Source organism: Thermobia domestica, chromosome 10 (genome assembly GCF_964235325.1).
Source record: "Thermobia domestica chromosome 10, izTheDome1.hap1.1, whole genome shotgun sequence".
Taxonomy (NCBI): domain Eukaryota; kingdom Metazoa; phylum Arthropoda; class Insecta; order Zygentoma; family Lepismatidae; genus Thermobia; species Thermobia domestica.
Genome location: NC_137463.1, coordinates 84,608,992 through 85,185,707, shown reverse-complemented (window position 1 = coordinate 85,185,707; position 576,716 = coordinate 84,608,992). Strand labels below are relative to the sequence as shown.

The 576,716-nt window shown below is 35.3% G+C and overlaps 4 protein-coding genes across 9 annotated transcripts in view; 1 reads left to right on the top strand and 3 right to left on the bottom strand.

Annotated features, from left to right (window-relative positions):
• The window catches only part of LOC145662522 (aminopeptidase N-like), a 154,247-nt gene extending 119,989 nt beyond the window's left edge, over positions 1-34,258 (bottom strand). For both annotated transcript variants that reach the window (XM_081728181.1, XM_081728182.1), the window contains exons 1-3: positions 34,195-34,258; positions 30,533-31,109; positions 21,798-21,956 (exon numbers count right to left, since the gene is read on the bottom strand). In XM_081728181.1, coding sequence (XP_081584307.1) covers positions 21,798-21,956; positions 30,533-31,062 — 689 coding nt within the window. In that variant the 5' untranslated portion in view covers positions 31,063-31,109; positions 34,195-34,258. The remainder of the gene's footprint in view (positions 1-21,797; positions 21,957-30,532; positions 31,110-34,194) is intronic.
• A 67,334-nt stretch (positions 34,259-101,592) lies between these two features.
• LOC145662521 (scavenger receptor class B member 1-like) lies at positions 101,593-191,536 on the bottom strand. The gene is made up of 9 exons (XM_081728180.1): positions 190,863-191,536; positions 136,162-136,253; positions 132,418-132,578; positions 124,138-124,279; positions 121,940-122,140; positions 118,424-118,817; positions 115,451-115,569; positions 108,955-109,080; positions 101,593-104,311 (listed from the first exon to the last, which is right to left on the bottom strand). Exons 1-9 carry the CDS (start codon positions 191,023-191,025, stop codon positions 104,057-104,059), a joined length of 1,653 nt encoding a protein of 550 aa, XP_081584306.1. The 5' UTR covers positions 191,026-191,536; the 3' UTR covers positions 101,593-104,056.
• A 105,046-nt stretch (positions 191,537-296,582) lies between these two features.
• Positions 296,583-540,712, bottom strand: LOC145662520 (scavenger receptor class B member 1-like). 5 transcript variants are annotated; one of them, XR_014127061.1, is made up of 10 exons: positions 394,351-394,873; positions 343,141-343,232; positions 332,697-332,860; positions 330,620-330,761; positions 317,951-318,148; positions 316,637-317,027; positions 310,133-310,251; positions 304,177-304,308; positions 300,499-301,047; positions 296,583-296,992 (listed from the first exon to the last, which is right to left on the bottom strand). XR_014127061.1 is itself a non-coding variant. In XM_081728176.1 (10 exons), the coding sequence occupies exons 2-10, from the start codon at positions 394,475-394,477 to the stop codon at positions 300,838-300,840; spliced, it is 1,575 nt and encodes a 524-aa protein (XP_081584302.1). In that variant the 5' UTR covers positions 394,478-394,662; positions 403,650-403,666; the 3' UTR covers positions 299,694-300,837. The 5 variants fall into 5 exon arrangements, 4 of the variants coding, with proteins under 4 accessions (XP_081584302.1, XP_081584304.1, XP_081584303.1 ...); XM_081728176.1 differs by lacking the exon at positions 296,583-296,992 and adding an exon at positions 403,650-403,666 and having other exon boundaries at positions 299,694-301,047; positions 394,351-394,662; XM_081728178.1 differs by lacking the exons at positions 296,583-296,992; positions 394,351-394,873 and adding an exon at positions 540,287-540,712 and having other exon boundaries at positions 299,694-301,047.
• Positions 517,134-533,893, top strand: LOC145662519 (uncharacterized). Its single transcript, XM_081728174.1, has 5 exons — positions 517,134-517,259; positions 525,041-525,145; positions 526,403-526,475; positions 526,920-527,008; positions 529,162-533,893. Exon 5 carries the CDS (start codon positions 529,184-529,186, stop codon positions 533,411-533,413), a length of 4,230 nt encoding a protein of 1,409 aa, XP_081584300.1. The 5' UTR covers positions 517,134-517,259; positions 525,041-525,145; positions 526,403-526,475; positions 526,920-527,008; positions 529,162-529,183; the 3' UTR covers positions 533,414-533,893.
• Positions 540,713-576,716: the final 36,004 nt, after the last annotated feature.

The window sequence follows — 576,716 nt, the reverse complement described above, 5'->3', positions numbered from 1 at the left end:
CAAGATGGCGGTATTACGAGCCACTGCTTCGCCTTTTCACAAAGCATTGAATAAGGCGGTAAGATAGGGACTGAGGTGAGACCAATACTGTTTATTAAACTGGATACTTAATCCATCTTCTTCGGGGGCACTGCGACCCTTTGTCCGACTGAGGATCGCGAAAATTTCCTCCTCAGTAATAGGGTTGATCAATACCTGACACTCGTCATCTGTGAGATGATGTGATAACGTGGACAAAACCCCGGGGCATGTACGTAGTCTATGAGACGTGCATTTACAAATTCTGTGCAGTAGCGCGTGAACTCTCGTAAGACTTGCGCAGAATTAGTGGAGCTCGTGCCATTTCACAGAATGAGAGAGTGAATAGCGGTAGAACGCCGTTGTCGCAAAATCAACATGATAAATAGTTATAGTCTCTTATGGAAAACGGTAAAAATATGTTTTTTCATTGACCGAAATATGGGAGTAAATCCTTTTCAATTGGTGTTTGATACTGTTAATGCAAGCCAGGTTATCTAGGGAAGGCGGAGCACCCCAAAATTCGGAGAGAGAGGTATAAAATTTCATGTAAATGCTACTCATCTTCCCTCGCGACTCGCCCTTGACATTGAAAGAAGCTGCGCAATTTAGGTTTACAAAATGAATTTCACCAGGAAATCAAAGTGGGATAGTACCGCTGCATTACGCGCCAATTAGGTGATCGACGCTAGAATTCCGCCAACTCTCAGCGCGAGACATGATTTCAGTATCAATCTTCCAATAGGAAGGGCCGCGAGCTGGCGGTGGCAAGAATGGCATTTTGAAATCTACTTCGATGACAACATGATCAGAGAATGCGACTGGAATTGTACTGTATATGGCTGTATTACTGCAGCGCATAAACTCTTTGAAATGTATGCTCAGTCGATTCAACTCTTAGTCCTAGAAGTGCATTGGGTGAAAACATGCAGTGATTTTGACAAAAATAAAGCGCCTTTTAACTTTAGGACACGTATAAGCTCCAACAAAGTAGAACAAGGAATGGTAGGCGTCCGAGAATCAAGTAGGGGATCTACAATAGCACTGAAATCGTCGACAATTATAGAATGAGGAATCCACGGAGAAAGTAAAGAAGGTATGGTAGTGGCATAGAATTCATTTTTCTCTTTTGTACGTAATAACTCGGAATGACCATGTAATGCTATGAAACAAATGGTCTGAATATAACAACGTATAGCTCTTTCTACAGATGCGAACACAACACGATCATAACTGAGATCCTTTCGAACCAAAATCGCAATACCAGTCTCTTGATTGTGGAGAATAATGGCTTGATAATCTGTAAGAAACTCAAAAGATATAAGGAGAGAACTTATTGTTTGTAGAAAGCAAACATCAGGTCGGCTTTCGATAAACAGGTTTAGAAGGGCCTTATTATGATCGGAACTGATACGGTGATGATTGAGAGAATTTACAGTTAACATTTTAAAATCGCACAAAAAGAAAAGAAAAAGAAAAAGAAAGTACATTCAAAAGTGAAGGGGAGTCTTTCCCATGAACACTGTAGCAAACTTACGTATTTTGAAACTAATATAACACATACTGTGATAACTCTCCTTTCCGAACACAAAAACACTGCCAGGTACAACAACATGACGTACAATGTTGACGAAAACCTGGAAAACAGGTGTGAAAGTCAATACCGAAAATTAAACACCCACGCCTCAAGGGAGTCTGAGTCAGATATTGCCCGATGTTGTGAACGTAATTTGAGTGTGTCTGCTTGATCTGCCCAGCGGGTAACCTCAAGGACACACTGTTCTTTCTTTCTCGTAGAAGTTCGAGTGACTTTCATTTTTCGCTGGGAAGAAAAATCAGCTTGCACGGAAGTACCGATGCATTGAGCTGGGGACGGGGCATTATTGTCTTGTACTCCAGACGAAGAACAAGCCACCACCGTTAACTTATCTGCGCCGGCGGACGAGAATAATAAAGATCCATCACATCCACAGGCGTATTCTGTAAAGGCAGGGGTGCCAAGTTCACTTCAGTATCTCTCGTAACTAGCACTTTATGTATTATGGATGAATTCACTGGGAGGGTTTGCACTAGTTCAGAAAACTCGTTATTATCAATCAAAGAACGCAACCCTGATTAACTCTGGGCGGGAAGCAGGGGTAGTGACAGAGAGTGAAAGCGATCCTGAAGACTGAAAAAAGCGGAGCACTTTGCCAACCTCTGCCATGTGTAGAAGCGTCTGGTCAGGGGCGGCTCTAGCTGGTCTGCGTTCTTCAAAGGATAGGTGCAAATCGTATGAAAATTTGATTGACATCGAAAACAAGTAAAAAGTTGCTCCTCATAAGTCACACTCACTTTACAACCTTGAACTATGATACGAGACTGTATATGCTTATGTATTTCCAATTCAGCAATACGTACGCCACTGTCTATGCAATGCCAAATGAGGCAATGTCTATACAATGCCTCTCCATAGTTGTGGTTCAATCTTGCGTACTTTACTATAAGTTTTAAATTCTCTTCTAGTAATGATAACATTTGTTCCAGAGGAAAGTCATATATACGAACCAACCGAATCGAGTCATCAGCGGCTCCGATCTGGACTGCGCTGGACTCCCCAGTCACGTTGGTGAATTCTACAGACGAAGGAATTGTTGCGTCAAAATGTTCATAGGATTGTAGATCTTTAAACTTATTGTATAGGCTATATGATTCCGCATCTAACTGTAGCGCACACATGTTTTCAAATATATGAGGAAACTTATTTTCCAACCACGAATGTATTTGGCTAGCATTAGAGGTTTGACGCTTCTATATCTTCGGTCAAATATGAATTGAAATTGCAAATCCTTCTTATATTCCATAGTAGAACAAACTATTAAACTGCAAAATACTGTACACAAACGATGCTATGCATCAAGCACACAAAAACACTAAACGTAGGAAAGAAGCACTAATCTTTCCAAAGAAAATGAAAATGAAATCTTTGAGTTTTACTTCCCACGGTTATGCCGCTGAAGCTAATGGAGACGGTGATGATGACTAATGAATGAAATAGTGGAATGAAGGAAGTGGGAGGAAACGGGAGAACTCCGAGGAAACCCACGCACACGATGTTTGTCCACCACAAAGTTCACTTGAAGGGGGCTGAGATCGAACCCGGGACCCCAAGCACCAGAGGTGAATGCTCTACCACTGATAGTCTTTCCAAAGAATATATAAGTAGCGAGATCAGGCACTCTAACACATTCAACACTACTCTCGATATGAAAGGCTCGGGAACACGAGCTTAACTGACCTACCGCGTCACTTCATGTTCCACCGAAACTATTACCCAGTTAAATCGTTTCATGTAAGACTATACACATGATACTAATGATAATATAAGAAGACGTTCCTTCTGTGAGTGAGACTACTCGAGACTTCCTTCTTTAATTTAAAAAGTTATAAATACTTTTCGTCAATGAGAAAAATATCACGAAACGTTCTTCAAGTTGAGGCTACCTCACAGTTTTCGACGATGGTCCCGATTTACATTACTATTCTTCCTCACTCTAACTTCTAATTTTCAAAGAACAAAACACAACATACACTATTTTCGTATTCTTTTAATTGTATCAACACTTGTAGAAATAGAATGTTTTATTTGTATCTTCCGTAGGTACTAGACACTTTTTTCTTATCTTTAATATGAGAAATTTGTGGTAGATTAACAAAGTATGAAACTCGTGTTGCAGAGACACTGGTTCAAATCTCGTCGTGGCAATTTTTCTTAATTGAAAAGTATTGTTTTCGTAATTGGTATTCTAATTCAGTTATTCTTTTATTATTATTATTATTATTATTATTATTATTATTATTATTATTATTATTATTATTATTATTATTATTATTATTATTGAGAACTCGAGACTTCGCTACGCATTTTACATTACATAAAGTTTTTGATTATTCACTTTCAAGACTTTTTGTTCGTATGGAACGTCTCTCAAATTGTGGATTGCTTAGAACATTATTATTTCTAGCAGTAGTAGTAGTAGAAAAAGTAGGAGAAACATAAGCAATTACTGGGAAATAACAACCTTTGTTTCTGATCATTTGTATTTTTGACCTATACTGACGATATGACTTACGTATTCATCATTTGTCTAAACACGTTACGTTCCCAGACAGTACGAATCAAGACTGATACACCTGACGTCATCTTGTAGACATATTTCAATTTCACTGTCCTATTGCGAGTGTCCTGAAGAAAGTCGTCTCAACACTAAGACCGAGAGAAGTTGAATATTTTCCATGTTATCTTTCACTGTAAGTAGACACATTACAAATGATAAAAAATTCCTTTACTTTCTCAACGGGAATCGAACGTGGACCACTGGAATGTGAAACCAATGCTAATCTTACTACTCTAAGACATCGCTGTTAACTAAGAAAAGAAAACGTGGCGTCAAGTGTGTTAACCCTAAAAACACCCATGTGGGCCCATTGGACCCTTATACATTAATCGGGCTTTTTAAGTGTAAACTAAAATTAAATTAACCGAAACTAACCTAACCTAGCATAAACATCGTAAAGCACTAATATTTTATAGCAAAATCCTTTTAAAAATTTAATATCATGTATTGATAAGTATGTGTCCAACGGTCCCACCTTGAGCATCTCTGTATGTAAAATACCTTGGTGTTTCTAGGGTTCAGCAAATTGCAAACTCTTACCATTTCAATGTTGTAAAACTCTCGTTTCTGTCATAATAAAATATAGAGTGTTATGTAGAAACAATAGTCAAGAGAATTTAAATTTAAATTGTCAAAATAAATTGTTGAGAATGAGTGATAGAAGTAGTACTAGTGGTTGTTGTTGCAGCATTTAGATATGAGGAAGTTTAACGTCCAACTTGAGCATCGAGGCTGATGTTACGTGAAATTACAGTTTAAAATTATCTCTTCGGTATTTCTTTATAATTATATTCTTTCACGCGCTATTAATATGCATTGCAGATTGTCCAATTCAACATTTTATCCAGTTTACTCGGTATTGGGGAAATAAAACTCTCTAACTGTTGGCTCGCGAAGACGTGATGTGTGGCCCGAACACTGAAACATGATTTTTATATATTATTTATCTTTATTACGTTATTTTGTAAGACTTTGCGAAATGTATAAAAAGAAAACTTACAACGATAACGTTGTATGTATCATTGGCAATCTGTGCCTATTTTCAGAAAGGGATCAGAGGCGAATTATGTGAGCAATATAATATATAAAGAAAAAGAAAGACATATAGAGATTTCGAGATTATTATTTTGTAAATCGGTAGCAAAAATATAAGTTGTTGTTACTATAGCAACGATATAAATAATTGTACATATACGTAGACATCTTGATGAGTACTTAAGTGTGTATGAAGGTCAATATATATTTCATTATTTGTGCATAAAAGTTAATTATATATATTTCTCATGGCCAAATATTAAAAGCTAGTTAAGAAAGTGATAAAACGTGTAAATTATTTTGAAGATTAACTTACAATACGAACCACGCCCTTATAAACTTATAATGTAAACAACTTGAAACTCACGTTTTCGCATACCGAAAGCGTCGGTAAACTAGCAATGGGCAACTAGCGACCTTTCGGCAAAAATTAGATGTCTTTCAGCGACGATCTACTGTGGCCCCACTTCCGCTTTGACAATTATACCACCAGAGGCAGAGACGCGACGAAACGCCAATGAAAAACATTACTCCCCCAAAATATGTTAAATTCCCTATATGCTTGATTTGTTTACATTAAAGTGAGTCTAAAAGACACTAAAAAGTATCCTGGCGTAGCCACAAACCACCAACCTTACAGTCCGCAGGCGTGTGTGCTTCCGACTTAGTCACGGAGACAATGAAAGAGACGTCGGATGTAGAAGTGTAAATCGTTGAGGGTTTTTTTTTAGTTTGGCAATCAGAGTGCTCCTGCAGCCGTGTATATTCGACGATAACCGTTTCGAATCAGATAAAATGCGTTTACCATGTAATTTTATAATAAAATTAAGCGCATATATTTATTTGGCGTTCTCCCATATTCACTTTCTAATGATCGGCAACAGTTGCCATAGAAATTCATATAATTATATGTACTCATCTCAAGATTTTCCAATTAGTGATGTAGAGGCAGGGATTACTGTTGACCCCTGGAGCTTATTTTAGAAACAATTGGTCTGAAAAATGAAATATATAATAATAACGACATGCAAATGACCGGCGAAATTTCGTGTTTATCCCTTCGGGATTCTTAGCGATGAATCAAAGGCTAAAATGAAGTCCTTGCTCCAGGGGCAGGAAGGTGAGGATCTCCGCCTAGGCCCCTTGAATCTATAATAATAATTATAATTATTATAATTTTTACATACTACTACTGAAGTAGAACTAATTAATTCGAATCATTATCAATATATATGGTAGGGCCCCCTTGGATGCTGCCACGGCCACATGGACCCTTATAATTTGTTTTATCTAATGCCTGGCTGTGCACTTTTAAACCGACGTGCACCAATAACAACAGGACGCTTGGGATAGGCTTTCGGCATGGGATAGCTTGAGTTTCAGGTTGTTTACATTGTAAGTTTCCTACCTTTCACAAAAAAGTTTCCATACAAAATAAACTAATAAACAGAAAATATATATAAAAAATACGTTTCAGTGTTCGGGCCACATATCACTTCTTCGCGGGTTAAAAGCTAGAGAGTTTTATTTCCCCAATATCTAGTAAACTGGATAAAATGTTGAATTCGACAATCTGTAATATATATTAATGGCACGTGAAAAAATATAATTACAAAGAAATACTTGAAGAGATATATTTAAAATGTAGTTTCACATAGCATTAGCCACGATACTCAAGCTACATACTCAAGTAAACTTCCTCATATCTAAATTCTGCAACAATATCCACTAATACTACTTCTATCACTCCTTTTATCAATTTACTTTGACAATTTACATTTGAATTCTCTTGACAATTGTTTCTCCATAACACTCTCAGTTTTATTATGACCGAAATAAGAGTTGTCCATTGCTGGTCCACCGACGCTTTCGTCATGGGATAACTTGAGTTTGAGGTTGTTTACATTATAAGCTTTCTTTTTCTACCTTTCAAAAGAAAAACTCCCATACAACATTGAAATTTTAAAACTGCAATTTGCTGAAGGCACTTAACGCCAAGTTTCCTCCCCTAAATTAACAGCGATGTCTTCGAGTAGTGGGATAAGCGTTCGTTTCACATTCCGGTGGTCCTGGGTCCGATTCTCGTTGGGCAATTCAAGGATTATTTTATCATTTATAATGTTGCTACTTCTAATATAACATATAAATTATTCAATTTCTATCGGTCTTAGTGTTGAGACGATTTTCTTCAGTGCATTCACAATAGAACAGTGACCTACGAAACACGTCTACAAGATTATGTCAGCCGTATCAACCTTGATTAGTACTGTCTTGGAACGTAACTAGTTTAGGGAACAATTTATGAATACGTAGGTCATATCGTTAGTATAGGTAAAAAATACAACTGATCAAAAACAAAGGTTGTTATTTCCGAGAAATTACTTGTTTCTCCTACTTCTTCTACTACTACTGCTGCTAGAAATATTAATGTTCTAAGCAATCCACCATTTCAGATACGTTCCATATGAACAAAAATTCTTGAAATCGAATAATCAAAAACTTCATATACTATAAAATATGTAACAAGTCTCGACTTTCCAATAATAATAATAATAATAATAATAATAATAATAATAATAATTATTATTATTATTATTATTATTATTATTATTATTATTATTATTATTATTATTATTATTATTATTATTATTATTATAAAGAAGTAACAGACTTACAATACCAATTACGTGAACAACACCTACCAATAAGGAATTAATAATTGCTACGATTGGATTCGAATCCAGGTATCTGCCATAGGAGTTTCATGCTTTTCCATATGAGTTTCATGCTTTTTAGATTCCTCTCAATCGTGGTATTGTTTGCCAGAGGCACCTAAAGTCCTTTCGACTTATTGCAAACATGACAGGGACATGAACACAGATATATCGAGGAGAGTTAAAAATTCCGCCCTTGTTCTTCAGAGTGATTCGAACCCCCTATAGTCTTCACATCACAATCGTCAGTAATCTGCTACAAATTCCTCATACAAAGATAAGAAATAAACTAGTAGTTAGGGAAGATACAAATAGAACTTTCTATTAATACACATGTTGATACAATTCAAACAATGCAAAAATAACATCTGCTATCTTTTCTTCTTTGGAAATTAGAAGCTAGAATGAGGAAGAATAGTATTGTAAATCAGGACTTTCTTTCAAAACGATGATGTTGTCTCATCTTGAAGAACATTTTGTGAAATTTCCCTCATTGCCGAAGGTCTATATAATTTATTTTTAAGTTAAAGAAGAAAATCTCGAGTACGTCATTGTGACACTCTGATAAGGAACGTCTCCTTATACGAATATTAATATCTTGTGTATAGTCTTACATGCAACGATTTTAACTAGCTAATATTTTGAGTGGAACATCATGTGACACGGTAGGTATGTGGTTAGCGCATTGAACTTCTGTTCGGCGTACCCGGGTTCAAATCACGGCCAGGTTCAAACTTCTTCAAATGTTTCAATTTGAATACATACTTACAAGGAAAGTACTTGGGCTCGAACGGGTGAATACGCACAGAAAGGAAAACATGTGTAATATTAGCACCCCGGAAGCAATCAGTGATTTCTTTTTTTCTGCAAGATACTGCAAACATCCGCAAGGAGGACAACGTAGAACACGTGCCATAACTATACGGCGTCCATAGAGTCTGACCCCGGGCCATTTTTGCAGAAAGGGTTTGGGTGGATGGAAAAATTGGAGAACATATATCCCATTATTTTTATTAGCACACATTTTGTATGAACAAGTTGTGTCCTAGAGTCCCCAGAAGGGTCCCAGGCAGGCTTCAACCAACATTTTCAAATGGTAAGGGGTCAAGTAGTATATCATTGGAGAGGTATTGTGAAAAGAAACAAGATGAAGCAAGTCCCGAGTCTTTACGCTCACCCTGGGTACAAAATGGTAGATAGACCAAATGTCGACACAATTGTCATGAAAGAGTCTGAGACCACCATTTTGCATAGGGCGCACATACAGACTCGGGACTTCCCAATGTAGTAGTGGACGCAAGTGTGAGCGGAAAGATGATGAAAGACCATCTTACCAAGTTTTTGTGCCGCTATTAAATTCACATTTATTTGACAACGATGCATCACTCGTACTGTGGGAATCTTGGTCGGGACACAAGGATGAATATATTCTCCGGGACGCTTGTGTAGGGAAACGTGTCAATATGAAACTAATTCTACCTAAAACTACAAAAAGGGTAAAGCCATATTTCTTTCGGCAATACAAATTATATGTCAAGCAAATTACGGACTACCTCCAGTTACGTTCCTGTGTCCAGCAGCCGAATTTACATGGTTGGTTCTTTGTCCTGAAATGACATTGGGTCATCTACAATCACTTCTCGGCGGGTATATATCGAACACTGCTTCGTTACGTATGTCAGAAAGCTGGTTATGACAATTATGAACCTGTGCAAGCTTTCAAAATTGTAATAGATGTGGCTTTCAATATGGACATTACAGAGTGTGCGGTGTTGACATGTGACAATTGTTCTTTTGCTACCTGTGAGTTCCATAGTCTTCCGTACTGCTTTCATAATTTTATTGGCAATCCTCATGTACACTTAGAGTTACGCCACGTTATCTACGTGCTCCTCCTGTGACATCTCGTGGAGGTTTCTAACATCTTGCAGACAAACGAACGTCACCTTTTGCTTGAATGTAGGGGAACATTCTTCATCTTGTTTCTTTTCACAATATCTTTCCAAAAATATACTTCTTCAACCCCCTCAAAGCATTTGAAAATTTAGGCTGGAGCTTGTCTGCGACCCTCCGAGGGACCCTGGGACACAGTTTTTTCATTCAGAATGTGTGCCCCTAAAAATAATGGGATAGGTGTGCACAGATTTTTCAATCCACCCAACCATTTCCGGGAAAATGGCACGGGGTCAGACTTTATAGATTCCTATAATTATGGTACATGATCTACTTCGCCCTGCTTTCTCGGACGTTTACAGCATTTTGCAGGAAAACAGACATCACTGTTTTCTTCCAGGGTGCTAACATTACACATGCTTTCCTTTTCGTGCGTGTTCACCCGTTCGAACCCAAGTAATTTCCTTGTTAGTGTGACAAGAAAGATCTTCTCTCCTCCAGAAGGAAAAATATGTTGGAGTGAGAAAAATTGGAGGTCTGTCAACGGAGATAATGATTCACAAACTTATTTCCTGCATTTGTTCTAGATTTGATATTTTCAGCTGCTTTCAAGCATTTTCTGATTTATGCGTAGTCACTGTTTTTATTTCTTTGAACATACTGTATGTAATGAAATCATATGTTGGATTCACAGCAATATTGAGATTAATATATAGTGTTCATTGGAAAACACGCTCTGAACAATAGAGATTCATCTCAGAGTGGAGAAATGTTTCGTGCGTCATCTACTCACAATTTTACTTGAATAAAGACCTGACTCAGTACTACCAACTGCTGTCAGTGCCGAGAAAAGTTTCATCTGCTCAGGCGTTTTACAAGCTGCAAATTATCTGGACAACAAGTAATGGAATTAGAGGACTTAGGGGGAGATACTTTTGCTTGTGGCTGTACACGACGCAATTTTAAGGTCTCTAAAAATTAATTTTGGGGGGTCCAGTCTTACCGATTGGCGTCAAGAATGGTGATTGGCATCTCAATCGTTACTACATCAATAGTATACGTTTGTACATGCCAAAGTTCTTTTTGTACACAACCGGAAGTAATTATAACATATTGGCTTATTTGGTTAATACCCCAGCCCTTTCCCCCGCTAGTAACGTCGATTGGCGCAAAAATATTCTCAATCGTTAGTGCATCTTTTGTGCGACGAAAGCTCGTATGTGTACAAAATGGAGTGTCAGACTTTGGCGAATCTCGTTTAGATGAAACCTTAGATTGATGCCGATTGGTTTCGGTTAGGTTTTCGGCTCTTGGGTGTAGTTTAGAAGGACAACGACGCTTGGAGTCAAACTTGTGGCATCCATATTCTATCGGCCGATGATTGAAAGCTATAAAAATAAACTTTCGATTTATCTATACAAAGGAGGACAGAGCCTGTACTCCATAAACTTTGTCATAATGAAAGAAAACTTGCAGAATTTACTTTCCTGGAGTTTTGAAAAATAGTATATTATACACACACACACACACATATTATAACCCATTTGAATTCACTGAAAACAACGCAATGTTCGTACCTCATCATGTCAAATGCGTTCTCAAGGTGGCCTGTGACCTTGATCTGACCGTGACCTCTGACCATGACACTTGATTGACGCATATTTGGTCGGCTTCCGACATAGAATCATACCATACAGCTTTTTCTTTGTTATCACTTTGATTTACGTTTTTTCAGGCTCTTTCAGAATTTACCATTGCAATTTCATAAGCAAAAAATCGAAATTTGACCTTTGACCCTATATCTCTTCAATCTTTAGTACAAGTGACATGATTCTATGGCGAAACAAAACTTATGTCCTTCGTCTAAAGTTACACCAAATTGCACGGCTTTACCTCATACCACTTTTGGACAGTGAACAAATGAAATTCACACGAATTAATCAACTCTCTGTATATATATATATATATATATATATATATATATATATATATATATATATATATATATATATATATATATATATATATATATATATATTAAATTTTTGTTTTCCTATTTGGCGAGAGGAAAGAGAACATATTCCTTCATATAATGCCACAATTTTGCTCTTTGTTGTAACATAGATGAACTGAGATGTTTGGAATCAAAGTTGTAAGGTTAATAGCTCTTCGGCCTACAAACTTAAAAAAAAAAAGAAAAAAAACCTAATAACATATTTATTTATTTACATATGCAAGGAGACAGGAGGCATACCCTATAAAACTTACCAAAGTGGAACAAAATCAGAAAAATTTTCTCTCCTTATGCTCTGAGAAATTTAAAAAAAAAAAATTAAAATGTATTTTTGAAATTAAGAATTATTCTTAAAATAATTTTAAAAGTTTAATCTTTAACAACTTCTTACAGATATGTAATTAAGTTGATGATATTGGTGTCTTAAACTAGCGTGATGGAGCATTTTCAGAAGTTCCTAAGAAATTCATCCCTGGAAAAGGAGTTTGCCATACTTGTATATATAATATTATTTCTCTATATTGTCAATATTATTTCTCTATTTTTGTTTTGTTAACATTTAATAATGCTACACATTGGAGATCCTATGCAGGTAACTCGTAAAATTCGTGTATTTTTTTTCTCAATAAGCAAATATTTTTCTTTTCTCACAATGCGGAAGCAGGGAAGCCTCCATGTAATGCCATTATTGTTTCAATCGGAGCAATTTTATGGATTATGCCTCATGTATCCCTTGAATATGTAAATAGATAAGATTATTATTATTATTATTATTATTATTATTATTATTATTATTATTATTATTATTATTATTATTATTTTAATTATAGATCGAAGAACTATTAGGCCTGCATGTTGCTTCCAGTCATCCTACCCATTTTATGTTTAACCTACGAAATGAATTATGGCATTACATGGGAAATATCTCTCCTCTCCCACCAAGTAAGGAAATAAATACTGAAAAATTATGTTATTTTACAGAGTTTCATGGAAAGTAAATTCTGCAAGTTTTGTTTCGTTATGATAAATTTTATTGTTTAAGCCCCCTGTCCCCTTGTGTTTGTGTAAATAGATAAGTTTATTTCTTTGACTTTTAATCGTAGTCCAGAGAGCTATGGATACTGCAAGTTTGGGTCCAATTGTCTCTATCCTTCTAGGCTAGACCAAAAGGTCGAATACCTAACTAAAACATTTGCGCCAATCGATAGGTTTGGGGAAGCTGGTACTCTAATAGAGAAACGACAAAATTTCACTCTCTTTGGTGTACAAAAAAAGCTTCTGAGCGCACAAACGTACACAAACGATGCACTAACGACTGAGACCACTTTAAGCATCAATCGGCTTTGGTGGTAAGGATGGCGACTAACTAGATACGTCAATATCTTACACTTCCGGTTGTGCACAAACGAAAATTTTGCGTGCGAAACATAATGCACTACGATTGGGACCACGGCGCCAATTGGCGTTGTTGAGAGGGTTGACGCATAAACCAGATAAATCAATATCTCACATTTTCTGTTGTACACAAACGAAAATTTTGCGTAGACAAACTATGCACTAATGAGTGAAACCATTTTTAGCCGAACTTCAAGACTGGAGGGCTGTCTAAACAATATTATCCAAATTAATTGTTGAACACCTTAAAATTGCTTTGTGCACAAACGCAATGTAAAGATGAAAAAACAATGCACAAACGTTTGAGACTATTTTGATAAAATTCGGAAGAAGTGGGGAGGGGATGACTGTCTAAACGGACGTAATTTCGAGCTCTACTAAGGATTTTAGTTTTAGTTGGTGCCCTAATAGACAACTAACTCGGTGGATGATAGCCTGGGCGTTGAACATTCAGCACCTCATGGTGTGGGTAGGCCCGGAGTAGACTTCTATCTCCAGTTGAATCTCTGCTGTTCTCCTGCCACTTGTGACACACTTGACTAGTTGTCCACGACTACTGACTTGAAAACTTATCTCCAATAATTTTGTTAAGAGAGGACATTAATGCTGTAGATCATTCAACTACAAAGCTCTTGCAATCGGAAGGAATGCAGTGAGATAGCAAAGCAGTACTAGTCTTTCATTTATTGGCTAATTTATACAATGACGAAGTGAATATAATGATTTACAAATGCTTGTCCGAGAATGTACGTGTATGATCAAAAGCTTTATGAAGCTGAATTAATGATTTGAATGAAATTTATAATAGTTTGATTTTAACAATGATTCAAATGGTTCAATTGATTGTAACTAGACTATTATTCTTTTGGTTATTTCACAGCATAGCAAAAAATGAAATCTTTTTTTTTTAAGTTTTATGTCCCACGTTATGCCGGCTAGGCTAAAGGAGACGATGATGATGAGAAATTAAAAAAATAAGTGGGAGAAAACAGGAGAATCCCGAGAAAAGCTACTCACACGTTGTTTGTCCACCACAAAGCGAACTTGTTGCAGGATAGGATCGAACCAAGAACTCTATGTACTCTATGCACTCTTAGGTGAACGCTCTACCACTGAGCCACTGCAGCCCGCTACAGTATATCAAGTAATACACGTACTTGTGGGGTGTTGCTCGATATTATGGCAATATATAAAGCTTATGATAATTCCAAAAACTTTTTTCGAACATTTCCTTTTATATTTCTTCTCAGATGAGTTTTACGAGGTAATGAAAGAATGTGTTCATTAGTTTTAAAAAATATTATTAATTTTATCCTAAAGTTATGCAAAACACGTTACTCAGAAAGAAGTGATAATAATTTCTTACATTGCTTGTGATATTAGAATAATAATAAAAAAAATGATCCTTCTATGTTAATTGGCTTAGAAAGTATACAGCAAAAACTAACTGGAGGCGAAAAATCCAAGATGGCTGATGAGTTATTCAAAATGGTGGAAACGTTACAAGTAAATTTTTGGGACTATTTTAGGATAATAACATCAATACGTAGAACATTTTCTAACAGGTTTAATCTATTTAAAAAAAAATCTCTAGGTTTGGTCGATTTTTGTCGTAATTGCACTAGACTAGGGCTATTTATTGTAAAATTCGAAAAACCTACTGGATTTTTTGAGACATTTTTGCGGGTAATAAGATTAGTAGGTAAAACGTTTTCAATGGATTTTATATTTAAAAAAAAAAAAACACCACAAACACTAATTTCAGGGGACTAATACACATAGTTACGTACAGAAAGATAATGTGCAAATCTACTTTCGGGGTGCTTGTGGCACCACAGTTTACGAACAAATTATTAAATTAGACAGACTTTCAAAACTGTTGATACTTACTGGAAATAGCAAAAAACAAAAAAAACTGTTTCAAATCACGGAAGTAAGCAGGGGTGCCCATCCCCCCAGAAAGCTGATGTCGCAATCCCCCCAAAACTAATAATCTCTTCCCTCCTCAAAACTCAAGTTTTCTAAAAACAATTGCCTAGTGCCGCAGTAGTTTTTATAGTACTAGTAATTATTATTTTTGTTGTTGTTTTTATTTCCTGTAGTAGTATTATAGAATGTTTGTAGTAGCAGTAGGGGCAGTAGTAATTATAAAAATGGCATTACTTTTATTAGTAGTCTTGGTAGTGTACAATACTAAATATGTTCTATAAGGATATTGAAGGGTATAAAAAACTTCTACACACTGCGTATGGCACAGGTATTCTTTTTTTACAATTAGTAGTATTATTTTTTCTTTACAAAATATTGATATAATTCCCTTTTACATGAAAAGTAAGACGCAAGTTACAAGTTATTGAGTTTGATACCAAAAGAAAATGTTATCCTCAAAATTAGCCTACAAAAAGAAGTGATGTCCAACAAAAAACATTCCTGTAAAAGAGCCAAGTACGAGTGGCCTTAAAAAGAATTGAAATCACAAACATAGGCGCCAAGTTCTGGTGAACAACAGTTACAAACACTCAAGGAATCACTTTCAAATATAGATTTGAAACTTGCCTATGTTGTCTGTTGAAAATTATAAAGTAGTTTGAGATAATTGTGAGCTAGTGGTAACCATACAGACAACAGTCAAGTTTCAAATCTAAATTTGAAGTGAGCCAGTGAGTGCTTGTAACTGTTGTCCACCAGAACTTGGCACCTATTTTTGTGATTTCAATTCTTTTTAAGGCCACTCGTACTTGACTCTTTTACAGGAATGTTTTTTGTTGGACATCACTTCTTTTTGTAGGCTAATTTCGAGGATAACATTTTCTTTTGGTATCAAACTCAATAACTTGTAACTTACGTCTTACTTTTCATGTACAAGGGAATTATATCAATATTTTGTAAAGAAAAAATAATACTACTAATTGTAAAAAAAGAATACCTGCGCTCATTTTTGTGATTTCACTTCTTTTTAAGGCCGCTCATACTTGTTTTTTTTTTTTTTTTTTCAGGAATGATTTTGTTGGATTAAATTATTACTTGTTGTGGTGGTGACATTAACCAACCCTTGATGTCCTTTATAGAGTAATAATTTTTTTCTTTGCTCACTCGACAAAGCAAATTTGTCTATAATATCGCTGTTGGTAATTCATTCTAAAATGTCTTTTTCGGAAGAAAGGACAAGCATGTCAAAGAGCCATACATCTCCCATGCTGCTTCTTAGTCTATTTTTTACAATCTTTACTTTACTCATAATCCTCTCTGCTGAGCAACTCGTTGCTGGTAATGACAGAAGTATCTGGTATAATATTGTTAGGTATGAAAAACCAGACATATTCAACAAACACCTGTAAGGCTTAATGAATCCTTTCTTCACCTACTGATCTAGTGATCTTTGTTTGGCCATTTTATCGTCATTACTTACACCATCAGATTTGTCCTCACAAGAATCTTGGATGTCGTCTTCATTATTTTCACTCTGACTCCCGTCACTCGAGAAAAGTACATCGGCCAAATCAATGTTCGGGTAGCTTACTTTGTATAATTTACTAATCACATTAACTTCTTCACAAAGTTCTTCACACTCGATCCCATAATACTCACACAAATCACTGACAAGAACCGGGCTTATAGTACCATCCATACTTTCAGCAACACTGAGTAACCCTTCATGGGAAAAGTATGCCATTTGTGAGACAATATTCAGAGAGCTTTCAGGAAAACGATCCTGCAGCTGTTGAGTCAAAGAGTCAAGTAGTTGAAAGTACACTTCTGTTCTCAATTTGTCTATTGGGTCACTAGGTGTTTCATCAATGCAAGTTTGTCCATGAATCTTTTCCTTTTGCGAATTCTTCTATTGGAAGTTTGCTGGAGGTTGTGTTGAACTCTAAACTGACTAATGCAATCCGCCATGTTGCTCCAAGCTCCGTCGTTTCTCATTGCCTCCAGTTTGGCTATAGTCTCAGAAATAACTGTTGGAACAATTCCATAGTCAATGTTTTTCGACTGTAAGCAAACAGCCACTGGCGACAGAACTTTAAAAATTTCTGAAACGATCAGCATGGTTGTAACGGTATCATAATCGGATATTGATTTTAGAAGTCCTTTTGCTGAATCTGTTTCTGAGTCTTCGGATATGTCCTCTAAAGCTTCTATTAGTTCATCATAGCAACTGATGATTGTTTTAAGAGCATCACTTTTGCTCCACCATCTAGTCGTGTTGATTCTTTTCAGTCGCATTCTTCTAGCCTTACATGGACCTTTTTTTCAATTTTTCAATGAAGGTGTGATGCTCTTTGTGGCCAGACATAAACACATAGAGCTCTTGTAGAATTGAGAACATGTGTCGTACTTGAGGACAAATATCCATAGACTTCTCAACGACCAATGCAAACTTATGTGAACTACACCAAATGTAGTAAGCTTTAGGACATTCTCTAAGTACAAATGACTTAAGTCCATTAAATTTACCAGACATATTTCCTGTGCCATCCATACTCTGACCACCCATACCATTTGTATCAATTCCAATTGTTCGCAGTGTATTAAACAGCTCAGATGACAAGTGTTCGCCCGTTGTATCTCCACTGGTAAATACTTTAACAAGTCGCTTCTCTGGCTTCACATTTTCTTTCATTTCTCCATGCCCATCTCTGCGTTCGACATATCGAACTAACACGGTGGTACATTCCTTTTTGCTTACATCTTGTGTAGAGTAAAGAATTACGGAGTATGTGTTGGTTTCATTAACACGCTTCACGAGTTTTGAAACAACCATTTCATTCATAATGTTTATTAAATCAAATATGTTTCTGTAACTAAGGAAATTAGATCCAAGTTTTGTTTTGCTTTCTTTTGATTTCGTAAGCTTATCCAAATAAACTCTTGCGTCCGGGTTATACTTGGCAAGCACTTTGAAAAGATTTACAAGTTTTCCGTTCAGTGAATCTTTATTTCTAAAGGGCAACATTTTCTCCAATAGATAACGGCAGCAATCTATAAGGCCAGATAGAACTTCACGATTGTGATTTACCAATTTGTCACCTTGTTCAGTCAGACCTTTGTCAACCCTTTGTTTACAGATCCACTGAAACCTTGCAATTTGCGAAGATGTGTGGTTTTTGGATTTTTCATGGAGTTCTATATCTCTATCTCCTCTGCGGTCTGTCCATCCCCTATAACCTGTAGTGCCCCATATACTTCTTTCTGTTGGTAAAGAAAATAACAGGCAATACAAGCAAAAGACAGCATCATAGTGCTTACTGTAAACAAGCCATTTCCGTTCTTGTGTGGTTCCGTTTGGTAGAATTGCTATCTTAACTTTTGGATTGAATTTCCTTCCACACGAGTTGGAAGATCCATAGAGTTTAGATTTTGGGATTCTAATTTTAAAACCTGATTAATAAGTTCTGGTGAAAGCTTCTTATTTGCATAGAAAGCTGGATCTTTTGAATCATCCAAACATGTTGAAGTTTGCGTTCAGAGGGAAGGCTTGGTTATTTTTTCCGGTTCGTTTTGAAGAATGGGGCCTTCTTCTGGTGGCAGGTCAGGCTCATTGACGGAAAATTCGATTCCTGCGTCGGGAGAATATGATACATACGTTAATTCAACATCGTCTGTTGTTTTATTGTCAGACTCAGAACTTAATCTGACTTCTTCGCCGTGCGTAATTTCATTGCGGTTTTCATTAGTGTTTGAACTGGACGCAGATGTAGAAGCTCGAATGTATTCTTTTTCAATAACCGGTAATCTGAAACGAGACAAACACCGAGCTGTAAATATTCATCTTTTGTAAATGAAAAATGGTAAGTAAAAATAGATATGTACGTTATTTTTAACCTCTCCACAAACATTTTTTAAAAAAATTTGCGTTAAAATTCTGTACACTTCCTTTAATTATAAAGGCTGTACAAGCAGATTTCAACAAAGCTTTCTTATTTTCGTTTAGTATTGCATTAAAGTACACTTACTACAGTGTAAAAGGGATACTTACTGCAGTGTAAAAGGGATACTTACTGCAGAGACCATATTACCATCTAACATTTAGCAATCAAAGAAATATCAGAGGATGGGATAAATGGCCCTTGCATCTACCGGTAGAGCTACTAGTAGAAATCGGAATACGCCCATAATGTGCTCATTATGAATGTTCAAGTCGAAAAAGGTCTGTTTTCGCTATTCTCAAGAAAGCGGAGCCATAGACTACTAGCTTTGAACGGTGATAATCTAACCGCTAGGACCGGGAGACCATCTGGTGAATAATCATAACCACCCGGTCGCAGCAGTAATACATCCACATAATGTAAAGCTAACAGATTAACGTGCATTTGTGTTGCGACCAAGGGGTTACGATTGCTCATCAGATGATTTGCTAAATTCCCCAATCGCTAGGGTCTGCCCATCTGCACTTATTCAGGAGCTTGTCCAATTTGTACGGTTTATACACGAATTTTCACCATCTTTGCAAAGTCGTTTTGAAATTGTCTTTTATGGAGCCTACCTGCCAATAAGAAAAGGAGAATTTAGAAATGTTTATGAATACATAGTACCGAGGGGGAAAAGATTTTACTAATTGCCGAACACTCAGAAAAAGTGACTGTAACTCTGACAAAAAATCTTACGTATAAGGGCAAAAATGTTATTAAAGTTAGTCACTTAAACTAGAAATGATACTTAGTAACATTTTTGCCCTTGTGTTTAAGAATTTTAGTCAGGATTACAGTTACAGTAATTTTTTCGAGTGTTCGGCACTTAGTAAAATCTTGCTTCGAGGGGTAAGGGTTTTTATATTCTCCTTCGATTACTGTCCAGCAAGCTTCATTGTCAAAATGGTCTAAGCCAAGACATAAACCATGGAACTTAGACAAATGCCCTTCGCGGTACGTCTATAGTGTTTTGGCACTTCACTTTATCCAACGGATTGAGTGCATTACTGCTCGGAACAGGACTGTCGTTTGAAAAGCGGAGTGAAAACAATACATCCAAAGCTTTTACATTCCTTACGTAGTCTTACTTATGACGTGGGATGTCACCGTGTGTCTGTTGTGAATACTATACATCACTCATCGCCGTCAGCTTCTTTATAGCTATTTGTTAACAAAGATCGGAAGAAAAAATTGAATTTCCTATTGTAACTGAAAGCAAAAAGATATCACAATTTCAAATTTTAAAGGGAAGAGTTACGTTAGCTGGTCCCCCATACATATTACAAACTTCAGGTTAGGTAAAATTAGGTTTGTTTGCTTTATACTGTAATTAGGAAACTAAATAAAGTTACGATGTAGTGATTTGTATTTAGTAACAATTTGGCCCCTGTACTTGAAAATTAGAGAAAATGTAATCGCACAAACAGAAAACTATACAAAATATTATCATCAATTCATTTATTATACATCATGTAGCAATTGAACAGCATTACTTATTAAGTGTCGTACATGGTATAAATAAGAAATAAATGCTCCCAGCAGAAAATGGGTAAATTACCTACACAAAGCGATAAACCGACCAGCCCATCCTTTCATATAGCAACTTGCGCGGTACTTCATTCATAGAATTTCTAAGCAGGGGGTAGGGGGATTCATTCTTGAGATTTAAAAAAATCGCATCGTGTTGCAATGTTATTCTGACTACAGCAAAATTACTTATTCGACATTAGAGTAAAATTCTTCCCCAATTTTTTTCACGATGGCACAACTTGCGCCATTCATCCCTCCTGTGGGCGGCCCTTCTCTCTTAAAACGAACCAACCTTTCCTTTCATACGGCTACTTGCACGGTACTTCATTCATCGAGTATCGAAGCAGGGGGTAAGGGGGTTCACCCCGGAAAATTTTTGAAAATTAACTCGTGTTTTAATGCTATTCGAAAGTAGAGTAAAATCCCCCCCCAAAATTTTTCTCAATGGCGCAGCTTGCGCCATATATCCCGCCTGTGGGCGGCCCTGGAAGTAAGTATCTTTTTCTTCATATTAAGTGATTCCTTTATATATTTCTACACAAACTGCGCAAAGTCCGATAACATTTGAAACTCTATTGCGCAGCTATGACGATATATAGTGAAATTATATACAGTATATTAAACTTTAAGGAATTTCCAGCAACTTTTACTTGAGCAGTTTCTCATACTTCTGCTCTGTTAAGTTGTATGAGGTAACGGAAAAAAATTGTCCCCTAATACAGATAACAGTTTTTCACTTTATACTAAAATTATGCAAAATTTTTTACTTGAAAAAACTGATAATAACATGTTATATTAACAAAAACCATAGAAGTGTAATAAAGAATGAATGAAGTTTCTACGTTAATTGGTTTAAAAGTTATGTAGTATTAACAAAGTGCATATAAGAAATCCAAGATGGCGGACTGTTTTTCAAAATGGTGGAAAACCCGCAACTGTTTTTTTTCTTATTCTTGCAGGGTACCGGTATAGAACATATTCCAGCAGGTCTTATCTTATTTTAAAATGTTTATTTCAAACGCTTATTTCACTGGACTATTTTTCATAGTAAAACATCAACATTCCCTCGAAAGAAATTATTAACATTTCTGTTAAGATATGCCTTTAAGATATGGAAACCTATACAGCTTACCTGTTATTCGTAGATGCAATAGGCATTGTTGAAACGGCGGCAGGACTATCAGCTCTTCTTAAAACTCTTATTTCAAATTGTGCTTTTAAATGTGGTTCGTCGAAACAAGGGAAAACCGTTCTTGAGGCTCCAAGGTATGGAGTCATGAAAGTAATATATCTGTAAAAGTAATAATAATTTTAAATAATATATACACATTAAAAAATCAAAAATTATATAAAAAGAGAACAAAAATGCTGTCTCTGAGGAATATGTCGATTATATTAGTTAGCCAACGCAGAAAAAAAAAAAAACAGGATCAAACTACATCAGCTTGGCTACAGAAACAAACTTTAAAGAATGTAAAAATACATTTTCCTGGGCACAAAACGAAATTAAATGTTTCTTATTTTAAGTTTAACATCCCATAATTATGCTCTTTAGGCTAGACAAGACAAATGACTAAACTAATGAAAATTGATTGTGAAATTCAATTTTATATGCTCCCCAATGAGAAATCGTACTCTGAACCATGTGTATTAATCAACTTTAAAAAAAAAATTGAAAAAGTGACCCTGTGATAATTATCCATATTCCTATAATCCTGTGTCCGTTTATACTCTCGAATTTGATTTGTAGTTAGTAGTGTTAGACACGAGATGAGACGAGACGACAAATAAGTTTTATTTCATCTTGTCTCGTAAATTTGTGTTTGAATTATTGTCTGGTTTCGAAATCGTCCAGATTGCAATTTATATGCAAAATGTATGACTTTATAATCTTCTTAATTTGATCTACAATGTAGAAGCTATGAGAACCTATCTGTATCACGAGAGGTTCTCAAAGGTTGTGATATAACAACATTTAAACAATATTCTTTACAGAAGTGTATTGTGTAACGACTTGCGTATCTTTAAATGTTGATAAATGCTCTTCACTGTATTTGGACATTTTTTTCTTTTTATAATTTATAGTGTTTTACTATGAATTATGTAGCATTTAAACAGTGTTTGGAATAGAATTTCGTGAGCGGATTCTTTCAAAATGTTGGAAAATATGTAAGGTGAGTAAATTTTAACCAAGACTTAAGCTACGAATGGTACAAAGTATTCAAAGAAGGGCGAGAAAGGTGTGAACACTGCCTCGTTCCTGTCGTCCTTCAACGTCTTCTAACGATGAGTATTTGTCGAATGGTAAATATCTGGTCGACAGTTGATTGATTTCGCCTAAATCTGCGCTGGTAATCTGCAACAATTTCATCTTCGTATGAGATTAATCTTGCTAATAGAATGTTTGAGGGGATTTTATACGAAGTTGACAGAAGAGAAATGCCTCGATAATTATCAAAATCAGTTTTGTCGTCTTTCTTGTGAATTGATTCTTTCCGCTCTTGTGACAATTTATGTTTGCTCTATATAAGGAGACTGAGTTTATGTAACTTGTTCTACATTTTTTTCCTTCCAGCTAAAATTAACTCAGACAGAATTTTCTCCACAGTCGAAGATTTGTGTTTCTTCCTACCTTTACACACTACCTCTACTTAAGATATACGTATAATATACTAATACTTATTTCCAATAAACGTCTGAATGACTTTTTATTAAAGCTCCGTCATAACATATAATTTTACCATACTGTAGGAGTACAGGTCTTATCACAAAGAAATATAACTGTCCAATCATGAAATGTTATGTAAGTATGACAATTAATTAATTAATTGACCTCATCTACTTAAAATTTGCAACAAAACAAAAATTCCCCCTCGAATTACACATGCTGCGAGGTCTGTATTGTGATTATAATAGAGAGTTTTATAATGATCGAACAGTAGTCAGCGTTGTTTTACACGATCTGTCATTCCCTTTGGTAACGCTTTTTACATGTCAGTACATTTTATCTTAAAGTTTGCGCCATACGGCTGCTTCTGGAACATCAGGTGCGGACTGGCCATAGTGGAGTTGTGCAGTTCTCCACAGGGGCCGGTCCATTACAATTTTAAGGGGCCGGTAGATCTAAAAGATTTTCAGACAGTACAGTATGACCAAATCAAAAGATGTAGGCTATATCTGTAAAAAAAATAATTAATATATAATAATTAATTTCTTAATTTCCAATCCAAAAATTGATTCCTTTCCTGAGGTAATAAGGCTCCACTTTCGAAATACAACAATGTTCTTTATTTTGCATAACGCTCAGGAAAGGGCTGTAATGTAAAAAAGAAAGGAAAAAGAATCATCTGTCTTTACCGATATTTTATCTCGAGTCAGTGGAAAGAAGGCAAACGTTGGGATGGAAACGATGAAACCCTTAGAACAGCCCTGGCCACGGCGAGCAGATAGTGGAAACTCTCCTCGTGAACGCTCACGAGCATTCTATGAGCAAATACCGTTGCTCGTGCTTCGTGAATCTTCGGGTTTTGTCCTTAGAGGAGCGGAAGTGTTGTCAACCTTGGCGGTAATCACTAGCTTACCAAATAAAAAAAAAAGTATGTATGGTAACTGATTGCCATTTAGTGTATAGTGTTTTTTACAATGTGGTAACCGTTAACTATAGACAACACAAACTGGTAACAGCAATCAAATGATAAACTATGTACGTTCCTTTTCTTCTTTTTTCTTTCCTTTTGTTAAAGAAGGATGTGGTGGAACCAAACCATCGCTTACATTTATAAAAATTTGCCAGTTTGCCCAATGGAAAACCAGTTTTCAATATATATTATCAAGTTCTTAATCCGAGTGTGGGTTTGTTGTTTCGCTTTATAGGAAAAGAGATAATCTGTTGATACGAAAAAAAAATACTGTAGCACTTGTTTGTAATTATCTAAGTATTATCTCCAGAAATTAGCTTATGCATGTATGTGTGTACGAATAGGCTTAGCAAGGGGTTGGTTGTGGAGATTAGAAGCCACTATTACACTATCAATAGGAAGAATAGTATTTCTTACTCCACTTTTAAAGTGGGGCCGCGGTGCTCAGTGGTAGAACGTTCACATCTGGTGCTTGGGGTCCCGGGTTCGATCCCAGCCCCCGCCAAGTGAACTTTGCGGTGGACAAACACCGTGTGCGTGGGTTTTCTCGGGGTTCTCCCATTTCCTCCCACTTTCTTCATTCTATCATTTCATTCATTACTCATCATCACCGTCTCCTTTAGCCTAACCGGTATAACCGTGGGACGTAAAACCCAAATATTTCATTTCATTTTTTCCACTTTTAATGTTACTTTGATCGCAAAGAATCAAACAGAATATTAAGAGAGCCAAAGAGATTTCCATTTTTAAGAGTGACCATTAGTGGGTACCATTAGTTTTTTTTTTTTTTTTTGTTTTTTTTTAAACAAGGAGTGTCTTTTTAATAAGGAAAAATATATTGTCCCTGGCTGGTTGCTTGCCGGTAGCTTGTTAAAAGTGAAAAAGAATGTTAAATCATATCAACGACTGAAGCTACACGCTTGTCTTTCTTCGATAGTTACTGACTGGTTTTGAAAGTCACGATGTTGTAGGCCTACTGTAACAGCGTAAACTTGGAAGGGAACGTTCCAATTGAATGATACGAACAATTATTCCCAATGTCTTGAACATGAAACGTGGATTGCACGGATAACGCTTAAAGTGGGCTGGACTGCACTGGAATTTCCTTCCGGCAAATTAGTGTTTGGTCGGAACTCAGTTCTTCTGTGTAATTGTCTCTTAACAACATTTGAACATTTCTTTTAGATAATAATATCTAACTAACTCTATGGCCTATGGAACCCGAAGGTTCAATGCGGCGTTTACAACATATTTCCACTAACTTCTGTCCTTAGCCAACTGGATCCAGTTTCTACTCTGTACTCTTATTTCTGCAAGATCCATCTTAATATTGTCTTCCCATCTACGTCTAGGTCTTCCTAGTGGTCTTCTTCCAGTTGGGTTTTCAGTTAAAATTATGAAAGCGTTTCTAATTTCTTCCATTCTGGCTACACGGAATGGCCACCTGAGCCTTCTACACTTAATGACCCTAACAATGTTAAGTGAGCGGTATAAACTATGCAATTCCTCGTTATGAATTTCCTCCAATCCCCATTTTCATCCGTCTTTGGTCCGAATACTACTACTACTACTACTACTACTACTACTACTACTACTAATAATAATAATAATAATAATAATAATAATAATAATAATAATAATAATAATAATACGCATTATTATTATTATTATTATTATTATTATTATTATTATTATTATTATTATTATTATTATTATTATTATTATTATTATTTTCAACCTCCCGTCGTTCTGCTATCAATCTAGCAACGAAAGGCGTTCACAACTTAGCAAACGTGAAGCGAGTGACAAGTTACAGACCGAGTGCTAATGTAATACAATGTCACGAATTGTGTAAGCAAGCTAAAAAAAGGCCTGAAACAATTCGTTTCCGATTTTTGCAGTCGTTTTTACGTCTGTAAGCTGACATGTTTAATATTAGTTTCTTTCTTTCTTTTTCATTTGTTAGTTACTTCAACGCTAACTGTAACCTCTATCATGCGTCTTCCTCGATCAAAAAACGTACCAATTTTATTTCCTGCAGTGTTTTCGCGTCACTGCTTTCGAAATGGGGAGGGGGAGAGCACACCTGCACATTTCACGCTTGCGTCTGCTCAATGTTTCAACATCGTGCGAATTTGTGACCAGGCTTGGCCGTAGGTTTTTTACCATCATGTGTGTTTGGCAACACTTATCGGATGCAGTGGAAGGGGCGGAGCTACCAACACCTGTGCTCACCTGTTCTTATCTCCGCTCGTTGTCGCTCACGCTTCGGCTCCGGGAGCCAATTCATGGGCAGGCCTGCCTTAGAACATGTTGGAGTTTCAGTGAAGAACGGCTCGGTAATAAAAAAAAAAAAAGTCGTTTGTAAATTTGTGTACAATTGTGGAAATTACTAGTTACTTGATGTTTAAGACGACAAGTAGGAGTGAAAGTTCACGGACATTTAATATGGATCAAAAGTGGTTGTTCCCTTGTGTGTGAAATGTACTTTGGACATCACTCGAAGTAACATTTCCACAAATTTCTTTTGCAAGCGTTACGGAAATGTTCAGCGTGGATTTTGGATGAACATTGTGAAGATTGCAGTTCTAAGAAACAAGATAGGTATTTTCTTGTATAATTTCCAATAAAGAAGACATCGTCCAGTAAGTCACAATGTTTAATTATTTTTCATCATTCACTAAGCACAAGCTTGTCAAGGCGGTTTGATATGAACAATAGTGCTTTCTTTGCTGACCTAGAAATTCTTGATCAAAAATGTTTCCAAGACATTAGAAGCAAAGGATTTCAACCACCTGCACTTGAACATTTAGCAAAGATATTGGCATATTTTAAGTCGCATATCACAGCAGATCTATTAAGAACGGAACTGACCAGTTTAGCTAATCATTTGGAGAGACTGAAAGTCCCCTTTAGATGAGAATGATGGAATGGAATTGGAAGAGGAGGTTGAAAGTACACATATCTCTCCGGATGACTTCACTCTGAAGAAAAAGTGTATTCATTCATGTCAGGACTGTTGTGTTTGTTACTACAGACTTTTGGGTATGTATAATCTTTTAACAGGAACTTATTGTAACATAGGATTTGCCTACAAGTACATGCTCACACTTTCTTTTACACAGGTAGCATGCGAGAGAAGCTATTCTGTAAAAAAAAAAAAAAAAAAAAAAAAAAAAAAAAAAAAAAGTTCAAAAAAACAGACTGAGAACGACTCTATCACAGGATAAGTTGGGATCCTTTATGCTTATGTCAGTGGAGAAGGAAATGTTTTAATATATTGATGTAAAGAACATCATAGATGGTGAAGGACAGAAAAATGATGTCCTAAGCAGTGGCGGATCCAGAGGGTCCACAATCGCACCTAACAGAAGAGAGAACTTTTTATTATTTTATATATAAATAAAACCCATCCCAAAGTTTGAAGGTCTTTAAAAGTAGATCAAAGTAGCAGTATTACAACCCCCGCCCCCCGCAGAAGTCCGTCCTGGATCCGACCCTGATCCTAAGAAATTACTCATAACTTGAAAATGTAATCTGAAAGATATGTAGGCCTACGAATGTATCAATGTCTGGCGGTAGCTATGCGCTCATGTTAAAATTCACTTCACAACTTCATAAAACTTGCTAAAATATATATAACAGCCAGCCAACTCCCAAAATTTTGTTTTTATGAAGTTGAAAATAAAAAGTAATAAAAAGTTAAATACACAAAAAATTATTTCTCATAAAACAGTAAGATACCTATACTATTGTGACAACTGTGAGCTAAAACAACATTGAAAATACTAAGCACAAAGTAGACCTATCTCGAATTGAATATAGTTTCATTTACTAGAACATATATTCCTTAATTTATAAAGGATCAATTTAAAAATATAAAACTGTAAAAATTATTATTGGATAACAAAAGATTAGAGGCTACCTTTTTTTCGGAAAGGGGCCGGTTGGTGAATTTTTCCATAGTGAAATTTTGATCCCAGTTCGTTCCTGTGGAACATGGTGGTGCGCACCATATTTTAAGCCATATGGTAAGTACCAACTACTTTCTAGGAAACATATTAAAACATTAGAATAACAGAAACAGTTGTACACTTGATTGCGAGAATTTATTTTGAGGATGTTATACCGTTGAAGCTAGGCATAGCGCGCTACAACTTTGCACATCGGTGACGTAATGTTCTTCGCGATTTGGCTGCCAAGTGACTTAGATTTGACAGGCAGGGACGTGAATTCCTCAGCGTAGCTAACTCAAATAAATATTCGCTATAAATCTGAAATGTGCAGTATTGTTCATAATTCATATGTTATATTTTTTCAATCTATGTATATGTAGAGTGTAAAACGCGCATGTAAAAACTCCTAATATTCAATCTGCCGATACAATACGAAACCCTGCCAAAGAACAAACCTCGGCAATATCTTATTTCGAAAAGTGAGTGAGCCACGCCTCTGTTTTAAGCAAGCACTGTTACTATAGGAACAACAGGGGTTACCAAAATGTATCATGTGTTCTGTTGACCATGAGATATGTAGAAAGATTCCTTCTTCCTTTTTTTTAAGTTAAAAATTAAACGGGCGAAAGAATGTTTCCCAGTCAGTATTACTTATCGTTGTGTTAGTGGCGATATAAAACTTAATTTTTGTGTTTCTTAAAACTGTTTTAAAATTTTACATGTATATGTTCGTCTATGTTTTAATATATGAGATTGTATGAATACTTCTTTTTTATGTCAGTACTTTCAGATATGTGATGCATCCAGTTCTTCTTTTATTTTAACAATTGATTTCAAATTCTATTGTACTTGTACGGAAGGTCAAATATTTTGATCATACTAAAATGATAATGGTAATGTCATATGATGATTGTAAAATAAATAAATGAATAATAAAACAGAATTATTCATCTTCTATGCAATAGCATATTTATAATTATGGAGTATTTTTCCTTCTCTCCCTCTGTTGAGAAGAACGAAATTAACCCTGAATTTCGCCTGTTTGAGACAAACGTGGCATCAGTAGCCATGTACTTCGAAAGGGAAACTGAACACATGAAGTTTGATCTTTCGACGAAAGGAATATAAACGACTTAACTATGGACAAGTTTGAATAATCGGGGTTGGCAACACGTCTTGCGCATGCGTAGCGTTGAACAATCTTTTTTTTTTTTTTTTTTTTTTGACTGACTAACGTGTAAAGTGACAAGTAACGTCTTTAAAGTGCAATGTTAACTTGTGCGATGTCTACCAGCGATGATAAGTCCTCTTCTTTAAGCTTTTTATAGCTTCACCTTACTTCTTTCAGTCCCATATTTAATACCAACAATTCACTATTCTTTAGGTACTTCAATTAGTTTTTTCCTTGAAAATTGGTCCGGATTCGAATTATAGTTTGTCAAACTAGCAAATGTCTTGTGTGTCACTTAACTTTCTTGAAATGAATTGAAATCTTTAAGTTTTACGTCCCATGCAATGCCGGCTAGGCTAAAGGAGACGATAATGATGAAAAATGAAGGAAATGGTAGAATGGAGAAAGTGGAAGGAAAAGGTAGAACCCAGAGAAAACCCACGCACACGGTATTTGTCCACTACAAAATTCATTTACCGAGAACTGGGATTGAACCAAGGACCCCATACACCGGAGGTTTTAACTTTCTTCAATACGCATTGCTATTATGTATGATTCAAAGCAGTTTAGTTTACATAATAATAGTATTACAACATTTTCTGCAGGTCTTTAATTACTTAAAAATAGTAATCACGACTTTTGATTCAAGAAATTAATTCACACTCCTTGCCTAATCAATATCAGCGTGTGTAATTCCTTTGTCTTGATCAGTAACTTTCAAGAAGTACAGCATAAAAGTTCTGATATATATTACGTTCACGCAAAGTAATCAGATACAGCAGGAATATAATACTCAGTTCCTCTTCGTAGTTCATAATACTACTTGAAAATTTGGAAGGAAATTGGTGGAAATGCTGGGAATTGGAATGAAGGAGTAAATTGAATAATAAGATTAGGAATATCAGGTATAGAAGATTGCGCAGAAATTCACTTGTACACGATAATTATTCCTCCTAGATAAAACATTTTCTTCTTATGATTTCAAGAAGCCCAGCCAGATTTCTACTTCATATATTAACATGAAAATTTTATTACTTAATACATTGCTATAACTGTCAATATATTCATAAAGTTATATTTAAATATTTTTGTGAATACTTACTTTTTACCTCCATTTTCGTTGTCAATGAATTCGTATGATTCCCATCCTGTGGCATTGGACAAACTTCCGTAAAATGGAATGTTGATTTCATATGCCTTGCCTTCCTCTAGAGTGTTGTCTAACTCTATAATCATCAAATCATTCTCTGGTTGAAACTCTAGACTCCCAACTGATAGAGAATTCTCTTCATCTTGTTCGGAGACGAGTATATCGGATGTTGAAATATTGTAGTCTACTGAATGTAGGATTATCTTGTTCGTTGAATCTATACATTTTACATAAATAGTCGCTTGTCCAGAAAAACTGTCCTCTTCTGGTGATATTTGTGAAAAGCTCAATCTGTATAAGTATGGCTCCAAATTCCCTGGAAGTCTATTATCAGTATCATTCCTCTTAGCTTCTCGTTTGCCTCGTAGTGATAAGAAGTCACGGTTGCTACGTCTAAACGCATTTGAGTATTGAAGCAATCCCAGTACTACGATAAACAGAAAAACTGTTCTGAAATCTGTTAGCTTTGGTCGTGCTACCATCTTGGAAGAAATATTTCAGTAGTTAGTCAATCATGTGATGAAATTTTCTGTAAATAAATAAAATAATGTAAATATGTTATACGCTATACTCCTGGCTCCTATACCTAGCATTTTCTTAATAGGTTGAGTAGGAATAATGATTTTCGTAGCAAAATCTGAACGAGATTTATGTAAAAAAAAAAAAAAAAAAAAAAAAAAAAAATGGGTATTTGTGTGGCGGTGTCTTAAGTAGTTAGACACTGTGGCTAATGTTTGATGACTCTTTATTGTCTTTATTGAGAATTGGGACTATATTAATTGACTGGCTCTGCCATTAAGGCATGTTTGTCATTTAACAACGTGAGTTATGGTACAGTTTTGTTCTGTCTTCGAGCATCAGACCCCAACACATGAAGAACCCATCACATCGGGGAAAAGCCGGTGGCTGGTCTACAATGTCGCAATGAGAGAACGTAGGTCTGAATTCCCTCGCAATTAACATCCACAACAAATATATAAGAGACACATTTCTCATATATAATTTCAGAAACTCGAAAGCTCAGTGCTGTTCCCTCGCAATCACAGTACGTATGCTACCCAGGTGACGTCAAGAAATGAACCGTTAAGCAGTTAGCGTCCATGCCTTTGGCTTGGAAGACCCAGGTTCGGGTACCGCCGGGAGCTCATGTGGTTCGGGTCCCATGTTAAGCTATAGATCCACATCTAACATAGCATTACTGCTGAAAGGGACGCTAAACTGAAAATGAAATCAAATGAAAAAAAAAAAGATCTTCTACCAGCATATACATCAGTATGTCCTTCGACATTCCTTGCCCAAAGAAACTGAAACTCCTTTTTTAATAAATAAATAAATAAATAAATAAATAAATAAAAAGTCACACAAAATTTCAGAGCTGATTTCAATTTAACACGGTGAGTAAAAGACCGCGTGTTATGATTAGGAGAAGAGAAACAGTGATACACAAGGGCGCCCATGTTGTGGTTTCCAAGGGGGGGCAAGTATAAGCGACGTTTCAAATACAGTTTCAAATTTTCCTGTAACTAATGTAAAAGTTCTATTGGGTTTTCAATATTCCCAAGCAGAATACAATTTCCTCTTAGGGGGGGCGAGCGCTCCATCTTGCCTCCCTGATGGGCGCCCTTGGTGATACAATCTGCTGTTTAACACTGCATGTTTATATATACGGTATATAGATAAATAAATAACAGTTTCTTCCAGCAAAATCGAAATTCAATTGTTATTGCCAAAGAACGACCTTTTCTCTCTCCACAAATGTTCATTTTTTCGATTTTCTCAAAAACTATACATTACAATTTACCCTCAAACATGCTTTTTGTTTTGGCTGGATGTGATCTATTGACTGACATATATGCCTTATCTTCACACAATATTATATTGGTTAATAGAAATTAAAATTTAAGTGCTAATATTAATTATAGGGTTTATTTGTCATGTTGTTAGTGTCATAATGAAAAAGATTAGTGAGGGTATATTTCAGGATCACATTCATCTCAATAAGTGGTATGGTTCTTGCTCAGCGTCAAATATTAAGTTTAGAAAGAAATTATTATTATTATTATTATTATTATTATTATTATTATTATTATTATTATTATTATTATTATTATTATTATTATTATTATTATTATTTATTTATTTATTTATTTATTTTGTCGAAAACTACAGAAGAGGATTTGTACTTACGCATACCATTTTGTTCGGTGTCATGCTTGGATATTGTTTATTTTTAATTAATAATAATATTGTAAAAATTTCTAATTTTTTAAATTACATAATGAGCAGTAAGGCATAATTTCTTGACTAACTGATCACTGTACTGTTATCTCTTTCACATTAGTACTAATAAGTAACAATTCACTCTTTTGAATCCGGAATGGCGAAACACGATACCTGTTCTAAAAGAGGCAGTCATAACTAAGATGCATATGGATTTCAGCGTCAGCCAGCAATGAGCTTGGGAGTTATAGGCCTGTAAAGTCAACATAGGAATTCATAGGAAACACAACGTCTACGCATCTCGTCGATACTAACCTTATGTAATATATTATATAGAAACCATATTATCTATAAAGCACGGGAGACTTGGTGAAGATTGCATCTACTTCCAATAACAAGGAAACACAGTGACCAGATATTTAAATTATCGGCAGCGCTTTACGTAATAAATTACTTCGAAGTCCATTTTCCTCCCTCACACCCCAGCACAATTCCTCCGATAAAATTTACTACAATCTGACTCGCTATTAGAAGCCGGTTCAAAAACGCGAGGCATGCAAATGTGACCAGACACCTTCAGGCTCAAAACGTTACTAGACCTCAACAAATTTGTCTATTATCATTTACCTGCTCTTTGTTTTTGCAGGACAAAACGCACCTTATTTAAATAATAAATTGCACTTATGAATCAGCAAATTATTTCATTTAAGCATTTATTTTTATTTCCTAATTTCCGTCCTCCCTTTCCCATATACTGTCGAACGTAACTGCTATATATATTCCAATCAAGTTCTTGAGATCACCTTTGAACATTCAAACTTCTGTGACACATTTTCGTCCACAGCGTTACACTCTATTCAGGTTAACAGAAAGAGACGTCAACGAAATGCCTAGGCGTTGTATTTCCTATCGATTCCTATGTTACCTTTACAGCCCCATAACTCCCGAACCCATTGTTGACTGACACTGGGAATTCATATGCATCTTAATTAGTATTGGTTCCTTTAGGATAGATATCGCATTCCGCTATTTCGGATTTAAAGAGGGGAAGTTACTTCTAAGGTTTTCTAACCTATTGTACTGAAAACTGATAGGCGATGCAACCAACAGCAACACACTGACTACAACATAGCAACAATTGCCTCACTCTTCACTTTACAACATTCACTTTCATAGGTACACGGTAAGTATCGTGAAGTGTTAAAATGGGATTAGTAGGCGTTCCTTAAAAATGACATATTTGTTACAAAAGACAAATTAAAAACACTTGAATATCATGTTTGATTTGTTGTTACTTAATTTCATCAAACTTCAAAACTTACAAAACAAAAGTGAATTCCCTCTAAAACAAAATTGTGTTGTGAAGTTAGAGAAAGATGCTGCTATCCACTTACCTCAAGTTAACCGCTTCGAACAATGATTAACTACCGAAGTCCTCTACGATCACGCTGTTCGAATCACAAAATGTATTGTCTTCTAAATAGATTTCCATTATCTACAAGCTAAAAATAAATTAACAAGAAAATTCCTACTAATCTATATTATATTCGCTGTCAGTCTCACTTATCAAAAAATTATTAGCTGTTATTCTCCAATTATCTAATACTTTCGCGTGAAAACATCTGTGACCCTGAGTGTCATAAGTTCCCAGAAAACAAAAGTTATCGCAAGTAGCAAATTTACATATGTTTGGTGAAGGCTGATTGCTCAGATATATCATTGACGGGGGGGCAGAAGAAAATTGCAATAAATACATATAGCGTTTGTGATATATATATATATATATATATATATATATATATATATATATATATATATATATATATATATATATATATATATAGGGTTTTTTCAAAACAACACTGACAACGTTTGATTGGTGATTCCTCACACTAAGATAAGACGAAAAGTATAGACCAACCTGGGTGCACAAATGCTTCTTTTCGGAGTTACAGACTGCCAAAACATTAAAAAATGAACTTTGAAGACCCATAGCTCCAAAACTATGGGACCTACCGTAGTCGGATTAAAACTACACTTAGGAACTAATATGTGATCTATCCAAAAATACATGTTTCAGAACAGAATCCTAAGATACTCACGCAACAATTTTCATAGAGCGAGTTTGTTTACGGGCATTTAATTTGAAGTACTTGAGATATTATATATATATATATATATATATATATATATATATATATATATATATATATATAATGAATAGTGCAAATGTATAGACAGATAGTGCTGTATTGCATACGATTACACTGTTCAACAACGAAAATGTAAATTGAACAAAATCAGCTAATTCTTATTGATTTTGTGGTGCTGATCACGAATTTGAAAGTTATTTTCGAATATTAGCTCTACTTTTCGTTTTACAGGCATGTCTAATAATAACGCTTTAAAAATAAATATATTCGCTTCGTTTGGGGTAAAATGTTACACTGATCCGGCAACACTGGAGAAACTATATAAACGCTTGGTTTCATTGTGTTCCTTATCACAGTAGTGTTCTGCTATTGTTAGAAAAGACAGGTTTAGTGCAGTTATCAGCGTTTTGGGTGTGACGTTTGTGTAGTGCAGGACATAAAAATACAACTACAAGTACGCAAAAATACTGCTATTTCGAATGTATATTTTTAAATAGTTGTCGGAACTATTTCAAGTGACATTTTGAGGATTTCAATAAACAAAAATGCCGTGAAATTGTGTAAACAGTGCGGATAGCTTCTGCTACGTGTGTGGAGAAGTGACATTTTCCTCACAAAAGCAGGCTATAACACCACTAATAAGAAAAGCCTATCAATATTACTTTGGTTGTAAAATTGGAGACCAAGATAAAGCTTGGGCACCCCACATTGTGTGTAACACTTGTGCCAGCAATCTAAGAAATTGGGTTAATGGGAAGAGGCGCTCAATGCCTTTTGCAGTGCCCATGATTTGGAGGGAGCCAAGCGACCACATCAGAGACTTATTTTTGTATGGTTCCTTCCACCAAGAAGGGAATTTCCACGAAGAAGAAGCGGGCCTTGATCCATTCTAACATTCCTTCTGCAATGCGCCCTGTTCCACATGGAGAAGGACTACCTGTTCCTGACCCACCTAAAGAATACGATCTTTTTTCTGATGATGATCAAGAAGTTGAAGCTCCTGAATCAAGTACTTCGAAGGACCCTACGTTTGTTGTAGAAGAACCTCCATGTGAACCACATAGATTTACTCAAGAGGAACTAAGTGATCTAATCAGAGACTTGGACCTCTCGAAAAGCAACGGGTAGAAAATAAAGACAACTTACTCAGATACGTTCAGTGAATCAGTTAACTTAAAGACAAGGAACAAAGTGTCTAAGGCATTTGTAAATTGAAAGAAACTCTTAAAGGTTAGTTCCAGTCAGGAAATGTGATTACAGGGTTCTAACTTATTATTGTCACTTCTGTTATAAGATAATTTAAAAATAAAATACGAAAAAAAAATGTTCAGTGGCCTAAATCAAAATTCAATCTGAATTCCAAAGAAGAATACAGACTGAAAAGTGTAAAGGAAATTGCAAGAATAATAAGACTGTTCAACAACTTTTGATCGAAAGTATGTAAATTCTTTGAAATTGCGATTTTTACATTCATTTAAGCATAATATGAAAGAAAATGATAATAGAAGAATTTTCTTAGCTCAGGTTGTGAAAAAAACGCCCTTGTACAACAGTAGCTGTATATATACAAATGTATTAATATTTATAGAACATTTAAGCAAAATCGTTGTAAAAACCTACATTTCACTTTTTTTTTATCTATTTCACTGTGATGTGATAAGCTGGGGAGTTAAGAAGTACCCTAACCTATAGCTTTCTATACCCTTGTACTTCCTTTTTCAAAATTGCGCAAATACTAGTTTCACAGCGATACAGAAAATAAAGTAACCGTGGTCAAGTTAAACATTAACAATTCCGTAATAAAAATCAGTATTAACATCAAAATATGAAAAATATGTACAAATACCTTTTTGTGCAAGAACTACACTGCAATGTAGACAAAAGTTTCAAGTGATCCCTTGTACAGGATTATGTTTATTTTATTTTGAGCGTCTTCGCTTGGCTTGTCTTTTGTAGGTTACATCTGGAGCATTCCTTGCAATAGTCCAACAGTAGTCGGCCAATATGTTAGAACTCCTCTTTCCCTCATATCTCTTCTCCATGGCTGCAATATCTTGATGGAAACGCTCACCATGTTCGTCACTTACTGCTCCACAATCTTCGGGAAAGAAGTCTAGAAGTGAATGAAGAAAGTGGAGTTCCAGAGACATATTGCAACCAAGATTTTCTTAGCACAATAACAACTTTGCTACCAGTTGTTTGTAATTTGTTGCTCAGTGTCTTCCCAAGAACTGTGAACAAACACTCTTCAAGCTTTCCCACGCAGCTTTCTCCTCACCTTGGAGAATTTCGCCGAACTTGTGATCTCTGAGTAGTTGCCTAATCTGTGGCCCTATGAAAACATCTTCTTTAACTTTGGCATCACTTAATCGAGGGAATTGTCCTCTTAGGTACTTATAGGCCTCATAGTAGTAAGGGCCCCGTTATATGCAACTGAGTCAGCAAAAATTTTTGTGACGTCATAGGTCAAAGGTCAATGACCTTGGCCCGGGGTCAATGACCTAGGGGTACCTAGGACCACCCCCTCTAAATGTTGGCAGGGGTACCTTGGCCCACCCTCTAAATTTTGGCAGGGGTACATAGGACCACCCCCCTTAAATTTCGGAAATTGCCAAATCTAAAAATTTGGTATGGTAGCCTAGGACCACGGTATGTACCTCTATCCGTATTGGGTGTCTATGTCGTTCCCTTTCATGGGTAAAAAATTGCCAAAAAGTCAATTTTCGGAGGTTTTTGACCTAATTTATCCCCTTGGATGGGGTGTTATTACCCTATATAGTTATATGGGCGTATACAGGGGTCCATTCCCTTTCATAAGACATGGGTACATTAATGCACCCCTTGAAAAATTTGGGAGGGGTACCTTGGCCCACCCCTTAAATTTTGGAAATTGCCCAATTTAAACATTGGGTATTATAGTACAGGACTCTAATATGTATCATGATAAATTTGGGTGCTCCACCTCGTCCCCTTTTAGGGGTACAAAATTGCCAAAAATATAAACGTAAGCAATACGTTATACCACGTGTTTGGTTTTCGGCCTAATTTATCTCCTTGGATGAGGTCCTATTACCTTATATAGTTATATGGACGTATACAGGGGTCCATTCCCTTTCATAAGACATAGGTATATTAATGCACCCCTTGAAAAAATTTGGGAGGGGTACCTTGGCCCACCCCTTAAATTTTGGAAATTGCCAAATCTAAAAATTGGGTGTGGTAGCCTAGGACCATAGTATGTACCTCTATCAGTATTGGGGGTCTATGTCGTTCCCTTTCATGTGTAAAAAAATTGCCAAAAATTCAAATTTCGGGGGTTTTTGACCTAATTTGTCCCCTTTGATGAGGTGTTATTATCCTATATAGTTATATGGGCGTATACAGGGGTCCATTCCCTTTTATAACATATGGGTATATTAACGCACCCCTTGAAAAATTTGGGAGGGGTACCTTGGCCCACCCCTTAAATTTTGGAAATTGACCATTTTCAACATTGGGTATTATAGTACAGGACTCTAATATGTTTCATGATAAATTTGGGTGCTCCACCTCGTTCCCTTCTAGGGGTACAAAATTGCCAAAATATAAACGTAAGCAATACGTTATACCACGTGGTTGGTTTTTGGTTGATTTTATTCCCTTTGATGAGGTGTTATTATCCTATATAGTTATATGGGCGTATACAGGGGTTCATTACCTTTCATAACATATGGGTATATTTGTGCACTCCTTTAAAAATTTGGGAGTTGTACCTTGGCCCACCCCTTAAATTTTGGAAATTGCCAAATCTAAAAATTGGGTGTGGTAGCCTAGGACCATAGTATGTACCTATATCAGTATTGGGTGTCTATGTCGTTCCCTTTCATGGGTAAAAAATTGCCAAAAATTCAAATTTCGGGGGTTTTTGACCTAATTTATCCCCTTTGATGATGTATTATTACCCTATATAGTTATATGGGCGTATACAGGGGTTCATTACCTTATACGTATTCAGGAACCAAGTTTTCTGCAGTAAATTCAATCGACGATACTTATGTTCTTTAGTTAATAAGCGAATCTGCTGTACGATTGGATCCCATATTAAATTGTAAGAGCACTGTAAATCACAAGAGAAACGTAGTCCCAGTATTTTAACACTATCGGCTATAGTATAAGTATCCATTAAAGGAAAATAGTCCAGGTGGGCATCCACATAATAAAACATAACCGTTGATTTCATATAATTAATCTTAGCTCCACTCACATTTTGGTAGTCGCGTAAGCAGTCTTGAAGATAACAAAATTGCTTCGGTGTCGTTCCCATTAAACTCACATCGTCGGCAAAAGCTTGCACATTTAGTACTTGAAAATCATGTAATTGAGGTTCATGGAGTTGCATCAGTTTTTGTAGTAAAACGTCGAGAGCAAAACAATATAATCCCATAGATAACGGAGATCCTTGTTGAATGCCACAATTAATATGGAGAGGGGAGGTGAGATGCCCATTTATTTGCACTTTTGCCGTAGCATGTGTATACATTGACTGTACAACCTGGACAAATGAATGAGGAAAACCATATGCACTAAGGACCGCAAATAAGTAGTCATGAGATAGACAATCAAACGCCTGTTTAATATCAACGGATAAGAGAAAAGCAGGATTCCGTTTAAACTTATAGTATGCTGAGATATCACGAATTTTACTAAGCGCTGCAAACACATTATACTTCGGATTTAATGCGGCTTGGTAGTCACTAATAAGCAAAGGGTATATCGCTTTAAGGCGATTATCAAGAACTTTTTGGAAAATTTTGATATCTGTGTTAAGTAGCGTGATGGGACGATAATCATTAACAGTAACTGCTTTCGCTTTCTTTGGAATTAGTATTATTATCCCTGGATTATCGGGTATGTTACGTTGACAGAGCATTTCATTATATAATTCGCATAAAATATCCTGTAAAATCCCCCAATATTGCTTGTAAAGTTCATAAGGGATGCCATCAGGCCCTGCGCATTTGCGATCTTTGCAACTGTTAAGCACACAATAAATCTCTTCTTTCTGTATAGGCGCCATAAGGGTATTAAATAAATGTTCAGGTACTTGAGGGAGTGACACTTGTAAATATTGACTAATAGTGCGCTGATCCTTGGTAATTGGTCCATACATGTCACTAAAACGATTAAAAATAGTTTGATGAATACGATGAGTGTCTGTCAAAATCTTACCATCTTCTGTCTGAAGAGAGTTCACATATTGAGAAAGTCGCTGTTTTTGGTGACGCACATAATGGTAAAGAGACGGTTGATCATTGGGAAGTACATCACTCGTGTCCATTGTGACATAATATTTCTGAAGTAATTGTGATTGGACACTGAGAATGCGTGCTTTAATATGATTGATCTGTTGACGATTGGTAGGGCTACTAGGATGATTCCAGAAGTCATTTAAAACACGATAATAATATTCCAGGGTATTGTGTATATCCTGCTTTCGTTCACGACCTTTGGACCTAAAAAAACCACCTATTTTCGGTTTAACATAACGATTCCACCATTGAATGATATTTGAAAAATATTTTCTTTGCTTTTGCCAATATGTCCAACGCATATGAAAGTCGGTACGCACATCACTATGTTGTAAAAGGGTAGTGTTTAATTTCCAATAGCTTGATCCGTATGTTGGTCTAATAAAGTTCTGAAATTTTATAGTACAATAAAGGGCAGCATGATCACTGAACGGTGGAACAAGAATATCAATTTCGACGACCTTATACACGTGTGTATCCGTGGTATAGAACCTATCGAGCCTGGACATCATTTCCGAATTTTTGAACGTGAATTTAGGGAACTGCCAATGGAACCACCATACATCTCGAAGCGATAAAGATTTCACAAAATTCTGAAATGCCATGCTAGGACGGAAGTGAGAAGTCGTGTCCCGTTGTTGTTCCAACGTGTTGAGGTCACCACCCACAAGAAGGGAACTAGAATCAGCCGGTAAGAGGGACAATATATCTTCATTATAAAAACGTTCACGTTCAACACGTTTGTTATTGCCTGATGGACCATACAGATTTAACACATAGATGCCATCAGTGTAAACACTGATACCACGTCCCGATGGAATTCGTTTCACTTGAGAGTATTCAATACCAGCTTTCACTAGGATCGCAGTCCCACGGGCATTGGTACCTACATTTACAATCGCACTGTATGTGGGAAGAAAACTGAAGTCAGAAAAACTGACTTCTTGTAGTAAAACGTATTCAAAATTATGTTGTTGAATAAATAGTTTAAGGCTCTGCTTATAACGGGCAGACTTGATACCATTTATATTTAAAGAACAAAATTTTCTTGCATTTGTTTGAAGAAAAGGGGGAGGGTTTGACATCACAGCCGGATGGAACTGCGGAACCTCATATATGATATAAACTTCGGCTGAACATATAATTGACAATATCGGAACGTAACTCCCTCCAAATCGACATAACAGAAAAAACAATAATAGTAAATACAAAACAGAAAGAAAACACTGCTTCACAGAAATGCATTCCATAGTTGTAAACAAAAGGATGGTCGCAAAACACCTGTAACAGACACGCACAAAAGGGGAAAGAAACACTCCAAAGCTGGTTATGTAACAGACTGCTTCGTTGCTTGGACGTGGTGTTTATCGCCTGAGGAGGTCTCCTGGGTTTCAAGGCTTGGTTCAACGTCGCTATTCTGAGTCAACGACTCGATTTCACTTCCACTGTCTGTAACCGTACGGCTGTCCTTGGACAACACTTTCCTCTTCTTCCTTAAAGAACGTCTAGGGAGTTGAAAAGAACTCGGCTTCAATTGTTTTTCGGAACGAGGGGAGGTAGCATTAATATCAAGTGAAGCAGAAGTAGATTTTTGATTCTTCGTATTTTGGAGGGACATGGCATATGTATTTTCACTAATTGGTAAGGCATCCTTCGGTGCAAAATCTGAAGTATGCACTAAAGGGTCTGGGTTCGAAGCTGACAACAGAGGTTCTGGGGAAGTTTCTTCACATGACGGCGGTTTGAGAGCAGGAAAGACAGTAAGATCGGCAATTGCAGGCATGAGACTATGAGAGTCATGATTGGTAGATGTAGAAGGAGGAAAATGGTTAGAAGACTGCCCTAAAGCATGCGTTCCTATTTTTCGTTGAGTCGGTAATCCTCCAGTGGACAAATCAGTCATTTGTAAGGCACTCGGTCGAGAATCGGGTCGAGGTGAAGCACGGGATGGTACTTTACACTGAGATAGTACATGATCAGTCCCCAGATATCGGAAACACGTTTTGGGTTGATTAGAGTAAGCAACGTATGCAGAGTATGACATCACTTTAAGTTTTGAAGGAATTGGTTTTTTTAGAATCATATATACAGAGCGAATCCCATTCAAAATGGCATATTTATAAGTAGCACTCCACTTTTCGTTAATAATTTGCTTGATTTCACCATATTCACTCAACACATCATGAAGAAAACTATTGTCTACTTCAAGAGGCAAATCAAATACCCGAACTTTGAGGTAATTGATTTCAGCATTCGAAATACGAACAGTGCTGCGTACCCCATTTGAATGAACATAGGGAACAGTTTCAGGTAACTGATTCAACACTTCATTAAACACAATATCATTTTCAAATTTCACATACAAAGCAAAGTCCTCATTATGCAGCTGTAAAGCGACTGCTTGGTTCATAACGTCACTGAAGTTTTCAGATAACCAAATATGTATGTCACTCGGACTAGGTTTTATATATCGCATAGAGCGGTCGAATTCAAATTTCACAGTATTTTTACGAATTGAAAGCATGGCTTTTCCAATAATCACAATCCACAAAAGAAAAAAAAAAGACTTAAAGCACACAAGCGTTAGGCACTTATCGTGATAGCACAGGAGCAAGTCGAAAGCACTTCCACACCTTTCGACGTCCACCGGTGAACCATTCAACTCGACCAGTTCGTACGTCTTCATTGAATTTCTTTAGACTTTTGTGTAAAGTAGTTTCCTGCTCCACACTTTTTTTTTTTTTATGTCGATACCACTATAAGTTTGTGGTGAATATTTGGGTGTTACAGGTCTTGCAATGCATAAAGGTCTTTTTCGTATAAACTACATTCAATTTTACGTCCTAATAACTTATATGCAACAGGTTGAGTCTGTGAAATGATTGGGGTTGGAGTGATTGTAAATGTTTTCATAGTTAGGAGCCTGGATATGCAAACTCGCTTAACGTGGGGATTTACTATTGTGAAATTTGGTACATACTTTTACATATTGCACTTAATGCTACATATACTTAAGATATGAAATATTCTTTAATTAAATAGTTCTTAAGAGTTCCATTGGACTTCTAGTGTGATAGATGAAAAGTACAATTTAAAGTGATATTGTACCTTTTACTACTGGTTTATCAGTTCCTATAAGATAACATGTAAAAATTTTACTTCATGGATATCTAACGAAGTGTAGTACTCTGGATCTCAAAATTCTCCATACGAATACTGAAAAGGAACCGAAATTTGATGTTTGTTTGAATTTGACATTTAATGACGTAGATGAAGAGTAATGAGCTTTTATGGGCAACATTATAATGGACTATATATTACAAAGTAGTTGAATGCTGTCTGCTTCAATTTAGTCTTCGCGAACAGGTGTACTCCTGACAGGCAGGGGTTTCACCCCTCACCCGGTATCACCCTAATCTCATTTGTTTCCTTCGTTTCTGCAGAGCGGATAGAAGATTTTCTATAAACGTCACAAAAGAAGTACACGACAATTTAAACTACTTATTTATTCCTGTCGTATGATGCGAAACCAAAAATCAAGTAGAGGACATCAATTTGTTCATTACTAATATCTCTAGTTAGATAATTATTGCTAGCAGCCACTAATTCCATATGATTAAATAACAACTGCTTGTAGTAACACTGTCGCAGTGGTAAAAAAAAAATCCTTTGAAGAACAGGATCAACAGTGATATAGATCATAGTTGAAATTTAGCATTCCTTTGCAGCTAAGTTTGTATGAGACGTTTATATGGATACAAACTACATAATTCTCTCTATGAAATGAAATGAAATTTTTGAGTTTTACGTCCCTAGGTTATGTCGGCTAGACTAAAAGGAGAAGGTGATGATGAGAAATTAATGAAATGGTGGAATGAAGAAAGTGGGAGGAAACGGGAGAATCCCGAGGAAACTCACAATCACGGAGTTTGTCCACCATAAAGTTCACTTGGCGCGAGCTGGGATCGAACCTGGGACTCCACGTACCAGAGGTGAACGCTCTACTAATGAGCCACCGCGGCCCCGTGTAATTTTCTCTGGTAACTGGGATTTGAAATTCTTGGCAGGTAGTTACTTTCACTTTTCGGCAGCATTATTCAAATAATTTTCTCGAAGCAATGAGAAAATCAACTTTACTTGAAGATACATTCAAAAGAAACGAGGGACTAAACACCATGAACGAACTTTTCCATGAATAAACATAGATAAATAGTATTCCAAAAATAAAGCAGCTTTTCCCCTTGATCTAGTGGCTAGGTCCCGAACCTTTCAGACATAGATCTCGGCTTCGATACTCGGTGGAAGAGCATTGAAATTTCAACGCATTACTAAGGATTCGGATTAGACTGAAGACTCACGTGTCTTATAACATCGGTATAGAAAGGAACACTAAACTCCAAATCTACCAAATCAACCAAGCTAATAAAGGACGGATGAGTAATGTCACAAAAATTTAGACTACATGTCTATTATCTAATATTTTTAGACTATAGTCATAAATATAAGTGGAACTAGTTCCTCGAATTTCTAGTACTTGTTACTCGAAAATAACTAAGTGCAATATATACACATACGGTGTTAGGAAACTTGGGCAGTGAATCCTCACGCGAAAACGCGAAAAAGTGTATCAATCTTGGTCAATCAACCTTAGTCCACAAGTGCGTTATTTCAAAAATACAGTGCGCAGAAAAGTGATTGTAACAGTATAAAAAAAGCCATAACTCGAGAGCGAAATGTTGGATAAAAGAACAGTGATTATTTTCAGCCTAGATTCCAATAATGTATCAGTTGACATAGTGAGTGTATACATTTTTAGGGTTCTCCAGGAAGGGGGTTTAATTTTCTTCTACCTCAAAAATAGGAGTGGATTGAAGCCTATGAAGATTGAAACTTAAAAAAAAAAAAAAAAAAAAAAAAAAACGCGATTTTCTTGGAAACGTTTCTAACATGTTTTTAATATATATACTCATACATGAATAATTTACTAACAACCCTATAGAAGAATTCTATAAACGACACGAAGGAAAAACACTACATTTTGATCTATTTGCTTCTTGTGATTTCCTGTTGTATGATGAATAATGCGAAACAAAAGATCGGGTAGAGAACATCAATTTGCTCATTACTAATAACTCAGTTAGATAATTACACTAGTCGACCCAAAAAGAAAAACACTTATTCTCTGGCAAACGGAAGAAAATACCTGATGCTAATAGAAATTTTCACGTAGAACTCGAATCTGCAATCACCCTCAGTTTTCCCGTGACAGAGGGATTTTCGGGAAATTTCCCCTCAAATTTCCCTTTTTTAAAACCACTTTCATACTTGTAGCTCGGGTACCTTTAGGTATATAAACACACAAATTATTTGTATGTTAGCTTGATTTATACTTAGTAAGCCCTCTAAGTTTCATAAGAATCGCATTATTCTTTCTAGAGAAATAAACATATTTATATAAAAATATGCTACGTGTACTGTTCATTTTACCATATTGATTAGTGCAGATAAAATCACATATAACTTCCACGAAAATTACAATATAAGCACGGTTTATATCTCTTTGGATTTGAAATAAAACATTTTCAATGATGTATACACCATGTCACCATTTTTTGTATGAGGGAATTTCTAGAGGGATTTTGTTGGAAATTCCCCTCAAAAAGTAGTTTATAAGATTTTTTGTCTTAACTTGCTATTTGTACATAGTGATAAAGAAACAGGAACTGCACTAAAACATAATTTGATGTCCACTTAATAAATAATACAAAAGAAGTGAGTGATATCTTCTTAATAAATGAACACTTACTTACCATAACTAACATGTTTTAGTTGTCGACTTTCTTCTGTGTTTGGCTTCTGGAACATCTCTTTTGAGTGTCCAACAGTAATCAGCTAGCATTTGAGAACTCCACTGCCCCTGGTATCTCTTCTCCATGGAGGAAATGTCCTGATGAAAACGTTCCCCACGCTCATCACTAACAGTACAAAGGTTTTCAGGAAAGAAATCCAAATGGGAGTCTAGAAAGTGAACTTTAAGGAACATGTTGCAACCCATTTCTTTGAATGATTGCAGGAAATCACTCACAATTTCACGGTAATTTGGGGCTTTATGGTTTCCTAAGAAATTCTCTGTTAAACATTTAAATGAACACCAAGCTGCTTTCTCAACAGGAGTTAAGAGATCCTCAAAGTTTTGGTCACGAATCAAACATCTTATTTGGGGTCCTACAAAAATCCCTTCCTTGAATTTAGCGTCACTAATCCGAGGAAATTTTTCCTTGAGGTAACAAAATCCTGCATTACTTTTGTCCAAACTTTTTGAACAAACTTTTTGAAGAGCCCCAACTTTATGTGAAGAGGAGGTAGAGTTATCTTATCAGGGCTCACCAGTGAGGAATAAACAACATTCTTCTGTCCAGGAGTTAATACACGCTTTGGCCATTACTTCTTGATGTAATGTTCCGCTTTGTTCCTGCTGTCCCACTCGCAGAGGAAACAACAATGTTTCGTATAACCAAGCTGCAAACCCATTAACAAAGAAATAACTTTTAAATCACAGCAAACGGTTCACTTATATCTCTCATACTGAATTCTTTCTAACACTATTTTGATGTTTTCATAGGTTTCCTTCATATTAGTTGCATAAGCCAAAGGCACTGAAGGAAATTTGTTGCCATTGTGCAAAAGGACAGCCTTCAAACTAGTATTGGAAGAGTCAATAAACAATCTCCACTCTGTACTTATATGTGCATGTCCAAGTGTATCCATCACAGCACAGACATTATTACAATACACTAAATCATTTTCTTGAGAATAGTAGTTTTGAAACTCTGTATGACGGTTTCGAAAAATACACTTTAGTGTCACGACGGATCAGATTCCATTCTTAAAGTCTAGAAGCAAGAAGTTCTGCCTGTATCTTGGAGAGTTTTAAATCCCTACGTCATTTAGTTCACCCTGAGTTATCAGATGGGGATCCAATGTAGATGTGCTTCCTACATAAGTAGGATCATCTTCTTCATTTGGAACTTCAGTACTTGCCTCAAGTGCGTAATCCTCATTTACCGTAAGAGGAGCAGGAGCTACTGGTACAGGTAATTCTGCACTGTGTGGAACTAGCCTAATTGCTGATGGCAAATTAGGGTACTGCACTATGTGCTTAGATTTACTGGTTAGTCCTTTTATCTGTATCATACAAAAGTAACAATCTGAAGAATGATCTTTTGGTTCCCTCCAGATCATCGGTACTGCGAAGTTCATGTCTCGTTCACCATTTGCCCACCCAGTCAGACGTTTCGCGCAAGTACAACAAATGTAGTGAGGAGCCCAGTTCTTATCTTGGTCTCCTACACAGCAAGCAAAATATAAATGATAACACTTCCTCACAAGAGGAATAAAACATCGACGTTGCGATTTAAATGTCAGATCCCCACATACATAACAGTAATTGTCCGGGTGATTTACACACTTCCTCGGCATCTTGTATCCTGTAAGGTATCACACACATATACACACACGAATCTACACTCCATCAATCATGAAGCAGCACAAACGTAATCTAACTCAGTGCATCACCACACAACACAATCAATTCGAACTCCACAATGCACAAACACTTCAACTTACACGCGGCTACGTCCAGCTAAAACACGTCCAGCTTGTACCGTCACTCAACGCTACTAACAGTCATCAGGCTACGTGTGTCATCAATTTTTTATGCATTGTTGCCAGATCAAAATATTAAAAAGTGACTTATTTTCCACAGAAAGAATGCGTGTATTTGTGCTTGTATTTGAGTACCCATCTATGTGCTGACAATAATACGTCAACGTTAGGTTTTTGTGTTTGGTAAAAGTCTTGCATAGTATATTTTTTATTACCTATAAATAGACACAATAGTTTATATCTCTAGACAGAATAATGCGATTAACATGAAATTAACATTATTTATTAAGTAGACATAAAACTATGTTTTAGTGCGGTTCCTGTTTCTGTATCACTATATACAAATAGCAAGTTGAGATAAAAAAAAAAATTATAAACTACTTTTTGAAGGGAATCTCCAACAAAATCCTTCTAGAAATTCTCTCATACAAAAATGGCGTCATGGTGTACACATCATTGAAAATATGTTTTATGGGAAGTCCAATGACCGTGTTTATATTGTAATTTTCGTGGAAGTTATATGTGATTTTATCTGCACTATTGAACGGTAAAATGAACGGTACACATAGCATATTTTTATATAAATATGTTTATTTCTCTAGAAAGAAAAATGCGGTTCTTATGAAATTTAGAGGGCTTACTAAGTATAAATCAAGCTAACATACAATATAATTTGTGTGTTTATATACCTAAGGGTACCCGAACTGCAGGTACAAAAATTGTAAAAGGAAAAAGGGAAATTTCCCGAAAATCCCTCTGTCACGGGGAAACTGAGGATGATTGAGATAAACTGATTGCAGATTCGAATTCTACGTAAAAAGTTCTATTAGAATCAGGTATTTTCATTTCTATACCAAAATCTTGTTGAGTAGTGTTATTGCTAGTAACCACTAATTTCATACAGTTATGTCATTAGAAAGACAGAAGGGATATTTAATTCTTAGGGTGAGTTCTTGCCAGACATTTTTTATAAAAATCGACTCAGGCCATTCTGTTCATATTTTATAAGCAAGTGTTCCACTAATAACTTGACAATATAGCGTAACTCATTTGTCCTACTAACAAGGAACGGAAACAGCTATTCCATCAACACTGTTTATTGGAAAGTCATGGCTTATATGGTCCGTTCTCTTCAGCATGAAGAAAGCTCTCCACAGGTGCTATTTTTGGGGCTCATAACGTACTTGAACAGGGAAAATTGGGAGAATGTCGAGAAAATTCCCTCTAGAAATCCCTCCTGTCAACTTTGGACCCCTCTGGAGTGGCTCCGGGTAAAAGCACACAATCCAAATGTATCTCGAAAAATACTGTAGGGGTTATGAAATGAGTGTACCAAGTTTTCTATTGATTGACAGAATTAGTATGAGGGGAAAGCGTGTATTGGTATACAAGCTTTTTCCTCATATCTGCCCCTCTATCAATACAAGACTTGGTACACACATTTCTTATTTCCTATAGTATTTTTCGAGATACATTTGGATTGTGTGCTTTTACCCGGGGCCACTCCAAAGGGGTCCAAAGTTGATGGGAGGGATTTCTTTAGGGGATTTTCGCGACATTCTCTCAATTATCCTCGCTAAAGTACATTATGGGCCCCAATGCATAGAATCTCTGGAAAGCTTGTTTCATGCTGAAGAGAATGAACTATTATAAACTATGACTTTCCAATGAGCAGTGTTGGTGCAATAACTATTTCACTGCGAGTCTACATTTTTCTTTATACTAACAGGGTCAATGGGACCCAGGGACTTATTCCGTTGTCCATGACACCTAATTGTTTGTGCATGAACATATCTTTGTTATGTTTATCAAATTAACTAAGTTTGATTCGGATGTCCAAGATGACACGTTCAGGTCCATTCCTTTTAGAGTCCACGGGGTAGCTTACTGTTGGAAATAAATTTTTGCCAACGATTTTCTTTTTTTTTTTTTTAAAAAAAAAAAGTGTGTTTATATTTAATAGATAAATATTTTTTAATAACCTGTCAATATGGCGTAAATCACTTGTTCTGAAAATTAGCGGTATTTTAATTTCGCAATGATAGGCCTCTTAAGAAATTTGAGCTAGAGTTTTTAGGGTGGTGCCCCGTACTTTTCATTTTACGTTTTCGTGTAAAAATTAATTTCCTAAGTCGTTTGATGTTGTTTCCGAACACCTTGTATACATACAATCAGGACTAGTTTAAACCACATGTGTGTTTTTTTTTTTTTAATAATTGATTTAAACCGATAAAATATTATAAATGGTTCAGAACCAGAGTAAATTCGAATTATTCATGTATTTTACTTATTTCTTATATTTATATACAAATTAGATTAGGTTGCTGTATTTCTGACACAGTCAACTAAGTTGGAGGAACAAATTATATCTTCTGTACTTTGTAGTGACTTCACTTGTGCAGTTGTATATTTTTTTGTCCTGGTGAAGTGATCCTCAAAATATTCACAAGTACATGCAACGTACTTCTATCAGGCGTCCTCCATGGATGAGTCTGTAGAATTGTCACTTTTGTAATCAGGGGTCCCGGATTTGAGCCCAGCTAGATGACAATTTTTCTCAAATGCAAACCGGCTATAGATCCCGTCCTTCATAACCGCGCTGTTGCATTGGAATGGGCTAAAAACGTATTTCTATCGATATGTAACCTAAATAAAGTAAGAGTGTAGTAACCATGGTACCTACTTTCTTTTATGAATAACTTTAATTTGAGAGTGCTAATTCGACTGAGCTCGGTCTCAGTCTCGAGAAGTGACCACAAACGTGTCCAACTCGAAGTCAATGATTAATTAGCTTTGTGAAAACCCTCACAGTCAAAAATTTCATTTCAAAAGTATGCAAGAGCTTACGATACTTATTGGAGTTTATGTAACCTAAGTGTTTTTCACAAAACAGCATGATGGAAAGTTTTATACTTCTTGCTTCACCCTAACTTAGGCTCTAACCTAATCTATCTTAAGGTCTTACTTATTTTTTAACTGTATCTGTGTGAACCACATAACCTTTCAGATGTTTACGATTTCTTCTACCTTATTGCAAATTTAAAGTAGGTTTACTTTCATGCGGATAATTTTACCTATGTACTATAGCAATTTCTCTAACTCACAATACCTTGTTCAGACATTCTACTCGGTTTGACTTACTCAAGCTTGAACAGTACTGAAGTGCAGACTGATAAATCATTTGTACTCTTCTGGTAAATCATTTGTAAAACTAGTTTACCTATGACCTCGAGTTTGACTTATTTCATTATTTTGTTAAAAATGTAGACCAGAGCCACTCCATAAAAAAGGGTTAAAAAAACAAGTAGCAGTGCCATGCGTACACCACGCGAAGAAGTTTGGTTTCTGTGGTGCGATATTTTCTCAATTAATATTCTAAGGATTCCCACATTTTAATGTTTATTATTTCTTTAAGCACCTGCTATAATTGTAAAACACGTGCTATTGTTTATAAAGTAGGCGATACGGAAGAAAACAAGAAGACGCGAAGTCGACACAGTGGAGTCAGAAGATGGATGAATCACTCACAAGGGGAGGTCCCACAAGTTGTCGCTCAAACCTGATTGCCATATAGCACATCTGATAGAGCATCATGAGAAATGAAAACGAGCAAAATTTAAGATGCTATGGACCAGAAGGATAGAACCTACAGTGGTTCAACATTTGAATTTAATATATATATATATATATATAATGGAATTATGTACTTTTAAATATCTTGAAACCCGTTAAAGCAATCAAACCAAAAGATGCACAATACAATGAGAACAAAATGCCGTATCAAAAAGCACAGCGTTGAAATAGATGAAGCAATGTTGCTAACACAGCATAAAAGTATTTTGTTTGAAATAGCACCATATACAAACGTGCCCATGTTTAAAATGCACTACTATCACTAAACATAACAGTGAAGTGTAGTGTATAATGTTGCATACTATTGGAACCACGTGTAGGCTTAGAGAAATTATTGATAGTATGACAGAGGGTGCGTCAAATATGTTTCAGTATGCCTCAACTAACCAAATACTCTGGTCACATAAACTGAAAACCGGGATAGATTCTTTATGCCCTATGAGCATTATGGCCACGATGCAATCATGGCCACCGACTAAGAGAAAGGAAGACTTGCCTATATATTTGCAGAATACGGGATAAGACTTAATTTTACAACTTAAAAACCGAAACCAATTCGGCACAGTAAAATATGAAAATCTTAAAGCCAAATTGATTCTTTTAAGTCGGCCTCAGATTCCGTCCTATAAACTAGACCACGAAATATTAGAAACAACGGAAGAACAGAAAATTCATTATCTTTTGTTGGGACTCCAGCGAGACTTCCTTCAAACAATTCCACTCGAGAGGTTTGAAACCGTAGAAGCCCTACAGACAAACTCAATGCACTAGAGACCACCCAAGATTTATTAAGAAAGAGAGATCACGTAGAATTATCGCAAGCATTACATAGCCTACATTATATAGCCAGAACCCTATTCCTCATAGATTATCCTATCTATTGACTAGCGATTCTAAATTGCTAATAAACTCAACAACCTTACCAACACACATTTCTCTTGCAAATGTGCAACCCCTCATACATCAACAGCAAAGTTATGTTCCTGTAGGTGCACAACAGTCACACCTAAGTAATAGTTGTCAGTGCAATCCTTCATCACCACCTTCCCCTACAACCACCAACATTACACCACCGAGAAGAGCATAAAGAGCATGGGCCATAACCCCATGAACATTCTCCATCAAGAGAAAAAATCGTACTCAGAGTACTCTTCCTCCCTGACCAACAAGATTTTGGAACTTTCATTAGTTATTGCCTTATTTAGCTTTCGTAATCAAACCAGGACTAGAAGACAATTGAATGAGAGAAAGAAAATACTCATTACCAACATGGCGGCAAAAATAAAAACACAGTGACCATCGCAGAACGTTCAACAGAATTTTCCTTGCAGAAGATCAAATCTTGGTCTCCGCCATCTGTCGAAAGCGCAGCCACGGCGCTTCCAGTTGTTTCAAACGAAACAAAAAAAAAATTGGGGCCGCTCCATGTAAAGGGATCCAGTAGTCAAAAACTTACAAATTTTAACAAAGGCAAAATAAATCATAATTCAGATAATGTAAATTTCGAAATTCCAACTGTGGACCAGCCATCAACAACTTTGACGGATCGTCGAGAAAAGGTTAATTTGGAGGATGCACACAGTAAATCAATTTTATCTATGTAAAAATATTTTAAAAATATATAAAATTATTTCAAAAATAAAAATAATTTGATTTAGTAATTTAATTTGATTTTAGGATCCAAGACAGAAAAGAAATTTAGAAACTCCTATTTATGGTGTTTTCCATAAGAAGTCATTATTGCTAGTCTCTCAATACTCAAAACATTAGTGCAGGCAGCGGTGGATCAGTGGTAGAGCGTTCACCTCTTGTGCATACAGCCCCAGGTTCGATAACAGCTCGCGCCAAGTGAACTGTGTGACGGACAAACTCCGTGTTCGTGGGTTTTCTCGGGGTTATCCCGTTTCCTTCCGCTTTATTCATTCCACTATTTCATTCATTTATCATCATCACCGTCTCCTTTACCTAGCCGGCATAAACGTGTGACCTAAAACTTAAAGATTTCATTTCATTTCATTTGAACAACATTGGTGCCTGAAAAGTAGTGTGGCCATTGCCGCCATTTACGCACAAATGCAATTCAGTACATACTAATTATAATGGCTTAGAAGGGTTAACTCAAATTTCGATCCAAAAAGGAAAAGAACTTGTTAATTTTACTCAATTGTGTATATGATAGATAATTTTTTAGACTGTGAATAATAAATGCATCTGCCTATCCATGAAATTTCTGCATGTTGATTCCAGGACCTTGCCGAAGCGACACTCCAGCAACAGAACCTCTATGTTTAATCTGAAGAAATAAAGATGAATATATTGTTGAATGTTACTGATCGTACATGATTGTTTTTTTTTTTTTTTTTTTAAGTTAGCATACAAGTATATGTAATAACACGACTGTAATAGAGTTTTGTTTTAAATAATAACAAAAAAATATCAAATATTTAAAAATCCTATATATTTCACTTCAGTTCCTAGTAACGCAATATTTCACAGTATAATATTCCTTAATACAGTTGTAATGGAAGTTAAAACGACAAAGGAAAGAAAAATCCCAATTTGTTATTAGTAAAAAAAAAAAAAAAAAAAAAAAAAAAAAAAAAAAAAAAAAATGCGAGATTTCATCTCCATATGTTTTCAGTGTGGTTAACTCACACTTTCATTCGCATATGTTCAAAATAGATAAACTCTCCACCTTACCTGTTCACACCAACAATAATAACTACTATCAGTGTATGCAAACGACATAGCTTCAATATATCTACATATTTGTTATCAATACAGTAGTATATCCATTTTTATAGAACAGCAGCCATCCCTACGTATCTCATTTCCCTTTAACAACACATTCAAGTATTCATTTATTGCATTGAGAATAAACATAGAATATGGCTTTCATAGACAGCATAGCAACAATCAATCTCTAACCTAACTAAATAACCTTACTTCTAAACCTAACTTAACTTACAAAAGAATATAACAATAGGCAATTATTAATAAATGACATAAATAAGGATTTATTTATAGATGGACGTATTTCGCCTAATGAACAAAAAACACGAGCATCGAATGTGCAATACAACTATATTTGGAACAGACCCGTATCTAAGGGGGATCTAGGGGGCCGGGCTCCCCTTAATTTTTGCTGGCACCCTAAAAGTTTCACGACAGGCTTCCAAATGAACTATAGACTAACATGGTGATGAACTATAATATGGTTGGATCGGACCACCCAAACTTCTACCGGGCTCTCCTACATTTTTGGGCTGGCTACCGGCCTGATTTGAAGTCCCTCTCGTTTCTTTAATCTTTTACATTTTTCGTAATCTAACATTTTAAAACATAACAAATGAGGCATTTAAAAAAATATTCTTCGAATAATATACTTTAGCACTGAAGCTCATGCCCTGATGATGATGAAGCACCATAGTAGCAATGTTGGTGAAACAATAACGAAACTCGAAACAATAGTATTCCAAGAGTGAGCTTAATCCGCATAATTAATAATCAATTTTAATTATAAACATGTAGTGCCCCTATCAACTAAACAAACGGACAATTTGTAGGGCGCATGAGTCGAGACATGTCTCGAATTCGAGTCGACACACTTTGTAAAATTCGAGACGAGTCGAGACAGCTGGTTAAAATCTCAACTCGACTCAAATCTCTCGAAAATCTTTCTATAATTTTAAATATTATTTTGAAGAAATTACTCACTCAGAAACACATGGCACGAGAATTTCGGAAACTGCAGGACTTGTCAGGTGTTCGAGGAGTGCTGTGGTGATTGTCTTCAACAAGTTTCGAAACCAAGAGGAAAAGACGTCCAAATGTCGAGGGGTTGGGCGGCCCCCCTCATTACAGATGTCGGATGTCGTAGGCTGGGCAGCCTGGTAAAACAGAACAGGCAGCGAACTGCGTCGGAATTAAGACCAGAGTTTAATACTGGGCAAAGTACAAATCTGTCTGAACTAGTGTTGTCAAATTTCCGGAAATTTTGAACCTGTTTTTTTTTTAAAAAAACTTTTTTTCGATTTTTCGGAAAAAATGAAAAATAAATGTTTGTATTAGGTTAATTTTACTAGTAATGATATCTCTTTCTTTTCAAACACGCGAAAAATGTAAATTCAAAAATTTCAATATTGCGAATATTAAAAAATAGCACTCGAAAATAAAACTATTCCAATTATTATCTATGTATTAAAATACTAGATTTACCACGCGTATATGTTTCTCCTCAAAGAAAAGTTTATATGTTTGTCTCCAACCCTTTCAACAATGAGATCTCTAACCCACAAGTGCTAGAAACGTGCCGTTTTCGTTTGTCGATTCCAAATTTTGTGTAAATTGTCCAGTTATAATTGAATATTTAAACCATTAGTTATTCATTGCATTTTTAGGGGTACACTAGAGGTACTGTCGGGGCGCGGTGGCTCAGTGGTAGAGCGTCTATCTCCGGTCCATGGGGTCCCTGGTTCGATCCTAGAATGCGCCGTGTGGACTTTGTGGTGGACAAACACCGTGCTCGTGGGTTTCCTCTGCGTTCTCCCGTTTCCCCCCACTTTCTTCATTCCACCATTTCATTCATTTCTCATCATCACCGTCTCCTTTAGCCTAACCGGCATAACCATGGGACGTAAAACTAAAGATTTCATTTCACTACTAGTACTGAAATTTTTGAAAAAGTAAAGCATCATACCCTACGAGTTGTATATTCTAACATCACATAGTTGTATATAGGGGTTGTATATCTGTCAGGCGTTTGTTTCATGGCCAAATGATAATGAAAACGAAGGATAACCTTTTCTCCAATCTAAGATTAATCTTCATTGTTTGGAGAGGATTTTTTTGCAATAAATACCGTTTATCTCTGACATAATTAATTGTGTGTGTAATTTATTTACTTATTAAATAATGCATGCATACACGAATGGGCATTCAGTAAATGGATACTTGAAAATTTGAATTCAATTATCTATACAAGCCAGCTACGAGTCTTTTGTTTTGGCCACGGGTGTAGTCCAAACTACTCTCCTTCTACCAATTTTACAATTAGGATTGAGCTTCTTACCGGATGTGTAGCCTACCGAAGGACCACACAGATGTTATCAAAACTATTGTGCTATTGTTTCTTTGTATGGTTTGGCAGAAACTTCTTTAGATATCGAAGCCTGCCAGTGAAGCCATATCTAGCATCTTGGTGCTAAATCTAGCATAATTCACTCCTATTTAGCATCTAGGATCTTGACTTTATCATCTTGGCAAAATCTCGTTCTTTCCTCTGAAGAACAGAAAAAGAACGAAAATTTAGATGGCTCACTGACCGTTGGAAATTATTCCTTAGTTGAAGCGATGATTGGAGTAATAAAACCAGTTAGTAATTCCGCTGTTGTATTGTTGAATTCACAGAAATGTTCAAAAATAAGCAAAACGTGACTCTGTACAAGATATTTACTTACCCATGGTTTTATTATTGTCAACTGAACCCTGAGTGTCTGGGATGTTTCTGTCCCTTCTCACTTTACAACTTGAGAGGGGAGGGGGTATGATCGTCAGGGGACCACTAGTAGTACACCGCTAAAAGAAATGCTTCAGTGCTGCGTCGGAAGCGGCATGTTTTGTATATATTTCTTAAAATGTTATCCATTCATAAAGTATAAATTTCCCCTTCCTCCCCTGATTCTCTTTCCAATACAGAGAACCGACTCTTTAAATGAAGAAAAAACCCTGAACCCTCCCGAAAATGCTAAAATGAATGATAAGTACAAATAACAAATCTGTGGATGAATCAAATAATGCAGATACATGAGAAGATGATGACGAAGATAACAGTGCTTGATGCAGCGCAGTCCACCACATGTAAATAGATCTGAAGTGTTCATATTTTCGTATGTGTACGTGTGTATGTGCTTGTTTCTGAGTATTTATATGCGCGTGTGTCTTTTAATTGTCATATTAATATCCACTGGATTAAGTGAAAGTAGAAAATTGTAATGTGCCATTACAGTCGGTGTAATGGAAATTTTTGTCGGGAGGACTCCAGTAATTTTTTTAGGTACTGTACCTAGTGAAGGTTCTAAATTTTATTTTCGGTTTAACTAAATATTTATCGTCTTCTATTCAAAATTAAAACAACGAATTGAAATATTTCATTAGAAACTATATTTTCATTATAAACTATTATAAACTATATGTGATATTATTTACATTTTAATAAATCGTAAATCCCAACTCTGAATATGTAAATTGAATAGTTACAAGTTTTACCGCTCTGACGCTATACGGAAACATAGTCCCACCATTGGATATAAATTTTCGGAATTTCCAACCAATGTAAAATTTGGCAAGGTAATTTAAACCCTCCTTACCTCTTCAAGATTCCATGTTCACCTACAGATCCGGTTATATCCAGATTTTACTAATTTTTATTCGTTTTGTATTTCCGCGGCTGAAATGCTTTGTTCTGATTGGAGGAATCTACCCATGTTATCATTCTGGGCGCAATTACTCTCGTCCCAGAGGCTGAACTATTGAGAACAGGATATAATTGCTTGTTCGAAAGATTTAAGAAAAATCACAGAATATAGAGGAAATATAAGTTAACATTAGTTTTATTCGAAGTATACACTCAGTGGCAGCAAATAGGAACCTGGAGGAACTAGATTACATCCGGAAATAACCCAAACCAGTGAAATATATATGTGAGTTCTGTTGGACGCCATGTCTTGCTAATAGTGTTACGAGATATCTGCAAGGCCAGTTTCTTTCAAAATCATCATTACTTTTCAAACAGTGTGAGTGACAGTGACGGCAAAGAATTTTCTGTAGTATTAGGGTTATTGCTCACACCTAATGATAGCGTGGCTTTTCAGTAGTTTTGGATACTGTGATGTGTGACTCTAACATGCACGCTTAGATTAAAAACAAGGGCTCCTATTTCCTCCCAAATTGATTTAGTTCCAGCGGGGATGGGGTAAATAGCGTTTTAGCTAGGGTCCTTATTCCCTTCAGGGAAGGGGGCCCTTAATAATAGTTGTTGGCGTGCCCCCGGGCATTGAACATTTATAACTATGATTTGATTTTCGGCAGGGTCAGTTGGACCCGTTTTCTCTTCCATTTTTTCCCCTCGAAGTGTAATAGAGCCGGTATAAAATAGTGAAACCTGAATATACAGAGCAGTGTTCGTAACCAGCATGTTCATTTACTAGTGTTTGTTTAATTTTTAATATTTTAGTATATGTATTGTGTGATTTAGTGATTACATAGCAAGTAGTGTCTGAATGAGTGTTTTACTGGTGTCAGGACAGTGTATCGTTTGTTTGTGAATCTATTACAACCATATTACTGTACTCAAAGTCTTTATAATCAACTAAAATTCATAATATCGTATCGTCAACCGTAATGTAAAGGTTATATTTATAGTACACGGGTAAACTGTTTCGCTAGCAGCGCCATTGTGTTCACTTTTGGTATTAGCAATTGGTTACGTTACGTCATCATATGGATTAGCGATTAGTTTGTTTAAATTTGACCTTTTATTCCTAATTTACACCAAGTAGACATAGTTTTCAGTTCAAATAAATAGACATTTATATAAAATCTAATGAAATTGAACCATTCTGAAAGCTAAAACATTCTGCTCCGTTTGGAAACCGAAATATCCAGATAAATAAAGAATATCCTTATCGTTAACTAAAGTCAGCCTGCATGATGCTACTTTCCGTTCTGAAATTACAATATTAAATTCTCTTTTCCCGTGGCTGTAGTATAAACTCCATTGTTGCTTTCATACGCTTATCAAATTGAAATAGTATTATCGTGGATACTTTTACTTTCAGTGAACGTGTATATGAATTTTTTAAACTGCGAAGTAAATATAATATGGTGTGTGATAAGAGAGTTTTAGGTTCGAGGGTGTTTTGTGTGATCGAGGTGTGAAGGAGTATAATGTATACAATGTAATGTGCGTATAGTCTGGGCATAGGTATAGGAAGTAGGGTGTCTATAAAGTACAGCGTCGTGAGAAATGAATAAATATATGAGTAAAATAATGTAGATATTATATGGATATGTTGTAGTAAAAAGTAAATATATGATGGGACCCCATATGCCTACGTATGAGCCCAGTGTATCTTTAGCTAGCCATGCTATATATTTGAATAAATATGCTCAGTTATAAACCTTTTGCGTTTCGACCCCTACAATAAGGCATCACGCAACCATGTTTATTATGTGACAGTAATATGTATAATATGTAGTTTGAATTATATTTTGCTTCGTAGTTAGGTATCTCATAGCAATAGTATTTGCTAATAAGAATCTCGTCTGACAGTAGGGGTGTAGGATCATACAGGAATTGATTCTAAAGGTTTACTGATTGATTACGAAACAAAACGGCCGTTAGAGAAAGCTGGGACTGTTGAAAATTACGTTTCGGTTAGTTGTAGCTATACTATCCATCGACTTTACGAGATTTTTTTTTCCACGTCACTTACATGGGTTATCACACAGTGTTCATGAAGATGACAGGTCGGATATTGCAAATCAAATTAACTGGTTACGGAAGATTTTATATCGTACCCAGATGTCGACCACTCTCCCCTCCACATATTTTCAGTTTCTTTCAGTTTAAATTAGGTAATTGTGGAAATTGATCGACATTTCAAGACTTAGCAGTTCTTGCGAATGGGTACGTCACTGGCGAGATTTGGCAAATAAATCGCCAGTGCAAAATTCAGTTTATTTAATTGTTTTAAAAAATATTGGCAAATCATTAGTTAGGAGTATCTTATTTATCACTCTTACCTTAGTTTTCATTACTGTCCTCGAACTTATTAGCTTCTGAGGGGTGGGATGTTTTTTTTAAAGATTTCAAAATTGGGGACGCAGTTACCTAGTCCCTTTCCCCTCTCCTCTTACCTTGTTGGTCTGGGCTGGATACGGGGGTCGAATTTCAATCTTACAAGCGGACCCTTGTGGGATTAGGATTTGACGGCCCACAGACTTGCACCTTGGCAACAAGGCTCACCTTGGGCTACGCATTTGAGTGAGCCAACCCCCTTTCGGCATGTAAAAATATTTTTGCTGCGAGTTGTTGTACATTAAGATTCGACCACTTGTCTGTATAGTGAGTAGTACCTTAATTTTCTCTTCTTTGGTGCCACTATATTCTTCTATCTATCCTCTCTTCCGTTCTACCTTAAGATTTTTTTCCAACCTTCCCTCCTCCCCCCACACACAGTTCTATGATTCATGAACATAGAATATATAGTATAAATATTTTAACTTAAATTACCAACTGAGACATCGAGAGATACGATTCGTAGAGATATTGAGTATTTTACGCCAACTCAGGACCTTCTTCTATAACTTTTGACCCACTACGGGAGTGATGGACAGGTCGGTACACTATAATATTGCAGGGGCCGCGGTGGCTCAGTGGTGGAGCGTTCACCTCTGGTCTTGGGGTCGCGGGTTCGATCCCAGCCCCCACCAAGTGAACTTTGTGGTGGACAAACACCGTGTGCGTGGGTTTTCTCGGGGTTCTCCCGTTTCCTCCCACTTTCTTCATTCCACCATTTCATTCATCCCTCATCATCACCGTCTCCTTTAGCCTAACCGGCATAATCGTGGGACGTAAAACTCAAAGATTTCATTTCATTTTATAATATTGCATTCTAAATTCTTTCTTTTGTGTGTGTGTCTTTTCTCTTTCATTGACCATTGAAAATTCTCGCTTAACTGGTTACAATTTCTGATGTTCTTTCTATTGACCTTCCTAAATAGTAATGGTGTTATAGTAGTTTTGGGCCCAAACATTTAGAGTAACCTCTGTTTTTTATATTTCAATATATATGTTTTGGGATGTTACGTGCCTGCTATATTCATCAAAACCTCTTTTTCGATGTAAATTTATGAAATGTTGAATTGATCGTTACACGCGAACAGTAGTATATTCAATTTATTACAAAATATCGGGACTGTATATGTAGTGTAGCAAACTTATTAAAATTTGTTTGTCGGGGTCATGGAGCCAAAAAGTGTAAAAGTTTATTGAATATGAAAGAAATATATGTGTTGAAAGATAATTATAGACGAAATGTGAAATTGATATTAAAGTGAAATTAAGTAAATGAAGTTATATGAAGTTAAGTAAATGGATATGTGTATGAATGGCTCGGTATCTACCCCGGACGTTTAGAGGTTGTCATAGTTTTGAACACCGGATAGGAGTAACGCGTAACTTGTAGCGTACTGCTGCGTAATATGTAAACGGTAAGATTTTGTAGATTTCGTAATATAATGCCATTAACTGTTTACGTTATGATTGAAATTGCATGTAAATGAAATAGATGGCAGGTCGTGACAATAACCCTAAATCCGGAATTGAAGTTCTCTTTTGGAATAATACACCTAATAATTTATTTAACAGTGTGCCCCAAATCCTCCCTGTACGACTTGAAAATATAACTATTGGCTCTTACCAGTTCAGTCATCCAAATCTCTACGATTCGAAAATGAAATAAAATTTATAACTAATTCGATACATTTCCAAATAGTATAAAGGACCTAGGATTTGGTCCGAAGACTTAATTCGCCAAAATGATTCGCAACGAAAGATATGCTCCCTACGATTATTATTATTGTCAAATATTTATTTAGTAATTGTGAATATGGACTAAACCTCTGTGGAGTGTATTGTGTGATGCAACGAGATAAATATATATATTCTCCTTTAGATACATGTTTTTTTTTCTTTCTGACGACCGAACAAAAGTGAATATGAACACTATAAATGGTGCATATGAAATTACTGATTAATAACGTCTGTGTCGACGCATGAGAGAGGACTCAAAATGTCGAAATTTCTTCGTAAGAGGCAGAGACTCAACCAAATCTCTATTAAAGATTTTTTTATTCAAATAAAACTATAAATTCGTAATGGATTTCTTTTTTTTCTTTACCTTTGATATGTAGCTACTTCAAATTGAATCTAGAATATCTAAAATGTCAATTTTTTCTTTATTAATGTAACTAAACTCATTAATATATATATAAAGATGTAGTACATGATACTATTGCGTAATAACGCCCTTCTGTGCATGTTAATGCCATAAATTTTAACAATTCATGTATCCATAATTTTCTTCTGTTTTTTCTTTTATTTCAATTTCTTTTAAATAAATGTTTATAAAAAGTAGCTAGATTAGTTTACTTTAACTGAATATAATCCGGTTTATACATTGTCCTGTGTGAATGTGTGTGTGATTGAATAGTAGATTTAGTTTTAAGTTGTGACGCTGATGTTAATTCATTGCACTAATTTCCATAATATATGTGTAATTGTCTGTGATAAACAGTAGTTAACAATCACATTTACTAAAGATGAATACTAACTTAACTTAAATCGGCTCTATAGGAGAAGCAAAGAGAACAGAAAGAGCCGGAACAAACGATCATCTTTTCGGAATCTCCGAATCCATAATCTACAAAGAATATGTGTTAGTTCAATACTTTTTTTCTTCGGCCAATTTAAATATACGATCGATTTTAGGATTTGTACATCAAGTACTGGACACTAGCGGAGTTTTTTTTAAATAACCGATAAACTATAAAACTAAACTTCCTCATCCCTCTCAGGGCCGGATTGGGATAACCCAGTAGTCGAGGTCACCTGGATCTAGGTCTGGGGTGTATGAGTGAACATTTGTCTATCTCTGATCACCTTCGTAATAGATCCTCACCCAATAGTACTTGGAAAGAATTCTCGATTCAAAAACCATTCATTTTCCTTCACTGTATTCCTCAAAACTATCCAGTAATAGTTTTTCTCTCCTTTCCTCACTTCCCTACTTTCCCTCCTCTCCTCCTATCCTATCTTCCTCTCCCTTTCCTTATCTTTTACTTTCCTATTTCGAATAAAACCGAAAAGGGAGTCGTGACTGGGAATTCTATTTATACAAACACGGTCATTGGTTTTGTATTAATTTCTCTTCGGAAGTCCGATATGAGTTTACTCACTTTGGTTGAACCGTATATGTTCTGAATTAACAAATTAATGATATATTCGTATATGAATAAACATAAGCTTGTAGTTTCATGAATATCTACATAAGGAATGAAGGGTTCCAACTCACGACTAATTTACGTTACATTATTACAGCGCCCTCTTTGCGTGTGATTTTTTTCCCTTACCCTTTTCAAAATGGATTTGATGACTGCCAAATTGACGTCACCTTGGTAAGTCATTACTTTTTAATATTTAGTAATATTATAGTTTAGCGTCGTTTTCAGGAGCAAAGCTCTACAAGACGTGAACGTACAGTTTAACGTCGGATTTGAAACACATGAGCTCCTACCATGAATCAAACCTCGTTCGAGAAAGGCGCATACGCTAACCACATACAGTAGCAACGGGGAGCTCAACATTTAGTAATATGTATATTAAGTTCTAAAATTATATTCGTTTAATTTTCACTAATATAATCTTCACAATGTAAAGCATTCGCTAGGCACGTTATCTTGTTTAAAACAAAAAGCCTATCTCTTATGTTTCCGTCTCGGGGTTGGACTGCGAGATGATAGAAATCCGAAGGAGATGTTTTTATTATGTTTTGTACAGTAGATCTACTCCTTCATAATCTCCGTGTTTGATAAGAATGAACCTCCCTGGCTCATGAAAATGTATACGTAATATCAGGGCCGTGCTGGGATACTAATGAGGGCGGTGGACAACTCTGCTAAAAGGGCGCCTATAAAAACGGGAATAGATAGATAGATAGATAGATAGATAGATAGATAGATAGATAGATAGATAGATAGATAGATAGATAGATAGATAGATAGATAGATATAGATATAGATATAGATATAGATATAGATATAGATATAGATATAGATATAGACTTTGAAAGAAAGAAAGTGTTAACGTAAATAGTTAATTTGTAGGAAGCTTGAATCGCATTCCTCTTTACTAGAGAAGAACTTTTTAGTTCCTCTAATAACATTTCTGTCAAATAAAAAGATGCTAAATGTATCAACAACTTAATATAGCTCTATGGCCTATGGATACAAGATGTTCACTGCCGCGTTTACGAAAGGTCTCCATTGATTTCTGTCCTTAGCCTACTGGACCCAGTTTCTACTTCATATTTCAATCTCTATGAGAACCATTTTAATATTGTCCCCCCCATCTGCGCCTCGGTCTTCCTAATTTTCGTTTTCCTATTTGTATTTCCAGTTAGAACTTTGAAAGCGTTTCTAATTTCTTCCATTCTGGCTACATAACCTGCCCATTTGAGCCTTCTAGACTTGATGACCCTAACAATGTTTTTGTAAACGGTATAAAGTTATGCAGTTCCTCGTTATGAAGTTTCCGCCATTCCCCATTCCCGTTCCTCTTGGAGTTCGAATATTGGTTTAAGAATCTTGTTTTCAAATACTTTCAGTCTGCGATTTTCTCTCAGAGTCAGTGGCCATGTTTCGCAACCATACAGCACAACAGGCACGATTATCATTTTATATTTTAAGCTACAAATTCCTCAACAGAATTCGCGACAACGAAATATTTTTAACTGAATAATAACATCAAATCCCTGCTTTCAGTTGACATCAAATTTTTTAGTGATTATGGTTTTGGTATTTTAATAATAATTCTAGATATTTGAAAGTATCCGCTGTTGAAAGAAAATATAATTTGGTATTTTAACGCATCCATAAAATGCAATATTACAATCTCGACAAACCACCATTTATTTAGTTTTCTCTGCATTTACTTTTAAGCCCATATCTCTGCAAGCTTTAAGTAAGATTTCTGCATTCCTTTCTATTGTTCTATCATACCCTATTAAATTTACATCATAAGCATACGGCATAACCTGGTAAATACAATTCAGCTCTAGGATCTGATTCCTGTCTTTGATTTTCCTTACAGTGTTCTCCAGAACAAAGTTAAATAATAATGGCGCCAACGCATCTCCTTCTTTCAGGCCATTCTCAATGTGAAAGTTCGTGAAAAGAATTTCTCTACTCGAACCTTACTTTGGGATTCATTTAAACATATCGTAATTAATCTACCTTTTTCGGTATTGCAAATTCTGTAAGTATGTTGTACAATGTTTATCTCCTACCCTAGTCTAAAGTCAATAATTGTTATGCCCGATTATTGTATTCCCATTTCTTCTTCAAGTATTAGTCGAATGGTAAATATCTGGTCGATAGTTGATCGATTTTACCTACACCCGCTCTGATAATCTCCAATAATTTCATCTGTGTATGGAGTCAATCTTACTAATAGAATGTTTAAGAGAATTTATTGGATGTTGATAGAAGAGAAATGCTTCAATAATTATCAGTTTTGTTGCTTTTCTTCTGAACTGGAACAATGATTGATTCTTTTCACTCTTGTGGTAATTCCTCCTTGTTCCAGATAAGGAGAATGAGTTTGTGTATCTTCCTCTGGAATTTTTCCCCTTCAGATCAAATTAAATCAACCAGAATTTTGTCTACATCCGGAGATGTGTGTTTCTTAAATATTTTTAAAGCGATTTCTATTTCTGTCTGGTTAGGGTCTGGAATATACGGTTATGCTGTATGTATTTCACTTCCTCCACGCACATTAGTTTTTGGCTATGTGTTAAGCAAATCATTAAAGAAATCTTTCTATCTATTTAAGATGCTATCCTGATCAGTGAGAACTGTTCCTTTAGCTTTATTTAATATATAAGCACGAAATTGATAGCCTTTCCTAAGTTCGTTAATGCATTTATACATGTCCCAAATGTTTTTATTTTTACTATTATCTACAAGTTAATTATTTTTAGCTTTCGATAATCGCGTTTCTTTGTTCTAAAAGTTTTGGAAGTTTTCTGCCAGATGACAGTGGAATTTTATGTAGTTATTTCGTTCGGATTTTGTAGCCAACGCTGTTTCTTCTGTTATCTCTTCTCTGCTACTTTAGTGCATTCCTGGCTAAACTATGCTTTGTTCCTACGTATTTCTGCGTGCCCCAATATTTCTTTTGCTGAAATCTTAATGTAATCTCTAATTTCAACCAAGTATCCTGAACAGTTGTGCACTCCGAACCTTATAAAACCGAGAATCTATTCGACACTTCAATCTGGCTTCTCTCTCACCTGACTCTCCTCTAATTTCTTTAACTTAAACCGCTCCGTTTTCAGATATTGAATATTTCATTTATTTAACGATAGTCTGTCTCTTATTATAACGATACTCTTTAACGATACTCCTCTGAACGACCGAACAACAGTTGTACTAGACTGTTATCTTCTATCTACTAAAACGTGATCGATTTGATTATGTGTTTTTCCGTCTGGTTGAACGTCGCGATGTGGGAATTTTGTAATCATCACGATAAGCTTTCTGAATTTGCAAAGTTCACGAGTCTAACGCCGTTGTCACAACTTTCCTTATGCAGACATTTATTCCTTATAATCGGTTTGAAAATACCCTCTCGGCCTACCTTCGCATTGAAACCGCCTAACAGAATTTTCAAATGGTATTGCAGGAGATGATCAAATACCCGTTCTATTGTTTCGTAAAAACTCTTTTTTATTGTCATCCTTATTTTCTGTTGTGGCATGTACATTTAAAACAATAATATTACACTACCGACCCTTAAGAGAAGTAAAAGAAAATCTATCATTAACAAATTCAACCCATGTAATTGCTGATATTACGTATTAGTTTGTGAACGAAAAGAACTTATCCTAGTTGGTAATTTTTCATTCGTTCCCCGTAAAAGAACGTAAAATTTCCCGACTTGACTCCTCCATTTTCTTCTCATCTGACTTCCTAATATCCCACTAGGTCCATCTTCTATTTTTAAACTCATTCGTTACACATTTTCACGCGCCTGCCCTATAGAGACTTCTTATCTTCCATGTTCCAATTCGCATGTCGATTTTACTTTGCTGAGTTCGTACCAAGTTATCAGTTCTGATCCGAGGATTCTGCAAATATATCTGAACAAGTCATTTGTTTTTACAGGATGAGTTGTTAGCCCCACACCAAATCCCCAAGCTGGAGGATCTCCACTTATCCGTCCGCGACTGCTTACGTTATATTCGCAGCTAACCTCTATATCCCAGAGGCCTTCTCCTCGATCCACAACCTGAGGACATGTCGTGCCGTGGTGACAGGAAGACCACAATTTACGGAAATTAATGTAGCTATATTTTAGAGTTACAATAGATATTGATTATCCGAACACTAATTTAACATACACAGGAACAATCAATATGCTCGGATATACGGATGCATATTAAGACTGAAAGCCTCGATGCCGTAAGCATCGTACATTAGAGACTAGTGTCAGTATAGTATTTCATCGAATGCATCGAACGTTTGACTATCCGAACTATTCTTGATGTATTACATTGTTTCGTTTTATAGCTACATAACTATAATATTTTTGTAAGTGGTTATACTCTTTACCTGTTCTCTGCCAATAGCAACTGTATGAATTTATAATACAAAACTGAAATACAGAAGAATAATTTTTTAATTAGTTTTTTAAAACTAATGCATCTAACCTCTATATCCCAGAGATGCCCTGATGTTTCGCAGGACATCTCATGTAAATGACGCCTTGTATTCTTCACAGCTTCTTTATTAACAATCACTATTCGAATTTATTATAGAAAGCTGGCACACAGGGTAACTAAAACCACTTATCTATAGTGTGATGTTTCATAGGGCCCCTTATGTAGAAGGCGCAATGTACCTTTCACGGATTCTTTATTAATAGTTACTGTATGTATTTATTGTACAGAACTGTGGTATACAGAACAGTAAATAAAATCGTTCATCTTTGATGTGAACTCGCAAGGGCGCCTAATGTAAAGGGCGCACTGCACCTTTCACGGGTTCTTTACCAATAAAACTGTAAGAATTTATTACTAAATCTTGTACCTTTATTTATACTGTGATGTTTCGGAGGGCGCACCGGGACACGTCGAGGTGGGCCAGCACGGGCCTGCGTAATATAACAAACCATGCACATTAAATGCCAGACTAATATAGCAAACATTGAAGATGCCCCCCTAGAAAATTTTCTTCGGCCGCCCATGTCTGGAGGTACACAATTTCGCAACTCAGTGGATACGATGTGGATGTATTCAAAGTCCACTGATTTACCCATCAAATTTAAATTTTATAAAAATATTCTCAGTGAATACTAACCTGAGATTTTTTTTTAACCCTAGATGGGTAGACTACGAAAATTTTACGCATTCACTTTGAGTTTATGTATGGGACTGCGCACCCAGCTCGCGCAGGAGGCTTTACCGCCAGGAATGCCTCCACTGTAGCAATCTCTATCTGCAGCCGAGAGAACTTGCCAGTCTTGCTTCAGCTGCTGCCCTCGATGGGTCTCTTCTGAAAAAGAGTGAGTAAATTTTACGCATATCTACCCATACACGAATACATTTATCTACGTATTTTTTTCGCATGTCTATCTTAACCCGAGAGAAACGGAATGGAACGTGTGCCTGACGAGAATGTGTTGGCGATATTATTTGGCGAAGATGTTTCTGAAGAAGAAGATAACGTTGTTAATGACCTAAGCGACGATGATGTGGATGATCCAGATTACGAAGCACCTGATAGTCGAGCGAAGGACGCTGTCGAACTCAATGAAGAACAAGTAGAAGAAAGGTTGTTAGAGACTGTCTTCAGTGTAGAAACAAAGGGAATAAAGACTAAAAGATCAAATACTAATCCTATTGACACAGTAGACGAAGAGTACATACTAAAATTTGCGGATTCCTAACTTGTAGGAAGAAATGGATATGTATGGAAAACGGAAACAACTCGAGTTGCTGGCAAGGTTCCTCAAAAGAACATAGTTCAAATGCGACCAGACCTCATACAGGGTGCACAACAAGCTAAGTCGCCTAGTGACTGTTTTAAGTTATTTTTATCAATTGACATCATAGAGAATATTGTGCGCTGTACAAATCTTGAAGCCAAAAGAAGACGTCAGTCATACTCAAAGAAAGATGACCCTTCCGTTGCCGATATGACTTTGAATGAACTGTTTGCCTTACTGGATTTGCTTATATTATCAGGAATAACAAAAAGCAATCATATGTCAAGTGAACTGCTGTTCAATTCTTCATATTGCGGCTCACGATATAAATTAACCATGTCTGAAAGAGGATTCAAATTTTTGATCAACACACTGCGATTTGATTATAAAAGTACCCGAAACGAGCGGAGAAAACTCCCAAAATTCGCTCCTATATCAGAAAGCTTCCAAATATTCATTGAAAACTGCAAGAAAATGTACCGACCCAGTTCTTACCTTACCATTGACGAACAGCTCATCGGATTCCATGGCCGGAGCCCCTTCAAAATGTATTTGCCATCTAAGCCAGACAAATACGGACTTAAAATATTTGCAATGTGTGACAATGCTACAAACTACCTGATGAACACCATTCCATATCTGGGCAAAGGTACGGTGCCTGCTAAAGAACCTGCTGGAGAATATTTTGTCAAGAACTTGGTATCACCAGTGAACGGAATCGACAATTGGTTTACCACTATACCATTGGCAGAGTCTCTCCTTCGTGACCATAAGCTGACTACAGTCGATACAATGAAGAAAAACAAAAAAAGAATTTCCCATAGAGCTCAATGATGTGAAGTATTTGGGAAGAAAAGTGAATTCGTCTGCTTTCCTCCTCAGTGAGAATGTCACTGCTGTTTCTTACAAGACAAAGCCCAACAAACTCGTCAATTTGATTTCAACAATGCACGACAATGGAACAATCAGTAGGTCCACGTCTCATATACTCTCGCTGCTGAACGGGTCGTTAGACTCAAAATCAACTCAATGTAACAACCAACATTTCAATTGGTGGTATCGCAAGTCTCATGAAAGTATCTTCTGCTTTAATTTTATCATTTATTTTCGATAAGAGTTCATCAAATAAAGTGATGCTCATGCGAAATTAATTAAAGAACTTTTCTTCGTCATTGCGCAAATCAATAAACATGGAAGAAAATGCACCTTTACGCAGTCGTGAGCTTACGTATGCCAATGTATTTCCGGCTCGCGCGGGTCCGCAACAGACTTTTCTGCACGTCTGAGCCGAGACGAAAAGTCTGTTGCGGCCCCGCGCGAGCCGGAAATGCATTGGTTCATATCATTCATGCCACACGAGCAGACTCTCCCGCGCGACTCTACTGCGGACCCGCAACGGGCAAAAATTGAGTTGCGGGGACTACTGGCTCGCAGCGAGTCCGCACAGGTGTGGTGGGTCGGCAAACCATTGCTGGCAATGAGTCAAGCCACACGAGCAGACTTTCCCGCGCCCGCAGAAATGGAAATCGAAGAACTGAATGTAGAATTATTCATTAACGAAATACAAAAATATCCCGAGATATGGTATTTTTTAAGTGTGAAAAATATTGAGACAGAAATAATAAGCGAGAAGCATGGAACAAGATGTGTGAGACCGTAGGCCAATATGAGAAATTTAATAAAAGAACAAAAAAGAAAAAAACAGCATTGATATGTATTATTATTACTTTTCAATGTGAGAATCTAATAGTCATGTTGTGTTACTAGTGACATAGTATAACACCTTAAAACTAGAGTCAAGATATCGTTGTCTTAATTGTTTCGTTTGGTTTTCTTTTAGCTTTGTTTTCTTTTTGTTTATCAATCCCTTGTCTGTAGTTGTTTCTGCTGTGGTAACCTTCCCTTCCCTTTCCTTTTTTTTTCTCCTTTTTTCATTTACTTATGAAATAAAAGATACGAAAATAAAAAAAGATAAACATTTCCAATGATGATACCTCGCCGGTTTTGAATGCTCAAGGCACCGGCTAAGAGTTACGCGGCTGAGCGAATGTAATAATAATAATAATAATAATAATAATAATAATAATAATAATAATAATAATAATAATAATAATAATAATAATAATAATAATAATAATAATAATAATAATGTACTATCTAATGATTTTACTTGTGAGGTTGTGTATTTATTATATTTTTCTTCATCGCTGTGATTTTATTTATTTCGATTCTTTTCTTTTAGCCCCTATATTTATACACAATTAAGTCCAACTTCTCATATTCTCATTTTCCTTGAACATTTTTAAAATCTTCTTTGTTACCCTAGGTTAGGTTAACTTCTACTGCATTAATAGGGGTGCCGCGGTGGCTCAGTGGTAGAGCGTATAATGTTTACTCCATAGGATGGTGATCCAGATAGAGCAAGCATTATATTTAATAGTCGTAAATAGGACGTTTGCTCGAGCGTTGACGATGAAACAAGTTATCCGAAGAAAGCTCCTTTCAACGCCAGCCGCACATAAGCAAAAATTCTACGTACAACTTTTAAAGACACAAAAATTCAGCATCGTAATTTTTGGAAAATTAACAAATTACACAAATAAATAAAAGTAAATTTGCACCATGTACTCAATAGACAGCCACGAGGCATGGGAGATGACATGCACAATCGCAGAAAATACTCGTCAATCGATTCGAGAATTTTAATTATATTGATACTTACATCACTTTACATAGAGAAATAACTATTAAAAAAGGTAATAGTAATGGATGTGTCCTGAAATGTGAAATATAACTCGATTTGATTAATTGCAGAGCATAATGAAACAGTGTCTAGTTGCAGCAAGGTAGAAGGTGCTGTTATATGTCCAGCTTGTTGCGCCAAAGTAAGTGTCTCCCGCTAAATCTCTTCAGCTCTCGCTGTTCGCGTGGGTTTCACGCGTTAAATGACGTAAGAGAGGACAGAGCTGTGATTGGCTGAAGAAGTGTTGATCAAGGTCACTCCGCCCACATGCATTCGCTGCGTGAGAGAACACACATACATAGTAACATCGTCTGCTAGAATGCTAGTCCTTTTAAATTAAAAAGAGAATTAAATTGCTTGAACTGCATACAGCCAAAATAATGAATAACTGAGTTTATGACAAATGGCACCCGAACAGTTGATAGGTAAAGTTCTGATGAGATACGTTTATCCTAAGAACCCTGGCAACACTTATAGTTTGTGTCTGCGTATGACGAGGACACACTGTATAAAGTTTTTGAAGCACTCTTCACTTGGGTTATAGTTCACATTAATGCTTGGTTAACACTGCACTCACTAAAATAAAATGCCTATTCAGTCCATAAATATGAATAAATGTATGGATAAGTATTCATTGTAACCTATTGGTTCAAATGTAAATTCACCCAATACTTAAAGAAATTGAATATATAACACATTATATAACACATACACTAAAATATTGCAAATAATGTGAATAAAATGAGAAAACACTTCAAACAATGAATTAATTTCAACTTTTAGAAACACTTTCACCTTTGCAATTAATTGAACATAAAAGAAAAATGAATATTGAAATAAATATAGATATATTTTCCAGTTCGAATAACAACACTTCACTGTTCATTTATAACACACTGTTTATACTTTTACTATCTGCACACGTCACACTGTCCATGTTGTCCACTATTCACAATCTACACCATGCTCCAGAACAATGTCCAGTCCATAGGCCATCCTCTTCGTTCATTCTCTTCGACTGAATGAACACTCGGCGATTAAATCTTCTGCTCCTATCCTCTTCCCATTGGATAGGGCTAGGTCCATCGGCGGAAGTTCTAGAAGATCTCTGCATGCCATAGTCCCTTTTAGCGCAGGACTAATTTTCGAAATTCGGCGCTAATATGAAGATGCATGAAATATTGTAACTTATTGCGTGTAAACTTATTAACGTATAATTTGCATCTTCCTTTCTACCTTTTTTTTTTTTTTTTTTTTTTGACTTAAAATGTGCTGCATTTATTTCTGCTGCATTCGTATTAAGTGGAAGTGAATAGAATGTGTGTTCTTCTTATTGTTTGGACCTACGTGTGTTCTTCCTTGTGTTGTATTCTTCGTGTATGAATATCAAGTGTATGTTTTTACGTGTTACATGTAATTACTATAATAAGGTTAAAATAACATAATTATGGTTAAAAGGAAGTTGACTTGGGGTGGGTTAACAAAAGAAATGTAAGTATTTCTTCTTTCATTCATTTTTTTTTCAAATCACTTCACGAGTACAAACTACGACAAGCACGCCCCAATCCTCAACGCCTTCGTGCAACTTCATCAAATAAGTACATGGTACATGATAAATTAATACTGAAATACCTATATAGGACATGATGCTGAATAAAATATATATAGATACTATAATAAGCCTATAGATATAACCTTAATGATGACTGTTACATGAATACTATAATGAAGAGTGAAATAAACCAATATAAGCTCGAATGATGGAGAATTATATTGAGGCAATGTCAGATGTCTACAGATGCCAACCTGTATCCATCTTAGGGATGGTCTGACGACTAAATGAAGAAGAGCCAACCCGCAAAAACCATATAAACCTACCCACTGTAAGTACGACCACGAAGACACACAGAGATGTGGTTACAAAAACAAGTTATACTAAGGAAACCCCATAGAGTTTTATAGAAGACAAAAAGAAAACGATGCACATGAAATTCATGGCGAAATGTGGTCGTAGGTCTTAAGGTAAAACTTCAATGTTGTTCCAATAACAACAAAAGGAATACTCTAATAAACGTGTATATTACTCTAATATCTCCTAACATATCTCTAAATTCAAACTGACTTCTTCGAAGTACTAATGGTAATATTTCTCTAATAAATTCAACAACTTTCGCTCATCTAAATAACCATGTCGTACATACCACAAAATATTTTCGTCGACAAAACTAGAATGTACTCTCACTTCTTGATCTTCATTATTGATGTTACACAATTGATCTTCTTTACTTTCCTCTTCTTCTTCGTTCATGTAATCTCCGTTGGCTTCCTTTTCGGCTCTCTCTAAAATGTCACTGAACTGCTCTTCATCCACATGCTTCTTCAGAATTTCTAGCCAATTTTTTCCTAGTAGCTGGTGTTGGTCTCCACAGCTTCATTCTAGAAACATTCTGAAATCCGATATATTTACCACTTTGCGGATCCAATACTTCAAACACATTTTCACCAACTTGTTTCCACAGTAAGTAAGGTCCACGGTACACTTCACACAGTTTGGCTATACGTTTGTCTACCAAGCTACTAATATTATACTGACGTAAGAAAACTAAGTCACCTTCACACAAAGTTCTTCGAGCTCTCTGATGAACGTTCAACTTTTCGTTTCGTTGCTGAATGATTTTCTTTCGCCGTAAATCAGCCATTATTAATTTTCCATTCCAATCTATACCCTCTTGCTCATCAACTGCTTCGTTGTTTTTCACAATTCCAAAATGTGACAATGTAAATTCTTCTGGTTTGATGTTAAGATGTAATTCTGCTGGCGCTATTCCCAAACTGGCACTAATAGTATAGTTCAACAACAAACAAGCTTGCACAATATATTCTGGCCATGAGGAATGAGAATCGCGGCACAACACACGCAAAATTCTCTCTAAATCAGCATGGAATCTTTCGATGACATTTCCTTGTGCGTGATAAGGCGTAGTATAATGTATTTTGATGTTATATGCTTCCATAGCTTGTACGAATTCCTTGCCAATAAACTGTGGTCCATTATCTACTAAGATATTCATAAAAATACCAAGATGAAGCATGTATGACTCAGTAAGACACTTTGCGACACTTGCACTTGTAGCACGTCGAAGTGGGTATGCTACTAAATAACGCGAGTATACATCACACACTGTTAACAGGTAAGTTTCACCATGTTTACCTCGAGGTAGAGGACCAACTAAATCTGCTGAGACCAAATAACGTATGTTTTTCGCTGGCACTGATTGCATTAAACATTTCACTGGGTGATGGTCTACCTTCGTCCTCATGCAGACCTCACAATCAAGAATGTACGATTTAATGTCACTACGCATGGTTTTCCAATAAAACATACGGGAAATGATGTTAAACACTTTCATAAATCCAAAGTGACCGTAATGATCATGGTAGCCAATTAAAATATTTTTCACCAAACATGGAGGCACACACAATTTTAATCTGTCTGGGAAGTGAAAATCTCTCACCATCAAAATACCATTTTCCAAAGTGTAATTTTGTTTCCAATTTCGAGCACTACTACGAAAAGAATTCTTATTTGCACTGCTTTCACTTTCACTTATATTACCTTGTAAGTAACTAATAATAGGACGGTACTCGTCACATTCCCATTGTAATTTCGCAATTGTAGACGGATCCAAATCGAACACTTCTGATTGAACAGCCTGTATAGGATTCACATTCACCATTAGATCTTCCTGTGTTGGTAACATACGAGATAAACAATCACTTAGGGTGTTAGTCTTGCCTTTGATGAATTCTATTTCATAATCGTAAGATTGAAGTTCAAGAGACCACCTCATTAGTCTTGCATTCCAATTACGCATACGTTTTAACTGCACTAAGCTTTTATGATCTGTTCGTATGTATATTTTCGCTCCTTTGAGCCAAACATGCCACTTACGAATACACCACACAAATGCAAGACACTCAAGCTCAATTATGGCGTAGTTCTGTTCGTGTTTGTTAAGAGTACGGCTTGCATATTCTAATACACACTTCTCACCGTCAATAATTTGATAACACACACAAGCCAACCCGAGTTTGCTTGCATCACTTTCGAGATAAAACGGCTTATCGAACTGTGGATGGTGTAACTTCACATCTTTCACTAATTCAGCCTTTAATGATTCAAATGCCTTTTGGTGTTCTTCTTCCCACTTCCATTTCTTTTTCTTCCCTAAAAGTTCGTAAAGGGGTTTAGCGATAACAGCATGACCTTTGATTGTTCGCGAATGCCACTGCACAGCACCAAGAAATGAGCGTAACATCTTTAAATTTTTGGGCACTGGTAACTTCTCGATTGCTTCAGCTGATTTCGGATCCTTTCGTATGCCTTCTGAAGATACGTAATAGCCTAAATAATTAATTTCACTTACACCAAAAATGCACTTCGATAAATTTAGCGTCATGTTCGCATCACTTAACAAACTAAGCACTTCATCTAACTGCTGTAAGAATTCTGGTACGCTTGTACAACCAAGAGCTACATCGTCCATATACCTGACTAATTTCTCTTATAGCGGTAAAGGGAACACTTTATTCAAGCACAACTGCAGTACAAACGATCCATTTTTCACACCAAACACCATGCGTGTGTACTCATATAACGTTCCTTCAAACAAGAAGGCTAAGTATGGCATAGAATCTTCTGTAATTCCACATTGTTGATACGAACTAGTAAAATCAAGAGTACCTAGCACACGTTTTCCACTAAATTTAGCAAAGAGGTCGGACAACTTTTCTACACGCAGAGCTGGATTCTTAATGTGCACATTTAATGCTCTACAATCTGTTACTATTCTCAACGCTCCACTCTTTTTCAATACTACGTGCAACGGTAATAGATGACATGATGAACTAGGTCTAATTACACCCCACTTTAACAATTTTCGGATCTCTTCACGCACTCCCTCCTTATATTTGTGCGGAATATCGTAAGGACGAGCAACAATGGGTTCATTTGTATCCACTTCTAATCGGTACTGAAATTTATTACACAGGCCAGGAAAACGGGCGAACACTTTCCTATGTTTCATTAACAACTGAAATAATTCTTCTTTCTCGTTTTCACTAAACAGCGTAGCGCGTGTAACTGCATCCCTGATTTCATCTACTGTGAAATATAGATCCGGTGGGAAGTCCTCCACTAAGTCACTAGGTTCAATTTTCTCTAAAGGCTCGGCGCACCCACTGCGGAACACATTCATCGTTCTCGCATAAAAATCATTAAGGTCCCTTATCTCGGACAACACAACAATAGGGGCTACCTTGCACTTAATTTCACTTACATTAGCTACAATGACATTTTCACTATTTCTCTGTATTAAAGGCACTTCACCACTAATTCCTTGAAATTCAACACGCAAGTTACTTCGCTTAAAATCGATGACACTGTTTAGCTTCTCTAGAAAGTTTGCACCGAGTATTACATCTTCATGCAGTTCTGGTAATACAAGAAATTCAACTGGCACTTCCACATTTTCAATTCGTACCGGTAAAATAACCTTTCCTTTCACGTTCTTTTTCTTTCTTCCTAGAAAATCGCACAAAACGATATGCTCTCCTTTTTGCAAATGCACATTTGCTACACACTTTGTTACTTCTCGAAAAATATTATACCGTAATAGGCATAGTTCTGATCCACTATCTAACAGACAAATTTTGGGTTGATCGTTTAACAAAATTTTTACTCTCATTGTATTATGACCTAATTCACATTTGATCACTACTTCTTCATTATCATTGCTTATATCATCTTCTGCTTGTAAATCTTCCTCGTTGCACATAAGTGGAAAAGTAATCCGGTTTACACTACTGAAATCCCTCCCCTTTGCAGCGACCAAGTGGGAGGGCGCTACTAGTTTAAAGGCACAGAACTCTGCGGGTAAAAACCACTTTGTTGGTATGGATATTGACGTTGCTGATTGTTACCGTTATTTACACCAGGACCTCTATTAAATGTTGGAAACCAATTATTATTTTGATTCGGACTACCTTGAGAAGTCGACGCACTACTTTGATTTTCGTTTGCCCTTGCACCTTGCGTTTCGTTTCGATTTTCATTTGCACTTGTGTTTTGTCGGCCATTGCCTTGCGACTGATTACCACCATTCGAGTTGTTATTATTTCTGTTAAAATTACCTCGCCGTCCACGTCTATGAAATTTCCTTTTCCATCCCTGTTTGAAATTCGGACGCGCACTATTATCACTGCTCACTTCACTACCATGTTCTATTTTTACATTATTCACGCTAACACCGGTACCACCTTGCTGTTTCTGCTTATTACGCTGATTATCGTACATATTAGTAATTCCTGACAATCCTTCAATGGACTGCACACTCGCGAGGAACTGATTTATATTATCAGGCATAGAACCCATCATAGCTAATTGGTACCGCTTGGGCAGGAGAGTGATGATGTGTGACAACGTAATGGTTGGATTTTCATACTCTTCCAGAGCTTGAATTTGACTAAAACGCTCTGTCACAAAATCAACAACACTACTATAACGTTTTGGGTCAAACGGAATAGAACGCAGGTTACGCAGACGTGTGGCTTTCACTAAGGGACTCTCAAATGCATTCTGAAACTCTATTACAAATTCTTGAAAAGTTTGACACTTCTTACCGTGTAAATCGTACCACTTAAGTGCACTGTCCTTAAGAATCAACGGCATGATCGTTAAATATTCACTTTGAGGCACTCCGGCGAACGACATTTCTCTACCGAAATTTTCCAAAAATGCACTTGCACTTTCCTTCATCATATCACCTGAAAATGTAGAGAGTTGCTTAATGTCTGCTAATCGCAATGAACAACGCCTTGCTTTCACTTCACTATTTCTTGCACGCTTAATACACGGAGTTTTTCTTTCAGTTTTGATTCTTGGCACGGTTCTCCTTATTACGTCACTTTCCACCTCTGTATCAGACTCCGTTTGAGACTCACTGCTCGATTTCCTCTCGCGCTTCACACTGTGCACGGAACCTGTATTTCTTTGTGACATATTACTTCCAGTATCATGGCGCTCATTTGCTAATTCTATACGTTGCACACGCTCTGATAGTCGTTCCACATCTTGCTTGGTTTGTTCACTTAACTCACTGGCGCGAAGACATGTTTCAAAACACTGCTGGTTAAATTTACTCTGCTCATGGCACACTTGAATGCACTCTTGCACTGCTATACCGTATTCACCTTGCTTAGTCTCGCACTTCTGAATTCTACTTTCACGGTACTTGTCGAGACTTTCGACCAAACGCAACCTTTTCTCGTAATCATCCACTTTATTGCAACATTCACTTAATTGACGTTGTTGGTCGTTTACTTGGCGCGTATTTTCTTCAACTGTGCCTCGTATATCATGCACTGCATCGGCTAATTCACGTACGCTTCTACGTATATCTTCGCTCGTATTAAAACACTTTAATTCCACTGCTTCAATTCGTTCTATCAATTCATGTCGCACTGCTCTAATACACTTATTCACATCGTTAATTTCACCTGACAAATCATCTTTACATTGGGATATGTTTTCACGACACTCGCTACGTAATTCCTTGATATCATCTTGCATTTTCTGTTGGTTTACATTCATCACCTCAACGCTTTCACTCACACGCTTTTGATTATCACTCAATTCGTTTTGGCTTTCATTCAACTTATTCTGATTTTCTTTAATTTCATTAATTGACGCACTCAGTTCCCTTTGCATAGCGAGGATAACTGTTCTAAGATCACCCTCAGCCATGATGTTGCAAATATAACAAACTCGCTAACACAAATAATTGACTAATTTCTGCAAAAATCTAAGAATGCAAATAATAAAAATATTCTAATTTAGACAGGATTTAGGCTTCAATATAGAAGGATGAATGCACTGGACAAGGATACAATGACACGAATTTCATGTACTATTAACTCTCTGAGATGGCGGCAAAATTACGCAGCAAGTTTTGAACATCAGAAATACCTAGGCCTATGTTCGTAAACACAAAACTGAACATTTATACAAAAAGAAAGGTTTCTGCTTCGACACATTTATCCCGGCACCATTTTATAATGTTTACTCCATAGGATGGTGATCCAGATAGAGCAAGCATTATATTTAATAGTCGTAAATAGGACGTTTGCTCGAGCGTTGACGATGAAACAAGTTATCCGAAGAAAGCTCCTTTCAACGCCAGCCGCACATAAGCAAAAATTCTACGTACAACTTTTAAAGACACAAAAATTCAGCATCGTAATTTTTGGAAAATTAACAAATTACACAAATAAATAAAAGTAAATTTGCACCATGTACTCAATAGACAGCCACGAGGCATGGGAGATGACATGCACAATCGCAGAAAATACTCGTCAATCGATTCGAGAATTTTAATTATATTGATACTTACATCACTTTACATAGAGAAATAACTATTAAAAAAGGTAATAGTAATGGATGTGTCCTGAAATGTGAAATATAACTCGATTTGATTAATTGCAGAGCATAATGAAACAGTGTCTAGTTGCAGCAAGGTAGAAGGTGCTGTTATATGTCCAGCTTGTTGCGCCAAAGTAAGTGTCTCCCGCTAAATCTCTTCAGCTCTCGCTGTTCGCGTGGGTTTCACGCGTTAAATGACGTAAGAGAGGACAGAGCTGTGATTGGCTGAAGAAGTGTTGATCAAGGTCACTCCGCCCACATGCATTCGCTGCGTGAGAGAACACACATACATAGTAACATCGTCTGCTAGAATGCTAGTCCTTTTAAATTAAAAAGAGAATTAAATTGCTTGAACTGCATACAGCCAAAATAATGAATAACTGAGTTTATGACAAGCGTTCACCTCTGGTGCTAGGGGTCCCGCGTTCGATCCCAGCCAAGTGAACTTTGTGGTGGACAAACACCGTGTGCGTGGGTTTTTTCTCGGGGTTCTCCCGTTTCCTCTCACTTTCTTCATTCCACCATTTCATTCATTACTCATCATCACCGTCTCTTTTAGCCTAATCGGCATAACCGTGGGACGTAAAACTCAAAGATTTCATTTCATTTTTTTTACATTAATAGGTTAACATTTCTGCTGAGAACAGCGTACGTAGGTAGGATACAGCTTTTGTATTGTTTATTTTAAAGTATCATTTTCTTTTTCTTTTTATGGACCATGTTTTCAGAAATCACTATGAAACATTAAAATAGCCTCATTTATTCCGAAATTAGTCGTCCACCTGGTTTTCGACAAAAAGCATAACGAGAGCGACGAAAACTTAAAAATCTTATTTTTAGGACCGCTTTAAAAAGGTCAAATAGAGTAGGGTAGGGTAGAGTAGAGTAAGGAAGGGATAAGTAGGATAGGGTAGAGTCGGGTTAGCTTAGGATTAGGGAAGTTTCGACACATTTTGTTCAAATTAATGGAGTGTGATTTCTCATCTCTGGATGAGGATATCAACTGGAGCGTCTCTGTGCACCTGCAGCCATGTTCAGAATACAAATGCTCTTTACTTTCCTACAATCTAACCATGCGGTAATCTTGCGCAAAATAATTCCTTGCTTGCCAAATAGTTTCATATTTATAACTGCTTAAAAAGAAAAATAAACACAACTTCTGCTCTCCTCTCATATTATCAAGCACACAAACGAGCAATCCATTGCTTTCAGGTAAATTTTCGAAAATTTTGCTAGAAACGAACAACCAACTTTGGACCTTAACCCGAATTTCATTGCATAGCATTTTGAATAATGTAATCACGGTCCTATTTCTTAATTATATCGTGTTAAGGTGCAGCTGATTATAGCGGGAGAGGGGGAGAAAGTCTCTCCCGACCTAACTTAAAATTAGTGCTTCATTTTTATTTCTATTTTTCTTTTCTTCAACAAAACAAGATAATTAATTATATTTATTAATATATGTTGAAGTTATCTTTTAATGAATTCACCATAAGTTATCAATTTTTTACATTTTACTCACTATATTCTTCAAGCCATACTTTCAAATTCATAAGCTATTTGTCTTGTCTTCACCATTAACGATGTTTTTTTTTTTTTTTTTTTTTAATTAATAGGTGCATCAACCCATTGGTCTAATATGCTACAATTGCGTATATCTTGCAAGGTATATAAAATAACAAGTAGATCTAGTTCGCGTTTAACGTTCTGATTGGCTCCCTGTCCATGATGTCTTGTAAAAGAACTTCTGTCCATCTTGAAACAGTATATCAACTAGCGTAATTGCGTATGCAGTATTTCACTTGTTCTCTTGAACGATACTCGCGATACCCAGGATCTGCCCATATGTATCTTTATCCTATTAGGTAACTGAATGACCGTCATATACTGTATGTTGGTTCAAATCATTGCGATTTTCATATGTTGACATGTAGTGTGTCTGTCGTTTATTTTTATTAAAGTCGTTGCTTCAGATTAATATTATACAATGGTTAAATGCTGTACATATGGGTGTACATATAGGAGTGAGAATAAATTATGCGAAATAACATTTCACAGGTAAAAAAATCACCATTTCATAGGATACGTATGACTGTGACGTATGCCTTCACGATTTTGTGGTATGGGCTGATCCTCTATTTTATAACATCTTTGGCGATACCTCCACATGACGTCACCGACTGCAAAGTATCTTGCGAAAAACGAGAGCAGAAAGGCTGAATCGAGAGCTCCCTGTGTATCTTGAAGTACTTATATTCGAAATTAATTACTTGTATATAAAAATATTAAAGTTTACAAATAGCGGATGACGTCATTTGCATTTTTGGTCAACTTTCTAGTCGAATTGACTCTAATATGGATTAAAGAAAATGTAGCTAAGCAAATTTGTATTTCAGCAAAGTCAAGAAGTTTTCAAAATCAGGAAAAAATGAATGAATAGTCACAATAGTGTGTATTATCCGGATGGTCAGGGTGTGAAAGTTAGAAAAAGTGAAAAATAAATGAAATGAAAATGTGTAAAGTAGTTGTAGATGAATATAGATGTGAGTAAGTGTAAGAGTGAGAGTAAGTGAATGAGATGTGAGAATTCGTGAGTAAGTGTAAATGTGTATAAAAAGTGTATGATGAGAAATGTTCACTTAATCCACTTCCTCTTCTGCACCTCATTCTAAGAGATGACACTATCACAAGCACCGCAGAACTCCTCATAAACTATTTGGCACAGACTAGAATATACAGACCGCAAACTCAGCGAAAAACTGTAAACTTGGCGACAGTAGCTCCTCTAACGCGTGACGACGGAACTAACCAATCGACCTGACGTCACCGACGTGGAAATTTCGAAAGTAGCTACAGACTAGATTTTCGCTCCTTTACTTGCGTTTGGGGAACAAGTTTCTCTGTTGACGTATTTCGCGGAACTTAGATATTTTCAAAGTGAACTCTTTAAAAGAAAGAAAAATCTCTTAATATATATAAATCTCTTATACTGTCTCTGGACTAGATGTTCCACTCCACCATTTTATATATATATATATATATATATATATATATATATATATATATATAAAATGGTGGAGTGGAACATCTAGTCCAGAGACAGTACTAGAGAGAGTGAACATTAGCCTATATGATCGTTCTGCACTACATCTAACACTGAGATGCAAAGCAGACGAAAATAATCCGTCGGTTACTATGACAACCCATGACGTCACCTTCCAAGAGCCATCCACACAAGACGACACTGATCCCACCCACTGAGAGCGTTGATTGGTTCTTTCGTTGTGCAGACGATCCAAACTGATTTCAATAGCGCATATAGGAAGTTGCTCGTCTGTATGTATTCTAGTCCGTGCTATTTGGTATGTTTTACTAATTTCGATTCGAAAAATTATCTTCGTTTAGATTTAAATCTTAGGATACAGACCAGAATGCAAATCGCCATCTTCCACGTATCCTGTAATGTAATGCTAGGGGTACCCACAAAGGGGGGCTATGACGCAAACTGCGTCATTGATATATTTGGGGGGGTAAAAATCTATATAAATATGTTTGAGGGGGTGTAAAAATTAATCGAAAATTTTATTTTTTTTATGGAAGTATACCTATGGATAGACAATTGAGGGGGGTGCGTCATGGACACGAGGGGGGTGGGCACCACTGGTAATGCGGTGCAGGTATAAAATAGTGGCACATTACAAATGTACTCCAGTAACGTTTTTTTTTTTCTTTCTTTCTTTTCAGAGATCAAGTTTCCTGTTGGAGGCAAGTGCCCCCTTGGCCCTTGCCGTAGAGCCACTGATCACTCCCGGGGTTCCGGTTCTGTATTGTGCATATGTAGTGCACCGTTTCTCGTCTTCTACATCCATTTTCCGCATGACACTCTGTCCACATCAGTACCCTCCTTTGAGAAATTCTTTGCGCTGCGTCTCTACCGGCCTGCTTCTGATGCCATTATTCATTTAGGCATTACATTCTCTAAACTGTTTGGGACCGCTTGCTGTTACACCTTATCCTTTCCGCAATGAGGTATCACACGTCGTTTTTCCGCCATTTGCAACATTTTTTAACTCGGAAATGAAGTCGAATTTCACAAAATGTCTCATAAACATTTTTGTTTATTTTTATACATATATTCTTCTCCCAAGCGTTGTATAAGGAATTATGCACCACCCTGTTTATACCCTAAGAGAATGCTTGTATGATACACAAAAATTGGAGAAAAATAAATCCAGCTAATAACAAATATATTTTCTTAGCAGGTAAAACTAATAACCCCCCTTCGAAATTCCATCTGCTTTGACCCACTGACGCTTAAGAAAAGTCGATGTGCGTATTTGATTCCAAAATCGTCTCTCAAAAAAAGAAAAATTAACGTTAATATATAGGAAGAATAAAACTGGGGAAAACTTCATATTGAAATACACAGATAAAAAAAAAAAAAACCTGAATACCGAAATATAATTCAAAATGAGAGAAAGTTGATTATTTTTTCGATGCTGTCGCGGGAATTACAGAAGCTATTACACAAACTCATAATAGCTGTGCTGTTTGTTGATAAATCAACAGTAGAGAAATGATTTCGTCGATAGTTGGAAAAGGATTGGTTTCGTTTTTGATTCTTCATTACATTTTGTAGAGTTATAAATATATATGTGTAAGACTTGCAATACACACACAACTCTAAGCGATAAGCAGCAATAATCAAAAGCATATTGCAAACCGGAAATTATTTGTGGAAGTCTATGCCAAGAGGATATGATTTAAAAAAAAAAGTCGTGATATGAAATAATTACCAAAGCCTGAGGTAATATTTTATGCATTATTAAATATGTCACTAGTTATGAAAATTCCTTTTTTTGTTATGGTCTTCACTTTTGTATACTGATGACCAGGACCGTAATTTATGGTGGGAGGGGAGCAACTCCCCCCTCCCCCCAGGGAAGCTCCCTGCCGTTCGAGGTAGGCCCACTTTAAGACAAAATTTTCTTACTCCATATACGATGTGAACATGAAATTATAAATGAAGCATCAAACAGGTTCACTACATTAAATGAACAAAACAGCACACAAAAGGTAGATAAAACAAAAATGAGTCGTGGACCAATTCAGTAAAAAATGTCTTCTATTAGGGGCCCTAGAATTAATATTTATCTGGATAGTGTCTGATGAAGCCAAAATGTTAGTTGAGAAACTGTAACACGTATGCAGTTTTTTATGTGAACATATTGTTTTGCTCAGCAAATAGTTTGTTAGTGTTTAAATATTTATCCGTATGACCTTGAGATTAGTCAATATTGTCCCCTTAATTAATTTATCATGTATATAACGGAATCAGGGGCGTAACTAACGGCCCCGCAGACCTTGCCGTGCGGAAGGCCCCACAGGCTCCGGGGGGCATAAAGAGTAAGAGAAAGATGAAAAGAGGGGGCTCATTGCCCCCCCCAGAAAAAATGTAAGTTACGGCGCTGCTGATGACTACTTAACCCACTTAAGTTACTGGGTCTGACATAGCTATTCTACGTATTTGCAATAGCTCAGAATTATACTGGAAGTTTAATCTGGTGCATGAGCTGAATTCAAAGAGAATCGTGCAAAATCACATTGCAGCATCTTTTCCAATTTACACTATCTTACAGCCATGGTAACTGGATTGTAGGACCACTCACAGCCCATAACTATGAGAGTCGTTTTAAATAAGTATATTTGTTAAGACATTGGTTCTGAATCTGTGCGTCGCGGTGCTATGGAACACTAAAACTGGTTAGTGAGCACTGGAAAGGACGTTGAATGATGGATTTATTTGTGGTTATGTATTTTTCTAGTAACTAGCATTTATAAGACAGGATCTACAGTTTAAAGTTGGATCTGAATCACTGTAATGTGTCCGGTGGACTGCGGACATCCGATGCCTTATCCGTTCAAAGCACATGTACTAGCCACTAGACCAGTAAAGAGAAGTAAGTCTGTATTTGTATTATACCTCAATAAAAATATATGACTAATATTTCTAGAGCTAAACAGAAATAATTTATTTTTGCATTTAACACGCGTTAACTCTGTTTGACACGCATATATGGAATTAACAGCTGTTTTGAAATAAGTTAAATAATCATTTACCTGATATATTACTGCTAAGTTGCCCAAAACCTATTCCACTGTAAATTATCAGGAGTTTATCATAAGATCATAGAATTTTTCCTTACAGCCATTTCATGGTTTCTCCAGCCCAAAAATAGTTTTTTTTTTTTTTTTTGTAAAAATCCACAAAAAAAAAAAACAATATGTGTAAAACCCCTCAAAAAACCTTGTTCCGCAGTACACGCTTAGTTTCAGAATTAGCTTAAAATATGTATCTGTCACAAGGAGATCTCCAGAAGAGAATACCATTGAAAAAATAAATGTTTGTGAATCATCCATAACGAATTTTGTTCGCGTTTATCAAATTCGCTGTAACGGTTTTCAACTGTAATATGGAACAAAAAGCAATGTAACTACATTCCCTTTATTTTTGTAGCACATATTCTGGTATTAATACAAACAAATGATAAAATGACTTTCTCCACATATCAGTCAATTACAAATCTAAAACGCTTCACTTAAGGCTGTGTTCAACCCTCGAAATGCGTTGGGATTTCCCTATATAATAACATGGCATATTTCTTTCCAAAATATTATGAAAACTATTTACTTTATATATTTCAAAATTCGTCCAAATGTTTTTTTAGTATTAATATTGCATGTTCACTTTTACTTTTTCTTGCTAGGGTAATATTAGAGCGCGCTAATTAAAAATTCATTTTCTTCCATTTAAAAGCTGTGTAAGATAATGGCTGCATTTTGCAACAGCGCAGAACAGCAGATAGAAGGCTAAGCAGGTAGGTTTCTTTCATTCTCTGTCCCCCGCTAGGTCACGTGCGCGAACTTTGGGTTGTCTCCGGAGATGAAGAAACCAATGGAATGCAGATTGACAGCAGATAAGAGCAAAGTCTGTTTTCTCTTTTTTCATAGATTTTCAAGATTCCATTGATTCTACATAAACATCTCCACGAATAGTTACCTGTAGGAATTTACTAAAGTTCTACTTCTATTTTCTCAACACTACACGTGGATAATTCCACATACAAAAATTAAAATGAATTGGATTAAGAAGGAGATCTGGAAACCCCCGAATTCTTCTTACGTATTTGAGGGTAGCATGTAGCGTTTAATACAATTATCTTATTTTAGGAAGTCCTTTAATCATAAAATCTATTGTAAAAAACATGGCAATTGGAAATGATTTTATAAAAGTTTATTTTTAAAGGATTATAAAATATGCACTTATTTTACTTTTTTTAAAAAAAAAAGTTATTTATTAAAGCCAGTCTTCTATCTTTGACCTCTGACCTTGTACTATTTCAAACCATGGTATTTTTCTGGTGTGTTTTGAGGGAAGCTAAAGTAATCTTTAGTCAGGGCGGATGATCCAGCGACTTGAATCCTGCGAGTAATAGGGAATTTTATTCCTCTTCTATGTTACATAGTATTACCCAACTCTTTATTACTCTACAAAATTATATGCTTCGTTCTTTCAATAAATTGAAATGTAAGCAAATGCCACTGGTAAAGTATGTCCCACGACACTTGGATAGAGCTTCACGGATTCCCTTTGTGCAACAAGGGAATTTCATAGTTTCATGTGTACATTAGAACATAAATGCTTATATGGTATTTTAAGTAAGAATATGGTTTTAAATAGACGTACAAAATTTAATAAAACCCAGTTTTGTCCAATGAACTCAATTTTTCCCGATAAAACTCAATTTTACCCAACAAAATCCACTTAGCTATTTTTTTAACTGGATTTTTCACAAGCCTGCCCCTAATGAGGGTTTAATAACTCTCCCTAATTAAAAAAAAAAAAAGATGTTATGGTATAATTTTTGTAAAAATTAGTTGATTTTATGCAATATGATGTTTCAGGATTTTCCGCAATTCCTTAGCGTGGAATTACCTAAAATCAGTCAATTATGAGGAAGTGATTTAACCCTCTTCTTCTTAATTTGAATTATTTTCTATAACCTTCGTTAATAGTTGTTGGATTTTACTGCAATATGGCATATACATTTTTCTAAGTCTTATCAAACAAATAAGTTGAAATTGACCAATAGTGAGGAAGTGAATTTATAGTCTAGGCATCAACTTGACAAAAGTGTTCTCCTTTTCGAGTTTAAGGTCAAATCATGGAATAATTTGGTATCCGAAATATTTTGAATATATACCCATCACTGATCACAAAAATGTCGGATGCCAGAAGAAACACCTCACGAGATGGGAAGGAGAGGGAGAGAAAGCCGGAATTTTAGCCTTTCTATTATTCACTATATCTCCGTAATCATTGGAGCTAGAGCACCCATTTTTTTTTTTAAATTTTATTTGTCTAATTGTCTTCTACAATTTAATTCTAATGCATTTTGAGCAAAATATAATGGTTTTCTAGTTATTTTCATTTTTACTCAGTATTGGTTGCACGTGAAGTCAGTTTTTTAGCCACAGATTCTTTACAAGATCGACTTCGGGAAAATGTTTCTTGTAAAAGTTTTTCATCGTTTTGTACTCTTTCAAAAAATGTATACTTATATTAGTGTAGGACTAATAGTGTCTGAGTTATAAGCGACTTTCTTCTGTCGTGTACGAAACTGATCACGGAATGGCCCAAGAGTTACCTTCGCACTAATGGTAGATATTAGCAGCCAGGGCTGCCAACTTTTCTTAAGAAAAAATCGGGATGGGACAATCGGTGTTTGAGCGCCCCCTCCCCCACAATGGAGACGACTCCGTGTACGGCGAGTCATTGAAAACAATGTAAATAATCAGATGAATAACACGAACCTGAATGAATACAGCATCTTATTTTATAATTTTCCCACCCACTGCTCATCACTATTTATAAGCAATATATGCAACAGGTTCAAGAAAAACAACAATTGCAATTTATTTAATATAAACAAAGTTTAGAGAGAACGCTAAATAGAAAGTGTTAAATCGATTCTATACATAAAACTGTGCGTGTAAAAGAATAAGATATTCTTTTGTAAAAAGGCCCAGTAAAATATTAATTAACTTTGAAAATCGACAAATTAAGACAATATGCGTCGCTACGAGTGTCCGGTCGGGACGCGGGACAAGAAAGTCAGAAGTCGGTACAGTCCCGACAGAATCGGGACGGTTGGCAACCCTGTTAGCAGCTGATGATGATTAATATGATTTATATATACAATCTTGTATTCCTGCAAGTATATAATCCTGATGATTAAGTCTGTCTATAATCTAATTGAAATGTCCATTTTAAATATCAATTTGAGGGGATTTTTGGAAAATAACCCTTATCAAAACACAAAATTTATCTGAAGAATGAAACGAGAGCTCTACACAGTATTGCAAACTTTGCAAATCTGTTTCCTTATACGTGTCTGATACCTTGTAAAACATGCACAAACATGCAGCTTTCTATTCATTTTTCCTAAAAATAATAATAATAATAATAATAATAATAATAATAATAATAATAATAATAATAATAATAATAATAATAATAATAATAATAATAATAATAAACTTGTTTCGACAAGGGCTTTTTGCTACAAGTCCTTCGATTTATGTACTACAATGGTACTGAGCGAAATAGAGCAGGTACTAGATTTCGAAATTGCCTTCAATAGAGAATCATGAACAATGTGCTATCCACTTTTTTTTAAATATATTATCACCTTTCCCTCTTAATACTTACTGTAACGGTATTTTTTTTTAAAAAAAAAGCATAAAATAACATTTTCGTAAAACATTTTATAAATGATCAGCTTTTAAACTGTTAAATCCTATTGACAGAAGGAACAATTGCCTATTATTAAGATTTTTACACTTGCTATAATACAATAAATCTTACTCAACAAATAATTAGTATGTATTTAATTATATACAAGGCAAAGCTTCTACTTATGGAAAATATCACAATAAATCTATAATAAGAAACGTAATAGAAGGAAACCATATGTGTAAGAAATCTACACAAGAGAACAAATTATTTGATTTCTAGAATAGTTCTCAATAATGTTATGACACTCTCATATCTCGAAAAAGATAAAAGAAGTTCGTGATGTTTTTAATACATCATTCAGTCTTCTTCTTCACTCTGTTCATTAACTGATATTGAATTTTCATACTTGCTGGGACAACTGCACGTTGGAGTGCACAAGAAACCGCGATTCTTATATTTGTATTTCAAACTTACACACTCAAGTTTCTGACAGCTACACATGATAATCTCTAAAGAAACCTTGAGAATCTCTTAGAGTGTTTTCAAAACTGGTTTCAGAATTTGGTCTTCCAAGTACCACCATCCGGAGTCTTCTGGCCTTGGTATATCGATCTCACACTTATCAGCGTTCCCAAATTGCTGTTTGGTAATACGAACTCTTTACACATTGTTTCAGAGCATTACTAGTTGAAGGTAATCTCTCTAGGGTGCATTTTCCTAAAAGTAGGAGCCTAGCTTCATCACGGATCTTCACGAAAAACAGTTCTGCAGGTTCATTAGCGTTTGTTGATAAAGAAGTCTGTCCTAGGGAAAATAAAAGGTAATAGTTCTCTGAGTAAGCAGATAATGTACTGCTGGAATTATACCTTCAGAATTCATTGTTGTTGTTTCCGGTAGTTTTAAAGATCAGAAGACTGTTAAGTCAAATTTCGAGATCGATGTTCAAAATCTTGAAGGAAAACATGAAGAAGCGTATTCTAGAATGACACTTCATGCTGTGAATCACAATTCAGACAAAATTGTTGTAGTGCTGAGTAGACACACCGATATATTCCTGCTGTTGATACACCATTATGACAGAATTTCTTGTAAAACATTGTACATGATGGCGGAGACTTCAAAGACAAGGTTTATTTCAGTTCACCACCTTTGCCACCACTTATCTGAGAATGAGAAGAGAGGTAATGGCTTATCACGCCCCACTTCGATGCGACATAACGTCATATCGAATTGGAACATCAAAGATTAAGAACTGTCTACTTACTCATGTCAATAAACTGCGACCTTTTATTTTCCCTAGGACAGATTCCTTTATCAGCAAACGCTATTGAACCTGCAGAATTGTTTTCCACAAGCTCCTCAAGCTTAATGTGAAGATCTGTGATGAAGCTAGGCTCCTACTTTTAGGAAAATGCACCCTGGAGAGATTACCTCCAACTAGTAATGCTCTGAAACAACATATAAAGAGTTCCCATTACCAAACAGCAACTTGAGAAACGCTGATAAGTGTGAGATCGATCTACCAAAGCCAGAAGACTCCGGATGGTACTTGGAGGACTAAATTCTGAAACCAGTTTTGAAAACACTCGAAGATATTCCCTAGGCTTGTTTAAAGATTATCATGTGTAGCTGTCAGAAACTTGAGTGTGTAAGTTTGAAATGCAAATATAAGAATTGCCGTTTCTTGTGCACTCCAATGTGTAGTAGTCCCAGCAAGTATAAAAATTCAATATCAGTTAATGAACAGAGTGATGAAGACTGAATGATGCATTAAAGGCACCATAAATTTCTTTATCTTTTTCGAGATATAAAAATAGCATAACATTATCGAGAACGTATTCTAGAAATCAAATAATTCGTTCTCTTGTGTAGAGATTTCTTAATCATATGGTTTCCTTCTACACTGAAATGTGTCTATATTTGCCACCATCGATTCCATTGAAAAGAGGCCAACTTAAACAGGTGGCCAAATTACAGAAAATAAGTGTGATTGGTGTATTTTTAGAATAGGATTTCTAGAATCACCTGATTATAAAATTTTAATGAGCAATGGCACAACAGCTAGTTTTAAACTGAACTGATTAAATAGTGACAAATATTTTCTATAGATACCTTTCGAAAAATAGGGAATCAGTTTTTAATAAATTTATTCATGCTGGCTCATTCTAGACATATTTCTTTTAATCTTTTTGGCACATATGCACATTCTAATTTTGTAGTTAACTGCCTCTAGTTAATGAGCTACAAGTGTTTCCCTCGGAGCGAAAGATGTTTTTCAGAAAATCTTAAGGGAATCCATATCTCAAAACCTCCGCTACCTTTCGAGAAGCCGTCAGGTGCCAGTAGTTGACACCTGAGATGGTTAGCTTTAACCTTGAGAATTTTTCGGAATTACTAAAGCTTCCCACTGATGAAAGAAGCCGATATAACTAAAATGGTTTTACCAAAATAGACAGGGTAAACAAATGCAGTACTGTACGTAAGGCCATTTCCTGAATTCCTGTACGTGTTTTCTCTTATTTACATCTTCCTTCACCATCCCTTTATCAGTATAATGTTCTGGCCATTGACCTCCAAGAACAAATCATGGGTGTCTATGCTTCTTTGTTTCCAGTCACAAATACAGAACATCTGCCTTTCGTGTCGGAATACGAAAAAGTTAGGAAAAATAACAAAACTGCATTTTGCGTGGCAAACATACGCAGGTAAATTTATCACTATCATCATAGGGTAAACATTGCTTCAGTGCGACCAACTTCCAGAATAGATAGATGACCAACTTACAGAATAATAAGTAACGAATATCTTATGGGAAAATGTGGGTTCAAGACGAACCAGGCCAAGTTGAGCAAGTGGCCAACTTAGAGAGGTGGTCTAGTTGACAGGTTTTACTGTATTACGTTTCTTATTATACATTTATTGTATTATAGCAACTGTACACAATCTTAGTAATAGGCAAGTACTTGTTCTGTAAATAAGGTTTAACAATTTAAAAACTGATCATTTGTAAAATGTGTTAGGCATATTTTATGCTTTTTTTTTACCGTCACAATAAGTATAAAGAGGGAAAGTTGGTAATACATTTAAAAAAAAACGTGGATGGCAAATTGTTCATCCTCTCTTGAAGGTAATTTTGAAATCTGGTTCTTGCTCTATTTCGCTCAATACCATTGTAGTACATAAATCGAAGGACTTGTAGCAAAAACAGCCCTTGTCGAAACAAGGTTTTTTTTAAGAAAAATGAATAGAAAGCTGCATGTTTGTGCATGTTTTAGAAGATACCAGAGACACGTGTATAGAAATAGATTTGCAAAGTTTGTAATGTTGTGTACTAGAGAAAGTTCTCTTTTCATTTTTCAGAGAAATTTTGTTTCGATGAGGGTTATTTTCAAAAAAAAAAAAAAAAAAATCCCCTCAAATTGATATTTAAAATAGCTATTTATAATTAGATTATACTTGCAGGCAGACAAGATTATATATACGTATATTAATCATCATCAGCTGCTCATATCTACTGTTTGTGGAAAGGTAACTCGTGGGCCGCGCCGTGATCAGTTTCGCACAATACAAAATAAAGTCGCTTATAACTCAGGCACTATTAGTCCTACACTAATATAAGTGTACATTTTTTGAAAGAGCATAAAATGATGAAAAACTTTTTACAGGAAAACATTTTTCCGAATTCGATCTTGTAAAGAATCTGTGGCTAAAAAACTGACGTCACGTGCAACCAATACTGAGTAAAAATGAAAATAACAAGAAAACCATTATATTTAGCTCAAAGATGCATCAAAATTAAATCGTAGAAGATAATTAGACAAACAAAATGAAAAATTCAGATGCTCCAGCTCCAGTGATTACGGAGATATAGTGAATAATAGAAACAGCTAAAATTCCGGCCTTCTTCCTCTCCACCTCTCCTCCCGTAAAGTGTTTTTTTCTGACATCCGACATTCACTTAACATGCAAAAGAAATACGTTTGATATTCCACACCATAGACTCAAGCAAACCACTGCGACATTTTCAGTATTAGCCCCAAGGTCATGGAATGCTCTACCAAATATAGTAAAAGAAGCTAAAACATTTAATTCCTTCAAGAAAATGTTAAAATGCATTTACTCAGCCAACAAAATTTAAGTTCAGGTACCCATGATTTGTATTCTATCACTTCAACCACGTAAATGAAACCAGACGTAACTTGCTACACTTTTCTTAAAATAATCATGTATTGTAGAAATATTTCATCACCTCTTCCGCCCTCAATGTCAATGACAAGCATACTTTATTTTGTCTCTATGTTATTCATCGGTTTGTGTTCGTTTTCCTGTTTGTATTTGTATGCTTTTTTTATTCATGTTTTTTTAAATTCCTCAATTGTAGTATTTGTGTATGTGTTTTGTTAAAAGTGTCAGATTTTTTATCATCTTAACCTCTTAAGCGAGTAATTTGTCACCTGAGGCCAATAGCCTGTTGGGGAATTTTGTAAGCTTAATTTAAGATAGAAGATTTATATTATAATATTGCTTTATAAAGTCTTTGAAACAAATAATAGTGCTAAATTTTAACTACATATTATTTTAATATATCCTACTCTAATTCAACCCACATGGACCAATAGAGATTTCACAGTTACAACCATCATAATCACAAACATGTCAGTTTGCTAATTTTCAGTAGTTGCTTTGCATAGCATTACGGAGAATCTAACCTTTGTCGGGGCAACTGTATTTTGGCGTCGTGAAAAGATCTAATCTCTTTCTAGCTGTTTATGCCACGTATGAGCGTTGCATTTTGGAGAAACTTCTTGCCATGCATTTACCATATTCTTCTCTCGGTTTTCCTGCCATCTATTGAGCATATTTTCAGTGGGCAACTTGTTACCCATTAGTCGAGAAAAATGGCTGCCTCTACAAGTTCTGCTGTTGGTTCTTCTAGTAGAAAACGAGTTCGTGATAAACTCTACAAACAGCGGCATAAACAGCTAGAAAAAGATAAGATCTTTTCGCGACGCCAAAAAGCGGTTGCCCCAACAAAGGTTAGATTCTCCGTGACGCTTAAACGCGGTTCACCCAGTTGAGAGGTTAATGTATACCTGTACTTTTTGTTGTATATCACCGTATCTTTTGTACTTAACTGATTGTATCTTTTGTGTATAACTGAATGTATTTCCTTGACAAGGGTTAGGTGGTAGAGCACCAATATGCTGAACCTCGCCCGCTTGAATAAAACTTTTTTCAATTCAATTCAATTTCTTCAATTTTGAAATTTTGTGATCAGTGATGGGTATATAATCAAAAAATATCGGATGCCAAATTATTACATGATTTGCCCTTAGAACCCAATTTCTTAAACCCCGATGCCTAGACTACTACCTTTACCGATATTAAAAATATATATATTCCACGAAAATTTCGCAAAAATACTGCGATTTTATAGAATACTATAAGATATGTTTTCTTTGACATTAGGGAGTTATTGCTATTGTTTATAGCGTTAAAGTTAGTTAGGAAGGAGAAGATTGGTACACGCTATCTCGTGAAGCAGATTAACAATATTTTGTAAAACATTCCCTACGTTTTATTTCAGGTTTTCGATCGGGGTTTATTGTTATTGATCAACAACACTTGAAGGCAACAGGTAAATTCACCTCAACGTTTACATCATATTTCACGGTAACTTTCATTAACAATAAATTAATAAATCAAAATCATGAAATGAGGCATGGGTTTTCTTGGAAGTTTAAGGATTACTTCTACTAGTTCGAATTGAAGTTGGTTAAACTCTTTTGGAACTTAAAACATGTATGTGACGTTTGCCACTAGAATTCGATTCCAGTCCACTTTGCTATGTTACAAACCAAGGGTACTCGTCCACTTTGGTACAGTCCGCAGCAAAAAACCTGCAACATGAACATGTAAGTTTATTGTGAAACGACGAAGTCTCTTGTTCCAAAATAAATGTGCAGGGCAGGACGCCGAGGTTTCTCCTGGCGCGATTCGTGCCACTTAGACATTATGTTGATTCCCTGCGCTGTTAGGCGTAGTTTCACAATAAACTTACATGCTCATGTTGCAGGTTTTTTGCTAAGGACTGTACATGTCGCACCCCTAAATTTACTTCATGTTCCCCAAAATAGCAGCTATTGTTGCTGGGGCTAGTGATATGGTCCTATAATCTAACCTTCTTGAAGGTGACATAATGTACGGAAGGAAGGCCTATATTGTAAGAGTTCGTCTTGCAGATATTTTGTACACTCCCAACTGCACTGGATTTAATTTGGCGTCGTGGTTTAAGGCCCAAGTTGAGATATAGTAGGTTCCATTCTTCGTAAACACGATCTTGCGTAAAGACGTAAAACACAGAAACTCAAAGAACTTAAACTCAGCTATTGATTCTAAATTGATTCAATGGTTCGTGCTTCAATGTATCCCCTCTTCCAACCCTGAATGACTTTTGAATAAAGGATTGTTCTTGAGCTTTATTGCTTGAAAAAAGGGAATAAAGGTTTAGTAATTGATTAACTGTTGTATACCACAATTAGTACGTTAACAATGTTTTCTATTTTAAATGAACCGAAAAAAGAAAACTTATTTTTACTAATGTAACTTCCATCATGAGCCATCTCTGCGTATTTTAAATATGAAGTTTCTCATAAATTTCAGTTACGTTGCTTTCGAAAGATGTTCTTAAAATTTCAATGACGTATTGTGGGTTATAACCCATTCATTCACCTCTGTGAGTACCCCTGCTACAAACTACAAATTTAAATAAACTAACTAACTCTATGGCCTATGGAACCCGCAGGTTCAGTGCCGCGTTCACAAAAGCTCTCCACTGACTTCTATCCTTAGCTAATTGCATCCAGTTTCTACTTTGTATTCCTATCTCTGCAAGATCCATCTTAATATTATCCTCCCATCTGCACCTAGGTCTTCCTAATGGTCGTTTTCCTATGGGTCTTCCAGTCAAGACTTTGAAAGCGTTTCTACTTTCTTCCATTCTAGCTACATGACCTGCCCACCTAAGCCTCCTAGACTTGACGACCCTAACAATGTTGGGTAAACCGTATAAACTATGTAGTTCCTCGTTAACAAATTTAAATATTCTATAAAATATATCGGTATTCGCTACCTGTTCGTACTACTTATATAGTATTCTTGGCATGGACGCTATGTTAGCACCACAAATAATTTTAGGGCTTATACCGGTACCTCTTAGGACCTATGCCGTTTAGATCTTATGCTTTTTCCAACTACTTGACTTTTAGGTCTTGTGCTGTTAAGGTTTAATGCAGTTCATGTCTTGTTATATTTAGGGCTAATGCCATATCGCCATTCATCTCATCATCATAGCAGGGGCACTCACAGGACATCCTCTGAGGGGACTCCGGATCTTCCTCCAAAACTTCGTATCTCAACATACATTTGTACACGTTCTTAATAAAACTGTACTTGTTTAGCAGTGAAATACTTGATATAGACTAAAGATTTGACCTTACTCATCATCTAGACAATTTCTTTTCTGATAAAGACAATCTAATTTTATAATTTTTCCTGAGAATATAGGTGTCAGTACTTAAAAATTACTAATCTTTCTCTTTCGGCTGTAGAGTAACATCCGAATCGAAACGGTTTCTTTATGAAAAAGTCCGTCTTAAAACTTTCCACTTTTGTTTATCTATTTCCACGCATTTCTCAGATAAGATCTCCACATATAATTTGATTACTTACACGATGCTCTATTTAAAAAAATATTACGTATTTTTCTTCTGTCAATTTAAAAAAATATATATGAATCCAGATTCTAAAGGATACATATGTGTAGGCCTATAGAAGAAAAGTAATGATAATTAAGTATAGAACGTATAAAATTATAATTGATTCGACGACGTTGCAAATTGCTTGTCTTCATTCTAATGCATGCTTATTAACATATTGTATTTACGTACCTCCCCGATAAACACCACTTTCAATACGAAGAGTTTTATGTGTCGGGTGGGAAAGATTGCGTACTACAGTGGAATTTAAAACTAGTTGGCGGTAGTTCACTACCAGAAGGACCACCCCTACCGAATTGGTCTAAATGGAGTAGCCAGATGAAGAATGTCTTGGAAGAAGGCATTAGTTCAATAGTAGTCAAATTGGCGGAAATCATAGTGCAGCAACTTGGGCATTAGTCCCAGGTGTAGTCAAAGTGACTTTAACGGGTGGGATACTGGGATGGAAGACAACAGGAAAAAAAAAGAAAGAAACACTCTATTTTCCCCTGATTTTCTGAAAGCAGAAAGAGTGCCCAAAGGATTCTCTGAAGACGATAATCATACTATTGACCAATAAATCGGACTCAGAGAGATATGAGTATTATTGAACTCTTAGCCCCATATCGCATGCAGCAAAAATCATATTTCGAATACTGAACAGAAGGTTGTGTGAAAGAATAAAAGAAGTTGAGAAGGAACAAATGAAAAGATCGAAGAGTTATAAGAAACTTATATATGAACCAACAAGTAAGTGTTAAAATAGGGAAAGAAATAACAGAGGGGTGTGCAATTGGAAGAGATATTAGACAGGGACGTTGTCTCTCGCCGACGTTACTTAATACCTATCTTTAAAAATTGGTGAAAAATAGCCTACATAATGAAGACGGGATTTCGGTCGAAGGTAGAAACGATTAGGTTAGGTGTGTCGCAGATGATATGACGTGTATTGCGAAATCTGGAAAAGAAAATGAGTAAGATGTTAGAAAATTTAAGAGAGGAAGAGCTGTGAAGAATATGGAATGAAAATAAATGAAGACTACAGAGGAAAAAGAAGGTAGGTCAGTTTATATATATATATATATATATATATATATATATATATATATATATATATATATATATATATATATATAATTTTGCACCATTGCCCTGTTTTCCACTGACTTACCTACTTCTTTCCCTGTAGCCGAAATCTTCAGCATTTCTTAATAGCTAACCTTCTTACTGCAGGATTTAGTCCATGCAAACTACACCTTTCAGGCCAAGTTATTCTGCTGTTAACTCATTTTCGACCGTTTCTTGACTTACCTCCTTTTCCCCAGTAGTCTTCAAATGTTAAAATTGCTAACATTTATTGGGACGAAGCAGGTCGTGCCAAATATACAAGGAGGGGTGATATCTGGTTAATATTATTTATGGTGGCATGAAGTGCAAACGTAAAATAAAAGCAAGGATAGGAATGGCGAAAGAAGCACTCAGTAGGAAGAAAAATGTATTTTGTGGGTCTTTGAATACAGAGTTAAGGAAAAGTCTCATAAAATGCTTCGTGAGGAGTGTATTATTTTATGGGATAGAAACACGAACAGTACTCAAAAGCTATGAAAATGTTCTGAAAGTTTCCGAAAGGTGACTGTGAAGAATAATGGAGATAATTAGTCGGTCGAGCGAAAAAAACGAATGAGAGGGTGTAAGAAATAGTGAGGAAAATGAACAATTTTAGATGCGATTGAAATGAAAAAGAGAAACTAGTTAGACCATTGACTGAGAAGGAATTACATCATGAGAGACGTACTAAAGAGTATGGTGGCAGCAAAGAGATGGAAGTGGCTATAGAGGGTACAGTTAAAGGACTGTATCAAAACAGGGAGAAACGTACATGGAGACAAATAGGTTAGCTGAAGACCATGGAGCATGATAGTTCCTCAGTTAAGTAATTTGTCAATAATTTCAAGCTATCTATGATGGTGTATTTAGATAAGCTCTTCTGTTAAATATATATATATATATATATATATATATATATATATATATATATATATCCAGTGTTCTAAAATGGCTCTCACGGACCATAGAGCGTTATTCTACAAGTCAAACTAAAGCAAAAAAATATATACAGGATGTTTCAAAACAACACCCACAACGTTTTGGAGGTGATTCCTGACAGCAAGATAATACGAAAAGTTTAGACCAACCTGGGTGCACAAATGCTTCCTTTCGAAGTTATAGGCTGCCGAAAACATGACAAAATGAATTGTAAAGGCCCACAGTTCCAAAACTATGAGACCAACCGTAGTCGGGTCAAGACCACTTAGGAACTAATATGTGCCCTATGCAAATATCCATGTTTCAGAATCCTGCGGTACTTCCAGAACAATTTTATAGAGATAGTTGTGAGTACTTCAAATTATATGCCCGTAGCCAAACTCATTCTATAAAAATTGTTGCGCGAGTACCTTATGATTCTGAAACACGGATTTTTGGATAGGGCACATATTAATTCCTCAGTGAAGTCTTGACCCGACTGCCCTAGGTCCCATAGTTTTGGAGCTATGGACTTTTAAAGTTCTTTTTCTTTCTCACTCAGGTTGATCTATATTTTTTATCTTATCTTGGTGTTAGGAATCACCTCCTAAACGTTGTCAGTGTTGTTTTGAAATACCCTGTATATATTTGTATACCTTTCGAGTCCTCGTCTTGAGACACGAATTGCACTATGTAGCAACGTTGCAAATAAAGAGCCATAGATAAGATTTACCAATCTATCAAATAGTTATGCCGATTTTTTCCAGATGGCGTCTAAGGTTGATGTTGATCGACACTAGCAGCACCACTTATTAATGTAGCAATCGATTCAACTGCTTGTTGTATTTGTAGAGTAATGCTAATGGCTCCAAGTTAATCTGCGACGTTGCCACATTGTGACATTTTGATTTTCCATAGCAGCTGAAGGAAGCCCTGGAGGGCAAACTACCACATAATATTTTCGCTTTATTTTGGCCTGTAGAATAGTGTTCTGTGGTCAGTGGGCGCCATTTTTAAAACACCCGATATATCATTAGTTTTGTGTTTTAATGTTACTATATCAGTCCATTAGTATTAAGCAAAATAGGAAATGTACATTCGACAGTATTTTGAAGTAAAATGTATAAAATAGAAAAAGTCTGAATATTAATCTTCGAACCTAATAAAAGAAACTGGCTTTTAAACACGCATAAGTTATTTCATTTATAGCTAACACAAAATATATTCATAAAGTTTCTACCTTCTTAACAAAGTTACATATAACGAATTCCATTTCATATTTTGCAGATTTACTTATCTCTAATGATCTTATGATTTTATGAAAGGTTTTGTAGGAGCTGAAAACAATATTGGAAAACCTTAACCCATCCTAGCATCTAAGTAGTTCATTTTTATAATAGTAATAAATAAACGTCACAAGAAGATATAAAGGATATTTTATTGACAATTAAATTAGGTACAATATTACAAAGAAAACTAGACATAGCAATATGTATGCATTTATTTATTTAATATAGTAAAACCAGCTGTGATATTTTCATTGCCACATTGCAATTGCAAAATTGCACTTTTAATTTATTGCATTACAAAAAAGAATCTTTTTCACAGTTTATTTACTAACTTTTAAAAAGAAACACTTCACAGAAGTATTTTACACTCATATTCATACATGCGACCCGCGCACACCTTTCACATGGATACTAATAGTAACAATGATACATACAAGTATTATATTAAAATAATACCATCTCTGCACACAGTCTTTTTTATAAAAGGTAAAAATGTTTCGGCAATGTTTTTTCTTCTTAATCACTGCTTTTTTGTGTAGAAACATGTTTCAAAATACACAAGCAGTTTAAAATATTTATCACTCTTACATATGACATAACATAATATAGTTCAATAAAACATGATCCTGTAATACGCATACTATATACACTCTGATGAATATTCATGCTTTAGTAATGGAATATCTCCCAATGTGGACGTTTAGACATTCACAAGGACAATTTGGTACATTCATTTTGACAAGTGAAATGTTTCATTTTCAACAAATAAGCTTTAATTTCACTTTCTATTTCTGTAAAATAAATATTTTTTTTATTTAATAGAAGGTATTCTGAAGGGCAACTAAATGGATAAACGCCGCTCGTAAATAAGACAACAATAAATACTACATAATGCTATTGATTCCACAGTGATAGTTGAAGATAAATGATAGTTGGAGATGACAATGATAGTTGGAGATAAATCAACATAATTTTGGTTTTCTACATCGCGTTTTATTAAATTATTTTCGCTGTTGTTGTTGTCGATTGTAACATTTAAACATTCTAAAGCTATTTGTTTGTACTAAAGCTGTTAGCGTACTAACAGCATAATATAAGATTAAGACCAAAGAGGATGTTGATTCCTCTGAAATATAACTAAAATTTGATTAACTAATCTTTCATAAAGTCTAGAATTATCAGAGCAGTCTTAAACGTCTTCAAGAGAACTATGTTCATTATGTAAATATGACTAATTAAAACTTTAATAAAAGTTAGAAATAAGTGAAATGGAAATTCAGTTTCTGGTTTTGATCAGATAGGAATGAATCTACGTCACTTAACGCAACTCCTTTCGTTAAAAATAACTTATTTGAGATGTAAATCAAAGATTTTATACCAACAGTGATTAGAAGTACTGTTATAAAGAAAATGAGTCGTAAATTGAATTTCACTTTCTCCCAATACACAACAAATCATTCAATTATCATCAATTCACACGATAATAAACGATTATTGATTCTCATTAACCTCATCTCCACTCTTTTATGTTTGCAAAAACTCAAAAACACAAGGTTAAAACTCAATTGAGTCGTCCAATTTCAAAATCCAGAAAATGGACAAAAACTGAAGGATCAATGCGTTTTGTAGAACTAAAAATATTTGAGAATTTTCAAGTTTTTCACATGAACGCGCTGAAGTATTCAGTTCTATAAAGCATGCAGATCCTACATTTTTTTCTAAGTTTTCTAGGATTTGCTCTAAATGGACAAGAGCCGTTTTGAAACTGAACGACTCAATTGCAATTTTACAATCTAGAAATTTTAATACAATTCTTATGTCATAAAATATTATAATATTATAATCCTATTTAACAATTGCCTAGAGAGACTCATAATACTGAAATTAAGATTCACCAAGTGAAGAAATATACAAGATAAAAACATAACATTAAAAAAATATTTTTGAAAGATATTAGATTTAAAAATTTATTTTACTTATAATCTAATAAAAACTTCTTTGTGCTGGATAATGTCCAGTATTAACCAATACATTGTTTATTAGGAAATGTGCCTAAACTTTGTAGTTGGGAAACTGACAGTCCAAAGTTGAATAATATTAAGAAATTTGTCAGTTTTAGTGCAAACGTTTGAATTCTAAGCTATCAGCAATACTACGAGTGACGCATGAGATCTTAGCTGGGAAAGACCTTGACAACCAATACAGTTATCCCTCTTCAGCATACTTTCCTCGAAGCTCTGAACTTTAAGTTTACCACAAAATAGTTTACAAAAGAGTTTAAAATATATTTTGCAGAACGGAGAATTTAAAAAATATTGCTTATTACTGAAAAGTTCAAATTAATTATAATGCAAAAGACGAATTTCTGAATAACTAGAGATGTTCGTATAATATTTCCTACAGACTTTTTATTACTAGAAAATCTGTTGTAAAAATATTATTCTTTCATTTCCTGAAATTTGGATACCCTCTAGGTAGTTATAAAATCGTTAAAAATCAATAATAGAAAGCACATTCATAATCATTAGGAACTTCACACCACATTCTTCTTCAAACAATATACACAGCAAAACACACTCATGATATGTTCTTCACTCATAATCGGTTACAATTTCGAATTTCTGTCTTTGGAACGCAATCCGGAATGTTGATCATAGGTACTGTCTCTACCCGAGAGTAGTTAACATTCTTCTTTATGTTATGAGAGGAAAAGGATAAAGCAGCTGCGGTTAGAAAAAGTATTCCTCCGATACTAAACAGTCCATATGTAAGACCTTTTTCTAAAGCAGGAAGAACTACCAAACCCATGTACATGGCATTTGTGACGAATTGGGGAATTGTATCAAAACCCTGAAAAAGAAGAAAGAAAATTTCAAATCAATAAGTTTATCTATAATACCAATAAAACAAATAATATTCACTTAAATTTGACTCACCAAAGGTGACTGATATTAGCAAACTAATTAAAGTTTGTCTTCGTATTCAGCTTTGTGTGTTACTCCTGAGAGATTTCAATAATACATTACGTTTTCATGATTTTTTTTTCTGTTATAAATTTTTGAATGAATTGTTAAATTAAATCGCAAATGATACTGTAGCGCATAATTGCAGCGCTCTTTAGTGTAATTTAGTGCCCTCACGATCGTCTAAAATTTAACTTTCAAAGTCGAAAATTATCTTGGCCATGAATTTGTACCTAATTAAGTCGGTGTACTCGCTTTTAAAGTTTTGTTCGTACAAGTAAAAGAAGAAGTCATACTTTCAGCTAAAATAACAACTTGTTTGATATTGCTCAGGCACATGTGAGTAAAATGCAAATAACATTTGATTCTCGAAACATGGAATCAACAGAGCAACGAAAACTTTGAAGAAGATATTATGTAATCAAATGATTTTCACAAAATCAATTGAGAAATTCATTTTCAAGAAATAGTTTGAGCAGTGTTCGAAACATAAATTATTTTCCACTTCTTGCATAGATTAAATTCTTTGTGCTAAAAAAAGGTATTTAAAATGAAGTTAAATAATTTCGTAGTATACATACTGGCTGTTGATTATACAAAGTCAAATGAGCTGTTTTTTTTCTGCAATATTCGTACCTCACACCAGAAGTTAAAGAATGCCTTCAAAAGTAAAAAAAAAAAAAAATCACTAGAGAACCCGAAGGCGGGGATTAATTTTGTAGGGGGAGGATGAGTACAAAGAAGATTTCGCCGCCATTGTCGATGTAATTTCCCTCTTTTGTAGAACTCTGGAGCCGCCACCGAAAACTATGGTAAAAGTCGCGGGTAAGCTGAATAATTTGGTTAATTCGAAGTAATACGCAACATGAATTTTTAGTGTTGAACATATTGCAAACAGGAGAATGAAGTTTTAGCTGATTTCCAGTTGTCCATAGCCATAGCGAAAAGTGACACAAAAACACAATCCACCTTATGATGATTATATATAAGATGAAGGCGAGATAGGCGATGAAGTAAAGAATAGCGTATGTCAAAGTCATCCAAGGTTTCCGAAATGATTGAAAATTTAAACAGTTTTATTGAATGTAAACCAATTGTTATGAAGGACGTATTTCACGCAACAAAAGAACTGTGTTGACTGTATAAAAGCAACCAAATCGAAACAAACATATTAACCATTTCCGGTTTCAAAATTTATCATCAAATGATAATTGGTATTACCAACAGAAATGGTAATTGGTACTAACAAACTGTTTTTGCAATCGACACAGCGTCCCAATATATATATATATATATATATATATATATATATATATATATATATATATATATATATATATATATATATATATATATCATTACAACCCGCAACACTATATCAAAATCCGAAGTGGAAGGGGTTGAACTTTTCTAGTACTTCTGGTTTCAGATTTTCACTGAACAAAAACTGTAAAAGATATCGAGAATTTTTTTTTTCAAGAATAGTTTCTATTTTCTCTCTTAACTTTCTCTTTAAACTGAAAGTGGTTGAAATAAATGACTTCTGATTTCAACCTTTATCATCATAAAACAAAAAGAGTAAGAGATACTAAGTAATGGATTTTTGATATGGATTTAATGGAACAGGTTCTATCTTTGATATTATTGCAACCAATACTTATAGATACACTACTTGAAGTTTGACCATTAAATTCTCATAGTTTGGAAGTCTACCGTAGTCTCACACTTTAAAATGATACTCACTTATTATTATTATTATTATTATTATTATTATTATTATTATTATTATTATTATTATTATTATTATTATTATTATTATTTATCTAGTTTCAGTTTATACATATAAGTTCAACTACACAGTTTACACGCTGCGTATTTATCCTCTTCCACGTACCTTATGATACAAAATCAAAACAAAATAGATATATATAAATAGTATATTTATTATACAATGATGCTCTAAGCAGTCCATGACGCAAATATGTCATTGAAAAATTTTATTAAGACTGGGATTAAAGAAAAAATGAGTCGAAATATCTATATGTTATTAGCGGTGTCTATGAACAAAAAACTTCAGATCCAAACTGAAAGTGACTATGTTTCTGACTCTTAATCTCTTGAACCTTCCGACCGATCTCGATCAATTTTTTGATGTAGATGCAGTTCTGGCCTTGTTTTTAAATATTCAGTTTGGCGGTAGAAATTAGGGAAAGGTGAGGAGGGGGAATTATAAACGAAAATAAATAAAACTTTTATCAACATAAAACTCTTGAACCAAACCACTACTCTCGATCAAATTTTCAACATAGATGACGTTCGTGACTGGGATGGATTTTACCATTTCACTTTTTCGAAATAACGTAGGGGATGGGGAGGAGGGGGAGATATACAAAAATCAATAAATATAAAAATAAAAGTGACCATGTTCGTGAGTTCATAACTTTAATAACTCTTGAACCACCCGATCGATCTCAATCAAATTTTCAACATAGATGAAGTTCAAACCTGAGAAGTTTTTTTATTATTTCATTTTGATGGCAGAACTTAGGGGAGGGGAGAGCGGAAGGGTAAATATATGAAAATGAATAAAATTTAAGAACTCTTGAACCACCCGACCGATCTCAATCAAATTTTCAACAGAAATAAGGTTCGGACCTGGAATGTTTTCGTCATTTTACTTTGACGCCACAATGTAGGAAAGCGGAAGGGGGACATATATGTAAAAAATAAATAAATAAATACATACATACATAAGTAAATAAAAATAAAAGTGACTGTCTTTGTGACTTCATCAAACTTAAACCACCGAACCGATCTTAATCAAATTATCAACATAGATGAGGTTCGGACGTGGGGTGGTTTTTATCATATCCCTTTGATGGTAGAACTTAGGATGGGAGGAGATATATATATATAAGAATAAATTAAACTTAATAACTCTTGAGCCACTTGACCGATCTCGATCAAATTTCAACATAGATGACGTTCGAGCCTGAAGTTTTATATATATATATATATATATATATATATATATATATTTTCACTTTGACGGTAGAACGTAGAGGAGAAAGAGAAGAAGGGGAGATTAATATATAAAATTTCAATCATTCAAACAACAATAGTGTCCTGCGTTTGCGGGTTTGCTAGTTGAAATTAATAAGCAACTAAAATTGTGTAATTTTTAAGTGTGTGATTTATATGATAACATGTTTATATGAAGATCTTGCTTAGGAGCTAGGTAGGGTTGAAGTTGAAAAGTGTGGTTACACTATCATCCGCAGTACCTCTCAGTTCTCGATTCAACTGTCGTCAAATTTTATGCTTTAGGCAGGAACACTTCTGACATACGACGACAAAGTTCGTGTGTCAAAATAATAGGATCGCAGAAGATGTTCACAAAACTCCGATAAGTTCGAAAATTTTTGAGAGTTAGTGTAAGTTTGAAAGCCGATAGCGTTTTGTGAAAGACATATCAAGAAATTTTAGGACAGGGTACATTATAGAAGAGATGGATACGTGTGGATTATATATTAGATAATACATTTTTGCACTCCGGCTGAAAATTAATATATATATATATATATATAATTAAGAATTAAGTGCAGTTTCAGATCAAACACGAGAGTGTAAAACAATTTTAGTATTTTTTAAAAACATAGATTGTTTTCCAAATAAATGATTCAGTTATGACTATTCCCCTTACATGAAAGGCTATTTATTTGTTTTAAAGAAAAGAACAGAAAATTTAGGTTTCATATCTTAGGTCTTCCGGGATACAACCTTGATGTGAAAAAAAAAGCTAAATCCCGTTCATTAATCATAATAATGATTTTTTCTTGTTATTTTTATTACATTACTCCTTAATTAAATTTAGAAAAATGTAAAAAGTATTTTATTTACGTACAGGGTGACCTAAAAGTTAGTCTTCCCTATGAGGAATCTGGAAATGAATTCTAAGGATTGAAATTAAAATGTTGTTAAGAGTTTTCCCAGGCAAACTGCGTTAAGCATTAGCGCCATCTATGTAGAGGTTGATGGATTACGATCATCTAGTGATAGTAGTAGGATCTAATGGAAGCAAGGATACAAAGGGCAGTTGTATATGTATGTACTACATAGTCGGTCTTTTTCTTGTGTGTGGCATAGGATGTAAACTTATTACAGAAGAGAAAATTTGTATACTATAATTGTGGTGTAAATTTCATAAAAACACGGCTGATATTCAGGAGAATAGAAAGTCTGTTCTTCACACAATAACAGTTGTGTAAGTAGAATTTCAAATTTGAAACCACCAACAGTGTTGCTGATACTTTATGATCGGAGAGATCATGTGTTATTCACTGACCAAAGAGAAGATGGACGTTGTTACGCACATTTTTGTAAAGAGTCAACATAAATTAACACGTAAAAGGTATCCGCTGAGCTCCAATTAGGGTTTTCTTACATTTCTTCATCAAGTATTACTTAGTTTTTTCCTAAGGAAAACAGACTTTTAGGCCTCCCAAAGAAATAAAGATGACATGTACTTACCATATCAACCCAAATTATAGGAATAATCATATCTCCGAACTTGGCAGTCTTTCTAATATATTTAGATTTTCGTACATTCAGGTTCATCTGGATTTTAGAATGAGCTTCTAATGGAATACCCACATCCTTAAGAATAAATGAGAATAATAATTACTAACAGAGTTAAAAATACTGAAATATTTAATCCTCCTCTATTCCAAATTTTAAGCGACAACTAATTACTATTTCTATAAAACTGCCATAAAAACTCACGGAAATTCCATTTAATATCTTGCTGATGTTTTCAGGTAGTAGGATCAAAAACTTCTCTTTATAATTCATAATGCAGAGTGTGGAAAAACCCTATAAACAAATATTGGTAGGTAAAATGTTTATACCTATATATTTAACTTTTAACCTACCAATATTTTATTATCAAGTTTTTCCACAGTTTGCATTATAAATCATTAAAAATGGATCCAAAAAAATTCTCCAATAAGAGTTATAAATTGTAGAAAATAAGACAAATCTATTTTGAAAGCGCCTTAACTTTTAAAAATATGAGACTAAGCTCAATCGTTTTGGAAAGAAATAGATAAATTACTACAAATATTATTTAAATATCAATGTTCATGAACTTTCCAACTTCTAAAAAGAAATTAAAAAAACAAATTTTAGAAAAGTAAGGTGAATAAATGGTGGAAATACATCTGCTCTCTACCCTTTCATTACTACACTCTAAATTCCGTTTACATTTAGTTTTCAAACCTTAAACAGCTCATCAATGGTTCCATTGGTGGTATATCCTTTATTTCTCTCTCTCTCTCTCTCTCTCTCTCTCTCTCTAAAATATATATTATTTTAATTTTTTCTTTCCCTTCTCATCTGTCTGCCTTTGGAGCTATTTGTTTTAAGTAATTAGCTATATATTAACTATAAATTGTATCAGGTTATAATAGAAAGCAAAAGAAAATTATTCATAGTCATTGCAATAATTATCTAAATTAAAGAACGTTTCTCAACATCAGTTGGTTTTTCAAGTTTGAAAAAAAAAAAAAAGGTTTAAAAAGAAGGCATGAAACATTTGGAGATAGTGAAGGATAAAATGATAATTTGAAGCAACTACATAACTTTATGTCACAGAACTTTTTTTTTTAATCGTAATATTCAAGAAATTGAATGCACCATTATCGTCATGTTCTACGATGAATTTAATTCCAGGATATATCTGGTTGAATTCATCAAACGAGTTTTTTAAAGTCAAGATCAACTTTAACATACAAAGAGTGAAAAAAGTGATTGACTCAACGCAGGATTTCCGGCATATTGTGCCGATGTGTTAACCACTACGCCACCCAGTTATAACAGCAATCCTACGGCGAGGACCACCAAATTATATAACGCTGAAATCCCACAGTTCATCTAAATTTATATAGCAATTACTAGGCTACAAATTCATCAAAAACCAAGATCACTGGATCAAGATATTACCTTTTATTATATCGCGTAACAAATTAAACATTTATACACCTTAAAAGTTGTGCATGTAGTTTACACAAGGTGGATCCGGAATTATGAATTATTTATTTTTCGTTGATATGACAACTAGAAAAGAAATTACATCTATATTGTTTTTCATAATTTTCTTCTTCCTTTCTTGAGCAGCTTGTGCATAATTTAAAAGTACTTCTGCCCACAAATAGAAATAAAGATATAATAAAGAGTGATGAAATACAAGTATCGTAGTGATGAAATATAAGTGTCGTTATATATGGCACCTGAATAATAGGGACCTTTTTTTAAAAAAGAGAGAGAGAGAGAGAGAAATTCTGGACCGTTAACTATTACATACTAGTTAATTGAGGTTCCGAATGACCCTCATATACACGAGAATTACAATTCATATAAACATATATTATATTTCACTTTTATAGCAATATTGTTTTTATATTTTATCTTAGTTCTTTCAATTAATTTCATTTCAAATATTCATATACTTTAACGTTTGATAATATGAGGGTACATTCAGATTACGGCATAGATGTTGTTTAATTTTAAGGTTCTTTTGGGGCCACTGATACATATTATAAGTTGAAAATAGCGGGCAAAACTAATTATGACATTTACATAATTGCTCTTTTACACAAGAAAGGATCAAATATATGATATGTTCAAACAAAATATAAATTAAGATTGAAATATCGATAATAACCAGAACATAACATAATAATTAACATTACAACAAAAACTAATGTTACAGTTTGAATAAAAGAAGTTCTTATCAAGATCATGAATGTACGAATTGTTCCGTTTGCTGATTCATTAAATTATCTTAATAGAATTCAAATGAAATGCAAATAACAAACAGTATCATAACGGTATTTATAGTGAAGTATAACAAAAATCAATTGAATATATTCTTTCGGACGCCACAACATTAGCCTAATTTACATGACCAACGAATTCGTTCAAGTTGCATTGAAAGTCATAAACCGGAATACAGTCTTGCGTGTTATTTACCTCTACAGTACTTTGTTTCTTTCTTTGAGAATTTGCGCCATCTATGGAATTTCTACGAAATCCAATTCGAGGGAAATAAGATCTAGTGATTACATGCCTTCTACGTATAGTGCGATTGCTATTACTGTTACTACTAGGATAGGTTCCGTTACGCGATTACTATTACTGTTACTACTAAGGTTAGGTTCGATTATCTTAACGGTAAAATTAGGTTCAGTTCTCATTCGTTTTACTGGTGTGAGATGTCGTGTATCCTAACAGATGTGTACTTATTCTTTCCACAATATTCACGATAATTTGTCCTACTACGGTTTTTGTTTCCTCTGTGATTAGGTTCTGTTACATTACCGGTATATGTGAATCTAGCATCACCTTTTACATTGGGATCACACTTTAATCTCACGTGAATGTTTCGAATTTGGTTTCGATTAAGGTTAGTTTGGTTCAGGTTAGTACTTTATTGCACCATTGATTAATTTTCAAAATTTTGCAATGTCATACCTAGACGATTGAAGTTAATACACTGCATCACGTTCTGTTAAAAGCGCCATTTGATTGTTCACTACTATAATTTTGGTCTTTTCATTGGATGAACATTTCAACAGCTCCAACCCAATCGGCCAATCACTACAAACATTGGTAGGAACACACGTTCTCTTTCTGAATTTCACGAATATTGGAATCAACTTTCTTCCTGCTACATGAATCAATGTCATGTACACATCATTAAACGGTTCTATTACCATTACTTCATCTCCGGGATTAATGTCATTCAATTTACTGTGAAGCAATCAATCAATAGCATTCACTAGACGATCATAACTTTTCGCACATTGGTACATACCAGAATCTTCATTACACGCAGCATCAGTAAGACAATCAAAAACATTAGAATAAAGAGAGAAGTTAGGGTAATCTGATCCAACCAATACCGCAGTACGTTTTTGCGAAAACTCAGAAAATTTCACCAATGCATACTCAAGATCTGCATTTTCTGTTGTTTCTGTAGAAGGTTCAGGTTCATTTGGAACATTCCTGTTAACCTGTGATGACATTGTTTTAACCTGTGATGACATATCTTCAGTGAACCAACAAATTATATAACGACGAAATCCCACAGTTCATCTAAATTTATATAGCAATTACTAGGCTACTAATTCATCAAAAAACATTTCGTACACTGCATCAAGATATTACCTTTTATTATATCGCGTAACAAATTAAACATTTATACACCTTAAAAGTTGTGCATGTAGTTTACACAAGATGGATCCGGAATTATGAATTATTTATTTTTCATTGCTATGACAACTAGAAAAGAAATTACATCTATATTGTTTTTCATAATTTTCTTCTTCCTTTCTTGAGCAGCTTGTGCATAATTTAAAAGTACTTCTGCCCACAAATACAAATAAAGATATAATAAAGAGTAATTAAATACAAGTATCGTAGTGATGAAATACAAGTATCGTTATACAGTCCGCTTCCCAGAACAGCCAAACACCCTCTCACTCCTGTAGCCGGTGCTTTCCACTCAGATCACATGGCTTGTACTACAGCTTAGCTGCTGAGCTTGGACAATCCGGTATTCATACATTGAGAACACCTTTTGACGGTTGTGATTTCATATATTAATGAAAGAAAGAAACAATCGATTTAAGCTTATTTTTAAACACCAAATCCTTTGTAGGTGCGAATTCAATAACATTGTTTTGCTATTCTGGGAAGCGTACTGGGTGGTGTAGTGATTAACGCATCGGCACGCTATGTCGGAGATCCTGGTTTCGAGTCTCGGTCCAGCCAATCACTTCTTCACTCTTTGTATGTTATTGAATTTGCACCTACAGAGGATTTGGTGTGAAAAAATAAATTTAAAACGGTTGTTTCATCCTATCTTTAACGTATGAGATCAACTTTGTGCAATGTTCCTTTATTTTTCTTATCGAAAGGATAATGTCCTCTGTAATCTGACTCCACTAAACTTCTTTTATATAAATCTCTTTCGATAGCACACTATAATAAAAGCTCGCATGGACGGGTTAATACGTTTGTATCTTAAATTATTACTCATTAATATATTGAATAAGTATATTTTGGCGTTAGCTATTAGAATTGTTACAATGTAGCACGGATGTCTTAACACTAGGATCGTACCTTTCCAACTGACTTATTGGACTAACTTTTCACACTCAGTGTATCCAACTACAATATAATACCACCAATTCAATTCTCTTTTTCCTTTTTTTATGCATACAAAATGATTCAATTGATCTTTACAAAATATTAAAAACTACATTTGTTCACAATTAGGGTATTATTTGATTAACAAAAATACTTTATGTGGAGAAATTTAGGTAGAATACTAGTTTCAAACATATTCAAAACCATGTTAGAGAGTAACAGAAAAATAGCATTGTCCATAGTCAATTCGTCATCTTGATGGGAAAGCAAATTTTTAAACTGAAAAATATTGTTTCTAGTACAAAAAGAAGTTAATTGTGGGACTAGTTGAATTTTATATGGATCTACTCTTAGTTTGTGTAAGAAAAGTTCTAATGGGTGCAGAGCTAGCTCTACAGATATTGAGGGATACATCTCCACGACGTCAAACGAAACCAAATTAATTGAGTCTGTGACTACAAATCAGTTCAAAATGGTGTTTAGTTCAAGACTGTTTTTAGTAATATATTTAAACTGTATATTGAGTCATTCAAGCTTATAGTATAACCATTTAAGCAGCAAAAAAGTGAGACTGTAAACACCAGCTACTGTAGGTTTCAGTGACACATCGGGTTTATGAATTTTTAAGAGATCATATATAACAGGTAGCAAACTGATTGACAGAAAAACAAAAGTAAAAATATACAAAACATTAGTAAGACCAGTGTCAACCTATAGCTGCGAAGTATGGACATTTTCCAAACTAAGTGAGAATCTGTTAAGAACCATAGAGAAAAGAATAAGTAGGAAAATTTACAGCCCTGTGAATGCTGACGGAAAATGGAGAATACGGAACAAGGAAATACATGAAGTTCTAGAAGGGCAAGACGTGGTAAAATTCATAAAAGCGCAACACCTTTCATGGCTGGGACATATCGAACACATGGACAATGAAAGAATGCCCAAGGAAATCATGAAGGAAATGCTATATTCAGTAAAGAAAAGAGGGAGGTTTAAACTCAGATGGAAGGATAATGTGATATCAGGTCTAAAGAAAATGGGAGAAGAAAGCGTAGAACAGACCAGAATGGAGACGTGTTGTAGAGGAAGCCAAAGCCCACCAAGGGCTGTAGAGCCGGATGGTAAGGTAAAGTAAGGTGTATATGTAACAGATATGGCCGAATCGTGTATTTTGAGTTTGGATTTAGTATCGTCAGGTATCGGAGAAAGTTTGATCAGCGTATTGGTTTCCAATATTAGAAATAACAATAGCTTGATTTTGTACACGGTGAAAGATTCTTGTGACGTGAAGTTGTGTAGTTGCTTCGAACTATCAATTTTTATCCCTTCACCTTTACCACATTTTTTAAACCGTTTTTAAACCTACTTCCAAACTTAAAATAAGCTGATGATGATGACTGCGATCATCGAAAACATTCCTTAGTTTTCATTATTGCGTTGAGTATGAAGTTTTTCTTTTCATTATTGCGTTGAGTATGAAGTTTTTCTTTTCTGTTTTACTATTGGTGACTATTATTGCCATCTATAGTGTTATGTCAAATTATACACACACACAACACACGAATGGTATATTTTACAACTATATATGTACCAGATATAACAGAATAGATATAACAGAAGACTAAAGTCTCATAATATTAGTTCTGAAATGCACACTTTTTCATTTGATGTTTTTATTTTATTTCTTTTTAAATCTTATTTATTGTTTTTATTAGGCTTAAAAATATTATTATAAATATTTTCTATTACATAATTCTGTGTCTTTTACTTATTAAACATATTTAAAATTGAATTTGGGATAAAGTTGATAACTTACTGGCTGTATAATAACATACGACGAATGAAGAGACCTGTTGGGCTTCAAACCATCTATTTTGTTAGCAACAGTAGGATCTACATCCATAAAATGAGGAAATGACGCAGATGTAGGAATACCTTGAAAACAGGAGAGATAGAATTAATTGAAGGAAATTACCTTTCAAGAAATTACATTCACCTTTCAGTTTATAACAATAGTAGAGATTTTCACACTATATCTTTACATACACTCTGAGAATAATTCTTTTCATGTTCTGAATACATGAGGAAGAGAAAATAATACCACACCAGATTATCATTCGTAATAACTATAACAAGAAGCTTTGACTTTCTGTAAGACATGATAGGAAACATTATTTCAAATCTATTCAGTAATTCAGAATTCACTATTACCTCATACAATATATTATGTTGCCTCACATAACAATGCAAGAACGAGGAACAATCAAAAGAGGCGTTGGTTATCTTTAATGGTCTGATGGAAGCTTATATTTTCCATATTGCAAACGAAATAAAATTGAGTTCTTTGGATCGGTATGTTTTTCTTGAAACTTAGTCGTACTACTGTACTCTAATGATTCTTTTCTCAAACATACTTGATTGGTTAGTAGGTTTAATGTTTAATTTTTCTCTTCAGCACCGAAGCTATAAGGAACTGCTCAACATAATGTATGAATCAAACTAATTTTCACTGGAGAAGAACCAGAGTCTTCAGCACTTGGCTTCAAATATATATCAAAGAGTCAAGCCTTACTTCTCAGATTTGGCTACTCAGATACCTATGGAGATTTTTTTAAGCATATGCTTGTGACTGATGGCCACAGTTTATAATATTCTTAAATAAAATTTGTGATATGGTTCCAACCAATTAAACCATCAATTTGTCTACTTTAAACATCAACCCAAAACCTATTCTTAAAGTACCATTTATTTAATCTAAAATTTGAAAAGACATAAACAAAAATTAACGATATTTCTATACAAAAGAATTGTTTTAAGGAAGACTACGTATAATCTTTTCTACATAAATATATTAGTGTAGATAATTGTTTGCTGTATAAAATTAGTTCAGTAGTATATAGAAGGTGAACCAAAAATAGATGGACAGTAACTGGAACAAGATTTGTGTTAGGGTTTTACTGTAACAATGGTCTTCATTATAATTATGTTGTTTGTGTTATGTTAAATTTTATAACTAAATTTATTTAAATTTAATATTTCTTTTTCTTTTAGATAGTTCAGAGAAACCGCACTGGTAAATAATTTATATATTGATGCAAGCAAATGGGTATTGAAAAAGTATTGGATGATATAAAATGCTAAAACCGCTAGAAGAAAATGGGCCGAAACATTTGAAATCTCAAAGAGACAAACCATTTACCGCATCCGTAACAAATTTGATAACTATTGGCTCAATTCTTAATACCCCAAAAACTGGTCAAACCCCAAACAGTTTGCACAGAGGATCATAAACAATAATTTGTTTGCCGAAACATTTGTTCACATATCCACTCCCAAAAAAAGAAGTTCACAAGAAAAGCCCCAGAATTGAGTATTTCATAAATATCTTATGCGAATCCTGAAATCTATTGTGTTGAAAGCTGATCGTCCCCGCCTAATTCATGGCTTATTGAAGGATGAGTCAGATAGACGGATGAAATTTAGTGAGATCATACTGAAAGAAATTACAAAAATCCAATAGTAATTTTAGAGAACATTGTGTGGACCGTATGAAGCTTCTTTCACATTATTACGTCTTATTAACTGGCATAATTGTGTTTACTAGTACAGTGAGAACATGAATTTAGCATTAGCTCAACTATTAAACAAGCCTGGTGTCACTATTTAGAATGGTATTTCAAATTCTTGTGTTTTAGTACCATTTACAACAACAGCCTAATTCACATGACATTATTTCCAAAAAGATGAGACCATTACACATTATTCACTAGCAGTCCTTGAGCATCTCGATAAAATATTTCCTGACAAATGAATGGCCAAAAAAGACCAATTGATCGGTTAGTACGTTCACTTGACTTTACCCCGTTGGATATTTTCTTTTCTTTTGTACTCAAGAACAAAGTTTATAGTTGAAAACCACGAAGTAACAGTGTTTTGAAAAATCACATCAGAGATGCATTTCAAGAAACTAATACATAAAGAAATTTGTGCAAAATTGTTTCTCGAAGCGTGTAAGTTAGACTTCAAAGCTGAATAAATTGTGAAAACGAAATATTGAAGTTTTACGTCCCACGATTATGTCGACTAAGCTAAAGGAGACGGTGATGATGAGAAGTGAATGAATGGTGGAATGAAGAAAGTGGGAGGAAACGGGAGAATCCGAGAAAACCCGCTCACACGGTGTTTGTCCACTACAAAGTTTACCTGGCGCGAGATGAGATCGAAGCAAGGACCCCATGCGACAGACTGAATAAATTGTGATGGACAGGAGTTCGAGTATCTACGTTGTTAAAATTTTCAGTGCTTTTGTATTGTATCATTGTATACAATAAAATTTAATTGTAAATATAATAATTGTTTATCAAAATTGAATTGTATTAGTAAGTAAATATAGTTGTATATGTAATACCAAAACAAATGTTATAATTTACTTTCTATCTACTTTTGAACCCCTCTGTATATATTGAATGTAGTAATTTTACTTTATAATTTTTAAATAATTTTTAACTGCTCACAGTTGCTTGCAGTTACAGAATTGTATAATAAACAACAGTATAGTTTTTGTGCTAATAAACTATAAACTCTATTGTCTTCAGAAAGTTTGGATTGTCCTTTTTTTGTATATTTTTTTCAATCTTAATAGGTTGGTTATCTTTCTTTGCATATCGGATGTTAGCCTACAAAGATGAATTTCAGTAATGATAAAGTGACTTCAAGACAAAGTTATCGAGCCATAAAATTACATTTTGTACATACAAACATCCATAAATGAATAAAATGGAAAAATTACCTATGAAACAAGGAGTAAGACTAGAAATCCCTTCTGGGAGGCATCCTTCACCTTTCACACAGTAACAAGAATTCTCTGGATTAGTTACGCCATTATCAAATACATCATCTGATGTGTGAAACAAATAGGCTGGAATTCCATCCTTTGTCACTTCTTTTACATATGATGCGGCCATTTTCCTGCAAAATGGTCTTCGGAAAAGGTACACTGTTTCGTTTTTTCTTATTTTGGACTGAAATAGTGGTCCAACTGTAGCGTCATGAAGATTGTTGCAATGCTCTCCACCCCAATATGTTACTCCATTTTCACCGTTATATTTTTCTATTAAGAAAGGCCGTGAATTTTGGCTCATACTGTTACGTATTGTAACAATCTCTGTTCCATCGTCGTACATCTGAAACGAAATAATAATAGTAATAAGAATAATAGCTTACGGTACATTATTATAATCTGGAAATTTGACATTCGAGATTTAGTATTGTTTTCTTTTTCTTTTTTTCAAAAGACACTATGTCAATTCGTACAAATATTGGAGAGATTCAAGAAAATAAGACTTCCAAAATTGAAGCACCTATATCATATTATACTTCTAATATGTTGCTATCATAGCCTATATTATGCTGATAACATAAAACAAATATATCTGTCTCAAAGAGTGCTTTTAACTCAGAAACAAGTTTGCAGTTTTACTAAAAAGAAGTACAAAAGTAAATATTTGGTATCTATGCGAGTGGACAATGAACACGTATAAGCATATACAAGTTGCAAATATGGAAAGTAAATTATTAACACATACTGTTTCACTACATCGTTACAAATAACTTCCGTTTTTCGAAGCAAAAATACATATGTTATTCGTTTTATATTGCAAACTAGATTTATTTTGCAGAATGTTTCACCTTAATCTCTGAATGTTTCTCAACTACATACAAACACTATTTTAAAAGACATCTTTACCACACCGTTACAAATATTACAGTGCTTGATAGTAATATAACCATCTTGAGCAAGAAGAAAAGGAAAACAGAAGAAATGAAAAAGATCCCTCAGAGAGACATGTAATAGTTATATTTTCATTACCAGAGATCAGATCACCACATATTGCACTTCATTTTCGTAAGTGGGTCATGAGGTATATAATTTATAGTATCAATAGTTTTTTTTTTTTTTTTTTTTTTTTTAAGTAACACATTTATATTTCATGTTAGAGCATGGATCACAAGGAAGACGTGATTGACAAGACAAAGACACTGTATTGGAGCGTTTCTGAACGCGTTTTAGAGCCCTTTAAAACGCCTAGAAAGTTGCGAAAATTTCCGAAATTTCTGGTATGCTACGTGGTACTGTAAAATGTGTTTTTAGGCAGTCGAAGCAAACGCGAACTACTTAAACCTACATGCAAAATAAATATGTTCACACACATGACAGCCGAAGAGTGCCACGTTTAGTGTCAACCAACCGCTATACAAAGAAGCGAAAGTTACTGATCAATGACGTGTCATATATCCAAATTTTGGAATGCACACTACAAAAAGCATTTCATGTCGTGAAAATCTGGAATAATAATAACAATAATGAACACTAGAGGCCACTGTTGAAACCTATTCACAAAGATGTACCCCTTCAGTGTATTGAACAACACAAAAATCGGACAGTACTGGATTGGACCATAAGCAGCGCCGTAACTTAGATTTTTTCTAGGCAAGCATTAATACGCGTATTTGGGCCCCCTAGAAATAGTTGTTTGTTCTAATACTTGGGCTCCCTCTTTCCATCTTTCTCTTACTCTTTACGGGCCCTCCGGAGCCTGTGCACCATCTCGTACGGAAAGGTCTGCGGAGCCGTTAGTTACGCCCCTGGGCCCGTTCCATACATCACAAATTAATTAATGAGACAATATTTACAAATTTCAAAGCCATACGAATAAATATTATTACTAGGGCCCCTAATAGTAGACATTTTTTTACTGAAATGGGCCCACGACTCATTTTTGTTTTATTTACTTTCTGTGTGTTCTTTTGTTTATGTAATGTGGTGAATCTGTTTGATGCTTCATTTATAATTTCATGTTCTTATCCTATATGAAGTAGGAAAATTTTGTCTTAAAACGCCCACCCCCCTCGAACGGCGGGGAGCTTTCCTGGGAGGCAGATGTCTCCTTCCCCCCACAAGTTACGGCCCTGATCATAAAGTTTAACGAGTTGCGTGTTAGTCTTTTGAAGCCAGTAGAAAGAGACACAGAGCGCATGAAGATCTAATGAAGTTTTCCATGAGAACTACACATATAACAAAAGAAAATCACATACAGTTTTTCATATACAAACTACAGCGTCTCGGGTGAACATAATGGTATATCACATCTTCTAACTTTCGAGTAAACTGAAAAGAAAAGATTGACCATTCCCATTCAATTCAATGTAATGACACATACCAAACAAGCTTCCTCTGTCATTTACAGGTATTTCCGAAATTAAACTACCTAATACTCTTCTGTGGTTCGATCACAATTCGCCAAAAGTAACGCTTACCATTATGATTGCCCGAACTGCCCATATATAAACATTTTGGAAGGTGCTTAACATAAACAGAAATGGACTGTTATGCACTGATCGGACTACATTCGACTTCTGGGCGAGCAAGTGGTGTTTTTCAGCCAACATTTTACTCTTAATTCAACTGTGATCACGAAAACAACTACTGTCTCGTGCGTCGAAAGAAACTGATACTGACTGGTACAATGAGAATCCTGAATAGCTCTGTTATGTACAATTCAGAGCAAAATATACACCTCTAAGCCTTATCCCCATTTATAGAGTCAGTGCCATAGCGAATTACTGCTGTCATTTGCTCCAGAAGAGGAGCAATTAAGTATTAAACAGAATTTAATACAGGTGGTCTAATTTCTTTTCTGGACGTCATAAATACCGATGAAAACGATTGAAATGAAATATTTTGTAAACTGTATATCAACAACGTTGTTAGCAAATTAAGATATTCCAATTTAGTTCAAAATTCTACTGTTTTTTTATGTATTGTGTTAGTTGTCATTCTTCGGATGTGCAGGAAAAAAACGTGTTTACTTCAAACAGTATATAATTTATAAAGTTATATGTTATCATTAATGCATTAACCAACTATAGGTTCAACACCTATGAAATAAATATGTGAAGACAGTAATTATTTATACAGGTTTAGTGGTTGGTTAATAATAATTATTATTATTGTCATAATTTAATTGTATCATATGTATTTTTATAAACTTAAGCATGCAATGTAAACTAACTTATTATTATTATTATTATTATTTTAGAAAACATCTTAATAACTTGTAGGAATTGCAGCATGATAACTGACGATTAAATTATTAATACTTTTTCTTTGAAAATGTCACCACATAGTAACCTTTCAATATTACATCCTCTCCTATTTAATGATATTCATTTTCAAATAGTTAAAAGATTTAACAAACAATTATCTTATAAATCGTTTTCAGTTTATTATTAAATTTATACTTACTCGATCTAGAAGACCAAATTTATTGAAGGTAATCCAAGTTGGTAGAAATTTGTTTCCAAGTGTTACCAATGGATCATTCACACCCCATAAATATTCTTGTACTGACATTGATCGGAATGGTTCGAATTTGTATGTAGAAATAAACACCGAGTACATCGTTTGAGTTAATGCAGATGAATTTAACAGATATGATGAAATACCCTAGAATACAAAACAAAAATTTAAGTAAACTTTTATATAGTAATGTTGTTTCTAAGATGTACAAGTATGTAAGCAAATATTTCTGTTTCAGTTCTTCAACATTATGAGATTTGTTGTATTGAATACTGCACAGAATACCTCTCTCTCTTTCTTTCTAAAATAGTAAAGGTTTCTAGGTCACTCACAGACAAAATTAGTCCATAATATTTAGTAACAATAAGTATTTCGTACTTTGTGTACATTTAAAACTTTTCGATTTTATGGTATAAAAGGAGTTTTCTATCTCTTAAGTATTATTTTCAACATGTAAAGACGTATAAGCTACTCCAACTACCAAACGTTTCAAAGACAATATTCAACCAATCAAAGGAATTCGATATTATGACGATTAAAATATTAAATATACTAGAAACAAGAATTGATGACATTAAAAGAAAAAAAACAGTGTGTTATATGAAGTAATTTTAAAACCTTTACCATTTTAAGAAAATTCAAAAATATACAAGTACATTGCGAAGGGCAAAATAATATAACGTAATTAAAATAAAGAAATAACCTAAAATTTACAAAAGGAAACCTAGTAATATATCAACATTCGTATAACATAGTACAGTTTATTTTATCATCTCATTATAGATGAATTTCCTAGCAATTTAGATAAAATAAAAGGCTATAATTGTTTCAGCTCTGAAGGTATTTTCACAAAGTAGTTTGTAGGTCATGAGTAATTTCTGAGTTCTAAACTATATTATTATTATATACTTAGTTTATTAATATGATGTTTTTCGTAGCTCACGTATTCCAAATATATTTTAGTTTTTTTTCTAATTTCTTATTTTTTCAAATTTTATACTTTTGTATTTTCATAAAGTTCGTAGTTGTTACCATTTTTTTGTATGTAGTCAACTTAATTTTCTTTTTTATTTCATTTCTTTTTAAAAATAAAGTGACAAAGAGTTAAGTTTTGAATCACGGTAAATCAATCGTGGTGTATATATATATAGATGAAGTATGCATTAACAATTTTTCTAACTGATTTCTTGTATTTACATTTTGCTTCTGAAACAGCATATGTTAAACATACGTCTCTCTCTTCAAAAAAAATCTATTTACATGCTTAAATAATATCTGATTTTCGACGAAAGTTATTAAAGAGATAAAGAAATGAAAATGAAATGAAATCTTTGAGTTTTACGTCCCACGGTTATGCCGGTTAGGCTCAAGGAGACGGTGATGATGAGTAATAAATGAAATGGTGGAACGAAGAAAGTGGGAGGAAACTGGAGAACCCCGAGAAAACCCACGCACACGATGCTTGTCCACCACAAAGTTCATTTGGCGGCGCTGGGATCGAACCCGGGACCCCAAGCACCAGAGGTGAACACTCTACCACCGAGCCACCGCGGCCCCTAAAGAGATAAAGATTATGCGATTACTTGATGCAATTATTTAAAAGAAAGATGGGAGTTTATTTTTGTAAACAAATATATGACTATACATGTACTTACTACAGTCTGAAGTCTGATGTCAATAAATAAAGCAAATAAAACTACATATATTAATATTTAGAAAGTAATTTATATGTTAGCAAGAAATATAAGCAAAAGACTAATACTCATTGCGCAAAAAAAAAAAAAAAAAAGTTATTATTCTAGGAAGCGCTTTTGCAACTCTTTTCCATCTTCAGCCTAGACACAGTTCGACGAGGATTTTAAAAAGCCTGGGAGAGAAATGTGGATAGGTAAAAAATAGTTAAAAGGATGGTTTTATCTTTCCACATTTCTCCCCAGGTCTTTCTAAAATCCTGTCTAGGCTAAAAATGGAACAGAGTTTCCCGAAAGCGCTTCCTAAAACAATACTTTGTTTTTTTGTGGTGAATACTAGCCTTTTGCTTATATTTCTTATCACTGCTTGCAATACTATGATAATTAATATATTATTTGAACTTCACATATCTAATTTGTAATTTCACTAAAAAATATTAATATTTAACTTACCAGCAATGGGACATTAGGAACACTTAATATATCATCCAAGGAACCATTTGACATCTCAGGAATAAATACTGGAGTTCTTCTTGGTGAAAAAGTTACTGTACGATTTGCGTTGAACGTTACATTCTGCATTTCTAAATCTTCCCTGTAATTATATTATACATGAAAATTGTTATTAATACTTATTATGATCACGCAAGTATGACTTTTGATTGTGTTATTAGTATGTCTGTTCATTGTTCTACACGATAAATCTTGAACGATGGCAATTTTTTGAACTCTCTTTTTGACAATACATAACTAGCTCAATTACCTCGGTCGAGTTCATTAATGGATTTAATCCATTAATATCTTGACGAATAAGCTGACTGCTTACTTTAATTCGTCCATTACTCCGCACGATAATTGAATCTGTTAATGCAATAAGGGCTTCAGTCGAACAAACATAGTTTTGAAAAAAAAAATTTAAAAATTGCAGTTTTGAAACTATAAAGTCAAGATGAACCAATTTTATTTTCCGTGTAGATAAAAATTATATTAATCGAACGATGTATAGGAAAACCATTTTGTTTGCACATTGCCAAGATAATAAATTGTTATCCTCTTTGGGTTGAAGCCATTCTTGAACGTAAACTATAGGCGAGGCCCCTGTATGCGTGTAATTTTATTGTTTTTGTTATTTTGTTGCTCTTTGTTAACACAAAACTGTGTTAAGATGTTTCTTCCCCAGTTAAAAATCAATAGGAGGTATAAAAAACGTAACTCCAAATGGAAACAAAGACATGTTAATTGACTTTATTAATTTACTAAACTCAATGTGTTGCATATTGTTTTAAGGTTTGTTCTTCTCAAATAAATAAATAAATAAATAAATAAATAATAAAGAAACACTATGAATCGTCTTGAACTTCTAGCTCGATCAGCTCAACTGTAAACCACTTCATGATCAATTCATAGAAGTGTTTGTGTTTATCGGGAACATAGGGCAGAAGTTTCCTGATATAATTGATTTTGATACTCTTGATAGAAACTTTACCGGCGGCATAAGCTGCAGATGATGGCAATGTTGGTTTCTGTTGTTCATCTTTGTACATTTTGAATAAGTGTATCTCTCTACTGTCAATGATTTGACTTGCAAAGATTTTACCATAGTTCTGTTTATAACAAGACAACTGTAGTTAATTTTACATTAGGTAAATTAGTTGAAATACAGTTAGGTTAGGAATCTAAGAACATTGTAATATATTAGGGCTACCATACGTCCTGGTTTTCCCGGTCGTGTCCTCTTTTTCGACCCTGTAATTTGCGTCCAGGCAGGTTTTCTAATATAGATAAAAATCGAATGCTATTGCCCCTAACAAATAAAATAAATACAATTCTCCATGCAGAAGTGGCTTCAAATCACTGATTCTGCACAGAATAATCAACGTTTACGTTTGCTTATAAAATGTTAGACCAATGCAACTGAAGCTTTTTATGCATAGAAACGTAAGTGTACCTTATAGCAACAAAAATCCATTGTTAACTCAATTTCGTCATTTTGGTGACTGAAGTCCTTTTTAAATGATCTAATTCAACTTTCGAACGAAATCTACTTTTGTTTTAATTCTTTCTGGGTACATGTAGCTAGATCAATTATTTCGATCGAATTTGTTAATTAGCAAAGTTAATCCGTTAATATCTTAGGGGGTAACGCTGACTTTAACCCGCGCGTTACTTCACATATAACTTTTAAACAAAGTGATTTTTTTTTAAATTCTTTTCTGCAATAGATAGCTAGAGTGATTTTCTCACTGGGTTTGTTAAATCTTGGTATCCAAACGGGGATACGGGACTTCTCGAATATTACTTTTAAAAGGTAGTTTTTATTTTTCAAAAAATAAAACAAAATGTTATCAGCCAGCTTTTTTTTTAATAGTTATTTGTTAGTTGTAGCTACTTAGACAATTTACTACAGTGCACAGTGGTCTAGACACCCTTCAAATCTGTCCAAAACCTCAAAATTCGAAATTATCACAAATATGAAAGACCTTACACATTTAATAAGGACAAACGCAAGATTTGCAGAAATAGGTAGATTTTTGTACAGCTCCTAAGGGTTGGGCCTACAGTTAGTACCAATGTGAAAGATTAAACTCGGTGGAAGAAGGCCTTGTATCTACCTCGGTAGCAGACGCAAAGTTCATGATGTGAAAACAAAATAATATTTCGTTATTAGGCGTCAACAATGATTGTGCAGAACATTGTTATACATTCATCGTTCACGACACATACATAGAACTCTAATATACTTTCATATACCAGCCAATATGTGGATAAAATAATATTAGATCGAAAACCAAAATTGGTATACTTGATATTGAATTTCATGTAGAGTTTTATTTTGAGTCCAGCCGAGTCCAGTTTTACTATGTGCTGAATGTGATAGTATAGAATATTATTTGTTAGAGAAAAAAAAGACCGATTGTTGTCCGATTTTGCCCGATCTGGTTCGAAAGGCATATTTGTTTGTGAGTAGGGTAATATTTTTGCGAGTAGTATTTAGGCATGACTGTTTTCCTTGTCATTCTCGAAATGTCATACAAAACAACACGAAGGAGGCTTCTACAAGTTTTGTGCAATTTTAACAAAAGAGACACTGACCAAAGCTTAAAACCCACTTTATTTTAAATTATAATTTGTAACTGTTTCGGATATCTAGCATATCCTTCTTCAGACACTATCGAAAATAAATGAAAATACAGACATATATATAAATATTGTTATGACAAAGTTTAAATTATTTAACCGTCATATATATAGTCATTATTATGAAAAAGTTTAAATTGTTTTAACAGACATATGTATAGTTATTGTTGTACTTTTTTATTTTTATTTATTTATTTATATTTTATTATTATTATTATTATTATTATTATTATTATTATTATTATTATTATTTACTGAGGCTTTCATCCAATCCCATAAGTCTTCGTTTTCACTTTCCAACTAATCACGTTTCTTTATTTTTGGTTCTTATAAGGGCCTTTTTTTATTTATTTTCTTTTTCTCTATGCTATTCAAACTTCCTTGCCATAATTCATTAATAGGTAAGCCCCCTGTCCAGTTCATCAGTTTATCTCTTCCTACCTTCTTTATCCAAGCTGCTTCTTTCCACTTCCTTATTATCATTCTTTTCTCCATCTCCAATACTTCCATTAATTCCGTGATTCGTCTCCTTAACATGTTTGTATATGGCATTGGTATCTTTCTTCCTCCTAACATCATCTTCATGTTGTTTTATCCTTTCTACCATTCTCTTTCCTGTCTCTCCTATATATGACATATCGCAGTCCTCACACCATACCCTATAGATGACTCCTTCTTCCTCTTCATTAATCTTTTTAGTTCCTTTTCTATTCTTCTTCTTTATTGATCTTAATAAAGTTTCTCCACTCTTTCTATAAGTTCTGACCCCTCCTTTCTTCAATAAATTCTTCAGTTTCTCCGTTTCTTCTCCCATACTTTCTATGCCATACCATTTTCCACTCTCATCCTCTTCATTCTTCTTTCTCCCTCTCTTCCTCTTTTTGCGTTCTTCTTCCTTCTCTAACTCTTTCTTGCTGTAACATGTTTTGTAGGTATGTGGATGACTGTCTAGGCTTGTGGAAAGGGACTAGGAGAAAATTAGAGAACTTCAAAAATAGTGTAGAAGATAAAGAAAAAGGCATAAGCTTGGACATGGAGTTGGAAGAAAATGCAAGAATAAACTTTTTAGACATGACCATAATAAAACAAGGAGAAGGGCTAGTTACGAGGTGGTACCAGAAAGAGTGCTCAGCGGGAGTGTACTGCCATGAGAGGAGCGACGTGGATAGGAGTACAAAGAGAAATTTCATAACAAATATGATAAGAAGAATAGAAATGCTGGAGGACGAAGAGGAAGGAAGGAAGGAGAGCATACAGAAATTCTACAGACAGTTAGAGAAGAACGGTTACAGCAAGAAAGAGTTAGAGAAGGAAGAAGTACGCAAAAAGAGGAAGAGAGGGAGAAAGAAGAATGAAGAGGATGAGAGTGGAAAATGGCATGGCATAGAAAGTATGGGAGAAGAAACGGAGAAACTGAAGAATTTATTGAAGAAAGGAGGGGTCAGAACTTACAGAAAGAGTGGAGAAACTTTATTAAGATCAATAAAGAAGAAGAATAGAAAAGGAACTAAAAAGATTAATGAAGAGGAAGAAGGAGTCATCTATAGGGTATGGTGTGAGGACTGCGATATGTCATATATAGGAGAGACAGGAAAGAGAATGGTAAAAAGGATAAAACAACATGAAGATGATGTTAGGAGGAAGAAAGATACCAATGCCATATACAAACATGTTAAGGAGACGAATCACGGAATTAATGGAAGTATTGGAGATGGAGAAAAGAATGATAATAAGGAAGTGGAAAGAAGCAGCTTGGATAAAGAAGGTAGGAAGAGATAAACTGATGAACTGGACAGGGGGCTTACCTATTAATGAATTATGGCAAGGAAATTTGAATAGCATAGAGAAAAAGAAAATAAATAAAAAAAAAGGCCCTTATAAGAACCAAAAATAAAGAAACGTGATTAGTTGGAAAGTGAAAACGAAGACTTATGGGATTGGATGAAAGCCTCAGTAAATAATAATAATAATAATAATAATAATAATAATAATAATAATAATAATAATAATAATAATAAAATATAAATAAATAAATAAAAATAATAAAGTACAACAATAACTATACATATGTCTGTTAAAACAATTTAAACTTTTTCATAATAATGACTATATATATGACGGTTAAATAATTTAAACTTTGTCATAACAATATTTATATATATGTCTGTATTTTCATTTATTTTCGATAGTGTCTGAAGAAGGATATGCTAGATATCCGAAACAGTTACAAATTATAATTTAAAATAAAGTGGGTTTTAAGCTTTGGTCAGTGTCTCTTTTGTTAAAATAATCAATCCAAAGCCATGAATAGTCTTACTATTTTGTGCAATGTAGAAGGAAACAAGGAAGTCTATTGTACTAGTCAATTCAGTGGATGTTTCTTTACCATGGAAAACAATCCGATGTTGCCTTTTAGTGTCCTTGTTTCCTTGTTTGGAGTACATATTTTCAAACTTGCAAACTATCATTTAACATTGTTTCAAGATAACGTTCATCTGGAAGTTTCACAGTTACATTTCCATATTATATTTTAACTTTTTCCTTCCTACTTCCTTTTCTTGTTTGATGAAGTATTGAGCGAAAGTAGTTATAGAATATATGTTTAGTGTTGTGTGATCAGGGTCATTTTCGTGAGTGGAGAAACTTAGGCGATTGTCTAGAGCCCTGTGCCAAAGAAGAGATAGGCTCTTCAAGAAATGTATCAAAATTACTATTTATAATTCATTTTTGGGATCCAAAATATTTACAGATAATAAGGCATCATTTAGTAAGAAATATGTACGGCTGTATACTATTAATATCGTAAAGTGTACTCACAACGTCAACACTTACAATATTGAAGATAATTCAGTGATGCATATCATTGATATGAAAAAGTCAAAATTGGTGCAAAATAATTAGTTAATGGTACATACGGAATTTTCACCTAACTAAATTGTTGTATCAGCGTTAGACATTATTGTAGTTAAACAGAAAGTAAAAAATAAAAATAAATTATAATTTTAGGACATAGCTCATTAAAAATAATGCATACTGTCACCTTACGAATGTCATAATAAAGACCTGGACAGGTGCGTATTTCAATATCCGTTTCACCTTAATATGAAGTAATTATGGCGCAACATAAATTTTTAGGTTTACAAATAAATTTGTTTTCTCAATTTTCTCGAAAATTACGCATGAGATTTTAAACTTGCCCGTATCAGTTTGTTCAGCTTAATGAGATCTATCGATTGGTATGTGTCTCATCGTTGACCATTTCCCCCGTTAAATACTAATAATCATACAGTGTTGTTTTCGTGTGCTTTTCAATTTTTAAAGCAAACTACCTGTAATTTTGTAAAATCCTAAAAGGTAGGTCATATGAACCTGTTGTTCACGATTCTTATTCTTAACAAATTGATCATATCAACATACAAATATATATCAAAAGTTAATGACATACAGGTAGCATAATAAAACTCAAAAGATATTTTTAAAAATATTATTACGTAACTTTTTTTACATCATGACAGTTTGTGTACTCTCTTTTAAGAAAATAAAATCTTTCGATCATTCAGTCTGTATAAACTCAATCATTCTGTCCGTAAATGAAACCATTTACAAATTTTAGGTTACAGGCGAGAAACATTGTCTCAACTTTTATAATCCCTTGTATATTTTATTCCATCAGTTCGAAATCTGTCTAAGAATTACTTTTTTACTGTCTTTCGAAGAAAATTTTGACTGTGGATTTAGAATTTAATAAGATTTCTATGTCTATTTCTAAGATTGCAAGAAACATATGTTTGATAGAACTAGTATCTTCTTTATAGAGTACAAATACAATTAATTTGACCCTTTATTGGGTAGTGTTGCTCTGAAGCAACATCGCATTCTATTGTGTTATCCGCACGAATTATAACTTCAGTGATCGTTTAATTAGCATTATTGCTTTCATACAATAATCATATACATGATTTGCGGTCACTTCTTTAGACACTTCTAATCTTCGTCAACAGGGAACAGTCAAATTTAGTATTGTAGAAACCAAGGATGTTGTAAAATAGAGGATCTGCCTATTTGTATCTTCATCCTATTAAATCAATGAAGCCAAAAAACAACCGAGCATCGCCAAGTCTGATTGGCTGCTCTCGTTTCTTGCATCGTCTGATTGGCTACTTTCGTTTCCGCCATGATTGTTTGCTCAAAACATTGCGATCCTATTGGGCAGAGTGGGCAGAGTAGGGGTGGCGAAACTGACGTATGGCTTCAAGATTTTGTTGTAAGGGCAGATCCTCTATTTTATAAGATCCTTGGTAGAAACTTTACCTCCTACGTTCGGCGAAAGTTTTTATTTTTTTATTTTTTATTCGTGGTTTCTTGCTCTGTAGGAAAAAATTTCAACGAAACTGTTGGTAATTATTGAGAGTATTATTATGATATTTTACCATAATAGAGCAATGCTGCTCAGTAGCTACACATAAGACCTATTTTAACGCAATATTGCTTTTAAATAAACATCCTTATTTTGTAACCAAATTACAAAAGTACTTTAAAAATTACGCAATTATGATCAGGAAGACATGGTTCACCCATAAAAGCAAACTAAATATTTTAATGGTAATGCTATCAATGCTTGTCAATTAAAAGGTTAAATAATCCTTCCCGGATAAGAAGTCAGATAAGATGTGCTATCAAAGTCGTATGTTATGTTGATAATCTACAACTTTTCGAAGCGTCGTCAGTTTTTGTATCTCGTCTGGCTGATTAGCCGAGAAGAGCTCTATAATGCTCTTTGTCTTGGAAAGTTTCAATTCACTATTACTTTAATTTTACAGAAATCACTTGATTTTATTACTGCATTTCAGTCTCGTGTCTAAACTTTGAAAATTCAGATTTGGAATACAAAATTAGACTTGTTTTCATTAAGTATATACAGCACAAGTTTGTCGAATATATTGAAAATTAAAGGAAACATTAATGCAGTAGAAGACCCACTAATACAACTACAAGTACTTTTGTTTCTTAATTTCTAGAAAAATGTTTTAAATTGCATTTTTTTGTTTGTTTGTTTGTTTGTTGGTTGCTGAGGTGAATTAATAGTATCTTGGAGTAAAACTTAATTTCCTGTAATTCAATTATACAAACACAAAACGGAATTTCATGAAGGGCCTATTATACGAGAAGAAATCAGAAAGTTCTTACGCACACCACGATAGAAATCTTCTTTTCATAAGCACAATAATAGAAATAATCTTTTGTTTGATGATAGAAGAACCTAATCACAGCTCGGTATTCGATTTTATCCAACATGTTTTACCGTTAGCTTTCTTGCTGCAACTTCAACATGACCTATAAAGACACAAGTTAGCACTCATGTAAGTGAGATGCCAACTTACAATTGTGTAAATTTTTTCATACCTAGCACATCTCTATCATAGTGTGGGTAACAGCTTTCTGGCCTACCCTCGTCCAATAATCACAAGCATACATCCTCATAAACCTTCATCATATTAATCAGTAGCTGATATCAAACAACTATAAAGATCAAATCCTTTATCAAGAGAGCAACAATTTTAACAGTAGTAATTTTAAAGCAAAAAATTATCTTACCTATAAACATAAGGACCTACTTCTTCTACTCTTAATTTTTCTTCGCCGCTGAGAAATTTATCTTTGTTTGTAACATTGAACACATAAACCTTCACATACAACTCTACTGGAGGCTTCTTCCATATCCTGTATAGCCATGAATCTTCCGATAGTGTTAAAATCTGAAATTATATGTATATCTTCAGCAGCAGAAATTGACCTGAAATATTTCTCTTTTCTTTCAATTTTCATTTAGTAACGAATATAATGTATTTATAATTATTTTTTTTCAATTAATATTTTCGTGAACATTTTTAAATATCTATCATATTTTACTTTCTATCCAAAATTGCTGTACAGAGGTTGATTCAGCTATATTGACCCGATGTCAATGTGTAACCGTACCGCGCATGCACAACCCATCGACGTGAGATTCCCTTGAGGCAAGCAGCAGTATCTTGTTAGTCACACAGTAAAGCACTATGGTCGAGCGTAGTCTGATGTCACCGAAACTGAACACATTCTGGGAGGGGTTCATTGTGGGCTTCTCCGACGCTAAGATTAAGGTGTCGCACATTGTAGAAATGTGTCAAGTGTGTAATTTTCGTGCAGATCGTCCCACTGTGAATCGTATTATACAGAAATATGCGGCACAGAGTTCTGGGCCCATCACACCGACACGAGCAGCGAGAAACTGGCCTCCTGTGAAGAGGATCCCACCACCATTGCGTGTGGCGCGGCGTATGGAGACCTCCGAAAACGCCTCACTAGCGCGCGATGGCCAGCAAGTGCCACACATTACAAGCAAAAATCAACCCCATCATTCGCAGGGACTTTCGTCTCACAGTCGTTCATAAGAGCAGTGTGTACGCCCTGAAAAAGTCTCCTGTAACTGAACGAAAAAGGAACTGTAGGGGACTGTATGAATATCATCTCACGGGTGATCAGTGAAGTTTCTTGTTATCCTTGATGAGGCGTTGATTTACCTCACAGACTGTGGTAAAGTTCATGTCATTATATACAGATTTGTTAATGCCAAGGGCCGAAACACGTTCTTTTGACAGGGCGCAGTTTCCCAAAAGGGTTCATGATCGTGGCTGTTTTTCATACAAAGGCAAACTGCGTCTCCGAAACGTCAAAATCAATGCTGCGTACTACCAAACTCATGTCTTGACTGATATGTACTAGCATGGTATGGACAAGACGTGAACAGGTTGAAGTGTACGAAGACAAGACATCCAGCCACATGGCGAAAACATCACTAGAATTCTGTCGCTGTATAAACAAGAAACTGGAATTTCGGCAATTCCCTTCTCTGTCACCCCTATCAAGAGTCCAGATGCCAGCCGAATGGACTGTTCCGCTTTCGGAGTCCTCAAGCAGTGTCTGTCCTGCATCGTCGAGTCCGCAGTCTGCACTGTTTTTGGCTTGTGGAAAGCCTGTAAAGAGGAGGGGCACAATACGCATAGTCCAGCTGCAACGCAGTTTCCTACAATGGAAACCCTGATGCCGGACAATAGTCTGTAGAGGTCTGTAAATTGAACACAACCGATGGTGGAAACACGGCATTTCCTAGGTAAGTGGCGCATTCAAATTTGGCTCAACATAAATGAATCGAACTCTGTAAATATACTTACTAGGAATGATTCTATACCGGGACCAATTACCTTGGGAAAACCTATATATCGTCTGAAAGCTCTTGCCATGAGAAGTACAAAACCGTTTTCAAATCACGGGCAAACCCGTGACCTGACCCGATAAGGGGCACTTTGTTGGTGTTTGTGACCTTATGTATGGCATATTCGACAGAAGTAAAATTGAATGTTACGATGCATCACGCTTAAGTGTCTGAGCCCATCATGGTCCTTTTTGGCTCATTGCTAGAATGTGGCCCGGGCAAGGGTTTAATAATATCACTTTGCACGAAGACGTACCCATTTGGTCAGTGTTGCCAACGAATTATAAATATAATGTTTGAGCTTGTTCCTGTAACACTGGATGTATATCCATGAAACGTGGCATAAACATCATTCGTCACTAGGGAAAATATACTGTGAACGTATTCCTCTCCCAAGCACCCCAGTTTGGCAGTGTTGCCAATTAATGCGAACATTCAAGATTTTCGCATGAAGTCTGTATCATTGGCGGACATAATTAGACTGTGATCTATGCTAGGTTTGTAGTATGTTACTGTGAGCCTACAAGCACCCATTTGTCAGTGTTTCCAATCATTCTAGAATACATTTTCTCGGAAGGCTGCCTGACCATTGCTTGCATAGAGACAAAACTTGGCATAAACATTGTTCGACACAATAGCAAACATACTGTGGTTGTTACCAATCCCCAAGCACCCTAGTCTCTTCTGTCGCATGTTCATATCATTACACAATATAATAATACCTCCACGCTAGTATATTGCTATTTAAAGAACTTCCATTTTGAAAACGTTGCCAATACTGACAGACTGGGGTGCTTGAGGATTCGTAACAACCACAATAGGTTTGCTGTTGTATCGAACGATGTTTATGCCAAGTTTTGTCTCTATGCAAGCAATGGTCAGGCAACCTTCCGAGAAAATGTATTCTAGAATGATTGGAAACACTGACAAATGGGTGCTTGTAGGCTCACAGTAACATACTAGAAACCTAGCATAGTTCACAGTCTAATATGTCCGCCAATGATACAGACTTCATGCGAAAATCTTGAATGTTCGCATTAATTGGCAACACTGCCAAACTGGGGTGCTTGAGAGAGGAATACGTTCACAGTATATTTTCTCTAGTGATGAACGATGTTTATGTCACGTTTCATGGATATACATCCAGTGTTACAGAAACAAGCTGAAACATTATATTTACAATTCGTTGGCAAGACTGACCAAATGGATACATCTTCGTGCAAAGTGATATTATTAAACCCTTGCCCGGGTCACATTTTAGCAATGAGCCAAAAAGGATCATGATGGACTCAGACGCTTACGCGTGATGCATCGTAACATTCAATTTTACTTCTGTCGAATATGCCATACATAGGGTCACAAACACCAATAAAGTCCCCCTTATAGGGTCAGGTTACGGGTTTGCCCGTAATTTGAAAACAGTTTCATACTTCTCATGGCAAGAGCTTTCAGACGATATATAAGTTTTCGCAAGGTACTTGGTCCCGGTATGGAATCATCCCTAGTTGGAGGAAAGAATTAAGAAAGGTCTAGATGGTGAAGAGAGTATTCTGCTGAAGGCTTAAGCATATTTTATTTACTCTTATTTGAAATCTTAAGCGAAGATTTAAAAAAATGTTACAATAAATAAGGGATTAACATAAATATTTCTCAATCTACTAATTGTATTATAATCCTTCATTTTCATCAAACATCCGTCTCTTTGTGCCTAAAGGGTACAACCGTGGAACATTAAAGCAAAGATTTCTTCGTTTATATTAGTGTTCTTAGATTTTTATTGTTTATATAATAAAATTAAAGATAAACTATATAAATATATGTATTCTAATTATAGTTACTGACTAACGAGTAAAAATTTAAATTGACTTTTTTCTATTAGTTTTCATTATTACTATCTGCTTCTCACAAATACTACACTACAGTATTAAAATATATACTACAGTATTCATATAAATAAATGCAAAATGATTTTGCACAATGAGCAAATGTATTGAAAGTTAATCTGAAAAGCTCTCTAAGTATTATTGAGAAACATTTTCGTAGCTGTATTTTAGTATATTTTAATATGCATTTTCCAGCGTACTTACTGTGTTTAGAATAAGCTCTTGTGGTTTAACTAATATTACAAGGTATGCTAATGATATGCAGATCAGTCCAGTTGCTCCCAAAATAGTTGTACCTGAAATGTATCAGAAAAAATACTTGAAGCCTCTCAGGTAATATTAAAATTGTAATAATAATAATAATAATAATAATAATAATAATAATAATAATAATAATAATAATAATGTAAGATGCACAGTAATGCTGCTAAAATATTCGTAACTTAAATAATTATTCGTTTTACGTATAATTATTCAAACAATTTGTTCAAATTTTGTTTATTATTCAAATTCTAAAAGAACAACTATCTAGTATGAAGTTCAGTAGTAAGACTATTCATGGCTTTGGATTAATTGTTTTAACAAAAGAGACACTGACCAAAGCTTAAAACTTTACTTTATTTTAAATTATAATTTGTAACTGTTTCGGATATCTAGCATATCCTTCTTCAGACACTATCGAAATTAATGAAAATACAGACATCTTTTTTCTTTCATTTTTATTTTCTTTATTTTCATTAATTTCGATAGTGTCTGAAGAAGGATTTGCTAGATATCCGAAACAGTTACAAATTATAATTTAAAATAAAGTAAAGTTTTAAGCTTTGGTCAGTCTCTTTCGATAAAATGAAGTTCAGATAAAGAATAGGGTGACCCTCGACATATATCATATTTGGTGTGCAGATTATATTATGAACATTTAGAAAATCTACCACTCATTCATTTACATATGCAAAGAAAAGCCGATTTCCCATCTATATTCAGAAGACTCGATTGGTAATTTGAAAATTGATAAATTTCAAATTAAAGCAGACAAAAATTAGATTCGGAATTCGGAATTTGGAATTCGGAATATAATTCGGAATTTTCTTTTTCAATTTGCTGTGTGCAAAGGGAGCAGTAGCGGTTCCTAAGGAAAGGGGGGGGGAAGTCAGATCTTTAAAAATTTAAATTTTATCGCTATAAGCTAAAGGAAAAAAAGCTTACCTAATGTACTTGTTTACAACTTTTTTAAACATTCTCCCTTAGCTTTTAGCAATACAATTTACATATTTAACGTTGTAATATCACTGAAGAGTAGCCAGTGGAAGTGAGTGGTAGATTCTCTTGACTCTAAGATATGTTTAACTCAAGCATGATGTTTATTTAAGTGCAAGTCTAGAGCAGAATTTATTCGAAAGAAAGTTCTACAGCACAATAAGCATTCAAGATGAATACTTTTAAGAAATAGAAGAAGAAGAAAAGGAGAATGAAGGGGAAATTACTCCTTACAGGAAAGAAAAATATTTCAGTTTTACATCTCACGCTTATGCCGACTTTACAGGAAAGAATCACATGTTAAGAGTATAATTTTACATATATTTTGTGTGTTACTGTTTGGAGAAAATAAACAATAGATACAATCTACTACTTTGCAATGCTTATATATATATATATATATATATATATATATATATATATATATATATATATATATATATATATATATAACATGGCGCTAAATTCGTTGTACAAAAGCAGAGGAGTGATTTCTGAAAGTAAAACAAACAAAAAAAGTTCCAATAAACATAGGACGAAAACCCCATCGTTTGCGTGCTATAGACTGCCGAAAACATGAAAAAATGAATTCTAAAGGTCCATAGCTCCAAAACTATGGGACCTACTGTAGTCGGGTTAAGACTTCACTTAGGAACTAGAATGTGCTCTATCCAAAAATACATGTTTTAGAATCCTAAAGTACTCACGCAACAATTTTTATGGCGGTAGTTGGAGAGTACTTTATATCATAGGCCCGTAGTCAAACTCCCTCTATAAAAATTGTTGTGGAAGCACCTCAGGATTCTGAAACACTCATTTTTGGATAGGGCACACCCTAGTTCCTAAGTGAAGTCTTGACCGGATCAAGGTAGGTCACATACTTTTGGAGCTATGAACCTTTAAAATTCATTTTTTTCATGATTTCAGTAGCCTATAACACGTAAACGATGGGGTTTTCGCCCTATGTTTATTGGAACTTTTTTGTTTGTTTTACTCCCAGGAATCACTCCTCTGCTTTTGTACAACGAATTTAGCGCCATACTATATATATATATACATATATATATATATATATATATATATATATATATATATATATATATATATAGATAGATAGATAGATAGATAGATAGATAGATAGATAGATATAGATATAGATATAGGTATATATAACCATGTCATTTGTTTCGTTCGATATGTTATATCGATTGGTATGTGTCCCATCCTTGAATAAAATGCGTCCCATTCTTAGTCAAAAGTTAAAGTTTAAGAGTTAATGATAATTTTGGGCTAAAATTGGGCTTTTCGTTCAGAAGTTATTGACAACAACAACAAGATAACAAATTAACAAATAAAATAAAATAATTAATATTGGTGGATTCGTTCAGAAGCTATTGTCAAAAAAATAGTTAAAATTAGTGGATTCGTCTAAACATTATTGAAAAAAAACTGATTATAGTTTATTTTCTTTTTGATTGTACAAACGTTGCTTCTTCGGCAATCAAGCTTTGAATGCGTCGAATCATCATAGGATGTGATGATATGAATTGATCATATTTAGCTCCCTCAGATGATGTTCAGCCGGATGTTACCACCATCCGCCTCTTTGGTTATATCGACAGTGACAACCATCATTGAACACTGAAAAGCTTCTAAACTGTTACTACTAACATGACATATCAAAAGCGTTCGACACATTTTTCTTAACTAATTGATATAATAGCCCTCCAACTCCAATATGTTTATTCCATTGAAAATATTTTCGAAAGCCGCCACTGCTTTCATCCTCAATCGCTCCAAGGATAAAATACGATCACTACTTAACTCACATATTTCAACGTCAATGATTAACGTTACACCAAACGTAAATCCTGATATGTTGATTGACAAACAATTCTATCACTCAATTGAAGGGCATAGGGGAAACAACCGTAACCCCTCATTTTCAAGACAGTGAGTTAAGTACAGAAAAACAATATTAACTCATTTCAGCTGAACTGTGGAAACCATTATTACCACTGTTTTCTTCCCATGAACTTCTATTATACTGTTGTACCTATTAAAAAAATCACAATAACTAAATAAAAGAAACATGAAACTTGTAGTTTATCCATTTTCTCCCAGGAAGTGATGTTTACCTTTTATTTAATGTTAATTATGAGCCGATAAATATGTAAGTTTAATCTATTTATTGTTTTTGCACTCGGAGCGAGTATGGATGAAAGTAGCAGCGGTTTTCGAAATATTTTAGCGGAACAAACAGATTAACATTCACTTTACTATTTAACTATCATTTAAAGCATCCATTTCCAAATGGCTTCTTTTTCACATCACATATTTTTTTCTTTTCAGAAATCGAAAAAATGTAGTGGGAAGCTACTTTCTTTTAACGTGTGTGATTTGTTCCAGAATTATTGATCAGAACCAAAGAATTATTTCCTACAAATTTCAACAAAAACTACATAATAGTTTAGTGGAAATACTAAAAAAATCAGTTTGGACAAGATTCATCTAGGAACTGTTTGAAGGACAAGATGCCATTTGGAACTGTAGAAGCCCATTTCATCATAGACAAGAAGCTCATTGTACCTGTATTAAACGAAAATTAGACAAACGTTATATAAATAATGTATTAATTACTTTTATAAATAAAATGAAAGTAGGCCAAAAGTGATATTAAAGTAATTATTATTGCTGTAGTTTCTGAAATACAATGGCTTAAATGTGTTTGAATAAATAAATAGTTCTTTATGGACATTATGCGGTGTGCATAATACAACAGCAGCTAAGAATTTTTTGAAAATATTAAAATAGTTTAAAACGTCTTTGGAAGGTATTCTATTATGAGAAAACAATACTTTTTTTTTACTAATTTGAATCTAACCGTGACTTCCGGACAATAGTAGCTTTGTAGTTTACACATTTCAGATGTCTAAGGGCCAAGTTGCCGTTTATTTTTGAAATTTGAAGACAATTTTGCCCCTGTATTTAAGTTTCTCGGATGTGAACAAAAGTATATGTGTAACTCTGACAAAATTTCCCATATTTGAACGTAATTCATCATATTTCCAATTTTTTTATAACTGTAAAGCATACATAATTTGAAATCTAGATCATCTTTATAGAAATCATATTTATACAAAATGAAAATTGATAATCTTTTAAGCTATTTTTTCTATAAGGATGCTACATAGCTCAAATGCGCTACCGTTTTATTTCAAATCTTTTCCAGGATCAGCATAGATCTTATACAGAGGAATATAATGAAAGAAGGGGCAATATAAAGTAACCATCTGAATGCCGTTCATTCTAGCATTGGAACTGCTTTTCCTTAATTAAAGATAAAATCTGACCGAAGCTAATCACTTTTAATAAATAATAGTGTTACAATTCCATTGCCTTTATCAGACATATTATGAAATAAAATCTAAATACTACAGTTTATATATCTCATAAGATGAGAGTTAGAAGAACCAATGAGATCTTTCATTTTATTTGGTTTTCTCAGGGTTCTTCCGTTTCCTCCCACTTTTTTCATTCCACCATTTTACTCATTTCTCATCATCACCGTCTCCTTTAGCCTAACCGGCATAACCGTGGGTCGTAAAACTTAAAGATTTCATTTCATTTTTTAACAACTTTTAATTGGATACAGATCTCAACTTTTAATGATAGAACTTTTACTTTTTAAAATTTTAAATTTTAATGGGTCACCTGCTTTACTTTAAAGATATTTCATTACTCCTGTGTTATTTTTTATTATTATTATTATTTTATGCTCTTTCCAAGATCTTCTTCCACAATTTCGGTTATTCAATTCACTGTTCCAATTCATCAGTTTCTTTCTCTTCTCTTCGTATATATAAATTCCCCCTCTTTCCATTTTCTTTCTATCTTCTTCTTTTCCTTTCCAGTAATTCCACACCTTCCCAGTCTAGTTCGTGTCCTATTTCTCTCACGTGATTACATATTGGGTTATTATCTCTCTTCAATTTAACGTCGTCCTTATGTGTTTAATTCTTTCTTCTAGTTTCTTCCTTGTTTTTCCTGTATAATTCATTTCATAATCTTTGCACCTAATTCTATATAGTACCCCTCCCACACTTTGTTGAATCTTCGTTTCTCTTCTCTTTGTTTTCAATAAAGTGGAATAAAGAAAAAGTTATAGAAACCTTACAACTGATATGTGAGAACAGTGTTTGTATAATAGGGAAGAAGTTAGTGAGAATAAAGGAAAGACTGAGTATACCGTAGGATCGAGATTAAGCCCAGTATTATCAGAAATTGTAATGAACAAATGATAACAAAAGGTGAAAGAAGAAGGAGGAGAAAGATTGGTAACGTTTTGCTGATATGTGGATGATTGTTTAGGAATTTGAAAAGGAACAAAGAGGCAGTTTTAACAGTTGTGGGAAAGATTGAGAATAAAGAAATCAAATAAGCCTAGAGTTGGAATTAGGAGAAGATGTTGAAATCAACTTTTTTGTATATAATAATAATAAGAAAGGTAAGAAGGTGATTCAAAAGAACAATCCGGTACAGGAAGGAAAGCTCAGCAGATGTGTTTTGTCACACAAGAAGCGATATAGGGACTAGAAGGAATTTCATTAGAAATATGGAAAAATGATAGAAATGAAGAAGCAAAACTGAAGGAGAACGAGAATAAAGAGAGAAGAGTAACAGAAGAAAGACAAAAAAGAGAAAAGATGGTTTGAAATAGAAAGCATAAGAGAAAAAACGGAAGTGCTGAAGAAGTTTTCCAAGAAATTAGGAGTAAGAACATACAGGAAAAGGAGTAGGAGAATATTAGATTTGTTGAAAAGTAAGGGAAAAAGAGAAACGAAGAGTGAACAAAGTGGGAAGGATAGTATACAGAATTGGGTGCAAAGAATGCGAAATGAGTTATGCAGGTGAAACAGGAATAAAGCTAAAAGAAAGGATTAAACAACACAAGAACGACGTTAAATTGAAGAGAGATAATAACGCAGCATATAAGCATGTGAGAGAAATACAACATGAAATAAACTGAGAAGGTGTGGAGGGACTGGAAAGAGAAAGAAGATTGAAAAACTGGAAAGAAGCGGAATGGATATGAAGAGAAGAAGGAGAGAAACTTATGAATTGGAATAGTAGACTGAATATCTATAATTTGTCAAGAAAAAATTTGGATAAAGTAAAAACGAAAGAAGAAATAACATGTGTGTTGAAATATCTTTAAAGTAACTTAGGCATCTAAGTCTAAATTTTTAGAAAGTGACAGTTTTATCATTAAAAGTTGAGATCTGTATGCAATTAAAAGTTGTTAAAAGTGAAAAGGAGGATTTCATTGGCTCTTAGAACACTCATTTTCTGAGATATCTATATAAGTTGTAGCATTTAGATTTCATTTCATGATGTGTCTGATGAAGGCAATGATAAATAGCCGAAACTGTAAGACTATTATTTATAACAGTGATTTGCTTGGTCAGATTTCTTTTTTTAATTAAGGCAAAGTAACCATGGTTTAATTTTAAAGAAAAGGAGAAATTACAGTAAAGCTACTAAGTCAGCAACAAATCTTTGGACATCGGGATAGATGTAATTTTATAAGGTAAGCTAATTGGATTTGCTTATAGTTATTCGGTATGGAACATTAGCTCCTGTATATTGGAAGCAATTTATTAATGTGTGCGTAAAAGATTAATGTGTGCGAGGAAAATCCCAACATTTTATATCAGTAATTAAGCATTAAGCATTAAGCATAGTTCTAATAAACAGATTTTAAAAAGCGTTCACCTCCGGTGCTTGGGGTCCGTGGTTCGATCCCAGCTCGCGCCGTGTGGACTTTGTGGTGGACAAACACCGTGTTTGTGGGTTTTCTCGGGGTTCTCCCTTTTCTTCCCACTTTTTCATTCCACCGTTTCACTCATTTCTCATAATCACCGTCTCCTTTAGCCTAACCGACATAACCATGGGACGTAAAACTTAAAGATTTCATTTCATTTTTTCAGATTTTAAAAAAAAGCTAAATATGTTGTCATACTATTAATTCTCGAAAACACAATTATTGCTGTAGCACAAAAAATTCTCATATAATCTTCATATGATAAGCCTCTAACTAGTTTCCACAAACTAATAACATATTCCAACCAATTTCTTGGCAAACCACTTTACACGGATACCTTACAACAAATATGAAATATGATCAACGACAACTAATAACCAAATATCAGGGAACAAATATACCATTTGTCATAATTTCCACTCATTTGAATTTAATATCCCTACAATTCTTTCCCAATCAATACTAGAAGAAGAGATAAATTATGCAGGTAGTAAGTATAGCATTGAACCCTTACGTAGTCGTCATCAGTGTCATGTAAATATAGGTGAGCAAAACTTAACCTAACAATATGTCAAGATGTTCATCGAGTTTATAATTTTGATAATATTCTACTTATCATTAACGATAATTCTTGGCGTGAGTTTCAACCCATGTTATATACGGCAATTAACGTTTACTCAATTCACATTTTGAACCTTTGTAAATAATCTGGCTTCTTGATACTATAGGTAACCAGAGCTATTATGAAAAAGAACTATTATTTTAAATATGACAGGCTCGGACGAACATAATGGTAAGCACCACCTCCAGCGAAATTGAGTTATTAGGTAGAATGGATGTAATTGAACCACAGAAGTGTATGTATGTTGTTTCATTTCGGAAATACATTTGCAGAAGACAGGTAAAGCTTGTTTGGTGTGTCATTGCATTGAATTGCATAGGAATGGTCAACTTTCTTTTTCAGTTTACATGAATGTTAGAAAATATGACATACCTTTATCTTCGCCCGAGTCGCTCACAAGTAAGTGAGTATTTCAATAATGAAGTCCTAATTAGTTAGTTTCTGGACACGTAGCATTCCCTATCCTAATTTTTAACCACTACTACTTTAACTTCCTAATTCTTATAGTTTTTCATATAGTTTTTGAGTAACGTGGAAAGAAACTATTGTCCCTCCTTGCAATCGTTAGTAAGTCGGGTTCAGTCTTGCTGTGTTAGGTTAGGGAGAGGCTCTCTTCCAGTAGAATACTTAGACTAGACTATTATTCCTTTTAGTATTAAAATCATCAGTATATCAATTGCATGATAATGATAGACTAAAGCCAGATATCGTAGCGTGAAAGTAAGATTTTGTCCATATTTGCGAAATATAAACGTTTTAGAAAGACGTAGTTTTCTTTTCCTAATTTCATATATAATTACCAACAAAAGTCCAATTCACCTAAACAATTTCATTTTTCAAAAATTTAGAAATAATAACTGTTCATTAAGCACAAAAGAAGATGGATATATATATATATATATATATATATATATATATATATATATATATATACATCCCGAAGTTCTTAAAGAAAGAATATTAAAGGGTAGCTATTCACATTTGATGATGGCTGCTTTTACCGGTATTATGCACATATTTCTCAATTGAAAATGTGAAAAACTAAGCTTTGTATATCAATTCATTCATTTTTATTATTGTATTCACCTTTCCAAGTTTCCTGAGGTGTGGTGCAGATAATGGAACATCGAGGAGTAAGTATATATATATAATTTACTAAATGCAACAAACTTTTTTCATATTATTTTTCTGGCTAATACATTCTAAATAGTCTCCGAATGTTGTGTTTAAACTTTAGCAATTATAATTTACAAACACATTATCAAATTATTCCATTCGTTTCAAAATCATTAATACAATAAACTGAATTAGAGAACATAAACATTTTAGCTGATCATATAATTATAAAACTAGATAATAAAAATTTCACCAATAACAATCAATGATAAGTAGACTTAATAATGTATACAATTATTGTTTATGTGAATGTTCTTTATAAGGGCAAGTTTTATCCCATTTACCTAATGATGGTAAACTAGGCCACTAAGCTGCTAAAGGAGAAATATTATGACCAATTTATTCTCTTGTACTTCTAAAGATTATAGGGAAAATTAGGAATTAGCATGATGAAAGGGAAAGGATAGATTCAGAATTAATTAGAAATAGAGACAAAGGATACAATGTATATTATTATTATTATTATTATTATTATTATTATCTATCCAAATGTGTGGAGAACTGTTGTGTAACTCCTAAAACTGATGGCAGGAGTGTAACTGACTATAGACCTATTTCCATTCTTGATGTAATACCTAAAAAATTTTGATCAACTTATTTATAACTATCTTTATAGTTCCGTTCAACATTGTATTATTCCTGAACAGTATGTATTTATGAAAGGCAAATCTACGGAATTAATCCTGAATAAGTTTTTGACATTGGTTTCTCCTGTTGCTCATAATCGTTGTCAAGTCGATACAGTTTACTTCGATTTTGCTAAAACTTTCGATAAGATATCTCATTATATTCTTCTTAAGAGACTTGACTCCTTTGAAATTCCTAAATCTTTGATACTTTGGTTTGCTTCCTACTTGTTTGATCGTAGATTTGTGGTCAGATATGTGGGTTACAAATCATCTGTGTACAATATTTCTTCGGGTGTTCGTCAAGGATCCAATCTAGGTCTTCTTTTGTTTATAATACATATAAATGATATTGGTAAATCTTTGAAGTATCCCTTTCTATCGTATGCCGATGATTTGAAGATTTTTTCTAAAATAGTAAACTGTCAGGATTACTTGAAATTACAAGCGGATATTAATTCAGTTTATCAATGGTCCATTCAGAATACACCTTTGAACATGATTAAAACTAAAATTATATCGTTTTCTAGGAAAATGAATGTATCCTTTTTTTCATACTTGATCATCATACATACAAGTTGTTTCAACTAATAAAGATTTAGGTGTTATGATGGATAATAAGCTATTATTTGATCAACATATTTCTACTATGGTATCCAAAGCCAGAAGGAATTTTGGGCTTATTAAATGGGTTGCTAAAGACTTTAAATATATTATAATCTGTAAAATTTTATATTGTGCTTGTGTTCGATCTTATCTGAAATATGCAATTTTAATATGGAACCGAAATATTGTTAGTGTTGCTCAAGTTCTTGAGTCAATTCAAATCTCTTTCTTCGTCTGGCTTAGATTCTAATTTAAATTGAATGAGATGACTGTTAAGGAGATTCTTGCTAAGCTTCATTTGCTCTCTCTTGATGTTGGGAGAAACCTGAGGCAAATCAGGGTTATTCACGATGTAACACATTCTTGGGTGAACCTAATTGAACATCTATATATTAGAGTTCCTTCCTATAACCCCAGAGACTATCGATCTATTTTATATAATAAATTAATTGGCACTCCACTGTTTATTAGTATAGAAAATATTTTTAAAAATTTCTGAAATAGATCTATTCGATGTAAATTTTGCTTTGCTTTAAAAACAATGTTTAGAATGTATTATGAAGTAAATATATAAATTCACCGTTGTTTCCTCTAGTATATTGTTTATGAAATTCCAATTGTCTTTCGTTTGAGGTATTTTTTTTTTTTTTTTTAGCTAAATCATGTCCTTTGTTATATATGTTGTTATGAAATTTTGTTTAATTTCAATAGTGTTCATTATAATTTACTTTGTTATACGTTACATCACAGTTTTCAATTTAATAGATACTTGAATGAAAGTAGTGTTGAAATTTTACTTTGTAATCTAAGCTTGTATTAAGTTCATGTATAACATTAAAATTTTGTATCTGGTTGTTGAAATATTTTGATGTACTATTTCTTTTTAATTTCTTTATTTTGTTTTATTTTGTATCCACTTTGATGTAATCCTCCATTGTATATTATTTGTATATTTGTGACCATTTATGGCTTAAGCTGTGGTCACTAGTATCAATAAATTCAAATTGATTATTATGTTATTTTCTGCTACCATTAGTTTTTTCCCTTGTCTCAAATTTCGACTCAACCATATACTGTGATTCTTGGTTAATATCTTTATTTCGATTATTTCAACATATTTAACCATAACTTTTGTCACATTTTTCGTAAGATTGGATGATTTGTATCCTTTAGATATTGTACAACAATCTGCCTTCGACCGTCAAAGTACAGCTCAAATAGACTTACTTATATATAACTGTGTAGACATATTACCGAATTGACGAGGCATATCTTTCTCTGTTACTGAAATTTAATTTGGCCAGAATAGAGGAAAAAAGTAAAATATTTTGAACCAGTTATATATCATATTATACTGAAAGATAAAATACCAATCAAGTGTTTCAGATAAAAAAAATGTGCACTGTCAAAAACGTAGGTCAATTACTAATTTTAAAAAAACATTCGAAAACGTTACTCGCTCGGCGAAAGTTTATTTATATTTTGGTAACAGGTCATTATAGTCATTAAAAGGTCAATTCCTTTCCTGTCTTGAATATTTTTTGTTAGAAATTTTGCTCTATTTTTCTTTTCTCTTTTTCTTTCTTTTTTTCCTTTCGTTAGTTATTACTGTTTGTAATTTAAGATAACAAATACAAAACATCTCAGTTGCTTTTTGTGAGCCTAAAGCTTTGGTTGCATAATAATGCAAACATTTTTGCTAGAAGCAAAAGAAAAGAAGTAGATATACATTTCACTGCTAATTTGAACTTAAGTGGCAATAGTCAAATAATTGTTAGAATAATTCAGAAAAAAAGCTACAAAAATGGTCTTATTTAAAACGTTTTCTATATAATTTCAGAGTTGATATTAAAAATTATCTTCTATATTAAATAGTAGTTACTTGTACGTTTAGTAGGTATATCGTATATTTTTCAATTTTTACGCTGCAAATTATAAAGAACTCGAAATTACATATGAAGAAAGGTAATTTACCTTTTTCGTGCTACATTTGCTCTAGCATGCATTCACTCGTATGAGGCGTATCAGGTAGCAAGAGCGAAATCAACATAAAGTCTTTTCCTTATATTTACTTAAAGTAATATATGGCACCCAACAGCTACACTTGCATATAGATCAATTTTATGGAATTCACCTTTCTTTTCCATAATAACGATAATAATAATAATAATAACTAATTGATAGAGAAATGTTCTTGTTGAGTTGGCATTTATGAAGGAAGTTTAAAATTGCCTTTTTGTTAAGTTATTAAGTTTATCCTTACCACCCGGAAACGCCTCATATGGTGACTTAGTTTGATATCATCTGGTTTAATATAACATAATTATTCGTTATTATTATTATTATTATTATTATTATTATTATTATTATTATTATTATTATTATTATTAAATTCTGCTAAAGACAGTAAAAATGATCATATTTAGTGTTGCCTTCGATATATTTCTCGTCTCGTCTCGTCTCGATTCTTGTCCCAAATACGAGTCGAGAGTCGAGACAAGAAATACATTTTTAAATTCGAGACGAAAATAAGAAAACCTTATTTTTCGTTTCGTAGGCAACACTTAATCACGTCTAGAAATTTCAATTTCGTCCGGTAGATGTCAGTCACTGAAGGATGGTAGCTGCCATCTAATGGTCTGATGTGTAACTTCTAGCATTTATAATTATACACTAAAATGGGATATGGATAGCCACTGTTAACGTCAGTCGCTGTTATCGTTAAGATGTTAATGGATTGACTCTATTAACGAATTCGGTCGAGACAATCTCCCTAGCTATTTATTGCAAAAAAAAAAAAAAAAATAATAAATAAATAAATAAAATTCGCTTTCATTCAAGAGTTATTTGCGGAATAACGGACAGATGTACTAACAGCACATTCTTATAAGGCCCCATTAGTGTGATCATAATAATAAGCACGTAATGATTTGATAGAATTAAATCGAGAGAGTAGAGGAGCATCTGCCATTTAACTTAACATGTTTTTTTTTTTTTTTTGTATGTTTTTTTCTCTGTCTGTTGTTGAAGGGTCATTCTCGTTGTTGATCGGAATTGGGAAGATTCATTTCCCCATTATTGACCGATTTCAACCTAAAGTAGGTGGGGAAAATCGGATCCCTCGGGAAATTACACACCTATGTACCTAAATCGACTTTTTTTTTTTTTTTTTTTTGCGAGAGCTATCTTGGAATATACTTTTCAAATCATGGGAAAGGGTAAATTTAGTTATCATTCTTTACTGACTCTATCTCTTAAGTCTTCATTATAAAAGAACATCATGTTGTGTTAAAAATCGAATACTTTATATGAAATCTATCGTGGAACATATATATTATGGTGGTCCAAAATCAAATGCAAAAAATCAACTTGTTCAAAATAATCCTCCACATGACTTATTTTGTTCCTCTAGTCATAAATTACTTAGCTGCTAAATTTAAATCCACTTTAAACGTTTTTGTTCATGTAGTATTACAAATGATATAATGCTAGAATTTTTGGGAGATATATGCTGGACCGTTTCAAAAATATAGCGTATGCCCACCTCCATATATACTCATTTATTCGTAAATTTAAGGTAAGTATATGCTACATTATGATATTAGGTGGGTAATAGGTATACTCCCCATTATATTCCTGTATACTACATTATAGATGTCAATACTACAATGTAATTTAACACAGTCACTGTGCTAATAGCTGGATAAATATAAGTTCGTAGCTTTCAATATGATCACTAGGTGGCGACAGAAGTAATAGTTCATCAAGCTCCAGTTGCCAACCAAGCCCCTCTCAATGGTATTAACTTTCTGTAAGTTCTGAAAACTTAGATGAATCCATTTCCAGGAATGCATATGCATCATTTTCAAAACATCTCTGCTTTTTGTCTGAACATTTAGCAGGATTAACACTTTCTGATGACAGAGTATCAGAGGAAGCAAAGGAAACGATGGTCCAAAGCCTGCAGCGGCCAACGTTACCGAACATTCGACGACGATTTAAGTTGACAAAGAACCCCAAAGAACTTAATTTGGAGGATCTAGTGACAGAGAAAAAACACTGTCGATATGTGATGTTCTAATGGAAAAACGCAAAGAGAAGTCTTAGTCTGTTCTCAACCAAACTCCACAACATTGGCGAAATAATCCTCTTTCTTTTTTTTTTTTTTTTCAAGAATTTTGCGAATTATCAATACAAATGGCTGTGGTGAATGATGTAGCTGAAAGATATATAAGATTCATTCAGAAGTATAATAAAGCCTTGAAAAAAGATGAGAAACAGAAGCATTTTATTCTTCGAGTTTCTGAAAATCATCATACAAATTTTCCCGCTCCATTCGAGAAAGCGTTTTTTTTTTTTTTTAAATTGAAAATACAAATAGTGACACTTTTTCTAAAAGTTTTGACAGTTTAAAAAAAAAAGACAAAATGGAGCAACTTGTAAATATTACTTAATTGTACTGAAATTTCATTCGTTCTTCGTATACACCAGAAGGAATCAAATAAGCCTTATGGACGCCCTACCACTGTTAGTTTTGTGTTTTGGACCACTCTAAATTATATAGTAAAACTCTGTCCCATATAAGTTGTAGGTAGAGCGTGTTAATAAAAAGAGTGTCCGAAATCGACTCCCACTACCGGCTTTTATTATAAAAATTCACCAACACAGTATTTTACAAAAAAAAAAAAAAATACTACAAAGATAACTTCTCTATGCTTGTAAGGTTAGATATGGTACTCTTTGACTGAGAGGTCACGGACAGGATCTCCATAAAGCCCCGTAGCAGGCTAGGCCAGGAGAAAGGAGAAGGCAAGAATCCCGTAGCAGGCTAGAGGCTTGGGGTTAGGCTACTCCTAATGTTCTGATGCAAACAATAGGAGGGGCATCAGTGAACTGGTACAGATGCGCTGTCGACTGCCGAATTTATAGATCCCCAGACGGCGGTGGCGCTGCTGCTCCAATGTCGTCGTCTGCTTGGCGGGAGGAGCCAGAAGTCCGCCGTCTGCAGGTTGTAGTGGATCCACGTGGTGTGTGGTTCCCTCTCGTAAAACCATGTGGTGGTGTTTTAAAGAGTTGTTTGTACACAATACAACGTCTATATCTATATCTATATCTATATCTATATCTATATCTATATCTATATCTATATATATATCTATATATATATATATATATATATATATATATATATATATATATATATATATATATATATATATATATATATATATATATATATATATATATATAACATCATGGAATATATATCTTTTTAAAATAGCGGTGGAGAGTTAAGTTCAGTCTCTCATTCTTAATCGATTCTAAGATGCCAAGTAGCGTGGGTAATTCCAATTATACCAGAAACGTAGAAACTTCATGGAAGAGATAATATATTGGATGAAAATCTATAATAGTTTTGCGAAAGTTACTTGAAACAATTTTCCTACGACGTAGAGAGGTACAGTAATTCATTATATCCTCTTGGATGGAGTTAAATTAGCCGCTTATTCTTGATTTATTTTAAACCCCAAGTACTGGTGAATGTGGAAAAGATTCAAATAAAATATAAGCCTACACAGTACTTTTATCCGAGTCGAATAATTTTTACGCGAGAAAGTAGATCCAACTGTTTATTCTTCACTGTTTCTAAGTCCACAAAGTGGAAATAATTAAGGAACCCTAAAAATAAAGCATGTCATTTTTTAGACAACCTGGTATAGTTGGTAGTTTTTGTCTTGCTGAAATCAGGGGCGGATCCAGCGGGGGGTGGGGGTGATCGCCCCCAGAAAAGGAAACTTTCTTATTTTATAGATATATAAATAAAACCCATCCCAGAGTTTGGAGCTCTTAAAAGTAGCTCTAAGTAGCAGTATTACAACTCCCCAGAAGTCCGTCCTGGCTGGAATAGTTTACTTAATTATTTATTGTATATGAAAACTATTAGTTATCAAATTGTATATGTATATCATTGTTTGATATCTTTTAACGGCTACGAACATTCACCTTGTAAGTAATCTTACAGAAAATTGTGAATAAAATGACACAATCATATGATAATAATTCTTATCTTAAAATAATTCTAGAAAAAGAATAGATCTATAGACACAGTTAGTAGTACTGTAAACGCATTCTACGAAATTAAATTAAAATGAAATGAAATCTTTTAGTTTTGACGTCCCACTGCTATGTCCTTTAGGCTACGGGAGACAATGATTAAAACAAGTGAATGATGGAAGAATTGGTGGAATGAGAAAGTGGGAGGAAACGGGAGTACCTCGAGAAGACCTATGGACACGATTTCGTCCACCAGAAACTTACTTGGCCAGGGATCGAACCAGGAACACCACACATCAGAGGTAAGCTCTCAACCACTGAACCACCATACTCTACGAAATTAAGACAATGTGGCTCATTTCAATGATATTGGTTCAAAATTAAGACAATGTGGCTCATTTCAATGATATTGGTTCAAAATTAAGACAATGTGGCTCATTTCAATGATATTGGTTCAAAATTAAGACAATGTGGCTCATTTCAATGATATTGGTTCAAAATTAAGACAATGTGGCTCATTTCAATGATATTGGTTCAAAATTAAGACAATGTGGCTCATTTCAATGATTTTGGTTCAAAATTAAGACAATGTGGTTCATTTCAATGATATTGGTTCAAAATTAAGACAATGTGGCTCATTTCAATGATTTTGGTTCAAAATTAAGACAATGTGGTTCATTTCAATGATTTTGGTTCAAAATTAAGACAATGTGGCTCATTTCAATGATATTGGTTCAAAATTAAGACAATGTGGCTCATTTTAATGATATTGGTTCAAAATTAAGACAATGTGGCTCATTTCAATGATATTGGTTCAAAATTAAGACAATGTGGCTCATTTCAATGATATTGGTTCAAAATCGTGTATATATTACCAAAATTACCGTGAACATATTTTTTAAAGAAATACTAGTAAATACCAAGGTACTCTCTTTCGTTCTTGATAGATTGTTAACCCAAGCATAGAGGTTGATTAGGAAACGTCAAAGAAAAAATATATGATGTATTATATCAAAACCGAATAACACTGACGAAAGTTATCAGGGAAAATTATTTTCTTTATCTTATTATTATTTAAATAAGGACCTTACCCGCTTACCCGTTTGTTACCATATATGTGAACTAGCAACATGAGATGGGTTTCGCCCTCTTTCTCCCTCTCCCTCCTTATTTTTGATGGATTTCTGCCCCAAACAATAATCTTATTTCATAAGATTGAAGAATGTTTCGCACCAAGTTTCATTAAAATTGGAGAATTTTATACGAGAATCAGACAGACACACAAATGCTGATTGAATCGATTAGTAGAAGTTTCAATAAATATGAATCCTTATCTAGCAAATTTTACAGCTATAGAAGAAGACGAATGAAGAAATGTTAAAGTACAAACTGAAACGTTTATGTAATATACGAAGAATACTAAATCCAGAAAGAAACTGCCATATATATTAAGGAAAAACTATCGAACAAAGGTTAAAAATACAGACTGAAATATTTACATAACAACATCCTAGATTATCATAGATGAAGGAAGATATGCCATATCATTTGTTTTGTCGAATCATTTCGAAACCATTTATGTAAAAAGAGGGAAATAAAAAAAATGTCTAATAACCATAGACTTCCTATAGAAACCAAAACCGATGATACCGTAACATAATCTTATATAAGGCATCACCTGACTTCTGAACGTGCTCTTGTCAAAATTGATGCAACAGTTCGTCTTTTTTTCTTTACTTGGGAAAAAGCAAAACACTTAGGAGCATGCGTTAACATCCTCCCAACCAGACTTGTTAACTTAGTAATAAGCACTGTCTTCAGCGTTTTTGAGGTCAATGGCAGCCGGTAGTGAAAGTAGTAAAAGCTACACCGACCGACTTTGAATGATTCAAGGTTGCTTGTGCACCTATTACATCTTCATACAAAAAACAATGTGAATGTTGATCTTATTCACGTAATGCTTAACTTGTAAGTGAACTTGCACCAATTTTCTGTATCTTTTGTATTTCTCTGGTAATTATTTAACACATATTTGTTTAGATAGGCACAAACATATCTTTAAGTGTGACACCAAAAAGAAACTTATTTCATCATGTGTTTCCGGAAATCAAGAATATAGAAACCTGATGGTCTATTCATTTTTCATTTCTATTACATAATTTTAGTGGTGAATGTTGTCGGTTTATTTGTTGCTGACAAAAGCTTTAAGTATTAATTCTTAATTAATAAATGGGCGAATCACTATTGTGTGTTCTTTTTCGTTACAGATGTTAACAAACATCTATCTCCTCTAGAAAACTTAATGAATTCATTTAGTATCACAGGTGGAAATCGTTGTTTTATCTTTAGGCAATATTACGACCACCACACATTCAGCGCTGGTTTTCCGAAGATACATGATGTAAGATATGCTAAGCGCGGTTTGGTTTTCCTTCTACGACATTGTAACTTTTCTACAATTCGAAAGGGACTTTGGGCCAGGGTGACTCAATAGTAGAGCGTTCATGGTGTCCCTGATTCGATCCCAACTAGCACCAAGTAAACTTTGTGGTGGACACACACCGTGTGCGTGGATTTTCTCGGGTTTCTCCCGTTTCCTCCTACTTTCTCCATTCTACCATTTCATTCATTTCTCATCACCGTCTCCTTTAGCCTAGCCGGCATAACCGTGAGACGTAAAACTCAAGAATTTCATTTCATTTTTTTCGAAAGTAACTTCGTTGTTTTCAGTTTTTTGAGTTAATCTACCAATATAAACACAACCAGATAATATACTGGTGGTGGGTTCTGGATGTTCGGACCCCCTCCCTGAAATTCCGATTTTTCTAAGTTTAGACTAAATTAAGGGGTGATTTTACAAATTCTAACAATATTTATCCTTATATTGAATTTTTGACCCCCGAAATAAAATTCCTGAGAATGTACCCGAAGACAAACTTTAGTGATACTTTAAAATTTCTTCCGGGACGGGACTCCTTTCATGAACGGGGGCGAAAGCAGTACTGCCAAAATACTTGGAATAAAGATTGAGTTCGATTAGAGAAATCGGACTACTCTTGTACTCATCACTGGTTGTGTTATTTTTGTTTTAACGACATTAGAAATACGAAATTAAGAAGAAGTATCAGGAGTGAATACAGCTAGCATGCACTAAGAACTTCAATTTAACATGGACTATAAACATTGTTCATTATCTCGGGTTATGATTTTTTTATTTTTCGAAACAGTGGCACAATAGTTCATATAAACCGAAAATACGTTAATGCAACTGCACCGTTGGAAGCTTCATGCGTATACTACGATCGAGGAACACACGACTGGGACGTGTTCCGCTGGCTGAGATTCGACTGCATTTTCATTATGCAAGTCCTTGCCAGTATATTGTAAGGATCCCCACGTCACGACAAAAGCACGTGTCAACTTAACACGTGCTATTGATTATAAACAACCTAGCAGACAAGAAGCCAACACGAAAGACACCGAGGAACGCCGAAAGAAGATGGACCTCACGGAAGGACCCGAAGAGGACAGATAAAAGGCGGACCATCGAGGGACCCAGCATCAGTCGACCAACTGATCGTACCTACCTTAAACCCTGGAGGCTGCTATGAAGCTAAGGGGTTATCCTAACCACAACTAATCCGTGGAGGCTGCTATGAAGCTAAGGGGATCACCTTGAATACCATACCTCGTGAGGGCTGCTATGAGCGGAGGTTCCTAAAACCAAATCCTTGAGACTCCCAGTGGCTGCACTGAAGCTAAGAAGTTGTCCGTACGAAACACTATAATCGGTAACCTTAGTCATTGAAGAGATATTTCATTGTTAGAACTTTTGTAGACACAAAAGACTTAATTTATAATAAAATTGGTGAAAGGATAAATCTCGGTCCATTATTGACTCTACCAAAGTCATTACAATATACTCATAATACATTAATTTAATTACACCAGGGGGTAAAAGTGTGGGGGAACGCTGGGGGAAGCCTTCCACCCGCTTCCAGGAAATATCCTTATCGTCCCCTCACTTTCTAACAAAATTACAATGGGCAAAAGATAGACACGGGAAACGGCGTGACGTCATGCGTCCCCCTACCTTTTCAGATCCACTTTTATCCCTGAATTACACAGTTTGTGAACATAATGACAGGGAAGTGAGAAACGAACTCAAGAAAACTAGAGAAAAACTTGGGAATAATTAGGTAATGAAATCCAAATTTATTATGTATATTACAGAATTTCAAGAAGTTATATGAAAAATAATTTTTAATTGAAGCGCATGTGTGTAATGTAAAGAGCGTTATTCCATGCAAATCAATCCCTTAAACTGTTAGGTTGGGAAATTGTTAGCAGATATTATTTGGTAAGCTAATGAAGCACGAAGTTCAGGGGTGTCTTGAACCATGATGGCATTTTTGTAAACAAGTAGGTTTTGAAATATTATTTTACTGAACAATTACAGAAACACCACAATCAGAACTGTAGCCTTGTTACGGTGAATTACGGTTATCGAAAATGAGCTTATAGCTTGTTGTCTTCGTTGTTTTGTCACAGTTGACTAAGTGCCAGTGACCTTCCATCTCAGCCTCACAGTATGGTTGGAGTATGGCATTACAGTTAAGTATTCCATCAAAGTTTTGATAATCCCAGTCTTTGTTAATGAAGGGCTCTGGGAAGTTGAGTTGATTTTGAGTTTAACGTGCCTTTCAGCATTGAGGTTATATGAGACGGGACCTACTGATTAACGTGGAATCCAAACCACATAAGCTCCCGCCGGCAATCGAGCCCGTTCTCCCACCCCAAAAGCGCATACGCTAACCGCTTTGGCACGAGCGAGTTCTAACCCTGGGAAGTGGATGCATACGAATGTAAAGCATAGAGATAGACTGAAGCTGTCGCTTGTAACACATTATCATAACAGTCAGCAACTGAGTTCCCAGTGAATATGCCAACATTAATCAAATCGTGCAAATAGAAAAGTCACGACGTCAATGTGCCCAGGTGAATTTTCGAATTGAATAGAGTGTTGTTATAATATCCATTTTCTCAACACTGTCTTCGTCCTCTTTATTCTAGGGATGGCCAGAACCGGTTCCGGGTCTGGAACCGGTTCTTCGGATCCAGTTCTGGAACCGGTTCCCAAGATCCAGTTCTGGAACCGGGTTTTTGGATCCAGGTTTGGAACCGGTTCTGAAAACCGGATCTCCAAGAAATCAGCAAATATTCAAATATTGCATATGCAAGATTCTTGCTGGTTTTGGTCTGGCGAGAATCTTGCAGGCATGGTCTTAGTCTTAGTCTTGGTCTTGCATCGGTGCTTCCTCAGCACCAATCTGTTCAACTTTTAACCTTATTTTGGCCGATATATATATATATATATATATATATATATATATATATATATATATATATATATATATATATATATATATATATATATATATATACTTATATACCGTCTTATCAAGTGGTACGTTTTGTCGCCTGACATTATTTGATTCGCTAGAGGTATCTTACTCCTCATTACATATATATATATATATATATATATATATATATATATATATATATATATATATTGCAACTTATTAATCACTCCCTTAACCGATTTTCAGTAGAATCCTTTCGGACCTGGTACTTCTCAGTCTTCTGTGTATACTGAGAAAAATCCGTTCTCCGGAGGAGCGGGATATTGTTAGACAAATATACGGAATCCTCTTGCTTACTACAAAAATCAGTACGGAGCATACGTTATCCGTATGCTACATACGCACTGCTCTTAGATGTTAGGTATACATCATGCCGTTGCAGGATGTCTGACATCTAACAGTCTTCCGTATATTACATACATATACGTATGTTACGTCAATTTGTATGTGAGATCCTGACTGCCTACATTGTTTCATACAGAAAGTACGTACAGATGGAACACTTATACAGAAAGTATTAAAAAACATACGTTTTCAGTTATACGTTTGCTGTACGTTAAGTCCAAAAACTACAGGATTTACAAATGTAACATACGATTTTACGTACGCCACATACGATTATTTTTCTCAATGTACTAATTTCAGCTCGATTGTCTGAATCTTGATTTTAGTTTAGCGTCTCTTTCAGCAGCGAGGCTATATGAGACGTGGACCTACTGATTAACGTGGGATCCGAACCACATGAGCTCCCGCCGGGAATCGAACCCGGGTCTCCCACGCCAAAGGCGCGTACGCTAACCGCTTAGCCACGGAGGAGCTCTGTGTCTGAATCTTTTTGCTGCAGAGAAGTGCAATTGTTACATCCGTCATTCTCTGGCAAGATTTTCCTTGCAGTCAAACCAATTAAAGTTGAAATTTATTAGATCAATTATCGACTTCCTTATGTAGTTTTTCGATTATTAATGCTAATTTACAACTTTAATATGTCCCATAAGTATTCATCCGTGAAGGCAAATTAACATATCCGTTGTCTACATTGAACTATTGTATCACTTCCTCCCTTCCCCCTACCCCCGAAAAAACTTCATAGACCCGAGATATATAACGGAAAGTATTTATGGCCAAATTAAATAAAATCTCTTAAGCCATACTATCTTTATCCACTGCAGTACCCTCTTAAGTTGTGCGATCTTACTAGTAACATACAGGTAAAATGCAAATTGCAGTTAGGTATTGTTAAATACTAGGCAGTTATTTCTCAAGGACATGTTTGATCAACTATATCTTTAAGACCTTGATTTCTTGCTGTGTATGTACAAATCCAATTCATGACTTGCTTCTCTTATGACGTATTGACGATATTTTCGACTGAGAAACGAATTTAGATGCTCGTTTCGTTGAATGTACCGTTTTATTATTATTATTAGTATTACAAAATTCTACATTAAATATTGATTATGGCTGTATAGCCCATTTTATCCCTAACTAAACATAAACATACACGTACATAACAACTTGAAATTAGTTTCGGAACTTGTCAACGACCAAGACATCTAATAAGAATTGTCTTATGTACGAAGCTCATAATTCTGTGGCAAAGCGGCACGAGCAGACTACTGCATATTTTATTCTCTTGAGGCAAAATGTTGAAGTGATCGGTGCTGTGACGGAAGGGTTACAACTAGTCATGTGAGGTGGAAAATTTTCCATTTCGGAAAATTTTCCCCTAGGTTTTACCGGAAAATTTTCCGTTCAAACAAATGTCAGTGATCAAGTAACAATTCCTCATTAACCATAAATTGATTGAATTCATGTATTGAAATGTTAGAAAATGAAAGTGTGTTTAAAGATCTGAAAATTTTCATGACTCAGATGAACAAATGAAACAATTTTTCATGAGTCGAAAAATTTGCTGTCGTGTATGGAAAAAATTTGAAAAACTTTTTATGAGTCGGAAACTTTTCATCATTTTGAAGCAAAAAGTAAAACAACGTTTTGTGAATCGGGAAGTTTTATTGCTCTCTAAAAGCAAGTGAAAGGAATTTTCATGGATCGGAAAATTTTCATTACAATGTAGAAACAAGTGGGAATGCGCACATTGAGCCATAAAATTGAATTCCTGAAGAGGAAAGTTAGGCAGCAACAAATTATAAGTTTCCAATTAGCTTTCGGGAACCGGAAAATTTTCTAATATTTTGAATTGGCAAGTAAAATCTTACACAGTGTTTTTTCTATATATATATGTGTATGTATGTATGTATGTATGTGAGTGTGCGTAAAGTACAGGGAACATAAATCGAGTTTGTAGAGTACAAATATACATATATATTATACCATTGCTTAAAATGTAACAAGAAAGCGAAAAGAAACATTTGTGAATTTATCAATTATTTCAAAACCAGAAAATTCCACTGTTTCTTCACATATACGGCTGCCTATGTAACGAAGTAACTACATAAAACATAAAAGTTCCGGTTCCTTATGACGATTATTTTTGTAACTGAAAATAAGAAGAAAAACTTTGATTTTATTGTGTTTTAAACTATGAGAAAACATCGTCTTATTCGTACTAAATTAACGAAATAAGATTTTGTGAGATCAAAGGTGAATTCTGAGGGAACAATACCTTGAAGTTTTAAAAACAATATTTCAGAAATGAAGAATCATTACATTTTCACTTCATGAAATTTTTTTCATGCAATATTTATTACAAGTAAATTTTACGGCTAAACAACGATGTAGGAATAAGTGGAGTATGTTTTTGTAAATCGGAAAATTTTCCGTTTCAAAATTTTCCGAAAAATTTACATCACTAATTACAACATGTATTGTACGTATTATAGTTTATACTGGAGCCATTTTCAAATGATGGTTATAATAATTAAAATTTCGGCATAAGAACATTCCCCTAGATGACCTTTTAGTGGTCGCTATTATAAATACTGTGACAAAAAGGAGCTTCAATAATTATATTATTAATACTTTATAATTTGCAGGAAGATTTGTAATCGACTAATGTATGTATGTTACAAACATCTTGAAACGATATGAGCTGGAACTACCTCCTTGAAGAAATTCTGCATATGCCACTGTAGACCAACTATCTACGTAGGTAATAAACGAGAGAAGAATAGATACTGCTCCAGTTGTTACAATATACCTCGTTGATTGTGAGAGAATTATGGTATATCTAGATTATTCTGTACATTATCTTTCTGTAGAAATGGTGCCCATGTTGAATTGAAAGTACAGCTATCAAAATAACTAAGTACGAAGTTGGTGCTCAAGTAAAGTGGAACAAACCGACCTCAAGTTCCTAATAGTCTCGTCACACTATCTAACAAGAGAACAGGTGTCATGCATGGATATCTTTTGCAAATTGTAGTCACATCAGGGGTAATTGTACAAGAAGTTAGGGATGTTTCTCTACAGACAGTGTTCGCAAGTAAGATGCGATGTCGTCTGGCACATCAGATCATTTTTCAAGGCTCCCATTGCTGTACCTCCTCTTGACTGCACACCATAAACTTCTGCGGTTAGAATGGAGTAAGACAGCAAAACACCCTCTTCTTCGACATTCTTACTTTTTGTCTGTAGCACCCTCTTGTTGTATTCATATTTAGTAATAGCACACCGACAGACTGGCTGAGGCATGCATTTTGCATCATCAAATTCTCCGATTGTGATCGTTATGCTATAGCGGTCAGTTTAATTTCGTTCTCGTTTGCATCTAATAATAATTAACAAACTTTGAACAGCACAATATATTGCTTATGTATTGAAGTCTATTATGTCCAATTTCTATGACTCCCGAATACGATCTCGTTACAGAACAACTTCTAATAAAATTTTGTAATTTCTGAGCATTTGTCAGTGTTAAATAGATCTACAGATGATGATCAGAAAGATGGAAACACCTGAACGAAATTGCAACTTACCAGATTAATATGGTGTCGGGCCACCTTTCGCCTTCAGAACAGCCTTGATGCGACGTGGGATGGAGGCATAGAGATCGTGAATGGTAGCAAGTGGAATTTTACACCATTCCTCGTGCAGGGCATCGGCCAGTTCTGTGAGAAAGGATGGAGATGGAAATCGTCGCCGAAGTTGTGTTTCCAAGAAGGACCACAGATGTTCAATTATGTTGAGATCTGGGGATTGGGTTGGCCAGGGGAGGTGTTGAACTTCAGCCCGATGTTCCTCAAACCACGCTGCAACAACGCCAGCTGTGTGAATGGGTGTATTATCATCCTGAAGGATGGCGTCATTATCCGGGAACAACATCCGGACCATAGGATGCAAGTAGACTCCTAAAATTGCGACATAATCGTTGGTAGTGATTCGTCCGCTAAGTGTGACCACAGGACCCAATGAAAACCATGATATGGCGCCCCACAGCATCACCGAGCCGCCGCCATGTTTTACAGTTGGGCGGAGACACTGCAGATCATAAGCTTCTTTGGGCGTTCTCCACACATAAACACGGCCATTGGTTGGGAATAGGGTGAAGGATGACTTATCCGACTATATTACACGTTTCCAGTCCTCAACGGTCCAAGTTGCATGGTCGCGGCACCATTTGCGGCGTGCGAAAGCGTTATGGTCCCTGATGAGCGGTTTGGCCCGTGCAACACGACCCCGTAAATTCATGTCATGTAATTCGCGGCGGACTGTGATTGTCGGAACAGGGTGGGGGAGGTGCTGATTGAGTTCTTCCGTCACTTGCTCCGCAATGGCATGACGGTTCTGCGTGACAATGCGCTTTAATACCCGGCGTGACCTGTCACTCATGATTTTCTTCCGCCCACTGTTCCGCTTCCCCAATGTGGTTTTCCCGTGTGTTGTGTAGGCCGTCATCACCTTCGGCACTGTCCCACGCGACACACCTAACACAGTAGCCACTGCCGTCACACTCACTCCACATAACCGCGCACCAAGAATTTGCCCTCTTTGAAAATCTGAGAGGTCTCCCATTTTACACTACCTCCGTCTGCTGCAGCAACTGGACACTGCTGTTCCATTGCGCCTGACGTAGTATGGAGACCACCTAACACACCACCACCAGCGGTCCGGCGCTGCGGGCGCCACGACACCACTGCCAACCCATATATCGGACGTGTTGCCAACTACAAGTGTTTCCATTTTTCTGATCACCATCTGTATATGAGAAAGTATTGTGTTTTTCAGATGTAAAGCATCACGGGCAGTAGCCAATGCTGTGCGATATTCCGCGCGGTGTTGCCGGATTTCGGACTCCCCTTTCCCTTCTCGCTCTTCCTCTAGTTGAGATTATTACACATACATTGGCAACATTATTCACAATGTAAATATACTATTCCAGCAAACTCAAAGATTTTGGCTGTGTATCCTAGAAGTATATATAGCAACTGAATAACCTACCTATTAACTTATTCCAGTGGAACTGCTAAACGTTCGTCTTCAACACTACTTTCACTATCGTCTATGTCAATTAATATTTCGCCATTGTCTGAATCTGACTCTTGTAAATTTTTTATTATGAGTTCCAAAAATTGTAAACACAAAAAATAATTCTTCGAGCTTCACTTCTTAGCACTTTTTTTTTTTTTTTTTTTAAAGAAAATTCCGCACTTGTACTCGGTTTCCTTAAAGACATTGTCAACTATAATTTTGGAGAACAAATGAACTACCACGAAAGAAAGCAACCTAGACACTGATGAATTCTGTTTATGCTAGAAGAAGAGAAGTTGCGTGCCTACACACACAATCAGCTCCTTTGCTTCCATGTAATAACATACTCTTATACTTGATGTAGGTCTCACAACAACAATCCATCTGATTCGTAAGCAACACGATATGGTCGAGTTTGTTTTGGGTTACAATAATTTATGACACCACTCAGACGCCTGGTGCTTTTGCGTCCCTGCTAGAGGAGTAAAGAAGGAGTACGTAATTGGCCACACATACGTAAGGTATTGAAACGAAGAAAAAAAAAATCATACTGCGTTTCTTCTGTCGAATAAGGAAGAATCTTGCATGAAGGCATTTTCAAAACAATATTACGAATGTCCCATACCTTCTGTTCTTCCACATGAGCTCCCGCCGGGAATCGAATATATATATATATATATATATATATATATATATATATATATATATATATATATATATATATATATATATGAATCAAATTGCAGAGGCTTGTTATTTAATTCGATCGCTTACTATTCTCAAGGGTGTAGAAACGGGGGAAAAGCGGGCCTTGACTTTCCAAACTATTTCCAGCCCCGAAATGAGGTTCATCTAGTATATGTTTAGTAAACTTATTTAATAATTAATGCAAATTAGGAACGTTTATAATAAAATAAGATTTTTAAAAAAAGAAAAAAAGAAAAAAGAAAACATCATCAATACAGTTTCTGTACCTAATTACAAGGACGCTGATTTCTCTGTAAATTGGGGGGGGGGGGTGCATTCAGATGCAGAAAGCATATATGATGATTTTAAGACAAATTGCATTCAAATTATGACTAATATTGCACATTTACAAATAAAATGAGGGGCCCTGGCTCCCTCAGTCCCCCCAGGATCTCTCACTACTATATTATTGCATAATAATATCTGAGTTGATATTTTTTCGAGTTTTTTCCTTTTAGTATTTTAGCCTACATAAACACAAAGTCGGATAAACAGACTGCTAGAAACAGCATTTGTTTTCTTATGAATAGCTTATTGATTTATCTCTTACAATCCGCTTTTCAACTTCAGTACTGTTAAGATCCGTCTTTTGTTAAGGTAGCATCGAGGAAACATAATATGTGTATAGTATACATGATGAGTTAAAATGCTTTCATATTCTGAAAGAGCTCATTTGTTCTGTTTTTAATGTGTGAAAAGCTTTCCTCCCCCTGAAAGTAATGTTCCCCTAGAACAACCTGTTGGTTACACCCCTGATTATCCTTTAATAAAAGTTGAGTTCCATTTCCAAATCGAAGAAAACTGGAAATTAGACGGGACTCAACGCTCGTTTTACTAATTGTTTTATATGGAAACCTTTCAAAGCGTGTATCATGACAACCAGTTATCATAAAAAGATGTAGTTTTCACGTATGTGTTCGTAATTCTTTTCTCTACTTCGTAAAGTGAGCAGTTAATGTGCTAATACAATATTTCTAATAAGCGCCTCTGCTATTGTCAAGATTCGCAGTAGCGCGAGAAGTCAGCGTGCAGAACTGCTTGTCGCGAATTGTCAACACCGCTCAAAGCCAATTGGACGCCGCGTAAAGCCAACTCAAGGCCATGCCGCTTCTCATCTGAAATCTGTTATACATAGTTTCGTTTCGTGCACAAGGTGTAAATTCCCTTGTAAATATACATAATATGGATGTTTCCAAAAGTCTAGGAAATGTTATCGAAGAATAATACAAGGCTGATAACCACACTTTCGTGTACTAAAAAGTTGTGCAACGTATTTGCCCATTGATTTTGAAGAACGCCAGTCAATACAATTTAACCTCTGTGAATATAGATGTGTTTAACTGTTTATATTAAACTATAGGAAACACCATTAATCTGCAAAGAAGTATTGTTTTCTTTTTGTGGAGCGAGAGTGTTGAAAGATCTGAAATCGTTCCACGATTCCCAGATTGTTTCACAAGTCTGGGTATTTCAAAAGTATGGTTTTCCATTGGATTGATAGATTTAAAACTTTCGAAAGTTTTTTATAAGTCGGCCCGCGTAACAGACACTCAAACACAGCTGTAATAACATTATTATATATGAATATGTAGAATGTCGTGCAGAAAGATAGACAAATACCTGTTCGCGAGGTAAGGGCAAAGACATATGTATGATTGTGCATGAGATTCTGTATGATCATTTGGGAGCAAAAGTGCGTGAATTCATAAGATCAGCGATGACGACTTCGAAACTCACAAGGAAACCGATTCAAATGTGACACGAAATTGTGGACGAGTTTATGCGCAATCGAAGTGTTTTTGTGAACAATGAATTCCATTAGAGAGGAAAACCCTCGATCTCAACCATTCCGGAGATATATAGGGATAAGGGGAAAGCTGGTGCTCTCATATTTTGTGAATTTTCGGGTATGTTAAACGTTCAGAAAGATGCACCAGATCGAATAAAAGTGGTGTTGAATGTTGAGGTGAGTGGCGTAGCTTTTAACCAGGGCCGGAAAAAGAAGGAACTATGAGGAATAACAAATGCCACTGATACGAAGAACAAAATTGAATTATATTACTTGCTAATATATTATGTCTTTAGTTCATAGAAAATGAGAAAAAGTAATATGAAAATGTATTAACTATATTGTCAAAGAAACAGACGTTATTATGAAAATGAAATGAAATTTTTGAGTTTTACGTCCCACGGTTATGCCGGTTAGGCTAAAGGAGACGGTGAGGATGAGATATGAATGAAATTGTGTAATGAAGAAAGTGGGAGGAAACGGGAGAACCCCGAGAAAACCCACGTACACGGTGTTTGTCCACCACAAGACGTTATTATATGAACAAAAATACAAGGTCATATTCTGTGCAAAAGGTCCGATCGGTTAATAATTGTAGAAATTATAAATGTTTGTAAAGTTCGGATGGCCATCATTTTAAACATTTTACGTCCTATTTGAACTGATGATGCTTTTATTCGATTCACCGTACCAAGAAACCTATACATAGACACATTTCACACCTATTTCAGGCAACAATGGAACTCTGTTATTTCCCCTCCAAAACATTCCTTCCATAGAAATTTTATGGACTCTTTGGTTTTGTAACCCTCATGTCTGATTACGTATTGCTAAAGTTTCGTGGATGAAGGAATGCTTCATTTTAAAAGTCTCCTTTACTTGTCCTATTGCTACATATTCAAAAATTCGCAAAATATCGGAGCATCAGCCTTCCCCTTATTCCTCCATATCTCCGGAACGGTTGAGATCGAGGGTTTTTTTTCTTCTAATGGGTTTAATTGTGCTTAAAAACACTTCGTTTACGCATAATATCGTCCACAATATCGTGCCACACTTGAATCGGTTTCTTCGTCAGTTCAACACACGCGAAATGAGTGTGAGGTGGAGCGAGTGTGATGTTGAAAGGATTTTTGAGTGTGAGGTTGAGTAAGAAGGATGTCAAAATTATGTGAGCGTCAGGTTGTGTGAGCGTGACGTCGAAAGGATGTTGTGAGTGTGAGACCGAATGTGTGCGCCGTCGAAATGAATGTAAGATTGAGTGTGTTGTCGAATTGATGGCATGAACGTGAGGTTGAGTGAGGTTAGGTTAAATCGGATATATATCTGCTTGGCAATTAGGCAGATTTCATCTTACTGGTTGCCTCATTTGCAGGAATCGGAGTAGAAACTGCACAGATTCAAAATTTATCATCAATTTTATGAGCGGTTAATTCAACAGGGAACTTATTCTCGCAACAAGTAATTACGACTGAGAAACATGGATCATCCAGACACCAAAAGCTAGCCTAAAGAGTATCGTAGACCAAAAGAAGTATCTTTACATAAAATAAAATCTCTTCTTTTTATTGCTAAAGTAAGGATCATAGTGTGATGGATACATTAGTAATTGGCAGGTTAAACAGTATAAGAGTATACGGAAATTAACTTAAGAATCTCTTGCATTGTTTAAAGCCAGACTTCCGTGTAAAGAAATCTGTATATGCACATTACTCCATAGACTTCACAATCAAGAAAATATGTAAAAACATTTGTAAAAATCTAGAGTCAGGTATAAGGAAGTCTTACTACAAGGAAGACAATTGAGTCACCTGCGAAGTAATTGTAACGGTAAAAATTTAAAGTATTGCAAAAAAAAAAAAAAAAAAAAAAACGGAAGGTAGTTTTTAACCTGCATGTAAAACACAAGAAAAGCAGTCTCAATTAAATTCTCGTCTCAAAAAGTTCCTGCAATTCGGCACCTAAGTTTCTATATCTCTAGTGATTGTAATTTCAACACTTCTATACCAAAACTGGAATACATCAACAGCAACCAGGTTAGTAGTTTCTCTTGAAATGTCTAAGTTAAGCAATTATTAACAAAACCAAACAATCATTAGCTTCAACTAAAACCAATTAAACTAACTTGTGTTCAAACTATAAATGTAAAACTTTATTTTAAAAAATTAAAAACTAGCTAATAGCCACACTGTCCATGCAAGGCCCTAAGTCATTATTAATTTAATTGTTATAAAAAATTAAAAATAAACTATTTAATAACATACGTTAAGTGTAGTTATTTAGTTGGTTGTCTGGTACGCTATCATCAAACCCAGATTAATCGAATTATAATAATATTAGCGGTCAATGATTAACCTTGATTATAAATCATCAACACCGAACCAGACACCACAATAATGTTATGGAATTTTGACGGGATAATTTTGAGGAAATACCAAGTGAAACCACATCTAACACATAATATTATTCTAAACTAAGCCTTTGTTTAACCCACTGCGGCAAGCGCTTATTAAACACTGATCTAAAAACCTCCATAATCGATCATTGATACAGCATGATAATACCATTTGCTGGACACACGAAAGAAGTTTTACGAATGATGAAAGTCCTCTATGATTGACCCTTCATCGTATTTTAAAGCGGGAGATTTTTTCTCAAAACACCTTCATCCATTTGTTTCTACTCCATCATTAAATAAGTTAAACATAATTTCACTATTTAAAAAAAAAAAAAAAAAAAACTTTTTGATTTTACAGTCCTTTTCTCCTGCATTGTCTCAGATGCCGTTTTGCTTTGTTCTTTGCCTTTTAACATGATTTGTTCCTAGCTGTTCGGCCATGGTCCATTTTCTAACTTCGAGTACAAAAAATCGTTTCAGATTTATAGTCATGAATTTTGTATTCTTACCAGTTTAAGAAATATTGCTACACCATCAGCAGTTGCACTCGATGCGCAAGCCCTGTCTGTCAACTATCGCTCTGCACCTCAGTTTCCACTATCGGAGACTACGCTAAAGCATAGTTTAATCAAAACTAACCCATTCCTTTCACAAAATTACCAAAGATCATCGAGTGCGTGTGGTTGTCATCGGCACGACACTTGTTCCAACAACAGAAATCCACAAAAGTCCATGCATCAGAATGTCTGTGAAAATGAATGTAATTCGCATTCGCGTTTCACGTCCCAACCATTCAATGTGCGTCACCATCGACTTCATCGGCTTGACCTGGACGGCTTGTCCTGGTGAATGACAACGCGAAAAGTATCGGTGCTACAACATCTGTCTTAAGGAAAAAGTAATTGACTAATATTTTACAGATTTCGAGAAAAAAAGACTGCTATCCGTGAGAAAGTTGTACGTTTATTTTATTTAGTGAATAGTGACGTTTTGTTTCTACCTCTAAATATTTAAAATCTTTTTCGTCTAGAAATTTATGCTCAAAATGTCCTAATATAACCCATAATTTTATTAAAATTTCCAGTTAATAACTTTTTTCTTAAGATCGACGACATAGAGATGGAATATCATAGCGATATAGTGACTCCCAAATATTTTTCTGGTAATAATCTGCATTGATTTTATTTATTTATTTATTTATTGTCAACTCTATGTAACATAAGTTTCCCATTATACCCAGTAGTAAATACCAATAAAGTCGCGAGGAAAATTCCTGCGAGATTCCATCTTAGAACTGTTGATTTTGCTCGATATTTTAGCCGTCGGTATAGAACATTGCATCACATCGCGGTTTTTACTGCAGCAGATTTCAATGCTGCACCAGGGGTATGTTGTGCTACTTCATTTCACGAATATCATCTATACATGTCAATTAAAATTCCACAATATAAAATCCTCTTACTTTTTACAAAATGCCAAACATTCTTGGACTATAGTTTTTTTTATGCTATGGTATTCACGATTTGAATTTAAAATATGCGAGATAGTTATTTTCGATTCAACATTGCTTTTAAACATATAATTTAGTTATAACTTGAATATGATAGAAAAATAAAAATATTTACAGCTGCTAACATTTCTAGCTTTGGGCCCTTGGCTTATAATGATGTAACTTATAACTCCCGTTCCCCCTTTCTGATATGACAACAAATAAATGCTGCTCTACAACTGTAATGTTAAGTGAAAGTTTGTCAATTACTGATAGTGCCACTCAAGTATTTTAGATTCATAAATAATTGAAATATTGTAAACATGACGGATGACAAACACATTCTTGTAAAAAGGAGGGAGGAAAGTGCTTATGATATAAAGTCAGCATTCTTTATAATTATTATAACTAAGCAGGAATATTTTCAGTTGTTTCGGGAAGTAATTTGAGAGTGCAAAGATCATTGTATAACAGATTGAACCTTAAAGGCATTGGTAAGAAAATGGAAGGAACATATAACATATGAAATTATAATTTAAATATTCTTATACGTAATATCTAATAAACAAGTAGCACGAACCCTTCTCATCGTTACTATCAATAGACACAACGTTTGAACTTTCAATGGACAGGAAACAACCAAGTTTTTCTTTTTTTATTTTCAACAAAACAATAAGGCATTAACTAATTAATACGTAACACGCTCAAAAGGAAAGACAATGCGTCACCTTATAATTTGTGCACTTCATTTATTGCATGCTCAAAGACTTATGGGTAAAGAAGAAAGTTGAAGAACAAGGAGTGATGCGAAAAGAAAAAAATGGAAACAAATATTAATAATTATTTGTTGTTGTTATTACATAATCATCATACGTACGAGCCTTCCCTCGAGCAAGAAAAAGCATTTAAGATTTTTAAACCTTTTTTTAATTCTTTTTCTAATGTTTTTATTGAAGCTATTGACTTTGGGGTTATTGACAGCAATAAACAAAAAACACAAAACAATATTGTTCTCTTGACTCGAAGGAATTTTTGGTTTATTTCCTTTTGTTACATTAATAAGTACTAAAACTTAAGAAATAAAAAAAAATTGTCTTAATTTATTTTCATTATCCGGTAACTAGTTACGTATTTTGTTTATATATATTTAAAAAAATTAGGTTATTCTATTTTATTCATCAGTTATGTGTTAATTAGGCCGCTTCTGTTATTTGGATGACTAGCAACACTGCTGCAATAATTTTTGAGAAACAAAAAAGCATCATGAATGTTTATAAGTATGTGAAGAATTTAGAGACAATAAAAAAAGGTGCGAAAAATGAAATCTCCATGTTCCCAATAAAATAATAGCATAGACATATTTGTAATTAGAGCAACAGCATTGCATCAATGTTTGTCACTTATAAAAGAAAAATGATTCTACTTATTACTCGTTCGATAGAGAAAAATTTTTACGTAATATAAAATTAACTTAACAATGAACTGTGGAATGGTGTTTTCGAGTAAAAGCTAATCATCAAAAAAAAAAAAAAATCTATTCGAAAACACATTTTACTTTATTGTGCTCTGTCAACTTGATGAATCAAATTCTTACTCAATAATAGATAGCCATATTGGCTTCTACGTACGTACATAGTTGGATAATCAAAAGTGAACACGTGCTGTTTTATCCTATATATATGTCAATCTATACTTACGTATATATTTACCTTGATGTAAATAACATTAATAGAACTAATAAGTGAAAGACATATCATCTGATTAATGTATAAAGCATGTTCACACACAGTATCATTATTATCCAGTTTTAAATAAATTCCAACAATACAGTTTAAGCTGCAATTACGAGTAAATAATCATGTCTTAAGTCTGTAAATCAACTGCACATTAGCGGCATCTATTGGCATCAGGCAGATAGGTTGCTCAACTGGCGACACCTGTTAGCTTGACTATGTACTATTAGAAATTAGCATTACTCAGACTGATATACTTGTTTGTAGGATATTTTGATTAATAAATAAAGAAGAAAAGTTGCAACTTCAAAATGTTTTATGTCTAAAAGAAAAGGTTAATGTTGATCTAAAATTGATCTAGTATTGATTTGATTTTAATACAATATTGATCTCTTGAACTTTGAAGAATTATGTACAACTCTGAAAACATTATTAGATAGCTATTTAAAATTAAATTTTATAGTGTTAACGATAATTTTAAGTTACTATATCCAATTAACTATAGTGTCGTCTTCCTAGTGTTCATAATGAAATGCTTGATAAAGAATATATTTTAGTATTAGTTTCACTTTAATAGATGGCATGTTAAGGAGCCTATTTCTGTTGGCTATAAATGATAACATTTTCTAGCTTCATGAATACTCATTCTTGTCGATTTTCTCGAAAATTACGCATTAAAACTTACCCCTTTATTGAAAATAATATAAATAAATAATTTTTACTTATTTATTTGTAAGTGAGTGTGGAAAGTGTTACGTGTAACTGTGCCCAAGAAACTATTCTTAACTTATATCCAAAACTGAGTAACTCTACATTTATCTGAGCACATACCACATCTCTGAATTAGGCTTATCAAACACAAGTCTTATTCCCAACACCTTCAATTACTCATATTGTTCAGCTTGATGAAATATATCAATTACTTTATTGGGCATATATATTTGTATATCTTTGGATATACAGTATTTATTTTATTATAAACTAGTTCTATTGTAGAATTTTATTGTATATATTAGTGGAAGGTAAAATAGGAAAAGGAAGAAGATTACAGTTAACGGACAATTTTAAAGAGACCAAATTTTCATACGAAGAGGATATGAAAAGGATTGTAGCGAATAGTACTTTCCAAATTAGGAGCGAGAACCCTTTCCCGTAATGGCTGATGAGGCATGCTATATTAGATAAAAACATTTCACATTTTATATTAAAAGACTTGTGTATTTAATTATTGTCAATATTCAAATTTTAAGTTGCTAGCCAATCAAAACAGGATAATATAGATTAGAAACGAAGAAAATGAAAATCAAGATATCATTACACAATCCATTTGCTGATTAACCCAAATCGATATAGCATAATTATAAATTTTCTTAGTAATAATACCCCATTACTTTGGACATATTACAAGATATTTGCTAACACATTCAAATATAGGCATAGAAAAGTTTGAGTTTTGTGTTTTCCGTTCTTTACAGCACCAAGGTTATCAAGTACGGAGCCTCCGAGCTCCGAGCCACGGTCTGGACTTGAATCTGGTGCAAGTAGTAAGTGCAAGAATATTCTCACAGTGTAAGTATTTCCTGTAGGTATTTCCCCACCACACTATCTCGCTTTCAAGATTATGCCACAAGTCTCAGTTAGACATAGAAAAATATAGACACATACATGTTTCCTAATTAATCCAATTTCCGAAAAATATTACAGCACAAAATTTTCGAACGAAGGGCCCTTATATACATATATTCCTTAAACATTTCCTCTAAAGTTCATTCAAGGAACGTTCAGTACCTCATGTAAACAAATACACGTGGTGATTGTTTCATTTTATTGGTTAAAGAGCCTTGCCGCATCCATGCGGCAGAAGAAAATAGTCCATTGTCAAGTAAGCTGTTTTTTAATGTTTTTGTTGCTTATAAGGCTAATTACCAGAAATACAATTTACTTACAGTGAAATAACAGAAAAAAACACTCTATCTAAGAACTAAATTGAATTAATGCAATAAAAGAGAATACGCATGCGTAGAAACTGGGTTTGGCCTACCTTATGCGCTAATCACAGTTTACAATATGGCTGCGTGCGGGGAATATGCAAAACGCCGACAGAATACAAGCACGTGCTTCTCGAAGAAAGCGGTGACCGATAGCCAATCATCCGATAGCTGGCGGAGTAATACAATTCTACAATGTTTACATCAGGATCAGAAGGTTCGTTGAATGAACTTTATATGCTGATACTATATCTATATTCAGATCTTGTGTCTGAAGAAGCTCAAAATATTACCTTTAGATTTATGTTAGGTGTAGGTATATATTTAGCAACTATAGAGTATGTTAGTTTGAGATATCAATGTTTTTTAACAACGTTTCAGATGTATTGGAGTACAAACGAGACCTTGTGGGTCTGGATAAAGCAGGCATGGCTGCAAATAAGATATCCAATCTTCAGCAGACTCTTGGGGTTACCCTTATATTGACCTACTGGACCATGGAAAGGTACTAAGAGACGCCCACTGTCAAGGATCATCTAATTGGAGTCGTCCCTGTATTGTTAGGATCCTACAGACCATCAGAAATCTGCACACCCGACTACAACCAAATCCGATTAGGAAGCAAAGTGTCATCATGACGAGAAAATGAGACTGCCTCCATGGAGTATGTCCCAGGTGAGACGCTGCGATAGCAATAACACAACTTCCAGCCACAGCGATAGTACGATGGAGAATCTCTTAATATGATCACAAAGCACCGCTTTTGCGAAACTGGAGTGAAAATGCATACCTTGAACTACTAGTCTGATATTCTGACATTTGCAGTTATCCCTCAAAACTGCAAATAACTGCAGTTATCTGCAGTTATCTACCAGTTATACCCGCTTTGTCTAGGATTCAGTTCCTTTCTGTAACGCAAAAGTCGATGTAATACATATATATATATATATATATATATATATATATATATATATATATATATTCAGATTTTATCACGGCAGACGAATGGCCGGTAGTTAAACCGATTTTTGATTGTTCATGACTTGAGATCAACTTAATGGATCACGCCAATCAGCGGACTTCATTCCTAAGTTTTGACCCGCTACATTCTGAACAAAATTGATGATGATCCATCAAGTACCGGTAATTCTTGAGATTTTGAGTCTCACGGATGGACACACAGACAGACAGAGTAAATCTATAGAAAGGAGTTCTTGGTGAACCAAATTCATCAAAAATTAATTATTTTTTTGTAAACTTTATTAAAATTTCGATTACAAAACACGTATATGTAGTGTGGCTAAAGGAAAAAAAACCAGGACGATTGACTGCACCAACTTTTTATGGGCGAAAATTTTTAGCGATTTTGGATAGGAAGAACACACGCTTTTCGCCCATTAAACAAAATTGACACAGTCAATCGTCCTGGGGTTTCGAAATTTGGATTCTGTGTAAGAAAAGACATCTAATTCATACCCTGAGGTCCGATGCACAGAACTTTTATTTTTTGTGTGGCTGTATAATAATAATAATAATAATAATAATAATAATAATAATAATAGGGGAAGGTCGGGTAGTATCGGACACTTAAGGAACATGTGATGTAACAACTTTACGATAATCAGAAATTAAATAAAAACCTCATATGTGCAATCCTTATACATATCTTTATAACACTACATAAACCATATTTCACTTTTACTACAAAATTTAGAGAAACTGAAAAAAATGTAAAAGTCTAATTTTTCAACATATAAAAAAACTGGCGGGTTATATCGGACAGATCTGTTATTACCTTCTTAGATTCCTTACATGTCTTCTTACATACGTTACAAACTGCAGATTGTTATGTTGTATTGCAAATATCACATTTATAATAAAATGCATCTCTTTCAAGACTTTCACAGTTTTCATGTGCCCAACCTTTGCACGAATTACACTGTATCCAGGTCTCCTCAAAGTTTCCAACATAAATTACGCAATCAGTCTTTGTTTTGCCGTCGAATTTCAGAGACTTCCTTGCTGATCCAACTGCTTGGTTGAGCATCGACTGCTTTCGTAAGTCCTTTGTCCCTTGTTACTCTTGGGAACACAAATAATGGAGGGATAAATTGATCACTTGACGCGTTTATGCATAAAAGAATTGTTACGTTTTTGCCTTTTTCTCCAGATGTTAATTTCTCTGCCTGCTTTTTCCCTTTTATAAACACAACTTTTAACTGGTTTTCATGAACTACTACCACACCAGTTTCATCAGCATTAAAAATTCTCGATGGTTTAAAATAATATTTATTCATAGGTTCAGAGAGTTTGTCAAAAAATTTATACCAACGTGCTCCTTGCTGAATCCTATATAGCCCGCTGCAAACTTGTGGACTCCGCGCACCTCAAACTTAAATCGGGATGTCTCTTCATGAAAGAATAATAAAAATCTTTCCCGGCTAGTCCTTTGTTTCTGTTAAATTTATGGTTCAGATTCAAGTGTTCAGCGAACTTAAATGCTAGTTACACAATTTTTTTTCTTGTTGAGAGGCATCAACTGGCTGTCCAGATCTTTGACAAGATTATACAGTAACTTATCTTGTTCATCCGTAAAAGTGTTTTGAAATTTACCCATTGGCGGTTTTACTTGAATTTCTTTTCCAAAGGAAAGAAATCTTACCCTGTCACCTAAAGTGCTTTTCGGGACGGAAGACTGTTTACTTGCTTCTCTTGTACTCATCCCACCACTTATCACTTTTCAATTGCTGTTTTCATATTTTCCTCTGACCATTAATCTCTTTTTGTCCATTTTTATCTGAAAAACATGAGCGAACTATGAGATTTCGCATTGAAACTTCGAATATTGCTGTCCGATATTGCCCGCCAACACCCTGTCCGATACCACCCGACCAACGTGCATGATAATAAAGAGTCTTGAAATAAATTGTCTTGCAATGTAGGCAATAATATAATGCCAATTAGGATACAAAACTACAACAACAATGTACAACTACTTAAATTCATATTTCACTTAACTTTGTTTCTGTAATTAGCCGACAAAATTAAGTACTTGCAACCACAAACCGCACAAAAACTACAAATCGTCGCATCACATGTACACCTTTCAACGTACTATCTCAGAATGTTGGCGCTACGCTTCCCTCACAAAGAACTACTAACACATGACTAAAGAGTGTCACCATCCTGTTCCGAAAATAGTGAACTATACACTGTCCGATACTATACGCTGTCCGATACTATCCGACTTTCCCCTAATAATAATAATAATAATAATAATAATATATGAAACCTCCCTTAATGGACACCTCTATAATACGGACAGTTTTTTTGTCCCGGCAAAAACATATGTTCTCTTACGGAACAAAACTCTCCATTTTACGGACACTCTCAGATACGGACGTGGACAGTCCTTCCCCCCCCCCAAACATTTCAATAACCTCTTCATAACGGACAGAAATTATTCTCGGTTCTGCGACACACACACAGACAGACACACACACACACATACATGTTTCTTCTGCAACCGTACTGAGGATTCTCAGTGCACACTTGCTAAAGAGCTTTATTACCCTTGTAGAAGAAAAAGCATGCATTTTTCACTAAATAAAAATTTAGCCCATTAGTTGATTCCTAACGCATCTTTTCAGAAAGTTCTGAGAACTTGAAATAAATGAAAAATGCTTACATGTACTTAAGAAAATTGCCGTACACGAATTATCTTTTGCAGTATACGAATATATTAATACTTCCCCCAGCAATAATATTATTTAACAAAAATGAATTTCTCCTTCATCCCTCCCAGTAACTCAAATACGTACTAAATAGAGTATTTTCATATTGAATTTTACGTATTTACGCTCATACAAAATGTATTTTCTGTATATTACTGCATACAATTACCGTTGTGAGAAATTAAACGGACACCTCTCAGTAACGGACAAAAATTCATGTCCCATTGGTGTCCGTTGTATAGAAGTTTCACAGTAATAATAATAATAATAATAATAATAATAATAATAATAATAATAATAATAATAATAATAATAATAATAATAATAATAATAATAATAATAAACAGGTGAGCTTCTTTTCATATTGTCAAACTATTTAGACTAGCAAACGGTGTGAATAGTGGATCTATAACTTGTAGTTGTAATAAGGGACTGAGGTCAGAGAGAAACTTATTTTTGGGACTTTGAAACCATACCAAAAAGCGATTTCTTGCTATTAATTTTCGTTTTAGCTATATGAAGGTTAATATATAAACCGGAAGTGTTCATAGATTTCTACAACTTCCGTTTGCACTAAAGAAATCAACTTAAGAGATGGAACATATTTTCGCCGTACAGAATACATATGAAGGAACTGTTGCTCGTTATTTATTACCAGTTTTCCTCTTTGGAGATTAACGTTAAGAGGCCTCATCACTGTGAAATTAAAATACCGCTAATTTTACAGTAATTATGTGATATCTTCAAATAGATAAAAGATAATCGAAAAAGATAAGACCTCCCTATACAGTATTATTTTGCGTGAGATACCGTTATCACGACTCATTTATCTGCTTTCGATTTCCACCCATTTAAATAATTGGCATTTATTTTCGCGTTTCTAAATAACAGCAAACGAAAAGCTACTAGGTGACTCGTGATAACGGTACTTCATGCAAAATAACATCGTCTAGGGAGATCTTAATCCACTTTTCGATTATATTTTATGTATTTGAAGATATCACATAATTACTGTAAAATTAGCGGTATTTTAATTTCGCAGTGATAGAGACTCTTAAAACCGAACCCTGAATTCTACGAGTTCCAGCTCGAATAGAGGGTTAAGGAAGGCAATGCCTTGCCGTGGGAAATCAAAGCCCGGGGCGAGAGTATACGACGGCGCCCCCATACATATATTCCAAGTTATTTTTCTCTCTTTTTTTTCTCCCGAATTTTCCGCCCCTTACTTCGGCGCCCGGACCGTCTCTCCGCTCGCCCTCTCTACGGCACGGTACTGAAGAAAGATGTAGGACCTATTCTTGGGACGATAAATTGTTTGCGAAACACCCTTCTCGCTATTTTTTTTCCTCTCTCTCTATACCTATGAAAAATCAAGTTGAAACTGGAAATAGGAGTAAATTTCCACCACTCCTGGTTTTCGTAGAGAGATTTTTTTTTTTTCAGATGCTGAATTTGTTCCAAAAAGCTGTTCTGTTACCATATTTTGTTCTTTGGTGATAAAGGTTGAAACCACAAATTGTTAATTTCAACCCCTTCCAGTTTAAATAGAGGATTAACCTACTAGAAGGGAGCTATTTTAGGGACACTGAATCCAACTATTTTGCGATATGTCTTACCGTTTTTGCTCTGATACCTGTTGACAAGACACAAACAAATATAGCAGTTCTATAAGCCTTCCGACATATATGCATATAGTAGTTTGGAAGTCAAATATTTATTTTGCTTTTTACTAATAGCTCGCTCGCTGATTGTAAATTTAGGAACTTCTATGACCTTTGATCTTATGTTAATCTTTCATTTTGTTTATGTTAATCACTATAGAATAAATCAATCATTATAGAGCAGAAGTTGTTTCCTTTCTTGATAGTAAGAAGCGGTTTCCTGCAATAGATTGAGCGTTCCCAAAATACGCCTATATTTCTTCTCCATTCTTAACTCTCTAATAAAACCGGAAATAATAGAAATCCAGTACAACTTCCTGTTTCAACATTGATCTACATAGAGCAAAAAAACTATAAGAAATAGAGACCGGAAGTAGCAGAAATCAACAACTTCTGGTTTTTACATTGATTGCTATAGAGTGAAAACGAATAGGTCTATAGATACCAAGAAGCGAGTTTTTGCAATCAGTTAAACGTATCGAGAATATAATCCATCACCACTCTTAATCTTTCCTCTAAAAGCAGAGGTGGTAGAAAATCTACTGCCACTTCCGGTTTAAATATTTAGAAAAAAATCACGTTATCCAAACCAAACTCTTTCACGTGGCATACACGTGACATTGTTCTGTGTTTAAGCTGAAAACAAAAGTGTTTACCGGAATTGCTATAATGCACACGGTTCACGAACCAATTTGTTAACTAAACTACAGATATCTAAGGCAAATATTTCCCCGAACGACGTTCCGATTCATTCCTGTCCTGACTAAACCACTTACACTGTTGCTTGTTATGAGCACCCATCACAGCGAAATTAAAATACTGCCAATTTTTACAGTAATTGTGTGATATCTTCAAATGGATAAAACATAATCAAAAAGTGGAACAAGAGCTCCCTAGACAATATTATTTTACATGAGATACCGTTATCACGACTCACTTATCCGCTTTCGATTTCCAGCCATTTAGAAAATCGGCATTTATTTTCGCATGTGTATGAATGGCTGCAAACGGATAGCTACTCCGTGACTCGTGATAACGGTACCTCATGCAAAATAATATTGTCTAGCGCGCTCTTGTACCTCATTTCGATTACCTTTTATCTCTTTGAAGATATCACATAATTACTGTAAAATTAGCGGTATTTTAATTTCGCAGTGATTAGGCCTCTTAAGTTTACCAAATAATATATATTTCTTCTTCTTCTATTTTCTCGAAAACTATGCATGAATAGTTATGCTCACTCACGTTGTTTTTATTCAGTTCAATGAGATTGTCGATTTGTATATGTCTGATGTCTGGATATTTCGCTATAAAACGTTGATAATATTGCTGAATTGATTTATTTGGAAATTAAACTTCATACAGCTATCTTTGCAAGCGTGCCGATATTTTTTTAGTAAATAAATAAATAGATGAATGAGAATAAGGCAGACGTATATAGAGGGAGTGAAAGAGCAAGTTGCACGATTACTTAAGAAGTCTTTAAAAGAAGCAACAGGTGGATTTGGGTCAAACAACTTGTTTCTCGGGGGGTCATTGAATGAGGCTCACGTGACGAGACATTCAACGCTATCTCTATTCTGGTCTTTCGTATAGCATTAAACGATGGATTTCCGGAAGTTGTTCTTGTGCAACTCGTATTTTATTTATTTTGAAAGGAAGGAAGGAAGGAAGGAAGAAACAGATGATAAAATACTACGCTAATCAGAAAATGACCTGTTTGTGGTTTAGTTTTCTTCTTTCCTTGACTTGAGAATCCACAATCACTATGAGCTTAATGTAAACTGACTATAATATCTCACTTGTAAAGTATTATTTATTTTTTAAATGATCTGAAGTTAATCCTCTGTTTTGACTATTTAGTGGTGTAACCTAGGAAGAAATCAAGAGGTTGTAAAAACTAAGGTTGTTAAAAATTGAATAATTCAGTATTCACTATTGACATGGGCGCCCGAAGAAAATTTTCTAGGGGGGCTTATCTCCCTGGTTACATATTACGTTTGGTATTTTTTTTTTATTTGTATTAAGAAAATCTTAAGATATTTAATACATTTTCGTAAGCCAGAGAGGGGCCCGGACACCACGCTGCCCTCCCCTTCGGGCACCCATGACTATTGAATAATTCATTTTCCGAATATTCGTTATTTGATTAACTGCTCGAATATTTCTGTTTATTAGAACAAAAATACATGGAATTTTACCAATTTCACTAATCAAAACTTCTTCCCACCAGGTACAGATGTAAATAGGTAGATTGTTATTGCTAGGATTTACTGATTGCTAAAATGTGATTTGCTTTTTCCTATCAACCTTTACTTCTAAGTAACAGCGCTTCTAGAATAGGCATGTCTGAACACACACACACACACACACACATATATATATATATATATATATATATATATATATATATATATATATATATATATATATATATATATATATATATATAGTGGGTATACGAGGAGCAGTCAGAAAATTCCCGGGATTTTACTGTAGCTTTTAATTTAAGCACACGGCTAATCATCTTCAAAGTAGGCATTTTCGGAACAGACACACACAGGTGCTCCATCACTCCTGCTATTACTGGAAATGCCAATGAAACTCCTCTTTTGATATCTTCCGAACTTCAGCCGTCGTTGCGTTGGTTTTGATCCCATTTCTTGTCCACCTTTGAGGCCTATTTTCACCTTGTACAGAGCCCAACATCCGATGATACTAAACTGTTCCTAAGGCTGTCAAAGTCTGAAACAGATTTCCCGCAATTTTGCAATTGAAGTTGATGTTTTGGACGTTGGTCGAACTGTAACATTGCACCAACTGTTCAACACATACTCCTCCGTTTCAGCTACACTACTCATACACTGCCTATTGTGGCCTGTTCACAATTGTCATATTCATAATTAGGCAACCTAAGGACTGTACTGTATAAGGTTCATTGTGATTGCATCAAAAATACCAAAACTACAACAACATTCCGGGAACATTTTGACTGACCTTCGTATATTCCTACACTGAGTTCTTATAATTCGAACTTCTGCTTAACTTCTGCCGGATTTTGGGCTGAATGATTTTTAAAAACTATAACTCCAATTCTAACAGGAATAAAACAACTCTTTAACATTATAGTAAGTAAAAATTAACTATTTGAAGGTCAGTTCGTAAAGTACATTCATTGTACTTTACGAACTGAAATACAATGATGTTATCAATATCGTAAATTGAATTTTCTTTTACATTAAAGAAAGGTTGTAAGATATTATAAAGCTACGAGAAACGGTAGCAATAACAAAGCAATACTTAAGAATGATAATATAGTGACTCTCAGTCTCTTTATGTGACGGGGGCACAGTGGCTTAGTGGTAGAGTGCTTATTTCTGGTGCGTGGAGTCCTTGGTTTGATCCCCGAATAAGTGTAAACTTTACATTACTTGTAATTCATTTTACTTCAGTTGAGAGTGGGCTTTTCTACAACCAACTGGATTTTAAATTCTAGGAATTCTAGAACATCATGACTTATAAGAAAATCTTGAAGCTCACCTAAACTTAGAAATTAACCACCTCTTCAAGGATGTACAGATAGAGACTGAAAAACGAAATGACATCTTTCAGTTTAACATCCCACGATTATGCTCATCAGGCTAAGAGAGACGGATGGTTTAATCAACTAAATGATGATGGAAAAATTGGTGGAATAATAATGTGGGAGGAAACGGAAGTACTTTGAGAAAACCTACGGATACAACGTTGTCCACCACAAACTTACTTGACCAGGGATAGAACCAAGGACTCCACGTATCACTAAGCCACCGTGCCCCCTACATACAAATAGCCTGAGTGTCTCGTAGATGACTATATTATCATTCTTAAATATTGCTTTGTTATTGCTACCGTTTCTCGTAGCTTTATAACATCTTACAATCTTACTTTAATGTAAAAGAAGATTCAATTTATGATATTGATAAACATCATTGCATTTCAGTTTATTCGTAAGAAAGAAACTGTTACGTATGAAGTAATAAACAGACCATAAATTGGATATTTAGGATAATATTTGAAATGAAATCCTTGAGTTTTACGTCCCACGATTATGCCGGTTAGGCTAAAGTAGACGGTGATCATGAGAAATGAATGAAATGGTGGAATGAAGAAAGTGGGAGGAAACGGGAGAACCCCGAGAAAACCCACGACCACAATGTTTGTCCACCACAAAGTCCACACGGCGCGAGCTGGGATCGAACCGGGGACCCTAAGCACCGGAGGTGAACGCTCTACCACTGAGCCACCGCGGCCCCGGATAACATTTGAGTTGTATTATTTGTATTTAAAAGGCATTTAAAGTACAATTGACAGAAAAAGAAAGAAAAAAGAACACAATGAGGGTTGTTCTAATGTGTAATGCTTAATTTCACCTTTGATATAATGTGTCATTGTAAATTTCACCGTTGATATAATATGTCATTGTAAATTTAAAGGTAATACAAAAGACAAAACTCTAGTAATACTTAAAGCTCAGTAAATAATCGTACATTACGTTGTAGTGGAGTAATATATTTTTATCATAATTCGCCAGTTTCTAATACAAATAATTATATTTGTTTTACGAAACTCAAAATAGAGAAATAATGTATCTGGGTACTTGAAGCATTCTTTCAGAATTTATAGATCACTCAAAAGAAATTTAAAATATTCTACGATACAAATGAAGCCACATTCTTTAATGGTTCTACGATAACATCATCACCCTCATTTACGTCAGTTCTTTTTATTTATTTTTTTTCTTTTTTAATCAGTTGAAATAGAGTGAAAGTGGGACAGAAGGAAAATATGTTGTGTCTACCTAAGTATATCAAAGGTTGGGATGATGAGGGTGAAATTTGACCTTGGCACGGCACGCAAGTATTGAGGAAAAACGAGTGGTATTTTGGATAAGAATTGGATAAGAATGCAATATTCCTCAAAAGGCTTCCGAAAGAGAAGAGACAGCAATAATTAAGTCTAAGCTAACCTCCCTACTTCGTTGTAAGACACAACTAACTGAGCCAAAGTTCAATGTAATCCAATAGTAATTCCGTCAGTTTCGACATTTTGATATTTACAATTAAACTGGTAATTAGTATAATGATTGCAAAGAAAAAATAGTAAATCATTATTATACGTACACTACATTTACTTCATGTTTAACAGGATAACAACAGTCGGATTCCACGTTAATCAGTAGATCCCGTCTCATATAGCTTTGCTGCTGAAAGGGACGTTAAACTCAAAATCAACTCAACTCAATAACATTTATTTTCAAATTGATGTTAGTATGTTCATCTAATTCTTGTTCTAAATACCAATTAATGATTTTTTTTTTAAATTGACTAAGTCCAAACCCCAAAATTTGATCCCTCTTCCCATAACTCGAAAACCAAAAGTTTGCACATGAAAGTATTTGAGATGCATACTAAGCCAATCAAATTCTACCTCTATATCAAGCAGTTTCCCTTCACCTGCACACAAAAGCATGGGCGTAATTCTCAAAACTTATCATTCTCCAGTTTGACTGTACAATTTTCAATGGTAAATTGTCTCCCTTAAAAAAAAAAAAAAAAAAAAAAAAAAAAGTCTCTGAAACTCGCCTGTGGGCATCTCTGATACCAAGTTTGGCCAATATCGAGTGAATTTTCTAGATACCTTACGATATATAGCATACGAAGGATATAAATAAGAAATTGGAAGTAAATTGACAACACTGAATGGAAGATTTTATGAAGAATTTAGACGATTAGGAACTGACATTTCTTCAGTATGATAACAATAATATTAATAATTTTAAACTTAGGTTCATTGAGCGTTTACTTTTCCTATAATACTATTGCATGATGCAGGCTCCAAAATACTGATAACGAGTAAATTCTACTAGAAGTTAGAATCTAAGATATTATGACTACCCGCTACTTTTTGAAAAAATGTCGTTACGCTAATGTAAAAGTCACAGGGCACAATAGAACTGCTCACCAGACGGAAACAGGGATCTTACTCGATCAATGATTGTGATGCTTAGCCTATACGTAAAATGCGAAATGCCGGCGATATATCAGAGTTCGATAGGGGCCAGATTATGATGACCAAAGAACAGGAAAAGAGTAGGTATATCGGGTGTTCGCGAGCTGCTATGATTAGTGTTTTCCAAGGGTGTAAGAAGGATGGTGAAACTACAACCAAACGATGAGACGTGAGGCGGGCCTACCTGATTAAAGACGTTGAGCATTAGAGTGTCGAGGTTGGTACAACAGGATAGAATGCAAATTGTGGTTCAATTAACAACAGACATTAAAAGACAAGCAGAGGGTAAAGCATGAGTGTATCTAAGCATACAGTTCACCATGTACTAGCATACTAGCATACTAGATATGGGCCTCCACAGCCTTCGTCCCATATGTGTATCAATGTTAACCGGACGGTATCGTCAATTACGATTGGAATCGGAATGTATTCATCGCCGATAAGGCGGCCACCGAGCAATAGCACAGCATTGCTTGGTCCACTGAATCACGATATTGCTTTCATCATATCGGTGGTCGAGTCAGAATTCATCGTCTTCCAAGGAACAGCTACTCGAGACGTACACAGTAGGACGACGACACGCCAGTCCATTATGGTACGGGGATTCTTGACATGGTCATGCAAAGGTCCAGTAATGTGTGTGACTCCTCCTAGCATTCGGCAGGTCATTGCTGATTGTGTACACTCATTCACTTTGGTTATATTTCCAGCTGATAATAACGATCACAACGTCAACCTTGACCTGCAATGGCTCGAGGAGCACAGTGGTGAATTTCAATTTGTATAATAACCCTCAAACTTACCCTATCTTAACTTACTACACCTTTGGGATGTCATTGATCATCAGATCCAAGCTCATCGTGGAATTTACAGAAATTAAGTGAGTTGTGTGTGCATATGTGGTGCACCATGTCTCCAGCCACCTACCAAAAGCTCATTACTTCCATGCCAAAACTCATTGCTGCTGACCTGACCTAATAGGTAGACATACCACATATTAGATAGGTGGTCATTATGTTTTAGCTGGTTCCAGCACAATAAGGTTTGCTGATGACATAGCACTGATAGCGGAGAATGAAAAGGACATGCTGGAAGCACCTTCAAACTTGAACGACCAACTCGAAAAAAATGCAAAATGTTAAATAAGAAGAAAACCAAAGTGATAAAGTGCACAAGAGTAGGAGAGGAAAGGCAAGCATATGGCTGGATGGAGAGAAAATCGAAAACGTTAAGACATTCCCCTATTTAGGAAGTCTAACATCCTCGGACGGAAGAAGTGAAAAAGACATAAGGTCCAGAATAGCACAGGCTAAACAAGCATTCAATAGGAAAAGAGGACTACTAACATCAAGAAATGTGTCGTTGAACGTTCGTAAACAATTTATTAAGACATTGGTATGGAGCTTGGCGCTGTACGGATCACAGACGTCGAGATTGAGAAAAGCTGAAATATCCAAGCTGGAAGAATTTGAAATGTGGTGTTGGCGCAGAATGCTGCGCATATCATGGACCAAAATGAAAAGGAATGAAGACGTATTAAGGAAGCTAATGAAGGACGACAGATCATGAAGATAATAGGAAAAAGAAGAAACAGCATGCTTGGTCATCTTATTCGGCTTTCCGATTAAATCACCGTGTTGATAGAAGAAAAAGCAGAAGGAAAACCAGGAAGAGGAAGACCAAGGATAGAATATAGAGGCAGAAGCCGCCTTATCAAAACATAAAACAACTCTCCCAACGGAGAGAAAAGTTTTAAAATGTTCATGTTACCCACCAACCTATGGTTGAAGTGAACAAGATCATACTTATAGGAAATACAGTAAAACTTTAGTAAATCAACACTAGCCGGAAGTAGTACGTAGAACATAATGGCAACTCTACACCAGAACTAGTAAAAAGTGCCCACGCTTGGATATATTTCTAATTGTGCTTTCTATACTAATTTGAAGATGCTGAATCCAAAGAAACTATTCTTTTTAAACTAATTCATCCATGAGGTCATTGCCGAAAATGACTTCAAAGTTGGCATACACGCGTTTGGTTTATTGATCGTAAAGTAGAAATTCACTGAGTTTGTCGTACTACAAATCATATACATACTCAATATACATATAGTATCATTACTTAATTGTATATATACACACTTTTTCTTAATCAAAAAGTATAAGCAATGATTTTTAAAAAAGTGCAGTTAGAAATGTATCGAAGCCTGAGCATTTTGATTATTGACATAATCAGTACTACAGAGACTCCAACTTTGAAGTCATTTTTCTCATGATTTTTTGGATGGATATATTTTAAAATAGTTTCATTGGATTTAGTACAGCGCAGTAAGTTAGATTTTTTCTGGGGGTCAAGCATTAATACGCGTATTTGGGCTCCTAGAAAAAGTTGTTTTTCTAAATCTTGGACCCCTCTTTCATCTTTCTCTTACTCTTTATGGGTCCCCGGAGCCTGCGGCCCTCCCGCACGGCATGGTCTGCGGAGGCGTTAGTTACGCCCCTGGGCCTGTTCCATACATGACAAATTAATTAAGGGGACAATATTGACAAATCTCAAAGCCATACTAATAAATATTATTTCTAGGGCCCCTGAAAGTAGACATTTTTTTACTGAAATAGGCCCACGACTCATTTTTGTTATATTTGCGTTTTGTGTGCTGTTTTGTTTACGCAATGTACTGAACCTGTTTGATGCTTCATTTATAATTTCATGTTCGTATCGCATATGAAGTAAGAAAATTTTGTCTTAAAGTGCCCCCCCCCCCCTCGAATGACGGGGAGCTTACCTGTAGAGGCAGTTGCCCCTTGCCCCTCTTCCCCACAAGTTACGGCCCCGATTTGGTATCTGCACTTTAATATAAAAACTTCACTTAGAAATGAATCGAAGCGTGGACAATTTTTACTAGTGGCATAATCGGACGTTGTTTATATGAGTTTTCAGTGGAATAGTGATTATGTATATACCGAGGTACTATCTTAAGTTGAATTAAGTAAAGCAACAGTGTGGTGTGGAAAAAAAAAAAATGTAGTGTACACACTTTCTCACGCCGAAAAAGCATTTTCATTTCCCACACAAAGTAACGGGAACAGACAAATCTAGATAAAAGACAATAAATGACTTATGTAACGTACTTATTTATAAATACGATTTTGAGCCAAGATAGTTTTATTACATAGCCAAACAAACATATCACATCTGCAGTTTATATTAAGAATGCGTCAGGTATTTTGTAATATAAAAATTTTGAAAATACGATATTGTTTTTGTGTTGGACAAACTTCGTATGCATGAGTTTTTTCGGGGTTCTCACCTTTCCTCCCACTTTCTTCACCTCACCATTTCATTCATTTCTCATCATCACCGTCTCCTTTATCCTTTATCCGTGGGACGTAAAACTGAAAGATTTAATTTCGATTTATATTGTGTACGTACAAAAAAATAAATAAAACAAAATAAAATAAATAAATGAAAAATAAAACGAAATTATTCGAGTAATCAAAATATTCATATTGTACAGTATATCATTATGAAAGGTTAGATGATTAATTTCAACAAAAAAATAGTCTATCATATATTTTTATTACGCTTTTCAATTCTTTTAACGAACATTTATTAACATTTCAGTTAATAGAACAATAAGAATAAGTTTGAATGGATAGATGAATAGATGAGAGTTTAATGTCCCTTTCAGCAGTAAGGCTATATGAAATGAGGACCTACAGGTAAGTTTGAATGGAGTTGAACGATTTAGAGAAAAATTTGATGTCTCGTTTTCTATATAATTGCCCTATTATCTTAAGACTCCTGTGATTGGCTACACGCTTTTTTAAAAGCAACCGTTGAAAATTGTCCCACATAATACCTGTATGATACGGACGATAGGGTAATCTAACCACAGATTGAATAATTATTGTGAATATTATACATATATGGTGAAAACTCAAAGTTATACTCAGTCCTCTCTGTGGTTTCGTGTGCAAATAGATAAGTTTACATTAATACATTGAACTGAAGTAATTTTGATCGCATTTATTATTTAAGTAGGACCTTAAACAGATATTCATTTTCAAGTAATTGTCCGAACTAGTATACATTATGCATAGTAAAACTTGAACAAGCATCATTTTATTCTAATAATTGTTTGAATAATTATTTTGTTCGAATAATTACGAATTTAAAAAAATATTGCTCGAAATATGTATTTTAATGAGGCATTATTCGAATTTGACCGTCACTAGATAATAATAACAATATTAAGCCCTATTGTATGTGGGTAAAATTATACTCATATATTCGTAGTTGTCTGTAGTAGGTCGAACATAGGTTCCGCTACTATTAAATGCCCTACCCTAAAGAACGTTTTGTTGTTCCTAGGACTGTTGAGAAAATGAATAAAAATGACACGCCACTTTGAATGCTTGCTCGAATTTTTTTTAAAAACTAACATTTTACTTCAGTAGATATTTATTTTTAAAAAATGAGCTGAAAAATCATGTTTGAAGTACCCATCAGTTTTCAAATGCTTCACATTTTCTCGTTACTTAGAAGTTGAAGTAAGATTGATATATTTTTCTTTTTCTTGCTTTCTTCTAGACCAAATTAATGGGTCAATACTAACTACGGTCGCAGCATTGGAGCCATCTCGATCAAATCAGTAAAATTGTTCTATGTAATAATTTATTATGAAAATAATAATTGATTAAAAATGTGAGTAAAACTGCAAAAGTAAGAAAAATGGATGGCATGGACGAAAGATATTGCCTGATTCAGAACAGTTGTCATAATTATAAAATATTGATTAAATGCGGACGTAGGGCGGTGCAAAGATGAATTGTTATAAAACACACAAAAAGGAATGTACTAGTAAAATAATTGTCAAAATGTAGAAGATGATTGCATGTTTAAAAAATATATAAAAACAGAATGGATTTAAGTAGAACACCTTTGCACCAGCACCAAGTGCAAGTTAAGATTTTTCTCTCGTTCTGGAATAAATATGTACACTACATTCCCGTCATCGGTTATTTCTTGCTTAGAGCAATGCCGGATAAGAGAAATATAATTTATTTTTTTTAATATTTGCATTACATTACATGTTTTTATTTACTTTATGAGAAATTTGCAAATCATTTCAAAATACAATTTAACGAACATTGGCACAGCACAGATTACATCACGAATGTCAAGTTCATTATCTTCGCTACTTCGCAGAACTTTTTGTTTTCCTAACTCATTCTCCGTTTCGCTTGTGTACTATCGGGCTTGATTTTCTTCTACTCTGGTATAAGAAACAGTAAGTAGCACGTACTCAGCAGCAATGACTTATCAAATACACTATATTTAGAATTTATCAAAGATCTCCAATTCTTCGACAGATCTAGCGACTATCTTCACCCTGACAGCATAGTTGGTACGCTCTAATGGGGCGTTTACACTTAGTCGATTTGCGTTCGATTCAGTTGAATTGACGTCACTTTCAACTTAATCGACCGTGTAAACGGGACTTCAACTTAATCGCTTGTTGATCGAAGGCGACTAATCGACTGGCAACTGAATTAAAAGACGTTCTATTTTCTGTGGTTGAAATAATTGAACACATCCATCAATCTGATTCGGCCTAGTTGCTTCGATTTAGTGGCAAATGCAGCGAGTCGATTTAGTCGTGCGACTAAATCGACTAAGTGTAAACGCCCCATAACGGAGACTAATCGATAATTGCACAAATATGTCTAAAAAGTTGGAAAAGTAAGGTAGTTTAACATACTTTAAAGGGCGTATTCACCACCCAACATTAAGCCGTCACTTTTCAAAAAGTTTCAATCTCACACTCCTAGTCAATTTTAGCACTAGCAAAGTTTTTTTTTTTTACTATTTTCGTACGAATTACATTGAAATTAAGTTGGTTGGCAAATGCTCGGTAAAGTGATCAGTTACAACGTAAAGCCAACGTTGGCAGTTGGCTAGTTTACTGTTTCCGTCTGTTGGGGCTATTGCCTATTATTCTAGACCACACGTTTTCTTTCAGATGTTCGTGGTAATCATTTCGCTGTGCTTCAAAATCTCAACTACAAGTTTTAACATTTCACACTTTGATGGCGTGGAGTGGTAACGACAACATATAAAATAAAAAGAAAGAAAAAATAGGAAACCATTTTTGTGGTCGGAACAACTTAACTGACAAGATGTTCTTTCCTTTTGAATTGTTAAGCAATTTCTTAAACTAAAGGTGTAAAAAGAAATGAAAAGACCTGAAATAAAAGTCGTTATATGAACAAAGAAGAAAACATTACTTACCTTTATTTGCCCTTGCAGCTCTATTTGTTGCTAACAAAATTTTCTCGCCGGTATTGCTGAGGGTATCTGCAGTGTTACGGATCTCAGTGCTGCAAGAATCGCAGTCCGAAAATCCACAACAGCAGGGTAAACTTGCTCCTCTGGTACATGTCTTCAGCTTCATGATTATGGTATTATATCTTCCTGGGTTTCTTTCCGACTACAAAAATTATTATACTTTCTTTTTGATTTCCTAACCTAGAAAAAGCGTAAACAACGCCAACAAGTAGGTACCACACGAGTATTTCTTAATGTAGAACGATCATATTCACTAACTGTCCAAAGTCATCACTAGTTGTCAAATGAACAGCATATTCGAAAAGGCAGCAAATAAAAATGGTGACACCCTCGCTAATTATTCGTTTCGAAGAAGAAGAAGAAGAAGAAGGAATGAAAAAAAACTGTGTTCCAATCTAACATTGGTGCTGCTGCCCAGGTCAGACCGAAGTTACTCTCACTTTCAGTTTATCGAGCGAGCGAACACTTTCTTTTGAAAAAAAGGGAGAGTGAGCAGATGAAGGGAACATAGACGCATATCGTTGTCTCACTGCCGTTTTCTTGTGTAATTCAGCAGTTTTCTTCTTCTTTTTTGTTTTGTAGTTGTGTTACCTCCCTCCTTCTCTCCTATTTTTCTTCTTTGCTATCTCCTCTTTTGTATTTTTTTTTAAAATTTTTCTTTCCCTGAATTATGAGAAAGCCTGATGAATTATTCTATATCACTTATATAATGAGATACCACTCTACTCTGTAAACTTGTTGCCTTCAGTCCCATGCTTTCTTTATTATGTTAGTACTTGAGAGTCCCCCACTACTTGCACTTATTTAACTGCTTCTGGCATCTGTAATTATAATGAGAGAAGTTTTCTTGATTAGTCAAACATGTAGAAGAAAAAAACGGTGTTTTCTTTCCTTTTCAGTAAACAATGTTTATTGTTGGACAAGATTGATCAAATGATCGGCGGCCTGGTATTTGGATCTTGAATATTAGCACTTACATGATTTACAACACATTTTACCCTATTCCATGGACGTTTATTTTATATACGTATATGACAGGCCCGTACCCAGAACACTAAGACCATTTTTGAAGCGGCTAATTTGAGTTTATGTTATATATATGTATATATATATATATATATATATATATATATATATATATATATATATGTTACATTTATATATCAAGAAATAACTATAAATTTTAGGGGGCTGAAAATGGTCGCAGGGGAGCTGAAAGGCTGAGGCTCCTGTCCACCTTCTAGCTACGGGCCTGGTGTGTGAGTATTAGCGATACATATTGGGTCATTAATAAAAGAACATCTATTGAACAACTTAAAATGGTTATACAGGGTGGCCCAAAAGTAAGTATACAATCCCATATTGATCAACTCATTGCTTTTTATAGTATCATTTCTTATTGTTATTCATCAAGTAGACTAAGTTTCTCTATTATTTGTTCTTAATGTATTTTTACTTATCTCTTAAGCTCGGAACAACCGAAACAAATAAACCAATAAGCTAGAATGTTATACTTGATCAATGCAGGGATGTGTACCAACTTTTGGGCCATCCTGTACATCATCAAATATTGTATCAAATGTTTCAGCAAAGCGGAATTTGAACGTGTACGATACCAAGTTGTATACAACTTTTAGGTTGATTACAACATTTGATACAACTGTTCTAAAATAAAACATGTTCTATTCCTATCCAGCATTGCATCAAAGAAAACAAAGTAAAATCATTGTGCAGTAGCGCTAAACGTGAATAAGAGAAGCTTATTGCTACCTACAAGCAGCATCCTGTTTTGTATAACTGTAAACTTAAAGAATATTACAATAAATACAAGGCTGGCAAGGCCAGAGACTAAGGTTAGTGAGTGTTCACATTTTACATGCAGGGTTCATATTTACAATTGCTCGTTTATTTTAAGATTTACTAGTTAAACAGCTTACTTTTAAACAACTGCCTCAAGCAAGTACCGCGTTGCACTCTATGCCTATCAACAAATGCAAAAATTGAATGAATAAATGTAAACAAATGAGCTACAAAATTAAGATTGTAATGCGTATTTGATTGTTTATAATGCGTGTAAAAGTTTTAGCCAACTTAATTAACCAAATGACTATCAAAGAAAATTTCATACAACATTTGATAGAAAATTATGACCATGTATTTCATAGTGGGCTTTAGTAATATTTGTCCTGGATTGTTTATGTTTATTCTGGTCAAAAGCTCAGACCTTAATCGCTTATAAATACAATGATACTTTGAAATCCGAACTTAATCCGTTTCAGAAGGCCACTTGAGTTTCAGGACAAGTTTTCCCTTTTAAAATAACAGAAACTCAAATCCGTTCTTGGGTCCCATAAACTCGGATTTTTAAAATGATTTTAACAATACAAGAACGGATTGATAAGTAATTTGATTCGCATACTAATAGACGGCGCTGATGTCATCTTGTAAAATGAGTTACGAAGTTTTCTTTCTATGAATAAATAATACGTGATCTCAACTCATTCTGACAGTAATTCATTTGACTGACAATTAATTAAACAGAAGTGTATCGAGTAACAGTGAAAAATGAATAAAATTGGTATCCATGTTATGGTTCAATTATTTTCTTTCTCTCGCTCTCTCTCTCTCTCTCTCTTTTTCTGGAAGGGAAAACAGAGAAGGAAATTCGTGAGAGGTTGTTATCAAAAGCAACACCCTAAGGAAAGTTCAGCCGTTTTTGTTCTGGAAATTTCGATGTCAGATGCTTTTAGCAGGGGCGACCATTATAGCAAAAGTGGATGATATTCTGACGAAAATAGAGCAAGAGTGGGTGTAGGCAGTCTTAAGAGCGCCAACTACCTAGACAACCATCACCGAACAATGTTAAACCATTTGGGTAAAACTGTCTACGAAAAGGAACTCGAACTTTTGAATTTCACATGCTCTGACTCAAAAACAATTACTCGATCGCATTTCTATTTGTGAATCTCTACTGAAATGTAATGAACTCGAATCATTTCTGAAACTGCAGATTGTGAGGAATAAAAAGTAGAAAACCTACTACAAAAATGTTGGGGGAAAATATCGTGGGTGAAGCGAGAAGGTCCACAGTATGTACCAAAGCGAAAACTAACGCCCAGCAAGATTATGCTGTGCGTTTGGTAGATTTGAGGACATCGTGCATTACAGACTGCTGCTGCCGAGACGAACGATATATTCGCACTTGTACTGTTGATGATAAGTGCGAGTGCACTAGGAATTCAAAAGAAACGACTGTAACTGGTCAACAGAAGTATGTCGTATACCTAATTGACAATGCCAGACGGTATACGTCTTTAACGATCCGTCAGAAATTGAGAGAAGTTGTCTGGTAGGTTTTCATGCATCTATCATATAGCCCGGACTTTGCAACGTCAACCTATCATTTGTTTTGGTCTCTATACAACTCCTTGAAAGGTGTTCAGTTAGTTTGAAGAAGCCTGTGAAAACCACGTGTTACATTCCTTTCTTTCTTTCTTTTTTTTCTTTTTCTTTTCTTTTCTTTTTTTTTAAAAAAAAAGAAAACCACATAAATTCTATAGCGATGGGATTATGATGTTGACGAAAAATGACAGAAAATCATCGAACAGAATGGCGCATATGTGCTTACATAATATTATTTTCTTTCCAAATCATAATAACTGTCTTCTCAATTTTAAGTTATGAGAGCTCACACGGTATTAACACCGTCAGTCGTTAAGGAGTTTCATGGTCTTACTTCAAAGACTCTCATCACATCCTAATAAAACTTATCTGGATCTCAGGGGAAAGTGTACTCTTTGAAACTAAAAATAATAATCAAAATCAGTACATCTATGTTGAGTTTACTCTTAAGCATGCACGCAATGAAGCTGGCTAATTAAAATAGTAACACAATTAGCCGTTGAGGAGTTTCATGGTATTGCTCCGAAGACTCTCACTAGATCATTATGAAATTAATATGAAACTACTGCAAGAGCATATATATATATATATATATATATATATATATATATATATATATATATATATATATATATATATATGTATGTATCAACGAAATTAGTGTACCTATTTCGAAGTTTTGCGTGATTACAGACACACTGCGGTATTGACATTGTCAGCCACTGAGAAGTTTTGTCATATATGTCCGAAGACTATCACTAGATCCTTGGTACTACAAAATCAGCGGAAAGTGTAATCTGTTAAAAAAAAAAAAAAAAAAAAAAAAAAAAAAAAAATTAGTACGCAAGTGTCACGATGAGAAACTTTATAAAAAAAAGCGCATCAACATCAGTTTCATCATAATAGATAATGTAGTTATCTAAAAATATTTATGTGTATACCTGTATGTGTGTAACGTGTATCTTTTATTTTTAAAAGATCGGAAACTATGCATATGTGCATTTTCCCTTACTCGTATCATTTTGGTAGTTCAGAGAGATCTATCAATTGGTATGTGTCTCACTATTGGTCATTTTTTCCTTACAAACAAATAAGATCATAAATGGATTATTTTGTTGTATGAGTATACCAACCTGGGTGCACAAATTCTTTCTTTCGAACATATAGGCTGAAGAAAACAGGATAAAATGAACTTTAAAGGTTCATAATTTCAAAACTATGGAACCTACCGTAGTCTGGTCAAGATTTCACTTAAGAAATAATATGTACGCTATCCAAAAATACATGTTTCAGAGTTCTAAGATACTCACGCAACAATTTATATAGAGGGGATTTGGCTACGAACATATAATTTGAAGTACTCACTCAAAACCTACCTTTATAAAAAGTTGTTGCAGAAGTACCACAGGATTTTGAAACATGGATATTTGGATAGGACACATATTAGTTCCTAAATAAAGTCTTGACCCGACTTCTGTAGGTTCCACAGTATTGGAGCAATGGGCCTTTAAAGTTCTTTTTTTTTTTCATGTTTTTAGCAGCGTATAACTCCGAAAGGAAGCATTTGTGCACCGAAGTTGGTCTATACTTTTCGTCTTATCTTGGTATCAGGAACCACCTCCCAGGTTTTGAAACACCCTGTATATATATATATATATATATATATATATATATATATATATATATATATATATATATATATATATATATATATATATATGTGTGTGTGTGTGTGTGTGTGTGTGTGTGTGTGTGACCCAAAGAATCACATATTAGACAGTGAATTGAATTCTAACTCTTAACGGGATGATCTACCTTTTCTCGGCACAAAAAATTTTATATTGGGCCTTATGGGGAGAACATGGCTACCGAATTTCCTCAGTTTCTAAGGAACTAGGTATCTCTAATGGGAAAGAAAAATTTTGCAGCATTCTACAGAAGTTTATTAACAGGTTGAAATACTTAAATTGTATATTTGTCTGCTAGTTTAGCAGAAATAAATTATTAAAAAATAAATAAATTAGTATCTTTTTATACAAATTATAATATGTCTAACTTTGAAACCAATTATGGTAGAAAGATCAACTTTTTTTTGTTTTATTCCTTGAGAAGAAACGACTCTAATAGTTTTAATCACAACCATATCTGATACGCCAATTAAAAAATAGTATTTTAATATAAGTATTAAAGTCCACCTGTCAAGAAGTTTGACGAGGGTAAGGCATCCGCGCCCACCCTTTTCTTTTGTTTTCGTCCCGAGAGATATGAAGGGACCGTTTTCACAGCAGGTGTCAATGCGAATGTAAACATCCTGTCCTCACGTTCAATAGCCCAAGTTCGGCCACTTTCTCTTTCTTTTTTTTCCTCTCTCTCTCTCTTTCGAGGAGGTGTTTCTACCCTGTAAGAAAATTATAGATATGTAGAGAAAATGGTGATCAATTATTTCTGATAGCCAGATGATAGACAAGCATTCTAAAATGCCTTCGAATTCCAAAAATGTATCGACCATAACTTTACCATCTGGTTATTTTCAGGAGGCAAAAGTTATATTATTATTATTATTATTATTATTATTATTATTATTATTATTATTATTATTATTATTATTATTATTATTATTATTATTATTATTATTATTATTATTATTATCTCAAGAACAGCAACAGGATAATATTCCAAAAAGATGTCTCAAAAGTATCAAAGTTCTGAACAGTTTTTACAGCTGTAGTGGAGAAATGAAGTTATTTAGGACATTTATTATTTTGTTTATTTCTAACGACAACTAAAAAGTTTATGTATTTTACATTGTGCAAAATTATTTTAACTTGCAAAAGAATCTTTTGTAATGAAATTTAACGAGTTAGTTCTTGTGTGATCTGATGAGATTTCAATTGAGACTCTCCCCACCTCGCTCCCCTGTATCACTTCGTTTGACATTTCAAAGAAAATATTTTTCATTACTGTTTGTTTTTATGTCATCTCAGGAAATATTTCTAGTTCTGCCTCAGAAAATATGTTGTATGTAAAGAAAGGATGAATATTTTCGAGAGTACATTAGTCAATCAAAGGGTTTAAAAAAAAAACTTTTGGCACAGGGCAACAAGAGACAGCTTTCCTTGAAAAATTGAAACGGCTGTCGTTTGTACTTTTTTCTGGATCATGCTGGCGTTCACATTGAAGTAAGGCAATTTTGAACCAAATTTGGTTTCATTTCTGACTTTTTTGTGTGTGTGTCATACGTATTAGGACAGTTTTGAATGAAGAGTGCGGGACACATTTTAAGCAAGGTTTAAATTGGTTAAATCGGTGTCTATAAGATGAACTGAATCAAAATTAGCGAACGGAATGCTATTTGGTCTATTTATTGAGATTTGAGGGTTCTTCAGACCGAGTCCAGAACATTAACTTCAGGCAGTTTCCGGGCAAACCAAACTAAAAATCGAATTCTAATAATTCAGACTTGATAGCATATTGTTTTCAACCACATTGGGTGATATATATTAGCAATTAGTTCTCTACCGTAAAAAGTAGCCCTCTGAAGCGGACCACCATAATTATCCTTTGGCTCATATTATTGTTTGTTCAAACCTTCCCTACCCTTGTTTAAATCTACCTCCCAAGGGAGTATATTTGAACGATATCCCTTATGGGCTTACGTCTCATCGAAAATTTGAAAAAGTTCTCCATTCTCTGGTCACATTCAGCACATTGATGCACTTGTATACGAAAATTTACTGAGTGTGAAGGAGAAAATAAGAATTTTGGGAAATTTATTGTTCAAATGCCCTCCGCCCTCTACTCTAAATGTATTACTTATGGTATGTGGCCATAGGGTAGCTAGAAGTTATGCCATTCAACTTACATAAGGACCACTATAGTTGCATGCCTCCCAGGCTTGATAAACTAAAATAAACATTGATTATGGACTAACACTCTATTAGCATGAAACGATTCAGTTGTAGGAATTAAGAATTTTTGAGAGGTTCAAACGGCGTCTTTTCAAATTTTCAATTTGGTCATTCAGGTTAACGAACTCATCCAAGATCATTGTACAAATCAGTTTGTGTACCAAGTTGTTTTTTTTTCATTGAAATCAAGGCTGTTAGCTCGTTCACAAGAAAAAAAATCATATTTAATATATGGGGGCGTGAGTGCACAAGGAATTCAAATCCCACATTTTTATTTTTTTGATACAAGTGTCATGAAAAAGCATTGAAATATGTCCCTCTTTAATACGAAGATAGTGCAAACTCTCTGCCGGTGGTTAACCCAGCCGGTGATGTAGGGGAAAAGCGGCCGCCTGCTATGCGGCACTGAGTAGGTTGAATGTGGGTTCAAATCCCGCTTATGCCGATCATCCTGGCTGAGGTTTTCCTCAAGTTCACCAGGCGAATGCCGGGGTGGTACCTTCTCTAAAACGGTCAGGACCACGACCACTTCCTTTTCAAATCTAGCTTTCCCTAAAGGGCCGATGTGACCTCGAAATTGGAGGCCCGACCCCTTCCTAGTGTCCTTCTCGTTCACAAATAAATAAGAAGTAAATAAATTGAATCCCTTGTACACTGAAGGCCCCATGTTAACATTTATCAAACATCTGATTTTCAACTCTTTAGGATAAATCGAGACTAACTGACAGTGCGTAGTCTTAGTGGGGTAAGCGCGGAAAACGAAAAAGTCAAAGAAAACAGGGCTTTGCTCCCTTGTCCCCATATAACAATGCACAGTATGGACACCGTTCCAAATGGGTCTTATAGGAGTTATCATGGTAACATTCTTGTATAAGACAATTGGTGTGTGTCGTCTGCATGGTTGTCTGGGGACAAAACAGGGCAAACATGTTTTTCAATAAATAAATAAAGAAAGAAAGAAAGAAAGAAAAGAAAACGTGCATTTTTCAATTCCCATACCCTCGTCCTAAGAAGGCGCTTAGCGCAACGAGCCTAAACTTTAAATGCTTTGAAAGTTTCTTTTTTGCGTATCCTGCTTCTTGTTTCAACTCCCTAGGACAGTGATGATTTCAGGGGTGATTCTGGGGGGAAATTCTCCCAAGAGCTACGAAATTCACCCTCGGGTGCTTGAGATCTTCGCAGAAATTTCTGTGGAGCACGCAATTTTTAGTCGCTTCCCCCTGTGCGTGGTGCCTCTGGAGGAAATGATCTGAAATTAACACTGCTATAGGATAATTGGAGATTGGCTTACAGTGCTTAGTCTTAGCGAAGTAAGCACGAGAAACCAGAAATATCACAAAAAAACAGGGCTTTTGCTCCGCTGTTCCCCCGTGAAAATGCACGGTTTACACACAATACAGGTTGGATCTAACAGGGCTATTTAGAGAACGTCTTATAGAGCATTTGGTGTGCAGTGTTGTCTGCGGACAAGGAGGCAAAACCATGTTTTTCATTAAAAAATGGAGTATTTTAAATTTCCCTCGCCCCCTCAGGAGACGCTTCTTCAATGAGACCGTATCCTGCCTCTTTCTCCCATTCTCTAGGCTCTAGGCCAATTAGGACTGACAGGCACTTGAATAAGTCCATTACTTGGTTGCCTAGTAATTAGCCATCATATTGGCTGCCATATTGGATTTAGACAATGTTCTCTCATGTTACCATGTAAAATATGTCTTGTCGTGATGAAAGCTACCAGAAAAAGTAGGTTTCGTTTACTCCTAAGGAAGTACGCTACATCCTAGAGTAATGCGTGCATATACGCATTTGTAACTTTGTACAGTTAATCGTTAGACAACAGTGTTGCCAGGTTGTAAGGTTTCTAAGTGGCAATAAACAATGCCATATTTAAATTCATCGGCCTCAGAAACCTATAGTTTGACACCAAAATTATCTTTCTAAGTGCCTTGGTTCACGGTTTCTCTCTTTATATATATATATATATATATATATATATATATATATATATATATATATATATATATATATATATATATATAGAGAGAGAGAGAGAGAGAGAGAGAGAGAGAGATTTACGTAGGGCGGCGGCCATATTGGAAAATGACGGCTATCAGGAAAACACCTCAAATTTGAAATATATTTCCAAGACATTATTTTAAAAAGAACTTAGGGGACATTTTTTTACGGACACCTATATATGGGGGCCAGGACTTTACATTGTCGGAATCCTGTGGGGGCACCCCTCTGCCCCCCTTCCCTTCACCACTATTGTATGCAATAATATTTGTCCGGAGGGGAAAATTTTCCAAAATAACAGCTCCCGCGCACTCTAGAATGCATCTTGATGAACTTCCAGAGGTAACGGGAAAAAGAGGATACTTCACAGCACATCGTCCAGTCTCTTAGTATGGGAGCATTGAGGCAGACAAACTCTATAAAGCTAACAGTATTTGGCAGCTGGCAGGTAATCTCAGAAACTGGTCGAGAACCTGTTTCATTCAGACATCCATCCCCTTCCCCCTCCATTTCACCAACCCCCGCACTTTCCGCGGCCAAACTTAGAGTGGGGCGTGACTTACCCTCGTCAAACTTTGACAGGTGGACTTTAATACTTATATTAAAAAACTATTTTTTAATTGGCGTATCAGATATGGTTGTGATTAAAACTATTAGAGTCGTTTCTTCTCAAGGAATAAAACAAAAAAAAAGTTGATCTTTCTACCATAATTGGTTCCAAAGTTAGACATATTATAATTTGTATAAAAAGAAACTAATTTATTTATTTTTTAATAATTTACTTCTGCTAAACTAGCAGACAAATATACAATTTAAGTATTTCAACCCGTTAATAAACTTCTGTAGGATGCTGCAAAATTTTTCTTTCCCATTAGAGATACCTAGTTCCTTAGAAACTGAGGAAATTCGGTAGCCATGTTCTCCCCATAAGGTCCAATATAAAAAATTTTGTGCCGAGAAAAGGTAGATCATCCCGTTAAGCCCAAGTATTTAGGTTTAGTACGACTAAAGCAGAAGGTTCTTCACATGCTCACCCGTCATGAAAATTAAATAATTCACTGTTGATCATCATTAAGTTTCTAATTCCTCTCTCGTAAGAAGTGATGCTATGCTATTAATCAAGTATGTAATAAAATGAATCATTAACTAGACATTTGAAGTTAATGATGTGGTATAATAATATAATGTGCTTAAAAAAACTATGTCGTACACATGTAGGCACCACAAGATAAAGCGCTTAGAGGAACGACATTTTGTCACTCGTATACCGCTTTGGACAATAAATTTTGTGTTTATAACTGTGAGGAGAGAAGGGAGAAGAAGATGCCCCCCACCCAAATATAGCCTTAATTTTTTTGTTACGTACAGCTTCTTTTATACAGAAAGTTCTTACTTTCGTTTGTGCATTCTTTCCGTATTCATTTTGGCTTGTATTTTGCTATTGGGAAGTAAACTTAGTGCCTATTAAGAGAAAAAGACAAATTAATGAATTCATTAATTATAGTTAGTATGGAAAGTTTTCATCTTTTAAGATACTGCAAGTATAATACAAAGAAGTAGAAGTGTCACGGTGCACGCCCCTTGAACGAGTTTAATTAAAAGTAATTTACTTTCATTTTAGCGTTGTATTCCGTGGACAGATTAGTAATTTTGTATCCTAATCATTATACTAACCCGCTGACCTCAGCAGTACTGCTGGTATTCTATCAAGTAAGGATGATATCTATAATTACTCCAATAGAAATACATGGGGAACCGATTTTGGAATCAACTGAATGGACCGACTCCACCATCGAACTCGGTTCCTAGCTTTCACTTCATATCCTGGCCAAAACTAATGGTGATCCACTAAATAATTCTTGAGTTTTTGAGTCTCTCGGACAAACATAGAGATATAGTAAATATTTGAGTTGTTCGGAATACAAGAGATTCAAATCCAATTACCACAATTGTGAGAAAAAAGAGACACGAAATGCTCCGTTATGCTCCGTTTAAATACAGGGAAAAGTGAAAACTCTTTTTCACATCATAAGAGCTATTTACAATAGATTTGCGTGAATCTTTTAAGGACTAAAAGGTGATTCAGTTAAAGATCTTAAATATGAAATTATGTTACAAAGTAACAAAAGTAAACTTGAATTCTTTATGCATTGAGCACTCCATATAAAGGAGTTTTGATAAACCAAATTCCTTAAAAATTGACATTATTGATATGTTATTTTGCACAGAATTAAAACGTTCATACTGAATATATCCACGAGTAAAATGAATAGACTTAATAACACACACAACATAGATCTTAGTTCAAAATTATAAAAATCCAGCATTTTCGTTGTACACAGGGAAATTGCATAATACGGTTAATTGGTCGCAAGAAACATCCGCGGTGTGCAAAACCACGTTGCTCGAGATCTATTTACAATGAGTTTAACTCGAATTGGTTCTACCATAAACATTTAGAATAAACATGTTTATTTTTTTCTTTTTTAAAAAATGAAATAAATAATACTGAAAATCCTATCAAACACATAAAATGTACAAATAAAAAATATATACAAAGAGTATGTATTTCTTCAGTTGTAATAGAAAATTAAATCTGTCACAATAAGTAAGCAGGTATATGGCAAGTCTAAGTTTGCCCTTAATTTCCTTTGATAGGCTTAACTTGATGATTTTCTCTGTGTATGGTTTTGCCAAATGTAAATTTTAAGTCATCCTTCAAATCCAGATAGCATTGGCGTATATAAGCCTGTATACGCTTAGACCAAATATAAGAATGAAAGTGCAAAAAAAACGAGTGCACGTTAGCCTTAGATATTCTCTCTGTGTACGGCTTTGCCAATTGTAAATTTTAAGTCATACTTGACAGGTGTGTCAATTTAAAGAAATTTTCAGGTACCTTATATTACGACACTCATATGGCATACGTATTATCGGCAAGCCTGAACGAATCTTGCGTTCGAGGAACTAGAAGATTTGCTACAGCTTTGGTTAGATGTGTAGCCGTGTAAATTGAAGCTTGTGCAGGCCTACAGACTTAGCCTTGAAGACTGGAGTAAAGTTATTAAAAATCTAGAATGCTATTAGGAGGTTGGGTTACTTCTCGGAGTTATTATATCTTACAGGCTAAAGGAAACGGATGATTTATGAAACTGCATTAATATGAAATTAATTTATAGAATGAGAATGTAGGAGTAAAAACGAGAGAAGCCCAAGAAAACCCATGGACACGATGTTATTAATCACAAACTCACATTGTTTGGGATCGAACCAAGAACCTCTTACACTGAGCCCCATGTCGCTATTCTTCAATTATAAGTTGACAGTCTCATGTCAAAAGCAAAACTCAACTCGACTTATAGATAGGGTATTTCATTTGCCTGTCATTTGCTGCTTTTATTTGATCACTTTTAAAATTTTGAATTGGTAATCCCTTAGCCAATCCGTAAATATATGTAGATATAGAGACCAAGTTGTTGAAAACCATGTTATACAAGGCCTTCCTATGTTAAAATTTAATAATTTTATGATTACGTACGCTCATGTCCAAAATTAATGTCGCATGTCTATAAATATGTTGTTGTAGGAATATAATTTGAAAACGAATTCGCCCGGTATTTCTTTTGTTAGTATCTGTATAATCGGCAAAGACATGTATGTGGTCTATTTCATGTCAAAAGAACAGTAAATAAGAACAATAAAACGAAAATTAAACTTTCTTGTCCATTTAGCAATATTTTGTTTTTCTCATTCTAATTTTCGTATTTATAATTCTTTTCCTATGAAATTTACCACAAACATACATTTCCCGATTACACATAATATCAGTATTAAAACAATCCTGCAAAATCATTATCAAATTATATTCTTACAAGAAGACAGTTATACATATGCGACAATCATTTTGGACATGAGTGTACATACATGTAGAACTTTGGTGGGAGTGTTAATTCACTAATTAATATTTTTTTCATCTAAATATATTTTTGCTCAAAACTTCCATCTTATCCAGTTTTCAGAAGTCGTTGCCAGATTCAATGGCGTAGATATCGTATAAATGAATGCAAAGGGTTTGTTTATATATTTTGAAAGAAAATTACCTCACAGCATATGACGAATTGAGAATTGTCTGCTGGGGGAGGGGGGACAGACTTTTGGTCGGTCTCGGACCTATTCTATCCATGATGTACTATATTTCCAGTCTCTCCGACAGTATTCTTTTCCCAGTAACTTCCAAAGGAATGGTATCATTTGTTTCTTCCATAAATTAATGAAATTAATTTTAAAATATGAAGCAGACTTCTCTTGTTGGTCAGCTCTTTTGTGAAATAAAATTAAATTTCTAGTTTTATATCCCACGGCTATGCTCTTTTGGTTAAAAGAACAGATGATTAATGAAAATGAATTATTTTGGAAGAATTGCCTAGCATGTTGGGAAATGTAACCTTGAAGATATTTTTTTATTTACTTATTTATCTTTAGGATATTTTTATTTATTTATTATTTATTTATATTTTATTTATTTATTTTTATTTACTTATTTTTATTTATTTTTTATTATATTTTTTACTTATTTATCTTTAGGATATTTTTTTATTTATTTATAACTAGCTAACTAACTCTATGGCCTACGGAAACCTCAGGTTTAATGCCACATTCACAAAAGCTCTCCATTGACTTCTGTTCTTAAGCCAACTGGATCTAGTTTTTACTTTGTATTCCTACTTCTGCGAAAATTATCCTAATATTGTCTTTTCATCCGCGCCTAAGTCTTCCTGATGGTCGTTTTCAGATTGAATTTCCAGTTAAAACTTTGAAAGCGTTCCTACTTTCTTCCATTCTGGCTACACCTGCCCACCTATTTATTTATTTAACTCGTAAGACATCTTACAGATTACGTTTCGCATCCTCCTTGCTTCTTTTTACTTTGCCAAGCACATTTACAGGTGTCTCATAATACGCCTGACCCTTCGGCGACCGCATACGATTTAAAGTAACAATAATTTGAGAGTGATACAGGACATATTCTACAAGTATTGCTGTTAAACGTTGTTAGAAATCAAAATAAGAACGCATTGATATAGCAACATTTCCACTGCTGAGCCACCGTTTGATTGGTTGGTCGATTGCGAGTTTATCGAGCCCACTTCTTTAATTACCGAAGCTATATGTGAAGTATTATTGAACGTACGCTTTTACGATGAAATCAAGAATAGGTTGAACAAAGCTGGGGAAGTGATGAAGTAGACAGATGAAATAAAACAATTGTATCATTACTGAACTCATGAGCAGTGTATCTACGAAACTACCGATGTTATTGTTTGTTTACAACCATTATTCTTTCTCAAAATGTGTCCAACGTGTTTAAATGTCCAAACAGTATATGTTTAGACACAGTTAGGACACCTTACACGTTACCGACACTCTTTGAACACCCTGAATTACACATATTCACCCCTTTTAGGTACTGTGTTTACCAAGTATGTCCCAGATGTGTTTTCGAAGGGTTTGTCGAAAAGAAATATGTCACCCTAGACACTGTTTTTAAGAATTATCTCTTTTTGGACACGCAAAACACACTTTTTAAATAGTATTTAATCAATTTTCTCCTCAAAGTCTGTTCTAACAGTGTTTACATGGTGTTTATTTTTTTACAGTTCTGGTTTCCTGTCTGCTCATTGTTCTTCCCTCTCTGTATGTTTTGCTGAGAATGAGAGCAGTAAATTGTGACGTCACAGACCATCCAGCTGGAAGTGACTAAAGTACAGCTTAAAGTGGTACGAGGAAAACATGAAATCCAACCGAGAGTATCGAACTCGGGTCTGTTTTGCCCAAGGTGGCGCGTATGCTAAAAATACATAAACCCTGATGAAGACATTAAAGAAGATCATGTGATATTTACATTAATGAATGAATCTACAGTAGTAGTTGAACTGGTCAGTATTATATCGTCGCTTATATGACGTACAGACGTAGGCGCCAATTTTTTTTAAAAAATTGAGATATTTCAACTGGGGACTGATCAAACCTTACTCTATCATCTGACGAAGTGGCGTAATTCTATCTCTAATAGTTTTTCTCCAGTAGGAAGTGTTCAACTGGCGTAAACGACACTCTTGTATTGCTTATTATTTTACGTAAAGACGTAAGCGCCATTGCTGGCACTTACGTCTTTCCATCATATAAAATGTGTAACATAATTGGTAGTTACGTTTCCTGGTAATATATAATAAATGCTACTGAAACTGAGTTTTCTTTAGTGACAATGCAGCTTTTATACGATATCATTTGATGGTTGCTACTAAAATCTTTATAAAGCCGACATTGATTGTTCAGAACAATCAGCGGTTATAATTTCACTATTATAGATAAAAGAAAAAATCCGGGAACATTTGCAGTCAGATGAGCATTAAAACATTCGAGAATTAACCACGTATTGTTCTCTACTGGTTACTGGGCAATAACCATAGATGTATTAGTGAGGTGGGAAGATGCCTCTTTGAATGTAGTGTCATCCAAAGATACTGAAACTGTTGATAACAATGCATTATGCAAAGTAGCTAAAGTGAAAATATATTGGTTGCCATGGAAAAGATATTACTATGGAACTGTGAATAAAACTGAATATTCAACACAGGATCCTGTATCAGAACAACCTGAATCAGAATATATAGATGTCCCTTGCAGTGTTTTAAAGGAAACCACCCCAACGAACGAACTGAAAGAAGACAAGAACTCCGAAGGTAAGAACGAAAGCGAGTCAGTGGGGAGATGAAAATAAGAACGAACGTGATGGTTATTCTGAAGATGAAGAGTAAAGTGTTCAATTACCTGATAGTGATGAGTCTGATCTTGACCTACTATATATACAGGAATGCGAATACTTAAACTGTAATGTGAATATTCCAATACTTACCTTCTGTAAATTTCGACAGCCTTGGCATATGCTGGAGACTTCTTTATCCCATGCCAATTGGAACCTTGCTAAGATGGGTTCCATACCACAAACACTCAATGAAAGTTGAATATTCTAAAGACTATAAGAGTATTTTGGATTGTGTACGTATTAAATCTGTGAGAGAATTTGATTCTTACAAAAATAGATTGGACGATGATCCGAGAGGTAATGGTGACCAAAGATGACTTTGCAGGGATTTTTATAAAACGAGTCACCTCAGTTAACATTATGAGAAGCTATCGCTGAAAAGGAATGCTTTGGTGCATTGAAACACACATTTCCACAACTTAATGTATCTCTCCCACAAACATCAGTCAAGGAATTCAAGGATTTGATGCGCCTGTGCTCAGGACCAACACCTGTCATCCGTGACAAGTATTGTCAAAAATTTTATCAAGACCTTTCACTCTGGTCAATATTTCAGCATTTTTTATTTACAATTTTTCAAAACTATTAATAAAATTTATAATACACTTGTTTAATAAGTGTTATAGCTGAATTTGTACTTTGACCACATAATCAAAACGTGTTATTTGTAGTTGTGTTAGTAATGTCAACTTTATTTTCATCAATTCTTAAATTCCTTTGTATCGGCAATTTGTACGCGTACCTAATAAATAAATAAATAAACTCAAAACATTTATAAAAATCAACGTTAAAATAAGAAACTTCAGTCGTATATTAATAGATCTCTGGGAGGCCAATGGGTTAATCTGCTCGCTTTCTGAGCGTGGTACGGGTTCAGTTCCCGCCCGAGCCTATTGAATAGAGTGGTTTAGAGCCCACTTTAATAAAAACTGTATATCCTGTCCCTACAAGCTCATCAATTCGTTTAGGATGAAAAATAAACAATTCAGTCATTCATTCACGTATTAAGAGTTACAAGTAATTAAGGCGTAAGTATCAAATGCATTAGATTGCGTATATGACGAACAGGCGTATATCCATATCTAGCGTGATGACGTCATATTAAATGAGCACGCTACAGGTCTTTGAAAGAGGCATTATATATCATTTATACAGGGCAATTATTTTGAATCTAGTTTTTAACTGTATGTGTAGAACGGTTCAATTGTGCTGAAATTTCTTTAAATGCCTCTCCTGTAAAATTATACTTCTGGCGCTTACGACTGTACATCATATAAGCGACGATATAACATATTATACTTCAACAATGTGAGGTTTTAACCTTACCAATATATTTTGAGGTTTAACCAAAAATATTTTCAGCATATCTGTTTGGCATCCGTTTAAAGAACAGCAATATTCAAGCTTCATATAGCTACTCTTATATCTCAAGTATATGAAGTTTTATAACCTCACCATTTTTTTTTTAAGATTAACCAAAAAATATATTAATCTCAGAAACTATTTCACTTTTTAACCTCAAACACATTCTAACTTCAGCATATAATTTCCACGTATAATATATGTGGGATATGGATAGATATCATCTAGGTTACCGTTATTCGTAAAGAACTTAACATATTGACTTCATTAACGAACTCGGTCCAGATAATCAGTCTAGCTGTTGATTGAAAAAAAAATTAAAAAATCGCTTTCGTTCAAGGGTTATGGTGTGGAGTAACGGACGTACTAATATTACAATCTTGTAAGCCTCACTAACGTGATCCTAATACCATTACAATCTTATTTTTAAGGCCCACTAGTGTGATCCTATTAATCAAATTGGAGCTGGAAACATTTTGAAGATTACGATTATCCGTAATTATTTATCTGTAACTTTTATTCCTTCCACTACCTTCCGCTAACACTCGTACATATGCTGCAGTGATTTCTTACGTATTTCTCACCACAGTATAAGAAAGATAATTCATAATGAAACCTTTTTGACTTAACGTATTACATGCTTACTATGATCTAAAATATTTTCGTTTCTTTAACTATTTTGCAAGAAAGAAACTGACGTGTTTATAGTGTTGCTGTAACACAGGACAACTGTTAATGAACAAGCTTCAGCCTTAGAGTTAGTATTTATCTAAGCGTGTGCTTATAAACAAGGAATTTCACGTACTGTACCTGAGAGAAAAAGATCACCTCTTGCCACTCTTCTATTGTGCACGACACGTGACTATTTAGCAATAGCTAAGTAATCTTTTTGGCAGCGAATAATCATAGACAAACCGCAAAGAAGTGTAAGACTTAGCAATGTTGTTGGTACTGTAGAAGCTCTGACGAATGTGTAATGGAATATATGTATTAGCATTTGTTAATATCGCTTACCAATATTTTCTCATCTTTCTCGAGTCTAGAAAGCTATAGGAACATCTGCATCGGGGACTAATACGCTGTTGGACATGTGCCATTTTTAACCAGCATTGACAGACTGGATTGAAACGTAGCGTCAGGGAAGTTAGTTTTAGATTAGTTGTTTCAATACTAATTAAGAAAAATCTAATCTTTTTTAGCTTATCTCTTCTAAATTAGGTTACCTAGACTAAGATTATATTTACAAAAAGAATTGACAATATTCATTTATTTATACAGTAATAGGTTTCAGATACAGCACTAAGCCATTTTACACTGAAACATTATAACAATTATTTAACATAACAATAGAATAACAATTTGAAATCAAGATGATACAGTACAATGGTAACATTACAAAGATAGTTTATTAATAGATGATCTGAAGGTATGCTCATTTGAAAAAACGTCTAGTTTCTGGTAACTGATTATACGTGCTAACAATTCGGTTTAGAAGGGACTTTTAGACAATATTAACTCTCGCAGCTTGAGTGTAAAAGAGATCAGTAGACCATGTTGTTCTAGCGGGTGCGCGAAAATTGATCTGACTTAGTAACTGTTCATATGGGAGGAAACGGGAGAATCGCAACATATTTATCAACTAGACATGGGAATCAAACTGAGGAATTGGTGCAATAAGCGCTCTTGCACTGGCCACCAGACCAACGAAAAGGGCTACTAAAATTTCGTTAATTTTCATTCGTTCGTTTTCATTACTAGAAATATACCTAACTTATCGTGTTCTCCTAGGCAACACCTTTGAGACTTGGTAGTGGTATTTGTTCTCTACCATAACTGTACATGAAATCAGTTGTATTTTAATTTAATATTGTTAAGCATTCTATACTAATTGTGATTAATCCTTCACTGCAAAAAAATATATATCAGTGTTTGAACATGATTTGGACATTTCTTAGAAACGACATTGGTCATTGTTTAACATATTCAAGAATGCCTTGAAATGTTCTATCAGTGAACAAAAAATGTCTAAAATGTTTCCTAACAATGGTTAAGAGAATCTGCTGTAAGAGTGTTCAAAATGTGCCTATACATTTTATCTCTTAAATACAGTAAATAAACGACTTGTATGTAGTGTTAGAACAATTTACACATTTACAAGTCATTTTTGCCCTATGTTCGTTGGACACATCGGAAATTTATTTACATTTTGGGCTTCCTAGGGTAGTTCCTATTAATTACTGTAGAAGAAATACTGGAATTTCTTTGTTCAATAGTAGAGTACTTTATTACATTTTTGGACAATGACCAAAAGTTGTTTCCAAAAAACAAAAATGTCCAAACATTGATTTTTTTGTGTTAACAAGAAATCGAATTCAGGAATGTGAACAAAAGGAAAGCCTATTTGTCATTCTTCCCCTTCGACAGCTCCAATGTTCCAATGTTTTTCTACGTAAATGACTCTCACAAGCGAAAAACTTGCTTCGTTATAAAATATACTTGTAAAGTGTGTACAATACACCATGTAGCATATATTAATCTATCAGTATTTACAGATAGCAATTAACAAATTGTACTTACCTTGATCTAAATATAAGATATTTGCAAATTTGTGCTATTTTACAATACTACTGTACAAACGAAACTGTCTACAAATACGATTACTAAAAATGTAATTGACAACTGAACGAGTGTCATCAAGAGAATTGCATATTGCAAAATTACATTAATTATTCAATGTTCTGGTTCATTTATCCACTTGTTTATTTACTTCCTACTACTTTGAAAACAGTTATAAAACCTATATATGTTGTACCATGAAGAAACATGTATGGGACTTTCATTTGCCAACAAAATCACTAAAGCAGAACCAACTTTAGTGTTACCATTAATACATATGAAGTAATTTTTCAAGCATCATGTACTTATGTTTTCTCTCGTTTTCTATACGATGATTAACGGAACTTTATGGAGGAGACATATGCAGCGCATGGAAGGAACGATGCGAAAATACCCGCTTTAAATTGGATTCATAAGTAGTAGAAAATTGTGAGAGAAATTTCATTTATTCACGAATCTTAAAAGGATCCCATGCAGAGAACATGTATACGGACAAGGGCCGATGTGAAGTGAAAGTTTTAAAAATATACACTAGTAAAAGAAGAAGGGCTTAGGTCTGAGTTTAGACACTTTTAATTTGATGCTCTGAGATGTCATAGTTTCATGCTCTCATTTTCAACAAATCATACAGAAAGAACGAGGAGCAGACATAAAAACCTCACGTTGAAAACTTCAGTGGCGACAGGCCAACAAGAACATGAATAGCGTAGTAGATGGTTTTGCTGGTACTTTATTCACGAGTTGGTGATATCTACTGCAATAACAACATTTGCTTTATTCCATTTCCCTTCCTTGACGACTCTCCTTCTTTGCTCCATCTATTTTTCATAGCCCTTACTTTGATCTGAAAACTCTGCTCCTGCGTCGTACACCGACTAGTTGGAGACTACTGTCCTAGTATAGGGGCAACTTCTTTGACATTACTATTGCCCACAAGCAGTGACGCCAACTATGGGATTTTTTGACATTAATCTTTCCAAAAGAGAGAAAAGGAATTTTCGTCGAAATTGGCAACATATATGGATTTTTTCGTATATATAAAATCCACGCCAACAAAATTCTATAGGGGCGAAAAATAGATGAAAGGAGTGATCAAAGAGCGTGAAATTAGTGTTAATTCTTAAATTTTGACAACTTTTCTTTTTTAATCTCGAAACTTCATGTTACTGAGGAAGTGATATGTGGAGTGTATGATAGTGAACAAATCAATCATCAAGGGACGAAAATTGCGTTCTGATAAAATAAAATAATGAACAAATGAATGGATGAAAGAAAGAAAGGAAAAGATTAAACGAGAAACAAATAAAAAAATTATCAAGCTTGAAACAATCAACTTCCAAAATGTTCTGCACAAAATGTATGGAAAACAACATTTTTCTGCCATCTTTAGGCTCAGCATGAGGTAATGGCACGATGGTGTAATGGAACAATTCTGTCAACAAAAAAAATACTTGTTTTCGATTAGGGAATATTTATACACAAACTACTTTATATTCGTGGAAGATCAAATAGTTTCTTTTCATACTTTATTATTAATCTCAAGTAATTAGCATAACGTGGGAAATTCAAAATTGAAATGAACTTTTTTTTTTTACTTTAGATTTCTTTCACTCTCAGGAGAAGTACGTTCTTAAATTCGAAACAGGGTATTGTTGTTAATATATATATGAACACAATCGCCAGAGTTGTTTCTGAGAAAATCGCCCAGAAAAAACAACTCTTAGACGGTAAATTAACCCATGAAGTATGAATAATGTCGTTATAGCCGTTTTTTCTTGAGAGAATTACAAATTTTTATTTTCAACATTCAGTTAACTACTCTTATTTTTGGGGGTAGGAAGTAAATTCGCAAAACCCTTCTAGAGTAACTTATAAAAACCTTAAGTTTAAAATTTGGTATCCAAGTATTGAACGGTACTCTATGTGCTTGCCTCTATGCAAGTGAACATATTTGCATCGGGACAGATGAACGGACTTCCAAAAATATGTGTTATTTCGTCTTGTAAGAGCCACAAAAATGTAAATCCGTTGAATCTCGAATTCGATTTTCTTCGAGATTACAATTTTTTTCTCTCCTTTCATTCCCCGAAAGCAGTATTTTTAATGATGCAGTTTCGTTCCCATCAATAGATGGGCGAGCTACAGAAGGTAACGCCTTCTCTTGGGCCTCAATTTAAGCGTAGTAAAAATGTATTAGGAGTGGGTATCAGGATTTTAAAATTGACTTATTGTCACTAATACATAAGAATGCGTTGAGAGATGAGGTGGTGGTAGCAATGAAGTGCTGTCACATAACATTAGGTCACATGATGTTATCTGAGACAAAGGAGTTCAATCTTCTGCTCTGGAGATACTCAGAGCGAGTTGAAACAATGGGATCCCTGTTAGTGAGAACAAAAGAGTGCAATAATGAAATTATGTGCAATAGATGTGCGGATGGTGATGGTAAATGTGACGATGTGGGTTGTAGAGAGGAGTAACCTGATCACATTCATGCAGAGGAAGATGATTGACTGGTGAATATGCGTAACATGGCACAGTTGGAGTCCAATCAGGTGAGCGGCATTGATACGGTGTTAAATGGAGCGACAGCGGAGGCGGTAGAGATACTGTAAAAGAGTAAGGTTAGTTGTACAGAGATAGACTTCTTGTGTTGGAGTTCGTGCAGGTAGTGAGTAGGCATGGCTCAAGACATGACGTTCGAGGACCTGTAATCTGTCATAGAACTTTGGCGGAGCGGATAACTAAGCGATATGTTCATGAGTAAGAGCAGAATGAACAAAGACCTTGTATGTATAAAGTATGAGTTTTGTACTGAAACCCCAGTTGCTTTCTCATAAACCGTGCAACAAATTGATTATCCTGTGTATATTAACGTCTAAATCGGAAAGATGAGCATACCAACTGAGGTGTTTATCGAAGGTGACTCCAAGATTTTTAACACTATTTTGCAAACATAATTGTGAGCCTAGGAGTGAGAGATGTAATCGCTCAGGATTTCGTGTTGGATAATATTTGTTGTGTTTGAGGCCAAACAAATTCATTTGAGTGTTAGATGGATTTAGTTTCAGTTTCCGTTTGTGGCATCAATTTATCATTTGCCAGTTTTGTAAAGCTACGTTTATGCGATCTACATACGAACAAAGAGCGAGGTATACAGTATCGTCTGCAAACCTAAAGAATAAATTGATGGTGAAAGTTGGAGCATATCAACTACGTATAAAATATAGAGTAGTGAAGACAAAACAGAGCTTTGCGGAACTCCAGCTTTCAGGATAAAGTAGTGGGACTGTGCTTGATTAATTTATACAAATGTTGTGGGGTGGTGAAGAAAATTGACGATAATCCGTACGAAAGTTAGTAGTAATATGCGGAGTAATTTGAAGAAAAGCCCCTAATACCAAACAGAATCCAATGCATTATCAATATTAAATGAAAGTAAGATGCAGACAGCCGTTTATTGTAAGGATTAATTAAATAACTTGACAATTTTAAAAGTTGATCAGCTGTGCCAAATGACGGTCGAAAGCCAGATTGTGTAGATGGTGGAGTAGGATGAGTGAGTAAGTACAAGTGGACGTGCTTTAGTAGAATGCGTTCTAGAGTCTTGCTGAAAACGTTAGTAAGACTAATCGGTCGCTAAGATTCAAGAAGTGTAAGAAATACTACTATTTTTGTGAGTTTCCAAAACGTTGAAAAGGAGTATATACAGATGGTGATCAGAAAAATGGAAACACCTCAACGAAATTGCAACTTACCAGATTAATATGGTGTCGGGCCACCTTTCGCCTTCAGAACAGCCTTGATGCGACGTGGGATGGAGGCATAGAGGTCGTGAATGGTAGCAAGTGGAATTTTACACCATTCCTCGTGCAGGGCATCGGCCAGTTCTGTGAGAGAGGATGGAGGTGGAAATCGTCGCCGGAGTCGTGTTTCCAAGACGGACCACAGATGTTCAATTATGTTGAGATCTGGGGATTGGGCGGGCCAGGGGAGGTGTTGAACTTCATCCCGATGTTCCTCAAACCACGCTGCAACAACGTCATCTGTGTGAACGCCTGCATTATCATTCTGGAAGATGACGTCATTATCCGGGAACAACATCCGGACCATAGGATGCAAGTGGTCTCCTAAAATTGCGACATAATCGTTGGCAGTGATTCGTCCGCTAAGTGTGACCACAGGACCCAATGAAAACCATGATATGGCGGCCCACAGCATCACCGAGCCGCCGCCATGTTTCACAGTTGGGTGGAGACACTGCAGATGATAAGCTTCTTCGGGCGTTCTCCACCCATAAACACGGGCCGTGGTTAGGAATAGGGTGAAGGATGACTCATCCGACCATATCAAACGTTTCCAGTCCTCAACGGTCCAAGTTGCATGGTCGCGGCACCATTTGCGGCGTGCGAAAGCGTTATGGTCCCTGATGAGCGGTTTGGCCCGTGCAACATGCCCCCGTAAGTTCATGTCATGTAATTGGCGGCGGACTGTGATTGTCGAAACAGGGTGGGGGAGGTGCTGATTGAGTTCCTCCGTCACTTGCTCCGCAGTGGCACGACGGTTCTGCGTGACAATGCGCTTTAATATCCGGCGTGACCTGTCACTCATGATTTTCTTCCGCCCACTGTTCCGCTTCCTCGATGTGGTTTTCCCGTGTGTTGTGTAGGCCGTCATCACCTTCGACACTGTCCCACGCGACACACCTAACACAGTAGCCACTGCCGTCACACTCACTCCACATAACCGCGCACCAACAATTTGCCCTCTTTGAAAATCTGAGAGGTTTCCCATTTTACACTACCTCCGTCTGCTGCAGCCACTGGACACTGCTGTTCCACTGCGCCTGACGTAGTATGGAGACCGATCTAACACACCACCACCAGCGGTCCGGCGCTGCGGGCGCCACGACACCACTGCCAACCCATACATCTGACGTGTTGCCAACTACAGGTGTTTCCATTTTTCTGACCACCATCTGTAGTTAGAATAGTCGTGTAGATCATTGCGAGCATATCATGAAATGCTGTTGGTGCTTGTCAAAGTTGAGTGTTAGCATCAGCTCGAAAAGCTGTATTACAGCGATTTCTGAAAGAGTATTCTATATCATCACTGGTAATAAGAGCTGTGATTGGTTCAATTAAATCTAGTTGATTTTCTATGGTGGGTGCAAACAATATTCGGGTAGATTGCTGAGACTGTTAATGTGACGATGAGATGGATAACCAAAATGTGGTGTAGAGTGAAGGCTAAAACCGCCCTCAAAATGCATGGCGAAAGCTGTTACTTTCTCTGTATCAGTGGTAGGAACTGTGCCATCAACCAGAATGGGATATTGTAGGCCGTGTTTCTGATAAGTAAGCCGTTTGATTAAATTCCAGAATTTCGTGGACCTCGTTTTATGGCTTAATGTATTGCAAGAAGTTCTCCAATCTAGCCGTTTGCGAGCGACAATGTAATACTTGACCATGCATTGGAATTGTGGATGTACTAGTAGGAAGTGTTGATCACGTGCTTTTTGGTATTCTTCCAAATAATCGTGAGAACGGCGAAGAAGTGTGATAGCGTGAGAAAGCAAGCTGAGCTAGTTAGAGTGTAAGCCACTTTCTGGAGCTGCATGATAGGTAGCATGACTAATGATAGTGTTTAAAGAAGTGAAGAATGAGTCAATGTCCTCTAAGGATGTGATAGAAATGTCAGTTGATTGTAGTTGCTCCGAGATATAGTGGCGATATTTCTTCCAATCTGATTTAGCAAAATTATATTTCGGAGTGGAAACTTGTGGATCTGTTTGCTGTGTGCCAGACGGAACGACTGTGAGAAGAATACGTAAGTGATCGCTGTCTACTGAACTGAATACCTCCACAGTACATTTAGTTAAGAGATTGTTACTAACAACAACTCCATCAGGACTGAAGTTGCTCTCAGCACGGGTGTAATGTGATATAGATATATAAGTGCTGTGAGTAGTATGTAAAAAGAAGTCTTTAAATGTTTTTTTGTTGTGTTGCTGTGAGTGAATGATAATTGATGTCAGCTAGGATTATGTAAGTTCGAAAATTAAGATGCAGGTACGTAAGAAAATGATATTGTAAAGCTTGAGTGTAGGGAATATAAATGGTGGCGAGAGTCAGAATAAGTGTTGACAAATAGATTGTAGAAATGATATGTTCAGAATGTTGATCTGGATATTTTGGTATGATATGACGACGAGGTAATGAGGGTTTGACTGCAAGTGTGGTTCCTCCACAAGCAATTTTGTGAGGCAGATCGGAACGAATATGATAACGAGGACAATAGAAGTGGTCTCATGCTTTTAAGGTTTTGTTCAGAACAATACAGTCAACATTATGTAATGTTACTAACGTATTCAGTTAAGATTTTATTAGTTTCGAGCGAACGGATATTAGCAAAAAGAAGTTTGATTACCTTTTTTATTTTTGTTCTTGTCCATGTTCTTCAGTAGAATTTGGCTCGAAGTAAAAATGAAAATATGAATATAGACCTGTATAAGTGGCTGCCATATGGATATTAAAGATGTGTGCAGCTTTTGTAGTATGAGAGAGAATAGAGTCACGCTGAAATTGAAAGACATTTTGGAGAACTAAAGTAATGGATTGTACAACATGTTCCACAGTTGGAGGGTGAAGCAATGATAATTGAATGGCTATCGAAACGTTGGTTGGTGTGGAAGAGGCATGAAGGTGTAGTGGAACGAGAAATTCTGGTTTGTTAGGCAAACATTTGGGTTTACCCTTACATTGAAATGAATGAGTGAGATGGTTTGCATTGCAGGTGTTACAGATGGAAGGTTGATTAAAGAGCGTGCAATTTTTATTTTGAGATGCCCTTTCCAATGAGGACAGACTGATAAAAGAGTGTATTTGTAGATGTGAGCTATAGGTAAAGCAATTTTCGCAATACAAAGAGGGAGGAGGTGGTGTGCGAGATGGTTTAATTCTATGATGACAGCGATAGATATATATTTCATTTTCAAGTAAGTCATTGATCAGAGTCTTATCGTCAGTAATCATGTATGTAGAGCCATCCCATTTTTAATCCGAAGAGTACGATTAGGGTATATGCCATCAGCTTTAAGTTTAACTAATATTTTTTCCGTAATTGTAGGATCGACACACGGATCACTACTGACAGTAATGGTGCTTGCTTAAGTGGATGTGGTGTTTTCTGACCAGAAGAATTCACCAATTGAACTTTGGCATTAGTGCCAAACATTGCTGTACCAGCTTTACATATAATATGCTGGTAGAGATATGAATTGATTGTTCTGAGAATGATACCGTTTTGTGTTTTTACTAATTGGGGTAAATCTAAGCGAGTACATTATCGTGTGAGATTTAGGTAAAAAAAGATTTTACATTATGTAATGATGGATCAAGTTGAGTGAATAATATGGAAATGATATCAAAGTTAGAAGCTGAAACGTCCATAGGAGCTGATGATGTAGAAGCAGGTGACTCTATTGATGTGGTTGTCGCTTTTAGTGGACTTTTTTATAGCTGCTGTATATGATGGACGAGAAGGTGATTGTAAACACCGAGAAGAAGAAGAGGTGTCAGATTGTTCAGAAGAATTGGAAACCTTGTGATTGCGAGGACGAGCCGTTTCCCGTTAGGTTCTCATGGTGGCCCCATGACGGTTGATGGTAACCCTTGATGTTTTCCCTCAGTGGAAGATACAAAATCCAGTTTACGAGGAAGGAGTCGTTGTCAATGACTTCAGAAAGGCAAGTCCTTCGTCTGTCGAGCCAAAATATAGAATAATCAAAAGCCCTCCAAAAATCCTTTGTCAAACTGTAAAGAGTGTATTTGTACCGCACTCGGGAGTACGTATTCTATACTTAGTCAACGATAACTGCTCTACCAGAGGCTAGGTTTTTGATTGATAACATAACGATCTTTTTCTAACGATTTCTTCTTCTTCTTCTTCTTCTGATATTAAAAATAAAGTAGTTTTTTTTAAAGTGCACTTTCATTCCCATTCCAAAGTGTGCGGGCCCCAGAAGGTAACGCCTTCTCTGAGGCCTAAAAGTAGCATACAATTCAGTGAGACTATCAATTGGGATGTATCTTATCTTTCGACTTTTTTTTTTTTTTTTTTTGCTAAACACTATATGCACATTCTTTATTTCTTTATTTTTTAAAATAAGTCAAAGTATGGAATGTATAAATAATGAAATTATACAATTTTATTAGTGTTTAACAAAAAATAATCGAAAAATGAAATACATCCCAATCAAGGGCGCCGATTTCTCTGTAAATTTGGGGGGGGGGCATTCAGATGCAGAAAGCATATATGAGGATTTTAAGACAAATTGCATTCAAATTATGCCAAATATTGCAAATTTATAAATACAATGAGGGGGCCCGCATGAGCTTTGGGGAGGCCCGGGCCCCTTCGCCCCCAGGATCGGCGCCCTTGGTCCCAATTGATAGTCTCATTGAGCCGAACAGAATGGTGAGTGGATGTGTGAGTGTAAATATGTCCAAGCCTAGTTTTTGAAAAAATCGACGCCGTAAAATAAGCATGCCATCCATTAAGGTGAAACCCATACTGAAGTATACACTACTTTCATTACGACCCTTGCAACACAATATACAGTATACTTAATGAGGTTTAGTCCAAATTATGATTTACTCTAAAACTGTAATATTATATGATAGATTACATCAAAGCTGACCAGGCTGCCATACCTGAGGGTAAATTCTCATGCGAAGGATTCGAGCTAAAAATTGAGAGAAAAATAATTTTTATGGTGCTAAATTCCATGTTGTTCGTTGTGAATAACTGAATCAGATTGTTTATTTATGTGTTGCATATGTAACAAAAAGAAAACCGCTGTTAGCTAGCAGAATGCAATTATTTATTGTTGTTTATGTTCTAATTAAGACATACTCATATTCCAAACAGTAGCACAGATACTCCTAAGAATTACGCTCTTATTACTTATAATTAAATCATTTAAACTGAACAAACATGAATAAAAGTGTTGACTATAATTGTTATTATGTTACTTACACCAATTACTTTGAGTTATGTGTCGAACTTCACACTTTTTCTGTGAATTTATTAGCGTAATTATATAGCACTTTAAATATTTATTTCTGCTAGTTTGCGGGCAATAGCGATTTCAGACGATTTTTCCCGGAGCACTTTTAATGCAGGGGAGGGGGGAAACGGTGAGCATCATTGGAAATATGCCCCGGGCACGATTATGTAGCGCCCAAGAGAAATTCCTTTCTCCTGGCCGCTCCCTGAAATCATCACTGTGTGTAAGTTCTGTCTTTCTGACAGTTGGTATGAAAGCAAATCGAACTGAACCGAAGCTCCCGGTGTGCAAAGGTGAGGAACACAGCAACTGTTCCTGAGCCGAGCCTGTCCCAACCAAATCTTTATCCCTTAGACCAGTGGCTCTCAACCTAATTCCTTTCACTACCCTGATTTTATCAAATCCTTTTACCAGCGACCCCCTTATAATTTCTGGTTTGTAATAAGCTTGTGTGGGATTTTTAATATTCGCATTGAGGAGATCTCACGATATTCATCTATTTCTATAGTCTAATAGTGGAACGCATTTCTTATACACAATGGATACAGTAACTTCCCTAAAAGCGAATGGATGAAAACCAAATTTGGTCAGTTCATTCATTTTCCGATTATCTTCGTGACCCTTATGAAATCCTCTCGCAATCCCCCTAGGGGTCGCGATCCCCAGGTTGAGAAACTCTGCCTTAGCGATAGACTATTTGCCCACGAAATTTTGTTCAATGGAAACTGGTCCTCGAGTTTGATTCTTTGTTCATTTGCTACAAATTTTTCATCATTGCTTTAGGGGAATAGCCACGAGTAGATAATAATTAAGGGGAAGCCAGGAACATGAAACAGAGCAAAATCCACGCAAGGGTTTACTTATAATATTTCCACAGCATACGTAAACCACAGAATATAGAATCTTTCTACAGGGCATAGAAATGTTGTATTTTATATTTTCACGAGAATAAATGTATCTAAACCCATTGTTTGGACGTGTAATATTTGTTTTTATGTATAATCCACAAAGATTTTTTTAAGATCCAAATTTCTCCATCATAACTAATGTTAGTAGATATTATGAACGAAAAACCCAAAATTACACGGAGTAAAGCTAAAAGAATTTGCTTCGTGTTAATGTAACGATATTAACTGCAGGACTTCTTATTTTCCTGTAGTTGTTTCACCGTGTTTATACACCGTAGGTCCTAAATTGCAATTTAATATTCCAGGATATATACAGTAATGTTTAATTTAGTAGGCTTACTCTAATGATGTGACAAGACCACTCGTACATATAGCAACACATATGCAGGTCGTGATTAATAGCTATAAAGAATAAATTACATAATTTTTTTAGAACTTCCTCATGTATGCGAATTCTCCAATTATTTCTGATGACGTAAAAGAATGTATATCTGCCGTTCCGTCTGTTATGTGTTCACTATGTGCGTGTCAGGTGCTCGTTGAGGGGGCGGTGACTCAGAAATGTTTCCCTATTATGTCAAAGCATTTAACATTCAGCTACCAATGCTGAAGGGTATATGTTGTTTCTTAAAATGTAGGCTATGTCTTTTCTTTCGTGGAAAATTCACTACATTATGAATATTAGAATGTCAACTGAACTAAATTCCCTTTTGTTAGAACTCATTAAAAGATATGACTGACCTGTTATTTACTTCGGTCACATGTGTTAAGTGCGTTATTTATGGTTATAATTGCTTTACAATGTTGAGTCAACACTTTTTTTTTTTTTTTTTTGGCTATCATACGAAATCGAAGAGCTGAGCTGACATAGTCGATAAGGCGTTCAACCAGACGGTCTGGATTTGATTCCCGCTGGAGGCGGCATAACTTTCCGTTCCAACCTCATTGCAAAGTGACTCAAAGGTTCATTCAGCCACTGCAAAACGTATATCTGGAGAAAACTGCCATAGATTGCTGTTTTGCAGTGCCGTGCCGTGAAAATTTAACACCCGGGGCGAGAGTATACGACGGCGACGCCGTGCATATGAGTGAGGCCGACAGACCAGCTGGAAGCGCCACCATGGTTGGCGCGAAGCGCTATAAAATTTTTCAAAAATAAACCCTACTTTTCCTTGATTTTGAGCACTTTTTATTACTTTTTCCTTCCATTTTACATATATGCACATGCATTTTCCTAACATGAGTAACATTTTTCCTCTCTCTGTTTTCTTTCCTTCTTTTATTTACTTTTCCTCCCGAATTTTGCGCCTCCCTTACTTCGACGCCCGAGAGGCCGTCGCCCCGATTGCCCTCTCCATGACACGACACTGCCATTTTGCATTGTGCTCGATTCCTTTTAAATATTGGGGGACGAGAAGAGTACTACGCAACAAAATCAAGTACTGATAAGCTAGTGGTTAGTATTCTTTATTTCGTAATGGGAAGGTCTCGAATACAATCTTGTGGCCATCCTGAGCTGTTTCCCAGGGTTATACTCAGTTCTACCACTAGAAGCTGTACCCTTCTCATTCTTATTTTTGTTGAATGTTAATGATCCAGTGTGGATTCTTCTCGTAAGCTGTGCCTGAAAGTTTGTTATAAATATCCGTTATTGTTAGTACATTATAGTAGTGACATAACTAACCATCGGATTTTTATGCAAATGCATATTTTATTTGCTTACATGCATCTCCCACTTGATAGTGTTTCTAACAACAACAATACAACTCGAATTTGAAGTTTTTGAGTGCATATACGAAATGCATATTTCAAAGGTTAATGCATATATTAATGCTTAAGAGCATATTCAGCATTTTTACAGGTTTTCAACAAAGTTTTCAAGTGGGTGTAAAAAATGCCGAAAGATAAATCTTCAAGAATTATCATTGGATCTGTTTTATCATCTCACTGTTTAATCATTGGATGCAAAACGATATAAGCTACATCACAGTTAGTAAAATATTTTGTCAACCATGTAACGAGCAAGTTGCATGTGAAAAAAGTACCAATTGGTCCAGCATTTCAACACAAAAAGACATATCGACACAGTTATAGTCCGCGTCACCCGAATTGGTGTGTGGCATCAGCCAAAATGCTCGCAGTGCGCTATTACTAAAGCTGCATGAAGGAATCTCATCATTCATGACTGATTTTGTTCGTATTTATGGATAATTATGAATGATTAGATTTCTCCCTGAAGCCACACGCCAATTCGGGTGACGCGGACTATAGTAGATAAGCGAGTAATAAACAAACGTTAACGTTATAAACAGTGGCGGATCTAGAAGGAAAAACTGGGGGCCCAACCAGAACCCAAACTATGATAGATATATCATGAGTTTACTAAACTTTCAAAAATATATAAATAAGAACTTAAATTATTTTTGTCACCCAAAAGACTGGGGGGCTAGGCCCCCCGGCCCCGGGCTAGATCCGGGCTAGACTGGTTATAAATACGTTCAAATGATCGGGATCAATTGCACGTGATTTATGCTATGTAATGATAGCTGCGAGCACACCATGGAATAAATTAAGTAATGCATTTTCTGTTTTTAGTGAAATATTGTAAGCAGGATATTCCGCAAAAGTCTCTGTAAATACTTGGCAATCTAAAGATTTGGAAGGAATTGGGCAGTTGTTATATATGGGATCTGTGAATGAAATCACAGTTGTTGGAAAACTCCCTGGTACGCCTTATCACGTCGAAAATTGTAGGTAAGGTGAACCACTCAAGACTTGCTCGTTTTACCAATGAATCTTGGAAAATTTTGTGGCCAGCAAACAGTAGGGACGAAAATTTCTTGTTTTGTATCAAATGTTGCTAGTTACATGCTAAGGGTGGATACAGCATTGGAAGATTTTTCTTTTCTTTCTTTCTTTTTTCTTTTCTTTTTTTATTCCCAGATGATCCACATTACCTGTTCGGCTCATGGACTTCATAGGGTAGCAGATTAAATCCGATCTACTATACCGTATGCTCGGATTTTAATTCCTTAAGATTATGGTAGTTTTAATACTTTGTGAAAGAATCCCTCTGTATTACACAAGCGTATCATGAAACAACCCTCACACTTTTCTTCTTCTTGAACCCATTCATACTCGTCGAGGAACTTCGCTTAAGGCTGCAATGTTTTATTGCACTTTGACGAATTGAAAAATATTGTGCAAGAACTTTATTTTTTTCTGATGAGAAAATCATTCAGCAGAGCAAAGACTCTTTTAATTACCAAATCATTAAGAGAAATCTGATAATGATAAAGACTCATTTTAAGATCGAGTTTATATCAATTCAAAAGAAGAGACGCGAGGAATGCTGCTCAGTGAGTGTGAACTCTAGCCGATAAGTTCAGAACAAGCTGCAGTCAGCTTCTGGTGAATACAGGCACTCTGGGGAAAAGAAATTGACTGTCGTTCTTGACAGAAACTCCAATTACAAAACAATCAAAGTAATGAGAAAACACATTCAGAGATTAGATTCCAGCTTGTCAGAAAATATATTTTATACAATAGGTAGACACTACATTTGTTCATTTCTATAAATGCTGTCCAGCAATAGCTGTTGATATTCAGAGGCCATTTTCTGGATACAAACTTATTGTAACGGACAAATATCACAAACTGATACGACAAAATATAATAGAGAAGCGTCTGGTGATATACTCTGTCTAATTACGAGAAGGAGTAAATCTTCGAAACCACTTTTTTTAAACATTGAAAACATATAGAAAAGTGAGGGTCGTGTTATTTTGTGTAAAGTAAATGGACTCTAAAATACAGTTGTGAAGAAAAACTAGAGATCGGGTTTCCATATCACTTTATTCATTTCAATCTCATAAACTGTCTCTTTTTCTAAAATGTAGGAATATATATATACTTTAAATATCATAATACTAAATTCTGAAAAAGGGTTCCTGCAAGGTACACTTTCAATGTTATATTTCACCTACAAATAACAACTTTCTGCATATTTGAAAGTGCTATCTCTTTTTTGGATCAAAAGATCCAATATATTTCAGGCAAAAATTTTCTTGTAGACCTAATATCTCGAGAACTACATATAGTGTAGCCAAACCAAAACTAACAATTTACTCAGTATGATGTGCCTATTCCGTAAATAATAATAATAATAATAAAAACGAAAACTCGATTTAGGGACCGTTCAAAAATTTTGTGGCGCCTGATCCACAAAATGCAATATATTTCATACAATCAAACATTTTCTTGTACGCCCCATACTTTGAGAACTACATGCAGTGTAGCCAAACCAAAATTAACAATTTACTCAGTATTATGTGTTTATTACGTAAAAAAAAATATGAAAATTTGATTTACGGGCAATTAAAAATCTGGTCCCGGATCCAAAAAATTCAATATAGGTATTTCATTCAATCAAAAATTTTCTTGTGCGCCTTATATCTGGAGAACTACATATAGTGTAGCCAAACCCAAACTATCACTTAACTCAGTATGACGTGCTTATTCTGTGGAAAATACGAAAACTCGAGTTAGGGGCCGTTCCAAACTTTTGCGGTCCTTGATCCAAAATCTAATTATTGGCCCAGATCGCAATCTTATGATCCATTTTTTGAATCATTCCTAAAATTCTTGTTATTGCATTGTAAGTGCATATTTTAACACATTTAATAGCACAGTTTCACGCATATTTCAAACATTATTATTTACTCGCAAAAATGTTACTCCTTAGGTCATTCTATTTATTAGACTCACTCTTGTAGGTCTTATAACATTGTAATGTTAGTTCGTTTGTCCATCCTTACGATAAGTCTTGATCAGAAGCAAAGTTTTGAATCATTTCTTTTTGCAATAGATACCTGGAGCAATTGTCCAGATCAAGTTGGTCAATGGGGTCAATCCGTTTAACATCTTCACTCTGGTAACTGTGACTTTAACGGTGGATATCCATATCTCATTTTCTAATATTGAAAGAAAGGTAGTAGAAGTTGCACCGTTAGATGACAGCAAACATCTTACAGTAGTTGACATCTACCGGACGAAATTGAAATTTCTATAGTGTGATCCTTTTTACTGTCTTCAACAGAGTTTATTAACCGTTGACACGCTGACAGATAAATCGTTTGTGTATTGGCAACAGACATTTTTCAGAAAGTTTTATTTTTCTTTTGTAAAAAGAAATGTTTTTTTAATGTAAAGTCTCATGGTTATGCTCTTTAGGCTAAAGAAGAAAGTGATTAAAAACAGTGAAATAGTGTATTTTCTCCGGGAATCGTACAAGGGTCCTCATGCTCCAAAGCCATACGCACTAGCCACTTTTTTATATATAAGTCAACTGATGTACTGAACTTTCCTCAGTAACTTTGTTTCCCTAAATGTCACTTTTTTATATTTCATTTTACTTTTTCTATTTAATCTTTTAAGAACAGGCGACGAATACGTAACATCGAGAACAGTTAAAATTCCAAAGGCTCTCCCATCGGGAATCGGACCCAGGTCCACGTACACCAAGAACACATGCACTAGCCACTAGATTAGTAGGGAGGACTAACCCTGTATTCACTTAGTTGATGGTTCACTTCTAACAAAAATTTCTTCAGTTTCTGACAGAAATAAAAGGAAAATATAGAAGAAGGATACACAATCTATTGAACTCATCTAATCATGACTTAAATTGGCGTGCAAGTAGATCTTGACTTCTGCTATAAGTAAATGAAATAGTTTCTAGTGTAGATATTCTGTTTGAGAGTTATTGACCATTAAAAATGGTGATTGAATGAATTCATTTTTCTAAATCACTAATTATTATTTTCAATTAGAATTAGGGGGAAATACATCCTTAATACTTCCAGTTTTTTAGTAGCCTGACTCAAGCCTTTAAGGGTAAGTTTGTAGGCTTTCAAAACCTTGCAGTTACACAATTGCAACCAAAGCAAGCTTATAGCAAACTTGCCAGCTCCTTGATTGCAAGCTTGCTTCTGATTTGTCAATAATACGTAAATATAATGCTAAACTCCTTTAAATTGAGACGCCTGCCCTACATGACTTAAGTCAGGTTCACACACAGGGTGCCTTCCTCTCCCATGATGCTATAGGACCCACAGCTTAACATGATATCGAAACCACATGAGCTTCCAGCAGGAATTGTAACGTACCTTTTTTGTATTATGTGTTGTTATTATTTTTAATGAAGCTAGCTCAGTTTCCATTTAAAATCATTCTACATTACTATATGAAACCATATGATTTATATATTTGTTATATATGTACATTCTGAAAATCACAGATCTTCGTTTTTCTTCCCCTAAAAATATTAGTTTTCTTTTTTCCCCCTCTCTCTAAAAAAAATCTAGCGACCCTAACATAAAACAGTTACAAGATTAATTTCAAATTCTTCTTTCCACTGTCTACCGTAATTTTCGGTGTTTGATGATAATGTTTCAATCTTACTGCTTCACTTTTACTTTTAGTGGAGTTACTAAGCGAATTAAAATATGTTTACAAGGCTATGACTTGTATACTTAAGAATATTGTTATCATACCGACAGTATATGTTGCAGCCCATATGTTAAACACATTCCCCAGCGCTACTTCTGTTTCTTCATAGTGTAGAATATCCACCTAGTAATTCACACACTGAGTACAATATTTCGATATTAACTTATATTTATAACTAACTAGCATATATTACCCGCTTCGCTGGGTTGAAATGAAAATTTAAATGCACAACTCCATATCTCATGTGTTTAATACCCGTGAAATATGCTTGCAGTAAATGTTAACATTATATCGCCTGTCATTTATGTTAACCCGCCGAGTGACACGGTCATGCGGGTTGCATATAAATACGTTTATTTTTACCTATGATGAACTAACAAAGGATTTGTACGTTATGGACACTTGAATGGTCAATTATCTCAAGACACTGGTAATTAAAAATTAAAGTGATATGATAAAAACCATCTAGGGTCCAAATCCTAATAACCCCCCAAAAATGAAAGAAATTGGTTCATCCGTATTAGCGTGATGAGGGAACAAAGGATTTGTACGTTCTCTTTTATATATAAGATGTATCTCCTGGACATACCATTACTCAGCGCAATAACTTAGATTTTTTCTGGGGGGCCAAGCGTTAATATTTGCCCCCCCCCTGCAAAAAGTTGTTTTTCTAATTCTTCGAAAATATTTCCCTTGTTTCCATTTTTCTCATACTCTTTGTGGAAACCCGGAGCCTATGGGCCCCTCCCGCACGGCAAGGTCTGCGGGACCGTTAGTTACGCCCTTGGGCCCCAGTCCATACATGTCAAAGTAATTAAGGGGACAACATTGACAAATCTCAAAGCTATACGAATTAATATTATTTCTAGGGCCCTTAATAGTAGATAGTTTTTACTAAAATGGGCACACGACTCATTTTTGTTTTATTTACCTTTTGTATACTGTTTTGTTTATGTAATGTAGTGAACCTGTTTGATGCTCATTTATAATTTCATGTTCGTATCGTATATGGAGTAAGAAAATTTTTGTCTTAAAGTGCCCCCCCTTCCTGGGAGCTTCCCTGGGGCGGGCGGTTGTCCCCCCCTGCCCCTACATATTAGGCCCTGTCATTACTGCATGAGCTGTAAATAATCTAAATTTGTGTAACCTCTCTGTAATAGGCGATTCCCATTGTCAGACAATCAATCACTTACATCGTTGTACAGAGATTTGACTGTATAAACTGTAACCCTTATGTTGTGTTGCTAGAATTTAACAACGATTATATGACAATAATTTTGTCTGTGATTCACTGTAATATTACAAAGACATCGGAGAGATTGACGGTAAAATCTATTGATGTTTTCCCTTATAATTTCCTTGTTATATCACCTTCCTCTTTGTTACTTAAGTAAAATTTTCACAATCAATTGTTTTACTGATACCCTCTGTCCTCATAACGCTTCCTTGTATCTTTTAGCTTGTCTTAATTTTCGATAATAATAATAATACGATTGCCTATTTCTTCTTTCTGTACGTACGTACGTGTATCGTATAAACGTGTTTGCAAGTAGATGAATGTGCCTGGTTTGTCTAATTCATCACCATTACCTAACGCAACATACTTATGTAAAACATAATTTGAAACAGGAAGGCAAATGAGCATGCCCTTAATGCGGAGGTAATTAGAGAAGTTCTTTCGCTATTGAATTTCTGTTACGAACTTAAAGGTCAGTTTGATGATCAACAAATGAATATTTCTGATTTGAGCTAGCTTCTAATAAACTAATCTTATTTTCCTAATACTATATATAGTATGGATAATATTGTTTATTATAACAGTGCGAATATTTGTAGGTTCAAACTTCGTTGAGGTTACAAGTATGGCCCGCGAAAACTTGAAATTTAGATGAAATCCTAATTTAGTGATAGACTGCCTCTTTCGTATTTCGGTGTTGAGGGTGGATGTAAAATAAATTACGATTCCTAGTGGCATCCAAATGTTTTCGGTTTACAGCGTTCTTACTTGGTATATCAGTGCCCTTTCGTAGTTGAGTGAGTAATGCGCATGAAAAGCCTTTCTATTCTAGTATCTATTCCAGGTTACATGTGCATGAAGTGCATGTAGATTTAATTGGATCTTCTATGCGTATGGTATCGAGTTCGACCCCTCGTGGTAACATTTGCCTCGGATACTCGAAGCCCTATCCTCTGATTTAATGAATATCCAGTACGCCTTTGGTGCATAAGATGCCGAGTTTGATTCCTGGTGGTTGAAATCTGAAATTTGAACACATTTCTGTCCTTGAAATTATATTTTAAACCGCAGGTTCATGTTTCAGGTCCTTGAACCGTAGCTCGATCTCGCTTAATAATGCCACTGGGATCTTGCTCACTATTACTAAGGGTTGCGGTTCGCTCTCACAATGAGACTCGCACTAGTTTGTGCTCGAGTTTGCTAGCCTCATTCGTGCACGTAGGAGACCTGAGTTCGATTTCCAGAAGAAGCTTCTCTGGTTCGAATCCCACACTAAGCTGTAAGTTCACGTCTCATATAATGTCGCTTCAGAAGGAAACGTTAACCAAACTGAACTCATTGAGGCTCCCGCTCATTCCAGCTTCTCCTGTGCCTCATTATCCACTTATAGAACTCATACGGGATCACAAGTTTGGACATTCGTACTATGTTGCACTACAGTGGGAATCAAATTCGGTGAACATGACAAAAGATAGGTTTTCTTATTGTTCCCTTATTTAGTTGTCACTTCATTAGGATGCAGATATAAATATTTTTTTCACCCAACGCCCTAACCTTGTAAAATATTAGTAGATGAAATACAATTCTTATTTTCCTGTCCACTTGACTTCGATGAAATGGTTGTCGTATATCTATCACAATGACAACGTGAATAATGATTTGTCTAGTGATAATTATCCTAACACTTTGTTGATGATTCCAGTCGGAAGATTCTGCAATCTTTCTCATAACTTTCTATGAATCTTACTAAAAGAGAAATAACTTTCTATGCTCTTATTAGGGATGCACACGAGACAAGATTTGTGGCTGTCTCGTCTCGAAAATGTGCTGTAAAAGTGATGCCTCAACTCGAAAAATGTATATTTCTCTATTGGAAGAGCCGTGTCTCGACTCGAATTTTGTCAGGAAAATCCTGTCTCGATTCGCCTCGTGCGCATCCCTAGCTCTTACTACTCAAGTAAGTTGATTATAAAGATATCTTGAATACTTATTTATTTCGTTATTTATAGAATAAAGCTATCATCTTGATAAAAAGAAATTAAAATCTTGATTGCGTCCAAATTATTTATCGTCAATACAAAATTTACTGAATGAGGACCATATTGTTTTTTTTAGTAAGGATATTCGTAAGTTGATCCCTGTTTTTTTTTTTTTTTTTTTTTTTTTTTTTTTTTTTTTTTAAAGAAATTATATTGAAACGTTAAATAGCCAATAGCCTAGATTCAATTTGTTTATTATACTAACGTAAAACAGATTCTTTACGTTTTATTTGATAAAAGTTTACTGGTGTAACACCAATATTAAAGAGCTGTATATAGAGTAATACAATCTGATTTTGTCCAAGATTGTACACAGAGAAAAATCCGTTCTCCGGACAGCGGTATATTGTACAAATATACGGTATCCTCTTGCTTACTATAGAAATCAGTACGGAGCATACGTTATCCGTATGCTACATAGGCACTGCCCTTAGGTGTTACATCATGCCGTTGGAGGATGTCTGACATCTAACAGTTTTCCGTTATGTTACCTTCGTCAGCTATATGTTATATACGTCCATTTGTATGTGAGATCCTGACCGCCTACATTGTATCATACGGAAAGATGGATAGATGGAACAGTTATACAGAAAGTATTATAAAACATGCGTTTTCAGTTATACGTCTGCTGTACGTTAAGTCCAAAAACTACAGGAATTACGCATGTAACCTATCTTTTTAAGTACGCCACCTACAATTTTTTTCTCAGTGTAGTTCTTTCCAGATGGATACACGGAGAAACGGGTAAATGTTGATACAAGTTTTGATAAACCAAGTTTGTTAATTAATGGTCTTAAATTTTCGACACGCTATATAATCTGCTTCCTTAAAAGAATCAAATTAAAATTTTATTTTTATTTTTTTATTTATTTGTTGCTTGAAATTTAACGTCCATTTCCAGTACCGAGGCTATGTAAGACTGGATCTACAGTTTAATGTGGAATCCGAACACCGTAAATCTGTTCAAATTTCAAGATTCTCCTATCATGAATCGAATCTGGACTACGTGTACCAAAGGTGGAAATATACATTAATTTGATGTGATTTGTAATCAGTCCGGTTTGCAACTAATGTCATTATCATCTCTTTGGCGACCAACTTTGACAAGTCGATAAGAGTTATGAGAGACGAGAAAATAGTGTAATTTGCAATCAACCAGCGACAATCAATCCTTGGAACGTTTGGAAAGGATAAATCACTGAACCAGTTCCAGGATTACCATTTCTATATATACAGGGTGGTCATAAAGTCGCTTTTCTCAAGATAAGTAAGGCAAGCAAAGAAATAAGAGAGCTATCAGTGAGCGTTTTTCTTTTTTTTTGGGGGGGGGGCACTCTTAGCTTGATTGGGACTCTTAATCGTGTTTTCGTATATCGTGCTACAAGCTTGGTGTAAATACAACAAAAACACAAATTTGGTGACAGTAGACTTCAGGGGAGGATTGCCAGGTGTGAAACCACCATCACGTCAAGTCATAAGAAATCTGAACTAATGATTTGAGAATACAGGTTTTATGTATGATCTACCGCGAAGTGTACGAAATGAAGGAAACACTGAATTTGTTGCTCAAAGTTGTGTATTAGTATGAAGTCTACCAGAAGACACACACGTGACCTGGGAATACACATACCTCTTTAAGGAACATATAACAGTCTTTGAAGATGAAACCTTACCAACCATGGCTTCTGTTTACGTTGGACAAATGTGATCCAGATCGACATGTTGATTTTCTATGAGTGGTTTCTCATTCTGAACAAAGTTGACAGAGACTTCTGAAAACAAATTTTATGAGCAGATGAGTCTTCATTCAAGATGAGCGGTCGCATAAACAGACACAATTCTTTTATTGAAGTGATACCAATCCACACGAAATTGTTGCAGAAGAGTTAAACATCCCTGGTGTCACAGTTTGTCGTGGTATTTGGAGGGGTTTGAAAGAACTGTTACCAGTGACACATACCCTCAGATGTTGCAGGAAGTTGTCATGCCAGCATTTGAAAGTAACTCTCGTTGCGAAATAATTCAGTTGACGGGGCAACATGATGGAGCACCGCCTCTCTTTGGTATTGTTTGAGGAATTCCTTGGACCAACATTTCGATGAATAAATTGGTCGTCGTGGTACGAGAGATTGGCCACCCCGTTCATGTGATTTCGCACCATGCAGTTTCTTCATGTGGGATATTGTCAAAAAACAAGATGTTTTTCCGTGTACCGCAGGATTTGGATAACTTGAAATAGCTAATCAAATAATATTCGAGAGATAGGAAGCCAATCCTTGGTAGCGGCTTGATACTTAAAAATCGGTGCCGAAGAGATGCACCTTGTGCATTGAACATGGCGAGAAACAGTTTGAATAGTATATGTAAGTACAATCATCGGCGTCAGCAGTACATAAACTTATGGAGGGCAGACTATCATGGGGACTGGGGTGTAAGGACTACCCCCAGGAAAGTAGGGGTCCTTCCCCGCGAATTTTTTTAAAAAATAGTCTTTGTATATTGCATTTTTGACTTAAGAAGCAAATAAAAGCTTAAACATTTTTGTGTTTTATTTTTACCTTTGATAGTCTACATTTTTGCAAAATGTTGTACTAAAGAAACACACACACTTTACAGTTTGTCTATTCAAACAATAAAATGGAACACATTTTCACAATTTTAGTTAAACTTAGAAACAATAGTTTTGAAAACAGGTTTTAGGTCTACTAGCCTACAACTAATGTAAATGAGGTTCAACAATATATAGTGTAAAAATTAGTTGAAAATTTTCTTTTTAGCTAAACTAAACTCACTTTGCTGTTGATTATCTAATCAAAAACCAGTTTGTAAATTTACAGGAAACTCCACCTTCACCTTTATAGGCCCAAAAACAGACTGCTTTTATTCACAATTTGAAACAAAGTTTCGTACTACTTGTTTTTTCATATTCACTTTTTCTACCATTGTTTTGTGAACGTAGGAAACTGCTACATGGTTAAGGCTCTTGCATCATATTTAACGTAAAATACGATCCAAAAATTGAGTGAAGGGGCCAAAAACATGTTATAAATATTGGAGGGGACAGTTCCCCGGTGGGATTGACACCCGTAAGTACAAAAGAGATTGCCAAATCATCTAGCTGCGTTTATTTCTTCACGTATTAAAGAAAGTTACTTTGTACTCATATCTAATTAAATACGTTTCTTACCCTTGTGAACCGAAAATACAGATTTTATTGATAATATAAATGTACTTTTTGAACAGTTTTAGCTTTAGGTCGTATTTGGGCTCGAAACAGGCCGGTAGCTAGTCCAAAAATGTAGAAGGGGGGCGGTAGAAGTTAGGGGGACCGATCCAACTATATTATAGTTTATCACCATATTATAGTTCATTTGCAAGAATACCGTGAAAATTTTAAGGGGGACAAGAAAAATCTAGGGGGGCGCCCCCTAGACCCCCCATGGATGGGGACTGGCTCGAAACGATATAAAAACATATATTTTTATCATATTAATATATGAGAACAATTTGGATCTAATGTGCTCTGCACGCGCTGGTCATAAAACATATGCTAACAATTTGGATTCAAATCTAGACGCTGACATACATGCGTTTATCTACACGTAGCTTAGAAAATAGTAAATATACATAGCTAGTATGGAGGCTAATATCTATATTTACAACAGCTTTAACTAATTAATTTAGATTAATACAGGCAAATGATTCAATTGGTAATGACTTAAGTTATTAAATGAAACTAAAGACATTAAATTTAGATAATTACCCAAAACTGGTGTTGTGGCCTTATGGCTATTGTAGCATTGACTAACATGTTTATACAAAAAGTAAAATTTTTGAAAGAAGTAATGATTAACAATTAAAGTTAAACATTAGCAATGTGTTTAGCAATTTATAACTAGCTTATACTTACCAAAATTGATTAGAGAAAATAATGAGGTTAACTTTTTTGTGTAGATTACTCAAATACTTTTAATTTTTTGGTGGTCATTATTCTTTCGCATACCTTTTACATTACAATTTTTTATGACTCAAAGTAGAAAGTGTTTGTTATTGAATTGACACATTGCTACATAACATAAGTTATATTTTTTTTTATTAAAAGGAATGTTTTTATATAAACATAGTCTTAAATTGCTACAAAACTTTCTTGATTGTTCTAAAAATGTAAACAACCTAACAGCACCAGATTGGGAATTAAATTTTATCTATATATTAAAATGCTATTTTTGTATGTTTGTCTCCAAAGAAAGGCTTATATGTATGTCTCTAATCCTTTCGACAATGAGATCTCGAAAAGCACAAGTGTTAGAAACGTTTACCGTTTTCACTGGTCGATTCCAAATTTTGTGTAGATTGTCCACTTCTAATTGCATATTGAAAAAAAAAATAACCGTTATTTCTTTATTACATTCTTTAGAGGTACACTGGAAGTGTTGAAATTTTTTAAAAAAAAGTAAAGAATCATATCTTGCGAGTTATACATTCCAACACCACATAATTGTATACAGGGGTTGTATATCTCAGGTGTTTGTTTCATGGGCAAATTATAATGAAAAATGGAGAATAACCATTTTTCCAATCGAAGATGAATCTTTATTGTTTGGAGTGTTTTGCCGAATGAACATCATATATCACTGACATTATAATTAATTGTGTCTGTAATGTATTTGCTTATTACATACTGTATGCAAGAAGAAAGAAAACATTGATCATACATGAATTAGAAACTCCAACCGGAGGTAGGCTCAATCTTGCAAACGGTGCGATATATTGAAAAAATCTCCCATTTATGGTATCCTTTGCCGATTATTATCAAGACATCTTTCACTTGTGTCTGTAAAGGAACATGTACAGATTTTGTGAGGAATGACAAGGAGATTCGTGCTTATATGTGAATGATGCGCTGCTGTGTAGAGAGCGCAAATTCAGCTAACAGTTTTTATTTAAAACTAGCATATATTACCCGCTTCGCTGGGTTGAAATGAAAATTTAAATGCACAACTCCATATCTCATGTGTTTAATACCCGTGAAATATGCTTGCAGTAAATGTTAACATTATATCGCCTGTCATTTATGTTAACCCGCCGAGTGACACGGTCATGCGGGTTGCATATAAATACGTTTATTTTTATACCTATGATGAACTAAGAAAGGATTTGTACGTTATGGACACTTGAATGGTCAATTATCTCAAGACACTGGTAATTAAAAATTAAAGTGATATGATAAAAACCATCTAGGGTCCAAATCCTAATAACCCCCCAAAAATGAAAGAAATTGGTTCAGCCGTATTAGCGTGATGAGCTAACAAAGGATTTGTGCGTTCTCTTTTATATAATAGATATAAAAATTGACAAAGTATTAAGATTATTAGTTAATAAAATATCTTTTACCTTTATCAAATAATTTGTGTCATATTGCAATATTTTAGACTAATTTCACTTATTATTAAGCAAAGGGTTCATTGGAACTCTATTTTTTCCCCTTGGAATCTCTTGGCTTTGTGTAACAGGATTGGAAGGAATCAGGTGAAGAGTTCAAAGCGGTTCGCCTGGCGTAGCATCTATCACTTTGAAAAGAGAATTGCCACCTAGGTTTCTCTGTCTCTGATCTCTTTTTTCTCTCCTGCAAATATACGCTACAAATATACGGTACCCTTATGTTTACTACAGAAATCAGTACGAAGTATACGTTATCCATATCCTACATATGTACTGCCCTTAAATGTTACATCATGCCGTTGCAGGATGAATGACAGCCAACAGTCTTCCGGATTTTACATACGTCTATCTGTATGTGATATCCTGACCGCCTATATACAGCTTTTGCGTTCATACGGAAAGTACTCTTATTCGAAACACTTATACGGAAAGTATGTATAAAATATGCTTTTTCAGTTATACGTTTTCTGTACGTTAAGTCCAAAAACTACAGGGTTTAGACATGTAACGCATATTTTTACATATACCACATACATTTTTTTTTCTCAGTGTGCCTAAAGTCCAGTTTACTTGATACATATTGGTGAAAAATATTTCCATCTACATCTAGAGGAGATTTTAATTACGCAGGAGATGAAAGAAACTACTATGCCAAAATACTGGTAATTCACATTGAAGACAATCGGAGATATGGTCTCGGGAAATCCCCTCCCCCCTCAAATCTGCTGAAATCAGCACTGGTACTTATGATAAGACCTATCTTTCTATTTTTTCTTTATACTGAACGTACGGATATTATTCGAGTAATAGCGATATTTCACAAACGTTGGAGGGATCTTTGTTCTAGAACCTAGCGTCACTGAGTTTCAAGATGCCTAAAGTCAAATGCTAAAGTAGTTTGAAATTGCGTGGTTTTTAGCATTAGCGTCACTTCAGAATTTACTTGGCACAAAGACAGAGACTCCAATATAAGTAGTTTCACGTTGTCCATTAATATAAATCTATTATATTATAGATAGATTATATCTATAAATCTATATAATAGATAAATATATTATAATATAGATTGAAAAAAACAAGGACGCCTTTGTTCTTAGGTCATATTTTGCCATATTTTAGGGTATAAATACATGCATATTATTTTCAAAGCCTTTACTTCATAGAGATCCGTGCTCTACTCATTATATTATTATTATTATTATTATTATTATTATTATTATTATTATTATTATTATTATTATTATTATTATTATTATTATTATTATTATTATTATTAACTAACTAACTAACTCTATGGCCTATGGAACCCGGAGGTTCAATGCCGCGTTCACAAAAGCTCTCCACTGACTTCTATCCTTAGCTAACTGCATCCAATTTCTACTTTGTATTCCAATCTCTGCGAGATCCATCTTAATATTGTCCTCCCATCTGCGCCTAGGTCTTCCTAATGGTCTTCCAATTATTATTATTATTATTATTATTATTATTATTATTATTATTATTATTATTATTATTATATTTAATACCGTTTTACAAAATAAGAGTCAAGTTTCATTTTTTACCCATGTTTAGCACAATAATTAGTTAATTTCCATTAGCAGTTAAAATATAATACGCAATGGAAATAAATAATCTCCCTGATGACGTCATTTAAAGTTTCGTTCAATTAATCAGTTGCCATTTGATTGCAGATTGGAATATTTTTAATAAAGGTGGCAAATTATATCTTGTCAATGAAAGTTGATCGCTAAAAGAGCAAAAATTGAAATGGTCACTTACTGGAATATATGATACCATACAAATTGAGTCGAAAGTTAAATTATATATAATCTTTCTTCTTTTCTCGTTTTTGATCACTACATAACTGATTCCTTTGGACGTGCCATTGGATGTACTCCCATGCGCAAAAAAAAATTGCGCGTATACTGTAACTCACAATTTTTCGCAATTATTCCATTTTCCATATGTTTATTGGTAAAATTCAGTTATTAGTACGTGGAGATAATAGAAAGCAATCCATCTAAGGAGATATTTCCAAAAAATATAATAAAATAATAAAAATGTAAGCAAAAAACAAAATTATGTTCGGTTTTGTGTATACTGGCAATAATGTTTTCGAGGGAATTTTTGGAGTAGCACAGCACGATTGCAGAGGGAATAACAAGATTGGTAGGAGAAGAGCTGAATCAAGGAACTGGAAATTGGAGTAAAATATTGCATTTATTGGCTTAAATCTAGGGTGTAAATTGTCTGCCAAATATAAATTAGCTTCTGTAATCAAGATGTTATACGGAAATATATAAACAAAGAGAAAAACTGTTGTCTTAAGTTTGGAAGTGACATGCTCTATAGCCATGAGCATTTATTTCTTAAGAAAAAGATAGGCAACAAAAGAAAATCTGTGTGGGCAAGTGGGTAGAGTGACGGACTAGTAATTCTTATACTGTTTTGACACCAGATCGAATCCCATCCGGTCCTGTTCAATTTTTTTTCTTTACAAAACATTGTAGAAAGTGTATAATTTTTGTGCTAATAAGAAACGAAATAATATAATAATGAAATAACTTTTTGTTTCCTCTGATGACGTATTTATTCAGAATTAGCTTACTATTTATTACTAATAGCGATTGTTTTTAGTTTATGGTATGGTATGCTTAACCGTTCCATCTCCGTTTTTACACAGCTTCAACTCACTGCGAGTGTCTGTGAGTCAAGAACAGAAAAAAACAAAACAAGAGCAACCTGCAGCTTTACACACAGCGTGAGGAACACAGTCACAGCGATAGCTCGTTGTCATGAAGAAAAAAAACTGTTCTAGTGTTTCTGTGTGTGTGTTTCTTTTTAAAGTATTGACTCTCTCTCTCTCTCCTTTTGTTTCATATCCACAAGTGCAACAAATGCAAGTCTGTGTGAAAAAAAATCAAGAGTGCTTTCTTTAAACAAAACTAAATTTTACAGCTCTCTTTGTGAGGAACGCGAATGCTTCCAAAAGATGCCATGAACATTAACTATAATCGTATCGAATTATACAGTTGCGTGAAAAACTGATAATAAAATGATGTAACATGCATAAGCTTTTTTTTCTAGAGTAACCACACATTAAACATAACAAATTAAATTTTTGGGATTACAAATTATCACATTACGTGTCGGTGTAGGCCTATTCGTTTTCACATTCGAGCGACGAAAGAAGAAAGTGTGGTCATAGTTATAAAAACCGAATACCAGATTTCAATAAATTCAAGTTACATGGCTCCTACATAGCGAAAAAAATGATTTTTCGATGTCTGTCCATCTATTTGTTTCTCGGTTCGTCACGCTTTTACACGCACTCAAATAGAGGTCATACTGTTCAATGTATCTGCACCGAATTCTAGACATAACGTTTTAATAACATAATATCTCTCGAATTTTATGTCCTTCGACACCTAAAAGCAAGGGTAATTTACTGAAGGATTAAAATTTAAAATAATTCAATTTTCTCAAATAAAAAAAAAGCTGTGATGATTTTATTTACTTTTGATAAATATATATTTTATTAACAAATCTCCACCACATATGAATAATTTTTCTGAGAAAATATATATGGTGTAATTTACTGTATGGTATGCGTTCTTTTTGCACAATTTTCTCAATCACATTTCATAAATAACGTATCATTAATTACCTAACAATATGACAACTCGATCGAAGGAGTAGCTTAATCTTAGGGTGAGCTTTCCCCCGATGGTTTTCCCATTAACACCTTAGGCAATTTTGTTCATATTTCGTAAAGAAATATTTCATTAATAAACTAGCATAAATAGTTTATTTCGATAACATACAGAAGAAGTGGTTTTCTCAAGGGTTGATTTTTTTTGGACAATTGTCTCAGTAATAACTGAGACAAATTTGTTCTAATTTCAGTAAAAATATTTTCTGTAATAATCTTACAATATGGTATAACTCGCTTGTTCCGAAAAGAAAAATCCAAAAGAGATAGTTTACTTTGACAGTGAAATTTTTCCCGACGATTTGCTTAAAAATTACTCGATATACTGTCAAAATTACAGATAGAAGAGTTTACCTTTGGGGGTAAGCTTTTCCCGATGACCTTCCTAAAAACAACTCAGGAGATGTTTGTTGTTCATATTTTATAAATACGTATTACATAAATAACCTAGCTATATGGTATAATTCCCTCATCCGCAAAATTTAGAAATGGTATATTACTTTTGACAGTAAGTTTTACCCTGCGATTTTCTCAAGAACGACTCAGGCGATTGTGTTCGTATTTCATAAATAAATGTTTTATGAAAACACTAACAATATAGCATAGCTCGTTTGTACTGAAAAGATCCAGAAGGGATAATTTATTCTTGCGGGTGACTTTTTGTATAATTTTCTCAGAAATTACTCAGACGCTTTTGCTTATAGTTCACATACAATTATATCCTTTATAATTCTAATATATGGATCAAATTATTTCTAACGGAAATATGACCAATGGGTACTTTACTTTTGGGCCTGAAGTTTCTTCTAGCAAAGTTTTCCAAAACATTATTTTATTCGCAATTTCCCAAATAAATGTTTCAATAACAGTTGCAGCCTAACATAAGTCAGTGTAAAAAATTCGAGCGAGAAAGTACAGTGCGTTTACTCCGTACCCTTTCTTAAATATATTTTTAAATGTTACACCTAATCACAATTTTCCGAACAAAATCGAAACTTCTTTTTAAATGTGCCTTGTTGTGGTCAAATGGTTCAAGTGCATTGGTTCTGGATTAGATTTCCAGTGAGAGCTAGTGTATCTTCATCCAAGAGATGTGACACGTCGGTGCAAAGAAGAAAGTGTTTAAATAAGCCTAACCAAGCTAATCAACAAAAGAAATAATACAATGTTACGAAATTATCGTAGAAACGTTGTTAATATTAGGTAGGTTCGACTGAAATGTCCAAACAATTGTCAATTCCAAAGGTCTTTGTTTTCGTCCGGCGGGAGCTCATGTGGTTCGGATTTCACGTTAATCAGTAGGTCCACGTCTCATATAGCCTCGCTGTTGAAAGGGACGATAAACTCAAAATCACATCACACATCTTTGTTTTCGCCTTTGTTTTAGCTCATAAATGTCTCTGTTCATAAGCTCCTTAGTGGTTAGCGTACGCGCCTTTGGCGTGGAAGACCCGGCTTCGATTCCCGGCGAGAGCTCACGTGGTTCGGAGTCCACGTTAATCAGTAGGCCGACGTCTCATATAGCTTCGTTGCTGAACGAGACGTTAAACTCAAACTCAATGTCTTTGTTCATAAATGTCTTTGTGTATGGTTTTGCATATATGTGGCATGGACATTAAATTTTGATTTCTACGCCATATGTATCTAATTACATACACACCTATAGAACGAACACAACAAACTTGGAATATCTACATTGTTTGCGCATGGAAAATAATCACGCTCTACTGTACAGGACAGCCGTGTGTATGGAATTCCATACACATGGCAATCAACGTATTAAGAAATGTATAATAATAATAATAATAATAATAATAATAATAATAATAATAATAATAATAATAATAATAATAATAATAATAATAATAATAATAATAATAATAATAATAATAAACAGAAAACGATACGATCACTTACATAATTTATAAATATAAGTTAATATTTAATAAGCATATAACTGCAATGGAATTAAGTTGTTTCTCTCTCTCCCTGAATGTTACAGCCCTTATTGTTCTAAGGCGTAGAAGAGAACTTGTGGCACCCACGATTTGGGGCGGTGTGTGGTCACAACTTGGTATCCCTTTGTTGTTAGTCCTAGCTTTCTAGACGGATGCAGTTATTACTGGTAGAATATACAAGCAAATAGACTTTTGTATTACTATTAAAGTAAATAATTACACTCATTCCTTCAATGTGATACTTGTGGTTGCTTAACCGTATACAGACAGCTGATCCATGGAAAAATCGTTAATAATAATAATAATAATAATAATAATAATAATAATAATAATAATAATAATAATAATAATAATAATAATAATAATAATAATAAATAACAGGAACTCGACAAATATTCTTGCAAATAATAGGAAAAAGTTTGCGTCACACTGTTCACTTTGCTGGACACACCAGTGTGGCGCGTTATACCGATTGTGGCACACTGGAATATAGGGTATGTTTTTTTTTTATTTTTTTTTCCAACTATTCCAACTGCTTCAATTGAAATGGATCTATAATAATAAGAGAATGAATTTAGTTTTCTTACCCTTCAATTTAGAAATAAGGTTCGCGAGAATTTCATAAAAGAATAAATGAAATCTTTGAGTTTTACGTCCCACGGTTATGCCGGTTAGGCTAAAGGAGACGTGATTATGATAAATGAATGAAATGGTGGAATGAAGAAAGTGGGAGGAAACGGGAGAACCCCGAGAAAACCCACGCACACGGTGTTTGTCCACCACAAAGTTCACTTGGCGGGGGCTGGGATCGAACCCGGGACCCCAAGCACCAGAGGTGAACGCTCTACCACTGAGCCACCGCGGCCCCCACCATCATAAAAGAATAATATACTCAGAATTGTATATAGTAGTTTGTTTTATTCGAAATTACTTACCGGTACTTCCTGCAACTGTTTTTTGATTGAAATGATTTGAAATGAAATTTTTAAGTTTTACGTCCCACGATTATGCCGGATAGGCTAAAGGAGACAGTGATGATAAGAAATGAATGAAATGGTGGAATGAAAAAAGTGGGATAAAACGGGAGAACCTCGAGAAAACCCACGCACACAGTGTTTGTCCAGCACAAGGTTCACTTGGCGCGAGCATAGATCGAACCAAGGACTCCATGCACCAAAGGTGAACGCTCTACCACTGAAACACCGTGGTCTCTGAAATTACTTATGGAACTACCGAGAACTATGCTGTAATATTTGAATGTGCTCCAAGTTTACAATAATTAGTTTAGTTAAATTCATTATTAACGATTAAATAATTGCATTCATTATTAACAGGTAAATGCTGCTGATGCAAAGACTTAAATCTAGCGATACCGCGAGCGTAAGTATTAAACAGAGGGATCTTAAAGAGCCCGCTGAGCTGGGGGCCCTGGGCTCCATTGGCTCCGCCCTTAATCCGCTAATGCCTATAGATTATAAATTAAAGGGGACGGGCCGGATCCGTTCTAAAAATTCCGGCCCGTGCAGACCTCTAGCTCCTGTGTATATGCTATCTGAAAATACAGTAGAGTTTCGCTTATCCGACATAAAACAGGCAGGCAGAACGCCGGATAATATGGATGTGTTAAGGAAAGACCTATAAAAAGTCAAACTATGATATAATTTTACACATTACGCATCTAATTATCATCTTTGCAAGAAACAAATATAATGCATTGACTCAGTGATATCCAGCGTGAGGTCCTGGAAGCTGTCCCTTACCAAACCTCAAGCACTTTTTAATAAACCTACTTTTTTCCTTTTGAGGTTTTTTTTTATGTCAGACTAGCAGCGTTCACCCCGCTTCGCTGCGGTCACCCCGGAACGCAATAAACTTTGTTACTTAGATAATTTTTACTTTTTCGCTTTCAAATTGCAGTAAATGTTAACATTATAGCGCCTGTCATTTATGTTAACCCGCCGAGTGACCCGCTTCGCTGCGGTCACCCCGGAACGCAATAAACTTTGTTACTTAGATAATTTTTACTTTTTCGCTTTCAAATTGCAGTAAATGTTAACATTAAAACGCCTGTCATTTATGTTAACCCGCCGAGTGACACGGTCATGCGGGTTGCATATAAATACGTTTATTTTTACCTATGATGAACTAATAACAAAGGATTTGTACGTATGGACACTTGAATGGTCAATTATCTCAAGACACTGGTAATTAAAAATTAAAGTGATATGATAAAAACCATCTAGGGTCCAAATCCTAATAACCCCCCAAAAATAAAAGAAATTGGTTCAGCCGTATTAGCGTGATGAGGGAACAAAGGTTTTGTACGTTCTCTTTTATAATATAGATTACTTTGAGTCAGTGTCCAAACTGTGGACAATGCGTTGTTGTTATAATTCTAACAAGGAACACTTCCCAAGTGTAACACTATGATTTTGATAAAATTTGGCAGGTAGATACTATACATAAAATAAACAAATAAATGCTTTTTTATTTTTTATTTTTTGCTGAAAAACGGTTTTAGGGGCCAAAAGCCCTCACCCAAAATTTGAAAGTTGACGTTCGAAAGGCAAAAACAAGTGGACCAAAGTGAACGAAATTGTGAACAGATATTGCGGACATACAATTAGGGAATACGTGTTTTGTATTTTCCTGGAAAAAACGGTTAGGTGGGGCACAGATCCCTCCAAACCTTTGATCATGAAATATCAAAAGTGCTAATAACAGTATGTCAGAAGTGCCTAAATTCACATGAAGAATTGGAACAAAACTTTGTGTTAGGACAATAAGCAAAAAATAAACAAATTCGGCTTTTTTATTTCCTGCGAAAAAACGGTTTTAGAGGACAAAAGGTCCCCCCCCCATGAATTTTGAAATTTGACGCAAGAAAGGCAAGAAAAAATGTACCGAACTGAATGAAATTGTTCACAAATGTTGTAGAGGTAAGATGAGGAAATACGTGCTTCGTATTTTCCTGGAAAGAGAAAAAAAACCTTTTGAGAGGACCGAGGCGTTGAGTGTCGGAAGAATTGGACCGAAGCGAATGAAATTGTCTGTAGATATTGGATATGAAAAATAAAGCCTCTCGTGTTTCACAAGTGTCTCCATCAGATTTCTTCAAATTTGGCAGATCAACAACAAGCACAAACAGTATAGCGTATTTTGTAGTATTTCACGAGGCAACTTTAACCCTTACAATGTTTTTCCGCATAAACAAAAACACGTGCCGATTAATTTCCTGTTTGCTGTTGATGTGCCAAAATTGATAGGGACATCTTTAAAACACGAAAGTCCTTATTTTACATACAGTCTATACAATATCTACACACAATTTCATTTGCTTCAGTCCACTCTTTCCTGCACTTTTACGGTAATATTTACTTTTTTTTTTTTTTTTGGAGGGGCTCTAGGCCCCAACACTGTTTTTTCATACAAATTAAAATGCATTTCATTTATTGTTTTGCAAATTGTCCCTATACGAAGTTTCGTTGCAATTCTCCATACTCTTTAGGAACTTCTAACGTATACATACTTATTTGCACTTTTGATATTTCCTAATCAACAGCTTAGAAGGTCCGAGCCCCACTCAATCGCTTTTTTCCAGGAAAATACGAAACACAATTACCTCAATTTACGTCTAGAATATCTGTGCACGATTTCAAAATTTTGGGTGGGGAATTCTGCCCCCTAAAACCAAATTTTTCGCAGAAAATAAACCTTTTTTTTTGTATTGTCCCTACACAATGTGTCGTTCCAATTCTTCATGTCCTTTAAGCACTTCTGACATACTGTTATTAGCACTTTTGATATTTCACGATCAAAGTTTTGGAGGGGTCTGTGTCCCACCGAAACGTTTTTCTTTTTTTCAGGAAAATACGGAACCCATATTCCCTCATTTTTCGTCTACAATATCTGTGCACAATTTCATTCATTTCGGTTCACTTCTTCTTGCCTTTCGGGCGTCAACTTTCATCATTTTGGATGGGGGATATTGTCCCCTAAAACAGGCATTCGTTTAGTTTTAGCGTATTGTCCATACACAAAGTGTCATCGGAATTCTTCGTCCTTTACACACATCAGACATATTGTTACTAGCACTTCTGATATTTCATGATCAAAGGTTTGGAGGGGTCTGCGTCCCATCTAACCGTTTTTTCCAGGAAAATACAAAACACGTATTCCTTCATTTTACGTCTGCCATATCTGTGCACAATTTCGTACACTTTGGTCCACTTGTTTTTGTCTTTCGGGCGTCAACTTTCAAAATTTTGGGTGAGTGCTTTTGCCCCCGTAAAACAGTTTTTCCGCAGAAAATAAAAAACATGTATTCGTTTATTTTATGTGTAGTATCTGCCTGTCAAATTTTATCAAAATCGGAGTGTTACACTTGGGAAGTGTTACTTGTAAGAATATACCGTAATGCCATTGATACCAGGTGGAATTAAAGAGCACTTTTAAATGGGATTACAATTTTGTTTCCGGTCTGTTTATAACATTACTGTATTAGAACGATACACTCATTGCCATTTGCTATTTTTGTTATGTGATATACGTAGCAGACAGTTTTCCTTACATGTCTCTAGAAAATATTTTTTGATTTCGTGTGAGTTAGAATTAAGTTTGACCGGTTCATAAATGACAAGTAAGAAACGTTTAAGAGAAATACAGAACTGTTGCATTATTATTATTATTATTATTATTATTATTATTATTATTATTATTATTATTATTATTATTATTATTGATATTTTTGAAACATTAGAATTACGTGCTTACGAGGATTCGTGTCGGGTCCCCTCCGAAAAGAAAAGCTGGATATGTGCCTGCACTGAATGATAGACGTATGAGTCAAGGTATAGACGAGCGTGCTAGGCGATCGAGTCCGGAGCATCAAAAACAGACTAAGACCACAACTTGCAGTTCTTCTTGCCGATTGATGCTGCTTTTTACCTGCTATGATATGTCGGATAATAATGTGAAATAAACGAAGGTCAAGACCATGGCGTATTGGTGTTTCATGCACCTAAACCTGTAAAATATTTGTGCCGAAAACATCTTTCACTCACTAGCTAAATTTGAGGATATGATCGCTCATCTTGCCTTATAAAGTATAGTCTTATAAAGAATATATATAGCATAATAAAAACCTTAAGACCAAATTCAATGATTTTCTATAGTTTTCTTTTTTAATAACGGGAAACTTGTTTATTTCATCACGATAAATCACGTTTGATACTAAGATGTCTGTTTCTGACTATATATATTTTTCATACTTTATTGGAGACAATTTTTTTTCAAGAAAAGAGGATGATAAATGAAGCCATACAACACCATAAACTGAAAGCAATCGGTATTACTAATAGTACACTAATTCTAAATAAATACGTCATCAGAGGAAACAAAAAGTTATTTCCTAATTGTATTGTTTCAGTTTTATCAACATAAAAATTATACACTTTCTAGAATGTTTTGTAAAGAAAACAAATTGAACAGGACCGGATGGGATTCGATCTGGTGTCAAAACAGTATAAGAATTACTAGGCCGTCACTCTGCCCACTTGACCACACAGATTTTCTTTTTTTGCCTATCTTTTTCCTAAGAAATAAATGCTCATGGCTATAGAGCATGTCACTTCCAAACTTAAGACAACAGTTTTTCTCTTTGTTTATATATTTCCGTACAACATCTTGATTACAGAAGCTAATTTATATTTGGCAGACAATTCACACCCTAGATTTAAGCCAATAAATGCAATATTTTACTCCAATTTCCAGTTCCTTGATTCAGCTCTTCTCCTACCAATCTTGTTATTCCCTCTGCAATCGTGCTGTGCTACTCCAAAAATTCCCTCGAAAACATTATTGCCAGTATACACAAAACCGAACATAATTTTGTTTTTTGCTTATATTTTTATTATTTTATTATATTTTTTGGAAATATCTCCTTAGATGGATTGCTTTCTATTATCTCCACGTACTAATAACTAAATTTTACCCATAAACATATGGAAAATGAAATAATTGCGAAAAATTGTGAGTTACAGTATACGCGCAATTTTTTTTGCGCATGGGAGTACAAGGTGAATAACTGAGGTAGGTAGGGCTGGGATCAAAAGCCGCCTCTGAATTCCAGGATATGTCAGAAATGGGTTGATCTCTGTCGGGTTATGATCATATCGAGGGATTCGATACCTGGCGACATCTTCAGGAGCCAAAATAGGGAGGTAAGCTTATCTTAATGCTCTAGAAGAGATTTCTCTGTTGCTTCCTTAATGCTGATCACGCACAACGCAGTTGCAAAATTGGTACTGTGATTTAAGGAGACAGATAGCGAGCATGAGAAACCGCATAGGGGAAGACCAAAGAGTGACAGAAGTGATTAAGGATTTGAACACGGCTTAAGCCAATCGCGTGTGTGTCGTACACTGCACAAGAAGTGACATTCATATAAAGTCAAAACGTTCTAACACCTCAGTAGGATGAGCCTGGCCGGCACTAACAATTTTGTGAGTGATCACGAGACCGCATCAATGACAACTCTGGATTTTCATCAATTGGTTTGTTCTGTGACGAGGCATTGTCTTAAGTTCATGGAGCGAAATCAATAAATTTGAATACCGAAGTATCAATCATATCATACCAAAAATATCGAGAATATCGAAATACCGATAATATAAAAATGCTAACCAATGTTCGAATTTGTTTTCATTATTTTCTGTTTTTCATTTTCTCTTATAAGTGTAAAAAGCTAACATTTTTTTAATTTACAAAGAAACCAAGGTAGGCCTATATTATTTTTGTTGTATATATATATATATATATATATATATATATATATATATATATATATATATATATATATATATATATATATCTGAGTACGACTAATATAAAGTTACATATACATACAGTAAATTTGTCGAAATCATAACTCAAAACGTTTTGTGTTCTTTTCACACACGCACAAACTTGTACTTGGGAAAACGTAACTAAAAATGGGTCGATCCAAAATCTACATCGCAACAGCTGTTATCTTATTTGGGAAACCTCTTGCAAAGCTTGTTACAAACTCCGTACGGGCTGAATAGGTTATTGTTACTTCATGTTCAGTGCTGATAATATTATGAATATAATAATTATATAAAAATTGTTATATAAAAAGAAAAAAGATAATGGGGAATAGTTACGCCAATCTGATGCCTTCAGCTTATCAGTTAGTGAGTTAGCGGGGTTTTAAAAGTTATGAACTAAACAAATAATTCCTAAATTCCCTAAAATTAAATAGTTCTTTAGTCGTTGTGTATATTCCTGAGCTCTGAAAGAAAGTATGTAGAAATACAGTTTTCCACTTATTCTGGAAGAATACATACTAAAGAAAGAATGGAAGGTGAACAGTGATATAATCATGTGGGAAAAAGTTTAGTATGGGAATATTTCGTCCAATAGACAGTGCAAGGTGAAAAACAATGCCCAAAATGCAAACAATTTGTTCCTTGAAAAAAACAAAATAATACACATTTGCTTTCCCACCTCAAAGTCCATCATCCAAGTACTTACTACGAATTAAAAAGAGCTTAAATATAACAATCTTTGGTGAACGTAGAGAGCTCCGATTAATGGATTTGTTGCTTGGTTCTTTTACAGTTTAACGTCTCTTTCAGCACCGAAGGTGTATCAGACGTGGACCTAAAGCTTAATGTAGGATTCAAACCACATGAGCTCTCCTTGGGAATCGAACTCGGGTCTCCTGCACCGAAACCACTACGCTATAAGTAATAATAATAATAATAATAATAATAATAATAATAATAATAATAATAATAATAAATGCTGCAATATGCACAGCAATAGAGAGAGAGAGAGAAACGTAACTGTTAGTCGGTTGTTTTGCTCTAATTTGCAGCCGCAACTTTGGTGAATTAACCGCCCTTTCACCTTGAGGTAGGTACTATGTTCCAAAATTCATTTCACATTTCAATGAGTTCAGCCAATTTCCGTGATGCGACCTCGAAAACCAATTTAATGTAATGTGATTTCAATGTTATATATATATATATATATATATATATATATATATATATATATATATATATATATATATATATATATACAATCGTCCAAAAGTATTTGGACACCTGCATATTTCGGTGTAAAGTCAAAATAAAGCAACAAATGCATATTTAGTGTTTGTACAGTAGTTCGATGAAACCCATCGCCTCAATGTTATTGACACCAACATGTTGTCCACATTATTGGTGTGTAACCTCATTGTGTCTGAAAAATAATAAATAGAACGTTCTTTGCATTTAGACGTTTGTCGCTACTTCGTTTGTTTCACTAGACAGTGTTTTTCGGGCTTTGTTTCTTCAGTTGGGTGTATCAGTTTTGTATTTACGTAAGCCCATAAACCACATTTGCTTTACTTATCTTGTCACACATGACTAGAAAACGCGCGTCAATATTATAAAGTTTCATTGTCTGCAGCGTAGAGCCTACTAATATTGACTTTTATTTTTTCAACGGAAAGGCAAAACAAAGGGATATTTCAAAGAAAGTAGAGGAATTATCATCGGTCTTCATAAATCTGGCAAAAGTATTGTAGAAGTTTCAAAACTGCAGAAGATACCACTATCATGTGTACATTACAGCATCAAGGAATTGAAGACTCAAGGCACAACATCCATCAACCGTCGTTCAGGCAGATCCCGAGTTACAACTTCGATGGAAGATTTCAACATAGTGCTGAAGAACAAATGCAACAGACGCACCCGAAATTTCAGCAGATGTCAATGTGGACTGCAGTAAACCTGTGAGTGTGAGTACGGTTAAAAGAAGTTTACTTCATGCTAGTCTGCAGGGAAGCATAGCAGTATCGAAACCACTCCTCAATACGATAAACGAGAAGAATAAGCTCAATTAAGCAAAATAACATCAAACTTGGACAACTGCTGGCTAGTAAAAGGTCCTCTGGAGCGACGAATCAAAATTTGAAGTATTTGAGTCCAAGAAAAGAGTATTTGTCCGCCTTCGGAGAGAGGATGTGAACCATGCACTGTCCCTTCAATCAAGCATGGCAGAGGTTCTGTGATGATTTGAGGCTGTTTTCGTGGTTCCGCTATGAAAGATATTGTACGAATACAGGGAATACTGAATAAAGAATATTAAGACACATTGCAAAATCATGTTCTTTCTTAAATTCGTCTAATTGGAATTCTTTAAACACGATAACGACCGTAAACACACATCCAAGCTGTGGAAGCAGCTCTTGGAAAAACAAGAGCAACAAAATATCTTAAAAGTCATGACATGGCCCACATAGTCCCCAGACTTAAACCCCATAGAGCTGCTGTGAGATGAACTGGACAGACAGGTACGGAAACGTTGCCCTACATCTCAAGAAGATTTATGGGGAATAACACAAGACTTATGATGCAAAGTAATCACATCCATATTAGAAAACTTAACTGCACGTTTACCCCAAATTTAGCTCAGGCTGTAATCAAAACCAAAGGTAGCAATACTGATGGATCAAAAATATTGACTGTAAATTGACGTATCGAAGAGGTTGTATTCGTGTACCGAGTTTCATCTTCCTAGCTTGAACTCATGAGATATTAAACTTTTGCGTAAGTTATGATCCCCCGATTCGCCCTTAGAATATACATTTTAATCAAAGTAACCCAGTTTGAGGTTACTTTGATCGAAAAATTCATTTTAAACAATTCAGCCGCCGTGATTTGGTCACTCTCAAGATTAGTTTAATTTTTATATATTAGGCTTGAATTCCAATAAATCAGGATGATTCGGAGACCACAAATAAAGATCATCAACTAAGTTTGATCAAAACAGACAATTTTTACAAAACCTACTGTGACACAACACACACACACACACAGAGATTGAGAGAAAGAAAGAGAGAGAGAGATAAAATCCTGAACAGATTGAAATGATGAAAGCTTGCTTTCGATTATTTTAATGAATTGTATTCTTACCTGTATTTGTATTATATCTATCTGTTCCATGATAACTTTAGTAAAATATTCCATTTTGGTGCCATATGTAAATGTTTCCTATGAGTTTTTCCGATTTTCCTCTCCTTGAGATTATAATCGATCAAAAATAATGAGGATACGTGGGGTAAATCCACCCTAACTTGGAAATTTGTTTATACAAAACCAATAGTTATTTCAGGTTTTTCCCGGAAAAAGGTTTTTCAATACACAAGCAAGTGAGAAATAGTACTGCAAAATTAGTAACACACATTTAACGTATGATATTTATACATTTATTCCAGTTTTAAGAAATCTGAATTAATACATAAATTTGTACTATTTTGTATATAAATTAGAGGCTACCTAACTTTATTTAATATGTTAGCCATAGATTACAGCTTTATTCTCTGTTCATTTTTGAAGATTCTTTTCTAGATCTGCAGACAGGCTAGAAATGGAATTTCCGTTCTATTGTCCCGAGTCTCCTCAGTCGCTTTTTCCCTTCTCAGCTTGCTGAAGCTTATTGTATTTTTTGATAGTTGCTGTTCAGATGTTTCCTTAGAATCCTAGTCGGAAGATCCGTGGTCTGTTGCAGAAGACCTATGCAATAAATTGGTTGCCTCTTAGGGTAGAGAAACACACCAGTTACTTGGAACTAATGACTTTGGAGAAGTTTGGTTCAAGAGTCTCGCATAGAATCTTCCTGGAATGTCTTTGGATATACATGTCCAGAGCATGTCCAGTTTTCCGCAAAAGCTGAGTGAGCTCTAGCAGTAAATTAAGCAATATCCCTGGATTGGTGGTAATATAACTTAGCATTATAGATTCTATTCCGAGAGTAATGGATCTGCTTACTTGTTTGCCATTACGGATCTACTTACTGCCATTTGAATCTGTCTTTAGCGAAGGAAGATGTTTGAGTCCAGTTGCAATTGGATTCAATTCCTATGTAGGCCGTCTGCATGAATAGGTGCGGGTCTATTGGTTATTTAGAATTTTCACACTACAATTTCCATGAAGGGAAGTTTGAGTGTGTGATGATTTTGCCCATAATCCTTTAACCTTGAATGCAAGGTGGGTTTTGATAAACTAAGCCAGGAGAGAAGACTATTTTTTTATCTAATCCTAATAAAATAATTTATCCTTCACTCTAGTTAGTTTCCCGATTATGGAACTCTTTGAGTACAGAGTTTCCAGTCAGTGTTAGGCCAAATTGTTTCCTATGTCAAAGGAGCAGTCTTTAAAAGGAAGGAGTACGGAGTCAGAGTAGAGAGAGTACTGGCTTCCGTATATCCATAAATTTTCAAGGAATTAAAGCAAAGATCGTTAAGAGAAAGTATAGGGCAAATAGGTGGAAATTGTCTCCTTGCCCTCTCCATCAATAATTGTTGACGGTGAGCAATTTATTACCTAGACGATAACTACCTTAAGTTCTCGATTTGCTACTAGTCTGCCAAATGACATGACATATAGAGACATTTCAGTTGTAAATAAAATTTTAATTCTCAGCCTAAAAGACCTCACTTCTTACTTTACTCTAAAGATGTAAGATTTTTAATATTCATCCCAAGACATTATTAGAACGAAGTCGGAAGGTGAAGTAGCTATCAGATCGGTAGGTATCAGTATTTGTATATCTAAAGCTTTTATTCGAAAAATATCATATATTCATATTCATAGCATCATTTTTAAAAAAATATTTTTTTGTTATTATTACACTTGTAAGGATGAAATTTTCACTGATGTGACTTTCCTCATGAGCCACCATCTCTTCCTTTCGACCTAGTTTCAATGTAAGTATTTTTTTTCAACTACAGTGAAACCTCTCTAAAGCGGACAGATGTGGGGAATAAAAAATTGTCCGCTATAGAGAGGTGTCCGCCTTAAAGAGGTCTCAATATTTTCTTACGTAAACTAGTAAACAAGGTAATTTGCAATTGAAGAAAAATATTTTGTATGAACCATGTATTTACGAATATTACAAAAAAAATGTTACTGTACCTGCTTATCCTAAGCCATCCAATATTCTATGTTCGAGGTACAACATGGAAATAAAATGTTATAGTTCCCTGCACTTTACACTTATCAATACTTACTACGTTTTCAGTATGTTGCTTTAATTTGCGTATTAATTGCAGTCCAGTAGTGTCTTTTTGAGACAATATGCGTACCTGGGGACAAAAAATACCAAACTTGTCTTCTGCTTGGTTAGAGATTCCAGAGGGACAGTAGGGTGACGTGTAATCCCAAACGGCGGGCAACTGTCAATCACTTTTGTGTCTAAGACAAGTTGGGTGGGAGTCGAATGCAGGCAAAGGACATGAGAGCATTATTAAACAGAGACGCTTCGTCTGGATAGATGAGTAGACAGTTTAGGAGGCAAAATGTTGTCAGAATGCTTCCTTGGTGACACATGTATGAATTATTAAAAATGTATTTTTATTGTGCTTTTCAACTTGTTTCTAGAGAAAGTGTCCGTAATATGGAGGTAATTAACACCTATAAAAGACAGGAAAGACTGTCCATGTCCGTACTAGAGAGTATCCGCTTTACAGAGGTTTGCCAATATGTTTTTTCCTATTACAGTGTTTGGGGATTACAAAATATGTCCGTTATGGGAGGTGTCCGCTTTATAGAGGTGTCCGTTAGTAGAGGTTTCACTGTACTAACTTCCAACACACTTTTATATGATATATTATCTGCCGATCGAATTTCCCTTCTGTCCACCCCAATTTGAAGGCTTCCACTCTCATCTTTCTTCCTTTCCTAGAGCTCCCTCGTGGCTAAGTGGTTAGCGTACGCTCTTTTGGCGTGGAGTCACGGGTTCGATTCCCGCCGGGAACTCATGTGGTTCGGATTCCACATTAAGCTGTAGGTCCACGTTTCATATATATAGTCTCGCTGCTGAAAGGAATACTAAACTGAAAATCAAATCAAATTTATTCCTCTCCTAGAGTCCATTTCTCACATCAATACAACACCATTCATATGTTTTCATCAGCCTTTTCCTCACTTCTGTGTCGTTATTTTCGATCAGAAGATGTTTTTACATTCGTAACGCCTTCTTCGTCTGAGTTATCCTGGGTTTTAACGTCTTGATGGAAAGACATACAAGAAGCACAAGAGAACGAAAATAAAACTAACAAACAGATTTATCTTTCTGATGACGATCGGTGAAACAACGCCACACCACTTATACAGATACTTGAAATCTTTATTTAACGCACATACGTATGCGCCTTTTGTTCTGCAAATGGAGCAGAGCAAAGAAATTACTTTGGCAAATACAAACATATTCCCGGTATTTACATTTTTTAAAAAAAATAACAAAATAAACAAAAGTGTTATAATGTCACTCGTATATCAGCAGTCGAGCGTGAACGTAAAAACATTGCGGAAGTAGGTTTGTTTCTGTAGTTTTATTTACAATATGTGCATGAACATATATAGCTTTTTTAATTCAATTAACACAATTGCTAATGAAACATGCAAGTCGCGACTGCAGAGACTTCACTCTATTGTAGCAATAAATGAACATTTACACCTCTCAAGACAGTAAGAATTCCTTCCATGGGAAACGAAAGTAAACAAAGCATTTTTTAAAAAAACATTTTGAGTTTTAAGTTTAGTTTTTCATGTAGCTAAAGATGAGTAAACTAATTATAAGGTAGTACAAATGATTCATAAACGCCTATAGCAAACACGGAAGTTGTCGCTTATGTTTTCAATTCTATTTTCATATTTTCCTTCTGTATTCTTAGTATTGGTTATATAACGAAACATTGGTTGATCATTGCCGTACATGAAGCATCAATTTACTAATTGGACCATATCTCAGTGTTCGTAGTTTGAGAAAAAATTCCCTAATTTAGGGAAATTTCATAAGTATACGAAAAGGGGGCAAGATGTTACTGTAAGCAGTAAGCAATATTTGTAAGCAGTAAACAATCCTAGAAGTTGAGGAAAAAGAAGATATCAAGGTTGAGGTACTGGTACTGCATGAATGCCGGTGAATTTGCTTTAAAAACAAGTGTGTTTAACTAATGTAAAAGAAAAACAGTAGTGTGTCTGTAAATTCCAGTTGATGAGTACTAAGGCATTTCAAAAATTTAGTGTGTGTATGCGAAAATTCTGAACATTACGACGAGAAACGATGAGTGTTGTGAACAAAGATATATATAGGCCTCGTGTCGGTATAGCTGCAAGGAGTATTGGAAAATAACGAAAAATATTTGCAAGTGTACCTCGGGGCAAGTTAGTACAGAAAGCCGTGGCGCAAAATAGTACATGTATCATCTTGCCCCATTATTATTTATATGAGGATACAAGGAAGAAATATGTTAAGTCACACTTTGTAAATTATTCAGGACAGCATATCTAAAGTTCGAAAACCTATGCTTTTCTCCTTGAGGGCATGTCATCTTGTACGCGATTCATTTAATGGTTAGTAAAAATGATAGAGAAAGAACTTGTGTCGAAGGATAATAAGGGAAAACGCATTCTGGGGAAAAGTATCAAGAAGCCATCAGCACCCAAACGTGAATATTATTGCCCAATATGTTCAGAAAAATATATCGATCCGCAGTCCACTGATTGGATTGAGTGTTGGACTGCAAACAGTGGTTTCATGAGAATTGTACAAATTATAAAGGTGTTAGTCCTGTTATCTGTAGTGATCAGCGGCGTGCCGTCAAGGGGACTAGGGGACTAGGCTAGTCCCCTGGCATTTTAATTAAAGCATTTTGTGATAAATATATACCAAAGAAAACGAAAACATTGTTTGTATTTCTCTATTTCCGTAAAATAACACTATTTCAATTGTTCTGACACAACTTTAGTCAGCGCCCGTGTGCTGGGTGCGACAACGAAGTGGAGATCGGAAACGCTCGGGTTTTAATCGGCTTTTCTCGGGAAAGGGAACAGGGTCCAGAGAGCTAGTCCTCATATTATGTTGTCTAAGCTCTAAGCACGGGCGTTCTGTCGTAAGCGAATTTAATGCTCGTTTGCTTTTTACAGTTAATAGTTTTAATGCAATCAAATTTACAGTATTAATCTTGACACTTTAAGAGATCTAGTGAAGTGTGAACTTTTTAGATTATCAATATATTTTGAAAATGACTCGAAGAATAAAGTATGGAAGGGGACTCGTTTGAAAAACCGAGTCCCTTGCAGCAAAGCGATGGCGCAAGCAGCGATATTACTTCAATTGGTACGGGAGACAGTAGGGGTGGGGATCGGCCGTTTCAGTGTTGTATTCTGGACTAATTATTCATCGTATTATTTGGATTCCTTAATTTTCAAGAAAAGCAACAAGTAATAACCAGTGGTAGAACAACTCCAAGCATTTCCATTCAGACAAAAATGAAAGATTATATACATATCAAAACGAATTATTTTGCTTCTTCAAAATAGTTAACTGCATGAGTAGGTGGGGGGCACCTGACACCCGGTAGCTGAAAAATCGCCTTTTTTTCCATGGTCTCCTGAGAGCAAGGACTCAATTTTCCACTGTCTCACGATACGCTATGACCCACGCACCGTCCACCCATGGTCTTTTACGACCTCCATGTTAGGGGTGAATTTGTTCCCTTTTATGAGCACTTTTTAGGGGGTGTACTCGTTCCCTTTTATGAGCACTTTTTAGGGATGAACTCATTCCCTTTTATGATCACTTTTTCAACCCCTATTTTAACATAACAGATAAAACATAAGATTAAGAACACATAGCATACCAGATAATACATAAGACTACGAAACATAGCAGGGGTGTACTCGTTCCCTTTTATGATCACTTTTTCAACCCTTACCATAAGACCATGTAACATAGCAGAAATTACACTGAGACCATGAACACACAGCAGAGCATAAGACTATGTAACATAGCAGAGCTAATACAAGAGTATGGCTTATTTTCCAACCCTCATTTTAACATAGCAGAAATTACACTGAGACTACGTAACATAGCAGGGGTGGACTCGTTCTCTTTTATGATCACATTACGAACACACAGCAGATACCTAAGACTCGTTCCACCCTTATTTGAACATAGCACAGCTAATAAAAGAGTATGGCTCATTTTTCAACCCTTATTTTACCATAACAGAAATCACACAGAGACTACGAAACATAACGAAGATTAAACATAGTCCATTTTAGGGGGTGTACTCGTTCCCTTTTATGATCATATTTTTCAACCCCTATTTTAACATAGCAGAAAATACATAAGACTACGTACTTTTTCCACCCCATATTTTACCATAGCAGAGAATACATTGAGACTACGAACACATAGTAGAGCAGATAATCTTTAAGAGGTGGACTCGTATGATCACTTTTCCATCCCTATTTTACCATGGCAGATAATACATAAGACTAGGTAACATAGCAGGGGTGTACTCGTTCCAACCCCTATTTTAACATAGACAATGAGCACATTATAGCAAAGATTACTGAACCGTCCACCCACGGTCTACAGATAGTCATTTTAAGGGGAGTATTCATTCTCTATGATGATCACTTTTTCCACCCTTATTTGAACATAGCAAATTCATTCCACCCCTAATTGAACATAGTAGAGATGTATTCGTTTAGGGTGTATTCATTCTCTTTTATGAGCACCTTGAACCGGCGACCCACGGTCTTTTACGATCTCCATTTTAGGGATGTACTTGTTCCCTTTTTAACCCCTATTTCCCACAGAGGCTACGGACATAGCAGATTACATAGCAAACGGGGTGTACTCCTTCCAACATAGCAAAGAATTCTTTTTTACCTGGGTTTTATAGTTTATGTGGGATACGCCCTTTCTATGACAATTTTAATCGATTTGGATGAAACTCGGAATATAGGGGTTTTCGGACATGCTGATTACGAATATCATATCTATTTCTACCTTGGTCTTATAGTTTATGTGGGATACGCCCTTTCTATGACAATTTTAATCGATTTGGATGAAACTCGGAATATAGGGGTTTTCGGACATGCTGATTACGAATATTATATTTATTTCTACCGGGGTCTTATAGTTTATGTGGGATACGCCCTTCCTATGACAATTTTATCCAATTTGGATGAAACTCGGCATATGGGGGTTTTCGGACATGCTGATTACGAATATCATATCTATTTCTACCTTGGTCTTATAGTTTATGTGGGATACGCCCTTTCTATGACAATTTTAACCGATTTGGATGAAACTCGGTATATGGGCGTTTTCGATCATGCTGATTACGAATATCATATCTATTTCTACCTGGGTGTTATAGTTTGTGGGATACGCCCTTTGTATGACACTTAAAACCCAATCACTCATAAACGAAGCAACATATTGAGGTGGTGTTTCCACATTTAGCAATCGGTCATTAACTACTAAAAGTTCCAAAAATAATTACCATCGAGGTCAAAGGTCAAAATACTTATAACCTAATAACTCGAAAAGGGATCCTCATATTGAGGTGCTGTTCCCAAATCTAGTAATTGGTCATCAACTACTGCAAGTTCCAAAATAATGACCATCGAGGTCAAAGGTCAACATACTTAAAACCTAATAACTCAAAACCAGAGCCACATATTGAGGTGCTGTTTCCACATTTAGTAATCGGCCACCAACTACTACAAGTTCCAAAATAATGATCAAGGTCAAAGGTCAACATACTTAAAACCTAATAACACGAAAACTGAGCCACATATTGAGGTGCTGTTTCCAAATCTAGTAACTGGTCATCAACTACTACAAGTTCCAAAATAATGATCATCGAGGTCAAAGGTCAACATACTTAAAACCTAATAACACGAAAACTGAGCCACATATTGAGGTGCTGTTTCCACATTTAGTAATCGGCCACCAACTACTACAAGTTCCAAAATAATGACCATCGAGGTCAAAGGTCAACATACTTAAAACCTAATAACTCAAAACTAGAGCCACATATTGAGGTGCTGTTTCTACATTTAGTAATCGGCCACCAACTACTACAAGTTCCAAAATAATGATCATCAAGGTCAAAGGTTAGCATACTTAAAACCTAATAACACGAAAATTGAGCCACATATTGAGGTGCTGTTTCCAAATCAGGTAACTGGTCATCAACTACTACAAGTTTCAAAATAATGATCATCGAGGTCAAAGGTCAAACTCTCAACGGAGCCAAATATTGAGGTGGTGTTTCCACATTTAGTAATAGCTCATCAATCACTGCAAGTTCCAAAATAATGACCATCGAGAGCTAGTAAACGGAGTAACGGATAAATTTTGTACCAAGCAGAAAAAAGTGAAGAATGAATAAATTTGAGTGACTTATTTGCTATTGTACTAATGAGAAAAAAATCAAAACATCGCCATTTTTAACTAGCTCAGAATTTCTGTACATTTTTGGGTTATTCAAAATAAACGAAAAAATTAATTTGGATGGACTAACGAAAAGAAAGCAAAGATATGCCATTTTAGCTAGCTGAGTATTTTATATCATCTTTTAGTATTTAAATATACGAAGAAATAAATTTGAGTGACCTATTCAATTTTGTACCAACGAGAAGTGTCATATTTAATTGGCTCAGAATTTTATATCATTTTGTACTACTCAAATAAACGAAGGAATGGAATATTTAGTTTTGTACCAACTAGAAAAAAAGAAGTGAAGAATGAATAAAATTTAGGCGGATTATTTTCTTTTGTACCAACTGGAAAAGAGAAGAAGAGCTACTTTAACTAGCTCATTATGTACTGTTTAAAGAAACGAAAATTGACTATTGTAACTTTTGAACTACTGGAATGTTCTATTTTTGTATCAATCAGAAAAAACGAAGAATAGCCGTTCATAATTTCTGTAACGAAAGAATAATTTCGGTGTTCTACTTTTTATACCAACGAGAAAAAATGAACTAGCTGAATATTTTATATCATCTTGTACTATTTAAATATACGAAAGAAGAAAATTTAAGTGACCTATTTAATTTTGCAGCAACGAGAAATAACTGCGTATTTTAATCCATTTTGTACTATTTAAATAAACAAACAATCGGATAAATTTAACCGGCTCAGAAGTTCAATACTATCTTGTGCTATTTAATCAAACGAAGGTCTCTTGAGTGAGCTTTCCAATTTTGTAGCAAGAAGGACTATTTTCTAACTAACTCAGAATTTCATTTCATTTTGCAACACTCAAATTTGGATGGAGTATTTAGTTTTGTACGAACCAGAAAAATTTGATTGGATTATTTCCTTATGTACCAACTGGACAAAGTGAAGGGCCATTAATCAAATAAATGAAGGAATAAATTTGGGTAGAATATTTAGTTTTGTACCTAGCAAAATAAGAAAAAGAAGTGAAGAACGAATAAAATTTGGATGGACTATTTTCTTATGTACCAACAGAAAATGGAGCAAATTTGAGTGGCATACATACTTTTGTACCAACGACAAAAAAGAAACCGAAGGAGGAATAAATTTTGGTGACCTATTCAGTTTTGTACTAAGCAGAAAAAATGAAGAATGAATAAAATTTGCACCAGAAAAGCGAAGGAGGATCAGCATTCTATACTTTTCTGTGCCATTTATTGGGGGTGTCCTATTTCCTTTTGTACCAACGAGGCCATTTTTAACTGACTTAGAATTTGTACCAAACTAAAAAAAAAAAAAAAAGCTACACAAATAAACAAAGCAATCAATTTTAACTAGCTCAGAATTTCTAGACGATGTTGTACTATTTAAAGAAACGAAGAGATAAATTTGTGTGACCTATTCAGTTTTGTACCAAGCAAAATAAGAAAAAGAGGTGAAGAACGAATAAAATTTGGATGGACTATTTTCTTATGTACCAACAAAAATGGAGCACCAACGACAAAAAAGAAACCGAAGGAGTACCTATTCAGTTTTGTACTAAGCGGAAAAAATTTGCACTAAAAAAGCGAAGAAGTTAAAATTTAAATAGCTCAGTATTTATGTACATTTTTGTACTACTAAAATAAACGAAGGAATAAATTTGGGTGTTTACAGAAGAAAACGGAGAAGGGCCATTTTATGAATTTTGGACACTCAAAATATACAAAAATATAAATTTGTGTGACCCATTCGGTTTTGTACTAAGCAGAAAATTTGTTGGCTTTTTTTAGAAAGACCATTTTATCTTTTGTATTCATATTTTCCGGCTACTTTTTGTGCTCTACAAATAAACGGAGGAAAAGCAAAGAGAGACCATTTTATGTGCCTTTTGTAACGAAGGAACAAATTTGAAGGAGGTTCATTTTAACTAATCCTGCTGCGAGTAGATCAATTAGTACATAGATTAAAAAATAAAACAATATGGCAGTATTGCGACTTTCATTTTCGAATACATACGGATTAAACCACTATGGCAAAAAATACTACTCCCTCCTTATGCTTATTTGGAGCAGACTTAAGAGGACCAAGCATTAAAAACCCGCTAGTAGGACGTTGATTCAGTAAACCCGTTATGCTTTAGAAAACAAAATCCATATTGGAGTATACCTTTTATACAACAAACAAGCTTCTTAGCCCCACTCCAGAAATTAGAAAACAAATTCTTTCTTCTACGGTCTTCGGCATGCATTTTAGACCAAGAGCAGTAAGATTAATATTAAATAACACTTCTGCTGGATAGAAATTCGATTATCTCGATCTTTTATTTTATCCGGCAATCCCAATAAGCATCTGTAAAATATTCTTTGATGAGTAAAATTAGCTCTAAACAGTCTTGTATTGGATCCACTCATCAGTATAGTAGTTAAAGATAATTGATTCCCATCTCGTAATACCCTGTAAACGCTTGTCTGAACAATGAACAAAATCAATTAGATAGTTGTAAATTTTAATGGAAGAATTACCTGAATTCTATCTAAGACAATCTACACCCACGGAATCATCATTGTTACAAACAGTGTTAATAGGCTTGTTTTTCCGCTTAGTACAAAACTGAATAGGTACTCCTTCGGTTTCTTTTTTGTCGTTGGTGCTCCATTTTTGTTGGTACATAAGAAAATAGTCCATCCAAATTTTATTCGTTCTTCACCTCTTTTTCTTATTTTGCTTGGTACAAAACTGAATAGGTCACACAAATTTATCTCTTCGTTTCTTTAAATAGTACAACATCGTCTAGAAATTCTGAGCTAGTTAAAATTGATTGCTTTGTTTATTTGTGTAGCTTTTTTTTTTAAGTTTGGTACAAATTCTAAGTCAGTTAAAAATGGCCTCGTTGGTACAAAAGGAAATAGGACACCCCCAATAAATGGCACAGAAAAGTATAGAATGCTGATCCTCCTTCGCTTTTCTGGTGCAAATTTTATTCATTCTTCATTTTTTTCTGCTTAGTACAAAACTGAATAGGTCACCAAAATTTATTCCTCCTTCGGTTTCTTTTTTGTCGTTGGTACAAAAGTATGTATGCCACTCAAATTTGCTCCATTTTTTTGTTGGTACATAAGAAAATAGTCCATCCAAATTTTATTCGTTCTTCACTTCTTTTTCTTATTTTGCTAGGTACAAAACTAAATATTCTACCCAAATTTATTCCTTCATTTATTTGATTAATGGCCCTTCACTTTGTCCAGTTGGTACATAAGGAAATAATCCAATCAAATTTTTCTGGTTCGTACAAAACTAAATACTCCATCCAAATTTGAGTGTTGCAAAATGAAATGAAATTCTGAGTTAGTTAGAAAATAGTCCTTCTTGCTACAAAATTGGAAAGCTCACTCAAGAGACCTTCGTTTGATTAAATAGCACAAGATAGTATTGAACTTCTGAGCCGGTTAAATTTATCCGATTGTTTGTTTATTTAAATAGTACAAAATGGATTAAAATACGCAGTTATTTCTCGTTGCTGCAAAATTAAATAGGTCACTTAAATTTTCTTCTTTCGTATATTTAAATAGTACAAGATGATATAAAATATTCAGCTAGTTCATTTTTTCTCGTTGGTATAAAAAGTAGAACACCGAAATTATTCTTTCGTTACAGAAATTATGAACGGCTATTCTTCGTTTTTTCTGATTGATACAAAAATAGAACATTCCAGTAGTTCAAAAGTTACAATAGTCAATTTTCGTTTCTTTAAACAGTACATAATGAGCTAGTTAAAGTAGCTCTTCTTCTCTTTTCCAGTTGGTACAAAAGAAAATAATCCGCCTAAATTTTATTCATTCTTCACTTCTTTTTTTCTAGTTGGTACAAAACTAAATATTCCATTCCTTCGTTTATTTGAGTAGTACAAAATGATATAAAATTCTGAGCCAATTAAATATGACACTTCTCGTTGGTACAAAATTGAATAGGTCACTCAAATTTATTTCTTCGTATATTTAAATACTAAAAGATGATATAAAATACTCAGCTAGCTAAAATGGCATATCTTTGCTTTCTTTTCGTTAGTCCATCCAAATTAATTTTTTCGTTTATTTTGAATAACCCAAAAATGTACAGAAATTCTGAGCTAGTTAAAAATGGCGATGTTTTGATTTTTTTCTCATTAGTACAATAGCAAATAAGTCACTCAAATTTATTCATTCTTCACTTTTTTCTGCTTGGTACAAAATTTATCCGTTACTCCGTTTACTAGCTCTCGATGGTCATTATTTTGGAACTTGCAGTGATTGATGAGCTATTACTAAATGTGGAAACACCACCTCAATATTTGGCTCCGTTGAGAGTTTGACCTTTGACCTCGATGATCATTATTTTGAAACTTGTAGTAGTTGATGACCAGTTACCTGATTTGGAAACAGCACCTCAATATGTGGCTCAATTTTCGTGTTATTAGGTTTTAAGTATGCTGACCTTTGACCTTGATGATCATTATTTTGGAACTTGTAGTAGTTGGTGGCCGATTACTAAATGTAGAAACAGCACCTCAATATGTGGCTCTAGTTTTGAGTTATTAGGTTTTAAGTATGTTGACCTTTGACCTCGATGGTCATTATTTTGGAACTTGTAGTAGTTGGTGGCCGATTACTAAATGTGGAAACAGCACCTCAATATGTGGCTTAGTTTTCGAGTTATTAGGTTTTAAGTATGTTGACCTTTGACCTCGATGGTCATTATTTTGGAACTTGTAGTAGTTGGTGGCCGATTACTAAATGTGGAAACAGCACCTCAATATGTGGCTCAGTTTTCGTGTTATTAGGTTTTAAGTATGTTGACCTTTGACCTCGATGATCATTATTTTGGAACTTGTAGTAGTTGATGACCAGTTACTAGATTTGGAAACAGCACCTCAATATGTGGCTCAGTTTTCGTGTTATTAGGTTTTAAGTATGTTGACCTTTGACCTTGATCATTATTTTGGAACTTGTAGTAGTTGGTGGCCGATTACTAAATGTGGAAACAGCACCTCAATATGTGGCTCTGGTTTTGAGTTATTAGGTTTTAAGTATGTTGACCTTTGACCTCGATGGTCATTATTTTGGAACTTGCAGTAGTTGATGACCAATTACTAGATTTGGAAACAGCACCTCAATATGAGGATCCCTTTTCGAGTTATTAGGTTATAAGTATTTTGACCTTTGACCTCGATGGTAATTATTTTTGGAACTTTTAGTAGTTAATGACCGATTGCTAAATGTGGAAACACCACCTCAATATGTTGCTTCGTTTATGAGTGATTGGGTTTTAAGTGTCATACAAAGGGCGTATCCCACAAACTATAACACCCAGGTAGAAATAGATATGATATTCGTAATCAGCATGATCGAAAACGCCCATATACCGAGTTTCATCCAAATCGGTTAAAATTGTCATAGAAAGGGCGTATCCCACATAAACTATAAGACCAAGGTAGAAATAGATATGATATTCGTAATCAGCATGTCCGAAAACCCCCATATGCCGAGTTTCATCCAAATTGGATAAAATTGTCATAGGAAGGGCGTATCCCACATAAACTATAAGACCCCGGTAGAAATAAATATAATATTCGTAATCAGCATGTCCGAAAACCCCTATATTCCGAGTTTCATCCAAATCGATTAAAATTGTCATAGAAAGGGCGTATCCCACATAAACTATAAGACCAAGGTAGAAATAGATATGATATTCGTAATCAGCATGTCCGAAAACCCCCATATGCCGAGTTTCATCCAAATTGGATAAAATTGTCATAGGAAGGGCGTATCCCACATAAACTATAAAACCCAGGTAAAAATAAATATAATATTCGTAATCAGCATGTCCGAAAACCCCTATATTCCGAGTTTCATCCAAATCGATTAAAATTGTCATAGAAAGGGCGTATCCCACATAAACTATAAAACCCAGGTAAAAAAGAATTCTTTGCTATGTTGGAAGGAGTACACCCCGTTTGCTATGTAATCTGCTATGTCCGTAGCCTCTGTGGGAAATAGGGGTTAAAAAGGGAACAAGTACATCCCTAAATTTACCGAGCGAAGTAGCTCAAGTGGTAGAGCGTTGGCTTCGCATTCGGGAGGTCGTGGGTTCGAATCCCGCTGCCGACCATCCTGACTGAGGTTTTCCAGGGTTTCCCTCAGTCCTACCAGGCAAATGCCGGGATGGTACCTACTAAAACAGGCCCTGGCCGATACCTTCCCAAAGCCTTTCCATTGTTATTGTTGGATATCCAGTGTAAAATGGCCTCTGAGCTGTATCTGGTGATTGTTAAATAAATAAATAAATAAATAAATAAAAATGGAGATCGTAAAAGACCGTGGGTCGCCGGTTCAAGGTGCTCATAAAAGAGAATGAATACACCCTAAACGAATACATCTCTACTATGTTCAATTAGGGGTGGAATGAATTTGCTATGTTCAAATAAGGGTGGAAAAAGTGATCATCATAGAGAATGAATACTCCCCTTAAAATGACTATCTGTAGACCGTGGGTGGACGGTTCAGTAATCTTTGCTATAATGTGCTCATTGTCTATGTTAAAATAGGGGTTGGAACGAGTACACCCCTGCTATGTTACCTAGTCTTATGTATTATCTGCCATGGTAAAATAGGGATGGAAAAGTGATCATACGAGTCCACCTCTTAAAGATTATCTGCTCTACTATGTGTTCGTAGTCTCAATGTATTCTCTGCTATGGTAAAATATGGGGTGGAAAAAGTACGTAGTCTTATGTATTTTCTGCTATGTTAAAATAGGGGTTGAAAAATATGATCATAAAAGGGAACGAGTACACCCCCTAAAATGGACTATGTTTAATCTTCGTTATGTTTCGTAGTCTCTGTGTGATTTCTGTTATGGTAAAATAAGGGTTGAAAAATGAGCCATACTCTTTTATTAGCTGTGCTATGTTCAAATAAGGGTGGAACGAGTCTTAGGTATCTGCTGTGTGTTCGTAATGTGATCATAAAAGAGAACGAGTCCACCCCTGCTATGTTACGTAGTCTCAGTGTAATTTCTGCTATGTTAAAATGAGGGTTGGAAAATAAGCCATACTCTTGTATTAGCTCTGCTATGTTACATAGTCTTATGCTCTGCTGTGTGTTCATGGTCTCAGTGTAATTTCTGCTATGTTACATGGTCTTATGGTAAGGGTTGAAAAAGTGATCATAAAAGGGAACGAGTACACCCCTGCTATGTTTCGTAGTCTTATGTATTATCTGGTATGCTATGTGTTCTTAATCTTATGTTTTATCTGTTATGTTAAAATAGGGGTTGAAAAAGTGATCATAAAAGGGAATGAGTTCACCCCTAAAAAGTGCTCATAAAAGGGAACGAGTACACCCCCTAAAAAGTGCTCATAAAAGAGAATGAATACACCCCTAAAATGGAGGTCGTAAAAGACCATGGGTAGACGGTGCGTGGGTCATAGCGTATCGTGAGACAGTGGAAAATTGAGTCCTTGCTCTCAGGAGACCATGGAAAAAAAGGCGATTTTTCAGCTACCGGGTGTCAGGTGCCCCCCATCTACTTGCATGTAAGACAAGAAACAAACTGTATTGCTGGTCTTGTATTCTGTTCCACATAGAAAAGGACGTGTGGAATAATGATGGCTTTTGTGACATGAACAATTTTCACAAACCCAAGTTGCGCCACGAAAAGTGTTATTCACACCTGTCCACAATAACTAAATTGAAAACTTTCGGGAAACCAGAATTGATTTTCAATTGAGCGAGCAATGCAGAATTTGATTCAAACCGAGAACTAATGAACCGATTGATTTATGCCTCTTGTTTTATGGCTAAACAAGAGCTATCATTTAGAGGTCATAACGAACAGGAAGATTCTGTCAATTAGGGAAACTATATTGAAATAATTCAGTTACTTTTTAAGTAAGATACTAAATGGACTTGCAGGGCGCCCGAAGAAAATGTTCTAGGGAGGAGCCCATCTTCATAGATGCTATGTTGCGTCTGGTATTTCTGGTATTTAATATACGTGGTTTGCTATATTACGTATACATTTTCGTGAGCCAGAGGAAGGCCCGGGCCACACCCTACCCTCTCCCTCGGGCGCCCATGTTGACTTGTCATCTTCACAGCACAGAAGCCTTTAAAGGAACATCAAACAGGATTCAGAATGATATTATTAAATGTGTTGGTGACGTAATTCTGGATAAAGTTAAGTCAGAAATAAACAATACACTTTCTACAGCAATAATGTTAGACAAAACTACGGACATTGCAAAGATCTCTCAACATTCATTCGGTACGTGAAAGACGGCAATATTCATGAAAGATTTATTTGTTTTGCGGATGCTACTAGTGATTGCACTGCGACTGCTCTAAGTGCAGGGGCGTATCCAGGGGGCTGATCGGGGCGATTGCCCCCGCAGAAGAGGAAACTTTCTGATTTTATATATATAAATAAAACCCATCCCAAAATTTGGAGCTCTTAAAAGTAGCAGTATGGCAACCCATCGTCCCCTCCCAGAAGTCGGTCCTGGATCCGCCCCTGTCTAAGTGAGCATGCTTTCCAAGTTCACTCTCACTTTAATTGTAAGCAAAAGCTTGTAGCACTAGGTTATTAATGGAGCTGCCACATTTTCTGGACATTTGAACGGTTTACAATGTTTTGTGAAAAGGTGTTTGAGTGCACTCACCATACACTGCTATGCTCACAGACTCAATGTCGTTGATCCACAGTCTGTTAATCACATCAAGGAATGTAAAATATTTTTTAGAATAAGTGGCATTCCAAATTTCTTTTCATATTCATTGAAACGCTGTAACGCGCTTGCTGAATCAGAAGTAATTAAGCGATTTCCAACAGTTGCCAATATAAGATGGAATTACAATTCCAGAATTGTGAATGCAGTAAATGAAAATCAAATACAACTCTTACGGTGTTCTGAGAAGATTGTAGAGGATTCAGATAATTGCGACATCGAAGCTTTCATGACTACAAAAAAATGTGTGAGTTATCATTGAAGGATTTCGATTTTGCATTTCTACTAAAATTTTTCAGTCATCTTTTTTCGCGCACGGATATACTATTCAACATTCTTTAAAGTAAAACCTTGGATGTGAAATATTGCATCCAAAAAGTACAAAAGATGGTATCTCAACTTAGAAATGCAAGAAACGATTTTGAAGAGACTTATAGAAAAGTAGAATTGGATGACAACGGGAACCTTCTAATAAAAGACGTAGACTAAAGTAGATGACTCAACAGATCCAAAAATTAAATATATGCGTCTCTTCAATGACATTATTGATACTGCGATTGGACAAATGGAGGTGAGATTTCAAGATCTCATTGAGTTACAATTTCTTGAGCTGTTAGATTTAAAGAATTTTCAGTGCTTCAAATCACGATTTCCTGATTGTTTTTGACCCTTAAATCGTTACAGGAGTTTTTTTTTTTTTTTTTTTAATTTTAACAATTTGCGAAGTGAATTAATATAGGTTTACAGACTCTTAGATTTTTCAAATAAAACTGTGGCTGAAATTATCCATTTCTTGAAAGAAAGAGGCTTGGTAGAAGAAGCGTTTACAGAAACATATAAATTGTGTTATTTGGTGTCAACAATACTAGTCAGGACCTCCACTGTACAGCACACATTCTCTTCGAACCTAGTCCCCTGTGAGAAAAGTCACGGCACGCCACTGGTAGTGATGATTGATATCTGTAAGTGGTGAATGATTAATAATAAGAATTTGACACCACTAGATTTCGCCTCCCATTAATTTTTATTTTAGTTTTATTATTATCATTTACAATCTATATTACTTCAGAATTAGTTAATTTGTTTTTCATTATAAATTATTATTAGCGAACGAAGAATATGTAGTAACAGTTTTATTTTAAAGTTATAAGATTAGAAGAATAATCTGAATATCGACTATGACTAGACTAATCCTTTTCAGGTTTATTTTCAAATTACAAATACAGAATTGACCTAGTTTTTTTTTTTTTTTTTATTTGCATCGCTGAGATCTTTTAGTATAACATTTGTGTTTATCACTGATATAGATTTAAAATGTACGATATAGGCTTATTTGTACTTTTAGATTACAAAATTATATATTATTTATATGTAAGGAAAGCAATAGTATTGTGTCAACTTGCCTCAGTATTAATATCATCTTGCCCCGGTATGTGAGGTAAGATATTTTTAACCTAGTCATTAAAAAGAAATATTCCTCGGCAACCACTGAGGAAACTTCAATATCACTTTGCTCGTTTTTACTAGAAATACCAATCTTTCTGTCGGTATAAAAAGGTGCGACTTGCGATGAATTGTACATTCATCACGTGATGAAAAAACAACTGTATCATCTTGCCCCATCTTCCCCTAAATTTAGCGAAAAGGGGAAAACGGAATTTTTCGATAAAACGTAAAAATCCAGGGAAATTCTCACACTGACTGGTTAACCAATAAAAATACTAAAATTTTTCTTTGTTCTTCAGAAAAATATAATACAACAGTAGAACGGTTCGGTTTATCAAAGTAATTGTTGAGCCCATTAAAATACATCAATGTATCCTTCATGTACTTATCTTTAATAAATAAAATGGAGAAGTGTACATATACCTTTTACACACTTCTTCTTCAAGATGTCTACTTAACTCACTCCATAAAAACTATTTATTTTTGGTTGTCCTGGTTGTTCCAAAATCCTATTATTTAAAAACGTTTGAATATCTTTTTATAGACATTATATCTAACTTATTTCTTTTTCTTTCTCTTTTTCTAATAGTAGAATCCAGCTTAGTACATATTTAAAATACCTTACGGCCCAAAATTGCAAGTTAATAATCGTTACACGTAAAAATTATACAACATACCGTTGTAACAGCACTAAGTAATTGCGTATATGTAAATGAAATGAAATCTTTAAGTTTTACGTCTACGGTTATGCCAGCTAGGCTAAAAGAGACAGTGATGATAAGAAATGAATGAAATGGTGGCGTGAAGAAAGTGGGAGGAAACGGGAGAATCCCGGGGAAACCCATGTACACGGTGTTTGTCCACCACGGAGCTTACTTGGCGCGAGCTGGGATCGAACCAGGGACCTCATGCACCAGAGGTGAACGCTCTACCACTGAGCGACCGCGGCCCCAGTTGCGTATAGGGGCTATGTGTTTGTGTTTGTTCAAGATAGCATAATTTGTATTTATTGTTGGCTGGGAGTATTTATGTGTATTATTTTATTTTAAAAATGTTAAAATGGTAAAATGATTTTTTTAAGAAAAAAAGTTAAATGAACAAAACAAATATGATTGGCACTTTCTTTAATGCAGGGAAATTAATCTTATCGCGTAATTTCTATCATAGGAATTGGACACTCAACAAATTAGGGTATATTTGATAAGAAAAAGGAAAAATTTTGTGTTAGTTGAGGGAAATTTTCTTAAGGAAACCTACAAATACTGTCACATCCTTGTCAGATATAGACATAAACTAAGGCTGTCAGGAACCCTTACAATAAATCATTTAAGACAATATACTTTACTTAAGGATCTTCACTATTGTCTACACATGGCAACTTATAAAATTGTCTCCAATTTAGTGTTTAATATTAAACGTTCGTATTGTAAATAATTTAATGTTCAGCACATTTTTGTTTAGGTAGAATGGCCGGAAAAATTCAGCTTTTGAAAACTGTTCAGTATTGCCTAATAATATTAGTCAGATTTTGGGGAATAGCCCTGTTTTTCTTTTAACCATATTCTCATCTTTATTCAAAGAAATGTAGTTAAGTTCTCTGGAGATTTTCTTTTTAGCTTTTGCGTGTTTTGATTTATTCTTCTTGCTATTCTTTTAGACACTTTTCTTGTTTTATATTTTGTACTATCTTTATTCTCTTCGCTTTTTACAACCAGTTTTCTTTTACAGTCTTTAGTAAGCAACAAACATGGGCATTAGAAACAAACTAATTGAAACGATTGTAGTGAGCCTCTTCAATTTGACACAATCGGCATTCGTGTGTCTGTCTGTCTGTTCCATAATTATTCTCGTAAAACTTATCCAATTTTGGTGAAACCTGTTATGTTCTTTCCCCCAATCTTGAGAATGATGTCTGTTATTTGAAATTGGAATCCTCCAAGAGTGAAAGGGTAAAAGATGCGTAAAAGTTATATTATGTTTCAAGTTTCCAGATATGGAGTACATGCAAAATAATTTTTCAATACAAACTACGTGAAAATTACTTAATTCTGACAAAATATAACAGATATATTCTTTATGCTATCATGAACATGCCTATTAGTTGTGACTAAAATCGGTCAAGGATAAGCAGGTAGAAAGAGAATGAGTTACCCCAAACTTCGAAGTTTCTTTATTTAATTAATGTGATTAAAAAGTTTTCTTTATTTTTTAAAAAAAAGAAAGAAAATAAACATTTTCTTGATAACACACGCAAAATTTAATCGATTTTGATGCTATATTTTTTGTGTGTGAGGCTTCACGATCATCCCATTGCATGGAATTTAAATCAAAAAAATAAAAAATGGAAAGTTGAATTACCCTCCCACCTCCACATTTTTAAAATAAGTGCCCAATAACTTTCTTTAAAAATATTTAATTTTTTATACTACAATATATGTTTTCTAAAGCTTTTTCATAAATGTTACTGCTTGAGCTTAAGGTTAATCAAGAATTAAAGGTGAATGAATGGTGAATTGTATCCTCTTCTGATTTGAAGACAGAAAAGAAACAGAAAATCCAAGATAACTTCTGTAAGAATGCTTGATTTTGATGCAATAGCCCATGTATGATTTTTCAGGCTTTCTAATCATCTCTACCGTTAGATTTAAAATCGGTCTGAAATGAGGAAGTGAATTTACTCCATCCTTTTACGATTAAAAAATGGATCCATAATATGTATTGTAAAACTTATTGGATATTGAGATAGGACGTCCAAGTATTCTTTAAGTCTTTCTCATAATCCCCATTGCTTGGTGGGTCGAAATTAGCCAAGAATGAAGGCTGAATTTATCCCCCGTTCCCCCGCTTAAAAGTATTGTATATTTCACTATAAATTTTGTGCACTATATGTATTGCAAGGCTTTACACGTGACTCGTGTTCCCAACATCACTTGCTGCCTATAAACAACTTCAGACGACAACCACGAAAAATACATTGCCAACTATCATCAACGATCATCAAGTAACAAATGCTAATGAAATCAGCAACATTTCTGTAGCCAAAAAACACCGCACAAGGCATCAATCTCCATCGATTGATCATCACTTCAACTCTCTAGGACTCCTGGTCTCTGAAAGTTCCTTTTGCTAGAATGCCTCCTCTTTGAGCTCTATCCTCCTTTCTGGGATTCCTGGTCTCTGGTTCTTATGCGCACTTCTTGGTCGCAAGAACCTTGGATCCTGTCACCATACGACGCTTGGTATCTGGGTTTGTACAAACTCACAAACACACCACCTAATTGCAATAAGAGCTTAGTATTTTACTGTAATTAGTTATTACCAGGGACGTACGCAGGGGGTGGATTCTGAGGATCCGGAACCCCGCCTTCCCCCGAAATTTCGACTTTTCTATAAATTTAGCCTAATTTTAGCAGCAATTTTAGGAATTTTAATTTAAAATAAACTCATATTGAGTTTGGACCCCTCCGAAAATAAATTTCTACGTACGCTACTGGTTATTACTGTACATAACAGGATTTTTTTAATAATATAAAAGTGATTGGGAAAAGTTCAAAAATTCCCATGTACCATTTTAGCTCTATCCTAAAAGACATAATATTACAATATTAGGGATGCGCACGAGACGAGTCGAGACAGGATTTTCCTGAGAAAATTCGAGTCGAAACATGGCTCTTCCAATAGAGAAATATACATTTTTCGAGTCGAGACATCACTTTTACAGCACATTTTCGAGACGAGACAGCCATAAATCTTGTCTCGTGCACATCCCTATACAACATACTCGTAATTTCTTCATGGTTTATATTTTGCTTATGCTTTCCAGTCATCTCCGCTGGGTAAAATTGAAATGGATCGATAATGAGGGGACATATTTATCCCTCGGACGCTTTCTCGATATAAAAAGGAGTTTTCCGCGGAAATTTTGTAAAAATTCTCAGACTTTTTTGAAACGTAGTTGGTTTTGGTGGAAATTACATACTTACTGCCATTGTGTGAGGTTGAAAATAGTCAGAAGAAAGAGTATGAATTCACCCCATCTTATGAAAGTATATTACCAAACTTTGCTATGCAAAAATATCCTACTTCTGCCAAACATTGATTGAATTTTCTTTCAGAATTTGCAGTGTTCCGATGAGTTGACTTCACTCAAGAGTAAGAGAAAAATTCATCCCAACTTGTAAGACTATATATCACGTCTAAGTCCGTAAAATAAATAAATATATAAATAATAAATTCATGAAGAAAGGTCTGTGTTTTCTTGAAAGATTAAAACCTGCTTTAGTGAGATTGAATTTTTAGTAAAAAGTAAGGCGATGTAGATATCAACTTAAAACATACTGGGTGTTTCAAAACAACACTGACAACGTTTGGGATGTAATTCCTAACCCAAGATAAGACAAAAAGTTTAGACCAAGCTGGGTGCACAAATGCTTCCTTCAGAGTTATAGGCTGCCGAAAACATGATAAAATGAACTTTAAAAATCTATAGCTCTAATACTATGAGACCTACCGTAGTTGGGTCAAGACTTCACTCAGAAATTAATATGTGCTCTATCTAAATTTCCAAGTTTCAGTATCTTGCAGTACTTCCGCAACAATTTTTATAGAGGAAGTTTGGCTATAGGCATATAATTTGAAGTACTCACTAACTACCTGTATAAAAATTGTTGCGGAAGTTCCGGAGGATTCCAAAACTTGAATATTTGGATAGGGCACATACTAATTCCTACGTGAAGTCTTGACCCGGCTACGGTAGGTCCCATAGTTTTGGAGCTCTGGGCTTTGGAAGTTCATTTTTTGTGTTTTCGGCAGCCTATAACTCGGAAAGGAAGCATTTGTGCACCCAGGTTGGTCTGTAATTTTTGTCTTATTTTGGTGTCAGGACTCATCTCCAAAACGTTGTCGGTGTTGTTTTGAAACACCCTATATATTCACATAAAATATATTCGAGGTGCGGTCAACAATTTCCTGGAATATTGTTGTAGCTTTGGCATTTGTGATGCAATCACAGTTGGAACCTTGTACAGTGTAGTCCTTAAGTTGCCTAGTAATGACTTTGACAAGTGTGAACAGGTCATATCAGGCAAGGTACGAGAAGCATGGCTGAACGAAAGAGAGTGTGGTGATTAATTGGATCAATTTCACAGATTAAGCAACGTGCAAACATCAAGTTCATGTGAAAATTAGGTAAAAGTCCGCTTCAGAGACTTTAATAGTCTTAAAAAACAGTTTAGCACCATCGGATGTTTGTATCTCCCCAAAGCTAAAAGTGGGCCGCAAAGGTATCCGTTTCGCCACCATAGAAGAGATCAAATCTAACGTGACGGCTGAACTTGGAAAAATACCAAAAGAGGACTTTCGTCGGTGTTTCCAATAATCATAGGCGTCGTGGAGCAAGTGTGCGTGTTCCTAAGACGCCCATTTTGAAGGTGAATGAGTAAATATGTATATATTGTAGTAATAAAGAGCTACAACAAAATTCCGGGAAATTTGTGACTGCTCCTCGTATTTTGCGTCTACAATGTACAGTTTCATTATTACTACTCAACAATAAAGCGTTGCCTTTTATTTTTATACTGAAAGAGGAGACTGTTAAAAATTTTAAATACCGTCAAGGTTGTTTGAAAAATTGGTTTTTGTGTCCACCCAATGATCTTATGAAATATGATTCTTAACTAAATCCTTAGCGAAGAACCAGCGCCGTTTACGAAAAGCACTTTTAAAACGAAGGTTCAGTAGTCGCTACAGCAGGGGTATTTCCATGCTGATGTTATTACAACTTTTCTGGAGTTTCAGTTAGAGTTTGTAAGTTGTTTAAAAGGTACTTCACAAATATTATAACTTTTAGTCATCGAAAAGGCATAATCTTTTACGCCACATTCTTTCCTGATTAAAATGAGTTCTTTTTTCAAAAAAAGTTTCGAGGTGACTTACCGTTTAAAAAAAAAAAAAATTAGATTATGGTTTATTTTAGATTTATTTGAGATTTAACTACCCATTTGTTTAATTTTGTAAAATAAGTCATTCCAAGAGTTTTGTATGATTTATGATCTTTCCGTACACACCAGGAAAAAAAAAGAATTCTAAGTTTTAAATTAAAATTCACACACATTCTTAACAGGGTTGATATGTTTAAAACAAAATGTTTAAAACAAGTGTTTAAAACATGTTTAAAACGAGGGCTGTTGTTTTATTCAGTTTGTTTTAAACGTTTTAAACAAATTGTTTTAAACGTGTTTTTTTTCGATGCTGGTTGGACATGTTTAAAACAACTAAAAATATCAGATTGAAGAAGCTAATTTAATTTTCTAACAAACAACCCATCTTCCACAGGGTTTGTGCATGGAGTAAATTACAAGCAGAGTTATATTCTTATTATAACAGCAATTACTGAACGAAATTCTGCACATCAGTGTGCTTATAACTAAACCAACAGAAATTAAATTGAAGTATTTGAACATTTCATGAGTTATACACCATTGGAAAGCTTATAGACCACAAATTCCAACGAGATAATATGCGTGAAAATCCCGCCGTATTCGTAGAAAAAGAATAGACATAAAAAATCATTAAAAATATGAAAATATTGACTTTGCGGGGCCCTGGCAACCCTTGCAGTTACCTGCGCTGACAAAATGATGCTAATGTGTAGGCCACATACTTGTGACAATAATATAAGAAATGGTAACCAATGCTGCCATTGCGTAATGAATTCGTTTTATGTAGGAAATATTAAAAAAAATATATATATATATGCGCAGAAAAACATACATTGAATTAGACATTCTCTCCCCTCCCCCACTGTAGTACCATGTCCATATGCAAATCATTTTTGCTGCACACATCATGTATACGAACAAGAATTATGCTTCTAGACCACTTCAGTGAAATACATCTTGTGTTATATGGGACCGTCCCGAAAATAAATGTAAATTAACCAAATTTGACCCCCTCTTCTTCTATAAACAACAAGTACACATACAGGGTACTATCATGTAGGGGACTACTTCATTGCTTCACATACCAATTTTTATGGATGTACCACACAGAGGGGAGGAATACCCGCCAAAACCTGATGAAAAAAAATGATGAAAAAAAAAACTTCATCCTCCCTCTCTCGGCCGTACATACGTACCCCGTATATACATAAAATGCAACTGACGGAAAGCTTCATCTCTCAAAAATACTTTGGTACCAAATCACCTTTCTAGTTTAATTAAAGACTGAGCTATTGATGTTTGTTGTAAAAATAAATGTAATTTACGTCAAAAAACTGAAACTCCAAAAATTGGCTAACTTTGCCCCCTCTCTGCTCCCCATAATAAGCAAGAAGTACAAATCAGGGTTGGCAAAAACCATGTTTTTCATTGAAAAAACAAAAAAACCGGTTTTTTGGTTTAAACCAGTTTTTTTTTTTTTTTGGTTTAAATAATTTGCTCTATATATTCATATCATATATGGATATATGGTAATATATATGCTTATGTAGATTATTGTTTTAAACAAAATAAACGTTTTAAACATGTTTTTTTTGTTTAAAACAAAGTACTTTGTTTTAAACGTTAAAAACGTTTTAAACAAAAAAAAACATGTTTTAAACATAAAAAACGTTTTTTATGTTCTTTTTAAAAAAACATGTTTTTTTTCAACCCTGATTGTTAACATGCGAAGAGATCATATTTGTTCAAAGTACATATGAACTGTGAGATTTCTAAGGTGGTGTTTTGTACTTGTTTTAAATTATATCATTTAGTATTTTATTATTAAACAAGTATCTTCTATATACGTAATAAAATGCTATGTTTTTGTGTTTGTGGCCAATGCCTTTCGACAAAGAGATCTCAGAAACCACAAACTCTCGAAACGTTTCCGCTGGTCGCTTCCACATTTTATGTAGATTTGTCAGTTCTCATTGAAATTTTCGAAAACGAACTGTTATATTTCTATTAACTTCTTATGGATCATTTTGAGTCCATAAGATTAACATTATCGTTAGGGCGTTCGTAAGATTATCCTTGTTTTAGGCAACCAATAGAATAGCTACGTATAGCGGGTTGACGAGCATTGAGGCGCTTTGTTTTATATGAATGAAAAACCTACTGCAAACTTCAAAAGTCTGTAGAGCACCAACGAAGCGCACTCGGATATGGATTTATAAGGAAAAATCCATTTGACATAATCTATCACTTCCCCAAATTTCCCACAAACTCACCCCAACATCTAAATATTAAAATATTACATTTTATATGTTCATTAATGACAATTTATTCCCTTTGTGCGTCCTCTCGTCCCTCACTTATGTCTGTAAAAGGACATGTACAGATTTAGTGAGGAAGTGGAAAGGAGATTCATGCTCATATTAGAGTGATGTACTGTGTAGACATCACAGGCTCAGATATTTTTTGTATTACGAGTGCCTGACCTTCAGATTCACTTCATTTCGAACGTGAACTTTGGTGAATGTTCTATTCTGTGCTGTTCCATTGATGGCTGTTTACGCAAGTAACTTTTCAACTTTTCGACTTGTAGCGATAAAATTGAATATTTTACTGATGTGACTTCTCTCAAAAAACGCCACTGGATTATTCAGTTCTAGACAAGTATGTAATAATTTTTATATTATCGCAGCCAATTTCTTCGTATCTCCTTTTCTGAATGTGTGATGCTTTCCTGAATATGTTGACTTAGGAAATACTCTGACAAGTGTTTAGGAATCGCACGAGACGAGTCGAGACAAGACTTCCCTGAGAAAATTCGATTCGAGACACGGCTCTTCCAATAGAGAAATGTACATTTTTCGAGTCGAGACATCACTTTTAAAGCACATTTTCGAGACGAGACAGCCACAAATCTTGTCTCGTGCGCATCTCTACAAGAAGTGTTATTCTAATATCCCCTTAACATAACAAATGCAAGAATTTGATTTTCTTGGAAGTTGTTTGCTTTCCTTTCTTGTTGTCAACACTTTTGTTTGAGTAAGAAATGGTGTATATGTATATTTTACGTCATCCATTAGGATTGAAAAACGATCCTCCCTGGTTTCATAAATTCCTTCACAGAGCTGAAGTAGGTTTCCCTCATTCTATCAACCTACATAATACAAAATGTCCACTGGAAGTCCCACAGGTCCCATACCTGTCCCGAAGCGTTGAAGCTCGTAGTAGAAACTTTAAGAATAATGATAATATCCACGGGGTTTCTCTTGGAATTTAATGAGGTGTGCCCGTTACAGGATACTACTTCATTTCGATTCCAAAAGACATCCTGTGCTTATCTCTCAAAAAATCCACAAATATCCCACAAGAAATCCAGCTTCCAGGACAAGTGGGTTTCCTGATCAGTAATGATTTCAGAAGATTTTTCCCTGAGAGAATTTCAATATACTGGGAGGTAGTACTACGAAATGCTGGGAATTCTACGAAATAAATTATTAGAATTTAACAACCGGTTCTATCAGCAGACGATCAACATAATAAGTTGGCATAGTATTAATATTATTAGTATATGATTACATGATTATTACTATTATTTATTCCAATGATACTATGATATTAATAATAGTGCCTAGGATTAAGTCATATAACATCTTTACATTGATGTTTTGTATATTGATTTAAAAATAGTATTAGAGATTTTTTTCCGTGAGTTTTTTCCTAGAGATGAAAAGACAGTTTGAACAACCGGTTCCGATAACCTGAGAAATTTTAATCAATTCGGGAGAACCGTCTGAATGACACTACTACTTATAGTATATACTATAGTCGAGAATACTATTGAAAGACGAAGTTTTAATCTGGCTAACTATAGATTCTTGAGCTCACTTCTTTGTTAGATCATAAAAACACAAACCCAAATAGTCTCCAAACATGAGATTAAGACTAAAATAGACTCCAAACATGAGTAGCTTCCAACTCCATTGCGTAATGTCATTCTATAACAGTATGTGACGCTCCACAACTTCGACATTGTATAGCTGTAAGGTTCAATGCCGAGACCAAGAATGTTCAGTAGATATTAGTCTATAGTTTGATTCTTAAATTCCAGCTGAAAGTAGTCGTCAAACCCCATTACTGAAAGAAACTAACCATCTCTTTACCAGTGACAAGCCAGAATTGCACTTGCACTTGAATTGATTACTCAGCTTAGCTCAGCCCCGCACCCTCAAATGAGTTCAGTCTTGCACTGATCAGAGCCATGGGAACAGACAGTGGCGGATTACCAAATAGGCCTACTAGGCACGTGCCTAGGGGCGGCAACTCTTGGGGACGGCAAATCTTTTCTCCATAATACAAAAAAAAAAAAAAGTCATGCGTGCACATTAACAATTTAGACCTTTGAAACCAATGTTTCAAATCAATGGTTTGCAACACTTTCGCTTCATACGGGGGAAACCTTGGTGTATCGTATATATCATATGTGTTATCGAGAAATGTTTCGTCTGCTCTGCCTCCTTCAGATTCGAATCTAAGCGTCAATCACTTTGTTTTTTAACCCCTGCTGTGACTCGGGGGGAGGGGGCAAGAGGGGGCAGTTGCCCCCCACTTTTTTGAAGTGACCCCGTAATGTATATGGTTTCATTTGGAGATCAAAAGTTTTTGTATGTATTACTGGTTCATAGAAAAAATGGTACCATATAATATTTGTCGTTGCGTGAGTACGTATTGGTTATTCGTCTTCCTGTGAAGTTTAGAAAGCTACAGTAATTGCATTTTAATTGCAATTAAAAGCAGTTAATATTGCAATTCGCGTATTTCTTTAAATGTCGTAGGATACAGGTATGCCTGTAGTATTTACTGCCTTTCATTATCTAACTCGGGATGTACTTGAACTTAAACCCACAAAGTGGAATATATCGAGACAGAAAATCGAAACTTTATTTATCTTCTTTCATTCAACACCAACTTTATACCATATGCAAGTTGACCCCACTTTCCATTTAAAAATTTTGAGTTGGACCCTGTTTGGAATCTGCGGGGGACCCTGGGACAATTTATTTTACCTTGATACGTTGTACTTTTAAAATGATGAAAGACATGCCTTTTTTTTATATATATATTTCTCTCACTGTCTCAGATTTTTCGGGGTTGCAACCGACTTTATGGACACGCTTCAAGATTTTAATAGTGAATAAAGTGCTGCCCTCAAGCGAAATGCATGAGACCTCCCCAATTTTGGTAACCGGTTTTGATCTTATCTTGACCCAATCTTTCAGGATATATACATCACCCCCAGTTTGTGGGTTCAGCTTCAAGTAGGGCCTACATCCCTAGTAAGAGTAATAACATACATTTATTGGCATGTGTGGAATTAAAAATATAAGTTGTTCATTAATCCTCAGTTTCAGTATAACTTCTTACTATGATTGCTGTTATCCCTTCTATTTATTTGTTTTACAAATTTGTTATTAAATATAATCTGATCACACATTATTCCAGACAGAATTGTAAGATGTTCATGAGCAAGTAATAAAATCTTTTCTTACACTTTCGTTCTTTATGAGTACCTACTTGCGTTGCCCTTGTCAATTTACTTAATAAAATATGAAAAACGATATATGGTATTTTAACTAAAAAGGATAGTATCCTATTAGTTATACAACCTTTCCTCAAAGTGTTAAAAACAACCAGGAAAACTAACACAGATATACAAATATTCAGTTCATGCTTTGCCCCCCCCCCACTTTTAACGTTCAATCGCCGCCACTGCTGTAACTTTTATCGCTTGCAATGACAATAATGCAAGCCGCCCACCCAATCTTGCTGGTTTGTTGTTGTAAATAAACGTCGATTTCTCACGACCCTTGCAAAACCAATGGCCAGGCGACAAAGAAGACTGATTGTTTGAAACTCGCATAGTCGCATTGCCTTACAATGTCAGTCTTTAATAATAATAATAATAATAATAATAATAATAATAATAATAATAATAATAATAATAAACAGAGCGAAAGAAAATACAGTCGGTCATTTTTGAGACTGCTGTTAAGTGAGTCAGTGCATCTTTCGCATGGGCCGCAAAAGTGGTTGTTTTTGAACCGTGTTATTAATCTACTCGGAGCTACCTCTGTTATACGCAGACGAGTATTTGTGCTTTGCAATAAATAATTACGCAGATATCTAATTCAATGCAACTAGTTTTTGTCTTACTACATTTTCTGGTGCATTCAGTTGATTGCTAGTGGTTTGCGATTTGATGTTTTCATTTATTTTTAATTAATTAATTTATTTATTTATTCAACAGCATAAAGCGAACAAAATTAAGTGGGACGGCTTATCGTAAACTTGAAAACGAAAAGCTTGCTACAGTGGATACATTTTTTAGGGGAGGAAAAAATTTAAAGGTGAGGTGTTTCTTCCTATGCTTGATAAATTGCACGTTGAATTAGTTAGAAGAAAGGAAAGCTATAATGTAATGTCTGATAACTTCATGGTTTTAGTAAGTTTCTGAAAATTCTTGTGTCATTTCTGAACGTGCAGCCAACCTTCAGGCTGCATATGAAACTGATCTATATAGAATCAACATTTCCAAATGAATGTGTGCATTTTGCGGGAATTCTGAAAACTAGAGAAATCTGTGACTCACCAGCAGAAATGTTGTCGTTATACGGAAAGAAGAGTTGCAGTCTGTGTTTCCAAATGTGGAGATTGCATTAAGAATATTTATGTCTACTGCTGTAACAAACTGTTCAGCCGAACGTTCGTTTTCGGCTCTAAAAGGACTGAAGACTTATCTCTGTTCAACTATGTGTAATAAAAGTCTGAAGGAGTTATCTATTCTCCACATCGAAGCAGACATCATGACTGATGGACACATCGACTTTGAACAACTTATACTCGAGTTTGCAGCAATCAAAATGAGGTGGAAGCACCTTCATTTATGACTCGTGTATTTAATTTCTCAATACATTACATAATTTTAGGTATAGCACATAGAGTCTATTTAAAATGAATTGTTTGTACTAGGCCTATTACTTTTATGATTGATTTTTATACTTCGCTTCTTATTTCATTATGTTCACTAATTTTACATTAACCTTAAAATACTGCAAATACTATTTTTCTTTTGAGAAGGGCGCACATTAAGTTTGTGCCTAGGGCGCCGACGAAGCTTAATCCGCCACTGGGAACGGATACAATCGAAGTGCAGAGAGTTTCCAAAGTGATTGCTTTCGTGAAGAAAGACACAGAATACTTCACAAATGTAATGATTACCAGAGAAATAGCTAGAAATACCAACCCTCGACACTTGCAGCTCAGAGCAACTGCGCTATAAGTTGATAGTAAAATCTTCCAATTCCGTCCAAAGAAGCTTCTGAAGAGCTCTGTCGTAAAAATAATCTTGTTCTCTTCACGAAAAATGTATAAAAATTATATCAAATAATATCATAAATATAATAATTCATTATTGGATTAGTTAATAAAATAAGAACTGTGTTTACCAAAATACTGTTAAATATCATCACATTTACTCATTCACTTCACTTCTTATTATAAGAGACTGGATTCTATTAAAAAAATAACAGGAAGTTGATATTTCTACAAATACTTCTTTTAATACAAAATTGCCAAGTTATTTCTTACACTCACTTATGAACACATATATCGTGGCTCATTTTTTTTCTCTCATTGCACACACTGCAAGAAGACTATTGCTAGTAAGAAACTATATGTTGAAAAATGAAGAAGGTGAAATTCTGCAGTGTTGTAGAATACTGCTTACTCTGACGAAGAATTCCACTAGCTGACACAAAAATACCCAAAGTTCAACATCTGATTCAACATTCAACTGAAGATTTATAAAGATAATGAGCTGAAGCAATAGTAATAGTTTAAATTCAATACAAACTTAGAAGGTTGGTGCAAACAGATGTTGGTTTGAAGCTCCAATAGCCTCGTCAAGGTCTCTACCATCTGTGAGGGCCATCTTTCGACTGGAGAGGGATGCAAGATTATATGCATCACACAATCTTGCACCAGAAAACCAGACTTTAGCAACTTCCTTGATATTTTACGAAGCAAATTGTTTCGTATGGCTTGGATGCCAAAGGTTTCGTTGCGGTATTTTATCAAGTAACTTGCTAGTCATGATGATGAGATGAAGAGTAGAAAATAATTCTAAGAAATTGTTTGGTATTTCACACAGCAAACCCTGTGGTATTTTCCTTTTTCAATTCCAAAGATGTTGCTGCATACTCTACGAAAGAACCGGTTATCTTAAGAAAATATGATACAGAAAATTGTGAAGTAGAAGGATGTTAATACGTGTGTGTATGTTTAAGTAAATGAATGTTGAAGATGAAAAACAAGGAAAAATTTCAAAGAAAGTGAAGGTGTGTAAAGTTTAATGAAAGTTTTAATGTAAGCAATGAGGGAAAATTAAAATAAATGAATGAAATGCTACTATGGCTATAAACAAATATTGTTGCGATAACTCCAATATAAAGTATCTATTGAAGCTTTCCTGGCGACGTATTGTGAACAGGTCTTCTCGGGCTAGCAGCCAGGTAAATAACGTTATATTGTGCGACGTTTCGAGGGCTGACATCGTCCTCATCTTCAGGCGAATATGATGATGCACTAGAGTATATGGAATGTATATACTCATGTATGTATGATTAGACTTTTCTGATTGGTGGTTGAAATGGCGGCTTCTGATCGGTGCTTGAAATGGCGGGATATGATTGGTGTCCATGTTTTACTGAGTTGGAATCCTGTGTCTGTTAAAGTTCGTTTTTTCTTTTGTGATTGCAACAGTTTCTTTTATCCTCCTGTCCCAAACTCTTGAGCATTTTGCTATTATTTCGGTATCTGTGAACAAAATCTTATGTTGCTGTTTGATGCTATGTTCAGCCAATTCGGATTTTTCTGGTTGGTTTAGTCTGATGTAACTGTTGTGTTCTTTGCATCTGGCTTCAATGGTTCGTCATGTTTGTCCAATATATGACTTACCACATTCACATGGAATGCAGTAAACTCCAGGAGTTCGGAGGATAGTGCATGATCATATTCGCCTGAAGATGAGGACGATGTCAGCTCTCTAAACGTTGCACAATATAACTTATTTACCTGGCTGCTAGCCCGAGAAGACCTGTTCACAACTCCAATATATTTGCTGCTAAATTCATTTTTTTTTTTTTTTTTCATAATTGTTGTTTCATCACTATTGTCAAATAAAATTGAACATTGGAAGCAGGGATATAATAGGGTGTGTACAGGAGTACACAGCGTATACTCATCTAACTTTCCTTTCTTTTACTTTTTCATCATATACTTACCTAAAATACAAGAAAGAACGAGTGTACGGAGGTGGGTGCAGGCTATATTTTTGAAAATGATCAAGCGTATATATACCAAAAAAATCTAGAATTACAGTGCTGATTGGAGGTTAAAAAATAAAACTGAAATGAGGTCATTCAATTTTACGTTCCATGGTTATCTATTTAGGCTAAAGAAGATGATTTTTGAATCAAAGTGACTGATTATGAAAGACAGTGGCGATTTCTTTGTTCCTGTATTTGCTGCTAGTAAACAGATAATCAAAGCATAGTTTATTATAGAATCTCTACCAAAGTACAACTTAAAAAATGTTCCCCTTGCACTTCACTGTTATTCTCTGCACTTCAGTCAAAGGCAGAAAACACCAGATCCTCCTAGCAGATAAAGGAACATTAAAGAATACTGCAATAGTAATGTGGTCAACTATGCCTATGTGACAACGCTACAAGTTGCGAAAAAGCATAGAGATGTAACACATCATGTATCCCAACCCAAATAGGTGGCATAGCAAATTGATCACGAAGTTCTACGATAACATTCAAGCTTTCTGCTCAATCGATTCCTTCCCTGCACATGAAAATAGTGATTTTTGTGGTCGTCTGAAGAAAGTATTTAAAACTGTTAGCAAATGATACAAAATTTGTTGACTTTTGATATCACGAAATTAATTGTATACAACAGCATATTTTATCATAATCACCAGTTTAATTTATCCTCTAAAATAGAACAGGTGAGGGGACAGTGAGGGCGAAACGAAACAAATAATCAATTGACTTTGTAGGTACGTCCTTTATTAGCAACGAGACTACGTAAGGTGAGACCCCACAGTTTACAGTGGAATGTCAACCACTGTAATGCGTTTGATCCGGGATTCGGGAAAATAGATATACATACGTGCTCTAACCAGTAAACTAAAAAGGAAGACTGAAAAATGAAAGTACAGTGCAAAGCAGAGGTGCCTATTCCCTAAAATGCTAGGATGGATTTACAACCCCTCCCCCTCCTAAGAAACTAGTGAGGAGACTGGATAACTTGCTTTGTAGGTTAAATTTTATTCCATGTAACGTTCTTAAAATCATCAAATTGATATAATTAGGACTCTTAGAAATCCCGGATTTACATAATATATTCCCCCAAAGTTGTTCAAAACTTGTCCCGGTCTTTCTGCACAACATATATTAATATCGTTCATTCGATATTTCAAGAAAATCCGCTTTAATTAGTCATGGATACTGAGCTAAAACTAATGACCTACTCTCTGTCACTCACTTTTCGTGAGTGTTCACCTATTATTTCATTAATTCTACAGTAATATTTCAACAAAAATCAAGTACATGGTATAACTGTACAGTAAATTTTCATGTGGAGTCCCTGTTTCTAGTGTAAATTTTCATAGGGTATCTCGAATTTTTTACTCTGAAAACTTTGGAGTCCTAGGTATAATTAAAATTTGATTGTGTAATTTTCAATGAAAAATTAAGTCCCTCCAAAAGGTTTCGCGGGCGCAGGTTGTGTTCTAAAACTCATCTGTGTGAGCATCCTTATTTCGATTCTACATTGTGGTAGTAGAGTGTCTCTTTCTATCAGAAGGTACAAATTTCAAAGAAGAAATTAAGTGCTTCCGTGCCAGTGTGCCCTTTCAAACTGTAACATTAATTCTAATATTGTTGAAGAAGTACGTAAACCGTTAAATTAATGAATAAATAAATATTCTGATACGTGTTAAATCTTTGTAGTCAAAAACTTGCTACAGAATCTGCCTAATCACGAATTATACTTAATTTGAAAACTATTTCTATGATTAGTACCTCTAGCTCTCACAGCTACAGTTTATCACAACACACTTTTATTCTGTACCTCTCATGTGCAATTTGTCACAATAAATCTGGCTTAAACTCACGAATTTGTTCAGTCACTGTAGGCCCTTAACATTTAAAATAATCTAACATGATACCAGCTCTTGACTACAATCAAGAATCATTCATCTGTTTTATATCTAAATTTTTACTTTTTTTGCTACTTCGTCATATGACAACAATTATGTCTCTTTTTTTTTTTTGCCACTAACAACGCACCTTCAATATCTTATTCAGAAGATTAAATAAAAATTACAGTATCCAAGGCCATGCCTGCGAGGAAGATTGTGAAAAGGACTTCACAAAAAATTAACAAATTTAAGATAGAAAAGAGTTCTGTCAGTTTCAAGCTTGTTTTTTTTTATTATTATTATTTTATTTTCTTTCTTTAAAAAAAAATAAGAAAATAGACCTCTTCAGTGTTGAAAGTTCGGACTTGACAGTTTCAGTTAAGATGCTTAATATATAGTCTATAGTAGACATCTGATTATTCCAAAGACAGTACTTATGTATGTGTTATAAAATATCCAGATACGATATGTGTTGAAAAATAGTGTTGCATTGTAAATATGTCATCCTACATAAGCTGTGGTAGATACATACATACATACGCCATTGGTGAAATAATTGGTAGAATGAGAATATAGTATGAAATGGGAGATCCTCGAGGAAATCCACGGACACGATGCTATCACCATAATCTCATATACTCTGCTCTAGAATCAAATTAGAAACTCCTTGCGTTTAGTTACTGCATTGCTGTTTGGAGTTTTCTAAACTTCAAAGAGTACTTGACATTAAAATATTGCCAGGAGTGTAAATTATTATAGGACTGAGGTACAAAAGTTTGTAGTGCCCCTCATCCCCCGGCGCTGTAGAAGACGGTGATGATCAGAAATGAGTCAAATGGTGAAATGAAGAAAGTGGGAGGGAACAGGAGAATCCCAAGGAAACCCATGCACACAATGTTTGTCCACCACAAAGTTTACTTGGCGCGAGCTGGGATTGAACCAGGGACTCCATGCACCAGAGGAGAACGCTGTACCACTGAGCCACCGCGGCCCATTTGTTATTCAAGTTAGATGAACCGAAGACAGGAATTAGTGAGTAATAAACTCTTACGTTATTCTTCATATCTATAACTGTCTGTCAATGCTAAGGTAGTTTTTCTTTTCCACGTCTGAAGACGTGAAAAAGATACAGTTGAGTTTCGGATTAATGAAGCCACCTACTCAACTCTCTGCAAAGTGCTTTGTTTATGTTGACTCTATTCATCTGAAATGGAGTTTTCAGGTTAATGACTAAAACTAATGTCTAGAATTTCTGTAATTCCTGAATATGCTTTGTACTTCCAAGCTTTCGACTCTATCCTGGAGTCTTGGTCGCGGAGGATAAAAACAGGAAGAATAGAAATAAAAGCATCAAGGAATAAAATGAGACGGACTTACCAAGGGAAGAGCTGTGCTGGAAAACACGGCCAAAGTACACCGATAAACATCAGGTAGTGATATATGCTGCAATATGGCGAAGTCGATTCGTACGCTTTTTTGTTCTTTGATGAAATGTTGTCAGCTCGTGCTACTATTATCATTGTTAAGCCAATGCTTTGAAAATTTTGTAATTACCACTTTCCGTTCATCACTTAATCAGGTGAAAATTTAATTTTGTATTTTTCTTAAATGAATAAGTGAATTTTCAAATACAAGTCTCTCTACTTCACTTCGGCCCCCAATAAAATTTTTGAATCTCCTACCTTGTGTTGTGTTTCTTTTAAATGTTTCGTCAGACCTGACACCAGGTTTGCCGCTTTTGAATCTCTAATATGTTTCTTAACACGAACTTATAGATTTCTTTTAGTTTTGCCTATATAACTCTCATGGCAACTGCATTTTATTTCATATTTATAAATACCCGATTTTTCATTGGGATCAGTGTAATAACTCTTAAAATGGATAATGTTCTTTTTTAAAGTTTTTTTTTTTTTTTAAAGAGGGTTTAATGCTGTATGTCTGTTTCATTACCAAAGGAGCTTCCTTGGATATTGATGTATGAGAGCAGTAAATATATCAGCTTTTTTTTTTTTTTTTGTGCCACATTAGAATAGTATAGCTATGCACTATTGTTTTGGAACAACGCATATCACTGTTAGTTTTTCCTGAATTGTCCAATGTGTCTGAGTTGTTGACAAGCTATGTCAGTAGTAATGACAACATTTTTGAGAAGCACTTAGTAGTACCCAACGCCCTTTTAGTCTTACAAGGTACGTAACATTATAAGTTGTAGTAGAACACGAACTCTTCTAGAGAGAGAGCTCCTCCGTGGCTAAGCGGTTAGCATACGCGCCTTTGGCGCGGGAGACCCGGGTTCGATTCCCGGCGGGAGCTCATGTGGTTCGGATTCCACGTTAATCAGTAGGTCCACGTCTCATATAGCCTCGCTGCTGAACGGGACGATAAACTCAAAATCAACTCAACTCTTCTAGAGAGAGAATTAACTTTCTGTTAAAAACATTATTTTTTCTTTCTTTTTCTTCTTTTCTCGTGTCAATATTGAAATAAGGCGGTATTTCTCGCTGCCCGCAACACTTTTGAGAGAAGTCATCATGTTTTGATCACAAGCTAACCGATGAAAACTAAGCAGAGAAACATAAATGTTTGTTTGTTAGTTTTGTTGTTTAAGATTTCAAAAAGTATGCAGTCTATACACCGAAATTTTGAACCTTGCCCATGAAATGCAAATATGGGTTAACCACTTACAGTCCATTACGTTTGCAGATTCTCGGGATGACTCACGAGCCTACCTTACCAACTGGCGCTACAGCTCTTTGTGAGCATTGGCCTTCCTAACAATGTGCTTCCATACTTTTCTATCCTTTTCGATCTCCCACCATCTCTTCACTTTTAATCGTTTTAAGCCTTCCGTTACGTCGTCTATCCACCTTGTTATTGGTCTTCCTTTCCTTCTTATGGAATATATTTGATCTATTCGGTCTTCTTTAAAGTTCAGTTATCTTCGTGAATGTGAAGAATAATTGAAGTTGTACATAATTAAACCAGATTTTATTATTATTATTATTTCGATGACATGTTTCCAGTGCCTTCACTACCGATATTTTGGCGTTAAACAGAAAATTATGTTGTTCTTTTTTTTTTTCTTTTTTTAATTAAGACTTATTACTCTTTAGTCAACAAATAGTACTAACTTAATCTATCAAACTCTTAATTCTGCAGAGCTGACATGCCAAAAGCACGCGTCAACCCACTACAGTTTTTCGCAAGATAAAACTTTGTCCTTTTCTTTTTCCACTAAACGTAGTATAATTTAATTAGGTAGCCAAAAATGGAATACATACATATATCAATGACACTTTATTGTAAATGATGCTAGTGTGAAATTAACTTAAATCTTTAATTGCTTCACTATAATCAGTATACCAGAGGAAACACAGCATAGATGCAAATGAACGATTCTGTAAGTAGAAAACTTGTTGGAATGAGAGTGAGAAAGGTAACAAGAGAACCCGAAAAAATTAATAAAAAATTCAAGAACTTTATTAGTGTTTAGCGAAAAAAAAAATGTTCAAAGATGAAGAGATGTACTAATCGATAGATCTTATGAAACTGAATAAAATGATATTTGTTAGTGTAGAAGCTCATGCTTAGTTTCCAAGAAAATAAATAAAAAACAATTGATTTGTAAACCTAATAAATAAATAAATAAATAAATAAACACGGAGACGATTGTTGTGTAGCATAAATCACAGGGTCTGGGATAGAACCAGGGATTCATACCATTACACCAAAGATAAGCACTACCACTTTCTTTTGTTTATCATATTTCAGTTTCTTATTTTACTTTTCTGACTCTTATTAACCTTTTCCCTCATGTTGGATTACTGTCACGTTCGAAAACAACACGAACATAGAACCATTGAGAGAACAGTTAGAAATGCTCTTGGTCTTCAATGGAATTTGAATTCACCATGGATTTCACCTCTCGAACACTTCGGGCGCGGTGGCTCAGTGGTAGAGCGTTCACCTCTGGTGCTTGGGGTCCCGGGTTCGATCCCAGCCTCCGCCAAGTGAACTTTGTGGTGGACAAACACCGTGCTCGTGGGTTTTCTCGGGGTTCTCCCGTTTCCTCCCACTTTCTTTATTCAACCATTTCACTCATCTCTCATAATCACCGTCTCCTTTAGCCTAACCGGCATAACCGTGGGACGTAAAACTTACAAATTTCATTTCATTTCATTTCCTCTCGAACACTTCATGCCGCTCGAATAAACCCATACCGGTATACTACTGAACCACTGTACCGCTCTTCATCTTCAGTTGGTAATTGGTATGAACTTAGAGCTGGTTTACTTGAAGGTATCAATTAGCTAAAGACACATGATAGTGGAGCAGAGAAAATGACGTTAATATGGCCTAGGACTAGTATTGTGAAAGTCTGGAAAAACATGGAAATTTTGTGCGATTTTTTTTTCTCCAAATAAGTAAAAAATAAATAAATTTAAAAAAAGCTAAATTTGTTTGGAAACATTTTGATATTTACGAATATTTAAGATATTTTAACGTTCAAAAATGAAAGTCATAATTTAAGAATATGTGTTTTGCACTCATTTTCGCACATTTTGATTCGTGAATTTCTATTTACAACAGAAGATATCTGAAATATCAAATTGCGCACATCTCTACCTCTTTCAGCACTATGCGTTTACGGAATCAGATCTTCTGAATGAAATTGAGTTTTTTTTTTTTTTTTAAATTTCCTTTGCAAGCTACTGAAACTCAAAAAGTTTTGATTAAGTTATTGCATTTCCTAAATGAGAGAATATTCAGAAGTACCCTACTTGATATTGACTACATCTATCAAATTAATAATAAGTCATAAGTAAAGAACCTAAGAATAAATTTCCAGCACCGCAAAAGAGACCTTGCACTACCTTGGTTCAAAACATGTACGAACAGACTGAAACAGGAGCTTGAAAGCTAATTAACAAAAGTAACACACACACACACACACTATATATATATATATATATATATATATATATATATATATATATATATATATATATATATATATATATATATATATATATATATATGCCAAACTGAAACTAGCAATCATGGAAAAATGGAAAAATATAATAAATAAATCATCAGGAGGGGCAATATAGATACTTTAATAAGTGAGTTTTGTTTCATAATTGCGAAACTACGGTAGACTTGCAAATTATGAAAATTCAATGTTGAAATAGATCTAACTTCGGGCTGTAGTAGAGGAATACACAGAAATTAAATCTGTTGGGAAGAAAATTTCTAGCACTTCTGGTCTTAGTAGAGAGATAGAAGAGATGGAATCCTTCCTTAAGATGCTAAATCTATTGGAAAAAGACGTTTGTCATTGTCTGTTACCGCATTTTTCTAAGGCGATAAAGGTTGAAACCGGAAGTGAATGATTTCTACCACTTGCAGTTTGAATAGATAATTAACGGTGGAGATGGAACGCTCCTGGGACGCTGAATCAATTGCAGAAAATCGCTCTTTGATATTTCCTACCATTTTTGTTCTGATACCTGTCACCAGATAAACAAGATGGACCGACAAACGGATGGATATAGTAGCTGTATAGACTTTTGACACTTATGCGTAGCATAGTTTGGAAGCCTAATAAAATATTTAGATCAATAATGCCTATACTTTCTAATGACTAATATCACTTGTTGCAGTTAAACCAGAATAGCTGAAAGATACTAAGGATCTCTTTACAACATTAAGAAAAATAAAAAACAATAGGTATTAAGTTTAGCTACTAAATAACGGACACAAAAGTCCTACATTCTAGTTTTGTAATCAATAGAGACACCAAATTAGTTACGACTTGCAAGTGAAAATAGCTGGGTAAAAAATGTGAAAGAGAGGCACACCTGCCAACAACCGCACTTCAATTGAATACGTTTTTCAACTACATCACTTTTGGCAAAAGACTTTTCCTTCAGATAAAAGGCACAGCTACTGGTAACTGATAACGAGTTACTGTCATTTGCGAACACGTATGTACATAAAAGATTAAAACTTTTTTTTTAAATGCCAAATAAAACCTATGACATGTTTCAGATTCGTAGACGACATTTTAGGAGTAATTTTGAACATTAAAAAGAAATTTAAAAGACGAAAAGAAAAAGTAAAAGAAAAATGCAATTAACAATCTCTGCATAGGAAACTTAATATTCACATTTGAAACAGACGAAATTGAGATTAAATTTCTAAACGTAACTAACAAAATTCATAACAATGACCAATTAGAAATTGATGTATATTACAAGCCCACAAAATACGATTTTTTTTTTCAAGCGAAAACTTACTTACACTAAAATATTCATTAACTACCAGCCGAACACTACGTCTACTAAGAGTAATATGCAACAAACAGAAAGTTGGAAAAGATTAAGAAAATCAGTTCTGACCTTTCTAGTCAGGAGACATCCGATACACATACCATATTTTACGGAATATAAGATATATATTTTTTACCTTCGAGAGCAAGTCTAAATATAGGATGCACCTTATAAGCCAATATTGAGATTTTGATTATTTCAATTTCGATTTCAATTTGAATAAGTATCCCCGCGTCTGTGTTGTTTGGTGTCTTTCTAATTTATTGTGCAACAGCATTCCAGCTACGTACAGTACAGTGACTCGTTATATTTAGCTTTGATACAATCAATTTATTTACAGTTTCAGGGGATTTTCCTGGGCGCACATGAGCTCTGGACATTATTAGACGTGAGTGCGGTTCTACATTTACGTAATTGAGGTTTGTTAACTCCACGTTTTCCAAAACATCACTTTTATTTAGAGAAGAAAAAGAAAAAAAGACTAAGAAATCTTTATAATAGTGTATACAGTGAAAGTGTGTTTTTTTTAATTGAATCTTTTTTTCAAAATGGTTTCGTCTTATACGCTGGTGAGTCTTATGTGACGGGAAATATTCAAATTAACAAGAAAATAACGGGGAGACTACAGAAAATGGAAATGAGGACATCAGAAATCATAATAATATGAAAACAAAACAATAAAGCTCTTCATATACTACCTATAAGTCTAAGAAGAACTGGAAGTTATCCTTGAGGCTCTCTGAAATGAGATAATCAGAAAATGTTGCAGGAATCAACGATATGCCCACGGAAGTTTCGAACAATCTGTGCACGCTGTACGAGAAAAGAAATATCTTCACTCTTAATCCAGTATACACAATTAAGAAAAAGAAATATATATTTCAAGCTCTGGAAATCACAATACGTACAGGAACTTACAGTTCAGAAGTTTAATCAGCGAGTGGAATAAGAATATATGTTGTCTTGAAATGAAGATTGGAGATTAGCCAAACCGTTTTATAATAACCTGGAATGGAATGATGAAACTATTTTTCATACGGAAGGATTCAACTAATACAACTGCCACTCAAACAAATGGTTTGAAGTCCCAGAGAGGCTTTAAGCAAGAACGACAAGAAGAGCTATGACAGGTCCTTTATCCTACGAAGCACAAGAAATGCAGAGTGATACTTAGGTATACTAACAAATCTCTCAGTGATTTCACAATGGACTATGACTATCTTATATTTTATGCAAAATTGAGCTTCTCTGTATTATGTTCTAGATATGAGAAAGGTTTAAAAAACATTTCCACGGAAGACGGACTCGACTGGCAGATTTGGATCATATGACTGATACGCTTACAGCACAGATCCCACATCCTGTGATGTTTTTATCTTGTTCAAGTCATAGGAGAACAATAAAAAGAAATGCAGAGGTCTTGTTAAACGCTTATAGGGAGTGGGTTTAGGAGTAAATGCAGAGAAAACTAAATACAGTGAAGTTCTTCGGGATCGTAATGCTGCAAATTATGGATGTGTTAAAACCTCAAATAATATTTTTGGTAAAGTGGATACTTTCGAATATCTAGGATCAATATTAACAGACGAAAATTCACGAAAAAAATATGTCAACTAAAAGCAGGGAACTCATGTTATTATTCCGTTCAAAATCTTCTGTCGTCGCGAATTCTGTAGATAAATTTGAAGCTTAAAATATATAAAACTTAAAATATATGAAGCTTGAAAAACATATATATAATCGAGCTTGTAGTTCTGTATGGTTGCGAAACATGGTCGCTTACTCTGAGAGAAGAACGTAGACTGAAAGTATTTGAGAACAAGATCCTGAGACGAATATTCGGACCCAAGAGGAACGGGAATGGGGAATGACGGAAACTTCATAACGAAAAACAGCATCATTTATACTGTTTACGAAACATTGTTAGGGTACTCAAATCAAGTAGGCTCAGATGAGAGGTCATGTAGCCAAAAAGGAAGAAAGTAGGAACGTTTTCAAAGTTTTAAATAGACGTCCAACCGGAAAACGATCATTAGGAAGACTTAGGCACAGATGGAAGGACAATATTAAGATGGGTCTCACAGAAATAGCAAATCAAAGTAGAAACTGGATCCAGTTGGCTAGGAACAAAAATCACTGGACAGCTTTTGTGAATGCGGTATTGAACCTTCGGATTCCATAGGCCATAGAGTTAGTTAGTTAGTTCAAGTCCGTAAAACAGAGATTTTCTATAGTAGTCCGAAAATTCATGGTATTCTTGAAGAAAAAGTTACAAGAATTTCACTTTATTGTTGATTAGAGTTTATCTTTCCTTTCAGCAGCAAGGCTCTATGAGACGTGGACTTACAGCTTAACGTGGAATCCGAAGCACATGAGTTCCAAGCGGGATTCCCCACCTTACGGATATATACCTATAGGAACTAAGAATGTAGCAGTTAATCACATGTTAATTCTTAAATAGCGAGCACTCGTCATTAATAATATATCATAATTTCGGCAAAATATATCACCACCCTCACCAGACACATCATCTAATTATTATCCGACAGTTTGTTTGACGAAGGCAACGATACGTTGCCGAAACTACAGCACAGATTACAAATACAACTATTTACATTGGTTAGATTTTATTTTTACTTAAGTTATACAGTTTCAAAGCTAGAATGAACAGCATTCTGTTTTTTCATGTCCATTTCTACTCTGAAAATAGTTATCCGTCGAAACTTCTTTCTCTGATTTCATTTTATGATCTTTATTTTCCGACAAAAATTTAATTGTAATTCCTTTTTCGAGACTTAGATTACCGATTACATTGTGGCTACTTAATCCACTGATTTAATGAAGAAGTATTCTTGTTTTTCCTTTCAAGTGGAAGAGGCTAATATACTTCTGATCTTACCAATTTGTTCTTTAAAGTTATTTTAATATATTTTTCTTCCTAAAACTAAGTTGATGGTTAGAATTTCAATCATTCCTTCACAAAATTTAATTTTTATATTTCGAGACTTGCCAGGCTTTTCCTGGAAGAAAAAAGTGAAATGTTAAAAAGGTTATGCGAGAAACAAGGATACAATGAAATAAATACCTAATAAGAGTTATTAAAAAATGAACTACATAGTCTTTAGTTAGCTGAACAAGTTGGATTGTTAATTTGTTACTTACATATGACGATGTTAGGTTTTCAACCTTCTTGCTGCTGCTCATCCTACCCATCTTCTGACTTTAATCAATTGACAGAAATCAGAGTTTATTTTATTTACTGCTACTACTAGTACTACGACTATTATTATTATTATTATTATTATTATTATTATTATTATTATTATTATTATTATTATTATTATTATTATTATTATTATTATTATTATTATTAAATATGGAAGTTTAAAAAAATACTTCGTCAATTGGTCTCTTTAGATCATTATCTATTTCCTTAGCATAATCATTATCAATTTTAAAATGTTTAGAAAATCACGAAAGAAAATTGTCAATTTCTGTATTCGTTATGTATTCTTCTAAACTTTAATTTATGTATTTACTTTCATTTTAAAAGCAAGATTTATCACAAGCACTTGTCCCCTTATATACTCCATTATTCTCTACTTCTTTATGACTAACAAGGGACATGTTTCGGTTCGAACGCGAGGATCAACATAAAACTTGGTAGACATATACAGGACTAAGTACTGACCACTGTAGGGGGAGTCATTCCCGTGTAAAATTCGTTTTCCCCCGACAGCTCCACTTACCCTTCGAAACACTGGCAGTTAGATTACGTGTTGTAGGCGCTGAGTGAAGATCAGTCAGGTAGGTCAGTGTGTGTGGTAGTAAACTCCACTTAGTATTAGGTGTGGTAGTCAATGTGGAAAAATGGAGCGGGCTGTTGCATTAACCCCTTTCCTCTAGTTGATCTCTTAAAAAAGCAAACTAAGGCGCAAATTTAAGGATCAGACGTCAGTTGAAGTGAAAGATGAGTCATTTGCGACATTTTTGTGCAATTTAATTATCAGTGAGTACGAAAATAAATTAGAAATGATACACAAATCTACACTCTACAGATATTATGAAGAAAATATCAGGGCACAGGAAGACATCAATGATAGCAGTTCAGAACGGGAACAAGATAGTATTCCAGAGCGGGAACAAGACAGTACTCAAAGTGAATACCACGTATCTCCAGACGTAAACTGAAAAGTACAGTTTTTTTTTTTTTTTTTAAGGGGGGATACAACTCGTATAGGAAGCTTCTGGAACGACATAAGAAATTTATTTCGTTAAGTAACTGCAAACCTATTTTGGATTATGCATATGCACTGTCTACGAACTTTGCTTCATTCAAAGGGAATCGGGAATGAAACTCCAAACAGTGAAATGTGAAGTCATCAGAGAGCATGGAGTATCAGTAGATTACTGGCATTTACAGTGCTGGGCTTTCCAAGCGGCAAAATAAGTTGGCTTATTGGAGTTCAAAGTTTCGCCGACTTTCATTGAAAATCTTTAGAAACAAGCAAGAATTATTTCATGAACAATTCATAATATCTGTAGAGTGTCGATGTGTATATCATTTCTACTTCATTTTCGTACTCACTGATAATTACATTGCACTAAAATGTCGCAAATGACTCATCTTTCACTCCAACTGACATCCGATCCTTAAATCTGTGCCTTAGTTTGCCTTTTAACAGTTCAACTACATGAAGGTGGTTAATGCTAACAGCCCACCTCATTTTTTCACATGACTACCACACCTAATACTAATTGGAACTTACTACCACACACTGATGCACCTGACTGATCTTCACTCAGCTTCTACAACGCGGAATCTAACTGCTAGTGTTTCGAAGGATAAGTGGCGCTGTCGGCAGAAAACGAATTTTACACTGGAATGACTCCCCTTACAGTGGTCAGTACTTTGTCCTGTATACGTCTACCAAGTTTTATGTTGATCCTCGCGTTCGAACCGAAACATGTCCCTTGTAAGATGTGTGCTATGTGGTGAATCTGGGGTTTAATCTCTATGGATATTCTCGCCTCGGATAAAAGTCCGAGTAGTAGTTCGAATCCCGCTTGAAATAATATATGTCTTGTACTCGTCAGTCGAAAAAAGATAAATCCAATCGATCAAACAAACAAAAAAAAAAAAAAAAAGACAGAAAAAAATAGTAGAGAACACTTCCAAGTACTACTGCATACGGCAGTTCCTGAGAACTAAAATATAGGGAAGACTATGAAAAATTTAGAAGCTTGTATTGAATTTTGAAATATAATAAACTTGATCTTTTAGTTTTCCGAAACATTGCTTTATATTAAACATGTGCAAATTATAAAAAGTCTATAAAACAACTTTTTGTTTGTCCTGAAGATAACTATATCTCAAATTAGTACTGCTACTGCAAAATTTATATATTAAATGTTCCCAGCAATATAATAAATTACATAATATTATACCTTAGATATTTTTCAGTTTTCTTGGAATAGGTACATTAATTGTAAGAAATAACTGAACATATACGTTGAAGCCAGATTTTCCTTATGAAAATGTATTTAAGAAAGAAAATTGACCAGAACTAATAGGAATAAGCCATGCCAAAGCTGGAGTATCATGTAAATGTGGCATTAACTTAAACCTGCAAGTACACGTTGGGATTTGTAGGAACACAATCACATTTTGTGAATTCATTTTAGTAGTCTGATGGACAAGACAGTAAATTCAGTTTCCAGTTTCAGCTCCCAAGGATTTATTCATAATTTCTCAATGTGCTACATCTTTCCAACTAGTATATGTTGTAACGTTGCGACCGGCGTGTTTGCTTACATAGTCCTGTTTCCTGCAGAGCAGTTGGGTTTATTTGGAATGAGGCACTCTGTGACTTTCTACGCTAGAAATTTACATGAATATTCTAGGAACAAAAATGACTACTCATTATCCTATATTAAGATACATTCCAGTCTAACAGTTTTACTAATCATATCTAAAATCCTTGTGTAACAAAAGGTAAGTGTACACGGTGGCCCAAAAGTAGGTATACAGTCCCATACTGATCTGCTCACTGTATTTCATATTTTTTATTGTTATCAAACAGGTAAATCTAGCTTCTTTATCATTTGTTCTTAATGTCTTTTTACTTATAACTTAAGCCCGGAACAGATGAAGCAAATAAACCCATAAGCTAAAATGCTATACTGGATCAATGCAGGGGTGTATATCGGCTTTTGGGCTACCCTGTATAATTGCAGGATTAATAGTTCAGCAAAATGTTATACAAACAGTGTTAAATATATTTTCAAGTTCTTGTCCTACGAACGACAGTTTTATATTTCTACTACCGCACTGAAAATTATATTTTCTAAAATCTTAAATAACAAAGAAAGGGAAGAAAGAAAACAAAAATATATAATCAGATCAACAACTTTTTATATTGCATGCCAAACGTAATTCATTTTTTAAGTAGAAAACATAAAGTAGAAAACATGAAAAATCTACTTAAAACTAAAAACTAACACAATCGTGTCTATTGATAATTACCTACTAATTCTCGTCTTGTAATAAAAAATATCCATTGATGAGTTTACGTGGCACGGATTACCAAGTTGGAGGGAGTTGTCTGTAGATATTCTTCCACTAATACTCATTTTCATAATAAGTCAATTGTCATGTGATTTTCTTGTAGTTCATTCAAAACAAGTTAAAAAAAAAAGAATCACATTTTAAAAGAAACGAGTTTAAAAAAATAATATTCGCTACAAGCATGCCGTAACAAACTATAACATTCACACAATTTCATTAAAAGTTTGTTCTTCGTTAGTTGAAATATCACAGTAATATCACACACACACACTCACACACTTCTCCTTTCTAATCACTTCATTGTTTCTGGGACAATTTCATTTTCTCAGCTTGTTTCTCTGAAAGCTGTATTAATTTTCTTCGTTTGTAGATAAGCCATACAAAAATTCCTAACGCAAGAACTCCCAGACATAGGAAAGCAAAGATAAGACCATATGACAGCTTATCGGCTGTGACAGCTGCGAAGTAGAGACCAGCCACCATACTGGGAGTTAAAGGTACTGTTACCTATAAAAAAATATTGGTACAATTTATTAATAATAACAATAAATAAATGCAACATTTTACATGTATAATATTTTCTAATTTAAATTTTGTGAATTCAGCTGATTCAACTTAAAGAGGAAGACAAAATTAGAAATAGAACTTCCATTTAACATGGGTCATAAAAGTTTTTCATTATATATTTCGAGTGTATGAAGTTTTGTTTTGGAAAAGTGGAATATTTCAAAATAAACGACAGATACATTAATGCGGATGTACTGATGAAAGCTTCATGGGCATATTCAAGTTGTGATTTATTATATTAATAAAAACTTCATAAAGAAATCAAGTATTAATATAATAAATTACAACATTAATATGTCCATGAACTTTCCATTGGTACAGCATTGATGTATCTATCATTAAGCATCACCATTATTCACCCGTTTTCGAACACAGTTGGGGATGTTCACGTCAGACTACTGTAGGTACTCCAACGGTACGTTGGCTGTTTTCAACAACCATCCTCGGAACCTTTCCTACCCAATAATAACAATTGTGCTGGTTAACTAATTCCCCAACATGATAATGTGGTTTCATCTCACCACATGATATTCCCGAAAAGATCGGAGTAGTCTTAATACCAAACCACCGTCATATCTTCACACCCCAAACAATGGTCACAGTCTTAGAGCCATAATTGCTGGTGGTAATGTCGTTTCCATGGACGAAAATTCAAGTCTCTCTTCACGACAGTTCGGATTGTGTGTTGTCAGGTTAAACCAATGTCGCGAGATCTCTATCTTTGTGATTTCTGAGAACTTCGAGTAAACTAGTTGCACATTTTTCTTAGTCCTGAATCTTGAGAGGCTATCGCTTTTTCTAATATCTGCTACAGAATCTGTGTCCATTAGCTTCGAATGGCAATTGCTTATCATCTTTGCATCTGCCAAGGCACGATTTTTTTTTTATTTATTTATTTTTTTTTATTTTTACAAATCGCCACCATCTCTATACTTGTACCCTGGCATACCATACTTCGTACCGGGATGCCAGCTGTGCCCACTCACGTAGGGCTAGATAACTTCTGTGACTGTAAGTAACAAAGTACTTTTTATTTCAAGAAAATTGGTTAAGTATTAAACAGTTATAAACAATTTTCAATAAGGTGTTAACTTCCGCCCTCTTTCATCATACACCGAAATGAAAAGTGAAATGAAATGATATTTCTAGTTTGAAGTTCCACTGATATGACCTTTATGCTAAAGGAGAGGACACAACAAAAAGTGTTTATGGCCCTTCGAACTTTTTAATGCATACTAGCTGTATTCACTCCTGTTCCCTCTTGTTAAAATATTATCATTACTAACAGCTTTGAACTTAACAAAACAAAACAAAACAAAAAAAAAAAAAAAGGAAAAGAAAGAAAAAACCTAGCGCAATTTTCACATTATAGACTAAATTGGTGATGAATGAAAATCTACTTAAATAAGTAATGATTTTCAGTCATTGAATTTACGTGTTAAACGAATGGATTTTTTAAATATATACATATGTAAGGAAGGATATTTAAATACATTGCCTGATATAAATAATAATCTAAACAAGAAAACTTATATTATGAAAACTAATTAACCGACTAAGAAAATAAATGAATAAGTAATTCCTAATTGACGAATATAGCTTTATGAAACAATCAAGTTTTCAGAATTAAATTTTAGTATTGATATTGACTGGAAACCAATTAATATTTCACGCAAAGTATCTAAATTAGAGAGATTCAAAAAGTTGTAATTCTTTTTAAAAACTAAATATCCTCGTGACTTAAACAAATATTTGCTGTTTCATTGCATGTGAATTCTTTTCCGTATAATTGAAATCCTTGTGAAGTTGGGGAAACGATACTTTCTATTTATTTCAATGTAAACACTTATCAATGATTTTACCATCAAATGCTGTAAATTCAGATTTCTTCAATCCATAAGATGTCTCCAGGCTAAGATACTCGCTTTCTTACAAGCGTCATTACCAAATACAGCTGTTAGTTAATGAAAAAGAATTGTTACTGAAAACTGTGTTTGAACATACTGAAATCATTTGCTTTAGGCAATCCTTAATTACTGTGTAAAATATGAAAACTCTGTAGGTATTAAATTGAAAATGTAATTTATATTCAATTGTTTTCGGAAGCATACATGAAATATTTATTCTTTGTAAAAGCAATAATATTTGTAATAGATGGCAATTGTGAAGTAACAGAAAATTGTTCGCTGACTCGTCAAGCTGTTTCGTGTGTATTTTGCGCTGGAGGGCAAAGTTTGACAGATAGATTATTAAGTAGAAAAGGGAACAGTAATGTGAGGGTATTATTTTATACAATCGGGAAAAATATATTTGGCTTGCCACTATATTTCGAAAAAAGAAAGAAAAAAAAGAGATATCAAAATCCATTCGTTCATAAAAACAGAAGAAAAGAAGACACAAAAATTTTAATCTTGTATCAAAATTCATCTTGCTTAACACACCTATATTTATCTAGATCATACTTATATTTGTATGTATGCTTTACTGTAGACTTTATGTTTTATTTCTCGAAGCACTTACATTTAGATTTCTTTTGATGCCTATTTCAAACAAGAATATTGGTTCCGAAAGTAAAGATATAAAACGTAGAAACTTCGAAATTGTCAAACGTTCCGCTTTCAGATGAATTTATCTATCTTTGATACAGTGAAATCCTTAAAAGCTAAAACGGAAACTGTTCAACTGACATATGTGAGTGCAAGAAAGAGGGCATGGATTTAGAAGAATAATTTATGAAATTTTCAGTTTCAAAAAAAATGTGTGTGTGTGTGTGTGTGATGAAAGAATGTCCGACATAAAGGGTGTTCAGCTATAAGAGTAGTATTTAATGCTACAGTGCAAATCATTTTTACATTAATCACCTATTATTTTTTTTTAAAAAAAACTAGTAACAATTAATTGCGGAGATTTGGTAGGATGATGGAATTTATTCCTTGCACCTTCGAACAAAACTCAAGAAAATTGACTTTGCACATGACATATAGTAATGCTTATAGCCACTCGCCGTTCTTCACTCCTAAAATCAATAATAAAACAATGCTCCTCTTCTACTAAATCTCTGATACTAACCGTTTCAAACCACGCAACTGGCAGAACTAGGTTGTCGGAAGGTAATCCATTCATACGACGAATACCTGGTACTTTCTTAGCAACTACGTTCATTTGTAATCGAGTAGTGGCTGACAATACTACTCCAAGTTTCTGAAACAAAAGAAAATAAACAAAGTAAGCATAATATTGTATTAATAAAATATTAACTTGAACTCTGATCTTATTAATCTTTGCTTTACCATGGGTTTAAGTGTACAATTTTCTACAAAGGGGCTAATTTGGTTGCCCCACACACATTTTTCAGGGAACATGATAAACGTAACTTATAGGTCAAACTGTGTCTTGTTTTCTGGTACTTCCCAGTCCCCGCCAAGTGAACTTTGCGGTGGACAAACACCGTGTGCGTGGGCCTCCTCGGGGTTCTCCCGTCTCCTCTCACTTTCTTCATTCCACCGTTACATTAATTTCTCATTATCACCGTCTCCTTTAGCGTAACTGACATAACCGTGGGACGTAACACTCAAAGATTTATTTTTTTTTCTGGTACTGTCTTCAATTAACGACAGATAACATAAAATCATAATAGCAGTGTATCAGGGCTGAAATGGAATTGTTATCGAAATGGAAACTTTATACGTATTTTCAAGCAACTTAACCTTATCTTATCTACCATAACCTATTCTAAACCACTATTGTTCCAATATTTTTTCTTAGTTTTGACATTTATTTTACTTGTTTTCGCAAGATACGTATGTCACAGTGTCTTTCTTAACTCTGGGTGTAGAACCCGTAATATACCAACAAGGGTAACTGAGTTATATCATAGCGTATTTTTTTGAATCTAAATTAAATAATAATTAATGTAAGCAAACTAAAGTATTCGTTTCTTATTATAATAAACAACATAAAAAGGGAGGCCCACATTTGTCCTAAAATATTTTCATTAACGATATTTAGAGAAACAGTTTTAGGGGTAATTGAGTTACTCCGTTCAGTAGAAATAGGGTTAACATTTTAATTCTCAATCAGTCACCAAGTCTGGTTGTGTTGAAACTGACTGTTTAATAGTTTAAGGTACAGTAATGTTATCTTTTCGCTTCGTTGTTTACGTTTGTAATATTCTCAAGGGTGAGTCAAGAGTTATGGAATATTTCGGTCATGTACTTGCTTTATGCGTCAAGTTTACTAGGAAAGCCGCCTAGCTCTCAAAATAGAGATTATCATGCTACACTTTCTGAAACGCCAGTGCTTCGTAACGTCAATCTCGGTTTTTGCTTTTCGTGGCGAAGAACTTCTGTACTGCAGTTTCTATCTTCTCATCATGTGGTTGTTAATGCATCATATACGCAGAAAGTAAGACAACGAACAAATCGGAACAATTAGCAAGCAAACTGGGATGGTCGAATTGTATGTCGGATGTGACAGTTTAATTCTATCAACTTTCTGGGGTCTATTCCAAGTTGTTCGAGACGTATGAGACATTGCGTTATCTTGCTGCAAAAGAGCTCGCTTTCTGTTTATAAATAGACGATATTTTAGTCACATGATGGTATACATCTGCTCTAACTTTCGGAATACAGGTAAAGATGATGAACAACGCTGGGCTGGTAGATATACACATAGAACTTGCCTGATAAGCTCCGAGTGCTAATCTGATTTGCCTCTATGATTTGACACCCGACGTCGTAATATATGGTTTTTTGGCCTACCTGACTGTGGTTGATCGACGAGGTTCTTGCAGTCAGTGCGAAAGTTCTTGAACCATCTAGTTACTGTGTTCTTATCAACTATCCTTTCAACTTTCACACAACGAAAGTTTTAAGTTTCTTTCGCGATGTTATTCGATGTCGTAAAGCGAAAGTTTCCGAATTAGACTGTGTTGAACCTTCATCTCTACTGCTGTCAAATCACACATGGAACGCAGCTCTGCACAACTTTTCTGTGCACAAACAACCAATATCTATGCTAACAGCTAAATAGCACATTTCAACGTCTTAAACTGTTTAGATCACGTGACATGCACGCCCAAATAATGTAAGATACCCTGGCCATTTTGATGATGGTAGACAACGATATGCAGTACCGTCATTTTATCTGAAGTTCTTAAAATTGCTATTTCTTTAACTATTTTTATTTATGTATTTATTATATGAATTTTTAAAATTAAATCGACTTCAGAACTGGAACAGGAGTATATTGTATGCATTTAAAAGATAATACTATTAATGAATTTAGCATATACTAATTTATTCCACATGTTTACATTTTGACGCTAGTCGTCGCAGCAAACCAGAATGCGTAATAGAATAACATATTCATCGTTAGTGTTGACATCTTGTTTCCCAAACAAACAAAAAATGCGTGTACAGAGCTCATAGTGGTCTGATCTCTTTTAATTAGTTGAAAAGTGACCAAAAGCACATGAAAAATGACCAAAATCTCATCAAAAAGTACTTTTAAACCTTGATGCCAAACTTGGGCATCAATTAAATTTTACATTTTTTTCCCACCCAAAACAGGGCCACTTGGATCATAGCTGAATGTTTCAACATGTTAAGATTAAAAGTTATTTTACTTAAGTTTGTCAGCTAATGAAAAAATTGGATTACTTGTTTTTAAAGATTCATTATTAATTACTTACTTTGCGCGCTTTTGTATTTTATCTTTGATCTGGATGGGATAAAGCTAAATTTCTATATTTTCATTATGTCCAATAATACAAAATTAAAGTAATGTAATCAATACATATATCTAGATTATCATTAACTGGTAATAAAATTTTTGTCTTTTACAATTGGTTTGTTATAGTTTTCAGAATAGTAATAAGTAACAAGTTTCTGCTTTTTTTCCTTTTATTTTTATATTTTTCTTAGAAAACTGCCTATGCAAAACTTAAATCACACTAAAGAATGACTTTAGTCCCCCATAAAAGTAACTTTTAGCGATAAACCTGAAAAAAAAATAACTTTTAGTGACCAACTTCAAAAAAGTAACTTTTAGTTTAAAAAAAAAAAAAGTGACTCGCTATGAGCCCTGCGTATACCAATATTACAACTTATGCTTAACCTTGTAGTAAGCTTATATGCATGTTATAGGGAGTAGAATGCCCTCATAAGTTTATTTGGGGGGACACAATTTTTCATTGAAAATGGTACAATCAAACTGAAGAATGTTCAGTTGGGAGAAGAAAGACACATTTGATAGCCAAAATGATTACTTTGGGGGAAGGATGCTAAATTTGGAGAGCTACGCCCAAGTCGTTGGGGGAACGGAGGATAAGCGCATTGTAGTAAACTGTTTTACGTTTGGCAATACGAATAACAACGTTTGGTATTTCAAGCATAGTATATGAAAGCCTTTCCTACGCATTAGTAAGTCTATTGATATTAGCTTATCCAAATTAAGTAAGTAACCAACCCTTTTACTTTTTAAATCTAAATGGAAATAGCCGAGGATTGCACACTGGCGACGAATCCTACAGAAGATACAGAATTTTTTAACCCTGGACAGATATGTTTAGTCCTGGTCTGATCTCATGGTATGACTTATTCATGTTGGTATTGCTAATGACTAGCATATACATCTATTACTATATTACCCCATTGCTTAGTAGTGTACTTTTTAGTAATTGAAGTGATGTTAATTGGTATAAATAATCTATTATGGAATGAATTTTACGAATCGTGGTGAGACTATGCTATGTGAATGAGGAATATAATTATAATGTGTTAATAACTTAATTGGTCGACGAATGTGAAACGTTATATAATGTTTAGGCAAGTAAATTACGAGCGTCATTCCAAAATAAATTTATGAGACGTAACAAGTTCATTACTATCAGTGATAACTATCGTAGCATTTCTCGCTAGGGTTTTCAGTAACTAAAACATATACATACATACATAATCAACTGGTATTGATTATCTTATGTGTCTATGTCCAACTGTTTATTTTCAGCCTTTTTATGTTCTTTCTGCACTGGCGAAAATCCCGGGAGGATGAGGAAGACATGTCACTTTCAATCTTGGAACAGTAGGGATCTTTAGACTTGTTAAGCGGGATACGAATCAGAATATTTAAGTTCTAGTTGTATGTCCATGGGTATAGTCTAAGGATAGGTTCGATTCCCGGTTAGGAATATGTAAAGAAATGAAATTTAGCAGGACCTTTAGATCTATTGTGGCAACGTTCCTTTCGAACGTTGTCTGTTTTCAGAAAATTTTCTTTTGATTTTTAGGGAAGGCTGTTGCTATGGCAACCGAGCCGGATAAGTAATATATTTTTTTTCCTCGGTTAGTTGTATTTGATTAGCCGATTAGATTTTTCACAGCTGATTCCTCACATAAGGGGATGGTAGGCTGTTGTTTGTCTTGAATTTTGTTCATACTACTAAGCCTGAGTGGAGGTGCTTTATTCCTAAATGAAGGAAATTTCCCTTTCCCTTTAAAGTCTGTTAGCTAGCTATTTCCTTAAGGATTGTTCAATAAAGGGCGATACCTGAATTAGGGATTTAGGCCAGACAGTTCTCAGAATGTTGGGTCTGTCTTTAGAGTATGCGAGGTTCATGATGGCTTGTACGAGGACGCATGTTCAGAACCTCTCTTAAGGAAATTTTAGTTAATTTTTAAAGGAAGCTTCATGTTTGGAGCGAACTGTTATTTAAGGTTTTAAATAGGTGGGGACCTCTGGGTCTAGAGGTGTACCTGATTTTTTTTTTTTTTTTTTTTTTTTTTTTTAATTACAGAAATCAGTTTTCATTAAGAATCATTCATCTCACAGAGAACATTTTTTTTTTTTGTTTTTGAATAAACTAGTCTACTTGGAAAAGTCTGATTGATATAAAATTCCCTGAACCTTGGGTATTAATATTAAGTTTATTGTTTGCTAGTTACCTAGACGATTAGTAAACAAATTTATTTATATTATGTGAGTGTCTCATGAATTAAGTTTCAGGTTGGAAGCGTAGTATAAAATAATAGAAGGAAAATGCTATATCATATACGTGTTATATAGGGCACATCACACTGTATATGTCTTCGTTGATTTCACTACATGTCTGACTAATAAGAAGTTCCAATTCCCTAAATCTTCAGTTGTTTAGGAAGATTCTTTTGCCTTTAAGGAATATATATGTATCTATAATAGCAAGGATTCAAATCTGAACTAATTTGAGATTGTGCCGTCAGTGACCGAAAAAAATGGTTAAGTCGAGAAGGTTTGATATTCAAATTCGAACTTTAAAAGTTTAATTTTGATTGTCGAAAAGTACTTTACTTCGTCTCGAAATATGAATATGAATGAAACCACCTTTGAGTGAGTTGCACAATACGTTTTGTCTCATGGAAAGTGTAACGCCGATAAAGAGAGAGCATTGAATAGTTATCATTTTTTTTTTCTATCGACCATCTTGTTACAGTAGACGTCTAGAGGGACTGTTAGGAACTAAAACAGAGAACAAAAGACATCTGAACTTTGTTAGGTCTTGCAGCATATTAAACATGAATACAAATAAATCTATGTCTTACATTCGCAATTTTCCTTATAAAATAAGTACTGGATCATTGCATGTGCTAATCTACAGGCTTTTAAAAATTTGTAAAAATAACAGTCAGAATAAGTAACCAAATAACTATTGAATTAATGTTGATTTAACAAGTAGGCATTGATTCTGATTTACAACTGAACAGCACAAACGCACTACCTGCTAAACGTAAATATACATACTGACTTATATAATTAGAGCGGAATTATGTTGACATTAAGACCACTAAAAATAATGAATTTATACTTATTTCAAACTTAGTTTTTTCTTTTTCATGCATTGTTCACGCTATGGTAGTGCCTTGTTTATAATATATCTGTGCTTCCATTAAAGTACAGTCCTACAAATAGTGAATTCACAATATTTTTCCAGTTTATATGTCTTTCATGTACATTGTTTCACGTAATATAATTTACTATACTAATAACTTACATGTTGGAAAACCATTATAAATTCATGTTTCTTCTTCATTGGTTGCAATCCATCTATATGTTCCCTTAATTTTGGATCTCCTAAGTAAAAATGGGGGAATGACATCATAATGGGAGCACCTACAAAATCAAGAAAAATTAACATTGCATAGAATATGTAACGAATACTAGATACAAGTAACTAATATATATTAATTCAATTCAAGATGTCTATTTATCGTCGACTGATAATATCTTAGACAAAACTATCTCAAGATAGAGGTCAACAGTATCTTAAATTTTGTTTCCCTGGCATATCTTAGCAATAGCTTTATTTTGAGTGCTGTGACAGCTCATAAGTAAAAATACATCACCTATAAAAGATCAATATATACCGGTAACCTGATTTAATAAGCTACAAAGTAAATTAATAACAACAATGAATTACAAGGCAATTCTAAACTTAAGAAGTTAGAATCTCTTGCCAGAAAGTTAAGATCTTAAATTCAAAATGATTTAAAAATCAAAATTAAAATAAAAAAATATTTAAATATTGAAATGAAATGAAATTTTGAGTTTTACGTCCCACGGTTATTTAAATATTCAAAAATGCCATTTTCTAAACAATGTAATTCCAACAAAGGAAACACTGACCAAAGCTTAAAACCCACAGTATTTTAAATTGTAATTTATAACGGTTTCGGATATCTAACATATCCTTCTTCAGACACTATCGAACATAAATGAAAATATTAGGTATTTTCAATTATGTTCGATAGTGTCTGAAGAAGGATATGTTAGATATCCGAAACCGTTACATATTATAATTTAAAATACAGTGGATTTTAAGTTTTGGTCAGTATTTCCTTTGTTAAAATAATCAATCCAAAGCCATGGATAGTCTTGCTAATGTAATTCCAATTGCACTTAAAAGAAACTGATTGAACTTTTTTAAATTTTTATGCTCACGAAGTTGTAAATATAGTAAAAATATTAAAGACTGCCAGATAATTCCTTATCATAAATTTAATATAATAGTTAGTTTATGTGATTCATACTCTGTAGCTTTTAATTTATTTCATACGCCCATTTTAAATTGTGACATCTTGTAACTAATTCTTGGTATTTCAGAGTTCAAATTTAATGGGACAAATGTCGATTGGTTCCTTATTCTATACTATTCTATTTACTCTTATAACTATACAATATTTCTAATCAATATTTGCTGTAGTATTTATTGTCTAAAATTATTTGCATAAATAATTTATCAATGAGTTTTCTTCTTTCAAACAGTTTTTTTTTTTCTTTCTTAAGCGTAGATTGTTAGATGTTACAGTCTCTATTTGCAGTAAAATAATCTAATATTACAAAATTACCATTTGTTGTTAATAAGTAAGAATTTAACAAGTCACAATAATCTATAAAACATAGTAATGGCAGTGTGGAAGCTAAATAATGTAAACATGTTATTATTTACTGTAGTGATTTATTGTCCGTGATTAAAACGTATATTATTAACACGTCTAATCTATCGTCAGATACGAGTATTTCTTTTTTATTATTTATGCATTCAGCTCCCTTAGTTTTGTTTACTAGTGATAAGTTGCTGTCCTTTCTAATGACATGGTATTTATTACTAATTGTACAAAATAATCATCTGTTCCTTTGAACTATGTTTCTGTAATATACAATAAAACTCATATGTTTTTTTTTAATTTAGCTCGTTTCTGAATGAATATTCTTTTTTGTTTAGACCATTTACAGTTTGAGAATATAAGTGCAAGTCCATCATGTTTTCTACTTATGCTACGTTTTAGTTTAAAAAACTTAATTTTACTCTTTTCCGTTTAATTCATGCATAACTATTTCATTTTTTAGATGATCCATCAATCTAGTAAATAAATGCCATTCGTACAAATATTTGAATTACACACGCTATTAAACTCATTTACTTGTACATATCACAAGATGACGAGTAGCTGTTATGTTTAACATATTTTTCAACACAATATTAACATTACCTTTCATCACTGCACTTATATCTTTAGAAAAGATAGTTGGGTGAAGTGGCATTATAAATAGAGCAGCCAGAGAAGAAGGGCTTTTTGTTCACATTCAGTTTACGTTGTCATCCGCTTATATTAAAGTAGCACAGTTTCCTTCTACTTCTTCTTCTCTAGTTTAGTTTAACGTATTATGGGAGCTAAGGGAGACGATGATAATGAGACGGACGATAATGGTAGAATAAAGAAAATGGGAGGAAATGGGAGAACACTGAAAAAAACCCACGCATCCGGTGCTGTCCACTACAAAGCCCACTTTGCGGGAGTTGGGGTCGAACCAGAGACCTTATGCATCACTGAGCCACCGCGGTCGTAGGCACAGTTTTCGTTAAGGAAATCGGGATCGTGAGTTTGATTTGATTCTGTCTGCCTCGAGAGTTTAGTAACTGTAGATTTCCAGTCACTATCTCCTTCAGTTTTCTCCTGATTAAATATGCTGTAGTCTATTTCATTAATTGTCTTCGCTACGTTTAAATTTTCTCCTTCACTATGTATTGTTTGCTTGATCAATCGTTGCTTAGTACTTTCGCAAAAGTTTCTTTTTTTTCTCTCACTACATGTTAATTCATCGGATTTTATGTTATCTTGTTTTACTGAAATAATTTCTGCTTTAAGAAAATCATAGTTTTAATATTGATAGCACTTGACATAGTTTGTTTGTCACTATTTCACAACATGTGGAACAATTTGCTTTATTCCCATTTAGGAGCGTACTTACAATATCACCTGAATCTTAATTTTCACTTATTTCAGATTCGGAATTCTTACTTTCAATTTTAATTTGTTTCACACTATTTTTTGTGAAGTTCTACTATATAAAAATGACCACTGTGCTGTCGTCCCTGCTCATTTTATAGTTTCGATATATGTACATTGAAACACCTTAATCTGAACACACATCGTACTCTACACGTCAAATTTAAGACAACTCTTCACGTGAAACCTTCTTGCACAACTACAAGCAAGTATTAATTTTGTTAAAGATGACTTGTCACATAATTCACATAATCTTCAGACTTCTTCTTCTTCTTCTTCTTCTTCTTCTTATTATTATTATTATTAGTAGTAGTAGTAGTAATAATAATAGTTGTAGTAGTAGTAGTAGTAGTAGTAATAGTAGTAGTAGTAATAGTAGTAGTAGTAGTAGTAATAGTAATAGTAGTAGTAGTAGTAGTAATAGTAGTAGTAGTAGTAGTAGTAGTAGTAGTAATAGTAGTAGTAGTAGTAATAGTAGTAGTAGTAGTAGTAATAGTAGTAGTAATAGTAGTAGTAGTAGTAGTAATAGTAGTAGTAGTAGTAGTAGTAGTAGTAGTAGTAGTAGTAGTAGTAGTAGTAGTAGTAGTAGTAGTAGTAGTAGTAGTAGTAGTAGTAGTAGTAGTAGTAGTAGTAGTAATTTAGAGTTTAACCTTCCGTTTATACCAAGGTTATGTAAGTCGTACAGGGTGTCTACTAGTCTGGAAAACATGGAAAACCTGGAAAAGTCAGGGAAATGTCAGAGCATTTTCTGTATATTCTGGAAAGTTTTGGTAAAGTTTATTTCATTGCTTTTACATTCTGTCTGCACAATATTTGGAAAACAACTTTTCGCTACAGCAGGAGTCATCATAGAATGCCGGACTTGTGAAAGGAGTTGGCAGCTCTTGCATCTGGAGCTCGTGGTTTTTGATCTCCACGTTAAAAGAATGACTCTCATGTTCAGGGGTATACCTAATCCATTGCAACAGGTGACCCCCGATAAAGTCCTAAATAACACATGTTATGATGTTGTTGATTTAATGTAGCGATAAGTGAGAGCCTAAATGCGTATCTACATTAGCTAGATTTAAAATTCCTATTTCATTTCCTCCATATTCCATTTTCAGTGCAGTTTGGCGTTCCGCGTGTCTTTAGTGATGTTTATTTTTATTATTTTGCAGGTAATTTCTATGAATATTTTTGGTATCCTTGTAACTTTTAAATAAGATCAATTTTCCTAGCAAGTGCTCATATTTTTATAGGAAACATGAATGTAGTAGACAGAGCTCAGCGATTATTACTATACTTGAAGTATGTCGATTCGGTTTCAGGTAGTACTCGAGAACCATCTTTGTGATAGCTTTAAAATTGTTAAACCATGTCTGAAACATTCTTTGCTTGGAGCTAAATTAGCTTTCTTCCAAACTGTTGCTGCAGACATTCAACCTTTTCTTACGAAATTTCAGTCAAACTCACCAATGCTTCCTTTTCTTTATGGTGAAATAGTTGAACTTCTGAAGTCTCTTATGACTAGATTTGTTTAAGAAATCCATTGTGATTTAAGCAGCAAGTTCTGAAGACATGATGAAAGTTTGCCTAGCAGGTTGTTGTCGGATTTGCAACATGTACAGCATTAAAATCAGAGAAGTTATCTGAACTGGATATCCTTCGTTTTAGGAGGGATTGTTTGCATACTTTAACAGGTTTTTGTAAGAAGATTCTGTGTAAATTGCTACCGAAGTATAGACTTACTTATGGTGCTGCATGCTTCTCTTCCGATTCAGTTTTAAACAAGAGACTTTGGGAGGAACAAATAACCATAACATTGGAAATGCTTGGAAAGAATCATCATTTATCTGGCCCTGCTGTTGATGAAGTAAAACGACTCTACAGTGACATGTGTACTCAAGATTCAGGTATCACAAGAATGAAGAATTTTGACGTGACTAAAGATCATTTAGATCACTTGTGGTTCTTCATTCTTGACAACACTAACACCAGCAACAATTTCAGCGTTCGTTAAGAAAATTCTCACACGGAAACGGTTCCATTGAATAAGGAGTTTCTTGTGGATAATCTACACAAGGAGTCTTTAGTTTCACAGAGAATAGTACAGACGTTGTCACGTTTGACGGAAGTGTTTAGGCAATGTCAACGTCAAAATAATTAGAGACCCGGGTTCGATTCCCGGCGGGAGCTCATGTGGTTTGGATTCCACGTTAATCAGTAGGTCCCGTCTCACATAGCCTCGCTGCTGAAAAGGGACGTTAAACTCAAAATCAACTCAGTCAACTCAAAATAATTGATTCATGCAGCAAGATATGCAAATGCCAAAAAGAAAGAGGCTCTCAGAAGAAAGCAAACAACAACTGAGGCAGAGAAAAATCGTTCGAAGGAAAGAAAGAGAGCAGCTGCAGAGTTGGGAAATTGGAGAAAAAGAAGGAAAAAAAAAACCTTCAGAAATCAACGAAGTTGACGAGCACATGAAAGATCTTAAGAGAAAGATTCAGTAACGTGATCATAATTGGAAATCTCGTATATATTTTAGTGTTCTAGATTATAAAAATATTCTGTATATAGTATTCTTCATAGAATTACTAAATATAATCTAGAATACTGTATACTTTTATAATCTAGAATACTAATATCCACAATGTTTGTCAGTATTTTTATCTCGCAACGACATTTTTGTTAGTATCCTTATATCTGTGTGTATTGTCGTGTATGTATTAACCCCACTTCATGTACTGGAATAATAAAAAATCTAATAGAAGTAAATCACTTGAATAGTCCAGTTTATGGAGCTGAGTGTACCTAACAAGTACTGATATGAAATATAAAATCTTTATACGCATTTTTGTGTATTATGTATGTTTTGTCATTCACACTTTTTGTATTTGATATATATATATATATATATATATATATATATATATATATATATATATATATATATATATATATATATATATATATATATATATATACACATTGAAACAAGGAGCGGAGAGGGATGGCTATAAGGGGAGATGGGAGAACATTAAAAAAAAATACATTGTATTTAAGAATATTGTCCTTGCCAGGAATAAATAGGTACTTATTTTAGCGTTGTTCATAGTTTTATAACAGCTGTCGCAACTAAGAGAACAGATATTATAAAACTACATGTGTTTAGAGAATAGCGGTTACTTAACTTCACTAAAATATAATTTGGAAAATTTTCTGTTGTGTTCTGGAAAACCTGGAAAAGTCAGGGAATTTTATTTTTCTAAAATAGTAGACATTCTGTCGTAGACTTGCAGCTTAAGTAGGGCCCAACCCCATGTGCTCCCATCAGGAATCGAAGCCGTGTCTCCCACACAGAAGATGCACATGCTAACTATATAGTTACAGGGAATACTACTACTACTACTACTACTACTACTACTACTACTACTACTACTACTACTACTACTGCTACTACTACTACTACTACTACTACTACTACTACTACTACTAATAATAATAATAATAATAATAATAATAATAATAATAATAATGTTGAAAATCGAATTCATTGCATAAAATCTGGAGAGGTTACTCTTATTTATCTGTAGTTGACGCCTTCTCCCACCTCACCAGAGCTGGATTTCAGGAGATGGTCTTTATAAAAGAAGTTTTACTAATCATAGGAAACCATTAACTACCAACCAACTCATAACATAATCACAAAATGAAATAAGCCTCACCTTGAAAACATCGACTTGCGTCGAACACTCCGTTTGGGGCACATACTGAATGCTTTGTGCAATAACATTCATTTTCAGGATTGCTTTCTACGTCACCAAAAAGGTTATCTGGAGGCTGAAACTTGTAGCCAGGAATACCTTGTACGGTGGCGTCCTCACGGTATTCTAACGGAAACTTTCTGCACATGTCGGCATTGAAAAAGTGTAACTTCGTGGAGCGTTTTATGTAATTTCGGTACATAAACCCGTCACTGACGTCAATACGATTACATTCTGTTGAATTCCACAAGTCTAATCGTTCGTTTCCGTTCAGCCTGCATATCGTTCCTCTTTTCACAAAATCATCTTCTCCAGTGAAAAGAGTTATAACGTTCTGAGATGTACCATTCTTCTGAAATATAAGGAATAAAACTATGATAATATTGCTTAAATAAATGATGAGATGCATGCTAAATACATAAAACAATTGGTAACCTTATCTATAGTATCCAAGAAAGCATATTTACGTTATTACCGTACTTCTTGTACTGAAGATGATGTGAAACCGAAATCGAAACCATCTGTGGAAATGCTTCTTGAGTACTTGAGGTAAGGTTATTGATGTTTCAATATAACATTATAACATGTTTATTCCTTTATACATTGCGTTCAATTTAAAACCAGTCCCAGCACACGTTCAATTTAAAATTTCCGAATTTTTTTGTCACTTGTTTCATTATTGTGTTACCTTGTACGTCCATCTGCAACGGACGGACGTGTGCAGAAGGGAAGTGGGGAAAGAGAGGTGAACTATGTGTAATGGAGGAAGGCTGCATCTTAGAGTCAGCTTTAAACTGGACGCACTGCTCATAGTCATATACATCTTTGAATAATAAGTAGTTAACATAAAATTGTCTGGCAACGATGATCACAAACTGTATCCAGAGTTTTCTCTTTATACATACATTTTTTCATTATAAAGGTACATCTTCAGTCATTCGTTTAAAAGAGTACTTACCTCAAAAGCACCTGATTTTTTTTTTCAAATTACCATATCAGATAATCGTAATACCATATCAGATAATGAAAATTATTTATATCGAATGCATACTTTAATATGGAGAAACAAGGATGAGAGTTTATGTAGCTTCAGTGCTGCATCGACAACTATTTTGAAATCAGAAGGAAAAGCACTTTCATGTCTCTCAATTTTTTCATAAACTTTATTCTTCATGCAAAAAAGGACAATTTGTTAGTTTAATAAAAATGTGCCAGACATTTTCCTTATTACAATGTACATATCTTAGCTTATACTTATAATTCTCTCATACTTACCGCCGCCAATATTCCTAAAGGTGGAACGCTACCATCTGGAGCCATTTGTTTTGCTAAGTTGATCAATGGGTCTTCATAACCCCAAAGGAGTTCATACACTGTTAAAGTGTTAAAAGGCCTCATACCCATTGCGGTTATCATCATTGAAAATCCTACATTCAGGAAAACAGGAGCTTGCTCCATGCGAGCAATAGCTGCCTTGGAAGAAGCAAAAAATAAGAAAAAGCATTAATTAATTTTAGCATGCTGAGAAGTCAATATACTTAGCGAATTAACAACGTTTTAGTATAATATAGGGTCTTCCAAAAGTCCTGCAACAAAGTAAAAAGCTGTAACTTTGTAACCATTTATTGTATTCGTACAAAACTTTTAGTGGACTTGTAAGAAAGTCTGAAATTTTGTTTCCAAGCATTTTTTTCAACACCAATCCTCCAACTGAGCACCATTTACGTCCAAACATTGCTGAAGTCTTTTCGGGAATCCAAGAATGGCATTTCACAAAACTCACTTCTTATGTCACAGTCTTCTTCCGTCTATTCCTGTACAAGTTTTAACTTGTAAGGCTTTGCCTTTATTTTCTTACGAATGATATTGTGTAGCGTTGTCATTGGCACTCGCAGCTCAAAAGATCTGCGTTTCAACGATTTCTTTGGACTTCGCAACACGCTTTCCTGCACGGACTGAATCACATCAACACTGGTTGTTGGCCTTCCGCTACGAGGCAAGTCCAAGTCACTTCTGGCAGCTAGGAACTTATTGTACCATCTCTTGATACTTGAACCTACAGGTGGTTGTTTCTGATAATTTTGTCGGAATTTTCTTCTCACCAAAACACTAGATTTTAACTCACAAAACCACGCCACACACTGCGCTTTCTCTTGAGTAGACACAATCTTTGTCTCACGTGATTTGCGGTTATGACGCCGACGTTTACATCCGCTCATTGTTGCCAACAAAAATTTTAACATTTCCACTAAACATTACAAACAAAATACAAAATTGTAAGTAGTACTTTCAAAGTTACTACTTTTTGCTTTTTTGCAGGATTTTTGGAAGACTCTGTATGTATTCATAATAGAATAAGTCTGATGGGTTAAATGTAAAATCGAAAGGTTGAAAATTTTATTTCAGATACAATGTAGATTTATTGGTATGCAATATTACAGAGTTATTTATATATATATATATAAACGAAAGCGACTATGTTTGTGACTTTATACCTCTTGAAACCCCACCGATCTCGATCAAATTTTCAACATAGATGAGGTTTGGGCCTGGAATGGTTTCTATGTTTTTTTATCATTTTACTTTGAAGTTGGAACCTAAGGGATGGTGAGGGGAATATATGTAAATAATAAAAAAATAACTCTTGAACCACGAGACCGATCTCGACCAAATTTTCAACATAGATAAGGTTCGGGACTGGAATGGCTTTTATCATTTCACTTTGACGATACAAAGCAGGGGAGAGGGAAGATACATAAAATTAAATAAAACTTAATAACTCTTAAACCACGCGATCGATCTCGATCAAATTTTCAACATAGACGAGGTTAAGGCCATTTTCTTTAATCATTTCACTTTAACCGAGCTACTTAGGGGACGGGGAGAGGGAAGATATATATAAAAAAAATAAAAATGAAAGTGTCCTAAGAGCACTTCAACCACACGACCGATCCTCATCAAATTTTCAATGTAGATGAGGTTCGGGTCTTGGATGGTTTCTATCATTTCACTTTGACGGTGCAACTTAGGGAAGGGGAGATATTTAAAAATTATGGAAAATGACCGATATTAGTGTCGAATCTATAATTTTGGGTCGCTGATATGAGCAGTGACACTTCTGATGCCGTTTAAATCCAAATTCAGTCGTTTATGTCCAAAATGAAACGTATTCTCTCCGTACGAGGAACGGGTAGTCTGCTAGTTTCATATATTTTATAAAAAGGCACTTTAGTTCGATTATTGATTATCGTGCCACATTTGTTTAATTTATTCTGACAAACTGCCAACGCTGAAAATAATAATGCACTCTCCCTTTTGTTTCTTAGTTTTCAATGAGTCTACAAAGATAGATATCTACCACTGCCTGTAGGTCAAAAGCTTCAACCTTGAAATTCAATTTGTAACAATTAAAGCGTGGAATTTTCTGTCACTTAATATTTTATCCTAACATCTTTTTATATATCTAATTAAATATAAACATATTTCTAACTTTTGTGAGCACAAAAATCCAGTTTTATTGGTCATATAAATGCATATTTCAACCATTTAAGTTTAATTTTAGATCATATTTGGGTCCGAAGTGTATAAAAGCATACAGAGTGGCCCAAGAATACGTATATAGACCAGTATCGAGTAAGTATGACATTTTAATTTATTAGGTAATGAATTTATTTGCTTTGGTTTGTTCCGAGTTTAAGGTATAAGTGAAAATAAATTAAGAACAGATAAAGAAGAAACTAAGTCAATACCTGTACGGATAACAATAATAAATGATATCAAATGCCATGACTGATTAGTACGGGACTGTATAAATAAACTTACTTACTTTTGAGCCACACTATATTTCTTATATTTTAGGCAAGTCACACTTATTATTGAGAAATATTTTTGCTGGTAACAAGGTTATTTGAAACTCTTTTTCTTAGAAGTGTTTGGCCTTATGTAATGGAATTTGATGGAATACTCTGCAGTATGAAGAATCAATCACTTCAAAAGCAGAAAGTGCCACCTCAGCCTGTCTCCTCCTCTGCAGTGACACCTGAAGTCCAATTTCTTTGTAGCATTTGTTGTATTTTTTAGATCCACATCCAGGGATGCAAGTATTAGGTCTACTATGAAAGTACTAATAAGAAAGGCTATGATCCGATAGTTTTAAGATGCTTAAAGTCAAATTTTCTAGTAATATGAAGTTGAGGTTTTTTAAAGTTATATTTTGCCACTTTTAAGGTATAAATCAATACATATTTCCAAAGATTTTAGGTAATTGAAATTCGAGCCCCAGTAATAAGAATAACGTGGCATTTTTAACTTTATGAGATTAAGTATTTTATCTTGTCTACCACCATCGATAAGTTTCAGAAAGCTTATTTCCTTCTAATTATATTTCAAAGGAAAGCCAAACCACTTGCATAACAGCCCTTTTTGCGATCATGAGGCGCTTCAACACCATCTGTTAGCGAATGGCTGAACTTCGTCAAGCCTAACAACGAACACATGGTTAGCGCGCTGCGTCGCCCTGTCTTTAACAGGTGTATCAAGAACTTTCTAGATCTAGTCTTTTACTCATATGACTCCTCATTTCGCCTCACGACTCTAGGTGGACGCCAAAAATTGAGAAGCAGCGAACGGGAACCGAACATGGGATCACGCGGACGTGAGTCTAACACTTTCACCACTAGCGCACGGTGTCCAATATATTTCGAAAGTAAGGAAGAAGAAATAGTTTCAGAGTAGAAACACCGTTGAGAGAAAAGCAAGGAGAAACCATTTTAGTCTCAAGTGAAAGTGAACTGTTTGGGGTTCAAACTCGCGAGCCCTCAACCTCAATCAATGGGCACAATCGATATGAGTGGATTGCCAGTCAGAGCCTGAGTCTGAATTAGAGATGTAGGTTGGGTAAATACCCAATGGGTAGGTAAATAAAAAATTGGTATTTACCCAGATATTTACCCTTTTTTGTATTTACCTACCCAAAAATGGGTATTTTACGAAAATTTAATTATTATGTAGTTTTAAGAATTGGTAACCATACCGGTGATGTTTTTTTTTAATGTATTTTATTAGTTACTGAAATTGTTACAAATACTACACTACGGATATTTTACACTGAAATGCATAACATCTCTTAGTTTTATAGAGACTTTTGCAGAAGTGCAAGACCTGACAACATCACAGCATTGGCTTGAATATCAAAGAAGAAAGGTAATCGTTGCAGTTGGTTGTGCATTGGTATCTGCTTTCAATAGTAGTCTTGTGCTTTGCTCTGACTGTTCTGCAAGTTGGGATTGTATGAATTTCTGTCTAAACTGTGTTATTTCAAGTGTTTTGTAAGACTAGAAATATAACATAAGGAAGAAGAAGGGTCATGTATAGCAGTTCTTTAAAGCCAAAAACAAAGATCCTGTTTGCAAGTTCTGAAATAAAGAGTATAAACATGCGAATGTCAATAAATTGACAAATTATTTGAAAATGTGTTTTAAATGCCCAGCTCATGTGAAACGGCTTGAAGAACCAATATTTTGCAGTATTTTTTCGAATATTATTGCATGTAAGAAATCGCTGGATTATTAGAAATATACATTCCTGATGTTCAGCGGCGCAAATCTGTCTTCAACATTGGGGGGTACGGGACGGGTAAGACCGTTCCCATATATATATATATATATATATATATATATATATATATATAAGCGATGTTCAAAACAATTATGAAGTTGAAAAACAATGTTGTGGACGATCAGGGAAGCAGAGTTGCCTTCACCATTGGGAGGCGGGCAGATTTGAGGCTTATTCTGGGGAGACATGAATTTAATCTCACTTTCCTTTGTGGGGACACAAGTCATCACATTTCTCCCCAAAAATTACATTTCAAATCGGATTATTGAGGGGGACAGTCCTTCCAGTTCCAAGATTGGAGGCGACATGTCCCCTTCAGCACTCGGAGATTTGAGATAAATACATGCTACAGCTAAACCTCCAAATTGTGGGTTTAGACCACTAGCCCATTTAGGAAATCCATCTACTGAAACATGGCGAGGCGATGACCACATGCCGATACGCTTTCGCAGAAGGCGATGACCACCACGGACCATTATATGTATTTTGTTGTAAAAAAAAAAAAAAAAAAAAAAAAAAATGAAGGATAAAGTACAACTAATAGAAACAGAAAGTCAAGAACAAAACGAATGTAGTTGGTACTTCTTTTAATATAGCTAAATTAATCTGATCATACGTATGGCTTCCATCATAGGAATTGGACACTCAGCAAACTAGGGAAAATGTGATAGGAAAAGGGAAAAATTTTGTGTCAGTCGAGGGAAATTTTATTGAGAAAACCTACGAACACTGATTTCAATAGTTTAGAGATCTACCGTAGGTTAGGTACACAACGTGAGACGAAAATCATTTGTATTATTTAAAATTATTATACAGCAGTAACCTTTATTTAAATTGAAAATTTGTGTTAGAAAATTATCACACCTCGAAATTTTTAACAGTTTATTCCTTTTAGAAAAGGCGTTTATAAATAAACAATGCCAAATCTTTTTTTTTTTTTTTTAAACCAACAATCAAATTGTTGCTAAGAGTTGTTTTTCTTATTCGTGTGGTAAAATTCAGTGTGTGTATTCAGGTAAATATTTTATTCCCCTATTTCCCTATTTTTTTTTTTCTAGTGGCGTTGAGGTTAAAAACGTTACTAGGAATGAGGGAACAGCATATAAACAAGAATTACCATGAATTTACGTAAATATGGTAGTTTGTTAACTTGGCTGTTAAGATTACATAGGGGCAACGGAGGGAAGGGGAACAGCGCCCCGGAACAAGACCCTCTATGAAAAGGAAGCTTTGATGGTTGTTTACCTTAATGGTATCTTCCTCAGTTTCCTTTCCCCTTTGTAATTTGCAGGCCATGGGCGCTGAGGGCCTATATACAATCAATTGGCATCTTCTCAGGCCCGGCAAATTCCCGAAAGATGCCTAGATGTTTATGTAAATGTAACAGTTATCTTTATATTTCTCAAACATTAGTATTTTAAAACATGTAGATACTATTTAAAAGCACTGAATGATTTATTATTATTATTATTATTATTATTATTATTATTATTATTATTATTATTATGATTATTATTATTTATATATATTTTAAAAATCCAAAGCTGGAGCAAAGCAACTATTTTTTAAGCAATTTATTCTTTCAGTAACTTCTGTTCTTCATAGATTTATGCAATCCATAAGGTACTAAATCTGAGTTTTAAAAGAAGATCTGTTTTGTTTGAAACTGTATTTCCTTTTGTCACAGATAGCGGCGCAAATCTGTCTTCAACATTGGGAGGAAGGGGGTAAGATTGTCCCCCCCTCCTTTTTTTTTTTTTTTTTTTTAAGCGATGTTCAAAATATTTATGAAGTTGAAAAACAATGCTGTGGAGGGTCAGGAGAGCAGAGTTGTCTTCAACATTGGGAGACTGGCAGATTTGAGGCTTATTCTTGGCGGGACATCAATTTCATCTTACTTTCCTTTGTGACAATCGGACACAAGTCATCACATTTCTCTCCAAAAAACACATTTCAAATCGGATTATTGGGGGGGATGATCTCCCCTAGTTCCACGGTTAGAGGGGACATGTTCCCTTCATCCCCCCAGGATTTGCGCCAGTGCTGATGTTTCTGTGTCAAAAGAAAGCCCTGCACCTCTATCGCTGGGTTTATGTACAAATACAACTATTAGTTCTCATTCAAGTAAATCATTGGGGTTTTTTGTCACCATTTTCACAAACATAAGCTAGGAACAGTTTAATATAGCTTAATTTAGTAACGTGGATTTTAACCCTTACGGTACCAAGGGGGTGTTCGTCGAACTCACAACCATTGAAGTCTGACTTCTGCTTTTCTGCCAGAACAAAGAAAAAAAGAAAAGCATTGCCAGAAGGAATGTTAAGAACAGAATTCTACTGCATTTCTTTCTCAATGGCTACTGGTTTACCTTGCAGAACTGTACAAACAGAGTGGGTTCACGAACGTCTCTCCCCGTTGGTAAGGCATGCATTTGAGAGTTCCTAAAGCTTCAATGTGAGCTGTTATATATCTATATATATAAAAGAGAACGTACAAATCCTTTGTTAGCTCATCACGCTAATACGGCTGAACCAATTTCTTTCATTTTTGGGGGGTTATTAAGATTTGGACCCTAGATGGTTTTTATCATATCACTTTAATTTTCAATTACCAGTGTCTTGAGATAATTGACCATTCAAGTGTCCATAACGTACAAATCCTTTGTTAGCTCATCATAGCTAAATCTAACCGTATTTATATGCAACCCACATGACCGTGTCACTCGGCGGGTTAACATAAATGACAGGCGATATAATGTTAACATTTACTCCAATCTTCTATGGTTTTTATCATATCACTTGAAAGCGAAAAAGTAAAAATTATCTAAGTAACAAAGTTTATTGCGTTCCGGAGTGACCCCAGCGAAGCGGGGTGAACGCTGCTAGTAAAAAATATAATGATAACACAGGGCAGTCCCCAATCGAGGTGATAACATCTCAGCTGGGAAGAGAACAACCATCTACAACAATATAATTTAATAAAACCTTTGAATGAAACCGAGACTTGAATGAAAGAAACATTTCATCCAAGTATAAGAAAATGTAATGCAAACGGTTCTATAGCGCCACGGACAACACAACAAAGATTACATTGTTGTTGATGTTTATTCTCTTCCCAGCTGAGGTGATTTTACCTCGATTAGAAACTGTAAGTATACCTGGTAGATAACATTCATTTTAATATATGATAGCTCACATTGAAGCTTCAGGTACCCTCAAATGGGGTACTTACGGGGAACTAATGACAACTTGAACCTAATATTAATGAAGAAATCATAGTATGACTTCAAGCCTTAGGTTAGGTGGTTAGGTTGTATACATAGAAATCGTATATACGGTAAATCCTATTTGTTGAACCTTTGGGGAGACAGTCACAGTTTTAAATGTAAATTCTGCGATGATTCTGAATTGTGAGGTGATTCCGACTCTGATCTTACGGTTGATTCTGAGTAGGATGTTAAAATTTGTGATCGTTTTATAGTGCTCCAAATATAGTAGAGGTTAATTGTTGTTCTATACAGAATAATTTAAAATATAAATATTACCTTCACTGAGTTACTATACAGCTTAACGTTGTTTATCACATTAATATTTTGAATATGCTATTCCAATAAATACTTTCACAAAGCATTATTGTTAGTTGATGTTACTCTGGTGAAGTTGGAGAAAAAGTAAAGGTAAAACTTGAAAGTGTATTGGGAAAGAACTTGGGACTCAAGAGTTTGTATGCAGCAGCGGATATTTTGGCTGGGAAACAAAGTGAATACTGATGCGAAATACCATTCAAACATGTACCCAAGTTGAAGTTTGCCCCCATCATGTCAGTTGATGTGAAACGTTCATTCTCTGCATACAAGCTCATCCTCACCAACAAACGCCACCGTTTCATCATATAAAACCTGGAAAAAGTGTTTATTTACTGTGAGGACATTTGCGGCTTATGTGATGCACAAATGTAAAGGTTCTGTGTTTTGTACTGAAGAATTATCTACAAACATATACCTTTATTAAAAATTCTTAATTTCAGCAGTGGTGCCCACCCCCCTCATGTCCATGACGCACCCCCCTCAATTGTCTATCCGTAGGTGTTCTTCCATGAAAAAAAATATTTTCGATTAATTTTTACACCCCCTCAAACATATTTATATAGATTTTTACCCCCCCCCCAAATATTTCAATGACGCAGGTTGCGTCATAGCCCCCCTTTGTGGGCACCCCTGATTTCAGCAATATTTCAATATTGAGCAGGTTACAATGTACGGCAACATGACGTGTGTGCGTCCATTTCTGTATCTTAAAGTTTGTATTCAGATCTTAATACATCATTCCATTCAAAAATGAGTATGTTTTATAAGAACCTATTTTTTTCATTTTTAATGCCTAATTTAGTATTTTTGGTACCTATTTTAAGCACCTAAAACATACTTTCTTAGAATCTAAAAATCCGATGTCTACTCATGAGTGACTCAACAATGGCAAAATCACGATATCTTGTTACAGAGGCGACGGCTCAACGCCATGATATTATAAATCTTGAAAGTGATCTCAGATCTCTTTCTGTTGGGTTTCACATTGTTATTTTTCCTGGGCCAAGAAACTAAACTCTGAAGAATTGTATTGTCAGGCCATTATACTTTGGGCTCCTTTTATATTCCGCAATTGGCAATATGTTGGATTTCACTGTTGTTTTTGCTAGCACCTGTTGGACATGACTTTGAAGCTGCATCGTTCATTCTTACTTTATAGGGGATGTGAGTCGCGATAAAATTTTAATGGAACGCTCAAAGAGCTTTATGTACGTATATAGGTTACCGCTGTGACTGCAAAAGACTTTAGTTGTCGCACACGTTTTCCACATTTGTTTTTTCTCCTGACCTCCTCTCTTTATTAAAATTTTCATTTGGCCCCCTTTTGATTTGGCCCCTGTCAGGGCGGCGATTGCCGCCTAGCCACCTGGGCCAGTCCGGGCCTGTATATGACTTATATTTCTATATGGTTCCTCGGTTTGTTCTACAGGGCTTCCTTTCCTCGAGTCCTCTTTCTTCAGCAATTGCTGGCTCTTTTCTTCTGGGTGTCATGAACGAGTAACACAAAACTAGTCAGCCTACTGGATCTTTCGATTTCAACAAAGACATATTACACATACCAGGTGTGATCAAAAAGTACCGTGAATTATTTTATTACGAACGAAGTAATAAGCTTAAAACATATATGAATCAATATCCCTCAAGTACTCCCCTTGGCTTGTGATGCACTTATTTCAACGTTGATTCCACGATTGGAAGCACTTCTGGAAGTCTTTTGGGTCTTCGACTGCACCGTTGCCACCCCTCAACGTAGGGAATGGGGTCAAAACATCTTCCTTTTAGTACGATTTTGATTTTTGGAAAGTCAGAAGTCGCATGGCACTATATCCGGATAGTACGGCAGATGTCGACAGGTAGGAATATGTTTTCGTCCAAAAACTCGCATTTTATTGCATGTTTGCACCTGTTTTCGGCGTGGAAAGACGTCCCGATCGTTGCTCGTCTTTAATTAGCTCATTATCGCTTTTGAATCACTCATATCACTTTGTAAATAGTGTTCAATATTATCGTTTCATCGCCATACACTGAGTTTAACATTTCATAAGCTTCTTTGGCACTTTTTTTTTTCACTTGAGACAAAACTTAATGTTGACGTGTTGCTCGAAATCCATGATGCACGACAAACAGTAAAGCGTCACACTTGTTTTGCTTCTGGAAGCCAACTGGCACCTTACAACTCATTCAAACTTGACACTGAGTGACCCAAAGGTTCAGGCTATTGAAAATGAAATGAAATGAAATTTCTGAGTTTTACGTCCCACGGTTATGCCGGTTAGGCTAAAAGAGACGGTGATGATGAGTAATGAATGAAATGGTGGAATGAAGAAAGTGGGAGGAAACGGGAGAACCCCGAGAAAACCCACGCACACGGTGTTTGTCCACCACAAAGTTCACTTGGCGGGAGCAGGGTTTGAACCCAAGACCCCTAGCACCAGAGGTGAACGCTCTACCACTGAGCCACCGCGGCCCCATTCAGGCTATTGAGTTTACTAGTTGAAATGAATAAAACGTCTATAGATGGTGCTGTGCAACTACATTCACCGTTCTTTTGGACCATACCTCGTAGTTTTGATAATTGTTACGATCATATATTGATGACTGATTTTACCATCGTTTCAGTTACTCTTTTGCTTTTCTTATCGGCGGGAGCTCATGTGGTTCGGATTTCACGTTAACCAGTAGGTCCACGTCTCATATAGCCTCGCTGCTGAACGGGACGTTAAACTCAAAATCAACTCAACTCTTTTGCTTTTTCTGAAGTAAAGTGCTCAGCCTAAGTTGGCTACCTGCAAAATATTTGGTATTGTAAATATGAGTAGTGTTAATCGTTTTAATACTTAAATTGTTTTTTAATTTTTGAACATTACTTGAATTTTAACAATCTGAGGAGAGGATTAAAACCAGTTTACTACTAATCTGAACTTTTATAATGTTCAAATCTCATTATGCACAAAATGAATAACAAGGTAATTTAAGTATTAAGTAATATATAATGTGAACTTCAAACAGCGGTTTCGGGACTCCTTCATCTACATGCCCCAGTGCTTTGCACCATTGATTTTTCGGCTTTGTTTATAGGGTTATATTTCATTTCATTCCAGTGAATGGTAGAATTCTCGTACATTTTTTGAATTTACAAAGACATCCCCTTTTCTCCATTTCCTCGAAAACTCTGCAGGAGCTTTTACTCACGGATATCATTTTATTCGGCTTAGTAAGTTATATCGATTGGTTTACATTTCGTCTTTAGACTTTCTTTCTGTTAAACGCTAATAATTACCAACACTGAACATTAAACTGTTTAATACGGATAATATTTCCTTACAACAAAAACATATCTATATTAAAAAAAAAATCGAAACATGTCAACAGAAAATTAAGTTAATGCACTAAACTGAATCGTTAACTGGTCGTAGAACCGTCGTAATGAAAATGTTTAATTGATAGTGAATTTCAACATCAGTTTCACCTCAATAACTGGCATGGTTTGCGTACAGCTCAAATTTTACATTTACAAAGAGGTGAGGTGATTCTGACTTTAACATCCCGTTCAACAGCGAGGCTATATGAGACCTGGATTCCGAACCACATGAGCTCCCGTCCGGAATCGAACCCGGGTCTCCTACGCCAAAGGCACATATGCTAACCGCTTAGCCACGACGGAGCTCCTTTATGTTACAAAGAAATTCGTGTTCCTCTATTCTTTCGAAAATTGCGCATGAGAGTTGTGCACTTCACGCACATTAAGGTGGATCACCACCCGGAAGTCAGTATATATTTTAGCTTATTCCCTCAACTACTGCGCAATAAAACGTTACATATTATAAATATTGTACTATAAGATAGAGTAATGTTTCAGCTACAGCACAAGACATTGATTCATTTGGTTGTGCCTCTTGATATATATATATATATATAAGGTAACAAATAGAAGAAAATATTTGATTCGTTTTACTATGAGCACACAAGATGGTACTTGAGGTTAGATCTTATTAGAAGTGTTCAATTTTATGAAATGTTTATTTGTATGTGTAAAGTATTGTAAGGTAACAATCTTATCACGAAATAGATATATTATTTCACCGTTTTTCGTGTTATGTTTCATATTTTATTTAAATATTAATTTAAATTTAAGGAAATAGATTTTGAGACGAAACTTGCGCAGAACGCCATAATGCGTTGTTGCCAAATTTGTACGTTTACTGTAGTAGTCACAATAAGAAAATTCCTGGATTCTAGCGTTGCAGTTCGAGAAGCGAGATTGCGGTAAGGGTCGAAAACTAATTTCTCCATTAAGTATGCAAGCAGAATTACATGATTACTCCCTTTATTATCTGGCATCAGTAATTACTTAACACTATCTGGCAACGCCGCACTATTCAAGCACGGTTTAGTATAGCACCGAGAATACCTAGTGATCCACCTTAATTTGTTCGGATTAATGAGGTCTATCGATTGGTGTCCCATCTTTGGACTATTTTTTTTCCATTAAACGCTAACAGTATTGTAGAATTTGTTTAGTTTAATACTGCTGTAAGCAATATAACAATAGTTACATAAATCAGCAAGTCGAACATAATTTACTCATAGACAACGAATTTTATTTCACCATTTAACGTACGTAATGCACATCATTAGCACAAAGTCTTGTTATGATTCACAACCTTATTGAAATAAACGTGAATACAATCAAAGAAAGGATATTTATTTAATAGTAAAGTAAACAGAATGACTGTACTTACCATCAAAGGAACATTGGGAACGACCACGGTATCATTAAGATTTCCCGTTGTTTCTTCTGGAATATACTCAAACGAAATGTGATCCTGAGAAGTTACAGTGGCGTTATTATTCACAACAATGTTCACTCGCTTCAACCTTCGTCTGAAAGAAAATTAATTATATTGTCACAATGCTTTTCTTAGGTTATTTTTCTACTTGTTAAGCTCAAATCTTGCATTATATGTTTCACGTACTTCCATAGTAACCAGACCTTTGAAACCTTGTACAAATACATAAAACCAAACCAATGACAAAACAACGTAGCGTTTTACTGTACAATTAATTGAATTATTACAAAGGTTTATAGATTGCGTATATGCATAGTCAATGCCAATTAATTAAGCTTTAGTTCAATAGTTGGCAGACTGGTTCAGTGCTCCTTCAAACTTACATTTGACGCCTCTAATGGAAAAGTTGAAAAATATTGCGTTTGATAAGACAATTGAAAAAGCTTTTTGATTGTCGAATTATTAAGATCATGAAACAGATAACTAGGATTAATTAATTAATATACTTATATATAGCGCACCCAGCGGCGCAAATCTGTTTTCAACATGAGGGGAGGGAGTGTAAGACCATTCCCGTGATTTTTTAAAGCCATGTTCAAAATATTTATGAAGTTCAAAAACAATGCTATGGACAGTGTGGAGGATCAGGGAAGCAGAGTTATCTTCAGCGTTGGGAGGCGGCAGATTTGAGGCTTATTCTGGGGGTGGGGGACATCAATTTCATCTCACTTTCCTTTCTAGCAATTGGATACAAATCATCACATTTCTCCTCAAAATACACATTTCAGATTGGATTATTGGGAAGACAGTCCCTTCAGTTCTAAGATTGAAGGAACATGTCCCTATCATCTTTCCGGAATTTGCGCCAGTGAGCGCATCCATTACAATATTGTATTGTCCCGCAGATGACCCTGTTTACAAACAATCAACGCATGTTTGTATTTACAACAACACTACGTACGTTCTACTACAAACTACTAAAGTGGCAGACGACAGTAACACCAGCGACACCACTAGTCATGTGACTAAGAAGTCCACCAGCGCCACCGTCACACTGGAGCATCTATAAAACCAGGAGGACTTTCACAGCTGGTATCAGTCTTCTACTGGTCAACTCCACTCTCTCAGCTTGCCTGGAGCTTTGAGTGGTACCTAACCTAAGAATTTTATCTTGCCTGGAGCAGTAAAGCATACTATTCACTCCACTCTGCTTGCCTGGAGTGGAGTGCATTGTGAGATTCCTAACCTCATTGCACTCCACTCCACTGTGAGATTCCTAATCTTGTGTTGTGAGATTCCTAACCTCAGCCACCCAGCTTGCGTGGAGCTTTGTGGTTTTCTAACCTCTCCTTGCTTGCGTGAAACATTCAGAATCCTAAATCCACCTCACCTCACTTAGCTTGCGTAGAACTCGGTGGGGATCCTTTCCTAGGCTGTCTAGGCCTAGAGACACTTAAACGTCTCCAGTTATTAAAGACTTTTACAGTGCTATTGTAACACACTGTTTATAACAGGAAACTTGATTTCTAACTTTTGATCATCTGCATCCTCACCACATTTTGTGATGATCCATTAGTGTCACCCGGACAAACACACACAGATGGACAGACAGCGTAAATCAAACCGTTTACAAAATAAGATATCCGATGTGCTGACCATTCACAAATCATCAAATTAAAAGCTGCCTGCACAACTATAGCTCTCCCTGGGCTGTACCCGAAAGAGCGATTAAACAAGACGAAGTTGTGCCCCTCCCCTCACCCGAAAGAGGCTTTTCTGCTTACAACCCCTATATGGAAAAAAATTAATCGTTTACATGGTTTTATCTTACATTGCACGTACTAAGACACCACTTTTTAAGTCAAAACTGTGAAAATAAATATTTTAATTTATCTTACAAAATTATGTTATGAATATATATATGTTATATATATGAATATATAAATGAATATATGTTATATGAATATATATATATATATATATATATATATATATATATATATATATGTTATGAATATATAATATTTACCTGTATGCAAATGGACCAAGCTCTTCGACTCGCAGCTTGGAATCCTTCCCTTCGAGAAAAGCTTCTGCATTCGTGTAATTAAATATTCGTATAAACATAACAGGATGCAGAGGAGGATTCACCCAATTTGTAAATGTTTCCGTTCCATTTACTATAACCATGTTCTAGAAGAAAATAAAACAAAAAACTTTAAACATATAGTTTAACAGAACACATCTACAAAATATAATGTTTTTACAACTAGTGTGCGAATTGACTGTAATGAAAATTTCCCATAATAAAGCATATCTCAATATTTCCTGAAATCTCTATATATGAAAGAAATCCTGAAATGGCTGAGTGAAAGATTGACTGATCAAGGTGTAAACCGAACTGCATAAACTACAAGGGTCGTTTAAGGTCGACCGGGATTTTCGTACGTAAATAATCGATGAATAGCTGGATCATGATGAAACTTGCGGGTGACGTAATGTATTCCTTCTCGGGTAACTAGCGCCCGGCATGCATTTTTGCCGATCCCAAACGTTTCAGCATTCTTGCCAATTTGATGTCGAGAACAGAACCCAAACAACCCCTGCGGGGCTTCTAACCCGTTCCTACTACTACTACATTAACTGTGGATCTATATAGTACAAGGGCAACGTACTACTACTACATTTGCTGTGGATCTATATAGTCCAAGGGCAAACTTATTTTAATGAATGAAGTTTAATGAAATTTTTTAAAAAAATGATCGTTAAATCACTTTTTGAATATTATTTTTAGTCTTATTTTAACGAAAGAAGTGTTATAAAAATTTTTAAAAGCAGTAAAAAAACTGTCCGTAGGCAAGATTTGAACCCACGCCAAAAACAATTTCTTTACTAGCATGTTGCGCTAGCCCACTCGGCTACCAGAGCCGACACCACTTGCCGTTTACTTTGTGCTATATGTAGATCATGTCTTGTGATATCGTATCTGTATCGACCAATCAGACCAGACGATATCTGAAACGTTTGGGATCCGCAAATATGCGCCCGGCATGACGTATTTGGCGCTTGTGCAGCAGTTGCAGCGAACATGGCGGCAAGCAGTGTGGCTGTGGCTGTGGAGCAGCGGTGTGTAATACAATTTCTTGTAAAGGAGAAAGTTAAACCAGCTGAGATTTTCAGAAGATTGCAAGCACAGTATGGTGAACAAATGATGTCACGGACAAGAGTGTGCGAATGATATGAACAGTTTCGTGAAGGACGGAAGCTGGTGACAAATGAAGCGCATGGACACATTCGCCCGATTGTAGTCACACCAGTGAATATTGCATGTGTTGAGCAAATGATTCTTGAGAACCGGCGAGTAACAGTGCAGAATATTGTCGCCGAAGTGAATATCAGTGTCGGGAGTGTTGAGAGATCATTCACGACTACTTACGCTTCCGCAAAATCTGTATAAGGTGGGTTCCCCGCCAGCTGACATTTGATCAGAAGTGGACACGCATGACGGTCTGTGAACAGCTTCTGAATCGGTTTCGTGCCGAAGGTGATGAATTGTTGCAATCCATCATGACGTGTGATGAAACATGGTTGCACAATTCAACTCCAGAGACCAAAAGAAGCAGCATGGAGCCGCGGCATAAAGGTTTCCCGCCGCCCAAGAAAAACAAAACGCAGCTGTCCGCTGGAAAGATCATGGCAAGTGTCTTCTGGGACATGAAGGGTGTTATCCATGTGGATTTTCTGGACAAAGGGAGCACAAAGTCCAGTATTACTCCACATTGTTGAATGGTGCTGTACGAAAGTCCATTCGCAAGAAAAGACCTGGGATGTTGTCTGGAAATGTCATTCTTCTCCATGACAATGCCCGCCCTCACACGGCTAATATGACAACAACTCTGGCTGAAATGTGCTGGGAAGTTCTGCTCCATCACCCCTACAGTCCAGATTTAGCCCTCAGTGATTATCATTTGTTTGCAGCCCTTAAAGACCATCTGGGAGGGAAGGCATTCACGACAGATGAAGCACTGCGGAACGATGTCCTCCAGTGGCTACGACAACAACCAAATTCTTTCTACGCCAAAGGAATCAGGGAGCTGCCACAACAATGGCAACGGTGCCTCGACGCGCACGAAGAATACTTTGAAAAACTAACGTAGTTTGGTGCTTCTTGTGCTATCAGTTTCCTCAGAAAAAAATAAAAGTTCCAGTCAACTATGAATGACCCTTGTAGAAATTTAAAATTTGGAAAAGTACGCATGTAGGATGTATGTTGAAGGTACTACAGTAGAATTATTGGAAATTTCGCACTAAAGGTGTAGGTGGGGCGGAGGTCGCAATTATTGTAATAAGATGTTCATATCTCGGAATTCCTTAACTTAGAGGCACGAAACTTAGTATTTGAACTCTTTGTTTAAAATAATTATACACGTATCTCAGCATGTTTTTCTTTTTAAATGCTTAAAATAGAATGAAAGAAAGGTGGATGAGGTGCTTTACTAACACGCTCATAGAGAGGCATTCGAATTTTGTACAAGACTTTGAGTCCAGACGAATTATATAAAAGATGCAGAAGGAACAACGCAAAATATTGCCTGTAGTAAAACGTGTGTGTTAAAAGTTTACCTTGTTTAATCAATTGCGATACTAGTAGGGCCGCGGTACCACAGTGATAGAACATACACCTCCGGTGTATGGGGTTCTTGGTTCGGTCCTTGCTCGCGCTAAGTGAACTTTGTGATGGACAAACACCGTGTGCGTTGATTTTTTCTGGGTTCTCTCATTTCCTCTCATTTTATTCATTCCACCATTCCCTTCATTTCTCATCACCGTCTCCTTTAGCCTAGCCGGCCCAACCGTAGGAGGGAAACTTAAAGATGTAATTTCATTTTTCATATTTTTGAGATACTAATAGCCAGACGTGCACAAAGAATTTTTTGTTAGAAGGGGTCCAATTTTTTTTTTTCTGCGGGTGGTTCAATACGTCTGTGTAGTATTAAACCTGTGTTATATTACTCTGCACCAGAAAATATGAAAAGTAATTGTAAATTACTGTTACCTATACCCTCAGAAAATCTGCTAGAACTAGTTATAGGGAAAGGAAGGTGTAAAATCAAATCTTAGGCTACATCAATCATTCTTCTGTTAAACAAGTATAGTTATGTTAAGAAAGTATACAAATATGAGCGGAGTTACGAAGTTTTTTGGGGGGAAGCCGGACCCAGTAGCCCTTTTTCTCCGTGGGGCGCCTGCTAGTCAAGGTGACCATAATTTTTACATGCAAAAACGGGACACATACGAATCGGCGCCGGGGGGAGGGATAAATATCTGACTTCCAGATTGCATTTTGGGACTCAGCAGTGTTATCAATTTACATAATACACAAGTAATTAACTACTTGAACACTCAGAACTCTCACTCAATTTCCACTTGAACATTCAGAAGTCCAGACACGACTGAACCTTCCCAATGAGTGTTGGTACGGAAGAGTGTAGCATTTCCATTGACCATTTATATTTTGAATAATAATTACGGGACATCTGGGTCATTTTTGCTTAAAAACGGGACATTTAGGTGTCCCGTTTGAGGAACAAAAAGACGGGCCAACGGTTGAGAAAAGGGACTGCCCCGGTCACCTTGCTGCTAGTAGTATAAGACAGTTCCCAATTGTAGTTTAACCACAAATTATCAATAAGCAAACAGGGTAATTCTGTTTACATTTCTATTATATTCACTCTTATTCCAATCTTACATCAATATTCTCTTAATTGGACACACGGACTCCCTTGAAACATTGACATCTTAATCTCTAAAAAATCCATAGAAGCAAAATTACTCAAATTCTAGCTTGCACAAACTATTCGACACATTATATATTCCACATAATTTTCAGTGTGATATCTGTAATTAAAATAGTTCATTTTTTAAAAAATATTACATCCACGTTTTATTTGTTGTATTTCAATTTAATGTTTCAAACGCACTGACTGTATTCATTAGAGTTCAAATAAAATACGGATATGATACCAACAGTGGAACTATTTTAATTATTCGACATATATTTAACTTTAATATTATTCTATCGTCTGTTTCCAGAGACTATCTTCTGACTCTTGTAACTTCTAAGTATGTGATTTCTTTCTGGCATATTTACTACTTACAACAGTGGGGGTGTTTAATAATTTAATGAATACAAATGTTGTACTGTCTGCTTTTGCATTAGCAAGGCATTTTTTTTTAATCAGAGAGGTCTACCAATCGAAAATATTTTTTAAAAATTATTTTAATCGATCTGTTCGATTCAAATAGAAATTATCCGGTACCGCAGTGGTTACCAACCGATGTAACATGCAGTCCCATAGGATGTGTTGCGAAATTTTAGAATTTAAAAATCATGAAGCATTTAATAATTATTTAAAATCGATTTTAAGAGAGATTGCAGGAGCAGCAACAATTTTCAGAATTACAGAATTATACAGAGTAACTACATATAGGCTTACACTACTATAATGCATGTTACCCAGATATTATTAATTAAAAAAAAAAAAAAAAATCAAACTAGAGTGCTGCGATGTATCAAGTTCAGCAAAGTGTATAGTAAGTCAAAAACGGTTGGGAAGTACTGCGATATCTTTCTTTTCACAAAATAAACTCATTTTTAGTACAATATACATCTTAAGGTCAGTGGACAATGTCATTTTTTTTCGTTACTCCCATTTTATCATGCCAAGAATTTTCTAATCATCTTTTATAGACAATTTTCATAAATTTTCTTTAATCTACAAGGCATAAAAGAGCAATGATAAAAATTTCGTTATCATTTGATTTCCAATGGAGATAAGAATTTATGATTTATATTGCCTCCAGCAACGATGTGTAATTATTTGCTTTGAAATGGCTCAAGAAACAACATTATTATTATTATTATTATTATTATTATTATTATTATTATTAGGTAGTAGTAATAGTAGTAGTTCTGATATTTATTAACAGTAGAACCGCGGTAGTGTAATCCGTAACGCATCTACCTGCCGACTGAAAGACCCAGGTTTAATCCCTAATGGAGTGGAAGTTCCGAGGCAGCTCTGAGGTTGACTCAGTCTCTCTAAAAATGGGTACCTGAGGCAACTTTGGGAACGAAAGGACTCGGAATGTTGGTGCGACATCAACAATTTCATGAGTGCCAAAGTCAAGAAAGTGTGGAGTCGTTACCATTACTTCCATACACAGCCATCGGGAATTCAGAGTCTGTCCTAAACGGGGATGCTATGCGGTGATGTATGGTATGCACATCGGCTCCCACCACCGATAATGCTGGCTATCTAGACCAGAGTTCCTATTTCTTGTTTCCAAGTAGCTTTCCATTTGTCCTCACAACACTGGGTTACGACGCAATGCGAACGCTATCTAGGAAGTACGAACGGTTATCCATCTTTCCTTTGACCTATATCCGGCACTGGCTGACTTCGCTTATCTCATGAGCAGTGGTATACTAGTGCGGCTACAACAGTGGTTCCTTTAATTTACAACTTTTTAAAGGGTTTGGTGTACCCAAATTTCTTTCCATGTTTGTCTTGTCTGTTCGTCCAAGAAAAAAAAAAGACTTACTTGATGGATTACCATCAATTTTACAAGGAATGTAGCGGATCATAAGTTAGGACTTGAGTTCGTAGATGGACGTGATTCATCCTCTAAAAAAGGTAGCAATCATAAAATTGTAATACAGGGTTTGTCCGGAAAGTAATAGGACTGAGTCGATTTAAAAAAAAATATTGAGCCAATCGTTACAATTCTTTAAAAACTTTTAAAATAGGCTCCTTCTGCGTCGATGCAGCGCTGTCAGCGCGATTTCCAAGCATTGAAGGCGTCACGGAAGTCATTCTCCGGAATAGCCTTGAGAGTCGCGATGCAAGCTGCTTGGATCCCCTCTGTCGTCTCAAAATGCTTGCCTTTCATCGGGCGTTTCAGGCGAGGAAACAAAAAGAAGTCCGGCGGGGCCACATCTGGGCTGTAGGGCGGCTGCGGAAGCGTTGGGATGCAGACCTTGGTCAGGTAGCTGTTCACAAGAAAGGCGGTGTGAGCCGGGGCGTTGCAGCTTCCAGTCGGCTCCGATGTCTGGTCGGACCCGATTGACCCTTCGTTTGAGTCTCTTGAGCACTTTCACGTAAAACTTGGCGTTGACGGTTTGTCCAGGAGGAACAAATTCATGGTGGACGATGCCTTTGCTGTCAAAAAAGACAATGAGCATCGTTTTCACTTTGGATTTGCTCATTCTTCCCTTCTTTGGGCGAGGAGACGCCGGCGTGTGCCACTCGGAAGATTACCTTTTGTCTCGGGATCATACTCAAAGATCCATGATTCGTCACCTGTGATTACGTTATTCAAAAATTGGGGGTCACTTTCACACATGTTCAAATTTTCTTGGCACAATTCCACTCGCTGCAATCTCTGGTCGTCAGTGAGCACTTTGGGACAATCTTCGCGCACACCTAGCGCATGTTCAAATGCTCCGTCACAATTTCATGAACCACAGTTTTTGGTAAATTTAACATCTGGGCAATTAAACGAATACTTAGTCGACGGTCTGAGTTCAAAACTTCGCGCACACGAGTCACATTGTCGGTGTTTGTCGAAGTCGAAGGTCTTCCAGCACGGTCTTCATCGGCGACCTTTTCCCGGCCCTCCGAAAAGGCCTTGTGCCACCGAAACACACCACTTCTTGCTAAAGCATCATCTGGGTAAGCCTGCTTGATCATATCAAACGTCTCTGTGGCAGATTTACCGAGTTTAACACAGAATTTAATCGCGTACCTCTGCTCTAACGAACGCTGCATTTTCGGCTTGCACCACTCACAGAAACACGTCGCGTGAAAAAGCCTGTCCTGACTCTCCGTCGGAGACAACTGACCAGCCGCTCGTTTGTTAGCTAGGAACGCCCTCTACCGGATCCAGTCGGTGCGCGCACGCTCCGAAGTACAGTCATGGCGGAATAAAATCAGTCCTATTACTTCCCGGACAAACCCTGTAGGTATTCAGAAATGGTTTCCTACAACCGATTAAACGTGCCAAAACACTTTATCTCCATCTGTAACCCTCTACTAAAACAGGAGTGATCCACTACAATTTCTGGTTTCAATATCGATCTGTATAGAACAAACATGATAAAAACAGAGCGAGAAGCTGTTTTCCTGTTTTCTAAGAATAGATACCATCTTCTCTCTTAAGCATCTATTCAAAGCGAAAATGGTATAAATAAACCATTTCCGGTTTTAATGTTCATTGTTACGCAGTGGAAACTGTAATAGATAGCGAGAAGTGGTTTTCTACTATCAATTAAATGTCTCAAGAATATATTCTGTCTCCACCCTAATGTCCCTGCTAACACTAGGGATTCAATATCAATTGAGGAAATATCACGCTACACAAACCAAACTTCTTTACGTAGTGTACACACGACAATGTTACTTTTATTTATTAACAGTGAAACCCTTCCATTCTCTAAAGGATCGTATCCTTCAACGAATACAAAGCTACTAATTGCACAGTTCAAATACGCATTCAGTTCTAATTTAATGAAAACAACCTTGATGTAGGTCTAGAATAAGAGAACCACAAAATAAGTACATATGATATGAAATTAATCTGCAATGATAACAATTACTACTATAAATTATTCATAAAAATCTAAATGACAGAAAAATATATCCATAAAAGAGATGTAAAATGCATAAAATAAACAAAAATGCTTGCAGAGTACATTCCTTTCGAACACTTTTTGTCGTTCCTTGATTTACTTGTTTTGAGAGGGAGTATCCATCATTTTTACATATCATTGACGATATGTCTGTAGAAAGATTTGGAGGAGTAATTTTATCTTGCAGAACCATAATGTACAACAGTGGTTCCTAACCTTTTCTGACTCACGACACTGGATCCCCACGCCATTACGACAAAATTTGTTTGATTTTTAAGGAATTTGGTTTACCCTCTCTATTTATCCTATATAAAAGTTTACATTATACTGTATACTAGCAGCGTTCACCCCGCTTCGCTGCGGTCACCCCGGAACGCAATAAACTTTGTTACTTAGATAATTTTTACTTTTTCGCTTTCAAGTGATATGATAAAAACCATAGTAGATTGCAGTAAATGTTAACATTATATCGCCTGTCATTTATGTTAACCCGCCCCGCTTCGCTGCGGTCACCCCGGAACGCAATAAACTTTGTTACTTAGATAATTTTTACTTTTTCGCTTTCAAATTGCAGTAAATGTTAACATTATAGCGCCTGTCATTTATGTTAACCCGCCGAGTCACACGGTCATGCGGGTTGCATATAAATACGTTTATTTTTACCTATGATGAACTAATAACAAAGGATTTGTACGTATGGACACCTGAATGGTCAATTATCTCAAGACACTGGTAATTAAAAATTAAAGTGATATGATAAAAACCATCTAGGGTCCAAATCCTAATAACCCCCCAAAAATGAAAGAAATTGGTTCAGCCGTATTAGCGTGATGAGCGGACAAAGGATTTTGTACGTTCTCTTTTATATATATAGATTTATCTTGGCTGTTCGCGTGTCCGTTCGTCCGTCCGTCCGGAAGATTAAACAATCTTAAGAACTACCTGATGGATTACCTATCAACTAGTGCTGTCGAAATCGTTTTTTGAAAAAACCGAAAACCGGTTTTTGAAAAAAGTGAAATTTCATAAAACCGAAATATCGATTTTGAAAACCGCATTTGCAGTTTCGGTTTTGAAAACCACATTTGCGGTTTCGGTTTTGAAAACCGCTTTTGCGGTTTCGGTTTTGAAAACTGCATTTGCTGTTTTCGGTTTTCAGAAAACCGGTTTTCTCAAAAATCGAAAACCGCAAATGTCACAAAAATTCGACAGCACTAACATCAACTTTGGCCACGACGCGGAGGGTCAAAAGTTAGGAATCAAGTTTGTTGATGGGGGTTAATTCATTGACCAGAAGTGGTTGAAATAAACCATTTTCGGTTTTAACGTTAATCACTATGGTGCACAAACGGTAATAGAGAGCAGGAAGCTGTTTTCTGCAATCAATTAAACATTCGTTTCTACTCTAACCTCTCTACTAAAACTGGAAGTGGTACACATGTACAACTTCCGGTTTGAATATTATTTGAGAAAATATCACGCCATACAAACTACATTCCATCACGTCGTGTACACGTGACACTGGTACTTGTTTATTAATATAACATGAATTACAATAATATAAGACTGTGACTATCTAATACTGAACATTGTTTGTGCCGCTGGCCTAGTACTCAAAATTGATTTTAACTACTTGTTAAATGCCTTATAAATTCTTTTAAATTTTAAAGTAAAATTTCGTGACAGCGGTTGGAAACTACTGCTCTACAAGATGAATATTGATGATATAGGATACCTGAGGAACAAAAGGACTCGTACTGGATTGCAGACTTCCCTGTGAGATAAAGAATTTCCTTCTATCGGAGACAAGACGTTCTCACTGAGTCGCCCATAAGTATATACAGTAAAGTATCATCTTATGCGCTTAGAGTCCCGGGTTCAAACCCTGCTCCCGCCAAGTGAACTTTGTGGTGGACAAACACCGTGTGCGTGGGTTTTCTCGGGGTTCTCCCGTTTCCAACCACTTTCTTCATTCCACCATTTCATTCATCACTCATCATCAACGTCTCCTTTAGCCTAACCGGCATAATCGTGGGACGTAAAACTTAAAAGATTTCATTTCATTTTTTGCCCATCATCTTAGTATATACAGTGTTAACTTGGCCACTATCCGCACTATAAGTTAAAATCATGCTTAATTAAAAGTTCTAATTGTTCGCATTTAGGATTATTTCTTAAAGTTGTCCACCAACCATCCCAAACTCTATCATATTTTTTACGCAGTTACTTAAGGACTTCGATATACATAACAATCTGGAGGTAGCACATATATCATCGTCAGACAGGCAAGGGATAGCGCACGTAGTGGCATCTATTCTCGTGAAAGCTTACTATTAGGAAATAGCGTGACACCCAGAGACGTTTGTCATTTATTATAAGGAATTCTCATTGTGTCCCTTGCGTTTCTACAACCAACATTATATATCTGATAAGCAAGGTTGTATAACATTTCAGGATACCGTGACACCCAGCCACACCTGACATGTTTCCGTTTTATAACTAGGATACTTAAAAATACTAGAATTTGTCATTATTCGTTTAACAAATTTATGATAAATATTTAATGAAACATGAGAAATATCTGTTAAATATCTGTTGTAAAAGTAGAAAAGTATTTTAATGACTTCGGAAGAGTATTCTTTTACTTCCTACATCTAGAATGGGTTTGAAGAAAAAAAACGCGAAATAAAAAAAATAAACTGGAATCAAATTAGCCAAGTAGAAATTGTCTTAATTGCGTATAACTATTTTAATATGAGAGTTATGTAATCCATATACATACCTTAAATATTATGTGGTCGATAAAGTTTGTTCCCCAGAGAAATAAAGAAAATGCTACTGCGAGTATTACGAAGATAACCAGTGAAATCAGAACTGTAACATAAAAAAATGGAATGATTTAATTATTTGCTCAATATATTAATTTTCAAATATATCAGAAATAATGACAGTATTTTAATAAATTTAATGTGTAAATATTCTTTAATTATATTAAATATACAGGGTTTTTCAAAACAACACCGACAACGTTTGGGAGGTGACTCCTGAGACCAAGATAAGACGAAAAGTATAGACCAACCTGGGTGAACAAAGGTTTCCTTTTGGAGTTATAGGCTGCCGAAAACATGAAAAACTGACCTTTAAAGGTCCATAGCTCCAAAACTATGGGACCTACCGTAGGCGGGCCAAGACTTTATTTAGGAACTAGTACGTGCCCTATCCAAATATCCACGTTTTTCAGATTTCTGCGGTAATTCTGCAACAATTTTTATGGATGTAGTTGGTGAGCACTTCAAATTATATATCCACAGCAAAACTACCTCTATAAAAATTGTTGTGTGAATATTTTAGGATTTTGAAACATGCATTAAGATATATTAACCCTTGTCCGCATGGTTCAGTAAATATACGCTAATGCATATGCAGGGCCTCCGAGGTTATATTTGGTTATATTTGGAATTTGATGCAAATTACTACTTGCAGCCCTATGATAGCTTAATTTATTACACAATAGACCAACAAGGGGCATTTTCATAAGTATACAAGTTTTAAAACAACGTTTACAATTATTTTATATTTATTACAATTAGTAGAAAATACACACACACAAAAAAAAAAACACTGTAACAAAATATTTTCTTCAAATATACTTTTGTCAGTTTACTCATACACTTCATAATTTTCTAGTTTATTTTTAAATTCTAAACACACCTGTATGAAAGGGTACCATAATCATCAAAAGAGCAATATTTATATAATTTCTGACATTCTTATATGCAAATGACATCATTGTTTAGCAGTGTTGAGAAAAATGTATCTAGAAAATGCATGAATTGCAAATCATTTTATGTGTTCTTAGCAAATGCTTTTGCCAGACTAGCAGCATACCAACGCTCTCTTTCTATGAATACTGTATGGACAAAATTCATATTATCTTATTTTTTCTCCTGCTTCTTCCTTTTCAGTTCCGGATATCTTCAAAACACTAATTGTTGCTAGTGGCAAGTTGGATATTTGTGATCTTAGAATCACCTGGTTTCTCATTTAGTCTAGCAGCTAGGAGAGTCCTGTTGGGAGTTTGAGAGCCAGAAGGTTTGTTTGTTTTACCAAGTTCTACTATCTTTAGTGTTAAAAAAAAATTGGTCACATGTTCTGAATCATGGTCATTATTGCGTAATGGCCGCCATCTTGAATATTCCTTTCGTATTCACTACATTTTTCTTAAATACATCTAGCTCAAGCTGTAATTGTCGCAAAGTTATCAGTTATACCTCGTTCGATTTGCCATAGTATAGGCTTTTAGGTGACGTTATTCACTTGTCAGTAATACACACAAGAGGGAAGTAAAGGAGGGAAATTTTGAAAATTTCCCTCAAAATTTTCCCTTTTACCGATTTTTTGCTATTGTTATATGACAACGCTGAGTTCTAGACGAGAAAGAAAAATTACATATATTTCCTGTAATGTGATAAATATATGCTGAAAGTTTTGTCTTGGTTGGTTCACTAGCAGAGGAGTAATAAAATATTTTGTTAGAGCGACCAAAATCATAAAATACAATCTTTGGATTTAATTAAAGTACTTTTGTCACATAGAAAGACCTCCAGCTCAGACTGTAATTGCCACAGAGGTACAAATAATATTTCGTTTTATAATTTGTTTGATTAGAGTAATAAATGGTGTGGATTAATCTAACATATGTGCCATTATAACTTATGACAAGGAAGTATAAGGGAAATAAAAATAAAATTCATACGAAATATTTTCCTTTAATGATGTGGAAACACTAAAAGATAGAAGTGGAACTACTAGAAATTCACTAAACATTAATACCCAATATTTAATTCACAAGTGAAGACATAGATTTAAAAAAAAATCGTAACATTTCATGTTTCGTAATTAAGAAATGTGTTCCAAATTTGATATCAAGTGATATTTTCAAACAGCAATTTATTCTTCTTCTTACATAACAGTCCACAAATGTCTGATAAACTGACACTTTCATCCCACATTTACTCACATCTTCACTTTACATTTACAGAATGGACAACACGGTATTTGTTTCACTCTGCAAGGACGAACATTAACTTTTGCACATGTCTTGCACATAGGGCCTACAAGGAGAGAGAAATTCAGGAGGTCTGAAATATCCAATCGTTATTATTGGCTTATGATATCCTGCTTCTTCTATGTAACCATACTCTAGTGGATTCAGTGGTTGGGCTTCATCCTGCACAGTCATCCATATGTAGCACTGAAAATATGCACGCTTTATATGAAAGACTATCGTTGATGATGGTGGACATAGTTGAGAAAAGTTGGTAGCTTTTGCTTTGTGGTATTGTTCAAATCGTACCATATCACAGTTTGTTTTTGATGAACCAAGTACTTTTGTGATAAAAAGCTCGGCATTTTGTATCATTCCTTCATCCAAGGGAGCAACCCTAAAATTTTTCAACAGGGTTCCTGATGTCATTGCTGTTTTAAGTGCCATAAGTTTTGTCCCAACCTTACCTGTGGTATCGCAACCAGTTAAACTGGGAACAGCAGGAAGAACATATAAAAGTGTGTCGTCCATGTTCTCCGTCATTTTGTGAAGTGGTATGTACCTCATAGATGGTCGTGGGTCGTGTGTCTTTGACAACCCACAGTTCTTTGAGGCCACATTTTTTATAACTCTTTTTGAAATGATATAGTGCGGAAATCATAACATCTGTATCTACTGAGGCAATCATAACTCTTTCAATGGAATCAGTTTCGACCATGTGTTGGATGTGTTTCATGATTCTATTATCAGCTTCCTCACATTCACAGTAAAGATCTGGTACCAAACTAACAGATTCTTCGGTTAATTTCAGGCATAGCTTTGGGTTATGTTCGTGAACTCCTCCCAAATACAAAGATTTTATAGAATTTCCTTGATCGACAATCCACTCAATGAAGAGTTCTTGCAAACGTGCTTTGTTCTGGCTTGAAGCCCAAAAAGTATACATGTTGACAGGAAAGGGTGCATTTGGGTTACTAGGAATCACATCAATAGGATCAACATTTTTTGTCGCCTCAGTCGCTCCCAGTTTTTGATACTTTTATCTTGATACAAGTCAAACACTATGTCAGTGCGCAAATAACCTTCGGAAAGTTTTAAAAATATTTTCCAAATAGTCAAAGTAGTCTCCAAACGTCTTGCAAATAAGTAGTTTGACATAGACTTTTCGCGCGTATACCATAAAGTCAATCACCATTGCTGCTCTCGTTTCCTGCGTTGGTAGATGACTAACTACATCATTCTTATTTTAAAAGTGTTTTTCAAGTTCTTTGCTGAGTTGTGCTTTATCTGCTTTCTTTAAGAACCCATCATCTTAGATAATACGATGTAGATCTAAGCTCGTATTTTAGTACTGTCTCAATATCGAAATTTCTTGAACATGCTATGTCTATGAACCGAATAGCATTATTTGCTTCTTGGAGTGCCGTCTCGGTTGCATATATGTGTTTCTTTGTCTTTGGAAATTGTTTATGTATGGGATCTAAAATTGTCAATAAGCCTTTGGATTTGTCAATAAGCCTTTCTTGAACGAAGTTTTTGTAGCTAGTTTTCCTTTTCCTTGTATAGAGAGTAAGTACTCAGCTATTACTTGATCAATTTTTGTTCCACTTATAATGTTAGAAATTCCACAACTATCAACTTTCGAAAAGGGATTTCCTCTCTCAAGCACAAGAGTTATCATCTCTGAAATATTTTGCTGCTCTTGAATTGTTAAAGACTTCGAAAACTCATGATGAAGAGCATATTCATCGTCTTCATTAAGGCCACAAAACCGTCTCAAAAAGTATGTTATATTTTCTTTCTCATGTTTGATATGATCGTGTTTTGTCACGGCTTCTTTTCGTCTGGTTACTTCGATTATGCCTCCAGATCCCTTGGCTGGCTTATTGTAGTGTTGCTCTAGTGTTTGATCCAATGCAACGCTGCTAAATCTATTGTTACTATGTTGAACTGTGAAATGACCGTTCTTAAACTCATTATAGATCAGAGGATGTTCTTGTTCTAGTTTTAAGCAATCGTGGTAATATAGAGTACACCACCGTGCACAATTTGTTCTGTCAAATGAGAAGAAAAGTGGCAAACACTCTCTTAGGCTGCACACATGCAAGTCCCAGTTATTTTCTCTGTCCGCTCGAATTAAGTCTCGGAGAAGAGGAGTAAGTGTGTAGACAAACTGATCCCAATAAGCAAACATTTCACTTTTTTGTGCTCCACTTTCTCTAAATTTCTCAAAGTCCATTCTGATGGCACTCAGGTTTTCTATAGCACATTTAGTTTCTTTAGATAAACTTTGTTCTTCATACACTGATAACTGTATGCGTTTTACTATTGAGAACAATTCGGAGTATTTAGTTATGTTAATCTGTTCCATGAACGCCTTCCACTCCAGTTTTTCCATTACTTCACAAAGCATTCCTATTGCTCTAACTCCCCTGCTATAGTGGTTTCCTTTTAAAGCGCTTTCAGCAGTGTGTGGACCCATGGTTTCAGTCTGAACAAGAATTTACAAAGCTCCACTGCTCTTGAGGTATAGACCAATACATGCAAGCACGACTTTCTGAACATGAAATCCTCCAAGGCCAAGAAATATGTTGGAAAACTTTTCGGGTTGAAGAAGCTGAATTTCTTTAGCTATATGATATACGCCTTCGTCACACCACAGTGAACTCTCTTCGACATTTAACTGGTGCAAGATATCTTGGAAATTACACATTGTTGTATAAATAGAGTCATACTGAGTTGCAGGATAGGGTAGTATTGGAGTATATCCCGTAATGGTCCTGTGAGATGGATGTTCAGATAGTGCACTCATAAAAGCGTTTCTAGAGGGAATCTCAACTTCCTGAGGGAAATCTAATTGAGGTACGTTGGATTTTTTAAAATATCTTGAAAGAAACCATATGAGATCTAAATTTCTGCCTGGCTGTTTTATTTCATTTGCTGTAATTAGGTCATTGCTAGGAACGAAAGTACTGAGGATACTGCACCTTGTTTTTGGCTTTGTGTAGTACAATAGTTTTTGGGAATATCTATATCTTTAGTGAGAGTTCATGAAGTGACATCAATGTCAAACGTTCCCAGGTATCTCTCTGGACTATCAGGTTCTTCTAACGAGACGTTACGTTTATCATTCAGATGAAGGTCTTGAAACAAGACAAGTACTGTGTCGCGTGTTCCATGTATTCCTAAAAATGTAGCTTCTTCTCTGTCGAAATTGTCCATAGCACCTCGAACAGGAATGTTGGGTTTTATTGATGGAGGTATGGGAACACGGTGTCCTTTAGTCCTAATAATAGTCCTGTTTGCTAGCATTTGATCTTGACGTACTACATCATCATAACTGCAGCATAGTACATCATCATAACTGCAGCTTAGGAAGAAAATCTTGAATCACTTACCTTTAAATCATTAATCTTCGCTCTATTGATGGCTTCGACGTTAACCTTGACTTTTGATCATAGTCAAGAGTCCAACAGTGCTGCCAACCTACGCAAGAGAAATTTCCTCTTGTATTTACTGTGCTACAGAGGAAAATAGAAACTTTTAAGCGTATTTTCCACATTTTTTGATCCTTCCCATACGCACTTCTGGCAATCCACCTAAAGGCCTATATCGTTAAAGTAGATCTTGATATTATTTGTATCTCTGCGGTAATTACAGTCTGAGCTGGAGGTCTTTCTATGTGACAAAAGTACGTTCATTAAATCCAAAGATTGTATTTTATGATTTTGGTCGCTCTAACAAAATATTTTATTACTCCTCTGCTAGTGAACCAATCAAGACAAAACTTTCAGCATATATTTATCACATTACAGGAAATATATGTATTTTTTCTTTCTCGTCTAGAACTCAGCGTTGTCATATAACAATAGCAAAAAATCGGTAAAAGGGAAATTTTTGAGGGAAATTTTCAAAATTTCCCTCCTTTACTTCCCTCTTGTGTGTATTACTGACAAGTGAATAACGTCACCTAAAAGCCTATACTATTGCAAATCGAACGAGGTATAACTGATAACTTTGCGACAATTACAGCTTGAGCTAGATGTATTTAAGAAAAATGTAGTGAATACGAAAGGAATATTCAAGATGGCGGCCATTGCGCAATAATGACCATGATACAGAACATGTGACCAATTTTTTTTTAAAACACTAAAGATAGTAGAACTCGATAAAACAAACAAACCTTCTGGCTCTCAAACTCCCAACAGGATTTTCCTAGCTGCTGGATTAATTAAATTTTCTGCCAGTTCTTGCAAGAATAATGGATGATTGTCTTTCTTGTTTTCATAGAAATTTGGATTCTGCATCCTGAAAACAATGTGACTATTTATCTGCCATATCCATCATATTTGACCAGAGAGCAAAGGGTCACCTTCTAGTTTCTTTCTACATGTATAGTCTGTAACGCCTTAACCCATAACATCAACTCCACATTTAGTTTTGTTGTAATAGTTTATAATCACTGGCTTTCTTTTGGGGCTATTTTCATCAACTGCCTTATCATGATACATGGTGGTTATCAAAATCACTGTCTTCTTTTTCTTTGGCACCTAGCTGACCATAGCGACATTTTGCTTGAATGCAAACATTGATGAACCTACTCCTCAAAGAGATGAGGCTCTCATTTCAACTGGAATGTCGCGTTTGTTTCGCCTTAGTGTTCCCATAACCGTAAGTCATTGTTGTAGCATATACTCTACCAGATCAACACTATCAAAGGCATTATCTATAGTAATATTTCGTGAAGTTCCAGAAACGGTTTTGCAGAGGTGTTTTACCACATACTTCCCAGATTTCTCTTCAAATGGTTTCTTTTGGTTTTCTTTCTGTGTATACAAAACCATCAACGGCATATGATTATTGAGCGCCGCATAACCAAAATATTTTTATTACCTACTTTCAAGATTTTCGAGGCGTGTCAATATACGTTTCAATGAACAAACACCTACCTCGAACTGGCACTAGCTATTGATCTACAGTAAGTTCTTCACACGGAACAATCACTTCTGTACAGTTTCACAGAAATATTTCCTACACAAAACGAATAGGTGCCAGTATATCATTTTCAAGATGGATTTGCCTTGTACGTTTATAGTCAATCGTAAGGCTTTCTTTATGTCTTCAAACCTGTTGACAGACATAATGCCTTTGAACATTGGTTTGACTTCATAGAAATGAACAGTTCAATGATTGGCACATCTAGCTTTTTTTCTACTCCTACTAGTAGCAAAATGCCAAGAAAAGCATTCATTTAGTCCAGACTATCATTTTTCCACTCTTTTCATTTCAATGTTGCAACCCTTCTTCCCTCAAGTTTTCTATAGTATAAAATTCCATTCAAGATTTCCTTTGAAATGAAACAATCAAACGCATCTTTTGGACGTATTCTTTTCACTCCCTTTGAAACGTCTGGGGAATACTTCATTATATTATGTGCTGGAGTCCGTGATGGAGGTGTTTTCTTTTTCCAAATTGTGTCGTTTGGACTAAAATGTGTATCGGAATCACAACTAGCTTCATTCCTACTGGTGCTTTCAGAGCGTGATGACGTATCGAAATGTTCATCACTTACACTTACACTTCCTTGATGAACTGTATTATTGGACTCTTCATCCTCAGATTCCTCACTATTACTGTTCGACAGTACACTATCAAGACACTTATTTACAAAAAGGACAAAATCATACTCACACACTCTCTTCGTAGTTCATCTTCCACTAGCCGTAGATGTCATTTTGCGCTGAAACTAACACAAATTGCACCTAGTCACAATATAAAAGAAACAGAGGAAGATATATATATATATATATATATATATATATATATATATATATATATATATATATATATATATATATATATATATATATAAGAACTTTCTTGTACCAACTCTGTTGCTGTAATTGTTCGAACAAAGGAAATAAGCTAGCAAAAATCTCTAATAAATGGCTGATAGATTATATAAACAACCTTATATACAAACAATTGATAAAAGCTTGAATATGTATTGCAGCGCTATCTACTGGGCATAAAATAAGCAATTATAAATAGGACTAATTGAAAATAAGTACAATAATAATAAAAAGAAGTAATAAAACTAAATAACATATTCGTTTAGGACCAATTTTATTTACAAAAGTATGTCAAATAATTCGCATACCATTATTATTTCATTAGGGCCTCCCAGGCCCTGCATATGCATTTAAGGGGTTACTAAATTAAATCAAATAATACTGTTTTCCAGATAATGCAAAAAATATTCTAAAGCTACTCATCAATGCATAAAAGAATGTTAAAAGAATACACAATGAGCAAGGCTTATTGATTGAATAGATTTGCAATAACTTTGAAAATAAAACCCCACAGGGCCTGGGAGGCCCTGCATATGCATACAAGAGTTAAGAGATGTTATGTGATACAAAAGTAATTACCTAATTTGAATTGATATATTCGCTACATTTTCAAACCCGCTGTAAACCAATTAGTTTCACCTGGAGGTATATTAATCTTTTACATACCACGAAAATGTAGAAAGAGTGGAAGTAATCCACATGTGACAAATAAACAAAAAAAAAAAAAAAAAAAACTAAAGCATATTAAAGCAGTTCTGTGAATATAAAAATGTTTCCTAAACCCTCCAAATTGTAGATCAGTTTTCGCTGTCAAAACCAAAAATAGCAAACAAAATTTTAAGGGAAAATTGGTAAACTTGTGATGAGATCATTTTTGGGAATGTATTTATTGCAACAAGTCTTCCTTTTTTCTGCACTTAATAACCATAATTTATGACAATAAATACAATCATCATCATTATCATAGTATCATTTGAATTGTTAATTCTAGCGTCGTCGTTAAATGTACTCACTGACTCTTCGGGATTACCTTTTTCTTTGTCAGATTGTAATTTCCGTCTTTGATCCTGCTTACTTGTTAGATTTATTTCCAAAGTGTAAACGTTGTTTTAACTACTAAAAATGGATATGATGTGAGTAGTCATATTGGGAAATGTAACCAATACAAGGGGTGGTAAACACAATAGAAACCTATTGTATTCGTAATAGTGGAGCACCAGCGGGGCGTCCGGAGACAATGGGTAGAGAGTATAGTTGTATAGAAATACACTATTGTTTAAATGACATATGATGACAGGTATTGGTTGTTGTACTATTGTATGTATAGTAGCGACATAAAAGAGAATAATAAAAGAGAAACCTTGGAAAATCGAAGAACAATGCTAGCTTGTTATAAAGAATAATAAAAGAGAAACCTCGCAGGTGTATGTTTTAAAATAATAAAAGAGAATACTTTGCAGGTGTATGTAAAGAGAAACCTTGCAGCTGCATGCGTTAAAGAATAATAATTTAGGTGATTGCTATAAAAGAATTTTTAACCCGGCGGCGGAAACGCGGACGCGGCGCGGGAAGGCGCGGGGGCGCGAACGGAAAATACCCGCGTGCGCGGGCGCGAGCGCGTGACGTCATTTGAAATTTTTATTTAAATACTGTTTTTAAAAAATAGGCATGTATAGTTTTGTTAGCGATGGAGAACCGTCAGTTTGTAGAAGACATTGATGTGAAGCATAAGTTAGACGCTGAGAATGAATATCCAGATTCTCCAGATTGTACATTTGATGAAAATGAATTAGAAAAATATGAAAACGACAATATAAAAGTTTATGCAAGTGATAGTGATGCGGGAATAGATAATGAAGTGTATGAATTTTCGCAAGATAATTCACATTTTAAAGCGGAATCAAATGACGAAGTGGTATCAAATGTGGATACGCCGCCATGTTCACCTGATTTATCAGAATTAAGTTGGAACTGTGAATGTGGTGTTAACTATGTGGATGTGAACTGTGTAAGAGACTGCATTGCGAAATGGAAACCAAATGATTATTTAATATGCTATGCATGTTATTGGCACGATACATGTGAATGGTCTCATGAATGTTTTTATTGTAATGAAGACGTTTTAGACATTCGTGTTTGGTCTGTGTTAGTGAATCCTCGTGTACAGGAGGAATTATTTGACATTTATGCAGAAACACATACAGTTATTACACCATTAACAAGAGATTATTTTAATATTACATTTGGTGAACTATCAGTGGATGTGAATGTGCGAAAAGAACTTTTAAGTATTTTCCTTGAAAAAGACAGATCGAACGACTATAGTGAAGTGTGTTAAGAAAACGTACTGTACATAATGTATTTCGAAAATAATTTTTGTGTATTATGTAATGAAGAACATATTAGTGAAGTTTGTGTTTTAAAAACTATAAGTGCATACTTACGTTTTAATAATAATATTTCTTGTGAACAATGCTTGCTGCATCTTGAACATCAATGTTTATTTCACGATGATATTGGAACTTTTGCTGTAGGATATTTATCGAACGACATAACTCTTATTGATTTATTTGAAGTGTTTGAAGAACACCATAGTGAAATTTCAAGTATAAACTTTATACGCAAAGTGCGTGATTGTTTAAAGAACACTGAATTTGTTGGACAAATTATACCATTTTTCTTAGATCGTAAACATAAAATTTCACCATGTGTTAATGAATACATTATTGACATACAAGGTTTTAAGATTTCAAATAATGAATTTATTATACGTGAATTTTGTTTAACTGCGTGTGATGATACAGTAAATTTGCATTGTTTAATAAAATCACCAGTAGAATACAATATACTTCCATTAGGTTGTCAAAAACAAATTGAATGGTTAACATTAAACTTACATGGATTAACTTGGAATGATAAATGCGGTTATACTGTATCACACATACGTAACCTTATATATCAACTTTGTAAACAAGATGCAACCTTTTATTGTAAAGGTGCAGAAAAAACACTTTGGATTAAAAGTATTTTTGCACTAGCTAATGTTATTGATTTGGAAAGTAAACAGTGTCCACCATTAAACACAATGCAAGCAAACGTATTTAATGATTATTGTGCTTTTCATGAACAAAATATTAAACTTGATAAAAAATCAGGATGTGCATTTCGTAATGCACAACAATTATGTTATTGGTGGAAGTTTCAACGTACTATAACATTAACTAACGCATTTGCAAAGTTGTAAAAAGGATATATGATATGTTCTTGTAAATAAAAATACAAGATTTTAAATTGTAAATAAAAAAAAATTTATTAAACTAATTTACTTGTTTTTCTTTTTCATTATATTGGATACATGATTGAATACAATTTTATCATTTTGTTTAAGATTATTTGTTTTGAACAAATTTAAACATTCGTTAAAGCTTTTCTTTCGTACAATATGATGCAGAAAGTACAACACAAATTGTCCACACAAGATTGAATTATCATCTTGATATGCGGAACTATTTGTAAAATATATTTTACAATTTTTATTTAAAAAAGTTTTTATTTCTTTTGGAAATGGTAATGCTAGGCTATCGAAATAGTATCCTCTTTGATTTTCATCAATGAATACACACACCCAATGTGTTCCACTTGAAGATGAATTGCTTAAATTTATAATAAGTCCAGCCGGTGGTTGCACAGTTTTTGGTATTCTATCAATAGGATAAATGCCATGTACATTTGCACCAGTAACGTTATCACGAAGTAACACTTTTATTAAATCATCCGTGTACATAACTTTTGTTTTTTAAATTCACATCACTTCACTTCACTTTACATCACTTTATACGCGTATATGTTGGAAGACCTAGTGGAGTATATGGAATATTTTCATAAAACGAAATAACATGTTGAAAATATTCATGACAGAGTTTTTTATAACTTTTCCAATAACGATGAATGGTGCTAACGCATAAAAAATACTTTTGACAAACTTCATAGTATGATACCTTGTAACTCTTTGAATAATCAAGCAAAAATATTACAATATACAATGTTTAACACACTTTGTACCAGTAGGACACATGTAATTCATATACTTAGAAGTGAACAGTTATACTTCTTTTATTAAAATGATACTTTTAAAAAGTATTATCAGTATATATATTTCTATCTTTATCAATTTGAATTAAAGAATCAAACTGAGCGTAAACAATACATGTTATAGGCTCAGTTAAATTTTCAGAAAAGGAAACTTTAACATTTACAGGCGCATCACGCACAAGGTCCCAAGTACAATCATCTAATGTTGCTGTAGGTGATAGAATAAATGCATAAAGAGTATAGCCGTGTGGATATTCTTCAGGAGTAATAGTATGTGCATCATCTTTATAATATAAACCAGTACCGGAAAACAGAGAATGGTAACTTAGAAGGTACAAATTGTTTTTAAAATCGGGGGTGAGGGGACTGGGAGGAAAAGATTTTGATCCAACTTGTAGTTGCAGTTTGTTAACGTTAAAGTGTTGAAAATGAAATGGATTTAGTTCAGATTTTCCATTAAATGCCGAATTGGAAACAAACCCGATAACAACACCTTTAGGTACGTTACCCAGAAAAATATTATCAAGATTGTATGAATTAACGTTTGCAGGAATAGTATACGATCTTGTTTGTACTCTTGTAAGGGGATATTTTGCTGTTTCATGATTGATATTAGTATTGATTTCCATTGCCAAATGAGGTGCAACATCAATGCGACGTATATGTAGAGTAACATCTTCAAGTTTTACTTTATAAGAAGTATTTGCAGGAGATAATAAACAAAAAGCATCTTTACTACGATGTAATTTTATACGAAGACCTACTTTATTTACAAGTGCTCTTGGTAATCCAGCAATATCTGTATACAGACGACCATACATTTCAAACGATTTACTATTTTTAATATAATTAGCACGTTGTTGAAAACCTACATTAGCATTACCTATGGTATCAAATTGTTTAGCAGTATCTTTATACCACATACCTAATTTCAAATGTGTATCAGAAGCATCACGGGAATAATTTAATAATGTTTCAAGGTACGCACGATAAGGATAAAATCCTGATGAAGAAGTAATTAATTTATCATTTAATGAAATGTCAATTTGACTAAATAATGAATGTAGGAAATTATTTGTTGGTGCTACAACATCAGTGTCAGCTAATGGTGTATCATCAGGTTTTGTAATTTTACAACGTACGTAAAGATAAAGATATGCAGTATGAATAAATTCTCCTGTTTCACCGGGAATAAAAAATTCAATTGGTCCATCAGAACTTAATGTTGAAATTGGACGGTATTCAGCATTAAAGCAAGATTCAATTGCAGTTTGTGTCATTGGAGTACTAAATAAATCGAAATCATTGGTACAACATTCCACACTGTTTGAATTAAGTAGTGCCATTATGAAAATATATCTGTAACACGACTTATTTTTCTTTTAACTTTTCTTTTGCTTTTGCTTTTGCTTTTGTTTGTATGCTTACGTTTAGTTGGAGGTCCAAACCGAACAATTGCCGGAGCTTTACGCTTGCGTGGCCGTCTCTTACCACTTCCAGTTAATAACTGACCAACTTTGTTAACAGCTTTTGTCTTTAATGTTTCACCAGCTTCTTTTACACGCGCACGAACAGATTGTTTAAATGGTTTATCTTCTAATACATCACCCGCTACTTGTATTCCCGTTTGTAATGCTTGTCGACCTAAAGTTTTTGCACCCTGTTTAAGAAATGGTAATGCAAAACGAAATAATCCTTGGAAGAAACTACCTATACCATGTCCCCGTTGATATACAGGTCCTGAAAAGTATGGGATACCATGTCCGTAATGCCGTCTAAATTTCATGTTTAAAATATAATTAATTAATTACTTTTTATTAGGAGAGCGCTTAAAATGAAGTGTAACACTTAGTGTCCCAGAACGAAATGGCAAATTTCGTCCTGCATGGTCTTTTAATAGTATTTCAATACTGTTAAATGAAAACTTTGCAAGTGGTAGATAATGAATATCTTGAAATGTTAATGTTTTTACTTTACCGTATTTTACATTTGATGTTGTTGCAATACGTAATAAAGGTGCTTTTGTATCACCTAAAAACTGATATTGTATGATATCAGTATAAATAAAAATTTGATGAGGATATCCAATATCAACATACGGTTGTTTAAATCCACGTTTATACAAAACAAGATCTTTATGTTGACGAAGTCCTAATTGCATTGCTAATGTTGCTGATAATAAGGCATATTCAACACGATCACTACAATCTACTTGTACAATATTTGATAAAGAAAATTTTATATCTTTTGATATTTTATTTAATTCATCAATAATATGATGTGCAGAGTGATAATATCCACTTACAATTTTACCTTTTTGTGCTTCTTCATTTTTTATTTTATACCACATAACATTTTCTCCATCGTTAACATTATAACATGTTAAAGGAACATGTAATTCACTTAATCCTACATGCCAATCGGTTTCTGATAATTGAATATTATTTTTTAGTTGATTAATAAAATGTGTTGGACTATTTGTAGGATATACATCAGTACTTGCGTTTGATACAAGTGTAATGTAAAAACTATCATCAATACTTTCAGAAATCATTTTCGTTTAAAGTGAAGTGTTAAGTTTGAAGTTCCAAATTGAAATGGCAATTTTAAACCGTGCTCATCTTTTAAGTTTACTTCAATCGTGTTAAAATAAGATTTTACAACTTTAACATATTGTGGTGTGTGAAATAGAAAACATTTTACATCTCCGTGCTCAATATTATAAGCACTAACTTTACGAAGTACTGGTCCAATATTTTCTTGTTGTTTTACAATATCAACACAAACATTAAAAACGTTTGGTATATTATATTCTAAATTGCATGGAAATTTTGCACGTGTTACGCTTGGAATATCTTCATTAACTGGTTTTACAAAAACAGCATCTGTAAACTCTGTTGTATTTTCATTTATAAATCCCAGTAAATGTTGCAATCCGCGTGTCATTCCAATAACACAAAAATCTTTTAATTTTAAAGAATGTCTAATTCCAACTTGATTTTTATTTTTATAATATTTTAACATGCGTAATTCTTCAGGAATCATTTCTAAAATGGATGTAATAGAAGTATAGTATCCTGGTGTAATATCAACATGTACAATTTCAAGTTCATCATTAACGATGGTTTCAATTACAATTTTTTCATTTTTACCTACATTATAAAAACTAAAAGGAACATTAAGTTGTGTTAATGCAACATACCATTCTCCTTCACTTAAGTGAATAGGTTGTGCTAACTTTACTATAAATGAAGAAGTTGTATTATCAGTAAAAATTTCACTACTAGCATTTGAAGGAAGAGTAACATAGAAATCATGTTCTATCATTGAACTCATTTTGAAGACTGAACAGAATTTGTTTTAATCCATGAATTCATACTTGATGGATATCCCAACCACTTTACATACATCATATCTTTTTTTCGTTTTAGTACTTTTTCAATTAAAAATGTTTTGTTTGAATTTACATTTACTTTTTGTAATTCTTCTGTGTAAAATATTCCTTTAATTTCCTCATCATTCCAATCTTTTAATTTATATGTAATAGGATTTGTCGGAATACATTTATCAATAATAAAAATTTCTTGTGACCATTTTGGTAAATATCCCTTTTCTAATTTATGTTTATATTTACTAACACGCACATAATCACCAGGGTGAAATTTACATGTTAATTTGTTTTTATTCGTTTTATCACCGTACAACGTATTCAAAACTTGATCAACATTAGAGTAATTTACATTTGCCGGTGCCATTTTAATACTACTATGATACGAATGATTATAATTTTTTACAAATTGATCTAAGACATCTATATAACGGTATGTATTTTTAGCCGTAAAATAACGATATAATTTTTCTTTTAATGTCCTTATAAAGCGTTCAGCTAATGCACATTTAATTTCTGAATGTACACTATAATGATTAATTTCATATTCTTTAAATAAACGTTTTACATGTTGATTATAAAATTCTGTACCTAAATCCGTTTGTACATTAAACACGGGTAGTTTAAAATTTTTTAAAATTTTTTTGATTGCTTTTGCCATTTCAGGACCTGTTTTTGTTTTTAAGGGAACACAATACGCATACCGTGAAAAAATATCGATACAACATAATATATACTTATAATTTTTGTTATACTTTGCAATATTTTGCATATCTGCTAAATCCATTTGTAATGTTTCATTTGGTGCACTAACATAATATTGTTTACGTTCAAATACTTTACGTGCTGGTGCATGTAATGTATATGCATCTTGAGATGCTAACCAATTTTTAATTTTCTTTTTTGATAATTTTGTTTTTGTTTGTAATGTTTTAATACTTGATAAAGAAGCAGGATTTGTATAATCATAATATAATTTTGACAATTTTCCCATTTTTTATTTACATTTTATATTCTTTCCAGTTTTTAAAAATATTTGTTACTAGTGTTGGACTTTGTGATTTTTTAACTTTGCTATGTGATTTCACTATAGGAGTAGAAATAAATTCACGTGGTACATTAAGATCATCCAATAAATTTTTAAACTCGTGAATGCCTATCGGATTTCTTGAATATTTTCGTGTACGAACAACATCATTTATTAAATCAATAATATTAGAACCTGGTATTATTTTCCCTTGAATACGTACTGTTCCTGATTGATCCCAATGAATTTTATCAGAACTTGTTAACTGTTTTAATAATAGATCTGTTTTCCTTCGTTGTGTTTTTGGTACTGATTGTAAAATGTCTGATACAAAGGGTAAAATAGAATTATTTTTTTCTTCTTCTTGAGATAATAATGAAGATGATGTTTGAGGAACATCTTTTTCAATAATAGGTAATGTAATTGGATTTTGTGAAACTGATGAAGTATAATTTAAATATTGTTGTAATGCTTGCTGATACAATTTCCATTTTTCTTCAATACTAAGATTACGACGTTGTAAAATACTATTCATTTCTTCATCTAAACGCGATTGATGTGAATCTATTGATTTTATATTGGCATGCATTTGTTGCATTGCATTTTCAGGCACTAATATCATTTTACGAAATTCCGACATAGTTATCTTCCAAACAAACTACTTGCTACTGCACCAAGTAATGGTCCTAAAAGTAATGGTAAAAATGCCCCACCTTTTTGCAATAAAATTTTCTTTTTCTTATTAAGTGCTGTACGTTGTGCAGATAAAGCACGCAAGATCTTTTTATGTCTACGTAAACGTTGCTTCTGACGCGAATTCAATGGAATGTTTCCTTTTATTGTGTTTTTAGCAACTTGTGAAATAGTACGTATTAAATCACCAGATGCATGTCGTATAATTTGTTTTCGCTTTGCGCTTTTGCATTTGCACAAAGCACGGAGAGTATCAAAGTGTTGTTTCACCTTCAACATCTTGAACTAAACTAAACGTAAATGACTGAATTACTGTCTTTTACATTTGCATATACATGCAGTGTTTCATTAGGAAAAATATTTGTACGTAATCGTAATGCATCATTTGTTTTTTGAGTTAAGTCAAATAACAAATAAGTGTGAGGTTCACGTGTTACATCTTCGAACACATTCACAACTTGTTTACTATATCGTGGCATAATTTGTCTTGCTAAATATTGTATTTGTAATTTATCACGAGGATTTTTAAATACTATAATATAATGTGCATTTAAACTTATATCACGAGCATGTTTTCCTTTTGGAAATAAATTTTGAACAATAAATATTACTGTTAATTTTTTATGATGTGCATATTTTGTAAATAAGTTTGCAACATCACCATTGGTTTCAGACATTAAGTCATCTAATATTAATAATGAATTTTCTTCTATTTCAAAATTATTCATATCTGGAATACCTTCTATAAATCGAATTTTTGAACTTGCATCTAAATTTGGTATGACTGCACCATAACACCAAACAATTTCATTAAATTTCATAGTAAACATTTGATCACGTTCATTTAATAATCGATTTACAAAACATGTTTTACCTGCACGTGAAGGACCAGCAATTAAAATGGTTGATGGATGTTGAAACTTTAACATCTTGTATTAAACTGAATGCATACAATAGATACTTTACTTTATATACACTCATTCACACACTCACTCACACAATTAACAACATAAATTAAAAATAAATTAAGAATAAGTTAAACAATAAATATTAAAGCTTGAAATGACTAAAATATGAATGAATGACTAGAATAACTGAATGACTAGAATGAAATGTGTACTTTGGTTTACAATTTATAAGTTTGCACAGCAAACGATGGAATAAATAAATAAATAAATAAATAGTCATACTCTACTAATGATCTGTTAAAAAATAAATAAATAAATAAATAAAAACAATCACTTATAAGCCAAGCTAAAATTATTATGATACATATCCATGAGGTAAACTTTTTGTCTTTGGTATTGGTTCGTCAGTTTGTATATCGTCAATACGTTTACGTTTTTTGTTTACCTCTTGGTGTGTTTTTGTCTCTTTACGCGAAAAGATAGTGAAGCCCTGTTTTCGCACAATGCTATTTGGATTTTCTATAATTGTACAATTAATATTTTCTGTCACTAATCCATAGAAACTCTCAAAGTTTATTCTTTGAGAGGTCCTATCATTTAGTGTAATTCCCCGAATTTTGAAAATATTTCGAAACTCCCCTGCGGCATTTTTAAGCCGCATACTATAATTTTTTGGCCCTAATCCTATAAACGTTACAAACTCCCACCCTTCTTCAATTTCATCAGTAAGATCACCCAAATAGCTTCCAAGCTTCAACGGAGGTTCCCTATCTTTTTTACACGTAAACATAATACTGTCTGTGTCACAATAAATTACGTCTTCAGGTCCTACAGTCACAAGTAAATCATATAATTGTAGCCTGGCCCATGAAGTAATAAAACCGGCAAGGACGACATTGGAAAATTCTAAAGGTACATTTTCGGTTTCCAAGTCTTTATATGTTAGAATAAGATGTTCATCACCAACTGGAATAACACTATGAACCTCATATCTCGGTGTAGCAAGGTACCTATGGAACTCTGTCCCACTATCAATAATCACACACTGTGTCATATCTGTACGTTGTCCCCATTTTCCGTATAAGGAATTGAGGTACAACTTCGCGCATTGTCTAAGTCCAGGGTTCGTCCTAATATTATCTTTATTTAACTTTATGCCTTCGTGAGCATAGTAATCGTCAATATACTTATCTTTGTCTTCTTCAGTTTTACACCAAGCAGGATAGCCTGAAGCTTCCTGCTTCATCTGAAGAAACGTATTCACATAGTCCCGGAATAAACTAGGTGAATTCCGATCTTCAGAACCCATGAGTTCAAATTCCCATATTTCATAAATTTTGACGATTTTATATCCGTTTTCAAGAGCACGGTGAAGCTCTGGTGTACAAAAAGTTCCAGTTAATGCGCGTTCAGTATCACTATGTGTGCAATTATCAATAGTTTCTCCTTCCATACATAGCCTACAAAGTCCAAATATTAATCGGCTTTGCGCTACATACGGTAAGATGGGAAAAAAGAGTTGTTTAGGAGCCAATACAGTACATTTTACAATCCCATGAATTTTTCCCACATCTGGGAAAACCGGCCCCTTATGCACCTTAGGTGCCCCCACCGGAAGAGGTTTCCTTGCCATTACGTAGGGGTATAACGATGTAATATCATAATAAAAAATGGATTCATCGTCCGCACAATTCACATATGAACGAAATACTTCAGTACGACCTCCGTTGTAGCAACTCTTAGGAATAAGAAAGTCGGCAGTAGTATCACATTGTTCTTTAAGGAACTTTTGTAAATCTACATCTGTGCGTACTTTATTATCCCAAGAGCACTCCCATATTTCATACAAATTCATTTTTAGAATTTCTGTGAAATATTTTCGCCGGATTTCCGTATGTTCGTACCTTTTTTCAAATGTGTTGTACGGACCATGTGCATTATCTATTATGGCATTACGGTTATTTGGAAAACACGTTTTACAGGCATGCCAGTAACATCCCATAAATTCAAACACGGCATTAAGCTCTGCATTGTATCCGTCAACATTATACCTTCCAAAAGATTGTTCTCCGTTTCGTCCAGCATGCTGGATTTCTATACCCATTTGGTGTTCCATATACTTTAGCCATTTCATTGCTTTCTCACTGGTTTTTGTTTTATAATGGTACCCCAAAGGTGGTATAACAGAAATACTTTCTTCTGGAAGATATGATGTACGATATGTTTGCATGGCTAAACTTGCAATCGTAGACGATACTAGAAAACATTGTAATCCACCCGTTTTCTCTTCTATGATATTACTAAATTTAATAACAGCTTCTGTGAGAATTCTCACATCATTTTCACAATACTCCAGCATTTCCTTTTGCAAATTAAATTGCTCTCCCAATTGCACCCGTTCTTGGTGCCATCCCTCCAACCGCTTTCTTTCTTCACCAGTTCGCGATTCAGGATCATAGTACTCTATTCCGGGATATGGTCCTACATAATTTTGGTTCTCTACTGTGTTAAACAAGTATGGGAAATCTCCCTTCTTTAAATTTTCTGAAAGGCCTAACGTTTTAGGTAATTTTGATAATTTTACACCAACAAACAAATAACTATCTCTAAAAATAATTTTATTATGAATAGAAATACTAAAAATCTTTTGACCCTGAATTAAAGTTTTTGGAATGATATGCTGGGACTCAATGAGAGATCTCAAACAGAAAATGCTATCAAAACGACTACCATTATGACTTATGACACAAACTTTACTAAATTGCGGTCTATCTAATAAAATATGTGTAATAAATTCATCAATGGTTTTAAAAGAAAACGAGCGGTTACCGTTTTCATCACCACATGTACTGCAGGCTTCATCAATGCCGTTATTCATACATTTATGGCATACATGTCTAGCACATACCAAGCAAACAACGTGTTCCCGCTCCCCACGCTCATTTTCCGGTTTGAGCATGGTTTCTACGTCAAAAACAATATAAAGAAACCTCTTGATATGAGTAGGTTTTACTTTCTTCACATAACATGAGTGACCTTCCTGTACATGTTCACGACACGTACTGCAAAAGTATTCACCACATGTATGATCAGATTTACGTCTTCTTAAATCATAGAGTGCATTACAGTTGATGCAAACTTTCACATATTCACACACATTCTTGCCAATTTTATTACCTTTTAAGTGATTGTCGAAACATTCACCCCTAGTAAAATATCTATTGCATGCATTGCATTTCATTTTATACATCGTAACATCAAGTTTATGCATATGTTCGCAAGATGAACACATTAACTCACACTTATGATAACGATTCAAACCATTAAAACCATTTAAACAATGTAAACAATACTTTTCTTTTCTTAAAAATGACGTTATAGTACGAATAGGACGGAAATGTCCAATACTTCCCCTTTCATTGTAATAAATATAAATGGGTTTTGCATCTTGTAACTCTGGTCTTTGTACTTCTGTTTCCGGGTAACGTACTCTAAATTCACGTTTGCTTTCGGGTACTTTTTCATAAATAATAATTTGATAGTTTGGAGTTAAATGTTTCTGAAACAATTCTACGTCATTCAAATCGCAACCATCTTTAACGCTAACACCTGCCTCAGTACAAAGCTTAATAGCTCTACCTTTTAATGTATCTCGAGTTGGATCTGTTAAATGAGTCAAATTTCCACGTGTTTCGGTATGCTTTGCTATACCCCAAGCAATACTTTTAGGTAAACAAAGTTTGTCATTATCGGTTCCCGGAAGCTCAACCAAATGTTGTACTAAAAATTCATTTAACGGCAAATATTTGCTTAGTGTGGAATTATTATCTCGTGTTCTTCCAGCACCAAACATGGAATTTACTATATGAAATCGAAACAGGATATGATTACCTAAAAGGAAGTCTTCATTACTATTTAACACTCTAGTAATGGAAGCTAAAACGGACTTAGCAGAAATGTCTTTGCGGCGTCTCCATGGAACATACACTGCTTTCTTATCCTTACTATTGGAGGAATCAATGTACATTCCAACAAAATCGTTAGGTCTCGCATTGTTCAATACATTATCCAATGCGAAGTTCATTAGGTTTTCAATATAGGCCGCAGGATTTCTAATTTCTTCATTTCCCATTGGCCTTACCGCAATTTCATGTCCCACCAAGTTAAACTTAGTGAAACTTTTTCTGCTTTCACGTACTACTTCGAAATTACCTTCCCCTGTATTTTGAACATCTGTATGTCCGCTACGTTCACTTGGAGGAACGTAACCGGAAGTACTTGGTTGTGGAGAGCCCATTCCGTAACCACGAGTATCCCGTGAACATTGTACACTTGATACCTCTACTTCATTATTTACAACATCCACAGGATTTTGTCCGTTTTCACATAACTCGTTTAATAAAGCCTCCACATAATCAGATGTTCCAAACTCATCGGAATTTACTAAAACTGCGGAATTTTGATTTGTTTGTGTACCATCTGATGCTTCATTTTGTATTTGTTCATTAATAATTTCATCAATTAAATTAAAATCTTCTTCTTGAAGTATGTTTTCCAAGGGTTGACTTTCTTGGTGGACCGAGGTTACGGAATTTTCAACAGATGGCAACACATTATTATGAACCGAAATAAAACGCGATCCATAATTACAAAATTCGGCTACCTCTGCTGCATTTATCCTATCACTTTGTGCGCAATTAAAATAATTAAAATGAATGAATTTATCATGTGCCCACTGGTACATGATTTGCTCACGGAAAAATCCGTGTGCAAATAACTCAACAATGTCAGCACTAGACATTGCATATTGCAATATAAGTGCTTGATTATCATAATAAAAATTAAAAAGAGCTGATAACAAGGTATCATACCTTTCACTCCCACGAAATCCCTGGCGTTGCTTATCCATAATTCTCCACCAGGTCTCCAACACGCGTTCCTTAGTGTGCAGGCCTTCTATAACTCCAGCCAAATAAATTTCGTCAATTTCGTTAAACTCGTTTACGTATGATGCACCCAGAAATTCCATCTGTAAAATATAAAAACAAAAATTAGTATACATTAAAATAAATACAACAATATATAAAAATATAGTGTTATTCAGTTAACAATATTATTTAGTTTTCTTCTAAGAAGCTCTACTTATTTTTTTCTGTTGATCATCATTAAAATTATGCAAGAACTTCGTTGTTAAAATAGAGTGTAAACATTTTTAAAATTCTGCAAGAACTTTGTTCATAAAATAAAGTGTAAATCTATTAAAAACACGTTTTGTGTAATGATAAAACAAATTTAGTTTGTTTTAAATAAAATATTATAAATATTTATCAGTTTACAATTTTTAAAAATAATACTTTATATACGAATATTTAATCAAAGTATAAAAACATAATCATTCAAATATGTATAGTATGTAAATATACTTACGATGATCTTCTAAGTAAATCTGCTATGTCTTGTAAACTTGATAAAAATCAGGATTTCTTCCTTCCTTTCTTCTTTTGTTTTTTCTTCTTTTGTTGTTTTGAATTTCAACAACTGCAACAATACAGTTAATATTAATACTCTTTTGTAAATATAATATTTTAATATTTCTTTTATTATATGGTTGTATAAATTTATTCAGTAAGTAAATGTTGTGTTTAAGGTACGGTTACCAACATTCATATGATAATATTTCCTTTGCAACGGGGGTATATATACACAATGCCTAACAAAAAAAATAAAACCAGTTTAAACCGGATTAAACACCTGTAGCAAAGCAAACAAAAGAAATTCCTAGCATTACTAACAAAGGAATTTTTAAAACCAGTAACATAAGGTACAAATTACATCATATTGTGCAATATTGTTACTGTTACTAAATTTAAAATATGTTAAAGTACCTGTGTACGAGATTACAAAACGAAATGCGTTTGGGTACAAGACTACAAAACGTAATGTTTTTGGGTGCGAGACTACAAAACAAAATGCGTTTGGGTACGAGACTACAAATTGTGTTGTAGCCTATACAGGTAATAGTGTTATACTTCGTGTTAATATTATAATTATTATTTTTGACGGTAATTAAATTATATTTCATGCAAAGTATACGTATACTACACATGTATGGTAAATCATATTACATTTTTATGTTTATGTTTGATTAAGTTTGTGTAATACATGTACACAAATTGTAAATAAACTCTTAGGATTATGTTCGGCAATGTTCGGGAAACTTCGGTTAAGTTCGTGTTAACTTGTTTAAATTTTTAATTATTAGTGTTTTAAAAATAATGTATACTAGATTAATGCACATTAAAATCCATCCGCCATGTTTGTTTCTTGAAACAACGCCACCTGTACCATAACATTCACATTAGTGTGTATAACACTGTGCGTGTGTGTACATGTGCCATAACAAGTTACCGAGTGTTGTTTGTTTTTTTATAACCGGCAATACCCCGCGCAGTTTCCGGGCGGCAATATTTTACGCGTCCCGCGTCGCGAAAACCTTTTTCCGGGCGCAAATACCGCGCGGCGCGTACCGGTCGCGGTAAAAAACGCGCGGCGCGTACCGGTTGCGGTAAAAAATGCGCGGCGCGCACCGGTTGCGGTAAAAAACGCGCAAAAAAGGTATTTATTTTAGTAATATTATTCATTTTACCTATTCATATAAAAATATACCCTTTAATAAACATATTTCCAAAGTTTCAAAAAAAATCGACGCTATATTGTTTATGTAAATTCATTAAATTTTTATTTTCAATTTACAATGTTGTAAGCTATATAGTAATGTTCATTAGGTCCTAACGATTAAGAAAATACCTTTCTTTACTTTCTACGACCAATAGTTGCCCGTAAAAACCCAAAAATGTAAAATGTACTTTTTGAACATGCCTCGTATAAAATCGAAAAAAATAAAAATTGTTCAAATGTATCATGTAGGGTGTCTTTCTATATAGATTTTGACCTGATAAATCGATTTCTGTAATTCATTTTGTTCTACGATCAACCGTTTAGGAGCTACGCCCATTTGAAATTATTTTCAAGTTACATTGTTCTAAGCTATATAGTAATGTTCCTTAGGTCCTAACAATTAAGAAAATACCTTTCTTTTGTTTCTACGACCAATAGTTGACCGTCAAAAGCGAAAAAATAAAAACCTGTACTTTTGGAACACACTGTATATAAATTTCAAAAAAATAAAAATTGTTCAAATGTATCATGTAGGGTGTCTTTTTATATAGATTTTGACCTGATAAATCGATTTCTGTTGTCCATTTTCACCTACGATGAACCGTTTAGGATTTATGAGCATTTAAAGTTATTTTAAAGTTACAGTGTTCTAATATGTATAGTAATGTTCCTTAGGTCCTAACAATTAAGAAAATACCTTTCTTTTGTTTCTACAACCAATAGTTGGCCGTCAAAAGCGAAAAAATAAAAACCTATACTTTTGGAACACACTGTATATAAATTTCAAAAAAATAAAAATTGTTCAAATGTATCATGTAGGGTGTCTTTCTATATAGATTTTGACCTGACAAATCGATTTCTGTTGTCCATTTTCACCTACGATGAACCGTTTAGGATTTATGACCATTTAAAATTATTTTCAATTTACATTGTTCTAATATGTATAGTAGTGTTCCTTAGGGTCTAACAATTGAGAAAATACTTTTCTTTTGTTTCTACGACCAATACTTTGGCCAAAAAAAGCAAAAAAATAAAAACATATACTTTTGAAACACACTGTATATAAATTTCAAAAAAATAAAAATTGTTCAAATGTATCATGTAGGGTGTCTTTCTATATAGATTTTGACCTGACAAATCGATTTCTGTTGTCCATTTTCACCTACGATGAATAGTTTAGGAGCTACGAACATTTAAAATTATTTTAAAGTTACATTGTTCTAATCTGTATAGTAGTGTTCGTTACGTCCTAACAATTAAGAAAATACCTTTCTTTTCTTTCTACAACCAATAGTTAGCCGAAAAAAGCCAAAAATGTAATGTTAAAGCCATACATTCCCACCCGGCACTGTTAGCCCCCCCACAAAAAATTGTTCAATTTTATCATCTAAGGTGTCTTTCTATATAGATTTCGACCTAACAAATCGATTTCTGTTGTCCGTTTTATCGTATAATCATTCGTTTAGGAGCTACGCCCATTTAAAGTTATTATACAAAAAAAAATCTTAGTCTTTATGCATCAGCGCCACCTATATACCAACACGTGTCAGTAGCATACATGCTTTTGTGCGGTTTACATCACATCGTATCGGTCTCCTGTTATTTGTACAACCGGCATTTCCTCATTCGTTTACCGCCAAAATCATTTTGTCGTTTCCCATCTTTTTTTCCCGCCATATATTAGTGCTTCGTATGTGCTTCAAACATTGAAAAGGATCACATTCTGTGTTAGGTAAGTATTATCATTTCTATACTTTACATGTGCTTTTTAGTACACATCATAACATTATAATCTAACTTTACATATTTAAAAAGAAAAAAAAATAGTCACTTAGAATTTCAATAAACCACACGCATATACGCCACTGATATCAACATATAAATTATTTATTTTCGTTCATTTGCTATTTCTTTTCTCTTGGCTTACACAAACTTTTGCAGTTTCTGTGTTCAAAACAAGATTTCACCGTTCCTTTTAAACACCGTAAATTCCATTGCATTCAGCTAAGAATAAAAAAAAAAAAAGGCCTGAAGCAGGTTAACCCCGCGCCTTCCCCCTGTCTTCCGCTCAGCAGCGAACGTATACATGCTTCGCTCTACCTCTCTTCCTCTTTTCGTTAAACTGTTCCCCGCACGTCTCCTCTCCTCTTACGCACCGAACGCATTTATCCAACCTTGCTCTCTCTCTCTCTCTCTTCCTCTTTTCGTCAAAGTAGAAGCACCAAAATCCTCCCACCCCTCTCCTCTCCTCTTACGCACCGAACGCATTTATCCAACCTTGCAAACATTCTCTCCCTATCTCCCTCTCTTGCTCTTTTCGCCAAACTACAAACACCCCCTCCCGCCCTCGCTTCATAGCATGCATTCAGCGTATATGCATGCTTCCCATATTATTTCTCTCTCTCTCGCTGTCTTATGGTAGGTAACCTATCCGTTCACTATTGGGCTTCTTGGTGTTTTAAATATCCACAAAATACACAACATTTCTGGTTTCCGTATTTCAATCTTAAATTTGCCGTAACAACGGTTCTATCTGACATTTGTTCAATAAATAAAAGCAAACACAAGTCATTTTAATGCATGTAAATACATTTAAAATCAAAGTTTAATATTTATTTATATAAATGGTAAATTTTAACTTACTTTTTTCCTTCCGGTAATTCCAAAATTATTCTCCAAACAACACACTCACAGAAAAAATACACAAGGCAAGTTTCCACAACGCCAAAAGCACACTATATAATCTACTCTCATTTCAAACTTCGTTATATATATTCGTTAACCTGGGTGGTTCCAGCGTTCACACACACACACACACACACACACACACACACTTCCGTTTTTTCACAAAAACAAGTACAATAGCTATTCTTTAAAGTTAACAAGAATCTTTTCCAGAAAAATGGCTTTTTCTTTCTTTCTTTTTTCATTCTAACAGGGCATGCTAAATGGAACATTTTTCTGTCTAAGTCAGAAAAATCTTTTTTTTTCTTTTCTAAAAAAAGTTACGTTCAACTCAAAATTACAGGGGGTCCCATCCGTCAACAATAAATGTCACATACGTTTTTCTCAAATAACTTTCTATATCCTAACAACTTAAAAGATCTTTTTTTCTTTCTTTCTTTTCTAAAAAGAGTTAGACATACAGCTGGGTTGAAAGTATCATGGCGTTTTCTCATCCACACACAAAAAAAGTTTCGCTTTCTATTGTAGTAATTTTAACTATTCCCACGTTAATTTAAACTGGTCCTTTGGTCAAAAGGACACTACACTTTCCCTATGTAACATTTTCAAGGTATTTCTTACATTCTCTCTCCTTCAGTATACTCATTGCTCTTTCTCCATAGGGTGCAAGTTACACTGTCAATTAAGCAATGTCTTTTTATTCCATGGGCAGTACAGTTCGTTCCCCACCTCCAAAAACCCTGGAACACACACATACAAGCAGGTGTCTCCTATTTCTTTCTTTTCCATGCAGTGAAATCACAGTCCCTCAATTAACCAATGTCCAGAGCACAGTACATCCCCCTCCAACTCCAAAAACTGGACCACCCAAAATTACAGTACACCTGTGTATATGTTTCTTTCTTTCTTTAGTACACATCAAAGAATTCTCTCCCTACTCATGCCATTCTTAGGTTACATGACTTTCTCACGTCCTGCTGTTACACTATTTTCTGGCTTCCAACAGTTAAACTTTCTCAGACACCCATATGTTACGTTTCATTGACAGTTTTCTTCTTTCTTTTAATGACACAATGTTCAAATTGTAACAGTGTTACAAAAAGCTTTTCAATTTCGAATTCTATCCTTTTCTTTCATGTTTCTCATGTTTCTCCGCCTTCCAACAGTTAAAGTATTGTGCAACATCCATATGTCACATTAAATTGACACTTTGTTACTTCCTTAATTGACACAATGATGAAAATACGTGACAATCTTACAAAGAGCTTCTCTCACGTTTATAAAGGGTGTTGGTCGGCTATTCAATGCATAAAGAACACCCACGAAGGTTACATTTCCCAATATGACTACTGATGTGGATGCCTAAAACGTTCCTAGGTAGGCTGATTCATACCATTTTAGATTTGCCTAGATTTCGACCGCATGTATTTCGAACCAGTTCTTATAGCTGCGGTAGGTGATTAATAGTTCCAATTGGTAGCATTTTTGTATTCTTGTTTCGCTCTGTGCTTGGCAAAGCAGAGTGGATGGATATCAGAATTTAAAAACTCACTTCCACTTTAAAAAAAAAGGTGGGGTTGAGTGAATATGAGGGTCACTAGAAAAGTTTTGACACATGCAGCTCTCGGTACAAATATCTTTACATCAACTATCATAACTTTCTGAAGTATTCTTCCCGACATTCCAGATAACATATCCTCCTAAACTAGTCCTGGAACCACTGGTGCCATTGGGTTTCCATCACTGCTCCTAGCTGTTCTTTGTAGATATTCATAGCATCTTCAGGGATGGAAAACCGATACCAACGAAGTTTCTTCTTCAACTGGCGCTTCGTCTCTAGGTCCAACTGATAAATCCAAGTTTTATCACCTGTCACAAAGTCTGAAGCCTCTTAGAGTCCCCATTTTGACATTTCTGAACCATGTCTTGACACCATTTCCCTCTTGTCTGCCCTTGATTTGCACTAAATTTGTGTAGCATCCACCGAGATGAAACCTTTCTCACACGCAAGTATTTACGCAGGAAGGTTGAAACATTCGGCACACTAATCGTAAGTGGCACAATCTATGCCACTGTATGTAACTCGCGGATCGTCCCTCATTATCTGCTCCACAGCATCAATGTTTTCTTCTGTCACTCTGTTGATAGCCTTTCACTGCGCCCCTCGTCTTCTAATGAGGTCCGACCCCATTTAAATTCTGAAAACCAATGAAACACTGTTGCACGCAATGGCTCACTCCAACTAAAGGCTTGTGTTAACCTTTCCAGCGACTCCGATTCATTAAAAACAGCATTTAAAGTCGTACAGAATAATGGATGGCAATTTCCTTCTTTCCAACTTCATGGATGCAATGCAATTTTATTTCTTCAGTATCTTGTTTGCCTGTGTCTCAAAGCTTTCTAGGCACCCTCGTATATTCCAGTTATTTTGAATCCGTTAACTGCTTATTCAACAGTTCAGCCTGATTACATATATTCTTAAGAAGTGCCGGTTAGATATGGATACAATGAACAGCACACGTAGATGCACTTTGCTACAATAATAAACCTTGAAAGAGTGCATAATGGCAACCAGAGCCGTAGCTAAGGGGGGCAAGCGGGGCGGTTGCCCCGGGCTCTGATAGTAAATGGCGCCGAACGAGCAAAAATAAAGAAAAAGTGTTTGAAAATAACAAACGACGCGGCGGCGCCCCGTATGAGTATTGGCGCCCTATTATATCAATATTATTGTCGGTTTGCAAAGAAATAAATTTGTTAAAAATTTTCTTGCTCGCTTCGCTCGCAATTCACACGTTTCAATAAGAATCACAAGTTTTTACTTATTATTTGATTTGTTAATGAGAATGTGATATAGAAGGTGCCGAGTAATGACTTCTAGTGTACGCAGAAGCAGTTTCAAAATCGGAAACGGTCAAAGCCTGAAATACGTTTTCGGCGTTGTAATAGTAATGAGTTTGCTTAGTTAATCACGCTTTTCTATCCAATCAAATTAATCACGACGCTGAGAATGAAGGTATGGAAATGAGGGGAGTGAAGAGACACACTCAAGCTGCTATTTCTGCGGAAATATTAAAAATGAACGTAAATAAGGGTAATAATAATATTCCCGAACTTTTAGAATAGAGGGTTCAGGGTCAGAACTCAACCCAACGAATTTCGTCTTTTTCAAAAGACTGATTAGATCACTACGAGTAATTTTTCTTTATTCCATTGACATATGAAATGCTACCAATTTGAAGGAATTTATTGCGATCATTTCTCCATCAACTATTTATATTACCATAATACTCTTCCTGTGCATACGTTGTGCCTTGTTTTATCTATCTACATACTATATATATATGTATAGTATGTCTGTAAAGTTGAACAACCCAGAATTGATTGCGTATATTTTTTGATCTAAGAATAACAAAGACCTGAAACTTGAAAAAAATGTAAGCATGTTCTATGTAGATATTTTCGACATCATGACCAATGCTGGAACTTGTAACGTTTTTGTGTAGTAACGATAGAAATTACCGTAAGTATAAAATAAAGAAAAAAATGCAAAACGAAAAAAATGCAGGGTGGGTGTTAGTGTACTTTTAATATGTTAATTAATAATAAGTAATCTTAAATTCAGAACTTCCATTCATTAAGAAATTAAATAACTACTATAATTACAAACATATGTAGTACCAAACTATGTTTTGGATTTTAAATACAAACATTAACATATTCGTCAAACATATTCTTCACCTTCATCGATCAGTATTTAGAAATTCACAAAGAAGGCTCTCGACCTGAAAGCTCGTTGACAAAAATTTTCCTACCCGAACTTTACCTCGGAATTTATTTCAACATATCTTGATTAATCTAATTAGCTCTTTCGGTATTCCAAATTCTGTCAGAATGTTGTACAATGTTTCTCTCCTAGCCGAGTCGTAAGTCTTTCTAAAATCAATAAATAATTGATGTACCGGGATATTGTATTCACATTTCTTTTCGAATTTTTGTCAAATGGTAGATATCTTGTCGATAGTTGATTGATTTCAACTAAATCCACGTTGATAATCTCCAATAATTTCATCTGCATATGGGATCAATCTTGCTAATAGAATGTTTGAGAGGATTTTTATAGAATGTTGACGGAAGAGAAATGCCTCGAAAATTATTACAATCTGCTTTGTCGCCTTTCTTGTGAACTGCAATAATGATTCATTCTTTGAACTTTTGTGGTAATTCACCTTGTAGCAGATAAGGAGAATGAGTTTGTAACTCAGCCGGAATTTCGTCTATACCAGGAGATTTGTGTTTCTTTAATTTCTTTATAGCGATTTCTACTTCTGTTTGGCTAGGCTCTCGAAAATATGGTTCTGCTGTGTGCATTTCCCGTTTCCAACGAACATTAGTTAGGCAAATCGTCAAAGAAATCTTTCCATCTATTCAAGATGCCATCTGTATCAGTGAGAATTGTCCCATCATTTTTTTTTTTTTAATTGTACGCCTGAGGTTGATACCCTTTCTTAAATTTATCAATGCCCTTCTACGTGTCTTGGCGTTGTTTACTATTGTCCTCAAGTTCATTAATTTTAGCTTTCAAACATTCGCGTTTCTTTGTTTTTTACATTTTGGAACTTTCCTATCTGATATCAACGAAATTCTGTGTAGTTATATCGTTCGGATTTTGTAGCCAACGCAGTTTCGCCTGTTTTCCCTTCTCCGTTAGTTTGTTGTATTCGTGGTTGAACCATGGTTTGTTCCTAGGTATTTCCGTGTTCCCCATTTTTACTCTTGCTGAAATTTTAATGCTATCCCTAATTTGAACTCAAGTATACTCAACAGTAGAGGTCTCAAAACCTTCTAAAAACCAAGAATGTATTCAACATTTCAATTTGGTATTACCCTCAAGTCTGGCTTTCCTCTAATTTCTTTAAACTATAAACCTCTTCGGTTTTAGATGTCGAATATTCCCTTTATTCAACGATAATCTCTTATTATTGCTGCTACTAGATAGTGATCAGTGTCACAGTAAGGTCCTATGAACGACAGGACATATTCTAGATTGTCTTCTATCTACTAAAACGTGATCAATTTGATTTGTATTCTTCCATCTGGCGAGGTCCATGTATATTTATAAACATCGCGATGTGGGAATTTTGTACTTTTGACAATAAGGTTTTTGGATATTGTAAAGTTCACGAGTCTAGCTGCGTTGTCATTACTTTCGTTATGCAGACTTTCATTCCCTATAATCAGTTTGAAAATATTCTGGCGTCCTGCCTTAGCATTGAAATCCTCTCATAGAGTTTTCATATGGTATCGTGGGAGTTGGTCAAATATCCCTTCTACTGCTTCTTTGTACAAACCGTCTTTTATATCGTCATCCTTATCTTCTGTTGAGGCATGCACATTTAAAGCAATAATATCACACCACCGATCCTTAAGAGAGAAAGTCTATCATTAACAAATTCAGCCGTTTAATAGCTGGTATTAAACGAATCGTAATTTAAACGCTATTTGTGTGATCATATACAGAATAAAATTACAAAAGTTTACAATTATTCAATTATTACTAGAAACAAATGCTGTCATCCACTTCGAACATTTTTAAAACCACATAGTTTCTAATGCATTGACATTTCATTTCTTATTGATAGTATGAAAGTTGTAAATAGCTGTAAATTTTCATAACTATTCTCCAAGTGGATTTGTATACAACCAAAGGTAGTTTTGTGAAGTTTAACAAAAAGTCCAAAAAAGCATCCTGAAAACGGCTCTTATTTGTAAAAGAATACATAATCATCTAATGATCGCTATTGGCTGTTGCAATGATCTGTTCAAGCAGCTTGATAAAAATTCAGCCAGCATAACAAAAAAAAAAAAAAATGCTTTTCTTATATGCAAACAAAAACAAACAAACAAAGAAAAAAGGAGGCAAAAGTTTGGTATGTGAGTGTAGGGGGCTCCGAAGTCTACTTCGCCCCTGGCGCCAAAATCTCTAGCTACGGCTCTGATGGCAACATCTACAGGTTGCTGCTTGCGGAAGCAGCCAGGTCATAAATAAATTATAATGACATGCAGGTTTCCATCTAATAGAACAACTTCTAATTCCTACAATAAGCTTTGCAAAACTTACAAAATGTTTGAACCATGTAGTAAACACGTCCATTTAATCGAGCCTGATTGATGGGTACTAACGTAAGATTGATTTTGAAAGAGTAACATCAGTCATCATGTTCTTAGTATAAGTGAAGGTACGAAAATCCCCCCCCCCTCCCCAGAGCTCATGGAAGTCACTGGTACTACCATGTTGACCCTTTCAGCTGAATTCAGCAACGTCTATCTTGTTTTTCCATCTCAGTGATAGAAACTTCGGATGTTTGTCCTGCACAATACTTAAAATCAATCTCATCACATTTAGAAATTAGGTTCTCTGGGTTATTGTGCTCTTCATTTAATTTTTTGTATATTCTCCTTTGGTAAAACCTTTTACTCTTGTTATGAATATTCCTTGTGAAGTATCTTGAAAAAACGTAGGATGACGTTTCTCTCAATATAATCTCGTTGTGTCTGTTTTTTCTTCTTTAAATAATAATCTATTACGTTAGTAAAAGATAAAGCAAGCACACCTGCAGACAAAAAGATGATAACCCTTTTTATATAATTCAATATCGAACTTCAATCTCAATATATCAGTCTGCAACTTTAGTGCAACTAACTCTTTTCTTGATTTTCCTCCTACATCTATTAAAAATTAAAAAAAAAAAAATAAAAGTTTCCATCTTTAAAGATAAGGAACTTGTTTATGATAAAGACAAGACTAGTTTTCATATCAAAACCGTGGTAACTAACTAAATGGAACAGGTGTTCGCTACTGTTCAATAACTGAGTTCTTGCATTTGACTACAATCAAGCAATTCATGGTAGAATTTGTTTGACCATTTGCTTTGTCATTGTTCATGTGACCTTCAACAAATATGACCTAATCATGATTTATGAATGTAGCATTCAAATAGAAAGTCAGCTTAGTAAATTTAACTGCCATCATCATGAAGTCAGTTTTCAACAAGAAATGTTTATTTTAAATAATATATAGTATACAGTCCCGTACTGATCAACTCATTGCTTTTTATATCATTTCTTATTGTTATCCATCAGGTAGACTTAGTTTCTTTATTATTTGTTCTTAACGTCTTTTTTTTACTTATATCTTAAGCTCGGAACAGCTGAAGCAAATAAACCTATAAGTTAGAATGTTATACTTGATCAATGCAGTAGTTTATACTTACTTTTGGGCCACCCTATAGTTATGACAGATTTTGCCACCCCGTGCAAATGCACGTGTTGCACATATGGTAGAGCCGGCCCTGCCATGAGCATATACTTTTCTTCTATGTAAAGACTTCCTTGCAATATTCTTATCTTTACTTTCATTTTATTTTCACATTTAAATTTTCACTAATACATTCTAAGTACCTAAAATTATTAAGCTGTTCTGTTCCTCCTTGTCGTCTTTCCAACTTCTGTAGTTCGTAAACTTCATTTCATTCCAATTAATTGAACTTAGAAGTTCTTAATTCACAACGATAACAAAATGTCCTTGAAAGTATTCGATTATTTTCGTACTTATCTTCCGTGTTTCTGCAATTTTCACAATCTCTTTTGGCACAGCGATCGAAAACACCGGATACACGTCATTTGTATGTAAGTAGCCATATATTTGTGATTCAAATGTTGTGAGTATGAGTAATAATATATATGCTTCAACCTTTAGACCTTGGATGCAAATGTTATTTCAATGATGACACAAAATCTTCATTTTAATTTTTTCTTTAATGGTGCCGATGTGCATTTCTTATCTGTAAAAATGTTTTTAAAGTCTTTCAGGTCCGACATAAACTGATAAGAGAAGGGTTCACCTTTGAAATGATTGAAAATCATGGATCTGTTAATTAAGGGCGTAGAGGGGTCACCAGATCTAGTCTAACGCAAGTTTAAATTTGTAGAGTTTCAAAATCTTCTCTGTTCAAAATTTGCCTGGATGATTGTCCAAACGTAAAAATAACAATAAATCTTTCTACCACAAGAAAAAGTTAAAAATATTATTTCATGATTTTTGTGGCCCAAAATTATTTGTTCTTTTCCAAAGTCGCATTTCAAGAAAGAGTAAATAAACAGACAAAAGAAGAGATAAATATCTTTCAAAAAGTATTTATTAAAGAAACTCGAAATTCACTTGCCACTTCACCTGGTATCAATTTGAAAATTTGATACCAGACAAAATAATACGTAATAATCTATAGAATACTAGATAATATTGAGAATGAGGCTTCTGATTTCTCATATATCTCTTGGTATGGCCTTGCAAACTCTCCTAAAACAACTAAGTTTTCTCAAAGTTGTTTCTGCAGATGTTTTTCTCAAACCCAAAACCTAGACAAGTAACCTGTGTGAACTCGAAAACGGGAGATTCGCCGTATTTTATGGAAATACATATAGATAGTCATATGAACTTAATGAAAATAAATCAATCATTATTTGCTTTTCCACTTGGATTTATTTGCTACGCTATTTGTCGACTTCTTATGACTCTCAATGTAATCACAGATAATATATAACCATTCCGAAGCTCTGATGATCACCTCTTCAAAGTTTTGCTGAAGGTTTGTTGTTAGTGTTTTATACATTAGCATAAATACGTAGAGAAGAAAAGATATGAATAAAATATTTTAGAAATTCCTTTTTATTTTATTTTATTTGGCCAACGAATTGACAACTCTTACTATATCGAGGGGAATAACAAACGAATACTTTTTAAAGAGTCCACTTATGTTTGTTACACTATAGATGCTAAGAAAGAAAAAAAATGAAATGAAATCTCTAAGTTTAACGTCCCTCGGTTATGCCGGTTAGGCTAAAGGAGACGGTGATAATGAGAAATGAGTGAAATGAAGAAAGTGGGAGGAAACGCGAGAACCCCGAGAAAACCCACGAGCACGGTGTTTGTCCACCACAAAGTCCACACAGCGCGAGCTGGGATCGAACCAGGGACCCCAAGCACCGAAGGTGAACGCTCTACCACTGAGCTACCGCGCTCCCAATGCTAAGAAAGAATCTAAACTCCAATTAAACAAAAAGGTGCTTTAATTTCCGTGTGTTTTCTAATATAACTTTTTTCTTTCTAAAAAAAAAAAAAGGAATCCGATATTGAATTATCAACCTATTTTCTAATATTAATTTTTACTATAGTTTCTAGTTACAAGAACATAAATCCTGTAATAATCCAAAATGTAACATCTTGAAATTTCATAAGGCTACATGAAAATATTTAGTGTATAGAGCTTCCTAGTTTGGAATGCAACATTTTCAGTGACGTTATATTGTTTCAGTTTGACACTTACGAACTTAATCTGGTTTTCTATCCCATTTACCGATTTTTTGTGTTATTTAACAACAGGGGCGGTACCATGGATGTGACAGTGAAGATGCCCTAGAGCTCGCACCATAGGAGGAAAGAGTTAAATAACAAGCTTACAATTGCTAATTCATTTTTGGGACTCAAAATATTTAGAGATGATGAACCATCATCTTGTAAGATATTTTTACGATAGTATACTGCATGTATTTACGAAGTATAACCACAGTGAAATGTCATTATCATTCAGATGAAAATGTCAGTTTTTTCACTTACATCATTTACTTTTACACCAAACAACGCAAATGGCCCTGATCTAGGGTGTCCCAAAAATTCATAATTTCGGAAGAGTGTTTTTCACATGTCCTCCTCCTTATCAAAGGTATTCTGCCATTATTGGCAGGTCACTTGCCGCAACTGTGAAACTGCTATACTCCACACTCTTTCGTTAACCGATTCATGTACGATTTTTCTGTTTTGATATCGTCTATGACTGTAGTCTACTTCGTCCCCTTCCTCTCTTTCCTACCACCATACCCTACTGCACATACCTTATTCTTTTCTCCGCCACCACTTCTAACACCCTCTCATTCATTTTCGGCTCGAGCCAGTTAATTTTCTCCATTCTTCTCCGCACACACATTTCGAAACCTTCTAGTCGTTTTTTTATCATTTTTGCGAAATATAATGTCCATGTTTGTGTCCCATACAGTACAGTACTCTACACGAAGCATTTTATGAGATTTTCCCCTCAACTCTTTATTCAAGGTCGCACAAAATAACAATATCTGCCTCCTAAGGCTTCTTTTCATTCCTATCCTTGCCTTTTATTTCACGTTCACACTTCATATCATCACTTATAATACCGCCCTGGTGTCAAAAACTAGTCACCTGGTTTATTTTCTGTCCTATTTCTAGAAAAGCAGAAAAAATATTACAACATTGTTCGGAAATCCTTGGTTTCAGCATGATGAAGGGATGTTCAGTGATACTTAGGTAGGTGACATTTACCAGGTGTTCAAAAACGCGATTCTCGCTATAGGCTCTCACAGTGATTTTCATTCCCCTCTGCGTAAATTCAGGCAGCACATATTGACATTTCAGGCCCTACAAGCAGCCTTATAATGGATTGGCATCAAGTGATTGAGGCTAGAATAAAGGTTCTCACAATGTGGATACATGTACTTGCGTAACCATATATCAATAGGAGTACTGAAATGTGTTTCTTGTAAATGTCTTGTTATTTCCTACAAGTTGTATCTTTCACCTCATGTAAAATCTAAAGCAGGGAATTATAAATATAATACGTAATACATTACCGTACTAGCTAGTGTACTTGCGCATGACTTTCAAACCATTTGCAATAAAATAACTACTTTCATGTGAACTCGAAAGTAAATGATTCTTTCGTCTGTTCTAAATGATGAGCAACACTTTCATAGCAGCGGTTCTTTTCTGCACTTGCGTGTCAGAGCATTGCGTATTATAAACTTTGATCTATGTGGCAAAAATCATACAGTTGAAACAAATATTTCCCAGTAAATTCGCAAAATACGAATAATAATGTGTACTTTCAGACCTTGAATATTCTGGTTCGCTGGTTTTTGAGGAAAAAAGTTTGTTTACAAATTCTCTAAACCATGTTATGCAATATAAAAGTACAGGGACGAATTCTTATAGAATGGCTTCATCTGTCTGTCTGTCTGGAGACAGGTATCAGAGCAAAAAAGTAAGAGAGAGTGATATATATATATATATATATATATATATATATATATATATATATATATATATATATATATATATATATATATATATATATATATATATATATATATATATATATACAGGATGCGGCACGTAAAACCGGCCCGTCGTAATATTCTGGTATATTGTGTTTTTGGCAACACTTAAATAATCTACCTTCCTACCAAGAGATGGCGTGTCGAGGTCGGGTCGACTTACGTGACCTGCAGCAGTCACGTGCAGCCGCAGCCAGTGAAACTTGTCGAAACCAGTTGAGAAAAAGGCCTCGTTGTGTTAAACCGGGTGAGTGTCAGTGTGTGATAATGCCGTATTCGATACCCGAGCGTGTTGCCATTGTTGAAGGGTTCATTCTCACTGGATCTTTTGTGAAAACAAAGAATTTGTTTTGGGAGAAATTTCCAGGACGTTCTGTGCCAGCAAAAAGCACCATTCAGGAATTGATTGAAAAATGGCGGCGTACAGGATCGGTTCAAAATGCTCCCAGGAACAGACGACCATCTGTCTGCACACCTGAATTAAAGATGCAGGTGGAGGAGATAATGACAAGAAGTATCCAAGGGGAAGTATATAGTGGCGGATCCAAGGGGAGGGCTATAGGGGCTATAGCTTCCCCCTTGACACTCAGCTATACACATAAAATGGGCTTCAATCCTGCTTTACACTGGATAATACGGCAAAATATGGTTTAGCCCCTCCCTTGATCATATCCTGGATCCGCCCCTATATACATTCTTTTTTCAATCGATTAAGTGTCCCAAGAATAGATTCTATCTTTTTCCATAAGTCTTTTATTCAAACCCCAAGTGGTAGATACTCACTACATTTTCCTGTTTCAATATTGATCTATGCAGCACCAAAACGGTGAAAGATAGTGAGAAGCGGTTTTCTTATGGAATCAATTCAGCGTTCAAAGAACAGATTGTGTTCACCCTTATTTCTTTATTAACAGCGGAAGTGTAGAAAGCCACTACAACTTCCGGTTTCAATATTGATCTCCATAGAGAAAGAAAAACGGTAAGAGGTTGTGACAAATGACTTTTTGATATAAATTCAGCGTCTCATGAATAAATTTCAATTGGACATTTATTTGATTATTAAAACCGAAAGTGATAAAAGCCACTACAATTTCCAATTTCAATGTTGGTCCTCATGAAGCAAAAATTGTAAGAAAGGGTGAAACTGCTTTTGATATTATTTCAGCGTCCGAAGAACAGTTCCATCTCTGATTTTACCCTTTTGTTACAACCGGAAGTTACAGATCTACTACCTACTACTTTCGGTTTCAGTTATGAATGTGCATAGTTTGGAAGCCTACCGTGGTTTCGCAATGAGAAACCAAAGCTCAATTATTAAATTTAAATAAGTCCAAATATGGCTAAGCCTTTAAATGTGCAACACACCTTTATATATATATGAACTAACTTATTATGCAGGAGATTTCCTTGGAATCAGAATACGGCTTTGTCCATATATGCTTTTTCGACTAGCAAAACAGCTAAGCTTCCGTTCTGTTGGGTCCACTACATGAATTTCGTACAATGTGCCAGTGCCCTTCGTTGTAATGGCTATAACGGAACTGTCACTAACAAATAAATTTCTCCGGCAGTATATGAGCAATAAAAACTACCTTGTTGGCCTTGAAGCTCAATAAAAATACGTTTGTTTGAGACGACCACGGAAGTAAGTGCAGGTATGCCGCCAGAATTCAATCTGCATTTGCGTATTACAGTTCTTCATGACCAAGAAATATTACTAGTTCTGAAATGCAGAATCTAATCTGTGGAAAATCTACCAACAAACGAAGATATTACATTATGTGTTGTGTACAAGTAAAAATTTTAGTTGTATAGAGTTATTATGTTTTCCGGTTGTGTGTTTAAAATGTTCCCCATATGAACATTTTAACTATATACAAAAAATATATACGAAAGTTTACGGAACAGCAATTTCCTCCTACTATTTGATATATATGGGTTTCCGCTGAAGACAGACTCCGTTACATAAATGTATAGTGGTATTCAAGTCCTATCCTAGTATTTGCAGCTGATATATATACAGAGTGGATCATTTATCTTGATACGCCCTTGTAACTTTTTAAAATTTATGGACAAAAAACGCTGAAATTTTGTACCATGCAAATATCGGCAGCGGCGTAGGAACCGGGGGCAGGGGTGTAGAAACCGGGCACAGGAGTAGTTTTCCCCATCAACACTGACGCAGGGGCAAAGATAATTTTTTTTTCCATCCATGAATTTCTACCGAAACATCCTCCTCATTCAAGTAGGGATGCGCACGAGACGAGTCGGGACAGAATTTTCCTGACAAAATTCGAGTCGAGACACAGCTCTTCCAATAGAAAAATATATATTTTTCGAGTCGAGACATAACTTTTACAGCACATTTTCGAGACGAGACAGTCTCAAATCTTGTCTCGTGCGCATCCCTACATTCAAGATTATTTAGCGTAATTTAAGCCTTATTGTGTCTGGAATTATGTAGTAATATTTGCAGAATTATAATTTAAATATACATATTTGAATGCAATAAGCGACTCGTCTTCTAAATTTAGTCGTTCATAAAAGAATGTTACTCTTTTTTTTTTTTATATATATAAAAGTCGGTTTTATCATTTTAAATTAAATAAGAAATAACATTTATTTCTACGTTTATAATGTTAAATGATTTGAATCTACACAATGCTAAGACTAAAAATCTAAACGAGTTAGAAACAACTAGCCAATTTAAAAATAAATAAATAAAATTTAAAAAGAAGCTATTTCCTAGATTTATTTCCTCAGTAGACAGTTAAAGTGACACTTTTAGCCTGAATGTTACTTTAAAATATACATTGTAATAATTTCTAATGTTACTTCATTTGGAAAGAAACTAAGTTCATTCTCCTGTTCCTCTGTAAAAGAAATAAGCGCCATTCACGACATAAGAACTCTATGAGACGTAAGGAATCAGTCATTTTATATGTGCAAACTACCCTGTCGTAAGTAAATAACCACCCCAAAAATGAGCTTGTGTTTATTACACAGGAGATATTATTATTGATGCTGCTGGATTTAGTATTTGATGAAGCTCTGTTTGGCAGCAGGTAAAACTCCGATATCTAGTAAGTCATTGATGGTATCCTATCACAAGTGATAATATTTGTCAGAGTGCCTTAAGCATTATTATTATTACTAATTTTATTTTTGCGGGTTTATGTGGCTATTTGTGCATTTTTTGTTGTAGAAGATACCAAATGTTTAATATGGGTTTCATGTCCACATCATGATGGAGTTTGAACCATATTTTACTCCTTCCAGTAGTTTGTCACCTTGTCCTATGACGTGATACCGCACACTGAGATGCAAGTGATAGTATTTGTCAGGGTGCCTTAAGCATTATTATTTTTGCTAATTGTGTTTTTGCGGGTCTATGTGGCTGTTTGTGCAATTTTTGTTGTAGAAGATACCAAATGTTTAATATGGGTTTCATGTCCACATCATGATGGAGTTTGAACCATATTTTACTCCTTCCAGCGGGTTGTCACCTTGTCCTATGACGTGATACCGCACACCGAGAAAAAAATTGTAGATGCCGTATTACTTAAAAACGTAGGTTACACGCGTAATTCCTGTAGTTTTTGGACTTAACGTACAGTAGACGTATAACTGAAAACGCATGTTTTATAATACTTTCCGTATAACTGTTCCATCTATACGTACTTTCAGTATGAAACAATATAGACGGTCAGGATCTCACATATAAATGTGTGTATATAACATATAGCTGACGAAGGTAACATAAGTATATGCATGTGATATACGAAAAACTGTTAGATGTCAGACATCCTGCAACGGCATCCTGTAACATCTAAGGGCAGTGCGTGTGTAGCATATGGATAACGTATGTTCCATATTGATTTCTGTAGTAAGCAAGATGATTCCGTATATTCGTGCAATATACCGCTGTCCAGAAAACGGAATTTTCTCACAAGTAAACCTTACGTTTGGATGAATCGAGTTGCTAACTGAGACACATATGAGAAAGTAGTACTAAATGTGGTCAGCATTTCAGTGAAGTTGTAGGTGCGAAGCTCCAGGGGTTTAGGAGATACAGCTACCAGAACATCACATGGAAGTACAGAATAGTCTTCATACAGTTGGAGGTAAAAGCTCTGTAAGACCTTTTGTAACGACAAAAGGTGAATAACAAATATATGGGTACATATTAGGACTAGGGGGAAGTCATATAGTAAGGGTATACCTGACGGCGGCCATCTTGAAATCCGCCATTTTGAATTATGGTTAAGTTTTTAAAATAGAAATAGGGTCATGTGATAAATGATTTAAGGCGCAAATTTAATCAGAAGAACAATGGTGACGTTAATTTTGATTTACGCGCAGTTGGTAAAAAGTTACAGGGAAATTAAATATTGTTGCAGCATATGTATTAGTCCTTTACCCCACCTTGTAAATTTTGTGTTAATGATAATTAAATAAAAAGCAGGTGGATAAATATTAGGTCTATGGTAAGAGTTGCCTTGATGGCGGCCATGTTCAAATCCACCATTTTGAATCAGACAAAAGTTTTAAACAAAACGCATAACAGTGACACCTTATTAATAGCAAATTTTACCATAACTCCAACGGTATAACCATTTTTGCTTTATCATTAACCAGCACAAAATTAAATGGATCGCTCCTTACGACTACTGCTTTGACGAAATTGTTAATGACAGTGTGTCAAGTGTAACTCGATTGCCTTAGTCAGGTGTGCTCACTGTGAGCAGAGCATTTGTGCAAGTCATGCACTCTTTTCTGAACTACATATTGATTGTACTAATTGAGGACTTTTTTGGAGAAAGACCCAAGTTCAATTATGACTCAATTCCACTTTGGTCATTTTTCCTTAAATTAGCAACTTGTTTATGCGATAATAAATGCTGGTTAATGATAAAGCAAAAATGGTTATACCGTTGGATTTATGGTAAAATTTGCTATTAATAAGGTGTCAATGTTATGCGTTTTGTTTAAAACTTTTTGTCTGATTCAAAATGGCGGATTTGAACATGGCCGCCATCAAGGCAACTCTTACCATAGACCTAATATTTATCCACCTGCTTTTTATTTAATTATCATTAACACAAAATTTACAAGGTGGGGTAAAGGACTAATACATATGCTGCAACAATATTTAATTTCCCTGTAACTTTTTACCAACTGCGCGTAAATAAAAATTAACGTCACTATTGTTCTTCTGATTAAATTTGCGCCTTAAATCATGCATCATATGACCCTATTCCTATTTTAAAAACTTAACCTTAATTCAAAATGGCGGATTTCAAGATGGCCGCCGTCAGGTATACCCTTACTATATGACTTCCCCCTAGTCCTAATATGTACCCATATATTTGTTATTCACCTTTTGTCGTTACAAAAGGTCTTACAGAGCTTTTACCTCCAACTGTATGAAGACTATTCTGTACTTCCATGTGATGTTCTGGTAGCTTTATCTCCTAAACCCCTGGAGCTTCGCACCTACAACTTCACTGAAATACTGACCACATTTAGTACTACTTTCTCATATGTGTCTCAGTCAGCAACTCGATTCACCCAAACGTAAGGTTTACTTGTCAGTGCATCATCCATACACTGAGTCGTGTCCCCAGTTCTGTTCCAAAGAAAGGAATAATCCATTTTCCAATACCTCGATGCAGGATTGATATGCCCATCATCCCTCCAAAAATAATAAATAAATGGAATCTTTCAGTTCTAACGTCCCACGATTATGCCCTTTAGGCTAAGGGAGATGATGATTAAGGCAAGCGAATGATGATGATGGAATTGTTGGTGGAATTATAATTGAGGAGGAAACGGTAATACCCCAAGAAAACCCACTGGTACGATGTTGTCAACCACAAACGTATTTGTCCGGGGATCGAACCAGGGACCCTACACACCAGAGTTAAGCGTTCTACCATGAGCAACCGTGTCCTCTCCCTACATCATAAGAAATGAGGTTGTTTTGACCACTCTTTCAAATTGCACCACACATAATGACACGCCACCGTGTTTTAATACAGGTGATTTATAGTTTGTCGATCGCTTTGACATCCACTATTGACCCTGTCCGAGAATTGAAAAAAAAAATCAGCTTTCATTGGAGAATGCAATAGAGTTCCAAGATATGTTGTGGCCTGTTGTACTACACAACAGTGGCTGAATTGTGTATCCGTGTAATTTGCGGCTTTGTAAGTAAAGGCTTGTTTTTGTAAACACGCCGTCAAACGCTCTATGAAAATGCCGAGGAATGGTTCTTACTGATCCTAAATCTAGACTGTGATGCCATTGACAGATTTTAATATCTGGGTTCTTGGAGCCCGGACGATCGAAGGTTTCAGGTGTGGCATTGAACCCGGTCTACTCCAGCTCAAGTGTGCTTATGTCTTTCCGTTTCGTTTGAAGAGTACTATATGCAATTGGTTAGTGGATTTATCTAAGCAGCCCTTCGAAATACGAGCTTTGGAAAAAAAGTCAAATTTTAAATCCCTTGCAACTTTGTTTCTATTTATTCGAAAACCACCCTATCATGATCATATTATTAGACATTAAACAATACTTTGGATGTGCATTGACCTGTCAGCCTCATTCTTACTGATGTAGAGAGCACCAAAATGTCGATGTTTATGATACTGTACTGTCTCTAGTTTGCAACACTACGTGCCAAGTATGGTATTGTATTTTTGGAAATAACGCAACGCAGTACTATTTTTTTAAATACTATTTTGAGTTGGCAACAGTGTTAACTTTGTGGTATCACAGAGTATGCCAAACAGTACTCCCCTACCGATACTTGCATAGTACAGGGTTTCAGTTTTTGTCCATTAGTTTAAAAGTTACAAGGATGAATTAAGATAAATGGTCCACCCTGTATATATTAGCCTATCTAGGTACATTAAAAATCTCTATTTGGGTGTATAATATAAATAATAATTCTTCACAGCAGAAGAGAAAAACATGTTTTGCATATGAACCTGTTTAGTTTTAAAAATTGAGGGAATAATTAAGTTTTTGGGAGTTTTACATCAAAGTCTACAATCAACTGATTTTCATAAGAGAGCGATCAGTACCGTAACTGGACATTTCCAGTCATTCTTTCGGGTACATGATTCCTAATTTACTTCCTTGGCATGGGATATATCCAGCGATTGAGCTAATACAAATTTTACAGTAAAGAATTCCTGTTAATCAAATAAAGCGATCGATACAGAAATTGGACACTTCCGATAAAAGATAACTTGTTTGTAGTTTGTGCACTATACATATTGCATATTTAACGTCCTTGTTCTACTCTAAATTCACATGAGGCGGGGTCTCTAATTTTCATATAAGATTCAATATGAAAAAATGCATTTTCATATGAAACTTTGTACTTATTAGGTACCGTATATCCGAAATGGGTGACCGCAAATGTCCGATTTTCTGATACCGATCGCTTTCTTTCATCAAGACGAGTTGATTGACATATAGGATGCAATCGCCGACTACGCCGGTTTTGGGTTCAAAAATGGTCAGCACATTGGAAGTGAATTCGGACCTAGTTTCGTGGGGAGAGGGCCCAAACGCAACGGTTTTCATAAAATTGGATGAATTCCTATTCTTCGCTGCGAAAAAACGTTTTACATAGATCTATGCAATCGTATAAATCTACCATTTTCCAGTATAAGGAGGTGGTTTAGTAGAAACTGATTTCACAAATTAATAGACAAATTTCTGAAACTCAGTCACAAAGAACTCAACGATTTTGCCAAACAGTTTATATGGAGTATGTTTAATCTACCGTTTTCGGATGTAAGAAAGTGATTTAGTACTTTCGTCTCGGCTTTGAAATAAAAGTGATTTACGGGAAACTTTGGGAGGGTTATTTTTATCAAACTATGTATACAAAATAAGTGAAACTTCCATTTCGGGTATGAAAAATAGATTTACAGAAACCTTAAATTCAATGAATTTGACTTAAATGAACTACTTTATACGTCTAGCGATTGAAACTAGGACATTGTGTATGTACATATCTATTTCTAAGGTTCTAGAGTAAGACAAAACAGTTGTTCACAGAGATCAAAAGAAGATAAAAAAGAAAACATTCGACATTGAACTTTTATTATCTTTGTTTAACTGCCTTTTGACATAATGAACTTTAGAATTGCCATCAAATATATTATTTCAGATGTAAATAAAAAGTGACATAAATTTTGACTTGGCTACCATATTTTATAATTATTCATGTCGTATATTTAAACAATTCATGAGTAACATATTACAATTGAGTATGCCATATTTCACTTAACTTACAGAAGTTAGTCTCCAAAGTTGACGAGCTGAATGTGGTTTTAAACGGCATCGCAAGTGTCACTTTTCATCTCAGCAACCCAAAACTATGGATTTGACACTATAATGTCTGTCATTTTCAGTCATTTTTTATCTCTTGCCCCTTGCGGGGTTGAATTCAGATTTAAACGACAACGGAAGTGTCACTGTTCATCTCAGCGACCTCAAAAAGTACGGATTTGACACCAACGTAGGTTATTTTCGATCATTTTTAAGTATCGACTCCTCCTCCTCCCATGGGGTCCGAATCATCCGGATTTCACACCTCAAACTTAAATGAAACCTTTTCATATTGGACATTTTCCGGATAAAGAATCGCAAATGTTAATGTTATGGAAATTGCCTACCTTCCTCCGTAAAGATCGGAATTCTCAAGAACGTAGGACCGCGTGCTAAGTCACTTTTAATGATGAGTATATATGTTGAGTTTCATCTCCCTGACTTCATGTATTCATAAGATATTCTATTCTTGGTTAACTAAATTTTCTTCATTTAGCTTTTAATGATAGAATTTCTACCGGTTTCAAAACAACACCGACAACGTTTGGGAGGAGATTCCTGACACCAAGATAAGACGAAAAGTTTAGACCAACCTGGGTGCACAAATGCTTCCTTTCGGAGTTATAGGTTGCCGAAATCATGAAAAAAAATGAACTTTAAAGGTAGCTACATAGTTCCAAAACTATGGGCCAAACTGTTGTCGGATCGAGACTTCATTTAGGAACTAGTAGGTATCCTATCCAAATATCAATGTTTCAGAATCCTCTGGTACTTCCACAACAATTTTTATAGAGGTGGTTAGTGAGTACTTCAAATTACATGAATGTATCCAAACAACCTCTATAAAAATTGTTGCGTGAATACCTTAGGATTATGAAACATGGATTTTTGGATAGGGCTCATAGTAGTTGAAGTCTTGACCCGACTATAATAGGCTTCATAGTTTTTTAGTTAGGCCTATGCGATTTTAAAGTTCATTTTATCATGATTTCGACAGCCTATAACTCCGAAAGGAAGCATTTGTGCACCCAGGTTGGTCTATACTTTTTGTCTTATATTGGGTTATGGAATCATCATATCCCAAACGTTGTCGGTGTAGTTTTGAAACACCCTGTATATTTAATAGTTACGTAAAATGGTGTCCTACTTTGAGACAACTGTTATTTTCAGTACATTTTTCTTTGTATTATCATTAACATTTAACGTATTATTGTTAATATTCTGAATTATTCTTAACTCAGTATTGCATTAATTATATTAGGTCTAATTCATGATTCTGTTTATTCAGGGAAAGAGGTGCTTTCACGGTGTCCGTAGACGCTGCGCCCCTGACATATGTATTACTCAAGAGATGAGACGAGACGAAAAAAAGCGCTTTCTCGTCCCGTATTGTAAATTTTGTAGAAATCTAATTTGGTTTCGATTCTAGGACAATTGTTTCTCGTCTCGTTTGGAATTCTCGAAAAGCTTTTCTCAATTCGTCCCGAATATACTCCTTTTTTTTTTTTTTTAATGTGTACAAAATTTATGCATTGAGAAAAAAATGTATGTGGCGACGTAAAATCGTATGTTACATTTGTAAATCCTGTGGTTTTTGGACAACGCACAGCAAATGTATAACTGAAAACGCATGTTTATAATACTTTCTGTATAAGTGTTCCATCAGTACGTACTTTCCGTATGAAACAATATAGCCGGTAAGGATCTCACATATAGATCGTGACGTATATAACATATAGCTGACGAAGGTAACGTACATATATGTATGCAATATAAGGAAAACTGTTAGATATCAGACATCCTGCAACGGCATGATGTAACATCTAAGGGTAGTGTCTTTGCAGCATGCGGATAGCGTATGCTCCGTACTGATTTCTGTAGTAAGCAACAGGATTCCGTATATTTGTATATACAATATGACCACTGTCCGGAAAAAGGAATTTTCTCACAAGTAAACCTTACGTTTGGGTGAATCGAGTTGCTGACTGAGACACATATGAGAAACAATATTTAATTTCCCTGAATTTTTTACCAATTGTGCGTAAATAAAAATTAATGTCACCATTGTTCTTCTGATTAAATTTGCTTCTTAAATCATGTATCACATGACTATTCCTATTTTAAAAACTTAACCTTAATTCAAAATGGCGGATTTCAAGATGGCCGCCGTCAGGTATACCCTTACTATATGACTTCCCCCTAGTCCTAATATATACCCATATATTTGTTATTCACCTTTTGTCGTTACAAGAGGTCTTACAGAGCTTTTACCTCCAACTGTAGGAAGACTATTCTGTACTTCCATGTGATGTTCTGGTAGCTGTATCTCCTAAACCCCTGGAGCTTCGCACCTACAACTTCACTGAAATACTGACCACATTTAGTACTACTTTCTCATATCTGTCTCAGTCAGCAACTCGATTCACCCAAACGTAAGGTTTACTTGTCAGTGTGGACTGTTATCTTTTAATTTCATCTAGAAGTCATCAAAATTCTTTCACGTTTCGATATGTCTAGAAAAGGTGTGATATACTAACTACATTTAAACCACATCGCTCCCAGAAAGCAGAAAGCTGCTAAGCGCCACTGTCCTTCATTTCCAACTAAGTGTATATCTTGATTACCCATTCCATGTTTAATGTTGTGCAGAAAGGAGACAAGTAGCAGGAGACAATATGAAAGGTCTGCAGTGAAAACTGAATTCTAGAAGAAACAATCGGAATTAATTACTGTTTCATTCGTTTTCTATGTTCTCCTGAGAAATTTGTATTTTGGCGCTTAGCACCTTTCTGCTTTCTGGGGGGGGGGGGCGATATTTATTATTGGAGTATAAGGGACAATAAGGGAATGGCGGTCACCTAAGCAAAAATCGTTATATTCTAAGTCCTAAATCACGAAAAGTTTCCGCGATAAGTCGATCCTATAGGTAATTCTGTCTTCTATATATATATATATATATATAACTTCAACATCATTAAGATTTCAAATTTATTCATTAACTTTAGAATAGTTGGGAATCTACAGGGACATAATAAACCGCAGTTTCGTGTAAAGAAGGTTTAAAAAACTACTTATTCATTGAAGTTACATATATTTTTCGTCAACGCCTTAATATATTTGAAATATAAATCTATTGGTACTGGCAAAAAATCATCAAATGAATATATACGTCTGTATCCAGTGGAAGTTCCTTGTTCAACTTCTTCATCTCTGGCCTCTGAGTTAGATTACACTTGATGAGCTTTGTTTAGGGGTTGGCTGTCAAGACTTATTTATTATCGTTTATTTTAATGTCGGGGAGCCCCGGTCACTGACTGCCATTACCCCATCCGTTTGACCGGGGCTACCCAAAACTCAAGTTTTGAGTTAAACACGGTCAACACCAACATACAAACAAATGAATGCATTAATTTATAGATTGCTTTAGAACTATATAAGCATAGTTTCTACCTAAAAAGTCACTTAATAAAAATATCAAATGGAATAGTACTTACAGTGTCGAATATTTTCCCTAATATTACATCAAACGCAGCGGAAAAAAAAACAGGCCTTCATTTAATACCTATCACTCCTACAATGGTGTCTCTCTCAAAATTACTTTATCTGACAGCTGCCAGTAAGGAGCCATCATCTGCTTTTATTTACGACAAGTTTTTCACGCTATGTCGAACTGATCGGGGCTATCCCTCTCTCTTCTAATATGTAATAACTTGCGTATCTTTAAACGTTGATAAATGCCGTTCATTGCCTTGGCACAATAACTTTAACAATGTGTACTTTATGTGCTATGAATTTTGTAATAATAATGTTTGAGGTCTAAGACTTGACACGTCTCGTCTCGAAAACAAGCCGAGAATGTTCAACTTTTTGTCTCGTCTCGAATTTTACAAGTTCTTATTTCGTTTTCTCTAGAATAGGTGCTAATTATTATTCAGAAACTTCGTGCTGTTTGACTCTAGTAGTCCTTTTATATGTACACACACAAATACTCTGTCCATAACATGTTTCTTTGCAACAAAATGCAAGCTAATACTGTATTTTGTTTACTACAACAAGAGCTAAAGTAAATCTTACCTGATTTATTTGTGCACATACATTTTCTCTGTGGTCGATGGAGTGTCTCTGTAGTGCCTGAATACACTTTGTTTTCAATAGTCGTGGTAGTAGTAGTAGTAACAGCTTTAGATTGAGATTCACACATGCTTCTTATGACACTAGCGAAATCTTTACTTTAAAAAGTTATAGAAAACACACACACATGAACATATACAAGTTTGAAGTATACGATCGGTCAGTCTTTGTATCATAAACTTTGACCACTAAAAGCGATTCCTCTGAGGGCAGATGTCTGGATTTTTGGCTTCCTTCCAGTAGTTCCTAAGCAAACTTCTCATATAGAGAATAAGAAATACACTATTAACTATTGATAATCTTATTGGCGAAACATATCTATCTACTGTCTTCAAATACTATCTACATACTGTAGGCAAACCACGGGTACTATTTTGTTTCATCACGTATACCACGTGAGTCAGCTACAATCAAAACGTGGTGATAACACGAAAGAAAAACTCAACCGAACCCCGGCATCGTTGATTACTCATTGATAAAACTAACAAGAGGCCAAGGTTGAACTATTGTAGTTTCCGAATGGCAACTTAGTTTATTTGGAAAACCAACATAATTCAAGTTCCCCCTGTTTAATTGGAAGATCAATACATTCCGAGTTCAACTCTTTAATTATCATCTGTTCTTTCCTAATATATTTAGCCTAAATTTCTCTTATGTTTCAGGCATTTCATGTAAATAAAATTGGAAATTTGAATGTCAATGCCCATGTCCAATGCCCTTTGTTCTTCTGTAGGAGCAGAACTTTAAAAATGTTTAAATTCGCATTCAATTATTTTTCATCGAGTTTATACAGACCGAATTTCAGTCTCTAAATTAAATGAATACTCTCTCAATAAACATTTTCTAAATAGACAATCGAAAATTTTAATATTAGCTATAAGAATTTTTCCCATTTCCGTTTTTAGAAGCGTAAATTTTGGAAATGACGCAACATTGCAATCTGTGCAGTCACCAACTGCATCGAATTTATACCCTGGTCGACCCTTGATGTTCGATAAGAGTGCAAAACAAAATCTCGACTCAATCTGCTAGGCATGCAGAATGTCTTTATTTTAGCATATTTTTTAATATTCTTTGTTTTAGTGTTATCAATACGAGAAAAAAATGTAGCACCCTATTAAAAATCCGTCTCTTAAGATTCCCCATCATGGCGAAATTAAAATACCGCTAATTTTACAGTAATTATGTGATATCTTCAAGTAGATAAAATATAATCGAAAAGTGGAACAAGAGCTCGCTAGACAATATTATGCTTTCGATTTCCAGCTATTTGGAAAATCGGCATATATATTTTCGCGTTTCTAAGTGGCTGCCAAGAGAAAGGTGCTAGGTGACTCGTGATAACGGTACCTCATTCAAAATAATATTGTCTGTCGCGCTCTTGTTCCACATTTCGATTATCTTTTATCTATTTGAAGATATCGCATAATTACTGTAAAATTAGCGGTATTTTAATTTCGCAAGTGACTAGGCCTCTTAAATTATATTGTTCTCTTCTTTACTGCACACACCGTATGAATACTTCCGATTGCTGTTAGGTCACCGTCCTAAGATCTTGTTTTATCTAGCCAAAGATCTCTTCAAACTAACTACAATTCTACGCACCACACATGTATTCTCCAGCTGCACCAAAGAATGTGATATCGTTACTTCTGAAAACCATATAGAGATTGCTAACTTTGAGTGCGATACCATAACAGTATGGAGTACAGATGAACTAATGCAACAAGGCGATAATTTTTGCATGCGTTTCTTGTCACGAACATTTGTTATGCTACATACTCACTAAAATGTTCCTGCTTCAATCTGATCTTTGATACTTTTGTCATCAACTATCTCGTACCAGAGCTATGAATCACGTAATTACTAAAGAGTTTCGCTGTCTTCGTTTTTCGAATCATCGTCGTCTCCAGTTTTTTTTCTTTTTCTTTTTTCTTTTTTTTTAAACAAGCACCTGGACTAAAGTGACAGATATTTCTTTAACAAGTCATTTTTATAATAATGGACTTAAAGCTGTTATTTGCTGCATTGCATACAATCTGAGCTGTATTTTTTCTAAACAAGGCACGAACTTGTCATGATTAATCAAATACCGTAGCGTAAGCAGTTTACTTAGCTCCCTACTAGCGAGCAAAGCACGGTCTCTTAATTTCGAAATTCTATTACTCTTAACCTGCCATGTGATATAGCTTTGATATATTAATTGAAACAACTCCCTTTTCAAAGTCAGAATATATTAGAGTATCTAATGCTTAAAATAGGACTGGGTTATAACTTAGATTTATATCCAAGGCATAGGCTATACCCACAAGCGGCAAATCCTGGGGTCATCCCAAAATATTTTTGACACTTTATTTGTATTAGTTCTAATTGATGTCTTCTTCAGTGGTTCTCAACCTTTTTTGACTGATTTTACAATTTACTGAACTCCCATGAAAATGTGACACACTTACTTGATTTCTTATTAATAATAACATAAATTATAGTAGTGTAAGATTATAAATTTCTATTAAGTAGTGACTCTATGTATTACTGACAAGTAAACCTTACGTTTGGGTGAATCGAGTTGCTGACTGAGACACACATGAAAAAGTAGTACTAAATGTGATTAGTATTTCAGTGAAGTTTTAGGTGCGAAGCTCCAGGGGTTTAGGAGATACAGCTACCAGAACATCACATGGAAGTACAGAATAGTCTTCATACAGTTGGAGGTAAAAGCTCTGTAAGACCTCTTGTAACGACAAAAGGTGCATAACAAATATATGGGTACATATTAGGACTAGGGGGAAGTCATATAGTAAGGGTATATCTGACGGCGGCCATCTTGAAATCCGCCATTTTGAATTAAGGTTAAGTTTTTAAAATAGGAATAGGGTCATGTGATACATGATTTAAGACTCAAATTTAATCAGAAGAACAATGGTGACGTTAATTTTGATTTACGCGCAATTGGTAAAAAGTTACAGGGAAATTAAATATTGTTGCAGCATATGTATTAGTTCTTTACCCCACCTTGTAAATTTTGTTTTAATGATAATAATTAAATAAAAAGCAGGTGGATAAATATTAGGTCTATGGTAAGAGTTGCCTTGATGGCGGCCATGTTCAAATCCGCCATTTTGAATCAGACAAAAGTTTTAAACGCATAACAGTGAGACCTTATTAATAGCAAATTTTACCATAACCATTTTTAACAATTTTTGCTTTATCATTAACCAGCACAAAGTTAAATGGATCGCTTCTTACGACTACTGCTTTGACGGAATTGTTAACCACAAATGTGTCAAGTGTAACTCGATTGCCTGTGTCAGGTGTGCTCACTGTGAGCAGAGCATTTGTGCAAGTCATGCACTCTTTTCTGAACTACATATTGATTGTACTAATTGAGGACTTTTCTGGAAAACACCAAAGACCCAAGTTCAATTATGACTCAGTTCCACTTTGGTCATTTTTATTTAAATTAGCAATTTGTTTATGCGATAACAAATGCTGGTTAATGATAAAGCAAAAATGGTTATACCGTTGGATTTATGGTAAAATTTGCTATTAATAAGGTGTCACTGTTATGCGTTTTGTTTAAAACTTTTGTCTGATTCAAAATGGCGGATTTGAACATGGCCGCCATCAAGGCAACTCTTACCATAGACCTAATATTTATCCATCTGCTTTTTATTTAATTATTATCATTAAAACAAAATTTACAAGGTGGGGTAAAGGACTAATACATATGCAGCAACAATATTTAATTTCCCTGTAACTTTTTACCAATTGCGCGTAAATCAAAATTAACGTCACCATTGTTCTTCTGATTAAATTTGAGTCTTAAATCATGTATCACATGACCCTATTCCTATTTTAAAAACTTAACCTTAATTCAAAATGGCGGATTTCAAGATGGCCGCCGTCAGGTATACCCTTACTATATGACTTCCCCCTAGTCCTAATATGTACCCATATATTTGTTATGCACCTTTTGTCGTTACAAGAGGTCTTACAGAGCTTTTACCTCCAACTGTATGAAGACTATTCTGTACTTCCATGTGATGTTCTGGTAGCTGTATCTCCTAAACCCCTGGAGCTTCGCACCTAAAACTTCACTGAAATACTAATCACATTTAGTACTACTTTTTCATATGTGTCTCAGTCAGCAACTCGATTCACCCAAACGTAAGGTTTACTTGTGAGTATTGTTGCTGTCTCTGGAGGCGCTGACAAATACAGAGTATCTCAAAAATTGATTTTAACTAATTAGTTAATATGTATTGATTTTTAAATTTGACTCACCTTATGAGACTGCGTGACACACCAATGTGTCGCGACATACCTGTTGAGAATCACTGTGTTAAGACGATATCTGACAACGAAACAGAAAATGCCTGAACGTTCCGCTCCCGAAAGTCATAGTCTACAGAAATCGGCGTCAAAACGTATTCCCAGCCTACTGGACTCAAAGTACGAGGTTTTTCCATTTGATTATAAACGGACGTGCGAAATGGCTTCTAATCCCGTATGAAAAATGCATCAGTTCCCCTCATCTAACAGTAGGCCTACCTATAGTAAAGTGACTTTGATGGTATATAGGAAATTTATTTTTACGAGAAAAGGGTAACGGTGGCTCAATGGTAAAGTGCTCACTTCCGGTATAAGGGATTACTGGTTCGATCCCAGGCCATGTAATTTGTGGTGGACAACATCATGTGAATGGATTTTGTTGGGGGTCCTTCCGTTTTCTACAACATTCTCGTTCGTTGTTCCAGCAATTCTTTCATAACTGTTTACTTTCATCAATTATTCGCCTCCTTTAGCTTAAAGAACATAATTGTAAGACTCAAACTAGAATTTTCAATTTCATTCATTTACTTTTACGGGTATGTTGCTTCAGATTACGTATGGTACTTGTACCGATTATGGCCCGGGTCCCTAATATGGCCCACCCACCATATCTCTGCAGATTTACGTTGGTGCTGCTAGATAACAGTATAAACTGTGTCCTCATGGCAAGGTTAAACGTATTTGCGCAGCTCAGAGGACATAGTTTATATTGTCATCTAGTAGCACCAACGTAAATCTACAGAGATATGGTGGGTGGGCCATATTAGGGACCCGGGAAATAATCGGTACAAGTACCATATATCGGTTTTCAACTTGGCCAGACTTTTTCTATTCGAACGTAATAAACTGTATTTCAATCGAAATTATTAATTCGCATAACAAATTACAGAAAACAGGATATTGGAACTTTGGAAGGATATATTCTCAGTCACTCATTACGCTTACACCACCACCACCACCACCACTACTACTACTACTACTACTACTACTACTACTAATAATAATAATAATAATAATAATAATAATAATAACTTTGCTGAACTTCCTATGATTCTGAAATAAGGATATTAAACTGAAGTTTTTAACACTATGAAGCTTGAAAGCATCTTTAACATACTAATTTTAGGGTGTTTTGACTCTTCAAATCGTGTACTCAAATCTACATTCACTGTGCACTGGTAAGATGTGCACAGAGTTCAGATCTGGTAAGTGCAATCTAATGCATTCCACGTGGAGCAAACCTTTGTTGTTTCTGAATCGGACCTTACTATTTGAAGGTTAAGCAGAAACCTATATAATCGGAGTAAACTGGCAATGTAAGAGTCTGTACATACAACTTCCATTGTATATCGTTTATAATTTGTGGAATAGCTTTATATAGTCTGCGAGGCTATTGCAAAGCAATGAGAGGAAAGGGGCGAGGACCATGTACTATCACTTAGTGAAACTCAGTAAAGAATTATAGATTATATGTTTTATATCTTATAAGATTAGTATGCAAAACAAAGCATGTTAAATATACAATAATAAATGTTGATCAACATTTCTATTGAGAGAACTTCGAGAAACCACCTGATAGGCTAAATTATGATTCGGAGTAACAAAGCGGCAGTTACTTGGAGATTTGTCTAGCATAATTAATGCAGCTTTCTGATGAGCTAATGTTTAATAGCAAGCACAGCTAAAAGCATCAGGCGTTGTTAAGTTTGAGTTCAGCATGTTTCTGATCATTTTTTTTTTTTTAAGTGTCGTCCCAGGTCCGAGCGCATAAAGGTTAAGTTTAAATCCGGATTTTAATATTAGTTTATTTCTTATTACTTCATGTATTTAAAACCGATACATAATTCAAATCCTAATACAGTACTGTATTAAGCAATTTTACAATGTAATATTCAATTGGTCACAAAGTACGAGGGCCGTTCGGAATCTAACTCCGATTAATTAAAAAAGAAACACCAAAGTAAATAAGAAAAAATAATATATACATCTAAAAATATTTTTTTGCTCTACTTTTTAACATAGTTTACATAAACATTCAAGCACTTATTACATCTCTGCACTAGTTTAGAAATTCTATCAGAATAAAAATCTCCCGCCTGTCCCTTGAGCCAGCCTGTGAATTTACAGCCTGAACACAGTCCTGGAAATTTGTGGAAATTAATCGGAAAGCTCCGAGATTGTGAAACGTCGATTTTCACGAGCTTTTCCATCAATTTTCTGAACGAATTCATCAGTGACTAGTGATGGCCTGCCACTCCTCTGTTCGTCATGAATGTTTATTCGTCTGCTTTTAAATGAACGAACCCATTCACGAACAACTCTTTCAATCATCACATTTGGTCCATACACGTCACAAAGTTCCCGATGAACAGCTGATGCCGAATATTGTTTTGCTATAGGAAAACGTATAACAGCCCAGTGGCGTAACTAAGGGCGCGGGGCCCCTCCCGCAGACAGCGTGAAATGGGGCTCCTTCTCTACGTCTCATTTCACGATTTGGGGGCATTTTGATGCCTTGCGGAGCCCTTATTTACGCCCCTGTAACAGCTCGTAGCTCGCACTTGGCGGGATTTTCTATTGCAGCACACATTTTGAGACGCTACAAAAGTGGAACTAGTGATCAGACAACCTTCACTCTACCACGGCTGGATGCAGACTGATCTAATGTGCATGTCTGTGCAAAGATGGTAGCACTGCCCCCACTACTTCACGCATAGTGGCCAATCGGAAGTTACTTTCCGAACGCACCTCGTATATCTAAACACTAAACTACTAAATAATATGTATAGTTTTTACGTACTTAAGTATTATTTGTATTATGTTTGGCCTATGTTTAGCAGAAGGGGTCCAGCACTTTTCTCTAAAAAATGTTACAATTTTGGTAGTTTCTGTTCACATTCGATTAGTTTAGAGTACGTCAGGTTAGTTTAGGCTAGCTTAGGTTAGTTTAGTTTAGTTTAGGCTGGGTTAGTTTATGTTAAATTAGTGTAGGGATCCCGCATAATTTTCCAAAAAATGATAGAATTTCGCTTATTTCTACTAATATTAGGTACGTTTAGGTTAGTTAAAGTTAGCTTAGGTTAGTTTATGTTAGGTTAGGTTAGATTTGGTTACGTTATGTTACGTCTAAGTACTTGCATTATTCATTTCTCCTGTAAATTTTGTGTTTTTTACGTGCTTCTGGACCCCTTGTACTAAACATACTCCTTATGTTTACATTTAAATTCATTAATTATTATTAACAACAAATTTTCTTGTAACTTCTGTAAGGCTCATATTAACGCTGCGCGCTCGCGTATCATAACTCTTCATTCTAAACAAAGAGATATTGACTAACAATAATAAAGAACTTTGGTACGGGGATTCCTAACTTTCAAAAATCCAAAGACTAAAAACTAGAAGACCCTATGAAATGAAATGAAATATTTCAGTTTAACGTCCCACAATTATGCCCTTTAGGCTACGAAAGACGATGATTAAGGCAAGTGAATGACAATGGAAGAATTGGTGGAATGAGAAAGTGGGAGGAAACGGAAGTACCCCGAGAAAATCCACGGACACAATGTTGTCCACAACAAGCTTATACTTGGTCGGGAATCTAACCAGGAACCCCAGGGTCTAAGCGCTCTACCCACTGAGCCACAATGCTCCGCATTTACCCTTTGTGGTTACACCCCAGCCTCCGCCAGTGACGTACGCGTCTCCTCCCTACAGACTACCTCTCGTCCCTCCCTCCTGCTGTACTTCTATCTTAACTTGGTTAAACAGCATTCTCGCTTTCAGTGGCTACCTAGCATAAGCTGGTTTGTGTTATTTGCACAGTTGCTTTTATGGAGTACGTTAAGACGTGTTATTTCTTTCACTTCTATAAGAGAAATAAATAAGTCTTTGTAAATTTGACAGACTATTCTAGACCTGCACCAAAATTTAATTTCACATCATCCACTTTCATTCCGTCTCCTTTAGCATAAAGGGTGTAAATGTGGGACTTTAAATTAGAAAAGTTTGTTTCATACGATATATCAGAAAAGGTCTGGGAACCCTGCCTGTAGGAAAGTATCAATCACTTACAATAACAAATTTGATGAATTAAAAAAAAAAAGTTTTGGATAGTGTAATTTAAGTATCAAACATTACATGGTTACTCATATTTTGTTCCAAAATCACAATTATTCTGAACATAAATAAACTTCTGTCAGCTGAGTATGTCTTCTGAAAGAATTACAATAAACGATATATAATTTTATTTATTATACAAGTTCAGTATTTAAGATCTAACTGTAGAAAAACTAGAGAAGCTACATGCAAAATTCAATAATCTGTTGGGCTTAAGTTTAGAGTTGCCCCTCCAGTCCAGAGTTGCCCTTGGACTTTGCAACATACAAAATACAGTGCTTAAAGTATTAAAAATTGTTACATTTCACTTAACTTCAGTACTCCGTGGGCTTCACAAAAATTTAAAAGGTTTACTTCATTATTTTTGCGCATCCCTTACGACTGTTCGCCATATTCGCCATATTTTACAACTACCATACTGCTGAAACCTTCCGCGAATGCTTCCGCATCCGGCAAATAGTACTAACTTCCACATATCTTTTCTCGTATTAAAAATAACTCTACTGCCAAAGTTACTTTCCTAAACATCAAGTAAAAACTTCAAATTGTCATTTCTTACCTCATTTCTCCTGTAAATTTTCCTGATTTTTATAAAAAGCGGAGGGGTAACTCTAAACTTAACCCATCTGTTGAATTTATTCATAACTAAATATACTGAATTTAATCTGTACTTGAATCTTTAAATGTCTAATCACCAATTTCTTTTATTATTGAATTATAAATATATTGTTTACTAAAACAATTTAATGATGTGTTTTATATTAATAATATTAGTGACATAACTACATACTTACTAATTTTCATTCGAAAGATAAACCAGTCGAAAAAATGAAAAAGTAGCTCCGATAGTCTGTCTTTTTAAAAAGTCTCTTATATTTAGATATTTAAAAACTTTTCACCAAGAGGTTGATATTTTTCAAAGAAATATTATTTAGTTGTCAATAACAATTTTTAAAAATAAATAAATTAGCATCAACAAAATAGCCAACGCACAATTATATTACAATTTTAAAATAAAACAAGTGAGTTTTGTTTCACAGTGTGAAACAACGTTATATTTCCAAACTATAGCAATTCAATAGTCAAACTTGAAGTAGTAAATCTATAACTACTGGTTGCAATAGATTAATATAAGATCAAAAATAGAACCTGTTCCTTGGATGCTGAATCCATTTCAAAAAATCCATTCATTCTATGCCATACTGCTTTTGTTCTATCACGATAAAGACTGAAACCGGAAATCGGTAATTTGAACCACTTCCGGTTTTAATAGATAGTTAAGGAAGGATATAGAACGAACTCTTGGTAAGCTGGATCGATTGCAAAAAAAAAAAAAAAAACTGCATCCCGATATCTCTTACTGTTTTTGCTGCACCAAAATCAGTGTTAAAACAGAAAGTAGTGGCAAATTACAACCACTTCCGGTTTTGGTAGAGTTTGCGGGTTGTTTGGTATGTTCTCTTGACACCCTGAATCGATTGCAACGTTTTCGTACCACTTGTAGCTATATATTAGCATTTTTGTTTTACGTCGACGATATTTAAAGCAGAAAAGGTTAATTTTAACTACTACCGGTTTGGATAGAAGGTTAATGAAGAATCCGGAACATATCCTTGGGAAGCTGAATCAACTGCAAAAATCGTATCTCGAAATCTCTAACCGTTTTTGTTCTATCATAATTAGTATTGAAACCCTAAATAGTAGTTAATTATAACCACTTCCGGTTTTGGTACAGTTTTGCGGGCTGCGTTAGTATGTTCTCTTGACATCTTATATCGTTTGCAGAAATCCGCTTGTCGCTTTCTAATAACAATTTCGTTCTATGGCGATAAACGTTGAAACTGGAAATAGTTTATTTTAACCATTTCCGGTTTTAATAGAGAGTTAAGGAATGGAATAAAACTTTTTTTTTTTTGACGCTCAATCGATTACAGGAAACAGCATGTCGATATCTCTTACATCGTTTCCCCATTTTTGCTTCGTGGAAATCGGCATTGAAACAGGAAGAAATATTAAATTTGAACTGCTTCAGGTTTTGGTAGAAAGTTCCCTATAGTCATGGTATATTGCCTTGGGACGCTGAATTGTTTGCGGAAAATCGGTTCTCGCTATCTGTTACCCTTTTCGTTCTAGTGCGATAAATGTTAAAACTGGAAATGACGAACTTGAGCCACTGGTTAGAATACTGGTTAAAACACTGTTAACTGGTTAGAATAAAGAGTTAACAAAAGAGATGGAATCTATTCTTGGGACGCTGAATCGATTGTCAAAACAGCATCTCGATTATCTCTTACTAGTTTTTTCTCTGATACCTGTCAACAGACGGATGGACGGACAAAGCCGTTTTATAAGACTTCCGATACTTACGTATAGCCAAAGGCGCCCAAGTGGTTTCCAGAGGGGGGAAAATATAAGCTACATTTCAAATATAGTTTCAAATTTTGCTGCAACTATTTTAAAAATTCTATTGGGTTTTCGATCTTCCCAAGTACAATTTTTTTAGGAGGGGTGAGCGCCCCACCTTGCCCCCCGTGATGGGCGCCCTTGTGCATAGCATTGTTTGGAAGTCTAGTAATTGTCTATCAGTGCATTTCTACGAACAAGATGAAGGTTAACAAATTGTCGGTTTTAAAAAAAATAACAATTAAAAATTAAAAATTAGTTACTACAGAAGAGAGTGTTAAGTAAGGAATAATTTTTAGTAGCGCTCACTCTTTCTGCAACGCAGTGGAATTGTAGTTTAAGCAACAAGATTATGTTTAAAACTACGAAATCAACTGTTTTTGCTATACGAAGTCATAATAATGGACTAACATTCCATATTTTTACACCCTCCATTCCAAAAGAAACCGAACGTTTTAAAAAAACAAAAAAGCAATGTACATTTTGGAACAAGTCATTTTTATTAATCAATGTATTCCCTTTCTGCATCGATACACATATTTGCACGTTCCAACAAGTTGTCAAACGACTTCTCCATGTCCTTTATCGGAATGGTCTTTAGGACGGCGGTCGTCGCCTTCTCAATGGCATCAATCGATGCGTGCCACTTTCCTTTCATCGCCAAATGCAGTTTCGGGAACAGATAGAAATCGCACGGAGCGAGATCTGGTGAATAGGGCGGATGATGCAACCGAATAATGCGATTTTTGACCAAAAATTCAGTTACAAGTCGCGAACGATGTGATGGTGCATTATCGTCCAAAAGAGTCCAAATGTCGATTTCGCGATATTCGGGCCGAATACGACGAATTCTTGCCAGCAAACGCTTCATGACGCCCAAGTAAAACTTTCCAGTGACTGTCAGGCCGGGCTGAACAAATTCTTTGTGGATAATTCCTTTGAATCGTAAAAACAAATCAGCATCACCTTAACTTTTGACTTCACCAAGCGACTTTTTTTGGGTGTTCCTTCATCCGGCGCTCTCCATTCAGCACTTTGCCGCTTTGTTTCGGGCTCATATTCAAAACACCACGTCTCGTCACCAGTTACAATCGATTTCAAGAAGTTTCGATCCTGCCGAGCACTTTTAACGATGTCTTTGCAATGCGCAAGTGGATCAACTTTTTGGTCTTTGGTGAGTTTGTGTGGTACAAACCGCGAATTAACCTTCTTAAGGCCCAAAACTTCGGTCAAAATGCGGTATGCGGTTGTTTGAGGAATGCCTAATTCCATTTCAATAACTTTCACCGACGATTTTTTGTTATGTTTGATGAATTCACGCACTTTTTCGATGTTTTCTTCCGATAATCCGGTTCTGGGACGGCCTGATCTTTCGTCATCATCCAGCGTCTCTCTACCCGATTAGAATCGCCTTAACCACTCGTAAACTTGCGTACGGGATAGACACTCATCACCATATGCAGTTTGTAGCATTTGGTGCGTTTCACTAAAAGTTTTACCCAGTTTAACACAAAACTCAATTGCAGCTCGTTGTTTGAAACTCATTTTCCGACCGATGTACACAACACACTGACAGTTGAAACGCAATAACTTTGTTGCCGTGCATCCAAATGTCATGACATTTATACCAGTTGTCAATGAGGGACTACGCCATCTACCGGTGAAATATTACAACAGATGGACTAGTGGTACTGTTTGTTTTCAAAAGTTCGGTTTCTTTTGGAATGGAGGGTGTACAATAGAAACTTTGATCTGATAAGTCATCTTATATTTTTTATCCATCATTTTAATCGGAAAATTACTTTTTTATGATGAACTATTGTAAACCTAGTACCTGGACGGCACTTTACACATATGGTACCAAAAATCTTCTTCAAATGTGCCGACAAAATACACAGAAAGTATTTATTTGCATTCATGAAATTTACATGTAGTGTTTCTTTCAGAAAAAAATATTCCGGGGGGGAAGGTACACTTAGTAATCGGATGGACGTATTATTTTCACACGATACTATTCTATATAAACAAAGTTTCTTCCAGGCTTTTTTTTTTTTTTTTTTTTTTTTTTGCGGGAAGGCACTGCCCCTTGGAGCTCTGACAGTCCACCCCGGAAGAGACGAAAGTAATACATCTATAATATAGTAATAAATAGAATAGTATCGTGTGAAAATAATACGTCCATCCGATTACTAAGTGTACCTTCCCCTCCGGAATATTTTTTTCTGAAAGAAACACTACATGTAAATTTCATGAATGCAAATAAATACTTTCTGTGTATTTTGTCGGCACATTTGAAGAAGATTTTTGGTACCATATGTGTAAAGTGCCGTCCAGGTACTAGGTTTACAATAGTTCATCATAAAAAAGTAATTTTCCGATTAAAATGAGTGAGTGCATATGAAGAAAGACTGTATTACATATTAACTTCCGCGGGCGAGGTATTGTGCACACCGTATTACAGCTGTATTTTATGTTTACAAGTGTAGGGTTAATAGTCTGAAACCATTACAAGTGCAATAAGAGCTCACATTACTACTAACCACATATTAAGGTACTTGTAAATGCAACATTCAAGCACTAATCTAATCTATTGTAGTAACCTAACCTTCCTAACATAACCTACCCTATCCTATTCTACTTTACTCTGTGGCGCGGGAGACCCGGGTTCGATTCCCGGCGAGAGCTCATGTGGTTCGGATTCCACGTTAATCAGTAGGTCCACGTCTCATATAGCCTCGCTGCTGAACGGGACGTAAAAAATCAATCAATCAATCTACTTTACTCTGTTCTACTTTATCTAACAAACTGTCGACCCTATCCTACTCAATTAACCTAACTTAACCTATTACTCTATTCTACCCTAGCACAGATTAATGCGTGCTTTTTGCATAAAAATCGGCACTTAATTTGCACTCATATTGTTGATCTGTGCCTAATTATTTAGGTGTGCTCCAGGAAAATAAAAAAAAAAGCACAGAAAGTGTTAGAGAATCATTTAGAAAGCAAGGAAAGTGCGTGGAGATCAAATTTAGGCACACCACTCGAAATAATTGTTGAAAAATTTTGATTCTTTCACTAATTTCCTCGTTATTGTCCTCCAGAAGATTTTCGCTGGGCGACATGACAATAGCCTACCCACTTAGCACAGATGAAGTTCAAGGTAACCACAAGAAGTACTTGTTTAAAGATTACAATTCTATCATAATCTGCATACAAATAGAGTTTCTAAACATGTGCCAAACACCGTGTGCGTGGGTTTTCTCGGGGTTCTCCCGTTTCCTCCCACTTTCTTCATTTCACCATTTCATTCTTTACTCATCATCAACGTCTCCTTTAGCCTAACCGGCATAACCGTGGGACGTAAAACTCAAAGATTTTCTAAACATGTGCCATGAAAATTGCAGTGGTAGAAACATAAACCAACCTGTGCTAGGGTGGTCACTAAAAGCAAGAACGCTATCTAACCTAGTCAGAGTAGGGCGATGGTTGTGGCACATATAGTTGCACGGGGATGAGTCTTTAAGAAGCAGGCGCGTCAGCGACTGTGGGTATGCCAATACATGTAAACGAGAATATCAGTAAAAATAGTAGGCTACGTTAGGGTAAGTTAGGCTTATTTGTTTTTAGAATGCATTCACACTGTCATTATGATGATTACATTTAAATATGTAACTGTTTCTCCACATTTACCATACTTTCTACTCAATTTCAATAATCTTAATAGCCCATGCCTCTCCACAAAACGTAATAACTGCTGTTCCTCACCAACATACGCTGTTTTGAAACTGAAAAATCAAAATCTCACATCCGTCACATGGAACTGCCATCCTTCGACACGGAACACTAATTGCTTCATTACACTAATGCCTGAAGTCAGCATGCCTCCACTTCAAATAGTATCAATAAGACGGGAGCTTTCAACATGTCAAAATAACACATTATACTTGTTTAGTTTGTATGAATTTCACGAGAAATAACCGATTCACTATGTCTTTCTTGTAAATTTTACGTAATTTTTAAAAAATTTCTGGTCTTACTCTCCGGCAGTTAACACAAATCAGTACTTTTATGTGTCCTGTACACTGGCTTCACCTTCCAGTGCAATTAAAACTATATGTGGGGAGTGTGATTAATGGATCGTCCATATAATTTGTGAATAATTTTTGAAGTAAAGTTTCATTAAGAGTCTCCGTAGTTTAGTAGTTAGGCGTTGACATCATGTCCACGTGATCCTGGTTTGAATTTCAGCCGAAGCACCCCGTATCTCGTCTTGAAACTTCCGTCTCGTCTCGTTTCGTGAGTAACCTTACTTACGAGGTTTTTCGTAATTCTCACCGTTTCCTTTTATATTTTTATTTCACTAAGTATTTTATAATTTAATCATTTGTCTCCTTTACCCTACAGGGCATAGGGAAATGCGATTAATTTCTTTTTCACTTTAAATCTTTTTTTTTTTTTTTTTAAAGTTGATTTTCAACTAATCATTCAATTCAACACACACAAACACACATTTTATTATTTGATTGAAACCACTTGTGTCAATTAACAAAGAAAAAAAGAATATTCCTGATTTATTAATGGATAGAAATGTCAGGTGGCATCTCCTGAACTGACAGATTACATAATTTGAATAGGTATTATAGTTTATCTTATCTCTTGCATTCAAAGATTAACCACTTAAAGTAAGTGCAACAGATAACAAGTATCATTGAACTTAATCATATGCTTCGTCTGTTCCGATGAATTAACTACAGAGTGTCCCTTAAATACAAAATTTCTATTAATGGCGAACTGTAGTGTAATATATATATATATATATAAGTAGGTAGGTAGGCAGATAGATAGATAGGGGAGGTGGGGGCATAATGAACACCTTAAGGTTAAAATTGAAATAGCAACATTGCTATGAGTGGAAACTCGATGATTTTGCAGTATACGAGTAATTAGATATTATTCTGTATTCTTTCTTCTACATATGTAAATAGGTAGAAGGCGTGAAAGTTTTACCGAACAAGTTGTATGTGCAAATAAATGGACCTATTGTGAATGACCATTTTACCCCAACCCCCTGGGTAAAATGGCCCCATCCTTGGAACATATACATAATAACCAAAATTATGTTCTCTTTAGATAAGAAAATGAAAGTTTCCTTATTCATTGAAAATGTTAATGAAACAATTAGTTGTACAACTATAAAACAATGAGCGGAAAACTATAAAAATCAAAATAATACTAAAAGAAAATTAAATGAAAAAGAAAATACGAAGTGGAATAGAGGAACTATCAAAACATTTCGAGACTAGGTCTCTAAAATGCCAATAGATGATAAAACAAGGGCACACTCTCGATCACAGGGAGCACTGACTTCATACTATTCACAGGGTAATATATTACGCTGCTCAATTCGACACGGGATATTTTGGTCCCTTGTAAATTTTAAGGGGCCATTTTGCCCCAATCCCGATATAACTTTCAAAAACCCTTATCTGCTATCCACGATCTTCCACAACGAAATCAAGCATGATTGTTTAATGGCCAAACCTTTCTCACTATGTATGTGTGTACCATGTTTTATTCAAGCAATTACTTTTTCCAGCAACAGGTAGAATATTTACTATATACCTTATATGGATGTACCATGAAAATGGTTTTCTCACACGCTATTGAAGGTAGCGACGTCTCCCTTTCTAAACACTTCGTGTCACACTAACTACGGCTTGTGCAGTAGTATCAATTCTCTGTCACCAGAGAAACACCGCTATATACCGGGGTGACCATCTTGTCCAGGGGGTCATTATGCCTCCACTCCCCCTAGATAGATAGATATTGATATTGAAAGGAAGCTAGATAATAGTCTACAGAATTGTTTATTACATAAGAAGCTTATCCTAGCAGGAAATCTAAATGGGCATGTTCAAAGATCAAGATCAGGATATAAAAGAATACATGGAGGATATGGATTGGAAGACAGAAATACGGAGGGTGAGAACATACTATAAGTAGCGGAAGCATACAATCGTGCTTTCCTGAACATCTTCTATAACAAGAAAGAAAAACACTTTATTCCGTATAAGAGTGGCAGCTCAAGGCTTCAGATCGACTTTATCTTATGAAGGGGACAAAATCTACGTGATGCAAAGAACTGCAAAGTAACACCAGGTGAGAGTCTAACGAAGCAACATCGTATCATAGTAGCCGATACTTACATCAAAGAAAAAGTAGGAAGAAGACAACAAAATGTCCAGTTCGAACGAAGTGGTGGAAACTAGATGAGATAACTGCCGAAAATATTTGAATGGAAATTACCATATTACAAGTACTGCAAATGCAGGAAGACGAGCTTCACGTGGAAGAGGAGTGGACCAGAGTATCAGTAGCACTCAGGGAAGTTGTGGGGGGAGAAATAAAGAAGAGGTCTCATTTATAAGGAAACATAGTGTTAAAGCAGCTGTGAAGGAGGAAGAGGAACGCTAGAAAAATGGAAGAACTCTCGCAATCAACAAAGCCTAAAGATTACAAGAAACCGAAGAACGCAAAGAAGCCAGTTAGTGTAGCAATAGGGAAGGTTTATGATAAGTTGTACAACAGCCTGGAAAGAAAAGAAGGAGAAATGATTATATATAATCTTTCGAAAGTAAGAATGAGGCATAAGAAAGACATTTCGCATATACTCTGCATTAAAGATGAAAATAAAAGATTCTGGCAACTGTGGAGAAGATAAACAAGAAGTGGAAGGAGTATTTCCAAAAATTGCTCAAAGAAGAAACCAAAAGTGCGAAAATCTACCCACAAATCAGGGACTTGTTCAGCCTGTGAGCATGGTAGAAGTTGAAAATGCCGTGAAATGCGTACATGAAAAGTTGTAAAGCGCCAGGATCGGATAATATTCCTACAGAGATATGGCAAACTTTAGGTGAAGAAGGAATCCGGTGGTTTACTCGACTTTTAAATAGGATACTGGAAACAGGAAATACGTTAAAGGAAATGAAAAGCAGCTACATTGTGCTAGTTCTTCTTTAACAGAGGAAATGTGCAAGAATGTGGCAACTATAAAGGTAATAAAACTTATGAACCATGCAACGAAGCTCTGGGAGAGAGTAGATCTAATAGGAGCAAGATTGAGGCAAGTGACCAAAATAACAGAGAATCAATTTGGTTTCATGCCATGACGGTCGACAACAGATGCAGTGTTTGAACTTTGTATGCTAATGGAAAAGTGCAGAGAATACCAGAGGGACCTCCATATGGTTCTCATTCACCTAGAGAAAGCATATGATAAAGTGCTATGGGATCTTCAGGTGGAGGATACTGAAGGAGAAGTGTGTTCCGAAGATATACATCTGTATCGTTCAAGCTTTGCATGATGGATGTAGGATAGGAGTGAAGAGCGCGTGTGGAATAACAGAAGAGTTTACAGTTAAAGCAGGACTTCATCAGGGATCTAGTCTTACCTATACCATTTTTGCAATTGCGATGGACGGATTTACAAAGAAAAATCCAAGAGTTAATACCTTGGAATATGTTATTTCCGGACATCATGCTGATGAGTGACACCAGACAACACTTTAAAAGAAATGAGATAGAGAAAAATGTAACAGAGAATACAAAAATACAACTGGACGAAGAACGGGTGGTAATGGCAAAGAAAATCAAGTACTTGGGATTAATACTGCAGAAAAAAGCAGGAATAGATGTAAACAGCAGAATTAGCAGTGGTTGAACAAAATGGAGGGAAGCGGCAGGAGTATTGTGTGACCGTAGGATACCAATATGCCTTAAAGGAAAAGTATACAACAGCATTGAGACTGTGAGACCTGCCATATTATACGGAGCGAAATATTGGACGACGAAGAAGAGAGAGGAATAGAAATTGTACGTTGTGGAGATGAAGATACTGCAGTAGATGTATGGAGTGACACGGAAGGATACAATTATAAGAATGGAATGATCCCAGGAACGGTAAAGATAAGACCAATGGTAGAAAAACAGCAAGAATGTAGACTGAGATGGTGTAGGCATGTAAGAAGATCGTAATGCGTAGCTCACCGACTGCATACTATACAAGTGAATGGGAAATGAGCGCGTGGCCGACCAAAGAAGAAGTGGGAAAATTGTTTTAGGAACGATTTGGTACAGTGTATCACAATGGATATGACACAAGATAGAAACAGGTGGAGGACAGGCTTTTCGGTATAGTGATCCGAAAAGCCGACTCCAGATAACTGGGAAAAAGGCTTAGAAGAAAAAGAAGAAGAAGAAGAGAACTAAGCTTCCCAAGATATATTCCATTTCTACTATAAGCCCTCTACTAAAACCGAAAATGGTATAAATGTACTACCAATTCCAGTTCAATGTTAATTGAGAAAATATGTCGCCTACAAACCAAACTCCCTGACGTGGTGTACATTGCTATTTGTTTTTTAATGAAGTTCGACAACATAATATATTTAAAGTATATTCAACATATAATAATAAGGAGTACAATGACATAATTCTTTGTTAAATGTCTAAGAAGAAAGAAAACTTGTTTGAACTTAAATTTGTTGCTATGTGAAGCTACTAATTTCAGCTACAGCAACAAGACTAAACTGCCTCCTTCTTAGGTCAACGAACCAAAGCAGCCGTTAGTCTATATACATCATAGCCCTATGCGTATTGTCCCTAAAATAATGGACTAAGATCTAACTGAATTCATTTTTGTATTGTGGCAATTAACTAATGAGTTTGCTTTTATATAAGCTGTGTTGTTCTTAATTATTAGACCTCAATACAACATTATTGAACTTTCGTTTACCTTTGCGGAATTTGCTCTAATTCTTTGTTTTATATATGAAATTATTTTATCTTTTCTCCGTCATACAGCACATAATTCTAAACAGCTGATGACCAATTATTTACACGTCAAAGGTGCCACAACGATATAATGTATGATTAACGTCATAACAGAAATCTTAAGAGGGACATTGAGAAGAAAGAAAGACAAACAGTGTTATCAATTTGTTTCATAAAGAAGACGTAAGAACGCTTATTTGATTATTCAATCAATATGACCTTGAATAACACTAAAGAATCCCTACACAGGTAACACAGAAAAGGCCAGCAGGTATTTGCCTTTATGCCTACAGATAGCTACAATTTTATTAATTTGTTAGGCTCTTCGCAAAGCTTATAAACACTTTTATTTTTTATTTTTAGGAAATAACTAAATGAAATTAACTTAAATATTCCAGTTTAACGTCCCTCGATTGTGCCCTTTAGGGTAAGGACGATGGATGATTAAGCCAAGCGAATGATGATGGAGAAATTGGCGGAATGAGAATGTGGAAGGAAACGGGAGAACCCGAGAAAACACACAGACATGATGTTGTCCACCACAAACTTACTTGACCGGGGGTCGAACAAGGAATCTCATGGACCAGAAGTAAGCGTTCTACCACTATGAATATATTTATTCACAGAATAAATTTCTCAAATCGAATCCATCATTTTGACCTGCCCTATCTATATAATTGTGTGTGTATGTGGTCTGAGCAGTACCAGTTCTTTGAGGAGGAAAAGCCGCGATATTCTTTTGCGGAGAAAAAAAAACACGAAATTCAAGAAAATGGAATCAACATGATGGCGAATAGCCACTGAGACTTCGCTTATCCTCATACGTTCAGAGAGATGGCACGAATTTTGTACACCTTGGTAAAAAACTAAAAGTCTTCGACTTTCTTGTTTTGGAGGCTCAACCTAAAATGAAAAATCACATTTTATCGTACCTTAGTTTCTCATCTCAGCACCATTACTTAATTCGGTTCCTCAGTTTATTTTGGTTTTTGTTCCTTTAATTCCTTTTAGTTTACCATTTATTTAATATACAGTACTATCTTCTTTACGAAATCATCTTGTAGATATTGAGATTTTGGTAAAAAAAAAAAAAAAAAAAAAAAAAAAAAAAAACCCGAACATTTAACAGTTATTGATCAACAGGTTCCAAATCTCTATTCTTTTTCCCCGTTAAAACGTATTTTATGGATGTTTCGGTATTTAAAGAGTTAGTAGTGGATGCTGTGTTTTTATATAAATCAGCCCAATGTTATACTCCTTGTATTAGCATCATCTTTATGAATGAGGGTAATACATCCTTTTTCATGTAGAGAAATATGATTCGATATATGACTGGATAATACATTTTATACTTCAATATGCCACTTTAATATGTTGTATATTTATCTGCGTGCTTGGTACAAATTGGTCTCGGAATAATAGTTAATTTTCTTAAGTTACATAAGAATCTTAGATTTGGAACTAGCTTTCAGCTGTTTTTTAACTAGATATTTACTTAATTATATTTGATGATCCATATCTGTATATTGAACCAATTGTTTGCTGTGTACTATGTAAAAAATATATTTCTATTGAATCTATTATATTACCACTTTGAATATTGAAGATTCAATTCAAATATATCAAGGAAATATACGTATTCTATATTTTTTTTTTAAAAAAAAGTAATAGATTAGTCTGCATAACTTTAAATTTTTGTAAATATTTCTTGAAAATATACCTTATATAATTATTAATTAAGTACAGAATACCATCGGTAGATTGTTTTGCTACCCATGTAAATATGTATAACACTCAAGCTTAAGATGAATTTATGACATATGAGAACGCTTACTTGTTGTATTCTTTCATTAGTAATCTTTCACAGGGCCGTGCACTGGGGGGCGAGCGGGGCGACGGCCCCGGGCGCCGAAGTAAGGGGGCGAAAAAATTGGGAGAAAAAGGGGTAAAATAAAGGAAAAATACTTTGAATATATGTATGGGGGCGCCGTCGTATACTCTCGCCCCGGGCGCTGATTTTCCACGGCACGGCACTGATCTTTCATTAATGATTAGTTCAGAAATTTTGTTTTGATGCCACATTTCCCTATATTGAATGAAAAAAAGATTATTTTCTGCCATAAGAATTTTCAACCTCTAGCTCTCCCTAATGAAAATAAAGCTAGGAAACCATTTAATGTATTCATTCCTATACTACTCTGACCTTTTCACACATATATTTTGATATTAGTATGTAAGAAATTCGTTTACAAATTCCGGTTAACATGTGCTCCTCACCCTTAAATATACCATTTATGAAACTGAAAGTTTGAGATTTCAAGATTAGAAAGCAGATGATTAACAAGATTAGGTAAACCGATGGCACGGTTACTATAGCTTGAACCGAAGGAGAACTACAGGAAATGATGGATAAAATAGTTGACACTGGGAAACAATATGGAATAGAAATGAACATCGAAAGTCATGAAAGTATCCTGTGCACACACGATCTCAGGGATCCGAGTAGAACAAAGAGAGCTTGAAGAGATCGATTAGTTCAAATATCTGGGAAATATTTTGATGACAGACGCTTACTGCATCGAAGAGAACAAATCAAGACTTTCAGAAACCAAAGGGGCATTCAACAAGAAAATAGGCCTATTATTTTTAACTAACAGACTTAACATTGCACTAAGGAAGAAGCTGGTCAAATAATATATACGTATGGAGTAGTGCACTGTATGGTTCGGAGACCTGGACATTACGGAAGCTAGAGAAGAAATATTTAAAGAGCTTCGAGGTGTGGTGTTGGAGGAAGATGGAGAAGATAAAGTGGACGGAGAGAGTAACAAACGAAGATATTTTAGCACCGGTAAAAGAGAAAAAGGATGCTTTTCGGCAGCATCCTTCGTAGGAAGACCAATTGGATTGAACGCATTTTGCGAAGAAATTATCCTTTTCATAACGCATAGAGGCAAAGATGGAAGAAAAGCGAGGAATAGGAAGAAAGAAGAATACAACTGATCGACGATTTGAAAAACAGAAGGAAATATTGAGAGTTAAAAGAGAAAGCTGAAGATCTAGAAACGCGGAAGAAATATGTCCAGAACATAAGAAAGAAAGAAAAACCCCTTATTAGTCCTAGAACCTGCCGACAAGCACAATATTTAATAATAATAGTAATTGGACATTCTGCATTGTGTCCCTTATGCTACGATTCTTCATTTTTAGGCTGGATTGAAGTCAGATTACAAGAGACACGGAGATATAAACTTGCGCCCAAAATTAATGGCTAACCCACTATGGAGATTATTTAATATGTTCAATCCTGACATGTGAAAAGAAAAAGTTCCCAGAATTGCTGATCATTTTTGTTATACTTTTCAAAGAAAACTCTAGAAATCTACAAATGAATAAACTACAAGGTCACCGGAAAGAAGTTCTTGCTGTTTTTGACGTACTGTTAATCACGCGTTTACAGAGAGGAAATGAAATATACCTGCCAAGCAATCGGAAGTTAATCTGATCGTCGACCTTTAGCAATACAGGCACGATGCCCACGCAGAGGAGTCATAACTCGTGCAGTCTCGAAGGGAAAAATAAGTTTCCTAGCGTTTGTACACTTTTTTTTTTTTTTTTTTTTTTTTTTGCATGAGTTCAAAGTGGGCTTGTCAGATGTCGCATCAAGTCTCCACATTTTCTAGGTAGGCATTTGGGAAGAATGCTCTGAACGAGAGGTATTAGCTCTAGAAGTTTCCTTCGGAAGATATGAGCCTTGCTTATGAACCTTGCAGTGAAGAACCACATATGTTGAACTAAGAGGCCCTGAAAGCAGGAATCGGGAAGGACAGTTCTCTAACTTGTGATGAAATTGCAGACAGGATCCATGTTTTCGCTGAAGCAATTAGACTAGACCTGCATGGGATAGAGAAGTCATACAGATTAAGCAAGTGAGCACCCAGCAAATTGTCGGCAGCCAATAAGGAACAACGAGTGATAATCTATTTGTTCTTGCTCATTCGACACCTGAACACACCCCACATTTCATCACTTACTCACTGGTAACGAGAAGTGTGTTCTCCATGCCACTTCCAAGTGTTTCAGATATTGGTTATTGCCATGTGACCGTGTTCTTCACATTTCAAGACCACCTCTGCTTCCTCGAAAGTCTTTGTTTTCTGTATGGTGGACTTATCGCCAAGTGATGTATTACGAGCTTCCCCCTGGTCAGACTATCACTGCTGACCACTTCTCTGAGCAATAGCAAAGGGTGTGCACCATGCATTGCGTCAGAAGGAGCGAGCATTGGTATATCGCAATTGTGTACTGTTCCGGCATGACAATTCCATGCCACATGTGGCAAAGAAAACCCGGGAGACGCTTCAGCAATTGACTGGGAGCCACTGTACTATGCACCGTATTCACTGGACCTTGGACTAGCATATTATCACTTGTTTCGTTGCCTTGACAACCGTCTCCTTGGAAGATCCTTCGCAAATGAGGGAGACCTGTGGAACGCACTCACGGACTTCATTGCATCGAAGACCGACTTTTACCACCAGGTGCAGCTGCAGGAACGTTGGCAAAAGATGTTGGATGCTCATGGAGATTACTTCTATACCTAAAGATACGTCCACTGTATTGCTCTTTGTTTATCACTGCTCAGAACGGCAACAACGTTTTTGATTACCTTGTATCATCTCGGTTTTAGAAATTGATTTTTTGAAAGCTTCTTCTAACTTATTTCATTATGTTGTACTCCTTTACATTTTTGTCAAGTTTGTTTGTGATATATTTCCGTATGCTTATTGAAAACTGTTGGTCTGAACTGAGTTATTTTTTATACCGAGTGTTCAGAAAGTAACTACGCAGTCCATGTTGTGGTGTGCTAAGTAATGAAACCTTATTTGATCAGGTATTTGTAATTGTTCAAAGGTCCGATTTGATTGAAGACCAACGTCTTGTGTGACATCAGTGTGATCCAGGTCATCATGCTGACGATTGAACAAAGAGTGTTTCTTGTGGAGCATGTGTTCCGCAATGGAGACAAGTTTACCTCAGCAGTAGAAGCTGCATTTGCAGCAAAGTTCCCAGGAGTGAAGATGCCTAACCGCAATGCTGTACGAAACCTCATCACCAAGTTTTGAAAGACCGGAAGCGTTCATAATGCTCCAAAATCAGGTAGGCCAACCACAGCCACATCAAAATTTAACTTATTTAGGTTCTTTTAACCTTAAAAAATGTTAAAAAACATAGTGCGTCTTTATGTTAAAAGTTCAAAGTAACTTTAAAAATTTACCAAAAAAAGCGTAATTTTTGAAATTTTCACAAAATTTAAGTACGATGCGAGAACGGAAGATGTTAACCGATTTTAATTTTCTTTATGTCGATTTTCTTTCTATTACAATAGGCAACTTCTCCACAGTAGAGCATTTCGGAAAAAAAGAAACGGATTTTTTTTTCGACCTACCCTAATACCTATCCTTGCTTTTATTTCACGTTCACACTGCATATTATCACTAGTAATACTACCCAGGTATCCAAAGCTAATAATCTATTTTCTCTCCTCCTATATATAGAAATATAGAAATATATAGAAATAATATATATATATATATAGAAATAGAGTTTTTATAAGAGAGGGAGAGAGAGTACAAATGAAGTGTAAGATCAAATCTTTATGCTAGGTCAATCACATTTCTGCTAAACAAGTATAGTTTTATTGAAAAAGAGTACACATATATATGTCGAGTTAAAACGGAGGGGAGCGCCCTAACAGCACAAGATTTGATAGTCATATGTCATTTAGATGTCCCAGCTACTTTTTAGGTACCCCACACTTGGCACATATGATATTCATGTGCTAAGTATGTACTTCAGCTACCTACATTTTTAGGTACTTGTTACAGCTAATTGATATTTGCAACTATGTACCACAAATATAGCATTTATATACCTGCTCAGTTTTGCACTCAGTCTTTGCTTTTATGTCGTCACTTGGAACATATATCTGTCATGTTCTAGGTACGTCCTTTACGTACATACTGGTTCAGATACCCTAACAGCACAAGATGTGCTAGGCATGCACCATTTACGTGTTCTAAATTCATCTCCCACATTGATGCATTTGTTGCTTCTTTTTCTAAGCGATCGTATACTAGAAGCAACAAACGCATCAACTTTATTAGATATCACCTGTCGCCGAGCGTTTGAAAGTGAATATGGAAGAACCATGAAATAAAGTAAATAGACACTTGTCATTTTGTTATAGAATTACATGGCGAACAAATTTTATCTTATCCCAAACGGTTATCGTCGAATATACACGGTTAAAGAAGCACTCTGATTAGCCAAATTCAAAAGACCGCAACAATTTATCCCTCTACAAGCGAAGTTCTTTACATCGCCTCCGTGGCCAAGTTGGAAGAGCACGCGACTAGTGACTCAAAGGTTGGTGGTTCGCGCCCACCATGGAGTGCATTTTGTTTTACTTGTTTAAAGTGTTTTTAGACTCACCTTAATGTAGACATATTATGCATACGATTTAACATATTTGGGGGCAGTAATTTTGTGGTTCATTGACGCTTACGGCATGGGGACCATACCTAGAACATACTAGGCACGTTCCCCAAGTACATGTCAGGCATGTGCTAGGGGCAGACATAGACTGTGACTATCACTTGCCATCCATGTGATTTGTCTCTCAGAGGTACATAAGGCACATACTGGCACATTCCCATGTACCTGAGGAAACATGATAGGCATATGTCTGCTATGTAATTGTGTTGTAAGAGCGAACCTCGTAGATCCTCGTGTGAGTACGCCCCTGGATACAAGTGCCTGTAGACACACTTATTGTGTATCATTTCGTTTATAGAACAAGATACAAGTACACTAAATTATGTATGTAAAAACTAAAAAATGCGAATTAAAGTATATCTAAAATCTTTAAAAGCTTCTTTTTCATTTCTTTTTGTAGAACAATATACTTGCATTTAATTCCGTTTTCCATTTATATGTATCATACCTTTAACAGTGGTGCCCACCCCCCCTCATGTCCATGACGCACTCCCCCTCAATTGTCTATCCGTAGATGTTCTTCCATGAAAAAAAAAAAAAAATCTTTTCGATTAATTTTTACACTTCCTCATACATATTTATATGGATTTTTAACCTTCCCAAATATTTCAATGACGCAGTTTGTGTCATAGCCCCCCCTTGTGGGCACCCCTGCCTTTAATACATTTCAGTCAACAAAAGAAAAGTTGACTACGTTAAGCAAATATAATTGTAAAGCTTAAACATTATGAAGTGATATCATTATTAGCCTTATATTCCTCTATGTAGTACAAACATTCTTTGAGATTTTGAGTGTTTCTCATTTGGTTGATAATTCGCAAGTAAATTTATGGCCTTGACCTTTCGTTCGTAAAAACCCATTTCGCATGATTCGTGTTATTTTTAAAAGAATCGTGTAAAAATGTTTTTCTGATTAACACATTGGGAAAACACATATGATTTTTTCTTTTTTAAAAAAGTAAGCGAGCAAATTAAATGTTTCTTAATGATGGGAAATGCGAGTGCAGTTATCCATATAAACTAACTATCAGGTAGTCTAAGAAGTACTGACCGTCTTGCATAGATCCCAGCGTATATTAGTCGCAACTGGTTGATCTTAACGTCATTCGATAGTTGATAGTAAAAGCTTGAAGATGAGAAAAAGTGTTGTAATTCTTATATTCAGACGTAAGTGATAGAGCGTACAAGCCTCTGTCCTGCCGGAAGGCTCTTCTGGAAGGACGTCTGTACACGAGCCGCCAGTCCTGCCGGCAGGATGCACCTCCTCAATGGAAAGAATGTGAGTTTGTCCTTCCGGAAGGACGGAAGCCTTCCAGCAGTACACATTTTAAAGTATACAATAAATAATATAATAATAGGTTTAGTGTTTCCCAGTTATCATCGAAATTCGCTCTTCTTCACGCATTATTGCTGTTTGGTGGATCAAAATAAGGAGCATAAACGTACTTACGAATACCTTTAGAAAACATCTTGCCGTTATTGAACTAACAGTCGTACCAATATGATAGAGACCTGCATGGGCCGGGCCCGGCCCGAGGCCCGAAGCCCGGCCCGGCCCGCGGGCCGACTCTGTTATTTCTTTGGGGCGGGCCGGGCTTGGGCGGGCCGACACTGTTATTTCTTTGGGCCGGGCCGGGCCGGGCTTGGGCTGGCAGACACTGATTTCTCTTCAGGTCGGCCGGGCTGGGGCCGATCAATTGCAATTCTTTAATAATTATTGACTTTCGTTAAACGATAATTGGAATAAAGCCAAACGTTGAAGAAGTGTGTCCGTGAAAAATGTTACAAAGAATGCAATAGATATTTACAGTTTGTGTTGCTTAGCGGCTCCACTTTCACTATAGAGGATTGCGGTAAATTGAGCTCTGACCTTGACCTTCACTGAACTCAAAATATAAAAAGAAGGGGTGGGAATGTTTTGCTGCCGCTAAACAATATTGCCATCTTCACTTTATGCTAAAAATAAATTAAGTTAGATTTTTGTTACAGGGAATGGAGTTTTTGTTCTCTCGATGGCAGGCAAAGTTCTAGGAGGCAATGGTACCATTCGGAAGGCAAGCGTCAGGTTGTGAACCAAAGTTTAGAAAATGTTTCTGAGGGTTAGGTCAAATTTAGTACTAAATTTTGAGAAAGATTCGGGCTGGAGCTATTTTTTTAAAAAAAATTATCGGGCCGGGGTCGGGCCAAAAACTTTTAAAATTTATCGGGCCCGGGCCGGGCTTGGGCCAAGATTTATGAAAAGCTTATCGGGCCGGGCCGGGCCGGGCTCGGGCCGAAAATCTTCAAAACTTTTCGGGCCCGGGCTGGGCCGGGCCTAGGTACGTTCGGGCTGGATTGGGCTCGGGCCGAATTTTTCGGCCCGCGCAGGTCTCTACAATATGATTCCTTTTTGTGCTAAAACTAGAGTTCATGCTCTTTCCACCAGGGGAACTTTCTATCCTGTTGGACGTACACTAAGTACACTCATTTATAGATAAACATGGTAAGACTTTTAGGATGTTACGTCCTGCTGGAAGGACGTTGTACGTTCTAAGCATAGGCGCCGACTTTGGGGGGGCAGGACACTTTTGCCCCCCAATATTTAAAGGTGGAGTCCTCGCCCCCCCCCCCCAATATAATCTAGTCGAGAAAGAATTAACAAAGAGGAACAATAATTTCGGTTCTAAACTTCGTCGTGCCTTTATTTCAATATTAGGAACAGCCTTCTTATTCGATAGAAAATGCCGTTTTCAAAATTGTGATTTTAATAGAGCACTGAAGCTTCAACCAACACTGGCAGCACTGATGTGTAAAGTAAAGATCAATGTGGTGCGCAAAGTTGCAGTGAAGTTCCCAAAATTTTGCACTTGAATTTGATTTTAATTCCTTTAAGTGAATTTGACTTAGGTCGTGAATTTCGCAGCGGAGCGGATGCAATGAAGCAGTGGACCGAGATATCGGGGTGGGAATTGGGCCTTCATCAAGCAGTTGATAGAAAACAGCTGAATATGATGACATATTTATTCACTGTTTGGGCCTCCCCAATATTTTCTTCAAGTCGGCGCCTATGGTTGTAAGATAAGGTATTGTGCCGTGAAGGTGTGTAAACTTCTCGCAAAATTGCTACATTTTACAATTTCATTTCGATAAAAGCCCAATTGCCATGCCGTGCACCATGAAGAAATTTATGCTGTTTTTCGGCAAGATATATTATCAAAAGCAACAGTCAAAAGATGGTTCAGTTTGCTCCCGTTCTGAAAATTTTGATATCCAAGATGCTCCTCGCAATGGCGACCAATCACAGCAAAAGTAGATGATATTCTGACAAAGTCGAACAAGACTGAAATGTAAACGGTCATAATATCGCCACATGACCTTCACCAAACAGAGTTAAACAATTTGGAGCAAGTTGGCAACATTAAGAAGCTCGACGTTTGGGTGAACATGATCTGCCGAAAAGACATTTATTTACTCGGTCCTGCGAATCTCAACAGAAACGTAATGAACTCCAGTCAGTTTTTACACAGTTGATCACGAGGGATAAAATCTGGATAATCCACGTAAACAATGTACGAAAAATGTCGTGATCGAAACGAGAAGTTGCACAGTCTGTGGCAAAACCCACATTGATTCCCCAAAGAAGGTTATCCTGCGCGTTTGATGAGATTGAAAAGGCACCGAGCATCATACAGTGCTGTCACCAGGCAGAACGATAGACTAGGACCTGTACTGTCAACATTTAGCGCGAATGAACCTAATAATTCAAAGGAAACGGTCGGAACTGATCAACTGAAAGGTTTTCGTATACCACGCTGATAACACCAGATCTCGTACATATTTAACGACCTGTCAGAAACTGAGAAAAGTTGTCTGCGAGTTTTTAATGCATCTACCATATATCCTGGACCTGTCAGCGTCTGTTTTTTTTTCTCTCTCTCTGCAGAACTCCCTGAATTGTATTACGTTAGTTTCAAAGGAGACCTATGAAAACCACGCGTCACTTTTTTTTGTTGTTGTTGTTGACCGGGAATCACTAGAATTCTACGGCGACAAGTTTTTGTGGATGCCGCAAATTGGCAAAAGGTAACCAAACAAAATGGTACGTATATGTTATTTTCAAATCACAATAAATGTATTCTCAATTTTGACCTCCAAAAGTTCAATACTTTTAGACAATCTATCTAGGTACGTATATCATTCTTGTTGGACGTGTGAGATATAATGGTTAAGAATGGATTTTGTTTCTTGTTCCCTGATAACTTCTGCTTTATAAATAAAAGAATAACGGGCGAAACATCAAGTTGTTCAGCTGCAGTGTTTCTTCTAGGCTATATTCCCAAAAGCTGACCAACTTCTCTCCCTGCCGGACATATAGTAAATTAAACTGCGATCACATGTCGTTCTTGTAAATGATACATCCATTAGCAAAATAGTGTTCCAGTGAAGCCGCCATCACACTTTTGCGTCTTCTCCCCATGTACAAAAATTTTGGGAAGAAACCCTGTTCAGCTGCGTGCGGGGATTTTTTTTAAAAGAAGTTAACTGGAGAAAATTGCATTTTTTTCGTATCTTAGGGCCTTATGCACAATCGTTCTGACGCGTGATTAGTGCCATACTAAAGAGTTCGACTAACATTTGTTTCCTGCAGTAGTCAGACTTTTAGTATGATGCTAATCATACGTCAAAACGACTCTGCATAAGGCGGTTACTGTATTATAACTTCTAAACTTCAATAATTCAATTTGAAGACTGGTTTTCATTTGATCTGGGAAAGTTTACGTTCATTTTGGTTCCTGGGATGGCGGTGCGCACCATAACAAAACCCGTCTCGGACAATTCTTCTTTACAGGGTATTTCAAAAAACACCGGCAACATTTGGGAAGTGATTCCTGATACAAAGATAAGACAAAAGTATAGACCAACCTGGGTGCACAAATGCTTCCTTTCGGAGTTATGGGCTGCCGAAAACATGAAAAAATGATTTTTAAAAGTCCATAGCTTCTATATTATTTGACCTACCGTAGTCGGGTCAAGGCTTCACTTCAGAAGAAATAGGTTTGCTATCCAAAAGTACATGTTTCAGAATCCTAAGGTACTCACGCAACAATTTTTATAGAGAGAGTTTGGCTACGGGCATTTAATTTGAAGTACTCGTCAACTAGCAACTACCTCTATTAAAAAAATGTTGCGGAAGTACCGCAGGATTCTGAAACATGGATCTTTGGATAGGGCACATACTAGTTCCTAAGTGAACTCTTGACCCGACTACGGTAGATACCATAATATTGGAGCCATGGACCTTTAAATTTCATTTTTTCATGTTTTCGCCATCCTATAACTCCGAAAGGACGCATTTATGCACCCAGGTTGGTCTATACTTTTTGTCTTATTTTGATGTCAGGAATCACCTCCCAAACGTTGTCGGTGTAGTTTTGAAACACCCTGTTTATATGTTTATATTCCAATAAGATAGGCTTTGGGCCTCTAACGATTTATATCATCCCCAATACATTGCCCGCTGTAATACTTGGGGATACGAGGGTCAGTATGAAAGTTTTGAGATGTGAAATAACTTACATACTTAAAATCGATTTAACTCTTTCATTTTCTCAAAGTATTCACCATTACACTGCACACTTTTGCATCCTCGAAAACCACTTTTGGAAACCGTGTTGCCAGTCTTTTTCTTCAAGTGTTGAAAGTTCATTCTCGTAAGCCACTACTGCTTCTACGGGGCTGCAGAATCTCTTCCCACGCATGCTATCTTTGATCCTGGGGAACAGAAAAAAATCACACGGGGCCAGGTCAGGGCTATACGGTGGATGAGTCATAAGTTTGACCTCCATAGATTCTAAAAACTGAATTGTATTGTTGACCGTGTGTGCGGACGCATTGTCATGATGAAGCAGGATCTCACGCAATCCAGTTCTTGGACGCTGTTTCCGAAGCTTCTGGAACACTTTTGTTAGGCAAACAGTAGTGTACCACTGAGCAGTAACAGTCCTTTGTTCTTGAAGTGGAACAGTTGCTACATGGCCAAATTTGGAAAAGAAAGTTGTGACCATCTGTAATATGTTTATCCAAACAACGGTTTGTTGTTTTAACATATATTTAATAGTAACACATAATAAGGATTACACAAATTAATGGACTGTATTTAGTACACCGAAGATTGATTGTTATTCCAATTGAAAAGGAATGTAATTTGGTCCTCCAAGCACGATCGCGGTAGCGCGTTACACACATAAAGCTCTCACTCCCACACACACACTGACAAAAGATGCTTGGACGCGGCCTAACTGTAAATTTTGAACAATGGGAGGAAAGGAATCAGTATGCGAAACTTCGGGGTAGAGAAAAAGTCACCCCAAGAGCCATCTGTACACAAAATTTGGCACTACATGCAGAATGACACTGTCAAAAATTTAATATAAGGCTGTCATAGACAAAATTAATAATAATTAATTGGCAAGGAACAGAATGGCCCAAACATAGCCCCCACCTTGAAACGCTCAAGTTTCAAAGAAAATCGTAACTTCGCAAGCCTTGAATCACACAAATCACATACACTGCATAAGACTAATGAATATTAATACGCTGAAACATGAAAACACTATTTACAAATTATAGGAGAACAGCTAATGCACTTGTCACAACACCACTGCCATGGCCTATTTGTTTTGGGAATTGAACGGGATCAAACACAGTTTCACAATAGGACGTTTCAGTTCGCCCTGGGCTGTTTTAATTGTAACTACACGCACTGCTCCATCGCCGCCTGAGTGAACTTCCTTGACTCTCCCAAGCTTCCATTGTAGTGGGGGGAGGTTGGATTCCTTTATTATCACCATGTCGCCCACCTTCAGGTTATCGTGTAGTGTGAACCACTTTGCCTTTTGCTGGAGGCAGGACAAATACTCTAATGACCAGCGACGCCAGAAATGCCTTACAAGCTGTTGCACGAGCTGCCATCTTCTAAGGTGAGAGAGGTTAGGGGACGAGCAGTCCTTCTCTGGGAGGGCCAAGAGGGATTCCCCAACTAAGAAGTGAGCAGGGGTAAGACAGGAGAGATCATTAGGATTCTCTGACAACGGTGTGATAGGACGCGAGTTCAGAATAGCTTCTATTTGTGCCAGCACGGTGCACATCTCTTCGTAGCACAATGTTACATTTCCCATTATTCTTTTTAAATGGTGCTTTACACTCTTCACGCCGGCCTCCCATAAACCACCAAAGTGAGGGGAAGATGGGGGATTAAAATGCCATGTTATTCCCCTTTCGGAGAGGAATGATGTGGTCAGGTTATTTTCCTTGGAATGCGCACTGGCCTTCAACAGCTGATTTAATTCTTTACTAGCGCCCACAAAATTTCGACCACAGTCACTATAAAAATCACTTGGAACACCCCTGCGGGCTATAAATCGCTTCAAAGCGGCTAGAAATGAATTGGTGCTGGCGTCAGATACCAATTCAAGGTGTAGGGCCTTGGTAGCGAGACACACAAACAGAACAATGTAGCCCTTACCCTTAATACGGCTTCTTCCATAGCTGTTTTTCAAAACATATGGCCCAGCGTAGTCTACACCAGTCTTGGAAAAGCACTTGCCGGGATTAACCCGGGATGCTGGCAGTGAACCCATAATTTGAGTCTGGGTTTTTGCATTGAAACGCTGACACCTCACACATTTGTGAATAACATCACGCACTAAACTTCTGGCCCCCAGCACCCAAAACTTTGTTCGCAGGGTAGCCAGCACTAATTGAGGCCCACCATGCAAGGTATTTGCATGCTCACATTCCACCAATAGACGAGTAAGTTTGTGCTTTTTGGGCATCAAAATAGGGTGTTTCCTATCCACGGACATCTCGGCATTCTGCAACCTTCCACCAACACGTAAAATTCCATCACTGCCAATAAAGGGAGTTAAACATAACAAACTGCTTTTGCGGGGGAGGGGCTGTTCATTCTGCAGACACTTCACCTCTGTAGAAAAAGCACCTTGTTGCACTACCTTGACCAGGCACAAAAGACTTTCTTCTACTTCTCTCGCGGTCAATGAACCACGAAGCTTCTGTTTTGGGTTTCTGCAATTGTAAATAAACCGCCGACACCAGCTCACCACTCTTTTCAACTTTGACAGGGAGGAGTAGCGGTTCGCAAGGTCATTTTCGGTGTTTACACTACACACATGACTGTGACACATTTTCTTCTTTCTTCCTCAACTACACTTGAGGCAGGTGGAGTACAAAATGACGCTGGCAACACTGCTTCGCGCATCCACGAAGGACCCTCCCACCACAGAGGGTGACTTAAAAGATCCTGGGGCATGACCTCCCGCGTAGCACAGTCCGCTGGATTGTCCTTACTCTCGACATGCCCCCACTGGGAGGCAGGCAGAATATTCTGTATTTTCGCTACTCTGTTAGCAACGAAGGTTCGCCATTTATCCGGTAACTGAGCTAACCACGATAACACGACCATAGAATCCGTAAAGGCTCTAGCTTCTTTTACATTGAGATTAATTGCATTAGCTACTGTTTTTAGCAGATTAGCCAACAATAATGCCGCACACAGCTCCAAGCGGGGGAGGGACACAGCTTTGATGAGCGCAACCTTAGTCTTAGCCGCAATGAGGCTTACGCCCACACCCCCGTCTGCACATTCTGATCGTAGGTAGGCCACTGCACAATAAGCTCGTTCGCTAGCATCACAGTGACCTATCAGCTGACAGCTGACAGCGTCAGATGGCATGATACATCGCGCTACCTTCACCTCACGCAACAAAAATAATGAGTCACAGTAGGCTTGCCACACTGCACTGGTTTCAAGAGAAAGAGGTTCATCCCAACCTAAGTTTTCTTTCCATAAGGATTGCAATAGTATCTTAGCCTTGATAGTCACTGGGGAAAGAAGACCAAGAGGATCGAAGATTTTGGCCACTTCCGATAGTACCTTCCGTTTTGTCCACACAGCGGGAGGAGGAGGGATGGATACACTGAAACCAAATTCGTCACTTACAGGTGACCACTGCACCCCGAAAGTCTTAAAGTTGCTTTCTTCACTGAAATTGAAGGGCACATCCATTTCGCGCAAGTGGGGAGGAACGGCCTCAAGCACTTCTGGTTCACTAGATAACCATTTTCAAAGCTCAAAACCGCATTCCAGTAACAGTTGAATTAGCTGCTGCTGCAACTCAATTGCGTCCCTCACACTGCTAGCACCTCCGAGGTAGTCGTCCATGAAAAAAATCCCGTTTCACGGCTTCGGCTGCTAGCGGGTATCTCTCCCCTTCATCTTCGACCGCCTGGAGTAGGCATCTCGTGGCAAGAAAGCTAGCAGGAGCGGTACCATAAGTGACGGTGAGTAGGCGATAGTCCTGTATAATTTCACTTGGCGAGTTTCTCCAAACAATCCTTTGATAGTCCACATCGTCCTTGTTCACTCGTATGGCACGATACATCTGTTTAATATCAGCACATAATGGCACACGATGTTCGCGAAAGCGAACTAGAATAGGAAAAATGTCTTCCTGTAATTTCGGGCCCACCATGAGCCTTTGATTTAAGGACACCCCAGAAGTTGTTTCCGCACTTCCATCGAAAACCACTCGTACTTTCGTGGTAGAGCTGGTAGGTTTTAAGATCGCGTGATGCGGCAGGTAGCAACTTTTTTCAGGGGGCACATTTTTCTCACTTGCAGGGATAAGCTCCATATGTCCCAACTCAAGATATTCGTCCATGAACTCACGATACTGCCGCTGTAACACAGGTTGTTTCGCTAATTTGCGTTCCATGTTCAATAATCTTTTAATCGCGATCTCGCGTGATTCTCCTAGTTCTGGCGCGCTACCCCTGAAAGGTAGTCTAACCACATAACGTCCCTGTGAGTCACGGTGGTGGGTTTTCAGAAAATGTTGCTCACAATCCTTTTCTTCTTTGGATAAGTGCGTTTGCTGAGGCAGCTCTTCTAGTTCCCAGAACCTTTGAAGGGCAGAATCTATTTCACATGATACACGGCATGATGTCACTGTCACGTTGCTGGCTTTAGAGCCCACACTTCCGGATAACACCCATCCCAGTGTCGTTTCAAGAGCAATAGGTGATCCGGGGGGCCCGACCCGCTTTCCCCCGAGCATGAGAGACGGAAACACGTCAGCACCGAGAAGAATGTCAATGGGCCCCACCTCATTAAAAGTGGGGTCCGCCAACCTTAAGCCTGTCAAATGTGGCCAGAACGTTGCTTCGGGACATGGCTGTTTTGGTAGATTTGAGGTCACCTTGGGCACTACAACAGCCTTGGTTTCGAATATTTCACAACTTCCGCCTAGAGGTTGAAACTTCAAATTCACCATAGCACTAGCAGTTCCTACCCCTGCTCCCGTTATACCGGAAATCACCACACTGGATCTGATTTTTCGAAGACCAAGCTTCTGCACGCAATTTTCAGTAACAAAACTGGACTCTGATGCGCAATCGAGCATACACCGGAATGGATATGGCACACCATCCTTCCCTAATATTTTCACGATAGCAGTACACAATAGGACATGAGGAACACTGACTTCGGAAGTCACATGAGAGGCAACACTTGTTTCCTGAGATTGTACTGGGTTCGACGTCGACTCACTTCTGTTAAAATTTAATAATGTATGATGTTTCTTATCACACTTTCGACACTTGCTGGATGAGCATTTGTCCTTCCAACATGCTTTGCGCATGCAATTAAAACATAGTTTTCTCTCCTTCACGAACGCGACACGATCTTCTACTGTTCGTTTGGTAAATTCGGCACATTTGTAAAGAGGGTGGACAGAACTACACATTTCACATTGAGTTTGAGTTCGTTGAGCGATACTGACATAAGAGGACGCTGATTTCTTTTCGCGGCCTTTCATTGGGTCACTAGTGGCGGGTGGTTGTCTCGGCTTGTCATTGGCCGCAACAGCAAGAGCGCGGGCTCTGTTGTTCAAAAATGCCGCGAGTTGCTCAAAAGATGGCTGCTCACTTGAGTTCAAAGAAAGCTCCCATTGTCTACGTGTCTCGTTGTCTAATTTGTCCGCTGTATGGTACACTAAGAGCGCATCCCAATGTTCGATTGGTTGTTCCAACACCTTAAGAGAACGCGTACACTCCATGGTGGTGTCTATCAATTTTCTTAACGCGGCTGCTGATTCCTGTTTAATGGAAGGTTGTGTAACTAACCGTTTCAAAATCGAGTTTACTATTTCTCGCTTATTATGATAGCGCGCGTTTAACATGACCCATGCTTCCTTATAATTACTGTCCGTTATCTGCATAGCTTGTAAAAGCTGTGCCGGCTCCCCTTGCAACGATGTTTTTAAATACTGCATTTTTTGAGCACCTGTCAGTTTCTCGTTATTATGCACAGAGGCCACGAATAAGTCATGGAACGAAAGCCACTCGAAGAGATTTCCTGAAAACACTGGAAGCTGGAGTTTGGGTAACCTAATGTCACTCACTTGTTGTACTTCAGACACAGGGTTTGGGGGAGGGGGTTGTGACACTTGTAATCCAATTAATGACACCCGCAGTTTCACTATCCTGTTGTCCATCTCCGCAATGTCCACTTCTTCCCTTGTGTATTCTTCATCTGTCGCCACCGAAGCACATTCTTCCAACAACGCTGAGCATTCTCGTTCAAGATCCATAACTTTTTCCTTGTGAACAAGAATGGCGTTCACTTCATTTGTCGTCAAAAGCTCGACGGCTTTTTCCGCTCTTGTGATTTTGGACTTTAGGGTCCGTTTCTTCACAGCAAATGTTTCCATTTTAGCACACGAAACACTTTAAACCCAAAATAAAATGTTCACACTGTTCGTTTAAACCTGCTCACAATGGTTACGAATCCGGCCCGAAAAGAGGACCATTTAATATGTTTATCCAAACAACGGTTTGTTGTTTTAACATATATTTAATAGTAACACATAATAAGGATTACACAAATTAATGGACTGTATTTAGTACACCGAAGATTGATTGTTATTCCAATTGAAAAGGAATGTAATTTGGTCCTCCAAGCACGATCGCGGTAGCGCGTTACACACATAAAGCTCTCACTCCCACACACACACTGACAAAAGATGCTTGGACGCGGCCTAACTGTAAATTTTGAACAATGGGAGGAAAGGAATCAGTATGCGAAACTTCGGGGTAGAGAAAAAGTCACCCCAAGAGCCATCTGTACACAAAAATTGGCACTACATGCAGAATGACACTGTCAAAAATTTAATATAAGGCTGTCATAGACAAAATTAATAATAATTAATTGGCAAGGAACAGAATGGCCCAAACACCATCTTCTTTCCCACACTTCGCGCCGCTTCACTTTCGTGGGTGGATTTTCATCTGGAAAGATCCAAACTGTAGACTGGCGTTTATTTTCAGAGTCAAATTGATAGATCCAAGTCTCATCACAGGTAACAATGTCAGAGACGCGTCGAGAAGCCTCCATCAAATCTTGCAAGCATTTCTTCACACCATTCCACACGCATGCGCTTCTGCTGTTCAGTCAAAGTGTGAGGCACCCAACGAGGTGAAACCTTCCTGAGCCGATGATGATCATGAAGAATTTTTGCTACTGCTGGCGATCCAATGTTCACTGTAGATTCAATGTCCTTGAAAGTTGTTCGAGGATTTTCTCGAATCATTTGTTCCACAGCTGCAATGTTTTCATCTGACACAGCTGTTGCCGGACGTCCAGCTCTCTCTTCATCTTTAAGCGATGTCCAGGCCTCTTCTGAATTCACCAAACCACCGGAAAATGTAGCACGGGAAGGAGCAAGGTCCCCAAATGCCCCCTGCAAACGGTCAAGGCTTTGTGTCTCGTTCAAACCACTTTTGAAATCGTAAAGAATCATTGCCCGAAAATGTTCCCTTTTGAGCTCCATTCTAGACAGGCGAATGAATACTGCTCACATCAACAAACAAGTGAAGGCGATACGGCCACGCCGATAAACGAGGCGAGTTGAAACTTGCTTCGCTTCTTCGCTCTGGATACCACTACCGAACGCAATTCAAATACTGTGCCACAACAATGCGTATCTCAAAACTTTCGTAGTGACCCTCGTATAAACTTGTTTGTATTAACAATAGACTGAAAGCAGACTATGGCCTATCGATCTAGTATATCGACAGAAAAAAAAATACTTTTGTCGTGTCGTCTTGTTTAAAAACACAAAATTATATTTTCCTTTAGACAGTCATTATCTCTTATGCTTGGAAGGCTTTTAGGCTTGGATCGTAGGCTTGAATGGCTTTTTGAGCGTTCTTTTTCCTCTTTCTTTCTTTTTTTCTCTCTCTCTCTCTCTCTCTCTCTCTCTCTCCCTGAAAAAAGATTGATAGCTGTCCGAAAGAGTTAATACAATAACAACTACGTATATTTTCTTTAATAAATGTAGATGTGAAAGCAATAATTGAAGGTTGAACAAAGCGAGCGATCCTCAGTTTGAATTAGTAAGACCCTTTGCGAAAAAGTTACTCCCATGACCTCACGTGCTTCTTGTGAAACGTTCGTTCAACGTGTGATCTTGCGTTTCCACGTGTGACCTTTAAAATTTTACGGAAGAGGTTGTTTTTCAGTTTTCGTCTCATGTTCTACAATTTTTTTGTTTTTGTAGCCTACTTGGTTTATGTGAATATAGGATTACCCATTATCAAGTCGTATACTTGGACATTAAGCTTTGTCTAGACATACTAAAGGGTTATTCAAAAAGCGCGCCGGTTGTGGATCGTTGGGCAAATTTTGTTTTTCGGTTGCCGACATTGTTTTGTATTGTTGTTCTACCCACAAAGATTCCGATTGTCGCCTTAGTCTGAATTCCTCGTATTTCTTTAGTCTGTGTCTATCCATGGAGCAGTTTACTATAGCACAATGTGTGCTACTTGTAAAAACTTCTTAACTTCAGAACGGAGAAAGTTATGCAACAACTGTCAGGCGACTTCGCGGGGATCTAGGGTGAAATGAGGCACCGAATGAATCAACATTTCGCAGACTTTTGAAAAAGTTCACTGAAACGAGCTCAACAGTGAACATCAAAAATTTTGGGCTTCGTCGTAGTGGTTGCTTTGAGCAAAACATTACGGTGGTTCTTGACAGTGTGGTTGTTACTGTTATAGCGAATTAGTCTGTGTCTTTAGACAGTTATAGCGAATTTCACGAACAGTTATTGCATGCCAGATAGTAAAGGTCATATGCCCGCCATCACTCACCATTAGAGATGCAAAAAAACCGGCTTTTTTGAATCGATGGTTTTTTGCACATAAAAAGCCGGCTTTTTTTGGGAAAAAACCGAGAATTTTGGAAATTTTGGCTTTTTTCATTTTCATGAGTTTTCTGTTTAAATAGCTTTTTTATAGTATACTCTAAAGTTAAATAAGATTTCATGACCTGAATGCCATATTTCGCTCTGGAATTCACCATCATGATGGATGGAGCACATGGTTTATGAATTAAAATAAAAATAAAGTACGTAGTATTTGAGGGTAATTTTAGAAGCTATTTAACTTGATTTTAACTTCTGAATTATCGACATTTTTTTCTTCTCTAGATCATTTCTTTTTAGTCATCAGTGTTTCACTTCTTAGAGCTTAGTACTCTAGCTTCTAGCACATAATTAAACTTACGTTTTTCAATATAAACGCAGAGCGTGCGTTTTTCAATATATCTGTCAGAGCGTACTTCCACATGTCCGTTATACTCTAGCTGTGCAATGATTTAATAGTAATCTTCCGGACACAACCTTGAATACCGTTTGATAGAAATAATCAGTATCGGATTTAGAAAAATATTTGGGAGGGTTTTTTTCTTAATAGTGTTTTCTAAAAATTTCTAACTTTTATTTATGAGGAGCTTAAGTTTATGAGTACAGGCATAACAAATATTTCGTTTCGTTTGTCCAACTATAATCTTCCACATACAACCTTGAAGACCATTTTATATTGATAATCAGTGGCGGATTTAGAAAAGTATTTTGGGAGGGTTTCTTATTAATGCTTAGTTTTTCTAAAATTCATAATTTTTTATTTGAGGACAGCATGAAGTTTATGAGTAAAGGCAAAACAAATATTTAGTTTGTTTTAGAAATTCCGTAATTTCGGAGTAGAGGCTTCAATCCGAAAGACATCCCCACCGTAACCCTCTTCGCAAATCCATCACTGCTGGTAATTAATAATAACAAAGATTTAAAAACGATTAGAAAGTAAGTCAGCCAGTACTCACAGTACACGCACTATCTCTACATTCACAGATGGAATTAAGAAAAACTTTTGTCAAAATGGTCGAATGTGGGATTGAATCCCGGACTTCACGATAGAAGCGCGAAAGCTAAGCACTCACTCATGTTTGTTGTGCACTTGTGCTTAACTTAAATGTATTCTCTCTTTCTCTTTCTCAATGGCCACAAAAGCTCTCCATTGACTTCTGTCCTTATCCAATTCAATCCAGTTTTTACTCTGTATTCCTATTTCTGCTAGGGCCTAGATTTTCCTAATGGACGTTTCCCGATTGGGTTTCCAGTTAAAACTTTGAAAGCGTTCCTACTTTCTTCCATTCTGGCTACATGACCTGCTCACCTGAGCCTCCTAGACTTGATGACTCTAAGGATGTTTGGTAAACCGTATAAATTATGTAGTTCCTCCTTATGAAGTTTCCGCCATTTCCCATTCCCGTTCCTCCTGGGTCTAAATATTCGTCTCAGAATTTTATTCTCAAATAATTACAGTCTGCGTTCTTCCTTCAGCGTATGCGACCATGTTTCACAACCATAAAGCATAACAGGCATGATTATCATTTTATATATTTTAAGACTTAAATTCCTTGACAGAATTCGCGACGACAAAATATTTTGAACTGAATAATAACAAGAATTTCCTGATTTTAGTTGACATTTAATTTCTTTGTTGGTATGATTTTGGTCTGGTAATACTGATCCAAGATATTTGAAAGTATCCATTGTGTCAAAAGTATTAATTGACATTTTAACGCATTCATAATTTGCCGTAACTTCCTTGTATGTAGATTTTTCTGCATTTACTCATGTCCCTGCAAGCGTTAATAAGGCCTCTGCATTTCTTTCGATCGTTCTATCAGATTTACATCATCAGCATACACCATAACCTGGTGAATACCATTCAACTCTAGGCCCTGGTTCCTATCTTTGATTTTTCTTATAGCGTACTCCGGAACAGAGCTGAATAATAACGGCGATAACGCATATCCTTGTTTCAGGCCAATCTCGTAACGTGGAAGCTCGCATTTTTCTACTCGGACTTTACTCTGGAATTCATTAAAACACTTAATAAATCTAGCTTTTTCGGTATTCCAAATTCTGTAAGAATGTTGTACAATGTTTCTCTCCTTACCGAGTTGAAGGCCTTTCTAAAATCAATAAACAGTTAATGTACTGGGTAATATATGCCCATTTCTTTTCGAGTATTTGTCGAATGGTAAATATGTGGTCGATTTTGACTAAATGCACACTGATAATCTCCAATAATTTCATCTGCGTATGGGGTCAATCTTATTAATAGAATGTTAAGAGAAATACCTCGATAATTATTACAATCAATTTTGTCGTCCTTCTTGTCAGAGATTGATTCTTCCACTCTTTTTAAATGTATTCCATATTTTTTTCTTTTTTGTAAAAAAAAAAATCGGAGGGGAAGGCGTTGTGCCTGTGAACACTTTTAGTCTTCGAAATTTTGGTGCTAATATTTAGCACTTTTTCTCCAATTTTTGTCGTACATTTGAAGTGTCATCTCTTTGCTATCAGCTGGGATGATTTTTAAACGTGTTACATAATTACAATAGCTTTTATAAGATAAAATAAGAACAAATCCGTTTTGTTCACAGGTACATTATGGTCGTGTACCTTTGAACAGACCCTCTTGTACCTTTGAAAAGTGGTAATTACAATGTTTCTGCGGCAATAATATAAGAAGAAACCACAAATATTAACAGTTATAAATAGCAATAAAAGGTTTAGCTATAAAAAGTTCCCCAGAATTGAAATGTTATTAATTAAATTAAAAATTGAAGAGAAGTTCTAACAAATACTTGTGATCAATAAAGTTGAGCATATACAACTCTTAACATTATGTTATATAATAAGTGAATATATAGAAAGTACTTAAAATTACAATTAATAAGTTTATATCCTAACCTAAGCTATATAAAATATATCAATTGTTTAAACTACTTACATTGTGTAGCTTTAAACAGTATTATTTATCGTTCAAAGATACACAATGCATTAATGTTCATAGGTACAAGAGGGTCACCATTACGAAAAAAAGTTCTCCACTAGCTTAAATATTGAACAGAAGTTAAAACTAAAACTATTACTGTATTCACCAATGATTCTACCCCAAGTTTGGACAAATAAATATCACAAGTTGCGAAAACCGAAGAGCACAAAACTCAAAAGGTAACTACAAAAAATCTTCGTTTTGGGGGTGAAAAAATTAAAAGGAATATTACTCGACACAACAATCAGTAAACAACAGCCAAACGCGTTTATAGTGCTTTTTTTCTTTTATTTAATCTTTCAAATGAATTTTAATCATTGCACCTAGATAGCTCTGAATACGAGAAAAGCACAGGTGTTCAAAGGTACATTGTTCCAAAGATACAACGCCTTCCCCTAACTATAGGTTGAATTTTCTTGTTAAAAGTTTAGAAACCTTCAGCATTGGATAAACCGTGATGGTGGTTATATATTCTACAGCCTAGGAAACCATACGCTCAGATGAACCGTCTATTACGTATATGATCCATGAACAGAAAATTCGATACTTTCCCGATTCTGAACAAGTTTAAGGAGCAGTCAGTGCATTACAGAATTTGGAGCTTTACCGATTTTGCATATCCGAAGTACCTGATAGGTGGTAACAGATTATTACGTATGTGATCAATCAGTGAAAAATTTGTTCGAAATATTCATACAATGTATATGAAAATTAAAACTTAACTGAAAAATTTCAAGAATGTACAAAATCACCCGAAACGAAGCTCTTAATGTGCAGATTTCTCTCATGTTTTTCTTTACTTTGCTTCAAAAAGAGGGTGTGTGATATTTTGAAGTAAAAATACTACATACAATTTTGCTAGTTATTTGTGTATCATTTTTTAAAGTACTTATTGTATATAAGAGGTTAAAATATTATTACATATATTGGCTAATCCCTTGGAATTCGTAATATAAATATGTTAAGAATTTTTAAAAAATCTTTTTGAAATTCATGGTTTATTTTCGAGGTTTCATATTATTATCTGCATCAGCCACTATTTAAATGAGTTTTTTGTTGTACAGAAGCGAAACAAAGTCTGCTTTATCAGTTTACAGCAAAATTTTCAAAAAAGCCCAAAATTTCCCAAGCAAAAAAGCGAAGCAGAAAAAACCGAGTTTTTTTCAAAAAAGTCGTTTTTTTTTTTCGAGCCCTTGCATCTGTACTCACCATACCTGAAATCGGAATATGTGATAAAACATATTTATGAATTTTGTTAGTTTTTTTTTTTTAGAAAAAATACAGTTCATAATTTGATGTAACAAAGCCGGCGCGCTTTTTGAATAATTCTAACTCCCATTTTTAAAAGAATTCTGAAACATTTATTCAAATCAACCTTTTGAGGCCATGGAGGCTTGGTGCTACAGCGTCCATCTTTCGTGCGTAGGTCCCCGGTCTGATCCAAGCTCCCGCCAAGTCGGCTTTGTGGTGGACAATCACAGTGTGCGTGAGTTTTCTCGGAATTGTCCCCATTTCCTCCGAAACTCATCATTCCATCATTATCATTCATCTCATCATCACCTTCTTCTTTAGCCTCAGTGCATAAACGTGGGACGTTAAACTAAAAAAAATCAAGCTTTCAATTGAAAGTTAAATGAAATATCCGATTTAACATTCCTCAATTATTCACCGAGGCTAAGATTGAGACGGTGATGATAATAACAAATAAAATGAAGAAAGTGAAAACAAACGGAAGAATCCCGATAAACTTCATGCACAGGGTGTTTATTCACTAAAACGTTCATAAGACTCAAGTTGGGATCGAATCAATCTCTCTATACACTACAGGTAAGTGCTCTACCACTGTACTACACCCCAGGAGCGGATCAGGGGGGTTGATCGGGGCTATTGTTCCCCTCCAAAAAAGGAAACTTTCCTATTTTATATATAAATAAAACGCATCACAGAGTTTGGAGCTCTTAAAAGTAGCAGTCCAGAGTTGGCGTGGGTCAATGAAAACTTGACCCACGACCCACTGACCCACCACACACGGTGACCCACGACGCACTGACCCAACACCAAAATGACCCACTCTGACCCACCACCCACCGTGACCCACTGACCAACCAGCCACCATGACCCACTGTGACCCACCATGACCCACCACCCACGGTGACCCACTCTGACCCACTACCCACCGTGACCTACTCTGACTCACCAAAATCCATCGTCATCAACTCTGAACACGATCCACGGCCTCTTCTGAACTGACTATAAAGAGTTTACACTTGTTATAAAACAAGACTGTGAAATTGTCACTAATCGGAGTTTGACTTTCTAGTCAATCGCTCAAGCACCAATCTGTTACAATAACGGTGGATCTGATCTTTACGATATAAAATGGTAAAGTGTTTGTCAGTGAGGAAATTGAAACAGTTCGAGGTGGGGGGAAATTAGTGTGTGCCTAAAATATACTTGTACTAAGAGAGTATTCTTGCAAGTGTTAATTTCTGAACACATTCCACAAGAAATTTCTATTCGCAGGAAAATACCCCTGTACAATATGGAAAAGATTATGGTTTCTCAGTTCACAGTATTTTTCTCACAAAAGACGTGAAAAATCAGTTGTTCATAGGGTATAAAGGTGCTCGGGTACCCTATGTGAAAGCATCTCCATAAAGTATGCTCATAGTTGTAATTTGTGTAATCACTAAAACACCACGTTAAATTTAAGTTACAAATGTGCATAATTGCTATTATTATTATGAATATTCAAAAGTAGTTTACCTAAAGCAAAGAAGAGACTTACTAAAAAGTAGGTACAAAGTTGAATAACACAAATAAGCCATTAGTAATACAAGTATACATTTTCCGTAACTCGTAATTTTCCACCTTAAAACAAACCTGAAATCGAATTTATTTCCTGTTGGTAATTTTTTGGCGGTAAATCATCCGCAGTGAAATGATGTCCATCCTTCAGCCAAGAAATAGCTAGGTCGTTTACTTTGAGCTTGTCTAGCGGTGGGCCATTAACATTGATGAACAACAAGTTAGACAATGTTTGAGCACTTACGTTAGTCTATTTCTAATATCAGTAGTCATCTGTAAATTCATAACGGGAAATCCCCGTTCGTACTCTGTCGTGGAAATTGATAATACTTCTACCCGATTTCTGCAACTTTTCATCGACAATCTACTTGTTAGACTTAAGTCTGATAACAATTTTTCTTGGTTAGTTTTGAAATATTCAGCAAGAAGTATCATCTCTCTATCATCATACATCTTTTCCATATCGACCATGTCAGTTGGCAATGTCGATTCATGTAGAACAAGGGGGCGCGGTGGCTCAGTGGTAGGATTGCTCGTTGACCGTGGAAGTGTGTGGACGTGTCTGCGTGCTCTGCGAAGTTAACGTGTTTACTTGTGTAGTGCCTATCAAATGGAACTGCGGAGTAGTAGGTAAAGTGTGGCCTGTTATTTTGCATGTTCTTCCTGAGACAGCTACACATTTATATAGATATATATATTTATATACGATACTTGACAAACTTTTTTTTTTTTTTTTTTTGCTTCTGAGTTTTTGTGAAAATGGAAAAGAATTTAAGAGAAAATACAATCAAATTTGCATTTGATAAGTCGACGAGTCGAAATAGGCCTAGCCCTTATGCAATACATAAATGGCTGTCTGATACGATCAAACTCAATGCTGATCAGGTGCAAGGTATACAATTAAATAGCGAAGAATATTGTGTATATGTAAAGTTAATTTCTAAGTGTTCTTTTGAACAGGTTATGTCCTCCCTGCCTCAGTCTGTCAATTTTCAACATGAAGATGGCCTGATCAGTGAAGTTCTAGTGTCGAATGCTACTGAACAAATAACGAAAGTGAAGGTAGTCAATCTTCCATTGGAGATGGAAAATCAAAAAATTGTCGCGACCTTAGGCAAGTATAGTGTAATCAAAACAGTCTCAAATGAGCAGTGGTCAGACAAATTTGAATATAAAGTAAATAATGGCAATCGTATAGTACAAATGGAAATAAAACAACATATCCCATCTCGTCTTGTCATAAGTGGTTACCGTGCCTCGATTATCTATTATGGACAACCCCCCACGTGTTTTATTTGTGGATCAGTTGAACACGTAGCTAATAGGTGTTCTTTAAACAGAAGAAGGACTACAGTGACACAGCAACAAAATTTGCCATCTACATCTTCAGGTGTTCTGCAACGGCAGATAGTAAACTTCCTTCCAACAGAATTATTACCGGATGATGGACAAATTCAATCACCAACTACAGAACAAAAGAGAACTGAACGAATAGAGGAAAGAGAACATATTTCAACTGCCAGATCAGCATCACGGTACAACACTCTCGATCCCCATATTTCCAAGAATGACGACTTCACTCTCTCCGAGCACAATTTCCCTCCATTAGTTCAAGCTGTGACTAAAAAGAGTGCTGCTACTCTTCCAATTGCGGAACACATAGGTGCTTTACAGCCTGATGACGTTAGTCTTGGCCCAGTTTTTACAAATGGCAATCAAATGAACGTATGTATGACTGTATCTCTTGACAAACCATCCGACGATCCTATACCTTCTGTTGTGATAGTAGATGAAGATGGTACTGTTATAGCTGACAAGAACCATGATATTGCAGACCCAGACGAAGGAAAAAGCTTACCAGAGACAGAAGGAATAAACGATGAATTGAATACGGAGAGCACATCACTTGAGATTTTGAATGAGAGTAGAAACAAGAAGAAAAGAAGAAAAATTAGTCAAATTGAAGGAACAGACAAGCAAAGTGTACAGACATAGTTTTTTGACGTCGAAAACCAATTTCTCTAATTTCATTCCGTCTAATAACATACATTTTACGCAATTGTGCAGTTTAATAGTTATTTATGTTCACTTGAATGCCATATGTTACTAGGTGCATTTCACTAAATATTAACAAACTACAATCTGAAGTAAAACAGTCCCTATTCAAACAGTTTGTTTATGAACATGATTTCGACTTCCTGTGTCTTCAGGAGGTTACGACTGATGATTTTTCATATATTTTTGGCTACACTAGTTATGTAAATCTTGGGGAGAAGCACTTTGGTACTGCGATCTTAGTTAAAGATGGCATTCATATTTCAGATATTAAAATGTTAGTTGATGGTCGTGGTATTGCTTTATATTGGGATCAAACTGTTATTGTAAATATATATGCTCCGAGTGGGCATCAAAACAGGGAAGCTCGAGAAGTGTTTTATAATGCCGACATTTTATATCTGTTTACAGGCACCTTCAATAACATAATTTTAATAGGTGATACTAATTGTCACCTTCGACCACAAGACTGTCAGGGTGTGCCTTCGTATAGTGCAGCATTACAACTCCTCATCGATCAATTCCATTTAGTTGATTGTGCTATTCAGTGTAAACGAGATCAGCCATTTACATACCTCAGGAATAATGCAGGTTCTAGAATAGATAGGTGCTATGTTACTCGTACTATCATTTCACACTTAGTTGATTATAATGTCTACCCTGCGCCCTTCACAGATCATTCTGCAATTAAACTAGAGCTTGCCATTGGAAAACCTTTTGTCTCTTATGGGAAATGTTATTGGAAAATGAATGCCCAGCTCTTACAACGCCAAGACTTCAATGAGTTGTTTTCTGAAGAATGGAAATTATGGGATAAGTACAAGCAGCGATATTCCACAACAATCCAGTGGTGGCAAACGTATGTTAAGAAAAATATAAAATGGTTTTGTATACAATATGCTAGGGAAATACAAAATACAGATAAATATACTATGGATTATTATATGAAATGTTTAGCAGAAACAACCAAACTTTCTCACGATAATCCTGAGATTTCCTACAGGGATGGAAAATATTTCAAACGTAAAATATTACAGCTACAATGTAAGAAAATAGCAAAATTTAGAACTTCATGTCGAAATACTGATATTTTACCTGACGAAAAGTTAACATTATACCAGTTGATTAAACACCGTGCAAGAATACAGAAACAATTGATTACCCAACTGGAAACTGATTCCGGCAATGTACTATCATCACAGGCTGACATTTCCTTATGTATATATGAACATTTCAAAAATTTATTTGACAAAGAATTTACAACAGATCTAACTAATCTTGTAGACATTTCTGATGCGATACAAATTACACCTGCTGCTAATGATATGTTAATGGAATTGTATACAGAGAAAGAAATATGGGAAGTTATTAAAAATCTTAAAAGAAACAAGACGCCAGGGTTAGACGGTCTAATAGCAGAATTTTACCAGAATTTTTTTGGCACCATTGGAGCAGACTTCACTCAAATGGTGAATGAAATTCTTTTCGGTAACGTTAGTCATCCGAATTTCTCCCAAGGTGCCATTATTCTAATTCCGAAAACTAGATATTCACGTAAAATTAAAGATTATCGTCCATTATCTATGCTTTGTGTGGATTACAAAATCATTGCTAAATGCTTAGCCAATAGGCTAATGAAGGTTATACCCTCTATATTACATCCAATGCAAGCTGGATTTAATGATCGGAACATGATTGATTTGCTGATGGATTTAAGAGACACAGTGTCATATTTGGATTACAGCAAAAAATCACATGGAATATTATCAATAGATTTTCAAGGTGCTTTTGATTTAGTAAATCGTGACTATTTATATCACGTGATGAGTAATATTGGGTTTCGAATGGAAGTCATACAACAAGTCAAAGCATTATATACTATATCGAGATTCAAAGTGCAGGTTAATGGATATTTTACTCCATCCTTTGCTGTTAAACGATCAGTGAGACAAGGATGTCCATTATCCATGATCCTTTTTAATATATATATGATGCCTTTGCTTTATACACTTGAAGTAAACATATCCGGTATACAATTCGCGGATTTACAATTTAAACTTTTTTCCTACGCAGACGATTTAACTGTCCTTGTTAAAGATACAATTGAGTTGGATAGTGTCATTGCCACTATTCATGCCTTTGCAAAATATAGTGGTGCACAACTTAATATGGAGAAAACAAAATTACTTAACTTTGGAAACTGGAATAATGAACACAATATACCAATCTCCCAAGTTGACAATCTCAAGATCTTAGGAATCTGGGTTTGTAGGTCTGTACATGAAATGATTACTTACAACTGGAATGTGATTATTCAAAACATCAAAGTTACGTGCCATAAATGGAAAGATCGTAATTTCTGTTTAGAGGAAAGAGTTTGGATTTCTAATACATATTTAGCTGCGAAAATTTGGTTCGTTGCCCAACTCTGGCCCTTGCCATTACGTTGTAGTAAGCAAATTCAGACTGCACTCTATTGGTTTGTGTGGAAAGGGTCCATCTTTAAAACTCCTATGTATGTAATAACACAACCCAAATCTAATGGAGGATTGAATTTAGTTGATGTTCACATTAAGTGTAAAGTTTTGTATTTCCTTAAATGGTTCTACATTCTTCATTCAGAAAAATCGTTATTTGTGAAAGTGTGGAGCTTATACTGGATAGAGAAAACAGGGACTGTAGCACCTCTTAACCTCACAGTGATTCCTTCCTGTATCAGATACATTCAGGACAATATTTTTGAAAGTGGTTATAATGTTCTCGATCCAAGTGTACCAGTAAGAGTTAGTGTCAAAAATATGTATCAGTCCTTACAACTCACACAGACAGTGATGTACAGAAGTCTCAAGTTTCATCCAAATCACAATTGGAATCAGATTTGGGAAAATGTAAATAATACAATTCTTAACGCCAAACAACGATCTCTTTGGTATAAAGTAGTGCATGATTTGGTACCAACAAAATGCAGACTACACAAGATTCATCTCAGTCAATCCCCAAATTGTGTGTCTTGCTCTGAACTTGATAACCTTCAACATAGACTAAGAACCTGCAGTCTAGTTAGCCCCATCTGGCTCCTTCTCGGAACTATTTTACGCATTATATGTCGTTGCAGTATTGATACGTTTTCGCCAGACTTTATGTTATTTCCAGATTTTAAATACTTTCCATCACAAAAACACAATGCAGTGATTTGGCTTTGTGGAATTACGATACAATATCTTTTGACAAATCAGGAATATACAGTGGACAGTTACAAATATCATGTTTTCAAAGAAAAATGGAAATTTTCTCCCAGTGTAAGGCAAAAGAACTTTGGCAATTTTCTGGTTGTTTTAAATGAACAATTAACACCATGATGTACTGGTCCATAGTTTTTTCAATCTTATTCCATGAGACCTCTTTTGAAATGTCTAATTTCCTGTTACCTGTACACTGTATTTGTGTTAGTTAAATAAATACATAAATTTAAAAAAAAGTGGTAGAGCGTTCACCTCTGGTGCTTGGGGTCCCGGGTTCGATCCCAGCCCCCGTCAAGTGAACTTTGTGGTGGACAAACACCGTGCTCGTGGGTTTCTCGGGGTACTCCCGTTTCCTCCCACTTTCTTCATTCCACCATTTCACTCATCTCTCATTATCACCGTCTCCTTTAGCCTAACCGGCATAACCGTGGGACGTAAAACTCAAAGATTTCATTTCATTTTCATGTAGAACAAACTTCATCTACCACGCCTTTGATAGGGAATCTTGTGAATAAATTATCAATTAAAGCCTGATAAACTGATGATTTCTTATTTGTTTATAAATTTATTTTTTGTAATTACACATGAAGGTTTGATACCATTACCAAGTTCCCTCCCCTGCCTAGAAAACGAAAGGGAACGAGGCTGGAAAGTGTTCAGAGGTGAATGGGAATTTCCCTCCTTCAACTTCAACTACCACATTGCTGTTTACCATGTGCCAAATTACGATGAATTTCAATTAAATTATCATAGTATAATTATTTCCTTGTTGAATGATCAATACTTTTCAGTGGAAAAAAGGATGAAATTTCAAAGTTCCAAATCAAAGTAAGTAGACCAACGTAAAGGGGAAAAAAAGTGTAAAATTTTCCATACAATTATGCGTACAATCCAAGCTTAAAATTTCCGTATAATTAAGCTTACAGTACAAATTTTATGCCTATTTTTCTCACAACTTTATGGGTTGATTGCCCTGTGCCGTAAGCGCTCCATATAATAAACATAAGCTTCAGCAATTATTATACCAGAAAGCAATGGATATATGAAGCCAAGCACTGTATTTTTTGTTTCTGATTTTTTTTCTTAAATAGCATCGATCGTTTTCGATAATTTTTACAAACCAACTCACTACCAATTTTCCATATATAGAAAGTGACCCCCCCACATAAAGGAGAATTTTAAAAAATGCTATTACACATTCTGTTTATTTTCAATAAAGAGTTAATACAATGAATTTCATCTCCGTAAGTTTAACGGCTTGCGAGATACTCATTTTTTTTCGCAAAAATTCGGATCCTCACTACCTCCTTAGGATATTATGCATTATAATAAAAGCAATATAACATCCCAATTTGGATTAAGGCCTAACTATATACCAAAAGTAATTTCATTTGACTTTGCACTTTGACCGTGATGATCAGGCACACATAGTTACATTCAATTTTTTATATAGTAATTTATATATGAGAATTTTATGTATGAATTATCAAATGTAATGAGAATTATCAAATGTATGAATAACAATACTCAATTAGATGTTATCTACTTTGATCTCTCGAAGGCCTTTGATTCTGTCAGTCACATTCATCTTCTTCATAAACTCTCCAATAGATTTATTGTACATGGCAAATTTCTCTCTCTAATCACAAGCTACTTGAAGGACCGTAAACAGAGAGTTGTTCTTTCAGGGGCGATTTCTAACCCCCAACCCGTGATCTCAGGGGTGCCTCAGGGGAGTGTACTTGGGTCTGCTGTTTGTCCTGTATATGGATGATCTCTACACGCACTTATCAGCTCAACCTAGTGGCCTTCTGCTTTTTGCTGACGATTGTAAGTTATACAGTGAAATATCGTGTCTCCATGACACAATTGCTCTACAGGAAGACATAAATTACCTTACAGGCTGGTGTGAGATGTGGCACTTAAAACTCAACAGTAAGAAATGTGACAGTATTACTATTACTTTGAAAAAGTCTCCAGTTCCATCCACATACCATATCAACGATTCCCCTATCACACATTCTGCTAGTCATAACGATCTTGGTGTCATCTTTGATTCAAAACTCACCTTCTCTTACCACATCTCCTCAATACTAAAGAATTCAATGCGCATGTTGGGACTTCTTTATCGATTCACCGAACTACGCACTGTTTCTTCATTAGCAACTTTTTATAAAACTTTAATAGCGCCCAAGATCGAATACTGCTCTCCCATATGGTCCATGGCAGCACCTACACATCTCTCCAGACTTGATTCTGTTCTCAATTTCTTCATTGCTATAGTCCGTTTTCGTGTTCCTGCACTTCGAATATTATCTAAGAAGGAGCTCTTGCCACATCTTAATATTCAGACTCCTGAAGTACGCAGAATTATCTCTGACCTGAAATATCTACATAAAATAGTTAATGGAAGCTTAAGATCGGAAATATTACTTCAGGAACTATCCTTACGTGTCCCTTCCCGCATCACCCGGAATACCCACTTATTGCATCTTGCCCGTCCTAGGTTGGCTGTTATAAGAGGTCTCTTTTTTTATAGAATACCAAAGTGTTATAATCAAGTAACAACTGATGCGGACATTTTTTCGAGCTACCCAGTGTCTGAAAGAGCAATTAAACGAGCTTTGACGGAATAGTTTTACATTTACACTCTTTTTTTTATGTTGTTGTTATTGTTGTCTTGTTTTTTCTTTTCTTTTGTTAGCATGTCCCTGTGTAAAATGGCAAAGTTATGCTATATCTGGGACTTTGTTCAATAAATAAATAAATAAATAATATTACAGTGATTCAAAAATGTATTTTTTCCAGTAGTTAGCTCTAAAAACTCACAGGTCTCGAAAGCAAGTTGTAGTGTAAGTCCTATTGCTATTATTACTATTAAAATATAAATATAAAAAAAGTGCCTGAAGTTCTTTTTTCACTTCGTTAGATATACTCACCTCAGGTAAGTAGACAGAAACAAGTGGAAAAGAAAGGGAAATGAAGGTCTTGAAAGTAAAACGGAGACAAATTTACCAGTCTTCAGAAGATACTGTCTACAATGCAGTGAGCAGAGAGGGTCGGTAGATAATACTGAGTCGGTGGGTCGCAGGGGGTCATGGTGGGTGGTGGGTCGCAGTGGGTCACGGTGGGTGGTGGGTCACAGTGGGTCTCATGCTGTTGACCCACCGACTCACTCAGAAAACTTGACCCACTTGACCCACTGACCCACCGACCCACTCCATCTCTGATTACAACCCACCGCCCCCCCAGAAGTTCGTCCTGGATCTGCCCCTACTCCACCAGAATACTAAACATATGGTATATAGTGAAACAAAATCACCATTTCCCCCATAATCTAGCATGCCCGTATCCACGGGGGGCATAGGGGGCCGTCCCTCTTTAAATTTTCACGGTAGGCTTGCAAATGAACTATAATATTGTTGGATTGCCCCTAACTTCTACCGATCCCCCTACATTTTTGGGCTGGCTATGGGCCTGAAATCTACTTAATTAGTTTCTTTTTCACATTCGAATTTTAAGGAAACAACTTATATTCGGATATTGATTTTCCTCTCCTTGAAATTCAAAAGAGTTTCTCATTTCTGAGTATGGGATGTTTTAGGTCCAATACAATACATTGTAGTAAATGCCGTACCAATAATTTGGGAAATTTTAATGCTCTTCAGTAACACTATTCTGACTATTTTGAATTTTAGTTGAAAACTTACAAACAGTTAAGAATATCAAAAACGTAACAACTAAGTCCGGTAGTATCTACAAGATACCATAAAATAAAATATGAGGGCAAGTCAAAAATTATCCGCAATTTTGACATAACTCTTCTTCCGTTGTTCACACTGACCTCTGTTTTCGTTTATTTTCTATTGTTATGCTGTTGTGGTCACGCTATGAAAGTTTGATCCTAATTCCTCCATTTGTCTTACTTTTGTTGCAGCTAGATCATGGCTCCATTAGAAGTTTGCACCAAAGAAGAACAACGAGCAGTGATTCGGTTTTTGTGGTCGGAAGGGGTATCATGAACGATGAGTAATTTCCAGACGATGTATCACTTCATCAATACTCACTCGTCTGTCTAACAGAACAATGTTACGTGCACGCTCAATTATAGCCGTGGTCCGGCTCCTTCTTCGTGCGTAACAGTTGCGCTAAAATTTTTGAATTTTTTTCAATCCATTCGTAGACACTCTGTTACGGCAAGACACTGCTCCCGTATTGTGCCGATAGTCTTTGATGGATTGCGTCCCCTTTCGACCACCGCTCGTTGTTCCACTCTGGTGCAAACTTCTAATGGACAGGCGATGATTTATCTGCAACAAAAGGAAGACAGAGGGGAATTAGAATCAAACTTTCATAGCATGACTACCCTCCTCAGACCTGAAGGTTAATTTTGGTAGCTGGAGCTTCCGTTGGCTATGAATTCATTGCTCAACACTGATGTTAAGAAACCCCCCCAGGTCCGAATGGCATCTCACCTAACCTTGAACGAATCGTAGGCAACTTGAAAAAAGTTCAACAAAATATTTATAGATATCAGAGCACCAGCTTGAAAAACGTGCTCTGCAAGTTGAGCATGGGGCAATCCAAATGAAATCGACTAATGATGGTTGCTGACAAAATTATTTATTATTATTATTATTTTTTTTTACCTAAGTTTGTATCACATTCAGGGAGTTCAAAACGAGTATTCATTTATTTTTTAGCCGCGCAGGTTTTGTCGTAGCGGCCATTTTGTATAGGCGCCTGAGCGTATTTTGAACTTTTCAGAGGATTTCGTTAAACGCTGTAATTTTCTAGGCTTTAAAGATAATGAATTCAAAGCAAAACCATATGAAAGTTAATGGAATGGACAACATACTGTGTTCTGTGCACATTGAGGCGTACTTTAGAACGTTGAAAGAAACATTTCTGAACATTGAGGTTGGAAATCTAGAAATGGCCATTTTGGAATGTACATTTTGAAACAAAATAAATGAGACTCACCTTCAATTGTTTGTTTACATAAAAACTAGATAGCAGACAACGTCCCAAACAAGTTTCAGATCTGAGAACTTATACTTGATTTTTTGGGAATTTTTAAACATTGTGAATTTTCGAAAATCGTGTATTTTCACCATCAAATATCTCGGGAAGGACACAAGTGAAAAATCTCAAATTTGCACAAAATAGACGATAGTTGTTCAGTAACAAGTGCGTAAAATTGCATCACTGAGACTTGAGTAGTTTCTGAGTTATAAGTTTCTTCTTCACTAGGACTTAATATCATGAAGCGCCATTAAGAGTGGATATAAACTTTGTAGCAAAAGTCAAAATAATACCACAATAATGTTTAATGGGTAAAGTATGCATAAATTATGAATCATATCTTGTACAAAAAACGAAACGCCTCTGTTATTTCTTTTCTGCCTATAGCACTGCTGTTAAGACATCAGTGAGGTAAACAGTTAAAGTTCGGCACTGATATTGAAAGTACGACTTGTAAGAGTTGTGAACTCTGTGGGTGTGACTTTCCGGAAAACCTTAGTGATTGACATTTACACTTTGTCATTCGTAGATAGTTTAAAAAAGGTTCTTGGGCCATGGGGATGGAAAAAGTTAATTAAAAGATTGTTATTTTCCTGACTGGTCTTTAATTCTCCCAATCCACCATTTCTTGTCGTAAATACAGGTTAAGGTATCATTAGGTGTAAATGAGAACATGCTATGTTCTTCATAACATCCAGTAGCGTACGCAGGAATTTATTTCGGGGAAAGGGTCCGAACTCAATATGAGGGTATTTTATATTAAAATTCCTAAAACTGCCCTTAAAATTAGGCTAAATTTACACAAAAGCCGAAATTTCGGGGGGTCCGAACCCCCAGGACCCATCCTCTGCGTACTTCCTGATAACATCTGATTTGTGTTTGCGTCAGAGGTATAAATCTATGATATGATCTGGCAATGATAATTCTTTTAGAAGTAGCAAATCTCGAATTTCTTGCTGTTTGACTGCATTTCTTCTCATGAAACAATGATAAATTGTATGTCTGAGACACTATCAACACAAAACCTGTACATCTGTTGAGCTGTTAAAATAGCAAATTTCACATCATTGCAACAACTTATAACTCAGAAACCACTCAAGTCTCAGTGATGTAATTTTACTCACTTGTTACTGCCCAACAATCGTCTATTTTGTGCAATTTTGAGATTTTTCACTTGTATTCTCCCTGAGATATTTGATGGTGAAAATACACGATTTTCGAAAATTCGCAATGTTTAAAAACTTCCAGAAAATTAAGTATATGGTTCTCAGATCTGAAACTTGTTTGGGACTTTGTTTACTATCTAGTCTCTATGTAGACAAACAATTGAAGGTGAGTCTCATTTATTTCGTTTCAAAATGTACATTCCAAAATGGCCATTTCTAAGTTTCCAACCTCAGTGTTCAGAGCTTTTTCTTTTAACGTTCTGAAGTACGTCTCAATGTGCACAAAACACAGAATGTTGTCCATTTCATTAATATTCATATGGTTTTGATTTGATCTCATTATCTTTAAAACCTAAAATGTTACAGCGTTTAACGGAATCCTCTGAAAAGTGAAAAATACTCACACGCGCCTATACAAAATGGCCGCTACAAACCTGCGCCTCTAAAATATAAATGAATACCCGTTTTCAACTCCCTGAATGTGGTACAATCTTAGGTAAAAAAAAAAAAAAATTGTCAGCAACTTTTGACCTGGAAATTGATCGATTTCATTTGGATTGCCCCGCATTTATTAGATGGTTGCTAGAAGTAAATGACATTCAGATGAGATGCATGGAGAAGTTTCTTAGCATCAGTGTTGAGCAATGAATTCATAGCCAACGGTATCTCCAGCTACCAAAATTCGCTTTCAGGTCTGAGGAGGCTACAACAGCATAATAATTAAGTAAACAAGGATAGGGGGCAGTATAAACAATGTGAGTAGAGTTATGTCAAAATTGCGGATAATTTTTGACTTACTCTCGTAAAAATAGTTTCGGAACATTTTTTTTTATAAATCAGAACTTTAAGTGCGCAGATTATGATGTCAAAATTGTTGAACACCGGAATTCAAACACTATATGAATGGTCTTCAAAATAATTATTAGTTCATTGAGTTTTAGATATCTGGCAGTGGTGACCCTAGCAAATTTACCACCCCGTGCAATGACATAATTTGCCTCTCTTTTTCCAGAAAGAACAAATGTTAAAAGCTACCATTTTAATTGTACTACCCCATCGTGAACAACGAATGGGAGGAAAGGTGCACCCGCACTCAGAAGTGCCTAAACTAGAGATGCAAAAAAGCCGACTTTTTTGAATCGATGGTTTTTTGCACATAAAAAGCCGGTTTTTTTTGGGGGGGAAAAACGAGAATTTTGGAAATTTTGGCTTTTTTCATTTTCATGATTTTTCTGTTTAAATAGCTTTCTTATAGTATTCTCTAAGGTTAAATAAGATTCCATGACCTAAATGCCATATTTCGCTCTGGAATTCACCATCATGATGGATGGAGCACATGGTTTATGAATTAAAGTAAACATGAAGTACGTAGTATTTGAGGGCAATTTTAGAAGCTATTTAACTTTATTTTAACTTCTGAATTATCAACATGTTTTTCTTCTCTAAATCATTTCTTTTTAGTCATCCGTGTTTCACTTCTTAGAGCTTAGTACTCTAGCTTCTAGCATATAATTAAACTTATATTATATTTTTCAATATATCCATCAGAGGGTACGTTTTTTCAATATATCTGTCAGACCGTACTTCCACATTTCCGTTATACTGTAGCTGTGCAATTATTTAACAAAATCTTCCGGACACAACCTTGAATACCATTTGATCGAAATAATCAATATCGGATTTAGAAAAATATTTGGGAGGGTTTTTTCTGAATAATGTTTGTTTTTTCTAAAAATTCCTTTTATTTAAGAGAACCTTAAGTTTATGAGTACAGGCATGGGCGGCGATTAGGGGGGGGCAAAAGAGGGCAGTTGCCCCCACTTTTTTGAAATGACCCATTAATGTATATAGTTTCATTTGGAAATATTAGGTTTTTGTATGTATTAATGGTTCATAGAATAACAATCGTGCCATAAAATATTTGCCCTCCCGTGAGTACGAATTGGTTGTCTTCCGGTTCAGTTAAGAAAGCTACAGGAATTGCATTTTAATTACCACGAAAAATGGCCCAAAAATTAACCTATTGGAGCGCCATAATTCGAGTATATTTTCATTCTTCTTATAAGGGCTCAATATGTTAGTCAGCCGCTTTGGTACAAATTGAGATAACATTTCGTACAAAAAAGAAGTCCTGCACAACTTGTGAATCACAAGTTATTCTTTAATTGCACAAAAATCGAAAGTTCCTAAAATGTCTTTTCATCTTTCTAATACTAAGGAATATTTTGATTTGATTTTTTTAAACATCCCGTTCAGCAGTGAGGCTATAAGAGACGAGGACCTACTGATTAACGTGGAATACGAACCACATGAGCTCTCGCCAGGAATCGAAGCCGAGCTTCCCACGTCAAAGGCGCGGCAATGTTTGCAGTGTAATATACTAGTTTAGGGGTGTACATATACAGTTTTGTATATACAAATTTAGTGAATTCAACATAATTCTATGTTTTAGGATTATTTTGTATAACTGGAGTGATTCTAAGTATTGTTGAGTTTTGATGTACGTATTCCAAGAAAGTGAAAACTGTACATGCAACGAACATGCTTCGGGAAGCTGCAAAAGTACTTCTTTAACTGTCGCAGCATATGCTTCTAGTATTTACTATCTTTCTAAGAGTAATAACATACATTTAATAGCATGTGTGGAATTAAAAATATAAGTTGTTCATTAATCCCCGGTTTCAATGTAACTTCTGCAAAACTAGCCTCAGTTTTCATTACTATTCGATTAATATTATTTTTTCTGTTTATTTGTTTTGCAGGCCCCTAATCTGATCACATAATTTTCTAGACAGAATTTTAAAATGTTCTTGAGCAAGGAATCAAACATCTTCTTACACCTTTGTTGTTTAAGAGTAAAAAGGCCTAGTATCAACTTACGTTGCTCTTGCCAATTTACTTAAAAATATATATATGAAACACGATATACGGTATTTTAACTGGAAAAGAGAGTATCGTAATAGTTATACAACCTTTCGTCAAACAAAATGTTAGAAGAAACCAGGGAAACTAACATTGCTATACAAATATTGAAATCATGTCTTGCCCCCGCCCCCACTTTTAACGTCCAACCGCCGCCACTGAGTACAGGCATAACAAATGTTTCGTTTGTATATTCAGCTATAATCTTCCAGATACAACATTGAAGACCATTTCATACTGATAATCAGTGGCGGATTCAGAAAAGTATTTTGGGAGGGGCGTTTCTTATTAATACTTAGTTTTTCTAAAAATTCCTAATGTTTTATTTGAGGACAGCTTGAAGTTTATGAGTAAAGGCAAAACTAATATTTAGTTTGTTTTAGAAATTCCGTAATTTCGGGGTAGAGGCTTCAATCCGAAAGACATCCCCACCGTAACCCTCTTCGCAAATCCATCACTGCTGGTAATTAGTAATAACAAAGATTTAAAAATGATTAGAAAGGAAGTCGGACAGGACTTACAATACACGCACTACCCCTACATTCACAGATGGAATTAAGAAAAACTTTTGTCAGAATGGTCGAATGCGGAGTTGAATCCCGAACTTCACGATAGAAGCGCGAAAGCTAACCACTCACTCATGTTTGTTGTGCAGTTGTGCTTAACTTAAATGTGTTCTCTCTCTCTCTCTTTCACTATGGCCACAAAAGCTCTCCATTGACTTCCGTCCTTATCCAATTCAATCCAGTTTCTACTCTGTATTAATATTTCTGCTAGATCCATCTTAATATTGTTCTCCCATTTGGGCCTAGGTTTTCCTAATGGACGTTTCCCGATTGGATTTCCAGTTAAAACTTTGAAAGCGTTCCTACTTTCTTCCATTCTGGCTACATGACCTGCTCACCTGAGCCTCCTAGACTTGATGACTCTAACGTTGTTTGGTAAACCGTATAAATTATGTAGTTCCTCCTTATAAAGTTTCCGCCATTCCCCATTCCCGTTCCTCTTGGGTCCAAATATTCGTCTCAGAATTTTATTCTCAAATAATTTCAGTCAGCGTTCTTCCCTCAGCATAAGCGACCATGTTTCACAATCATAAAGCATAACAGGCATGATTATCATTTTATATATTTTAAGCTTTAAATTCCTTGACAGAATTATTTTGACAAAGACAAAATATTTTGAACTGAATAATAACAAGAATTTCCTGATTTCAGTCGACATTTAATTTCTGTGTGGCTATGATTTTGGTCTGGGAATACTGATCCAAGATATTTGAAAGTATCCACTGTGTCGAAAGTATTAATTGATATTTTAACGCATTCATAATTTGCCGTATTACGATCCTTGTGAACTTCCTTGTACTTAGATTTCTCTACATTTACTCATGTCCCTGCAGGCGTTTAATAAGGCCTCTGCATTTCTTTCGATTGTTCTCCTATCAGATTTACATCATCAGCATACACCATAACCTGGTGAATACCATTCAACTCTAGGCCCTGGTTCCTATCTTTGATTTTTCTTATAGCGTACTCCGGAACAAAGCTGAATAATAACGGCGATAACGCATATCCTTGTTTCAGGCCAATCTCGACGTGGAAGCTCGCCTTTTTGTACTCGGACTTTACTCTGGGATTCATTTAAACACTTAATAAATCAGCTTTTTCGGTATTCCAAATTCTGTAAGAATGTTGTACAATGTTTTCCTCCTAACCGAGTTGTAAGCCTTTCTAAAATCAATAAACAGTTGATGTACTGGGTAATATATTCCCATTTATTTTCGAGTATTTGTCGAATAGTAAATAACTGGTCGATTTCGACTAAATCCACACTGATAATCTCCAATAAGTTCATCTGCGTATGGGGCCAATCTTATTAATAGAATGTTAAGAGAAATGCCTCGATAATTATTACAATCAATTTTGTCGTCTTTCTTGTGAATTGGAACAGTGATTGATTTTTCCACTCTTTTTAAATGTATTCCATAGTTTTTCTTTTTTGTAAAAAAAAAAAAAAAAAGTTTCGTAAGGAAATGTTGAATTTTCTTGTTAAAAACTCAGAAACCTTCAGGACTGGGTAAACCGTGATAGTGGTTATATAGCCTAGGAAAGCATACGCTCAGATGAACCGTCTATTACGTATATGATCCATGAACAGAAAATTCAATACTTTCCCGATTTTGAACAAGCTTAATGAACAGTCAGTGCATTACAGGATTTGGAGCTTTACCAATTTTGCAGATCCGAAGAACCTCATAGGTGGTAACAGATTGTTACGTATGTGATCAATTAGTGAAAAAATTGTTCGAAATATTCATACAATGTATATGAAAGTTAAAACTTAACTGAAAATTTTCAAGAATGTACAGAACCACCCGAAACGAAGCTCTTGAGGTGCAGATTTCTCTCATGTTTTTCTTTATTTTGCTTCAAAAAGAAGGTGTGTGATATTTTGAAGTAATAATACTATATACAATTTTGCTAGTTATTTGTGTATCATTTTTTAAAGTACTTATTGTATATAAGAGGTTAAAATATTATTACATATATTGGTTAATCCTTTTGAATTCATAATGTAAATATGTTAATTTTATTTATTTATTGAAATTCATGGTTTATTTTCGAGGTTTCATATTATTATCTGCATGAACCACTAATTAAATGAGTTTTTTGTTGTAGAGAAGCGAAACAAAATCTGCTTTATCAGTTTAAGGCAAGATTTTCAAAAAAGCCCAAAATTTCCCAAGCAAAAAAGCGAAGCAGAAAAAACCGAGTTTTTTTTTTCAAAAAAGCCGTTTTTTTTTTCGAGCCCTTGCATCTCTAGCCTAAACACTACAAATACAATCTCGTAGTGTCTATTTTTTTAAAAATAATAACTATTATGTTAGTGAAATATACACACCTACAGACAAAACTGTGGTAATCCAGTTTATAGAATTCAATATCGAGCTTCAATCTATATATATCAGTTTGCAATTCAAGTGCAACTAGCTCTTTTGTCTTTATATCTTGATTTTCATTCTACATCTGTTAAAAATATGAAAGAAACTTGCTTAGAAGGATAAGGATAACAACCTTCAATGATAAGGAATTTGTTTGTGACAAAGACAAGATCAGTTTTCATATGCAAGCTGTGGTAACTAACTAAATGGAACAGGTTTTTGCTGCTGTTCAAGATTTGAGTTCGTGTATTGGACAACCATTAGTAGGGGAGCTTAGGGAAAGTATCCTGCACTTTGTGTTAAAAAGGTGCCACTCGGATATGTTGTTCCCCTCATCCAACTAAGCAGGAATTGAAGTGGCCCCACTCCGACAGGTGGCCAGAATCCAATATGGCGGCTATCAAAGATGGCCGCCTCTGCGAATCCATAGTGTTGGTTTTAGAGGCATATATCTCCTTAACTAATAGTCCAATCTTCACGATTCAAAAACTAAACGACGTAGAACATAACAGGGTCTAACAAATTAGCAAAAGGTTTTACCTAACACTGAAATTAACACCTACAGAAATTATTTAATTTGGAACTTTACATTTCTTATGATGGAGTTTACTCATATTTTTTAAAATAACAAGTAAACGGCTGGGATTATCGAAAAGAATGCCCTATAACTTTTTAAAGAGTGTTAAATTATCTTTCGTTTGGTGTATATTTCATTGAGATTGGTTAACAAACAACGAAGTTATGATAATTTAAAGATTCGCGTTGAGTCGATTGATTTTCCCAAATGTCGAGCGAGAGTTCATTTACCGTAATAAAACATCACTGATGGATGCTGCATTGTACAAATTCTTCATAAGTCCCACTTTCAGCAGAAGCACAAAATAGCCTGACCAACAGGCTCGTATCCAGGGGGTCTAGGGGGCCGCCCCTCCTAAATTTTTGCTGTCCCCCTAAAATTTTCACGGTAGGCTTGCAAATGAACTATAATATGGTGATGAACTATAATATGGCTGGATCGGGCCCCCCTACATTTTTGGGCTGGCTACGGGCCTACTGACCAAGCACGGTTATGAATCCAATATGGCAGCCATTAATTATGATTCATAAAAATTATTTTCTTTCGAAATATTGACCCGAGTATCTAGATTTGTAAACGAATACGTACAAAGTAATATCACCTATTCTATTACTATTCACTTTTATACTTGAATCAAGTTTAAGAATATCTTAAGAAATTACGTGCGTAGCGCCACGATAGAAAAGTTTTACTGTTTCATCTGAGTTGAAAGAGAACTGCACAGGAAGACTAAGAAGTAAATTCATGTCTTTAAACCATAGACATTGGCTTTATATCCTTTACAATATTATAAGGAAATTTCATAAAGCAATATATTGCTATAAATTAGAAAGTAAATAATTTCTTTCGTATTGTAAGAACAGAAACACAACACAAACACTTGGTTCGATAATTTGAAATTCACAATATATCTTTTGGATTTTCTGTGTGTACAAACAGTTTTATGATTTCGAGGAACAGTTAATATTACTTTTTGTACAAGCTGTTCTATAAAGAATCATACATTTAAGTTTATCTATTTATTGGTATGTTTCCAACTTGGTGTAAAGTTACTGTGGATCAACTGAATTTTCAAAAATAATGAGTGCTACTTACATGAAAGTTCTATTGGTCTATATCTTCGTTTTCAATTTCCATCACCTTGCCACATGTTCCCCTACACATAGAACAAAAAAGCAGCACGGGACGCTTGCACTTCTACAACGACATCTTCGGGTACATGTCTTGCAGGCACATTTCAAAAAGAGTTTCCTACATGCTTCGTATACAACTGGAATGGAAGTCCATGTTGGAGAAAGTTCACTTCCATTGTCAGTCCATCCCCAGTTTACTGGTGAAGGAATATGTGCTATCTTCTTTATTGCCTGGCCCCAGATTTGTCCAGCTTGGTATGCTGCACGCTTGGTGTGAAGAAGCAAGGCATCACAAGTTGGAGAAAGTGCAGTAAGAGGTCTGCCCTTTTCCAAAAAGAATTGTCGCCGGGCTTCATTAACTTTAAATTTTTCCCTTGTTTTTTGAATATAATAGGACAACATATCGTTGCAGTGAATTAAAACAATCTTTGACTATGTTGTTACAGGGTGTGAAATAGTTAGGAAAGCTGTGGTCACCTCTGGATACAAAAGCCGTGTTTTCCATGCTTATAATTTTCCATGTCCGAGAAAGTATGACATTGTATCACATCCTGTAAACGCGCGAAGGCTTCGTAACGCAGTTGATTTTTCTTTTCCTAATTCTTTTGAAATATGATGAACTGGGAGAAATCAATGATGTTTCTCGGTGCCGAAAGATATCCATAATTCTTTTAAACCGTGTCGCTCAAAGTCGTAGAAAAACGATACAGCAAGTATTACAACATCTGTGTCTACTGTGCAGATAACTATCTTCTTGTGTGCATTTAATGCTGCATCAAAGCAATGTAACATGATCCTACTATCAGCTTCTTCTAAATGATTTCCTGATGATTTGTTTGAAAATGTTGGAAGATTTCTTGAAGTTTCTATGTGATATCCATTACTGGTTGCTACCTCAAAGTTACTTCCTTCCTTTTACACATAGACTTTCCAAGAAAAAGGAACAGTTCTTATTTATTTGCGTCATTACGAAGGATATCGTTCCACTTGCTAGGAATTGGTGTATTTGGTGTTACTTTTGTCCTTACTCCTACACCCTTGCTTTCTCTTGTGGAAGATTTTATGTTCTTTGAAGAGTATCTATCCCATTTCAGATCCACTTGCTTTGTATGGAATGTGTCTGTTTCTCTTTGAACATATTTGAAGAAATTACACTGGAAATAATCACAAAATGTTTCTACTGATACTGGTTGCAAAATGTGAACCAAAATTGCTCAATCAAATAACAAAACATCACAAGAATTAGGAAAGTGTTCTTCTTTGATGTTGGCTTCACTCTCTAGAGGCATAACTAAGTCGGACTTTCTTGAGGATTGTGAATTATGGCAGAGAGACTGTGGAATTGGTTGACTCTCGTGCTGAAAGAATTCATCCAAGTCAAGTCGTCTTGTTTGACTGACTCGTAGTAATCGAGAGAATAGCTCAACGTCCATCTTAAGTAATTTTATTTCATTTCCATTTGTTTTATTCTTTTGGAGGGAAGAATGAAGCACTAGAGAAGATTTTTTCATGGACGAAAAGAATGGCTTGGTACATTCTACTGATCTTTCTTGCACAAATTCCTTGTACGTATTAGACCCTTTTTCTTCTGTTGAATATAGGGATTCAATTATATCACCGCTATAGATGATTCTGGAAGCAACATTAACAAGTCCACTATTTTCTTCAAACGGATTCCCCGATTCGACGGAAACTTCTTTCAACTTTTCAACAGACGACTTAAATCTTTTTTGCATCGACGAGTAATCTTCATGGTGCTTATTATCAGGATCATATTCATTTATGATATTTTGAATTCATTAATTAGTCTACTAATTTCTGGTCCCGCTGTCATCCATTTGACAAGAGCATTGTCGTCGTATAAGAGACCAATCACTCCGCCATCCCCTTTTATAATTTTATTATTCTGTTCGTGAGCTGATCTATAGCTATTGCAGAGAAAGGTTTTGATGTCTTTTTTGTCACAAAGTAACCCATTTCAAAAGCATAATCTCAGGATGTGTTTCTTCCAACTTCTGCAAATCAAAAACGCGAACGGGGAGCCAACGAGCATAGTTAAGGTGGTCCATTGCGAAAAACAATTCTGCCATTAGTTTTAGTTTTTCAACGTAGAGCTTAAAATTTCATTGACGTATGGTTCTGATGTAAATTAAGAGTAAAATCACGAGACGGTAATATATTATCCAGAACTTAAACGTTGGACACGAAGATTTCTTTTCAGTATACCACTCATTGAAAGATTGCCCTGATGAAGAATTCTGATATGCATCACGCAGCAAATGATGTAAAACTGTCAAAGTGATCGGATGAGCAAAACGAGCTTTTGTAATGTGAGTTACTTTCAATATACTGTCAGCGGTTCCTGGTGTTGCTACATCTGACTTGTATAAAATTTCTACCCAACCACTTCCATCTAATCATTTGCCTATAAGATGCAGGAAGGCTTGTTCGATGTGCAATCCTCCCAGCATCAGAATTTGATGATCTCCACCACATAACTCTGGCCATTTCCATTGAATTCGTTTCCCCAAGGCCAATAGTGTTTGATCCATTACAAGAACCGGAACTTGTCCTTTGTTGACTTTGTCTGTAAGTTCTCGTACAACATTCATTTCGTGCCGTATCATAGCAACAGATATAGAGTCTTCCCTAAACAACGGAAGCAGGCAGCATATACTTGGCATTTGCAGAGTTTCAGTTTTCAAGGCATGGTGTACAGACCAAGTGCAAATAGTGTCATTTTTAAGCATGCTTCAAGCCAACATTCCCAGTTTTTTTCTTCTGCGAAAAATCCATTTCGCGGAAGAACTTTCTCTACAAACTGCGGATTCTGTTGAGGTAAAAGTGGTTCCTTATTAGTGATATAGGCAGGAGGTACTAGAGCAGGGATGCAAATAACCACTCGCCCGGGGCGAGTGGTTCATCGGTGCGGGCGAGTATTTAATATCATAACCAAGGTAAGTAAATGATTTCTATTGTGGGATGTAGGCTAGTAGCTTTTTTCTTGGGTGAGTAAAATTTTGTTGCTTATTTGCATCTCTGTACTAGAGCATAATTATCGCGGAGAGCAGGAGCAGTTCTCATTTTTATGTTCACTTATCCAGTGAGACATGGTCACGTCGAATGCCAGGGTTATCTTTAGAAGGATGCTGGAAAAGAGAAATGCTCGTACCATGAAAAAAATCCTTTGATGTTGTGCTAGAAGGATTGTAGTCAATATTATCTAATGCTGGAACGGTTAAAATACCTCGACGAAGATTGGAAGGACAAACCCATTTCGTCACATTGATATATCAAGCACTGAGAAAGACTTGAAGATATTTCCTGTACACGTGTAGACGAATTGCCTTGTGAATGCAGTTCATTTATGAGAGGTTTTTTTTTTTTTTTTTTTTTTTTTTTTTTTTTTTTTTTTTACGAGTTTTAGCATACACGCTCAGCCCAACATAGAGAGGAAGAGGTGGCTCGCGATTGCTTTATACCTTGCTGCTTCTGTTTCAATATCGCCTGCTTTTTGATGGAAGTTATAAAATATAAGTTGGCTTGCTATAAACTTCAAGTTGCTTGACTTGCGTTGCTATCAGGGGTGACAGATGAATCATGAAGTAACATATTAACAGCAGTATTAGTGAAGGAGGAACAGAATCTTCCTGGCAGTGATTCTCAATTTTTCCTGCAAAATGACTCTTGTGGTTTGCCATATCCTTTCGAAGCATCTTACCAACACGACTTAGTGCCATAGCATCTTCATCAATGTCTTTCTCCAGCTCACTTATTATGTCAGATCCTTCTGAAAGCAAAACATCTCTGCCGGACAAATGAGCTGTTAGCTCTGGCTCAGGCCGGTAGCCAGCCCAAAAATGTAGGGGGGGGATGAAGTTAGGGGGGCCGATCCAACCATACTATAGTTTATCATCGTATTATTGTTCATTTGCAAGCCTACCGTGAAAATTTTAGGGGGCCAGCGAAAATTTAGGGGGGCCCGGCCCCCCTAGACCCCCCTGGATACGGGCCTGCTCTGACCTGTGACGAAGAATCCTTTCACGAAATCTTGTACTACGAACTTCTATTTCTTCTGATTCAGGCTTCTTCATAATCATTAACCGTGTTTTGTACAATTTAAAAACATCACTCATTTTGAATCGACGACTTCTTGGTAACACAAGAATTGCGTAGTCGCCTCAAACTTTGCCTATTTGTGTGATTCCGAACTATTCCCGCCGAAACATTACACGGGTTTTACGCCATTGTTACTTTCAATGGAAATACTTCAAGACTAGTGCAGTTGTTATTACTCCAAGTTTTTTAAACACTCAGTTCTATCCGTTTCTTTTGACGCATTTCGAAACATGATTTGGAGATCATTCCTTCCCATACTTACTCTGTGGGGCAGAAGGATGGGGGAGAGAAAAATGTTTGTTATTACTTTGTCGTACTTGTTTATAAATCTAGATACTTCAATAAATATTTCGAAAGAGACTTATCTTTATGGATGATAATTAATGGCCGCCATATTGGATTCATATAACCGGGCTCGGTCAGGCTGTCTTGTGCTCTGGTGAAAATGGGACTTATGAAGAACACATCATAAGAGAATGATTTGTTTCGTACAATGCAGCATCCATCAGTGATGTTTTATTACGGTAAATGAACTCTCGTTCGAAATTTGGGAAAATCAATCGACTCAACGCGAATCTTTAAATTATCATAACATCGTTGTTTATTAACCAATCGCAATGAAATATACACCAAACGAAAGATAATTTAACACTCTTTAAAAAGTTATAGGGCATCCTTTTCGATAATCCCAGCCGTTTACTTGTTATTTTAAAAAATATGAGTAAACTCCATCATAAGAAATGTAAAGTTCCAAATTAAATAATTTCTGTAGGTATTAATTTCAGTGTTAGGTAAAACCTTTTGCCAATTTATTAGACCCTGTTATGTTCTACGTCGTTTAGTTTTTGAATCGTGAAGATTGGACTATTAGTTAAGGAGATATATGCCTCTAAAACCAACACTATGAATTCGCAAAGGCGGCCATCTTTGATAGCCGCCATATTGGATTCTGGCCACCTGTCGGAGTGGGGCCACTTCAATTCCTGCTTAGTTGGATGAGGGGAACAACATATCCGAGTGGCACCTTTTTAACACAAAGTGCAGGGTTTGGCCATTTTTTTGCCTTAAGCTCCCCTACTACATGAAGCAATTCATGCTGAGAATTGTTTGACCATTTGCTTTAGCACTGTCCATATGACAAACTAGCGACCTGAACATGATTTACGAATGTAGTATTCAAATAGAAAATCAGCTTAGTAAATTTAACTATCATCATCATGAAGTCTGTGTCCAACAAGAAACATTATTTTATATTAAATAATATAGGTCTAGTTACGACAGATTTTGGCGCCCCTCGAAGATTGTCGCCCCGTGCAAATGGTCCTAAATAACAATACAATGTAATGCAATCGGATTATGTGTCATTGTATTTTAACAATGATAGTATTTTCAGATTATTTGACAGTAATACTTAGTAATTTTACAGAAGAATCTACTAATTAACAAATCTGGAAATGACAGACATAAGTATGCGAAAAACTACGTCCCATGAAGATTGTAATGAACTGTAAACACTTATAATTTAGAAAACAAAGAAAAAATACAAATAATTATTATATTTATTTTATATTATAATTTTAAACTTGATGACTGTACTAGGAGGCACGTGGCTCAGTGGAAAAGTGCCCCTGGCGCCTGGAGCCTCGGATTTCTGGTTCGATCCCTGACCAAGTAAGTTTGTGGAAGGTGGGTTTTTCGAGGTGCCCGTTTCCTCCCACATTCTCATTCCATCAATTATCCTATCATTCACCTGACTTAATCATCTGCCTCCCTTAGCCAAACAGACAAATCGTGGGACGTTAAACTGAAATAACAGGTGCGGCAGTGAAATAACAGGTGCGGAATTCCATTAACGCACTACAGAACATCTTTCCTGGTCATCTCATCTCCAAGAACGGGAACATTTCCTGGTCTCCAAGATCCCCTGACCTTTCAGCGTGTGATTTCTTCATTTGGGGACATTTGAAATCCGAGATTTTCTGGTGTGATCCACCACACACCATTCAGGAACTGAAGGATCGAATTTGGAAGGAAGTTAATCGACTTCCAGTGACAGTATTGCAAGATGTGATGTCTTAACTTCCGTAAAAGACTTGGCTTGTGTGTGAAGGAAAATGGGGGCCACTTACATTTATTTGTGAAATATGAACATCAACATCAGATAAAAAGAAGAAAAGCTAAGAATGAATTATTCTTTATGAACTTAGCGACTTATCCCAATGACTGAAATGAATTATTCCAATTATAGAATGACGATGAAATATTTGTTTATGAAATATGGGATCAAACGCGTGGATCACTTTTTGAAAAATCCACCGAATAACTCACCGCCAAGCGCAAATTAGTCCTTGTGGATTTTATTAAGACGAATGAGTTACGGCATATTATTGGGTTGTTAATGATACATCTATTTATAAAATATGAACACAACCACTTGAGTCGTTTCTGAGAAAATTGTCTCCAAGAATTCATTTTCAAGGTTAAACTAACTACCTGAATTTTTCTTCCCCCAAAGAAATGGTTTACACCGTAGTATCATGTGGTTCTCATGAAACGTAAGCAAAATCATTAAAGTCGTTTCCGAGAAAATTATATTTTTTCTTTTTTTTCGTTATTTTCTCCCTTCTGTGAGTTATCCTTGTTTTAAGGATATTTAAAATCGAGAAACCCCTTTAGATAATTTTACAGAAACCTTAAGTTTAACCTCTGAAAATGAAATCTTTGAGTTTTACGTCCCACGGTTATGCCGGTTAGGCTAAGGGAGACGGTGATTATGAGAAATGAATAAAATGGTGGAATGAAGAAAGTGGGAGGAAATGGGAGAGTCCCGAGAAAACCCACGAGCACCGTGTTTGTCCACTACAAAGTCCATACGGCGCGAACTGGGATCGAACCTGGGGCCCCAAGCACCGGAGGTGAACGCTTAAAACTGAGCCACCGCACCCCCAAGTTTAAATTTTGGTCTGGATATATTCAATGGTATGGGCTGTACGTGAGAGTATGCATACCGGGAGAAACGAAGAGCCTCTTTCTTTATGTAGATTCCATGACATGTGAAATGAAATTAAATAAAATCTTCAAGTTTTACGTCCTACGTTGTTGCCGGCTAGGATAAAGGAGACGGTGATGATAAGTGAGATAAATGATGGAATGAATAAAGTGGGAGGAAACGGTGTTTGTCCACCACAAAGTTCATTTGACGCGAGCTGGGATCGAACCAAGGACCCTCTGCACCAGAGGTGAAAGCTCTACCACTGAGCCACCGTGGCCCCTCCATAAAGTGTGAAGTGTATAGATCCGTTGAAATCTCGAATTCGGTTCACAGTGCTTTTACGATTACTATAATTTCCTCTATCCTCTCTTCGGTTGAAATCAAAAACAAAACCTAAAACTGGTTAAGTTTGAGCAGGGTTTAAGTTCATGATTTTTTTTTTTTTTTTTTTGCTAATGCGCGAAAGAAAAAATGACATATGAAAATAGAACTACACACACACACAGACAAAGAGTTTTTTTAAGCCTTACATACTGGTATAAAGAAAATTTTCGTTTACAATAATGATTTTATTTATTTTCTTTCTTTGCTTTCTTTTATCAGTATGCGAGTGCCACTTATTGAGAAAAAGTTCGTAAATGAAACTGAGATGGTCTATTAAAAGGTAAATTAAGTAATAACCATATTATTATTTAACATTAAGACAAAAAATGGAACAGAAGTATTTTTAAACATTAATTTTACATTAAAGATAGTAAAAACGCAGATATCCTGACTTTTCTTGTTTAATTTAACTAAAATTCTCTAATAAAAATAAACTATATATATTGTTAGTTAACCGGTTGAACACCTGCACTACCTTTATTATTTAACCCATTGATTGACAGGTTGATTGTTGAACACCTGTGCTATTTTTATTGTTTAGCTCATTCATACATAGGTTTATTAGGATTTTTAGGATTTGGATTTCTGGGCTTTCGGCATCTAAGGCCATGTAGCCCTTCACGATTTGAGGGATGACGTCCCTCGGCGAGCACACAATCCGGGGAAAGGGAAGGAAGAAAGGATTGGGAAAGGAAGGAAGCGGCCTGGGACCTATAAGTTAGGTACCACCCCGGCATTTGCCTGGTGTGAATGAGGAAAACCCAGGAAAACCTCATTCAGGGTGGCTGGCCTGAAAAAGCTGTTACACTTTTTCGACCGAGTGACCCCACCGGGAATCGAACCCGGGACCGCTACATAGGTTTATTGTTGAACACCTGTGTTCTTTTTATTGTTTAGCTCATTGATTTATAGGTTGATTCTTGAACACCTGCTATCTTTATTGTTTAGCCCATTGATTGATAGTGTGATTGTTTTTTCTTTGAAATGAAGTGAAATTTTAATTCTTTGATACTACTTAAATATATCTTGCTTCCTGGATATTATTTCTTTTTCAATATAATTTGAATATTTATTAATCAAACTTAATTTAAATAATATAAAATTCATATTTAATTTAAACTAATATTAGAAATGCAAGGACCAACACAATTAAAATTCCAGTTGATCTCACAGAAAACAATTTCCATGAGAGTCAATGAGATAAAAGTAAAAATTGGACAGGTACTTACACACTGCAACGTTAATGACATTAAAAAAAAAAATGATTTGTGATATCTCAGTTGGCAATAATACTTTACCTCCTAAAATCAATTAAAGCGAATAAAATGATTGAATAAGATATATAATTATCCAAATTCCCATTTCACAAGTTAAAATAACCAAAGTTACATCAGCCAAAACTAAAACCAATAATGAACGTTTGCTAATTGTTTTTAGAAAAAGATATTATAAAAACGAAAAATGTCTGTACTGATATCTGCCTAACCTGAATATCCTCTTTCTTCATGACGCCTATATTGTATCATCGGAGAAACTGAATTCTTACGAATAGCCATTTCCGTTTCCCTAGTTTCACAGCAGGTAGTACACACAGTACAGTCTATTTGTACCTGAACAGAACGATTCGTCGGAGGTAACAAATAAAATACTTTATGTTAATTTAAAAGGATAGAAATAAATTTTATGCCTTCACCAATGAGAAAACCGGGTTTTAACTTTGAATATTTGCACAACATTACTGTTTGCTTACGTAATAATAATATATACATATATCGTTAAGTAGCATGTGAGACAAAAACTAAGAATTTTCTCACTGATAATCGTTATGGTTAAGATAATATCTCGTTGGTTCATAGAATTAAACAATATATATGAAACACAACAGTATTTTTTTTTTTAATAAATAAAACATGCATACTTTAACACATATTTCTCTGCAAATTTTTTATTTCAATAGAAATGAAATCTTTAGTTTTACATCTCACGGTTATCGGTATGCCGGTTATTCTAAAGGAGCGGTGATGATGAGTAATGAATGAAATGATAGAATGAAGAAAGTGGGCGGAAACGAGAGTACCCCGAAGGAAACCCACGCACACGGTGTTTGTCCACCAAAAAATCATTTGGCACGAGCTAGGATCGAACCAAGAACCCCAAGCACTAGAGGTGATCGCTCTACCACTCAGCCACCGCGGCCCTTGTATTTCAATAGAACATGTACTACAGATCGATATGAAAATAATGCAAGCACCTGAAGAAAATGTAGCTTACCTGATTAATACGGCGTGGGACCTCTGTTAGCCTGTAAAATTGTTATCACTCCTTGTAGAATGGATACACATATATTATGAACACTTCCAGGGGGATATTTCACCATTTCTCATGATGAAACCTCTTAGTTCCGTCAATGAGGATGGAAGAAGATGTTTGCTCCGGAGTATGAGCTTCAGAATTGACCACAAGTGTTCAATAATGTTTATACCTGGGAATTGGGCGGGCCAGAGAAGGTACCGAAGTTAATCCCGATATTCATAAAGCACGGCTCAACAGCTCGAGCAGTGTAAACTAGTGCTGCCTGCTAATAATAATATCTGAACCGTAAGATGCACGGGATTTATCTAAAATGTCCACATAATCACTAGCAGCAATGTGCTCTCTGAGCGTAATCGCAGGACACACGTAATAAAAAGAAAATTGCACGGTCGAATGGAGAAGTATAAGCTTGTTTGACCGTCTGTTATACATAAATACGACTTGTTGTTGGAAATAAGGTGAAGAGGAGTCATTGGACCATATTACATGTTTCCGATCATAGACAATATACTGCTCTCGATACAAATTTTATTTGCGCTAAAGCGTTGTTGGAGGCGTTTAGAGGTATGGAGACTGCAACCTGCCTGCAGATGTTCAGATTATGCAATTCGCATTGAACTATGTGTTCCAAGCACTGATTGGGTTCCGCACTCGCTCTATAATCTTTAGTGGAACTTCTTGCTTATCGTGGTCATCTAGCTCAGATTGATCCGCGTTTTCCGCATGAATAATCATTGTTAGTCCACATCAGTTTGCACGCAGATTATAAATATGTACGCGATTATTCGGACACGTGCCACAAAAATAAGAGTATATATAAACAACCATGAAAACAAGAAAATTTAAAGAATATATTCTTCTGAATTTGACGAACTATTGTAGACTTTCACGTAATTAAAGTGAAACAACACAGTTTAAGAGGCCCCATCACGGCCAAATTAAAATACAGTAGAGCGTCGATTATCCGAACGTCGGTCAACCGAACGACCGCTTAACCGAACTGTGTACTCGCTCGCACCTGTTACTCTCCCACCCTACTGTCCATCATCCCCCTCACTCCCAAACCAAGTTTCCCACAGTAGTCGCCGCACTGAGCCACCGCTGGCGGAACATTGCTTCTAATGGGGCCTTCATAAGGCGCTGCTGACTGGCCAAGCCGCCAATCGCTGTGTTTCAACAATCAGCACACTTCTGTCGGTTTGGCACTGGCTGTAGAAGTACAGTGCAGTACAGTAAAGTACAGTACAGTACAGTACAGTTCGATTATCCGAACAAACCAGTTTTCCGAACACCCATGTCCCCCAATTACTTCGGATAATCGACGCTCTACTGTACCGCTAATTTTACAGTAATTATGTGATATCTTCAAATAGATAAAAGATAATCGAAAAGTGGAACAAGACCTCCCTAGACAATACTATTTTACATGAGATACCGTTATCACGACTCACTTATCTGCTTTCGATTTCCAGCCATTTAGAAAATCGGTATTTATTTTCGCGTTTCTAAATGGCTGCAAACGGAAAGCTACTAGGTAACTCGTGATAACAGTACCTCATGCAAAATAATATTGTCTAGGGCGCTCTTCTTCCACATTTCGATTATCTTTTATCTATTTGAAGATATTACATAATTACTGTAAAATTAGCGATATTTTAATTTTGCAGTGATTAGGCGTCTTAAGTTGTAAATTAAATTATCATGATATATTCTTGTGGAAATATTAATAGTAAGATCTAAATATGGTCATGACCTTACCCTATTTTTAATTAATCAAATTGAAACAACGCAGTTGTTAATTTTCAATCAAATGGTCACTATCCTAATTATATAAGAAAGATATACAAGTCGCATATACAAACTTCGTTAAGGGAGCGGAATATTTAATACAAGAGGACCCATCTACGTTTTGGAACTTTATTAAGAGTAAAACAAAGCATTTAAATGGTAATGTATTGTGTTATGAGGGTAAAGAGTTAGCATGTGATAAAGATATAGTAAACGCATTTGCAACCTACTTTAAATCAGTGTATACAGACGGAGCACCACTGCTAGTTGAAACAGATGATTCGACATTAGTTGAAATGTATGAAAAAATTGATATGTTGCAAATAGCGGTAATAGAAGTGGACGAGATTCGAATGGCAATCAGAAAACTAAAATCAAAGTGTTCGATAAGTATTGATGATGTACCATCATATGTAATAAAAGGTTGTGAAGAGAGTTTCTTATTACCTTTACACATGTATTTAACCTAACACTCCAAACCAGCACATTTCCAGCAAAATGGAAACTTACAAAAGTTTGCCCTATTCCTAAACATAATGACAGTAAAGAAATTCAAAATTATAGGCCGGTTTGTATTCTAAACTCATTTGCAAAGATATTTGAAAGCATAATTTATAAGCGCATTGAAAATCACATTAAACCAGTAATATCGGATTATCAGCATGGATTCGTTCCTGGCAGATCCACCGTAACAAATCTCGCTGTCTTCACTGACCATCTAGTTGATACATTGGAGAGTAATAATCAAATAGATGTAGTTTATACAGATATTGCGAAAGCATTTGATAAGGTAAACCACACGTTGTTAGTGAATAAACTTAAATTTCTCAACTTTTCTGATCAGTTAATTGCTCTTATGAAGTCTTATTTGATGGACAGAAAACAATATGTGGTTTATAGATCCTGTAGATCATTTGAATATATTCAATTTTCTGGAGTCCCACAAGGATCTAATTTAGGGCCGTTACTTTTTATAATATTCATTAATGACCTTCCTAATTGTATTAAAACATCACATAAACTACTCTATGCAGACGATTTAAAATTATATAGGAGAATTACAACAGCACAGGACTATGTCAGTTTGCAGGAGGATCTAGACAGAGTAAATGAATGGTGCAAGTGCAACTTGTTAAACATAAATTCAGATAAATGCAAAACCGTGTCCTTCACTAAGAAACGGAATGTTGTTAAATTTCAATATAAGATAGATGGTAAAGAATTAAAGGGGGAACAAACTATCAAAGATTTGGGTGTAATATATGATAACAAACTATCGTTTGAGCATCATATAAATCAAATTGTAAATGACGCAAACAAAAATCTTGGATTCATTTTGAGAATGGGAAGGGAATTTAATAAGTCGAATGTTTTATTGAAATTATATTTTTCATTTGTTAGATCAAAATTAGAATATGCATCTATTATATGGAACCCCCACACGAAGAAAGACTCTATTAGAATAGAAATAGCTCAAAATAAATTTCTGCGGTTTCTAGTGTACAAGAGAACAGGCATCTTCCCCACATATGAAAATAGTACTTCTCTTAATGAAAATTTTAACACAATGTCTCTCAATCACAGAAGAGTGTTAAATGACATGATATTCTTGTACAAAATATTAAATAACAAATTAAATAGTAAGGATTTGGTCTCTGCCTTTCATCTTAGGGTACCCAATGGAAATATACGTGTGGGCAATGGAAATTTCTTTTATTGTAAGAAATCTCGAACAAATGCAACAAAACAGTCACCAACGTGGAGGATTGGTGCAGTCTACAACAAACTGAGTAAATGTAAAAAAGTTCTGGATATACACAGTGTGAGTCAGAATAGATTTCGCAAATATATTATAGATATTCTATGTAACTCTGGTATGAACACTGTAATTGGGTAGAATAACCTGTTGTGTTCTTCTTCTTAAATAAATAAATAAATAAATAAATAAAGATGTCTTAGTCTGTGGATAAAGCTAGTTTCTTACTGTTAACATCAGCCGATTCACTACGTAGACAGTGCACATAGCGGAACAACACATTTAACCTATTAGGAATTAGCGTTTCTCACAATTGATATATTTTCCTTTTACAATAAAGATTTACAAATAATTCAGTATCCATCAATCATTAATTCGCTACACGTTCAATAAGTGTAATCCAGTGCTGTGCCGTGAAAAATCAGCGCCCGGGGCGAGAGTATATGAGGTGCCTAATATCAAAATCCGCCACATCCATTTCGCTTAGTTTCGAATAATCTCGCAAAACGTGCAGTGAAGCTCCATATACACACGTACGAAGTCCCATAGTTGAACTAGTTTTTTAGTATAAAATATTAAGCTTTTAAACAAATTTCTGTTTCCATGGAATTCCTTTAGATCAAACATATAACAAGCGATATATAACTCAATTTCGGTTTTAAAAATGGATTTTGCGGCTTTTGATACTAAGCGCCTCACACAATAGCGCCCCCGTACATATGAGTGTGATCAACAGACCAGCAGCCCGAAGCATCACCATGGTTGGCACGAAGTAAGAAAATTTTCAAAAATAAACCCTGCTTTTCCTTGATTTTGAACACTTTTTATTAATGTTTTTCCCTTCCATTTTATTACTTTTCCCCCCTGGATTTTGTGTCCCGTTACTTTGGCGCCTGGGCTCGTCGCCTCGCTCGCCTTCCCTCCAAAGCACGGCACTATTGATGATCCTACGTAAATAATTTAAAGGAAAATTTGCTTATTTTAAACATAAAGACCACTTATCCAACACAAATTACCTCTTCCAGCGTACGCACTTTTACTTCATATTGAACAATAGCAACGCATGTTATCTAATAACCTTATCCGCTGGTCTAATAGCTAGCATCCGTCTTTGATGCACGAGGTCCCGGGTTCGATTCCCGCTGGAGATATTACAAAATTAAACGTATTGTGGTGCTTTAGATTCCACTTCAAACGATAGGTTCATACCTCGTATGATATCGGTGCTAAAACAGCACGCCAAACTTTCATAAATAAGCAAACAAAAGGCTTCAATGTATAGTGTTACGTTATGTTGAGAACTTGGAAAATTAATTTCAAAGTGTCGCTCATACTTTTAGTTAAAATTTAGGTATTTTATATTACACAGCATTCACGGAATAGACTAGTAAATTAAACAGTACTACTGTAAGTTGCTTTTGAAGTTTGGAGTAACTATTTAATACAATCGAGAAAAAATATACATATATGGTATATAGTGTTTAGAAATGTTGTAGTCACATGAAAAGCAAAATTTCAACAAAACAGATAGGTCATTTCGTTCTTCTTTCTTTCTATCTTTTCTTTTCAGCTTGGGCCTTCTTGGCCGAATCCTAATCGCGACTGTATATATCACTAATAGCCCTCATGTCTGGTCTAGTGGCTAGTGCGAATTTGGTTCGATTTCCAGGTGTAAGATCATCGAATGTACTACAATGGTCTAGGTTTTGTTTAAAATTTTAGGCTTCGTATTATCGAGTTTTTTTTTTTTTTTTAACATGTGACTGCAAAATATTTGGAGAAATAATTATAGAACGAAAAACATACTCGAAATAAAAAAAAAGTTTATATTTTAGAAAGAAAAATTCACATTTTAAAATTAGCCTATCGTCTCTCCCTTGTAGGGGCGGGGCAGGGAACGACTTTTAAAAATTTAATAGGGATTCACCACTTTTTATTGCAGATTTGGATTTTACAAGATATAAGAAAATTTTGTTTGAAACATTTTTCACGATTCGTGATAGATGGTACTGTAATCAGTGAAAATTAGTTTCACTAAGGGAGCCAGTGGCGGATCCCCCCCCTCCCAGAAGAGGAAACTTTCTTATTTTATATATATAAATAAAACCCAACTCCGAGTTTGGAGCTCTTGAAAGTAGCTCTAAATAGCAGTGTTACAACCCACCGCCCCTCCCCAGAAGTCCGTCCTGGATCCGCCCGTGAAGGGAGCCGGCACGTTTAATTCCAGAATAAACCTACGATAAGCATTACACATCTTTTGTATTAAACATTTACTGGATTCGTTATAAGTGGTGTGGAAGATTGCTGTGAATTCACCGTAAATTCAAATAATTCAAATGTGACAGCAAGTAGGTGCAGCGTGCTTGTTAATCGTAAGTGGCTACCAAGCATGTTATTGGCTGCATTTCTCCTTGGTCCACGCCTACAGTACATTAGAAGCTATCCGATATTATATATTTATCTATATCTATATCTATATCTATATCTAACATAAATAAATTGTTTGTTTGTGTGCGGCCTGGGGACCAGATGAGTGTACCGAGAGTTACTAAATTTTGGTCACGGGTACCTTGGTCCAGGCCTCAGACCAAGACGCAGCGTTTTTTTTTAATTCGAACGAGGGGGACTCAGGGAGGGGCGTTTACCGGGACATGTAAAAGTAGTAGAAAATGACCGGTATTAGTGTCGAATCCATAGTTTTCAGGACCACGGAGATGAATGGTGATACTGCCACAGGCCTACTGCCTTCTTCTTTAATTGAGATAGATGTTAATTTAAATTGTGATCAGGACGTTTGTTTATCAGTCGCTTCACTGGTTTATTGTGTATTACCTACTTTTTAAGTGTATTTTATTTTACATTTCGAGTACTACTGACACCTCACATTCAGTTGGATATTCTTAATAGTAAATAATAAAAATGAAATAATTAATGTTGAATTGTTATGCAATACTGTAATGTATAACAACGTGTAACGACGCATTAAAATCCAAATGCCTTTACGTAGTGTAGGTAAACATGACTTTGCTACCTGTTTCAAGTATCCTGAGAAATAACAGTTTAGTCTATGGTGCACTCTTCAGAAGGAATAACCAAAGTTTTTAACGCAATTTACTTAAATATGTCCTATCCCTTTATTTATCGAGGTGCTAGTCTAGTTTTAGCGCACCACATTTTTTTAAGATTTACAGGTAAGATTCAATAATTTGCATGAAAAGACATGTTTATAACGAAGAAATTTCTGCAAGCGACAGAATTGAATACAAAGTAATATAGCTGTATGTTAGGTTTACAAGTGCATGGTTTCAGCTTTGCAAATGTATGGTTACTAGTATCAAATCATTACAAATGCTTTACGACGGAGTGGATATGAAAGATGACTATTAGATGCTATTTTCTACTGGCGGTATATTGTTGCACAGTGTACAGAACTTGTATTTTATGTTTACTAGCATGAAACCACAAGTGCTATTGAAACTCATATCATTGCCAAAACCCATTTCGTTTCACTACTCTCGCTTACGCATGTATTCACCATCGCCGACGCTCCTGCCCACTTCGCAACACACACCCGCGCTAACGTGCGAGCGCAACAAATTCACCATTCTATAACTCATTTATATAGCATTCCTGCCTTTTAGTAGCCACATAGCACAGGTTTGTTTTTTACATAGTTGGGTTACAGACTCTGGAAAATGAAATAACCGGCATCCCCTCAAAATTCCCTATGATATAGGTCTAAGTGTGAGTGAAGTATCTCTATTCGGACCCATTCATGGGAAGGAAATGTACTATCGTGGACAAAAGTGCATTAGTACCTGTATTCTGCATATCCTTAGTACATTCACTAATAAGCTTAATAGATACATTGTGCTATAAATGAGAAACTCAAATCGGCATTGATCATTTTATTTTATTTATCAGTAACTGCCACTTCTTTAAAATTATTGAAACAGCTGAACAAAAGTATATTAATCTTGACGTGACAATTTTGGATTTTCAAAATGAAATTTACTCTTTAAACTTATCCTGTCAAACAGATGAACAAAATACATTAATCGTTGACAGATAATGAAAGGTGACAGTTTTGAATTTACAGAACGAAAGTTATTTTTTAAATCTATACTTCGAACTTGATACAAAGTTGAAGAAACGGCCATAAAGGAACTGGTAAGAAGTTTGTACCGGTCACCGGCTTTAATCAAAATAACAGCAATATTTCGGGCCAGGCCGGTGACACACCGGCCAGTTGCCAACCCTATTTTTTGCACTGTAGTTTTTATGTCACACATCCAGAAGTCGTATTTATACGCAAATCGTAAAATAATTGTAAATTTTCAACAATTACTTCTGGTAGCCCCCTTGAATTTTATCTGTTCAATGACATGAGATATTTTCATGTCGTCCAGCGGAAACATTTAAGGGATACTAGGAAGAAAATTACTGAAAGAATTATATCTTTTCAACAATTCTTTCTAGTGGTGTGCCAAAGTAAACTTGTGCGTTTTTCGGAGGGTAAGCAGACACTCTGTCAAAAGAAAAAAAAAATAGCAAAGTTTATAGGGAAGATACTGTGGTATTATTCCTGAGTCGAGTAAGTACCGTAAACTTAACTATTAATTTGTAATAGACACAATGTATTTGCTGGTTGATTATTTTGGAGTTTCATTGTTCGTTTTGAATATCAATAGAAGTGGAACATAGATCTATAACTTAATTTATCCGAACCAAATGAGCTCCCACTGCAAAACCGAACCTGGGTCCATGCGCGCCGACTACATGGGTGCTCCAGGGTTCCAGCACCCACAAAACATTTAGTTTGATAGAAACAAAATAAGTATTTCTCACTTGTCATTATCGAAAAACAATAATCAATTAGATCATTAAGATAGAAGTTAAAACATAATTGTTTGTTTCAAATGTATTTGTGAAAAGGCAACCAATCAACACCCCCCTTTTCCTGCCTGTTTCTGGCCTAGTCAAAGGCAGTCCCTACAACAAAAATGGAACTATGTTGTGAGTAGAATCGAGCACAGTCCCTTATGACAGTGTTCGTAAAAGATTTTAACCAAAAGAAAATCAACCAAAAACTATCGAGACTCACGTGTAAACATATAACACGTCCCGCCATTGATATGCACCCACAAATTTTGGAAAGTCGGCGCCGTTCCCTGGATTTACCCTGTATTCTAACCATATAGCTCCGAGGGATATGTATAGAATATATTTGATAACCGCCCATTAAAGTTTCATATCCAATATCTTTCTTCTCTTTTGTACTTTATGACTTGTTTTGATACACTTGCTTTTTGAAACTAAGTTATTCTCAAGTTGATGACGTCAAACGTTCCGTGAATTACTGCCTTGAAGAGACTTTTTCCCACAATTCAAGGGAAAGCGATAGTCTATCTCTCCAGTACATATAATTAATTTTCTACGTATAATCTAAAATAATTAAATAGTCTTTATTATTGTTTGAGTAGACAAATGAAGAAAACAAATAAATAATTGTAAGAAAATTTCCTCATTCTGATGTAACGCCAGAAGTGGGAATTACTACTTAATTATTCCGAACAATATTGAAAACAAAATACACTAGTACTCTTCTCTTCATTGGCCACCAGGACGGGACCGGGCTCTGCTTGGATAAAGAACAAGTCGGTTAAAACGAGAATCACCATTTCATAGAACCTAAATTGTTTAACTCCTCTGTAATGGTTGAAAAAGGCTTAACGCATTATTAATAATTCATTAAATTTAACTTACAAAAATCAGAAGTTTCGACCACAAACTGCTGCAGTAACTAAATTGAACGAAATATCACCTGTGTGAAGTTGCCCCCCCCCCCAAAGGTTTGGGCTACACCAGAAATGTATTGGGCCAGAAAGTACTTCATTTGAGCTGTTTGGGCTAGCAACTTTTAGTGATGATGATGATGATGATTTTGAGTTTAACGTCCCGTTCAGCAGCGAGGCTATATGAGACGTGGACCAACTGATTAACGTGGAATCCGAACCACATAATCTCCCGGCGGGAATCGAACCCGGGCCTCCCGCATCATAGCAACTTTTAGTGTTTGGGCTACTCTCGAAACAAAGCTACAGCTTCACAAGGTTTGAGGGGTCAACTTCACGTTAGGCCCCCAAATGTTTGGGCCAGACGAGATTTTTATTGGGCTGGACAGTACTTCGTTTGGGCTGATTGAGTCAGTAACTTTTAGCGTTTGGGCTATTATAGAGGGTGACCGGGAAATAAGGACGAATTTGAATTTCGCACAATTTTGTCATATGACGGTTGGCAGCCGTGGTTTTACCATTGTAGAGGGAAAACCAGAGTTCTCCACCATTGAGCTCGTACCCATTTCATCAGTCCAACCTGAAACGGAGAAGGACTTTCCCAGTGCCGCCTGATACGCGATGTCAGACGACCCAGGTACGACTCGAGAAATTGAGCCCTCCGTTATAGGGGTGTATTCGTTCCCTTTTACGACCCCTTTTTTAGGGGGTGTACTCGTTCCCTTTTAGACCCCTTTTTTCAACCCCTATGTAAGATGTCATACGTATCGTCCAGCTATGGAGAATCGAACATCTCCCCCTAGAACTCGTTCCCTTTTATGGGGTGTATTCGTTCTCTTTTATAACCACTTTTTTGAACCCCTATTTTAACATAGCATAGAATACATAAGACTATGAACACATAGAGAGAATAATGCGGGTGTGCTCGTTCCCTTTTATGACTTTTTTTTCAACCCTTAATTAACATAGCAGAAATTACACAGAGACTAAGAACATAGCAGATGTGATAAAATACAATGAACACATTCTCCAACACCTATGTAACATAGCAAAGACTACTAACATAACAGGGGTGTATTCGTTCTCTTTTATTACCACTTTTTACAACCCGTATTTTAACATAACAGAAATTACTTAATACAATGAACACATAATCCAACCAGATATTACACAGACTCTAGGAAAATAGCAGAGCTAATAAAAGAATATGGGTCATTTTTAACTAGAGATGCAAAAAAGCCGGCTTTTTTGAATCGGTTTTTTTTCACATAAAAAGCCGGCTTTTTTTGGAAAAAAAACGAGAATTTTGGAAATTTTGGGTTTTTTTCATTTTCATGATTTTTCTATCTAAATAGCTTTTTTATAGTATATTTTATAGTTAGATAAGAATTCCATGACCTAAATGCGATATTTCGCTCTGAAATTCAGGGGTCAAATATTTAAGCCTTAACAACTCTTAAACGGTGCAACGTATTAGGGTGGTTTCCACATTTATTAATGGGTCATCAAGTACTACATGTACCAAAAGTACTGATCACCGAGGTCAAATATTTAAACCCGAATAACTTGTAAACGGAGCCTCATATTATGACCCAAAAGTACTGATCATCGAGGTCAAAGGACAAAATTTTAAACTCGAAAACTCGTAAGGGGTGCAACGTATTGAGGTGACTTATTTAGTAATAAGTCACCAACTACTACATGTCCCAAAAGTACTGATCATCAAGATCAAAGGTCAAATATTTAAACGCAAATAACTCGCAAACGGAGCCACATATTGAGGTGGTGTTTCCACATTTAGTAATAGATCTTCAACTACTGCAGGTTCCGAAAATACTGACCATCAAGGTCAAACGTAAAGTATATAACCACACAGAAAAAAAAAACTCCTGAACGGTGCAACATACTGAGGTTCTGTTTCCACATTTAGTAATAGGCCATCAGGTACTACATGACACAGAACTACCGACCATGAAGGTCAAAGGTCAAATATTTAAAACCGAATAACTCGTAAACGGAGTCACATATTGAGATGGTGTTTGCATATTTAGTAATAGTTCTTCAACTACTACATGTTTCAAAAGTACTGACCATCGAGGTCAAAGGTCAAATATTTAAACCCGAATAACTCGCAAACGGAGCATTGTATTGAAGGCGTGTTTTCACATTTAGCAATAGGTGTTCGATTCCTACATGTCCCAAAAGTACTGACCATCGAGGTCAAAGGTCAAATATTTAAACCCGAATAACTTTTAAACGAAGCAACGTATTGAGCTGATGTTTCCAAATTTAACAATAGGTCATCAAGTACTACACATTCCAAAAGCACTGACCATCGAAGTCAAAGGTCAAATATTTGAGCCTTAATGACTTCTAAACTGGGCAACGTATTGATGTACTGTTTCCACATTTATCAATAGGTCATCAACTAATACATGTTCCAAACGTACTGACTATCGAGGTCAAATATTTAACTCTTAATTACTTGTAAACAGAGACGGATAAATTTGTGTGACTTATTCACTTTTCTACCAAGGAGAAAAAAGCGAAAAAGGAATAAATTTTAGTGGCTTATTTACTTTTGTATTAACGATAAAAAGTCAAAGAAACACCATTTTAACTAACTGTGAATTTTATAACTTTTGTACTACGCAAATAAAGGAAGGAATATATTTGGACCAACCAGAAAAAGTGAAGAAGGACCATTTTAACTACCTGAGTATTTTATACCATTTTGTACTACTCAAATAACGGAGGAATAAATTTGAATGATCTACTCAATTTTGTACCAATCAGAAGAAAACAAAGAATGGCCATTTTAACTAGCTGAGTATTTTATACCATTTTGTAATATTTAAACAAACAAAGGAATAAGTTAGTACTAACTAGAAAAAGCAAAAAGAGGACTCAATGTGTATGTACCTTTTGTACTACTCAAATAAACGAAAGAATAAATATGGGTGTTCTACTTTTTGTACCAACGAGAAAAAAACGAAGGACAATTTTAGCGAGCTGAATATTTTTAATCATCTTGTATTACTTAAATGAACAAAGGGATAAATTGAGTGGCCTATTCAATTTTGTACCAATGAGAAATGCCATTTTAACTAACTCAGTATTTTATACCTGGCTTATGGCTTAAACTGAAGAAAAACGAAATACAAAATTATGAGTTTGAAGTATAAAGCTTTTCTCTATTTTTCGTCTATTTATAAAAGTGTCAATTCAAGTTGGTCGTGTTTTTGCTGGAGTCTTGGCAGTCTTGGTGTTCTTGAACATTTAGTCTTGATTTTGGGCTTGCATATGCATCCTCGGTCCAGGAAAGTAACTAGTCTGGAGCAACCGGAGCGATGTCCCCAGTCCAAGGGCGATCAAGGTGCCCTCTGGTAAGGTCTTGAATAAATGGGAGCCGTAATTACATGACCTACATTTTAATGGTTATGGGTGACCACTTCCAACCTCTGCCAAATGTAAATTTAGTACTATCGTAGAAATTAATAATGACGTAATTATGTGTCAAAACCTCTGGCGTAGTGTGTGGAAGATTGCATCTTTCTTCACCATTTGGCACTCCATTGATGTATAGTCCAACAGGTTATAAGATAAGAAAAATCCTCACCTATTAGATTAAAACCTATTTCCGACAACCAAATATCTGAAGGTCTAACCCTTTTTCAAATACAGTCCCAATCTGAATAGCCCAAACACTAAAACTTGCTGACTCAATCATCCCAAACGAAATATTAACCAGCCCAATAAAATTTTCGTCAGGCCCAGTCACTTGGAGGGGCTTGAAGTTGCCCCCCCCCCAAAAAAATATTTCAAATACAGCCAAAATCTTGAACTTTGCTACACTGTTAGTCGACACAAAGTACTGTCAATTCCAATAAACGTATTTGTCAGAAATATCATATTAGTGAAGTTGGCCCCGACAAAAGGAGGAGGAAAATCACTTTTCAAAAAGTTTAATAGCCCCTATTTCGGAAACTATAATATCCCAAACGCTAAAGTTACTGACCCAATCAGTCCAAACGAAGTACTATCCAGCCCAATAAAAATTTGGTCTGGCGCAAACATTGGGAGGCTAACGTGAAGTTGGCCCCTCAAACTTTGTAAAGCTGTAGCTTGTTTTCAGAGTAGGCCAAACACTAAAAGTTGTTAACCTAAACAGCCCAAATGAAGTACTTTCTGGCCCAATAAAGATCTCATGTAGCCCAAACTTTTGAGGGGCCAACTTCACATAGGCCGAAATACCGTACTATACATTGAATAAATCACACTAAAGTATTAGACAAACCACACACTTATCTAGGGTGTATGTGTGGTCCTTAAGAGAAACAGAATGCTGAAAAATATGATTGCGACTGAATGAAGTACAATGCTGTATTTTATAAACACATTTACTAAACGAAGAAAAAACACATATTGTTGTAGAGCGCCGAGCAGTTAATAACGAAAAATAACATATTTCTTAGAAGATGGGCGGTTAAGTCGACAGGCGGTTAAAGAGTGGGTGGCTAAGAAAGAGTTCACTGTACTGCAATTAAATAATTCCTTTTTAATTTTGTAGTGACGCAACTGCTACTTGATTTTATTTTATTTTATTTTATTTTTTTAGAAACCGGCTAAATAAATAACCAAAATATGTGCTTTAATTCAGGTTAGTATCCTTCTCGTTCAAATTATGGTGCTGTTCCAATTTAGGTAAACAGAGATTTGCAAAATTTACGGAATAAATGTTATATTTTATTTAAGAAGAGCAGTGTATAAGAACTCTGAGTATAGGGCTATATAAGTGTATAAGTAAGAAACGAACAGTTCGAAGCGCAAGGTGAATTCACATAACAGCAAGGGTTATTCCGGTGATGGGAAGTCTTCGAGCAATAGAAGTCGCAAGGGGAAAATACGCTTGTACGCGGATAGCCAAGGAAGGAATATAGCTACGGAGCTCCATACTCAAGTAAGTAATCAAATATGCAGTACAGTGAAACCTGGTGCAACTGTTAAGGATGTTATAGTTGAAGTGCCTCAAGAAAATCAGCAACTCGGTGCAAGGGATCTTGTGGTTTTCTTAGCAGGAACAAATGACGTTGATAGAAATCAAGCTAGTGAATTTCTTAGTAATTTGAGGAAACGAGTTGAGTTGATTTAAATTTAGCGTTCCTTTCAGCAGCGAGGCTATATGAGACGTGGACCTACTGATTAACGTGGAATCCGAACCACATGAGCTCCCGCCGGGAATCGAACCCGGGTCTCTCACGCCAAAGGCGCGTACGCTAACCGCTTAGCTACGGAGGAGCTCAATTTGAGGAAACGATTACAACTTCTTTTGCATACTAATGTCCTTGTGTTTACAGTGGCTCATCGGTGATCTCCTACCTTCATCATGTGTAAATAGGGAAATAGATCGAGTGAATCAAGAAATATACAAACTCAGCAAACATTTCAAAAATGTCAGTGTCGTTGACATAAGTTTGATTGCAAGAAAGTTTTATACAAGCCACGGACTTCACCTTAATAAGCTGGGTAAGAAATATGTCAATCTCGTGAAATACAGCGGTAGCAATATGGAGTCAGGTTAAACAATCGAGTCTAACAAAGCCGCTTGAATATAGTCTTTATAATGTAGTACGTTCTATTAATAATAATGATAATATGCAAACTCCTCAACCTGAAAATACAACAAATTTACTATTTTTTCACATTAATCTACAATCGATTAGAAATAAATTACCGGAGTTAGAAATTTTTCTAAAAGAACTTCCCTGTCATGTTCTTTGTGTTAACGAACACTGATTAGTTGATGATGAAATAGATATGCATATCCCCTCAAATTATAAGCCAGCTAGTGTTTCACTAGAAAGTAAATGAACCAGTAAGATGTTGCTGTTTATGTATGGTTAGATGTTAATATTGAGTGTCAATCGTTGGATATGCATCATTTATGTATTAAAGAAATGTTCGAAGTAACTGGTATCGTATTTAACAGTTTAAAATTGGTGATTATTTCTATTTATCGCGTTCTCAATTCGGATCCTAATATACTGTATTTAAGTTACAGTGGAAAAAACTTAATTTGTATGTTGATAAGTACAAACGATTTGATGTAGTGCACATGGGGGATATAAATATAAATGTTCTAATTGATAATATTGTAAAGAAATAATTTGGTGATACTCTCAGGTCGCATGATTACTATTATGTTAATGATCAAGCAACCGGAATGAATTCTTGCATTGATAATGTGATCACTAGAGAGCGGATTTTAAGGTGCAGCACCTTTTCTAAAAATGTAGTTGTTATAACAACCAACGTTCAAAATATGTATTTCCGGGCGTAAAACGAACTGAAATGAACACACTTTGTTGCACCTTTTTCTTAAATGTTGCACCTTTTCGGCTAGATTCATAAAAACTTTCCCGTTTTTTTTTTTTTTTTTTTTTTTACTTCTTTTAGCATTCAGCGCCTTTATTGTCCCTTTTTTCTCTCTTTTCTAAAAAATTTGGAAAGAACAATATGTTTTATTTTCAATCTAGTTTACGCATAACATTCCATAAATTTAGACGCAATCTTGACGGATTTGCTAGGGATAAATTTGAACTGAATTTGCGAAACAATCCGGACATAGAAACCTTTGCAAGGTCAACTGAACTTACTCTCTATGTGCTTACAAGATATGCACCACTCGTTTCCGTCGAGCGAAGTTTCTCCATATACAAGGATCTCTTGAACTCCAAACGACAGAAACTAACATTCAAAAACATAGAAATGTTGTGCATAATCAAGTACAACCTGTTTCTGAAGACCCAGTAGTATGTAACGGTTTCTCAAGCCACAATATTGCTAAATTAAAGTTTTCTTTTTTAAAATACTGAGTTGGTTTTAACTACAATTTTATTACAAGAATGTTGAATGTTGTACAAGTTTGGGATTAAATAAAACAATTTTGCAATTTATGACCAATGTTTAAAGCCAAGATTTTTAACAATATTTGACGGTGTAATGAATAAAGAATGTTCATGTAACTTATACTATAGCACTTAATAAAGATATCCTATTAGCACCTTTTTTGCTCCTTTTTGAATGATTTTTCAGCCCCTTTCATTCTCTTCTTCCTATTATATTTTTGCACCTTAAGATCCGGTCCCTAGTGATCACTAATGTAAACAGAAGTATGCTATCTTGTGGAACTATAGAACCCTGTTTATCAGACCATAGTGGTCTGCGGCTTGTCTTACCCATTTTAAATCATTTCGTTCCTCCCCCTACGACATTTAAGAGTTGTAGATTGCTAAGCCAGTCACATATCAGCAGCTTAAGGGATAGCCTACATGAAGTAAATTTTTCTTATATGTGTGTGTCTTCTTGCCTGAATGCATAATGTCATGTTTTGAGCATGGGCGTAGTTAGGGGTTGTCTGCTAAGAGGGACGGATCTTTCGGGGGGATTGGAATACCTCTTAGTCGAGTGGAGGGTCCGGGAGTTTTCCCGCAGAAAGTTAATATAAAAACTTGGTTTTTGAGCATTTTCGTGTATAATTCTCTATAATCCAATATAAGGAGAACCTTTTTTTTTTTTCAGAAAGTTATTGCTGATAAATCAAATTCTCTCCATGCTCCTCCTCCCCTCCGTAACTACAGAAAAGCTCTCCAATGGTCTTCAGTCATTATATAGGGCCTAATAGAAATGCAATCTTTTAGGAAACATACCCTCACTGTATTTTAACATTTAGATAGCCGGTATGTCGAGTCAAAATCGTAATAAAACATATCGCCTCTGCTTTTTTCACCACTTCGAACACTGCCCTATAGGGGCTATATATACACGACACGCTTCGCCTCTGGTCGTAAGTTGCATTTCATTATCTCCTTGCACTTACGAATAAACAAGCAAAAGAAAAACGGTAAATTTTGTATTATTTTTAGTAAGTCAGGCTATTTGTATATTTTATAACATCAAAATAATTAATGGTGGTGCTCAAAATCCAATTTGTAAGTTGTTATACCTCTCACTCTCCGCCTCCTGCGATTCATATGCATCCTGTTTTTTGCAAATAAAGTTCTGATGACCTGACTTTAGGCGAAGGGGTTGATTGGAAGCAATCGGTCCAACCGGTTTAAATCCGGCCCTGTTTATGAGTAATCGAATAGAACAGTACCGTACAGTGTATACGTATAACGCAAAGGACCTAACAACCTCTTATGATTATATCATCCCACAAGTGACCATGTCGTCACACTGGCAACATGTGATCAAAAACTGCTGCATCACCTGGACCAATATTCTCTTCGTTGCGTGTTTTCTAAAACCTCAAGGTCGCATTTCTTTTCAAGCACAAGAACTTTGATCACAGAGAACAAACTGCTGCCTATTCACTTAGCAATGTTGATCTTAAATTCTTTTCTGGGGGTCTTATAAAAAAAAGATTGCATTTTATGTGAATTTATGATCGCGAATGAATATTGTGTTTTGCCAGTTCTGTTCGTCTTTTTTTTTTTTTTTTTATTCAGTAGTTGCTGTAGAGTACGCACTGCGTGCTACTGTTCGTTGATAATGGAGTTAAGTTTTTTGTACAAATGGTATGTTTATAAATTTACATTCATTTTGGGATGGCGCCAAAAATGAGTACAGGTAGGCGGGTGCCCATTCAAACAAAGAACTCGCCTACTAGACGAAATTACGAAACAGTAACATTGACGTTATTGAATAAATTTCCCACTGCTAGGATCGGCTAACAAATAAAGTTTTCTCGTCTCGTCTCATTTCGATTCTCGAAGAATTCTTTCTGAGAATATTTTTCTTGTCTCGGCTCAGCTCAGACCTTTTCTTGTCTTGCTTTTAAAACATATATACAAAATTTTAGGCCTGATTTCATTCTCAGCTACTTGAAATACCCATTCTTCGCATGGGAGCTGTATTTGGAAGTCAACGCCTGTGGGAGTATCACAATTCATCTCAGCGACCGCGAACACTTTGAATTTGACACGAACATCGGTCATTTTGGATTATTTTTACATGTCTCAGTATCCCCCCCCCCTTGACCCGGCGCACAGTTGTCGGAAACTTGAAAAAAAGCGGACAAAAATGGTTTATTCCGAAACAATGTAAGTTGATGGACGTCTGTCTCTCTATCGTTCTATATATAATTATCCTGTCTAAATCGATTGCAACTACTGCGAAAGTGATTCGAAGAACCCCTGCTGCAATACGTGCAGTTATATGTACAGGGTGGTCCAAAAGTGTGGAAACCCCTCGTATAAATGTCAAATACTGCAAAATATAACCGAAGGAACAATGTAGGGGAGTAATAAAGATGAGGAGATATTGGAGAGGACACAGAACAATGAAAGCTACCATCTGGAAATCCACCATCATGAATCATATATGCAGTTTATAAATTGAAAACATAACTTGTTGACACCTTATGTCAATTGGACATCGCTAGCCAGTACGAAGTTATGAAAGATGTTAATATGCATCCAAGAAACGGTTACAGGTTCAATGTGCTCTCCCTCTAATTGTATGTGCAGCTAATAAAGACGGTGTAAAACAAATGTGTGTTTGGCCTTAGGGTACAAAATTAAAGTTTGCGGTTTTGCACCATCTTCGAAGAAACACTAATTCTTACTGGAATGTAATTTAGTTCAGGATTACGTTGTTTCGGTAAGATTAAAAGATTCAGTACAGAATCCTCTTATACTACTGCACTGACGTGTAATATACAGCAGCTCCACATCACTGATAGTTCATCACTGCAATATCTATGAGGCTTTCACTGGAATTTTGATTCAGGGACGAAGGAAATCCAAATTACGTACAAGACAATATGCCTCTTCCCTCTGTAAGGCTCAGATAGCGGATCTCGATTGCGACCACAACAGCATTACTCATCACGCATTTGCAGTTAGATGGGGCTGAGTCCTTCAGCTGCACTTGGCTGCAGCTATTTCCAATGCTCAACCTGTGTACTACTCATGTTCAACTCAATAAGCCTTATTTTGCAGATAAGCAAGGATAAGCTTAGACTGCAGAGCTACTAACATCAGCGTATATGTAACTTTTGGGTAACATTAATAAAGCTATGATATAAATGATATGACAATGGATAACAAATAAAATTCTTCACTAAACACACAGTATTTGAGGCCAATGTACTATTCAACCGCTTTCATCGACCTCAGAAACGACATAAATGGTAAAAACATATCATATTGTTTGGTTTATTTTCTACTGATATTTCGGCATTTTTATTTGTTCATGTTTACATGCATTTTATGGACAGCAGAGATATTGCTATGTCCTGAAATTCCGGATTTGGAAGCAGGAGAGGTACTTATAATCAAATATCAATACTGATTTCATAGGCGGCGAAGTTGACAAAATCGATTTTTGACCGCTTTTTTCAAATTTCCGACCACTGTGCGGCGCGCAACTGAATGTGGTGAATTTGGAAGTTAATAACGATCGGAGTTTTAAGATTAATCTCAGCGACGCGAAAACTATGAATTCGACACTAATATCAGTAATTTTCTACTACTTTTACATGTCCCGGTAAACGCTCCCCTCCTGAGACCCCCCTGGTTCGAAATTAAAAAAAAAAACGCTTCGTCATGGTCTGAGGCGTCTTGGTAATTTGGTAACTCTCGGTCCACTCGTATTGACCCGCACACAGTCAGACAGACACACAGATAAACAAACTCTTCATTTTATTTATATTAGATTTCATCCAAAAGTTATCAGGATTCTCCTGGGTCACGAGAGATTCAGGGAAGGCATAATACATTTAAACCATATACTTGGAATAACCATATTGTGTAACAACTTGATCTATCACGTTAATCTACTAACATACAGGTATTCCGATAATTCTTTCTGTTATTTATTCTATATGTAATTAATTAGAATTAGGGGGAATTAGGGGGAATTAGAACTAAAACATATTACATAAATTTCTATAACACTAAGATTTGCTATGCGTTTCAGTGTAAAATATCCATTGCGTCATATTTGGATTAGTTTTGGAAATAAATTAAATATAGAAGACATCAGTTAATAACCAATTTAAACTGCACGTCGTGCACAAAATCCCATCACTCCTTAAGTATAAAATAATCAAACTATGTAAACTAAAATGTAAATGCACATGAAGGAATTACAATGTATTTAAATCTTATTTCAAGTATGAACAATGGTTAAAACAAGTGATTATACCATTGAAGACTGCATCGTTACTAGCACTTGGATTCACAAGAGACTAAGAACAGGGAATACGTTGGAATAGGTGCATATGGATTTCCAGCTGCGATCCGGACGAGAGGCCCCTCCAAAGAGCACATTCTTACGTTGGGAACAGAAACTGCTTTTTACGGCAGTGTTGAGAATAAGCCACGACGTTGTAGACCATAACAAGAAAGAAACAATGCAGAGAAGTCGTGGCATCAGTGAAAAGATCACCAATAAAATAAACTCGCAAACGGTCAGCGTAACTTGGTATACCGCTGTCAATTCTGCGCAAACACGTGAAACATGATTTTAAATTACACCCATAGGCCCTATAGACCAAAATTTGTTCAACAATTATTTGGCAATCATTTAAATCCAAGGAAGGAGGCATATGACGCACTTTTGCAGGTCCCCAAGTGTGGAAAAATGACTTTCAGTTATTAATATGCCATATACCGAAGCTCCCGAGCAAGAAATGTCTTTTAGTCAAAGGATACCTTTATTTTTATGAGGAGATTGTGAATAACAATGCCAATGTCATGATATGGACGGGCGTGGACAGCAAACAAATCAAGATGGTCGCCTCGTTATTTTGCTACTTCGGTTCTAGACAATGAGGTGTTTCCAGAATGCTGGATTGACCGTGTATCTTCTTCATTGACTGCTCTACTTGACTGGTCAACTCGAAGCCCGGATTTAAAGACGCGTGAGATTCATTAAGAATATTGTTGCAGCACAACGTTATGCTATGGGTAATGAGTTGAAAGAAACTGTGAGACTTTGTTTTTCAGATGGGCTACTCTAGCAATGCTAAGAAGAATGTCTCACAGAACCTGGCGATGCAATATTTTGTGCCCAGAGCACAATGAAGCCCATATTGAGGTGTTAGACATTTAGAATTAAAGCAAAAAATGTCTGTTACACATAAAACTCAATCAATAGTGTGTGCATCTATAGTTATAATTAAAGTTTGCATAATTTGAGTATTTAGTACTTCAAGGGGGAGATGACGGGACTTTGTGCCCACCCTGTACTTCATAAACATTAAATTCTCGTAAAATACTCGGTTTTTTGGGTGTGTGTGTGTGTATATATATATAGAGAGAGAATATGTAAATAAGCCTACACATTTTTTTTTTTTTTTAATTTACCTATTCATTGGATATTTACACGACCTACGTCATTAGTTTCTACCCGATTAAAGAAAAAAATGCCTGTGCGGAACGACGGAAAGAAACAGCGAAAAAAAAGAATCGAAATGCTTATATGTCTTTCTCTAGTGTTATGTAAAGGCACGTGACTGTGGCCAAGACATATCTCCGTATTTGACAAAACAATCTTCTAAATTAAATAAAGCATTGTCATCGATTTGATTGCTCCAACCCAAACATTATATTCGATTTTAGTTATCACGTGTTTGGCACATGCTTATTGTGCTGCCTAACATATAACGAATGTCTCTCCTACAGTAGATTCTACTGTCAAAGGTTAATATAATACATTACTGCCTTCATTTTAAGAGAGCGCTGATACGTCACATATCATTCTGTCAACATCAAGTGAATGAACTTACAAACTGCTATGGAAATAGCGAAGACAACGAAAGAATGTTAGGATTTCTTTCCGACAGCAATATTGGTTATGCATATATTATTGGCCTTTCTTTCACATAACAATTGACACGTCTAACCTATAATAAGGATGAAAAGATAAATTATTATACAACACGCGAAAGCAAACGATTTCTTAAGTAGCTGATAACCCACGATAATTGAGTGGAAGAGTTAAGGTTTTAAAATATTGAGAACATGCGTGACTCAGTGATTAGCATTCTCACTCCATTATCAGATTGTAGCTACTAGGTGCAATTTACAGGCAGAGCCGTAGCTATGGGTGCGGGGCCGTTGCCCCGGGCGCTGATAGCAAGTGGGCCCCGAACGAGCAAGCAGAAAGAAAAGGTGTTGAAAAAGAGTAAATTACGGTGGCCCGTGGTAAAAGTATTGGCGCCCTATTAAATCAATATTGTTGTCAGTTTGCACAGAAAGAAATTTCGTAAAAATTTTCTTCCAAGCTCCGCTCAAGCGTCTCAACAACAGTTATAATCAGTTTCTACTTATTACTTTAAAAAAAGTATAGATATATGATATTTAATGACGATATAATATACAAGGTGCCCAGTACGCCGAATGACTTATAATGTACGCAGGAGCGTTTCCAAAATCAGAAACGGTCAAAATCTGAAATATATGTTCAGCCTTTTGATGGATGAGTCTGGTTAGATAATGAAAATATGAAAATGAGAGGGGTGAAGAGACACTCACAAGCTGCGGTTATTAAAAATTAAATGAAGGTTCAAAGGGAATTATAACATTTTCGAACTTGAAGCAATTTTAGAATAGGGGCTTAAAGGGTCAGTACTTATCCTAACAAATTTCGTCTTTTTCAACGACTGATCACTACCAGTGATTCTTAAAATTCTATTGATATATAAATGCTTCCAATCTGAAGAAATTCATTGGGATCATTTCTCTATAAACTACTTGTATCGCCAGGATATTCTTTGTTTGTGTGTATGTGTGTATGTATGTGGTGTGTGTGTGTGTATTCGTATCTAGTTATGTGATATTTTATCTATTTACATACATACAAAAGACATATTATATATGTGTATGTGCTTAATGTATTTTTCGTATGTGAATAATAACCTTAAATTTTCCAGACCTTTCATTCATTAAGAAATGAAATAATTACTGTAATCTCAAAGGTATGTAGTAGTCCAACTATATTTTAGATTTTAAACATAAACATTAAAAATATTCTTTAGCTCCAAAGATTAATATTGAGAAATTCGCAAAGAAGGCTCCTGAACTTCCGTTACATTTCACAAAATATTTTTACTGAAAGAAAAAGAAAAAAAAAACTCGAAATTAAAATGCTCTTTGTGTGGTCACATAAAGAATAAAATTTCTAAAGTTTACAATTACATAAGAAATTAATGCTGTCGCCCATTTCGAACATTTGAAAAGCGCATAGTTTCTAATGTATTGAAATTTCATTTTTTACCGATAGTATGAAACTGTAGTTGTACTGTAAATTTCCATAACTGTTCTCCAAGTACACCAAATCTATTTAAGTTTAAGAATTAGTCCAAAATAAGTCTCTTAAAAATAAGCTATTTGTAAAAGTATACATAAGGCTCATTTCTGGCTGTTGCAATGATCTGTCCAAGCAGCTTGATAAAACTTGAGCGGAGCATAACAACAAAATTTGCTTCTGTTGTATGTAAATTGAAAACAGAAAGAGAAAGTAAAAGCTTGGTGAGATGAGTACAGGGGGAACCGAAAAAAAATGAAATGAAATCTTTGAGTTTTACGTCCCACGGTTATGCCGGTTAGGCTAAAGGAGACGGTGATTATGAGAGATGAGTGAAATGGTGGAATGAAGAAACGGGAATGGTGGGAGGAAACGGGAGAACCCCGAGAAAACCCACGAGCACGGAGGGGGAACCGAATTCTACTTCGCCCCGGGCGTTAATCTTTAGCTACGGCTCTGCTTACAGGTATTTCTTCTTCCTTGTAAACTTATAAATCACTTCACTATGCACGGGCGCCCATCCCACTAGGCCTTTGGGGGCAAACTCCCAAATTTACAATTTTCCCAATTTACTATTCTAGTCCTAAATTAATTGTTTCCCTCCTAAATATACCTTTCTCCCCACCCAAAATTTACCATTATATCCAGTTTGAGGGTACCATTTTCAAACAACATTACGTCCCTTCCTAATATTCTCAGTGGGACAAGCTGGGCCTTAAAACCCGCGTGTAGGTACCCTTGACGTATAAAGTACACTGTTCTAAACCGAATAATTCATGTTAAGAAGGAGGTAGATCCAACAGCAACTTTTATCAATGATCATTCTACACTATTAGAAATCTTCAAAATTATCGTGTACCAGATGCATTCAAGTTATAACACCTTCATTTTCGTTTCTCCGGACTGGTAACAGATAGAAACGTGCTGTTTGCTTTAAAAGAAGTAAGCATTCGTTGTCAATGCGTGACAAAGATGACAACACTTTATGGTATACAGAACTGTAGCGGTAACGGTGAGAGTGATGATTGTTTTTGACATTTACGATACTCATATAATGGCGACGTTTCCATTACAACAACAGTGTGTAGTCATTCGTTTTCTCCATTTGCGTGGTGTGACACCGTTTGAAATTCATCGTCAGTTGAGTGAGACATACGTATGATGATTGTGTCGTGGATATGTGTAATGTGCGTTCGTGGGTGCAACAGTCCAAAGAAGGTAAAATGTCGTGTGACAACGAACTAAGACATTTTTGGCCTCGCACAATCAGTAGGTCCACGTCTCATATAGCCTCGCTGCTGAACTGGACGTTAAACTCAACTTAACAACAACAAGAAGCCGGTTTAACAACAATGTGCACAGATCCCATGGAAATGCCAACTTTGAAGGCAATGTGTTCAACACTCATTCGGCAATCCTCAATGTCTTGGTTTGTTGTCGTACGACGTTCTGCCTTCCTTGAACTGTCGAACCCACGTACGCACATTAGACACATCCATGACATCAGTATAACATTTTTCATTCAACTAACGGTGAATTTCAAGCAGTGTTATAGCATGCAAGTGGAGAAAACGACGAGCATCGTAAGTATCAAAAACAGTCAACACTCTCCGCACCGCTGCCGCTAGAGTTCTTTGTGTCGTACAGTGTTGCTATCTTTGACACCCATTGACAACGAATAGTCGAGTATTTTAGGACAAACAACACATTTCTATCTTACCAGTCCTTAGAACATTGGCGAATCTAGCCCGGGGCCGTGGGGTCTAGGTCCGCCAAGTTTTTTGAGTGACAAAAATAATTGAAGCTATTATTTATATATTTTTGAAAGTTTATAGTAAACTCGTGATATACCTATTACAGTCTGGGTTCTGGCAGCCCCCCCTCAGTTTTTACATTCTAGATCCGCCACTGCATGAGAAAAATAATTGTACGTGTTATAACTTGAATGCACCTCGTATTACAAGTTTAGTTATCCATAAATACTTAATTCACCATGGTGCCGATCCCCAAACCTATTATGGAGTTATTGAAGGAAGCATACGCGAGCTTTTATCATTCTACTCAATCGGAATTTATATGTGTGTGTGTGTCTGTGTGTGTCTTATGAAAACTTCTGAAAAAAATATTCGATTTCAATTAAACTTGGCATGCGTGTTTCTCCAACCTCGGAAACTAAGATATTGCTTTGGAGTTGAAATTCGTCGAGAATAAGGGGGTGAAAAATGTTAGTAAGTTTTCTCAAATTTGAAGTTTCTTTATTTTAAAATAATAATAATAATAAAATGCCCGATAGTTGTAAAGAAAATCGATTTTGATGCAATGTGGAATACGCCTAGGCATTTTCTTTAGGCTTTCCAATCATGACCATATTTTGGAATTAATGTTGCCCAGGTGATGAGACGAGACTAGAAATAAGTAATTCATTATCGTCTCGCCCTAGAGATTTCCTCGTCTCGTTTTATAAATTTATATTTTGTCTAAATTTAACTTAGAAGGTACCAGTGTCTACGCGTCACGAGAGATTCACAAAGGACATAATAATAACTTTTAAATCATATTTATAATTGAAGCGCTTGGAGGATAAAGGTGTTATGTTACATTTTTCTAGATGTTACATTCTGGCTGTTCATGCACGTGTTATATGCTACTCATGCTACCTAACATATTATTTGATGAGTCCTCGTCCTAGTGCAGATATTTAGAAACGATGAAGGTGGTATGTTAACGAACAAAGTTGTGAAAGTCAATTTTCTCATCATATTCAATTTGTTACCTACCACCTTTATCCTCCAAGCGCTTCAATTGGAGTAGGCTATATTGTGTAATGACTTGCGTATCTTTAAATGTTTATAAATGCGCTTCATTGCGTTCGTACAATTATTCAATCAACGTATAGTTTTTATACTATGATCCGCAATACTAAAACAGTGTTTATGAGATTTAAAATTTGCGTGAATTAGTGTTGCCAGCGACACTCGAGAAATTTTTCGTATTGTCTCGAATTTAAGAGAAGGCACTTCGTAGTCTTGTAAGTAACATTACTTGAAATTAAACTCAAACAAGAAAGAAGAGTTAACTTATCTCATCCTCCGACTTTAAGAAAATATACTATGTTTGATGGTAACTTTCATTTAAAAAAATACTCTTGTTTTACTTGGAGTTGAAATCGGTCAATTAGAAGGGAGTGAATTTGGATCTCCAAATTATTATTATTATTATTATTATTATTATTATTATTATTATTATTATTAGACTATTATTATTATTATAACTGTTCCATTAAAATTTTGTAAAAATTCTCCAGTTGTTGTGGGCAAAATTATATATCTGTTTGTTTTATTTAAGATCAGGAATTTACTCCTGTTGTTTGAGATTTAAAATAGTCAAAGAGAATTGGGTGAGTTCGCCTCATTTTATTTAAATATGATAACCATAACTTTTACCAAAAAAAGTACCCTATTTTCATGAAACGTTGCTTATGTTTTCTTCCCGTGTTCTTGACGTGGCATATTCCTTTCATATTAGTTGACATCACGCATAAGGAAGGATGAAAATCGGACAGCTTTAAGAACATATCTCAGAATAAACCTCTTTTTTTAAAAAAAGTCAGATTTTTGGTGAAACGACGTGTGTATTTTCTCGGAAAAGTTCAGAATTACCCTGTTGAAGAGTAATGTAAGAAAATTTTCCAACTTTTAAAAAAGTTTTTTCTTGCTTCTAGAACGCACAGCACTCGTATAATACTATACAGTCAAACCTGGATAAGTGTGATCGCAAAGAATCGCCCACTTATAGAGATATCGCATTTATCAAGTTTCTTACTTAGCACGCTGAAACAACTCATGTCTTACTCATAGAGGCAGGCCCGTAGCCAGGGAGGGGCTAGAGCGGGCAGTGCCCACTCTAAAATATTTTTTGCCCGCTCTAAAGTATTTTTTTCCGCTCTAAAAAGGACGTTGTCCAGAAGTTTCAAATTGTTTCAGCAAATCCCAAATAGGAAAATCTTGTGATTTTATTTACTAAATAAAATTGAACTTAGCGCGCATTTACTACTACTAACAAATGAAATTGAACGTGGCGTATATTTCTACGAAAAACAACAGTTATTCTTATTGCTAGATATACTCAATAATCCCCCATGTATTACTTTTCCTCATTCCAAGAGTTTGAAGAATCACAACCACGACAAGCATTCAAGGCGTTGGACAAGATGTCCTTCCAAAGAATACCCATATGGAAATTGGCCCGAAAACTGGCTATGTTACATGAGTGTGAGTGCCTGGCTTGTGCATGTGTAACATTGCAGGAGTAAAAAAAAAAAAAAAAGTTTTGCCGACTTGACAGTACATGTCCCACGTGTGCCTGTAATTAACGTGTAAAACATGCAACATGTCCATGTTCCTTACAGTGCAAGGAAAACGCATGTCTCATATGAAACTGGTACCGAAACTGTGTCTGGAGAAAACGTACATGTGCCTCTAGAGTAGTCAGATAATAAAAAAAAAATAATAAAAAAAAGTGGGGAATTCGGAAGTTTTGTTTATTGTAAAAGCGGCAACAATGCTGCTTTTCACGTGATTTGAGTCTTTACGGGAACACCCACGAAAATAAATGAATGATTGTAAAATGTTTCTAAATAGCAGTTTGCATCGGCTCACTTTGTGTTTTCTGAGTGGCCCCGAACCATTTGTTTCACGATTTGTTTACAAATATACGGAATGAAGAGAACGTTAATTCCTTATATGCACTCAGAGAGAGAGAAAAAAAAATCAAGACGGCAGCAGAATACCGAACCTATTATTTTAAAAAGATTTTGTCATACACCATTATAATTGCGCGCAGTAATAAGCAGCAGAGTGCTTAGCGAATTTTCAGAAGGAAACGAAAACAGTAGAAAATGAACTACAGGCAAATGTACCTCGCCAGACGTTTCCAGTTACTCTACTGACTATTATAACGCCATAAATATGAAGCAGGTATCCATCAAGTCACTTTTGGTGCAAAAGTTATCGAAAATGAAACTAATTCAGGAGCAGGGTCATCTGTATCAACATGTGTAGAAGGTCAAGAAGAAACTAAACGTCAAACATCTGATTTCTTCCACCATGTTGGTGTTGATTTCCACCATGTATCAGACCTTGGCGATACAAAACCCGCTCAGCCGCATCTTGCAAGTTTTCCAGGTTCCAGCATTTCTGGATCAATTCGACGATTATGTCCAATATGGTACAAACCGTGGGATTGGCTCAAGTATTCTGTTATGTTAGATGCTGTCTTTTGCTTCCCATGCCGGAAATATCCGTCAAGAAACAGTGATCCCTCATTTGTGCAGAATGGTTTCAGAGACTGGAAGCATGTAACCGAGAAAAATAAGGGATTTTCTTGTCACGCCGATTCTGAAACTCATAGGCACACTGTGGCTTGCTACTTGGAGCAACGGAAATGTGAGGACTCGGACGAAACGGTCGTGAAGAAGCTGTGTAGTGATGTAATTATGAATAATAGGTACTATGTGAAAAGTGTGATGGAAGTTATTCAATTCTTGGCTGTGAATCAGTTGTCCTTTAGGGGAGACTCTGGGTGAGAGCAACTCGGAAAACAATCAAGTGGTTTGTTCTTAAATTTGTTTGAATTTAGTATTCGTAAAGATCCGAAATTAACAGAAATTGTCAAAACTATCCCTGCCAATGCAACATACACTAATCCGGATATTCAGAATAAGATAATTCATTTCATGGCAGAATCTGTTAAGAGGAAAATAGTAAATGAAGCAAAGGAAAGTACATTTTGCTCATTACTTGCAGATGAAACCAGAGACAAGCAACGAATCGAAGATTTGCCTGTCGCAATTAGGTACCTTGTGAATTTTAAAGTGCAAGAAAGATGCGTAGCTATACTGAAGTTGGACAAACAAGACGCTGCCAGCATTAAGAAGGCCATTTTAGATTGTTTAAGAAAAGTAGAATTCAAAACCGACACGAGAATAGCACAGTGCTACGATGGAGCACCTGTCATGAGTGGACAGAAAAATGGAGTGCAAGCTCTTTTGTCTGAGGATTTGAAGAGAAACATTTTGTTTGTTCACTGTTTCAATCACCAATTACATTTAGTTATTTGTAGAGCCACTGACACAATTCCTGAAAAGAAAGAGTTCTTTGATATTTGTCAACAACTATATTACTTTTTTTTTTTCAGAAAAGGACGCGTTACAGCAGATTACGCAGGAAGCAGTTTAAAGCGATAGTTGGCAAACGTTGGACTGGACATCTTGACACAGTGATTGTAATTCATAACGACAGGTTTCACATATTAATTGCACTGATGGCAATTCAAACTCCCCGTGAAGAACACGCCTCAATGAAAGTTGAAGTTACCGGTTTGCTACATAAGATCTCCACTAAGACTTTCTGTTTCCTTACTGAGGTCATGTTCAGGGTTCTTGGATATCTATAACCGACAAACGCACTGCTAAAAAGAAGAGATTTAGATATTGATGCCGCTGTGAAGTTAATAGGATCGGTAACGGAACAGCTCAGGTCTTGCCGGCAAGACGAAGGAATATTTGAAAATATCCTTCACGATGCAATGAAGGCATATGCCTTAAACACTTCGATTCAGCAACCATTGAAACGCAAATGCACACTCCACAGTCGCTTAGCTGATTCGGTTGTTGATTTGGAAGGCATAAATTTGGAGAACGGAAAGGAAGACGAGAAGGAGCTGAAAAGATTATTCTGCGAAGTTCTCGATATCTCCGTCGAAGAAATTCGGAGCAGATTCAGTGAGACAGGCACAGCTGTGATTGGTGCCATTCACCACTTACTGAGCGAGAAAAGAAGTGAAGAAAATTTGAAACCTCTGTGTGATGTAAAGTACAAAGACCTGCATTGCAAAGTGCTTCAGAATTTGAAGCAGGAAATAGATCTAGCAAATCGACTGATCAACAAGACATCATCTCTGGAAGAGCTCACAAAATAAATTGGAAGATATGGCGAGGCTTTCCCGGGTCTAAAGATGCTTACAGAAGCTGCTCTAATTATTCCGTCTTCTACGTCCACAGTCGAAAACTGCTTCTCACATCTGACAGCTTTCCTTCAACCTCAACGTTTGTCTATGGGACATGAAAAAAAAAAAAAAAAAAAAAACGGACCTCGTTCTCCTGGCTTACAACAAAGATATTCTGCGTGCACTAGATCTAGACCAGCTTGTAATTGAATTTGCGAAGTGCTCACGTAAACTCCTTTTGATGTAATTACTTACATAAGGACTGTAAAATTATTTATTTTACTTATGTCAGGGTTGTTTCTTAATTTTTATACATAAAAATACTGTATTCCATAATCTACTTGTAATAAAAGTATTGTAGTTCCAAAATACTATAACTTAGATAACAGTTAATAAATGTTCCTAAAATAAATTATTATTTTTTTACTTTTAGTACTACTTAGTGTATTAAAATATATATTGAATTATATACCATCATTAATTTAACAAAAAAATTTTAATGATGATATTTGATAGTCGTGGATTTGGTACTGTAATATTTATCAGCATAATAAAGTGTTCAACTTTCTTATAGATTCCGTAAATAATAAATAAGCGCCTCAAGGAACAAAAGCTATATAGCTATATAGTATATAAAACTCTCTCTATATATAGTTGTATATATTATAGTTTTATGTATATATATAAAACTATATATTAGAGAGAGAAAGAGTTTTTGTTTTCCTTGAGGTCACTGCCATTGCCCCCTCAGTATTCATCATTGCCCGCCCTAAGCAATCAGGCTGGCTACGGGCCTGCATAGAGGTAATATTGAAGGATAAGTTTCCCAATAAAGTTAATAGAGATTTCTCAGTTATCCAGGTTTGACATTTTTCTTTTCATTTTCTGAAGAATTCATAAATACTGTAAGTGCCCATATTTTTCACTGAAATTTTGATGGTGATCCTATTTCTTTCAGTATGAAATGTATACGAAAAGAAACACTTGGTTTTATACTCTTTTGAACCGCATGATTTTTCTTTCTTTTCTTTTCTTTTCCTTTCTTTCTTTTCTTTTCCTTTCTTTCTTTCTTTCTTTTCTTTTCTTTCTTTTTTTGCACTTTCTTTTTTAGAACTTCTTTATAGGAGTCACACAGGATTTTTTGTCTTTGAAATACAGGAACAGAAACAACTGTGGAAAGCAAATCTCCATTATAATTTCCTTTGTTTAAAAAATCACCGAATAATGTTGAGAATTCATTTGAAGACATTGTTTGAATTCAAACATTTTGAACCAGTGGCGTATTTAGGGGGGGCTTCCGGGCTTAAGCCCCCCCGAAATCTTACTTACTATAGTAAAGTATATGTAATATCTTGCAGATTTTTCACATTTTCAGGCAAAGCCCCCCCCCGAAAGTTAGCAAAGCCCCTCCCGAAACAAAATCGTAAATACGCCACTGTTTTGAACTAACAACAGCTTTAAGTGTAAAATTAATTAAAAATTATAACTTATTTTAAGACAAGCGAACGTGTTTACATTAATCATAATTTTTCAATGAACACTGATCTAAGCAAGAGTTATTGTTAGAACAGGGATTTAAGAACTAATTTATAGCCCAGATATTTACCCATAAAGCCTCGAAATGTGCCTTACCGAAAACAAATTACTACCTTTAAACGCACTGAGACGAAAAGCACCAAAATAACGGTCCTTGGATTATTTATATTCTGCCGTAAACGTACTAAATGCAATACTTAATATACATTTGCATAGCTTCGGAACTTGATTTGCTGAAGCAACTGTATTATATTAGGACAAAGAATGAAGTATATATTAAAGGATCTCACATTTATTGCAACTATTGAAACCAATTACTATCAACTTCTAATTGGAGTTACAATCTCGCTGCTAACATGTAAGCAAGAATTCAGGGCACTGCACTAGTTTAAACGGTAAATGAGCAATGAACTGTTTTGCGTTCCCTAAACAGTCTATCGGCTAAAATAACCCCGGCCAACCATATAAAACTTGCTCAGGTGTTCAAAGTAAAACAGCTAGAACTTCCATAACAATGCATGCTTAGAGATTACAGAAAAAAAAAGTATTTTCTGAATAGATGACTATTCGAAACAGAAATGGTTATTGTATAGCTTAATAAGTGTTACTGGATACAATTATATAGTCTACACCAGTGGTTCTCAACCGATGTGTCACGAATACTGGTGTATCACGCAGTACCCTAAAGTGTGTCGCGAAATTTAAAATTTTAAAAATCATGAAGCAGTTGACATCTCCAGCGGTAGCAATAATGTGCAGTGCTATATAGAGTCATTATAAAAAAACTAATTGGTTTCACTATTATAGTGTTATTATTATTATTATTATTATTATTATTATTATTATTATTATTATTATTATTATTATTATTTATAATAAAAATATGAAATAAGTGTGTCGCGATGTCCTAGACATTCAGTAAAGCGTGCCGCCAGTCAAAAAAGGTTGAGAACCACTGGTCTATACACTCCATAGTGTTGAGGAATTTCTCCTATTGTTTCTCAACACTCATGTTTCCCTATTCCTTGGAATTTAGAAACAGTATGAGAACTTAAAACAAAATTGCTTGCAAATGTTTATGATCTGTTTATAACGCGCTCAAAAGGCACTTAACAATTCTTTCTCCATGGAACATTACTTGTTCTACTATACAGACATTTTAAGTGTCGTTAGCATGACAGCTTTGAACATTTGTACAAATACTCTGGCAGTATTAAATTTTCTATGCACAATGAACATCAGGCTATGTTGAAGATAACTGTGTAGGACTTTTGGCAATCGTTTTTCCATTTCGATTGAAAATCGAAGTCTTAGAAATATTCAAGACATGTATATAAACTTCCTATTTGATAGCTGTAAATCTCAAAGAAACCAGACGGATCTTCACAAGCGTAACGAAGATGGAACTCTTATTATATCGTAGCCAATGACGCGTGAATTTTACACACAAATGTAAGCTATCTGCGCAATTCAACACAAATCTATACATTTAACCATGAAAGATACAACTAATCTTGTTGAATTTTAAATAATTCTAAGTTTTTCTTTAAGTTAATCAGGAAATAGCCAGACCGTAGCGAGAGGTCAGAAACTTATCCGAAATGTTAAACTTTAAATTGGTTAAAATTGAAACCTAAATTATATTGTGTCCTTAGCGACGGTTCATGATTTTTTTTTTTTTTTAAAGAGAAACTATTATCTCTCTAGGAATGTCTTTCTGATCATACTTTGGACGGTGAAAATAAATAATAAGTACGCTCATGCTTTCCGTGCACGTGGTCTCTGGTTCACTCTCGGACAGCAAAAGCTAGAATTGTGCTTCAGTTGGTTGGAAAGGTGTAGCGTCTATGGAAACTGTGCACGCATGGCTATCACTGAGTAAACAGAATAACGTATTAATATAAATAATTCATAATGGTTTAAGAATAATGCGTTGAATATTTAGAATAATGCATTAATATAATTAATTCATAATGGTTTAAGAATAATGTATTAATATAAATAATGCAATATTGATTTAAGAAAAATGCAGATTATTAAGAATGATGCATTAATGTATGTAAAGCTATAAAGACTTAAAAATAATGCAGAATATTAAGAATAATGTATTAAATGTCCAAAATAATGCATTAATATAAATAATTCATAATGGTTTAAAAATAATGTATTACATATTTAGAATAATGCATTAATATAATTAATTTATAATGGGTTAAGAATAATGCAGAGTGGTTTATTTCATTTATTTACTTTATTTGAACACAACGGAAATATTCATTTCAGCATGGGAACTTGGAACGTACGAACTCTACGACGTGAGGGAAAACTTGAAAATTTAAAGTGGAAACGGACAAGTGTAAAGTGGATATAGTGGGCTTGAGTGAAGTGAGATGGCCAAGGAAAGATGAGATAGTATCGAAAAATTATAGAATATACTATCCGGGTGGCGATAAGGCCGAGAATGGTGTCGCGATAGCAATGAAGAACGAAGTAGCAAGAAGTGTAACCAAAGTGGAATACTACAGTGACCGCTTGATGTTTGTAAAACTACATGCAAAACCAGTGGATATAGTGATAATACAAGTGTATATGCCAACAACCGACCATGATGATAATGAAGTAGAAGTAATGTATGATCAGATCAGTGACATATTGCATCAGGAAGGAAGAGGTAAAGTCATCGCCATAGTAAAGGGAGACTTCAACAGCGTAGTAGGAGAAGGAGCTGCGAATAAGGTAGTGGGTCTATTTGGACTAGGTAGAAGAAACGAACGAGGTCAAATGCTTATCGACTTCTGTAGGCAACATGATATTGTGGTAATGAATACGTGGTTTAAGAAAAGAAAAAACAAGTTGTACACGTGGAAAAGTCTAGGAGATAAGAAACACTACCAAATCGATTACATTCTTGTGAAGCAACGTTTCAGGAATAGTGTACGAGACGTGAAGACACTGCCAGGAGCGGACAGTGATTCGGATCACAATCTGCTGTGGCAGAAGTGCAAACCTGCTTAAAGTCGATCAACAAAACTGGGAGGAGAAATCGAAAATGGAACTTAGAGCGACTAAGAAATATCGACGATGATGTGAAAGAAGAGAATGAAGAAAAATTCTGTGCAATGGGCGATGTGGTTGACAATATAGAGAATAGTTGGGGAAAAGTTAAACAGATTGTACTTGACACACTCCACAATAACATTGGCAGGATGGAAAGAGCACCGAGAAAACCATGGATAACTGAAGCAATGCTTAAGAAGATGGAAGAACGCAGAAGGGCAAAAAACACAGACATCAATGAATACAGAAGGCTGAATAATGAATTCAGAAGAGAAACAGATAAAGCCAAAGAAATGTACATGGAGCAGATATGTGAAGAAATAATGGAATTTCAACAGCGTGGCAGATATGATCTGATGTACCAGACAGCACAAGAGTTAGGAGGGAAAGCTAACAAAAGTATACGAACGTTCGGTATCGAAGATCAACAAGTTAATGTAACCACTGACCATCAAAGAATCCTTAGAATTTGAGCGGAATATATAATAGATCTGTATGATCACAAGAACCGCCCCAAAGATATTGCGATCGAAGCAGAAGAAGAGGTGGATGATGATGAAAAGGGACCCAGTATATTGAAAAGTGAAGTAGTACAAGCAATCAAAGACATGCGAAGGAGAAAGGCCACTGGAGAAGACAACATACCAGTAGACTACCTGAGTGGAGAATGGCCAAAGGATTTTCTTGATGTTACAATGGTTGCATTGCCCAATAAAAAGCAAGCAAAAACGTGCAGCGACTACAGAATCATTAGCCTGATTTCCCACACTGGAAAGATCATTACACGCATACTGAACAGGCGATTGGAAAGTAAGATAGATGAGAGGTTAGAAGAAGATCAATTTGGATTCCGGAAAGGGAGAGGCACCAGAGATGCTATTGGATTGATGGGTATTATATCAGAAAGAATTCTTGATGTAAAGGAAGAGTTGTGTTTGTGCTTCATCGACTGGCGAAAAGCTTTCGACCGAGTCAATTGGACGAAACTTCTGAAAATACTTAAAGAAATCGGAGTCAACGGGAGAGATCGACAACTTATTCAAAACCTGTACATAAGACAACGAGTGAAGTTGCGCTTGAATGAAGGAGAAACCAATAGTGTGGAGATTGGACGAGGAGTCAGACAAGGATGTAGTTTGTCGCCCCAATTATTCAACATTTACAGTGAATGTTTAATGAAGGAAGCATTAATGGGAACTGGAGATTTCAAGATTGGAGGGCAGATCATAAACAAGATCAGGTATGCAAATGGTACAGTTATAATAGCTAAAACGGAAGGAGGACTACAGGAGATGATTGACAAAATAGTTGACACTGGAAAACTGTATGGAATGGAAATTAACATTTAAAATTCGAAAGTCATGAGAATATACCATGGAAACACGTCCTTACGAATCAGGGTAGAATAGGAAACTTGAACAGGTCGATAATTTCAAGTATCTGGGAAGTATTTTAACGAGAGACGCTTACTGCACCAAAGAGATCAAGTCAAGAATTGTCCTAGCTAAAGAAGCATTCAACAAGGAAAGATCACTCTTAACTAGCAGGCTCAATATTGGACTTAAGAAGAAGTTGGTCAAGTGCTATATATGGAGCATTGAACTGTACGGTTCAGAGACTTGGACATTACGGAAGTTAGAGAAGAAATATTTACAGAGCTTCGAAATGTGGTGTTGGTGGAAGATAGAGAAGATAAAATGGACAGAGAGAGCAACAAACGAAGATGTTTTAAAACGGATAGGAGAGAAGAGGACACTTCTAGCCACCATCCTTCGTAGAAAGTGCAATTGGATTGGACACATCTTGCGAAGAAATTGTCTTCTTCACACCGCCATAGAAGGATAGATGGAAGGGAAGCGAGGATATGAAGAAGAAGAACACAGCTAATCGATGATTTGAAAGATAGGAGAAAATAATGGGAGTTAAAAGAGGAAGCTGAAGATCGACAAAAGTGGAAGAAACATTCCAGGCCAACATCTAAAATTTAAATTAAAAAAATCCTCATTAGTCTCAGGACCTGCTAAAAGGCAGAGTACTTAAAAATAATAATAACGTTACAGTTACACAATTAGCACACACTATCCATGTTATACATACGTTACACGTACTATCCAGTATTTGCATTTAATAAGTACGGCGTTGTATGTGAGTCGAATATGTCGACATTTGATTTTGCCGAAATTGCGTTGTTATATAAACTACACATTTTTCTAACAGACAATATATCTAATACATTTTTCCATTGTTTCGTTAGATGAAAAGTTACTGAACGAGAAGGAGTTCTGTTGGTAGGACTATGAAAGTAGATTTCAGACAGTAGGTTTTGTGAGTCTATGTAACTATGTATCAACTTATGGAGAAAGCACAAATAACAGTTCGTTCTCTCGTTTTCAAGCGACTCTAACAGTGTTGTAGTCAGCAACAGTGAACAGTGTTGCAAGAGGTCTATGTATTTTTCATGTCTTGGATAGATGCTTGATTCTTTATAGGTTACAAATCGTACAAATTTAGGTTGTATTACTTCAAGTTTACTTGAATCGATTTTTGTACAGGGATTCCAAATTATTGCTGTATATTCTAGTAGAGAGCATATAAGTAGTATAAAGTATCTTAAAAACATCAGGATTTCTGAATTAATTTACAAGTATCATTACAAATCCGAGATTTCTATACGTTTCACTTATTATTTGGGTAATATGAAGGTCAAATGAAAGATTTGATGTTATTGTCACTCCAAGATCACGAATATGATCAATTCTCTTTAATAGAGTATTGTCGATCTGATATTGAAATTGGAAAGAGTAAGTTTTTCTAATGTACGAGACTATGATGCATTTTTAAAAAAGAAAAACATTTAACAACAGTTTGTTGATTTGACACAATTCATGAAGTATGTTGATATTACTTTGTAATGCGACAGCATCTTCTTCAGTAGTTATAGAACAATTTATGTGATTGTTTATACTACGTAAATCACTTAGGAATAATAACAACAAACGTCCCAGGTTCGAACCATGCAGATCACAAAGCTGTGTACAGATTCAACAAAAAGCCTTTGTAAAGTACGTAGAGTTTATGTTCGCGAAGGTAGGACACTATAAGCCCACGTAACTTATATCTAAAGTTGAACACAGTAAGTTTATATCATGACTGATGATATCAAAAGCCCTGCTAAAGTATGTATATACCATATCTACTTGATTTTTGTTGTCAATTTCTGTAGGTAAATAGTGAACAAATTCAACAAGATTTTTTATTGTTGACTTTTTGGCAAGAAGCAACAGAAATAATCGGAATTGGTCAATTACTTTTTACGTTCAGTGCATTGGGCAGATCTCTGCAAGTTTTATAGATATAGCTGGAAACTTAGAATTAGCTAGCACTTTATTGAATATAGCTTGCAATGTATATTTATGTGTTTCAGAACAAGCTTTGATAATGTATAGTGCAATTTTGCCTGGTCCTGGTGAGGCTATAGGCTTAAGCTGTTTTATAGCAGTTTTGATATCCTTAGCATTTAACAACAGTCATTATAAATGTTTGTCATCTGCATGTAAAATCAATCATTCGATATAATCGATTAAAAATTGATCAAGAATGCTGGAATTGACATGGTCAAGTGAAGATTTTAGGTTGTACTCGGACTTGCTATATAAGGCTTAAAAGTAGCTCATGAACACATTTGCCACACCCAGTTCGTCCAGCAACTTTCCATTACAAATCAGAATACTACATTCTGTATTTCGTCTTTTGTTCTTTACGCAAGTCTAAAATAATTAAGATTAGCTAGAATGCTGGATTCACAGTTAAGAACATATTGTTCCTGTGCAGCAGAAATTTCCGCTCTTTGGTACAGCCCAATTTTTTAATATTTATTTAATTGGTAATTAACATCTCCTGTGCTTCACCTTCCTTTTGTCCTATAATACTGTTTGTGCTATGTTAATTTAATTATAGGAGGTGTGAATCAACCCCATTAATAATAATAGCTTCTGTTCAGTAGAAAGCCATACAATGCCGCTTAGAACGCGTACGTGATGAGAGAAGACAAAATTTTCGCAACGAGACAGAGCTCATCCAATAGAAACAAATAGGCCTTCATTTTTCGAGACGATGTATCAGTTTTACGATGTAATTTCGAGATGAGTCAGTCTCAGATCTTGCCTCGTGTGCATCGATAATGCCACTAATGGGGTTTAACGTCCATTCCAGCACCAAAGTTGCAATAGAGCGTGAACCTAGAGCTTAGCGTAGGATCCGTACCATATAAGGTACTGCCAGAAATTTAGCTTGGGTCTTCCTCGCTATGTTGTGACTGTGATCCAGCGTTGAGCACCAGGTTCTGTGTTATATAGCAGGGTGTATATCGGTCATGAAAGTCATGAAAAAGTCATGAAATTTAGCTTTCGGGTCACGAATTTTTTTATCTGTACAAATATAAGCACAGACTGTAAAAGCTTGCTCTATAAAACGTCAAAATGCACCACCAAAAATGTCTATGGTCTGCTTTAGACGCTACTAAATCGCAAGTAAAGTATTCTTCTATCTCATGCATGAAAATTCTGTCTAATTTGCATCCAAATTCACTCTTGAGAATGGTAGGAAATTTTATGGTTTGGTAAAGAAAAGGTAATGAAAAAAGTCACGAAATTTCATTTTGGAATTTTTGTAGACACCCTGTACAGACACTATACTGAAATGGAACGAATAAGTTCAACCAATAGAGGGAACATGATCTTCACTAGTAGTTATATGTGACTTCCTGGGAACGGCGTTGAATCTGACTACGTTTGATTCTTACATCTAAGATTCTCGTGAATGATTTAATTTTCTAAAAGTTCATTCATAAGAGATTGTGTAACATATATCGTACGTAATCGGGGAAGTTCATCCGATGTTGACCAAATTTGACATGGCGCAGGGGTGTTCATCCTCCACGAACTTAGACGCAATCTTCCAATCTTAGCATCCTTCCTTCCCCCAATTTACCATTCTACACCTAAATTTATCATTTTGTTCCCCAAAAATTGCCATTATCCTCCGAAATTTACCGTCTGTCTCCCAAAATTACCATTCTTCAAGTTTATTATATAATTTTCAAAGAAAAACCATGTTAATCCAAATAATCTCATGGGTGCAATCTTCGACCTAAAACCTCTGACATAGTTGCAGATTTTGAGAAGCTTATAGAATGTATATTAAATACTGTGGTGTACAGACATTTGGTTCCCAAGTTATAAGACATCAAAGGTGGGGTTTGGACAGGGGTGTCGAACAGACGAATTTTAGAGCACAGTTTACTACAATGAGAATATTTTTCGGGAGGGGGGGGGGGGTATAATTTTTCATTGAAAATGGTGCACTAAAATTGGATTATCGTGCATTTGGGAGTAGACAGAATAATAAATTCGGGGATTGTCCCCAAGCTCTTGAGAACATGGGCAGTGGACACCTTACGTTTGGTCTTAGTCAAATTTTTGCTCGAAAAACAATCAAATTGCTATTTAGAACAAACATACATGGAACAAAGCTATTATAAAACTTTAAATTTCAGGGATAAGACGGTTAGTAACATGGTTGATTAGCAATGTTGAAAATGTAGTGTGTATTTCTAACGGATGTTAAAAATATTTTAAACCTTGGTAGTCACATCAAAGATTTCCCTAATCTTGAAGGTAATCACATCGGAAAAATGTTACTTTGTTGTTACAAGCTAAGGGAAGAAAACGCCAACATTGTTTTAATTGTTGTATACAAAAATTAAGAAATTAGATAAGGAACAATTCTTCTCTTAGCCTTGTGCCAGTGCACATATTATCAATCGTATTATTAATCTTTACTCAGTATTTATTTATTGTTCTAATTTCACTAAGCGTAGGTTTGGCCATTTTATTTCAGGCGCTCATCCTATCCAAACCACTTTCTTACCAGTTGTGTCCAGCCACCCTCCACGATGTTAAAAAAAAAAGAGGTCCACACCCCAACTCCCCTCTCGTTTTCCTAACTTTCTGTCCTTTTACACTTTCTTGTCCTTCATCCACTGACCACCCGATAATGTTTCAAGTTCCCACCAACGAAGTTTCCTGTTTGTTTCTCTCTTCTGTCCAGTTTAAAAATGTTAAATAGTTTTTCCAACCAATAGGAAACGAGGGTGGGCTTGCATTTGAAAATTTGTAAATGTTTCTAAAAACCAAAAAGTGTGAACGGAGAGAACAGAAAGAAAGGGGACGCCAAAACGATCAGTGCAAAAAAAAAAGGAATGCGTCCATTCTCATTATTTTAAAGACAATTTTTAGTTTAATTAATAAAACGAGGAGTGTAGTGTATGAGCATTCTCAGTGACAATGATTAGAGAGACAATGCTAAAGCAATTAGTGATATAAACGTGTTATCAACAGGACGCATACAAACTTCAACATTGTAAATGCAAGTGATAGACTGTGCTAAATGTGAGTGATTTGTGCATTGAATGAACCATTTGGTGAGAACATTTAAGACTCATCGAGAGACCATGCGGAGAGGGCCGGTAAGATCAAACATACATGAACTATAATAAATCTTTCATTATAGAACGGCCAAAGACTATTAAGGGAATTAAGGGAAGACTATTAAGTGACAACTACCAAAAAAATAAAATAATAACAGTTGGACTGTTCCATTAATAAAATTTATGTTAAAGGAAATAATAACATTTGCAAATCTTATCTATGTACGAGCTCACGTTTATTCCTATTGACATATAAAATTTTAGCCGGAAAATTTTCTTATTTGTAATGTTTTCTTTATATATGATTTTTTTTTATAAAGTGGCTGACATGAAATTTTTCAAATTTCATTTTTACCTTTATTTTGCCCAGTCACATTAAATGGCGCCCAGCGTGGGGCTCGAATTTTACACAATTTTATTCATCCTGAGACTTCTAAATTATCCTTTAAAATTTTATTCATTTGAATTTACTGTCTTTGGCCAAATCTTTTCATATGAAGACTAATTTTCGTTTTAATATATTTCTTAAGAGAAAATGTAACTATGTTCGAAAGGGGCAGACCATTCTAATTTTATCCTTTATTTTAGAAAGGGGCAGAACAAAATTGAAAATTAACAGTGCATGATGCATAGTTGTCTATTCATTTAAGTTTTTTTGTGCATGCCATTTTATCGTTAAAATTTAGTTGAAATATATGTATTTCCTGTTTATTTTAAATCTTCGGTTTATGTTGTTGTTGTCATATGTTTTGTGCATTTAGATTCATTTTTGTTGCTTGGGAAATAATAGTATCTATTTTCAATTGTGCTGCTTTATGCCTGTAGTAACGCGGTTACAAGTAAGACTTTTGAAAATAATAGAGATGGAAAGGCAATTGTCCCTCCACCCGCTAACCGCGGAGGTCGAAACAGGACTAGCGGAAGGGTCTTCGCCAGCCCTTATTGAAAACGAAACTCAATCACAAAACCAACCAGCATTAGTCGTACAACCCAATGAAAATCTCCTTCGGGGAATAAAAGAATTATTGGACTCAAAATTAGCCCGTTTTGAGGCGAGGTGCTCTGAAATTAAAGCAAAACTTTCACGCGAAATGCAGGACCAAAACACTAAAATTAACCAAACAATCATTAGCGAAATCGGTAGATTAAATAAAAAGATCGATTCATTACAGTCAAACTTAGAGGATAAAATATTCCAGTCAGAAAGAAATATGTGCAAAAGGTTAGAAGTTAGGTCGAAAGAACTAGAGGGACTAGTAGATTTACAATCAAACAGATTGTCGGAACAAGAGGATGCAATACTTACTATAAATAGGAACATGAAAGAAATAAAAAACAAAATACAAACAAATAGTGTTACACTGAAAACCGTACAAATTCAAGTAATAAATCTAAAAGAGCGCACTCAAGATTTCATTACGACACGCCAATTTCATGAATTCCGCGAAGACAGTGCTCATAATGCGAATAGAACAGAGCAGCTTGAAAGACGTCTCGTAAGTGATATTGACCACCTCACAAAAGAATTACAAAACTTACGCGAGCATATGACTTCATCAATAAAAAATTTAGAAACGCGAGTAAGAAAATTATCACAGGGACCCAGTACTTTAAACACTAATAATGTGGCTAGAAATATCCCTGATAATGACGTCATACCTGAGTATGACAGTCGGTTGCATCGGCATAAAACTTACAAATATCAGGACACGGAAACAACAAGCAACGTCCAAAAAGCGTTAATAGATAGCCGCATTATCCAAGCACCTGTATTTACATCAGAAGAAAATGAGTTAGAAATTCACTCATATATGCGTTCCTTAGAAGATTACCTTTCACTAATGCAAGTCCCCAGTAATTTACACATAAAAATAATCAAATCAACTCTGCGCGGGAAAGCATTATTATTTTTCGAGATAATGGAGTCGGAAATTAAGACACTTGAGGATTTCAAGAGAATATTTTTGAATAAATATCTTTCTGACGAGAGGCTGAGCGACATAAGACTGCAAGTGTACACTGCAAAACATGACCCACGTAAATCATCATTTTATGATCATGCTATGCACATAGCGCATTTAAATTCATTGCTTCGCCCTCCATTACCACAGCATGAGTTAGTAAAGGTCATTAGCAAGCAATACAATGTTCCCATACAAAGGACATTAGCTGCAGCTAGCCTAAAAACTTTATCGAAGTTATTAAAACTCGTTAAAAACTTGGGGCAAATTGAAGAAGACCGACAAGAGAGGGGCACAACCCGTCCACCCCGCCGAAATGAACGCCGGAAACCACGCCAACAACATTACGCTAACGCAACATCAAAATCTCAACACGGCAATAATTCTAACAAAAGACAACGAAATCCACCAAACAATCATAACTATCCGCGGAACGATCACAACGCTCCTAGATTTCAGAGGAATGACAATAGTGAAATAAGCGAAAACCGAAGTATAAATACTGCAACTGGAGCAAATGTTTCATATCAGGGAAACGCGCAACGACCACCGCCTCTTCATTAGAGGGGACGGTGAGGGAAAATTTACAGAAAGAAAAGGCTAGTTCTTCTTCCAATCTTCCCCTATACGGCAGGTCAGTGGTAAACAATCAGAGCGGCAAAGCCCCCGAGGGTGGTCAGAAAAGCTCTTCCTGTGAGCAAAGTGACCAGCAAGTCTTCACGAAAGGGATTTCTACCCCCAAAAAGCAGGTCAATGAAATAAAAAGAAAAGCAAGCTTGTCCGTAGAAAACAGCCTAAATGATTGTTCTTTAAAACAAAATAAACTTTATCCCATTAAAACTGAAATGAACAAAAGTCATAATCTCGAGGTCCGAGAAAATTTAACGTCGATGTTTGATGACGTAATTTGTGAGAATAAAACACTGTTACGACCACCAGTAAAGATTTTACCTAAAATAGAGGTACAAATATGTGGGCAAGGTGTCAAAATGCTGTTAGATACAGGTTGTACGTCGTCTCTCGTGTCGAAAGAATATTTCAATGAAATGTTGGGAGCGGGCATAAATATTGACGTCATCCCTGTGACTAATACAATTATTAAGACGGCAACTAGGGATAAAGGCGTGAGAGTGAAAAAACAAATATTGTTAGAACTATGTTTTCAGAAAACAAACATTGTCCATCCGTTTCTTGTAGTAGCAGGTCTGTCTTTTCCCATTATTACAGGAGTTGATTTGTTTTACAAATATAAAGAACACTTCGATTTCTTGCGAAAATTATTTTCATTTGAAATAGACAACATTGTGCATGAAATCCCTTTTTGTGGACAAAAGGATATTTGTAATGTTAAATTCGTAAATTTCATCCAAGCAGATACGCTATTTAGTGACATTTCAACCACCCACACAGTGAAATGTAACCAAGTTACCCAACAGGAAGTAAGAAATAAAGAAACAGGGACATATTCGGATTCTAATATTCGTGGATTTGTGTCCAATCAATCACACCTCAGTAACGAGCAAAAGAGGGAGCTATTAAACATATTACTTAAATACAGAAAAGTCTTTAATGATCAGCCAGGGCGTGTGAAGGGATTTCAGTACGAAATCCAAGTCAAAGATTTGCAACCCTTCCAAGCCAAGAATAATTGCATACCATATGAATTGCGAAACGCAGTAAAAGAAGAAATTCAAGTATTAAAAAATTTAGGTGTAATTAAACGAGGGTTTTCGGAATATATTTCTCCCCTTGTCGTAGTGAGAAAAAGAGAAACAAAAGAAGTACAAATTTGTACAGATCTTCGTAGAGTGAACTTAGCGATAACTAAAGATGGCGATCATAATGAAAACATGTATGACGTAATCCTTAAACATCAAACGTCGAAATACTTTTGCAACCTAGATATTTCTAAATGTTTCCTCAGCATAGCACTCTCCGAAAATAGTCAAAAATATATGGCCTTCAGTAGAGATATGTCCTTTTCTGACCGCCCTGAGGCGATATTATTTTAATCGTAGCCTTTTACGCTGTATTATGGGCTTTCTAGCGCCGCGGTGTTGCCAAATTATGCCCTAAAGGGTTGAAATTCCCTATATTTTGTATATTTATAGTGTAAATTATGCAACATTGTAAGATATAATTTAATTAAATTTTGATATCAATTTAATTAACCCTTTAATTAAACTCCTATCAAATTGATTACCCCTTTAATCAAACAGCTATTAATTTATTCAATTAAAGATGATTACGTAGAATTAATGTAATCGCGTATGATGATATATGTACCGTTATTACCTTATAGTGGTATTTAATTACAAAAGGGTTTAATGTATTATTTTGGATTGATAACACGTGTTAGATGGTGCCGTTGGCGCCATTACTGTCTGGTTATGCCGCAACTTTCCTTTATACTTTCCCCGCCCGTTCACTTTGTATATTACCGACTGCCGCGTTGTATTGAACGTTAGTTTTTTCGCTGGCGCCATTACCGTTGCGCCGCCCGCTTTGTATATCCGCCGCTCGGTAGCCGTGGACGCTAATGGTATTTTCGGCGCACTGTAAGAGACAAGTTACCTTTTGATATCACCACTGATGTTTTTGACGTAGCACTTTGATGACACATGAACCGCACAGATCGTGGTTTTATGATTTCGGAGTTTTTTTTTTTTTAATTTTAATTATTTGTAGAATGAACTTGATTTTTCCGAACAACTTAGAATTATTTATTGTTATAATAACATTTTCATATATTATAGTAACTTTTAGTTTTCTTTGCGGAAAGAAAATTAAAGACAAACTAGCTATGCATCTTTTTATGTGTTAATACTTTCGAAGATAGATTTCTCTTTGCGTATAAGGAGGTGCTGACATCATGTGGCAGAATTTTGTACTACAATGACTTGGAGAACTTGATAGCATATATGACCTGTTTGAAATGAACCCTTAGCGATGGGTTTTCGTATGATTGAAGTGGGATATTCGTTGTTACTGGAAATTTGGAACTCAATCTTGAAAGCATATGGAACATATTTATTTTTAAAATGTCATTTACCTCTAAATGAAATACAGCTTGTTGAAATATTATTTTTGATGCTTGTGTCTATTTTGATGTACACAAGAACTATAAAGTATTTTGAAATGAGGACGGTTAATGAGTTATAAATGTAGACAATATCTGATTAACAGCAACAGCTGTTGTAATAAAAACATGCTTTGATTTCTAGTGCTATTTTTTGAACCTCTATGGGACTTTCTCCTATAGATGATATTATCTGCAGTGATGGCCCAATGAGTGATATTATCTAAAGAACCACTTTATGGCGACTCTTTAGATATTTTAAGATTTACTTATGTGAAGATATTTATGTCTGTAAGGCGCCTCTAATTGTGTACTAATAGACGATTTGAAAGGAAGGGCCACTAAAGGTTACTTTGATGGAATGCTAGTTAAGGAAAGAAAGTGCTATGTATACTGGGGTCATTATTTACAGAGGTTATTGCCATGTAATCAGTAAACGGTTTCCACAATTTTCTCTTTTAAGTGCAATCTTATTTTGGAATAACATGATGGCTAGAAATAAAATAAATAAATTGGTTAACTGTTTGCTTAACCCAAAAACTAGGACAAGGCAGGAGACTGACCCCTCATTTATTATATCTGATGAAAATGCATGAGGAAATCAGATTTTATCTTTTTTTTTTTTTTTAAAATAAGCATACCGGTAGAAAGCTGAAAGATATTTTGTAACTAATCATAGATAGGAGAAGGGAGGGCAGGTAAATGAACTTATGCTTTGACGGAATTGAAGGACTTTATAAATACATGACCGACCATAGCCGTTTTATTATTTGGGTAGTACTGTGCTTGGTATAGAGAAGATTTATTGTGTGGTCGTATTAGAATTTATTGGTGTACTAGTTTGGTGTTTGATTTCTGCAGATAGGTGTATTGACATTGAAGATTGTTTCAGCGCTTATGCAGAATTAAGGTAAGAAAACTTTAGATAATTTTATACATAGAAAATATAGAATTAAATATTGCAAAGATTGATTGATTCATGAAATTGATATTTCGTTTTAAACTTTGTTTTATTGAAAGAGATTTGTTTCACTATGTTGATTGTACTTGAGTTTATAGACCTGTTTAGCACCGATTTTTTTTTTTTTTTTTTAAATGAAACGAACAAACTAATAAACAATGGAAAGCAGAGTTGAATACTGTTTTGTAGGAATAAAAGAATTAATTGCCGAAGGCACATACGCTAAAAAGTTTAGCAGTAAAGAAGCTCTATTATTATTATTATTATTATTATTATTATTATTATTATTATTATTATTATTATTATTATTATTATTATTATGAGCTGGAATTTTGCGCATCTTGAGCTTAATTTCAAACTTGTTTTCCGTTTTGGAGATTTTCTATTTTATTATTGTGCAGTACAGAATTTGAATCAAAGTTGTAGGAAACATTATTTGTTGAAGTGATTTATTGGAGTTTACTAGTGTGAAATGCGTATTTATCACGTTGGTGTTTAAGGTTTTCTAACTAGGAATCAATTTGAGATTATATATAAAGAGAAAATCCTTCGTTTTGCGAAAAAAGGATTAATTGCAAAAATATTATCTTATTTGGTTGTTTTTCAGTACCTTTTATCATTATTACGTTTGTTTTCCTTATTTTGTAATATGACCATTAAATTGTGATGTCAAGTCTAGTGAATTACATTTAGGATGTTTCCTTATAGTCATCGAATACTAAACTTTTTATTGATGATTTTACATACCGATAGTATAAAGTATTGACTTTATATGAAATGAGGCATTGCCAATGTTACAGGAATTGCTGCGTGAAAGAATAATTAAGTTTAAAGGGTTTGAATTATAAAATTTTGTGAGTATCCAGCGAGTTGATAGCAGTAAAAAAAATAAAGAATGTCCAGCTAGGGACAAGTCATGAGATGTAATTGTAGAATAATTTCCATTAACATCTAGATGCTTTACACCGCATAATGAGAGGAGTTTACGCTTATTGACCGTAATGTTATTTTTTATATTAGCCTTGTAATTGAATTTTATTTTCCCACTTAGATCTTTTGGATTATAACTGATCGAAAATGTACTTTTTCAATTTCACGGTTATTGAGTAAAATTACGTTTAGAGTTCAAGATAATACATAGAGTTCATTTAGAACTGTGGGTATATGAGACATAGCTTAGCGTTGCTTCCCCATTGGGGGGTTTCCCACAACTAGGACGTGTATGTTAATTGATTAGTAAGGAACAAGCTTTATTATTACTTTTAACAGCTAGGCTATAGGAGACATGGACCTATATTTTATTATTATATTCCTGAATCACAGGAAGTAACATGAGGAATCTCCACCGTGCTAAAGCCGTATATGATACTCCGAGAAAACCTTAATACTTTATAGATGTTATTTCTTTTGGACGCATATAAAATTAAATTTATGGGGAGGAGCTTAAATGAAAGTAGAAATCGCGTAGAGCGAAATAACAGTTTTTAATTTATTGGATGTCATAGAGTGAAGCAAAGCGAATAGATTCATAACTGATGTAATAGCGTAATACAGTTAATATTGACACTTAACGACATTGGATAGACTGTATGAACTAAGTTATTGCTTTTTTTTTAATGGGTGGCGAAACATAAGTTTAAAAGTTATGGCTATTTGAGACATGAACCTCCAACGGTGTAATTATATGAGGCATATATTATTGAATTACTAGTACCGCTTTGTTTGGTTTGAGATTCTAAAGGCTGTTAGTAATTTTAAAAACGGACGGCACACACGTTTGTTTGTTTTTTTTTTTTTTAAAGTTTTGGAGAACAAATTTAAAGAATTCTCTCACTTTGTTTACTGCATTATATTGTTTTAAGTCACTTGAGGAAAAACTTGCAGTTATAATGATCTGAGGAATAATCCCGACTTTTTACAATTATAGTTGCTAAGTTATGAGGGAAATGGTGATTATTTTGATCCATTAAAATAGATAGAACCTCGAAAAATCTATGGACATTGTTATAATGCCCTAACTTGGCTTTGAAGTAAGCACTCTATCACTGATTTCCCCACAATTAAAGAAATATAGGAAATATTTTGGTATGAGGACAAATTGATTAATACTAAGACTATATAAAAGGAGTAGTTGTACTGATTTGATATTTAGATTAATTACATTGTATTTTAGTTTGTAGATTACATTTTATTAAGAAATAATGATGATTACAGGGTCCGTAGACACAATTTTAGATACAACGAGCTATAGTACTTTTGAATTTTGCTTGTAACGTATTATTTGACTTTATTGAAACTAGTATTACCCGAAACTAAATTTGATTTGTACCTGATTGAGTTTTAATATTATTGGAAACATAATTTTATATCAGAATCATCAAATTAGCTATTAGTTTCGTATTTATGTAAAATAAGTTGAACAGTATACATAAATTGTGTTTTTTCACAGCCTTGTTTACAGTAATATTTGAATATTACCGTACCCGATTTGTTTTATATCTATTTCCGTTTGATAATACAAATGAGAAAATGTTTAGATGGACAAAATTTTAAATGACAATTAACAAATAGAGTCTTTAGCTTCCTTAAAATATTTGATGCCGGCGAAAAATGTTATAGCACCCCTCAATACTTGTAAGGTTGATTAGTGGGATGTTCAGGACAATACTCATATAGAATTGGAATCGAGATTTAGATTTTCTAGACTTCCTTGGATAATGACTTATTTGAGGACATGCCTAGACTTGTATATTTTGACATTTAAAATGCTTAGCGTACAGCGGGTTTAACTATACAGGGAAGAAATACATATACTTTAGGGAACAATACCAAACATATTTAATAGAAAAGTGCCTGAAATGTTATGTAGTCTAGATAAGCACTTATGTACCGCTGGGTTGCATACAGCCAGGGATATTACCATATCTCAACTTATTCTTTGAAATTTACTATTATAATAAGGTGACATATTTTAGTTTAGCGTCCCACAATTATGAGTTTCGAAAAATACTCACCAATTTTCTTTTAAATGTAAGCCAAAGGCGGGGGGTGGGGTCCCACCACAATTTATATAAGATTTAAAATTGTTATGACCGGACATGGACACTAAGACCGGACACTAGGATTGGGGCAAAGGGAAATTTTGTATGTACTTGTTAAAGATTTAGTATCTTTCAGTTTATGGTGATTATGAGAAAATGAAATGAAATCTTTGAGTCCCACGGTTATGCCGGTTAGGCTAAAGGAGACGGTGATTATTTTTTGGTTCGTTTCTTATTTTTTATATTCTCCTAATAAATTAGTCGGAGCAACTTATTTTACGGATCGATTTCTATGAAATCTCATAAAGAGAAACTTGTTTCGAAAATATTTTAAAAATTGCGAACTTGCAAAATAAATCGTTTGCTGTGCAAACTCGTTGTTAAAAATAAGGTGTTTGAACTAAATATGGGAGCTAAAATAAGCTCTTAAAAGTATATAGGAAGTGGGAGGAAACGGGAGAACCCCCGAAAAAAAAAACATGGACACGATGTTGTCCACCACAATTTATTAAAAAATAAATCCAAACAATGTTTGTCATGAAAATGTTGAAATATTTGGAGGGAGCAGGGTTTGAACCCGGTACCCCAAACACCGTAGGTGAATGCTCTACCACCTTTTAAACTTCCTGACTTATTTCCTACTTTAACCACTTTTCAGGACCATTAGACACGACAGGGACACGAACACAGAAACATCGAGGACAGTTAAAATTCCACCCTTGCTACTACAGAGGGACACGAACCCCAATTGGCTTTATCTCACAATTATCAGCCTAACGCCTCAGACCGCTCGGCTACACCCACTGGCTTACTGAACCATTGCGGTCCCTTATGAGAAATGAATTTTTATATTGATTTGCTTTACAAAGAAAGTTGTTGAAAAAGTATATAAAAAGTGGCAGGAAACCCACGATTACGATGATTGTTCACTACGATTTATACAAAACACTTGTTTTTTGTCATGAGAACGCTACAGGGAGCCAAGAATTCATAGCACTGCCCCCACAATTTTACTATTGAGTATAGTATACATTTGAGTTAAATGAACGCAATTTTAACTATAAGTAGGATACGCATTTAATTAGAAGATTTCAATATAATCAGAGGCGAAAGAACTGTACGCTGTTAATATTCGTGAAAGTATGAGGAGTAGTCAATATGAATAATAGAAGCAGAAACACTTGTTTCAATTCAATGTGAATACTATTGTTCAAGACACTGAGACATGTGAAACTAAGAAAAACAGGTTCATTATTTGTCCAACTTATATTTGCAGATAGGGCCAAGTTATTGATATTGTTAGAAAATATAGCTGATACATTGTAAAGACTCATTTTCATGCTAACAATAATAATAATGATTAAATTTAGGCATCCCTTTTTTCTTATAGTGACTAATTTAGTTCAAAGTAGAATGCTTACCCTGGACCCCTACATTAGATAAATGCTTACCCAATGAGAGTCCACGTATATGGAAACTTAATGTATATGTAACAGAAAGTATCTGATTTAAAGTAAATTTGTATTAGTTGAGTCCGCTACATTTGTATTTACCTTGGGTTCTTAAGTAACTAAGTTCTGAATTACAGATACTTTATATATGTAAAAACACATGATCGTTGAAGCTGCATGAACTCCTATTATTACTACAACTATTGCTACTCCCACTACTACTATTACTACTACTATTAGTACTACTGCTATCGCTACTAGTATTACCACTGTCCCCGCCGCTAGTGCCACTAGTATTCTATCAGTACTATCATTTCTACTACTACTACTACTATCCCTACTACTAGTATTACCATCACTATTGCTATTAGTATCCTACCAGCACTACCACTGCTACTACCACTACTACTACTATTAGTACTACCACCACTACTAATACTATCGACTACTAGTATTGCCATCACTACTGCTATTAGTATTCTACCACTACTACTACTACTACTACTAGTATTACCACTGCCACAATTACTACTGCTACTAATACTCTATTAGTACTACCGCTGCTACTACTACTACTATTATCGCTACTTCCGCTACTACTACTATTAGTATTACCACTACTACTATGGCTTGCATGTGAACTAATGAGTATCGGCTACTATTTGTTGTTTTGCTGCTATTTTTTGTTCCATTTGTAATCTAACCTTCTTTCTTCTACTACCATGTAAACTTTGCATGTCTGTCTCTTTTTTCTTTCTTTGCATGTATGCCCTTTTTTAATCAAAGTTTCTTTTCTTTGTGTTGTATCTCTATTTTTACCTATTTGTTCTATGCAGAATGCTATTAGATTTCTATTTCACCTTTTGTTCTATTTGTACCTATTTCTATTTTACTCTTTCCTTGATCAGCTTCTAAATTCCCCGTTTCTTTCCTTGGTTTATCTCTATTGAATATTTCTCTTTTTTAGGTATGTCTATCTCTTTTTTTTATAGAATAATATGATGAAGTAGGTAAATTAAGTAAAGTTCCTTTAACAAGCCATCTCTTACAGATTAGTATCTTCTCTTGCTTGAGTCTGACTCCTTTTTATGTAACCTAAGCTATTCCAATTTATTGTGTGCTACCCTAACTTTGATGGGCTTCCAATTTTACATAAATTACATCCTCATCCGCTCTTTCTTTGGTTTTCCCTACTATGCTTTAGCTAACATATTCTTGATTTTGCCCACTCACCTTTACTTGTTATGTAATATATTTGTCCATCATTGACTCTATGGTATGAATCGCTAAATATTTTCTTTTTGTTGTTGTACTACATGATTTCCTCTTTTACTTTGCTGCCGCTACTTTTATTCCTGCCGTTATTGTACTGAACTAAATTTATTTTATTGTATTTGTGCTTTGCCTCATTCGTCAACTGTCAATGACCTACAATACTTAATAAAGACCAATACGGTCATGATCTGAATAATTTGTTTTGAATTATTTTAAACTTTTAAGATCTTGTCCGCAGCTAAGCTTTAACTAACTCTATGGTCTATGGAACCCGGAGGTTCACAGAAGCTCTCCACTGACTTTTATTCTTGCATCATTTTTTTACTTTGTATTCCAATCTCTGGGAGATCCATCTTAATATTTTCCTTCCAGCAGCACCTACGTCTTCCTAATGGTTGTTTTCCGACTGGTCTTGCAGTCAAGAGTTTGAAAGCGTTCTTCCATTTCAGCTACATGATTTGCCCTTCTAGACTTGACGATCCTAACAATGTTGGGTAACCGTATAAATTATGTAGTTCCGCCATTCCCCATTTCCGAGGATTGAATATTCGTCTTAGGATCTTGTTTTCAAATACTTTTTAGTTTATGTTCTTCCCTCAGAGTAAGTGACAGTGTTTTGCAGCCATACAGAACAACAACTAAGCTTTAAATGTTTCCTAAACTCTAAACTTAAGCTCATGGTTTGCTTTTACTTGCTAACTAATTAGTTCGCTAGTTCTTAATGCTAAACCAGTATGATGCTTTTAACTAATGTATACTCAAGTTTATGTCCCTATCCTGAACTAAGCTTAAGCTATTTGAAAAGTTTTCTGTCTCCCTGTTTGCTATTATATGTCTGTTATCAATTCTATTATTAGATGCCTCTTAGAATTTTCAATTGTGCTCCTCTTTGTAGATGATTTTAAGAGTGATGTACGGGTTCCTTATTATGCTAGCATTATATATTTCTTAAAATGGTTGGTTGGTATTCTATTGTGTTTAGTATTTTCCTTGCTTGGTTTCTCTGCTATTTGGTGCTAGCACTACTAGTAGAATTTCTTAACCTGCTTGAGTACTATTCTATTGTGTTTAGTATTTTTCTTGCTTGGCTTCTACTGCTATTTACTATTATTAGCACTACTACTTGTATTTTTTCAAGATGATTGTCTGTTATTCTATTATAACTTCTTTAACCTAACCCAAACTATTTGACATTAACTATCATATGTCTTTTATCTTTCTGTATATAGTAGAAGCTTTCTGTTTGTGTATAATCCAAATTTGCTGTTTTGTCTTTATGCATGTTTTCTTCTTATGCTTGCCTTTGTTTTTTCTTTGTATTGTTTTTTGTACTCTGTTTTCGTAGACGTTTTTTTAATAAATGTTTCCTTTAAGTTTCTTGTAACTTATCAAAACTCCATTGACATCACCTGTATACCTTCCTAGTATCTTATAGTACTGCTATTTGAAAATTTAATTCTAACAGAACCAAATGATTTATACATATTTCAGAAATATATATCTTTAGATACTGAATATCATGTTCTTATATCTTATATTAGGCATACCATATAGTATACTAACATATAAGATAGATATAGATATAGTTATAGATATAGATATAGTTATAGATATAGATAGATATATATAGTTATAGTTATATATATATATATAGATATAGTTATAGATAAATAGATATATATAAATATATATAGTTATAGTTATATATAGATATAATTATAGATATAGTTATAGATAGTTATAGATAGATATAGATATATATATATATATAGATATAGATATAAATATATAGTTATAGATAGATATAGATATATATATAGATATAGATATAGTTAGATATAAATATATAGTTATAGATAGATATAGATATGGTTATATCTCTAATGTAAATATAGATATATAGTTAGGTATAAGGTTTAATACTATATATTTACTATATGTTCTAACACATGTTATATTTTAGGTTACCCTTTTGTGGCAATACCATTATTACTGGTGTAGTACTAAAAAGTATCGAGAAGTACCAACCAAAAGTACCAGAGGAGCAAGATATTTTCTGCTACCAAAGGTATTTTTTATTCCTTTGTACTTAAATAGACCAATTATGTTTCTGCAAGAATATTATTGAAAATAATACGAATCATTTGTACGTTCGCAGCATAGCTGCTCTTACGACTTTCTAATTTTAAAAACGAGCTTAGTATTTTCGAAACAAAGTTTCTCTTTTGAATTTGCTAAGCAAATGAACCAATAAAATAAAATAACACGAATGAATAAAATAATCACACTGTAAGTGTTCTGAGCTTGCTTAGCAAACGAATTATTTACAAGTTCACACGAAGTGTTCGACTAATTTATTAGGAGAGAATGAATATTTTACAGTTTTGCAGCGTAGCTGCTCTAGCGAGTATGCTCTGGCATACGATTTATTTACAGTTTCGCAGCGTAGCTGCTCTAGTATACTAGAAAATTGTGTCGCAAATGAACGAATAAAATAATCACACTGTAAGTGTTCGAGTAATTTATTACGAGAGGTTAAATTAATAAGAAGTTTTCACAGAAAATGATCCGTCAAAGTTAAGAAAGAAACATTAAAAGACCAAGTAGAAATAGTTAAGCATATAAAAAAAGAAACATTGAAAGACCAAGTAGAAATAGTCAAATATATAAGAAAGGAACATTTAAAGAACAAGTAGAAATAGTCAAACATATAAGAAAGAACATTGAAAGACCAAATAGAAATAGTCAAACATATAAAAAAAGCAACATTGAAAGACCAAATAGAAATAGTCAAATATATAAAAATGATTAGCTTAAGTTATGTTGAGTTAGTTTGATTAATCATTCTAATATTCATAGTATAGTTGTTCCGAGTAATTTACAAGTTCTCAATTTTTAGTATTTTTGAAATTATTTGTAGGTTCACACTACAAGTGTTCTGAGATTTCATAGAAATCGAACCAATAAAAAAAAGTTGAATTTGCTACGCAAATGAACCAATAAAATAAAATAACACGAACGAATAAAATAATCACACTGTAAGTGTTCGAGTAATTTATTACGAGAGGTTAAATGAATAAGGAGCTTCTTATGGAAGCGATCCATTATTAAAATTACGACTTTCTATAAGAAATTTTTGTAAGTTCACACTGTAAGTGTTCTGAGCTTGCTTAGCAAGCGAAATAATAAAAAAGATACGAACCAATAAAAAAAGAAGCGAAATAATAAAAATAAGATACGATCCAATAAAAAATAAGAAGTGAATCATAAAAATGATTAGGAAAATAAATTACAAGTGTTGCTTAGTAATGTTTCATTGTTTCAGGGCAAGCAGTTAATTGGAGTAAAAGTGGCAGCGGAATTAAGAATTCCAAAGTATCAAAGTTCACAGAAGTAAAGTAAGTATCATTGACAATATTTAATAGTTTGTAAGTTCACCGAGTAGCTGCTTTGAGCTTGTGTAGCATGCAGATTACTTTTGAAAGAATTATTTTGCATCATTTCATTTGTCATAGCGTGCATTATTTTGTAACATGCAGATTACTTTTGAAAGAATTATTTTGCATCACTTATTTTTGAGAGCGTGCATTTGTTTGCACAACATAAAGTTTATAACATGTTTCCATTTACAACATACATTTTTTTTGTTAACAACTGATACATTTTTTGTTAACACCACTTAAAAATTTTTTAGCATGCATTTTTGTTAACACCACTTAAAATTTTTTGTAGCATGCAACATAGTTAAATTTTTGCAAATCAAATTCTACAGTTTAGTAATATACATTTTCAAATTTTTATGTTTCATGTAAAAGTAATATTGTCTTTCTTTATTATTGCAGCATTCAAGTGTTTCATCCTCAACTGTGAATTTATCACTTCTTGACATCTAAGAACATTTAGATAAGGATTTCTTGTTTTCCCAGCGGCGGTAAGTGTTCATATACATTTTTTTTAACCTGTAAAACTTGTTAATAAAAATAAAAATATTTGTTACTTACATAAATGAACTAATAAAAACAATATTTTAATCTAATGAAACTATAATATAAAGAGTATATAATTAAAAACATATTGACAAATAATTTTGAGTAAACTAACTTTACATGTGTTTAAGTACATAAACTTAATGAATATTTAAGACCATGTAAAATTATATTTTCGTTTGCAACTCATTTAAATTTTAATTACTTTTTTACATTTTTTATTTTACAGTCAAAGAGTTTCATATGATGAAACGAATATATGAAAAAATGTATTTTGCAATCAAAAAAGTTTCATGTAAACATATAAAGAATTCCATTGCAAAATTTAATGTCATTTAAAATAAACATTAACGTTTTGATTAACTTATAAAAACAAAATTAACTGAACTTTCATTAGTAGTGCATTATAAAAATAGTTACAATAAATCAAAATTTACAAATTGAATAATAGAAAGTCACAAAATATTTATTAAATATATTAGTTTTCTTTGTTGATGCATTTCATTGAATACTGTAGAACAGTTATCATATTAATTATTTTATTTGTTCTTATTTTGTTTGTTAATTTAATATGCTTTCTCTAACTATACGTATTTTAAATTTAGTAATTGATCTTTTAAATAATAATGCTTTTCCTAATATGATTTAATTATTTTAATTTTGCTAATCCTATTTAATAAATTTTCTCTGTTGATTGGTGTTTAACTATGATTTGTAAGTAATCGAACTTTCATTCTAACCATACGTAATTTTTCTTAACTATAATTTGTAACAATTAACTATTTGAATGCTATTTTGAATAGAACTGCATTATCTTTAAAATCTGCTATTTCTATGCTATCGTATGTTTAATAATAATTGGCTTAATTAAATATGGATTTGCTAACCTATGTGGATTAATTCAGTATATTCTTTAAATCTCTGCTATATTGTTTGTCTGATAAAGTTCTGATGCTTTGGGTCATAAACTATTCTAAACCTTTTGCTAACCTTGTTTCTTATTTGATTTTTTTGCTAAATTGTTTCTTCTTTGATATGTTTGTTTACTAGGTTATTTTTATTAATTTGTGTTTCTGTTTATTATTACTTGGATTTTTTTTATTGCAAATGTTATTTTGAAATGATTTTTTATTCTTTGGAATGTTCACATCAGATATGTTCACTTTTCAACTATTAAAATATTATTGCCCGTAAAATTAAATATTCGGAAACATTCGGTTAAGTTCGGGAAACTTCGAGAACGTCACATAACTTTAAATAATACATGTTTGTAAAATAACATTATTACTTTAGAAAATATTTTCGTTAATACATGATTAATCAGTCTGGGCACGAGATTACAAACTAAAATATTTGGGTACGAGACTTTAAAGTAAGTGTATTTGGGTACGAGATTACAAACTAAATGCATTTGGGTACGAGATTACATTTCCGAAAGTATAAATACGGCTCAGCAAGCCGCGGCGGTTCACTATAGAAGAAGAAGGACTGCTGCAGTGAAGACGTTCCTGTTTGTACGTTGTGTGCTGCAATTGCAAAACAGTTAGATAAATATTACAGGATTTTGTCATTTAGTGTTTTTGGAAACTTTGAGTGGATTTGCCAGTTTCGTAAACTGAAAAAACTTACGGAGTTATAGTTATCAGGATCTGTCGATAAACATTTAATTATATTTTCAATAAACAGTGTTAATATAGGATTGGTATTTTTTGGCAATCTTCGAAAAATTTCGTTAATGTTCGGAAAACTTCGTTAATGTTCGGAAAACTTCGTGTGGAATTTACAATATTTTCGTGTATATAAGACAAGTAAAATTGCACGGGCAGTTAGTAGTGAAGAATTTTTTAAAAAGCGAAGACATCCCTGATTGTAGTTTCCGTGTTGTGATCATTAGTTGATTACGGGACATTGCGAATTGTTGCTGGCAGAAAGTACTAACGGACTTGTCGATAAAGTTAAACAGTGTGTTCAGTAAGTTGAAAAATTAAGTAACTGATTTGAAGCACGAAAACTTTTAATTATATCATTAGTGCAAAATTGTGTAAGAATATTTAAAAAGTTCTAACGAAAACTAAAACTACTTATTTTATTTAAACAGTGCTTGAAGACTGAAAAAAAAAATGGAAGCGCACAATGTTATTTCCACCATGTTGGCGGCCCAGGAAGCTCGGGGCTATAATAATGCCGAAGAAGTGTTTTTTACGTGGGAAGTGTTGACGCAATGCCATGCTACGGGTGTGAGGGTAAACACTTTATCATATGTAAAGTTATTGCAAGCGGTATTTGTGCATTTTGGCTGTGTACCGGCTATTGTATTGAAGAGTTGCAAGTCCGCGAAGGATATTATTGATTTGTATCGTGTGGGCTTCTTTCGTCAAGACAATATGCTGGAAGCAGCGCGTGAAAAATTTAGAGAATTTGTGTCTGCAGGGAAGACTACGGGCTTAACTGCTGATGATTCCGACGAGTTATTGGGTGTTCTTCCGGGAGCTAGTACGAGTTCTGCGCCAGAACATAGTACATGTTCTACATTAGAACCTACATTGTATGGTGCAGGCAAACGGGATTATTTTCGCATTGTTAATAGTAGAACTAAGCACTATCCTTACTTTGGACTGCGTGGAAAGGAAGTTACCATTGAGCGTATGCGCACTATTGGAATCGAAGACCCGCAAACATATATTCGCTCATTATTTGAATTTGTACAAGAGCATACGCTAAATGACGTCGATGATGATATGTACATTGGTATTACTATTGAAAGTTCTGCGTCAAAATTAAACAAACCAGTGTACATGACATGGCGTCCTAAAAAGGAATTGAACCCCAATATATTGTTTCATACAGTTGAAAATGTTTTAAATAGTAATGAACATTTTCTTTTTGGGAATAAGGTGGATTTTAAGATCCACATTGCTAATCCACGCAAGGGAAGGGGTCGAACCCGTGGATCGGCCAAATATGAGGATTATGCAACTCTTTTGGAAAAGTGTACCATCCCTATGGAAAGAAATGTCTATTGTCTTCCTAAGTCTATCATCCTCGGGAAGGCTAGGGCCGATCAAAAATATGAACAACTGTATAAATTAAAAAACAATCCTGAGCGATTGTTGAAGCAGGCTAAGGATTTGTGCGATGATGCTGGTGTTACCATTGAGCATCAAAATGGGTGCACTATTACTGATGCGAAAAAATTCCAAAACAAACTAACCCCCGAATATCAAATTGTTATTTATGAGAAGAACAAAATGACTCGGGAGTATAATATAATATATCCGGGAATTCATGCAAACAAACAAATCTTAATATTGTACACAAAAGGACATTATGAGCTGATTACCAATATTACTACACTTTTGGACAAGTACAATTATTGTCACTATTGTCTACAAGGATATAATAATGTACAATATCACAAGTGTGCATATAAGTGTCCTGCGTGTGAAAAATATCATGAGCCTTGTGGTGACGATATTAAACGCGAGTGTAATGATTGTTTACGACTGTTTCCTTCGCATGAATGTTTTGCCAATCATAAAAACGTAATCGCGCGCGGTAAGACAATGTGTGAATTAAAGAAAGTTTGTCCCGATTGTGGTGATATGTTCGATATGCGAAACAGGAAGTCTGAACACAAATGTGGTGAACATTTCTGCAAAGCATGCTACATGCATGTGGATAGTGACCATATTTGTTTTGTTCAGGCTGCCAAAGTTGAGCATGTCGATACCTTCTTGTACATTGTGTTTGACGTGGAGACGATGTTATTACCCAAAAATGAACGAGGAGAACGAGAACATTGCGTGAATTTCGTAAATTGTATTAATATTTGCCATAAATGCAAAGACACAAAGTTGGATGATCCCTGTTTTGTGTGTGGAGATAAAAATGGATCCCGTAAGTTTGATTTCCAGGATATTGACGGATTTATTAGTCACGTGCTAATAAGTCGGTCAATGTTCAAGAAGATCATAGTACTTTCACATAATGGAAGTAACTATGACATGGAGTTCTGTGCAAGAACCTTAATAGAAAAACATGATCTCGTACCAGATGTAATAATGACGGGCCAAAAAATTGTAGAAATGAGACTTGGAAATAAAATCTATTTCCGTGACACATATTTGTATATGGGAGTCAGATTGTCCCGGCTCCCTGAAGCATTAGGTTTATCTGGCAATTTGCGAAAGGGATATTTCCCATATTTATTTAACACATCCGAAAATCAAAATTATGTAGGCAAAATTCCGTCTTTAGAGTATTTTGATGCAGACAGTCTCAGCCCGAAAGAACGGGGACAATTAATCGCCTGGCACCAAGAACGTGCTTTAAGCGGCGAGGAGTATGATCTCCAATACGAGATGATGGAATACTGTAGGAATGACGTTAAGATTCTTGCAGAGGCTGTGATTAAGTTTTCGAACTTAATCGAGGAAAAAACGAATGGTATCCAGTGTTTTATTTCCTCCCCTACAATTGCAAGTTTGGCAATTTTAACTTATCGGTCCTTATATTTACCAAATGAGGTCATTCCAATTATTCCGCCTTATGGGTTCGATCACCGTGATCGGCAAAGTCTAAAAGCTTTGTATTGGTTACGGTATTTAGAACGTACCAAAGGTAATAAAATTGAACATTCAGGGAATGGATTGGAAAGGCGTATTGGTAAATATAAAGTCGATGGGTATGGTAGTAAAACAAATACAGTTTATGAGTTTCATGGATGTTTTTTCCACGGGTGTAAGCGTTGTTTTACAGCATTGCGCCACGTCAGTCTCGATTCTGCCTCTAAGGATAGTACATCCCTACAAGATCGCTTCGAAAAGACCATCATAAAAGCTAATTACCTCAAGAAACGAGGTGTTAATCTCGTTGAAATGTGGGAATGTGATTGGGACCACATGGTGAAAAATGACAAGAGTTTGCAAGAGTTTATTAAAACTCAGTGTAAGGATCTTGTTAATCATCTTGTACCCAAGGACGGTTTTCATGGTGGTCGGACTGAGTGTTTCAATGCGTTGTACGAATGTACTTCCGATGAGTTCATTGCGTATTATGATGTAACATCATTGTATCCTTGGGTAATGGCACGTAAACCAATGCCCGTAGGTAAACCAAAAATATACAAGGGGCCGGACTTCCCAGATGTGGGAAGTATCAATGGGTTAGTAAAATGCACCATTTTGCCCCCAAAAGATTTGTATTTTCCGGTGCTCCCATATACGTGTAACGGTCGACTTATGTTTGGCTTATGTCGCACGTGTATGGAAGAAGGTATCAATGATTGCACGCATTGCGACGCCGAGCGTGCCTTAACAGACACGTATTGTACCCCAGAACTTCATAAAGCGTTAAAGGCCGGATATAAAATTCTGCAAATTATTGAAGTATGGGAATTCGAACTGTTCGGTTCTGAGGATCGTAATTCGCGTAGTTTGTTCCGCAACTACGTGAATTCTTTCCTCCAAATGAAGCAGGAGGCTTCAGGTTTTCCTGCATCATGTCAAACCAAAGGAGACGAAGAAAAATACGTAGCAGATTATTATGCCCATGAAGGTATACAATTAGATGAAAAAAATATTGAATCGAACCCTGGTCTGAGGTATATCTCCAAGATATTCCTCAATTCGCTTTATGGGAAATGGGGACAAAGAACGGACTTGTCGCAATCCGTAATTGTTGACACACCAGAAAAATTTTTGCATTATCTATGGGCACCGCAATACGAGGTACAAAGCGTATTACCCGTCGGAGATAAACATCTTATTCTTACTTTTCATAATACGGAAAATAAGAATAAGCCCTGGAAATTTTCAAACGTTGTTCTTGCGGCGTTCATTACGTCATGGGCGCGGTTAAAACTGTATGACTTGATGACAAGTGTAGGTCGCGATAAGGTGTTGTATTGTGATACTGATAGCATCATGTTTGTACAACGCCGTGATGAGAAATCTCCGCTTACATTAGGGCCCTACTTGGGTGAACTAACCGACGAAGTACCAGAAGGGTGGGAAATAGACAAATTTATAGGTCTGGGGCCAAAAAATTATGCGTATAGGTTAAAAGAAATTGGGACGGGAAAATTTGATTATGTGTATAAAATTCGGGGTATCACTTTGGATTATAGAACGCGTGAAGAAATAAATTTTGAGCATTTTTACAACCTGGTTCGTGGAAAAATTGAAAGGAAAACAATAAACATCCCAGGTAGGATTACCCGTAAGCGGGGATTTGTCATCGTTTCACGTCCTGAAACAAAGACCCATCAAATGGTATCCAACAAACGACGACGATTAAATCCTGACAGCACGACTGACTACAGGACATTACCCTTTGGGTACCGTGCCTAATGGTTGGCAAATGTGTGAATGTGTGAGTGCATAAATGTAATGTAAATATATATATATATCTTGTTAATAAAATTGAACAAACTGTAAATAAATGAATAAATAGTAAAATATAAATAGTGCTATGAATGAAAAGGAAACACGTAAGAATTATACACTCTATCATGTTATTCCCGGGTATGCTATATTATCAAATTCTTTAAATCTTTCATGACCCCTCACACCCTATGATCCACGGCTTCAGGTGTAAATAATATTTTTCATATTGTAAATAATATTTTAAATTATGTTTATTGTATTTAAGACACAATGTGTATATTATTGTAAATAGTTTTTATATATTATAAATTTTTCATATGTTGTAAATAGATTTTCATATATTATATTGTAAATAGATTTTTTTTTCATATAGTAAATACCATTTGTCAAATATTAAATTAGTTAATCAAGTACAAACAATCACTAGAACACTGTATGTATCATTATATTAATCAATTGTTATATATTTTACATTTTTTTATTTTTATTATATATCAACATTATTATTTTTGTTATATACATTCATTTTTAAAATTTTTATTATATATGTACATTTTAATTTTTATTATATATTTTACATTTTCATTTTATTATGTTTACAATTTTTTATTTTTTATTTTGCTATATAATTTTTTGTCATTATTTTTACAATAAAATTTTAACTATATTCATGCCTTTAATTTCTACATCCTATAAAATTAAAAAGGTACTTAATGCAAAAAGTATGTGTATTCTGTATAAGATAAAGGAAGAATACATATGCTTCATATACTATTATATAAACTTATTTACGTACATTATACTAAAGTATGTGTATTCTGTATAAGATAAAGGAAGAATACATATGCTTCATATACTATTATATAATCTTATTTACGTACATTATACTAAAGTATGTGTATTCTGTATAAGATAAAGGAAGAATACATATGCTTCATATGTATAAAAATAAAATATTAATAAAGGCACAATATTAATACATTTCATAAAATTACAATATCAAATTCATATATTCACTCAATGAATTATTATTTTATTAAGTTTAATAATAATTTGAATCAAAAAGTCAACCGAGGTTATAAATATATCCTAAAACAGGAAATTACAAAATGCGGTATTTTGCTTGTTCGCTCAACAAGTTCTTCTACGTCATCATCAATAAACCACCAACTGCAACCAGGAAATAACCAGAGGCGGAATATTATCAAAGGTAAGTAAACTTTCTCTTCTAACTTAAGTTAAAGTATCGGGTAAACATATAAAGTGTGCCGGAAAATACCATTAGCGTCCACGGCTACCGAGCGGCGGATATACAAAGCGGGCGGCGCAACGGTAATGGCGCCAGCGAAAAAACTAACGTTCAATACAACGCGGCAGTCGGTAATATACAAAGTGAACGGGCGGGGAAAGTATAAAGGAAAGTTGCGGCATAACCAGACAGTAATGGCGCCAACGGCACCATCTAACACGTGTTATCAATCCAAAATAATACATTAAACCCTTTTGTAATTAAATACCACTATAAGGTAATAACGGTACATATATCATCATACGCGATTACATTAATTCTACGTAATCATCTTTAATTGAATAAATTAATAGCTGTTTGATTAAAGGGGTAATCAATTTGATAGGAGTTTAATTAAAGGGTTAATTAAATTGATATCAAAATTTAATTAAATTATATCTTACAATGTTGCATAATTTACACTATAAATATACAAAATATAGGGAATTTCAACCCTTTAGGGCATAATTTGGCAACACCGCGGCGCTAGAAAGCCCATAATACAGCGTAAAAGGCTACGATTAAAATAATATCGCCTCAGGGCGGTCAGAAAAGGACATATCTCTACTGCCTTCTCGTACAAGGGGCGCACGTACGTGCACACTACTTGCCCGTATGGTATGGTAAATTCTAGTAGTGCATGCAAAAGGTGTCTAAACCAAATTATGGGCCCGAACTCGGAGGGAGTATCCTGGTATGTAGATGATGTCCTAATCAGCGGACAGACATGGAAATCAATGTTAAAGCGACTAAAGGACATTTTGATAAAATTGGAAGAGGCAAACTTTCACATAAAATTAAGGAAATGTAGTTTCGGACAGAAAAAAGTAAAATTTCTCGAATTTGTATTAAATGGAGAGGGAACTAAGCTAAACGTTGAAAGAATTGCCCCAGTGCAAAATTTAACACCACCTCGTACAAAACGTCAGTTGAGGAAATATCTCGGTTTCGTCGGTTTCTATCGTTCATACATCAAAAACCTAGCTACTCTAGAAGCTCCCTTAACGAAATTACTACGTAAGAACGTTCGTTGGGAATGGAATGACGAACAGCAAACTGCATTCGAGGAAATTAAAAGATGTCTTTTAAATGAAGTAATATTGTACTTTCCTTTGCCAGATAAGACGTTTTACGTAGCAACCGATTCATGTTGCTACGGAATCGGCAGCAAGTTATTTCAAATAGACGAAGAAGGAAACCACCGAGTGATTGCATATGCATCACGTACTTTATCTCCAACAGAACGTTCGTACAGTACGAGTAAACTTGAACTTCTTAGCGTTCTGTACGCATGTCGGAAATTTCGACCATTTTTAGAGGCGCGACATTTCATTGTACTTACGGACCACAAAATCTTGAAACACCTTTGGCGCTGTGCATTTCGCAACAGACGGATTAAAAGGTATTTTCTTGAGTTGCAGAGCTTGTCTTTCACTGTAGAATATGTCCCCGGATCATCAAATATAGTACCAAATTTTCTCAGTAGATTCCCATTAGACCATGAGACAAATCAGGCTATTTGTCAAGATGACTCAGAGACGACTAAAATTATCGCTGCTGTGTCATTGGACATAGACGATCGCATTCTGGGTGATGCGAATTCTTTTATTAATGAACAACGCGGAAATCCAAAACTGAAAAAAATATTTATTGCATTAAAAAAGCCGCAGTCAAACGTAACTAAGAGAGAACAACAAATCATACAAAAGTACAAAATTGCAGGTGGTCTACTCTTTAGGAAAACAGATCCAGTTAATGATAGTTGGCGAGTGTGTGTTCCCAAAACGCTAGTGGTGAAACTCACACTTTATTTTCATACGCTAAGGGGACACGTTTCCAGTGAAAAGATTTTCACCGAAATGTCCCGCACATTCGCATGGAACGGCATGTATCGAGACATACAAAAGATTATAGCTTCGTGCGTGACGTGTCAACGGGCAAAACCCCCGAACAGGAAGTTTGCCGCTCCACCTATGAGCATAATTCCAAATGAGAGAGGAAAGATTATAGCATTGAATCTCCTAGGGCCTTTGCCCCGGGCACAATGTGCATTTAAATATGCGCTCATCATGGTAAATGTATTTTCTAAATTCCTTGTAACATATCCGTTAAGAAGAGCTACAACAGACAGCGTTTTAAATAAAATTCTACACTATTATGTCCCACAGGTACAAAGGTTCAAGATAGTACTAACAAATAACGCGACGATTTTCACATCGCCCCGATTTGCCAACACGCTGGAAAAACATGGGATAAAAGCAGTAAAAACGTCCATCTATCATCCGGAGTCAAATCCTTCGGAAAGACAAATAGGTAGTCTAGTGAAAATGCTTCGAAGTTACATTCATGACCACCATGTTGGTTGGCCAAGTGCATTGTCATTTGTGACCCAGTGTTTAAATATGTCTGTTGGGCCACATGGATTTTCCCCGTATGAAATTCATTATAAAAGGCCCATAACAACAGAATTACATGATTTGCTGGAAATACAACCGAAAGATAAAGTGCCACACGATACTAAATTAGTTCTCGTTAGAAAAAAGCTAAAAAAAAAGCAAACAAAAAAAAAAGAAAATTAAAAAAGGAAGCAAAATCCATTAAATTTTCTGTGGGGAAAAAAGGTGCTCATTCGCGATCATCCAAAGAGCTCCGCTGCTAATAAAAAGATCGCAAAATTCTTTTTTCTTTTCAAGGGTCCATTTCAAATAAGCAAAAAAGTGTGTGACAATTGCTACCATGTAGAAACACTAGAGGGTGTTCACTATGCAGCAATAAATATTAAGAACCTAAAACATTATATAGAGCCCATCACTGATTTAAAAAAAAAAAGAAAGCAAAAAAAAAAAGAAACTAATTTAAGTGCAACCCTATCATTGTAATTAGCGGCAAAGTGCCTTCCCATTTTGTTTAAATTCCTGCGATATATTAGATTATTATCATGTACAAACATGAAGCATCATAATCGTATTTACTTACATATTAGTCATTATGTGTATTTAATAATACTAACTATTATTATTTTAGACCTTATCTTTGTATAATAGGAAAGTAGATAGTGCATTGTATTAAGTATCACAAAAAGTAGATTTAAAATATTAATATTAAAGTAAAGTAGTTAATTTAATTTTACTAAATATATTCCTTTGTGCCATGCATAATTTACGTTAATTAAAGTTGAAATAGCTTATCTTCTGTTTAGTAATACAGTAATAATTGTATTGTAGAATAGTGGTATTTTAGTTTCTATTTGGTAGTTTATCATAAATGTTTTACTAACCATAAAATTATCAACATTCACTAAAATTGTCTTTATTTAAGTATATAAGTCTTTATTTGTATGTAATCAATATTAATTAATATTTAGTATGGAATGCCCTAATTAATTCATCTTATTTCATAATTTCGTGAATTCTCTTCGTCACCAATATGACTTCATCCAATTCAAAAGGGGCAATGTGCCAGTGCACATATTATCAATCGTATTATTAATCTTTACTCAGTATTTATTTATTGTTCTAATTTCACTAAGCGTAGGTTTGGCCATTTTATTTCAGGCGCTCATCCTATCCAAACCACTTTCTTACCAGTTGTGTCCAGCCACCCTCCACGATGTTAAAAAAAAAGAGGTCCACACCCCAACTCCCCTCTCGTTTTCCTAACTTTCTGTCCTTTTACACTTTCTTGTCCTTCATCCACTGACCACCCGATAATGTTTCAAGTTCCCACCAACGAAGTTTCCTGTTTGTTTCTCTCTTCTGTCCAGTTTAAAAATGTTAAATAGTTTTTCCAACCAATAGGAAACGAGGGTGGGCTTGCATTTGAAAATTTGTAAATGTTTCTAAAAACCAAAAAGTGTGAACGGAGAGAACAGAAAGAAAGGGGACGCCAAAACGATCAGTGCAAAAAAAAAAAAAAAAAAAAAAAGAAATGCGTCCATTCTCATTATTTTAAAGACAATTTTTAGTTTAATTAATAAAACGAGGAGTGTAGTGTATGAGCATTCTCAGTGACAATGATTAGAGAGACAATGCTAAAGCAATTAGTGATATAAACGTGTTATCAACAGGACGCATACAAACTTCAACATTGTAAATGCAAGTGATAGACTGTGCTAAATGTGAGTGATTTGTGCATTGAATAAACCATTTGGTGAGAACATTTAAGACTCATCGAGAGACCATGCGGAGAGGGCCGGTAAGATCAAACATACATGAACTATAATAAATCTTTCATTATAGAACGGCCAAAGACTATTAAGGGAATTAAGGGAAAACTATTAAGTGACAACTACCAAAAAAATAAAATAATAACAGTTGGACTGTTCCATTAATAAAATTTATGTTAAAGGAAATAATAACATTTGCAAATCTTATCTATGTACGAGCTCACGTTTATTCCTATTAACATATAAAATTTTAGCCGGAAAATTTTCTTATTTGTAATGTTTTCTTTATATATGATTTTTTTTTTTTTATAAAGTGGCTGACATGAAATTTTTCAAATTTCATTTTTACCTTTATTTTGCCCAGTCACAGCCTGAAACGATAGAATGTTAAGTTTTAAAAGAATTTGGTTTACCAAAACTCCTTTATACATTTACCCTGTCTGTCTATCCGTCCGAGAGACAAAAAGTCTTTAACTACTTCATGGGTCACTATCAGTTATGGCTACCATGTAGGGGTCCAGAGTTAGGAATTGGGCTCGTTAATGCACGTGATATTGTGGTAATAATTAAACCATTTCAGGTTTGAACACTGATCACTATAGAACAAAAATTGAAACGGTTACCGAGAAGTGTTATTTTGAAATTGATTAAGCGTCCCCATCTGCATTTTACACTCTCTGCTGAAGCCAGGAGTGATAGAAATTCATAACTTCCAGTTTCAATATTGATGTGTATACATAGAGCAAAAGAGATAAGAGATAAGGAGATTTCTGTTTAGAATCAATTTAACGTTCTAAGAATAAACACCAGCTTTCCTCTTAATCCTGTATTAAAACCGGAAGTGGCACAAATCCAGTACTTCCGGTGTTAATATTGATCGCTATAGATTCAAGACAGCAATAGATAATCGAAATGCGGTATCCTCCATTCAACTGAGCGTCCCAAGAACATATTCTACCTCTAGTCCAGTTTCTTCACTGAAATATTCCACCAACTGTGGTTTGAATATTGAGAAAATATCACGCTATACAAAGCAAACTTCTCACATGATATATACAAGACACAGCTTCTTGTTACTAGGTGAATGGGGAACTTTTTCTATATCCTATTCCAATAACTCTTAAAATTACTTTTGTTTCAAGCAGGGGCGGATCCAGGATAGACTTCTGGGGGGGCGGTGGGTTGTAATACTGCTACTTAGAGCTACTTTTAAGAGCTTCAAAAAATAAACTATATATTTTATTTATATATAAAATAAAAAAAGTTTCCACTTATGGGGGGGGAGATCGCCCCGATCTTTCCCCCTGGATCCGCCCCTGGTTTCAAGTTACTTAAATGATTACCTGTTTTTAAAATAATAATAATAATAAATTTGCTTACTTACCACAATTTTGACTGTCAAATTCGGTTCTTCTTTTCACTACACTTAACCCTACATGATTACAATCCACATTCTCATTCTTCACTGGCAAGTCTGTCATCTTCAAAGTATCAAAGCTCCCAAATCACACAACGAAAAAAAAAACAACACACACACACATACACACGCGGCAGAGTAATAAACAACATACAATGTAAACAAAACAGCAGAAGGCACAGGTGAACAGGTTTCTTTGTTATCTTCATGTACATACGGTACGGATGGAAGGAAACATTCAAGTTCACTCACACTAGACGTTAGAAACGAGAATACGCTTCTATAGCAACATCACTTTTTGTTATGCGTAGTAGTGTGTAAAAGCACCTGTCTGTACTGAACGACTTCTGAAAAAAATTAACGTGTACTTGACGAAAACAATCTCACAAAAATGATATGACATTGAGTTTATCGGTTCTGTGATAACGTAATCGGATGGTGTCTTTGTGTGAGTTTGATACAAATGTCTCTATATATAGATAAGCAGGTCATTTGTTCTTAAAAAAAAGATTAGTTAAGAAAGAAAATTAAGAAAAAAAACTGAGTGCGTATATACTATCAAGTAGGCAGGACACGAGTACTGACTCAATTTGACTAATACATTAACCACATATATCATTTACATAACTACGTTTCTATGTGCTGCTGCTATATATCAGCTGAACACTGGTCACTGTTGTGGTCCGCCTGTGTTGTAAGGAACTCATCCTGATGTGGTGTTATCCCATTACACACACTTTCCTTCTCTCTTCTTCTACGCACATACTTAACGATAATTCACTCACACACTACGCAAGAAGAAGAAAAAGAAGAAGCATCTCCCTCCTCCTGCCTGTGTCCCTTCTTCGCCATACGCAAGAATAAGATGTCACTCACTCTATAAGTCATTTCCAATTTGTTCGATTTAGTTAATACTTCCTCACACACATTGTTAGCACAGCGCAGTTCTATCGGACAGCAAATAACTACGTAGCTGCTCATTATTCATGTCACCTTCAATTTTTCTTTTCCTTTTTTTTTTCTTTCTTTCTTGCCTTGTATTTATCGCTCTCTCAAATACTAACATTCTTTCTTTTATATTTATTTTTGTGCAATGACTTTCTGTTGCATTATCTTACATCCTCTCGAATGTATGTCACATTCTAGGCTTTCGTTATTTATTTATTAAGTGTAGTAAAGTAAAGAATATGGTTTATTAAAATCGCATAAAATTGGATACATCAAAGTGTGACGATTATGATCCAGTTTTCTCTGTAAAGTACATACGTTTATTTTATTTTATTTTATTTATTAAAAAAAAAAAAAAAACTAGTATGCATACAGGTCACCAAGTTCAGTAATATTAAAAGAGAATCCCACCTTTCATCTTCTAAAACTCACTGTCATTATCAGAGAGCCAGGGTAGCGTAGTCTGTGTGTAGGATGAACAGAAATATTTTGACCAAAATGTGTATGTGGAAAAAGTATATGACCGTAACTTATGCATTGTATCTATTGTTAAGTGGTTACTGCATTTGCATTGTTAAGATAGCAACAGAGAACATGACCATGCGACATATGGTAAATAATGAGCTAGCATTCCCTGCTTGCCTAGTATGCGCGTTATTGGTGCATGGGATCCCGGGTTCGATTCCTGATGGGAGAGCATTGGAAAATTTGAACTGATTACAGTGATTCTGATTCCATCTTAAGCTGTAGGCCCATGTCTCATATAGCCTCTTGCAGGAAGGGACACTAAACTGCAATCCAATCAATAAATGACAAGCATAACAAATCACGTTTTGACTCGTTCGATTTATAAAATTGAGCTGATTTTTTTTTCTATGAACTTACCAGTGGCGTATTTAGGGGGCTTCCGGGCTTAAGCCCTTCCCCCCGAAATCTTACTTACTATAGTAAAGTATCTGAAATATCTCGCAGAATTTTCACATTTTAAGGCAAAGGCCCCCCAAAAGTTAGCAAAGCCACCCCCCGAAACAAAATCGTAAATACGCCACTGGAACTTACAGATATGAGGTATGTCTTCAGGTAGGCCCTAAGTGTAATATGCATCATTTGTACAAAAGTAAAATTACCTTGTCATGAGATTTATGTACTTTTCAATCCGTATAACAAGAATTTTCTAATACAAGTGATTTTAACTTTTATCTAAGCTTCTTTCATATTATCTTCATACTTTATATCAACAGATAACATATTATACAACTTAACATCACCATAACTTACAGTTTTTGATATAAAGTAACTGCAGGTATATACGCCAGTGCAGCTAAATACGCCAAGTGTTCAGTGGTGGGACGTTTCCGACGAAACCCGCTAAAATGCGCCTCCAATATGCGACATGGTCTTGGACAGGTCCGATTTGACGAATACTCCGGGAGTCATGTCATATCTGTCATATCTGAACATCAACACGGGTTTTTAAGGAATAAATCCACAACAACCAATCTAGCAATAGGAACGGATTACATAGCAAGAGAATTAGACAAAGGCGGTCAAGTGGACGTCATTTATACGGATTTCAGTAAGGCTTTCGACAGAGTTGACCATGACGTGCTACTACAGAAATCGGTATCTTTCAATTTTTCTAAACGAGCAATAGAGTACTTCGCTTCCTACTTGTGCAATCGAGAGCAAGCTGTCTCTTACATGGGATATATTACCACGAAATTTACCACATTATCAGGTGTTCCTCAAGGATCCCATTTAGGTCCGCTATCATTTCTTCTTGTAATTAATGATATTTCAACCTATGTTAAAAACTCTCACTTTTTGTTCTTTGCCGATGATCTCAAATTATATTCTAAAATAAGCACAATGGATGACTGCACACAACTCGAGCAGGATTTACAGGGTGTTGGGCAACGGTGTGATAAAAAACTTTCACTGAATATCTCTAAATGCGTCTTTATCGTTCTCAAGGAAAAAAAATCCCATCAATTATCCGTATATAATTAATGGCATATCTCTGTGTAAACCAAATTCAGTTAAAGATTTAGGAGTAATTTTTGATTCAAAATTGACCTTCTCTCATTACATCGATGCAATCTCTAACGCTGCATTCAGAAACCTCGGCTTTATCTATAGAATGGGTAAAGAGTTTAGAAACGAGTCAACATTCATTAAACTTTATAATGTGTACGTAAGGTCCCGATTAGAATATGCGTGTGTTATTTGGACACCGAATGTAAATAAATGCTTACAAGCAATGGAAAACAGAATTTAAATTTCTAAAAAATGCTTACGTACAAGAAAACAGCTTTCTATCCCAATCAGATACCCTACGTAGACTTAGTAAGGAGTTTGAATTTCCTAACGTTGACGAATCGACGAAAGATGTTTGATTTACTACCTATTTTTATATAAAGTATTAAATAATAAAATTGACCGTCCAGAGTTACTCACGAAAATATATCTGAGCGTTCCAACAGGCAGAACAAGACCAGGGAATATTGGTATATTTTTTCTATGAAAGGGCACGAACAAATATTCTCAGTGAATCTCCGCTGTGGAGAATGTGTGACTCCTACAATGAATTAAGTCATAAAACTGATGTTTTAGATATATTCAGTATGTCAGAATATATATATATATATATATATATATATATATATATATATATATATATATATATATATATATATATATGTCTAGGCATTAAGTCTGTTGTGTTGTTTTCTAAATAAATAAATACATAAAATAAATAGAAGGCGCTGAAACCGCCAGGTCCTACATTGTTGTTTGCTTCGGGAAGGTTCCGTGGAAGGGCGTTATTATTTCAACAGAGGTAACAATCCATAAATAGTACCGTGCTAACTCAGAACATTGCCGATTGTTTACAGTAATGCACGCCTTATTTCGTGTCCGTCTAGGAACACACTGTTTTGTAAGTGTAATTTCAGTGTTTGTGATTCTATGGCTACTAAATCAACACCAAGCATGATGCAGCGAAATACGCCAGGGCTTGTGCAGGACTAACTCCAGAAGGCAAAGATATTTTCACTTCTCCCACATTTTCCATGTAATATCGGTGTAGTTTTTTTTTTTTTTTTTTTTTTTTTAAAGTCACAGTACAGTGACACTGTTTGTTTATCCTTTTATAGGCTAAAACTTTTCAGTTTGGAACTCTATTTCAACTTTGGAGATTATCGTTTTTACATTTTATCTTTTTATCTTCATCTTGCAATTTGGTTATTCTATTTCTTGCTTCAGCCATGTTGTGTAGTAATATTTGAGTTCGTATAATAATACGATATAAACAGTTGCAAGATTTATTACAGGTTTCTAGTAGTATCCTAGACTTGGCGTAATTACCTGCACGTGTTGGTAAATACGCCCTTTCTAACACTTCTTTCTTTTACCTTGGGTACAAAATAGAAATCATTGCCACGTTTTTTTTCTACATGCAGGAAAGGGTACTTTGCAACGCACATGTGTTGTTCTTTGTGTTTCATGAAAATTAAGGCTGTAAAAAATACAACACCCTTAACGTGGCGTATTTACCTGCACCTACCTTATTGCTGATCCGTGATTATACAAATGAAAATCATTCTTATTTCGCATATTATGATTATGTAAATCCTTATTTGTTATGAAAGTTGATGAGTGTTCACCTAAATACAAAAAGAGACTATACAAATATAAACTATCCAGTGGTAGTAGCCTATATCAACTTCCTTTAAAAAATGTCTACAAGAAAAATTCTGTTTTTTACTACAAAATATTTGTATGACTTTCTTCTTAATTTTGAACATATTGAGTCTCTGAGTTGAATTTTTCCAGAACATAATACCTCATATTTTCCCACAACATAGTGCGGTTGCAAGAACGAAATACTACGTCATCATTTCGGTTAAGATGATTCATCTGTTGATATTACTAACATAAATGTGATTAATAATAACTTCAGACATTTGAATGCTCTTTTTGTCATATTATTTTCTTGTAATTCAAATAAAGAGTATAAATGGACGATTTTGGCCAGACAAAAAGGGCACAGGGTATACTAGACTTAAAAGAGTACATCTGGTCACCCTAGTAGTTGGTAAGGCATTTCTACCTTCCAACTGGACAACCCGATTTTGGTCCCCGGGCAGGAAGATTTTCTTGTTCTACTCTCTTTTCAAATGGGCTCTGAGGTTTACTCCTCTCTATAATGAGTACCTGGGGAAGTAAAGGACATGGAGCGAGATCTCTATAATGAGTACCTGGGGAAGTAAGGGACATGGAGCGAGATCTCTATAATGAGTACCTGGGGAAGTAATGGACATGGAGCGAGATCTCTATAATGAGTACCTTGGGAAGTAAGGGACATGGAGCGAGATCTCTATAATGAGTACCTGGGGAAGTAAAGGACATGGAGCGAGATCTCTATAATGAGTACCTGGGGAAGTAAGGGACATGGAGCGAGATCTCTATAATGAGTACCTGGGGAAGTAATGGACACGGAGTGAGATCTTTATAATGCGTACCTGGGGAAGTAAGGGACATGGAGCGAGATCTCTATAATGAGTACCTGGGGAAGTAAGGGACATGGAGCGAGATCTCTATAATGAGTACCTGGGGAAGTAATGGACATGGAGCGAGATCTTTATAATGCGTACCTGGGGAAGTAAGGGACATGGAGCGAGATCTCTATAATGAGTACCTGGGGAAGTAAAGGACATGGAGCGAGATCTCTATAATGAGTACCTGGGGAAGTAAGGGACATGGAGCGAGATCTCTATAATGAGTACCTTAGGAAGTAATGGACATGGAGCGAGATCTCTATAATGAGTACCTTGGGAAGTAAGGGACATGGAGCGAGATCTCTATAATGAGTACCTGGGGAAGTAAAGGACATGGAGTGAGATCTCTATAATGAGTACCTGGGGAAGTAAGGGACATGGAGCGAGATCTCTATAATGAGTACCTGGGGAAGTAATGGACATGGAGCGAGATCTTTATAATGCGTACCTGGGGAAGTAAGGGACATGGAGCGAGATCTCTATAATGAGTACCTTGGGAAGTAAGGGACATGGAGCGAGATCTCTATAATGAGTACCTTGGGAAGTAAGGGACATGGAGCGAGATCTCTATAATGAGTACCTTGGGAAGTAAGGGACATGGAGCGAGATCTCTATAATGAGTACCTGGGGAAGTAAGGGACATGGAGCGAGATCTCTATAATGAGTACCTTGGGAAGTAAGGGACATGGAGCGAGATCTCTATAATGAGTACCTGGGGAAGTAAAGGACATGGAGCGAGATCTCTATAATGAGTACCTGGGGAAGTAAAGGACATGGAGCGAGATCTCTATAATGAGTACCTGGGGAAGTAAAGGACATGGAGTGAGATCTTTATAATCGGTACCTGGGGAAGTATAGGACATGGAGCGAGGTGATGATTGTCATCACCGTGACTGCCGAAATAAGAAAGTGTGGAGTATTTACCTTCAAACACAGTCCTTGGGCTAGGGATGGGCAATTTCTGAATTTTTCCGAAATCCGGAAAGTGAAATTTCCGATTCCGGAAAATTAATTTCCGGATTTCGAAAACTTTTGGCCATACCTACCTTGGGCCTTCATAACGTGCCTCGCTAAGATTTTTTTGAATAGCATTTCCGAGGTAAAATGGTTAGTTTTCTGGGCTTTTGTCCCGATTCGATTATTAATGGAAACTCTTTTCATTCTGATCCCACATTAAGCTAGACCCTGAAGTCTCATATACGGTAACTTCGGAGACGAAACGAGTACAATGAAATAATAATAATAATAATAATAATAATAATAATAATAATAATAATAATAATAATAATAATAATAATAATAATAATAATAATAATAATAATAATAATAATAATAATAATAATAATTAAAGTTTCGATACAGTGGTAGGAAAAATGTGTTCAAAGGAACAGCGAATATATGCGAATATTTGATTCACTCATAATAATATATAATAGTAGCCTATACAGTTTCTGAACTAGAAATGGAAAGATAAGTAGTTTTAACAAATCTTCCATACAATCGCAAGTTCATACCTCCTCCTAAATTATCCTGTCAATAAAGGGTTGTTCTCAGTTGGCTTGTCAATGATAGCGTTGTTGATTTTCGTTGTATAGCTTTTGTTAGTAAAGAGATTCTTACACGTGCTGTTCCCTGAAAGTCTTGAGTCTAAATCTAAGGTTGAAGAACTTTTTGGCTCTCTTTGAAATTTGAATTGTGATCAACAACAGAGCAAAAATGAAAGATGAACAAACTAGAAAATGTTTTTCCTTTATCTTCAATTCGCTACCGGCTTCAACTTCTATGGGGAATCAAGCTTTCATTTTACCGGTAACAGATTAACTTCGAACCATTAGCATTGCTTTACAAATCCGTCATGCAGTTACATCGATTGCTACACTAATAAGTGTTCTCAGTGCCAACGTCTATCGATTTTAACTGCTATCTGGGAAAAAATCAATGTAACTATTTGATGGATTGGTAGATCTTCTCCATAGTTCTTTTTCTTATCTGCGACGTTGCCACATAGTGCAATTCGCGTCTCCAGACGAGGACCCAAATGATATACAATTATATAGGCGTATGTACACTGCTTTATTTTGATTTGTAAAATAGTGCTCCGTAGTCAGTGGTCACTATTTTTAAGACACTCGATATATATACATAATAGATAAAGAGTTTTTCTTTATTTAAGTATTATATTTGAGATGAGGTTAAAGCAAATTTTATTGCTACTGCTTATATGAAAGATAGCAAAATAATAATTCTTTTGATGTAAAGTATATACCTAGATAAATTAGGCGTCGAGGATATAAGAAGGCAATGTGATATAATTTTGCGGAAGGGAATTTTTTAATCTGTGGTTTCACTGGTGAGAAGAATATTTAACTAAGATTATGATAAACTAAATAATATTTGGAACAACGGGAATTCATAGCAAGATAGGTGGAAAAACAATGGTTATAGATTAACATAACTTTTTTCAGTACCGAGGCCTTACGAAACAGGACCTCCTGCTTCAAATAGAATCCAGAGATCTTGTCTGTTTGCTTAAACACAACACAAAATTTTCGTTTTAGTTTGCGATAATCAGCATAGAATTTACATAATCGCTTATTGTATTTCTTGCGTTCCATTGAGATTCGCAAACTTTCTATGACTGACATGGAGTGAGAGACGCCAAATCACTTCTCGTGTTTGTGTCGAGAATTTAACACCCTCACTGGTAGTGTTTCTTCCAGGCATACTTCCAGGAGTGGGTCAACCTCTACCACGGGGAAAGAGGACTAAATTGCAATCAATTATTATGTCACTCTTGAGCACACTACATCCTTATCAACTAATGTCCTAGTTAGTGTTAGTCAAAAGACGAGAAGCAGCATCTTTCAATTTCACGACAAATACTCACATTAGTGGCCCCGGCAACACTAGTCAAGCCTTATACCTCAAACACTATTTTAGTGCTACACGATTCATAGTATAAACAATTAAATTGATAAATGTTTGTAGATTGTACGAACGTAAAGAAGAGCATTTATCAATGTTTAAAGATACGCAAGTCATTACACAATGCACTTCAATAAGAAACATAGCTTAAGTGTTGTTATATCACATCTTTTGTGGACTCCTAGTGACGTGGAAGAATCCTGATAACTTTCTCAATGAAATTAAATCAGAAAATCAATTATAGTAGAATTACAAACTAAACCAACTTTATGTATCAGAGGTGAAATTGGGAAAAGGGAATGAATACCACATATGGGCTGTCAATGAGTCAAATGTACCACAGTTACAGACTATAGGCATATATTTTTTTCAGGAAGTTTAAGAAGATTGATACTTTCTTCTTTTAAATAATGTTGCCTATAGATCTTGATCTTCAAGGGATAAAGGTTGTTTTTTATTTGTGCGCAGACAATATAAATTTTGAACAAGAATTTGCAAAATGAGACGAGAAACAAGATGGGATTCGAACCACATGAGCAGGGGATCGAACGCGAGTCTCTCACGCCAAAGCGTGTTAACAACCGCTTAGCCACGAGAGAGCTCTCTTCGAGAGTTGAGACAAAACGATTATTCTACTAAATTTACCGGTATAAGACGAGGCGAGAAAAACTTAGACTATTTCTCGCTCCGTTTCTTCGTGTGGGCAACACTAGTCCCCTCACATTTTGAGATTTATCCCCGGGACAGCCTGTTCATCGGAAATCAAAGACGGAACCGCTCCCACAGAAAACACAGGCGTTACTCTCATCACCACTCGTCCACAACATGACGAACACAGCGTGATCTAGGTCACAAGATTCTGATGTGTCTTCATTTCTTTGCTTTTATTCGTTATCTTACGATGTTCACACGTGTTGTAAACGAACATAACACAGTACACAGAGCAACAAAAAATGCAGAAATCGTGAGTTCTACTACGAGGTAGGAATGTGCTTATTCTCAATTTAAATAACAGGCAAATAGTAATAATAAAAATAAAATTAAAGGAAAGAAATAGTTTTCATCAAAAAAAAGTACGAGGCGCTTTTTATCTCTACTTATCGAATAGCACCTCTTTGCAACTCATAGAGAAGTTTAACTTGCTTGAGATAGGTTTAAAAAAAAAAACACTCATCTTTACAGTACGATGACACAGCAAAAGATTAAATTATCTTTGTGAGTGTATTACATATCCTGAATAATGAAATAATTTATTAACAATTATTTTCAGAGCAGGGCTAATTCAGTTCTCGTGAAGGCGAAATAGTATGGTGGAAAATAGCTTATATTGTGAAAGCTGATCTTACATGATGCTTTATGCACCGGTCAACTGAACCGGATTTAAGCCCGGCCGTGATTCGGATTTCACGTTAATAATAGACAGTGGCGTAAGTACAGGGGGTTTCGGGATTTGAACGCCTCTAGAACAAGATATTAATGAAAAATAAACTCTGCTAAATTCAATAAAGAGGATCAAGCGAACTGTGTGGAGTAACAGACGGACGTACTAATATGACAATCTTATAAGGCCCACTTACATAATCTAATAAACATTTATTATATATATACTGAGAAAAATGCTCTATCCGGACTGCGGTATATTGTACAATATACTTAATCTTTATGTTTACTACAGAAATTAGTACGGAGCACACGTTATCCACATGCTACATACGCACTATCCTTAGGTGTTACATCATGCCGTTGCAGGATGTCTGACATCTAACAGTCTTCCGTATATTACATACGTAGGTATGTTACATACATCAGCTATATGTTCATCCATCTATCTGTATGTGAGATCCTGACCCTATATATACAGTTCTTTTGTTCTTACGGAAAGTACGTTTATACGGAACACTTATACGAAAAGTATGTATAAAACATACTTTTTCAGTTATATGTTTACTGTGCGTTAAGTCCAAAAACTACAGGATTTACACATGTAACCTACGTTTTTACATACATCACATTCACATACAATTTTTTTCTCAGTGTATAAAAATCACGTTTACCCTAAACGAAATGAAATTGAGCACTTAAACGCCCACCTTGAAATTCTGCGTACGCTGCTGATAATATATCTCGTTCATAATCTTTGTGTTGCAGGAGGACATAAAACTTTAAAAATAAAAGCATTACAGGAAAAAGCAATTTAAAAAAGCCGAATTTAATCTCAGTAATAAATACTTTTGTAATGTATTAATGTTTGTCACTTTGTTTAGTATTTTTAGTCACAAAAATGTTCATTTTACAGATCAACACATATGAAAGATAAATGCGATATACACTAAGCATCAAACTCTGTCCACGGTTAGTTAATACATATTTTATTTTCTGCTACAGTTCTTTCACCAAAAGTTTATTTTTTATCTTCCCCTTTCTCCATATTAGCAGAGCGTACCTGTTCCACTGCAAGATGGCTTTGATTTGCTAGGTTCGATATCACATCAGGACAGGATTACTAAATTTCATGCAACTGAAGAGAGGAGATTTCCTTAAATACTGATGTCTGAAACAAAAGTCCGTTAGAAAGGATTTACTTAAAGGTTAAATATTCTGACATATCACTACCAGACAATAAGTTTACTAACTTGATGAATATATTTATAGTTCTACAAATCATAACTACTATTTTAGTCTTTACCCTTTGATGTTCCATCTCCTACTGACAATCAAGGTAATTTTTCAATTGATTCAATTTTCTTCAATATATCTGATCTATTATGCTGTTTATTTCTCGTTCTGAATCATTCTAATAATGGCAGATAAATATAATAAGACAAATCATACTTTGTTTGAAAGTGGTTGTTAAGAGAAGGACAACGGTCTCTAGGGATAATGGTTCAATATAATCCATTTCTACGAGGAAGAGCTCCACGCCGTGGGATTTGCCCCAATACATAGCAATGCTGAACTGAATACAAACAATGTGGAACTGAAAGATAAAACAAACCAAAGTTGTATTATGTCATCAGCGATACCAAACCTTGTTTCGTTCAGTTCAATACAGTCAACTTTATGTAATGAGCCATGGTGTCCAGCAAGACTCTATTATGGCAAAGAGCAGTTGGGTTATATTCTTATTCTTGTTCTGGTCCAACATATCCATAAGGATTTGGCTCTGAGTGGCAATGAACATGTGAATATCTACCGGAATATGTGCCTGGCATATGAATATTAAATATGACGTTCGCAGCTTCTTTGGGACAAGAGCGAATAGCGTCTTGCTGAAAAAGAAAGACATTTTGGCGTTCAAAAGATATAAACTGAAAAGCATGTTCCATAGTTGGGATGGAAGAAATAATGTTTAATGTGGAGGAGAGGTAGAGGTGTAACGGAACATCTGCCCCTGGTTTATCAGACAAAGATTTACTTACTCTTGGATGATAGATATAAGTGGGGTAATTTATCTTGCAAGTTTATAGATAAGAGGCTGACTTAAAAATGAGCAATTTTTGAGTTTGTAACGTCCTTTGAAATGAGGACAAACTGATGGAAGAGTGCACTTATTGTTTGGATGTAAGTTGTGTGGCTATGATGAAATAGATAGATAAATAGACCCTACTCTATTCTGAAGTAGTTCATCAACCATTACTTATTGTAGTATGTAATAAGTCGAACCATGCACATAAGCCTAGTTGCGTATTAATGTAAATAACACAGCTGGGAGTATATCAACAGGATTTCCACATTATTGGCAAACATTGCTGGACCGACTATATAAATAATATGCTGGTAGAGATTGATTGAGTTGAGTTTAACGTCCCTTTCAGCACCAACGCCATATAAGACGGGACCTACTGATTAACGTGGAATCCGAACTACATGACTGGTAGAGATTGGGATTGTTTGTTTCAAGAATTATGCCATTTTGTGTTTTGACTATCTGGTGTAAATCTAAGCCCGTACAATACCGTACGAGCTTGTGGTAGAATGGTTTCACGTTATTTAAAGTAAGATCAAAGTGAATGAATAGGATAGAACTGATATCAGAGTTGGAAGCAGACACGCCATAGGTGCTGCTGGTGAAGGTCTGCTACTTGTTGATTGTGATGATGTGGCTGTCGCTTTACGTAGAATTTTCTGAATTGTAGAAAAAGATGGAAGACTACTGACCGTGAATGGTCTCGATCTCCAGTGGAGGGGCATCAGAATTTTGAGAAGAAAGGAAGTTTTTTGGTTGCGAGGAGGAGTTGGTTTCCCTTCGAGGTTTCCTTGCGGGTCTCATAACTGTCTATGTGTTCCCTTACTTGAGGATGAGAAGTCCGGTGTTCGAGGCATGGGACATTGTCAATGGCTTCAGAAAAGACAAAAGTATTTCGTTTTTTCAGCAAAAATACATAGCAGATCAAAACTCTCAAAAGATGTGAAATATTCTTTTGTCATATCTCTAGAGATGTATTTGCACTGCTCTTGAAAGCACTTGTGCCATACTTCGGTATAGTAACATCTCTGAGGTACGTTAGGCTCTACTCAGAAGATATGTGTTAGTAAGACTTTAGTACTTAGCTCCATTTCTATAGATACAAAAATACTATATTTTTAGCTGTGTTTTGAAAATGTCAAACTTATGATGTTTTTAGTAATATTTCAAATATTTTTGAATATTTTCATTTTTTAAATGTTAGTGAAGTGTTCCTATTATGTCACTGCTGTATGCAGGATTTCATCAACGAATCCAAGCATCAATCTCATATCCTTTCTCGACAAGCGTAATCTTTGTATATAGATACACTGAGAAAAAAAATGTAGGTGACGTACTTAAAAAGGTAGGTTACATGCATAATTCCTGTAGTTTCTGGACTTAACGTACAGCAGACGTATAACTGAAAACGCATTTTTTAAAAATATTTTCCGTATAAGTGTTCCACCTATACGTACTTTCTGTATGAAACAACGCAGGCGGTCAGAATCTCACATACAAATGGACGTATATATAAATAACATAGCTGACAAAAAAAAAAAAAAAAGAAATGAAATATTGGAGTTTTACGTCCCACGTTTATGCCGGTTAGGCTAAAGGAGACGGTGATTATGAGAAATGAATGAAATGGTGGAATGAAAAAGTGGGAGGAAACGGGAGATCCCCGAGAAAAACCACGAGCATGGTGTTTGTCCACCACAAAGTCCACACGACGCGAGCTGGGATCGAACCAGGGACCCCAAGCACCGGCGGTGAGCGCTCTATCACTGAGCCACCGCGCCCCCCAGAGCTGACAAAGGTAACATAAGTACTGTATATGCATGTGATATACGGAAAACCGTTAGATGTCAGACATCCTGCAACGGCATGATGTAACGTCTAAAGGCAGTGTGTATGTAGCATATGAATAACGTATGCTCCATACTGATTTCTGTTGTAAGCAAGAGGATTCCGTATATTTGTATATACAATATACTGCTGTCCAGAGAACGGATTTTTCTCAATGTATCTTATATAACAAATGTTTGTTTCCATAATATTTTGCTCAAATAAATATATAAGGCACGAAAATGTTTTACATATTGATCACTGAACTTTGATAAATATTATCTCTTTTTCGTACTTAAAATATCGTACAGAAAAACATCATTGGTAAAAAAAAAAAAAAACTCACCTATCCAAGAAATGGGATTTATTAAAACCATGCTAGAACTCCGTCGTGGATAAGCAGTTAGCGTACATGCCCTTAGCATGGGAGACCAGGGTTCTATTCCCAACAGGAGCTCATGTGGTTCGAATCTCACGTTAAGCCGTAGGTCCACGCCTCATAATATAACCTCGCAGCTGAAAGGATGTTAAACTCAAAATCATATCACATTATATAAAATCATCCTCGTGTAAAAGGGTTCTTAGTTCCATCTTAGTGGATAATACATGAAGAAATGGTACATTGTATACTTGGGTCATTGGGATTTAAATTCAAAATAATAGTGCTTTTGCGTATTCGCTAAAAATACTAAAAATAATAATTAAAAATAATAGTGCTATGGTTGACAAAGTCTTGCATTGGTTTTTATTTGCCTTGATGACGAAAGAATAATTTTTAAAAATCAGCTTACAACTAATTTTAGTCTCTTAGTTTGAAAAAATACTGTACCTCGATGAGCGGCTACCACAACCTCGATCTCACAGCAAACATAAAATACTCATAGGGTGAGAAAATATTTGAGTCATTCAATTCAGTTAATAAGACATCCAATTGTGTAAAACTTGAATAATTGTATACGGGACGTATTTTTAGTAAATTTTAATTGAACATTTATTTCTAATTTCTATACACCGTCTCACCGTGTTCTGAAATCAAACCCAAAACAAGATTTTTAAGGTTCTCCCCTAAGCTTATCTTCATGTTTTAAAATTTCAAAACTTAAAGACAATGAAAAATACCCAAAAGGTAGACAAGGAGCCAGATAGTATTTACAAAACACTATGAAATAAACCAATAATTATTTCCAAACCTTTTCTTATAGGACAGAAATTTGGATGTGGAATTCGTTGTGTAATAATTGTTTACCACCTTACGAAAAGTCCTGGAAACCAATAATTTCTTCGTTTAGTGGCATTTATCGGATGCTATGTGGCTACGTTTTACTGTACTGACACGTTTTTTTTTTTTTTTAATTTTATTCATTTTCTTTAAGTTATTCAGTAAATAATAACATGGGACTGAGCTTAAGGTGGCAGACTACTAAAAATTATACGAAAGCTAACCATTTTTCTTTTACCCGTTTTTCATAAGTGAAAAGAGATAATGAAAGTTATTTTAAACCCGAAAATATGAATCGGAAGGATTTTCAGTGTTGCCATTCATAGTAATTAATGTGTGGCCAGAATATGAATTACCAAACAATCTAGGTTAAGGCAGCGACTAGAAAAATTAACTACTTTTTAAATAATATTTGTATTTATTTCGTAATAAACAGGACAAAATAAAGGATTTTGTAATAAACTACAAAATAAATACAAATATTTTAAAAAAGTAATTAACAAGGAACCAAGACAACTTGATAAGTTATCTATTACCATTGAGTTCATTTTTCTAATTGCTGCCTTAACCTAGATTTTTGGGTAATTCATATTCTGGTCAAACATTAATTTCTATGAATGGTAACACTGAAAATTCTTTTGATTCCTATTGCCGGGTGTAGAATAGCATTATCTATTATTTTGGTAAGTTACATTTCAATATCTTTTTTCTCTTACGGAAAACGAACAAAAGAAAAGTGGTTAGCTTTTGTATCATAGTCTTCCCTCCTTAACAAAGAGCATTAACAAGGTTTGACACATCATAATTTGTTTAACTCATTAGATATTTCATCATTAATTGTGATATTTGCCTTAGTTTGTGTGATATTCGAGAAGTCAACCTTTCTATTCGAACTCCAAATTTTCTCATACAGATTAACGTGGTTGATTGTATATACATTTTCTTCAGAATATAAAATTCGTTAATCAAAACCTAATACGTAGTCAATAGTATATAGCCACAAGATCAACCTCCCTCCTCCCTCTTTCGTAGTGATGAGGCACTATATTATTGTTTAAATTATGGAATTATGGCAATTTGTTCTAAAGTTGGGATGGCCAACTCCGGAATTTTTACTTTCCGGAAAGTAAAATCGGAAAAATTCCGATGTCAGAAAAATTCCGGAACTCGGAAAATATCCGGAATTTAGAAAATTCCGATTTCGGAAAAAATCCGGGAAAATTTTGGCCATCCCTATTCTAAAGCACAAAAATTCCCTACAAAATATTAAATTTTTAAACGCATACACAGAGAGAAAAGTCACTGCTCTTCAGTTCCAGATGAACCTGCCAAACGGAAGGCGATGACAACTGAACATATTTCGTTAACAGGTTAAGTGCCACCTATATTTGCAACAAAAACACACCCATTTTGCCAAAATGTGTTTTCTTCATTTTTGGGTTAATGTAGAAAGTAAGATCAGTGAGTCACCACAGGTCATAAGATAAGATGTTATGTGAGACCAATCTGGCACCACATGGCCATAAGGAAATATCTAATATGAGTCCAGCGTGGTTTCACGCGGCACTTAATCTTCAAATGTATAGAACTAAACTTATTCAGTGTCTGAGCCAGATTGATTGGTAAGCATCTTCCTGCCATACTGTTGGACTATATGCATCTAGTAACACAGGCGATATAACGTCAGGTACACTTCACAACAGGCGTTTAACTAAATATGTTCAGTTGCCATAGCCATACGTTTGGCAGGTTCATCTGGAGCTAAACAGCAGTGACTTTTTTCTCTGTGCAAACAAAAAGTTATTTATTATTCATATTTTATGCAATGGGCTGAATTCAATACTCAACGTCTGACATTTCAATTATTATCGTGTTTTTCCCATCTCGTGTTATAAATTTTGTAGAAGCATTGTCTCGTCTCGATTCTCAAAGAATTCTCTCTCAATTCCGGTTCTAGAAAAAGTTTTTTCTCCTGTTGTCTTGAATTTTTTCTTCTCTCATTTTGTAAATTTATGTACCAAATTTATATTCAGATATATTTTTCTTAATTTTATGTATCAGGCTCTTTACACGTAACGAGAACTCTACGAAGGGGCTGAAATAACAACATGCAAACCACATTCATTATTCGAGTATATTGTATAATGATATCAAGAGCAAGGACTTTTTTTTAAAATTGCTCCTGATATTTCTGTGTTCGTGTCTCTGTCATGATTAGATTACGTCAAATTAGCGTGAGGAGCCTTAAAGCTGAATATCTCAGTTGAGACGAATTTTAAAAAATGGTAGAGCGTTGGCTTAGCATTCGGGAAGTTTCTGTTCGATCCCAGTGACTGACCATCCTGACTGAGGTTTTCAGGGGTTTTTACTCAGTCATACTAGGCAAATCCTGGGATGGTACTTACAAAATAAGCCCCGGCCGTCTACATTCCAACATCCTCTCCTCACGCTATCCCTACTGGAATCGTAGATGCCTAAAGGCCATAAAATAAATTTAAGTAACTGAATATTCATGCAGTTTCCCAAGATTTTCATGCACAATTAACGGCACTGTTAGGGTATGACATTTCATTTGAGTAATAAATTTATATTTAGTATAATTCGTTTAGTAGTGGACTACACCATTCTCGCTTCGTTGAGGAACTGCATTCAAATATTATTAGCAGAATAGCTAGTATCAGCTTACGCCTGGGATACGCCTGTTTTACTTGCATATCCTTCATAATTTTCCTGTTTCCTTCAGAAATAATGAGTCTGAGTAGATCTTATTTATTCAAACTAGGCTCTACAAAAAGCTCTGGAGGCTTGTCGCAAATAAGAGCACTCCATACGAAAGGCGTCAGCAATCTATGGAATTCCTCGGGTAACGCTGATGGATAAACTTCTTGCTCGCAGTTCCGAAGAGCGGTGAATGGATCCAAATCCATACCTAATACAGGAAGAAGAAGAGGGATTAAGAGGGATTAGCAAACTGGCTTATTAATATGACCAAAATGGGATTTCCACAGAAGAAACACGATCTTCTGAAGTATTGTTGTTACAGAAAAACGTAAAACACCGTTCAAAGACAATCGACCTGGTGAAATGTGGTACCTCGCTTACATGAGAAGGCACCGGCAAATCGTGTCCTGAACTCCCGAAAGGGGGCGCGGTGGCTCAGTGGTAGAGCGTTCACCTCCGGTGCTTGGGGTCCCTGGTTCGATCCCAGCTCGCGCCGTGTGGACTTTGTGGTGGACAAACACCGTGCTCGTGGGCTTTCTCGGGGTACTCCCGTTTCCTCCCAGTTTCTTCATTCCACCATTTAATTCATTTCTCATCATCACCGTCTCCTTTAGCCTAACCGGCATAATCGTGGGACTTAAAACTTAAAGATTTCATTTCCGAACTCCCGAAACTTTGAACATGGCGCGACACGCTGTAACCGAGAAAAATATTCACTTGTGGTTTCAGGACCTTGAGAAATACTTGGAAGAAAGGGGCAATCTGATATCCTGAATGATTCTGAGTGAGTATTTAATGCTGACGAATTTCGTTTTCAACTGTGGATCTCTAAAGGTAAAGGGTTTTTATTTATAGAGTGGATAGGTTAGGACCAGCCATTAGATCACGGGGCCTACGATTTAACATTCTATCAGAGAAGCCAAAGCCTGTTTAGTGCTGCATTCCACTGAACCTTAAACGAATTTGGTGATTCCTTTCTTGATAAACTATAACAAAATTACTTATTCTCAGCGAGTATTGTGCGAAACTGCGAAGTGATACCTGGAAAACTAATGACGTAACATCTGCAGATGTTATTAGTTAGGTAAAGTTATGCTTTAGCCTTATACTGTAATTAAAAACGCATTAACCGAGTAGTGGTCGATGACTAAATAGTATGGGGTCGAGAATTAACGAAAAGTGGTCAAACACTAACAAAAAAAAAAGTCATTAGTGTTTCTCCGATTAATATTACATAAATGGTATAAGTTATCTCAGTTTTGGATAAAATATAGACAAAATATAGCTTTAGGAACACACGTGAGCAAGTTGCATCCTCCCAAGTTGTTACACACAGTGAACAGCGATTAGGAATCATATGAAAATGAGTTAGGTGGTCGAGGAATGGCACATTTACCCTATAAAGTATAAACTAGTTCTTTCCAAGCTTTCCCTTATGATGACACCCTATTAGTACACACAATTTTACAGGACACTCATTCACTCGTTTTTCTCCACATATTTCTGGTATAGGACCGTCATCTAGCATCGCTACACCACGTGCAACCTATTTTTGGTATTCTCCTACACAGTCTCACCTCCGTGTTCGTACAACATTAAGAACAGAGATCTAATCGTATTAATTGAACGTTACTTGCACAAAATTGTAGAAAGTAACATCTCGATCACACAGTGAATGCGATGAAGAAAATGAAGGATATTTAGTACTGTTTTATCATATGTTCTTCATTCCTTTAAGTTCTAAATTAGAAACAAAAATATTCACGGTATCCTTACTACGCGACAGTCAAGTTCGAAAGTTTTTGTCTAGACATATCAGTTGATAGATCTTATGTAATCATCATTTCAAGCTTGAATAGCAACATATAAATAAATAATAAAAAAATCGCCTTAAGGGTCTTCACTACAATGAAATTAAACTACTGTTAATTTGAGAGTTTTCCTGTAATATCTTCAAAACAAATAAAAATATTCGAAAAACAGAAACATAGTGAATTAGACAAGACGAGTTTGCATGTGATTCCGTCATCACAACTTATCTGTCTGCTTTCAATTTGCTACTATAGATAGATTTAGCATTTTTTGCGGGTTCTGTAAATAGCGGCATACCAAAAGCAGATAGGTGAATTGTGGTAAAGTTATCACACGCAAATTCGTGTTGTCTAGTTCACTACGTTTCTGCTTTTAGAATATTTTTATTTTGTTTTAAAGATATAGCAGAAAAACTCTCAAATTAGTGGTAGTTTAATTTCGCTGTAGTGAAGACCCTTAACCAAGTCCACTATTCAACATATATCCAGAATGAGAGTTCATATGGAGAGTTAAGAGGGAGGCGTTTACTCGTTTACCCGATCGTAACATTTTAAAAGAATACTGCCGTGCTAAGCAAGAGTACCGTATCTACAATAAACCCGGAATTGAGAAAACGAGCTGCAAAGTTTTTGCTCTTGACAATTCAAGTATGCAAGTCTCTTAACAAAATTCACATAGCACTCTACTAAAAAAAATGTGTTGAAAATCATTTAAAGTTAGCAAAATGGAAATTAAGTATGAAGAAATTACAAAAAAAAGTTAAAACTAGAATAAATGTTACTTACCTCTTTTTAGATATGCACAGGTCCATTATAAGTTTAACATGCAACGCTGTATCTACATGTTGGAAATTTGCAATACGAAAATTACTTACTAGGTAGGTAAAATATATTCTTCGATAATGTAGAGATGCATTAAAACTGGATTTTATTACAAATAATATAATAATAAACACAATTGGCAGAAAAAGAAAGGTGTTCTAAACTCAAAACTAGTTGGTAAATTTCAATTTCAACTAATATGTTCTCAGACAGTTCAGTTTACATTATCACGTGTCGGTAACTCTACCCAATTTTTTTTCAATTTCCTGGAATGAATTGTTTCAGAGTGTCCAAAATATTGTCTCTCTTGCTTACAGGGAAACCTCGTGGTTCTGCAGTGCATCAGGAAAACATTGCATTTTTTCGAGACGCTTTCTTTGTCAAGAAATCAAAAGTCTTAAAATTTTCATCTGGTTTGTATGTTGTCTTGAACAGAAGCTTGTTTTCACCTCGCACTGCTTTAACTTGCACAATGTCTTTTAAATACACCCGAGAAGTAGTTTTCTTCAGCTTGGTGTGTGAAGAATAATCTTTCCATTCATAAAAGTCGTTGACACCCATACTGATAACTTGCACATGCCCTTTATTAGCCTGTTGAACTGCAGTAACGAAGTCTTCAAAATCGTATGTTTTTCCTTGCTTTTTAAGACATTGCTCAACTTGATGGCAAAAAGTGTTTGCTGGCATGAATGAGTGTCCTGCTTGGAAATAAATTATGTGTATATCCCTGGTTTGGATATCACTGGAGTTGACGATCCTTACTAGGAAACTGTAGAAACATCAATTCTTATTCTGACGTGCACAGTTATCGAGCCACAAGACAATTGAAGAAGAATCTCTCTGCTTAGTGAGAAACACATAAAAAGTGTTAATAATATCTTTCTTACATCGTCCCGTAATAGCCTCATGCCAGTGAAGGGCATATGGCTTTAGTGAGAGCTTCTCTCCTACTGAAGCAAACATCTGATTATAGGCTATGAGTTGTGAATAATCCTTTTTTGAATGTGTCAATTCGATGTAACATTATTATTTTCTGTAAATCACCAGAAAAGCAAACAACACCATCACTGAATTTCCCTTCAGTAAGATCACGATAAAGCGCGCGTGAATCTTCTGCTAAAGTTTTGTGTACCTTCCATGATTCACAAACATTACACTGGTCACGTAAGTTGTTTTCATCGTGTTCATGTAACTTAAACTCTTCAAATTTTTCACACTCCTCACCGCTTAATTTTGCAAAAGAAATCGTTTGTTCATACACTGTTCGTCAGTATAGTTCCTAGGAAATCTTCAGTTTGGGATGTGTTGTAGTAAAATCTTGGTGCTTCAGGCTAATAGTCACCTCACTAGGTACATATCGGACAAAAGGCACATCTTCACGGGGATAGTGTAAAATCGAACGATTGAAAGATATGCTCGATGATCAAGTCTTTTGGACCTTTATTAACTGATATCTGTTTACCTCTGTTATCCTACGTAGTCCGAATTGTACCTTTTGGAGTTTTCAACAAGATATCGTGCAGAACTCCGTCCTTAGAAAGATAATATCCCAAGACTGTGAGAGAAAATGTTTTGCATACCTCACGACTAATAACTTTGAGGAAGCAGAGAAAAATTCTTTCTTCTAGTACTTGTAGATTGTAAAGGCGTCAGATAACGCCGTGAGAGGCACAAAGCAACAAAGGAATATGTAAATAAAGATGGAAATTTAAATAAATTTAAATATGTTAATTTGAAATGCATAGCAAATGATCTTAATTATATGCAAATCACTAGCAATGTCGGTAGAGCTAAATTTTAATCTAAAGTGATAAAGAGATTATGCTGAACAAAGTGAATTTAATTTATATAAGCATTTCAATCAAAGATGAAACTAATTTTCAAGTCTACATGTTTTACTCCAGGTATTAAGAGACAATACTATTTCCCACTCACGCAACATCTGGTTCTTGTTCAACCGCATTGTACCGGACTCTGACAATTCCAGGACAGCTGAAACGAATACATAATAACAGCACACTTGTTACATATCTTAGTGGACTTCCTGTAGTGAATGATGAGCACGGTTTCATTGGATGTATCAATTTTAATGAAGTGTAAGCACACGTTAAGCACTGTACACTGAATTTACAGTAAAAGAAAGAAAAACATACTTTTAATTTTAGAATTTTCAAATTGTTTCGCCGAAATGTTCTTTTAGGCCTGATTTCCTTATTACGAGAGTCCGTGCACGATACGATGCATCTCCTGTCCTGATCCTGGGTGTCCCATCTTCTCTTCTAGGCGTTGGCCCCACTATCTTCCCATTCAGTGGGACGTCGGTCCAACGTGAGCCTTGTTCCTCTTCCCAAATGAATAAGACATTTTCCGCTGCACTCCTGTTTCATCTACTGTTGTCAGCTTAGGGAACAATTGACGATTCCCAGTGATTTGTGTCTGCAATGAAGTAAGTTCTATGCACCGCTTGTTTCGCCTGACCCAGCGCGATCCAGCTTGTTAGGTGGCTATGGAGCGACTAGCTAACTTCATCACCCTAATAGCAAAGGGAAGATGAAACTGAATGTAAAATTGAGTTCACAATAATAGCTCGTAGTTTCCTGCTCATTTCAAACTGTCACGCAAACCACTGTCCTGTACCTATGTACATAGTTGCGATGTTCACTTATACAGGATTGACAAACGAAAGTTTATATTGTTCTCACGCTGAACATTCTAAACATGACAAATATTTCATGTGTTCAGCAATTGTTTATATCAATGTCGTTGGCGCACATCACTAACGTAAACGCAAAGAAGCACCAAAGTTAATGTTCATAAATAGAGCCGATGGTGCATACTAAATATGCTATGCGCCCCTGAACTAATGTCTCCTCACCGAAGTTACGATATTCAAAATCTCGAAGAGCGCGTAGAGAGTCCTTCTGCTCTCACGACAAGACACGAATTACCAAAGAGTACTAAGAGTGATACTTCTGCTCTCGTGATCCAACACGAATTACCTCGATTCCTCCCGCCAGTTCTCTTTTAAACAAACCCTTCTTCTTGTCAAAAGTCTGGCCTCGCTTCCTACCTACTGCAAATGTTATGACGGGGGTGAGGCGCGGTAACAGAGGGTTTCCTCCACAGGTCATTATACCTTCTGACCTCAATTCACACTTTACCATGTTCTAATGTTGATTATTTAAAATGGGTAACTAGTATTCACAATCCGACGCTTGCACTATCCAGAAGAAATGCAAAGCTTTCGATTGATTTGCGTCAATTCACTCAAAATATCATTAATAGATATATAATTTCGGTTTTTGCAAAAAATGTGTATGCATTTCACGCGAGGTAACCCCTTCCGTTCACTTACTTTCACAGTGCTTACTTCCAGAATTACTTGTGGAAGTAAAATTATTTACAGGGGTGGAGGCTTCTACAGGGAATGCTCATTTCCTTGATTTTGCTTCGGTAAGGTTAAGGGAGCTGCAAATTGTTAGGTTCGTCTTGAGCTTCTGGAATTTTCGTTGGAGATGACGCTTTCCACGAAAAACGTGTGATTTCTGGTCAACAGGTCAAAACTTCACACTGCTTTGTAGTTGAAAATTTCGCATATACCTCTCAACTCCAGCAAGCGTTTTTAACAATGGCTGTTCTCGTCTCGGTGTCTCCAGTTGCCACCGTATCCGACCATAGAAACATTCTCGTTGATATATTTTATATGCTTATAGATACTGGAATTGCAGCCGTATTCACTTACTCTATGGACAAGAGAGTTAGCAACGATGTACCAGTTGCTTCAAACTCTTGGGTGTTCTCTGCTTGCGGACAAACTTTTCTCTTTTTTTCTATGTGCTGGGTTTCATGTGAGCTAAGTTCCAACTTCCTACGATTTCCAGAGCATCGCCTTACGATCAAATTTTATTCGAAATCAATATATTTAATTAATATTCTTACTTATTTTGATCCTTCACATATGGCAATAACGTGAACACACATAATAATAATAATAATAATAATAATAATAATAATAATAATAATAATAATAATAATAATAATAATAATAATAATAATAATAATAATAATAATAATAATAATAATAATAATACACATAAAATGAAATAAACTCTACACAATTACTTCTACAGTTAATCCTTTACTTATTACCTAACTAAATGTAAATGATTATACGGCAACAATATATATTTTATACGCAAATTAGATACGAAAATAATGATATGCATAACAAAATTAATGTGGTTTGCATACGGTACTGTATGTATGTTACATTTATCCCCCTTCGAAGGAATATGCAATGTTATTCCACTAACCCTTGCATGTTCCTACATCTGCATTAAAATTACATAATAATCAAACACACTAATATCAAAAGGAACTAGTTGAAAACACAATTACAAATAAACACTGATATCGCAAGCAAAATAAAATCGAAAGGACGTATAAATATTCAAACACTAGTATTAATGTCGAAAATTGCTAACATGTATATATATAAAAATCACACTTTTAGACTATAAAGACAACTATGCTATCTAACTGTATACAAAATATTATATCTGTTTCGTTGCCTCTACTACCTGGACTGAGGTACGCAAATGAAGACAAGTTTTCTATCTCCACTCTGTTTTCTCCATTTTTTCTTTTTCTTTCAAGCTGGAACGACGGCACCCTGCTGTAGAGTGTTGTTCCGTTTGACGAACCGCTTCAGATGGAAGCTATTCCGCTTCATTATATGTTCATTGGTCTCAGGATCCCCCAAGGTATACACGTTTTTCTCTGTTTTGGACAGGATAAGCTAGGGCCCAGAATAAAGCAGTAATATTTTCTTCGTTATACCCTGAAATGCATAAGATTTCCGTAAGTTCCTCACAAGTACTAGGTCACCAACTTCGAATTGCACAGTGTGCTTTTGTTTATCGAAGCTTTTCTTTCTCTCTTGTGCAGTTTTCTTCAGATTCTTGGCCGCTATCTCCGAGTAATATTGAATACTCTTGTGCCTTTCCGGGATTTCAAAGAGTCTTGCCACTTCTTTTGACATAGACTGTCCGAAGTGTACCTCATACGGGCTAAGATTTGTCAACAGATGTTTCGAGGAATTCAGGCACTTTTCGATCTTCTCAATATGTTTTGGCCATTCTCTCTGCTTGTAATTGCACAACTTTCTTAACATTCTCACTGTCGGACGTACCCCTACTTCTGCCATATTTGCTTGCGGATAATATGGTGTACTGTAGATGTGTTTTAATCCTAGCTCGTTTAGTTCTTTCGTCCATTTGGCGCTGGTGAACTGTGACCCATTGTCTGTCAGGACCTCTACTGACGGGCACAGTTTGAGAAATTCTCTGAGTTTTTAAGAGCGGTATTCGTCGTCGCTCTTCTACAAAGGAACAAACCAATCAATTTTTAAAATGCGTCCACACGCACTAAAATATAGCTAACATTGCCTATTCCAACAGGCGGAAGCCCAGCCAATCTACACAAACCATGTAGCTGTGCCTATGTACTAATACTGGGTTCAGTGGTCCCGGTTGATATATGTGTGGGGGCTTTGCCTTTTGACACAGTCCACATGATACTGTGAATTTCCTTATGACGTTTCTCATCCTAGGCCAAACGAAGTACTCGGATACCATTGACACTGATTTGCTAGCAGAGACGTGTCCACGCTTGTTATGATAGTACTGGAGCAGTGGTTGCGCAAGCACTTCCGGTATGCAAATACGCAAACCATCTCGGTCACGCTTGCATAACCGTCCATTAGAAAGTAGGTACTGGTGGTTACTGCTTGCTTTCTTTCCTGTGTTGTCGCCACTCATAATATTCTTCTTTATTTCCTCATACACTGGATCCGACGATTGCATCTCGTGCATTATTGCTACCAGTTCTCTCAATTTCCCTGGTATTTCGGTTAGTATGGTCATCAGCGACTCGTTTAACACTAACGTCTCGTCGAATTTCCTTCCAGTGTTGGGAGGGTACCTTGACATGTAGTCACTTAACTTTTCCTTCGATATGACGTATTCAAATTCGAAGGAAAGCATGCTGAGTGCAAGTACCCACGTAACTAACCTCTGCGGCGTAAGCCTACACAGCGACAAGAAGCGTAACGATTAATGGTCGGAACGAATTTTGAAGAAGTTGCCTATCAAAAAATGTTTAAATTTATTCACGCCATCTATCACCGCTGCGTATTCTTTTCTGTGTAGTGACGTTCCGCAGAGTTAAATATCCGTAACGTCATCCCTATTACTCGAATGTTTCCGTCATCATCTAACTGATATAGATGCGATTTACAACTAACATCGGATGCATCGCATTCCAAGATCAGTTGTTTGTGAGGGAGTAGCTTCTTCAGTACGACCTTTTCTTGAAATACCTCCCGAATCCTGTTAAAGGCATCTTCATGGCAAGGAAGCCATTGGAACTTTGCTTCCTTCTTCAGTAGCTGGAAGAGCGGAAAAAATGTCTCTGAGAACTGCGTACTGAATATTCTGTAGAATTGGCAGTAGCAAATAAAACTTCTCAACTCCTTCACATTTCTGGGTCGTCTGAAAGTCATCACTTTCTCCACTTTCTCTTGGCACTTTCCTATGCCTTCAGGCGAGAGTTCATAGCCTAAAATGTTTATGCGCTGTCTCGCAAACTGACATTTCTTCAATCTAAGTATCAGGCCACCTGCGTGCAATTTCCCTAGCACTACTTCAAGATGACGCATTTGCTCATAAAAAGAAAAACTGAACATTGCTATATAGTCGGCATAATGGACGCTAAAATTCCTGCATTCATCGCCTAAAATCGAATCGATAGCTCTTACGCAAGACGCTAGACCTTTGTTCCAAACGGAAGTTTTACAAAAGCGTAGGTTATGCTTTCGTGTATGAAACCTAGATACTTTTGGCTGTCTTTCTTCACTTGAATTTGGAGAAAGCTTTCCACTGAATCGGTAACGCTCAAAAACCGTCTATTACAAAAGTCCTGCAGTGAACTTAACGCTGGGATGGGCTGGTCGAATTCGCTCCTGGTGATTTTCCCCAACTTACGCGCATCCAAACATACATGTGCGCGTCCATCCCTTTTCGGAACGACTACTGGTGGGCTAGTATATGATGTTGGGAACTTTTTCACGATTCCCAAAGCCAACCATCTGTTTATGGTGTTTGTCACCTGATTCTTGTATCGTAAAGCATAGGGATACATTCTCGCTTTTAGGGGTCTGTCATCTCTGACCTCGATACTATGTTCATAGTTCTGTATACACCCGGGCTTCTCATCGAAAATCTCTCGGTGTTTATAGAGAACGTTATACAATTGTTGTTTCTCATCGCTACTTAGATCGGTGTACTTTTCGACATGTTCTTTGATCTCTGCTGGTGTAGCCTGGGTTCGAACTTTTTCCCAGTCATGTGGCGAGTACACGACATTCGCCAGTTCAGCGGTGGTTGGGAATTTACCATCGTCCAACCGTGTGCGCAGTGTTGCCAATTCCTTACCACGGCATCCTCGTGCATTAAACAACTGTGGCTGAACATCCCTATGGGGTCCTCCACCTGATACGCACATACAACATACATTCGGATTGTCACTAATCAACTCTAACATCGTCGTCGAACTCCCAGGATAATTTTCTTATTATCAGATCGTCTTCCTCGATCTCAATGTTACGAAAAGAAACCTCTATTGAATAGGGATGGTTCAGCTGCAACACGCCCTGATCATAATTCAGGACGGCTCTACTCTCAACGAAAAACTGAGATCCCAAAATCAGTTCTCTATTTAGCCCTTTTACTATGATTCCAACGGTGTAATACATTTTCCCATTTCAATCTCTAACATAGCTTGTCCAATAAGCGACGCGACAGACCTCCCGAAAGCAGAACTGACCCTAATATTGGTTGATTTTATGAACGCTGGAGAAGGTTCCCGCTTTCTAACACGTTCCCACAGCTGTTCCGACAGCGCGCTGACTGTAGCGCTGCTGTCCAGAAGCGCTAAAATTTTCTCACCAAAGAGAACTACTTCTACTTCGGAAGTGTAATAATGTTGTTCGTCGGAAGATTATCCACATTAGAGTCAAGTAAATTTCGAAATATCGCGTTCTTCTCGTCAAAATTTCTCTTATCTAATTTAATTTCTTTTCCGTTTCTTAAATCAAACAAATCTCTCGCTGACGAACGTCGTTTGCAACACTGGCAAAATGTTGCTTTTCAATGATTTCTACACATTTACTACAGTTACTTTCATTCTCTACACTTTCAATTTCCTTCACTAGCGTCTCGCAGTCTACTACATGAGATGAGCATTTCTCTTTGTCACTGTTACGCACGTATTCAGGTGTAATATTCGCTGGCGTTTCCAGAATATTCAGTATACCATTCTCTAATCCGCCTTCCTAAGCACACGCGAGACATCATCAGTTTCGCGCACTGGTAGGGCTGTTTGACCGTGATCGATTTCGAGACAGGCTGTCTCGACGGTCCTGTCATCTGTTCTTGAATACTTATTTCGTTAATTTCCTGTGAGTATTCATTCCCACTCTCGTGACCATAGTTCCTTCCTCTGCCTCGACCACGCCTATTTCTATTCGTCCCTCTTGACGCACTCTCCAGCCTCGATTGCCTTGTTGCCAAGTCTCATCATTTTCGTGGCTCCTATTGTTTTGGTGGTTCTGATTGCCTCTTCTACCCCTCTGATTGTAAGGACCACTATTTTGGTGCGCCCTTCTGCGTATCCTGGAGGAGTTATCTGGCCTATTGTTTCTCTGAGAAGGGGCGACTGCTCTCTCACTCCTTCTTGAACCTGAAGCATATTGATCCCCCTCCTACCAGCATTATAGCTACTCTAACGTTGGTAAGTGCTCTGTAGCTCCCCTACAATTCCCAAGAGCTCTTCAATCGTGCAGGGCTTCGACGAGACGATGCACCGATAAATCGAGAAAGGCAATTGTCTCGGGAGCACACGCAGCAGTACCTGTTGCGGCAGTGGCGGGTTGAGAATACTATTGTTATGTAATAACTAAAACAGATATTCTGTGGGCTTTTTCTTCCCCTCGGTTCGAATCTTGCCGTTAGAATCAAAGCACGTAGGTTCGCCAGTTTCTCTTCACTGAGATAGGTAGCCCGGCAGTGATTAGTCAATTCTTGGTAGTTCTGGCAGTTTATCGAGCTGACCTGGTACCATTACCTGAATATCCCCTTGAAACTGGGAGTACAGAAGGCTAACCTTCTGTCTTCAGGCACGCCAGTAAGCTCAAAATAGCTCTCCAACTCCTGCAGGAAGTTGTGAGTCTGCAACTCTTTTCGGTACCATTGAAGGTGGTCAACTTCAAGTCACGGTGCAGAAAACCCAGTGCGGACGCCAATTGACACGATTGAGGTACATTCTGCAATTGGAGACATGACTGTTCTGCGTGATTGTCTCGTTTCGAAACATCAGGGGTCTGTCTCGACGGGTCTAGGAACCGGAGATACCGCTCTGTTATTCGAGACGGATGCAGATGTGTTTATCCCACTCGTACGGTCTCGAACTGTTTCCCTCAGCGATTCGAGCTCTCGTTCCAGTTTGGAACATACGTTGGTCACATTTTCTTGTATTTCTTGAATGCCATCCCGACATTCACTCCGCACCTCTTCGAGCTGTTGTTCTTGCCCGAACTCTCTTCGTGCTCGAATCAATTGCTCTCTCCAATTGATTTCTACTTGTCTGAGGTTATTCTGTAATTGGCCTACAGTTCCCTCAACGTTATCAATACGCCCTACTAAGTCCCCTACACTTTCGCGAACACCTTCCACCTGTGTAGTGACATCGGACACGTGATCATTAACTCTTTCAATATCACCACGTAAGTGATCCACTTACCGGTCTACCTTTGCTAAATCCGACCCTAGAGCTTCGGTGACCTCTTCAATCCGATTTCCTGAGTTGATCTCAGGTTGTCGAAATCGCTCATCTGTGTCTCCGATCGAATTCTTTAGCTCTGCGCACTGACAATCTCTCATTTAGAGATTCTGCTGTCGCGTCTAAACGAGCATTTAATTCTTGGACGCTGGTGGTAAGCTCCTGTCTAACGCTGACAGTTATCTCGCGCCCTGAAGCCTCTAACCGCTCTAGAAATCTCTGGCTTGTCTCTTCCTGTTTTTTCCTGCTCTCCTAACTTCCTTGTTATCTCCTGCATAGCTTTCTTTTGTTTACGGGACATTTCCTGCAGCGATTTTTCTTGCCTGTCCGACATATCCCTCAACATTAAAAATAACGAGGAGAGGGCGGGGTCAGTAATATTGTCTACGAGCCGAGCCGAGATCCCCGGAAGTGGTTCAACGGTGCGCTCTCTCCCTACTTCGCTGGCTGCAGGATTGCCAGTGTTTACATCCGACACCTGTTCTTCCCCATACGTGTGTCCTGACTAACTCTCTCGCTGTCATTATTTCCCTTATATTGTGTATAATTTTCTAAGTCCATGCCAAACTCGTCTAACTGGTTAAAGTTTTCTTCAAAGTTAGCCATTTTTTCGTTTGGCTACGCGTCCTTACCATCAACACGCAAAGATATAAAATAATCTAAAATTTCTATAAACACGACTTTCAAAATAATCCTCCTTCTAAACTCTAAATATCGGGAAATTCTCTAAATTAGCGTATACCTCTAAATGATCATACACAACAAACAATAAATACACAAAAATACACTATTAAATTTTCTTGATATACGCGAGAAAGAAATAAAATTAACCTGTCACGCGCAAGGCTTATTTCAGTTGATGCGGTTGTGTGGGCGATAGTATCGCTCAGCTGAGATTTTCATTTGGCACAAAAGACTTGCCATGACAACAAAATTATTTAATTAACTTTACTTTACACTTCCCTCAGCTTTTAGCTGCTCAGCTTCATTAAAGCAAATAATTTCAAACATTACCAAAATTATGAAAAGTTCTCCAAATCTATTTGAGCAGTTTTCCTCTAGCCTTACAAAATTACTAAATTTTAAACCTAGAGTGAATCGTGGCCCCTGCTGGGTAAGCCAAATCTGTAAAGGCGTAAGATAACGTCGTGAGAGCCACAAAGCAACAAAGGAATATGTAAATAAAGATGGAAATTTAAATAAATTTAAATATGTTAATTTGAAATGCAAAGCAAATGATCTTAATTATATGCAAATCACTAGCAAAGTCGGTAGAGCATGATTTAAATGTCGGTAGAGCTAAATTTTAATCTAAAGTGATAGAGAGATTATGCTGAACAAAGTGAATTTAATTTATATAAGCATTTCAATCAAAGATGAAACTAATTTTCAAGTTTACGTGTTTACCCCAGGTATTAAGAGACAATACTATTTCCCACTCACGCAACATCTGGTTGTTGTTCAACCGCATTGTACCGGACTCTGACAATTCCAGGACAGCTGAAACGAATACATAATAACAGCACACTTGTTACATATCTTAGTGGACTTCCTGTAGTGAATGATGAGCACGGTTTCATTGGATGTATCAATTTTAATGAAGTGTAAGCACACGTTAAGCACTGTACACTGAATTTACAGTAAAAGAAAGAAAAACATACTTTTAATTTTAGAATTTTCAAATTGTTTCGCCGAAATGTTCTTTTAGGCCTGATTTCCTTATTACGAGAGTCCGTGCACGATACGATGCATCTCCTGTCCTGATCCTGGGTGTCCCATCTTCTCTTCTAGGCGTTGGCCCCACTATCTTCCCATTCAGTGGGACGTCGGTCCAACGTGAGCCTTGTTCCTCTTCCCAAATGAATAAGACATTTTCCGCTGCACTCCTGTTTCATCTACTGTTGTCAGCTTAGGGAACAATTGACGATTCCCAGTGATTTGTGTCTGCAATGAAGTAAGTTCTATGCACCGCTTGTTTCGCCTGACCCAGCGCGATCCAGCTTGTTAGGTGGCTATGGAGCGACTAGCTAACTTCATCACCCTAATAGCAAAGGGAAGATGAAACTGAATGTAAAATTGAGTTCACAATAATAGCTCGTAGTTTCCTGCTCATTTCAAACTGTCACGCAAACCACTGTCCTGTACCTATGTACATAGTTGCGATGTTCACTTATACAGGATTGACAAACGAAAGTTTATATTGTTCTCACGCTGAACATTCTAAACATGACAAATATTTCATGTGTTCAGCAATTGTTTATATCAATGTCGTTGGCGCACATCACTAACGTAAACGCAAAGAAGCACCAAAGTTAATGTTCATAAATAGAGCCGATGGTGCATACTAAATATGCTATGCGCCCCTGAACTAATGTCTCCTCACCGAAGTTACGATATTCAAAATCTCGAAGAGCGCGTAGAGAGTCCTTCTGCTCTCACGACAAGACACGAATTACCAAAGAGTACTAAGAGTGATACTTCTGCTCTCGTGATCCAACACGAATTACCTCGATTCCTCCCGCCAGTTCTCTTTTAAACAAACCCTTCTTCTTGTCAAAAGTCTGGCCTCGCTTCCTACCTACTGCAAATGTTATGACGGGGGTGAGGCGCGGTAACAGAGGGTTTCCTCCACAGGTCATTGTACCTTCTGACCTCAATTCACACTTTACCATGTTCTAATGTTGATTATTTAAAATGGGTAACTAGTATTCACAATCCGACGCTTGCACTATCCAGAAGAACACATACGCGCAACTATAAACTACAGTAATATGGAACATCCGTAAGGTAATTCGCGGGGGGGATATGTGGGGGGCAAAGGGCGGTGTCAAGTGGGGTAGTTTCATAGTCTAACATGTGGTTGTTTGGGTCCTTGTTGAGTTGATTAAAACAACAAATTGTTTTACATGCTGAAATCAGTTCAATTCCCCTCCAGCTACTTGGAGGCGGTTTTTTTGGTGGGGAAGGAGTGGATTTCGGTCTTTGTGCCCGTTGAGACTTTTGATCCACATGTTAAGACTATCAATCAGCGAAGTTTCAACAACATTAGCCGAAAGCCACTTTCCATAAGAAAAGTGCGAGAACTTAATAGATGTCTCCATCCATTAAGTTCTCCAACTTTACCATGTCTTTGTCAAACAAGTTGGCACTTTTAGCGTACAAAAAATGTCCTGCGGCGTGGAAATACGGAATCATCCTCTTCAGTACAGACAAATATGCCTTCCAGTCACCCATTTTTTCTGCCCTAATAAACTCTTTGTGGATTAACACAATGGTCCCATAATTGTGCAGTTGGACCTCTCTCTTTTAGTTGGTTTTAGTTACAAAAAATGCAGGTACAGGCACCGTTGGAAAGGCTTTATAATGCTCTACAACCTTTATTTGAAGACATATTTTGAAATATTTTATGATTACTGAGTTATTTGCATTTACACTTAAAATCAGGTACTCAAAACTAGTTTTTTGTTGTTGTATCTCGAAAGAAATTAACAATGCAGAGAGCACGTTTCATTCCGTACATTTGGTATTTAATTATCTTCAATCTGAAACTAGAACGACGGTTTTACCACTATTCTGCGGAAAGTTATAACCATTCCCACAAAACACTACAAATTCTGCTGTCGGCCATTTTGAAGACGTCATATTTCCGAAACCCGACCCGATATTCTTTGGGATTTCCTGTGAAACATTTACAAGCAAATGTGCTAAGCGTTCCCGGTAAATTTTGTTTTTTTATTCGGAATATTTAGTCAACATGCAAATAAGCTGAATTTGATTGTATTTTAAATTGCGTTTTCCTCACCCACTTTCACCCCCGAAAAAAGGAGAAGCGTACATCAGAAAGTCGGGGACTTTTGATATGTCATTTAGAATGACCTAATGAACGTTTTTGTGAAGAAAAACCTTGGCTAATTTTTCCGAAGAAACATCCATCTTTTGACTAAAGTTCCTGGACTAAGTTGGCTTTCTGGTGGATAAACACCATATGCGTGGGGTTTATCGTTTCATCCCACATTCTTCATCCCGCAATTTCGTTCATTACAATCATAGCCGTCTCCTTTAGTCTCGGGGCATATTCATGATTAGAGCAACCCACATTATGCTTTATTTTTTATTTAATTATGCTTTATTTTTTAAATTATGCTTTATTTTTTAAATTATGCTTTATTTTTTAAATTATGCTTTATTATGCTTTATTGTTAATCTCAATCATTGTTTTACATTCATCGTGTATAATGTAGGGGAAGGTGCGGCACGTTGCAACAGGGAGTATGTTGCAACAGCGCTTTTTCTGCTTTAGCGTTGGCTCTGCCGTGTTGCATTGGGGCGTGTTTGAACACGAAACGGACGAGGTCTCTCGTTATCAGTTCAACAACGAAGGTCGAAAGGTACTGTAGACGTAGCGGGTTAAAGTTTGCTTTTTGTAGAGATAAGTTTTTTTTTAATGTCTTTCTTTACTATATCTTACACATTTCTAACAACAGTAAGTAATACGTACTACGCAAATAGTATCACAACTGAAGTATAATTACATTATATTTCTGTTCCCATGTTACCTGCTATTTAGTGGCTAGGAAAGCTTTAATATACAAACATGCCGATGGGGTAAATTACAACATCTGTTGCAACATGCCCCATGGCATTGAAAAAGATATTTTTGCCGGTTAAGCATTGTTATATGCAAAATTGTTGTTGGTTATAAACCAAAAAGTATTATGATTGTTGTTATTATTGTTATTATTATTATTATTATTATTATTATTATTATTATTATTATTATTATTATTATTATTATTATTATTATAGAACAGCAGTGTTGGCTTATTGGTTGCAGTGCCAAGTAGTAGTTGTTTCCCTTCATCTTCTCAGAACTTCAAACTGCAGGGCAAAGTGAGCTTCATGGATCACCTGCAAATTAATCTAACAAGATAGTGCAGAATCCTTCAGATGATCAAATACCAGAGCCAAGAGGTCTTTCAGACAAACGTGACATCTCTCCTAAACATGTACGGTCCTGTCCAAAGCTGGACCTTGAAAACTGACAGCTCGAAAAAGGAAGAGATGTGCTATTCTCACAGACACTTCAGAAAAAAAAATGCTATCGAAATAGAAAAGAAGTGTCTAAAAAAAAGGCGGTAATGAGAAATCAGTAACTGAAAAGAATTTATTCTCAAGTCCTTCCACAGAAGATTGTATCTGTTTGGTTTGTGAAGAACAGGATGCAGAAGAAGACTGTATATATGTTGTGAAAAGTGGTCTTATTGGTCGTGTGCCGATTGAAATTATATTTGATAGCTAGATTGGAACTAGATTTGAACCAAGTTCGATTGTTGCAACTTACCCCAGATGATGTTACAATTTACCCCATGGATGGGGTAAGTGTCAACAGTCGGGCTTAGTTCAAAAAGTTGGTGTTGGCAAATATACCGTTCGATATTTTGCGCTTATATTTGTTTGGTATGTAGCTAAGACATGTACCTTTTAGTCCACTCAATATAGTATTTGAATCTATAATAGTTTCAGAGTAAAAAATCAGACCTGAAAAGTGTTGCTACTAGCCCCACCTTCCCTGTGGTGGGCTAAAGTGGACGTGTTGGACATAGCCAGATTTCGAAATTAAAATACATAAATATTTGCACCACAATGGTGGAGTGCCCTGAATGGACAGTCCCAAGAAGTATTTAAATAAAGTAATTAACAGAAGTTATGTAAATGAATTATATGAATTGTGATTACTTAAAATATTAAAGATATAAAAGAAATATTCGGTAGAGCTTTTTTTTTTTTAAAAAAAATTAAGTGATTTGAAATATATACAAAATACTCTTTAACTCAGGTAATCAGTGGCTTTACTTCAACTCAGATGCTCCATTGAAATGGTCAGGTTACAACCATACACCCTTTTCTGTACATGTTCTTGCCATGCTGTAAAAGAAAAACATATGCGAAATTATGCACATACCTTAATTGGAATGTCTGGAATCCGTACAAGAAAGACTTCCATGTTATTTTGTCGAATTTTTAATGTTGATAAAATAGACACTCCACTCCTCCACAGAGATCATACAGATTTTAAACACTGATATTCACACACACACACAAAGAAATTATTTTATATTCACACGAATATTAAATTGAAGTGACCGGTCGATAAAAAATAATGAATTATTTTTCTTTTTATGAAAATTTCGCCATTATATAT

Coding starts and splice junctions, on each gene's coding strand:
- LOC145662521 (XM_081728180.1), bottom strand. CDS start 191,025: ATGAAGCTGAAGACATGTACCAGAGGAGCAAGTTTACCCTGCTGTTGT. Junction 136,254..190,862: donor AGCTGCAAGGGCAAATAAAG/GTAAGTAATGTT, acceptor GATACATTTCAG/GTACAACTATTTTGGGAGCA. Junction 132,579..136,161: donor AAGAGCTTATTCTAAACACA/GTAAGTACGCTG, acceptor ATATAATTTCAG/ATTTTAACACTATCGGAAGA.
- LOC145662520 (XM_081728176.1), bottom strand. CDS start 394,477: ATGTGTGAATCTCAATCTAAAGCTGTTACTACTACTACTACCACGACT. Junction 332,861..343,140: donor TCGACCACATAATATTTAAG/GTATGTATATGG, acceptor ATTTTCTTCTAG/AACATGGTTATAGTAAATGG. Junction 317,028..317,950: donor CTTTAGGAATATTGGCGGCG/GTAAGTATGAGA, acceptor CTTATATTTCAG/AAGAATGGTACATCTCAGAA.
- LOC145662519 (XM_081728174.1), top strand. CDS start 529,184: ATGGAAGCGCACAATGTTATTTCCACCATGTTGGCGGCCCAGGAAGCT.